Source organism: Geotrypetes seraphini, chromosome 6, assembly GCF_902459505.1.
Source record: "Geotrypetes seraphini chromosome 6, aGeoSer1.1, whole genome shotgun sequence".
Classification (NCBI taxonomy): domain Eukaryota; kingdom Metazoa; phylum Chordata; class Amphibia; order Gymnophiona; family Dermophiidae; genus Geotrypetes; species Geotrypetes seraphini.
The window spans coordinates 76,385,031-76,961,746 of NC_047089.1; the positions used below are offsets into that span (position 1 = coordinate 76,385,031).

The 576,716-nt window shown below is 41.8% G+C and overlaps 1 protein-coding gene and 1 long non-coding RNA gene across 7 annotated transcripts; one reads left to right on the top strand and one right to left on the bottom strand.

Moving 5' to 3' along the window:
* Positions 1-26,775: 26,775 nt before the first annotated feature.
* Positions 26,776-421,059, bottom strand: DIAPH3 (diaphanous related formin 3). 5 transcript variants are annotated; one of them, XM_033949907.1, is made up of 28 exons: positions 420,710-421,059; positions 414,660-414,692; positions 399,253-399,432; positions 394,084-394,188; positions 387,866-387,996; positions 379,877-379,951; positions 379,715-379,784; positions 370,432-370,568; positions 359,988-360,093; positions 351,762-351,872; positions 309,136-309,254; positions 308,754-308,870; positions 291,996-292,114; positions 291,802-291,866; positions 290,896-291,000; positions 287,238-287,525; positions 280,998-281,112; positions 246,450-246,542; positions 238,291-238,385; positions 231,744-231,845; positions 229,375-229,614; positions 217,852-217,981; positions 212,245-212,369; positions 198,423-198,587; positions 179,775-179,910; positions 161,593-161,688; positions 158,655-158,714; positions 26,776-27,772 (listed from the first exon to the last, which is right to left on the bottom strand). In XM_033949907.1, the coding sequence occupies exons 1-28, from the start codon at positions 420,863-420,865 to the stop codon at positions 27,516-27,518; spliced, it is 3,531 nt and encodes a 1,176-aa protein (XP_033805798.1). In that variant the 5' UTR covers positions 420,866-421,059; the 3' UTR covers positions 26,776-27,515. The 5 variants fall into 5 exon arrangements, with proteins under 5 accessions (XP_033805798.1, XP_033805800.1, XP_033805799.1 ...); XM_033949911.1 differs by having other exon boundaries at positions 27,756-27,772; positions 158,643-158,714; XM_033949910.1 differs by lacking the exon at positions 26,776-27,772 and adding an exon at positions 152,144-152,250.
* Positions 421,060-421,240: 181 nt separating this feature from the next.
* LOC117363151 lies at positions 421,241-425,691 on the top strand. Of its 2 annotated transcripts, XR_004539986.1 has the most exons (3): positions 421,241-421,424; positions 421,674-422,122; positions 424,297-425,691. It is a non-coding gene; the product is annotated as an uncharacterized LOC117363151 (long non-coding RNA). The 2 variants fall into 2 exon arrangements; XR_004539985.1 differs by having other exon boundaries at positions 421,674-425,691.
* The last annotated feature ends 151,025 nt before the right edge of the window (positions 425,692-576,716 follow it).

The following is a 576,716-nucleotide window of genomic DNA, read 5'->3' on the forward strand; positions in this document are numbered from 1 at the left end:
ACCAGTAGGCAGAGCTTTGGGACGGATGGGCCAATCCGGCCTCATTCCGTCGTTGGCTGCCTGCCGGACAGGCGGGTTTGGCTCCTGTCTGTCTGGCCAACTTCACAAAGGTACGGTGAAGGGGGGTGGGGGTGTCATGGGGGTCGACCAGGGGGGTCATGGGTCGGCTGGGGGGGCGGTCGGAGGTTCTTGGGGGGGCGGTCGTTGGGGGGAGGGGGGTTTGCTTCGAGGGCAGGAGGGCCTGGGATCCCTCCTGCCCGTAATGTAGTATGGGGTGGGGGTAGGGGGTCGCCGTGGCCAGGAGGGTTTGGGCTCCCTCCTGGCCCGAACAACTAGCGGGAGGGGGGTCTCCAGGGCCAGGAGGACTTGGGCTCCCTCCTGGCCCGAACAACTAGCGGGGGAGGGGGGTCGCCAGAGCCAGGAGGTCTTGGGCTCCCTCCTGGCCCGATATTGTCGGGGAGTTGGGGAGTCGGCGGGCAAGAGGGCTTGGGCTCCCTTTTGCCCCAATCTTGTCGGGGAGTCGGGGGGGCAAGAGGGCTTGAGCTCCCTCTTGCCCCATCAGTCCTTCGGGGTGGGGGTGCGGGTGCGTGCGTGCGTGTGTGCGGGTGCATGCGAGCGGTCCTTGGGGGTGGGGGTGCGAGCGGTCCTGCGGGGGGGGGGGGGTGAATCAGACATCGGGGGGGAAGTATGTAAAAAAAAATTTGTACAACGCGCTCACGCGTATAACGCGCAAGGTTATGCACGGTTTGTAAAATCGTGTATAACGCGCGTGTTATATGTGTGAAAATATGGTAAATGTCCAAATGTTGCATTGTATTGGAATAAAATATGGTCAACAGTGTCAAATTTATTAGCCATAACAGAACCACTAACTTATCAGATAATTATTCTAGGAGAATATGGCCTTAAATCTACATTAAACACGTATAAAAAAGTTACTTAAGAACTTAGTAGTTCTTTTACTAAGGTGCAGTAGATGATTTAGCGTGCGCTAGATGCTAACATGCGCTAACGCATCCATAGGATATAATGGACATGTTAGCGTTTTGCGCACACTAAAAAAGCTAACGCACCTTAGTAAAAGGACCCCTTAATAGTGATTGCAACCAAAACAATTTTAATTAATTGGAAACACTCCTCTAAACTGGAGTATAACCTATGGTGGAAACATGGTCTGTTTATATAGCAAATATGAGAAAATATATGCAATTAAGGACTCCTTTTACACTAGCGGTTTTAGCGCCCGCTTAGCGTGCACTAAAATGCCCCACGCACTAGCCGCTACCGCCTCCTTTTAAGCAGGTGGTAATTTTTGGGCTAGCGCACGCTAATCTTGTCCGTGCGCTAAAAAAAACGCTAGCGCACCTTAGTAAAAGGAGCCCTAAGTGTGGCAATATGAATATGAAGGAGTAAGATTTGTAATGTTTCTGTTTTCATTATGCTATGACAACTCTGATATTTAGCTTAGTTATATAATTTTATTTTATTTATCTAATAATTTTGTTTTGGGTTTTTTTTTGTATTGTTAATTAGTTAAATTGTATTAGTATTCAATTGTAATGATTTATTTAAATTCAATAAAATATTTTTGAGAAAAATAAGATGTTTCATTTGTATTGTGACATTTTGAGTCTCTTATCTATGCTACATTCTTCCTGTGCCACTTATTTATTTATTTAATTTTGTACATTTCTATTCCACACTATCCAAAGGTCTAGGCCAGGGGTGTCAAAGTCCCTCCTCGAGGGCTGAAATCCAGTCGGGTTTTCAGGATTTCCCCAATGAATATGCATGAGATCTATTTGCATGCACTGTTTTCATTGTATGCTAATAGATCTCATGCATATTCATTGGGGAAATCCTGAAAACCCGATTGGATTGCGGCCCTCGAGGATGGACTTTGACACCCCTGGTCTAGGCGGATTACATCAAACATACACAGCATTAAACCTCCTACCCCCCCACCCCCTTCCTTTTACAAAACCATAGCATGGTTTTTAGTGCCAGCCATGGCGATAACAGCTACGACGCTCACAGAATTCCTATGAATGTCAGAGCTGTTACCACCATGGCTGGTGCTAAAAACCATACTATGGTTTTGTAAAAATGGGGGGGGGGGGGGGGCGGTGAGGATAAATAAGACAGCAGACAATAAACAGTGACAATTAGCAAGTCAGAATCAATTGTGGTATCATACCCTGCTGGCATTTATCCTATTTCTATTAAAATTGTTTCACAGTGCTCTTACATGTTTATGGGCTCCTTTTACGAAGCCGCGTTAGCGGTTTAACGCATGTAATAGTGCGCGCTAATTTGCCAGACGCACTAGCCGCTACCGCCTAATCTTGAGCAGGCGGTAGTTTTTTGGCTAGCGCGGGGGTTAGCACGCGCTAAAAAGGTGCATGCGCTAAAGCCGCTCATGCGGCTTCGTAAAATGAGCCCTAAATTTCTGGTGATGTACCATGTTAAACCAAAGGAAGGGGAACACATAGAAGCAGGGGTGGGCAAAGAACTTTCCTGCGCCCAAATGTAAAATATACAGCACTCTTTATTGGCAAAGCACTGACAGATAAAAAAAGATCCATTATCGGGCCATGTTTCGGTGAATCACCACTAGCTTCAGGGTTCACAAACACTCTGTTGGAGGCATTGCTATGTCAAAAGATGTCAAAGATCAGAGACTGCATCCAATAGCACCCACAGTGCACTAAAGAGAAAGGCAAACCCCCTCCCCCCCCCCCCCCCCAAACTGTCAGGATCGCAACCAGTGGCATAGCGAGAGTAGGAAGTGGCCGGGTATTGGCACTCCTCCCCACCCCTACTTCTTCAAAGCTGGTTATCCACTAAAAAATGGCCTTATAATGGGTCTAATTATCTGTCAGTGCTTTGCCAATAAAAGAGTGCATGAAAGTCCTTGGTCCACCCTTACTTCTGTGCATTCTTTTACTGTATCATATTAGTCATATTACTAGAATAAAGATGCCATGTCCAAGTTTAACTCATTGATTATATTCAGACTTGGTGCACACTAACGGAATTAGTACATGCTAAATGCTGAATATCCTATTTTATACCTATGGTACTTACTGGCAAATTCTAGCTGGTTTGCCTAACTGATGTAAGTGCTGAACTTACCCCCCTTTTACTAAGCCACAGTAGAGGGTTTTTACCGCAACCTGGAACACTAAATGCTCTGCCGCTACTCAGATGCTCATAGATTTCTCATGAAGTCCATTAGCGTATGCTAAAGCTGGATGAATTTACCCCTTAACCACATAAGATAACCACATAAATCGAGCTGCATAAAAATGCTGACCACCACTGGCTGAATGTTAACCAGTATATATCCAAAGCAATATGTTTAAACAGGCAATTAAGTATATGACCCTATAATACCAGTTCACAATATGATGAAGAGAGATGAGGTTCAATACTAGGAAATTTCTACAGTATATAGAATTTTAGCACAGTGCTAAAATTGTCAAGGCACACCCCCACACATGGTCCAGCACCTTCCCTTCCCATTTCCACACCCACACATAATCCAGCATTTTACCCACCCTCATAATTAGTTCACCATTACCATCTTTCCCCACCCATCCTCCCAAATACTCCAACATTTACTTTCTCTTCCCCCCCTCACAATTAATCTAGCATCTCTCCCTCCTGTCACCTCTTCAGCCGGTGACCAGGCATCTCCCCATGTCTCTCTTGACCACTTCACCCTCCCCCTTCTGTGTTCCTTTAATTTTTATTGTCTCTAGCAGTCGGCAGCAGCAAGCAATGATTCATACAGCCTGCTCATGCTGAACTTAGAACCTTCTCTCTCACACTTCCTGCCTATGCAGAAGCAGGAAGTTACGCCAGAAAGAAGGCTCCAGGGTTCATGTGAGCAGGCCATATGAATGAGTGCTTGGTGCCTCCAACCGCTGGAGACAAGAAAATTTACTTCGTTGTGACACAAATTAAACTGCTCCAACTACTGCTGCCATAGGTCACCAATGCACAGCAGTTGAAAAACGCTGAGACAAATAGTATAGACATTGGAGGAAGTGGGGAACTCAAACTTAGGGTTAAATGCTGTGTGTCCTACTTGATACCTATGAGCCATGTGACACTTAGCACATGCTAAAACTTTAATGAAAGGGCCCTTTACAGTTCAAAAAAATGACTCAAATGACCTAGGTCAAAGAATAAATATTTGACTGCATTCAATTACACAACATATTGTCATGGAAAATTTAACCACAAAGATCTAGTTGCATAACACATGGTCGTAATTTCAGAAACTCCTCTTCCTTTACTAATGCGTAGCGTGGGTTTTAGCGCCGGCAGCGGAGGAATTCTATGAGTGTTGGATCAGTTCCCGCCTACTGGCACAAAAACCCATGCTACGCATTAGTAAAGAAGGTGGGGGGGGGGGGACGACTGTGACTTCTCTTCTGAACTGGTCTAGGTACAAGAGGAAAAACTCTAATCTTGCAATTATGTGAATAATATCTTGCCTACAAAAAAATTAATTTCAAGACCTAATCTTGGTCAGGGTCCAGAAAAAAATTAACCATCATAACTGCAGATTTAACTCTAACAGTCTCATCTTCCAAAGAATTAATTCATTTTTAAGCGAGCTTCTTCATTGACAAAAATAAAAGAAGAGACTGCTGAACCACCTGTCATTAATAAATAATTTGGAGCATTTTCCCAAGGACTTGGAGTCTATAAATCAACAAAAAAATTCCTATACCAGTAGGCAAACATTTCTTGAGGTTGACGGTAAGTTTAGTGTGAATTTGTCTACCATTCAATCCCCTATTGAAAAACTGTGCAGCACATCAGCCCCTGATTTCTCACAGCTGAAGTAAACCAAGATTAATACTTGCATGAGAAAAAAAAACAAACATAATAAGTTTAATTAATTCTTTGCAACAAGAATAAAATGATTAGGCTCTTTTTTGTTCAGCCACAGTTTGTACTATTCAATGCGTGTCACACATGAACATTTTCAGGTTTGTCATGATAGAATAAAGACTAAAAACCATTGTCTTTTCCAGAGAGTTCTTTGTGGAAAGAAAATTAAAACTGTACTCTGTGCCTTTTGTGTCCTTTGATTCAAAGCTTCAACTTTCAGTCTATAATTGTGTAGGACTGAAACTGCAGCTACTACTTTGGTTACCCCAAATACAATTTGCCATAGAGTCAACTGATTCAACAATAGCCCCTAAGAAATTTCTGCTACTGGTATTTTGTTTGCAACAATTTGCATTCTGGGAAAGAGGAGCACACCATGCAGCACGATACAGTAGTATTATCATCACTGACCATAGTTTTATATATTCTTTTGAAAAACACTATCATACAGTCAAATGTGAGCTTTTCAAGCCTGCTGATTCACAGTGTCAGTTCTTTTGTCATGTTCTTTTGCATGTGTTTGGGGTATTTTCCTTGCATGCATTTGAGGAAACTTTGATAGACTCCTATTGAGATTCCAAGTGTCTTATGAAATATCTTCCAGATAGGGTCACGAAGCAAGCCGCTGCTAGCTCCTTCCCACTTCTCAATACCACTCCCTAATACCTTCCCGATTCCCCAAAGCAACCTCATCTACTCCATATCCCCTATAGAAATTACCAGATATCTTCTTCGTGTAATACCTTTATTGTAATTCTTTTGTAATCCGCCTTGAACCGCAAGGCAATGGTGGAATAGAAATCTCTAATGTAATGTGCCTGGAGAGTAAGGCCAGGCCAGATGGAAAGCAGACAGTGACTTAGATACAGAGAACTTAATAATACTGGAGTGGAAGAGTAACATAATAGTTTGAACAGCAGGCTGAGAACCAGGGAAACCAGGGTTCAAATCTCTCCAACTCTTCTTGTGACCTAGGGCAAGTCCTTTAATGCTCCATTTATTTATTTAACAGACTTATAGCCCGCTTATATTTAAGTGGGTTCCAAAAGAAATACATGCATAAACAATTATCACTGACTTTATAAAACAAATTACAATATACAATAAAATCACTTAAACTCTGGAGTGGCCTAACGGTTAGGCTACAGCCACAGCACCCTGAGGTTGCAGGTTCAAGCCCAGCACTGCTCCTTGTGACCTTGGGCAAGTCACTTAGCACATCATTGTCCCAGGTATGTTAGACAGATTGTGAGCCCACCGTGACAGATAGTGAGAAATACTTGAGTACCTGAATGTAAACTGCTTAGGTTATAAGCAGTGTATGAATACTAAAAATAAATACATAAATAGGAACAGAAAAAGGAACACAGGCGGGATAGTACGCCTTAGAAGACCGGACAGAAGTTACGTGGAAGCAGATTCCGATAAAGCCGAACTACTGAATGAATACTTCTGCTCAGTCTTCACCTGTGAGGCACCGGGACACGGTCCGCAGTTGAAGGCAACACAAAACACAGAAGACCCGTTTCAGAATTTTGAGTTCACACCAGGTGAAGTTTACAGTGAACTGGCAAGACTCAAGGTGAACAAAGCCATGGGACCAGACAATTTGCACCCAAGAGTGCTCAGAGAATTGAGCGATGTCCTGGCAAAACCATTGGCTGAGCTATTCAATCTCTCCCTAAGTAATCTCTCCCAATCTCTCCCCTGGACTGGAAATTAGCTAATGTCATTCCTCTGCATAAAAAGGGTTGCAAGGCAGAGGCTGCGAATTATAGACCTCAATAGTGTGCAAACTCATGGAAACACTAATTAAAAACAAATTGGACATGATCTTGAATGAAGGGAATCTTCGGGATCCCAGTCAGCATGGATTCACCAAGGGTAGGTCCTGCCAATCCAATCTCATCAGCTTCTTTGACTGGATAACAAGAAAGTTGGACTTGGGAGAGTCTTTGGACGTCGTGTACCTGGACTTCAGTAAAGCTTTTGACAGTGTCCCACACCGCAGGCTGCTAAGCAAGATGGAATCGATGGGGTTAGGAGAGACACTAACTGCATGGGTCAATGATTGGCTGAGTAGCAGACTTCAGAGGGTGGTGGTTAATGGTACCCTCTCTAAAACATCGGAAGTGACCAGTGGAGTGCCGCAGGGCTCGGTCCTGGGTCCACTCCTTTTCAACATATTCATAGGGGATCTGATTCAAGGGCTTCAAAGTAAAATAACACTATTCGCCGATGACGCCAAACTATGTAATATAGTAAGTGAATGCAGTTTACAGAATTATATGGCGCAGGACCTGCTTACATTGGAAAGTTGGTCCTCAACCTGGCAGCTAGGCTTCAATGCTAAGAAATGTAAGGTCATGCACCTCGGAAGCGGAAATCCATGCAGGACGTACTTCTTGAATGGAGAAACTTTAACTAGAACTTCAGCAGAACGAGATTTAGGAGTAATCATCAGTGCAGACATGAAAACTGCCAATCAAGTGGAGAAGGCTTCATCTAAGGCAAGGCAGATATTGGGTTGTATCAACAGAAGTTTCGTCAGCCGATAGCCTGAAGTCATAATGCCGTTGTACAGGGCCATGGTGAGACCTCATCTGGAGTACTGTGTGCAATTCTGGAGGCCACATTACAGTAAAGATGTGCGCAGAATTGAATCGGTTCAGCGGACGGCCACCAGGATGATCTCAGGGCTCAAGGGTCTCTCGTACGAAGAGAGACTGAATAAATTGCAGCTCTACACTCTCGAGGAAGGTAGGGAGAGGGGAGACATGATCGAAACATTTAAGTACCTCACAGGACGTGTCGAAGTGGAAGATGATATTTTCTTTCTCAATGGACCCTCGGCCACAAGAGGGCACCCGCTTAAACTCAGGGGCGGAAAATTTCATGGCGACACCAGAAAGTATTTCTTCACAGAGAGAGTGGTTGATCATTGGAACAAGCTTCCAGTGCAGGTGATCGAGGCAGACAGCGTGCCAGACTTTAAGAATAAATGGGATACCCATGTGGGATCCCTACGAGGGTCAAGATAAGGAAATTTGGTCATTAGGGCATAGACAGGGGGTGGGTAAGCAGAGTGGGCAGACTTGATGGGCTGTAGCCCTTTTCTGCCGTCATCTTCTATCTATCTATCTATCTATCTAAATACATTGACTACATCTCTCCTCACTCACCCTTACAGAAAAACCAAACAAGCAGATAAGTTTTCAAAAGTTTCTTGAACTGTAAATTATCAACTAATCTCAAATGGCCAGGGAGACCATTCAAAATACTCACTCCCGCTACTGAAATTGCTGTTGCTCTAGTTACCGTATATTTTATACATTGTGGGTTCCTTTTACAAAGGTGGGTTAGGTCCTTAACGTGCGGAATAGCGTGCACTAAATTGCCCCGCGCGCTAGCCACTACCGCCTCCTCTTGAGGAGGCGGTAGTTTTTCAGGTAGTGTGTGCTCTGGTGCATGTGCTAAAAATGCTAGCGCACCTTTGTAAAAGGAGCCCTGTGTCTCGTCTTTGAAAGATGCATTGCTGATCTAGTAAATCTAGTAAAAAACCTCACCAACACCAAACCTTATCAAGCAGCACAAGGAAAGCACCCTCCAACAGCCACTCAACTCGCAGACCACTTCAAAAACAAGATTACAACAATCAGGACTATCTTCAATAACACACACCCCTTCCTCGACGAGATAATAATAAATCCCCCAATAGGAGAAGCCATTGCTGCAGACAGGACCTGGACCGAATTCCCTGCGGTAAACTGGACGGACATGAATCAACTCTACAAAAAATACAGTCATGCCTCATGCAACCTGAACTATTGTCCCGAGTATCTAATAACCAACGCCACCCCCAAATTTAGAGCCAGCCTCATGCAATGGATCCAAATTACACTCACAGAAGGTCAATTCCCGTAGCACCTAGGAGAAATCATAATCACTCCAATTGTGAAGGACCACAAAGGCCTTATAGATAACCCCGCTAACTATAGACCCATCGCCTCAATACCAATATATATCAAACTTATAGAAGGACTAGTTGCACAATTCCTCACAAATTACCTGGAAGACCACAATCTTCTCCACCCCTCTCAATCGGGATTCAGATCCAACCACAGCACGGAGACTTTACTAGTAACCCTAATAGGCACAGCCCGACAGCACCTCAGCAAAGGCAGAAGGATGCTGATAATTCAACTCGATCTATAAGCAGCATTCGATCTGGTCGACCACACCATCCTACCACAGACACTAGAAGCCATAGGGATCTCAGGCAGGGTATACAATTGGTTCAAATGATTCCTTAAATACAGATCTTACAGAGTAAAGTCAAACAATCTTAAATCAGAACCATGGTCCAACCCCTGTGGAGTTCCTCAAGGATCACCACTCTCACCTACTCTCTTCAACCTCTTCTTATCCTCCCTTGGGTCTACCCTAGACAATCTGAATGTAACTTCATTTAGCTACGCGGACGACATCACCATACTCCTACCCTTTGATGCTCCTGACCCAACTTCTACAGAAAAATTGGAAAAAACCCTTTAAGCACTGGAAAAATGATTGGCAGATCACAAATTGAAGCTGAACACTGACAAAACAAAATTTCTACTGCTTGAAAAGGATAAGAATCCCTCCATCACAGAACTAGAAATAAACGCCTCCAAATACCCTATACAACCTACCTTAAAACTCCTAGGAGTAACACTAGACAGATGATGCACAATGCAGTCCCAAATCAACAAGACCACCCAGAAAGCATTTCTAACCATGCGCAATTTAAGAAAAATCAGAAAATTCTTCGACAAAGAGCAATATAGGCTAGTAGTCCAATCCCTAGTACTAGGTCTATTGGACTACTGCAACATACTCTATCTGCCTTGCCCTGCAACAATGATAAAACAACTACAGACAATTCAAAACACTGCATTCAGATTAATCTACTCACTGAGAAAATTTGACCACGTCACTGCGGCCTACCTGGACTCACACTGGTTACCAATACAAGCACGAATTCAATTCAAACTATACTGTCTATTATTCAAAGCAATAAATGGCATAGCCCCCAATTACCTAAACAACCACCTGTACCAAAACGCCACCACTAGGCAAAGAAGAACTAAGACCCCTTTTATCTACCCCCCACTCAAAGGCACCCAGCGCAAGAAGATATTTGACAGTCTGCTGGCGACGCATGCAGCGAAACTGGACCACACTATCTCCAACCTGCTGATAACAACAAATGACTACAAATATTTTCGCAAAGAAATCAAAACCCACCTATTCAAAAAATTTATACAGATGGCTTAACCCCAAACAGACCCCCCTCAACGCAACTCCCCCCTCCTCCCCCTTCACCAGTTCCCTTCTCTTTAGCCTCAAGCATGTCAACTGCTTCCCTAACGGTATATATACTGGATCTGCACTATTTCCTATTTGTACAGCATCTTGTAGCTCTTGAAATATACAGCTCCATTATTCTTGTAACTTCTCCTGGAAATGACCAGAATTCTCTCTGTAATTATCCAGGAAATGTCCAGTTGTCTCTTTTGTAATCCGCCCAGAACTGCAAGGTTGAGGCGGAATAGAAATCAGTAATGTAATGTAATGATTCTGATCTCAAAGAACATTGAGGATGATAAACAGCACTTTTGACAGATACCAAGGCATTCCATAATTGATTGCCTGGAAGATCAGCTATAAAACTTTAATTATAACACGTGACATCCCAAGCAACCAATATAGCTGCCTCAATAATAGAGTTACACGCTCAAATCTACCAGAACCAAAAGTCAACTGAGCTGCAGCATTCTGGATAACTTGCAATGCTTTATACCATAAAGTACTTATTCCTAGTTATAATGCATTGCAGTAATCTAAGTTTTGCAATATCATACATTGTATAAAATCGTACGGTGCTAACATCGGTCTTAATCTATTTAATAGCTGCATTTGGAAAAATGATGACTTCACTACTGCTAACATTTGGGGCATCATTGATGTGTAGAATCTAACAACATACCTAATACTTCCATTTGTTTATGGACTGGGATTTTCCTTGAATCAATCTCCACCACCACAGGTCGAGAAGACTTCAACTCTCCTAATCAGTAATATTTCTGTCTTCTCACGATTCAAAGCTAATTCATACTGAATCATCCATTCATCTACACTTTCCAGACATACTACTAATCTCATTTTAAGATCACTTTTCCAGTCATCCATAGGAAAGAAAAATTGCACATCATCTGTGTATTAGTGGTAGCTGACACTTCAAACACTTTACTTAAGGATGCAAGATAGATATTGACAAGAAGTGCCAAGAGTGCACACCCTTGAGGCACCCCCTTACATATTGTTGCATTCTTAAAAGTTTTACTTCCACTCTTCAGCTGTATTGTCCATTCTTGAAAATAAGAATAAAGCCAATCATATACTTCACTGCCAACCCCTAAAGCAAACAATTTTTCCAACAAAATCCACATATCAACTGTGTCAAATGCCGCCGACACATCTAATAATACCACACAAAATATCTTGTTCTTATCCATTCCTATTCTCAATTCATCCATTGTAGAGACCAGCAATGGATGTACCCTGAACAAAAACCATATTGAAAAGGACTTAACAAGTGTTCTTGTTCTTCAGAATTTACCAATCGCTCCAATATTACTTTCTCTATGATCTTACCTAAAAAGGGCAACACAGCAATTGGTCTATAATTTCCAATTACAGTCTCCTCCAAGCCATCTCCTTTCAGAAGTAGCTTAAATGGAGTTCTTTTCAATAAGGCGGGCATTGTACTGGTTTCTAAAGACTTATTAACAATTATACTCAAAGATGCACTATTGTTCTGTTCAACTGTTTCACGATAGAGAATGAGCAGGGAATCGACCAAATATCTAATAGGAAGTAAGACTGCAGAGAATGTGACGCCTTTTCCTCTGTCACCTTTTCAAATTCAGCCCATTTCACCGGTAATACCACAGATCTTCCAAGTACAGATAACTAATCCAAGCGATTTAATCAAGTTATTTAACCAACCAGAAATAGTGCTCCGGTTTGGGGCTAACAACTAACTTTCAAAAGCACTTAACTGGTAAGTTCCACTGAAAATAACTGGTTAGCACCAAACTGATAACCAGCTATTTGGGGTGTAGGGGTGTTTCCGTATTTGCACATGAAGGTTAGGCCTCTCTGACATCATCAAGCCTGAACCATTGTCTGCAAAAAATCTTTCCAGCATGAACTTTGCAAGAAGAGAGAGAAGAACACATCTTTGCTGTTTCTGCCTGATGCATTTTGGGCATGTACCAGAATGGTATTCTACTCAAGGACATCCATCTGTGTCTTCATAATTGGACTGTGTTATTCTTGGGGGAGTTATACTCCTATCCTATTCTTATTTGTCTAACGGCGCCTGTGTCTACCAGCCTATATGACACTTTACACAGAAAGGCTATTCATCTAAGTTCTGTTCCTGGATTGGTCCGAGGAAGTCATCTGACGAGATCCAAGTGAAAGGGTGCTAATTATAATTTAGTCTGTGTTGGGATGCGAGGAAGCTCACATCTTCCCACAGAGGTTCTGCACGCATCTTTTTCTTTTAATAATTAGACCTGTAAAGTTACCTCGTGTGACTCTCTGCCTAAGAGAGAGTGATTCGGACTCTAACAGCTCTGAATTCCAGCACTAAGGAAACTGGTCTGCCAATGAATTATAGCCTTACCAGGGGCTGACGAACACGTGTGCCTGTAACAAAGGATTTCTTACGTCTCCTCAAGCTAACAAGAAAGTTTCCATTTCACCTAATCTTCGGCGGAGTCCTAATCAGATGGTGAGAATACGGAACTTATTATCTTATCAGCTGGGATTATATAAGAATATCCAATTGTGATATAGGACAAGGTTTGTAAAGCTACCTTGGTGATTACTGTAATCATTTCCTAATCAGGGATTATTATTATTATTATAAGGAATTGTTTAGTGTGTGTAACAATTAGTTTTACTTAGTTATCTAACAAGTGTATTGTGATAATTATGTACTGAGTTTCATTTATGTAATCAGATATTTTGTGAACAATATTTAGATATTGCAGCTGGCTTGTGAATTATATTTTTCTATTTTCATAATAAAAGTATTTCTCATTAGCCTGGGTCTTGTTTCGTGTAAACAGGCAATAAAGCTGAACCTGGATCAGCGTTTATGGTTTTCCCTAGACAAAACTAACAGACACGTAACTTGTTTATGTAACTGATTAGTGTACCATAAATCTTGCTACAGGGGGGCATTCTTGGGGTAGAGTCAGCACTTGGCCAGTTCAGTGCCAACATCCAGCATTTAACCGGCCAAGGTAATAATAGGTCCATAATAGGTCCATAATAATAGGACTGGATAAATGGTCAGTCTTATCTTTGTGTAGTACCCTTAGCTAATTAACCCTCCCTCCTTTTATACAAAACCACGATTGCGGTTTTTAGCACAGGCCGGCACTCTGAATCTTCTGTGCTGCTCCCAACACTCATAGAGTTTCTATGAGTGTCGGGAGAAGGGCAGAGCATTCAGTGGACCAGCCTGCACTAAAAACTGCTATCACGGTTGTAAAAGGGGGATGGGGTAAGTTTAGAATATCGTACTTAACCAGCTATGCATTAGCTGGCTCCACAGACCCAGAAATTCAATGCTGGTATCTGGATGACTTCTGGTATTGAATTTCTGGGTTTAATGCTAGCTGTGGTCAGCAAAATGCTGATCGCCACCTGCTGAATATCAAACTCAATGGACCCAATATTCAAAGGATTTAAGTCCTAACTTTGAGAGATATACCCACAAATGTGTCTCTTTGAAAATTTACTAAGGTTGTGTGCATAAATGTTTACTCAGAATTTCACTGAAGTCTTACATTTAGGAGTATAAAATGTGTGTGGTAGTAGGAGAGGATTTAGGGTGGGGGAAAAATTTAGAGATTAACATTATTTTCAGCTTTAGGTTTATAAATTAGGCTCATAAATGTAGGCAAAAACACGTCAGGCCTAAATTTATAAGCATGGAGAGGCATAATAAAAAAAGTGTCTAAGTCCCCTTTTGGCCTAAGTCCTTAAACGTTCAATGCAGAAGCAGGGAAAGTGTCCATAACCAAAACAAACGTCCTTGTTTTGATTATGGCCTTCCTCTGCCTAAACGCCCAATCTCCACTACGTCTACAAGTACACCTATACGATGTCTACACTTTTTAGCCATAATGAAACAAAAAAACGCCTAAGCCCCAAACGTCAAACAGAAGGGCTTTTAGGCAAAGGAGGAGCCAGTCCTTCGCCTAAAAGCTGGATTCTGTAACCGGTGTCTGTCAAAAACAACACCGGCTACAGAATCCCCCCCACAACCATCCAGGGAGGAGGGTGCCCAAGCCCTCCTGCCATGTCGAACCGCGACCCCACTCCCGACAACATCGGGGCAAGAGGGAGCTCAAGCCCTCTTGCCCCGCCGACTCCCCACCGATATTGGGGCAAGAGGGAGCTCAAGCCCTCTTGCCACGCCGATTAACATCGGGCCAAGAGAGAGCCCAAGCTCTCCTGGCCCCAGCGACTACCCCCTCCCCCCCCCGCGACTGGCTTGGGCCAGGAGGGAGCCCAAGCCCTCCTGGCCCCGGCGACAAACCCTCCTCCCCCAGCAACTCGTTCGGGCCAGGAGGGAGCCCAAGTCCTCCTGGTCCAGGCGACCACCCCCCCCGCTACTCATTCAGGCCAGGAGGGAGCCCAAGCCCTCCTGGCCCAGGCGACCACCCCCGCGTGACTCGTTTAGGCCAGGAGGGAGCCCAAGCCCTCCTGGCCCAGGCGACCACCCCCGTGTGACTCGTTCAGGCCAGGAGGGAGCCAAGCCCTCCTGGCCCAGGTGACCACCCCTGTGACTCGTTCGGGCCAGGAGGAAGCCCAAGCCCTCCTGGCCCAGGTGACCCCCTACCCCCACCCCACACTACATTACGGGCAGGAGGGATCCCAGGCCCTCCTGCCCTCGACGCAACCCCCCTTCCCCCAATGACTGCCCCCCCAGAACTCCCGATCGCCTCCCCAGCTGACCCGCCACCCCCCGGTCGACCCCACAACCCCCCACCCCAACCCCCCTTCCCCGTACCTTTTTTTCAAGTTGTCCGGACAGACAGGTGCAAAACCCGCCTGTCCGGCAGGCAGCCAATGGCAGAATGGGGCCGGATTGGCCCAGCCATCCCAAAGCCCCGCCCACAGGTGAGGCCTAAGGCACCTGGGCCAATCAGAATAGAGAGTAAGCCCTCCAAGGACAGGAAAATACCTGATGTACCTTAATGTAATTTGCAGTACATTACTTTTGGAACATGTGTGACCAAGGTCTGCTCCTAGCAAAGAAGAGGGGGCAAGAAACAATATTGAGAGCACTGTCTAGAGTAACACACTGCCAACCTGGGCCTTGCTTGGGATCTCTAATCAAACATAGAATTTCAGTAAATTCTTTGCTTGATTTGGCTACATAGGCAGTTAAAGGCTGATTCAATTGGGACACACATTTTTAAAAAAGACTCAGGTGAGGAAGGTTGCCTACATTGTAGGCATCTGTCGCAGGTCTACAGCGACGCAGAGGGACACTTAAGCTCACCCAAGGCTGGGCGTGGGCATGGTTTCACCCAGAAGTGACCTTGGACAAGTTTAAGCATCACTACACATCTCCCTAGAACAGTGGTCTCAAACTCAAACCTTTTGCAGGGTTGCATTTTGGATTTGTTGGTACTTGGAGGGCCTCAGAAAAAAGTTAATGTCTTATTAAAGAAATTACAATTTTGCATGAGGTAAAACTCTTAATAGTTTATAAATCTTTCCTTTTGGCTAAGTCTTAATAATAATATTGTAATTTATAGCTAAAGAGACATATGATCAAGAAACTGTTTTATTTTACTTTTGTGATTATGATAAACATACCGAGGGCCTCAAAATAGTACCTGGCGGGTGGTGAGTTTGAGACCACTGCCCTAGAACCACAACAGATGCCTGAAATGTGGGCATGCAAAATGCTGGTCTACATTTCAATCCTAAAAGTAGACACCACTGTTGTCATGGAAATCCCCAATCAGCTGAGCCAGAAGGACTCCCCAAAACTGCAGATTCGGAGAGTCCTGCCAGCTCAGCTGATCGGGGATTCCTTTGCCATGATCATCTGAGGCCTATCTTTGCAATCAGGCAGGTGCAATTCTCCAAACGGTGCCAGCGATATGGGTGCTGGTTAGAGAATTGGGGGGTGGGGGGGAGTAAGGCGCCTGCTCTTTAAGACAGACAAAATTCTGTATAGGATGCAGGTGTGTAATCCTTAGCCGCTTCATAGGCAGCCATCGAGACCGGCGTCCTATACAGAATCAGCCCCTTAAAGTTTTCAGTATCTCAGGTGGCAAACCGACAAGTCCTAATCCTGGTGTTTATATGCTGAAAAAGAGTATAATGCACAGGGTCTAAATGCCAGCCATTACCACAGGACTGTCCTGAGCCAGAAACATGCCCTGTATGGCATGCCTCTAGAGCTCCTGTCCTGCCCGCTACATTGCAATCAAGCAGTGGAGGCAATGGACGGGACACAATTTTGGAACCCCTATCTTCTTTGTGCCCTGTGCAGCCACACTACCCGCACATAGTTCATTATGGCTTTGCATTACATGACTTTTCCTCCCATGCAAGCATCTATGCATTGTCCTATGTCAGTATTCTGAATACCAATGTGTGTGTATCCACTGTGAATCAAACGTCTGCACACCCTGAAAGGCAAGACTGATGGATGGGCTCTGGCTCCTAGACGGGAAGGACTAACTCCCTTCACCAACCCACTCAGTGCTTCTCCAGGCTATATCCAAGGAATGGGGAAAGGGTTCATGTCTATGTTCTAATAACCCCTATCTGACGCCTACCTCTGTCTAAGTCCCAATTAATGCTTGTTAAGACACTTACATAGCTCATTATCCACTTAAATAGGACGTCTAAAGCACGCCTAAAGTTAGGCACAGTTTACAGAATCTAGGCCAAAATGTTTTCACTGGATGATTACTTTAATATAAATAAGTCAATGGCACAAGTTCCAGTTCAATAAATGTACACATGCACAGACAAGCTGTTTAGAGCTAAAGAATTTCTTAATTCTCATTGTTGTGGAGAAACCTTTCTTCCTTTCCTCTGTACTTTGGGTTAACTCTTAAATCTGAATGGGGTTTCTTGAACCCCATAGACCTGTTTTGGAATCTGATTTCTCCAGGTCTTGAACTCTCACTTTGGCATGCTCCTCTCCACTAGAATCCTTTAGGCTTTGGGATCAGCACTGCTCCAGGTATGTAGCCATGGGTGGACCTGGGCCTGGGCCTCTGCAACCTTGACAGCGCAAACATGGAAAAAACAAGCTGGGCTTGGTCTTACATCTCCCTCCCTTTTTTCCTTCATACATTTTTCTATTGAAGGATTGCCAGCTGCAACAGCAATTCCCACACACTGCTAACCCGGAAGTTTCCCCTCTGCCGTGCATCACTCCTATTGATGCAACTTCCTGTTTTTGTCTGGCTGGTTCATGGCAGAGACTTCTGAGCTAGCCACTGGCAGCATGTGGGAATCACTGTTGCTGCCAGCAACCTGATAGAAAAATGTGTGAAGGTAGGGGGGAAGACTAACAGAGAATGCACAGGAGGGAAGGAAAGAGGTACTGCACATGGGGGAGGTAAGAGGGAGTTAATTACTGGACATGGGGTGGGGAGAGAGGGAGAAATGCTATATGAGGTATAGGGGAAGAGGAATAATTACTGGACATGGGGTGAGGTGGGAGAGATGCTGCATGGGTTTGAGGAGGATTGTTAGAGCTGGGGTGGGAAGGAGATATGCTGCACAAGGGGGAAGAGGTGTTCCAATATTAATTGCACCTTAGTTTCCACTTGATTCCTTGCTAATCAGATAAAGGACTGAGTGCTGTGATTGAGACTCAAGATTATGATCCTTCAGCCTTCCAGGTTTACCTGGCCCTGGCTAATGCCCAAACTCAAGAAGTATCAACTGAAAGAACTGTTCCACTAAAGAAAACATCTTTTTGTGAGCCCTGGTTGCTGGTGCCCCATACTGATGATCTGGCTGGAGCCTGCAAACTGTGTGTGTGTAGTACCAGGGCTACACATTTATGCACCACCATTTACACCAGCCATAGACACGACATAAACCAGTGCAGGTGCATGCGTTTCTTCTGTTCTCTGGGCAATTCAGGTCCAAGGGCTGGAAAATGGCAAAGAGAGTTGCAGATTTCACTCAGAGCAGTGAGAAGCAGAAAAGGAAGCGTTTCTCTGTCAATAGCATGGACTGTTGAAATATTGAAGAAGCTTGATCATTGTGTGTCTGTACAACAGCTGACTGAAGATAGGGAGAAATTTAAGCATCATCACAATGTTAAATATCTCAAAATCCGTGGTGATAAAACGAGATTGCTGAAATGGTGTTAAAGAAAATCTTCAGGATAGTAACGATGATGAAGACCTTGTGAACACGGGGGGAAAAATCCCTATAGATGATACGGTGAAAATGTGTTACCAGTTAATTGCTGGCATGGAACAGTATGCATTTATCAGTGAGCAGTCTACTCGATCAAAGAGAGACTACTCCAAATACCTAAATATTTTATACCCTCTTCCTTCCAAAGAAAAGGGAATTATCAAATAATCCTTTTGACAATGTACATTTAGTAGAAGAACCTCTGATTTACTCCAATTTCAATGGCGTACCTAGCATATGTGACACCCGGGGCCCATCATTTTTGACCCCCCCCATCTATATGAAAAATATGATTTTTAGTAACAATCTACATATTGCACAACAAGAGTGTACCTAGGAAAAGGCAGCGTCTTAAACACTGCAGTGAGCACTAGAACACCAACACATACATTGTAAAACTAAACAAACCAGATCCTGCACAGTCAATTGATCCTGTACAGTCGATGCTATCAGAAAGCCATGTCCCTTTCATACACACAGACAGATACACCCTTGCCCAATATGGAATAACCATAAATAAAAATAAAAATATGTAGACAAAAGTTAAACTGAACTGCCAAGAAACCAGACTCTGCATACAATGCAACACCACAACACCACAAAAACAGTAATACTGTGCAAAATATAAAGACAGTAGATGTAAATTTGAAAAACTGATACATAACAATCACCACTTTACAAATTAACAAATAAAAATAAAACAAATAATAAGAAATATGAAAATACCATTTTATTGGACTAATCCCCGTAAGCTCGGTCCTCATCCCCACAAACCAACTGATTCCATCCACACAAGCCTTGAATTGTTTTATATTGAACTTATTATATTAAAGCATAAAAAGAAACAATATTCTGTACAATTGTCAATTTATAAATCAGCGTCTTCTCCCCATTCTCTCTCCACTTTCCTTCAGCGCACGCACATAAAAACAAGCAAGTAATTTTATATTATTTTCATTCTATTCATTCATAGAAATTAAAGTCTAAATAATGCCAGTCACATAACAAAACATGATTTTACAAAAATAATTCCCTGCAGTCAAGCCTGCAAGGATTACTAGATGTCTTTCAGCAGCTCCCCTCCCTCCCTTCCCATTACCTTCGTGGCCAAGTCAAAATGATCTACCAACAATAAAATTTTAAAAACACAAAGCACATTGTACACAGAGAAAATGTTAATTATCATTTATATTCCACGGGTTTTCAAAGAGGTCAAGGCAGATGACTTTATGCAATGTCACCTCAGTAACAACTATACAAAAATAGACAAATATACCTCCTCCCTTTTTATTAAACCGCGATAGCGTTTTTTAGCGCAGGGAGCTGCACTGAATGCCCCACGCTGCTCTCGACGCTCCCTGCGCTAAAAACTGCTATTGCAGTTTAGTAAAAGGGGCCCATAGTGCAAAATATAGACAGCATATATAAATTCTCAAAACGGACACATTTTTATCACTAAATTGAAAATAAAATCAGTTTTCCTACCTTTGTTTGGTAATTTCATCAGTCTCTGGTTGCACTTTATTCTTCTGACTGTGCATCCAATATTTCTTCCCTTCTTTCAGCCTCCTGTATGCTTCCTCTCCTCCAGACTTCTTTCCCTCCCCCAACTTTTTCTTTGTTTCATCCTGTCCCCTTCTTTCTTTCTCTCTCCATGCCCCCTTTCTTTCTTTCTCTGTCTTTCTCTCTCTTTCCCCATGCCCCATTTTTTTTCTTTCTTTCACCCTGCCCCCTTTCTTTCTTTCTGGCTCCCTGGCTCCCCCCCCTTCCTTTCTTTCTTTCTCCCTTCCCTCCCCCATGCCACCGCTGCTACCACCACCATGCTGCCACCACCGCCGGGGAAAGGCTGCCACTGGCCATCGGAAACAGGCCAGCGCTGAATTCGCCCTCCTTCTTTTCCCGCGGGCCGACCAACTCTGGCTGCCCGACATCAATTCTAATGTCGGAGAGGACGTTCCGGGCCAGCCAGGCAGCGATTGGCTGGCCCAAAACGTCCTCTCCGACGTCAGAACTGACGTCGGATGGCTAGAGTTGCTCGGCTCGGGGAAGAGAAGCAGCAGGGAGGGAGAATTCGGCGCCGGCTTCTTTCTGTTGACGGCAATGGCAGCCTTTCCCTGGCGGCAGCCTATTGCCCGGTAAGTGGGTAGCTGAACACCCCCTCGGGCCTTGCACCCGGGGCGGACTGCCCCCCCTGTCCCTCCCTGCCCCCCCCTTGGTACGCCACTGTCCAATTTATTTTATAACCAGAAAATTTGCCAAATTGGTCAATCAAATCTAGTAAATGTGGAATGGTAGTTTCAGGATTCCTCAAATGAAGCAAAATGTAATCTGCATACGCAGAAACTTTATATTCTCGACCTGCATATCTTGAATATCCTTTGCCTGTTGAATAGCCAATAGCAAGGGTTCCAATACAATCTCAAAAAGCAAAGGAGATAACGGACACCCTTGTCTAACTCCCCTCTCCAGACAAAAACCTTCTGAAAAAGTATTATTAATGTATAGTTTCACTTCTGCCAGATTATATAAGGTTTGAATCATTTGTATAAATCCGGAACCAATACCAAACCAATCCATTGCTTGATACATGAAGGTCCACTCCACACGATCAAAGGCCTTCTCTGCATTCAAAGAGAGACTACTGAAACAGAAACCTTTGTTAGACAGATGACACTGGAAAACATCTTTAAAAAGACTGCCATTCTTCCTGCACCATCGTCAGAACATAAGAATAGCCTTACTGGGTCAGACCAATGGTCCATCAAGCCAAGTAGCCCGTTCTCATGGTGGCCAATCCAGATCACTAGTATCTGGCCAAAACTCAGAGTAGCAACATTCCATGTTACTGATTCAGGGCAAGCAGAGGCTTGCCCCATGTCTTAATAACAGACTATGGACTTTTTCTCCAGGAATTTGTCCAAACCTTTCTTAAAACCAGCTATGCTATCTGCTTTTACCACAACTTCTGGCAACGCATTCCAGAGCTTAACTATTCTCAGAGTGAAAAAAATATTTCCTCCTATTGGTTTTAAAATATTTTCCTGCAATTTCATCAAGTAGCCCCTAGTCTTTGTAATTTTTGACGGAGTGATAAATTGATCCACTTGTACCCGAATACAGACAGAAGATGGTGCATGTTAGACATTTTGGCTAAGAACTGTGACTAAAGATGGTATACGTATGTTTGAAGGTATTGCTCCAGTACCATAGTTTGGAACAAGTTTGAGTTTGAAGTGCTTTAAGTTTTTTAACATTTTCCTTATTTTGAAATCAAAAAGTTTGGTGGCAATTTTATGATCTTATATTTTGTCTTTTTCTGTCTTAATATTACCATTCCAAAAACCAAAAAGTTCCAAAAACTGAAATATACCTGGTCCCAAGGATTTTGGATAAAGGATCTTGTACCTGTACCACTCAATTACACAGCTTGTCTATCTGGCTATGTGCAATGGTTTAAAATGATGGCTCTCTTTTAACTCCATAACCTCACTATGGCTTTAGAGTCTCATTTTAATTTTTCTAACAGATTTTGTGAGATTTAAATACAACTAAGGAAGTACATTTTAATTTGCATGCCAATGACATCTAACTTCATGTTGAACTGAGTTTAAAAAAAGGAAAGGGGATGATTAGGTTACATAACTTTTTGAATAAAATGTTCCTGTGGCTTTTCAAATTAAACCTGGAGAAATATGAATGTCTCTGGATTGAGAAGCCATTTACTGATGTAATTTGTCCTGTATTTTGAAAAAAGGATTTTGAGGTTTGTAAGGACAAAGTACAAGTGCTGGATGTGATAGATTCAAGATTTAGCAATAAAGTCACTTTACAAAAAGTATCCAACGTGTTTCTTCTACTTATTGAGGGTGATTAAGGGGCTCATTATCAAAGAACTCAGACTTATAAAGATCAATAGATTACTATGTAAATTTGTAAGTCTAAGGACTCCTTTTTTGAAGCCGCGTTAGCGGTTTAACGCGCGTAATATGCACGCTAATTTGCTAGCCGCTACCGCCTCCTCTTGAGTAGGCGGCAGTTTTTCGGCTAGCGCGGGGGTTAGCGCGCACTAAAAATGTGCATGTGATAAAGCCGCTAAAGCGGCTTCGTAAAAAGAAGCCCTAAGTGTATTGAAAATATGCCTCTAAACCTGTCTTGCAAGAGATCTAGCAACTCTGATGTGCTTACTTGTCACAGACAGACTTGATTATTTTAGTTTGGCTTTGATGGGCCTTCCAAAAGTTTCTTCGCTTACACTACAGCGTGCATCATATTTATATGTGCCACAATGTGATCATATAGCCTCATCATGTGATCTCTGCATGGGGCTTCCAGTGGAATTTTGTTGCAAATTTATTAAATTACAGTTAATCATCTTTAGATTTGTTTAGGGAATTTTGCCATATTATTTGAACATGTTGGCTATAATATTCTAAATAAGCTTTATACTTTAATCAACTTTTTTTTCGTACTGTGAGCAAAATGATTGAAATAAAAAAGAAAAAGTAGACAACCTTTTTAACCAAAACACAACTATGAACATGTCAAAACACATCAAGCAGGGACTGACATATAGGAATAGATTCTATATATGGTGCCTATAAAAAATTTGGTGCTTGAAAACACTTACTTAGCACTAGTGATCAAAGTTACACACCATTTATAGAATAGCACTTAGCATTAGGAACCATTATTAATTTTAGGTGCAAGCATTTACACCAACAGAAACATGGTGGAAATCTTCATGTCTAAATCAAGCACAGATCCCCTCTTATTCTATAACACTTAGAGGAATGCCCTGATTCACCCATGGATCCTTCCATTTCATTGCCCCTTTGTTGGACTTACATGTAAAATTTAGGCAGAGATCCCATACCTAAATTTACATGCATAACTTTTAATTAAAATCCTGTTATTCAATTAAATTGTGCATGCACCCAAATTTGTGCATGTAGTTTTTAGCATTTATAGAATTTGGGAGATAAAAGTAATTAATACAAAACAGCATTCACTGGGGGGACATATTCATTCTGCAAAGGAAATTTTTATTAAGACAGCCATTCTCCAAATTTTGGATAAAAGGAACTACATGCACTGTTCCTGTGTTATTACATTACATTAGAGCACAGGTGTCGAAGTCGGTCCTCGAGGGCCGCAATCCAGTCGGGTTTTCAGAATTTCCCCAATGAATATGCATTGAAAGCAGTGCATGCACATAGATCTCATGCATATTCATTGGGGAAATCTTGAAAACCCGACTGGATTGCGGCCCTCGAGGACCGACTTCGACACCCCTGCATTAGAGATTCCTATTCTGCCATTGCCTTGTGGTTCAAGGCGGATTACAAAAGAATTACAAAAAAGGAATTACATGAAGAAGAGATCTGGTAATTTCTAGAGGAGATACGGAGTAGATGAGGTTGCTTTGGAATCTCTTATCAAGTACAAAATGGAAAGTAAACAATTATGTAATTAAACTCTAGAATTCGTTGCCAGAGAATGTGGTGAAATCAGTTAGCTTAGCAGGGTTTAAAAAGGCTTGGATAATTTCCTAAAAAAGAAGTCTATAGGCCATTATTGAGAAGGCTTGGGGAAATCCACTGTTTATTCCTAGGTTAAGTAGCATAGAATCTGTTTTGCTACTTGGGATCTAGTTAGGTGCTTGGGACCTTGGCTGGCCACTGTTGGAAACAGGATACTGGGCTTGATGGACCTTCGGTCTGTCCTAGAATGACAATTCTTATGTTCTTAATTTTATAAAACTTCTTCCATATATAAAGCAACTGTTTTCACTGTCTCCCAGTACTTTATATTTTACAGGCCTACTACTGACTTTCCTTTCCCTGATCAACTTTTAATCATTTTTGCATTTCCTTCTCCATGATACCCTGTGTTAATTGCTCCGACTTGGTCAATATATGCGGATAAGTTTGAAATCTGTAAGTGCTTACACAGCATTACAAATGCATTTCCTACAATAATTAAGCAATTATATGCTTCTTTTAAAACCTTTTAAGAACTGCTACCACCTAGGACGTTTCTATTGCAGTCATCCCTTTTCTGTCTTGAGTATTTATCTGAAAGTATTTGGAATGGCAGTCATATCAAGGTTTGACACCACTTCTTAGTCTCTCCATTTTCTTATCTCTTCATTATGCATTCAGGTTGATAACACCATGTTTTTATTTCTTTTATTCCCATTTTAGTTTTCCATTGGTTACTTAGAGGCACTTTTACAAAAAAGTGTGATATCCTCCTTCAGCATGCTTCCCCTAACATATATGGAAAAGTAACTCGTAGCAGTAGTACTGCCAGACTACAATCAGGGGTCATCAGTGCCATTTTGGATTCTAGCACCTGCATGGACGGCAGCAGCGGTGATTGCTGCCGCCTTGAGAACCACTGCCCATCACAGGAGTGGGAAGAGGATAGAAGAGAACGCAGGGTTTTAAAAGATGGAGCAGAGTTTGTTGTGTTTGTTTGGGGGAGGGGGGGAGGGGGCAGGCTGCTGACGGTGCGATGCAGAAGATAGGGAAGGATACCAGTGGAAAGAATAGCACTGCCACAAATCCTGTGCCAGTGCTCTGCTACCAGACTGTCAGTAGTGCAGCTGCACTTACTACCTCCTCTTGGGGTGGTGTTATCAGTTCTGTCAGCTAGTGTGTGGTACTGACCTATGCACAATCACAGCTGGCCACACCTCTACCCGCCCAGATCCATTTTACTTCTGGTAAAGTAGAAATTTTACCACAGCAACTGCCTAAGGCAGTTAGACAGTAGGGTGAGTCTGAGCTACAGTCTGATGCCTGATAAACCTAGTGCTAGCTGCCTACTGCTGCTAAGTAAAAGGGCACTTTATTCTTTAACATTCATTTAAAAAGCACTTTAATTCACTCGTGTCTACCACTGTTCGACAGTTCTGTCAATATTGTTATCCACCATACTGTATAAAATAAATATAATAGCTGAAGGGAAATCTCGACAAATATCAATGGAAAGATAATTTTATTTGCATGATAGATCAACTCTTATAATTCAATTTTCAAAAGGAATTTTCCCATTCTAGGTTTACAACAAAACTCTTAAGAAAATTAAATCACCTAAAGTTCTTGTACTTAGAAGAAAAAGTTTCAATGTTCTAACTTTAATTCTAACTTTATTAATTTTAAAGGCAACTTATACAGTGAAATATAAAAAGCACTGGTATTCACAAGGTTATTTCAGAGAATAGCTTAATATATAATTTATATAATGGAAAACAAAATTAAGTATACATTCATATTGGTCTTTTCCAAGTGACCTAACACTCTGATAATGAAATCTTAAATACATTTTAAATAGTATGACCAATACAAAAAGTAACATGGTTGTTTCTTACTGAAAAATCGGTGTTAAAGGGCAATACAGTATAATTTTTTTCAAAATGTTGTAATAGGTACAGAGTCTAGGAAAATATACACTTGGAATATTTATCAGCAGATAGTACCTCAAAATCTAATGTATTCATCTTATTAAACAATGAAATTGATGGGAGTCTAAAGTGCAGTCAGTCTTTTGTTGCTGTTTTCCATTTAAATTTGCACTAGAGAATGACACGGAAACAATTTTTTTCCCCATCCCCACAGGAACTTATGTTCCCATCCCGTCCCTGAGAATTATTTTCCTATACCTGCCCCATTCCTGCAAGCTCCGTCCTCATCTGCACAAGCCTCAAACACTTTAAAACCTTAAGTGTTCAAGATTTGTGAGGTTAAAGCTGAGCTTACAGGAATGGGGCAAGGACAGGGAGAGCGAAAAAAACCTGCGGGGACAGGATAGGGAAATGGAGTTCTTGTGAGGACGGTGAAAAATTTGTCCCCGTGTCACTCTCTAATTTGCACTACCAGGTTCTACCTCATGCAGGCAGAAAATAAAGGCTGATGCTGAGGTAGGTGAGGATTTGTTCCCTTGCTATGCTTAACACATATACCAATACATGTAATTAGAAACCAAGTAGTTTGACACTTGTCAAACCAAATTTTAACATGAAAAGTATCTAAAGATATGTATATGAAGATTTTCATTTATCATGCATAGACATTTTTGTGCTGTTTTAAAAATATACATAGAATTAAATTTGCTATTATTAGAATGCAATGTGTAAACTTACAGTAGTTGTATATTTAGTAGCAGAAAGTGATACTTTGGTCTTATTTGCTTAGCAAGATTAAATGTTAAACTCCTGTTACATTGTTTGTAACTGGTCCCCTTTCCCATATTTGACTGGAGTTAGCAAGATTAAATGGCATGTATCATTTATATGTCTATAGGTGTGTGTTTATATAATTTTTTCTATTGTTTTGTCCTTTAATTCTATAGTGTTGTGTTTTAGTAGCTTTTTTTTTTTTAGCTCAGGAGGAATCTGGATATTCTACTGAAGCACCTTGGAATGTTATAAAAATGATACAGTCCATGAATTTTCAAAAAGATAATTTATTTCTGTAGTTAAAGAAAGGATCATAACAAAAGGCAACCATAGAGTCTCGAACATTTGTGTACTACACCACCTACGGATATGGCTCATGTTGGCTACGTAAAATGAATCAACCTGCAAAGTATCTTGGTGCCTTACAATCACACACTTGCTTTCAATAAGGTGACATGGCATGAACATGATTATTTAATGATGTAAATGAAGTTTACATAATAACAAAAAATATTTTTAGCGCTGTTATTACAAGTCTGCCATTAAATAATTTAGGATTCTCAGTCCTTCAGAATTCCCACAGACACTAGCGGCCTCTTTTACAAAGCTGTGCAGCAACTTTACCAAAGCCCTTTAAATCTCTATGGGCTTCGGGGGCGTTAGTGCAGCGCGGCCGTAGGTCTTTACAATCACAAGTAGGCCACGGTTACATATACGGGCAGAACAGCAGCTCAGTATATTATGAGGATATATATATATATATATATATACATACACATACACAAATAAATGTGTTTTGTCAGTTGAATAAAACTGATGCATAATTTTAAAATACCAAGAGATTCTTGTGTGCATTTAGCATCAGATTAATCTTTCGTAAAGGCTTGTTTTATAAAGCCCGCAGTCTCGCTAGTAGAGCTTCTACTTCTGGAACACACTCTGTTTTGGAAATAGAGCTAAGCGATTCTTCCCCTTTTTCAGCACTGCATTCTATACTACACACCTCTTTCTCAACAGCTTTGCTTCTTTCAGTAAATGAATGAGTCTCTGCATCATAGCTAAGCTCTTTGGCGATTGGAGCCCTTGTCAAATTGAAATCGATACTGTGGTGGGAACGTAACATTTCCAGTTGTGCCTTCTGATTTTCTGTAGTGGGAAAGAACGGAAAAAGAACCCTATTTTATCATGCAATTAAACAATTTGCTACCATCAAATCATGCAATAAACTAGTAAACTTAAAAGGTAGAAGGTCTTTCAAATTTATAAGGCAATGCTTCAGAAAAGTTAATCATGGAAAGTTGATAATCGTGACAAAGAAAGGATGACTTGAAATAAAATGCCACCAAAACCTTAAAGCGGCTTATTTAGAAAGATTAATAAACTTGCATATGTCGATCTGAATATAAGTCAAGACCCCCATTTTTCCCCCCAAAAGGAGGAAAAATGGTTGACTAGAATATAAGAAGGGGGCTTAATATTCAAGTGCCATGCCCTGCCAAGATCTACACACAGTGTCCCCTCCCTCATGCCCTCCCCTGCCAGGCTCTGCACCCAGCCCCCCTCCCTGCCAGGCTCTGCACCCAGCCATCTTCCCTTCCTTACCAGGCTCTTTACCCACACCCCCTGCCAGGCTCTATACCCAGCCCCCCTCACTCCATGCCAGGCTTTGCACCCTGGCTCACCTACCTACCTGTGGTGGTCTGGTGGTAGGCCGGGACAGGAGGGATGCCTCCTGTCTCCCGTCCCGGCTGACTAACTTTTTTTTTTTTAAACTCCTCCCCAGCGCGCGCTTACCAGCAATTTTTAATCCCTAGTGGTCCAGCAGTGTGCGCGGCAGGAGCGATCTTTCCACGCTCTGCTTCGTGCTGAATCTCTCCATCCCCATTCCCTTTTTGGCAGCCAGCGGCGCACCCAATAGGGCCGAGCTCTTCCTGCTCGGCCCCGCGCTGGACATCTCAATAGCTTGTTTGTGCGCATTTTTCATTTGGATGTCTTTATATTTGAAAATGGCCCAAAAAGATAGATGTACTAAGGGCCAAAACATCTGGATAGGTCATTTAAAAAAAAGAAAAAGATAGATGTCTTGCTATTTTGAAAATGGATATTTTCTCTACTGGATTTTTGGATGTCTTTCCCAAAACATCTGAACTCGGTTACTGTAAACATCCTATCGACATGCCCCTCTGATCTGTCAACCTTATCTGATTTGGTTTATATACAAGTGCATGCTTCTTTAATAAAGACGTGTGATACACCAGTATATTTTCCCTGAAGCCATACCTACTAGTACTGTATATACTTGAATATAGGATGAGATTTGGGGGCCCAAAAATGAGGGGGTCTTGTCCTATATTAGGGTCATCAACCTGACCCCTTCCCAGATGATATGGTAGGCCGGGACAGGAGAAATGCCACGTCCAGCGAGAACTGGCGGTGGCCATTCAGAGAGCAGCGCAGGGCCGAGCAGGAAGAGCTTGTCCCTGTCGGGTGTGCCGCTAGCCGCCGAACGGGGATGGAGAGGCTCAGCATGGGGAAAGGCATGGAAAGATCTCTCCTGCCCCATACACCACTGGACCACCAGGGATTAAAAATGGCAGGTAAACACGCGGGGGTGGGTGGAGTGTGTGTGTTAAAAAAAGTTAGTCGGCCGGGACAGAAGACAGGAGACATTCCTCCTGTCCTGGCCTACCGTATTGTCCGGGAAGTGGCCGGGTTGATGACCCGAATTTAGGACGAAATCCCCCCCATTTTTGAGCCCTAAAATCTCATCTTATATTCGATTATATACGGTACCAGTAGGTATGGCTTCAGGGAAAATATTCTGGTGTATCACACGTCTTTATTAAAGAAACATGCACTTGTATATAAACCAAATCAGATAAGGATGACAGATCAGAGGGGCATTGCGATAGGATGTTTACAGTAACTGAGTTCAGATGTTTTGGGAAAGACATCCAAAAATCCAGTAGAGAAAATATCAATTTTTGAAATAGCAAGACATCTATCTTTTTCTTAAATGACCTATCCAGATGTTTTGGCCCTTAGTACGTCTATCTTTTTGGGTCATTTTCAAATACAAAGACTTCCAAATGAAAAATGCACACAAACAAGCTATTGAGATGCCCAAGCATCCAGCATTCTTAGCAAACTGGCCAGAGAGAGCTGAGCATAGCAGAGGGGTACTGCAGTGAATGCCACATTAAAAGTCTCAGGTACACATCACTATAATCTGCTTATATTGTATAGTGAGCTCTCCAAAAGCTACCCAAAACTTATTGTACCCCCCTGTACAGTAGCCCTTATGCCTGCACGTGCCATCTTTATTTAGGCACACAGGAGGTTTTGGCAGGTTCACCCTACAATATAAGCAGGTTATAGTGATATGTGTACCTGGAACTTTATATCGTACTAGTCTTATAGCCCGTTACATTAACGGGTGCTAGAATATATGTGTGTGTATCTGTCTTTATTTCTTTCTCTCTCTCTCTCCTTAGCCACTTTCTGTACTTCTGTCTGTCTTTTTCCTCGGCTGTCCACCCATTCTCCCTTCCTTTTACCTTCCCTGTATCCACCACCACCCCTTCACTGCTCCCCTTATCCAGCAGCAGCCCTTCTCCCTTTTTTTTTTAAAATCTCCCCCCCTGTCCAGCAGCACCTCTTTCCTATCCCCCTGTCCAGCAGTAGGCCTCCCTTCCTTTTTCTTTCCCCCTGTCCATCAGCACCTCTTTCCTGTTCCCCCGTCCAGCAGTAGGCCTCCCTTCCTTTTTCTTCCCCCCTAGCACCTCTTTCTTGCTCCCCCGTCCAGCAGTAAGCCTCCCTTCCTTTTTCTCCCTGTCTCTTCCCCTGTCCAGCAGCACCCCTTACCTTGTGTCTGCCCTCCACTGACAGCCGCCTCAAGCTGCCGCGGCCTGCAGCCACCTCAAGCCGTGGCGGCCTGTAGGTGCTGACAGCCGCGGCAGCCTGCAGACGCCAAGAGCCGCGGCGGCTGACAGCCTCCGTGCTGCCTGAAGCCGACATCTGCCTTGGGAGAGAAAGAGAGAGATGCGTGGAAGCGCGCGCATGCGCACTCCTACCTGCGGGGACCTTAAGCGCATGGAAAATGGGAACACGCTGGTAAGAGTGCGCATGCGCACTTAGGCTTTTATTATATTAGATGTGACGTTCAATGTAGCACCTCGTGCTCCTCTGCACTGCTGTATTCAGCTGTCTGTGTGGCCATTTGCAGTTATAATACAGACTGGAATGTACTGAGTTTTTTTTTCACATCTTTAAATGGTGGGAGGGGATCAGTGACCACTGGGGGAGTAAGGGAAGGCCATGCCTTAATCCCTCCAGTGGTCAGTTTGGGCACCTTTTTGACCCTTATTCGTTTTAAAAACATGTCTATCCCCAAACATGTAAATGGTGCCCTGGACATTTTGTTAAAAGTTTGATTATCCCTGCAGAACGTCCAAGCCTTGAGCCTGCCCAAAACATGCCTCAACATACCTCTTTAAGATTTAAATGCACTGGAGACAAAATAATCAGAAAGATGTCTAGAAAGTCAGTTGAAAAAAATGGCCACTAGTAAGATGTCCAAGTGCCAGTTTCTGCTGTCTTTTGGACGTCTATGTTTTTTGAAAATGAGCCCCACAGCTTCTTTTTATTACAGTTAGAACCAGAGTATTACTATACACTATAATCATCAGTTTTTAATAGCACTGCTACAAATTAATCAGAATGATACTTAAAATGTTTATTCAATTAATCTCTTTCCTTTTTTATCTTTTTCTACCAGGTTACTACCAAATCACACTGATCTTGACTTAGCACACCGGCTGATGATGAAAAGGCTCTGTCTTATTGACTTTCCCAAAGCCTATTAGATATATTTTGTCTGTCTAAAAGGTAGGTTCTTAGACCTACCTCTTTTTATTGCTGATCCTGACTGTAGATCTCAAGCTTTTTTCTTTTTTCAGGCATATTCAATATTCATGTAACCTTGAACAGGAGCTTGAAAATGGCTTCAACAAACTTGACATGACATTTAAAGTTTTTCAGCTATTCCCTGAAAGATGTTCTATCATCCCAATAGTAATGACTTTGGAGTACAGGCAGTCGCTCATGACAGTGTGTTTTATGTGAGGGCTGAAAATCCCTACCGAAAACAGCTTGTACATTAAATGGCGGCTGCTGAAGATATTTACTGCACTGTCATTTCCTGACCAGGGGCTCCTAATGATAGATGAGTATTTTACAGTTTCTTGGACAATCTCAACGTATTTCAAAAGTATGATCACCTTGCGTCTGCAGGAAGAAAATAAATACCATCTTTCTATCACAATGAATACTTAAACCTAACAGTGTAGCTGGGATTTTCGCTTTATTTAAATGGCAAAACTTTAAATCTGAGTCCAAGTAACTAGTATTTTCCTATAATCTAATTACAAGAGAAGGGACTTCTGTGTGTGTGCTACTTACACAACTGGATTTAATACCACCAAAAAGGTAGGCTGGCCATGGTGTAAACATTATTTATTTATTGAAATTACTAAGGGGTCCTTTTATTAAGGTAGGCTAATGATTATCACATGTTTAATGGCCACACAACCCGATATATACCTTTGGACTACATGGCACTTAATGCATTAGCACACATGCTAAATCCATTAGCACCCTTAGCAAAAGGACCCTTACTTCAACTAACTTTAAAGGAAATATGGTTTGCTTTTTCATAAATTATATTCCCAGCTTCATAAGTTCTTTATTTCATTACCTGACTTTATTTTGTGTGTACACGTGGAGGGGCATAATCAAAACAAACATCTAAGTCCATTTTGGGCCTAGGGTACTAGTTGCCCAAAGTCGGCAGCATCCAAAGTCCATTCTCGAAAAATACATCCCAAATTTCCCCCCCCCCCCCAAAATCATCAACTTCTAGATCCAGCTGTCTGATCGTCCAGACTGCTAGTACATCTATCTTTATACTGCATTCTCATCTAAAAAATCATCCAAGTCCCAAACGCCTAGAACAAGAACTTTTGGACGTGGGAGGGGCCAGCAAAGTGATAGACTGGCTACCCAGACATGGCAACAGAATAGTGGGGCACCTTACAGGGCACTGCTGTGAACTTCACAAAAAGTGTGCCACATAAACATCTCACAATTCCCTTGCAGGTCATGGTGAGCCCCCCAAAACCTACTATATCTACCTGTCTACAACCCCAATAGCCCTTATGGGCAGGTGCCACCTATATGGCAGTACAGCAGGGTTTTGGTGGACTCACGTTTTTTTTTTTAATCATGAATGCAGTAGTTAAGAGTGGCTTATGGGCCTGAGTCCTCATTTCTATGGTTCACTAGCCCATCCCCCAGACTACTTAAGCCACCTCTGTGCAGTTGTATTAGGCTTTTCTATGTCAGGTGCTGTGTGTATGGGGGGGGGGGGAGAGGGTCAGTGATCACTGGGGAAGTATGTGGGGGTCTGTACTTCATGTCAGCAGTAGTTATCTGGTCACTTTGAATACCTTCTGGACACTTAGACTTGTTTTTCGATCGTCTAAATTACAACGTATAAGTTCCATCCAGGCAACCTAGTCAAACTTTCAATTATCCCTGCAGTACGACTAAGTCTAGGTCAGCTCACATCCAACCCTAACCACTCCTTCAAAAACCATCCCTTTCATCTCTGGGCACACAGCATGATTCAGAGGCCTAAAAGATCTCTGGATACGTCTAAAAACCCGTTTTGATTATCGGCACTTAGACAACCTGTTTTAAGTCATCTAAGTGCTGATTTGGGTGAGTTTTTAGATGGATTTTTGTTTCGATTATGAGTCCCATACAGTATAAGCAAAGGCAACCTACCTTAGACTTTTTTTTTTAAGAAATTAAAATATACAAATAAATGAAGTGAAATGGGAAAATGTATAAAACTTTCACAAATTATATTTTAGACTAAAGCATCTAAATGGAATTAGGAAATGTATAAGTTTCTCCTTTTTCCATTATTTATTTATTTACAAACTTAATATACCGCCTGGAGTCAAAGCGGTTTCCAAATGAACATAAATCAAGCAAAAACAAAAACCAATACAAATCACTCTTCAAAATAATATCAAAACATATGAAAATAAGACCTACAAATTCTTCAGTAACGTATTTGACAAAATGTTACAAAAGTGCCGAAACAACATTAGGAAAGATAGATAAAAAATGTGTGTCTACAAACAGCTTGATTTTCAACATCTTCTTAAAGCTGTAGTGATCTGCACAAAATCTTGGTTGCCCAGTAAGCTTCTTCCAATATGACATTCCAGTAATGGAAAACATTTGAAGTTGAGTTGCCACATATCTTACATTATCAGCTGTCAGTGCTACCAGTTTAATTTTCCCCTCAGAAAGCAATGTTCTTGAAGGTTTATAAATCTCCCAGAGAAATTGAAACCAAAATGGTACAGTTTGATATACTATTTGATGTACCAGTGACAACACTTTGAACTGAATTTTTTGCTCAATCGGCAGCCCGTGCAAACATTTCAATGTGGGGGTTATATGGCCTGCCCTCGTCACCCCATCAATCATCCTAGCTACAGAATTCATAAGCACCTGTAGAAACTTCAATTTCGTTTTAGGCAGGCCCAAAAACAAGGAATTACAGTAGTCCAATCTTGTCAAAAGCAAAGGAGCCACAGTTCGAAAATCATACTTATTCAAGTGGTTTTAGCCTAAACAACATACGAAGTTGGGCATAGCATTTCTGAATTAACACACCCAATTTGCTTCTCCCACAGACACCCAGCATAAGAACATAAGAAATGCCTTCACCGGATCAGACCCTAGGTCCATCTAGTCCGGCGACCCGCACACGCGGAGGCCAAGCTAGGTGTTCTCTTTTTTTTTTTTTTTTTTTTTTTCAATATCTTTATTAACAATTGCAAAGGAACATACATCCATGGGCAAACAGCCGGAACATAGCCATCGACAACAGTCGGGAACAACATAAAAGAGAAGGCCAATCAGAGAAATACACGGTACAAAAAAAAAACCCCAGTAGTGCACGCCCATCACAATTGACATTTTGTGTTAAAACCCCCCCAAGCAACCACACAGCTGCCATCCCACACCCACACCACAAACCTCACCAAGCACCCCCCTCACAGTCCATCCAACATCCCAACAGCACCCACCCAAACACACACATCCACACCACACCACCGCAGATGCAGCAACTCCAGGGACCAGGGCAAAAAGACAGAAGAAAAACAAAAGAGAAAGAAAAAGACAGAAGCACCACCAGCAACAGCAGCCTCCCCACCAAAGGGAGGGAGGGAAGGGGAGGAAGAAGAAATCAAGAAATCAAGAGGTCTTCCTCCGCATCCATGCTGGAACAGCCCTTCAACACCCGCTGCCACAAATCACGGTAACAGCGTTGATTCAAATTCCCAGACGGAGGCACTCGCTGAAGTTCATAACGCCCCACATCAACCAATCGAGCCCTCCACATCGGGAAGGAGACCACAGAATCGCCCACCCAGTTTGTTAACAGGAGCTTTTTCACCACCAAGACAGCCATGTACAGAACCCTGCGTTGGGGAAGGGTAAGCCCCCCCTCAATCAATGCACTTTGGTCACCCAAAAGCAAAAAGCCATAGGACCAGGGAACCGCTCGCTGGAGAACGCTCTCTAGAAAAGGGAGAGCGCGCAACCATACAGCAGCAGAAGGGCACTCCAAGAAATGATGAGTAAGGGAGCCCGCAGACCGGTGACACTTGATACAGACTGCATCCTCCCACAATCCCATTCGAGCACCCTGGGCTCGGGAAATATACGCCCGGTGAAGGATTTTAAACTGCATTTCCCTATAATCCGTGGACCCCCCCAAGGCATACACAGCGGCAAAGAGATCAAGGAAGGCCTTACGATCCAGAGGGGTGCCCAGCTCAGTCCGCCACTGGGAAGCCAAGCGGTCAATAGACCCCATGTCCGACGCATTCTTCAGAATCCGATACCAAGTAGCCAACGTATTTGAAGCAGGAGAGACCTGAAAAAATTGGACATCCAAGGGCCCACAAAGCCAGGCCTCCCCCCATCGCCTGCCTAGAGACAAGTAATAATGCCGGGCCTGCAGGTAAGCCCAAAAATGAGTCTGAGGGAGGTGCCATTGAGTCCGGAGCTGGGCAAAAGAGGGGAAAGAGCCCCCCCCCACCACTAAAATATCCCGGAGAGTCCTACCCCCCCTCCGCTCCCACTGCCGAAACCAAGCATGACCCACCCCCGGGGGAAAGTCAACATTGCCGTACAACTGCAGCAACAGGGAGGCCTCTGAAGCTTTCCCCTGCCGCCGCCTCCACCACCGCCACGCACGCCTCAAGGGCAAAAGATACGCAAACTTGGCCCCACCACCCGGTATAGCTGACATTGGAGCATGCAACAGCGACAGGATGGAGTGCGGGGCGCACCAGGACTCTACCCAGTCCCGAGAAGAAAATCTATAACTGCCCGACCACCCTTCATGAATAAAACGAAACAGGGCTGCGACATTATAATAACGAAGATTGGGGAGATTCAACCCACCCCTATATTTATCCAGGGCTAGAGTAGCGGAACTAATACGGGCTCGTTTATGTCGCCAAATAAACGTGGAAAGAAGTGACTGAAACAAACGCACCTCTTTATTTGTAACCCAAAGGGGCACAGCCTGCAGCGGATACAGAATCTTGGGAAGAAGCACCATCTTAGTCAAGGCCACCCGCCCCCATACCCCCAAAGGGAGATCCCTCCATTTATCACACAGTTGCCGTATTGCGTCTAGGTGACGTGTCACATTGAAACGGTACAGAAGTTTAAGGTCCGGACTCAAATAAACACCAAGGTAGCGCATCGGACCCCTCACCGGCGGTATCTCGAGACTCGCGTGCCAGGGTTCCTCCACAGTAGACCGCAAGGGAAGAAGTTCAGATTTCTCGCAATTAACCCGCAGACCAGAAAGATCCCCAAACGAACGGACCAAAGCAAGGGCCCTGCCCAAATCTCGGCGAGGTTGATCCAGGTACAGAAGGATATCATCTGCAAAAAGGTTAATGCGACTCTCCCGGTCTCCTATTCGAATGCCCCGGATATCCGAATCCCCGCGAATTTTAGCCGCCAAGGGTTCAATAGCCAGAACAAAAAGTAGTGGGGATAACGGGCATCCCTGTCGCGTCCCCCGTCCCAAAGCAAACGGGGCGGTAAACTGACCGTTAACCAAAAGCCTCGCCTGCGGAGCAAGATATAGACTACTGATCCAATGATGAATAGAGCCCTCAATACCAAACTGACGTAAAACCCAGAAGAGGTATTGCCACGAAATACTATCAAAGGCCTTCTCCATGTCCAGGCCTACGATAGCCGCATCACTCACCAGGCCCCGCCTGGAATGAAGGGCCATCAGAGCTCGAATCAGGTTCATGGACGCATATCTGCCCGGCACAAAGCCAGCCTGGTCCTCATGAACCAAAAGTGGTAAGAAAGCATTCAGTCTGCGCGCCAAAATTGCAGCAAAAAGCTTGGCGTCCTGGTTAAGAAGGGAGATAGGTCTATAAGAGCCCACCTGGGCCGGGTCCTTTCCCGGCTTAGGCAACAACACCACATGTGCCATATTAGGAGTCCCCAAGCCCCTAGACTCGGAAAGCGCATTAAACGCCCCAGCCAAAGCAGGAGAAATCTGATCCGACAAAATCTTGTAATACTCGGAGCCAAACCCATCCGGCCCTGGCGCCTTAGTCAATTTAAGCTTCTTAATCCCAAGCAACACCTCGTCAGGGCTAATAGGGGTATTCAATTGCTCCACCTGAGCGTCCGTCAGCCTAGGTAGCCGAAGCCCCCGAAAAAAATCGTCCCGAGCAGCATCCGAGAAAGGGCGGTTAGCATACAAAGATTCATAAAACTGAACAAATTGCTGCTGGATCTGCCGTTCCTGCGTGTAAGAGGTGCCCTTAGAATCCCGAATGGACAAGATAACCTGACGGGTACGCGGAGGCCTGACCAAATTGGCCAACAATCTCCCCGTCTTCCCTCCCCAAGCGTACAGTTTATAACGTTGAAAATAGACATCCCGAGTAGCCCGCTGCGTCAGAATTTCATCTATCCGCCGCCGAACAGACAGCAAGCGATCTTTATCTGCCGCTAACAGAGAGTTACAGTGGCGCATCCGCAGCTGCCGAAGCTCCCTCGAGAGAGTCAGGAGCTCCGCATCCATGGCCTTCCGCTTGCGAGAAAGATAAGCAATAATAAACCCCCGCAGAACTGCCTTGGATGCCTCCCAATAGGTCACCGGATGAACATCAGTGGTATTATTGTGAGAACTATACTCCAACCACTGTTCCCGAATGTATTTGTGAAAGGCGAGATCCCTATATAGGTAGCCCGGAAACTTCCAATGCCGCTCCCCCAAGTCCGACGCAAACTGGAGCTCCAGGACGACAGGCGAATGATCCGACAGGGGAACCTCCTCAATATCTATACGTGACACCCTAGGGAGCAGAGACGGGGAAACCAACAGATAATCCAATCTAGCATAGACATTATGGGGATGCGAGTAAAATGTGTAAGTGCGTTCCGTAGGATGCAAAATCCTCCAAGTGTCCAATAACTGCAACTGGCTAAGCAAAAAGTTTACCCCCTTATCTGCATGGTCCCTGGCCCCTGCCTTTGCCGGATTACAATCCATGGCAGGATCCGCAGTAATATTAAAGTCTCCACCCACCAGCGGTTGATAATCAGGGTACATGGCTATCCTGGCGAGCAAAGCCGAAAAAAATTTATGATTATACACATTAGGAGCATACACATTGCACAATAACCATTTGGACCCCCACAACTCCCCCAGGACCAGAACATAACGCCCGTCTGGGTCCTGAAGAACCTTGTGAGTGTGAAAGGGCAACTGTTTATGCAGAAGAATGGCAACTCCCCGTTTCCTGGTACCGAAGGCGGACGAGCAAACCTCCCCCACCCAGTCTCTCCTCAGCTTCAGGTGCTCCGCCTGGGAAAGGTGTGTTTCTTGCACAAAGGCAATATCGGTCCCCTTCCGTCGCAACCAGTTCAATATCTTCTTTCTCTTAATAGGGGAATGGATCCCATCCACATTGAGGGTTGTTATAGTCAACTTAGTCATTCAAAAGAGTATTAATGGAGGTCATTGCAGAAAACAGTAAAATAGCCGAGATGGGTAGCCCCCCAGCTAGGCCTCCCATCCCAAAGATCCAAAGTCGGGCCCTAGAGCGCTGCACCGCCACCCACACTGAACACTTCCAAACCCATACACACCACACCCACACAAACCCACATGCAACCACCACAAGGCTCCCCCTCCCTACCACCCCCCGCCCCTCCCACCCAACACCACACCCCCCACCCCTAAGATTCTCAACCCCCCAGCATTCTCCTAGTTCCCCCCACCCAGCAAGAAACGGAGAACAGCCCCCCTCCCACCCCTGAAGAAATCCATCTCCAGCGGCCCCCCAACAAACCCCCTCCCACCCAAAGAAAAAACAAGTAAGAAGAAAAAGAAAAAATACAGAAAACTGCTCTCCCAGCAAGTGGAGCAACTAAAGTCCATAGAATGAGCTCTCCCAAGCCCCAGCCGCCCATGTCAGGTCTACAGTCCAAGAGACCCCCGAGGAAGGCCCCCCCCCCTCCCCACCTAATGGAAGAGATCCCCCACACAGAAATGAAAGCAAAAGCAGTCAGTGCCTAGAAAAATTGAGGGATCTCCAGAAACCACTGTAAGCAGTCCAGCCAGCATCCACAGGTCCATCAGCCGGGACAGAACACGGCCCAAGCTCCCTGCCCCTCCAATGTCATATCTCACCAATCGGCCCCTCACCGACTGACAGAGAACAGGCAGTCCAATACCAAGAGGCAGGGAAAGCAGGCCAACCAGGGAACAACAGGTCAGGTAAACTGGAAAGTAGCAGAGACTCCACGGAGACTGCAGGCATGATCTTCATAGCAGAGCGCCGCAAACGAGACCAGCAGAGTCCCTCAAGCACCGCCATCTAGCATGTCAAACAGCCGCCGGAGCCCCTCCATCAGCCACCTCCGGCAACGAGTCCAAATAGTTCTGAGCAGCCGCCTTATCCGGGAAGGTATGGGGTTTCCCCTCTCTCCAGACTCGCAGGGACGCCGGATAGACAAGCGCAAAGCGCACACCCCTTCTATGGAAAGCAGAGCAGATAGGCGCCATTTCTTTTCGGAGAGAAGCCACGTGGGGAGAATAATCATTGAAGAGCAGCAGTTTCTTCCCTTCGTACTCCAACACCCCAACCTTCCGGTAAGCCTGAATTAGGGCCTCCTTCTCTCTCCAATTGATGTATCTGGCGATAGCTGCTCTAGTTCGGTTTTTGTCTTCTGTTCGGGGCCCCAGACGATGCGCTCTCTCGCACAAAAAACCCACCGCCGGCGGCTCCAGGCCCAGCTTCGTGGGGAGCCAAACCTGAAAGAAAGCATATAGCTCATGCTCCGCTCTCATCTCCGGCAGGCCCACCACGCGTATGTTATTCCGACGCTGGCGATTTTCCTGGTCGTCCAGCCTGCCTGTCAAGGTAGCCACCTGTGCCTGTAGAGCCACAATGCTGGCGTGGTCCTGTAAGGCCGCATCCTCTCCGTCCGAGACCCGCTGTTCCACCACCGCCAGACGGTTACCATGGGACTCAAACCGCTCATGGAAACCCTCCACAGCAGACTGCAGTTTGTGCAGGCGGTCCTCCAGGGCCGCGGTGACCATGCGCGAGATCTCCTGCGCCCATTCTCCCCATTGAACCGGAGCCGCAGGGGGAGTTGAGGGCGCCGCCATTTTTGCCCCAGACACAGCCGATTTAGTTTTAGTTGTCTTCGCCGATTTTACCGGCATCCCAGATGCCTGCGGGCTCGCAGCTCTCAGGGCAGTACTCACAGTCCTACTAAAGGATCCGGAGCCGACGGAGATCACCCGACCGCGTTATGAAGGGAGTTAAGCTGATTTCAGGGGGCTCAGGGTCGGAGAGCTCAGGGAGACACGTCCTAACCAGGCAAACGCATCACGTGACCCCCCCAAGCTAGGTGTTCTCTAATGGACACCTTGGTGATAATCATATGTTTCATTTTATATAAAATATCATCAATGAATATTTAAAGGATTATTTTTGCACAGAACAGAACACATGATTTTCTACTTAGGACTTTCTGGGGATGCTGACCTGTGATTCACTGTCCCGGGAGGCTTTCTCCAGATGGAAATAGTTCGCAAGCGCTCCTAAAGTCATTTTGTCCCCCGGCTATGGAACCAGCTGCCTACACAGACAGAGCGCTAACCTCACTGATGACATTCTGGAGGGCAGTGAAGACCTTCCTCTTCAACTGAATAGCCACTAGCATTCAGACTCACCTTTCTTTTATCCTTCTTGTATTTACCATGCTTTGTAACCTACCCTGCCATTAAACTACTGTGTATGTTCTCTGAGGTAATCCGTTCTGAGCTCCCGGGAGAATGGGATAGAAATTGAAACAAACAAATAAATAAATACTGACAATACTGAACTTTCCATGGATCTATTAGGGAGGAAGCATAAAGGCCTTTCTCTCACAAGTAAATATGAAATACTCTAGCAATGGGATACTTCCAGTATTGCTGCCATATTATTTTCATCACTGTTTCTCCAGGAATGGTGTAGCCAGGATTGATTTAATATAGCTGGGCATTAAACAGTGTACACACTGACAATACCTCCTGTTCTTCTCTCACTGGAGATGGACCCGATTCCCAGTGGTGTAGAATTACACTTACAGTATTTGATTCAGTAAATGGTGACCCCAGCATAACAGATCTTCTACACACACAAATATTATGGGGCTCAGCATTCCCAACATTACACTTCCTATTAGTAAGAAAAACTCGGAGGCCCCAACATAACACCAGCATACCTTCCCAAACCTCTTTCCCACTGCATACATGCTCTCTGCTCCCCAGCTCTCTGCCTCCCAACCCTTAATTTCACATTCCCCTTTCTCTGTTCCAGGTTCTACCTTTTCTCGCTTCACTTCTTGTCCCCAAACTTTCCTCTCCTGGCCCTAACTTCCTATGTCCATCCACTCCCTCTGTGGGTACAGAAACAAAGAAAAAGACCATATGGCCTATCCAGTCTACCCATCCAAATCATAGCCTACTCTAGTGGAACAAATTCAAATTAAGGTTTCCCAAGGAGTGGGAACAAGATGGCCAACAGAGCAGGACATGATGCTAGCTCTCTGGTTGATGGTTGTGCAGACTTGTGGGCCCAACATAGTTATGCATAAAAGAAAAGATTAAACTTACCCATCAGGTGATGTCCCTTCCACGACTCTGGTTTAATAGTCAATAATGGGCTTCATCCTTCACTGGGCCCTCTGTACTAGAGTGCTGCATGGGGGCAGAAATTTCACCTATCTTCACCCATACCCACTAAAATGCATTCCATCCATATAATTAATCTCCTCTATCTCCATTCATACAGGATTCAATGCTATTATTTACTTGCTTGTAGCCCTCTGTTCCTCCCAACCCCAACAGCCCCCCCATGGTTTTTTGGATAGTATTCACTGTTCAACAAACGAGTGTTCCAGCTGCCTCTCTGGGCATTCCAAGCCTTATTTTTCCATTCCAAATGACTCTCTCTGTACTCCAGGGTTCTTGAGTAGGCAGACTTGTTGGGCCGCCGGCCCTCTTCTGTCGTCATACTCTATGTTTCTATGTTCCAAGCTTCATTCTGGTGCTCTAATTGCCTTTCTTTTTGCATTCCAAACCTCATTCAGGAGTCACCAGAGATTTTGACTACACTCCTGCGAGAATCCCAAGGTAGCTTCTTCCATCTCCAATCTTGTGCAGCTCTTTATTCTGTACTGCAAAAAATACAACCCCACCCCCAAAACAAAAATCTTTCTAATGGTCTGAATCAAGCCCTATAATTGTCGGTATTTCACATTATTAATTGAATAAACAAACTCAAGGTATGCATATTATTATTATTAATTTGGCACTTTGCAGGATGAGGGATCTGAGGTGTCAAGCAAGTACGTGGCTCAGATCATTCCCAAACTTCCACTGACCTAAGCTCCCTTTTTACCTACTCACTGATCTTCAAATCAGCTAATAAATGACTTCTTCCCTCCCCCTAAGTTGGCAAGAGGAAAAAACTGATGCTTCATTTAGTGGCATAGCGAGGGATGTTGGCGCCTGGGACAATGGCGCCCTGCATACCCCACTCTTCCCCGCTGTTTGGGCACCCTCCACGTACCTTTTGAAATGTTTGCTGGCGCATGCAGCATCTTCTAACCGCTAGTTGGGCTGGCTCTCTTCTGATGTCATGTCCTGGCTCCGCGACATCAGAAAAGTGCTGACGTTGGCGCGAGTAGCAGGTGGAAGATGCTGTTTGCACCGGTGAACATTTAAAGATGTAAGCAGGAGGATGGAGAGGCGCTGGCGCCCCCTGATGAAGATGATGCCTGGGGCAGTCTGCACTTCCTGCCGCCCCCCCTTACTAAGCCAAAGGCTTCCTGCCATTTATCTTACATTGCCATACAGGCTAAGCTAGTGGTATGAGCCATGATGGATACCATAGATCAGGGGGCCGCATTTGGCCCCGTAAGTATTTTGTGCGGCCCTGGTCGAGGGCAATGCAGTGTTATCCTCTGCTGCCCCCGGGTGTTTACCGTCTTGCCGGCTCCCTCCTCTGTCATCCTGCATCATTTGTGCGGCCCCAGAAAATTTTTTTTGGGCCAATGCGGCCCAGGGAAGCTGGACACCCCTGCCGTAGATATTGCATTACTACTTCTAACAATTTTTAGTCCTTGCTATGCTTATCCAATAGAATCTACCCACAGGAAATAAAAACAAAACCAAATCTCTCTACTGTATATATAAATGCAATTAGTATTATGTTTTCAAGGCAATCAATTGTCTTCCTGCTTATCTGCTAATTCAGGTTAGTTCTTATAATGTTTCTTATAATCATCAAGTATTTTTTTTTTTTTCTTTAGAATTTTCAAATTAAATACAAAGCATATACTTTGAAAGAAATATACAGAATATGATACTCCCAATTTCCCCATTGGGGATTAAAGTTATACAATACAGATAAAAAGAAAAATATAATATAGTCCTCAAACTAAGTGGGTTGCAATATTAATCCTCCAGGGAGAGGAAATTAAGAAAGGAAAATAAGATTTACTAAGCCATAGAAATTGAGCAATTCCTTCAACTTTCTAACTGACTTTAATCTTACACTTTTCGCCTGGATTGCAAATGAAATACCCTTACCCTCTAGAAAGAAATGAAGCTGAACTGGATCATAAAATATATATCTAACCTCCTGATATAAAATAAAACATTTGCATGGAAATCTCAGTTGAAAAGAAGCACCTAAGGAGAGTGCTTTATCCCGATAGATTAGAAATTCCTTTCTCCTAGCTTGAGTCCAATAAGTATTTTTCTTACATTAAAACTTTCTGCCTCGCTAGTTGCTGTCACGCAGCAACAGCCCAGAAGCCCTTTAAATCTCTATGGGCTTCGGGGCCGTTAGCGCAGGGCAGCCGCTAGCGTGGTTTTGTAAAAGAGCCCGTATATACACTTGATATCTTAAATTTGGGATTTTATTTTGAGAAATAAATTTCCACCGAGTTCTGTCCTGGGATTTGCAGGTTCTATTTCTGCATGACCTCAGGCTGATTTTAAACACATTGCTAGAAGTAAAAGTGAATTATTCAGCTGTTGTTCCATCCTATTACAGGCTGAGCACAAAAACATTAATAGTATGTTCCCCCCATCTTTCCAGTTAGTAATGCATTTATCAGTCTGCACAGTTGAGATTTAAATTTTAAGAATGCATTAATAAGGCTATTCAGATTTATAAATATTGTGGCTATTTTGAAAATATGTCTAATTCTTCATAGTGAATATTTCAGCTAAATATGCAAAACAAATCAAGTTTGTTATTTATGTACCTGTATTGAAGTGAAAGTTGATCATACTTAGGACTTCTGATATTTAGTTATAATCAAAACTCATAAATAACCCCCCAAACAATGAAGAGATTGCATGTTGTTGGTTTTTATTTTTTTATTGTACAGCCAACTTCTCTCTAATGTGTGAAGGTAGCCTTGGAGGTCCTGTACAAAAAGGTCACTGACACTTTAAAAAGAAAGGAAATGGTGGCATTAACTCACTCTTAAAAAACAGTTAAAGGGTCCTGGTGGAATAGGAAGGCAAAACCTCAGTAACTAAGTGGAAATGAACCAAATTCATACTCAAAAATATACAACTTTATTGGTGATCTCCAGAAATCAAGTATTTACATTCCAAAATAGGGTAAAACCATATGGCGTCTTTTCATATGAGCAGTTGTTTTGCTCCACTCAATGTGTCTGTGTTAGGACCTTAAGTATATTTAATACTCTTAGGGCTCCTTTTACGAAGCCGTGTTAGCGGCTTTATCGCACGCACCTTTTTAGCGCGCGCTAACCCCTGCGCTAGCCGAAAAACTACCGCCTGCTCAAGAGGCGGCGGTAGCAGCTAGTGCGGCCGGCAAATTAACACGCGCTATTACGTGCGTTAAACTGCTAACGCGGCTTCATAAAAGGAGCCCTTAGAGTTGAGCAGCAGTCGACATTGGAATTACTATCACAACGCTTTCATTCCACAGACAAGGCCAAATCAGCGAAAGCATGATTGTCTTATCTTTTCTTCTACTGTAGATTTTTTTTGTTGCTAATTTCTTAAATGGTTTCACTGTAGCAGTGGTTGAACAATCAGATGCTAAGAATTGTGTGTGTAAGCATTTCATTTGGGGCACTTTCAGTTTGTGCAAGTCCTCAGCTAATAATGATCAGGTTTCTGATGTGCAGAGAAGGACTGGCATGATTATGGTATTAAAAACTTTCATCTTGATCATCAGTTTAACACTGTGCTGCTTTCACAGGTATCATTTTAAACTATTAAAGGCCACTTAGATGCTATGAATACTGGCTGTAGTAGTCTAGTTGAGATAGGACCAGCATTTGAACCAGGATTGCAAAGTGGTGGTTGCAGAAATAGAATCTGATTAATCTTAGTTTTTTCAGACTAAACGTGTTTTGTTTTTTTGTTTTTTTCAAAGGTTGGAGACTTGAGCTTCATAAGAGAGGGTGGAGTCTAGTATGAATGCTAGTGCTGCCCAATTCATGATTTGAATCGATTCACCGATTCACTTCGGATGAATCGATTTGAATCGATTTACCAGGAGGAAAAAAAAATCGGCCTCCCGATTTGTTGACTGACCCTCCCCCCTAAAGCAGGAGCGGCAGTGCTGCCTCTTGCTGGCCTGCCGCTCCTGCTTTAGAGGGCGAGTGGGGAGGGTCAGTCGGGAAGTGGCTTACCCCGCTGGCCTCCCACTGCTTTGCTGACCGTCTTCCCCACTGGCCTCCCGGAATCAATTCTCCTAATTTCAGCAGACTGCAATAAAATCACTGGCGCTAGCGATCTTTACAAGCTGCCATATGGCTTCGGAGTGTCTTCTCTCTGCTGCGGTCCCGCCCCTCCCCTGATGTCAGGGGTGCAAGCCTTCAGGGGGAGGTGCAAGCCTTCAGAGGGGACAGACTAGAGGAGGGGGGCCCTGGTATAGAAGTACACGGAGGGAGGGAGAGAGGGAAGGGGGTTCAAAGATACGTGCATATGCCGGACTTTGGGGGGGAAGAAATAATGGGTCTGAAAGAGGGATTATGGAGGGAAGGAAGAAATAGAAAGGGAGAGAAGTTGGACACAAGGGATGGTGTAGGAGGGGATAGAGATACTGGATAGGAGGGTAGTTGGGAAAAGAAAGGGAGAGATGGTGGACCCTGGGGTGGTGGGAGAGATGCTGGATGAAAGGATAGTTAAGAAAAGGTGGATCTGTGGATGGAGACAAAAAAAAAAAAAGAAAGATGCCAGACCTCTGGGGGAGGGAAGGGAAATGGAAGGGGCAGATGGATGGCTAGAACGGAGAAAGAAGAAAGAAGGAGACCCTGGCAAGCAAGTTATCAGAAGACAACCAGAGCCTGGGACCAACAAGATTTGACTAATGACCGAAAGGTAGAAAAACTAATTTTATTTTCCATTTTGTGATTACAATATATCAGATTTGAAATGTGTATCCTGCCAGAGCTGGTGTTAGACCGCAAACATGAGCTAGGATTTAACAGAGAGAGGAAAAGTCTTTTTTGTTTATAGCACAGTGCCAGTGTGGTTAGGATAAGGCAAAGGGGGTGAAGAGGCTATAAAATAAACCCACCAGGATGTTTGAAAAAAACAACACCCAATTGGGCAGGAAAATTGAATCAAAATCAATAGGCTGAATCGAATCGAAATTTTTTTCCTGAATAGGGCAGCACTAATGAATGCTAGGTCCTTGGTAGTTTTGTCTGTGCTTAGAATTGCTCCTGATTATGTTTGTATTATTGTGGGGGGTGTCTGCAATGTGTTGTGGAATCAGAGTAGTTTAGCTTTAGTTTATTTGTTAGTGCCCAAGAGCTTAGTGGGATCAAAATAAAAATGTTGTCTGCATAAGTCAGCAGACATTTTCCCTTGTTGAAGGACAGGTTACCTAGGGAACTCTTGAACATGTTGAAGAGTACAAGGGCATTTTAGACCCCTGGGGTACTCCGCAGAATGATTTCCAACATTGGAAGAATGAACCATCCTTCCATACACAGTAATCTCCGTTTATCAGTAACTCTTTGAACCAACCCTAGTTCATTCAGTTTGGTCAGTAGTAGGTTATGACTGACTGAGTCAAATGCAGCAAAGATGTCAAATTGTAGTAGAACTGACTGCTGTCAGTATGTGCTTGATTTTGGTAGTTAGGGTTAGAAGTAGTTCTGTGCTATGATGATCTCAGAACCCAAATTATGAGGAGTGGAGGCATGAAAATTTGCCAATATATGCAATGAGTTGTTTGCAGACTAGGGATTCAAGAACTTTGGTTATCAGTGGAATTCCTGTTATGGGCTTGAAGTTAGAGGAAATGCAGATAGGTTTTTGGAACTGGAATGAGCGCAATATAGTTCATTTGTTCTGGTAATTGACCAATTATTAGTAGATTGTTGAATAGGGAGACTATCCACAATATTAGTAAGTCCAGGATGTGAGTGAATAAGCGTGAGGGACAACTGTCCAGTACACTGCTCTGAGTTGATAATCTTATTTTAGATGTGGAGAAAGTTCAGATTAATTTTAAACTGTTCCAGATTTGATCTGTCATGCATGAGTCAGTGATTTTGGATTCAGATTATATTTCTGGGATTATGGTGTTAGATGAAGTATTCATCTCTTTCTGTACACCCTTTATTTTGTCTAGGAAGAAGTCTGCTAGTTCCTGAGTGTTTGGTTGCGAGTTTAAGTTGGCAAAGCTGGCTTAGGGGATGTGGTAATAGTATGCATTAGTTGGAAAAATTTCTTTATGTCAAAGACTTTGTTCTCAATTTCTGATGCAAAGTAAGGGTTTTTTTTTTTTTTTTAAAGCTTCATTTACATGTTGTTGTATATTTTTATAGATTTCCATGATAGTTTGTGGTCTAGGGTGCAGCTTTTTTCTCATTGTCTTTTGAGTTGGTGACAAGTTTATTTTTCTGCCTTTAGGTTCTCAGTGTACCATAGTGTGCATCTGAAAGTTCTTACACTGCAAAGTCATGTGGAGGCAATTGTTTCTAGGGTTTGTTGAATTGTGTTGCTCCAGTTTCTGAGTTTTTCTGTGGCTTCTACTGGGGACTGGTTCAGTTGGTTAGATGTTTTGCTTCAGAATTGAGAAGGATCAATTTTCTCTCTATTAAATATTTTTTGTTTGGCTAACTTATTAGTTGCGCTATTTTGAATGACAGTAGTGAATGGTCCAACCATGGGACTGCTGACCAATCAGTTTCTGTGACCAAGAGAGATAGGTTAGTTGTATGAAGTCAAGATTGTAATCTTTTTCATGTGTTGGTCCAGATGGAAGTAGTTCCAGGTGGCTGCTTTAGGAATTTTTTGAAGTCTAGGGCTGAGGGGCTGCCATAAGATTCCAGAGGAATGTTTATGTCTCCTAGGATAATGATTCTGGTTAATTGGCAGGTAATGCTTGAGATAATTTCTTGATGCTTAGTGTAAGTTTGAGACCATGGTCCTGGCAGACAGTAATAGACCAATGGTGCTGGGATAATTATCAGTTTCATTACTGTATGTAGTTGATATGCCTTGCACTCAAAGAAGGTAGCAAAGCAGTATCTATTGTGGTTATGTGAAAAAAAAAACCCCAAACAAAACAAACTTTTGGAACATAGTGCTAGTCCACCCCATGCTTGTCTAGTCTTGGTGAGTGAAGTATATTTTAACTCCATGGGACAGAGATGAAGAAGTTCTGAACTGTCTCTAAGTCATGTTTCTGTAAAGAAGGCAAAACCTACATCTCCAAAGGAGATCAGTTCATTTAGCAGTAGAAGTTTGTTGGCTACAGATCTGGTATTGATGTAGATGCAAGGGATTGGGGTGGTGGATCTTTCCTGAGTGTATTGATGTGAAGCTGGTAGTATATTTGGATATCTTGTAGTGTATGTGGGTTTAGTTTTCTTTTTGTAGGTGTGGCAGTTACATACATTTTAGGTATCTGGCTATAATTATTGATGTAGAGGCTGTCTATAAGATAGTGACCTGCCAGTAAAATATTTAACCATAGTTTGGGCTTTCTTTGAGTTGACTAGTGAACTGGGATAGGAAAACATGGTGCAACGTGGTCCTCCCCTGTGTTTGTGGAGCCCAATATTACTAGACAAAGTAAAAAGAGCCAGTTCATGGTTAAGAATTAAGAGTTAAACATTACTGATCTTAAGTAAAGAGAGAATTAAAAAGGAGTTCTTACTGAGATGGACTTGGGGAAATCCATTGCTTATTCCTAGGATAACAACATAAAATCTGTTTTACTCTGAGATCTTGCCAGGTAATTGTGACCTAGATTGGCTGTTGGACACAGGATACTGGGCTTGATAGACCTTTGGTCTATCCCAGTATGACAACTCTTATGTTCTTATGACATAAAATATGAGAAAAAAACCATGGGTATTTGTGAATTAAGGATCATGGTGCCATGATCCTAGCCCTGATCCTAATAGAGCTGGAGGCTCAAAGGAGCTAGAAATAACTGCCGAGTTAAAAGAACCCATCATTTTGAAAAATTAGTATTATGGTTGGTGTAAATTGCACAGTTTTGTAATCATTGCTAACCGCTCTGAACTTGGTAAAGTCTCATAACAATGGATAAAGCTCTACTTTCTCTGCTCAGGGCATCACTTGATGACTTGAAGACATTCATATATTTAATATATTATCCTTCACAAAAGTATTGCATCATATCTAGAAAACACTGCATGAATTTTATTCAACAAATAATTTGTTCAGTAAATGAAAGGGTAAACTGAACAACCATGACCGAACAATAATAAGATCACAGCCTGATGGTCTTGTAGAAGTGTAAGAGTGCATTAAATCAAAATTGTATGAAGATGCAGCATGTTTAAGGCTCAACATATAAGAACATCCCTGGAAACAAACGGCCTTTGAAAACACAATTTTGAGAGCAAAGGCAGCAATACAAAGGACAAATAAACACATATTCAGGCTCTCTGAGAAATAAAAAAAAAACCAACATGAACTATCAAGTGAAGAAGGTACAGAGGGTGATGAGGGTCACAAAAATCATCATTTGGAGTTCTTTATCTACTCTTATGTAGCTTGATTTGGAGTGTGTCTAGACCAAGAGGAAATATTAAAAACAAAAGGTTAAAGATCATCATGGGACATTAATTATGTAAAAGAAAGCAAACAGAATTTAATCAGAAGAAGCAGCCTGTTCAGTAATATAAATACTACCTTATTCCAGACCTCAATTTAAAAGAGACAAATAATTTAATATTTCATAAAAGAAGAGTCATCAACATTTCTGGCCTTGAAACAAACAAAAAATGTATTATTTGGAGAAGTGGATCGTGTCATTTAAAAAAAAATCTAATTGTATGACCCATTTGCCTTGTGATATTTATTTTTGAGAGGTTTATGTTTATAAGATCTTTCTCATGGGGTAGCTTTACAGAGGAAGTCTGGAACATCAGAAATGAATAGAGAACTCTATAGCAGAACAAATCTGAGCCCAATACATTTTACTGTAACACTTTAATCAATGCATCTCAGTGTTACACAGAGTGATTATTTGAATAATAAGTATAAAAGACATGTGACCTGGTTGTCAAGTAAGCAGGCAAACAAGGAAATTAAAAACAGAATCATAAATCAAAGGGATGATAGGGCAATTATCTTGTGAAGCACTTGTACAGCAATGACCTGCATGCTATCATATTCTGAAAAAAAATAAAGTGATTGGGGTAACATACCCAGATTTAATAGATATAGATTTTATTGTTAATCAAATATGGCTTGCAGAAAGATTATTTCTTGAATATTAAAATTTTTTCAAAGATTAAGAAAATGGTTCTAAACTTTGAGGGTTTAAAATGACAAAGTAACTTTCTTTATCTTACATAGCTATCAAAAAGCTCCGTTACTCACCTGTGGCAGGCCAAATATTCTCACATACCCTCTCCACTTTGCCTAGGAGTTGTATTCCTTTAGCTGTTTTTATTTTCTACTGAGGAACCTGTGTACTCACATGTTGAGTGGAAAGACACCTGTGCATGCATGGTGGAATGCTGCTAGAACTTTCTACTTGCTGTCTATGCTGGGCAGCGTCTGAACTGGGCTCCTTCAAATATTAGCAATCTTTATTCAAATAGATGGTCCCAACAAGGATTCTAGTTTTGGCATGTAAAGCCCATAAGTCTTTGGACTATGCTAAGAGTAAAGGCTTCTGCGACTACTTAATGACCACTTTTGGGGACCAGTGGCTGTTATCAACGACATGAGCAAACTGCCAGAGATCATTAGTGGTCGAATGAAATTTGTGTCCCCTGAGGAAGGCATTGTTCACACGCCGAAACTAGGATGCTTGTCTGGACCATCTATTTGAATAAAGACTGCTTTATTGGCTGATAGTTTTCAAGTTTTATTTAAAATTTGATTAATCGCTTAATCTTACTTCTAAGTGATGTGCAAAAAATAAAAGTTTAAAACATTCATGGAGGTAAAATATATAAGACATGGATTTAACATACAAGACTTACAGTGCCAATGGGGAAGGGAGGCAACAAATACAATATGACGCCTCTCTTGTCTTTCTGTTGTACTGTTTGCATTTTAAGGCAAAGAGTTTCTTCTTTTGTTCGTTCTCCTTCAAATATTACCCAGATGTAAGAATACTAATGGCCTGCTTGTGCATAGAGAATCTGTTTGTCTTACTTTTATTAGTATTTCATTTATTTCTATTTTATTTGTTGATATTTATTAATGATCATTATCCCAAATCCTAAAGTGATGTATTTATTTATTGCATTTTAAGCCCACTTATCACTTAAGCGAGTAAACAATTAAACATACATAATTAAAAATACAGAGACACAGTGTGTGCTTAATCCTTTAGCACACCTTAATAAAAGAAGCCCCAACCATTGTGTGCTAACTGCCAAGACGTCTACTCTTATGTACTTCTTAGCTTAAACCCTTTAATACACCTTAGTAAAAGGACCCCATAGAACATTAAATACTATATCTCAGTGCTTAATTCCAAAATCATTATCAAGCATATGCCTGCACAAATGCGTTTTCTCTCTTTCTAAATCAGTTGTTAACATGCAAACATTGCTGAGCAACTTATTCCATAGTTTATTTACAACACATAAAACATCCATAGTATAATAAATTGGAATAATAAAACATCAACTCTAGCCTCAATATCCTTCACAAACACACAAATATTGTATTACTTTAGTCTCTCACCCTCTACTTTCATCCACCCACGCAACAACAAATATATAGCATCACATCAAATAAAAGTAAAAGATATCCTCCAAATCCAGCATTCCCAAAACTCATCTGCCCATTCTATTCCTAAATTATAGAACTAGGGATATTTGTATTCCTATCGACCTCATCCAGCAGTTCAATTCAACAACTAGTATTGTAGGTCCTAATACAGAGATATAACAGAAAAATATCAAATCCAAAAAGCAGCAAAAAGTCCCAGTGTTCAATAATTAAATCATATAAATACAGCCTGTATACCAGTGTACTGCATCTATATGCCAGCATACACAAAACCAGAAAGAAACTTGCTAGGGTTTAAGATTTCTAGTTACTTCTATCATACGGTCTCCAATGCATGTATCGATGAAAATCATTAACGCTATTGTATATTTGGGCCTCATATTCATATGGCTTAGCTCAATACATACTATAATGGGGCTATTGACAAAAGATAAGTGTGCATTGTAAAGTTGTTTTGCATATATGTGGAATAGTATTGCCTGCATTAAAACCCTAGACTGCACACTAATGGGGAAATTCTATTTAGGGTACTGAACCATTAGATGCTACTTTGTTAGAAAAGCGTTCTAATGGATACGAAGAGCCGAAATGAGGCAGACACTATAGATCTGTGCAAACATACACACACCCATTTACAGAATAGCACCTAAATTTTATAAGCAGATTTGCAAAAGGGGTGTGACCATAGAAGTGGCATAAGGAGTCGGGGGGCATTCCCTTAAAACGCACACAGTTTCAGAATATCAGGGATCTGCATCCAACTTGTGTACCAGGATTTACACCTGGTTTTAGTTGGTATAACTCCTTGTGCCCAAAGCTGAGCATGGATTCTAGCACTATTCGCTATTTTTTAAAGGGCCCTGATCCCGAAATGCCCATTCAGTGATTTTTTTTGTGCTTTATTTTGAGCAATATTTACTAAATCCAGTCCTAAGCTGCACACCTTTACATCAGTAGCAACTTAGGGTTTAGCAGATGTGTAGGAAAGAATGTAAAGTATGCAATGTAGGCCTGAACTTTAACATTAGCACTGATCAGCTGTTAACTTTTCAGCATCTAGGACATGAAACAGCTTAACATCATGGCTGAAAGATTATGTAATAGAGATCAAACTGTAAAAGATTATAAACCTTTGACTTATAACACCACCTGAGAAAAGAAAAATGTCCAAGTATACTCTTTAGACCTCCCTACACAAATCTAAAGTTGTTGACAGTGAAAACACACCTTATAATATGGGTTAACACTTGACAAATGGCTGGCAAACACTCTTATGTCAAAATGATAAGGCAGAATTATTTATACGGTCTCAAAAACATAATTTCATTGGGCATTGCTATACTGGATGTGATCTGCAGGAATTCTGAGTTTTGGCTCAAATCTGGGCATTAAAGGCACCTTTAAGGCCAACAAATTCTGAATGTAGAGCTCAGAAATGCCAACCAAACCTAGCATGATAGTTTTTCCCCTATTTCTCTTGGTTACCAGTGTTCCCTTTCCAGATTGGTTTGCCTAAAGCTTTACCAGCCATGGCTCCAAATGCTGAAAGGTAGTGATAGAGGCCAGATGGTCAGATTCAAGTTCTTTCTAAGATGGCAGATTACTCCCCTGGCTAGCTGATCTGTGAGCATACTTGTCAGTCTTCCTGGGTCATGTGGCATAGTCTCCAATATGATGTCATTAACTCCTTGCTTCAGTTTTTCTGCGCTTCTCTCTTCCTCCTCTGCCTACCTAGTAGGTATAAGAGGCATATGCTTCTTGTCTAGTTTTACCTTCTTTGATTTCTTCTCACGGTGTCCAGCTGCACTCCTGCTTTTGGCATTAGCATCGATTACCTTGCTAATGTCAAAAATCAGGCTTATCATCAGACAAGTGTCAAGAAGGAGGCTGAGCCATGAACAAAAGAAGAATGCAAGTATGCAGTTTAGTGCATACAAGTTGATGTACCATCTACAATACCTTCACAAACTTGTACATTTATTACATTCTGCTGTCTCAAAAATATAGAAACGGAGAAAAATGAAGGTCAGCCTGACCATCTACTATTTATTTATTTAAAAATTTATATACTGCATAAAAACTATGCGGTTTACAAAATACATGCATACATATTTAAGAATTGCTATAACTTCGCCTTCTTAGAGATATTATATACTTGTCCCCATCTTTCTTGAATTCAGTCTTCACCACTTCCTGGGAGGCTGTCTCATATATTCACTACCCTTTCCATGAAGAAGTATAACCTTAGTTCAAAATACATTAAGGAGAAGTTTGTATCTATACACTTTCAACTTGAAAGAACAATTATAGAAATATTCAAGAAGAAATGAAGAATAAGAAAACAAAAACATATGAATCTATGGAGGAGGCCTCTTTGCAGCAATAACATTCAGGTTTGCAAATAGGATAATACGGTTTTTATCCATTCTTCCTGGTAGAATAAATTAGACTCTTAAACTGTGGTTTAGTATCTTCAAGTCTTGTCATAGATTTAATGTGTGTTTCAAATCTGAAATTTGACTAAGCCATTGAAGAATATTAACATATGGACCTGGAATGGCCGAGTTGTACCCCTACCCCAACCCTACTTCCTTTACCCCTAATTACCGATGCTTTTTCTATCTTTGAAAAACTCTCGACCTTAGACAGCCTAAGCAATAGCAACTACAATCAACAGACCTCAGACACTTTATAGATGGTAAAATCAGACCACAGCTTTATTTAATGGGAAACAATCAACAATTGTTTCATCTCCCAAACTACGACATTGTGCATTGATAAATATAGAACTGTAGACCCTGGCCCCGCCATGTCAGTTAGATCCTAGGGGGTCACCTACCTCAAAGCATATTTGATCTCTTGAGCTCACTTCCCACTAACTACTCATCCCCTGATGAGCCTGGGAGTAGACATGGACCTCCATGCCCCCTTTTGGGTCACCTGACCCAAAGCTTAACCGCTTACCTAAGTTCACTTCCAAATAACTGATCATCTTCTGCTGAGCCAAAAACCTTGTAGCTCGGGATTACCGCAGCTGTGACATCACCAAGCACCACACCTCCCTAAACGGGCCCATAAATCAAGTGGCGAGTGGGAGGGAAAGCTGCCTCTGAGGACAGGAAGAATGCTGTGCCTCGGAGGCTTGAGTCTATATCCCCCTCCCATGATGCCTTGCTCATCTTTCTTAACCGATCTTTCCTAAGCTCCTCAGAGGGAAGCAAAGTTCCCCTTGCCTTCACTATCCTACCTAGCAGCCAAGCAGAGCTGATTCTCCATGGGTGACCAACTTGGGCCATCCAGCCCATTGTTAAGGTCGCTCATCAAGACTAGCTCGTGGACTCTTAAATACCTTTTTCTCACTAAAGCAACTTTATTGCTTTTCTTTCGTGTTTAGGATCATTGCTGCTGAAAGGCGAATTTTTTTCCTTAGCCCTATGTATGACATCAGAATAAGTTTCCCTCCTATATTTGTCAGTATTTTGCACTGTTCATGTTTTCATCATTCTTTACAAGTTGCCCTTAGCACAGAGACCAAAAAGTTCAACTTTGGTGGCACAGGAATATAAAGAAATATAAATCAAGCTATAAAACAAAATCCCTCAGGATGAAACAATTCTGCCTACAACCAGAATGAAATATGATTAAATTTCTATCATTAACATGATAGAAAGGTTTTAAGATTACAATATTCACAGGTAAGGAAATACAGTAACAAGCTGGCTATCGATAAGATTATATCCATTATCTGGAGAATAAAACTCATCTGTCTGTATAATTTTCAAAATCTATTCCTCAAACTGGTCTTGCTAGTTAAACACATTTGATTTGAATACTGTGCTAAAGTGTATGTCTCTGAGCATAATAAAATGCAACACTGTTTTTAGTACCCTATCAGGTTCCCATTCCTAACAAATGACAGCTACATTCCATCTAATTGAAAAAAAAAATGGTTTATGAGTAATTAGTTTTACTGTATAGCATCAAATATATATATTTGCATTCCTGAATTCAGATAAACTGCTAATGATTATTAAGCCTATATACTAACCTGCAAAAATGTTTGTAGGTTGTTCTTAGTCCTGTGAAATGTAGCTACAAGATTTACATACCTAGCTATACTTTGCAGGGAATATTTCACAAACTGTCATCACCAGGATCTTCATTTATTCCAAATTGATCATCATTTGATATCCTGCAAATCAAACCACGTATTCCTGGCTGTGGCAATGCATGAGCAATGGTTTAAATAATACAATAATACATTCCTTAGTCAGTCTTATGAAAAAATTAGGACTGTACCAAATATTTGTATTCATTTTTGATCTGGCCCTAAATAGTGCACCAAATACATTGTTTGTATTTGGCCAAGTAGTGATTTAAATTTGAATATGAATAATCTGGGGCTCTACTATGCTAAATCCTACTGAAATAAACACTTAAGGGCTCATAATAATAATAAAAAAAATGTCTGAAAAAGTAGCCTAAATCGGTACTTGGACGATCAAAAAGCCAGATCGTCCAAGTACTGATATCAAAGCTGGTTTTAGACGTATCTAAAACCAGCTTAGGCCTTTCCCCTGCCTCTAAACGCATAGAGCAAAAATAGGTATTTTTAGAGGAGGGGAAAGGGTGGGAAGTAGGCCGATCTAGACTTAGGTGCGCTAACCATGTGCTAAACAAAAAATACTAACGCAAGCATTAGCGTTTAGTGCGTGCGGTATTGTAGCACGTGCTAAGCGCATGCTAAAACTGCTAGCGCACCTTAGTAAAAGGAGCTCTTAGTCGTACAGCAGGTATAATCAAAAGTTTAAACAGGTTGCCTACTTGGCAGTTATACGTTTTAACTTAGACCAAGTCAAAACAGGTATAAGTGCCGAAAAGGGGCTGCTGAGATGATCGCGGCTGCCGCGATCAGCTTAGCGACCCGAGCAACCTGTCCACCCCCCACCGCATCGATCGTGGCAGGAGAAATGCCTCATCTCCCCGGCTGCGATCCTCCCCCTGAAGTGCCGCAGCTTGGGGATGGGGGATCAACATCGCGGCAGGAGAGATAGCCAATCTCTCCTGCCGAGATGCAACCCCCCCGGTCTGATCTGGAGGGAGCCCAACACCTCCTGCCCCCGATGCACCCCCCACCCTGATCCAGGAAGAAGGGAGCCCAACCCCTCCTGCCCCCGACAACCCCTCACTCCTCTGAACTGATACGGGCAGGAGGAAGCCCAACCCCTCAAGCCCACGATGAATGCCTCCCAATGACCGCCCCCCCTAACGGCCCTCTGAACCCCGTGACACCCTCCCCAACCCCCCGACACCCCTCCTTACCTAAAACCAGCTGGATGGACGGATGGGTCCCAAACCCGTCCACCCCGCCATCCGCCGAATAGCGGGCCTAATTGGGCCAGGCGCATAAGGCCCCACCCCTCCTCTGACATCAGAGGCAGGATCGCGGCGGAGGAAACAGCTTAAAGCACTTTGCAAAGACGCTGTAACCGCGATCTTCACTGAAGGCTGAAGCCATAAGGTAAACGGTACACAGTCCTTCGGGGAGGCCAGGGGGGAAGCCGATAGCAGCACTTCCCGACTGACCCTCCCTCCTTGCCCTCTAAAGCAGATGCGACAGCGGCCGGTCAGCAAGAGCAGCACTGCCGCTCCTGCTTTAGGGGGCAAGTGTCTGAATCGGGAAGCCGATTTTTTAAAAAAATTTAAATCGATTTGAATCGATTCACCTGAAATGAATCGGTGAACCGATTCGAATCATGAATTGGGCAGCACTAGTTACAGAATCCAGCTTTTAGGTGAAGGACTGGTCCCTCCTTCGCCTAAAAGGTCTGGTTTTGGGCGTTTGGGACTTAGGCTGTTTTTGGGTTGGTAATGTGTTTTAAGTGTAGACGTAGTGGTGGTATATGCGTTTAAACAGCTGAACGTAGAGGTAGGCTATTCTAAAAAAAAAACAACCACAAAACCTCTCATTTTGGACTTTTTTTTTTTGAGAATGGACATTTTCCCTGCTTCTACTTTCAGCATTTACGGCCTAGGCCAAAAGGGGACTTAGACGGGTTTTTTTTTATTATGCTCCTCATGATCTCTAATTTCACCTTGCTGTTTTTATTATTTATGTTAAAGCTCAAAGCCCATTAGAATAGTAAAACATGCTATTCGGTACAGCTCAAAATGAAAAGGCCCTCTGGCAATTGGAATTCCTCTGGACTTCATCTCCTGGTGTGGGGATGGAGGCTGTATGGGGGATGGGGGTACCTCCAATTTCTGGTCGCTCAATGGGGCTCTAACATCTACCCTTCCCAACAAGGGGTTAAAATGCCAGGAAATGCAATGTTTATGTTTATTAGCACTTGCTAAAAATATTTTTTGGGTTTTTTTTACAAAATGCAAATCAAAACTTGTAAAAACAGAAATAAAGAGAAAATAATCTTAAAATTTTCTACACATTCTTACTATAAACAAAAGAGTAACAAGTTTAAAGAAAGCTAATTTGGAATAACTAGTTGTGCCAATCCCTTCCCCACATGCTCTTCTAATGAATAATATCTAAGCCGATAGCATAAAAAGCATTATTGAAGACGTGAGTAAAAAGATGAGGTTTTATGCTGGCTTTAAAATTTTTGAATAATATTTCTCAATGGATTTTTAAAGACAAGCTATTCTAAAGAAAAGGTGTCAGAAAATCAAGTGTTATATCTGGTGGATTCCCTGTGTGCTTCAGAAGGGCTCAGTAATTCATTGAGCATAGGAGCCATGCGGATTCACAGGGGATAATTAATTTGGCCAGGTAATCTGGTAGGTTAGTATGGAGAGCTTTGTGTGTGAAACAGAGAAGTTTAAATTTTATTCATTTTTCTATAGAAAACCAGTGAATTTTACAAAACAATGGGTGATGTCTCTATTTTTGGCATTACATAAAACTTGAGCTGTTACATTACATTACATTAGTGATTTCTATTCCGCCAATACCTTGTGGTTCAAGGCGGATTACATAAGAGTTGTCAGGAGGTTACAAGAATTGTAACATAACATAAGAGTTGTCGTAAGAGTTACATAAGAATTACATAAGAGTTGTCAAGACCTTAAGGTGATACATGTTGGATAATAAGAAGCATATTAGATTTGTTATGGGTATAGAGTGGGTAGGTGGGGTTTGGGTAGGAACTGGTCGTGTTAAATAGGTTTTATGTATTTTTTGAAGAGTAGGGTTTTAGTTTCTTTCTTGAAGGTTTTGTAGTCTGTGGTCAAGGCCAGCAGATTGGTGATTTGTCTGTCCAGTTTGGCTGCTTTGGTGGCTATTAGATTATCATATAGTTTTCTTCGTTTGACATTTTTGTATGGTGTGTGTGTGAAAAGTGAGTGGATTCTCCTGTGCCTGGTTGAAGTGGATTGAGTTAGTTGGTTATTCCAATAGGTTGGGCTTTTTCCATTAATAGCTATTGTATTTTGAAGAGACTGGACTGGAATTGTTTTAATTCAGATTTTGAGATACCAACATATACCACATTGCAGTGAAATGAGCTAGTAAGTGCATGAAATAGGGAGTGCAAAGCCTCCTTCACGCATACTTAGGAAGAAGCTACATTAATCAACATTCGCATACCAGGGACTCAAGATATGGAATGGCCTCCCTATCCACCTACAATAACCATGCCAATATTACATCTTCAGAGAGAACCTTAAGACCCATCTTTTTTCCTTGGACCTATAATGAAATCTCAAGAGCCTAATTCCAATCCTTCATTCAATCTTAATGTCCTGCTCTGTAAACTGCATTGAATCCTAGTTGAAATTTGCAGTATAGAAGAGAAATGATATAACTATAGAGAGACCTGATTTAAAGAAGAGCCTGGGAACATAGCCGTAGCAATGTGGAAATTTGAGAAGGTTAACTCTGTATCTAAAATGACACCTAGGTACAGTAAAACCTTGGTTTACAAGCATAATTTGTTCCAAAAACATGCTTCTAGTCCAAAACACTCGTATATCAAAGCAAATTTCCGCATAAGAAATAATGGAAACTCAATCGATTCATTCCACAACCCCAAAACTTTAATATAAAATACGATACATACTTGTATTGCAAGATTGTGCTCATTTAGAACGGTCACTACACTCTTGCAGCATCAGAGAGAAGAACCATCGTCTCATTTGTGATGTGTGTAAACTAAGTCAGGGGTGCTCCGTGATAGACTCGTGTTGCCGTCCCGATCTACTGGGCCGATCAGCCTTCCTCTCCCCGACGTCCCCCACCACCCTCCCTGCAGAAGCATCGGACCGACCAGCATTCTGGGCCAGGCAATCGCTGCCTGGCTGGCCAAAAACTCCTCTCCGACGTCAGAATTGACGTCGGGGAGTGGAATGCTGGTCAGCGCGACGCTTGTACAGGGAGAGCTTGGGGAAGCGGTGGCTTGGGGGCCTGTTCCCCGATGGCGGCGGCAAACCTAGTGGCTTGGGAGAGGACAGGGAGAAAGAAAGAAAGGGGGCAGGCAGGGAGATAGAAAGAAGGGGGGCAAGGAGAGAAAGAAAGAAGGGAAACAGAAAGAAAGGGGGAACAGGGAGTCAGAAAGAAAGGGGTCACGGAGAAAGAGAGAAAGGAAGCGAGGCAGGGAGACAGAAAGAAAGGGGCCAGGGAGAAAAAGAAAAAGTTGGGGGACAGAATGAGGTCTGGAGGAGAGGAAGCATACAGGAAGCTGAAAGAAGGGAAGAAATATTGGATGCACCGTCAGAAGAAGAAAGTGCAACCAGAAACTCATGAAATCACCAGACAACAAAGGAAAAATGCTTTTATTTTCAATTTAGTGATCAAAATGTGTCTATATTTTGCACTATGACCCCCTTTTACTAAACCGCAATAGCGGTTTTTAGCGCAGGGAGCCTGAGAGCGTTGAGAGCAGCACGGGGCATTCAGCGCAGCCCCTTGCGCTAAAAACTGCTATCGCGGTTTAGTAAAATGGGATGGGGTTTATTTACCTATTTTTGTATGGTTGTTACTGAGGTGACATTGCATAGAGTCAACTGCCTTGACTTCTTTGAAAAAACATTGGAATATAAATGATAATTAACATTTTCTCTGCGTACAATGTGCTTTGTGGTTTTTTGTTGTTTTTTTTTTTAATTTTATTGTTGGTACATCATTTTGACTTGGTCATTTTAAAAGTAGCTCGCAAGCCCTAAAAGTGTGGGTACCCCTGCTGTTTGTACTTGTATTGCAAGATCTTGCTTGTATATCAAGTTAAATTTAATGCAATGCTTTGCTCGTCTTGCAATAACACTTGCATACCAAGTTACTTGCAATTCAAGGTTTTACTGTATTTGAATTGTTCAGGGGGGTTGAATAGGTAGGCCGGATAGGATTGGTGTTATGATAAGAATACTAGAGTGGCCAATGATCCAGCAGATGGTGGCCTTATTGGGATTCAGGACCAGATGATGGTCCTTTAATCACCCTGCTTCTTTGTCCAAACATGACTGAAGAGAGAAATCAAGATTCTGTGCAGAAGTATAAAAAGAAGGATATCATTCTTACAGAAATAAGCACTAATACCACTTAAATGAATTAGCAAAAGGCTCAAAGAAAGACTGAAAAGGAGAGGAGACAGTATTGAACCTTAAGAGACTCCACAGAGCAAAGAATGTAAGTCTGATAGCTTATTAGAAAATGAAACCTTAAAAGAACAATGCTGCAGGAATAAGGCAAACCAATTCAAACACTTGCTAACTTGAAAGATGTAAGATGCTGAAGCAAAATTAGATGGTTTATGATATGGAAGGCTGCAGACATGTCAAGTTAAGCAGTAAGGGCTATAAAGCCTTTTTTTCAAGGTTGTTATGGATCTAAGGAGTGCAGTCAATATTGTCTCTGTACTATATTCAATCTTAAAACCAAAAGGTGCAACACTAGACTAGATTCTACTTTAAGTGAGAGAGAAGATGTGAGAAAACAACTTTCTTAATTACTTTAGACAGGAATGGAAGGTTAGAAATGAAATGATAATTAGCTGGTACTGAAGGGTTAGATTGAGCTTTCTTCAAAATTGGTCATACTACAGCTAATTTGAAGGAGGCGGATACAGATTTTTCGATTAGACTCTTGACAAATAAGTTGGTGTGTCAAAGATATCCGATGAAGAGAAAGAAATTTTATCCAGGAAGGAGGAATTGGGTCATGGTCACAAGAAGTGACCTTAATAGAGGAAGGCAGTTCAGTAAAGAATTCTAAAGAGGGCAGATTAAATGTAGACCAGGTAGAACTTGGAGAGAGAAAAAACACAAAGGAAATCCAAAGTACTGGTCAGTGGGGGAAAACAAGATTGTAAAGTATCAATTTTTTCCCAAAAAAAGTATAGAGCAAGAGAGTTAGCAGAAGGGACTTTAGAAGGAACTTATTTATGCTGTGGCTGAGTAAGAGTGGCATAGATAGAAAATAATTTTCTACTGGAGTTTGTAGAATTCTGTATCAATTTGGTATAGAAAAAGAGATTATGTACTTACACTGGTAAGCTCTGTTCCAATATAGTATATAGGTGAGACATCCTAGACAAATGGGTTGTGTCCCAATGACCGTGTGCCATATGCAGAAGGAATCCACTCTGGATGTTTTCTGTGACTGCTCTACTTCATTGTGCTCTCTAGCTCCACTTCTAGTTAGTACCTAGAAAATGACAAGGGGACAAATTTTTCCCCGTCCCCACAGGAATTCATTTTCCCGTCCCCACGAATTCCTGCAAGTGCTGTCATCTACACAAGCCTAAAACACTTTAAAATCATAAGTGTTTGAGGCTTGTGTGGTTAAGGCAGAGCTTACAGGAATGGGGGGCAGGGATAAAGACAGCAACAAAACCTGCAAGGACGGGACAGGGAAATTGAGTTCCTGCGGGGATGGAAAAAATCTGTTCCTATGTCATTCTCTATTAGTACTCAAGCACATACAGCCACCTGAAATTAATCTAACATACCTTTTTTTAAATATTGGCACAGATGCCGTGCATGTGTTAGACACGCACAGTATCTTCCTCATTAAAAAAAGTGAGCCGGGCTGCCCACCCCCCTGATGACAAGCCGCTGCACCACCAGATGACCACTGTGGGTCCCCGAACTCCCTGACAATGACAACCGCCCCTATAACAGCAATGAACCCAGAGAGACAGAAGGGATGCCTACTCCCTTCTGCCACCGCAAACCCCCCCATGCTAGCCCAAATTGGTGGGAGGGATGCCCACTGCCTCCAAGTTTTAAGTTTTTTCAAGTTTTATTTATAATTTGGTATACCAACCATCACAGGTTTACAATATTAAAAATTAATAAAAACATAAAAGATAGAAATAAAATAAGGAAGGTTGAAGCCAAGACAAGGACAATGTTTAGCCTAGTTGGATACAAGAGGAGCTGGGGGGTGGGGGGTGGAGGGAGATTATACGGTAATTACATAAAAAAATAAAAATAAGAGGAAGGTAGGAGAAAACAGGAGGAAAGGGGTGATCGCTTCCTTAAAAGTGGTTCTCTGTATTTTTTTTAAATTTATTTTTATTTTTCCTTGGAAAGTATTCTTAACTGCAGTTTTGGGATGCATCTTTGAACAGAAATGTTTTGAGGTTGCTTTTAAATTTGGTTAGAGAGTTTTCACAGCAGAGATGTGGTGGCATTGCATTCCAGAGGGGAGGTGCTGTTGCGGAAAAGATAGTGTTTCTGGTATAATTTAGGTCTTTGATTGAGGCAACCGTCAGTAAATTCTGATCGGATGATCTGAGGTCCCTGGAAGGGGAATGGAAGATAAGATATTTATCTAAGAAGGCAGGAGTGTGAGAACTTAATTTTGAAAACAAGTAGGAATATTTTGTAAGTTGTTCTATGTGAGACCGGCAACCAATGTGATTCTCGAAGAAGCGGGGTGACAGTTATATTTTTGGCTTTATAGATGAGTTTAATCGCAGTATTTTGAATCAGTTGCAGTCAACGAATTTCCTTTTGAGTTATTCCATGGTATAGTGAATTGCAGTAGTCTATGTGTGAGATGATCAGTGAATGAATAAGAGTTTGAATAGAAGCAAGTTCTAGAATGAATTAGACTGAGTTTATAGAAACAATTTTTGGTCAATGAGATGATTTGGTCATAGTAATTGAGATCTTTGTCAAAAATGATTCCTAGTAGTTTTAATTTGGATTCTATTTGGAGTAGACCCGAGTCAATACATATTTGTCCAGTTAAGGTATTGTTGTTTTTGACTGGGAATAGGATTTCTCGAGATTTGGCTATGTTCATTGAAAGTCTGTTGGTATGTAGCCATAAGCTGATTTTGTCCAGTTTAAGATTGATTTCTTGGATATCATTGATGTTTGCTGGGTTAATAGGGTGAAGAAGTTGAATGTCATTGGCATAGGCAAAAGGGGTAAATCCAATAGACTGAGCTAGAGTCAGGAGAGGGGCTAAGAAGATGTTGAACACCGTAGGTTTGAAAAGGATATTCCTTTAGAGCAGCAGTCTCCAACCTGCAGCCCAAGGGCCGCATGCGGCCCCGTGAAGTATTTTGTGTGGCCCCGGTCGAGGGCGATGCAGTGTTTTCCTCTGCTGCCCCCAGGTGTTTACTGTCTTGCCGGCTCCCTCCTCTGTCTTGCTGTAGCGTTTGCGCGGCCCCAGAAACATTTTTTTGGCCAATGCGGCCCAGGGAAGCCAAAAGGTTGGACACCCCTGCTTTAGAGTGAACTTTGAAATTCCGATCAGCAAAGTACGAGGAAAACTGGAGGAGAGTGGAGTCGGTTATACCACTGTTTTCAAGACGGTTGAGAAGCAGGTTGTGTTCAATCGGGTCAAAGGCAGCCTTGTGCCAGGGCCCTCCCCCCACCAGAGCCATCCCTTCCCTGCTCCCCTTCATTTAAAAAAAAAAAAAAAATCACCAGGAGGGATGCCCACTCCTGCCTGCCACCAGTGATCTAGTATAAGAAAAGTGTCTATTTTCTAAAGCCTATTTTTTTAAGGTGACAATGCAGACAATTAAAAATCCATTGTAATTTAACTTCACTCAGGTTAGGTTCTGATTTTTTTTTAGATGTAGCCTCCTCTTATTTTTATCTTTTATATTTAAATGTTGAGCAGAAAACACTACTAAAAGCAAAAGATCAGTAAAGATATATTACTGGATGCTAAATTATCACTTTATGCTTTGAGTTGATTCTTGTGATTAACAGTACACTAACGGGGAAGACATATCTTAAACCTATCAGTTGATAAAATTAGTGTTTCAAAACATGAGACGATATTGCCTGTAGATAAATCGATATAATTCTTTATGATAGATATAGTTATAATTTCTTTACCACAACTGCTACAATAAATGGGAGGAAAAACATCTGCCATTTATTACTATGCATCCCATTACAATAACTTCATTCATATTTATAATGCAATCTGTAATGTTTATGCAATCACTTTAGACTTCACTGTTATTTCAAACAAATACATAGCTGAGAAAAAAAGCAGGCTGTTGACAGGAGTTAATGCGGGTTTTACTATGTTTACAATTGCTTCCTAATCTACTAAATGGCTGTGAAAATTGATGCACTGTTAAAGCTGCTTCCATACAATATTGCCGATAAAAAGTGTTGTGTGGCAGCAATCACTATAATATTAATTCAGAGGTTTTTGTTTTAACAATCTCTGTGCAGCAAGGTAGGCTACAGAATTTATTGCAGATACAATTTCTTTCAATTTTAAATATGTTCTGTTTTTATTAACTGAGATGCTTATTGTGGCAAAATAAACCTTGAAGGACAACTTCTGTCTGCTCAGACAGTGAGAAAAGAAAAGGGACTTAACTATGCATCTAAATAAAAAGAAACAAGATAGAAGAAGTGATTGAAAAGAAAGTTTAGGACAGATAAGAGTTTAATAATCCTCATTTCTTAAAGGCCACAGGAAATCCGACGAGCGATTAAATAATAAAAAGGTATGAAAACCTATCAAGACAAAGTTAAAAAATGATAAAAAAAAAGCCCTAAAAGACATTGATTTAATACATGAGCAGGGAGAAAGATTTCAAAGTAAGAAAACCTTGGATAGTTTCTGCAACCCTGGTTCTAAAAAGATTCTTTCCAGTGTATATCAGTTTATGGAATTACAGTACTTGAGCTTTGGGTTGAAGGACCACATACATATTCATTTCCAAGTTTATTTGTCAGCACTACCCCCAGCTTATACCTCTAGCTGCTGGGCTGCAAACATAAAAACAACCTGGATTGTACAGTCCTTTCTATGCTGAACATGAAATATTATTATACCTGGCTGGCTGATATCAAATGGAAGGAAAATTCTCAGGCAAGATCTACACACTTACATATACAGTGGTACCTTGGATTACGAGCATAATCCATTCCAGGAGCATGCTCGTAATCCAAAATGCTCGTTTATGAAAGCGAGTTTCCCCATAGGAAATAATGGAAACTCGCTTTGATAGGTTCCCACCCTCTACCCCCCCCCCCGAGGCCAGCAGCGTTTCTCCCCCCCCCACGAGAACCGGCATTGCTCCCCCCCGTGAACTGGCACCCTTCCCCCCGCAATCCGGCACTCCCCCCGCCGCCATCGGACACCCCCACCCGCCGCCATCGGGCACACCCCCGCCGCGAACTGAGGTCCCCAACCCACCCGAACCCTCTTCTTACTTCAGTGTAGCCTCCACACCGGCACTGGCACCAGCATGTCCTGCCGGTGCCTGAAGATCTGCTTCCTGTGCTGGGCCTTGAGCATGTGCGCATGCTCAAGGCCTGAGAGTTCACGTTCTCTCGAGAAAACGTGAACTCTCAGGCCTTGAGCATGCGCACATGCTCAAGACCCAGCACAGGAAGCAGATCTTCGGGCAGCGGCAGGACATGCTGGTGCCAGTGCCGAGGCTACACTGAAGTAAGAAGAGGGTTCGGGTGGGTTGGGGGATCTCAGGTCGCGGCGGGGGGGGGTGCCCGATGGTGGTGGGGGGGTACTCGATGGTGGTGGGGGAGTGCCAGATTGCGGGGGGAAGGGTGCCAGTTCGTGGGGGGGGGGGGGGGCGCTCGCAAATCGAGGTGCGCTCGGTTTCTGAGGCGCCGATTTTGCGAATGTTTTGCTCGTCTTGCAAAACACTCGCAAACCGGTGCACTCGTAAACCGAGGTACCACTGTAGACTGAAAAAACAATGGGATTCTTCAATATTTGTTTACTGGTAAACAAGGCCTATATAAAATGAAACTCCCCTTATGCAGGGAAAAGGGACAGCATAGGGAGGTGGGATTAGTGAAATTCCCATGTGCACTTTACCTGCATATTCTGCATCTGTAAAATACGAAGAGTAAATAATCTCTGCGATACTCACTGAAGGAACATTTTCAAAAGGAAACTCCTGTCTCACAAGGTTGCCGCGGGAACTTGTGGCAGCCATTTTAGATAGTGGCTCTGTGTGGGGCAGCAGCATAGAAAAATCGCCACCAGGGCTTTCAAGGTAGGCTTCCTACAGGTCTGGGAGGTGGGAGAGAGGCAGGGTATTTCACAGTCACCCAGGAGAGGAAGAAGAAGGGATCACTCCCATCCCAGTTCACTGCTGGATCATAAGGGCTTACGGCAGGCCCAGAGAGAGATCTGTAAGATATTAGGGGAGGGAGAGAGCACAGGATGCAGAGCTTGGCAACGCAGGGAATAGAGAGGGGTTAGGTGTCAAACCTGGCAAGGCAGGGCACTTGAATATAAACCCTCAGTTTATATTCAAGTTAACCTTTTTTCTCACTTTTTAAGAGAGAAAAGGGTTACCTCAGTTTATATTTGGATGGGTATATAATTGAATAAATAAAAGCTTACCGGTGCATGCGCTGTTAAAACAACGTAATCCCTGCCGCTGTGGTGTGTGATCCGTGGCCATGTTCCATTTTAGATCCCGGCAGCAGGGAACATTCTGGCCACTTCCCTCCTCCCGCCCTCACTCACCAACTGCTGCTGCGAGGAAGCGCAGGCAAGCTCTCAAACACGGAGAGACACAGCACAGTTGGCGACTCCCCCCTCCCGCCCTCAGTCACCGCCAAAACCAGCTACTTTTAAGCCTCCTCCTTCTCGCCGGCTCACCCGCATTTAAATTCAGAGAAAAGCGCTGCACCGCTCTACCGCTGGCCTCGCCGTCTTCTGTATACTGCGGCCCGCCCTTTCTGACTACTTCCTGTTTCTGCTAGGGTTGGCCGCAGTGGATAGAAGAAGCTGAAGCCAGCGGTAGTGCGGCGCAGCGCTTTTCTCTGAATTTAAACGTGGCGGCTGGGAAGGGGGCGGCAGGAAATGCTGCTGCTGCACAGGGAAGTTTGTGTGTGTGTGTGTGGAGGGGGAATGCTGCTTCTGTACAGGGAAGGCAGGGAAATGCTGCTGCTGCACAGGGAAGGCAGGGAAATGCTGCTGCTGCACAGGGAAGTGTATGTGTGGGGTGGAAATGCTGCTTCTGCACAGGGAAGGCCGGGAAATGCTGCTGTTGCACAGGGAAGGGTGGGAAATACTGTTGCTGCACAGGGAAGTGTGTGTGTTGGGGGAAAATGCTGCTTCTGCACAGGGAAGGCCAGGAAATGTTGCTGCTGCACAGGGAAGAGTGGGAAATGTTGCTGCTGCACAGGGAAGAGTGGGAAATGTTGCTGCTGCACAGGGAAGTGTGTGTGTGGGGGGGGGAAATGCTGCTGCTGCACAGGGAAGGGTGGGAGGGAAATGCTGCTGCTGCTGCACAGGCAAGTGGAGGGGACGGAGAGGGAAAGGGGGCCTGGGAGCAATCTTGGTTTGCTTTGGGGGAGGGGAAACAGAAGGGGGCCATGGAGAGACAGAAAGACAGGCAGGCAGGCAGCACATTAGAACGAAAGACAGACACACAGAAAGACAGCGGGCAGGGAGAGAGACAGAAAGAAAGAAAGAAAAACAGACAGACAGGGTGCCAGAGAGAGAACCAGAAAGAAAGAAGGACAGACAGCGGAATGGAGAAAGACAGAAAGAAAGGAAGAGAGAGACAGGGGCAGGGAGAGACACAGAACGAAAGAAAGACAGACAGACATATATTCTAGCACCCGTTAATGTAACGGGCTTAAACACTAGCTGAATATAAAAAGCAAGAATTCAGGAAGAGAATCAGCTGGACTGCTAGATGACCTAGGGGTAAAAAGGGTGTTCAGAGATGACAAGGCCATAGATTAAACGAATTCTTTGCTTCGATCTTCGCCGAGTAAGATGTGGAGAAGATAATGGTGCAAGAAATAGTATTCATTGCTGATCAGAGAGATAAAAAAATCTCTAACATTGGAAGATACAATGAACAGTAGCAAATTGCCTGTACCAGATGGAATACATCCCAGAATGCTGATAGAATTGAAAAATGAACTTGCAGTTATTGTCATTAATTTATCTTTAAAATCCAGCATGGTACCAAAAGAATGGAGGGTAGTCATTGTAACGCCAGTTTTTTAAAAGGGTTCCATAGAGGATCTGGGAAATTATAGACTGGCGAGTCTGACATTAGTGCCAGGCAAAATGGTAGAAACTATTATAAAGAACAAAATAACAGAACATATACAAAAACATGGATTAATTAGACAAAGCCAACATGGATTTAGTCAAGGGAAATCTTGCCTCACTAATCTATTACAGAGTTTTTCAACTTCTTCAAGCCAAATACCCCCTAAGTCCAACAAATATCAACAGAGTACCCCTGCCCAAGCTCTACCCCTGACCCCTACCCCATAATAATAGTACTAATTGTAACGCAATTTCTTCCAGTCATTTTTCATATATACACAATATAATCTTTAACAATACATAATAGTAAACAAAATTTAAAAATCACACACACACAGAAAATGTTAATGATCATTTATATTCATTTTTTTTTTCAGTGGTCAAGGCAGATGACTTTAAAATATGCAATGTCACCTCGGTAACAACTATAGAAAAATAGACAACAGTATAGATGATTGACAGCATTCTGCAAGCAACATGTGGTATCAGATGCAAAACCCTAGCGTTCAGGACCACTAGACATATTGCACTAGAAATGGTCAATATTCTTAATGAAGAAGGATAAATAGTAGGGTTCAATGTCAAAAAACGTGGAAAAAAGGGATAAACTATAATATACCACTGCTAATAATCCCTTTCTGTTTCAATGAAAAGGAGAAAGAGCTTTTCCTCCTCTTCATTGAAATAGGCTGTGCTTTGAATTTTTTTTCAGTCCATTCACAAGGGATTATTTACAGTGGTAGATGGGAATAACTAGTGAGATAATTACATTTGCTGACGACACAATGTTGTTAAGCTGCAAGAGGATTGTGAAAAATTGCAAGAGGACCTTGTGAGATTGGGCATGAAAATGGCAGATGACATTTAATGTGAGCAAGTACAAAAAGTGATGCATGTAGGACCATAATAGCCTTACTGGATCAGACCAATGATCCATCAAGCCCAGTAGCTCATTCTCACAGTGGCCAATTTAGGTCTCAAGTACCTGGCCAAAACCCAAGGAGTAGCAACATTTTTGACGGAGTGAAAAATTGATCCACTTGTACTTATTCTACTCTTCATGATTTTGTAGACTTCAATCATATCTTCCCTCAGCTGTCTCTTTTCCAAGCTGAAGTGCCCTAACCTTTTTAATCTTTCCTTATATGAGAAGAGTTCCATCCCCTTTATCATCTTTGTCGCTCATCTTTGAAACTTTTCTAGAGACACTATATCTTTTTCGAGATAAGGAGATCAGAATTGAACGCAATATTCCAGGTGAGGTCGCATCATGGAGCGATACAGAGGCATTATTACATTCTTAGTCTTGTTAACAATCCCTTTTTTAATAATTCCTAGCATCTTGTTTGCTTTTTTGGCCGCCGCTGCATATTGGACGGAAGGTTTCATCGTATTATCTACAATGACACCCAGGATCCTTTTCTTGGGTGGGTGCTAACCCCCATGGTGGACCCCTAGCATCCGGTAACTGTGATTCAGGTTATTCTTCCCAATGTGCATCACTTTGCATTTGTCCACATTAAATTTCATCTGCCACTTGGATGCCCAGTCTTCCAATTTCCTAAGGTCTGCCTGCAATTTTTCACAATCCGCATGCATTTTAACAACTTTGAACAGTTTAATGTCATCTGCAAATTTAATCACCTCACTCGTTGTTCCAATTTCCAGATCATTTATAAATAAGTTCAATAGCACCAGTCCCAGTTCAGACCCCTGTGGCACTCCACTGTTTACTCTCCTCTATTGAAAAAAAAAATGATCATTTAACCCTACCGTCTGTTTCTATCTGATAACCAATTCCTAATCCAGAACTGAACTTTGCCACCTATCCCATGACTCTTTAATTTTCTCAGGAGCCTCTTATGAGGAACTTTATCAAAAGCTTTCTGAAAATCTAGATACTCTACATCAACCGGCTCTCCTTTATCCACATTTACACCTTCAAAGAAGTCAAACAAATTGGTGAGGCAAGATCTCCCTCGGCTGAACCCATGCTGACTGTCTCATCAAATCATGTTTGTCTACATGTTCCACAATTCTATTTTATTTTTAAAATTATTTATTTCCAATATTTCACACAAGAATTCACTTGTTCAAGAAAAACAGATTGAAAATACAAAATTTATCAATTTAGCCTTTTACAAAGCATCAAATATAAAGAAACATAATTCCTTTTCCTTAGACCACATAAATTCTTTCTTTAGGAGGAGATAAGATAGAGGGCTCCTTTTACGAAGGTGCGCTAGCGGTTTAATTGCATGCACCGGATTAGTGTGCGCTAGCCAAAAATCTACCGCCTGCTCAAAAGGAGGCGGTAGCGGCTAGCGCACGTGGTAATTTAGCATGCGCTAATCCGCGCATTAAGTCCCTAGCGCACCTTCGTAAAAGGAGCACAGAGTGAAAGAAGACTCAAAAAGAATATATATAATATAGAGGAAACAGGCTAGACAGCTAACTCTCTAATTTAAACAACTGTTTGCTACTGATCTTTCCCCAGTGCTAGGGTCTTCAAATCTAAAAATGACCTTAGCTGATCTGGAGTAAAAAAAAACATATTTAACATTCAGAAACTTAACCAAGCACTTGCAAGGGTAAGCAAGTAAAAAAGTTGCTTCCAACGCTAAGATTTCATTTCGCATTTCAAGAAATAATTTTCTACACTCCTGTGTAGTTCTGGAGATGTCCGGAAACAACAACACTTTTTTGCCGTGGAACAAGGACTGAGAATTATGAAAAAATAATTTCATAACAGCATTCAAGTCTTGTTCAAATACAAAAGATATTAATAAGGTAACTCTCTTCGTGTTTTCAGAAAGTGTAGATTCAAGTAGTTCAGTTACATTTAAAGGTGACTGATTCTAGTTTTCTTTTTAGAAGGTAAATAGTACATACGATTAATTGGAGGAACATGGTGAGAGGAAATTTTCAATATATCAATCAAATATTTTTTTGAAAATATCAATTGGAGCTACACCAAAAGATTTAGGAAAATTCAAAGCACGAATATTTAATTTTCGATTAAAGTTTTCTAGTTTCACTTTTCTTGTAAAAATGATTCTTTAACTAAATTATTAGTCTCAGCCTGAACCTCCATCACACTCTCTTTGGTCATCTCTTCTTGCTACTTTTAAATGACTTCCCAAGTTCATCAACAGTACTCCCAAGAGAAGTAATCTGCTGCGAAGATCCTTTTACTGAAGAATTCAGCCTCTCAAATTGCCTCGAGCGTTATTTCCGCTGGTCTTGATGTTCCCAGGCCAGTATTCAGGCCGGCACTCAATTCTCTCTGCTGTGATAATATCATGAGTCCAGTCCCTTGATCTGGGGTTTCTCCTGGCGCAGCCTCCACACAGGGCTCCTCCAGCAGGACTGTGGTTTCAGCAAGGCGTGGTGGTGATACAGTGCCTGGAGGGGATAACGAAGTCTCGAACCCGGAATCTCCAACCGCTTCTCTGGGTGAAGAAAGCCCAGGTATTCCTCCAGCTTGTTGTCGGAGTGATTTGGGAGCGGCAGTAAAATCCAATATCGAGCGTTGTATAGGGGTAGATGTCCTGGCCGCAATGGGGTCGACTCGAACATTCCCCTTACGCTTTGAATACGGCATTGTCAATAGTTGAAGAAAAGGAAAGTCAATAGCAGATTCAGTTGTTAAGACCGTCACCTCCACACTGCTGCCATCTTGAATCTCCTCCACAATTTTATTTTTTATAATTGTTTCCACTATTTTGCCCAGCCCTGAAGTGAGGCTTACTGGTCTGTAATTTCCAGGATCTCCCCTGGAACCCTTTTAAAAAATTGGCATAACATTGTCCACCCTCCAACCTTCAAGTACTACAGATGACTTTAGCGATAGGTTACAGATCACCAACAGTAGGTTTGCAATTTCATGTTTGAGTTCTTTTAGTACCCTGGGATGTATACCATCAGGTCCAGGCAATTTATCACTTTTTAACTTGTCGATTTAATAATAATAATAATAATAATAATAACTTTATTTGTATACCGCAATACCACAAGCAGTTCAGAGCAGTTTACAGAGGAAGAGACTACATATACAGTGATGTTACAGAGAATATTGCCAAATACATTGGTAACAAATTTCAATTACATTAGTGAGCCGAAGGAGGTTGGGTATAACCGGAAATATGTCGGACATACAGCAGGTAATGCAAAGATATAGCAGGATAGGAAGGAGTCAGAGAAATTTATCAAAGAGATAGGTTTTGACTGATTTCCTGAAGGATTGGTAGGAGGGTGCACATGAAATGAGGGTAGACAGACAATAATTCCATTTGCCAGCTTGGAATGACAGTGTTCTATCAAGAAATCTCTTGTATACACAACCCTTCAAGGAGGGGAAGGCAAATAGATGGGCATTACGTGTGCGAGTGATGCCAGGAAGTACAAAGTGATTTGGCTTAGTACATCTTCCAGATTTACCGAGTTGCCTTTGTGCCTGTTTATTACTTGTTCATGTTTTGGAGAGCATACCAGTTAAAGAATTGTTTATGTTGTGGAGATTTCCCCCCATGCCCCCCCTTGTCATCGATTTGTTCAGGTATGTTGCTTGGTTTTGGGACTCAACTGGATATGGCTCTAGAGCTCAGTCTAAAGGGGAGGAGCATGTGCTCAGAAAAGTGTTGGATTTCTACAACTCCCGGATTACGGGTTGGGATTGAACACCTAGCATGTGGAATTCTACATGGACTAACAGAAAGAAGATTATCGAAGGTAAAAACCTAATCTTCTAATAGCTCTCCGCCCACCGTAAGGGGAATCTCCCTGGCCAAGAATGATTCAGAGTATCATCCAAAACTAGTGCCTCTGATTTTTCCAAATTCAACTTAAAGCCAGAAAAATCTCCATACTCTTGAAAGATCAAGAAATCTTCCACTCAACTATATAACTTACAGCAATTAGGGTTGCAACATGTTCAACTATTATGAAAAACAAAGACCCAATCTCAGAACATGCGGTCATATGTAGAGAATGACATGGTGACAGAATTCATCACCATTCCCGTCCCCGCGGATAACTGCAGGAAACCGTCCCGTCATTTTTTAGTGTCTATCTCAACTTCAGTCCTTCTACACTAGCATTCTTTAATGCAAGGCTTTTGAGGATCAATGGTTGTGCTCATTCATACTCTGATTCTTCCTGCTCTCCTTAAAGAATGACATAGGGATGGAAACGGTGATGAATTCTGTCACCATGTAAGGCAGCCAATGACCATCTGCTGTAAGACCATGTACCCGTAATATAAGTGTTCGATACAACAAGAAAGTGTTGGCAAAACCTAAACATCTGAGCCTTTCAAAACTAACAGGTTAGCAAAAAGAGGTCCGGCGTGAAACAAACAATTCCAGTCCACTTTGACCTAAGCAGAATAATAGAGGACATGATTCCCCTTGTAATGTTTAAAGCAGCTTTGTCCTCTGATATTCCAATATTTTCCTGCTCTTAATGCCTGTAAGATCGTGATCTTATGGGTAAAGTTGAGAAGCTGAACAGTGACTACATGGGTCCCTCTGATTGCCATCTTATTTGACCCCCATTTGATGAGCTCTTTCTATGTGGAGGGGGTAAGCAAATGTAGGTAGGTCCAAACTGCGAGTTAGCAGAGCGTCCAAAAAAATATGCAGCTCAGACACTTGTACTGATTCTGAGATTCTCACCAGGTGTAGGTTGTTTCTGTAGGATCTGTTCTCAAGATCCTCCAGTCGCTCCTCAACAACTTGTAAGCATTTCATGGTCTTGATATACCCACGATTCATCTCTGGTACCATGTCTTCTACTTCAGAGATTCAGTCTTGAAAGGCCCCCATATCTGCTTGCAGGTTTTCCCTGTGATGGTGTACCGCCTCCAATTTGTCAAAATGTTTTTGAAATTTTGCATCTCAGGAGGCCTCTAATGGAGCTGCCACTTCCCTGGAAACTTTGGAGGCCCACGTCAATCCTACTAAAGTTTCTGCAGCCGGTGCCAGGCCAACTATCTTGTCATTCTACACATGTAACTTCTCCAGATCTCTTTCCAACAATTTAGAAGCCATTCTCTTGCAGATTTTGACAGTAGGGGAATTAGGGGTCAGGATCTGCTCATCCACCCTACGTCACTGGAAGTCTTTACATAAAGTATTATATGAGGAAATTTCAGTATATCTTTGTCATCCCCTGCACACCTGCCTATGATCACGCAATGATAGCAAGCAGGTATTGCATAATCTAGCAAGTGCTAGGTGGGAATCAACCAGAAATTATGCCTTTTGTTTCCTAGCACCAGCACTCTGAAATTCCTTGTCAAAGTATTTAAGGCTCAAAAGATTGCTTAATAACTTCCATTCAGCAATAAAGACATATCTTTCAAACAGCTTTTAATAATTTTTAAATACATTATTCTTCTTGTTGCAGGTTACGTACAGCTCTAGGAGCCATGGAAAGAATTATTGACCTTTATTTATACTTTGTCAGAAGGACTGCAGTTTTCAAGGTGTTCTTTTCTATCTTTTTTTTTTGTATGCTGCTTTGACTTGTTTCTATAATTTAAGCAGTATATCAAGATTTTAATAAATGCTATATGCTTCTCCTCTCTGCTTGTTCCTTACATGTAAGCAAGAGTTCTTCGTTCCCTCAATGATAATCATCTACACTATGGCGGTATAGAAAAATAAAGTTATTATTATTATTCCTCTTTTGTCTCATGTCCCTCTAGATTCCACTTTTCTGCTTTTACTGCACAGCTCCTCTCCTATGGAATTCACTGCCATTACAAATGGTTGGAATCTTCATATATAAGAACATAAGAATTGCTACTGCTGGGTCAGACCAGTGGTCCATTGTGCCCAGCAGTCCGCTCACGTGGCGGCCCTTAGGTCAAACACCAGTGCCCTAACTGAGGCTAGCCTTACCTGCGTACGTTCTGGTTCAGCAGGAACTTGTCTAACTTTGTCTTGAATCCCTGGAGGTTGTTTTCCCCTATAATAGCCTCCGAAAGAGCTTGCCAGTTTTCTACCATTCTCTGGGTGATGAAGAACTTCCTTACATTTGTACAGAATTGATCCCTTTTTAACTTTAGAGAGTGCCCTCTCATTTTCTCTACCTTAGAGAGGGTGAATAACCTGTCTTTATCTACTAAGTCTATTCCCTTCAGTATCTTGAATGTTTCGATCACGTCCCCTCTCAGTCTTCTCTTTTCAAAGGAGAAGAGGCTCAGTTTCTCTAATCTCTCACTATATGGCAAGTCCTCCAGCCCCTTAACCATTTTAGTTGCTCTTCTCTGGACACTTTTGAGTAGTACCGTATCCTTCTTCATGTACGGCGACCAGTGCTGGACGCAGTATTTCAGGTGAGGGAGTACTATGACCCGGTACAGCGGTATGGTAACCTTCTCTGATCTGTTCGTGATCCCCTTCTTAATCATTCCTAGCATTCTGTTCGCCCTTTTCGCTGCCACCGCACATTGCGTGGACGGCTTCATAGACTTGTTGACCAGTACTCCCAAGTCTCTTTCCTGGGGGGTCTTTCCAAGGACTGTACTGGAGATCCTATATTTGTGTTTAAGATTTTTGTTACCGACAGGCATCACCTTACACTTATCCACATTAAACCTCATTTGCCATGTCACGGCCCATTTCTCGAGTGTGTTTATGTCACGTTGCAGGTCTTTGCAATCCTCCTGCGTCTTCACTACTCTGAATAACTTCGTATCGTCTGCAAATTTAATCACCTCACTCGTCTTACCAATTTCCAGGTTGTTTATAAATAATGTTGAAGAGCACGGTTCCAAGCACCGAACCCTGCGGCACTGCACTCGTGATACTTTAAAAGTCCAAGTATTGTCCATTTACCCCCACTTTCTGCTTCCTATCCGCCAGCCAGGTTTTAATCCATGTGTGTATTTCACCCTCAATTCTTTGGCTCACAAGTTTTCAAAGTAGTCGTTCATGCAGAACCTTGTCGAACGCCTTATGAAACACAATGTCGACTGGGACACCCTTGTCTATCTGCCTGTTTAGTCCCTCGAAGAAGTGCAGCAAGTTCGTCAAGCAAGATCTTCCTTTGCTGAAGCCGTGCTGGCTGGTCTTCATCAGATTGTATCCGTCAAGATTGTATCCGTCAAGGTGATTAATGATGCGGTCCTTATCAGCGTCTCTACCATCTTTCCCGGTACCGAGGTCAGACTCACCAGTCTCTAATTTCCCGGATCTCCCTTCGAACCTTTCTTGAAGATCAGCGTAACATTCACCATTTTCTGGTCTTCCAGAATCCTTCCTGATTTGATCGACAGATTGGCTATCAGTTGAAGCAGTTCAGCTATAGCCCTTTTCAGTTCCTTGATTACCCTTGGATGGATGCCGTACAGTCTTGGGGATTTATCGGTTTTAAGCCTATCAATCTGCCTGCATACCTCTTCTTCACTGACCATCAATCCTGTCAATTTCCTGTCTTTGTTTCCTGCGTATAGCCTGTTGGCTTCCGGTATATTGTGTATATCTTCTTCGGTAAATACAGACACAAAAAATGTGTTCAGTTTGTCGGCGATGGCTTTGTCTTCCTTTAGCACTCCCTTTATTTCATGGTCATCCAATGGCCCCACCGCTTCCTTTGCAGGTCATTTCCCCTTAATATATCGAAAGAACGTCTTGAAGTTTTTTGCCTCCTTGGCTATTTTGGCCCCTCTTACCGCCTTATGGCACCTGCTTTGATGTTGTTTGTGCTTTTTCCAGTTTTCTTCCATTTTTGTCCTTTTCCATTCCTTAAACGAAGTCTTCTTGTCTCTGATTGCTTCCTTTACCGCTACAGTGAGCCACGCCAGTTCCTTGTTCTTTTTCCTCTTGGATCCTTTGTTGATACGTGGTATATATAGAATTTGCGCCTCGGTGACTGTTTCCTTAAAAAGGGACCATGCTTGCTCTAGCATTTTTACAGTGCTTATCCTCTTCTTAATCTTCTTCCCTAACATGAGTCTCATCCCTTCGTAATTCCCTTTTCAGAAGTTCAGTGCGGTGACCATCGTTCTGGATTGATGTTTTGCCCGTGTCCAGGTTAAAGCGGATCATATTGTGATCACTGCTTCCCAGTGTCCCTTCTACTTCTACACCTTGTGCTGGTCCTCATAGACCATTTATAATTAAGTCCAGAATTGCATTTCCTCTTGTATTTTCCTTGAAAAGTTGTTCCAGGAAGCAATCACCTACAGCATCCAGGAACTTGGTCTCCTTACTGCAGCCGAAGGTGCCTAGATTTCAGTCTATCCCCGGATAATTGAAGTCACCCATGATAACTATGTTGCCTCCCTTGCAATTGCATTTAATCTCGTCCATCATTTCTCCATCAATTTCTTCGGACTGCCCTGGGGGGCCGTAGTAGATGCCGATCTTCATTTCCGTTCCATTTGTTCCTGGAATTTTGACCCATATAGACTCTACCTTATTTTTCATTTCAGGCGTGTTCTCACTGGTAGACTCAATTCCGTCTTTGACGTATAGGGCAATACCCCCACCTTTTTAACCCATTCTGTCTCTGCGGTATAGCTTGTATCCCGGTAGCATATATAAGATTCAAGTAAACACTGAAATCATATTTGCTTGGTCAAACCTTTGATGCATAGGAACAATTAGACTTACTGGCTGTTCTAATTCATCTGGATATTAATCTGAATTGTCTGTGTCCTCTTTTTTGCATTGACCAGCAAATGACTTCTGTTGTGTTTTAATTCTTGTCTCTAACAAGTGGATGCTGCAGATGGGCAGACTGGATGGGCCATTTGGCCTTTATCTGCCATCATGTTTTTATGCTTCATGTTCTAAGCTATTATTATTATTACTAGTGTTTAAGCCCGTTACATTAACAGGTGCTAGAGTAGATGTCTATATCTTTTTTTTTCTCTCTCTCTCTCTCTCTCTCTCTCTCCGTGTACGCTGTCTGTCTTTCTTTCTGTCTCTGTCTCCCTGGCCCCCTGCCTGCCTGTATTTCTATGTTGTGACATGCCTGCCTGACTCTCTGTGACCCCTTTCCTATGTCCTTAGTGCCCCCAGTGCCACCTTCCTATGTCCTTAGTGTCCCATCCTATGTCTTTAGTGACCTCAGTGCCTCCTTCCTATGTCCTTAGTGCCCCCAGTGCCACCTTCCTATGTCCTTAGTGCCCCCAGTGCCTCCTTCTTGTCCTTAGTGTCCCATCCTATGTCTTCAGTGCCTCCTTCCTATGTCCTTAGTGCCCCTTCCTATGTCCTTAGTGCCCTCAGTGCCTCCTATGTCCTCAGTGCCCCCAGTGCCACCTTCCTATGTCCTTAGTGTCCCATCCTATGCCCCCAGTGCCTCCTTCCTGTCCTTAGTGTCCCATCCTATGTCCTTAGGGCCTTCAGTGCCTCCTTCCTATGTCCTTAGTGCCCCTTCTTATGTCCTTAGTGCCCTCAGTGCCTCCTTCCTATACCCTGTGCCCCCAGTGCCACCTTCCTATGTCCTTAGTGCCTATGTCTTTAGTGCCCTCAGTGCCCCCCCACCCCCAAAGCCAGCCAGCCTGCCTGCCTCCCTCCCCCCTGTACAGTAGAACCTATCATTTTTCTAACCCTCCCTCCCATTCCCCTATGCAGTAGAACCCTTGAAAGCAGCATGTTTCCATCTTCCCCCCACAACTACCGCCGAAGTGCAGCCGACCTCACTTACCCTCCCATCCGACCCTCCCACCGCGAGGCGACCAGAAACCTCCGGCTCGAGCAGCGGCCGCAGCACTCTAAACACGCTGCTTCGCGGCCTTCTACTGCCCGCGATTCCCTCTGACGCATCACCGGCAGAGCAAATCAGGGCAGTAGAAGGCCGTGAAGCAGCGTGTTTAGAGTGCTGCGGCCGCTGCTAGTCAAGAGATTTGTCAGGACCTTGGGAAGGGAAGGGAAAGGTGGCGGCCAGACCGTGGTCGGATGGAAGGCTCAACGGGGGATCGGATGCGCCGGGGAGGGGGGGTAGTGGGCGAAGACGACGACACTGGAAAGGCTCTGGACCTGAGCTGGGAGGAAGACCGGCATTTGCTGAGGCTGCGGCTGCCTGGAGACTGCGTTCAGCTGCCCAGGAACCCCGTTGGTCTGCACTGGACACTCCAAAGAGGGAGCAGAAGGAACGGTGGTGGCGACAGCGGTTTCTTTCACAGTGAGTGAGGGAGGGAAGCTCCAGAGTGTTCCCTGCCGCTGCATTCTAAAATAGAATCCGGCCACGAATCACACACCACAGCGGCAGGGAACACGAAACCCTAAGTGTGCATGCGGCGCTTAGAGTTTTATTATATAGGATTGTTATTACTTATTAAACTTGTTATACCGTCTACACCATTAAAAGATCTAGGTAGTTTATAATAACTAAAGCACACATATATAAAAGAAAATAACCACCATTAAAATTGATAGGAAAAAAATCATTCATAAAAAGATTTAGATTCAAAATAAGAAATGGAGAAGGAATTCCTGTATTTTACTGGGGTTGTTTCAAGTTTCAAGTTTAATTTTCATTTGATGAATCGCTTATAACAATATCTAAGCGATGTACAAATTAAAAAACCATCAGAATGTGGTAATACATTTAATTTAAATAGGGTAGACAATAGACAAAACAAATTGGACAGACGGGAGATAGTGGGAAGGAAGGGGAAAGTTACAATTTCGTTATTTGTTAAAATTTTACATCAAAAGGAAAATACATTAGGTAATAATGGGGCAAGAAGAGAAAATAAAAAAAAAAGAAAGAAATATTGAGAGAATCTAGGATGTTATGTTTCATGAATCAAATGCATCTTGAAATAAATATGTTTTTAAAATTTTCTTAAAAGAGACGAGGTCTTTTTCACTTTTAATAAAATTTGGAAGAGAGTTCCACAGTGTGGGGGCCTTCACGGAGAACATATCATTACGTCTTGTGCCTATAATTCTCAATGAGGGGACTGACAGCAGTTGTGATGAAGAAGATCTTAGAGAGCGAGAAGAATTATATGGGACAATCATTTTTGATATAAATTGGGGTTCATTAAAGATTAATGTTTTGTATACTAGAAATATAATTTTGAAAGTGATTCTGTGAGATATAGGGAGCCAGTGCGATTTAATAAGTAAAGGGGTAACGTGGTCAAATTTTTTTGCTTTGTGAATTAGTTTAACTGATGTGTTTTGGATAATTTGGAGTCGTCTCTTTTCTTTCTGGGTTAAATTGATTAAGAGGGAATTGCAGTAATCTAATTTTGAAATAATTAGGGAATGAACTGAGATATTGATTGATTTGGAATCTAAAAAGGTAGAAATTGAACGAATGAGCCGTAATCTGTAAAAGCATGATTTAACTATTTCGCTAATGTGACTGTGAAATGAAAGATCAACATCGATTATTACACCAAGGATTTTCAGTTGAGAAACCGATTCTATAGGAGTATTATCAAGTACGAATGGTATTTTTGGAGTTATGTCTCCTTTCCAAGTGAAAAGCATTGTTTTTGTTTTTTGAGTATTTATTGTTTTCTGCCTTTTGTAAATGTTTTATTGAATAGCTTTGCAACTGGTTATTTTGCTTTGAAAAGCAGTGTATTAAATCCAATAAACTATAACCACTTCTTAAAATCTTGTCTAGGTAACATATAAGGTCCATCACCCTCACTGATCTGGCCCACCAGCCACTCAGCAATCTACATTCCTAACAATTGCATTGTAAATTGATGCTTGACATGAGCTGAAATGCATATAAAAATACAAACATGGTAATCAAAATTTATTTGAAAGTGCTTTTTAGAAACCAATTTGTATTTCAGTAATTAGAGTACATCTTCAATAGTTATTTTTGAAAGGATTTCAAGAGTTTCCAGGAAAACTTTCTCCTTATATATTGCAAAATTTAGGAAACACTCCAATCCCATCCTTAGGCTTATAAACAGGGTCATCTCCTGTTTGCAGGATCTCGACTTGGTTCACATAAAGAAATTTATATAAGGAGAGGTTCAGAACAAAGTTAAAGAACTACTAGATTAATCGGTCTAACATAGTACAAAGTATTCTGATCTCAGTTTGAATAAGCAATCAATGACTGTTGGAAAAGTAATGCTTTCAAGGATTTTCTCAAAGCCCAAAGAGAGAAAAGTGTTCTGATCTGAGAAGGAAGTTCATTCCAAATTGTTGTGAAAGTGTATGAAAAAGATCGAGAGATATAGCCAATGACTAATTCCTTTAAAAGAAGGAAAAGAAAGTTTATACATTTGGGAACTTCTAGTTTTTGTAGACTGCAATGAATTAAAAGAAACAGGGACTAATGGCATAAAAGTACCATGTAAAATTTTAAATATAATGCTTGCACATTTAAACTGAATTCTAGGACAGATTGGAAGCCAGTGAAGTACCTTCAAAAGAGGGGAAACATGATCAAATTTCCTTTTGCCAAAAATCAGTTGGCCGCAGTGTTTTGAATTAATTGCAACTTTTTTAAGTTACCCTTACTCAAACAAATGTACAAAGAGTTACAATAATCTAACTGTGCCAAAATGATAGTTTGTACTAATATGGCAAAATGATGTTAGTAGAATAGATGGTGAACCTTTCTTAATATTCAAAGGCTAAAAAAGCATTTTGTTGAGAGGTTATTAACCTGGCATTGAAGGGAAAGAGAAGAGTCGAGCACAACGCTCAATATCTTAGAAGAGAATTCAATTTTCAGGGAATCACTGGACATCAAGGTCACCAAAGGTCTGTTTTTTGGACCAAACCATAGTAGTCTGGTCTTTGTTGTATTGAGCTTCATCCAAACGGATGTTGCCCAAGATTGAAGTCCGAGAATACATGAATTTATGTTCGGAGTCAAATTAGTCAGTGTTGGATCTACCTCCAGTAAAATGAAAATATCATCTGCATAAGTGAAAATTGTTTCTAATTTCATTAACTTAAATTTCTTCATAGTAGTCATTAAATAGAAGGGGAGATAAAAGGGAGCCCTGTAACACCCCGCAAACTGATCTCCATATGAAAGATGATTTGCCATCCGCATGTACCTGATAAGATTGTAAAGTCAAGAATCCTTTAAACCAATTCAATAGTCTTTGATCCAACCCAATGTCTGATAATCGAATTAGGATGTCATGATGATCTACATCAAAGGCTGCTGAAAGATCAGATTGCAGAACTATTGCGAAGCGATTCTGAGACAACAGATTCTGGATCTTAGAGACTAAAGATATTAATAAAGTTTCATTACTAAAATTGGGATGAAAACCATGCTGAAACAAGAGACAAATGAGAAATTTGAACAAATAATCTGAAAGTTGTTTGGCAATAGTAGATTCAATCAACTTAGTTAATATGGGTATATTTGCAATTGGGTGGTAATGAGATAGAATCGCTAGAGCCAAATCTGGCCCCTTCAGCAAAGGGGTTAATGCAATGTGACCCACAGTACTTGAAAAGGTGCTGTTTATGAGAAAATGATTTATCAATTCAGTTAGCCATGAAACTGCGTGAGAAGAAATACTACAAAAGATGTAAGACGGAAAGGATCTAGTAAGCAGTTATGTCCAAATCTATCACACAGCTTCCTCAACTGGTTGTCATCTACCAGATCAAAAGTGTGCCACATTGGTCAATGAAAGACTTTAAAGTCATAATTTTAACATTGAAAAAATTTGCCAATTCGTCCACTGTTGGTCTAAAATTCTTATGGGGCAGATCACTTTTACTTGTAAGGGATTTCCATAGTCTAAATAAGGCCTTGTTCTCATCTCTAGAGTTGCCTATTTTGTTTCCATAGTAGATTTTTTCAGGTTTTATTAGTTCATAGTTATACTCTTATTTTCTTTCTCCAAATTATTTTGCCCACCTCTAAGTTACTTTTTTACCATTTTCATTCTAGCTTTCTGCAGTCCCATTTCAAATTCTGGTGATTTGAAGCATACCAAGGAGCTTTATGTTTATACAAAACCATTTTTGTTAAGGAGGGTGCTAAAGAGTTCAATGTTTTCTCTGAATTTTCAATCCATATTTTCAGCATATCCTCAATTTTACGGTCTTGTGGGGAGATTGGCAACAACATAAATAGTTTTGGCCAGAAAACATCAGCATTTATCTTTTTCCTCACAATAATTTCATGAATAGTTGCTAAAGGAGAAAGGGACAGATCCAGAGAACTCATGAATGATTTAAAACTAAATCACATCAGAATTATCATCATCTAAATGTAAATTAAGGTTTCTTATTATCAGCAATCTGGAGTATTTTAGAGAAGCACTTAATATAATATCTGTAAGCATTTCTGCTGACTTTCGCCAAGGGACTGAAGGACGATAGAATAAATTCCCAATGGATGGTGGGCTAATTCATCATTGACGGAAACCATCATGTATTCAAGGTTGAGGTCGCAGGCTTTCTCACAAAGATGGATATAAAAGAAAGATATATAAATTATAGCTAGTCTACCACCTTTTTTCCCCATTCAAGATGAAAAGTGACCATCAAAACCTTGTGGAGATAGCTCTTTTGTGTGAATAAGTCTCCCGGGGTGATCCATGTTTCGGTAATGAAAACGAAGCCTGGATCATTATCAATAATTAGATCTTGAATAATCTGTTTGTTACAAACTGAACGGGCATTACAATAAAAAGAGGGAACTGGAGTCAAAGAATCAGCAAGAAAATTGGAGGCAACATTATCGGTCTCTAAAGGTTTTAAAACATTCAAATCTCTGTATAAAACATTTCTCTTTCAATAGAGTTTTCTATTGTTGATTACAACAGAAATCTTGTGATAGGCAAAATTAAAATCTTCTAGACCTGAGGATATAGGGGGTTAAAAGTAGCACAAAGAGGGTTAAGACATGTAAAGAGTAAGATACAGCTTAGCCAACAAAAAAAGATTCATTGTCAAGGCAATAAGTCTTGGTTTGTATCAATTAGTACACAACCTAAAGCTCTTAAAAGAACTGCCTAAGCAGAAGGTCAAGATAGAAACTTTAAAACGACCTAAAATAATCCTAATAAATCTATACCTCCTTCTCTGTTATGTCTAAAGTTACAAAAGTTAGATAGCTCTAAGTCTAATAAATGCTGGCATTGTAATCTGGAAGCGGGGACACTTGATCATTTAATTTACCATTGTCCCTGTATAAGATTATTTTGGAATTCAATTTGGACTCAAGTAAATTGTCTATTAGAAAACCATGTTGCATTATCCTATGATACTATTCTGTTTGGCATGTCTATGAGGAAAAAAAGTCAAATATCAGCACATAATAACAAACTATTATTAATCTTGACTGGGGTTGCTATTCAGTATATCACCAATAACTGGAAAAATTATACTAATCTTAATTAGACATTTTGGTGGAATTCGGTATGCCATATTTTTAAGATGGAAAGAGCAATTGCAATACAGAAAGGGAACTATAATAATTTTATAAAGATCTGGGGGCCATTGGAACGATATTGTAAGGAGTAAACATCATTTTCCTTGGATGAATATATGTATACATTGGGGGGTGGGAGGGAGTTTTTCTGGAAATTTCACTAAATTATGTGTTTATTTTATATTTATGATATAATTGATTACATTACATTAGTGATTTCTATTCCGCTTGTGCCTTGCGGTTCTAAGCGGATTACAAATTAGAAGCTATCTGGACATTACCAGGAGAATTATATAACAAAGATTCATGTACATTACATGATACAGTTGAGTTACAAATTAGAGGATATCTGAATTTATCCGATTGAATTACATAGTAAAGATTCAAGTACTTACAGGATACAGTGGAGAATAACGATATATTCGGATAACTGAAGAGGATTACCTAACATTGAAGGAAGAAGTTTATTGGATACATGTGGTAGATGCTTATTTAGGAGTCTGGATTATAATATTTGAAAGAAGGTGGGTGGGACGTGATATAATTTTTATGTTTGTAGAATTATATGAGAATTACAAGTGTTATTGTTGTTACTAATGATATATTCCTGTACGCTTGCTGTAAGTTTTCAAAATGAATAAAGAATATTAAAAAAAAACCTACCTAAAATAGTAAATGTTTTTATTTACAATAACAAATAATCTAACGAAGATTAATATGAAAATACTTAGCAGTGCCCTGCAAAGACGCCACGCAAAGGTGTGTGCCTTCGACTTGCGCCTTAGATGGCATGCCAAATTTAAAAAAGCTTGGCATCTGACGTAAAAGAAAGGGGTGGAGTAAGCTCCCATGCCTGGTCTAAAGCACTGAAGACAACTGTCAGAGTAGCAAAGATGGTGAACTGCTTCTGCCAAAGCCCATTAAAAAGCTTGGTGCCGGACGTAAAGAAAGGGGCAGAGCAAACTCCCACGCTGCAAGCAAAAGATTGGCCAATCTTAAAAACAGAATACTGACCTTGATGGACTTTTGGTCTATCCCAGTATAGTAATTCTTATGTAAGACAAACAACATAAGGCCATAGAATTTCTAGCACTAACGCCAAGAAATATATCATAAATCTCAAAAAAAACGTTTGGATTAAAATCCTTAGCTACGTCTATGTAACTTTTCACTGATAAAGGAAAGTCGTCATCGACTTAATGATTAAAGTTCAATATGTTTATTGTTGTTTTATAAAATGCATAGAAAACATAAAAGAATACATGACAAAGTCATAAATCGTAATAATAAGTCAGTACAGAAGAGAACTAAGAGAAGTCGTGTTTAGACGAATGACAGTCAGTCAACAATTGCAAGAGGATATTCACAGCAGTGATATATAAAAGATCAAAAAGAATTGTTAGCAGTAACACTTTAATCAGTGATAGATAGTGCCCTACAATACAATGTCAAGGGAAGCCAAACCGTATCATGAGAAATAATGGAACCACGTTTTTCAGCAAAGAATCTTTCATATCTCATGGTTAAACAAACTATATTCCACCACAGAGCATATGATAAATTATCCGCCTTTTTCCAATTAGAGACAATGAGCTTAAGAGCAATCAGGACTAAACATCTGAGCAGCTTGGCCAAAGATTCGTCTAACAGGGTTCTCAAGCCAAGTTTGCCATAAATCAAAATTGCAAGGGTGAGAGGTTCATTAATGCCCACTATCTTAGATATGGTTTCCCAAATCTGAGACCAAAAAGTTTTAATTGGTGGGCAAGTAAAAATCGTATGATCAAGAGTTCCCTCATTTGCGCTACATGACCAGCAACATGTAGTCTCCGAGTTAGGCAATTTTGCTAACTTATAGGGAGTCCAAAATGCTCTATGTAGTAAGAAATACATTGATTGAAGAATAGAGGAAGAATGTAGAACTGTATTAACAGCCTTCCACACCTTGGGCCTACAAGACTTATTATCGGTCCCTTCGCTAAAAATTGTTGGAACAAGGAGAAATGATATGTTCTCTGTACTAGCTCCCCAACTCTGGAACACCCTGCCTCTTTTTATCAGAAAGGAAAAAGATCTTATTTCTTTTAAAAAACTGTTGAAAACTTTTTTATTTAATGATGCTTTTAATGATTAATTTCCTTCCTTTTTATTTAATGATATTTTTAATGTTTAACTTCCTTCCTTTTCTCCCTCTTCTATATTGTCTTTCCCTTCCTTATGTTCTTTCCTTTATCAAGAGAAACATTGTAATCCTTTCCCTCCCGCCCCTTGTTATGTCTTGTTAAGTGTTAGGTAAAGAGAAATTCTCTTCATTTTATTTAATTTAATCAACAATTGTTAATGTTGATGTTTTGGATGTCTTATATTACTAATATGATAATATGTTTTTATAACTTGTATTTTATTGTACATCGCCTAGAAAGTTTTATATAGGCGATTAATCAAAATAAACCTGAACTTGAACTTGTAAAGTAACACCAGTGTCAATCGCTCATACATCCCAAAGATCCAGGGTCAAATCATATTTGAATGTGATGAGTAAAGAGTACCAAGCAGAAGCTTGACCTTTAGGTTTGATTGTCATCAAGTCGTATAATTTTAATATAGAAGGCTTAGAGGATGAGATAGTACATAAGTCATACCCAGCTTTGATGGCATGGCAAATCTGTAACCATCTATAATAATGAGAGGAAGGTATGTGATAATCCTTACATAAAGTTTCAAAAGGTACCCAAGAGGTGTCAGAGTATAGATGTGCCAGAAAAGCTATGCCTGCTCTTTTCCACGAAGGCCAGTTGACCACCTTCCCTTGTATCTTGATTTTAGGGTTATTCCAAATGTAAACAAATGAGGTATCAGTCCACTTAACTTTCAGAAGTTTGTCGAGATTTTTTATCGCTTGTTTAGTTGAACGAGCAGGTTCTCTAATTGAATCACAGGAAGTTTCCGTAAAGGTGGAGTAAAAGGATTCCTGAGGACCTTTAGATGAAGTTTCTAGTGTCATCCATGGGGGAACAGCTGGGGAGCATGCGTCCAAAAGCCAATGTGAGCTTTGGCGCAGGATCATAGCCGTGTGATAATCGTAGAAACTAGGAAATTTTACACCCCCTTCAGACATCTTTTTTGAGTTTCTTTAGGCTGATAAGAGGGTTAGAGTTATTCCACAGGAATTTGGTTAGCAACGATTCTATTCGTTTATACATGGAGATAGGAAAATAGATTGGAATCATACTTAGGGGTAAATTCTCTATTAGTACGTCTAACATAGGCGTGCTTTAGACGTCCGGCAAACGCAAGTGTCAATCAAACGGTACTTAGGCGTGCAGTAGACGTCCCTACAACCTCTTCGCGCAAGATAGACGCAGGTTTCTGAAACGTCATTAAGACGTCTCCAATGGACCCATGATAGACGTGGGTACGATTTTTTTTTTTTTTTTTAAGATTATACTTTTTTTATACTCTTTATTATCACTCATTCAGCATTGTAAGTATAGGATGATGAAAAAGATAACCAAAACACAGTATACCATTTTGTAAACTATATATTAGTTGATCTAGCAATATCAGTGAGGAAGGGAATGGCAGACAGAGAACACTGCTGTGTTGTATCTTTTTCTTCTAGGATATCAGAATTGTACAGTTTACCATTAATACAAGGAAAAAAAATATGTTATGCTTCAAAGGAGAACTAGAAGATGAAACGTACCGAGTGGGTGTTAAACTTACATTATCAGTATGGAAGGTGGGAACCGGTAGATGTATGCTATACAGAAAGCTGTACAGAAATGTCATACTCACCTCCTATTAGAAGTGGAAAGGATAGGACTTTGAACACCATATAGACTTCTTATAAACTTCGTTTAAGTTCCACAAAGACTGGCAGGAAAGGCACCCTAAGTCATCCAATAAGCTTTCTCTCGATTTCCCAGAGACATTATTTCAGAGAGGATAGTTTAGAAGTGATATCTTGCTCGAAAGAACACTCTCCTGGTCTTAAAGCATTGCAACAATCAGCTCATTCTTCAGAACAAAGGTAAATCCCATACCTTACACTGGCCCAACTTAGAAACAGAATCAAAATACAGATTAGACCTGAATGTGGCTTCTAGTTCACAGGAAGAGGAAGTAGCCAGCAGCACAATGCTGACCTCATTGTGACATCATCAAGGTGCACCTGGAAGGTAGATATGCCACAAGTAAAAGACAAGCCGGGAGTTGAACTCACAACCTACAGATGATCGATATAGTGCTTTTACTCACTGACCTACACCTGTGTCTCTGGTTCCCCTGTCATAGCATACCTTAGTGATGTGCTAAAGTATACTCTACTTAGCTATCATATCACAGTCAGTTGAGGCAAAAGACTGGTAGCTCAATGGTGTAAAGCACCGTTGTCACGGATGCAACACCCATATTCTTAAGTATGGTTCAATAAATGTAATACAGAGTCAAAATTATGCTGTTTATTTTATCAAACCCAAGCTCAACTTTGTAATGTATTGTGTATAGTCTCGCTAATGTGTTTGTGATGAAAATGAGATGCGATAGGTGTATATCCTATATAATAAAACCCTAGCCGCGCATGCGCACATACCTGCGTGCTTCTGTGATCTCTGCTCTGTGATCAGTAGGTCTGTGGCCAGCAGGAGTGCAGATGCAGCAGCCAGGCGACTCCCCCCTCCCGCCCTCACTCACCACCAAAACCACCACCGCCAAAGCCTCCTCCTTCTGCCCAGCCAGGAGGAGGGCTCCGAGTCGCTGAAGACTGTCCCAGATCAGCTTACACAGTCCCTAAAAAATTAATCTTTTCATCTGAGGCGCGAGGCTGCGGTGACCTTCCTCCCCCGGCTCACTAAGGTTTCATCTTAAGAAATTCAAATGCATTGTTGAAAATGCAAGTGACTATTCTCTGTCATCCTAGACACCCCTGCAACATCCCAACAACACACTCCTGCAGCATAAACCCCTCATGTAATAATCAAGTAAAAGACAAGCCGGGAGTTGAACTCACAACCTATGGATGATTGGTACAGCGCGTTTACTCACTGAGCTACCGAGCTACTTAACTGTAGCCCTAACCCTAACCATAAAGTAGCATCTGACATCATATAAGCCATTAGAATTTTGAAATCGTTTTGGACGTTCATTGGACGTTCTCAGATCAAATACACCTGTAGATACTTGCAATGATTACCCCTTGTCAAAGCTTGTACCTAAAGCCATTTCTGGAGACTCCCATTCCCAAGTCCCCAACATAGCTCAGTGCTTAAAAGCACTGCATGTATCTTCCAAAGGTCAGGGGTTCAAGTCCTGAATAAGGTTACGAAAGACATAATATTCTTTTTTTTTTCCACCCACCCAAACATGCATAGCTAAGCTAAAATATGTGAACCTCACTTCCCAATCTTCATTTATTTAATTTATAACTTGTCATTGTGTTTGGGGGAGGTGAAGTTTCATTAGGTTTACATGGTAAGCTTCTAAGCGTTCTGCTATACTTTTTTGTATAACAGCGATATCGGCGTGCTTTAGGATGTAATCAACAGTGTTGATGTAGCGCGGAGCGGCCGCTGCAAGCACGCCCAAGCGGCACAAAAACGTCATCGCGGTTTTTTGCGTTGTGATGTCATAGAATCACCCGTTCTTCATACGCAGTTATTTCTCCTAAAATGGCTGCCAGGAGACAGCCAAACTTTTCCACCCAGGACTCCAGGCTGCTGGCCAGGCTGTTTCTCTCTCGGGAGCACCACTATTTTGTAGTGCCTGGCCATCGCAGGTCATACCTGCAATTCAGGGACTCATGGACCCGCCTGACCCGGCGGTACAATCGTAGAGCCTCCTGTCCCAGGGAAGTAAGTATTCCAAGTCAGGCCCTCACAATTAATCATGTAAAAAGTAATTATGATGGAAACCTGTCTCGATCAAATTGGTCATGTTTTTTGTGATTCCTTTTTAAAACTACAATTGTGCATAATAAATCTTTTACATTGAATACTAAAATTAAAGCACATCCCAAAGGAGCAGTAGTAGGATTTCAAAGACAAATTCAGCTCCTACAAGGCATCTATTCCATTCAAAACATGCACACAACTAATTTTTGTGTCACGAGCATCACATTTGTAATAGAAACATCTTGAAATCAACTTTGCCAAAGGAAAACAAATATATTAAAGTGCTGCTATGTCATTTCAAGTACCTATAACTTTCCTGTATCAATCTGCTGGTCTAGGGAGATAGTGGCATGACGTTTGAAGTGACAGCGTCAGTACCCTGACGTCAGGGGTTTCAAGCCACGCTGCTCCTTCTGACCAAACTATTTTATTGCCCCTGCTGCATGATTGTAAACTCACCAGGACATGCTGTAATGTGGGGCAGTGCTGATAGGCTACAGCCTCAGCACCCTGGGGTTGTGAGTTCAATCCCACACTCCTCCTTGTGATGCTGGCCAAGTCACCTCAACCCCCCCCCCCCACTGTCCCAGGTACAGTAGAGAGATAGCGATGCCTCCAGCACAGAAAGGGGAAAATGCTGGAGTACGTGAATACATTCATGTAAAACATGTGGCAGAAGGGGGTGGAGGCAGGCAGCAAAGCGGATAGGGGCTCTTGGAGAGCAGCATACTCCATTTTTATGTGCTTATAGAGGTCAATACTTAAGTAAACATGTTATGCCACAGTGCTAGATGGCACTCATCATATCCCTCCCTCTCCATTCTTTCTCTCTCTCTCTCTATTATCCAGGTTGAGGATCTCAGGAAACGGGGTCGGCTGCTGAGGCGCCAGGAGCGGGCCTTCCTTGAGGGGGTGAGGGAGGAATTGCGCGCTGAAGCCGGTGAGTAATGAGTCCAGCCTGTGTTTCTTTGTGATCAGCCTACCAGAATAAATAGATGAAAATGCATGAGTAGCTGTAAACCATTCTTAATCATAAAATCTGCAGTAAAGCTGCTATTGTGATATCATGTCACAATGGCTTTATGGTGTTCTACTTGCCTCACTTACTTATGCTACATTTTGATGTTTACAGTGGAGTAGGTGCTTTGCATCCTGTTATTAGCATTTGAAGAAAATAACATAGTAAAGAATGTCATGTTCAAAAGTGTTGTGGACATATCTGACTGGATCCTGTTTCACTCTTGTCAAGCAGCAGCGCAGGCACCCCCTCAGGAGGCACTGCAGGTGATGGAGGGAGCCCCACCCTGGATCTCGGCGGAGGAGGAGGAAGAGGAGGAGAGGGAAGAAGGGGAGGAGGAGGAGGAGGGGGATTATTCTCCCTGGGAGCCCTCACGACCACCCACACCGCCTGCCCCACCACTGCCCCCTGGACCTCCACCGCCTGCCCCACCACTGCCCCCTGGACTGCCTGCCCCACCACTGCCCCCTGGACCCCCACCGCCTGCCCCACCACTGCCCCCTGGACCCCCACCACCATCCCCTGTTGGACATTCCCCTTCCCCCACCCATAGCCCTTCCCATCACTCTCCTGTCCTTCCTGTTCCTGATCCCATCCCACCCCCTTTCCTTTCTGTTCCCCCCCAGGAGCAGCCCAACCAGCCTCAGGAGGGGGCGGGCAGGGAGATGGAGGCCTACTCTGCCATCTTGGAGGAGGTGCAGGTATTGAGAGGGTGTGTGGAGAGGATGGAACATGCCCTCTTGCGGCTGGTAGCCGAAAGAGGGCATGGTGCCAGCAGCCATACACCCTCTCTCAATGACTGCACCTCTTCCGCCCCCCTCGCCTGAGGTAGTTCAAGCTGCTCTTGGGGGGCACCCACCCTCTTTCCCTGCGTTATATGTTATATATGTAAATAGTTTTTTAAAAAGAAGTTTAAGTTTTTAAAAGTTTTATATTTTAATAAAAAAATTGTTTATAGTTTAAACATGCCTGTGTGGTTTTAACCTTGTAGCATCATCAGTTTAGTGGACAGAGTCCAAGGTAGATAGGGGTTCAGGAGGGACTGCTGAATGGGCCCTTTTCAATATAACAACAAGGTGACATATAGAAAGTTTGACAATCTTTATTGGGGTCTGTCATTCATTCTATTACCTGCTAGCCACTCTGATGTCAAATCATTGCAGAATCTAGGAAAAAAGCAAGTGAATGCAAGGGTATATGCAACTGTAGGTAGATGACGACATCTCAGCTATGATGTGCAAAGTAAGCCAGTCCCTGTTCCAAAGTAAATGGCTACATAAGGAAGAGAATATAAGTCACTGTGGTAGATTTGTTGTTAAGGAATAGGGTTACTGCTACTAAGAGTTGGCTCCACACCAGGAGAATCCAAATGAGACATGTGGGTTTTTCTTCCTTTCACGGAAGGTGATGGAAGTAAAGGACAGATACCTCAATCTATCCTCCTGGTTCTTGAGCTGCACTATTTTGGTTAAGCAGGTGTGGAAACCACAAAGATGCTCACAGCTGCACTGCTCTCAGTAATACAAAACTCCATCTGACAATACTGCAGTTGCCTGTCTAAGACACCTGAAAACAGAAAAGAGGAGAAGCTGGTTTACACAAGGTTCACAAACAGGGGGTTCAACCCCCAAGGTCCATATCTGTCCTCCCTTCCCTGAAGCAATGTGTTAACCTCATTTATGTTGAGCTGCTTAGATGTCACCGTGGTATAGTTGTTAAAGCAATAGCCTTAACTCGCTGATGGTGTGGGTTAATATCACCTGTAATCCTCCACTGCTACTGTTTAGAACTCATGTGAGGGAATAGACTAACTGAAAACAAAAAGTTTGTGTGCATATAACAGCAGGAATGCGTGCCATGGTGTTCTATGAGGCCAACATTATCAATTTACTATTGTTCCTGAAAGTCATCAAGGATACCTGTGTGAAGAGAACAATAGAAGTGTGAAACATTTATTTCACTCATCAGAAGAGTGACTCAAGTGAAGAATAGTAGAGTAAGCAAATAAAGGTTACCATATATCATTCTCACCTACAACTGTTTGGCTAGGTGCAAGCTGGTGTGCTGAGCTGCTCGTCTGGTCTCTCTCTGGCAAACACATAGGTGATGAGCAGAGTTAACCTGAATTGAAGAATAGAGAGAAACTGTTAACAAAGACCTATATTTCCAAAATTAAACACTGAAGTTGTGGCAGAACACACACCTAGAAGTAACAGAGCTGCTAACATACCTTTAGACTCCTTATTAAAAATGGCAGCCATTAGGCACTCATTAGGAGTTTTCCACCTGAACCATGTACACTGATTGGATGTCCACTGAATGGCAGTGTTTCCCCCCCCAACACACCCGACCTATTTTTATCAATGAGTTAGTACACAGAACCATTCCTCAACTGATTTTAACTTGCCTGTAATTTGATTCTACAAAGAATTAACTTTAGCTCTATGAGTAAACCCTCTCAGATGTGTGAACACATCCATTTTACTTACATATCCATTTTTCTACCAGCAAAATTTCTACCAGCATGGTCTTTATCAGTCTTCTCAGTCATTTTTGTCAGCCCTGTGGAATGAAGAGTAGGAGATATCAGAAATAAAATAACTATTATAAACAATATCACACAATGAAAGCCCATAAAGAGAAGTCAGTTTTTCTGGTTGGTTTCTTTAGTTCTATCATAAGGACACCTAAGTAGCTTACAAAATATCATTCTCACCTGGACTTACTATCTGAGCTGCTTCTAGAAAAGATAAAACAACATATTAGAATGACATGTAGCTTGTTAATGGCTCTGTGGAATAGAGAGAAATGGGAGGCAGAGATAGGAAAAAAAATGTAAAAGACTAAGACAGAGTAAAGTCTCAAACATCTGCATAAGCAATAGGACAGAATAGAAAGGAAACACTACTCACCTGGACCTTCTTATACCCATGCACGCCTATGTAGCGTCTGACGTCAGTAGGGCGGGAAAACTTTCCCAATGCCTATTGGGCGCCGTTCGGGCGTGGTTGCTTGTCCTGCTTCCTAACCACGCCCATCACACCTCATTGGCTGTCCTATGGGGGTGTGTTTGAACGTGTTCTACAAGTAGCCTGAAAAGATGTCTTCACCTTACAACATGGCTCCAAAACGGAAATCGAATTTCTTGCATGGAGAGTTGCAGATATGGAAAATGGAGGTGGGGCAGACCATGACATTTTGAAAGCAGGGAGAGTGGTGGGTGTGGGCATCTGGGTGTGGGCATCTGTGTGTAACCTGGCCTGGCCCCTTCTTTTCCCTAACAATTGATTCCCCTCCACATTTAACACAAAACCTAAGTCCTCAACAATCCCTCACACCAACACCCAGAAAAATCCATAAACTAAAGAAATACAGATAATGGGGGTGGGGAGGAGTGTCAAAGGCAGAAGGGAGTATAAAGGAGAACAGCCAAGTCATAGCACAAAGTTTCATCATTGAGGAAACGGAACACCACAAACACCAACTCACATGAGGGGGTCCTACATAGGAAAAATGGCTGTGCCAAAGCTTTCTATATACTATGCACGCCTAATTATCGGCTGACGTCATAGGAACCGTTAGGATTCAAATCTAATTGGATGTGCATTGGATGTCGTTTTGCCATATACAGCTGTAGTGACGTTGTAGTCATTTCCTTCACATCTCTAAGCTTTGATACGAAGCTCTATGTTCTAAACAAAGTTACCTCTATAGCTCTATGCCTTAAGGCATTGCTTTTCATCTTCCATACATCAGGGGGTTCAAGTCTTGAGTAAGGTTAGCAAACAGTTTATATTCATTTCTCAGTCAGGACACCTGGTAACTCTTTAGCCTTGCCTTTACATATCAATATTTTGCTTCAGCTTTTATTATGTGCAGCCATTGTCTAATATTTAATGCAACCTGTTCTCTCTCATGCTGAACACCCTCCCCCAACAAAAACATCCCCCCCTAACTGGATCATTCTTCAACACCTGTCCAAGCCCTCTGAAGTTTGATTTAACTCATAGCTGTTGGCAATTGCCTATATTGCATCAAAAGAAACACATTCCTACTAGAATGGCTTGTAGTTAGGAGTAAATGAAAGTATCTCATGCACCTGTGGCTGCAGAATGCTGAGGAGAAACAGCAAATTCCACCACTTCTGAGAACTGTTAGGATGCAAGGAAACAAAAGTGAACAACAAACAGCACTGCAATCGGCTCTCTTTTGAAAGCAAAGAAAAATCAGCACACATTATCAGCACTTAAAAAGAGAATAAACAGATACACACCTTAACATTCAAGCTTCCCTCATTGCAAAATGGAGGTCTTCAGTTGCACAAAACTGACCTCATTGTGACCTCATCAATCTGCACCTTCAAAGTAGTATGCCACAATTAAAAGATGTGCTGGGTGTAGAACTCACAACCTCTGGATGTTAGGAGCACAGGCTGGCTCCTAACACATAGAGCTACAGCTGCTTCTACTTAGGTCCATCTCACCACCCTTTCATATCATACTTGACTGAGCTGTCTATGCTCATTAGCTATCATATCAGGATGAACTCAAATAAGTTTAAGCAAAGGAATGCCTAAAGATTTGGAAGGTTTTCAAGTAGAAAACAAATATCAAATATGTATTAAAGAATTGCAGTACAAATAACGCTGATCGGTAAGGGCAAAAAAACACCACTTTTCCGGGTATGACGCCTAAACGGAACAGATTACTTACAGTCATATATCCATTAGTACAGTGCTTAGAATGAAGATTAGTGAGTGAGAAAAATGGAGCTCCACCTCACATGCATTCAAGCACACTTGGGAATATGGGTTTGGGGCTCAGTGAAAGCAGCGCTTTTAACCATTGAGCTACCACTCTTTTGTCTCAGCCTACTATGACATTATAGCTAAACTCCTTTTCCCTTAGCACTTCACTAAGATATGATATGACAAGGGAGCCAGAGACATTGGAGCAAAAGGTGCTGTAGGTCAGTGAGGAAAGGCACTCTCTACCAATCTTCCGGGCTTTGAGGGTTCAAATCCCAGCCTGTATTTTACTTGTGGCATATCTACCTTCCAGGTGCACTTTGATGATGCTTTCCACTTCTTATAGGAGTTGAATATAACATTACTGTACAACCTTGCTGTGTAGCAGAAAAATAAACTTTTCCCCCTTCCATGCTAAGAATTTGAGTTCAACTCATCTTATATTTCTCCTTTTAAACATGGCATACTTTGTTAGTTTTTATCATGGTAAAGTATACATTTCTGAAATGGTGAAGAAACAATAATATACAACTGCAGTGTTTTGTCTCCTAGCAGAATTAACGGCCTATAAGAAGCGGTATAAGCAAATCCAAACTGCTATAAGCACAGAAAGCATTTCTAGGTCAACACGGTAATGCTCCTGTTCCGATCTCTGACCTCTGAAACTCCCCGGTTCGACTCCCACCTTTGCTCATTTTAATAAGGTCCTAGTTTTTTCCTATTAGCTCTTATAACAGGATCTACATGGTGGACTTTGCCATTTGTAAGGTGCACATTTCCCTTTCCAGGCAAACCTATTTTCAACTTACCATGGCTCGGACATCCTAAGCAGTGATGAGAGCACATTAACCAGGCGATCCACAAATGTCATCTTGCTGTCAGAGGAAAGGTTTCCTCTCATCACTGCTTAGGATGTCCGAGCCATGGTAAGTTGAAAATAGGTTTGCCTGGAAAGGGAAATGTGCACCTTACAAATGGCAAAGTCCACCATGTAGACCCTGTTATAAGAGCTAATAGGAAAAAACTAGGACCTTATTAAAATGAGCAAAGGTGGGAGTCGAACCGGGGAGTTTCAGAGGTCAGAGCTCAGAACAGGAGCATTACCGTGTTGACCTAGAAATGCTTTCTTGTGCTTATAGCAGTTTGGTGAGACAAAACACTGCAGTTGTATATTATTGTTTCTTCACCATTTCAGAAATGTATACTTTACCATGATAAAAACTAACAAAGTATGCCATGTTTAAAAGGAGAAATATAAGATGAGTTGAACTCAAATTCTTAGCATGGAAGGGGGAAAAGTTTATTTTTCTGCTACACAGCAAAGTTGTACAGTAATGTTATACTCAACTCCTATAAGAAGTGGAAAGCATCATCAAAGTGCACCTGGAAGGTAGATATGCCACAAGTAAAATACAGGCTGGGATTTGAACCCTCAAAGCCCGGAAGATTGGTAGAGAGTGCCTTTCCTCACTGACCTACAGCACCTTTTGCTCCAATGTCTCTGGCTCCCTTGTCATATCATATCTTAGTGAAGTGCTAAGGGAAAAGGAGTTTAGCTATAATGTCATAGTAGGCTGAGACAAAAGAGTGGTAGCTCAATGGTTAAAAGCGCTGCTTTCACTGAGCCCCAAACCCATATTCCCAAGTGTGCTTGAATGCATGTGAGGTGGAGCTCCATTTTTCTCACTCACTAATCTTCATTCTAAGCACTGTACTAATGGATATATGACTGTAAGTAATCTGTTCCGTTTAGGCGTCATACCCGGAAAAGTGGTGTTTTTTTGCCCTTACCGATCAGCGTCATTTGTGCTGCAATTCTTTAATACATATTTGATATTTGTTTTCTACTTGAAAACCTTCCAAATCTTTAGGCATTCCTTTGCTTAAACTTATTTGAGTTCATCCTGATATGATAGCTAATGAGCATAGACAGCTCAGTCAAGTATGATATGAAAGGGTGGTGAGATGGACCTAAGTAGAAGCAGCTGTAGCTCTATGTGTTAGGAGCCAGCCTGTGCTCCTAACATCCAGAGGTTGTGAGTTCTACACCCAGCACATCTTTTAATTGTGGCATACTACTTTGAAGGTGCAGATTGATGAGGTCACAATGAGGTCAGTTTTGTGCAACTGAAGACCTCCATTTTGCAATGAGGGAAGCTTGAATGTTAAGGTGTGTATCTGTTTATTCTCTTTTTAAGTGCTGATAATGTGTGCTGTTTTTTCTTTGCTTTCAAAAGAGAGCTGATTGCAGTGCTGTTTGTTGAGAAAAAAAGGGGGTTGTAAAAGCCATGTGTAAATTATATTATTGTTCGGGCAGAAATGTGGTTTGTTATCCATGCAATATAATGTGTTCCATTGACATTATATTTATTAGGACAGAGAAAAGATGAAAATTACCTATTCAAACTCACTATTGGAATTATTGATGAAAAAACACAGCGAACGTCTGCCTCGCGTCTAACAAAGAGCCGCAATTACAAAAGTTGAAACGGCATTGAAATCCAAGTTAGACCAGGGTTTCTTATGTCTACATAATACACGATATTTAGACGCAGGCGTTCGCTCAGGTAGCGCCTATCTAGCGTCCCCATTTGGCACGCCCACGGAACGCCCACGTCAGAGCTGGAGACGGGACTATGCTTTCTGTAGACGTCAGTCCGTCAACTACCTCTTAGGGACGTCTATGTGTCGTTTATCTCCCAATTAACATTAATTAAGACCCTTAACTCCGTAATTATTCACTTACATCGGACGTCCAAAGCACGCCTAAGTTAAACGCAGTAATAGAGAATTTACCCCTTAGTGTGTAGTTCACCACCGGTGTAATCATCATTTTTATCGTCTCCAGTCTTCCCCACCAGGATAGACGCAGTGGGGACCACCGGATGGTGAGTTTCGTTACCGCAGAAATCAGCTGATCCGAGTTCAAAGTTATTGTTTCATCGATAGTCGGTGCATACAAAACCCCAAGGTATTTAAGTTTCCTCCCCGACCATTGCAGACCAAGGTGTTGCACCACTGCACACGACTCTGGAGAATTAAGAGGCATGACTTCTGTTTTGGATACATTTAGCTTGTAACCTGAAATGGAGGAGTAAGACTCAATAGTCTTCAGTACGTTAGCTAAGGAGTCGGCAGACACATAAAGGAGCACATCGTCGGCATATGCTGATAATTTAATTTCTCTTTCTTCGTATTGAAACCCCTTGATAGTCGAATCATTCCGCAATGCAATGAGTAAAGGTTCCAGCGCCAAATTAAACAGAAGAGGCAACAGTGGACAACCTTGACGTGTCCCCCTGGATGGAGAGAAAGAGGTTGAGAAGAATCCGTTGATGTAGATCTTGGTTTTAGGTGAGGAGTATAGAACTTTAAGAATAGCCAAGAAATCTTCATGAAAGCCAAACCATTTTAGCACCTGGAAGATATATGACCATTCAATCCTATCAAAGGCTTTCTCTGCATCTAAACTCATAGCTACCAGAGGTTCCGACAAGCTGTCAGCGTGAGCAATCACGTTGAGGAAGGTGCGAGCATTGTTAGTAGACAGCCTATTAGCTAGGAAACCATTTTGATCCATTGAGATAAGTTTGTTTAATACCGGTTGAAGTCTGGTAGCTAACAATTTGGCAAACACCTTGGCATCAGTATTTATAATTGATAAGGGTCTGTAATTTGAAACCTTCAAGGGATCCTTATTGGGTTTAGGCAACACGATAATTGTAGCTTCAGTAAATGATCCAGCAACTTCACCAGTGTTAATAAGATAATTGAAGAAATTAAGCATGTGAGGCAATAGTATATCATGGAAGGCTGAGTAAAATTCTGTTGTAAGCCCGTCCGGTCCAGGTGTTTTAGCTTTAGCCATAGAGGAAATTGTCAATAACAATTCTGATACAGTAAAAGGCTGGCATAAAGAGTCATTGTCAGATTCGTCCACAGTGTCATGAGGTAGAGTAGAAAGGAAAGAGGAAGCATCACTCTCGGGGTCCACCTCAGCTGTGTACAGATGCTCATAGAAGGAGTGAAATATAGAAAGTATATCCTTCGGATCCTGGAGTATAGTGTCATCAGGGGCCTATATAGCAGTGATATTAGTCCTATCTGTTTTGCCCTTAAGAAAGTTGGCTAGGCTGTGTCCACATTTATTCGATTCTGTATAATAAGTAGCATATTGGGAGAAAACTTGTTTAGCCGCTACCTTACTCAAAGCTACATTATAGGTGTAGCGCAGAGCTTGTTGTTGACATAGAATCTACATATCAACTGGATTTAGTCTGTGTTTCTCCTCAAATTTCTTTATCTCAGCCTCCAGCCTGCGTGATTCAGTCAATTCAGCCTTTTTCTTCGAAGAAGAGTATGAAATTATAAGACCCCTCACAAAGGCTTTGAAGGCATCCCATACATAAGGCCATTTAGAGGCTGATGGAGTATTAATTTCAAAATATTCAGAGAGAGCAGCAGATATGTAAACGCGAAAATCATCATCCTGCAAGAGAGAGTTATTAAATCTCCATTGTCTAGTAGGAAAAGAGCGACCAGGATCAGTGAGATGCAGCTGTACCAGGGCATGATCAGACACACTAATTTCTTTAATAACAGTGGACTGTACAAATCGAACTAATGAAGGGCTCAACAGGAAATAATCGAGTCTCGAGTAAGAATTGTGAGGCGAGGAATAAAACGTAAAATCTGAGTCATCCAGATGCATAATTCTCCATGAATCAACCAGGTTGAATTGAGTTATAAGATCCTGAAGAGAGTGCCAGTTTTTAGATTTCTTGTAAGGTAGAGAGGATTTCCTGTCTTTAATCGGATCTTGAACAACATTAAAGTCTCCACATAATATACAATGACAATCTCTGAACATGTTAACTTGATCAGCTAACTCGATATAAAAATCCTCTTCATCCATATTGGGACCATATATGTTTAATATCGTAAGCTTAGTATTGTCAATATCTAGAGTCACCAATATCCATCTACCTTTAGAATCAGTAGTGTGTGAAATGATGGAAATATCTGGTCTTTTTCTTACAATCATCATTACTCCATTCTTTTTTCCTAACGCTGGAGAGTAAAGGACTGGATAGGCCCAAGAAAAAGACCATTTTTTAGCCTCAATTTCAGTGAGGTGAGTCTCTTGTAAACAAATTACATCAGCTTGAAAGGAGGAAATGTAGTTAGCAATTTTTTTCTTTTTGACTGGGTTATTGAGCCCTTTCACATTAAGTGTTATGCATTGTAAAGGCATAGTAACTTAAACAGAGATACATCAGGGAAGTAGCTAGTTGTGAAGAAAATGTAGAATATCCCATATGGAAAAACATAAGCATAATAGACCATCATTGAGTAAGCACAAACACAGAACAGAAACATGAACAGCTTATTATGAAAGCAGGAAGTTAACCACGGGATGGAAAGCACATGGAGTGTGCCACAGCGCCTCTCCCGCACGAGAAAATGCTAGAACAGGAAAAACATCAAAACAGTAATTATCAGCATAATCCACAACCAACAGAGAAAAATAAAAAAAATCTTTAGTGCCATGGATGAAGTCACAAGCACTAGTACCGAAGCAGCCTGTTACGGTAATCATCAGAACCCACATAAATGGTGTTAAGTGTTGTCAATGGTGCTAGGAGCCAGCTTTTCTAGGTATTCAGCGAGGTCATCAGGTTTTGTAAAGTCTTTTGTGCAGTTGTTGTAAGTCACTCTGAGCTTGGCAGGGTATAACATCCCAAATTTTGCGCCCAATTGTTTCAGACGAGGTCTGTACTCCAATAGCTGTTTACGAGCCTTAGCTGTCTGCTTGCACAGGTCTGGAACAAACAGGAGAGAGTGGCTCTCATATTTAATCGGCGCCTGCGTTTTAGCCTGCTGCATAATTTCAAGTACTTGGTTATATCTTAGCAGACGAACTATGACAGGTCTCGGGTATTTGCCAGGCACTTTGGGCTGCTGCGTGGGGACACGATGTGCCCTCTCAATCTCAAAGGGCTGCTGAAAGTTCAAGGTAAGGATTTTTGGCAAGGTTTCTTCCAAGAATTTTATCAAATTACGCCCTTCTCTCGCTTCAGGAAGACCAAGAATACGAAAATTAGATCTCCTAGATCTATTCCCCTGATCTTCCAGCTCATTTTCTAGGAGAGTTATGCGTCTGACCTGGCGCTGTAGAGTTTTGATATTTTCAGCGTGAAGCGCGGTTGTGGCCTCAACAGCAGACACCTGACCATTTAAATCAGTGAGCTCCGCTTTAAATGTTGATAGTTCCGACAGAATTTCGTCTGTGACGGTTTTATTATCTGCCATGAGGGAGCGGAGGGACCGGAGTTCTTCGAGGAGCGAGGCCGCGGTGACGTCATCGATTTTTAATGGCGGTTTAGATGGCGATACAGGCTCCAAACTTCGGCGCTTACCCGCTTTACCGGTCGCCATGGTGTTCCCCCACTGTTTAGCACTATCGATCCCTGCCGATCGAAGTAGAGAAAAGCCGATATTGATGCTTTCAGTGTTTCCCGCGCGGGAGCGAAACGCTTAGGCAGCCATCTCCGATGACGCTCACCAGCGCCCCCGTCATCGACTTAATGATAATTGCTCATGTAGAGAAAAAAAATAGTACAGTGCAAAGCTGAAGAAAATTGTGCTCTATTTTAGAGGATACCTGGTGACTGCCAGTTCTTTGCTTTGTTTGCCAACATACTTAGAACTCTGTTGAAAAGGGATATCGCGTCAGAAAAATGAAATTATAAATCTAGTTATACTGAACCTATGAATACTCTGTACTTGATGAAAGTAGATTCACTGCTAGTTTTCTTGTACCATTTCTGGTCTTTTGTTTTACAGCAGAGCAGATTCTAAAAATACACTGATCTATTTGGCATCTTAGAGATCACATTTGAGTTGTTATAAACTTTGAATATCAATGTTCTTACTCAGTGGCAGGCCTTCTAGAAAGAAAATACTGCTTATCAGATCTAATTACAGTACAGTTTTAATTTCCCCGGTGAGTAGGAAAATATGTGATAGAACTACACTAGAGACAAAACCAAAATCTCACAGATTTTTTAAAGCTTACTCTGGGCGACATTCTGTTTTGAATGAGATCAAACTGTTATCCAGCAAGTTCATTAGTACAAGAAATAATAGAACCATGAAATGCCAATTATTTTGCAATATGAATGTAAATAAGGTGGTACCAACCATTCTTTGCAATGGCTAATGAAAACTTGTACTTTAATCACAGTGATGCAGAGTAACAAAACTATTTATTAGTCAACATGTGGTTTGATAAACAGATCATGCACTTTGCTTTTGAACCATTTCAAAATGCTTCAAAAATGCACATTAATATTTAATTATTGATTCATGATTAATAAAGAAGTGCTTTCACTACCTACTAATTATAGCATGTAAAACATGCAAATGCATCTGACACTTGTTACCATTTCTGTGGAAAACAATTGTCATGCTAACCTGATTGCTGTATGTTAGAGCTTTCTGAATAGTTACTATGAAAAAAGTGATTTCATGCTCTATATCAAACAGTAAGTAAAATAACCAGTTACTAGCTAGTTGGAAAGGCTTAATCTACCTATTTCTATTCAAAGGCTTAATTTATCTATTCAAAGGCTTAATTTTCCTATTTCTATTCAAATTTATGTTGAAAAAAAATCTATTAAAATATATGCTGTAGCAGTATAAAAATATATATATATTTTGATAATTTTCTTGTGAGACTTGGGCATTTTTAATTAAAACATCTAAGACCTACTTTGGACATTTCCCACATGATGTCCAAATACTGGAAGGAAGAAATGACCATTTTCGAACCTACAATCATATAGATTGGCATGTTTTCTTTTAAAATTGAATTTATTTCAGTATAGATATCACCTATTTCAATTGTTCATTACAGCATTATTCACCATCTATACAGTATTATATATATACTGTTTATTTTACAATGTTAGATTTATTGGGTTATTTTTAACATTAGTAACAATACATAAAGGTCTCCCTGTATCATTTTATGACAGTCAGAAGCAAACGTATTCAAAAATCAAAATTCAAGTCAACTGTTTCAAAGCATGTCGAATAAAGATATCATCAGTTTCAAAAAAATCTTCAAAAAACCTTCAGCGTCAAATTTAAAAATGAGTGCCTTTTTGAATTACAAGCCTGTGTCTGTAAACACAGACAACAGTATTTTTGAATGGCAAGCATTTGTTAGATTTGTCTAGTGATATTCGAGTAAATGATATTAGATGCAAACAAATTTAAATATGGCGCTTGTTGTTTCTAAGCACGTCATTTACATTGACATCATCAAAGATATCATTGGTTGAAAAAATCGCAGCGTTCAATTTAAATAGCAGCGCCATTTTAGTTACGAGCTTTTGTCGGCAAAATGAGCAGCAGTCTTTTGAATGGCAAGTACTATTCAATTCTTGTGCGAAATATATTTATTTTAACTTAAATAAAGGTTAATAAGGGTTATATTGTTTATAGAGCACTAGTCAAAAAGAACATCAGTCATTCTTAGTTACGCTGTTTTCACTGACGTCATTACGATATCGGTAGGTGACTAGAATTTGTAACGTTCTGTTTAAACACAAGCGCCATTTTAGCTTTAGGTTTTGTGCAGACAGAATTAATAATAAGCAAGCCCGAGAGCTAGTCTCGACGGGCGCCCCTAACGCGGGGCTGGGTGGCCCGCCGAGGCGCCCGTCGGGCTAGTTAGAAAGAGAGCGGGGGGAGGGGCTGAAGGGGGGGCGGTCCGTGGTCGCAGGATCTCTTCCCCTTCCGCCCCTCGGGGCGTCGCAGCCGAGAGGGATTGTGGGGGGAGGGGTACAAAGGGAGCATGCTCGGAGGACTTAAACCTTTCGGTCCTCCGAGACTGTGTTGGAGACTGCTTGGTCACCTCGTGTCGGGCTGGTGCAGCGGGGAGCGGCCTTCGGCGTTGGATCGAGCGTTTTGAGCGGGTGGTCGTTCGCCGGTCGGGTCTCCTGTCTCCGCGATGGAGCACTCGCCGTCTACTTCGGCCGCGGACCTGGCGGAGCTGTCCATTTTAGCCGGGGACTCCTTGGACGAGGGAGACATGGCTCCGGTAGGTGCGGCTGGGGGGGTGGTTAGGGCGCTGCCTCCCAGGCGGTCCCGTTCGGTTGCACGAACGGCGATCGCGCTGGGGGTGGGAGGAGCAGGGCTAGAGGTGCAGAACAGTGCGGGTTCGGCCCGCAGGGGCAGGGGACGCCTTCCAGGGCTGCGCGCACGTGGCAGGGCCTCGGCGGGGAGGGGGTCGGGGTTGGCCTTTCCCGGTGATGCTTCGGGGTCCAGGGTTGGGTCTCGGGGGGATGGGGGAGTGCCTGCTGCGGTACTGGAAGACAGGCCAGGCTCAGGGGCTCCGCCTTCCATACAGGGCATGAGAGGTGCAAGCGAGTTTCAGGGGACTTCGGTTATCCCTTCTACTTCAGGAGCTGCTAGTGGCACGCGCGGGTGGTTGGTCTCCATGGGGCTTCTGGGGTTCTCCCTGGGCGATGGGCCCGTGGGCGTCGGCCCCCCCTTCGTTTCCGGCGGCTGGCCCTCCGTCGCCTTGGGGTCCGGGTTTTGGGGGAGGTTTTGGCGGGAGTGAGATCCCAGGTGGGGCTGCTAGTTCTTCAGGGCTAACATACCCTCCTGCTGTTCAGGTTGCTGGCCCCTGTCCGGATTTCTCCCCACAGGCGGTCGCCGCTGGACCTGTTGCCATGGCCGGAGCATCTTCGGTGGAACCAGTTCGAGGAGAACCTGCGGGAGCGGTGAGGACGGACATCGTGGATACGGCTCGGACTACTCAGCGTCCTGCTATGGCGGTAGCTGCGGACGGCGCCGCTTCGGAAGCTGTCGAAGGCGGACGCAGACCAGGTGCAGACCGGACTACGGGTAACATGGCCCTAGGGGCTGGGGTTGATTGCCGGGGTAAGCGGGGGAGGAAGAGGGGTAAGGGTAAGAAGCGCCGTAGGGACAGGGATTCTTCTTCGTCCTCTTCCTCTACTTTAACATCTTCTTCCTCTTCTTCGTCGTCTTCCTCTTCTGGGTCTCAGCGACGAGTAGTGAGCAGTGGTTCGGTGCATGTGGGTGACGACCGGGGAGCTCCTGCCCTGGTGGCGTTGTCAGAATTGTGGGAAAAGGTCCCGCGGTCCTTGCGCCGTAAAATTAGGAAGCGGGCCTGTGTTGACGTTTTCGCGCTTATGGAAGGTCGGGTTCGCGGTAGGAAGAAGAAGAGTAAGAAGGAGGGCGGGAAGCCCAAAGTAGGCGTGGTTTCACGTAATATCGTTAACTGGACACGTGCGTTTTTGCGGTTGGCCAGTGTCTGGGGGAGGGAGAGACCTCAGGATTATGGCCTGCTGCTGGCTTACGCGGATTCGGTGTTGGATGCGTACCAGCGCTTCGGGGGTTGGGCATGGCTGAATTACGACGAGGCGTTCCGTGATAAAATGGAGGAGAATCGGCACATGTCCTGGGGTACGCAGGACATTAATCTCTGGCTCACCCATATGGCGAGGCCGGGAGGCTCGGGTCCGGGTCCTTTAGGTAAGCAGGTTCTGCAAACATCGGGTGGGGGGCGTTCCTTTCGCCCGCCCGGAAATGCTGGTGCAGGGGGAGGTCCAGGCCTCTGCTGGCAGTTTAACAAATCCACTTGCACCTTTACCGATTGCCGTTTTCGGCACGCCTGTTCCGTGTGCGGTCAGGGACACCCGGCTTCCAAGTGCCCCAAGAAGGGAGGCGGCTTGCCTCCTCCCCCGGTTAAGTGAGTCGGTGACCCGTGGGTTACCCACTCCGGTGGTAGTGGGTGCCATGCGTCCATGGCTGGCTCAGTATCGGGACTCGAGGGCGGCGGGCGTTCTATTGGGGGGGTTCAGTGAGGGATTTGTGATCCCGTGTGTGCTGCCTTTAGCTAATGTTCAGGCTGCCAACGCTTCCTCTGTGTCTCATCTTCGGGAGGAGGTTCGCCGGAAGTTGAGGGAGGAACTTGAGCTGGGGCGGGTTGCCGGTCCTTTTCGCGCTCGTCCGTTTCCGGTGATGGTGTTGTCTCCGCTAGCGATCATTCCGAAAAAGGAGCCGGGAAAATATCGTCTGATTCACAACTTGTCCCGGCCTGCGGGACTTTCGGTGAATGACGGCATTCCGCGTGATCTCTGTTCGGTACGTTACGCGTCCTTTGACAGTGCCTTAGGTCTCATTCGTAAGGTTGGCCCGTTGGCTTTGTTGGCTAAAGTGGACATTGAGTCGGCTTTCCGGTTACTGCCGGTTCACCCGTCTTCGTATCCTTTGTTGGGTTTTAAGTTTGAGGGAGCCTTTTATTTTGATCGTTGCCTGCCGATGGGGTGCTCTGTTTCCTGTGCCTTTTTCGAATTGTTCAGTTCCTTTTTGCACTGGGTCACGGTGCGGCGTGCGGGCAGGGACTCGGTAGTGCACTACTTGGATGATTTTCTGTTTGTAGGGGGGGCAGCTTCCGATGATTGCTTGCAGTTAAAGTCTACTTTCGAGACTATTGCTGCAGAATTTGGTGTACCGTTGTCAGCTGCCAAATCGGAGGGTCCTTCCACATGTCTCACGTTTCTGGGAATAGAGATTGACACCGTGGCAATGGTTACTCGACTTCCGCAGGGCAAGGTACGGCAGTTGTTGGATTTACTCTCGCTGGTAGGGGGTGCTCGCAAGCCTACGTTGCGATTGGTACAGTCTCTGTTAGGGTCCCTCAATTTCGCCTGTCGGGTGTTGCCTATGGGTCGCCCCTTTTCACGTCGTTTGGCGGCGTCGACTGCGGGTGTTCGTGATCGTCGACACTTTGTGCGGATCTCGGCTGGGATTCGGGCCGATTTGCGGATGTGGTCTTTGTTTCTTGAGCGTTTCAATGGTTCGCTTCCCATTCAACAGCCAGAGGTTACTAACTTGAATCTCGAACTACAATCTGATGCAGCTGGGGGCGTGGGTTTCGGTCTTTACTTCCAGGGCGCCTGGTGCGCAGCGGCTTGGCCGGATGCTTGGCGGCGGGCGGGACTTACCCGTAACGTCACACTACTGGAACTGTTTCCGCTGCTGGTGGCTTGTGAGTTGTGGCCAGACAGGTTGCGGAACAGGCGAGTTGTGTTTTGGTGTGACAACATGGGGGTGGTAGACGTGGTCAACAGGCAGACTGCGAAATGCTTGCGGGTGACAGCGTTGATGCGCGAGCTCGTCGTGCGCTGTTTGCGTCTTAACCTTTTCATTCGTGCGCGGCACGTTCCTGGGGTACAAAACAGACTTGCTGACGCTCTTTCTCGCTTTCGCTTTTTGCAGTTTCGACAGCTGGCGCCGGAAGCGCAGCCAGAGGGATTGCCCATGCCGGAGCATTTGTGGAGCCTGGTGGAGATCTGATTTGGTACTTCTTACAACGCTCAGTAGCGCCGTCTACGTGGGACCGGTACAACCGGGGATTTGTAACAGTATCGGGTTTTCTTCAATCTCGGGGATGGACCCCCGGACCAGTGTCGGAGAGGCTGCTGGCTGAATTTTTGGCCTCGTCACAGCTTCGGGGCTGCTCTCGGAGCGCGGCGGCTGGTCATCTGGCGGGCTTCGCGTTTTTCTGCAGGGCCCTGGGTTGGTCATGCCCTTCGGCTGCGTTTCTGCCCCGTCGGGTGTTGGCGGCTTGGGGTAGGATGGCCCCGCGAGTGCCTGACTCTCGTTTGCCTATTACACATGCCTTGCTGGTTAATCTTGTCGAGGTGCTGCCTCGGGTGACGAGCTCGGGTTTTGAGACGTGCTTGTTTCGGGCGGCTTTCTCCTTGTCGTTTTTTGGTGCGCTGCGGGTGGGCGAGCTGCTTGTCCACCCGTCGGATGTCCGGGGATTACGGGGCCTGCTGCGCAATCAGGTGTGTATCTCCGGTTCCACGTTGCGAGTATTCATTGCTCGCTCCAAGGCGGATCAGCTGGGCAGGGGGCGTACGTTGATCTTGCATCAGGTAGAAGGTAGTACGTCATGCCCCGTCCGTTCGCTGGCTGCCTACATGGCGATCCGTCCTTCCTCTGCCTTAGCGTTATTGGTGCATGAGGATGGTGCTCTTCTTACGCGATATCAGTTCCTGGCGGTGTTGCGTCTGGCGTTAGGTGTGTGTGGTGAGAACCCGGCTAGTTACGGCACTCACTCTTTTCGCATTGGGGCGGCTACCAGTGCGTTCGCGGCCGGCGTTCCGGAATCAGCCATTCGTCGGCTGGGTAGGTGGTCGTCGGATGCGTATCGCGGCTACATCCGCCCGTAGGGTAGTGACCCGTATTGATGCGCGGTTAGGGGATTCGAAAGTGGGTCGCAAGTGGGGGGCTTGTGTTCGGAGGGTGGTTGTTGCGGGTTATTGGGCGAGGGGGGGGTACCTGCATGGCTCCCTAATTACTAACTTTCGGTTGGTGGAGGTTTGTGTTTTATTTGTGGGTTTGCCTTGCAGGTGCGGTGCAGCGGGCCCTGTCTGTTTGGATTCTCGGGCATTCCTTCGTACACTGGGCTGGGGAGCGTGCGGTGGTCCGGCCTGGCGGTCAGCATCTGGGCCTCGGGCATCGCGGCGTGTTTGTCTCCTGGTGGGGACAGAGGGGCATGCGATGGCACCAGTTGCTCCCTTTGCTGAATGATCTTCGTCGACGTCCTCGTCGTCCGGATCTATTGATTCTTCACCTGGGTGGCAATGATGTGGATGCACTTAGTGGCAAGCACCTTATTGACCTGGTGATTCGGGATTTGGGTGTGGTTCAGGGTTAGTTCCCCGAGGCGCGGTTGGTCTGGTCAGATATCATTCCTCGACCCAGCCGATTGGCGTCTCGGCGGTGGACCAGGGGGCTCGTAAAGGTTAATAGGCAGATAGGTCGATGGGTGGAGTCCCGGGGAGGTATCCAGGTTAGGCACGACTGGGTGGACGTGTCTTGTGGGGGATTGTTTTATAGGGATCGGATCCATCTGTCCGATGTAGGCTGGGATTTGTTATTGGATGACCTCGCCACCTGTTGTGAGCGAGTGTTGGTATCCTAGCCGCAGCTCTGTTCCTGGTGGGGTGGGGCCTGTAACTGGTTACAGGCCTGTGGCGGTATCCCGAGCTACTCGCTACTGGGGCTCATCAAGGGATGAGTGGTGGGCCGGCTGGGAGCCGTGCCCGGTGGGTCGGTTGACCCTGGATAATGGGGCATGTGTGGGACATGCCACCCCTCAGACCCTAGCTTGGATGGCGGGGTCGGGGGCCAATTACTTCGGAGGGTAGCTCGGGATCAGGTAACAATGGTGATACCATTGTTATGGGGTTTGTCAATGTTTTGATTTGGTTAACTTATGTATATTTAATTATATTGAATTCTTGAATATGTTATTATTCAATAAACAGGGCTGCGGCCAGGTATTTACCAACTAAGGTGTGTTTTGTCTTCTTGGGGTTAGTTAGAGGTATACAAGGACGGGGGAAGGGGTGTTAAGTAACGGGAGGCGGGCCACTCCAGGTACCGCTGTTATAAGCAAGCCCGAGAGCTAGTCTCGACGGGCGCCCCTAACGCGGGGCTGGGTGGCCCGCCGAGGCGCCCGTCGGGCTAGTTAGAAAGAGAGCGGGGGGAGGGGCTGAAGGGGGGGCGGTCCGTGGTCGCAGGATCTCTTCCCCTTCCGCCCCTCGGGGCGTCGCAGCCGAGAGGGATTGTGGGGGGAGGGGTACAAAGGGAGCATGCTCGGAGGACTTAAACCTTTCGGTCCTCCGAGACTGTGTTCCCACCCGCCCGCCCATTAGGTTGGGGTGCGTGGGATGGATGGGGTGCGGTATCCCGAGCTACTCGCTACTGGGGCTCATCAAGGGATGAGCGGTGGGCCGGCTGGGAGCCGTGCCCGGTGGGTCGGTTGACCCTGGATAATGGGGCATGTGTGGGACATGCCACCCCTCAGACCCTAGCTTGGATGGCGGGGTCGGGGGCCAATTACTTCGGAGGGTAGCTCGGGATCAGGTAACAATGGTGATACCATTGTTATGGGGTTTGTCAATGTTTTGATTTGGTTAACTTATGTATATTTAATTATATTGAATTCTTGAATATGTTATTATTCAATAAACAGGGCTGCGGCCAGGTATTTACCAACTAAGGTGTGTTTTGTCTTCTTGGGGTTAGTTAGAGGTATACAAGGACGGGGGAAGGGGTGTTAAGTAACGGGAGGCGGGCCACTCCAGGTACCGCTGTTATAAATTTACAAATGGCAGTCAGTAGCCTTTGGTACTTATGTTTCAAAACACGTTTTAAGAGTTTTCAAATGCAGTCATTAAAATGATACTTTCAATTTAATATCTGTAGTCAAAATGTTAGTCGGCATGTTTTTTCAGATTAATGCTATCTTTAGCTACGACATAAACGTGCTTGACTAGTAACACTATTGTTACCACGAAAGTTATATAGCCCATTCTAACATTTTTTTGAGAATTATACAATATCTACGGGTGCTTTCTGTAGTCACACTTTAAACATTTGAATATTTAATATTACCTTTAAAAATTCCAAGGACTTATCTAACACAATATTAATATAATGTGTTTTCTTTTCTTCTTTTGTTTAAGAATTTTGAGCAAAATTGAATGCTACACTGGCACTATTATAAACCTTATCATCACCCTTGAAGAAGCCCATCAGTGCGAAACGGGCTGGGCCACCGTCGGGTTCTTGAGATAAGTGCTTTTTCAGTATTGCACATTAGAGTAAAATAAAGATCATGTGAATACTTGCCATACAAGCTGCTAGTTATACATCTGCTCATTCATAAGAAGAAAATTTCAATATAGTCATAATTAGACTTAAAGAGAAAGTAAATTATAAAAGCATACAAAAAAAATTGTAATTTAAAAATTTAAAATCAAGGGTTTTTGACCAGTGATGATACCAACCCCAAAAAAGTTGTGACTTATTGATCACTTATAAGGGGTATTTTGAGGTCTTCTTTCCCTTGTTTATATATAAAAAAACACACATTATATATTACAAGTGTTCCTACATCCTTTGTTAGAAAAAAAATCTATTAAAATATATGCTGTAGCAGTATAAAAATATATATATATTTTGATTATTTTCTTGTGAGACTTGGGCATTTTTAATTAAAACATCTAAGACCTACTTTGGACATTTCCCGCATGATGTCCAAATACTGGAAGGAAGAAATGACCATTTTCGAACCTACAAGACGTTTAACTTTTTTTTTTTCCAAAATGACCTGCTAGATGTCTTAGCCTAGCAAGATGTCTCTCTTATGGCTATTTTCAAAAAATAGAACATCCAGATGAAACATATTCAAAACAAGCCATTTGCATGTAGGAGGGGTCAACTTTATAATGTATGGTGAGCCCTCCAACCCCCCTCTCAAAACTTATTATACCTACCTGTCTATCACCTCAATATCCCTTTATGGCTGCAGGTGCCTTTGCTCTGTAGCTCCATAGTATCTCGCTTCTCTCCCCACACTTTCCCTCAGGCACTCTGCTCATCAAATAAGTCTCTCTTATCTGTAACTTCTCAGTCATCCCTTCTTCTTTGTTGCACGGTATGCCTGGAACAAACCGCCTGACTCTGTACATCAAGCTCCATCTCTGGCAGTGTTCAAGCCCACTTCTATGAAGAGGCTTTCAATTCCAAACTCCAACCCACCTTCTAAGCACCAATGATTGTCTTGTTGTTTCCTCTGTAATTTTCCTACCTGCTAAGCATCAGTGTCTGTCTCATCTTGACTACACTGTAAGTTCTTTTGAGCAGAGACCGTCCCTTCTCTGTTGTGAAGTACAGTGCTGCATATGTCTAGTAGCACTATAGAAATGATTAGTAGTAATAGTAATAATAATCATAGCGAGAGTTCATGTAAGCTACAAATTGCCCTTAGTTTCCGCAGTGCAAAGAAACCTGATTTTAGGACATTAAAGATTTGGTTGGAGAAGGTGAGTGCTGAATTAAGGATACCTCCCCTAGATTTCTTAATGATGAAGTAGCAATTGGTCTATCAAACAGGTTGGGAATAAGCATAGATAGTAATGAAATCCAGTGTGCGATGATCTTACCTAGATTCAAAACTAGTCAAGTTTAATATAATTTTGATAAAATCGCAATTTCGAGATTCAAAGCGAAGTACAATGAAATATGGGGATAACAGGTAAAATAATTACAAATATAGACAAGGACTAACATGATTGATTAGATATAAAAGGATAAGGGGAGAACTACAATTTTGATAGAAAAGAGACAGTTAAAGGTTAACACAGAAGAACAGGGAAAAGAAGATATTAGAGCCTCTTAGAAATTTTAACCATCAAAGGCATCTTTAAATAGTCAATGATTCTGAAGTCAGCAATGAAGCGAAAGTCAATTTAGAGATACTGCAGTTGTTTAATGATTAAGAATGTCATCTGTGTATGAATAATATTCTTACTCCCACAAAACTACTCCCCATCACCATCTACTCTCAAGACCACCTCTCAAAATTACTCCTCCTGCCACTTTAAAACTAATCCCACTCTCCCTACTTGACACTCTCCCAATCTCTCTCCAACTACTATTACCATCCTTCCTTCCTCACAAAAGAACACCCAACTCCCAGCTAGCCCTCTCCCCACACCGTCTATAAACAGTAGAAAGGGCTAGAGGTGGCTTAGTCAAAGATATACAGAGACAATACAGTTACATATACATTACACCTGCGATGCATTCACCACATGCTTAAGGTTAGCGACTCTCCCCATTAACCTAATGATTACACACACACAGACAGTACCATTGAACCATATTTTAACAGAAATGTAAACAATTCTTTACTGTGAATCTTACAACTCTAAATTCCAACACTGTACATTCCTCAATTAATTTGGAAATATTAGGTAATTATTAATAAAAAAAATAATTCTATTTAAGTTGTTAACTACTGGATATAATTTAGCAATCTGACAGATGAAAACTTAATACTAGTCCATGTAGGAAATCAAAGTAATTTGACCTTAAAAAGAAAAATGTCAGCAGCTTTTCCTGGACTACAGAGAGGCATGAGTTTTTCCTTTAAGTTATCTTTTGGCAGCCAATATTTGTTTTAATGCTAAACTGTCAAAAATCTGAACATAATAATTTTTGCAACTTAAGGTACTTGCTGAAGAACAGATAAATCAGGAACACTGTTTCTGCCATTTTCTATTATGAATAAGAGAGAACACAAGGGTCATTGAGACCATCTTCCAGTGCTCATGATTCATTTTCATTTTAGGGGAAGTGATGAAGATTCATGATATCTACTAGGCACTGAGCAAGCCATCTAAATAATAAAGACTAGAATCTTTAACACTTTCTTTCTAAAGATCTGCACTTGTACAATATATTCCTGTGGAGCAAGTAACACATTAATACAGATATTTATACTTGGAGTGACTGAATAGGCATATATGCAATCTGGCTTCAGATCCAACTTCAGCACAGAGACATTACTAGGCTCCCTCACTGACACAGCCAGAAACACCTCAGCACAAGAAAAAAAATGCTTCTCATACAACTAGACCTTACTGCAGCATTTGACCTGGTAGACCATAACATCCTACTGCAAATTTTGGATGCAACAGCTATCTCAGATAAAGTTTGAAGGCTTCCTAAAATCCAGAATATAAAGAGTAAAATCAGATAAAGAAAAATCTGAACCTTGGTCTAACCCTTGCGGCGTACCACAAGTACCCACTATCCCCTACTCTCTTCAACCTATACACTGCATCTCTTGGAACATACCTAGATAATCTAGGCATCACCACCTACAGTTATGCAGATGACATTACCATTCTCATACCTTTTGATCAACCAAAGACTGCCATGACAAACACACTATACCGAACACTAGAAACAGTAGCAACCTGGATGAAAGATCACAAACTGAAACTCAACACAGACAAAATTAAATTCATCCTTCTCGAAAACGACAAAGTCCCAACCATAACCAATATAGAAATTAACACAATCAACTATCCCATTCAAACTACCATAAAACTACTAGGAATGACTATAGACTGATGCTGCACCATGCAACCGCAAATAAACAATACATAAATCCTTCGCAGTGATGAGAAACCTAAGACAAGTCAGGAAATTATTTGAAAAAACACAATTCCAGCTTCTAGTACAATCCCTAATCCTAAATCTACTAGATTACTGCAACATCCTCTACCTCCCCTGCCCTGCTACAATGACTAAACAACTAAAAACAATCCAAAATACAGCTCTGAGACTCATCTACTCCTTGAGAAAACACGACCATATTACAGAAGCATACATCAACTCACATTGGCTACCAATCCAAGAAAGAATACTATTTAAATTCTACTGTATGTTATTTAAAGCCTTAAACGGAGACAGCCCAACCTACATGAACAACCGCCTCATCCAAACCACCTCAATCGGACATAGAAAAACACACCCCCCATTCACACACCCCTCGATCAAAGAAGTAAAATGGAAAAAACTATACGATGGCCTCCTCCTGGCCACTCAAGCAGCTAAACTAGACAACCAAATCTCCAATCTATTGATAACGACACCAGACTACAAGACGTTCAGAAAAGAAATAAAAACTATACTTGTCAAGAAATTCCTGAAACAGCCCTAACTTCAAACTTACCGTCCTTTCCCCCTCCCTCTTCCCGCCACACAGAAACTACATAACCTACTCTTTACCTCTCTAGAAAGGACAAATGTTCTTCCATTGTAACCCTCCGTTTTTTATCTCTTTTGTAATCCGCCTTGAACGGCAAGGTAATGGCGGAATATAAATCTCTAATGTAATGTAATTTAATATATGAGATAAGATCCAATCAGTTTGCTCAAGTTAATACTGAAGACAATCTCATCCCGTGTAAAGAAATGATCTCTGCAAAATTTTCAGCAATATATGAAACAAGGGAAAAAAAGAAATAAGATTCTAAATAAGTTGTCTATCCAGTAAAATCCTGAATTCATTAATTTTACTAATATCCAGAAAATGAACTACTGAAGATGAAGACCCATAGAAAATGACAGCAGATAAAGATAAAATGGCTTATTGAGTTATTTAGCCTGTTCAAATATACCAGCTATTAAACTCTACAATCCCTTCCTCTCCCTTAGGGATTCACTATATTTATCCCATGATTGCTTGAAATCAGATAGTCTTCTATCTCCACCACCTCCACAAGAGGCTGTCCCTTGCATCTACCACCATAGATTACTCCTGAGTCTCTCTCCTTTCATATTTATCCTATGCCCCCTTTATCTAGAGCAGGGGTTTTCAACCAAGTCCTCGGGAAACACTTAGCCAGTCAGGTTTTCATGATATCCACAATGAATATGCATGAGAAATATTTGCATACAATAGAGGAGTTGCATGCAAATTTCTCTCTTGTATATTCATAGTGGATATCATGAAAACCAGACTGGTCTGATGTGTCCCAAGGATTGAATTGAAAACACCGCCCCTCCTCTCTCTCAGCTTTCTTCAAAAGTATACATATTGAGGTCTATGACTGTCTCTGTATGCTTTATGATGAAGACCACTTACCATTTTAGTAGCTATCATCTAGACTGACTCCATCTTAGATATATCTTTTTGAAGGTGTAGTCTCTATAACTGCACAAAGTACTCTAAATGGGGCCTCATCACGGATTTATAGAGATCCTTCTGCCTGCAGGTTATTCCTCTTTCAATGTATGAATGAAGGTTGCAGGGATATAGACTTAAAACATCAGGAAATACTTTTTTACAGAGAAGGTAGTAGATGCCTGCAGCTCCCTTCCAAGAGAGGTTGTAGAGTCAAAAATGGTGAGTAAATTAAAAAATGCATGGGATAGTCATAAGAATGTAAGAGGTGCCATACTGGAGATAGACCGAAGGGCCATCTGGCCCAGTACCCTATTTCCAACTGTGGCCAACCCAGGTCATAAATACCTCACAAGATCCTAAAAGAGTAAAACAGATTTTATACTGCTTATCCTAAAATTAAGCAGTGTGTTTTCCTAAGTCTGTCTTAATAGCAGCTTACAGACTTTTCTTTTAAGAACATAAGAATTGCTGCTGCTGGGTCAGACCAGTGGTCCATCGTGCCCAGCAGTCCGTTCCCACGGTGGCCCCCAGGTCAAAGATCAGCGCCCTAACCGAGACCAGCCCTACCTGTGTACGTTCTAGTTCCGCAGGAACTTGTCTAACTTTGTCTTGAATCCCTGGAGGGTGTTTTCCCCTACGACAGCCTCCAGAAGAGCATTCTACCTTTTTAAAACCCTGCTAAGCTAACTGCATTCACCGTATTCTCTGGCAACGAATTCCAGAGTTTAATTACACATTGAGTGAAGAAACATTTTCTCTGGTTTATTTTAAATTTACTACTAAGTAGCTTCATTTCATGCCCTCTAGTCCTAGTATTTTTGGACAGTGTAAACAAGTTATTCATGGCTACCCGGTACATACCACTCATTATTTTATAGACCTCTTATCATATCTCCTAGTTGCTTTAGCTTTTCCTCAGAGAAGTTGTTCCATTGTCTTTCTCTGTACCTCTTCTAATTCCACTATATCTTTTTTGAGATGCGGTGACTAAAACTGCACAGAGTATTTGATGTGCAGTCGCACCATGGAGCGATACAAAGGCATTATAAAAATTCTCATTTTGTTTTACATTCCTGATAATTCCTAACATTCTTAAATAGCGAGGCTAGCAACACAACATGGCTTCTGAGGTGTTATCCTGGGCAAGAGCACTGGAAACCGAGGCTGATACCAGACAGACTTCTACAGTCTGTGCCCTGCAAGCAGCAAAAAAAAATTGAAGCATCGGCAACTTCAGTGTTAAAGATCACTTTCTTTGTCACATGCTGGAGTGAAGAGTGCTGTGGGTGCAAGTGGTGATGGGAAAACATCTTGACTGGTAAGTTGAATATTGTCAGCAATATACTATATGGTTGCCTATATGGTTGGCATGGTGAAGACCTGAAAACCAGCATTTAAGCCCGGGGCTAGGGACCCACACAAAGTGGTGGGCATGGCTCTGGCCACCTTGTTGGGCATACAATGAACTGTGTGGGTTTTTATCTAATGTCAATTATTGTGTAATTCTTTGATGATGTATTTTCACACATTCAAGTGCACCAATATAAAAATTACACTACTTTACCATTTAACATTACATTTTTCACATATATTTAGGGGCATAATAAATAAAATGTACAAAAACACCCATCTAAGTCGGCACTTGGATATCCTAATCACCAAGTGCTGATAATTGAAACCGGTTTTCTAGATGTCTAGCAAAATGTTTGGCCCACTGTGCATCCAAAGTTCAAAGAGGCAAGTACAAAAGCAAGCTAAGACTTGGACGTCTTGCACCTATAATCAAACTTTTTGCAGGATATCCTAGATGGAACTTAAGATGTTTTAACCTAGACCTGTTTTAGAAGTGTCTATGTGGCCCAAATGTACCCAAACTGACCAGATGACCACTGGAGGGGTAAAGTAATGGCCACACCACCACCACACTAATCCAGTGATACAGACCCTCTCCCATCACACAAAGCTCTGAATGAAAAAGTGCATACCTATCTCTAGAACAGCAGCAACTCATATTGCAAAGCCTACTAGAGTAGCACACAGGTGTCTTTAAGTAGCCTGTTGAGTGAGCTACTGAACCATAGAGAGGAGGACCAAGGCCCACCATAACCCATTAAAACCCTACTATACTGCCATATAGGTGGCACCTGCAGCCATAAGGCCTATTAAGGTGGTAGACAGGTAGGTATAGTAGATATTGAGGGAGGTTTTTTTTTTGGGGGGGGCTCACCCTACATTATATGGTGAGATGTACATATGGCACCCTTTATGTGAAGTTTACAGCAGGGCCCTTATAAGGTGTCCCAGTGCTCTTTCGGCATATCTGTGGGGCCAGTCCATTATAAGGTTGGCCCCTCCTTTGTCCAAATGCAGACCATTTGAAAGTTTCCAGTTTGGATGTTTTCTGGGGTCAAAAATGGGGTATAATTTTGGCGGCTAAAATGTCAAAAGTATTTTATTTATTTAAAAAATTTCTATACCGTTTTATATCAAAACGGTTTACAAAATGGTTACATACATAAAATGTTAAAACAAATCAGGACAAGTAGAAACAGACAGAATTAATTCTTACAACAACAATAAAAAAAAAATAATAATCAATATTCAAAGAAATGCATCAATAAATATTTGTGTTTTTAACAATTTTCTGAACAAACTATCACTGCATTTCTGAATTTGGCCAACAAAGGTATTCCACAATTTTACTCCTGCATATGAAAAGATCATTGCATTGGTCTCCGCATATTTTAGATTGACATTTGTTTTCGACAATGCAGAGTTTTCCCGAATGCAATGATCTTGTTGGCTGATAACCAGATATCTTGCTCTTAAAGAATTCTGGGATTGTGCCATATAAAAACTGGTGACAAATCATACTTGCTTTGTACTGGATTCTAAATACAACTGGCAACCAATGTAGTTGTCGAAGATATGGAGTAATGTGCTCATATCTTGGCGTTCCTGTTATCAATCTAGCCGTGGCATTCTGTACCACCTGCAATGCCCTGCACCTGGTTTTATTTTTTTTAAAACCCAACTGTACCTTATATATATTTTTGGGAAATTTTAGTGATTTGTCTTTCAAAAATCGTGGTTTCTGTGCATCCGACTTTGGACATTTTGAGTGAAACGTCCAAAGTCGGACTTAGACATCCTTTCGAAAATGGCCCTCATTTAATACACAATTATGCATCCTGAAATGTACTGTATAATGTTAGCCCCTTCTATATCATTAATATAACAATTATTGAAAAGCATTTCAGAATCATAGCACAGTTGGTTTTAGCATAATGAATACTTTTGCCCAAGGCAGCACTAATATACTGTCAAATTGAAAATAAAATCAATACACATGATGCATTTACTTATGCCTCTGGGCACATAAATGTTGCTCATAGGCCTAGATAAACAGTTAAAATTTGTCTAGGCCAGGGTCAGTCTCTAAGGAACTGTTGTCAACCTAATTTCAATGCCATCAGTCCATTCTTAACAAGTTTTACAGTTTTCTTTTTTTTTTTTTTCTTTCCAGGACACTGATCTACAGTTAGCAGTGATAAAATCAAGCTGTGGTTCTGCCAGTACAGTGACATTATCAGCACTCTCAGCAGCTCACATGATATATTTATATATATATATATATATACACACAGGTTTAATAGAACTGCTGGTTACCTTTTATTAGTAGTGATTTTGGGGACAATCCATGCTCTTTACCCAGTGATACCGGCAACTTTACAGCTGTGCTAGTTAAGGGAACAATAGAAGGATCAACAAATGGCTACAATTAGCATTCACCTTGCTCCTTGCAACAGAATTTCATTGCTATGGCAACTAGAGCTGCCAGATGACATAGGCCTTTGGCTGAGGCTACTGTACCACCTTAAAATACGTTACTAAGCACAACAGAGAACAAGCTAATGCTACTAATAGCACTTTAGATATTTGCTTTCATTTTCTAGCATGTTTCTTAATTTTATCTTAATATAGTTCAGCAATTGCAGTTTTCTTCAGAAACTCAAGCAACACAAAAAGAAATCCAACAGTCTGCAGTACACCAAGCTACAAGCAAAAAACAAAAAATAAACTGCAGACAGATTTGTACAAGATGCAGGTAATGTTTATTATACCAAATATTTAATGCAGTCAAAAATACCACCTTATAACAAACCAAGGGACCTGACACGGTCCGTGTTTCAGAGAACACGCCTTCTTCAGGGGTCTATGGTAGATAAGGCATGAAATAAACCGCAATAAAAAGGTATAAAGCATCATACGGCCCTTCCTGCCCGGAGGGATGGCAGCGTAAACCTTCGAGGGGTAAGACTTCTTCAAGGAAGACTCAACCACCAAGGATTGGTGGGAAAGCTGAGTACTTTCAAACCCTTTAACCGGGATAGTCTGGTAACGGGACTCCAACTTGGAGGGAATAGCCATGACAGCATATGGTGTCTCCAGGTTCCGGAGAAACGTCTGCTGGAGAACCTGATGCAATGGAAGTTGAAGCGCCTCGTGAGGCGTATTGTCAACTCCCATTTCCGCCAGATATTCCTGGGTAAAGCGGGAGTCGGCCTGAAGATCCAAGTTCAAAGCTCTGCCCATGTCAGAGATGAACTGAGAAAAGGAGGAGGTCCGAGAAGAAGATTCATCCTCCGGGGAGACTCCAATCAAGACCAGGGTGCAGCTGAGAAAGAGGGAGAAACTTCCCTAGAATAGTAAGCCAGAGTCTCAGAGTCCCGTGAACGGGAGACCGAAGAGGTTCGACTAAGGCGTGTAGGGGGCGTCGAGGAATGGCCCCGCGCCATATGGACTGGGGAAGACCCCGGGGTCCAAGGAAATCACTGAGAAAGCCTCGGAGAAGACGGGGTATAGGAAAAATCCCCAACTGGCTTCAAAGCAGTCCCTTTAGAAGCCGGCAAGCGCCTTGATGGGGAACAAACACTAGAGTCCAACTCGAGGACAAGCATGTGTCTAGACGGTTTCGAGGTCGGAGACCTGCCCCGACAGGGAGGGGAAGACCGGGGCCGTTTAGAAGAGGCGAGCCTCGCCGCAGTAGAGGGGGAAAAAGTGGCCCCCAGCTTGGACCCCCGAAAAGTCACCAGTGACTCAGGGGGTCACCAGTGAGTCACCAGGGAGCAACTAGTGACTCAGGAGAGGAAGACCCGCTCGAGGGAATCCGACGAGTCTTACAGTTGAGGCCTCGAGAGACAAGGGGATGCTCAGGCTGGTCAGACCGTGACTGGGTCGAGACCAAGGTCAAAGGCGTCAAAGTCGGAACTAGTTGGCATACCACCGATGAAAACTGTGTGGGTAGGCGACCTCGAGGAAGAGTATTCCCTATGTGAGGAGGTACGCTTAGATAGATGTCTCGAAGACAACAACGAAGCGGCGCTAACATGAGACTCCGAGGAAGGCTTCTTCGCTGGCATACCTGAGGAGGAAAGAGGAGACTTACCTGAAGCCGGAGTAGTAGGAGGGGCCGAGGCTGGAGCCTTCGAGGCCGACGAGGACTTCGAGGCCGAGCTCGAGGCCAGTCCCGCAGGATCCATGGAGCCAAAGAGTTGGAGAATCTTGGCCACCCTTCTATGAAGAGCCCGCGGTTGTAAGTCACACAACGGGGACACGACTCAGCGCGGTGCTCTGCACCCAGGCACTCCACACACCAACGATGAGGATCGGTGATGGAGATAACCCGGTTGCACTTAGTGCAGTGTTTAAATCCGGAATGAGGCCGGGACATAAGAAAAAGGAGAGCCGCGGCCCCACGAGGCCAGGCGGCCAAAGGAAGACCGGGAACCCGGTCAAAATATACGAACGGAAAACAATAAAAATAAAGAAAACGAAAGACGCGAGCACAGCGACTCAAAATAAACAAACCAAATAAGCCGCGGTGCAAGAGGGACAATGAGATCGCGCGAAGCAAGGGAGCAGTGCTTCTGGCTCCGCGGAAAACAGAGACCTGAGGACACGCTGAGGAGTCGCATGCCCTAGGCAGGGCGGGAGGGACACGAGCGCATGCACGGGCCAATCACAAGCCTGAAGGTCTTCGAGCAAGTCTGCTTGCGAAAACATCCGCTAGGGGGCTCCGTTGGTGAGTCACCCACATGTAGAGAATATGCTGCCTGCTTGTCCTGGAATAATGTAATTTCCTGCTGCCGCAGGACCAGACTTGGGATAAGAACTGTGAGACTTGTCTGGCAACATTTTATTATGGTGTCTTCTGCTGCCATTAGAATGGGACTTAATTACTTGTGCTGCAGGCTACAATTGGAGTGTGCTGGGGTGGGGCTGGGGAGAGCTATGGAGAACTATGGGTTAGGCAGAACTATAGGTAGGGTTGAGCAAGACTGGACAGAGCTTGGGGTTGGCTGAAAAAAAAAGCTAGCCCCCTTGGAAGCTCTGGTTAAGTGATTTTATTCAAGATCACAAGAAGCAGCAGTGGGATTTGAACTGAGCTTCTCTAGTTTTCAGTCCGGTGCTCTAACCACTAGAACACTCCTCCTCTCCAATTTGGCTACTGTTAAATGAAGCTCTTCTTTTAAATCATAATTTCAGATGCATTAATAATAGATTCTATGGACTGGAAACAGGGATATTCTATGAAACTGTAAAATCAAACAGCCACAGAACACCATTTCTGCTCTTTGCTTCCGAGAACTTTACTCTGCTGTTTCATCTGTGATCATCCCATACACCCCCTCACATGCACTCTGTTCTATTGATGCCTACAGATTCACTTTCACCATTTAAAAAGGCCTACTATGATAGTACCAGAACTCAGCCTTCTACTATCTCACTCCAAAATTGACCTCCCTGTACCCTTATGCCTGAAACTGTCCTTTAGAAATTCCTGAATAGCGGATTCTTGCGAATGGCATAGTCTATTTAGAGTATGAATATATGATATAATCTTTCACTTTTGTTAATATTGTATGAAAGGGTCTATTCTTAACAGTTGGTGTTTTCTTTTTAAGTTTTAAAATATTTGAATTCTGTGAACTACTTTGATTTCTTTGAAATAATGGCAGTATATCAAGATTTTAATAAACAAATGCATACCAGGCAAAGGTTGAATAAAACCATAGATATTGCTACACTAAGTCTGCAAGGAATCTATTGTTGTTGACTTGCCTATAATAGAAGACATTTAAACTTTATGAATATATTCTATTAAGCTACAGTTGAGAAGACAATATTTGTATCTCATAAAATGGCACAAAGTTATAGAAGAGGTACAACAGAGCAATTATTTTTGTATGGTGCCCAGCATTTGAAACACTGGTGCGATACACAGCTCTACGTACATTTCACAAGAACTTAGTCTCAAGTTCTAATATACCTAAATCCTTTTTCTGTACACCAGGTCTTATCACATATTGAAGTCCGCTATGCACCATGGCCTTTTCTCTCCCGTGCCTTGAACCGATAAGGCCCCAAACACTAAGGGAGAGGAAATGATTCATTTAATTCAGTAGATGGCATATATATATATATATATATACATACATATATACACACACACACACACATATACACTGTGAACCGTAAAAAAAACCAAAACTTTACCAAAATGGTTTTTTTGGTCATATCTTCCACAAACTCAGCCAATTCTTATGAAATTTAGTGTGTCGTGTTCTGAATGAAGTTGATGTAAACTGTAAATATTTTCCACTGCACCACAACACTACTTTGTGAAAATGAATTGTTGCTATGGGATATGTGCAGAAGCAGACTATAGTTTGTAAACAGTGCCTGTATCAAAATGGTTTTCACTGCAGAAGACCAAATTCTGATATAGAACTTGGTACTACTAAAAGGTTACTGTAATCAACAATTGTTGAACGAGCTCCCTCAGAAGGGTTAGAACAAAAATGGCCTTGATGTGCTGCTATGCAAGATCTGAGCAATGGGCATTGTAGAGTAAGCCAGGCAGCGGATGACCACACTCAATTCGCACACAAGAGCACATTGATGTTGTATATGATCTTGTACTGAACCAGGAAGACGTGCTGCAAACATACCGAACAACTCGCCAAATAGCATGAGAAGCAGGAATAAGCCAGACAACTGTGGTTAGGATAATTCATGACGATCTGAAATTAAAGTGTCTTAAAAAGTGTCATGCCCAAGAGTTAACTTTACACAACAAAGACACATGCCTGTTATGGTGCAAATAGCTTTTGATCAAGTATCCAGAGCACAGTGTCAGCTTCATCTGGTTTACAGATGAAGATATTTACAGTAGCTCCACTGAATAATATACAGAATGATCGCCTCTATGTGCCTTCAACAACATTGAAGCACAAGATTAATGCCAAATGCCTACTATGAACCCGTCTGACCTTCAGACAATCAGTCATGGTCTCGTTTACAGTCTTGAAACTCAGATTCACAGATCTGTTCTTCATCGATCCTGGGGTTAAGATCAATGGCGCATACTACAAGGACATTCTCTTGATGCAGAAGCTGTTGCCAGTGATCTGTCGCATGTCAAGAGACTACTTTATCTTCCAACAAGACAATGCCCCAGCACATCGGACAAAGGACACTGTAGAACTGCTATATCAGGAGACCCCAGACTTCATTGGCCCAGACCTGCAAATTCACCAGATCTAAACCCAGTTGACTACCAGATCTGAAGGCTGATATAGGAACACATCTATCAGACAGCGATATCTGACATCAATGACCTTAAAAAGTGCCTCATCTTTGTTTGGCCTGAGCTGAAGCAGAGAGTTGCTGACAAGTCCATAGATAAGTGGTGGCCAAGGCTGAGGGCATGCCTTCATGCAGAGTGTGCACTTCAAACATCTACTTAACAAACATTACTTTTTGACTTTACTTTTTTTTTTTTTTTTTGCAAGAAACACCATAAAACTTTTTGATGTGTTTTTATTCAGTTCACAATTAATTTTTACAAGGTAGTGTGGTTCAGTGAGAAATATTTGCAACATTTTACATCAACTTCATTCAGGACACGATACACTAAATTTCATAAGAATCATCCTAATTCTGTGAAAGATACAAAAAAACATTTTGGTGTTATTTATATAATTTATTTATATAATTTATTTATTAAGAGATTATTTTCTTAGGTACCTGGTTATATGTAAACTGCTTTAACTGAACCCAGATAAAGGTGGTATATCAAATCCATGATCCTTTACCCCTTTATTTAAAAATACCATATATTAGGGGTTAGAGTCACAAATGAAAGAATAAAAGACCATACCGTAAAGATGACATTCATCTCTCTGGAAAAGTAATTCTACATGACAAATTCAGAACATGTATTCAAAGGTGTTTAAACCAAAGGTGTAGCTAGGATTGAATGGGCCCCAGGTGGAAAAATTAAGATGAGATCCTATAACACCATGTCTCCTAAGATAGCAGGGACTGGTGGTGGGGGGAGAAGTGCTCCGGTAACCAAAACTTCAAAGCATCTATTCAAGACCTACACAGAAATCCTGTCATAATAAAGTAGCACTAACATCCAGGACTCAAATAGCAATAGCCCTACCTTACAAAGGCAGTGCCATAGAACAGTGTTTCCCAGCTTCAAGCCAAGTACCCCCTAAGTAGTGTTCCCTCTAAGCTGCGCAGCTGCACACCTCTTAGCAGGCCACGCAGCTGGTGAGATTGGGACCAACACCTTCCTCAATTGCCACTCTTCCACTTTCTGCTGCTGCTTTCCTGAAGTGGGACATTCACATACCTAACTCATGGCTGCCAGCCCTCCCTCTCCGGCGTCACTTTTTCTTCTGAGGCAGAGTCGGAAGGTGTGGATATGTATGGGAAGGTCCCACAGCTGGTTTGTTTAAGTTTGCTGCTGCTGCTGCTGCTTTGGGAAAGCAGCAGCAGAGGTGGGGATGCTAGGAAACAACGCTGGTGGATGTGGGGGTGGGGGTGGGGGGAAGAGAGGTGGGGGCAGATTCTGGTAGAAGCGGAGAGGGGACAGATGCTGATGGATGTGGGGTGGGTGGAGAAAGGGGGGCAAAAGCTATTGGAAATGGTTTGGGGTGGGAAAGGGGGCAGCTTTTGTATTGAAGTGGGAAGACAGATTCTAGATAGCATGGGGAGAGAGGGCAGATGTTGGAGGATGGGATACAGAGAGGAGAGAGAGGATGGAACGGGGGAAGTGAAAGGGGAGATGCTGGATGGAAGATGAGGGGATGAAAGAGGCAGATATCGTATGTAAAGGGAGATAAACAAATAGGAGTGAAATACTGATGGAAGGGGGAGGGGGAATGCCAATGGAAGCGGAGGGGGGAAGTGCTGGATAGAAAGGGGAGGGAGGAATAATCTGTATAGAAGGAGGGAGACAGAAGTCTGGATGGAAGAAGAAAGAGACTGAAGGGATATGAAGGAAGGGGGAAGGGAGAGAGGGGGCAGACTGTATGGAGGGAAAAGAGACAGAAGCGATACTGATGGAAGGGGAGAGATAGTGTGGATATGCTGGATGGAAAGGAGAGAGGAGGCAGACATTCTATAGAAAGGGACAGATGCTGGATGGAAGAGGAGAGAAAAATGAGCTAATATTTGGGGGGAGACAAAAGGAGGGAGATAATGATGAAGAGGAAAGAAAGGCCAGGGGGCAAACTGTATAGAAGGGGGAGAGAAAGAAAATATTAGGTTCTTACCTTTGCTAACCTTCTTTCTTATAAATCCACACTCTATTCAGGGACAAGTAGGTAGTCAATACCATCTCGCAAGATCTCTTGTAGGAGGCTTCATTTACATATTATTGATCCTCCCCTCTTACTTCAGGACTGCCCTCTGACTTCCAGTTAGTACAAAAGCAGGCAGTCAAACCTGTATAGAACAAAGAAAGGGGAGGGGGTACGGGGATACTCCCCAATTAACAAGTCTAATTTGCTCATAACATAAAACTGCATAACAATCATGATCAAACAGGTTTTGTAAACATTATAAACCATAAAATCAGAACAAGGAAACGCAGCCTGCACTAACAGTGTGGGGCACAATAGCGAAAGATCTCCAGGATAAAGTGCACGATAATGACGGATATTAATCATGGAAAGGCAATTCTACTCTATTCCTGGATGTCACATGTATTCTGTAAAACTTCTTAAAGGTATGCAGGGAGGATCAGTTGGCAACTCTCCAAATCTCTTCTGGGGAAACCGCTGAAAATTCTGCCCATGATGAAGCAACGCCTCATATGAAGTGAGCATTTACCAAAAGAGGAAGCCACTGTCTGGCTCCAATATAGGCAGAGGAAATATCCATGCAGATCCATCTGGAAATGGCGGATTTCAAAGTTGGTCTACCCTTACGGGCTGCACCTACCAGCACGAACAGATGACTGGATAAACGAAACTTGTTCGTGACCTCTAAGAACCTCAGCAAAAGCCTGCACACATCTAGCCATTCCAACACCCTGTCATGTTTGCTCAAACCCAAGGGTATAAAGGCTGGCAACCACACTTCGTGATTGATGTTGAAACCAAAGATCACCTTCGGAAGAAAGGAGGGGACAGGCACCGGTTCACATTTGATTCCACAATTCTAAGGAAGGGATCTCTGCAGGACAAAGCCTGAAGTTTGGAAACTCTGAGGGCCAACGTAAAGGCCATCAAGAATACTGTCTTGATGGTGAGATCCATCAAACCCCAATCCAATAGTTCATAGGGAGAACTTGCAAACAACCTCAGAACTAGATTGTGATTCCAAGTCAGAAATGGCTGATGCAATGGAGGGTGGAGCTGCAATTTGCCCTGTAAAAACCTGACCACATAGAATGATTGGCTAGAGTCTTCCAGGGGCTTAGGATCGAAGCAGGAAAGCCCGCCTATCTGAACTCTCAGGGAGTCGACTGAAAGGCTCTTTTTCAGGCCTATTTGATGAAAGGAGAGTACAATCGGGTTCAACTTTGAGCTCGGGTCTTCATTCATCTGAGCACACCAAGTTTGAAAATAATGCCAAGCCTTAGCATAAGCTGCAACAGTCGACTTCTTATTACTGCGCCAAGATGGTAGCCATCACTCTTGCTGAGTAGGCTCTGTGCACAAAATCTGCGTACTCAAGGGCCATGCTGGAATACCAAAGCAGTCTGGATCCCGCAGGGCTACGAAAACCTGCATAACAAGGCATGAATGACAAGGAGGTTTGATACCTTGATCAAGCTGCAGATGAATCAAGTCGGTATACAACAGGTGTCTCGGCTAATCGGAAGCCACAAGAATCAACACCCGTATGTACTGATGACTTATCATGCGCCATGGAGGAAAGACAGAGAAAGCCCTCCTGTTACCACGGCTTCACCATGGCATCCAATTCTTCCTGGTTTGCAATGGCTGCCGATGCCATCAGGTCAAACATTGGGCATCTCCAGCTCTCTATTATATATTGGAAGACTCTCTGGGAGAGAGACCATTCCCCTAGATCCAGAGTTTGATGGATAAGAGAAGCTGCTTGCATGCTTTCTACTTCTGCTATGTGTGCCGATGAAAACACCAGAAAATATTTTTCCGCCCAGTGAAACAGCTTCCGGTGCCCCTTGACAATTGACTTAGGGTACCGCTGTGGCATCGACTCAGAAGACTCAAACCGCATTGTTCTGGAACGTGCTCTTGAAATATAGGAGAGCCAGCCGGATTGCTCGAAGCTTCATTTGTACGAGTGATTACTTTTATTCAGAAGGGAACTAACGTATGACATCCTCATACTGGAATGTCTGTGTAAAGCGCCTCCCTCAGCCGTAAGAATTGACGTCTGTCATCAGAACTGACGTCTGTCATCAAGATCACCAAGGTGTAGAGATTCAGAGGTGAACTCCTCTGAATAAAGAAAAAAATTCAAACACCAGGCTAGACTAAGACTCGTCCGCCATCCAAAGGAGTCACATATGCAGCAAATCCCTCTGCAGACTTCAAAGGGAGATAAGAGCGTCATGTAGCAGGCACAAGGGAGCCCCTCTCCCAGGGAACTACATCTAAAGTCACAATGATTGACTCCATAGCCTGCAGGTATTGCCAGGCTGTCAGGATCTGAGTGTTCAGAAAAGCACTTATCAACTGTCAAAGCTTCTTTTGGTGCAACTGGGGAACACACATCTTTGTCATTCCTGTGACTCCCAGGTATTTTAGGCCTCATGTTGGAACAAGCTGAGTCTTCTGAAAGCTGACCACCCAGCCTAGCCTCTGCAGCTTCTGGAAACCCTGTTGCACTGTTTGGTGTCCTTCGGACTCCAATGGAGCTCTGAGGAGCCAATCATTCAGATATGGATGGACTCGGATCCTGAGTTTCTGTAGGTGGGCTACCACAATCACCATCACCTTTGGAAAGGTCTGAGGCGCTCTTGCCAGCCAGAAGGGCAAGGCTGCAAACTGGAAGTGCTGTTGCAAGATGAGGAACCTCAAATATCTTCCGTACTCTGGAAAAAAAATGGGAATATTAAAGGAGACAAATACAGAGAGGCCAGGCATTTCCTTGGTGCTACTGAGGTGATCACCGACCGCCCTGCTACCAGACTGAATCGAGGAATCTTGAGGGGCCGCATTGGCCACTTTGAGATCCAGAATTGTTGTCTCTCTTTAGCACGGACTCTGGAACAGGCTCTAGGGCTGCTATATCCAGCAATCTCTAAACAGTAGCTCTGACTTTAGCCACTTTGTCTGGTCTCCCCACTGCAGAATCCAGAAAAAAATTCTGGAAGAGGCTGATAAAACTCAAGCTTGTACCCTTCTCACTCTGTGGTGATGTCCGCCCACTACTCCAGAAATGCTGAGAGCTTCCTTCCAATCTGCGAAGGGCTGGGCATCATAATTGCTTCTTTGGTACGGAAGTTGAGCAGGCTCCTGAAGTCTGTGGTCGCCTAGCTCCACCAAACCATCGTTTGGTGCTTTGATAAGAGCTCTAACCTGAGGGACTGCTGGAGAACTGATGATATTGCCTGGAGGGATAAAAACTAGAACGTCCCTGTCCCCTATAAGACCTAGGCCTGTTGTCTGGCAAGGACGGAGGCTTACGGTTCTGCACACTAACCATTAGATCGTCCATACTCCTACCGAACAATAATTGTTCCTTAAAGAGCAATTTATTGAGGGTCGTCTCAGACGAAGAATCAGGGGACCACTATCTGATCTGTAACAGCATTCTCCCCAGAAATTTTTTCCAGCCGTGTGGCATGAAAAAGTAGCCGGGTGGGGTGGGACGGGGAAATTTGGTGATGGGGAAATTAAGGGCTCCTTTTACTAAGTTGCAATAGCGTTTTTAGCGCGTGCAGAATTGCCGCGCTACACGGCTAGAACTAACGTCAGCTCAATGTTGGCGTTAGCGTCTAGCATGTGCGGCAATTCTGCGCGAGCTAAGCGCACGGTAAAACCGCTGTCGCAGCTTAGTAAAAGAAGCCCTAAATGTGTACTATTTGTATTAGTTAATTATTAGTTATTTTCCAATGCTCAATATTACTGCCTTTCTTAAGGTTTGACACTTGTTCCATAATATTTATATTAAATTTAAGAAGTATCCAATTCTAGAAGTGAATAATTAGATATTTGCCCTCTTTCAAATGGTATAGAGCAGCGTTTCTCAAACTTTTTAAACTCCGGCACACTAAACAGAGCAAATGTTTTTTGTGGCACACTAAATGCAGCAAATGTTTTTCATGGCTGGAAAAAATTTCTGAGGAGAACACTGTTGCCGTTAGTTTTCAAAGTCCAATCACGTCAAAGAATGATGCTTATCTGGGCAGTTGTATATTAAAAAGAATGGATAAGATAACATGAGAAGTGAAATTGTCATGAATCAGAGGGATACATACCCTGTAGGTCCTAAAAGCAGGCTTGTGGATTAGATATAAACTATGAAGGCAGTGGCGTACCTAGCATATGTGACACCCGAGGCCCATCGTATTTTGACACCCCCCCATCTGTATGAAAAACATGATTTTTAGTAACAATCCACACATCACACAAGAGTGTACCTAGGAAAAGACAGCATCTTACATATTGCAGTGAGCAGTACATCAATACACCCATTGTAAAACTAAACAAGCCAGACTAGTACAGATCAATCCTACACAGTCAATCATAACTGAAAACCATGTCTTTCGAACACACAGAACACAGAAAACACCTTCGCCTAGTATGGAATATGTAACCACAAACTAACCCCTCTCCCTTTTACAAAACTGTAATGTGGTTTTTAGCCATGGTGGTAACAGTTCAGACTCTCATAGAATTCTGAGCAATTGCCACCATGGCCGGTGCTAAAAAACGCTCTACAGTTTTGTAAAAGGGGGGATAAAATAGAAAAACGTAGACAAAGGTTAAATTGAACCACCAAGAAGCTGGACTCTGCATACAATGCAACATCACAGAAACAGTGATGCATCTCCCCTAAAGCAAAAAAATAAATAAATATAATTTTTTTCCACATTGTCTTCTCTGGTTTCGTCTTTCCTCATAGTCTTGTCACTCTCTTCCTTTCATCCACTGTCTACCCTCTCTCTGCCCCTTCTATATATGGCATCTTCTCTCCTTGTATTCCCCTAACATCTCTCCCTTCACCCCTATTATTCTGGAATCCATCTTCTTCCTTTCCCTCCTTCAATGGTCTGGCATCTCTCTCCTCTTCTTCCCTTCCTTCTCCCACATCCCCATGGTCTGGCATTTCACTCTCTCCTCCCCCTTCCCCCCACTTCCATCAGCATCTGCCCCCTTTCTTTCCCTCCAACCCAATTCCATCCAGTATCCTTCCCCCTTGTCTCTCTCGCCTTTCCCTGCACACCAATTCCATCAGCATCTGCCCCCTTTCTCTCTCTTCACCACCCTTCCATACCACCTTGACCTCCTTTTCTCCCTCCACCACCCTTCTATACTCCTCTCTCCCTCCAAACCAGCAAGGTCCCCTGATGACTAATTCTGTTGCCTTTGGAAGATTTAAGTGATGTTGGAGGGGGTGGGCCGGCAGACACAGGGAGTTGTGGCAAGGTTCCGCAATGACTGCAGCTGCCGGTCCAACCTTTCCGACGTCACTTACGTCTCCCGGAGGCAGAGGCAGCAAATGCAGTCATCGCGGGACCTTCCTGCACTTCAGTGCAGCTGCTGACTCTGCTTCAGAATAAGTACGGCAGCCGTGCTGAGGTACAGGTGCAATTTAGAGCATCTTGGAACGTTCTGGATCCAGCTGGCTGTGTACCCCCCTAGGGCTGGCACCCGGGGCGGTCTGCCACTGTATGAGGGGACAAAAAATAATAAAAAGAATGGATAACTTGACCGATTTAGACATGTCATACAATTATAACCACAAATATATGTCATAAAATGTAATTCTAAATTCAAAAGACTCCAGACGAAAAGCAGACTATAGAAAGGAAACCAGAAAAGACCAAACCAATAGTACTAAGATCCAAATGCTAAAATCGGATGTGTCCATTACAAAGACACGTGTGGATCACCGCTAATTATAACGAGTGAGTCTTTAAAATATGAGACGGTAATGGATAGCCAGACCTGGTGAATGGAAGTGACAAATATTGGAGCCAAAACCAGAGCACCGTGATGAAACTTGAATATGGATACCTATTTATACTTTTGAGTAAAATTGCGATGCGAACATGTCATAGAAAAGAATAAATAATGTGTAAACTAAAAACCAAGAATAAATAATGTGTAAACTAAAAACCAAGAACAACATATATTATAACACCGAACTCAGAATTAATGAAACAACATGCTAAAAGAAGTTAGCCCCTAAAATAGGGCATATACATACTTAAAATGATGGCTGGTTATAAACAGTATGCCTAGACTATATAGACCTTAACAGGGCAAAAGTAAACGTATGGGAAATGAACAGCTGATAATACAGAGTGTATCTTGAAAACATAAGCCGATAGTAGCTCAAAGACAAGCCGACCGGGTAGATGAAAAGTGAACCTGGGAAAGATCTAAATTATTGTACAAATGAGCTTCTATTAAAACCAAAGAATAAAACCACAGCACTTGGGAAAGTAAAAAAGGGAGAGTAAAATGGACCTACCAAAAAGGTCTCTGCACTGATGAGATAAACTCGTACGCAGAATAAATGTGAACACGCGACAGACTGTGGGGCTATGATATTTGATCCGTTGAAAGAGGCGCCAAAAAAGTGTCGGCAGTGGATTGAATGCACACTGATAGGGGAGGGGCATTAGGCTGTTAAAAAATGCTGCTTTAATAAATAAATGAAAATACTGGTGAAAAACTAAATAAAAACCCAAAACCATGATAAAATGCCGAACCTGACTGCAAGTGGTAGTGAAAGTAGCATAAGGCACCCGTAGTACTGTTAGTGTCAGAGCTGCTTAGAATAAAGAACCGTTCTGTACATGAGGAGAAAAAAGAAAGAATGAGGTGATAAGATGTAAAGTGCTGGCCCCTCATTGCACCACTTGATAAAACTAAGGAGCGATGTTGTAGAGCAGGGGTGCCCACACTTTTTGGGCTTGCGAGCTACTTTTAAAATGACCAAGTCAAAATGATCTACCAACAATAAAATTTTTAAAAAACCACAAAGCACACGGTACACAGAGAAAATGTTAATAATCAGTCCTATTCCGGGTTTTTTTCAAAGAGGTCAAAGCAGATGACTCTATGCACTGTCACCTCAGTAACAACCATACAAAAATAGACAAATACCCCCCTCCCTTTTTACTAAACCATGATAGCAGTTTTTAGCGCAGGGAGCTGCGCTGAATGCCCAACACTGCTCTCGACGCTCATAGGCTCCCTGCGCTAAAAACCACTATTGCAGTTTAGTAAAAGGGGACCATAGTGTAAAATATAGACAGCAGATATAAATTCAGATACATTTTGATCAGTAAATTTAAAATAAAATCATTTTTCCTACCTTGTTGTCTGGTGATTTCATGAGAGTCTGGTTGCACTTTCTTCTTCTGACTGTGCATCCAATCTTTCTTCCCTTCTTTCAGCCTGTATGCTTCCTCTCCTCCTGACCTCATTCCCCTCCCCCCAACTTTTTCTTCCTCTCTTCCTGCCCTTTCTTTCTTTCTCTCTTCATGCCCCCTTTCTTTTTTTCTGTTTCTCTTCTTTCCTTCTGTCTCCCTACCTGCCCTCTTTCTTTATTTCTCCTTGCCCTCCCCCAAGCCACTGCCAATGCCACTGCCATCGGGGAACAGGCCCCAAAGCCACCACCGCCGCCCCAAGCTCTACCTACTTCGGGCCGACCAGCATTCCTCTCCCCGACATCAATTCTGCCGTCGGAGAGGAAGGCTGATCGGCCCAAGATCACAATCGATTGGGAGAAATGCTGCCGGGTCCTGCCTTCGCGGAAACTGAAAGTAGGCAGGACCCGGCAGCAAGAAAAGCAAATGGAAAGCTTCACTGACTTGTCTCCCGCCTTAGCCCGTAGCGAACACATGTTTCTGGGTTCTAACATGTGCATGCCGGCTTCCCTTCTCTTTCCCCCCCAAACATAACTTCCTGTTTCGGAGGGAAGAGAAGGGAAGCCGACAAGCACACGTTAGAGCCCGGAGCATAAGTTCGCTACAGGCTAAGGTGAAATCTCCAAGCTGGCTTTTTTTTTTTTTTTTTTAAATGTTGAGCAGCAGCAGCAGCAGCAGAATTTAGCTGGGTGGTCATCTAAATTACCTGGGCGGACCGCCCGGCTGAAAGGTCCTAGGGAGAACACTGTGTAACATCTGGTGAGCAGACAACTTGCTCACCACTATTATAAAGAACATGAAAGATATTGAACATATAGACAAATGTGGTTTAATGGGACAGAGTCAACATGGATTCAACTAAGGGAAATCTCATCTCACTAATCTGCTACATTTTTTTTGGATGGCTTGAAGAAAGATATGGATAAAGGTGAGCCAGCTAATGTGTATCTATATTTTCAGAAAGCTTTTGACAAAAGTACCTCATGACAGACTCCTGAAAAAGTTAAAAAGCCATTGGATAGGAGATCATTTTATGTTAAGGCCTGGGGACTTGTTAAAAGGTATAAAAACAGAAAAGTTAAATGGCCAGTTCTTTTGACTGAGAAAGGTAAATACTAGATTTCCACAAGGCTCTGTACTGGGATCAGTGTTTTTCAACATTTGATCTGGAAATGGGAATGAGTGTGATGATTAAATTTGCAGATGATACAAAACTATGCAAGGTTGTTTAATTACATTCGGACTATGAGAAATTGCAGGAGGACCTTACAAGACTAGAAAGCTGGCCATCCAAATAACAGATAAGATTTCATTTGGACCAAAGCTAAGTGATGCCCATTGGGAAGAATAACCCAATTTATAGCTACTCAATGCTGTGTTCCACACTAGGACTTACCAACTGTGAAAATGATCTAGTTGTCATCATGGACAATACATTGAAAGTAAACAATGTTAGAAATTATTAGTAAAGAAACAGAAAATAAAACAAAGAATATTGCAGTGTCTCTTATCACACCATGATGCAATCTCACCTTGAGTACTATGTGTAATTCTGGCCGCTGCATCTCAAAAAAAAAAAAAAAAAAAAGATATAGCAAAATTAGAACAGGTATAAAGAAGAGCAGCTGAACTGATTAAGGGGATGAAATACATTTTGTACTGTATAAGAAAAGCTGAAGTGATAATGACTCTTAGCTGTGAGAAAAGATGGCCGAGACAGAATATGCTAAAGGTCTACAAAATCCGGAGTGAAGTGGAACAAATAAGCACAGTAGTTAAGAAATGTTTCTACCGTCTTCGAATGATTAGATCGCTTGCCACCCTATTAGATCAATCATCATTAAATATTCTTATTCATTCGCTTGTTTTTTCATGCTTGGATTACAGTAATGCACTATACAAAGAAATCACTAAGAAAGAAACAAAACGTCTTCAAATTATTCAAAACACTGCCATTAAAATTATTTCAAGAGCACGTAAATACAATCATGCCACACCTCTTTTGATCAACGCTCACTGGCTTCCTATAGAACATCAAATTTCCTATAAAATAATGTTACTAATTTAGAAGACCAAAACTTCAGGCCAACCTGATTTCATTAACAGGCTATTAATCCCCCATACCCCCCATCGTACTTTGCGTTCATCTAATCAAAACTTGCTATCCATCCATTCTTTAAGATATATTAACACTATGCGCACTAGCATTTTTTCTGTCACGGTCCCTACCATCTGGAATTCAGCACCAAATTATATAAGAAAAATTACATCCCTTGATAAATTTAAAAGTAATTTGAAGGCTTTTCTTTTTAAAGACGCATATGGTATATAATAGTCCTTTTAAGGAGGGTAATGGAATTCTATTCCTTGCCATCTTTTAACCTTCTAGCTTATTTTTGCATAATTCTAGACCTTTTATACTTTGTTCCTCTCCCTATTGTTTTGATCCCTCTTCCCCCTCTCTTTCTCTTTATACAAACTGTATTTCTCCCCCTCTCCATCTTGTATCGGTAAGTTTATGTTCGTCAGTGAGTTTGATTGTTTGTAACACTGTTTGTAATTTGTTTTTAATATATGTTTTTAGTACACTCTGTTTTTATATTATGTAAAACCGCTTTGAATTTTGAATACTGAGGTATATCTAATTTTTAATAAACCTGAAACCTGAATGGATAAATGCACAAAGCTTACCCTATTTCTTTTTAAATGCTGATCTTCCCATCAAAAATGATCAGAGCAAAATAGAAATTGCACTGAGAAATAAACAATCACTCTGCTATATCTTTAAGAAACCAGCAGTAGCTTCAAACTTCCCCAAAAAATCAAATCAGAAGAAATATTTACAATATGGTTGTGGTGGCAAATAGAATGCATACACTACCATCTAATCTCACTGCTATTTCTTGTCTAAATTATATCGAATGCAATAAAATGCTTCATTTTTTCACTTAATGTTAAGGCAAACAAGGAGTAAATATTCTAATCTAGATTAAACATGCTTCTGCCTAGGAAAAAATGTAAACAAAGGTTCATTAAACAGTATCTTGGAGCAGATCACAATGAAGATCAATAGTTATATTCTAAAAAACAACAACAACACTGTACAAGCTCTGTCATTTTAAAGGGGTACCCTTCCTGCACTGTCAGAACGATCAGGACAAATATTTCTCATAAATACCATTAAATACAAATCATTACAATGTAAATAAAAACACAATAACTCTACTGTCTTTAAATATGTTTTTAATAAACCAATAGATATTCCACAATGCCAAAACTGACAAGAACTGGAGCAATTCTTTCACACTTTTAGCAGAAATGTAAACCAATAAAAGAGACACAAAATAACCATATATCATGCTAATCAAACTTCCTCTGCTCCTTTTAATAACATTACTGTTTAAAATCCAGAACTCTATAATGTTAAAATGATCTACAAATGATGTTAAAGGTATTCTCACAATGTCAGCAAATGGGTGAGCCACTTATAAAATATTAAAAACCACTAAGCTGATGGCATGCTGAGAGAAGAGGGGATGGAAGTCCAAATTTGAGGGGGTAAGGAGGAGGGAGAAGAAGGGTAAGAGAGAAGAGAATGAGGAATAATAAAGGGAAAAGGTTGGAAGGAGGGAAAAAAGGAATGGGTGAGGTTAAGTGAGAACAGGAAAAGAAATGATAGAATCCTCTATATTACAATGCCAGCATCTATTAGATTTAGAACTGCCTAACTTTTGCAAATGAACTGGGATCCAAAATAGGGATATTGGATCATCTGTTATTCTATTGTCCTTTGATACTTAATTTTTGGAAGTCGATATGGGGTCAAATTAATGTTGTACACTTGAGTAATCAATCCCATTGACTTATGAAGTCATAATATGTGGAACACTACTACATGTTAAACCCCCTATAGACCGTTATAAATGCCGGCTTTTCTTAATTATGACGGGAATAGTCATGCAGATGATAACATGTAATTGGAAGAACTATGATCGACTTAACTTTCCTTTCTGGTGGGCGAACTTATGCTCCAGCTACAAATATGAAAAAATGAATGCTGAAATTTTGGGGCATATTAAGGCATTTAACTTGGTGTGGGGCCCATTGGCATCTTTTATTGCTTCTATATAGTTGTCAATTCTCTTTTATTTTTGTCTGATTTCCTTGCACATCGTGGGTGGGAATAGGGTATTATTTTAAATAAGAATGGTTTATTGGAAGAAGAATTGCATTTTTATTATTGATTAAATAAAGGGGCGGGGAAATATTACTTTCAATTATATGTAAGTTCAAAGTACTTTTCTTGATTTGTTATATGTTCAGCTTCATATGTAATGCACTGTTACTATTTGAAAATTAATAAAGATTTATATATAAAAAAGAATCCTCTATATTACAAAAGAAAAAGCGTACATCCATAAATCTTTATTAAGACTTGCAAGTGTGACAATGTTGAGTTTAAAAATCAAAAGCTATTCCTCATATTAAAGACTTCTCCTTTTACAGTATGTCATATTAGTAAAGCCAATTAAATCAAAAATTTGTCGAAGTGGAAAAATTTCAATAAATATATATACACACATCAATAAGATTTACGTTTAGCCTTTAGGAGAGGGGTAAATTTAAAAGAAACCCTTAGCCATGCTACATTGAGAGAAAAAAACTTTACAAAGGAATCTCCAATTCATACAGCATATGGGTGGTGTAAGAATTGTGACATTATGGTAACTACAACAGAATTCATAAGTCCAGAGAACCAAAAAGTGCCCATTGAAGCATGTGACAACTTGTGAGACATGCTATGTTGTATGTTGCATTATATATCCCTTTTCGAAACTGTACATCGGTCAGACTTCTAGATCATTGCGACTGAATGAGCACAGGAGTGCGATTAACAGGAAGATGTTACAGGCACTGATGGTACAGCATTGTGTAGACCTAAAACATGATTTATTTCAACTAAGATGCTGCATGCTGGACTATATAGAACAAGACATACGTGGAGGCAATAGACAACTGTGTCTCCAACAAAGGGCGCAATGCTGGCTTTATGAATTAGAGTCTGTTACCCTGAAAGATTAAATTCAAGTACTGATTGGTATTTTTTTTATTGACCTCTCTTGAATCTTTGTATATCGATAGTTCATTTTTACCGCTAGTTCAGAAAACACGCCCCGGGCAGCGATGATTGAGCGTGTCATCCAATAATAGAGAGCTAATAAATGGTATGGAGAACTTGGAATATGAGGAACGACTCAAGAAACTGGGACCGTTCTCCCTTGAGAAGAGGAGACTGTGAGGTGACATGATTGAGACTTTCAAAATACTGAAAGGTATCGACAAAATAGGGCAGGAAAATAAATTATTTACATTGTCCAACGTGACACAGACAAGAGGACATGGACTGAAGCTAAGGGGGAACAAGTCCAGGACAAATGTCAGGAAGTTCTGCTTCACGCAGCGAGTGGTGGACACCTGGAATGCTCTCCCAGAGGAGGTTATTACGGAATCCACTGTTCTAGGATTCAAAAGCAAATTAGATGCACATCTCCTTACGAGAGGCATAGAGGGATATGGGTGACTAAAACTATATCAGGTGTACACCTGACTGGGCCTCTGCGTGTGCGGATCGCCGGACTCGATGGACCATGGGTCTGATCCGGAGATGGCAGTTCTTATGTTCTTTCCTTGAAGCTTACGTATTAGGCTGGGATTGGTCATGCTCTCTTTGAAAGCTGAGACACCGAAGTTACAACGATAGGATGCTAGTGAGACCGTGAACATAACTCTGTGAGTAAAAGTTTCTTGCCTTTTCTGTGGTTAGGGAACTGCATTGATAAAGAAAGAATTTATAGTGATGTACATCTACAATTACTTTTGCAGAGCTGTGTGTGAGGAAGTCTGTAAGCCCTGAAGAAATGGCTTATGTCTGTGAAATGTTGGTAAATAGAAGACTCCTTGAGTTTTAAACACAGTCATGAGAGATTTGTTTTTGAATCTCAGTCCTCTAAAAAGAATAGCTTTAGTGGCACACAGTCACTCATCACGGAAGTTTTTGGCCAATGAGGAGGTGGTTTGAGCAGTAAGCTCTGCCAAGTAAGACCTGAGACTTTTCTTCCGTATGGGTTGACTCGCAGCTTCATATAAGTGGAGTTCATGTGTATATATATATATATATATATATATTAGTAAAGCCCTCATAGAAAGGAGGCAGTAATGATGTGTTTTTTTTGTTTGGAGGTTTTGCAGTAACGCAGCAGAGCTGGGGAGTGAGAAGTGTGCGACGGACGTCATAATGCCACTTTACAGAGCAGTGGTCAGACCACACTTGTAATACTGTATGGTCTCCCTACCTAAAGAAGGATATAACACTGCTGGAGAGGGTGCAGAGGCGAGCCACGAAGCTAGTAAAAGGTATGGGGAATTTGAGCTACAAAGAACGCCTCGGAAAACTGGGATTGTTCACCCTTGAGAAGAGAAGACTGCGAGGGGATATGATAGAGACTTTAAAAATACTTAAAGAATTCGACAAAATAGAGCAAGAAACAAGGCCCAGGACAAATGTCAGGAAGTTCTGTTTCACACAGCGAGTGGTGGATGCTTGGAATGCTCTCCCGGAAGAGGTTGTGAGGATTCTAGGATTCAAGGACAAGTTGGATGCACACCTTCTTGCAAATCACATTGAGGGATACGGGTAAACAAGGTCTTCATCAGGGAACACCTAGCTTAGCCTCTGCGTGTGCGGGTCACCGGACTAGATGGACCTATGGTCTGATCCGGTGAAGGCATTTCTTATGTTCTTATGTAGTTGTTGGTGTTGGGGCATGGCCTGTACCATCAGTACCTTGATGAAGGACTTGGCTGATGAACCTGCCCTTGTTGATGTGATTGAGGACAAGCTGAAGGGAGAGATAATGGACTTCCAGCATGGAAGCCTCTTCCTTCAAAGTCCAAGGATTGTCTCTGGCATAGATTGGAGGTATAAGTGACATGCCCAGGGTCTTAGGGAGCTGCAGTATGAATTGAACCTAATTCCTTAGGATCTTAGTCCATTAGGCTACTTTACCACTACATACAGTATACAGTCAGCTATAAAGAATTAAAATAGCACCATTTGGTAGACCATTCTTTATCTTTAGGCTATACGATTAAAGACTTGTCCATTTATGTCATTAAATCAGTAAATACCTCATAGAGAGGAAAGAATAATGATGTGGGTTTTTTGCTTGTTTGGGGTTATTTGTATGAATTTGAAGATGCTGACATTGTGCTGGGCCAGGTTGAGGTAGCTCTCCCCTTCCTGTTGGCGAGCACCAGCAGTGATAACCAGCTTGGAGTGTGCAGTTATACTGTATTGCCCTAGGTACAAAACAGACTGAGCACATTAGCGACAGAGAAAGCTCCTTCATATAATATGTAAGTAGTGCATATGACTAGAAATAAGTAGTAGTAATGAAATTATCTAATTTTTAAATTTTAACATGAAGTAACAATGCTCTAATCTGATCTAATCTAATTCTTAGATTTAAATACCAAATCATCTACTAAAAATAGGAGCTCAATTCAGTTTACATAATTAGATCTCAAAGAAAGATCCATTAACATTAATGTTGATCTCTGACTTTCCTTTAACTTTTTGTAACTATTCTCTGTTTATTCCATGTTTGCTTACATTTTGTGAGCAGTTTTACCTCAACTCCATCTGAACTCATCACCTTTCTATGAAGAAATACGAGTGTTTTCTTAAAATTACTCACTTTGGATCTTCTATCATAACTTCTTGTTCTAGAATCTCTTTTGATCATCCTACTGTATGCTGACCCTTATTTGGTATATGAAAGAATTCCTTAAAAGTCACAAAAAAATAGCAGCTATGCCAAGTAACCACTTCAGAGATAACAGCACTCAGAACTAAACAGCCCCACATTGAACCATGTTACGGGGTCTACTGTTATATTGAGTAACTTCAACTATTACTAAGCAGAACTGCCAATATCAGCTAAGTGCTTTTTTCTAAATTCTCATTTTGACTTGAAGGAGGCTGTTCCATTTCAGAGTTCCTCACTATAATAATGAAACTGCGAATATGGTTTTCCTATATAGCTCCTAAAAGAGTTCAACAAGTTAATGTTATATTTTTGTGCACTTTGACTCACATTTAATTTTTGTACATACAACGTATTTTATGATGGTGTGTAGCTTTAAGTGAGTTTGTCTCATTTTTTCAGCTTAAGTGAAGCGCTGGAACGGTGCAAGCCGATTCCTTATGCTTATTTCTCCACACTGAGGATATGTTTCATTAAAAATTTAAATTTATAATTCACGGTTGTTGACTCTGGGGGCTATTTAGTAGTTCTGAGTGCTGTTATCTCTGGAGCCTTATTTGGTGACAGAATTAGCAGGTTTTTTCCTGTGTAAGAAATCATTCTGAAATATTTTAGTTTACCTATAAATGTGAAGTTGTAATGTGCCAACTTCATAACAGAATTTGCTGCATAGACTAAGTTCACAATATCCACTGTTAGGTGAATAAAACAAAAACTAGGTTAACTCAGTAGAGAGTAATTGGCTGTGTCCTGTTTCAGCCAGTGACTGGCAGAGAAAGAGCAAGCATGAAGCAGTGGTGTAAGCCCCAGGACTGATTAGTCAGGAAGCTATTGCTAAAGGCAGCAAGTGCAGAAGGTATCCCAAGAGCTCTTCCTCAGAGCAGTTTTCTCTGCCCTGTGAGACCCGACTAGAAATCCCTTCATGCACTATGCCCTTCATTTATTTTTGCTACTGGACATTTGAGAGCATTTTAAAAATGGTCCTATTTTTGAGTAGCTGCCTGATGATGGATCACACCGAATTAATACTTACATTTTTTTTCAATGAAAAGAGGAAGACTACCATCTACAGTACAAGAATGAAAGCAAGTATTTTGCCTTTCACTGAGGTAGCGTTTAGTATTTTTAAAATAGAAAAGAATGTAGCTTCTCATAGGCAGCTCAAACAACATACTGATAGTGGAATTCTACTATTAAACTTTTTTACTTTTATCAATATACTGTAAGAAAACAGTTTTCCAAGTTATGCGTTATTTACTTAGTAACTTGGCTATATTACCAATACTCTTAAAAGAAGTCCACAGTGGCATTCCCTCCCTGATACGCTCCCCCTCACAACTCCAAGCATCCCCAAATACCAGTGGCATTCCCTCCCCTGATGCCCCCACCCCACAAAACTCAAAGCAACCCCAAATATCACCCAGCTGAGACCCCCCCCAATGGCTTCCCAATGGAAACTCCCTAATACTCCCCCCCCTTCCCCCAGTCCTCCCATGTAAGTCCCCCTTTACTTACCTGCAAAATTCTAGTGTGTGTCGTTGCATCTGACACATGGTACAAAATGCTTCCTGGTAATATTAAGGGTGAAGCTGCCAAATGAGCCTTTTTATTACGCTCATTACACTCTCTCTGGAATTCATTGCCAGACAATATGGTCAAAGCAGTTAGCCTAGTTGAATTAAAAAATGGTTTGTACAAGTTCTAGGAGGAAAAGTCTATAAACCATTATTAGCCAGGCAAACTTAGGGAAAAGCCACTGCTTATTCCTGGGCATAGCCAGCATGAAATCTTGCCAGGTACTTGTAATGTGGATTCACTAATTTTGCATGATTTGTTGATTTATTTTCAGAGGATTATTTTCTCTGTTTTGTGTCTTCTTCACCAATATTGAAATGGGATACTGTGCTTGACAGCCCCTTGGACTGACCCGGTTTGGCATCTCTCATGTTTGTGTGCCCTAAAAGGCCTTTTAGGGTCACTCCTACCACTCTTCTCTTGATTTTGACAGGCACGGTAAGATTTTTCTTGATCATACGTCTCTTTAGCTATAAATTACAATATTATTAAGACTTAGACAAAATGAAAGATTTATAAACTATAAAGAGTTTTACCTCATGCAAAATTGTCATTTCTTTAATAAGACATTAACTATCTTCCTTCCACTTTTCCTGGAATATATTTCCTATGTAGGAAGAAACAATGAGAAAAGATAGGGCAATTATGGGGAGAAGGAATTGAGCATGATCTTTCTTCTCTGCTATCAGACTGCAGGGGGGGGAGGCAATAACATAATAATAACTTTATTTTACTATACCGCCATAGTCAAGCGACTTCTAGGCTGTTCACATTGAAAGAAGGCTAAACAGTGAGCGAATAACAGGAAGCATAAAATAGAAAAGTTATTAATTGGAGTTCCATGGGTAAAGAATACATGAAAATTGGAGTTACCTGAGAGATTGAATTAGCGTTTACAGTGGGGAATATCATAGTGAGAGAGGGCCATCTATTTAGTCAATGAATTTGTCGAATAGGGCGGCTTTAATTGATAGGAAGTGGAGGAAGTGAAGAATGGAACCCAATGCAGTAGTACCAGTTACTGCTCCTCTTAAAAAAAATAAAATAAAATAAATAGCAGTACTATTCACATGCATAGCAGCATGAGAGAACTTCCTTTTTTCCATGAAGGAAGACAGAAGTGAAGCTAGAAATTCCTCCATGCTTATACTAGTGCTATCTTGAATCTTCCTCCAATCATCTAATCCCCTAGCTTGTGAACAATGCTACATGAGAATCATAGTATGAAGTAATTATGATTAACATAGGTCAAATTATAATTACCCTTTATTCTAGTCAAAAATATTTTGTGTGTAGAAACTGTCAGATTTTGTGGGATTCTATTATTAATTCTACTAAATGCATTCTCATTTTTATTTATCTTGGAATAAAAACATCACTAATTGCTTTTATAAATTACCTGTATTTTTATACTGTTCTTTCTGAAAGGCTGTAAGCTAAATACTGCTATTTATGAAAATTAAGCCACTTTAATCAGTTTTGTCTTGGCATATTTATGAAACTATTACCTTCTGATTTGTATGCTAATTGGCTTTCAAGTAAACTAAGAAATTTTTTGTGATTTACTCTCATCCAATGTGAAATGTGTGTGGTGTTTTCTCTCTCTCTCTCTCTGTTTTTGCAGTTCACTGTAATAACTAAGGGATCAGTGGGGAACTTATCCAAACCCTTGGTTTTAAACAGAATGCCCTAAGCAAAGATTACCATAGGAGGTCATTTTATAAAGTGGTGCTCAATTTTAGATGCTAACATAAGAACATAAGCATCGCCTCTGCCGCATCAGACCATGGGTCCATCATGCCCAGCAGTCCGCTCCCGTGGCGGCCCCCCCCTCCAGGTCCATGACCTGTAAGTAATCCTTTACCTAAAACTTTTTATTCCCTAATCATTTAATATCCTGTATAGTAACCCTCTATCTATACCCTTCAATCCCCTTATCCTTTAGGAAATCATCCAATCCCATTTTGAAACCCAGAATCGTACTCTGTCCTACCACCTCCTCTGGAAGCGCATTCCAAGTGTCCACCACCCTCTGAGTGAAGAAGAACTTCCTAGCATTTGTTCTGATTCTGTCTCCTTTCAATTTTTCTGAATGCCCTCTTGTTTTTGTTGCCCCCGCTAGTCTGAAGAATCTGTCCCTCTCTACCTTCTCTATGCCTTTCATGATCTTATAAGTTTCTATCATGTCCCCTCTAAGTCTCCGCTAACAATGCATGACAATTAATGTATTTAAATCAACTCTTATAAAGTACCAAATAGTGGTTTATATGGTGCATTTTTTCACTGTCCAAGTTAGATTGTAAGCTCTTCCAAGCAGGGACCATCTACAAATGTCAAAATATACAGCGCTGCATACACCTTTCAGCGCTATATAAGTGATAAGCAGTAGTAGTAATGTATGTGCATCCGTTTATACCAGCTATATGGCTCCTTTTACGAAGCCGCGTTAAAGGCTTTATCGCACGCACATTTTTAGCACGCGCTAACCCCTGCGCTAGCTGAATAACTACCACCTTCTCAAGAGGAGGCGGTAGCGGCTAGCGTGGCCGGCAAATTTGCACGCGCTATTACGCGTGTTAAACCGCTAACGCGGCTTCGTAAAAGGAGTCCTAAGTGATCATATCTTAAAATGAAGGTATTTATTTGGCAAAATATGCTAGTAATTTTTTTAATTAAATAAAAATGCTACCATTTTGTTATAAAGCAAGCATATTTGCTCTGTCAGTGGCAGTGTTCAAAACCAAGCTAAAGGCCCACTTTTTTGAAACTGCTTTCAACTCTTAACTCCCCCTCACTGCTGTCAGATACCTATACCCACTATAACTTCCCAAACCCTGAAATGTCCTGTCTAAATTAGATTGTAAGCTCTTCTGATCAGGGACTGCCTATTGTATGTTAAAATATACAGTGCTGCGTACACCTTTCAGCATTATAGAAATAATAAATAGTGGTAATACCTATCTTAAACATGGTGACTGGTTATAAAATTGCACTCCACATGACCATTTTCAAGGTACCAGTGTACTATACTCCCTTTCTTGTAACTAGTTTGTTAAAATTACCTTCTAAAAGAATGGATAAAGAACAAAAGGGTGCCTAGGTTAAAGGGAAGGAGGGCACCTATTTTTTTTGCCATAGAAACCTAAGGTACTTTATGTGTAAGTGCTTTGAAAATAAGCTCCTTTATGTCTTTATAAAATACTAGCAGAAATTCTGCTGAAATAGCACCTACTGTAGATTGTGTGGGTTGATGTTCATGCCTATTCATGACTAGTCCCAGAGGGACTTAAGAGATTGACTGGATGTCAATAGTATAAAAAGAAGGCTATAGATCCTCCTTAATGATTATTTGCTTTGAGTTTTTTGTTTGTCCTTTAGGGGGAAATGTTTATTTCACTCTTACGTTTTTGGCATCATCGGTCTCTAAGTTGAATCTGGACACAGTAACTAAGAGCTCTAGTGGAAGGAAAATTGAACAATTTAAAGTGTTTTCAATTGGGCACCTGATAAACAAACCAGAACATATGCCAGACACCAGTAGTTAATGTGTCACTGTGGAGCTAACAGATATACTTAAGAATTCCACGAGATAGTAAGTTATATTTCTATAATCTATATATAATACGATGTCTTGTATTAGCATTATTTTTCAGTCGAAAGATTTAAATGCATTTTCTATATTAAAGAAATGTCTTTTAAATGACGTTACAAGATTTCTCTTACAATCGGATCTCTTGGCAATTTTGGTTCTTGTTTTAGTTGGATATGTTGGAAGCTTCAACCCTGAGGAAGAATGAAACATGGCATGTTGGTAGAGGTGGTCCCCAAATGCAAAATTAAATAAGTATTATTAATAAAGTAGTAAATTAATATCAAGAATTCACTGAATACACTTTACATATCAAAATGGATCCAATAAAGAGAGCGGCTCATGCGATGTTTGCATGAATGATAAATAGTTAACTAAGAGTCTGCTGAGGATCTATATGAAAAATTGTATTTCTGGGTTGTAACGTTTTTGCGTTATTTATATGTAAATATAATTAGTTGAAAATTTAGCCACTGTTATTGATTTACTAAGTAAAGCAGGGGTGCCCAAAAGGTCGATCGTGATTGACCAGTAGATTGCAAAGGTAATGCGAGTCTATCGCAGAGCCCATCCTGGGCTCTGCGATAGACTTGCGTTGTCTTTGCATTCTCCCCGCTTCCCCAACGTTGTAACAAGCCAACAGTGACTGCAGAAGTGCTGGACACACCACCTTCTCCCCTCACTACCCTCCCCCCCCACATCAATTCTGACTTCAGAGAGGAAGTTCCAGAACTTGGTTGGTCCAGAACTTCCTCTCCAACATCAGAATTGACATCGGGGGGGGGGGGGGGGGGTGTGTGTGAAGGCTGGTGGGCCTGGCACTTCTGAAGTCGCTGCTGGCCTGTTGCGGCATCGGGGAACAGGGAGAACTCAATGGCAACGGCGGCTTGGGGGCCTGTTCTCAGATGACAGCAGTGGCTCAAGGGCCTATTCCCAGATGACAGCCCCAGTGGTGGTGGTTTGGGGAGAAAGACAAGACAGACAGAAAAAAGGGGGGGGGCAGGGAGAGAGAAAGAAAGTAAGAAAGAAAGGGGAGGAGGCAAGGCGAGAGGCAGAAAAAAAAGTTAGGGGAGGGAATGGAGTGTGTTGGGTGGCAGGGGTCAGGCAGGGAGAGAGGAAGAAAAAGTTGAACTCATAGAAGGTCAGAGATGTTGGTTGGGGAATGGAATGAGGTCTGAAAGAGAGGAAGCATGCAGGAGGCTGAAAGAAGGGAAGAAATATTGGATGCACAGTCAGAAGAAGAAAGTGCAACCAGAGACTCATGAAATCACCAGACAACAAAGATAGGAAAAATGATTTTATTTTCAATTTAGTGATCAAAATGTGTCCATTTTGAGAATTTATATCTGCTGTCTATATTTTGCTCTATAGCTCTCTTTCACTAAACCACAATAGTGGATTTTAGCGCAGGAAGCCTATGAGCGTCGAGAGTGGCGCGGAGCATTCAGCACACTCCCTGCGCTAAAAACCGCTATCACGGTTTAGTAAAAAGGGAGGGGGTATATTTGTCTATTTCTGTATAGTTGTTACTGAGGTGACATTGCATATTTTAAAGTCATCTGCCTTGACCTCTTTGAAAAAACCCCATAAATATAAATGATAATTAACATTTTCTCTGTGTACAGTGTGCTTTGTGTATTTTTTAAATTTTATTGTTGGTAGATCATTTTGACTTGGTAATTTTAAAAGTAGCTTGCAAGCCAAAAAAGTGTAGGCACCCCTGGAGTAAGGATTAAGAATAGCCCCAAATGTTAGCATCCAAAATACATGCTTAACTAGGAACTGAATGAGCAACAATGAAATAATTTTCAATAAAGATGACAGGTACTCCCAAATGACCCAGATTGATCACAATTGGGAGACATGATGCTAGGCTCCATAGATCATCTATATTACTCGGCATGATACTTATGTTCTATTCATGCCATTAAAGTAAAACAAACAATATAGAATGGATTCCATGTACATTAACAGAAGCTAGACAGTTATGGCAAGATATATTATATAGTTATTCAAGCCCTATAAGTAGGAGAAGAATTATACATGCTTGAAGGTTTCAAGAGTAAATGAAAGATATGTACTGTATACACATGGATGGACAACCTCTGTGGGCCAGTTCTTATGTGTGCAGCTGATAGAAGAATCATCAAGCTAAATTTCCTTATGACCAGAATCGCACATGGAAACAGGAATTGAGCAAAGAATGTACTATTCACACACAGAATAATCTTAATATATGTGCAAACTTCAAATGTGTGCTACATGAATTAATGTGTTTAATCTGTGCCTATTTGCAATTTATACAGTATATCCAGGGCAGCTGCTATTTACCTGGATATAGGTTCAGGAGAAGTTCCACAGGATGAAAATTCCCCTCTTATGCAGAAGAGAAGACTTTCCATCCTGGTGGCTGTTAAAATAAATTGGACACAAAACGCAGAGTGCTTCAATGAATAAAATATTTGAGTTTATTTAAGAGACGTAAAGTAAAATTAATAACAGCATTCTTTTATATCCAAGGGGAGAAAAGAAGACTCATCAAGATTCTCCTGATAAAATTCTCCCAAAGACAAGTTCTGAAATATTATACATTTATACTTCCCTGACATCATTCTATAGCGTTATCATACAATGGCCTCACGTTGCCAGGCTTTCCAAAAACATCTTCTTTGAATGTACATCCTGTGCCTAGTACATTTACAAAAACATATATTTTCAATGCAATTATACAGTTAACTTTCTATGTCCTGGAACAAAAGTAAAATACAATGTAAAGATAGGCAAATCCACTTGTACATTAAGCTCAATAGGTGACAGTGTTTTTCCTCCTTATGACTTCTGCACAACCCTTATTATATCTTTTGACTTTTTGAAACATAAATTATTTCTGTACAGGCCTGTATCCTTATCTATAGAAAGCAGAAAAAACTTATACATCTTCTTGTATATTTTCTTATGATTTCACCCTTCCTATATCAGACACAAAAACAACCTCTGAATTCTTTTAACACAAGCTTGAGTGCAGATTTTAAAGCAAATTAAACATATCAATTTTTAATTATATCTCATGCGTTTTCACTAAATCTCTAATTTTAATTCCCAAATGTTAATATATTCACTTTGTTTTGATTTATTCACAAAGCCTAGTATTGGTTTAATCGAACAACTCGGCTTTCATATTACCTGCCATACCTGTCACACCTGGAAATTCCAGAATCTCTCAACAAGAAACTGAAAATGATCAGCATTATCATTCTTAAACTGAGTCAAAAATCTGGTTTATTCATGTTACATTTGATTTAAGAGAGAAAATTTTTTTATAAGGATAAACTTTATTTTTTAGGAACTAGGATATGACAAATTAAAAGTGATAGTTTAACAGTTCTGGGTTCTTGTTATATTATTTTTCAATAAGAACCCTATTCAAAGAGGACATTTACTACTGTTACAAGATCAGAAAAATCTTAGGCTCACTATTGAGAAAACTATTATGTTGGACTGCTTGCAGATCCCAAACACAAACAGAAATGTATAGATCAAGTTTACATATCCATACAAGTTTCTCTCTCATCTAGTCTTACTTTGCAGATTAGGTTTCCAATAAACTGGATATGGTACTTGAAAGATTTTGCAAATTCATGCAAACACACTTATGCTATACTTATGAAGAGAAATGTTCAAACAATCATATCAGAAGCAATAATCCACATTGTCCATGTTGGTGCCGATGCCAAGAATACATTTACCTGCAAGATACTACCTAATACACCAAACAGAATCTCACTAAAACTTGCATGCCACCACAAATATAACCATAATTAGCACCACATTCTCCAACAATCAAAGATGCATCCACCTGCTAAGAAAAGCTATTTTTACCTCCATGTTATATCTACACTGAAAACGCTGCAACTTAATCCACTCCTATGTCCACTCAGTCAGTATGTTATGTCTATGCAGTAAATGCTGTAAAGTCTGTATTTCTCACTAAAGTTTGTACTACCCATACTATGAACATACCCTTGTAACCCGTTCTGGGCTCCTTTTGGGAGGACGGGCTAAATAAATGACTAAATAAATAAATTATCAAATTAAATATCCACTAAAGCTTTGCTTTAATTTTTGACCCTGGAATATATCCATCAAATGTGTGTAATTTTGATTACACAAAATTGTATATACTGTATAGTTCATTGCCTCACCCTCTCCTCACTTCCTCTTATCCATGGATAAAATGCTATTGTATTAAGGAAAGGGCTTTGATTATTGCCTTCATAATGATCAGTTCTCTCTTTCAAAACAAACATTGAATTATCTTTGTCCACTGAGATATTTAGCTAGCCTCTAATAATTATTCATAGCATTCATAGCTATGTTAATTTTAACATTATTTCATCAAAGGACACATTTGTACATATTAGTCAAGGTTTATTTAATTTGTACCATTACCAGAGTATTTTTAACAGTCCTTAACATACCTTAAGCTTAATTTAACAAAAATATTTGTCTATAGTTGCTACATAAAGAATGACTCCGAACAATTTAAAAGACCTCTTACCTTGAATTTTATTGCTCTAAACTTTACTTATTTTAATAAAAGTAGTAACATCTGATTTGTTAAGGCTTTCCCCCCCCCCCACACACAGACCAAGAATGGGACACAAGCTTACTAGACCAGGCTCTAAACCAGTGGCTCCCAAACCTGTCCTGGGGGACCCCCAGCCAGTCAGGTTTTCAAGATATCCCTAATGAATATGCATGAGGGAGATTTGCATACCTGTCACTTCCATTATATGCAAATCTCTCTCATGCATATTCATTAGGGATATCTTGAAAACCTGACTGGCTGGGGGTCCCCCAGGACAGGTTTGGGAACCACTGCTCTAAACCAACAAATATTTTAAACAATTTTGTTAGTTCTGTGGCAACCTATATTTTATGTGGGCTTTCAAAAGAAAAGTAGATCATGAAAAGTATATACAATATAACTAACTTTACAGGCCATCTTTTAAAATGTACTTTAAAAAAACCCCAAAAACAATATAAGGGAAAATGCAATTAGTTAACCATACTTAGTCAAAATCAATTACTGGGGAAAAAAAATAAAAAACAAATTTGAAAGAGGGAAACTTGAAGAATATATCAAAGATCAAAAAATACTTCCCTCAATCCTAAAAGATTCTTTACAAAATATAGTCAAGCATAAATATAAAGCTTTAAATATGGAAAATTTATGCTCAGAGATCTGAAGGTGTGAAATGGAGGTCAAGCCCCCAAGCACCTCACCACCCAATCATTGCACGGTCTTCCACATTTGACAGCTTATGTGTTGAAATTAAGTTCAATAATATGTTGTTCATGGCAGAAAAGCAATATACATTCATTAGAAAGAATTTCAAGCTATCCCTTACAGAGTCTATTACTCTTTACTTAAACCCCCCCTTTTTACAAAACCAGAGCATGGTTTTTAGTACTGGCCACGGCGGTAATAGCTCTGATGCTCAGAATTCTTAAAGGCATCAAAGCTGTTACTGCCACGGCCTGTGCTATAAAATGCACTGAGGTTTTGTAAAGGGGAGGGAGTTACCGTATTTATCACTCCATAAGACGCACTTTTTCCATCCCCAAAAAGGGGATGGAAATAAGGGTGCGTTTTATGGAGCAAATACCCCCTATAGGTAGCCCAGGCACCACCCCCCTGGGTACCTTTTTTAAAGTCCCCTTTCCGTGCTCCTGCCTGTCTCCCTCGCCGGATGGCTTTTCTATGGTTCAGGCAGAGCGGCGTAGAAGGAAGGCATGTGCTGTTTGCTTTCCTGCCTGGTCCTGTGCCGCTCCCCGATTGGCTACAGTCAGTTCTCTGACTGCAGCCAATCGGGGAGCAGTGCCGGACCAGGCAGGAAGGCAAACAGCATACACCTGCCTTCTGCGCCGCTCTGCCCGAACCAAAGAGCCGTCCGACGAAGGAGACAGGCAGGAGCGCAGAAAGGGGACTTTAAAAAAGGTACTGGGGTGTGTGCGTGCCTGGGCTGCCTACGGGGGAAGAGGGGGTTGTGACTGTGCTGCCTATGGGGGATGCCTCTGCTGCCTATGGGGGGTCGGGTTTGTGCCTGTGCTACCTACACAGGGGGGGGGGAGGTGCCTACAGATTTTTCACTCTATAAGACCCTGTCCTGACCTACCACTAGACCACCAGAGGGGGGTACAGGGCGGTGGTATTTTTTTTTTCTGGGTTTTCCTCCTCTACAGGTGGGTGCGTCTTATGGTCTGGTGCGTCTTATAGAGCAAAAAATACGGTAATATTTTAATTCAGGGTCATAATGGAAACTATTTTATAAGAGAGTGCTAAGTTAAAATGCCTTTAAAGGGGCCTATGTGAAACCTATTCTATAATGGCAAGAAAGCACCTAGCTATCTTAATAAACTACTAGTCTAAGTAGTGGGTGCAGATATTTACATCAACCCAAGTCCTGGTATAAATGTTCATGACAATATTTATCAAGTAGATGCAAAAATCATTGCAATTTACCATCTACACATTTGCCTCCATGTTCCGCCCAAACTCAACCTCTGTGAATGCCCAGTGGCAAATTATGTGCTATCCGTTCAAAGCATATACTTTTCGTTTGGTATTTTATATAAGAGGTCATTATATCACATTCTGCTAATATCTATTTCTAAGCAGATGAATTTAAAAAAGCTATGTAATTACAAGGAAATTAGAGTCAGTTACCTAGGAAAACTTTGACATTTACATGCTTATGTAGCTAAAATATCACCAAAATCAGTGAACACTTTATTGCTTAAAATACATGCTCCCTTATAAAATTACCGTATTTTCGCGGATATAACGCGCGCGTTATACGTGATTTTACGTACCGCGCATACCCCTCGCGCGTTATATGCCTGAGCGCGGTATACAAAAGTTTTTAAACATAGTTCCCACTCCGCCCGACGCCCGATTCACCCCCCCAGCAGGACCGCTCGCACCCCCACCCCGAACGACCGCTCGCACGCGCTCCCACCCGCACCCGCATCCACGATCGGAGCAAGAGGGAGCCCAAGCCCTCTTGCCCGGCCGACTCCCCGACGTCCGATACATCCCCCCCCCGGCAGGACCACTCGCACCCTCACCCCGAAGGACCGCCGACTCCCCAACAATATCGGGCCAGGAGGGAGCCCAAACCCTCCTGGCCACGGCGACCCCCTAACCCCACCCCGCACTACATTACGGGCAGGAGGGATCCCAGGCCCTCCTGCCCTCGACGCAAACCCCCTCCCCCCAACGACCGCCCCCCCCCAAGAACCTCCGCCCGTCCCCCAGCCGACCCGCAACCCCCCTGGCCGACCCCCACGACACCCCCACCCGCCTTCCCCGTACTTTGTGTAGTTGGGCCAGAAGGGAGCCCAAACCCTCCTGGCCACGGCGACCCCCTAACCCCACCCCGCACTACATTACGGGCAGGAGGGATCCCAGGCCCTCCTGCCCTCGACGCAAACCCCCCTCCCTCCAACGACCGCCCCCCCCAAGAACCTCCGACCGACCCGCGACCCCCCTGGCCGACCCCCCACCCCCCTTCCCCGTACCTTTGGAAGTTGGCCGGACAGACGGGAGCCAAACCCGCCTGTCCGGCAGGCAGCCAACGAAGGAATGAGGCCGGATTGGCCCATCCGTCCTAAAGCTCCGCCTACTGGTGGGGCCTAAGGCGCGTGGGCCAATCAGAATAGGCCCTGGAGCCTTAGGTCCCACCTGGGGGCGCGGCCTGAGGCACATGGGCCAAACCCGACCATGTGTCTCAGGCCGCGCCCCCAGGTGGGACCTAAGGCTCCAGGGCCTATTCTGATTGGCCCACGCGCCTTAGGCCCCACCAGTAGGCGGAGCTTTAGGACGGATGGGCCAATCCGGCCTCATTCCTTCGTTGGCTGCCTGCCGGACAGGCGGGTTTGGCTCCCGTCTGTCCGGCCAACTTCCAAAGGTACGGGGAAGGGGGGTGGGGGGGCCGGCCAGGGGGGTCGCGGGTCGGTCGGAGGTTCTTGGGGGGGGGCGGTCGTTGGAGGGAGGGGGGTTTGCGTCGAGGGCAGGAGGGCCTGGGATCCCTCCTGCCCGTAATGTAGTGCGGGGTGGGGTTAGGGGGTCGCCGTGGCCAGGAGGGTTTGGGCTCCCCTCTGGCCCAACTACACAAAGTACGGGGAAGGCGGGTGGGGGTGTCGTGGGGGTCGGCCAGGGGGGTCGCGGGTCGGCTGGGGGACGGGCGGAGGTTCTTGGGGGGGGGCGGTCGTTGGGGGGAGGGGGTTTGCGTCGAGGGCAGGAGGGCCTGGGATCCCTCCTGCCCGTAATGTAGTGCGGGGTGGGGTTAGGGGGTCGCCGTGGCCAGGAGGATTTGGGCTCCCTCCTGGCCCGATATTGTCGGGGAGTCGGCGGTCCTTCGGGGTGGGGGTGCGAGTGGTCCTGCCGAGGGGGGAGAAGAACCGGACGTCGAGGGGGGGCATCAGGCTTTCAGGATGGGGACAGGACTTCAAGGGGGGACAGGCAGATCTTCAAGGGGGACAGGCAGACCTTCAAGGGGGACAGGACTTCAAGGGGGGACAGGCAGACCTTCAAGGGGGGACAGGCAGACCTTCAAGGGGGGACAGGACTTCAAGGGGGACAGGCACGGAGAGGCGGGGCAGTGCACCGAAAGTCAGGGCGGGTGAACGGTGAGTCGGGGCAACCAGAGGAGAGTCGGGGCAGTGCACCGAAAGTCAGGGTGAGTCGGGGCAACCAGATGAGAGTCGGGGAGGGCGAAAGGAGAGTCGGGGTGGCCAGAGGAGAGTCGGGGAGAGCGAAAGGAGAGTCGGGGTGGCCAGAGGAGAGTCGGGCAGCATGCGCGGTATATGCCTGAGCGCGGTATAGAAAAGTTTTTGTACATATCATCGTGATTTCTGCGCGCTATACCCCTGTGCGCGTTTTACAATGGTGCGCGTTATATCCGCGAAAATACGGTACTCATTGTGTCCAATAAAAAACAAGCAAACACCACAGCCACTTTCTGAAAGCAAAGATCAACAATATATGTTATGATAAGAACATGCAAGTTACGAACATGCTTCATTACCATGGTTACAAGGCTTCAGAACAGGCCTCTGTGAGTGCGGACTAAGGCTTTGCTCTGTATCTGCAAAAACCATAAAACAAAAGCTTAATATAATCATTCTTAAAATTTTGAGCTAGGCAATTTATTTTTCAGGTTCAGGGAAATATTTAACTTAGGCTCCTGTTTCCAAGTTTCAATCTCCTAGGGACCTATTTCATTCTTTTTTGAATACTGTTTTGAAATTTCCTGAAATTTGCCACCATTACAAAAGATATATTACTTAAATTTACCAAAGGAGGATAAAGATAAAGGGAACGTCATACCGGGAGAAATGGATCTCACTGGTATGCTGGAGACATCGCAAGAAGATTTAATGACTAGAGCTACTTTATTGGTAACTTTTGTTTTTCTTCAAGATAAAGAAGCAATTCTTCGTCTATTCTATAGGACTGAAAAGGTGGAATTTCATGGATTCAAAATTTCTATATTTCCTGATGTATCTAAGTGGACACAAGCCAGACGCAAGAAGTTCTTGGCTTGTCGTCAGTCTGTTTTGAGTTTAGGGGCAACTTTTCAATTACGTTTCCCCTGTAAATGTTGCATTACTTATCAGAGTAACAGATATATTTTCTATGAACCCGATCAATTGCAGTTTTTTCTTGAAGGTAAAGTAACCACAAGAATTTCAGATACCTCCATGGAATCTACCCAGCAGGCCATTAGTTAAATAACTCCAACTGTACTCTGTTATTTGTAATGTATTAATTTAGTTTATTTCTTGAAACCAACTACCCTTGGAAGTGAATGATTCCTTCTCCTCTCAGATTGTGGATTTTACTCATAGTTACTATGTGGCATTATTTCATAATTAATAATTGTTTTTCTTATTGGATTGTTATATTTCCTTCAAGTACTGATTGACATGTTAATTTGTAAAAGTATAAATTAAAAAAAAACAAAAAAAACACCTTAGGCTCCCTTTTATCAAACTGCGGTAGCGCTGCTGCTGTGGGAAATGCTCCAATGCTCATTCAATTCCTATGAGCGTTGGAGCATTTACTGTGCTGGCCCATGCTAAAACGCTTGATTTTAAGGGGCGTTAGTGAGGAATGCTCAGATGTTTACTTCTTATGTGAGTGAGGAATGTTCAAATGTTTACTTCCTATGTGAGTGTATGTGTATATCTATCTATGTATAAGCATATGTGTGTATATATATGTATATGTATATATATATGTGTATATATATCTAATATAATAAAATGCTAGGTTGCGCATGCGCACTCAAAAGTCGTGTTCCCTGATCCGTCATGGAAACACGACTGTGCATGCGCGGCCCCGCCTCTCACTGTGCATAGTTCTGCGGCGGCTTTCAAATTAAAAAAAAAAAAAAATTACACAGCTGCGGCGGCCTTCCTCACCCCCAGCTCTCCGGCACCTCTCTCGAACTGCACCAGGATTGAGAGAGGAGCTGCGGCGGCGGCTTTCAAATAAAAATAAAAATACACAGCTGGGGGTCGCCGCTCTCACCCGGCTCTCACGGTGCGGCTGAGCGCTGGCGGTTGGCGAACCCTAAATGCGGCGGCAGCGGCTTTCAACTACAAAAACAAAAAAAACAAACAGCTGAGGGTAGCAGCTCTCACACGGCTCTCACGGTGCCGTGTTCCCTGATCCGATCTCTGTTCTTCCTGTACCATGGCACGCCGGCGGCGGCCGGGAGCTCCTGGGGGCTGGCGGTGCGAGCCGCCCGGCCGGTGCTGAGGTCCCGCCTCCCGCTTCCGCCCTACATGGCGCCGCCAGACACGGCCCTATAAAACGGCCCTACACTCAGATCCGCGAACAGGGGATCAGGAGCTAAACAGAGATTTAAAAAAACAAACAAACAACAGTGGACAAGGACAGAGACACACAAACACTCACAGAAGGACAGGGGGCTAAAGAGACAGATTGAAAAAATCACAAAACACAGAGGACAATGAGAGAGAGACACACAGACACTCACAGAAGGACAGGGGGGCTAAAGAGACAGATTGAAAAAAATAACAAAACACTAAGGAGAGAGAGAGACACAGGAAACAAATGTTACAGCCGGTAGGTTGTTTTAAAGAAGAGGAGCCGCATGCTGGACAGGGGGAGCAGGTAAGGAGTGCTGCTGGACAGGGGGAACAGGGAAGAGGGTCAGGGGGAGCAGGGAAGAGGGTCAGGTGGAGAAAATAAGGAGTGCTGCTGGACAGGGAGAGCAGGGAAGAGGAACAGGGGATCAGGGAAGAGGAACAGGGGAGCAGGTAAGAAGTGCTGCTGGACAGGGGGAGCAGGAAAGAGTGACTGGGGAGCAGGGAAGAAGTGCTGCTGCACAGGGGGAGCAGGGAAGAGGGACAGGGGGAGCAGGTAAGGAGTGCTGCTGGACAGGGGGAGGTAAAAGGAAGGGAGAAGGCCAACTGCTGGACAGGTGGAACAGGCAAGGGGTGATGGTTGACAGCCGAGGAAAGAGAGAGACAGAAAGCGGCCAAGGGGAGAGAGAAAGAAAGAAAGAAAGACACACACACATCTATTCTAGCACCCGTTAATGTAACGGGCTTAAAGACTAGTATATATATATATATATATATATATATATATATATATATATATATATATAGTGAGAGAGAGGCTTTATATAGATACAGATATATATTGTGTGTCTGTTTATTTATATCTATATATAGAATATCTCTATGTAAACCCCACAGATTATATAGTTCCACAGATGGGTTTTGTTATAAATATCAGGTTATGTTATGTTCACCGACCTGATATGCAAAATAGTACTGGCATTAGTCAAATTGAATAAGTGCCTTCCAAAAATTTGTCATTGTAAAGAAAAGATTAAGGATGTTGTTGACTCAGAGTAGTTCAGTCTTTCAGTATTGCATTAGTGGAGCAAAACTAAGGAAATAACTTACAATGAGTTTAATATTTACCTTTAGGCCTCGGTGTCCGTTTTCTGCGGTCTCGGAAAGCAGCACCCGATTGCAAAGCCTCCAGTAGGCTATCCATCACTCCCGTTTCATCACCCTCTGTGAAAAGAGATTGAGGGAATTTCATCAGCTCTCTAGGTTACCATTGCAATGTCAAAAAATATACAGAGATGAAAAAGACCACTATGTCATGACTAAAACTAGTAATTTTAAATCTGGACAAGCCTTTAACACACTTATAAATCACACTTTGCTTAATGAAATAAGTCTTATCTAAGTTTGTATTGCTGTCCATTAAAAAGGACCACAGTTCAAAACCGATCCACTATAGCTTAATTTTTAATAATGATTCAGAACTATAATTTTGAATTGAACACAGCCATTCAGATAGGGCGCAGGCCCAAGCAGGAGAGCGGAAAGCTTGCTCCTGGCTTCCGTGCTCCTGACCTAAGCGCTGCTAGCGAGGGAGGGAAACACACTGGATCACCAGGTACTACAGTGGCGGTGGGCGGTAGGGTATTTTAAAAAGGGTAGCGGCGGTGTGTTTTAAAAGGGGGCGGTGGGAAGGGGTGTTTTAAAAGTATTGGGGGTATGAAGGGATGATTTAAAAAGTACTGGGGGGCAGATTCTTACAGGGCTGGGTGGGTGCTCATATTTTAGGCCTATAAGAGTCGAAGGCCCTGGGACACTGGGTTGGATCTTCTTTGAGGGCAATGCCTGAGTTGCTGCAAGGGGGGTGGGGGGAGGGAGGTTTCTCTGCACTAATGATGATATTTTTATTTATTGGTTGTTGTTTCAGTTTTTGGCAGTTGTATGCTTTATTGTTTATCATACTGTGTGGTTTTCTTTTTCTTTATCATCAATAAAAAATTGTTTACCATTAAAGTGCTGGGGAGGATGGGGGGATGATTTAAAAGTACTGGAGGAAGGTTTGAGGGGGTGATTTAAAAAGGTACTGGGGGTTACGGGGGGATGATTTAAAAAGATACTGGGAGTGTGTGAATAATTGTTAGTCAGCAGGAACGGATCCCTCCTCTACCGGCTTACCACTAGACCACCAGAGGGGGGGGGGGACAGGTACAGAGCCTGGCAGGAAGGGGTGACAGGGTACAGAGCTTGGCAAGATTGGGTGCAGAGCCTGGCAGGGAGAATTTGGTTCAGAATGGTTTTTTGCTTGTTTTCATCCTCTAAATCTAGGGCGCATCTTATGGAGCGAAAAATATGGTATCCTCCTATTTTCTCGGTCTTTTTATAGGAGTGTAGAAAAGTTAATTAGCTAATTTCCTGTGAGGTAATAAACCTACCAGAATTGCTGTATCTAAATTGAAAGCTCCTAAATCTCATGGTGGAGTTAATTTATCTGATTTATACTTCTATCACAAAGCTTTTATCCTTTGTCAGGGTTTGGTTTTCCTCAGATCTATCATTGCCTAATTGGTTATTGTTTGAAGATGCAATTTCTCCTTCTCCGTAAAACAGGTTTCCAGGATTCGAAAGGTACACTGCCAAATTAAGTAATCCAGTTGTTAGAAATATATATCTAATGTTAAAAGCTTAAAAGAAATTTCAAGATCTGACTTTTTATATTATTCCTTGTGGCATAACCCTCAATTACTCATTGGTAAAAAAAAAGTAATTTCTTGGTCTAGATGGCAGAAAAAGAATATCTGGAATATTAAGTCTCTTATTAATTTATTTTAATCATGGAAAACTTTTGCTGGTTCTTTTGATGGTTGCAGCCTAAATCTGCAATACAGAACTGTAATTTATCTATTTCAGAGTTAAAAAAAACAGCCTAATTTACTTAAATATTGCTCCCTATTTAGTACGTTAGGTCATGTGGCATCAAATTTTTATTATCTACTGAAGCAGATGAATCTTCCGAAGAACTTAGGAAGAAGACATGAGTCACAATTTTGCTGAAAAAGAGCGAAAGAGTTTTTAGCTTCAAATAGTTAATTCAAATAATTCTTTTTCAGTAACACAATCTATGTACTTCTTAACGCATTGATCTCTATGGACTCCATTAAAATCACATTTTATCAGTCCATCTATTTCTACGAATTGCCGGTCTTGCCATGTGCAAGTTGGAACTCTTAGGCATACTTTATTTGAATGTGTGTAAACAAATAATTTCTGGCATCAAGTCTGGACAACAATTTGTACCATTTTCATTTCAATATGCCTATTTGTTTTAAATTTCTGATTTAAAAATCTTTCTGTGTTCAGTCTCAATTGGCAAATAATGATTGTCACTTACTTGATGCACTTCTAACTGCAGGAATTCAGACTGTTTTAGCTTCTTAGAAGACTTTGTATTTGGTGTCTTATGCAAAATGTGTGTGCTTTACATATAGAATAGAATTGTATTTAGTGAAGAGGAAAAACTATCATCTTATGCTGCAAAATGGTCTTTGCTTTCTCAGTATCTTAATATTTAGGGGTTTTTTTTGTTTATTCTTTTATTTATATTATTGAATAGTTACAATTGTTACAAGTTTGCTGATGGTTGTGTAATGTCATGTATTATATTAAATTGTGAAGTTTTATGAAATAACCCCCTCCCCCCAAAAAAACAAAAAACCTTGACTTAAAATTAAGTGCATTTCTAATATTTAAGACAGACAGGTGACTATGCATTAGAAATATGGTGGTTATACTTCAATTGGACTGTACTTTATATACTTAGAACATTAATTTCAGAAATTCTGCTCCGCATAGTAGGAAAGGAGTTATGACCAATTATGACTATAGCCTATTGGTCACTAAGTTACTAAGGTCAAAGATCAAAAGGTGTTTTCTCCTCATTTCTATGGTTTCTTTTTGTATTTTTCAGGCTTCTTCCCACCACTTTGATATAGTTTAGTATGGATTTGTCTCACTTTCAAGGTTTTTGTCTATTCGGGAAAAAACATGTAGACTAATCATCACAATTTAGAATGGGTTCTTATTATGATTATTGATATTTTTATAGGTAATTTCTCAGAAGAGAGAGTTGATTTTGAGGGTTATAAAAACCAGCAATAGCCAGTAAGAAACCTCAAGCAAAAATAAAACCGTGCTTGATAAAGAAATGTAGAATAAAGGGGGTTAATAATATCCTCACCTTAACTATGCAAAGAAATGATCAAGCAAAGAGGAAACACAGTGAACAGGTAATTTATTTAGTCAGATATATGTAGTATGATACATCATTGCTAGTCAAGGCAACTCCAAATCACACTGTAGGAAATCTCAGCAAGCCAGCAAAATTGCTACTCCCATAGAGGACAAGAAAGGATACAATGAGAGAAATAAAACATGAATGACGAAAATTCCAGTAAGCACTAGAGCTGGAAATGATTGCCTCCCCTTCTCTGTAATCACTGAAGGGATATAAAATATAATACTTGCTTTTTGTTATTAGTATTTGATGAGTAGCAGACAAAAAGAAAATGTAAAAGAAGCAAGTAATTTTAATCAGCAGGAAAAAACAAAAAAACTGTATAAAAAGTACAAATTGGTATCTTCTCTCATCATCCCTAGTAGTCATACACTCGCTCTGTTCTGCTCATTAGCGTCAGAAAAAACCCTCAAGTAGCCACATATTCATTTTTCACAGTAGTCTTATCTCTGCTTCCACTCCCAATATTCCCTAAAAGCTAACATTCTTTCTGTTCTCTTCATCGTCCCCAGCAGTCAATTGCCCAATGCAGCAATCCTCTATCCTTTCAGTTGCAACCTTTCTCATATCTTCCTTTGTCAACAGCACTCCCTCAACTACACCTATCACTCTCTTCCACCACTGAGCAAGTTTCCTCTATTTCAATGTCCCCTTTCCTAAAGCACTAACCTGACAGGTATCACCCTTCCAATGTGCACTACCAATTCCACTCCCTCCACGGACACCCTCATTCACTATTTTCGCACAAAAATACAAGCCTTAAGAAACTCTCAGTGTAAAAAAAAATAAAAATCCACCAGTCATATAAACCTTCTGAACTTAAGGGGACAAGCACACCAAACCTACATGAACTGATACTCATTCACTTTATCACCTGGACTCAATTTCAATATCTATTTTAAAAATATGCTCACACATACTTTCCCATTGACTTCTGCTCCCCTACTCTAATGCCCAAAGCCTCAGATAAGTTCCTAGCCACTCTATACACTTGGTTAGTAGACAAGCTAAACAGAGGGGAATTCCGCACAGGAAGAGGCCACATCATCATCAGACCATCATAAAAGACAAGGAAAAAAACTACCTCTCAGCCCGACAACCACAAACCCATTGCGTTAATCCCCTCTCCATAAACATATGGAGGAGATAGTTCAAATTCAGCTAATGAACTCCCTAGAACAATTTCAGCTACTCCACGATTCCCGATTAGACTTCAGACCATCATTCAGCACTGAGATGATAATTGCCTCCCTCCTCAGTGACCTATACAACCTACTGAGCAAGGGACTAAACACACTCGCACTCTAATTAGACCTTATCAGTACTTTCGACCTAGTGGGCCATGGCTTGCTATTATTTTGCCTGAACTCTTTCAGACTATCAGGAAAAGTCCTCAGCTGGTTCCAAGGATTCCAGAAATCTTGCAGCTACCGTGTACATTTTAGAGATACACTATCCGACAAATAGGTCAACATTTGTAGCATTCCACAAGGTTCCCCATTGTCAATCCTTCTCTTCAATGTCTACCAAGCCTCATTAGGAAACCATCTAAGCAGTCTAAACATCTAGCACAATAGCTACACTGATGGCATTACAATTGTCCTCCTGCCAGAACCTCTCTGAGCTCCTTCAATATCCTGGGATGGAACCTGTTCAGTCCCATTGCTTTGACTACCTTCAGTTTTTCAACTTGTTCATAAACATTTTCTTCCATGAATGGCACGATATCTACTCCATTCTTGTGTGTAACTTTGTCAGACAATTTTGGTCCTTCTCCAGGATCTTCTTCCTTTCCTGCCTCAAACATATTCATACATTTTATAATTCAGTTCTGCTCGAAGGTTGATTTACTTATTGTTAATGTTTTCTTGGTTTTTCTGTTACATTTCACATCCTTACACGTCTATTTTCGCTCTATTTGTCTAATTTTATATTTATCTACAGTTTTAAATCTCATGTCTGATAATGCACATCTCTCTGGATTCTGAGATCCATAATGTTCTCACTCTCATTGGTTTATGCATTATTTTTTGTATTCTTAAATGCATCTTCATATGTTCACATATGCTTTAACATGTTAAGAATGTATTCAGTTCAAAAAGAAAGAGCAACTTAATCAGCTAAACATATTACTTTTCTTTAACAAACAAAAGCTAAACAGCCACTCTAGACAGAATATGTCACCCATAAAGATGCATTACAACTAGAAGAATAGGCTGATGGTTTATGCACATTAATGAATTCCAATCTTAACAGACTGCACCGCTGATTGAGCAATTGGAGAAAATGAAGTCATCTATATATAAAAAGGTCAATATATTCTACTTATGACTTATTCTGCATTTGCTCTCTGCACATTATGGCCTTCACACATATGAGGCCAGTTTAAATGCCATCAATCATAGTTTTAAACATCCCATAACCTAATTTTTCTACCAGTTGGCATTTTATAGACTAATAGGTTCTCCAGATAACTGTTGTGTTGATAGAAATCACAGGTAACTATCGAGGAATACAGACTTATTACTTCTTCCATTTAAATAAAATCAGGATGTCATAAGATCAATTTTTTTTTTCTAAATTAACTAAATATAGCTTGATAGTACTGTATGAAGCATCAATTTCAAACTAACCCCCTCTTCTATTAAACTGCACTAGCAGCTTGTTGCACTACTTCTGAAACTCATAGGAACTCTATGAGCGTCGGGAGCAGTGCGGGCCATTAAGCGCGGCTCACTGCGCTAAAAACTGCTAGCACAGATTAATAGAAGAGGCCCCAAGTTCTTTTTAAATTTAATTTGATCAAGAAAATATGATATGTATAATTCAGAATATAAAAGATTTATAAACTCAAATAAGTCCTGCAATGCCTTAGGACAGAACTGATAACTTTATCAAATGAAGCTCAAAATTTTCTATGGATTACAGTTTTTTTAAGTGTGAAAATGAAAACTCTAAAGATCACCTTAAGACAAGGTTATGAAATTCAAAACTTGATTTTTTCAGCTTCTCTGTTTCCTGCCTAAAATGACACTATGTTAGAACGATTACAACAGTGATAGGAGTAATTGTTTTCAGAATGTTCGTATAGCACAGTATGAATCTTGAAAAAAGTGCTCTTGTATACTAACTCCAAAATAGGAGAAAACGCCTACCAATATAATATCCTTTTTTTGGTATAAAGGGAGCGAATGGCTCCCCGTCTGAAAACGCATGGGAAGAAAGAGCATTTTCAGATATGGGGAGCCATGCGCTGCGTTATAAGAGAGTGTTTTATGCCATTCTTTGGAAGAAACTAGGTACTAATCACTATTAATAGACTCCTGAGGCAGGCACGGTTGTGTCAAGTCACGATATACTAATAAAAGAAACTGAGCACCAGATTCTTCCTTTGCTGTTTTGTTTTCTACTTTCCAAGTCTTGGGAAGTTACCATATCCTGTTTGTTTGTGAGCACCCCCCTGAACCCATGACCCCCTCTAAACCCCTGACTCCACACACCCTAAAGTCCACCTGGACTCCCCCCCCCCAGACCTTTAAAAGCAAGGCTGGACAGAGGGATGTTTACTTCCTCTGGCTGGCAGGCCAGCCTCATCAGAATGTCAGGCCTACCCCTTCCCGGAGCATTCTGGGATACAGCGGGAGTAACCTAAATCCATAACTAAAGCCACTCTCATGGGTGTGGCTTTAAGGATATGACCAGAGTCTTATATCACTCCCAGTGCATCCCAGAATACACTGGATAGGAGGCCTGGTTGGTCTAGGTGCCTAAAGTCTCTCTTATGGGAGGGGCCTTAGGTGCCTTGGTAAATCAGAACATTAGGCCCCTCCCCGGTGCATCCTATGATGGATTGGGAATGGGAAGCTCGCCATTCTGAAGAGGGGGCCTGCTGGCCACAGGGAGTAGGCAAACCTCTGGCTGGCTTTGCTTTTAAAGATACGGGTGAACTCCAGGTGGGCTTGAGGGGGTGGGGGTTTCGAGGGGGCATGGGCTTGTGGGGGTGCCGACCAGTGCTGGACGCAGTAATCCAGGTGAGGGCATACCATGGCCCGGCACAGCAGCATGATAACCTTCTCTGATCTGTTTGTGATCCCTTTCTTAATTACTCCTAGCATTCTGTTCGTCCTATTCGTGTGTCTGGGGGAGTTGCAGGCAGGAGGGTGGGGGCATCCCTCCTGCTATGGACAGTGGGGGGGGGGTTCATGAGTGGTGGCAAGTGGAGTGGGCATCCCTCCTACTGGCCGACTTTCAGTGGGGTTCGGGATTCCCTGCTACAACCACTCAGCTGATCGCGGCAGGGAGATTTCCTTGCCACAATCAGTTTAGTGGCCGCGTCCATTTGAAATGTGGCCAACATTTTGTTGGCCTACATTTCAGGCACCTATTGCAGCCCTAGGAAGATGCCTAGGGCCGCTTAAACAAGATGAGAAAGTGTCCAGCTCCTGGGGTATAGAGTCACCTTTTCATAACTTAACTTTGCATTTCTTAGGCAGAGGGTCCGCAGCCTGGAGCAGCTGTGAAAGTAAAGAAAGCTTCCCCGCTGGGCTAGCTGAGCATTTAGTCACCTGCTTCAGCAGGGGGAGAGGCTAAGCTTGACGTTGTCACCTCTCCTGGCTGCGCTACACGGTATATAGTGCAAGGATGCTCTAAAGCGCTATATGTATGCAATCCTGGCAAGAATCCACATGAGGAGAGCCCAAGGACCCCATTCTAACAAATTCTGAGGCAAAAATTGCAGTTTTGGAGAAGCAGGGAGCTTTAGAAAAAAAAAATAAAAAAAGATTACTACAAATCCAAGATGGCCAGCATCAAGACATTCACAGCAAAATCACAATATTTTTCACACTAAGCAAAGTAAAAAAATGGCAATTTTAGGATTTTTCAGGTGGGGAACACAGGGGAACATGCAGAAACGTTCAAACCTCCCCGATTTCCCCCCCAGGCTGTAACAGCATGTACTCACTGTGACCTGCTTGTGGATCTGTGCTGTAGCCTGCCTCAACTCTCTAATATTAGCCAGATGAGAGAATCACTGCCTTATGCTGGGAATGCCTCTGCAAAACTCATCTTTGTGCTACCAGTCAGACTCTAAGCTTGACTGCACCTCCACCCATGCGGACTGACGGACATGCACCGGGACGAGCAGAGGTGAGAAGACACAGTCAGCACCCTGCGAGACAGAGTCTCCTAAGGTGCACGAACTAGCAGCCATGCCAAGCCCCGAAAGAAAAGAAGGCTGCACCACAGGGCTAGCCGAGCATGTAGTCACCTGCTTCAGCAGGAGAGAGGCTAAACTTAATACTGCTGCCTCTCCCAGGCTGCACCACGTGGTATAAGGATGCACTGAAAGTGCTAAATTTGTGCTATCTTGGCAAGAATCCACATGAGGAGAGCCCAAGGACTCCATCCCAAGTTTTGAGGCAAAAATTGCAGTTTTGGAGAAGCAGGGAGCTTTGGGAAAAAAGACTGTTAAAAATCCAAGATGGCCAACGCCAAGAAATTTCACACCAAAATCTCGATATATTTTACAATTACCAAAGTCAAAAAAATGGCGATTTTAGGATTTTTTTTCAGGTGGGGAACATACAGAAACCTTGAAAAACCTACTTTTCAAACCTTCCCCAATTCACCTCACAGGCAGTAAAAGCCTGTACTCATTGTGACCTGTTTGTGGATCTGTGCTACAGCCTGCCTCAGCTCTCTAACAGCAACTGGATAAGAGAATCACTGCCTCATGCTGGGAATGCCTGTAAAGCTGATCTTCGGACTGTCAGTCAGACCCTAAGCCTGACTACACCTCCACCTCTATGGACCGACAAACGCGCAAAGGAATGGGCGGAGGGGAGAAGATGCAGCCAGCTCCCTGCAAGACACTGTTGAGTCTCCTAAGGGCACCCAATAGCCTATGCTCGACCCTGCTTAACAGTAGGTGAGACCACTTCAAGGATGACCCTGAGCTAAAAAAACCAAAAAAAACCCCCCCACAAAACCTGTGTGTTTTCATAGCAAGCAGAGCTGAATAAACGCTCTGAGCACCAGAAACCCTAAGAAATGGGTGAAAAATACACCAAATAAAATAATAAAGTGTGGAGAACATAACAAACACTCCTGCAGGCATGCATACAGAAGGAAAGAACTGCAGGTGGAGCTAAGGAACCCAGTGAAGTACAGCAGAAGCAGAAGGAAAAATCCAGAGTGGATTCCTTCTGTAGATGGCACACAGCCATGGGGACACTACCCATCTGTCTAGAATGTCTCACCTACTGCACTGGAAGAGCAGATATGAAGCTATGTAGAATGTGAATATTGCATCATAAAAATAACTTCCTCTCACAAGACTCCAATATCTGAGTTTCTATCACTGGAGTCACCGAGGAATGAGACCTGGTTCCTTTGAGAGTAGATTTGGCCATCATAGAATGGTGAAGAAGCTGCTACATCTTGATATCTCAAGCCTGCAATCTTGTTAATAGGTGCATATTCTCACGTCTGTGTCTTTCAAGATTCTATGAACAAACACTATCACAGCCTCTTTAGAGGGAAGGGGGTGTCAAGTAATTGGAAGATATCCAATGTTTCTGCTCTTAAGAACATAAGAACTGGGCTCTTAAGAATAGTCATATGTCAGACTAATGGTCCAATCTAACCCAATATCCTGTTTCCACAGTGGCCAATCCAGATCACAAGTACCTGGAAGAATCCCAAACAGTAGCAAAATTCTATGCTACCATTCTTAGGACAAACAGTGGCTTTCCCATGTCAATGGACTTTTTCCTCTAGTAACTTGTCCAATCCTATTTAAAACCAAGATTGCTAGCTTCTGTAACCACATCATCTGGCAATGAGAACCAGAGCTTTACTATTCATTGAGTGAAAAAAATATTTCCTCCTATTTGTTTTTTAAAAAACCATTTAACTCAATTGAGTGTCTCCCAGTCTTTGTGCTTTCTGAAAGAGTAAAAAATTGATTCACTTTTACCCATTTTAAACCACTCAGGATTTTGTAGGCCTCTATCATATCCCTCCTCAGCTGTTTCTTTTCCAAGCTTTCCTTACATGAGGAGTTCCATTCTCTATATCATTTTGGTCATCCTTCTTTGAATCTTTTCTAATTTTGTAATTTTTTTTTAGTTATGGTGACCTGAATTGCATGCAATACTCAAGGTGAGGTTGTACCATGTCTTTAATGAAATAGCTTGAGCTATTTCTTGTTTAAAATCATCAAATGAGAACTCCTCAGCTGGGAATTTCCTTCCAATATAGGAAAGGATCCAAAGGCAGCTCAGAAAAGCATTCCATAGAAGTCTGGGTCTGCATGTTTCTTAACCTACTGCCCTTGGGCCTCAAGACACCAGGGGTCTCTGATATGCCAGCAAAGATTCTTCCTCTGAACTGGAGATCGATACTGGTGATGCAGACATTGATTATGAGACTCTTCGAGGTCTTGGTGGTAGAGTCTCAACTGTAGATGCACATATGTCTTGAGGATTAGCAGATGTCCTTCTGCCTCATCAACAACATTGAATCCACAGTATTGTGTCAAGCAAAGAGGCTCCTTTTTGACCTTCTCCTCAAAGACTGCCATTGACCAAGACACGGGGAATGAAGTTGCTGTAGCTGTATCATTCTTTGTCACATGTTGAGTACTGGAATTAGGGCTTTGGGTCACAGAAGGCTTCCTTTCAATGTTATGGAGTATGAATAATCTTTGCATAAAGGGTGCTTTGAGAATACCAATAACCTTGTCTATGTTCTAGTGAGGCATGATGTCTGTGCACTGCAGCTTCACCTGGCATTTGATTCTTGGTCTCTCAGTGCTGAAGATGAGGACGAGTCCTTTCTTTTGTTTGAGCAGGACTTGGATGATGATTTCTTATGGCCTCTGGATGCATAACGTTGAAGGTGATTGAGGCCCTCTCAATGCCAATATATCAAAAACATCTGTTCCAGCTCTGGGACCAAAGGAAAACAATGTTTTGGATTCTGAAGTAAAAAAAATCCTGCACTGGATCTCAAGGCCACAAATCCTTTCTTGAACATCTATGAACTGATTTTAAAATGAGAGGGATCATAATTGGGCCCCATACATTGCTGGCATCAGTTATGAGTATCCATTACGGATATAGTTCTTTTGTACCTGATGTACTTCTTAAACCACTGAGGGGGATCTCTTTTGGACGCTAACAAAAAAACAAAGTGGGAGCAGTGGTATAGCTGAAAGCACACCAATATATTAAAAAAAAACCCCACTGCTAACAAGTATTAGAGGAAACAGCCATAATCATTCAAACAAAAAATTTATATAAAATGTTTTTGTTTTTTTCTGGTTATGTTTTTATTTTTATTTATTTTTTCTTTTTTGGGGGGAGGGGGGTTGTGCAGGTGCTTATCTGTTTATCACCAGTGAAATCAAGAAAAAAATCCTTTTTGGGGGGTATTTTTTAACACGCATGTTTTAGAATTTTGATCTATTATCATGTAATAAAGAGAGTCTCATTCAGGGTATCATTGCTGCTGATGTAAGCTATTTTATTTTTCCATCCATCTAACACACTTTTAATGTTGTCATTGTGATAGAAGGATGAAACACATAAATGGTGATGTCATCACGCTCAGCCTAAAAAGGCTACGCGTGGGTCTCCGTTCCACGGCCATTTTGAAAAATTATGCTGTGCTTCTGCGGGCATGTTCCTGAAGCTACTGAGTTTTGAAAAATCCCCTGACATAGCACATACAAGCAACGAAACAGGTGGACCCCTGTCAGGAAAAGACAGAGCTGAAGTTAACAGCTGTGCTTTTGAAAATCTGTTCCAGTATTTGAGATAAGTTTTGTTGAATATATTTAACTCTGGACAGTGCTCAAAATATACTTATATTTGTATGGGTTTCATGCCAGCCGCAAATTATACATTTTTCTGTGAACTGCTATGTTGTTTTCACTATTGTAGCCTTCATACATAGTTTATTGGTGTGAAGCCTGAAATTCAACAAATTTATAATATTGACAAATTTTCTCTATTTTTGAACGATTAAATTATATTTATGTTGTGTTTTTTTTCATTCCGGTGATGATACAGGTTCCTTTGGGTACCTTGTGACCCAGGAACCACTGTATTGAGATTTGTTTTTCGCCACAATTTATTTATCATTTTTTATTATTTAATTTTTTGTTTGAATGATTGTGGCAGTTTCCTCCAATACTTGTTAGCAGTGTTTTTTTTTTTTTTTAATATATTGGGATCTCTCTTGGGACATGTCTTGAAAAATAGTTGATGCAAAATCAAAAAAATTTTGTTTGTATTTATTGAGTTTGATATACTGCTAGCACATAAGTATTAAGCGGTTTACAAAGCTAATATAATAGGCAAATTAAAGCTACCCTCTCTGTCCCAAACGGGTTCACAATCTAAACTTACCCCCTCTTCTATGAAACCACACTAGCAGTTTCTAGCGCGGGAAGCCGCGCTGAATGGCCCACGCTGCTCCCGACGCTCATAGAACTTAATGAGCGTTGGGAGCAGTGCAGGCCATTCAGCTTGGCTCTCTGCGCTAAAAAACGCTACCGCAGTTTCGTAGAAGAGGGGGTAAGTGCCTGGGAAAAAACAATGCTTGTATAAAAGACTAATTAGAAGAGGAAGGACATTTACAAAATCCTGAGTGGAGTAGATTGGGTACAAGTGGATCGATTTTTCATTTTGTCAAAAAATTACAAAGACTAGGGGACACTCGAAGTTACAGGGGGATACTTTTAAAATCAATAGGAGGAAATATTTTTTCACTCAGAGAATAGTTAAGCTCTGGAACACATTGCCAGAGGTTGTGGTAAGAGCAGATAGCGTAGCTGGTTTTAAGAAAGGTTTGGACAATTTCCTGCAGGAAAAGTCCATAGTCTGTTATTGAGAAAAATATAGGGGAAGCCACTGCTTGTCCTGGATTGGTAACATAGAATGTTGCTACTCTTTGGGTTTTGGCCAGGTACTAGGGACCTGGATTGGCCACCGTGAGAATGGGCTACTGGGCTTGATGGACCATTGGTCTGACCCAGTAAGGCTATTCTTATGTTTTTAACCTTCAGAGAAAATATAGAATGTAATTACAAGAAACTCCAGTGTCCAGGAAGGGTGAAAGCAAAGGTACATTTCAAAAAAATAAAATGAAAGACAACAAAATGAATGTATAATACAAACAAAATAGAAAAGAAGATAAAAGAAATAAAACAAAAATTAAAACAAAAACAAACCCAACAGAAAACAGTCCTGCAGAACAGTAAGCTGGACTCTGAAGAGGCCTGTCATCAACAAGGTCCAGGACTTCCTGAGGAAGAAGGAGCCGATGGCTATGCCTTGAAGAAGCCAAAGCAGGTCCTTGTCTGGCAAGCTGAAGTAGGAGGAAGCAGACCAGTCTGGTGTGGCTCCTTTGCACCGTTGACAGGACAGCACTGCGCCCGATGGCTGCACCAATGGCTTTGATGATGAAAAGTGTTCTGACAGGGAGCCTAAGGCCCATGTCTTGTATTAAGGCTAATGTGAAAAATAAAGTAATCTAAAAACAACTGAAAAAGCTAACCAAAGCCACTATTGGGAAAAATTGCTACATGACAGTGACAGAACTCAAAAAGAAACCTTACAAACATATTATCATCCAGAAAAATGTGTGTGATGCGAGTTTCATGGTGCATGTTTAACCAGTTCTTTGAAAGGAGGCAATCCTGATATATAGTTGCATACATACACAGTGATCCTATTCAAAAGCTTCTAGCAATTCTAAGCTGGTGTAGCATTTCCTGTCAAGCTCCATCAGTAACATCCCTATGTTATGACAACTTGCTACCCCCTTCCTGCCCTGGAAGAAAACATTTTAGTCATAATGTCAGTAATACCGGGTATATGGGTTCCAAAATGTGAAGACACACAACCTAAATTAAACAACCTTCTGTCATCACCATCTGCCATACTATGTTCACAAAAGAAATCATAAATCTACTTCATAAGTTCAAAACCTACAACTCACAATTTTTCTATATACTACAAAAAGACTACAGTGATAAAAGTGATGTTGAGAGTGTATCATGAAGAAACTGAATATTTTAGATCCCAGTAATGTAGAGAGAATTTAGGATTAACAAGCAAATTAAAAAACCCACTACATTCCGGATTGCAAGTTTAACATTTGAGAGATCATCAGCCATCACTTCACTATATCTGAATTAAAAAGAAGCATACTATACAAATTAGCATTGATTAGAGTGGCTTATTATCTACTTTAAGTACCATTAAAGAGATGCAGAAAAAAAAGTGTCCGTGATTGAGCTCTCAATTAAATTACAACAAATTTAGTTCATATCATCACATTTAAACTATGAGAAGATCAAAATAGTTCACTGGTAAAATCTTCTGCTGTGAAGATGAAGTGAGTTCCTGCATTCTACAGAACATAAGAATATAAGAATTGCCATACTGAGACAGATTGAAGGTCCATCAAGTCCAGTATCTTGTTTCCAACAGTGGCCATCCCAAGTACCTAGCAAGATCCCAAGTAGTAAAACAGATGTTATGCTGCTTATCCTAGGAAAAGCAGTGAGCTTCTCCAAGTCATCTCAATAATGGCTTATCTCTTTTAGGAAATTATCCAAACACAGAAGTAAATTTAAATAAACACACATTTTCCCCAATAGCCATAATACTCTATGAACCTTTATGACAATAGCAAGTAAAACACTTTTTGGAATTTACCATCATGAATTCAAGTTTAACACACATATTGAATATGATTGGACAATTCCTATAGTAAACATTAACTTTTTAAGAAATGCATCCAGTAACACGGCACATACAAAATTAATTTTTTCAGGGAAAACACAAACCCTTAATATTGCTTTTTTTTTTTTTTTTAAACAAAACAAATTCCTCAGTTGTAGATTTAGCATTATTAATTATCTGTTCTGCATCTTACCTTATGGTTCCTTGATCTGATCAATCACAAAAGCAAATAGCCACACTGACAGCCTTGAGCTCAGACTGTACATATGGAAGGAACCTTTCTTCCTGCCCCATTTCAGTAAATATACAAGTAGCATTACCTCATAGTGGAATGGATTGGGGAAGTTGGTCACTAGTGGTTGCCACATAGTAACTTAATACATCTATCTTCACAAGTAGTGCTGCTCCCTTTTTTTCCTTTCTAGGGTTTGAAAGTTTTAAGTGAAAGGCTCAAGATGATATACAGTTAAACAACTGAAATGTTAGTTTTAATAAAGAAATATGTACAAATTTACCACTGAATTATTAGGAAAGAGATGGTAAATAAGAATGAGAATATTATAATGCCTCTATATCATTCCATGGTGTGTCCGGACCTTTATTTTGCTCAGTTCTGGTCAATGTATCTCAAAATGATAAAGGAGATGGAATGCCTTTCATGAGGAAAGAATAAAAGAAGTTAGGGCTCTTCAGCTTAGAAAAGAGATTGCTGAGGGAGGATATGATTGAGGTCTACAAAATCCTGAATGGTGTAGTACGAGCAAGAGTGAATCGATTTTCCACCTTTTCAAAAAGCACAAAAATCAGGGGACACGATGAAATTATATGGATCTACTTTTAAAACCTAGGAGGAATTTATTCTTTAATTTTTACTTAAAGAATAGTTAAAGTCTGGAATGCATTGCCATAGGATGTAGTTACAGCGGTTAGCATAGCTGGATTTAAGAAAGGTTTTGATAAATTCCTGAAGGAAAAGTCCGTATTCTGCTATTGAGACAGACTTAGGGGAAGCTACAATTGGGGTTTCTGCTGGATGCTGTGAACTGGATTAACCACTGTTGGAAGCAGGAAACTTGGCTAGATGGATCATTTGTCTGACCCAGTATGGTTGTTTTTATGTTCTTATCCTGAACTAAATCAAACAGGGGTACTTTGGTTTTAAAAGACTAAGAGTAAAATAAAGGGAATCTCAACATCATCTCCATAGATTCTACAGAGCAATTAGTTGATGCAGGAATGGAATACAAACATCTAGAATTGTTATTAAACTTAGGAACATAAATCCCTATAACTACCTCTCCCCATAATTACCTGTATAGAAGAATAAGCCATAGTTTTAAGCAAAGAGGGCCCCTATCAACAATACTTCCATCCTTTTGAATTTTGACCACATTCCACATGGAGGATCACTCCTTTTTCACTCTCCATCAATGTGCTCCTCCAGCGTTGACCATTAGGTTAATTAGCTATCGCACAGCTGACTGATGTCATAAGGAGGCAAAGCCAGTGAGGTTCCCAGTCTAAGTGGTGACACAGTAAGTTTGAGAAAAAGTAACTTGATGGAAATAAGTACATGGATGGTAATGCGCAGATAAGGCTCTGCAATATTTTGGAAGCTTCAATTTAAGCAAAGCCATCCTATGTGGCTTATCACACTATATAAATTTATGCAGCTTTTATCTCATGATGATTATAGAATCGATGTGGAAACAGCATAGGGATGGTCACAAATTTTAATTTTGATTATTAAGACCATGTTGAGAACTTCAAGGCATCCCACAGTGTAAGAAATAGTAGAGATCATAATTGTGCTGTTGCCTTACTAAAGGAAGAACAAAACCAGACTCCAAGATACTTAATTGAAGTGTGATTCACATTTACCCTTTCCATTCCACTATTTATAGATCTCTATCATATCACCCCTGAGCCATCTCTTCTCCAAGCTGAAGAGCCCTAGTCACTTTAGCCTTTCCTCATAGAGAAGTTGTCTCATTCCTCTTATTTCTGCTGAAGCTGCAACAGGGCAACACATACACACACACACATATATATATATATATATATATATATATATATATACATACACATATACATATATATACACACACACATACACACACACACACATATATATATATATATATATATAAGTCAGAAGAAGAAACACAAACACACACACACTTATATTTCTTCAATTTATTGTAACCCTTTCTTAGGTTTAAACAAGTGAGAAGTACAGTGATGCCTTGGAATCCAAACTTAATCCGTTCCAGAACCCCATTCGAGTTCCAAAACGTTCGAGTTCCAGGACCATTTTACCCATTGAAAATAATGGAAACTGGATTAATCCGATCCTGGGGCCCACAAACTCAAATTGTAACAGTAAATACACTGGATTTTAGGGGCAGAAACATACACATACAAGCCCGGATCCTGTATAGGACACCTGTCCCGGGTGTCCTATACAGAATCGGGCCTAAACCCACTCAAAGTTAACCCGATAGTGTAACCGACGTCCATGATGCAGACACTGGTTACAGAATCGGGTTTTAAATGTACCAACCCCCTCCCCGGACCCCCCAAAGGCCCCCCTGAAGATCGCCGGCAGGAAGGTGCTCAACCCTTCTTGCCAACAGAACCCGCCCCCCGAAGATTGCCGGCAGGAGGGTGCTTAACTCCTCCTGCCGGACCCCCCAACAGCCCCCCTAAGATCGCCGGAGGAAGGTACCCAACCCCTCCCGCCAGACCCCCCCCCAATGAAAGCCCACACCCCGGAACCCCTCCTTGGGATTACCTCCAATTTGGCCTGACGGCAACTTGCACCATCCAGCTAGCAGGCCCGCCTCCGTCCAAATGAGGCGGGCCCGTCCCTCCACTGCCCAACCCACAGGATCCTAGGGCCTGATTGGTCCAGGCGCCTAAGGCCCCTCCTGCTACAGTTCAAGGCGATGTTGACCAAAATGGTTTCCAAAACAGGAATTCTTTTGAGTAAACTACGTTCATTCATGCTCTTAGCTTTCCATCAATATTTCGATAGCTTGTATTCTATAAAGTTTTTGGTTTGGTCATCTACTTTCCGTTGTTAAGATTATTATATCTGTTATTTTCACCACTGTAATGTTTATACATCCTGAAATTATTTTATTTCACCTGCTACCTCCTTTCTCCATTTTAAGTGTTTGTATATATATTAATTGAATTTTTATTGCTAAATAAAATATATTTAATTTATTGCAAAAAGTTGACTTTCCATATGCTCTTACCTCTCTTCTTTTCCAGCAGGCGTTTCTTTTTTTGCTGCCTCTCTAGTTTTTCTCGTTCTGTCTTCTCTTTAGCCAGTCTGACCCGCCTCTGCTTTTCTTCAGCTTCTTTTCTTCTCGTATTTTCCTTGGCTGCTTGCTGAAAAAGCAGCATAACATGTAAGTGACAAATCATTGCTCCATTATAAATATGGAAATTGTACTAGTTGTGAGAGAAGTCCACATTCACAGAGAAAAGAATAAGCCTTGGTAAAGACAGAGGCTGACTAAATTTCAGTTACAGTGCTAAAAAGCGCCCGAAATCCTCTCTCTGCCTAGTTTCAGCCGAAAGACTACAAGATCATGGTTTCGATTTGGATGAAGCCAACTGTGTATTTTTAGTGTAACCTAAAAATTTGTGCTTTGTCCTGTTTATCTCCCTTCCTCCCCTTTGGAATAGGATTTGCCTACTTCCTCCTCCACCTACCTCTAGATGTCTCCCCTTGGGTCTGTCTTACAATTGCTGATGGTCTAGGAGTATGGTTGTTAGCATAACATTGTGCTGCTCTGAGCCTAAGCTGAAAGTTAGCCTGAGAATTCAGGGCCTACTCAGAGAGTTAGCCAAAGGTCTCTGCAGGCAGCTCTTACCCCCTCCCCCCAGGTCTGACCAATGGTGATGTCAGTATAGGTAGACAGGATGTCTCCCTATCTGATGGAACTAGTTTGCCTAATGGGATTAGAAATAAGACAGGTTCTCTCTGAAAACTGGGCCTTCAAAGGAATTCATACTTCCTTAGTAATCAAGAGACATCAGATCAAACAAACCAAATGATGACCCAGAAAGGTGCTGAAAGAGATAATTCAGAAATATGAATACAAAGAGGGACACACAAACATACAGGACATTCAGACACACACACCCTTCACAGCCACCTAAAGAAGTTAAGACACACATTCACTTATACACACGCTAAATTGAAGGAACAGACAGACACTGTTGGACCGAGGTTGTGACAGATTTTTGTTGTCTCTGCTGTCTAGGATGACTCTGGATAGCAGGACAAGAGAATGTGGAAGGTTGATTATAACAACGCCTGAACTGTAGTAAGAAGAGTGTCTAGAAATATTTGAATATCTTTGATATGACTGCCCTGTTTGCAAGACTGAACTTTAGATTAAAAAACATGATTGAATGATAACTATCTTTTCTGTAGCCTCCTCAATGTGATCTCCAAAGCCTACATGGGATGTTGGAGGCTATCCTTGACTGACATATCCAAAGCAGAGATTTGAAGCCAGGTCTGCCTTTGCATTGTAATGGACAGTGCCGAAGTGCAAAAGGTAACATTGAAGGCATCAAAAGTGGATCTAGAAGTTGGAGGGCAGTCTAGAGGTAAGAGAAGAGGAGCAAAAAGTTATGCTAATAAGGCTTACAAGAGATCTCATGAGATGGGATCAACTACCCACTTGGTTCAAGAATTGAGTGGGATTGTACAAGAATGATTCTTTTAGGGCATTGAAATACTGAAGATTTGGGATGTCATGCTACCTATTTGTGATGTGGTAGATGAAGCAACATACATGAATAAACATAAGCAAAGTGTAACTGTTAGTGAATTCATACGCTGCAAACTCATAGCAATGGAGGAATATGCACCAGAAACTAATCAAAATAATCTGTGTGGAACCCAGTGATAAAGGATCAATGAAAAAGCAGAACATCAATAAAAAACCTCAAACAGAAAAAGTACAAATAAAAAAGTATACAAGAAAAGGAAACAAAAAAGAAATAAAAATAATCCAAAACAAATTTCTAAGAAAAGATTATTAACAATAATCAATGTATCAAAAAATATAAACAAAGAACAAGGACTACAAAAAAATGTCTTAATCTAATTCTACATTTAATTCAATTTATATTAAATTTATAAATTAATTCAATTTATATTAAATTTATAAATTAAATATTAAATTTATAAATTCATCCTTGCTCAAATTGAAGAAACTATAAATCCCAAGTGCCACCATGCCACTTGGGAACGTGTTTAACAGCAAAAAAAACCTTTATATCATCTGATGTACATCCAGCAGATATCCAATGTTGTACTAAAGAGGCTACCAATAAAAAACAACTCCTTCAAAAAATATTGTGATAAGAAAATAAACACTGACACGGGGCTTTAGAACTTCATAACAAGCTCAATAATAACAATGAAGAATAAGAGATAACTATTCAGTAACATTAGCAGCCACAGCTGTTCAAATATTGCTGCGTCACAAAGAATAAACTATGAACTATACAAGCGCTTGTTAGATCATAAATGCTGTAATCCTGAGATATGGCTCTCTGCATGATAGAGCCTGTAATTCAAAGACCCTTCTTTCTAAGACTATTGCTACAAGAAATACTGTCTTCACCAAAAGGTCCAGGAGGGATGCCTCTTGCAGCGGCTCATATGTAGGCTGACTAAGACCCTTCAACACAATATCAAGATTCCTTGACAGGAAAGGCTGGCATATCGGGGGCTGCAACATAAGAACATAAGCATAGCTTTACTGGGTCAGACCAATGGTCCATCTAGCCCAGTAGCCCATCTTCACAGTAGCCAATCCAGGTCATGAGTACCTGGCAAAAACCCATGTTTCTGATCCAGAGCAAGCAGTGGCTTCCCAAATGTCTGTCTCAACAACAGACAATGGACTTTTCCTCTAGCAAATTGTCCAAACCTCTCTTAAACCAGCTACGCTAACTGCTCAAACCACAACTTCTGGCAACTTATTCCAGAGCTGAACTATTCTCTGAGTGAAAAGAAAAATTACCATTGGTTTTAAAAGTATTTCCCTCTAAATTCATCATGTCCCATAGTTTTTGCAATTTTTGATGGAGTAAAAAAATTGATCCACTTGTATTCATTCTCCACCACTCAGGATTTTGTAGACTTTAATCATATCTCCCCTCGGTCATCTCTTTTCCCAGATGAAGAGCCCTAACCATTTTAGGCTTTCCATCCCTTTTATCATCTTGGTCTCTTTTCTTTGAACCTTTTCTAATTCTGCTATATCTTTCTTGAGATAAGGCAACCAGAATTGAACACAATACTCAAGGCAAGGTCGCACCATAGAGCGATATAAAGGCATTATAACATTCTTAGTCTTGTTAACCATCCCTTTTAAAAGAATTCCTAGCATCTTGTTTGCTTTTTTGGATGCCGCCACACATTGGATGGAAGGTTTCATCGTATTGTCTACAATGACACCCAGATCTTTTTCTTGGGCACTAACCCCCAAGATGGACCCTAGCATCTGGTCACTATGATTTGGGTTATTCTTCCCAATGTGCATCACTTTGCATTTGTCCACACAAAATTTCATCTGCCATTTGGACACCCAGTCTTCCAATTACCTAAGGTTTGCCTGAAATTTTTCACAATCTGCATTTATTTTAACCATTTAGGCACCTGTGTGCCTCATTGTCCTTACTACACACATTTTCTTAAACAAATGTATATCTACTCCAAAGCTATAAATGTATTTATGTACTCTTGTGAGTACCTGTATAATTTAAGACAGGTGTTTAAGTCAATTCACAGGACATGCCCAGCCAATCAGGTTTTCAAGATATACACAGTGACTTTGTATGAGATAAGGACATAAGAATTGGCATACTGAGCCATACTGAAGGTCCATCAAGTCTAGTATCCTGTTTCCAAAAGTAGCCAACTCAGATCCCAAGAAATAAAACAGATTTTATGCTACTTATCCTAGGAATAAGCAGCAGATTTCCCAAAGCAATCTCAATAATGGCCTATGGACTTTTCTTTTAGGAAATTATCCAAACCTTTTTAAAGCCTGCTAAGCTAACTGATTTCATCCCAGCTTCTGGCAATAAATTCCAGAGTTTAATTACATGTGTAAAGAAATATTTTATCTGGTTTGTTTTAAATCTACTACTTAGTAGCTTCATTGCATGTTCCCTAGTACTAGTAATATTGGAAAGAGTAAAGAAACAATTCACATCTACCTTTCCACTCCACTCGGTCCTTTACAGACCTCTATCATATCAACCTTGAGCCGCCTCTTCCCCAAGTTGAAAGGCCCTAGCCACTTTAGTCTTTCCTCATAGAGAAGTCAACCCATCCCTTCTATCATTTTTGTCACCCTTCACTGTACATTTTCTAATTCTACTATACCTTTTTTAAGATATGGCGACCAGAATTGCACACAGTATTCAAGGTACGGCAATACCATAGAGCGATACAAGGGCATTATAACATATCTTTGTTTTCCATGCCTTTCCTGATAATTCTTAACATTCTATTTGCTTTCTTAGCCACTGCCGCACATTGAGCCGAAGGTTTCAACATATCCTCAATGATGACACCTGAACAGTGACTCCTAACGTGGAACCCTGCATCACATAGCTATAGTTTCCTCTTTCCCACATAAATCACTGTTCTTCAACCGCCGGTCCGCAGGGCCAGCACGTGCATCGGGCCCGAGACAGTGTTATTCAGCCGCCGGTCCAACTGATGTGGCGTTATCTTCGGGCCAGCTCCCTCTTCCTCACTGACGCAGTGCACAAAGACGTGGGCAGCGGCTCCTATGCGCATCCTGCGCATGAACCGGAAGCCTTCTTTCTTGACGTCGCAACGTCAGAGGGAAGGCTTCCGGTTAAGGCATGGGACCCGTGCGGAGCCACTTCCCACATCTTTGTGCACTGTGTCAGTGAGGAAGAGGGAGCCGGCCCAAAGATAATACCGAGGGCGGCATAAAACAGTCAGAAGTTAAGGCACAGTATGGAGGGAGGGAGAAAACAGAGTGCCTGGAAGACAATGAGTGACGTGGAGCAGATGGAGATCATTGTTTGGAGGAACAATGCTTCGAAGCATGGGTAGTCAGACTGAAGTGGTGTCAAGAATCCTTAGGACGAACCGATGGATCATCGACGGTACTGGAAGTCCTAGCAGTGTTATACTCAGATTGGGCCAGTACCATAAGAACATAAGAAATGCCTTCACCGGATCAGACCTTAGATCCATCTAGACCGGCGATCCGCACACGCAGAGGCTAAGCTAGGTGTTCCCTGATGAAGACCTTGTTAACCCGTATCCCTCAATGTGATTTGCAAGAAGGTGTGCATCCAATTTACCTTTGAATCCCAGAATAGTGGTCTCCATCACAACCTCCTCCGGGAGAGCATTCCAAGCATCCACCACTCGCTGTGTGAAACAGAACTTCCTGACATTTGTCCTGGCCTGGGCAGTCTTCTCTTTTCGAGGGTGAACAAACCCAGTTTTCCAGAGAGGAGAATGTTGGGAAAAATAATTGGAAATGGTCCCCAAGCTCCTCTAGAAGCAAAGCATCGAGCTTCTGCTTCAAAGTAAGCACCGGTACCTGTGGCTTTGACACCTATACCATTGGTGCTGAGACACGTTCCGGAGAGGATGACTCCAATGATGAAGCACCCCTCGATATTGGAAGCAGTTGCTGTGGCGATTTACGCTTGATTGGCATGAATTGACTCGCCTTTGAGATCTGCGACCCTGACTGGGAAGACGGTAGCTTCTTAGCCGGCTTACCCGATGGAGAAACGTGCGACACTGGAGTCGATGATGGTGCCTCTTGTGGTGTCGTTGTCTTCGACACCGGAGACTTCGATGTAGACAGTGTCGTCGGTTCATCCGCATCCATGCTGACACTGAAGAGTTTTTCTTGTTGAAGAATAAGATTTTTAATGATATGCTTTTGAAGAGAAAAGCAACGTGTACACGACTGATTCCGGACTCAAACACTGGAGGCATCAACGATGGGGGGTCCATTACAGATATAATGCATGAACATCAACCACACTTTTTAAATCCCGTCAGTGGGCAGGACATCGATGGGAATACCACCTCAGTCAAATTAAACTCGATGGCTGAGATGTGACTAAAGGCCCCGCCGGGAAAAGACCCGCGGATAGTGAAAAAAGTGAACTTTCGTTCATTTTTTTTTTTAAAGAAAATAATTAAATAGAAAAAGAACGCGAAAGCAGAAAGGCAAGCAATAAAAATGAAGACCGATATGAAAACGTGACTTCAATGCTCCGCAGAAAAAATGGAACTGAGGAGCCACACACTTACATAGGCCGGGAAGGCGCTCATACATGCGTGGTGCGGGATATCGCAAACTTTCTAAATTCTTAAAGTGGCGATGCACTTTTAAAGTGTCCATACTGGAGCTCCGTGGATAATGTCACCCACATGTGAATATGCTGCCTGCTTATCCTGGGATAACCTCCTAATTCCATGACTTTCTAATTTCCCCATAAGTCTTTCATGAGGTACTTTGTCAAACGCCTTTTGAAAATCCAAACACACAATATCAACCTGCTCACATTTATCCACATGTTCATTCACACCTTCAAAGAAATGCAGTAGATTGGTGAGGTAAGATATCCCTTAACGAAATCCTTGTTAGCTTTCTCTTATTAATCCATATTTACTGTATGTATACGTTCTGTCATTTTGTTCTTTATAATAGTCTCCACCATTTTGTCCAGAAATGATATCAGACTCAGTCTATAATTTCCCGATCACCTCTGGAACCCTTTTTAAAAAAAGAAATATCAGGGTCACGTTGGCTACCCTCCTCTCTGGATTTTAAAGAAAAATGACAGATTATTATTAACAATAGCTCTGAGAGTTAATTTTTCAATTCTATCAGCACTCGGGGATGTATATTCTCCAGTCCAGGTGATTTGCTATTGCTCAATTTGTCAAATCGACCCATTACATCTTCGTGTTACAGAGATTTGTTTTGAGTTTCTCACCAGTAACTCCCCCACATCTTCCTTGATAAAGATCGAAGTAAAGAATTCATTTAATCTCTCCACTATGGCCTTGTCTTTCCTGTGAGATACATTTGTACTACCTCTATTATATGTAAATGTATATCATGCCTATTCATTGTGGATATTCTGAAAACCTGACTATTTGGGTATGTCCTGTGGACAGCTTGAGAATACCCTGATCTAAGATACGTTTACATTGCAACTCTGCCACAACTTCACTTACTGTACAGTGAAAGTGTTTACTGTAGTGGAGATCATAACATAGTATCATAGTAGATGACGGCAGATAAAGACCCGAATGGTCCATCCAGTCTGCCCAACCTGATTCAATTTAAATTTTTAAATTTTTTCTTCTTAGCTGTTTCTGGGCAAGAATCCAAAGCTCTTCCCGGTACTGTGCTTGGGTTCCTACTGCCGAAATCTCCGTTAAAACCTACTCTAGCCCATCTACACCCTCCCAGCCATTGAAGCCCTCCCCAGCCCATCCTCCACCAAATGGCCATATACAGACAGACCGTACAAGTCTGCTCAGTACTGGCCTTAGTTCAATTTTTAATATTATTTTCTGATTCTAGATCCTCTGTGTTCATCCCACGCTTCTTTGAACTCAGTCACAGTTTTACTCTCCACCACCTCTCTCGGGAGCGCATTCCAGGCATCCACCACCCTCTCCGTAAAGTAGAATTTCCTAACATTGCCTTTGAATCTACCACCCCTCAACCTCAAATTATGTCCTCTGGTTTTACCATTTTCCTTTCTCTGTAAAAGATTATGTTCTACATTAATACCCTTATATGCTCTGGACACACATTATTGTACATCCCCGCACAGTTTTATTTTCTACATGTAAAACATTCTGTATAAATGGAAATAACTATTAAAAAATTACCATAATGTGCAAAGTTGTATATATTTTACATAAACTGATGATTTGTCTGTAAATGATCTTATTCGTATTTAAACTAAGAAAGGTAAACTAACTATAGCTAAACCCCAAGAAAATTAGAGCCATTTAAGGCTTTCATCATATTCTGTCTATGAAGTAACAGCATGGTAGATCAGGTACATAATTAGTTAAATGCTTCCTTCTTGAATGTTGTACCTAATAACCCAGACCCCATGGATATGCCAAAGCAGTACTCAATGAGCCACAGGGGATGCTTATGAATGATTAACCACTGCCAATAGCTCCTGCCTCCCAAATGCTGTATCAGCATGTAATTTAAAATGTTTACAAAATAGATGTGAGAAAGCCCATGTCACCACTTTACAAATTTCTAATGGAGAGGCAGATGCCAGAGATCTACTAAGCTTTAAAGTACTGTAGAGGTTAAAACAAAAGTTTGACATTTTATGTTGGGTTTTTTTTTTAAAGATGGCTTTGAAACTTTATGACCTTTCCTCTTGACTAGAAAAAAGAATGTATTGATTGATACTGTAAAATTCCTCATTCTTTCACATCATTTTTTTCATTATTCATGGCCAAGATTCAGAAAATGGATTTGAACAAAGCAAAGGCTACACTACCTCTTGATTAATATGAAATACTAGTGCTTAAAATTATTTTTCATTTTGTTCTCAGACTTGTTTGTACGAAAAAGTAAATAAAATTGTCAGGTTGCCATATTTAAAGTACTTAGGACAGGAGTGGGCAAACTGGCCTCCCTGCAACTCTTTCCCTCCATCTCTTTTCCCTTTCTTCTCCTGGAACATAGACTTTCTCTTACTGCAGGGCTGTCAGGTAAGATTTGTCTCTTTGTGGATGATACCAAAATCTGCAATAGAGTAGACACACAGAATGGTGTAATTAACATGAAGAAAGATCCGGTGAAGCTTGAAGAATAGTCTGAAATTTGGCAGCTAAATGTTAAGAAATGCAAGGTCATATATTTGGGCTGCAAAAACCCGAGGGAACGGTACAGTTTAGGGGGTGAAGAACTTATGTGCATGACTGAAGAGCGGGACTTGGATGTGATGATCTTAAGGTGGTCAAATAGGTTGAAAAATTAACGGCAAAAGCTAGAAGGATGCTATGGTGCAAAGGGAGAGGTATGGCCAGTAGGAAAAAAGAGGTATTGATGCCCCTGTATAAGACTCTGGTGAGACCTCATTTAGAATATTGTGTACAATTCTGGAGACCACACTTTTAAAAAGATATAAAAAGGATGGAGTCAGGCAGAGGAAGACTACTAAAATGGAGCTTGGTCTTTGTCATAAGGCATATGGGGACAGACAAAGATCTCAATCTGTACACTTTAGAGGAAAGGTGGGAGAGGGGAGATATGATAAGAGATATTTAAATACCTACATGATGTAAATGCACATGAGTCGAGCCTCATTTGAAAGGAAGCTCTGGAATGAGAGAGCATAGGATGAAGTTAAGAGGTGATAGGCTCAGGAGTAATCTAAGGAAATACTTTTTTAAAGAAAGGGTGGTAGATGCATGAAAAAGTCTCCCAGTAGAAGAGGCGGAGACAGAGATTGTGTCTGATTTCAAGAAAGCCTGGTTTGTGGGATCTATTGGAGAGAGGAAGAGATCGTGGTTCTTGTGGATGGGCAGACTAGATGTGCCATTTGACCTTTATCTGCCATCATGTTTCTATGTTTCTAAGGTCCGCAGTACAAAAAGCTGTAGAGAAAGAGTTTTATTCGAAACAATAAAAGTCTAAAACATATGGTCATAGTCATGTAAACAATGATACACAATGTAGATAAAAGAACAATACACAGTTTATATTTCGACAAATGCTTCTTCAGAAGTTCATATACATTGAAAATGTGACCATTGTTTATACTTTGTTATACATTCTACCTGTTATTCAATCTGTATATATTTTTTGGACATTTTCAATGTATATGAACTCCTGAATAAGGCATATGCTGAAACATGAACCATGCAGGGTCCTTTTATCTACATTGTGTATCATCATTGTTTACATATATTTGGATTTTAGCAACCCTTTGACAGTGTTCCACACAAACATCTAATAAAAAAAAACTGAGTGCGCTTGGGATGGGGGCCCAACATGACGGACTAGGTCAGGAACTGGTTGAGTGGAAGGTGACGGAGGTCAGTGGTCAATGGAGATCCCTTTGAGGAAAGGAATGCTACCAGTGGTATGTCTCAAGGTTCAGTTCTTAAACCTATTTTTAACATTTTTGTAAGCAATATTCCTGAAGAGCTGTCTGGTGAGATTTGCCTCTTTGCAGATACCAAAATCTACAAAAGAGTAGACATCTTTGATGGTGTGAGCAACAAGAGGAACTTCATAGTGAAGCTTGAAGAATGATCTGAAATCTGGCAACTAAGATTTAATGCTAAGAAATCAAGGTCATGCATTTAGGCTACAAAAATCAAAGGGAAAATTACAGTTTAGGACAGTATATTGCAAACTTTTTCAAGCCATAGCACACTAAACTCGGGGCTGCAGCTGAAGGGTCTCATGCAAATGTATGTCATCACATCAATGTCCACATGCGCAGAGGTCTTCCAGACAGGGCTCTGAGCTTGTTAACCTTAAAATGACTAGTGGGGAGGTGCGCCTCTGATGATGCAACTTCCTTCTTCCTCAGGACGGCCTAGCAGAGACTCTGAGGCTGCAGAAGGGAATTGGCTCGCTAAAGCTATGGAAGGAGAGAGCGGTGCAGCTGCTAATATACGCTAGTATTAAGGGGAAGGTTTGAAAAATCGCCTGTTTTTTGTTATTTTGTACTTTCTTTAGCCAGAGTCAAACACAACTTCAGGCTGTGCCGAGTCAGGCCAGGGAATCCACAAGCCGGTGAGAGGATTTAAAAAAAATATATATTTTGAGTGTCAGGATTCGTGAGCGCGATAGCCGGGCACGGGGAGGTTGGGCCCCGAATCGGAGAGGCCGATTTTTTAAAAATACACATTGATTCGAATCGATTCACCCAAAGTGAATCGGTGAATCGATTCAAATCGGAAATTGGGCAGCACAAGTGTAGAGTACCACCTTGTCATGATGGAATACTGTAAATGGTGGGTCTGCTACCAAAGCTTGAAATTCACTAACTCTGCGAGCAGACGTAGGAGCAATGAGTTAGACTACTTTCCAAGTGAGATATTTAAGATGAGCCGAAGACATTGGTTCAAATGGAGGTTTCATCAATTTAGCAAGCACCACATTGAGATCCCAAACTACTGAAGGTGGTTTGACATTGAAAAGTCCTTTCATAAATCTGGAAACCACAGGATGAGCAGATAGAGATTTTCATCCAATCGTTGATGAAAAGCAGCAATTGCACTGAGATGGATTCTAACAGAGGTGGATTTGAGGCCAGTTTGAGATAAATAAACCAGAACCAATGACAAGGAGGTAGACTGAGGTTCCTGGTGATGAAGGTCACACCAAATAATAATAATAATAATAACTTTATTTTTTTATACCACCATAACCAAAAGTTCTATGCAGTTTACACTAAAAAGAGCTGGACACTCAGCAAAATACAATAATATAGTAAAAAACTCAAATATTTGTAAAATAAAATTTCAACAATAAAACTCTCATTAAGTAATAAACTTATCGAACAAAGTGGTCTTAATTAATTTCTGAAAAAAGCAATAGGATAACATAGCTTGCTGAACACATTTACCTAACCAAGATTGTTGCCTACCAGCTTGAAATGCTAGGGTCCTATTGAGAAAACCTAGTCCATTCCTGAGTGTAACATTGTCTTGTGGCTGGTTTTCTGGAAGCATCTAAAATGTCTCTGACAGACTGAGAAAACTGTAGGTGTGAAGTTATGCCGAGAGGTAGCAAGCTGTCAGATGTAGAGACTGCAGGTTGGTATGAAGAAGAGAACCGTGACTCTGTGTAAGTGGAGACAGAAATATTGGTAGAAGTGGTTTCAAGCTGCTGAGTTGAAGTAGAAGGGAAAACCAAGGTTGTCTGGGCCACAGAGGAGCTATCAGAATCATGGTGGCAGATTCCCTCTTGAGTTTGACAAGTGTCTTGAGAATAAGTAGAAATGGAGGGAACTCGTAGAGGAATTTGTTTGTCCATTTCAGGAGAAAAGCATCTGCCTTCAGGTGATTTGGAGAGTATAGCCTGGAGCAAAAAACTGGGGCAGCTTGTTGTTGTGAGGAGATGCAAAGAGATCTATTTGAGGAGTTCCCCACTAAGAAAAAATTTGACCTACAGAAAGCTACTGCTTATCACTGGGGGTGGCCGGTATCATATCCTGATACTTTTTGAGATACGACGACATATTTGTAACCTGAATTGGCCACTGTTGGAAAAGAGGATGCTTTAGTTTGACCTAGTTTGGCAGTTCTTATAGGGCACTAATATACCTCTAGTTGGGATAAAGAGAACAAGTCGGAGTGCTAGGGATTCCTACATACTGTAGAACTTACAAGTTAACAAAACCCTTAATTTTGCAACACACACAACACACAGACTATCACCCAGTAAAACTGTGGTTTTAGTCCAGCCTTCAGGGACCCCCTGACCAGTCAGATTTCCAGGATATCCACAGTGAATATGCATGAGAGAGATTTGCATAAAGACAGTGTATGCAAATCTCTGTCATGCATATTTACTGTGGATATCCTGGAAACAAGACTAGTCAGGTGGTCCCTGAGGAGTGGGTTGAAAATCACTATAAAAAAGAATTATAAATATAAAGACAAAAAATGAAATGGACAACACAAGTAACTAGATTTAGTGAGCCACAGAATAGTGAAGAAAGAGAAAAGGAAATGTGTTTCCTCCTATATCAATTAAAATACAAATAATATACATTTTCACAGCTTGACATTTATCATTCTCTAAAAAATTTAAATAAATATTTTGTATTTTTGTCTGGTCATTTTAATTCTCCAATTGGGATGGTTCTGGACTCTTGCTACTACTTCTTGTTTTCTCTTAAATCCCTTCCAAGATCTCATTTCTAGTGTTTCACTATTCCCCCTTTCTTCATCCCTTCCTCCCCTAAATCTATTATTTTCAGGGGAATTCTGTGGAAAAAAAAAAAAAAAAAATCAGTGCACCAATATTTGAAAATTATATTTATCATTTGTAATCTTCTTGTGCAGAATCCCCCCATTATAAAGGTTAGCTTCTTCTCTAAGGAATGAAATACCCCCACCACAGCAGTTTCCCTCATCAGGTTCCACCTTCTCCATTTCTCTTTAAACTTCTATCCCTTCCTCTAGTAGGTTCAGCCCCTAGCTTTCTCTGCCCCCTTCTCCAGGATGAATATTTCCAATTTTTCTCCTCCTGTATCCTCTTCTGTTCACCTGTTCTCTACCCTCAAGCAGCACTCTGCCTTCTAGAGTTCTTTTTCCATCTTTCAGCCTTCAATGCTCTCTCCCCAACTCCAAGACCCCTGTTTTGTCTACTCTAATGTCTCTTCCCCCTCTCCCAAGCAAATTCCAACTTCTTTTCCCTGTCCCAATCCCCCAAGGCACATACACAATCCACTTTTCTTTGCCACATCTTCTTCATGGTACATAACACCCCAGTCACCTTTCTCCAGGAACCCCCCATGACACATGTACACCATTTATTTTTCTCCAGCTTTTCATGTAATGCTCCCTGCACATCTACTTTTCTATAGCCCACCTTCCTCCCATGGCACACATGCACTTTATCCAACCTTCTCCAGCCCCTTCCCCATGGCAGACTCCACCTCATACACTTCACCGTCCCTTTGTCTGAATAAAAGGATTCATATTGCTCTATAACACCTGCACTTTGACCCACATTCAGTATGGGTATTCTCAAAAGTGGAGCTGCTATACAACATATACTTTTGTATTTTCAAAATTATGAGTCAAAATGTTGTGTGATCGTGGCACCGAGGTACCCCCCCCCCTCTTCAAACCCAGCATGCACCCAAAAAGAGGGAGGAAAAAGCCTCAGACTAATGTAACAGTATAGAACCAAAAGGTACAAATCAAAACTGCTTTAAATACTTTCATTGGCAAAAAACTCCCTCACATTACAGCTCAAGTTTAGAAAAGGGCAAAGTCACCCGGAGGCACGTTCAAGGACTTAGTTGACAAAAGACGACTTGAGCGCCAACACTGTCATGTCTTCTCCAATCTTCCCAACCAGCGACCGTTTCACCAATGTTTGGCTCATCAGGGGAACAAATAATACAGCCTTGAAAAGTACAGCCATGCTGAGACCAGCCCCAGAACAAAGGAAACAGATAAGAGCACTTAAAGCCCTCCTCCAACACAGACCTCACTTCTGGTCCGAATCAACCAATCAGCACTCAGCTCAGCTCTTTTCAAACACAGCTGATTGAAGAAAATGAAAACATCACCAAACTGAACAACTTTTGATATTTTCTTTACAAACAGTCTTGCCATTGGGTCTTAATCAGAGGGTGGAGTGGCAAGCATTTTTTTTTAAGGTGGAAACCTTTTATATTGCTGCTTTTTCTTTTTTGATGTTTTGATTTTCTTCAATCAGCTGTGTTTGAGAAGAGCTGAGCTGAGTGCTGAACAGTTCAAAAAGTCACTAGTTTTATACAGAGTACTTATGTTTGTACAATGGGCACTAGTACCATATAAACACCAACACAAATTTACACCTGCTCCAAATATACAAATGTGTGCATAAACTCTAAATATGTACACATGAATTATACAAAATAAATGCTTACATCAGAACTCTGCCAATAGAACACCCACAAAAAAGCCTATGCATAGATCAGGTAAAAGATGGATTTGAGTTCAAACTATTAGATTCCAAAATGAGCGACCAACTAGAAATTCTAGCCTGTAAAATTAGCAACCGTCATCTAGAAGAATCTCTATCATGCATATTATTCATGTCCCACCAAAAAGCTGGCCAAAAGCCAAAGAAGACTTCTGTGCATTTGTCCTAAACAATTCATTCGGTTCTTCTTACAATATCATCGCAGGAGACATAAACTTACACCTAGATGAAGAGGACAATACAAACGTGAAAGAGTTTAAAAACTTTCTATCCCTACTCAATTACAACCTTCCTCTACCCACACAAACACATGAAAAAGGTCATCAGTTAGATATGGTAGCCATGTCCACAAAGGACATCCCAAACCCTGCCATCTCTATACGTAAAGGCACCTGGTGTCATGATATCTGGTCTGATCATTTTACTTATTATTTCAAGCTAATCTGGTCTTATTCTAAATCTAAAACACGCCCAATAATAAAAAGAGAACATCACACCAGAGGCTATATTAATCCAATAGATTTCTGGTCACAATATGAATTGCAATCAAAGAAAAGAAAGAATCGATTTCTGGGATCACTGGATGACAACCAGCACATCCATTTTAGATAAAATCGCCCCTATACGCAATAGCAAAAGCAATGCAAATAAATATAACAAATGGATTGACACCGAACTTCTAAAACAGAAACAACTAGCTAGACGACTAGAAAGAACTTGGAAAAAAACAGGAGAACAGACCGTAACAAATGGAGAGCTAACATAAAAATCTACAAACAAATGATAAAAGACAAACGTAAAGCATTCTACTCAATTAAAATCAACTCATCTTGTAATGGTTCACAAGGAATCAATACAAAAGAGCTATTCAACCTGATCACAAATTTATTTGACACCGCTCGCTACACCACACCCACAAACAACTCTAAGTTACCTTCTGCAAATGACTTAGCACTACACTTCGATTCGAAAATTAAAAACCTTAAAATTCATTGTTCAACAAACGACCCTAGTGATCATCCAATACCTATCACCCAAGGAAATGATACATCGGCAGACATGATCTGGAGCTCCTTTCAAGATTTAGAGTGGAACAATTACAACAGACTATATAACAAATACTCTAAATCCTATTGCATTCTGGACTCATGCCCCCCAGAAATCATGAAAGCGGCACCTTTAGTATTTAAACTATCGTTGATGCAATATTTGGCTCATAACCTAAAAACTGGGAAGTTCCTCTCTAATAATGGTCACATAATAATAACCCCAATTCTAAAAAATCGAAAAGAATCTTCAGCTATAATATCCAACTACAGACCAGTAGCATCCATTCCGTTTATTGTAAAAATTATGGAGGGATTGGTACACACCCAACTGATGGATTATCTGGATCAGTTCTCTCTCCTACATGAAACTCAATCCGGTTTTAGACCGTTATTCAGTACTGAGACAGTAATTGCGGCTATTTTAGACAATCTGCGCCTACTGTTTAGTTAGGGCCTTAATGCCCTGGTTATGCAATTCGATATGAGTTCTGCCTTTGATCTAGTAGACCACGGGAAACTGCTGCAATGCCTAGATGCCACTGGTATCAGGGACGAGGTGCTGAATTGGTTCCGTGGCTTCCTTACGTCCCACACTTATCAAGTACGTTTTAATTATGAACTTTCAGATACCTGGAGCAATCCATCCGGGTCTCCGCTATCTCCATTGCTCTTCAATGTCTACATGTCCTCACTAGTCACGCAGCTAAACCAGTTAGGGATAAAACTATTTAGTTATGCAGATGATTTTACGATCATCATCCCATTCGTTAATTCTATCTCTGAAACTATTCCTAAAGCTTCAGAAGCCATAAACGTGATGGAGCACTGGATGACAACCTTTAGGCTCAAACTTAATTCAGAAAAGACAACTTTCTTTGTTGCTTCGCCACATCCGCTTGACACCAAATCACCACTATGTATCAATAATCTTAATTACCCTATCCAACCTACCATAAAGATACTAGGTGTAACTTTGGATCAGTGCCTAACCATGAGAGACGAGGTGGACTCCTTGATCAGAAAGGGATTTTTCACTCTCTGGAAACTCAGATCCATTAAAGCTTATTTCGATATAGCGGCATTCAGAACCCTAGTCCAATCCCTCGTACTGAGTCTGCTTGACTACTGTAACATCGCCTATTTAGCAATTTCCCAAAAGAACATGCAGCGTTTACAATTGATGCAAAATGCAGCGGTCAAACTGATCTTTGGGCTGAGGAAGTTTGACCACGTGACACCCTACTACCGGAAGCTGCATTGGCTGCCTATGGAGGTGCGCGTAAAGTTTAAATTCTTCAAAGCACTACACGGACTTGCCCCTAAATATATAACTGACCTTTTCGTCTTTTCAGCCAACAGACACAAGAGAAACTCACATTCCAACTTCGTTTCCCCCCCCAGTGAGAGGTTGTAAACTGAAAAAATACCATGAACATCTTCTCTCGCACCAAGCAGCATCATGGGGTAAAGACCTAGAACAATTGCTTTCGCCCACTACTTATGAGGAATTTAGGAAACGTCTGAAAACACACCTGTTCCTAAAGTATCTAGACAACTGATCCTCTCTTCTCTCTCCCCTCTATAGCGATTAACTTGTTATATTGATCACTCTCTCCTCAAAAATGGATTTCCTGTCCTATTAACCCTCTTTCTTCCTCCCCTCTTAAAGTCAATCGATTTGTACCTTTGCTTAATCTTTGTAAACCGCATAGAACTTCACGGTATTGCGGTATATAAGCTGTTATTATTATTATTATTAAAAGCAGTAACTCTTGTTTGCCTGCTTTATGCACAATTTTATAATATCTTGATTCTACAAGTAAATATTTTTACTCACAGAAAAAGCTTTACGAAATGACCCCGAATACAATTTTGTTACTAGTACACCTTGCTTTGTATTAGAAGCTTATGAACAGATTACAAAGAAATAATTATACAAATAAAATTTGGCAAATCTAACCCCCTCTTTCACTAAAGCCAGCAGTGCAAGCTGGCTTGGTAAATGCTCCAACACCCATAGGAATTGAATGGGCTTCCAAGCATTTTCCGTACGGCACTCGGCTGCACAGCTTTGTAAAAGGGGGCCTAAGTTTTGTAGAAACTACAAATAAAGATTTCATAATAATTACATTTTTACAAAAATCAGCAGATACCAATTAGATAACATGAGTCCTATGTGAGTGAAAATAAAACAATTCAAGTTATCTACTGTACTTCTGATGCATGACTCCCTATCAAGGACATGGAGGGGCATAATCAAAAGATACATCTAAGTCAGTTTTGGGCCTAAGTCACTAGTCACCCAAAGTCGGACATGGGAAAAGGTCCATTTTCGAAAAATACGTCCAACATTTTTTTTTTCCGCAAATCGTCTAACTGGATGTCCAGCTGTCTGATCGTCCAGACCACTAAGTCGTCCATCTTTATACCCCATTTTCGTCCAAAAATTTATCTAAGTCAAAAACGCCTCGAAAAAGACCCTTTGGATGTGGGTGGGGTCAGAAAAGTGATGGACTGGACACCAAAACATTTTGGATACCTTTTTGTGACTTAGACCTGGTTTTAGGTGGTCTAAGTCACAACGTCCAAGTTCAGTCTAGGCAGTGTTGTAACACTTTCGGTTATACATGCAGTACGACTAAGTCTAGGATGGCCCATGTCCCGCCCTCATCACTCCTTCTAAAACACCCCTTTTAGCTCTGGGCGTACTACAGCACTGTGAAGGCCTAAGTCATTTTTAGATATGTCTAAAACCCGGTTCGATTATTGGCACTTGGACAACTTGTCTCACTGATCGTCTACCGATTTAGGGCAGATTTTAGACATATATCCATTTCGATTATAAGCCCCTTAGAGTTTTATTTATAGGTACTCGATATAGTAGCCTTTTTTAAATTAAATTAAATGGAACAGATGTAATTAAGGCATGTTTTCCAAGATTTCAGTTCTGAGAAATGGAAAACAAATCACAACATGAGAATGGTCTTGAAAGTTCTATGGAAACAAAATATTACTGAGAAGGAAGGAAACAAACAACAACAACAACAAAATGTACATGTTAATAAAGAAAAAAAACAACACTACAATAAATACTTACCATAAACATGGCCTTGAAGTTATTTAGGTCAGTAAAAAGCTCTTCAACCGATACTTTCTTTGGATCTATGACATAATATTCCATCAGATTCTGACACAATTTTTCCATATTTTCGTGTATCCTATTCATTTTTTTATACTGTTCTTTTGCAGAGACAACAAAGCTGTAAGATTTTATTAAGGTTCACAATTTCTTCTGAGCAAAACAATATGTTTTCAAAATGTAGAATCATTTATAATATGCAACAGTAGATCATCTAAATAAACTTGTTTCTTCCACTGTTCCAAGTAAAACCATTTGCTTGAATTACTGCACAAAACAGTTTTTCAGTTTGTTGAAATGAAATTAGAAACAATTTTTAAAAAACAGCAAATTTGCTCAGCTGTATTCAGGATTTCCATAAATGGCAGGATAAATCAGACAGGTAAGTGGGTGATCCGATTTCATCATACCAAGGCAAAGATGCTTCAGCTGACAATGATGTAAGATATAGTAGATTGTTGAAGATCAAAAGCTGTCTTTTAGAAAGGTTTTTTTTCTAGTATGTGATCCATGGTGGTTACCAAGTTAGGCATCCAGACTTCCACATCCACCTTTTTCTTTTTTGTTTACAAGAGTTCAAGCAATTTGCACACAGGCTTCTTGACTGACAAAAAGCACTTATTGGCATAATACAGTAATATAGAGGAACATTTTAGAAAGGATGTCCAAAGTGGAATTTTGATGTCTAAATTGGAATATCCACAGATTCACTAGTATCTAAATTTGTGATTTTTTTTTGTTGTTGTTGTTGTACACATGTATAATTTACATGTCCTTTTGCTGTTCAGAGTATGGTGTGTCTTTTCACCTGATAAAAGTACAATGCTTGGAAAATAATACTGGTAATACAATGGACCAATTGTTATAAAAGGCTGAAACAAAGAAACTTAGGATATGGCCTAAGGATAGTAAAAGAACTGAGTTATAGAGAGGTTATAATACTAGTGCTTGCAGTTCACCACACTTTTAGTAGAAGCTACTGCAAACAAGTAAACATCATAGGTTATTTAAGTATTAAAGATGTCATTAGTTCTTATGTCTGTTTCATCAAATGTGCTAGGACTAATAGCACTAGTAGTTTTGTGTTAGTGGAATTATTTGGATGAGTCATTTCATATATCTGGAAATAAGAAGCTAGAAAGGAATAAGATAATCATATCCTGACATGATATGGCACCAAGATGTATTTTTAATGATGTTTTTAACCTGCTTGAGACAGGTTGAAAAGGTACTTCAGCAGTATCGCTGTCAGACACAAGACGGAATTTTTTTTCTGATAAGTGAACTTTTTTTCACTTAAACACATAAGATCCTCTTCCCAAACTAATACTTACTACATTTAAAGATCTAAAAATGACACTATTAAGTGCTTAAAATCCATGCTGTCAAAACTTGGTCCTGCAGGATGGTATGTTCACTGAGCCTAAATGGTCAGGTTTAGAGAAAATGTTATCCTTATGAGTTTGTGAAGTAGAAAGGACCAAATTGAGATTGAAATATAAAAACTATGAGGATCATGGTGCTTTTTTTTTTTAGTTTGACTAAAGCTCCAGCTACTAGAACTGGTCTGTATGCATACAGTATATAAGATCCCAGTTCTAGGTTATTGCAAGAGCATTGTGGGCTCCTAAAAACAGAACATTCTCTTTTTAAGGCATGGTCTAAATTTTCTCAAAAGGCATCTTCAGGAGGAAACTAAAAAACTCTTTGCTTTGAGTTTAAACAGTGAAGTTGTATGTTTGGGACATTTTTTAAAAGAAAGATTAGGTTCTTACCTCAATAATCTACCTTCTTGTAGATGTGTATAGTAGCCCTGAACCGCAGGGTTATGCATCTGAACCGCAAGTTGCCTGCAGAATGCTGTTATCTTTGAACTCCGCCTCCTTCCCAGGCAGCTGCTCCTGCCCCCTCAGTTTGTGCAAAAGCAATCAAGGAGCACTGTAATGACAGTCATACTGGAAAGAGGGAAACGGGGAAAAATCCCTGACATTACAATTCTGTTCTGCTCTGTATCAAGCATATCCATTAACATCATAGCATTTAAGTAACTGATCAAAACAGATACAAAAACTGTGTGCAACCAGCAGTAATCTTATATAAACCTCATAGCTACTCACATGTTCTTCTATTAAGCAGAGACTTAGACCAGAATTTACTTTCTTTTTTTTCTTTCATCTTAGAGAATTGTCCAAATTCACACTGATCTTAAAGCAGAAGAAGTCTACTTACAGGGCAGGACTTCAGGACTACTAGACATCTACAAGAAAGAAGATTAAGGTAAGAACCTAATCCTTCTTTCTAGTGCAAAGTGCCTATTAGTCTTGAACTATTAGTCTACTGAGCCTGCCTTCAAAACGGAGGACCTGCAAATGGTGTCTCTCCTGGCTGCTATGTCTACTCTATAGAACCTAGTAAAGGAATGAAGGGTAGACCATGTAGCTGCTCTACAGATTTTCTTGGGCAAAATCTCCGCCCATGAGGCAGCAACTCCTCTGGTGGAGAGCACTTTCAATGTGATCGAAGGCTGTTTACTATAGCCTACATACTAGAGAATGACACAGGGACAAATTTGTCCCCGTCCCCACAGAAACTAAATTTTTTTGTCCTGTCCCCGTGAGTTTTGTCGCTGTCCCTGTCCCCGCAGAAACTAAATTTTTTTGTCCTGTCCCCATGAGTTTTGTCACTATCCCTGTCCCATTCCTGTAAGCTCTGCCTTACAACAAAAGAGAAAAGACGACCCAATAATCCACAGTAGAATCAATCCACCGATAAAAACAAAAAACTTTGGATGCTGATGTTGTGAGAATGATTTATTAAACGTCCTTTCACAATAAAACCATAAAAACATAAAAATACTTATGTAATAGTCCAATAGTCCAACCGGACCCTACACGGTCTGTGTTTCGAACACGCCTTCCTCATGGGTTCTAAAAAGGGGGTTAGAGGAAGAATAAAATAATAAATAATAATCATAAATAGGAAATAACAGAGAAGTGACTGTGGTGCCAACCTTGAAGCATGCATATTGGGGTCTATATTTGACCACAAGACGAAAAAAGTGTGCCAAGTATGACCATGCTGTATAGGAAGGCTTAAAACATAGGCAAGAAACATGAGAGGAAAGGGATCTGTAGGGTGCCAAAAGTAACCCATGATGATGGATGAATAAAAGATTAAAATACCATAGTTCTCTGGCTAATTCTATTTTTGTTGTATAATATTATGGAAATTTTCTATTTCCCCTGCTTTATGTATTTTCCTTGATTGTTCTGCTTTCTTTTAAATATTTTGTAGTTCACTTCTCTTCCCTTCCTTGTGTTTATGGGTTTGTTCACGGAGGAGGGTGTTTATGAGCAACTTGAAAAACTGAAGGTGGACAAAGCGATGGGACCAGACGGGATCCATCCCAGGATACTAAGGGAACTCAGAGAGGTTCTGGCGAGTCCTATTAAAGACTTGTTCAACAAATCTCTGGAGACGGGAGTGATTCCTGGGGATTGGAGGAGAGCGGGTGTGGTCCCTATTCATTCATAAAAGTGGTCACAGGGATGAAGCAGGAAACTACAGGCCGGTGAGCCTCACTTCAGTTGTTGGAAAAATAATGGAAGTGTTGCTGAAAGAAAGGATAGTGTATTTCCTTGAATCTAATGGGTTAAAGGATCCGAGGCAACATGGCTTTACAAAAGGTAAATCGTGCCAAACGAACCTGATTGAATTTTTTGATTGGGTGACCAGAGAGCTGGATCGAGGACATATGCTAGATGTAATTTATTTGGATTTCAGCAAAGCCTTTGATACAGTTCCTCATAGGAGGCTGTTGAACAAACTTGAAGGGCTAAAGTTAGGACCCAAAGTGGTGAACTGGGTCAGAAACTGGCTGTCGGACAGACGCCAGAGGGTGGTGGTTAATGGAAGTCGCTCGAAGGAAGGAAAGGTGACTAGTGGAGTCCCTCAGGGTTCGGTGCTGGGGCCAATCCTGTTCAATATGTATGTAAGTGACATTGCTGAAGGGTTAGAAGGAAAAGTGTGCCTTTTTGCAGATGATACCAAGATTTGTAACAGAGTAGACACCGAAGAGGGAGTGGAAAATATGAAAAAGGATCTGCAAAAGTTAGAGGAATGGTCTAATGCCTGGCAACTAAAATTCAATGCAAAGAAATGCAGAGTAATGCATTTGGGGATTAATAATAGGAAGGAACCGTATATGCTGGGAGGAGAGAAGCTGATATGCACGGATGGGGAGAGGGACCTCGGGGTGATAGTGTCCGAAGATCTAAAGGCGAAAAAACAGTGTGACAAGGCAGTGGCTGCTGCCAGAAGGATTCTGGGCTGTATAAAGAGAGGCGTAGTCAGTAGAAGAAAGAAGGTGTTGATGCCCCTGTACAGGTCATTGGTGAGGCCCCACTTGGAGTATTGTGTTCAGTTTTGGAGACCGTATCTGGCGAAAGACGTAAGAAGACTTGAGGCGGTCCAGAGGAGGGCGACGAAAATGATAGGAGGCTTGCACCAGAAGACATATGAGGAGAGACTGGAAGCCCTGAATATGTATACCCTAGAGGAAAGGAGAGACAGGGGAGATATGATTCAGACGTTCAAATACTTAAAGGGTATTAACGTAGAACAAAATCTTTTCCAGAGAAAGGAAAATGGTAAAACCAGAGGACATAATTTGAGGTTGAGGGGTGGTAGATTCAGGGGCAATGTTAGGAAATTCTACTTTACGGAGAGGGTGGTGGATGCCTGGAATGCGCTCCCGGTAGAGGTGGTGGAGAGTAAAACTGTGACTGAGTTCAAAGAAGCGTGGGATGAACACAGAAGATTTAGAATCAGAAAATAATATTAAAGATTGAACTAGGCCAGTTACTGGGCAGACTTGTACGGTCTGTGTCTGTGTATGGCCGTTTGGAGGAGGATGGGCAGGGGAGGGCTTCAATGGCTGGGAGGGTGTAGATGGGCTGGAGTAAGTCTTAACAGAGATTTCGGCAGTTGGAACCCAAGCACAGTACCGGGTAAAGCTTTGGATTCTCGCCCAGAAATAGCTAAGAAGAAAAAAAAAAAAAAAAAAAAAATTTTTAAATTGAATCAGGTTGGGCAGACTGGATGGACCATTCGGGTCTTTATCTGCCGTCATCTACTATGTTACTATGTTAAGTCTGTTAATAGTCCTGTAGGACTTAATTATTGTTAAGTATTGTATTGTTCCCTAACTATTGTAATTTTATTATTATGTTCATCGCTTAGAAATATGATTAAGCGATCAATCAAAAACCTTATTAAACTTGAAAACTTGATCTATAGGGTGCCCAGCTTAACCACACAAGCCTCAAACACTTATGATTTTAAAGTGTTTGAAGCTTGTACAAATGAGGACAGAGCTTGCAGGAACGGGGCATGGACAAGAAAAGAACTTATGGGGAATGGACGGGAAAATGAGTTTTCATGGGGATGGGGAAAAATTTGTCCTTGTGTCATTGTCTACTACTACATACACAGAGGTAATGGCCATTTTAATCCATCTGGAAAATTGAGGCCTTAGACGCCAATCTCCCTTTCTTAGCATGAAAGGTCAGAACAAAATGGTGATCCGATATGCGAAACTCATTGATAATTTTGACATCCAATAGATGTAACACTTTATCCTTTTTCTTAGACCCCCTTAGTGTGAAAAGTGTGCAAACAGACTTCCCGATTGACGTGGAAGGCCAAGACTACTTTCGGTAAGGAGGGAACCGTGCCTAAGGAAAGCCCTGCTTCCGTAATATTAAAGAACGGCTCCCTATAAGACAGGGCTTGTAACTCGGCGACTACATCCGAGTAACCTTTACTCATCAGGCAGCCCACTCAAGAGTCAAGTCTTAACCTTTTCCTAACGTGTGTCCCGGATGACGGGACATTCCAAAAAATGTTGTTGCCATCGTATGTCACAAATTACTCGGATCTGTGAAAAATCAATAATGTAATAAGACACACTTTCACAAGACAAAAAACCCAAATAATGTCATGTAAAGAATGTAGGCAGTGCTGCTTTAGTTCCAGGGAGAAAATTCAGACTGAATTGGAGGAAAAGCCTCAGACAAAAGCCCTCCCACCACCACAATGGTGGATAGAGGTGGTAAGGTGGTAACCTCACTGGCAAAAACCTCCGTGAAACTCCCAATATAAAGAACTATAAGCAGGGCTGTCTATGCTGGATAGAAGAAAAAACTTTCCACTTATCTCAATTGATCGGTACACCACCGATCAATTGAGATAAGTGGAAAGTTTTTTCTTCTATCCAGCATAGACAGCCCTGCTTATAGTTCTTTATATTGGGAGTTTCACGGAGGTTTTTGCCAGTGAGGTTACCACCCTACCACCTCTATCCACCATTGTGGTGATGGGAGGGCTTTTGTCTGAGGCTTTTCCTCCAATTCAGTCTGAATTTTCTCCCTGGAACTAAAGCAGCACTGCCTACATTCTTTAAATGACATTATTTGGTTTTTTTGTCTTGTGAAAGTGTGTCTTGTTGCCATCGTATGTCCCATGTTCTTTTTCACTGAAAGGGTGGTTGATCGCTGGAATAGTCTTCCACTAGAGGTTATTGAGGCCAGCAGCGTGCCTGATTTTAAGGTCAAATGGGATAGACACGTGGGATATATTCACAGAGAAAGGTAGAGGGTGGGTCATTGAGATAGGCAGACTAGATGGGCCATGGCCCTTATCTGCCGTCTGTTTCTATGTTACAGTACACCTTCTACCTATCATTTGTCTCATCTATTGGGCCATTGTGTTTACAATAGCCGTAAATGATAACGGTGAATAATACAAAACTTTGTTAAAATAATTATGATTGTTAAAATAATTATGATTGGACATCTGAGAGGATGTTCTGGGCCAGCCAATCTCTGCCTGGCTGGCCCAAAACTTCCTCTCCAACGTCAGAATTGATGTTAGGGAAAAGGCTGCTGGTCTGTTGCAGTGTCGGAAAATGAAGAACTTGGCAATGGCGGCGTCTGCGGTGGCTTGGGGGCCTGTTCCCAGATAGCCCCGGCAGTGGCTTGGGGAGACAGAAAGACAGAAAGTAAGAACAGGGAGACAGAAAAGAGAGGTAGGGAGGCAGAAAGAAAGGGGGATAGGGAGACAGAAAGACAGCAGAGAGAAAGGAAGTAAGAAAGGGGGGCAGGGAGGCAGAAAGAAAGACAGAGAGAAAGAAAGAAAGTAAGAAAGGGGCAGGGACACAGACAGGTCCACATACCAGAGTCTGCGGGGCCAATCAGGTGCCACTAGGACTATTAACACCAGATGGCTTGCAATCCTGTGAATGACTCGTCCTAGCATGGGTCACGGGGGCTACATGTAAAAGAACCCTTTCTCTGACTATGGTAAGACCAACACATCCAATCTTGCATTTCCAGGCTCGTATCTTTGTCTGTAAAAATGAGCCGCCTTTGTGTTTTCTGATGAGGCCATCAGAACCATCTTTGGACGCCCCCACCATGAACAATGGATTGAATGCCTGGAGGGAAAGTGACCATTCTCCTGGGTCAAGAGTCTGCTGACTGAGAAAGTTGACCTACTCCCACTATGCAAGCCTGCAAATGAGCTTCTGACCTCAAAAGTTGAGCTTCTAGGCATAATGGGGTGCTTCTGCTAACTCCTTGCCTGTTGACATAGGCCACTACTGTCACACTGTCTAAGAAGACACTGATTGCCTTGCCTTCCAGAGAATTCTCCAGTACCTGCAGCACTAGCCAAATGGCTCTGAGTTCTAGCCGATTTAAGAACCACTTGTCCTGAGTCAGTGATCAATGACACTGAACTGAGTGTCCGATGCAATGACCTTCCCAACCTTAAAGATCGACCTTGGTCATTAGTATCTCCCAGAAGGAAATGAGGAGAGGCATGCCCCTCAAGAGTGATGCTGTCTGCAGCCACTACTACAGGTTGTTCCTCGCTTCCGGTAATCATGGAAGTGGCTGTTGAAGCGAGTCCATCTGAGGAAATCAGCAAGATAGGCTAGTTTTGGAGAGGTTTCATGTGCGCTCTCACCCAAAGGACCACCTCTATAGCTGCCACCATCGACCACAGGACCTATAGATAATGCCACGCCTTGGGAGTCGGACTCTATAGCAGGTCCGAAATCTGTTTCTGGCGCTTCAGTCTGCATGGCTCTGGAAGAAAAACCTGGCAAAAGGCTAACTCCCAGGAACTCCAGGCACTTGGTCAGCTCCAGCTGAATTTTCTTGAAGTTGATGATCTATCTCAGAATCTGGAGGAGTTGGACCACTCTCAAAATTGCCTGTTCTCCTTCTTCCCTGAATGGGGCTCTCATTAGCCAATTGTCCAAATATGAATTCGTTTGAAATCCTGCCTTGCGGAGGTGCACTGCTACCACCACCATCACCTTGGTAAAGGTGTGAGGTGCCATTGCTAGGCTGAAGGGGAGCACAGAGATATGGAAATGCTGCTCCAGCACATGAAACCGCAAGTACCTCCTATGGGCCACAAAAATAGGAATGTGGAGATGGGCTTCCTTCAAATCAAGGGAGGCAAGAAGTTCCCCCTGGTGCTTCTGCTGCTATGAATGATCATATGGTCTCTATGTGGAAATGTGGCAATTTTAGTGCAGCATTGACCGACTTAAGGTCCAGAATTGGCCTCCAGTCATCAGAGCCTTTCTTTGACACTATAAACTATATGGAGTATCTGCTCAAGCATGATTCATCGTCTGGGACTGGCTGTATGGCACAAAGATCCAGTAGCCTTTACACAGTTGAATGGACTCGAAAGGCTCTCTCCAGCTGGCCAACAAGAGAATCTACAAAATGGTCCTGAAGGGAGGCACAGAATAATTTCTAGTACCCAACGGTCTGCGCCAGTCTGAGAACAGACCGACCAATAGGCCGACAGCCTTGTCCTGGCATCATTGTGGTTTATTGGAGGCTGGAGAGAGGCGAGATCCAGAGGCTTGCTGTCTCCTGCCCCTACTAAACCTCTGTCATGACCCCTGAAAGGACCTCTACATTGTTTGGCCTTCTGTATATGGACAGAATCTTCAACAGCCTTGAAAATTCCCACATCCTGAGGCGTCTGGGGTCTGCTGTCCGGAAAGGCCTTAAGCCGATGGTCCTTGACACTGGCTATCAGGTCATCTAGACCCTTGCTAAATAGCATCTGCCCCTGAAAGGGAAGTCTTAGTGTAACTTTAGAGGCTAAATCTCCTGTCCACTGTCTGATCCAGATCATCCTCTGGGCGGAGACAGAATAGGCTGACACCTTACTCATAACTCTGATGATATCATACAGAGTGTATGCTATATAATTCACCTCAGATAGCATTTGGGGTCTTAGGCTTCCTCTGAGGCTGGAACTCAAGACAGCTGGATATGGCAAGCACATGTTACAAAATAAGCCACGGCTGCTGCCTTAATCCCTAAAACTTCAAATTGTCCCTTAAGGGCCATGTCCACTTTATGATCCTGAGTATCTTATAACATCACACCTCCTTCACTAGGCAAGGAGGTTCGCTAGGTGACCTGCACAACCAGCGAATCCACCTTCGGCTGAACAGCTGCTGAAAATCCAGAGCCATAGGGTAAGGCTTGGATATAGTCTTAGCCACTCGCAGAAACCCCACTGGCGATTCCCAGTGGTCCATAACCAGCTTTGTGATGTCCAGATGCGAGGGAAAGCATGCGGTCAAAGTAATTGAGCCACTCATAATTGAGCACTGCGAAGAGGGGGCTGGAGGAACTTCCAGCTTCAATTTGTGCAGTGAGGTAGAAATAATGTCTGAGAACGCAGAGGCTTTAAACAGCTAGCACACCATGGGGTCTTCTCCCTAAGTCCAGGGCCACTACCACTTCTGGACTGCTGTTCTCGTGCAGAGAACCATACTCTGCCATAGAAACTGCATCCTAGGACAATAATGGCATGGAATCGGAATGTGCATCCTCCCAGCCTATGTCAGACTGAACATCCTGGTCCAGCTATGTGTCCTTATCTGGTTGGGGCAAACACTGAGGGGAGATCCCCTGCACTACTGCCTCTGTCGCACTTAACACAGACACAGAGGATCTTCAGCAGTTCAAACAGGTATTCCACAAAAGGCTCACAAAATTTGGGGTGAAGTCTTGTACTGGGGTCTTGAGGACCCCACCAGGGACCTCCTGCAGGCTCTCCTGGGCTCTGCAGCAACTACATGTCTGTACTTAGCCAATGCATCTTCAGAGAGTTCTAGAAATGGTCTATTGCAATTGGAGTTCACCTCCTGGGGGACTCAGGGGAGGCTGAGTTCAAGGCTCCCACACCTTCCTGTGCGTTCTGCCACATATGAGACATGGATACTCCTTGGCTGTCCATCCAACACAAAGCTGGTATTATAGAGGTAGAAGGCCTGAGGGGTTCATCCCAATTGATTTTATGTAAAATTGAAGGGTTTTTAAGCAGATGGAAGCTTAAAGAAAAAAGATAATTTAAAATCCAAGATGGCCACCACCAGCAAAATTGTGTCAAAAACAGCCCGTGAGGACTCATCTGAAGTAGAAAAATACAGGGAAAGGGGTTTTAGAGGTTTGGGTTGGGGGAGCCTTTGCTCTGGTTGCAGAAATCTTAAAATTTCATTTTTGGAGATCCCCCCTCCAATTTCCCCATAGGCTATAATAGCCTTACTCACTGTGCCATGTGACTTGTTGCTTCAGCTTAGGAGTGTAGTTGGAACAAATGGAGAAGAACTCTGGTTCACAGAATAAATTTGGTCTTCGAACTGAGCCTCAACCCCCATAAAACCTCACACCGTGAAGGGGGAAGATGACCACGCAGCCAGCCCACTATTAATCTCAACCAAGGCAAGGAGCTAAACAGCCTGCATTCAAGCTCCTGATAAATCATAGATGCAAGCAGCTATACAGGGGATGGCCCCTGAGCTCCAAAAAAATAGAAAAGCAGGCTGGCTAGTTAGGTGTCCACATTTATTCAAATCTTACATTCTTACATCAAGGGGGAAAGTCTTCTGGGCGGCTTACAATCTAAAATCAAAGTCATACTAAAAATGGTAACATAAAATCACAAATGACGTAAAAGTTAGGTTTAAATGGAGAACTACAATTATTAAAGAATAGAGGGGGAAGGAAGTAAATACATTAGGTTAAAAAAAATTGTATCTAGCAGAAAGTCCTCCAGTGCAGATATCTATATTTACTTTAATAAGCATCAAAAAAAGAAATGTTTTTGAATCAGCTTTGAACTTATTGATAGATCTCAATAAATGAAGAGCTAAAGGTATAGAATTCCAAAGTTGTGAACTATTTACAGAAAAAATAACAGCTCTAATACATTCATGAACGATTTCTTGATGTGATAGAATTATAAGACAATTTTGATTTTCTGACCCGAGAGCTCTCAAAGGTGTATATGGATTCAAGAAACGTACAAGATAGGGAGGCTGGCCTATCATTAATACTTTAAAAGTCAGTAAGAGTATTTTATAGGTAATATGATGGTTAATAGGTAGCTAATGGTTTGCTTTCAAAAATGGGGTAATATGATCAAATTTACGGATATTATATATTAACCAAATAGCTATATTTTGTAGAGTCTGAAGTCTTCTAATATCTTTTTGACATGCAACGGCATAGAAAGCATTACAATAATCAAGTTGCTGGATCACTAATGAATGCACTAATATATTCAGAGCCTCTGTGAAGAGCAAAGAACAAACCGATCTATAAAGACATAATTTAAAAAAGGATTGTTTAACCACCTGTGATTGATAAGATAACTTAGTATTAATATTACCCAAAGAATCTTAGTAGTGGTAACCAAAGGGATTGGTATATTGTTTAATTGAATCTGTATCTGCAGAGTTACATGATCATAGGAAGTAAAAATTATAGGAATATGGGGGGTGGGGGGTGGACAAAGATGACAGCCTGAGTTCTGTTCTCCAGAATGCCATTGCTTATTTCCAAATACTGTACAGTGGTACCTTGGATTACGAGCATAATCCATTCCAGGAGCATGCTCGTAATCCAAAATGCTCGTTTATCAAAACAAATTTCCCCATTGGGGATAATGGAAACTCAGATGATTTGTTCTAGAATCCGGGGTCTATACCTGTTGGGTGCCGGGTGCTGCAGCGGCATCTCCTCCGTCGGTCATCTGAAGAAGAACCCCACAGTGCTGCTTCGGGGGGGGGGGAGGATGCCAGCCGCCGGAGAACCCCACAATGCCGCTTCAGGGGGGGATGCCAGCCGCCGGAGAATCCCACAGTGTCGCTTCGGGGGAGGGGGGATGCCAGCCACTGGAGAACCTCGCAGTGCCTTCAGAGGAATGCCTCCTCCATCCGCCGGCCAGCCCTCCACATCAGATGCCCCTCGCATGCTGGAGAGCCCCCACCCGAGACCACGCAGCCAAGCGCCGCCCCACCCGCACGCCACGCATGACACGCACAACGCCGATTGACGCTGTGCGCGTCACACGCAATGCGCAGGCGGGACAGCACGCGGCCGTGTAGGCCCAGACAGAGGTCCTCCAACCTGCGGAAGGCACCCGATGTAGAAAGCTGGCTGGAAGACGGAAGAGGAATCCCCCGAAGCGGTGCTTCCTGGACTGTAAGTGCTCATTGATCGGGGCAGTGCTCGGTTTGCGAGTCAAAAGTTTGCTGAGTGTTTTGCTCGTCTTGCAAAACACTCGCAAACCAGGTTACTCACAAACCGAGGTACCACTGTATTCTGAATGGTTAAAAAGAAATCTAAGACCTGGGTTTTTCCATCTGAACCTGGGTTTGTATCACAATTTCCTGGCCCGAAGAATTAGTTTGTGGAGTGTGGACTGAAGAAGAATCTGGAGAAACAGATCTCAGCTGGAGATAGGAACTGAGTGAAGGTTTCTTTGGCCTTCCTTGAGGCGGTTAGTATCTGAATTCAAGAAATCTTGGGACAAGTACATAGAATCTCTAAGGGAGTGAAAGGGAGAGTAAATGTCATGGTTGTGCAAACTCGATAGGCCATATGGCCTATCTACCTTTATTTTTCTAGGTTTCTCTCTCTCTCTCCCCCCATACCCTTCAAAAGCTCTAGATTTTTCTCTCTCTACACCCAAGATTAGACCTACCCTTTTCTCCCTCCTTCCAAGTTTAATGGCCCAGTCTCTACCCCCCACAGGGTCTAATCTCTAACTCCATTTTTATTCCTCAATCCCCAGCAAAATCCCCAGTTTATTATTTCTCTCATCCTGCACCAGCTTGCCTTCTAAGGTACCAGCTTGTTGAATGAATCTCTTGCTTCCTCATTCTGACCATGTGGGCTGATATTACAGCTTCCTTGCTTTACTTCCTAGGTGGCTGAGTCTGCTACAGTTTATTGCTTCCAGCCTATGTAAATCCCATCAACATTATCTATATTTCTTTCCTAGTGACACTTCTAGTTCCAGATCTGTACAACTGCACAGCCTTGCATATGAAAGGAATTCTGTGTATTCTGTATTAAATAACCCACCCCCCAAATCTAATACTTATCATTACTTTACAATAATGTGACTATTTTTAAGTTTTAAAAAATACCAGTAATAAGGATCTTGCATTCAATGAGATATTTCACATTTTAAAAGTAAACCCTTCTTATGAAACAATATTAAAAATTCACTTTTTCCATGCTACAAACAAATCACCACTTCAGATTATGAAAGCTTATAAAAGTTAAGTGTTGTGTTCATGTTTTGCAATTCTACCTAAACTATTAAATAAATTTTAACTTCATCTGGCTTATCCTGTATAAAAACCATGTAACTGTCAAAAGGATATTGACATCTTTGTTACAAAATAGTCACGCAGATCCTCTGGAGGAGAAAAGGTTGCAAGATCTTTTTCAAGTTGCTGGAGCTGCTTTTCTATTTGCTTCAAATTTTTTTCTAAGTTTTCTGTGGAGACTAAAATAGAGAAGATTTTGAAAATAATGAGCCTCTATTAATTTGTTATAATACTACTGTTTTTATCACATGCTCTCTTTCTGTTATATTTACCACTGGTTTGTGGTACATTTGCTATATTCAAAAATTTTCAATAAAATATGTTGAAGTAAAAAAAAAAAAAGAAATATGAAACACTTGTAAGCTTACAACAAATGCCACAAAGCAAAATTACACCATAACAATTGCCTAAGGACAGCAGGATGACCATTTTCACAATGGACAATGTAACTTAAAGGAGCATTGTACAGTAAACAATCCCCAAAGTCCTTAATGGAAGCATTTGGAAGTGACTTGCCACACATGCACATACCTTCCAAGCTACCACTATCACATGGAACCAACTCAATCTGATTCAATAGTTGATAGAATTCAATTCCAAGGGGTGTTGAGTAGAGCAATGAGAATATTCATCCTGTGTCATGAAAACATTTGTTGAGAAAATTTAATTTCTCCAATGACAAGAAGGATGCAACATTTTCACTAATAGGAATCCTTAGTTATATCAGGTTGTTCTAAATGGAGACATTCATGGAAATGAGGATTGCAGGAATCCCACTAGATCAGTCAAATCCAATCAATCCAGAACCAATTGCTGCTATCACACAACCAGTCCTAAAGTAGAGAAAAAGCCTCAGATGTAAAAGAGCCAAAACCCTGGTGAACCCCAGTGGAGTACGCAAAACAGAATGGCTCACTTTCATTCATAGCCTGAAAAAAAAGACCACATAATCTAATCTAATCTAATCCTTAGGTTTGTATACCGCATCATCTCCATGTTTGTAGAGCTCGACGCAGTTTACAGTAGGAGAAATAGGAAGGAACTACAACAGAGGGTTAGTGGTAGAAGTGTGAAGAAAATTTAGAGGACTTGGGATGCCAAGATATAAGAGCTTCCTTGATTCCTAAGTTGGAGGGAGACTTGCATTTTTTGAGAAAAGCCAGGTTTTCAGATGTTTGCGGAAAACTTGGAGAGAGGTCAAGTTCCGAAGAGGGGAGGTAAGGTTGTTCCAGAGCTCAGTGATTTTGAAGTGGAGGGAGGTCCCTAGCTTTCCTGTGTGGGAAATGCCTTTTAGGGAGGGGAAGGATAGTTTTAATTTGTGGTAGGATCTGGTGGTATTAGGGTTTGAGGAATTCCAAGAAAGAGGGATAAAGGGAGGGAGGATACCATATAGGATTTTGAAAATTAAACAGGCGCATTTATAGTCGACCCTGGCGATTATCGGAAGCCAGTGGAGCTTGGCCAGGAGCGGGGAGACATGGTAAAATTTACTCCCTCTGCAATGGTCGGAGTGAATGGTGTAAAGAGGGAGTGGGAACCTTGAGAAAGCCCTTAGAACTACACGGGCGAAACATGTTGGTGATTCTACCCCCGTTGAGTAGCGTCTTTTGCACAGCTAAGAACTTTTAGTACATATTTATTTAAATGAGTTAAATTATAACTATCAAAAACAATCAAAATATTTATTGCACTGGATCCGATGACGAGTGGGAGCATAAAGCCCAGCATAATGAGAGTAGTTTGAGTGCGTGGTGGCCCGCTGAGAACCAGTAAGATTAGTCAAAATCTAGAGAATGAAGCACGGCATGATTGTGAGATAAAGTCTTACATTTGATTATTTTGGATATTGGAGTGTTCTTCATTCAAACTTATCTAATTAGTGCCTTTAGTTGCATAATCTTATCTGGTGGCACAACAAAGAACTTTGTCTTATCAGGGTTAAGCTTGAGTTTGAAATCCTGCATCCAAGAGTTCATCAATTTCAACACAGACTCAATTTTATGAGAGATATGAGATAATACTGTGGCACAAGGTATGACAAATTGTGATATCATCAGCATAGCTGAACAGTTCTATACCTAGGTTACTCAAACTGTAACCCAGGGAGGAAAGATGCACTGTATAAGGGTATTTGTCAAAAAGACATCGACCGCTTACAATTGATACAAAACACTGCCATAAAAATCATTACAAATAGAAAAAAAATGTTACTTATTATGTTATACTATGATATATAATATGTGTATATTTTTATTGAAAATATGATGAAGGGTGGGTGGTAGAGGGGGTTACTGATTTTACTAGAAGTCTATGTGGCAGATATCAAAGTGCTATTCTGGAATAATTTGTTTGTAATAAACTCTTAGAAACATAGAAACATAGAAAGATGACGGCAGAAAATGGCTACAGCCCATCAAGTCTGCCCACTCTACTGACCCACCCCATTAAGTCTGAGTGCTGATGACTTAGTTCCTTAGCTCGACCCTCGTAGGGATCCCACGTGGATGTCCCATTTATTCTTAAAATCGAGCACGCTGGTGGCCTTGATCACCTGCACCGGAAGTTTGTTCCAGTGATCCACCACCCTTTCTGTGAAGAAGTACTTCCTGGTGTCACCACTAAATTTCCCTCCTCTGAGTTTAAGCGGGTGCCCCCTTGTGACCGAGGGTCCCTTGGGAACAAATATGTCGTTTTCCACCTCGACACGACCTGTGACGTATTTAAATGTCTCAATCATGTCACCCCTTTCCCTGCGCTCCTCTAGAGTATAGAGCTGCAATTTGCCCAGTCTTTCTTCGTATGAGAGACCCTTGAGTCCGGAGACCATTCTAGTGGCCATCCGCTGGACCGACTCGGCTCGAAGCACATCTTTACGGTAATGTGGCCTCCAGAATTGCACACAGTATTCCAGATGAGGTCTCACCATGGTTCTGTAAAGTGGCATTATGACTTCAGGTTTGCGGCTGACGAAGCTTCTCTTGATACATCCCATCATTTGCCTTGCCTTGGATGAGGCCTTCTCTACTTGTTTGGCAGCCTTCATGTCTGCACTGATGATTACTCCCAAGTCCCGTTCTTCTGAAGTCCTAGCTAGTGCTTCTCCATTCAAGGTGTATGTTCTGCATGGATTTCTGCTGCCGAGATGCATGACCTTACACTTCTTAGCGTTGAAGCCCAGCTGCCATGTTGAGGACCAGTTTTCCAACATGATCAGATCCTGCGTCATACTATCCTTGAGACTGCTTTCACTTACTATATTACACAGTTTGGTGGCGTCGGCGAACAGTGCTACTTTACCCTGAAGCCCCCGGGTCAAGTCCCTTATGAATATGTTGAAAAGGGATGGTCCCAGGACTGATCCTTGCGGCACTCCGCTAGTCACCTCCGATGTCTCAGAGAGGGTGCCGTTGACCACCACCCTCTGGAGTCTTCCACTCAGCCAATCATTGACCCATGCAGTTAGTTTCTCACCTAACCCCATCGATTTCATCTTGTTTAATAGTCTACGGTGCGGGACACTGTCAAAAGCTTTACTGAAATCCAAGTACACTATGTCCAGAGACTCTTCCGAGTCTAACTTTCCTGTCACCCAGTCAAAGAAGCTGATAAGATTGGATTGGCATGACCTGCCCCTAGTGAATCCATGTTGACAGGGATCCCTCAGATTTCCCTCATCCAATATCGTGTCCAATTTACCTTTAAGTAAAGTTTCCATGAGTTTACACACTATTGATGTGAGACTCACTGGCCTGTAATTCGCAGCCTCTGTTCTGCAACCCTTTTTGTGCAGAGGAGCACTTGTTGTTTAATTTGAAAATGAATAAAGAATTATTTAAAAAAAAAAATAAAAATTGATCATGCCACCCCTCTACTAAAATCTGCTCATTGGCTGCCAATTCCTTATTGGATTATTTATAAAAATAGCTATTCTCTCTTAATTCTCAAAATACTAAAGAACCGGCCTTTATCCATAAACTTCTTATTCCTCTCGAACCTACTCGAATCTTAAGATCCGCCTTTAAGTATCTACTCCAAATACCATTATTGAAAATCATTAGCACACGTCGAGCTACTTCATTCGCTATTATAGCCCCCCACGATATGGAATTCTCTACCTTGTCATATCAGGGCGGAAAAAAATCTAGACAAATTTAAGGGAAATTTAAAGACTTACCTTTTCCACGATGCATTTGACTCTTAATAAGATCTTGAATATTGTCAGAGTTGCTCAACAATCTTGATTGTTTCCCCTCCCTTTTGTGGTTTACCTTCTATGTACTCTTTACTTTTAATTTTGTAGTTCCCCCCTTATTTCCTATTGCTTTCTTTGTATTGGTCAAGTTTTGTTAACTGAATATTCATCTGTTTTGTCTTCCCCTTTTTAATACAATTTGTAAAACGCTTAGAAGTTCTGATTTGTGTTTAATCAAAAATTTTAATAAACTTGAAACTCAAATAATGTGGGTGAAAGTGGGGAACCCTGGGGTACACCACTTGGATTTTTCCAGTTAGAGGAAAACTGATTATTAAACTTAACCCGATATTGTCTGGATTCCAAAAACCCTTTAAACCACAGAACATTACCCTGTAGCCAAAAGCATCTAAACAAGCCAATAATTTGGCATGATCTACCAAATCAAAGGCACTACTTAGGTCGAATTGAAGCACCAGCACACTGTTACCCCTGCTCAGTAGGCTATTTAAATGGTCTAATAATGTAGTCAACACTGCCTCAGTACTAAAGTAGAATGGTCTGAAATTTGGCAGCTAAAATTTAATGCTAAGAAATACAAGCTCGTGCATTTGGGGAACAGTACAGTTTAGGGGGTGAAGAACTTATGTGCACGACAGAAGAGCAGGACTTGGATGTGCTTGTATGTGATGATCTTAAGGTGGCCAAAAGATGACGGCAAAAGCTAGAAGGATGCTAGGGTGCATAGGGAGAAGTATAGCCAGTAGGAAAAAGGAGGTATTGATGCCCCTGTATAAGACTTTGGTGAGACCTCATTTATAATATTGTGTACAATTCTGGAAGCCGCACCTTCAAAAAGATATAAAAAGGATGGAGTTGGTGCAGAGGAAGGCTACTAAAATAGTCAGTGGTCTTTGTCATGAGGTGTATGGGGACATACTTAAAGATCTCAATATGTATACTTTGGAGGAACAGCGGGAGAGGGAAGATATGATAGACGTGTTTAAATACCTATGTGGCATAAATGCATATAAAGCAAGTCTCTTTCATTTGAAAGGAGGCTCTGGAATGAGAGAGCATAAAATGAAGTTAAGAGATGATAGGCTGAGGAGTAATCTAAGGAAATAGTTTCTTACAGAAAGGTTGATAGATGCATGGAATAGTCTCCCAGTACATGTGGTAGAGACAAATACTGTCTGAATTCAAGAAAATGTGGGACAGACACGTGGGATCTCTTAGGAAGAGGAGGAAATGGTGGATGCTGAGGATGGGCAGACTGGATGGGCCATTTGGCCTTTAACTAATATATTTCTATGTAAACAAAAGATGTAAAATTATCACTTCATTCACAATTCCAAAAAACTGAAGAAAATTCTTTTCTTGCAAGTATTTCTACAACAATGGCAACAGCAAACCATTAGCGAAGCCTTAAATATAACTAGACAAAATTTTGTACAGTAAATTCAAACCTTTACTAGCTTTGTCTATATACTGCAACTCTTCAATGAAGTTCATAAGGTCTGGGAATCGTTTTTCACACAGTTCAGCCAGAAAATGAAGCAATGTAGTTTTCTGATCAGCAGACTTTGTATCCTTGAGCTAGAAAGAATACATAAATATAAAATAATACAAAAGTTAATAACTTTAAAAAAATTCAGATATGCTCATTATCAATACACTGTATATGCTACATTGCTACATTTTAAAATTATTTGTATAGCCAAAGCTATTTTAGAATTAATTAGTTACCACAAAAATATTTTAAGAAATGTTTTTTGGTAACATTTGAAATGTCTTAACATATTCCAGTGTTTCATTTCAAAAAGGAAATTGGTGATTTACACTGTTTTCTAGTTATTTGCTTTATTTATTTATTAATTTTCAAATTAAATCACCAAGATTAACTTGTACAGAAAGCATTATTAGTTATTAGATATATACAACAAAGAATACATAAAAAACCAAAAGAATAATAAGTCTTCGCTAATTATGCTCAAGTCCTTAATTATAGGATCCAGGATAATACAATTTAGCGAGAAAATAAGAAAAATGAACTAAACATACACTTTGAAGGATAATAATGGCTATAACGCTGAGTACAGGAGTTAAATTCCTTGGGCTTAAGGGCTTAAGATTTTTCTACTTCCAAATGGGACAATTCTAAAAAAAAATGAAGTGAACTGATTTGGCTCAAAGAAAACATATTTAACAGTGTGGTAACACACTGTACACTTACAAGGTTGTCGTAAGTAAAAAGTAGCACCCAAAGATAAAACCCCAGGTTTCATCAAAATAAATTCTGCTGCTCCTGTGAAAAATCAGGGAGCATCTGTATTTTAAATCCCATGAATTCTGTCTATTTTTAAAGAAAAGTTTTAACAACCAGACTTCATCAATAGAAAGAGCTACAGATATAATCAAAGTTGTTGGCACTGCTGCTTCTTTATCTGATTTCTCCAATAATTCCGATACATTTAATAATTCTTGATCAAGAGACTTTTTTTAGATTGATTTTTGTCAGGCAAACAATACACTCATGATAGTGGGGGTAACGATTCTTCCGATACTCCCAATACTTCAAGCAGATACCTCTTGAACGTTAGCCTAGGGAAATTAATCAGCCTTAAGCTATTATATCTAGAATTATTTTCCATCTTCTTCCTAAGGCTAATATTATCTTTCATTAGACTTTCTTGTAATTGTTTGGAAGTTTTTATTTCCTGTTCAAGTTTCTGAACAGAGGAATTAGAAGCAGTCGCTTCACTTTTCAAATCTTTCAATTCTTTAGTAGGTTCACTTATTTTCCCTTCAATTTGGTGAAAATTTGGGTTTATGGTCTTCACCCCTCCCTCTCCCCCTCACTTTCCCAAAGTACCAGAGGCAGTGCTGTAAACAGGCTTTTGCAGCCAGCCCCAGCAATACCTTTCCTTTTCCATGTCACTTCTGACACAGCAGAGGAAAGGCCCTGCCAGGGCTGGCTGCAAGCAGCCTGTTTACAGCGTTGCTTCTGCTGACTGACTGCCACTGCTGCTTTGGGTAAGTGAAGATGAGAAAGAGGGGTTGAACTGCATTGGGTGAGGGGGGATCCAGTAGGCAAGACCTGCACGGAGGTGAGGGGGCAGAGCAGGGGAGAGGGAGGTGCACAAGAAGAGTGTGTGTGGGGGGAGGGGTGGGAGGCAAGGATCCAGCAGGATGAAAAGCAGGGGAGGGGAGATGGATGGATGCTGGACCCATAAGTGGGGGCGAGGGAGAAAAAAAGACCCAGACCAGAAAGGCGGGTGGGAAGGGAGGAACAGATAATGGACCAACAAGTGGGGGTAAGGGAGTGATAGAGAAAGGAAGAGAGTGCGTTGGGAAGGGACTATTATAAAGGGACTATTATAAAGTAACTCTCAAGCAACTATTATAAAGTAACTCTCAAGCAACAAAAAACTACAGTTATCCGGCACCTACCAGTCTCCATTGGTGCTGGATAACAGAGTTTACTCTGTAACCATATTGATTCAAACATCATCAAATGAAAGAGAGCAAGGGAATAAGAGGGGAGGTGTTTAAACAAACTGGCTACACTACTTTGACTGTTCTGATGCTCAGTGATTATTTTATTGTTTTTATTTTCTTATTTTTTATTTTAATTTGTTATTTTATCTGGAAAGGTTGATTACTCCAAACTGATCTAACTTTAACTACTTTTCTGTTTTATTCTGATCTAATGTTTTGTTATTTTGCTTTTCCTTTTTGGTACGCTTAGTATGTAAGAAATTGTTCATACAGGTGCTTTAGTCTGATTGTGAGCCTTTGGGACAGTTAGGAATATTTTTCTAAGCTCCTAATATTTGATTGCTTTATTGTTTGTGAACTGCTGTGAACTTTGAAGAGGTATTGGCAGTATACAAATAAAAATTGTATTGTATATGAAACCAAAGACCAGTTAGTTAATGCTGAGTAAAGTCATCACAGCCAATGCTAAGAAAATCAAACACATATATACTTCTTTCTTAAACATTCTGATGAGTGTCTTCAGATGTGGAGTAGGGCTTGATTCAAAAAGCATCTGTAGCACAGCTCTCAATAGTCAATCATAGGACCCCCAAACATCACATGTTAAATTTCATCAGTAAACTCAATGTTATGATCTCCTTGTGTCAATAAATTCCCTTAAGTGGTTCTTCATAAAATTTACATTGGCATTTGGAGACAGTGCCCCAAAGATATCTAAGGTAATTTCCTTACAAATTTGATTCAAGTATTTGCTATGTTTTTGTTTAAGAAGTGATACAAGTAAAGGTTCATAACAAATGTATGAAGAAAACATCCTTTAAAAAATTATGGTGTTAGTATCTCCTAATTGACTAATTTTACACAAAACATGATGGTAATGAATCTTACCCTTAAGAGAGGTTATGTCAAACACAATCCGTCTCCCTTAAATTTATTACTAGAGTTCAACTTTATCCTTGTATTATACATTATTCTAGATTTCATAGGATGTAATACTTAGTATACTGATGATGTACTTAAGAATTATTTTAAATAGATCAGTGCCAGCTAACATTGGGACTTCATCTATTTTTCTACCACACTTCCTGGCCTTCCTTCTTTTTTATTATGTTCATTCTTTCAACATTTACTGCCTCTTTTACAAAGCTGCACTAGCGGCTGCCGTGCGGCAACAGCCCCGAAGCCCTTTAAATCTCTATGGGCTTCGGGGCCGTTAGCGCAGGGCAGCCGCTAGCACGGCTTTGTAAAAGAGGCCCACAGTACAGAATGTTTGTTTGGCTCTTATATCTCTATTAACTACAGTGGAACCTTGGTTTACGAGCATAATTCGTTCCAGAAGCATGCTCGTAAACCAAAATACTCGTATATCAAAGCAAGTTTCCCCATAGGAATTAATGGAAACTCGCTTGATACGTTCCCACCCCCCACCCCGAGGCCAGCGGCGCTGCTCCCCCCGCTCGCAAAGCCCCCCCCCGCGTGAACCGCCCCGCCCGAACAACTTTAAACTTACCCCCTCCCCCCGGTCTGGCACCGGCACACAGCCCACAAGACGTGCCGGTGCCGCTTGAAGAACTTCCTGCCTCTGCCGGGCCTTGAGCATGCATCTGCGCATGCTCAAGGCCTTCTAATTCTCCCTCTCGCCGAGATTCTTGGAGGCAGGCAGGAAGTTCTTCAAGCGGCACCGGCACGTCCTGTGGGCTGCGTGCCAGTGCCAGACGCGGGGGGGGAGGGGTAAGTTTAAAGTTGTTCGGGCGGAGGTGCTGGTTTGAGCGGGGGGGAGCGATGCCAGTTCTCGAGGGGGAGGGGTGTTCGCAAATCGAGTCAACACTCGGTTTGCGAGACAAGTTTTGCGAGAATGTTTTGCTCATCTTGCAAAACACTCACAAACCAGGTTACTCGCAAACCGTGGTTTGACTGTACTATTATTTTTTTTATCATTTTACAGTGCTCCAATTCTTGTTTGATAGAGTTTATGGTTTATTCAAGACAAAAAGGACAAAGAAAAGACCAAGGAGTTCCATTTATTATGGGAATCATTTAAAAAAAAAAAAAAAAAAACATGCGTGTTAAACAGGTGAGGAAGGAAAAGACTTCAAGTGCTCATGGAGCTCAGACTGTTGAATGCATCATGCAAACTACTTATTACTGAGCCAACATTAGTCAGAAAATTTTTTTTAATTAGATTCACAACACTGAAAAATTTACTAATTGGAATATGTTAACTAGACATTTGAAGAAACTTAAGAGAGATACAAAAAGTTCAGTAGCAACTTAATTTGAAGTCTTTTCTTTCCTTACTATTAGGAGGTGAAATGAATGCATTAACCCCCCATTTCATAAAACCATAGCTTGTTTTTTTAGCGACAGCCGTGGCAGTAACAGCTCTAACGCTGATAGGAATTCTATGAGCATCAGAGCTGTTACCATCATGGCTGTGGCTAAAAAACGCGCTATGGTTTTGTAAAGAGGTGGGGTGAGTTGTTTATATTGGTAGTATCTACACATTAGCAAATCAGATTTCAAATATTTTTATTGAAATTTTTAGTAAAATAGAACATAACATATAAAACAGATATGGTAGCTGCCAGTGTACGATAACATAAATAGACATCAAAGTTGTAACATGGCAGTGTATAATATGTGTATCATTAACAAAACTGTTCTTTTACTTGTTTTTTTTAAATGTTTTTTATCAGCTGAAATTGAAATGACCCATGTGAGCTCTAGGCTCTAAAGAGTTTTGATCCCAATGAGTTTCTGATACTAAGTTAGCATTTATATACAGTACTTTCCAATAGAAAACTACATACCTTACTGTTTAGAGACTTTCTAACAAAAAACATATCAGAACAAGCAACAAGAGGTGTTAACTGTTTGCAGTGTATGTTTTATTAACATTAGTTATAACGCTTAAGCATATTACAGGTCTAAGCAGGAGTTCCAGGCAAATACTGACTATAATTAAGGAAGAAACTAAGGATTTTAACACTGATGTTGTTATCCATCTGGGAACAAATGACCTGGCCAACAACTCCACACTTGCAGCACAGAAAGCTTTTCGAGAGCTTGGTGAGGGCGTGAAACCTTTTGTAAAGACTTTAGCTTTTTCTGAAATACTGCCTGCATATGGAAAGGGAGAGCAAAGAGTGAAAAACACAGAGGACTTTAATAGATGGCTCAGAGCCTGGTGTCATCAAGAAGGCTTCAGGTACATAGGAGGATGGGGAAATACATGGAAGGACAAGAAGCTATATTGCACTGATGGGCTACATATTACTACAGCAGGAAAAAGAAACCTTGCAGAGAAATTTAGACAATATTTTTCTAGGCATTTAAACTAGAAGGTGGGGGTGGTGTATGTACGAAGGACAATTATAGAGACCACCCCCGGCAAAAGAAAAGATGTGATAGTAGTAAAGGCTGCAACATAAGCAATATCAGCAACTCATTTCTTAGTATTGCAACGGAAAGTGAAATGACACAAAAATCCATACGAAAAAGGAGATTATCGCTGAAAAATAGCTGGAAAGCGATGACCACAAATGCTCTCAGTCTAAGCAACAAAGTTCATGATCTGCAAGCCCTGATATTAGAGGCAGATCTAGATATTGTTGCTATCACAGAGACATGGTTCAGTGAATCACATGGATGGGATGCAAATATACCGGGATATAATCTTTTTAGGAAGGACAGAGATGGTCATAAAGGTGGAGGAGTAGCTCTCTATGTAAAGATCAATATCCAAGCGACCGAAATGCAAGGGACCTGGGGAGAGGAAGAAGCGATATGGATTGCTCTGAAAAGAGAAAATGGAACTTCTATCTACGTGGGTGTAGTCTACAGACCTCCGACTCAATCGCAGCAAATTGATAAGGATCTGATTGTGGATATCCAAAAGTTTGGAAGGAAAGAGGAAGTTCTGCTGTTGGGAGATTTCAACCTGCCGGATGCGGACTGGAATGTTCCGTCTGCGGAATCGGAAAGAAGTAGGGAGATTGTGGATGCCTTTCAAGAGGCTCTGCTCAGACAAATGGTGACGGAACCCACAAGGGAAAAAGAGATATTGGATCTGGTCCTCACAAATAGAGAGAGTATCTCTAATGTTCGAGTGGGTGCTCACCTGGGTAGTAGCGATCATCAAACGGTTTGGTTTGATATAACGGCTAAAGTGGAGAGCGGCCGCACGATACTTAAAGTCCTAGATTTCAAACGTACGGACTTTAATGCAATGGGAAAGTACCTGAAGAAAGAGCTGATAGGATGGGAGGACATAAGAGAAGTGGAAAGACAGTGGTCTAAGCTGAAAGGAGCGATAAAAATGGCTACGGACCTTTATGTGAAGAAAATCAATAAAAACAAGAGAAAAAGGAAGCCGATATGGTTCTCCAACCTAGTGGCTGAGAAAATAAAGGCGAAAGAGTTGGCGTTCATGAAATATAAAAAAACCCAAGAAGAGGAGAGCAGAAAGGACTACAGGGTGAAACTGAAAGAAGCCAAGAGAGAGATACATTTGGCGAAGGCACAGGCAGAAGAACAAATGGCTAAAAATGTAAAAAAGGGAGATAAAAATTTTTTCAAATATATTAGTGAAAGGAGGAAGATAAAAAATGGAATTGCTAGGCTAAAAGATGCTGGGAACAAATATGTGGAGAGTGATGAGGAGAAAGCAAATGTGCTAAACAAATACTTCTGTTCTGTGTTCACAGAAGAAAATCCTGGAGAAGGACCGAGATTGTCTGGGAAAGTTACACAAGAAAATGGAGTAGATTCTGCGCCGTTCACGGAGGAGGGTGTTTATGAGCAACTTGAAAAACTGAAGGTGGACAAAGCGATGGGACCAGACGGGATCCATCCCAGGATACTAAGGGAGCTCAGAGAGGTTCTGGCGAGTCCTATTAAAGACTTGTTCAACAAATCTCTGGAGACGGGAGTGATTCCTGGGGATTGGAGGAGAGCGGATGTGGTCCCTATTCATAAAAGTGGTCACAGGGATGAAGCAGGAAACTACAGGCCAGTGAGCCTCACTTCAGTTGTTGGAAAAATAATGGAAGTGTTGCTGAAAGAAAGGATAGTGTACTTCCTTGAATCTAATGGGTTACAGGATCAGAGGCAACATGGCTTTACAAAAGGTAAATCGTGCCAAACGAACCTGATTGAATTTTTTGATTGGGTGACCAGAGAGCTGGATCGAGGACATATGCTAGATGTAATTTACTTGGATTTCAGCAAAGCCTTTGATACAGTTCCTCATAGGAGGCTGTTGAACAAACTTGAAGGGCTGAAGTTAGGACCCAAAGTGGTGAACTGGGTCAGAAACTGGCTGTCGGACAGACGCCAGAGGGTGGTGGTTAATGGAAGTCGCTCGAAGGAAGGAAAGGTGACTAGTGGAGTCCCTCAGGGTTCGGTGCTGGGGCCAATCCTGTTCAATATGTATGTGAGTGATATTGCTGAAGGGTTAGAAGGAAAAGTGTGCCTTTTTGCAGATGATACCAAGATTTGTAACAGAGTAGACACCGAAGAGGGAGTGGAAAATATGAAAAAGGATCTGCAAAAGTTAGAGGAATGGTCTAATGCCTGGCAACTAAAATTCAATGCAAAGAAATGCAGAGTAATGCATTTGGGGATTAATAATAGGAAGGAACCGTATATGCTGGGAGGAGAGAAGCTGATATGCACGGACGGGTAGAGGGACCTTGGGGTGATAGTGTCCAAAGATCTAAAGGCGAAAAAACAGTGTGACAAGGCAGTGGCTGCTGCTAGAAGGATGCTGGGCTGTATAAAGAGAGGCGTAGTCAGTAGAAGGAAGAAGGTGTTGATGCCCCTGTACAGGTCATTGGTGAGGCCCCACTTGGAGTATTGTGTTCAGTTTTGGAGACCGTATCTGGCGAAAGACGTAAGAAGACTTGAGGCGGTCCAGAGGAGGGCGACGAAAATGATAGGAGGCTTGCGCCAGAAGACGTATGAGGAGAGACTGGAAGCCCTGAATATGTATACCCTAGAGGAAAGGAGAGACAGGGGAGATATGATTCAGACGTTCAAATACTTGAAGGGTATTAACGTAGAACAAAATCTATTCCAGAGAAAGGAAAATGGTAAAACCAGAGGACATAATTTGAGGTTGAGGGGTGGTAGATTCAGGGGCAATGTTAGGAAATTCTACTTTACGGAGAGGGTAGTGGATGCCTGGAATGCGCTCCCGAGAGAGGTGGTGGAGAGTAAAACTGTGACTGAGTTCAAAGAAGCGTGGGATGAACACAGAAGATTTAGAATCAGAAAATAATATTAAATATTGAACTAGGCCAGTTACTGGGCAGACTTGCACGGTCTATGTCTGTGTATGGCCGTTTGGTGGAGGATGGGCAGGAGAGGGCTTCAATGGCTGGGAGGGTGTAGATGGGCTGGAGTAAGTCTTAACAGAGATTTTGGCAGTTGGAACCCAAGCACAGTACCGGGTAAAGCTTTGGATTCATGCCCAGAAATAGCTAAGAAGAAAAATTAAAAAAAAAAAAAATTAAATTGAATTGAATCAGGTTGGGCAGACTGGATGGACCATTCGGGTCTTTATCTGCCGTCATCTACTATGTTACACAAATTTGGAAAGGAACTCCATTAGTGATAGGAAATCTAGAGATAAGATAAAGAGATATGATATACGTATATATCATAAGTGGCTCAGGCCAGACCCATTAGTTGGAACTATGTACTAGCTGCAATTACATATAAATTAGATGGAGAGGAGAATGTAGAATAAAATAAAGTCTTTGAAGATGATTTAAATTCATTCTGCAAAGCAGAAGTTGGCTCTACCATAGCCAAATTAGATCCTGGCAGGTAGGACAGTCAACCTCTGCCTGATGGAGAGACATTGTTTCTATGTTTCTAAGATTGGAGGCCATCAAAGACAGATAAGCAGGTCCACCGAAGCAGACAGTCCAAACAGTTGAAGACAGCAGGCCGAGGAAGGAAGCCAGGCCACCGGTGATCCCTTGAAGCGAAGGAGCAATGGCATTATCGAGGTCCCACTGATGCCGAAGGAAGATGCAGCAAACCACCCTAGCCAGAGACCAAGAGCTGGATCTCTGCACCACAGGCGAACAATGTCAAGGGGTTTCCCCGATTGCCACAGGGACCTCCAGTCGAGTGGGCCAGATCCTGAGCAGAATGGCCAAGCCCCCTTAAGCACATAGGACGCGTCCCTCACATCCTCCACACTGAGTTGCTCCAGCAAGAATTGCACCACTGCATACCTCCAAACACCGGCTGACCAATCAAGAAAACTTGACCCGGCAAGGTAGGTAGAAGCCCGATACCATTAAAAACTGTTAGGCCCTAGAATCAGACGTTTGGATAGAACTGAATAAGATAAAAAAATTAAATTATAGATAGTAAAAAAAAAAATCAAAACAATTGAGTTAGGTATAAATGGAAAAGTTTAAAATAGAGTTAAAATTAAATGAAAGATATTGAAACAACATGAAAAGAAATTCAAAATAAAAGAAATGAGAGAGGAAGGCACTAGCACTTGTGACCTAACCCGGCACCATCTTCTTATTATTATTATGGTTGTTATGCCGTTTTAGCATTGCTTTCTGTGTTTGTTGTGAACAATGTTGTCCCACAGTCCATTGTGCTGGGCTGCAACTATCAAATTCTTATCAGTTTTAATTTCATCTTTCCTTAAGCATTCCTGCATCAAATTTTGATCAGCATGTGTCTTCTAAAGTAACTCTTTTTATATCCCACTATATTTATGAATTTGCTGCTTGCTGATCTGATTCTAAAAAAAAATTTCTCTTGCTTCACAAATTCTGATGTTTCTTTCTCCAGATGCATTGGAAGATTCTCATTTCTTCCATATTCTTGCCAATACATATAGGGAATTTAGGAGTCAACTGAAAACATATCTGTTCCTAAAGTACATAGGAAACTGATTCGTACAATCTCTCTCTCAATACCAGATCTCTAGAACTGCTAAACAATAGATATTAACTATGTCAATTCTATTCAATTTGTAACATTTTTTATAATCATTTTAAACTGCATAGAACTTCACAGTCCTGCGGTATATAAACCGTTATTATTATTATTATATTTTCATCAAAGTGTTTGTCCAAACTAAATGATAAGAACTGATCTGAATGTTTATATTTCAATACTTTCTTCATATTTGGATAAAAGTATGCCTGAATGCTTATGAGAATAGTTCTATGTTTAATTTCTAAACACAGTTCTCCTCTAGCTCTTGGTGTTGTATAACTTTTGGTGCCCCCACCCCCATCCACTGAAATATTTTACCAGTTCATTTGAAAGGAGAGAGGCTTATTTAGCATATATGGATCCTCAAATATTACTATAAAAATAATCTTAAGAAATGCATAATGTTAGTCAGAGATTCTACTTGTCCACAAAGAAACCTAGGAGACTATTCAGCAAAACTAATACAGTGGTACCTTGGATTACGAGCATAATCCGTTCCAGGAGCATGCTCGTAATCCAAAATGCTCGTTTATCAAAGCGAGTTTCCCAATAGGAAATAATGGAAACTCGCTTTGATAGGTTCCCCTCCCCCCCCCGAGGCCAGCAGCGCTGCTCCCCCCCGAGAACCGGCATTGCTCCCCCCGAAGGCCCCCCCCGCGAACCGGCACCCTTCCCCCCGCGATCCGCAACCCCCCCCGCCGCCATCGGGCACCCCCCTGCCGCCATCAGGCACCCCCCCCCGCCGCCATCGGGTACCCCCCCCCCGCTGCGACCTGAGGTCCCCCCAACCCACCCAAACCTTCTTCTTACTTTTCTGTAGCCTCCGCAGTGGCACCGGCATCAGCATGTCCTGTGCGTGGTGCCGGTGCCTGAAGATCTGTTTCCTGTGCTGGGCCTGAGAGTTCACGTCGAACGTGAACTCTCACGTCGAATGTGAACTCTCAGGCCCAGCACAGGAAGCAGATCTTCAGGCACCGGCATGCACAGGACATGCTGATGCCGGTGCCGCTGCGGAGGCTACAGAAAAGTAAGAAGAGGGTTCAGGTGGGTTGGGGGGACCTCAGGTCGCGGGGGGGGGGGTGCCCGATGGCAGCAGGGGGATGCCCGATGGCGGTGGCGGGGGGGTGCCGGATCGCGGGGGGGAGGGTGCCGGTTCGCAGGGGGGGGTGCTCGCAAATCGAAGCGTGCTCGGTTTCCGAGGTGCCGATTTTGCGAATGTTTTGCTCATCTTGCAAAACATTCGCAAACCGGTGCACTCGTAAACCGAGGTACCACTGTATATATATAATGCTACTGTTGAGTTGCAACAGTCAAATTTTGTTAAACTTACAAAAATGATGCCTACTACAGACAATAAAAGAAATACCTCCCCTTTTTTATTTTTTTACGTTTTATCAGATAAAAAAACCAACATTCTCTATATAAGAATATCAAAGTAAAGCTAAGATTTCAAAAGCCTCTACAATGACAAAAGGAAAGATGAATATATTGTCAGCACAAACATTTCAACTCACTTTACACAGAGAGCTCAGGTTAAATCCATATGTCTTTGCGTTGCGAGATCCTGCATTCATGTAGTTTCCAATTAGCAACACTAGTTCAAGCAATTTGCAGAAGCTTTTGCTCTTTCGTATCTCTTCACATGCAGTACTTATAGCCATCATGTCAGGTTTGATGTTATTCACATGCTCTTCAAACTGAAGCTTGAATAGAATAGCACTGAGCCGTCGATGAACACTCTTCACACTGCTCATCTGAATGAAAAGAAAATAAATTTCCTTAAAATTTATGCCATCATTCACTGCTATACAAAATCAATAAAATCTCAGATGATTTATAAGTGGTCAAAGGCCTAAAGAAGCAATTTCATAATTTTTTTTTTTTTTTTAAACAAGGAATGCTTGGACAAGAAACAAACCTGGCTAGTGCTCATTAGAGACTGCTTTTCTTCATCTCTCAATAACTTGTATAAATGAGGAAGGCACTATATTTACATCTATCAACTGATATGTATCGAGCAATAATCTGTCAATGATTTAGTTGATTCAAAGAAGATATGCCAAATTTAAAATGATCATGCCCACACTTTTCACAGACTAACTTGATATCTTGTTTATATATTCTTCATTAAACACTCCCAGGACCTCAGTGGTACCACTTTGGGCTCAAATACTTTCACAGCCCTAAAGCTTTATGTACCAAATCATCACTGGTCCACTTATATATATAATATTTCTTTTTTGGTTATTTATAAATGTTAAAGATCCTTTCATTAAGGTTAAATATTAGATACATAGTTATCGCTTGGTCTGGGGTCCTTTAATCCAACATGTTTTGCTGAACCTTAATGAAAAGAATGGCATGGTGGCTGTTACCCGCAGCTAAGCCCGCCGAAACGGAGGGGAAAAAAATGGTTGCCGCGTGGACAAGGCCATTCACTGCCCCGTGGAGTAGTGAATGGCCTCGTCTTCGCGGGAACGCACGTGGTCACCGTGTGGTCCAGCAGCCCTCTCCCTCCTTCCTGCCAATCGCCGCCGTCCTTCCTGGCATCTCCCTCCCTCCCTCCCTCCCCTTTACCTTAGTTGCCAGTTTTAATTTTCTTTCTACAAAGCAGGCGGAGTCTTGAAGTCGCAGCCAAAGTTCTCCTCTGACACAACCAGAAACAGGAAGTTGCATCAGAGGAGAAGCTTCCGGCAGACACACGCAACTTCAAGGCTCTGGCTGCTTTGTAAAAAGAAAATTAAAACTTACAACGAAGGTAAGGGAAAGGGAGGGAGGGAGATGCCAGGATGAACGGCGGTGATCTGTAGGGAGGAGGCTGCTGGACCATGCAAAAGGTGCTGAAGGGGGGGGGGTGGAAGGGAAAAGGCGCTGGAAGGGATATGGAGAAGAGAGAATGGGGAGAAGGCGCTGGAAGGGAAATGGGGAAGAGAGTGGGGGAGAAGGCACTGGAAGGGAAGAAGACAGAAATGCCAGACTATGGGGAGAGCAGCAGGAAGAAGATGGGTGCCATGGTGGAGGGGATGGTGGAGGGAGAGATGGAAGGGAGAGGCAGAGTAACAGAGCAAATGGAAGAGGGAGAGAGAAAGCAGACAGTGGATGGAAGGAACTGAATGAGGAGAAGACGAGGAAAGCAGAAACCAGACAACAAAGGTAGAAAAAACAAATTCCTTCTCTTTTCTTTTCTTTTCTTTGCTTTAGGATAAAGTAGTGTATTAGTTGTGTTGATAAAAATTTATAAACAAAGCCCTGCCAACTGAACATCTCTTTCTCTAGTTCCTCAGCCAGAACTTTGATTTATAAAATGACAAATGTACAGAATATTGTTTCATTTTAAACTTTAATAAGTTCAGTATAAAATTATTCGAGGCTTGTGTGGATGGGGACCGAGCTCGCGGGAACAGGATGGGGACCATGCTGATGGGGACAAATTTTTTAGCCGTGTCATTCTCTAGAAAGAATTTTTAGCAGACATGTCAAAACGTGGATGCTTCAGGACATCACATTTAGACACATCTAGTCTTATCTATATCTGGATTTGAATAAACTCATTTTTGTTTAAACTTATGGCATGTTTGTCCCTTGTTTGACTGTCACCACTCTTGTTGAAGAAAACTGAAACCTGATGCATTCTGTCTAGCGATTCTTTACATATGTTCTCCCTCTTAATCCAAATTATAATATTGAAAAATTAAAGCAAAACAGTTCATTAATTCCATTCTTAAGAAAAAGACGACCTTCAAAGATACTTCTCTGTAATTTGCTAAGAAAGCAATTGGTATCTAATCATGCATGCTATGATTAGACACCAAATTATGATTATAAGAGCAATATTTAGTATAAAGAAAATACAAAAGAAAAAAGAAGAAATAATAGTACTCACCACAATTCCAAACTGCTCTGGTTCAGATAAGCAGCTATATTCATTTTTAAATCTGGCTAATGCATTCAAATGCTCTTGTTCAGGCATACACTTTATTAAACTCTAAATGGAAGAAAAAAAAAATCACATCAGACATTTCATTTAACCAAATTCAAGGGAATGGCTTTAAAAATGAGAAAAATGAAGAATTATGAAGAAAACTACAATAAAAATAAACTGGGAAGGGACAAAAAAGATATCTAAGTTTGACACGCTGAGAAGAAATCGAAGACACTGTTTCTCAGCTCTGTGGAAAATTAAGAAATGATGGTCCTGCAAGCCGATGTTGGGAGGGAAGGCACCAGCACATGTGCGGTATGGGTACTACCTAAGGATTTAAAGTGACGGTTCACATGGGAGTATCCATACTAGGTTCCATGGATGACATCACCCAAGTGAAATTATGCTTGCTTGTCCTCAGAGAATGAACAAACAATATACAGTTTACATTAACATAATTATGAGAAGTTACATGACCTTGCAAGATTGCCAGATCGGGCATCTAAATGGCAGACCAAATTTCATGTGGCCAAGTGGAATGCGATGCAAGGAAAATAATTCTAACTATAATCACAAAGGATTTCAATGTCAGTATAGACAATAAATTGAAATTCTTCAGTTTCTAGCAGCAGTCAAAAAAGAAAACAGAATATTACAAGTTATTAGAAAAGCAATTTATAAAAGCGGAGAATATCATAATGACTCTAATCAATTCATGATGTGACTGCACCTTAAAAATTATGCGTGGTTCTGGTTGCCCCCTCTCAAACTAGAAAATGTACAGAGAATGGAAAATAAAATAGATAAAAAGAAATTCAACAGCTCCGATATTACACCCCTCCTCAGTTTGGGGGAAACAACTAAAACAGTATATGAGTGAATCAGAATAGGTAAATAAGGAATGGCTGTTGGTCCTTTCAAATATGACAATAGTACAACTAAAAAAAAAAAAGAGAAAAACATGATAGTATCTTTTCACTCAGCAAAATGAAGCTTTTAACTTCCCTGTCAGAGGGTACAATCCAGAAAACATTTTTAGAATTGACCCAGTGGCGTACCAAGGGGGGGGGGGGGGGCGGTCCGCCCCAAGTGCACGCCTTGGGGAGGTGCACAGCCGGCTGTTCTCACTGCCTCTAACACCAGCCCTGCAGCTCCGGACTTCCCCACACCTGCTCCCCCCCACGATCACTATTATTTTAAACATTATGGCAGCCACGGCGCTGTATCCATTGAAGGAGACTTCTAACCTCGGCCTGCCCTGGAACTCTTCCTGCAGCCACCGCCCGCCTAGGCAGGAACAGGAAGCTGCTGTTGCAGGAAGAATTCCGGGGCAGGCCAAGGTTAGAAGACTCCTTCGATGGCTACAGCGCCGTGGCTGCCATAACGTTTAAAATAATAGCGATCGGGGGGGGGGAAGCAGGTGTGGGGAAGTCCGGAGCTGCAGGGCCGGCGTTAGAGGGACTAAGAGCTGATGGTGCCACAGGGTCCTGCATTGGGGAAGGGAGGAGGAAAGAAGAGTAACCAAAGCATTGGCAATTTGGGGGGAGTAGGTGTGGGGAAGTCCAGAGCTGCAGGAGAGAGTGTTGCTGTACTCAGCTGGAGGGAGAAGGAAGATGAGGGAGGGAATGAAAGGAGATGCCAGGGCTTGGAGGGAAGGAGGAAGGTATGCCAGACTAAGGGAAAAAGAAGGGAGAGATCTCAGAGCAAGGTGGGGGGATGGAAAGATGGAAGGAAAGGAGAGAAATGCCAGAGAATCAGGGAAGGGCAGGTACCAGACTGTGGGGTGCGAAGCAAAGAAAGGAGAAGAGAGAGATGCCAGAGCATAGGGGATGGGTTGGTGACAGAGAGAAAAAAATGGAGAGGTGGCAGAGCTGAAATCAATCATGTACAAAGGAGAGAAGGGGCACAGGATAGATAGTTATGAAAGGAGCATAGAAAGAAGGAAGATGTTGTATGGAAGAGAGAGAAGGCAGACACTGGATGGAAAGGGCAGAGAGGGCAGTGACTGGAAGGGGAGAGACAGAAGGTTAACAGTAGATGGAAGGGGTAGAGAGAGGGACAGCCACTGAATGGAAGTGTGGGGGAGAGGAGGGACAGCCACTGAATGAAAGTGTGAGGGAGAGGGGGAGCAGACGCTGGAAGGAAGTGGGTATGAGAAAGAAAAAAGGGCACATGCTGGATTGAGGGACGAGGATAGAGTTAGATACTGGAAGGGGTGAGGGAAAGAGGTGGCAAGCTTTAGGTAGACAGTAAAAAAGGACATTGATGAGAGGGTAGTAAGAACATAATCTAGACAGATGCAGAAAATAAATTGAAAAGGAAAATGAGGGAAAAAGGGAAAGGGAGAGGGAAGGAGAGGAGAGAGATGCCAGACCAATGGGGGGTGAAAGGAGAGATGGAAGGGGGAGGCATACAGTTTCTGGTAGGGGCATAGAAGGAGAGAAGATGCCATATAGGGGAAGAGAGACGGCAGACATTGGATGGAAGGAAGAGAGTTACAAGAAGATGAGGAAAGCAGAAACCACAGAATACAAAGGTAGAAAAAAAAATTATATTTATTTATTGCTTTAGGAGATATGTGTCAATGTTTCTGTGGTGTTGCATTGTATGCAGAGTCCAGCTTCTTACTGGTTCAATTTAACCTTTGTCTATGTATTTCTATTTTATCCCCCCTTTTACAAAACTGTGGAGCGTTTTTTAGCGCCAGCCGTGGTGGTAGCAACTCTGATGCTCAGAATTCTATGAGCGTCAGAGCTGTTACCACTGTGGCTAAAATCCACACTACAGTTTTGTAAAAGAGGGAGGGGTTAGTTTGTGATTACATATTCCATATTAGGCGAAGGTTTTTTCTGTGTTCTGTGTATTTGAAAGACATGGTTTTTTGTTAGGCTTGACTGCAGGATTGATCTGTACTAGTCTGGCTTGTTTAGTTTTACAATGGGTGTATTGATGTTGTACTGTTCACTGCAGTATGTAAGATGCTGCCTTTTCCTAGGTACTCATGTGTGACGTGTGGCTCGTTACTAAAAATCATGTTTTCTGTACAAAAAATGGGTGTCACATATGCTAGGTACGCCACTGGAATGACCTATCAGAAGCTATCAGGAAAGAGACAAACTACATTAGATTCAGAAAAAACCTGAAGACTCACCTTTTTGACAACTATCTATCTCAGTTTCTGTATAGCATCCCCTACATCTAAGTCCCTCCTCTTATCTCTTCTCTTATCTCTTCTCCTCCTTTTCCCCTTCCTCTTTAATCTGTCACCTTGAGCCTATAAGATATGTGCGACTCACAAATGGAAGATTAGATTAGATTTTTATCACTTTGTTTCATATACAAGGAATGCATCTACTCTTTGGGATTCTACTGGGAATTTGCTCCTGGATTGATCACCATTGGAGAAACAGGATGGAATTTTGGTCTGATAAAGCATGATGTATGTTATGTCCTTTTACTTTTTGAGATCAGCTGAGGTAGCAATGTTTAGTTTGTAGCAAAATAACTGACAGAAGATAGGGACTTCATATAGACTGCCATAACTTCAGTTAACAAATTTCAAGGACATTCAACAAAATCTTTGTAACAAAATATAACCAAGTTCTGCAGCATATTCTTTGTTAGAGCCAAACCTAAGAACATCATAGCTGGGGTTTTTTTGGGTCCTCTTTCCTGGTATATTGAGTTCCTTTCTGGGGGAAGAAAGAGGACAAAGGCTGGAAGGCATTGAGGAGGACATAGGAAGGAGGGAGGGAGGAACAATTGTTGCGCCTGCGTAAGGAAAGAAAGATATCACCAGACCACAAAGGTAGGAAAAATGATTTTATTTTTATTTTAGTGTCAAAATGTGTCAGTTTTGAGAATTTATATCTGCTGTCTATATTTTGCACTATATTTGTCTATTTTTCTATAGTTATTACTGAGGTGACATTGCATATTTTAAAAAGTCATCTGCCTTGACATCTGTACCCTGTCCCGCTCACTCTGTCACGGTCTACTACTAGACCACCAGAGGGGGAAAGGGTACAGAGCCTGGCAGGGAGTGTGGGGTTGGGTGCAGAGCCTAGCAGGGAGAATTTGGTTCAGAATGGGTATTGGGTTTTTTTTGTTTTCCTCCTCTAATCTAGGGTGTGTCTTATGGTTAGGTGCATTTTATGGAGCGAAAATGTAGCTGGTTTTAAGAAAGGTTTGGACAATTTCCTGGAGGAAAAGTCCATTGTCTATTATTGAGACAGACAGAGAAAGCCACTGCTTGCCCTGGATCAGTAGGTTGGAATGTTGCTACTTTTGGGGGTTTTGCCAGGACTAGTGACCTAGATTGGCACTGTGAAGACAGGCTACTAGGCTAGATGGACCACTGGTCTGACCTAGTAAGACTATTCTTAAGTTCATGTTTATGATATAGCAAGTTTTCATAAAACTACTACTACGACATTAAAACTTTGTGAGTTGTTGGGGTTTTTTTTGGTCCATCATGTCTCCCCTGCTCCTTCAGGCGTCTTGCTCAATCAGAACCAGTTTTCACTAGACTAGTTATTGCCATTATCAAATGGTCACAAACCTCTCATCATCTCTATGGGCTAGGGCTGTGAAAAATTTAACAGCATCCAAATCTCCAAAATACTCAAGGAGCAACAGTTCTGCTTGAAATAGAATCCAGATTTCCTTGCACTGCTACTAGCTCCACCTTTCATACCCATAAATGCTTAACTTATTTTAATTGACATGCTTTTTCAAAGACACAGGATGAGAAAAAAAAATAATTTATGTACATAAAATAAGAAGGGAACATGAAAGTGAGCCTCACCTCCAGCCATGACTATATGATGCAAAAAAACAAAACAAAACACCCCACCTCCACTGTTTTTGAAAAAGCTTTTCTTGACCTTGCTTATCTCAGTCATGTAAATGTCGTCACCACCCATAGTTTCATAGTTTATTAAAATCTGATTAAACACTAAACATAAGATTCAAAGTGTTGTACATGAAAATAATACATGAAAATTAAAAGAAAGGGGGAATATCAAAAAACAAACAAGACCTATCATGGACCAAACTAACACAACATAGGAGGAGGAGGGAGAGCTACATTTTTGAAGATAAAGAAAACAGAAAAGGAAAAAACATCAGGGAAAGGAGGGGGGTAAGATAAAAGATGGCAAGATATCAAGAATGGTAGATTACTCATAGGCATCTCTGAAAAGGAAACATTTTAGACTGCCCTTAAATTTATCTAAATTTTGTTCCGCACTGATATGTGATGGGAGGGAATTCCAGATCTAGGAGCTGTGACAGAAAAAATAGAGGCACGGTGGGTACCAATAATTTTTAACGCAGGGACATAGAATGTGTGTTGATACACAGATCTTAGAGTTCTAGGAGGCTCATATGGGATCAGGAGTCTATTAATGAATGCAGGCTCATTGGTCTTTTGGGATTTGAAAGTTAAGAGAGCAATTTTATACGTAATCTGGTGGGGGATGGAAAGCCAGTGAGCCTTCTTTAGCAGGGGAGTGACATGATCGTATTTTTTAAATTCATAATGATTTTGATGGCTGTGTTTTGGATCAGTTGAAGGCGTCTAATATCCTTTTGACATAACCCTTTGTATAGCGAATTATAGGGAATCAGAATATTGAGACAATGAATATCTAAGAGAGGGACTAAGGACCTTATCATTTTGAGTTTGTAAAAACAGTTCTTAACAAGGGCACTGATTTGGGGACATTTTACATACATATAGGATCAGCACTCTCTTTCAGTAGTTTGACCCTGCAAACACACATTTTTGTAGGGATCTCTGTAAGGTTCTACATCAGTGGTCTCAAACTCAAACCCTTTGCAGGGCCACATTTTGGATTTGTAGGTACTTGGAGGGCCGCAGAAAAAAAGTTAATGTCTTATTAAAGAAATGACAATTTTGCATGAGGTAAAACTCTTTATTGTTTATAAATCTTCCCTCCTCCCATGAAGACCTGCATGTTCCCCCCTTCTTTGCAGCATCCTCCAGCTTCTCCCCTGGCCTCCCAGTCTTAGTTTCAGCTATTTACCGCAGCCTGCAGAGAGGATCACTGGTGCTGTAGCGTTCCTTGCAGGCTGCCATCGGTCTCCGCAGCATATTCCCTCTGTCACGGTCCCGCCCCTCCTCTGATGTCAGGGGCAGGATCGCGGCAGGGGGAACGTGCTGCTTGGGACGACAGCAGCCTACAAAGATCGCTACAGCACCGGCGATCCTCTCTGCAGGCTGTGGTAATTATCTGAAGGTAAGAGCGGGAGGCCAGGGGGGAAGCTGGAGGACGCTGCAAAGAGCGGGCAGCACTAGTACAGACAACACTAGTATAGACTGCGGGCCGCAAAATAATACCTGGCGGGCCGCATGTAGCCCCCGGGCCGCAAGTTTGAGACCACTGTTCTACATAATATCCAACATTTTACCAAATAAACTGCAAGTAATAAATTCAAAAGAAAATATTTAAGAAAGATTTAAAATAAACGCCAATTTGTTTACCTGAATCATGGATTCTAGCAACTGTGTTTCATCTACTTCCAATATCATTCTTTTTATTTCCTCATAAGGAACTCGGAATGAACCCAAGAAAATGGCTGAAACAAATTTTGAAAAGAAAATTGCTGATACAGAAATACACAAAATCTACTGTCACCCCAATTTTTTCAATTTGATTTTTTTCTTTACCTACAATAAAACACATCATTGATGCATTACTATTAGATAACACAAAGTTGCTTACCTGTAGCAGTTGTTCTTCAGGGAAAGCAGGCTAGGTATCCTTACATCTGGGTGAAATCATCCTGAAGAAGTCCAGTGCAGATGCTACCCAGCACTTTACAGCTTTAAGAAATTTTTGGTAGCAGCCCTGCCATGCATATTTATTTATTTCAATTTCTATCCCTTTCTCCCAGAAGCTCAGAACAGGTTACAAGTCGACATTCACAATTTTTGAAAACAGACTAGTCATGACAACAAATAGGTTACCGTAGACAATAACAGAGCTTATTCTAGAGGCCAGACTGGTCATAGCGAAGAGTACTAGGAGAAGTAACATTACATTAGTGACTTTTATTCTGCCTTAACCTCACAGTTCTAGGCAGATTACAAAAGTATATTCAGAAGGTAGTTTTTAATGGCTCGATGGCGGAAGAGGAAGGTCTTTACTGCTCTGCGAAAGGTCATTAGTGAATCTAGCGACCTGATCTGTGTGGGTAGTCTGTTCCATAGCTGAGGTAGGAAATGGCTGTAGGATCTTTTGTACGCCGTACTCATTCGGAGGGATCTCTCTGTGGGAATGCTGAGTTCTGTTCTGCTTTGGAGCAGAGGGGGCAGTTAGGGGTGTATAGGCGTAGCTTGGATGCTATGTAGGCTAGGGGTTTTTTGTAGAATATCTTGTGTGTCATTGCCAGGGCTTTGAAGATGCATCGCTTTTTGAATGGTAACCAGTGAGCTGCATAGAGCGCTGTAGTAATGGGGTCATGGTAGCTGAAGTTATATAGGAGTCAAATTGCTGAGTTCTGGACTTTTTGGAGGCGTTTTAGATCTCTTGCAGCGATGCCATTGGATAGGGAGTTGCAGTAGTCTAGTCTAGAGAGTACGTAGGCATATAGCAGTTGTGCTAAGTCTGTTTCTGGGAGGTAGGGTTTGATCCTTCGCAGTTGGTGTAGGTAATAAAAAGATGTGGAAACTACCTGCGAGACATGGGCGGAGAGGGACAGGTAGCCATCCAATATAATTCCAAGACTTTGTACCTGGTCTTTTGCTGTTAAGGGGGTGGAATCCCAGGATAGTTTAGTCTTTGAGGCATTCAGCTGGAGTTTATTGGCTGTCATCCAGTTTTTCATATCAGAGAGGCAGTATAGGAGGTTAGTGAGTTGGGTTGGCTGATCGTCACCTGGGGGAGCAATAGTTGAAGGTCATCAGCATAGGTGTGAATCTTAATGTTGTGCAATGTCGATGACTAGCCTGATATATAGATTGAAGAGGAGAGGGGATAGCAAGGCACCTTGGGGAACTCCGTATTTAATTGATTTGGGGGTTTGATTTAGCTGTCCCTAGTAGCACAGATTGTGTTCTTTGATCCAGAAAGGTGAACCCAGTGGAGTACCTAGGGTATGTGGCACCCGGGGCCCATCATTTTTGACACCCCCAATGTAAAAAAATATTTTTTGTAATAACCATGAAACGGAATAAATGGTCAGAATAGAAACAGGCAGTGAAAATTTTATTTTATTGAACCTCATATATGTAACCATTATTCCACACATAACAAATTATGTCTGAATTGTCATGACATTAGAAGTACATATGGAGTAATTGCAGGTGATGCTTGGGACATTTCTGATTGAGTTAGTTCGGTTTTATGTGTTTTTTTGAATAGAAGGGTTTTTATTTCTTTTTTGAAGGTTTTGTAGTCTGTGGTCGAGGTCAATAGGTTGTAGAGTTGGGGGTCGAATGTTGCAGCTCGAGTGGCTAGAAGGTTGTCGTATAGTTTTTTTCTTTTGACGCTTTTGGTTGGAGGGTGTGTGAATGGTGTGTGGGTTCTCCTATGTCTCCTATGTCAGTACACTGCCAAGTATTTTAAAATGAGGCTGTCGCCATTTTGTTTAGACTTTGTGACCACTTTCAACTACACAGTGAGCAGTAAGTAAGTGAATTTATTGTGTAGAAATTGTATAAAATATATTGCTGTTTATTCAAACAAAAAAACTTTTTTGTTTTTTTAACGGCTTGTTTTCTACCATAATCGACCCTGATGCAGTGGGTTGGAATCTTTGCCCATGAAACGATGGCCACGTTGGCTTTTCTATAATGCAAGCGCTGACTTAAGATAAGTAGGCCTTCTGAATAAGAAAAGTTGCCTAAATATAATAAGAATTAACTGTTGAATGTAGTTTCATGAAGTTTACAAGAGTGTAATGAAAGGGATGGAAATAAACTAAACATAGGATTTTATAAAAAGTAAAAAATGATTTAAAATACACACTACTAATTTATATTAGTTTTAGTTTTTTGGTAAATAAAGGTAATGAATAGGAAGGAAGGAGTGAAGCCAATGATTGGAGAATAAGGAGCAAGAAACAACTACGCTGAATATCCCAGTCATTGATTTTGACTACGCGTAGGCTCCATTACTGAGGCTTACTCCTGCTAGTAAAATAGAACTTTCAGACACATTCTAATTTAAGTGGGGATGATTGTTTGATAGGATTATTTGAAGTTTGCCCACTTGGGAATTTCTTTTTTAGTGTGTTATATTGTAATCACAAAACAGAAAATAAAATTATTTTTTCTATCTTTTGTTGTCTGGTCAATATTAAAATCTTGTTGGTCCCAGGCTCTGGTTGTCTTGCTTGCCAGGGTCTCCTTCTTTCTTCTTTCTCCGTGCTAACCATCCATCTGCCATCTCTGTCCTCCACTTCCGTTTCCCTTCCCTACCCCGGAGGTCTGGCATCTTTCCTTTTTTTTCGTCTCCATCCACAGATTCACCTTTTCTCAACTATCCTTTCATTCAGCATCTCTCCCTCCTTCCCCACCACTCCAGGGTCCACCATCTCTCTCTTTCTCTTCTCAACTATCCTCCTATCCAGTATCTCTATCCCCCTCCACACCATCCCTTGTGTCCAACTTCTCCCCCCTTTCTGTTCCTTCCCTCACTAAATCCCATTATCTACCATCTTTCTCCCACTCCTCTGTTTTTAGACCCATAATTTCTTCCCCCCAAAGTCCGGCATATGCACGTATCTCTGAACCCCCCCTTCCCTCCCTCCGTGTACTTTTACACCAGGACCCCCCTCCTCTGCAGGTCTGTCCTCCCTGAAGGCCTGTCCTCCCCAAAGGACTGTACCTTCCCCCTCCAAAGGCCTGTCCCACCTGAAGGCCTGAACTCCTCCCCTGAAGGCCTGCACCTCCTGAAGGACTGTACCTCCTCCCCAAAGGTCTGTACCCCTTGAAGGCCTGCACCCCATCACTAAAGGATTGTACCCCCACCTGAAGGCCTGTCCCCCCGAAGGCTTATACCCCATCCCTGAAGGCCTGCTCCCCCCCCTGAAGGTCTGCACCCAAAGGACTGTACCTCCTCCCCCCCGGGAAGGCCTGTGTGTTCCCCTCTGGCTTCCCACGCCTCCCTTCACCCAATTGCAGGAGAAAGCAACCTGCAAAAAGGATCGTGGGTACTTTATCGATCCTTGCAGGTTGCCATAGGCCTCCGGAATTGTCATCCCTCTGCCTTGTCCTGCCCCTCCTCTGACGTCAGAGGCAGGATCGCGGCAGAGGGCCGACAACTCCGGAGGCCTATGGAAACCTGCAAGGATCGCTAAAGTACTAGCGATCCTTTCTGCAGGTTGCTTTTTGCTGCAATCGGATAAAGGGAGGTGCGAAAGCCTTGGAGTCGAGCCATGAGAAGGGAAGTTCTTGGGCCATGACTCCAAGGCCAGGAGCACCCCCCTCATGGCTTGCACCCGGGGCTGATCTCCCCCTGCTTGGTACGCCACTGGGTGAACCATTGCAGTGCTGAGTTGTTTATTCCTATGTCAGCGAGTCGGTCTAGTAGAAGTTGATGATCTATAGTGTTGAAGGCGGCATTAAGGTCAAGCAGGACCAGTAAGGCATCATTTCCTTTATCCAGCATTGACCAGCTGTGAGTGCTTTCCCACCCAATGTGTGAGCGTGGGACTCTTAGTAACATAAAATAGCTAGAAAAGAATACAACTCCTAGAACAAGAGTGCCTCGCAATGGTGAAACTTAAACTAATCAATCTCAAGCAAATAGAAATTGGTTGTGGAGGTGCAACCTGGAACTGATAAAATGGAGTTGGATTCAAGACAACAAAACAAATTCTGAAGGACTATTTGACCAAAATGACTACCGTGTCGGGTATTTTGTTTGTGGCACTAATTATATATGCTGCAACTTTGCAGATCTCTTCAATGGAAGCTGACCTTAAGTAGGCTACCAACGCAGCCATGCCTTGGACATGAACCGTGATATAACCCTCTAGAATCAGTCAAGCCTGAACATAAGTAAAGGAGATGCAATCTACTAGTCAATTTGGATAAAGTGCACTTACTGATGGCTTACCCTATCCTGTTGGTGTTGTAAGAAATAAAAAGCTGGGTGGATTGTCTATGAGCTTTAGTCCACTCCATATAGACGGCCATGGGTCATATGAAGTCTAAGATATGCATTGCACTTTGGACAGGATGGACATGAGGTTTGGGGAAAAATGTTGGCAGAACAAGCAACTGATTACGATGGAAATCTGACATCACCTTAGGAAGGAACATAAGAATTGCTGTTGCTGGGTCAGACCAGTGATCCATCGTGCCCAGCAGTCCGCTCACGCGGCGGCCTCTAGATCAAAGACCAGTGCTCTAAATGAGCCCAGCCTCACCTGTGTACTTTCCAGTTGAGCAGGAACTTGGGTTGTGGGGGAGGGGGGAATCCCCTCTCAGTTCAGCAATAGCTCTCTTAGCAACTAACATACCAAGGACTTTTTCCTACTCTGTGTCTGTGACCAAAGAAACCTTTATAAATTAGTTCTCTAAGGTGCCTCTGCGAATCTCCCTTCCCTTCCCAAAGCATGGTTTCACCTTGATAGGTGAAGCAAAAGGGCAATGCCTTTTTGTTTCACGTTATCACCATAGCCTGGATAGAGAACTACCTTGTTATGATGAAATCTAGTATAAAGGTGGATTAGCTACTACTGCCTGAACCTCACTAACTTTGACCACCACCAAAAATAAGACCTTTCAGATTAGGCACTCCAAATGACAGGAGCTTTTATCAGCTGGGTGAGGATGACATCGAGATCCCAAGATACCATAGGAAGTTTAAGAAGGGGCTTTATCAACATCAAGCCTCGCATGAAGCAAACGACTAGAGGCTTTACAGAGACTGGCTTGTCCTCTACCTAAGAATAAGCAGCACTAATTGCAGAGAGTGATTTCTTAGAGAGAGGCAGAGACAATGGTTACTGCAGGTGGGCAGACTGGGTGGGCCATTTGGCATTTATCTGCTATCATGTTTCTGTTTCTTTACAGAGTTGGTTTTTAAACCAGACTCAGAGAGGTGTAGGATATACTCAAGCAGTTTTTGTGTAGGACAAGTAAGTGGATCTAGGGGCCCACCCTCATACCAGATGGCAAACCTTCTCCATTTAAATGCATAACACCTCTTGATAGAATCATTTTTGGAAGCCAACAAAATCCTGCAGACATCTCCAGGAAGGTACAAGAAGGCAAATTCTATGCTCTCAAAATTCAGGCAATGAGAGCCAGGGTCTGGAAACTAGTACGCAGAAGGGATCCCGCGTTCTGTGTGAAGATCGAAGAACAGTCCAGTCTCCACAAAACTTTTAAGGACAACTTCAGAAGCAGAGAAAACCAAACCTGCCTTGGCCATTAAGATGTGATTAAGATCAGTTTCCTAATCTAGCTTTAGTTTCAACAAAGTATTCCCTATTCGAGAAACAGGAGGATACACATATAGCAGACTCCCCCCCCCTCCCCGCCCCCCCAAATGAAGGAAGAAGGCATCTGATGCTAGTCTGCCATGTGACTTGAGTCTGGAGCAGTACTGAGGAATTTTGATGTAGAGATGAGTAGCATAGATATCCCATATTGAGAGACCATTCATGATCGCTCATTACAACATCCAAATTGCTTCCTGACACAAGTGGAAGGAACCAGTATCACCCTACTTTTGTATAAAACAAAATCTTTGAAAAAAAAAAAGTTAAAAAGAATAGGCCCAACAACAGAACCTTGAGGCACACCGCTGGTAACATCCCTTTCCTCAGAGCGATCTCCATTGATCACTACCCTCTGTCGCCTTCCACTCAACCAGTTCTTGACCCAGCCCGTCACTTTGGGACCCATCCCGAGGAAATTAAGTTTATTTATTAGACGTCTGTGTGAAACACTGTCAAAGGCTTTGCTAAAATCTAAATACACCACATCTAGCGCACTCCCTCTTATCCAATTCTCTGGTCACCCAGTCAAAGAAATTGATCAGATTTGTCTGACAAGACCTACCCTCTAATCAATCCATGTTGCCTCCGGTCCTGTAATCTACAGGATTCCAGAAATTTCACCACTCTGTTTTAAAAGCGTTTCCTTTGATTTGCTTACCACATAAGTCAGACTTACCAGTCTGTAATTCCCTACTTCTTCCTTACTTCCAGTTTTGTGGAGAGGGACCACATCCACCCTTCTCCAGTCCTCTGGTACCACTCCCGACTCTAGAGACTCATTGAAAAGATCAGTCAGCGGAGCCACCAGAACTTTCCTAAGTTCCTTCAGCACAGTCAAATATACACCATCTGGCCCCATCGCTTTGTCTACTTTTATTTTAGCTAGCTCCTCACAAACACAACCCTCTGAAAATCGATCAGGGTCTACCACTCCTCCATCCCTATTCACCTTTGCCTTCTACTGTCCCGCTCCTGACATTTCAACTGTGAACACAGAACAGAAATATTTGTTAAGCAATTCAGCCTTTTCTTTATCAGCTTCTACATATTTCTCCTCTTTACCTTTGAGTCTCAATGTCACTTTTACACTTATTCCTATCATTAATATATCTAAAAAATATCTTCAAAAAGTTTACGAACTTTTATTTTTTAAACGCTATTTATTAAATATCTCAAAAGCAAATTACATCACTACCTGCAATTTGAGCCAGCTTGCCTGACTGACTAGTCACATAACATTCTACGACATGCCCTCTTACTTCTCCTGCCCCATTTCCCATGAAAATATGCAAGTGTAGAAACTTTTTGAAGAACTCATATTAAATAGATCGCGAACAAATAATGAACAGCTCTAAAAATGACAATGAAGCAGCTATTTTTTTATTATTTCAAATATTTATTACTCAGCTATTAATTAGGTGGTTCACAATTAAAAAAAAAATGCACAATCACATTAAAAAACAATACAAATACAATCTTCAACAGACTATATAGTTCAATGAAAGCGGTCAGTAATGTTAAAAACTTTATCTGGACCACAGAGTTTAACCCCTTTAGCAGAATGCTTGCACAAAAAAATAGATTTTTTTTAACATTTCCTTAATCATGACAATAGTACATACTCGCATATGTTTTGATATAGTATTTCACATGATCAAACCCGTCACTGAAAGGTAGATTGTCTGGACCTTTAACAGAATGCTTGCATATATCCTGTTGAGATATTCCATATGACTGGACCAGTCACTGAAAAGGTAGATTGAGCTATATACTAGCATAATGTACCATATTTTGCTTTTTCATATCCAACATTACATTTTCAGATCATAGTGAATGTCAACAGTATTATAGTACCAAGGATTGTTTTCCATATATCCAATGGTGCACCAACATAATTACTTTGTATTTTATATGGAATTGCATTGGTAGCTAATGAAGCCTTAAAGTCGGTGAAATGTGGTCAAAGGTAGATATCCCCATCAACACTCATGCAGCAAAATTATATACTGCATACATTCAAGTACTTGCAAAACTAAGAATTTACCTCATTTCTTAAAGATGATTAAATATCATCAGAATATGTATCAGCTGAATTTATAGACTAGATTATGTCTACACACCCTTAAATCTGTCCTTCTAAAGCCAGTACCAATAGAGCAAATTATTAAAATGGAATATACTTACACAGATTCTGTGCAGCCTTAGGATCTAGGACTTTAAGTTCCTTAATTCGCTTCTTAATGCATATTTTCTCTTCAAGATCTTCATCTTTTTTTGCTAATGAAGAGAATATTACAAATGACAAATACTTTTATCAAAACTCATAGAAAATGAATAAAACTTATTATGAAATAAATATAAAGAGTAAATTGCTGCTAATTGCCATAAAAAGAAGAAATATGACTTTCAATAACCTTATTAAATGTATTTCTATCTTCTGGGCAATTGTTAAACAGCTCACATATTTGCAAAGTAGGGAATATTTTTATGGCATGTATTTGAATTTCAAAGAAAATATTACTTAACCAAGAAAGCACCCTAGAAGCCCCTTTACACTTGCTATTTATGAAAGCATTAGTTTAGTTAAATAACAGATACTTCAGGAAATCCAGTACACACATACCAGGAACCTATCTTTTCAAACTAGATAAACATCATGCCTTAACATTCTTCTAGCTGGGAACAGGACGGCAATCTCAGACAAGCTATTTTACCCGTGAACTGCTATTTATCCAGCTAAATGACTATGAAAGCAGTCTTTACAACAAATGACGCTTTAGATGCAGATAAAAAACAGTGATGCTCATCTTTAACATGTATATTCTCTAGACATCATTTATCAGGCAAACAAGTGAGAGAGATCATGTGAACTGTTCTCTTAGTGCTCAGAACATAATGTAACATTCCGAGCATGCAAAGCTGTTTCTATACACAAGTCTCCCTCAGCTCTTCAGTTAGTTCCATAGGTCAAACCATCAGGTAACTCTTGGAAACTGGGAGGGCTTGTGTGCCTGTTATTTAAGGGAAATATCTATGATGGGTTGCAACCACTTTATGTTAACAAGCAGGATTCACTCAGACATACAAGTAAGTAACTTCTAAGCATAGGGTTCATCAGTTTTGTATAATGATGGTCTTTGGAGCAGCCTGCATAGTCAAAATGCAAGAGTTGCTAACTTATAAAAAAAAAGACCAGTACAACTTAGCCAAAGATACTGTCTATGCTAAACCTTGGTCCCAAACACTGTGCAATTAACATGTGAAGAGAGTACTAGCTAGCAAGGCAGACTAAGAGGGCACAGTCTTTGCAGTAGCTCAAGTTGGATGAGACTTGACTTTGCAGCTTAGAGGAGCATCAGCTTGTTCATACCAAAATGATATATATAAAACCAGCTACTATGCAAAGTCCTTTTTGCAACTGGCTTGCCAGATCTATTAAGATAAAAAATGAAAAGTAATGTTATGTCCAAAACAGTTCAGTTCTATTTAAGTAGCACATGAGTACCTGTTTACAGTTCAAAGTATGGAAGGCTTTCTTGAGAAAATGTGAGTTAGTGCTTCTTACCTTCTGTACAAAGCCTATTTTCCCATTTTTTACAAGAATTTGGAATACATCTGCAGACCAACCTTGTGATGATTGAATTTGATTACTGATACATGAAACATTCACTCTCCTAGCTGAAGTGACTGCTACTAAAAAAAAAGGTACATTCCAAGTCATGAATTTCAGAGCAACAGCAAAAAGAGTTTAAAAAAAAAAAAGAGGAGACTTCATAGGTAAAGAATACAAAATTTAGCTCTCCATAAGACACAGGGAATTTCTAAAATAGAGGTTTTACATGAAGGAAGTATTCCAAAAACCTAGCTATAACATGGATCTGTGACACTAGAAGGTTATCTACTAGAGCACAGTAAGATGACAACACATTTAGCTGAAATCTAATAAAAGAGGTTTGAAGACCAAGATGATGTACGATGATTATGAAGTTCAATAATTTATCTACCTGAATATGAAAGAAAGTAGCAAGTGTGTTGAGCAAGAGCATGTTGTGACATGTCTCAAGGTTACTCTTTACAGCTGCAGCTCAGTGCGAGTCTAACGTTCCAAGAGACAGAGTAATAAGAGAGTCCTTGTGCAAATTAAGTAGGAAACACCTAGATTTGGAGCACTGTTCAGTGATAAAATTTCTCACAAAAGGGAAAAAAAAACAAAGGAGAACCATGAATGCATGACTGCAGTTTAGGATGAGTCTGCCTCATCATCCTACAAAGCAAAATTTTAGAGCAAGCACTTTAAGTGGGGTAGAAAGTCCATTGAAGATGACCCTCACACAGGACTGTGGAATAGTGCTGCCCAATTTGAATCAATTCATCAATTCACTTCGGGTGAATCGATTCCTTTAAAAAAAAAAAAATCAGCCTCCCGATTTGTTGACTGACCCTCCTCCCCATGCCTTCCTATATCAGGAGCAGCAGCGCTGCCTCTTGCTGGCCATCCACTGCCGCTGCTGCTCCTGCTTTAGGAGGCGAGGGGGGAGGGTCAGTCGGGAAGTGCTGCATGTTCCCCCAGCTTCACCCCTGGCCTCCTGCTCTTACCTTAAGATAATATGGCAGCCTGCAGAGAGGATCGCCAGTGCTGTAGCGATACTTTCAGGCTGCTGTCGTCCTCAGCGACACGTTCCCTCTGCCATGGTCCCACCCCTCCTCTGACATCAATGGCAGGACCACAGCAGAGGGAACATGCCGCTGAGGACAACGGCAGCCTGCAAGGATCACTACAGCACAAGCGATCCTCTCTGCAGGCTGCCATATTATATTAAGGTAAGAGTGGGAGGACAGGGGGGAAGCTGAGGAAACATGCAGGCCTTCGGGGGGAGGGCAGGCCTTCAGGAGGAGGGGGGCCCTGGTGTAGAAGTCCATGGAGGGAGGGAAAGGGACGTGCATATACTGGGAGGAGGAGGGGAAGAAATAATGGGTCTAAAAACAGAGGAGAGGGAGAGAGAGATGGTGGACAATGGGATTTAGGGAGGGAAGGAACAGAAAGGGAGAGAAGTTGTACACAAAGGATGTTGTGGAGGGGGAGTGGGGAATAGAGATACTGGATAGGAGGGTATTTGGGAAGAGAAAGGGAGAGCTGGTGGACCCTGGGGAGGTGGGGAAGGAGGGAGAGATGCTGGATGAAGGGTAGCTGAGAAAAGGAGAGATGGTGGATCTGTGGATGGTGGGGGGGGGTCCATCGCTGAAGCTGCGGGGATGAAGATGAAAAAAAGGAAAGATGCCCGAGCTCCGGGAGAGGGAAAGGAAATGGAAGGGGAGGACAGAGACGGAAGATGGATGGTTAGCACAGAGAAAGAAGAAAGAAGGAGACCCTGGCAAGCGAGTTATCAGAAGATAACCAGAGCCTGAGGTCAACATTATTTGAATAATAACCAGACAACAAAAGGTAGAAAAAATAATTTTATTTTCTGTTTTGTGATTACAATATGTCAGATTTGAAATGTGTATCCTGCCAGAGCTGGTGTTAGACTGCAAATGTGAGCTAGGATTTAACAGAGAGAGGAAAAGTATTTTTTGTTTATTTTGTTTACACCACAGCATCAGTGTGGGTAGGAGAGGGCAAAGGGGGTGAAGAGGCTATAAAATAAACCCAGCAGGATGTCTGAAAAAAACACCCAATTGGGCAGGAAAATCAATTCTGTAGCCTGAATCGAATCAAAAGTTTTTTTCCTGAATCGGCAGCACTACTGTGGAAGCAACTGCCACAGAAATGTGTAAGAAAGTTGAGGATTTATTTTGTCTGACAGATAAATTATGGTTTCCCTAATAGCCGAAGAAATGGGCATCTTGGCAGCAACAGTTTGGAAAATAATTAATGAAAAGTTGGTCATGGCCAAGGTTAGTACAAGATGGGTTCTATGCCAGAAGGCCATGAGGCTCCAGTGCTGACAGGAGAACTTGGAGATGCTCGGTGAAGACCAAGTTAATTTTTTTTTATCATTTGGTGACTGGAGATGAGACTTGGTTCTATCACAGAGATCCCGTGTCAGTGCAGTGGAAACACAAGTCATGCCCCACCTCAAATAAGTTCAAGACAGAAAAATCTGCAGGCAAAGTCATGGCAACTTCTTCTAGGATGATGGACTTTTGCTTCTAGAGTTCATGAAACACAAGACAACTATAACCAGGGAGAGTTATGCCAACTCAATGTTCGTTTTGCAGCAGTCAATCAAGGAGAAAAGATGAGGAAAGCTCACAGCAGGCATGTTGCTTCTTCGCAACAATGCGTCAGTGCACATGTCATGACAATCACAGGCTGCCTCCAAGAATGTGGGTTTCAGCAATTGAATCATACACATTACATTCCTGACCTGGCTCTCAGATTATTTTCTATTCCGAGTTTTGAAGAAATCTCTCAGTGGACAGTGATTTTCAAGTGATGAAGGCTTCAAGGAAGCTGTGATGTCCTGGTTTGAAGGTCAAGCTGAAGAATTCTTGTCTAAGGGGTTAAAGTAATTGCAGGAAAAGTGAATGGAGCTATCAGGGGACTATATTGAAAAAAAAAAAAAAAAATTAAAACTGTTTTCTTTCCTAATGAGGTATATAAATTATTGAATGCCTCTTGTAGTATAGTGGTAGGAAGACAAGTGATAGAATTTTGGCTGTTAGTAAAACAGTTAATTGAGAATCTCTTCTACTTGCATGCAAGTGCTCACCTAATGGAAAGTTTCTGAACAGCTATAAGGATATCCTGTATAGGCTGTGGATACTTTCAGACTGTGAAGGCTAGTGATTTCAGATCCGGATGAAGACTGCCCTCCTGTTGGATTATTAAAGATAGGAATTGAAGCAATTTGTGAGGAGGTAGAATTGCCAGCTCCTTTAGAAGAGAACACAAATTCTTTAACTGCCAGAAAGTGCTATGAGAATCATGGTGATTTGGCTTTCTTGGAACCTGTATAGAACTCTCAAATTATGAGGAAAGGAGAAGTAACAATAAAAGGAATGAGAAAGTCTAAGCAATCACCACAGCATCTGGAGCTAAACATGTTTTTTCCAATGGCAGACTCTGCATTAGAGACTGACACAGGGACAAAGTTTGTCGCCGTCCCATCCCCACTTGCTCCTGTCCCATCCCCGTGAGCTCTGTCCCTGTCCTGATCCCACCCCATCCTTGTGAGAAGGTAACTGTATTGTCTTTCAAATATGGGTGTAGAAGAGAACCTAAACTGTATTGTGGATGAACAGTAAAATAAGTGTTCATTAAGGGCTCCTTTTACGAAGCTGTGTTAGCGGCTTTAGTGCGCGAGACTTTTAATCACGCGCTAACCCTTGCTGAAAAACTACCGCCTGCTGAAGAGGAGGCGGTAGTGGCTAGCGCAGCAGGCAGTTTAGCGCGCGCTATTACACACGTTAAACTGCTAACACGGCTTCGTAAAAGGAGCCCTAAATTTTGGAAATGTTCCTTGATGCCAGCAACAATGGATGGATACAGTAACAGTAAGATGCTTGAGTACCTGGACATGATGGAAAAATGTTACAAATGGTAGGAGTCTGATCAGCAGACAAGACACAAATGTTATTTAACAGTAGTTCATTTAAATCCAAAAGAAGCTTCTGTAGTTTTTTTTAATCATTGAAATCAGCTGCCAATTGTCCAAGATGAGACTAGAATATGTATAAACCTAACACAAGTTTTAGAGATTGAAACAGGGAAAAGTTTGTCCCTATCCCCAACTCTGCCCCATCGGCTCTGTCCCTGTCCAGCAGTTAACCATGGATACCTATCTCCATGCCATTCTCTACTCTGCACCACTAGATGGAACAGAGTAGATTTGCTTCAACTTTTTTCAATAGAAGAAAATTTCTTTAAGGCATTAACCTGAGGTTCAAGGCTAAAAGCACTATTTAATATTCCCAAAACTCATGCAATTTTCAAATATAAGTTGTGAATCAACTGATTTCAGGATATTATTATTCCAGATAGAGAGAACTGTGTTTCACACCCAATTGGCTGAGTGATTAAAAAAAAAAAGATAGGAACAAAATAGATATCTGTATGCAAGAAAATTTAAATTTCTGAACATGTGGCCCAAGTTCTGAGCTCTAAGAAAACAGTTCATCTCAGCACCTCACCCACTTGTGTACCCGATTCAAACTTTCTTGTCAACATTAGAGCTTTTACTGAAGAAAAAAAAAAAGTGTAACACAAGGGAGTCCAGTTTCTAAGAAAATTATATTTCTCATAAATTAACTCTTCAAATGATTCAACATGTCTCATCTTTAAAAAGTTCCCTTACCGAAAGAGAGTGCAGATCCTGTATCGGTGGATATTCTGGAGGAACTTCGGGTGATTAAATCAATGTTAAAAGATAACGCAGAAAATATGGCAGCTATGAGAGAGGAGATTTCTACTGTTACTAAGCAGCTGGAGATATCTAATCGAAGGGTGGATCAGTTAGAGTCCCGCATTGAGAAAATGGAAGTGGACCAGAGGCAGTGCAAAAAAGATCACGCTGAGCTTAAGGACCTGCAAAAACGTATGGAAGCTTATGAGAATTACTCTCGTAGATGTAATGTTAGGATCCTTGGGATGGCTGAAGGATCGGAAGGAAAAGACTGTCACCTTTTTAGAAAATTTGCTGCCAAATTTATTTTCAATTTCAACGAAGTTTCCGTTTGAAATAGAACGTGCACACAGAATTCCTGTGAGGCAGTTAAATGGGCAGCCTAGACCAAGACCTATAATATTAAAACTTCTCAGATTTCAGCATGCAATTGAAATTTTGCGGCTTGCCAAAGAAAAAAAGAAAATAGAATATAAAAATTCAGCTCTTATGTTTCTTCCTGATTTTGCCCCAAAAACAGCTGAAAAAAGAAAACAGCTTTTATTATTGAGACCGCAATTAGGGGCAAGATATGGTCTCTTTTATCCTGCTTACATGAGGGTAACTCATGATAATCATACTATAAAATATGATGATCCTGTTAAACTTCAACAATATATTGAAGGCTGTGAAAATCGTATGGAATAGGATACTATCCAAGATTTAAACAAAAACTGCTATGATTTGTTACTAACTTCTTCAATTTGTTTGAATCCAAACTAGTTCAATCCAAACTAGTTTGTAGCAGAAATGTTTTAACTGCTATTACAACTTCATCATATAATACGAGACTTTTAATTTGCCTGAATTGTAATTTCATTGAAGCATTTTAACATTCAAAGGAAGAGTCCTGAAGAAAGACTTTTTACAAAGTTCTATTAATTTTTTGAGCATTTTTTCTATTGTCTTTCCTGTGGTTTTAACAAGACTGACTTTCCTGGGGATATAACAAGGCATTTTAACATTCAAAGGAAGAGTCCTGAAGAAAGACTTTTTTTACAAAGTTCTATTAATTTTTTGAGCATTTTTTCTGTTGTCTTTCCTGTGGTTTTAACAAGACTGACTTTCCTGGGGATATAACAAGGCATTTTAACATTCAAAGGAAGAGTCCTGAAGAAAGACTTTTTACAAAGTTCTATTAATTTTTTGAGCATTTTTTCTGTTGTCTTTCCTGTGGTTTTAACAAGACTGACTTTCCTGGGGATATAACAAGTCTTTGAGGTCGACTGGTTTTGTGGTTTTGCAACTTCTTATGAAACCTAATATTGATTTGACAAGCTTGTCCTGGAAATTTTGTTCTGGTCATCAATTTTTTGAAATCTAATTCTATTTTTTCTGATGTTATGGATTAACAGATGATAGATATTTATTTGATTTATTAATTATAATTTATATATCTTTTTTAATATTATGGCAGATACTTCCATAATAACATAAATAATATAGAGATATGAGTTTTATTTTTATTTTATTTTTTTATCCTCTAGCTGTAACATTAGTGTTTAGTAAAGATGATTTGAATCTTTTATAAGTTGAGAAATGGATTACTTTTATCTTTAGATATGATTTTCTTCTAGTGTGACAAGTATTTAGTATTTATATATATTTATTCTTATATGTTCTTTGTTTGCTGATTTTAGGTTTTTATTTTATTATAAAATTTATAATGAGGGAATGAATGGATATGAATTTTAAAGGTTGGGAAGATTTGGAATTTTTATTATTTTAATGTTCATTTATATTCTGGATATCTAGTAATAATCATTTTATTTAATCATTTAGTCTTCATTTTTAATATTTATTAATTTTTCTAAATTTGTTACATGTTTTGGTTGAATAGGATGATAATTTTATATAATAATTTCTACTGTCTCTAATTTTAGATAATATAAATTATATAATTTAATATATTAATTTTAACATTTCATATTTCAATATTTATTATTTTAATATTTTATTGGGTATCTATTAATCATAAACATTAATTTATTTATTCATTTAGTTTTTTATATTTGGTATTTATTAATTTTTGTGATTTTTGTTTTGTTTGGATAAGTTGGAAATTTTATATAATAAGTTTTAATGTCTATAATGAAAAATGATATTAGTTATATAATATAATTTATTATTTTCAAGATTTCATTTTATGGTAATTTTAAGTAATGATTTTAATTTAATTCATTATTTTAAGATTTTATTATAGTATGAATTGATAGTTTGCTGGTTGGGGATTTCTTTCGATTTCCTGGTCTTTATGTGTGCTGTCATTCACTTATATTTGTTATGGGGGATGGGTGTGGGAGGGTATATAGGGGTTTTAAGGGAGGGTAATTGGATGTGTAATTGGGATAATTTATATATAAGAATTAAAATCTTTTCAGGTCATTTTCTTTGGTTCCTTAAAATAAATATAAATATAAATGTATTTTAAAATGTATTCATTGAATGTTAATGGACTCAATCACCCTATAAAAAAAAAGAAAGCCTTATCTTTTCTTAAAAGACAGGGGGCAGATATTTATTTCCTGCAAGAAACTCATTTATCTGCATTAGAATCAAGTAAGCTGGGAGGGGGTTGGGTTAAACAGTGTTTTTTTGCCCCTGCTGTAGGCAAAAAAGCTGGTGTGGCTATCTTGATACATAAAAAATGTATGGCTACTTTTACTATGTTATCTATGGATCCTTTCGGAAGATGGGTCCAAGTAAAAATGAGCTCAGGGAAAGATACCTTGATACTGTTCAATATCTATGCACCTAATTTGAATCAATGTGAGTTTTTTAAAAACCTTCAACAAATAATTTTACCATCATCTTCCTCCAATTTAATTTTGGCAGGGGAGTTTAATGCAGTAATGGACCCTATTTTAGATAAAAAGCCTAGTAAAATTTTAAAATCTTTAGGATTAGATAATTTGATAAATTCTTGTGGTTTAAAAGATATTTGGAGGATTTTTCATTTCAATGATCAGGAATTTTCATTTTATTCCCATGTTCACAAATCATTTTCTAGAATTGATTATTTTTTCGTTTCAGATAATTTAGTACAGAAGGTTAAGAAGGCGAATATAGATTCAATTATACTTTCAGATCATGGGGGTATTTGGATTGATTTTGAGATAGATGAACAAGAAAATAATAGACCTGTTTGGAGGTTTAATAATACATTGCTAGCAGATTCCAATTTTATAGAAAAATTTAAGTTAAAAATAAGTGAATTTTTTCAGTTTAATGAATCAGAAGAAATGTCTCAGGAAATTTTATGGGATGCCTTTAAAGCTACCTTGAGAGGACACATAATTTCATACTCAGCATATGTTAGAAAACAACTAAATAAAGATTTTTTAATTTTAGAACAAAATATTAGAGAATTGGAAATTAAATTAAAGGAAAAATGGGAACAAAGTATTTATCAGAATTTGCTAAAAGTAAAATTTAGATACAATGAGATATCATCACAATTGGCTAGAAAAGAGTTTGAGTCCTATAAGGCATTGTATTATGGAACCTCAAATAAGGCGGGAAGATTACTAGCTAACTATTTAAAAGCAAAAAAAGGAAAGCTAATATAATGGCTATTTCAGATGATAATGGAATAATTCATTCTCAAATTAAAAATATTTTACAACAATTTTTGAAATTTTATGAAAGCTTGTATTCTTCTGTGCATTATTTTAATAAAGAGAAAGATGGTTTTGAATTTTTAAAGTTGATTAATGGGTCTAAAGTTCCTGATTATATGAAAGAAAATCTCGAAGCACCTATAACACAAAAAGAAATTCAGAGGGCTTTAAAGTCCCTTAGAGTTGGATCCGCTCCAGGAAGTGATGGATATACGGTAGAATTTTTTAACTCTTTTCAAACTATTTTGTTACCCCATCTTTTCAAATTATATCAGTTTCAACTAAATAAAGGTATTTCAGGTACTATGGCAGAAGCTTTAACAATAGTTTTGCCTAAGCCAAACAGAGATCCCATGTTGGTTTCAAACTATAGGCCTATTTCTTTGATTAATGTTGATGGGAAATTGTTAGCTAAAATATTGGCTTTGCGTTTGAATAAGGCTCTCCCTTATATTATTGGTATGCATCAAACAGGTTTTGTTGCTCAAAGACATTCTTCAAATAACACCAGATTAGCTTTTCATATTTTACATTTAACAAAGGATATGAAAGATCCGGCTTTCTCTGTTTCTTTAGATGCAGAGAAAGCATTTGATCGGGTAGAATGGACTTTTATGTATCAAGCAATGGATTGGTTTGGTATTGGTTCTCGATTTATACAATCCCTGTATAGCTCCCCATCTGCTAGATTATATATAAATAATACTTTTTCAGAAAGGTTCTTTTTAGAAAGGGGAGTTAGACAGGGTTGTCCATTATCTCCTTTGTTATTTGATATTGTTTTGGAACCTCTACTTTTAGCTATTCAACAATCAAGGGAGATAGAAGGTATTCCTTATGCAGGTCGGGAATATAAAATTTCTGATTATGCAGATGATATTTTGATTCATTTGAGAAATCCGGAGTCAACCATTCCACATTTATTGGATTTGATTGATAAATTTGGAAAATTTTCAGGTTATAAAATAAATTGGAATAAATCAGAAATTCTTCCACTAAATGTACATTGTATAAAAGGCTTATTTGATTCATTTCAGTTTAGTTGGAAGAAAGATGGAATAAAATATTTAGGAATTTGGATAAAAAGTACATTGGAAGAAATAATGAAGGTAAATGAAAAATCCTTATTACTAAAAGTTACAGAATTGTGTGAGCAATGGAATCCTTTACATATTTCTTGGTGGGGGAGAGTGCAAACAGTAAAGATGATGATTTTGCCTATAGTTTGTTACCAAATGAGTATGTTACCAGTTTATTTTCAAGAGTCCTTTTACAAAAAATTAAATAATATTTTGACAAAATTTGTTTGGCTTGGGAAAAAACCAAGAATTGCTTTAGTATTGTTGCAAAAATCAATTGTGGAGGGTGGGGTAAATTTTCCAAACTTTTATAGGAACCGTCAAGCCTATATATTGCATCAAGGTATGTATTGGATCCTCCCTGAGCTTATTGATCATCAACCAGATTGGTTATATTTGGAACGGAATTTGGTGTCCCCTATGAGACTTCCACATGTATTAAGTATCAGATTTCATAAATATGCTAAGGACAATATAATTTTATTGGATACTTGGAAAACTATTAAATTTATTGATAAATTAACAGAAGTACCAATAATGAAATCTACTTTACAGTCCTTATGGTTAAACTCCAAGATTCAAATAGGCGGTGCTGGAATCGCTTGGAAGAATTGGATGCAGGCAAATATTAGGACATTAGATGATCTTATTTCTAATGGTAATCTGCTTGAGTTTTCACAACTGCAGCATTCATTTGGTATTTCAAACACTCAACAATATAGGTGCTTGCAGTTGAAGCAGACTATTCAGATGGGGTTCCCTGAATGGAAAAATTTGAAAACTTATTTTAGCTTGCAAATCCTTTGCTACCAAACAGATTTAATAGGACATCAGGCTGCCCAGTGGTATATATTGATTTCTGGATTTTTAAATAAAAAACCAAAAAATAGTCTTAGAGATATTTGGAGTATCGAGTTAAAACAGCATATTTCTGTTTCTCGTTGGCCACGAATCTGGACTTGGAGATTAAGATGTACAATGTCAGCATCTATGAGACAAACATGGTTGTTTTTATTACATAGAATTTTTTGGACTCCAGTTCGGTTGAATAAAGTAGATAGTTCTAAATCTAATAGATGTTGGCATTGTCATATTGATATTGGGACTTTGGATCATCTTTTATTTTTTTGTCCATTGATACTTGGCTTTTGGAAGTCGATTTGGGGGCAAATTAATAATATTCTTCAATCCTCTATTCCTTTGACATATGAAGCAATAATTTTTGGAACGATTCTGCATGATAAACCCACTTTGGATAGAAATAATAGTCGCCTTTTCATGATCTTATCAGGAATAGGGGTTCAAATGATCACATCTAATTGGAAAAATCATGATAGGATTAATTTTAGTTTTTGGTGGGCAACTGTATGTGCAACATATAAATATGAAAAGATTATGGCAGAGCGTTTAGGGTTTGTTAAATCCTTTAAGGGGATTTGGGGTCCATTAACTAATTTTGTCACATTATAATTAAAGTGATTCATTTTTCTTTATGTTAGATTCCTTTGCACATCCAGGGTGGGTGGGGGATGTGTATTATTTATTTAGAGGTATAAATTAGAGAATGACACGGTGAAAAAATTGGTCCCCGTCACCGCCCCGTCCCCGTCTCACCATCCTCTGCACCGCCCCGTCACCGCCATTCCCTTCACCGCCCCGTCACCGCCACCGCTGCATACATAAAAGCCTCAAACGGGTACGATTTTATATACTTTTCTTTATTTACGTATAAAGGAAACATTCTTTAAAACTTTAAAACTTTTAAACTTAGTTAAATATTAGTTAATAACTATACAAAAACAAACACGACATGTACTTTTAATGCTTACAATGTTAGCCTACATGGTAAGTAGACGCGGCCGCTGTACCTAATCGTGGCAAAGATCTCCCTGCCGTGATTAGCATAGTGACCGCGGCTACGGCTGCAAGTCTCCCCTCCCCCCAGCGATCACGACAGGAGGGAACCCAACCCCTCCTGTATGCTTCTCCTCTAATCCTCCTTCCCTCAACCAAGCATCTCTCTCTCTCCCTCCATGAGTCCAACTTTTCACTCTCTGCGCTCTCCCCCTTCCCCAGTGTAACATTTCTCCTTCCCTCCTTTCTGTCCTCCCCATCCATCTTGCCCTCTCCATGAGTCCAACACTTTCTGCCTCCTGCACACTTTCTCTCTCTGTCCTTGCCTCTTCCCTCAGTGGTATCCCTCCTTCGCACCCCACAACCCAACATGCTCTCTCCCCATGCACCATCTCACCTTCCCCTCCAGTGTGTAGCACCTTTCCTTTCCCTCCTTTTCTGCCAGGTTCAGCAGTACCGCTTCTCCCTTCCTTTTACTTCCCCCTTGTCCAGCAGTACCCCTTCTCCCTTCCCTGTTCCCATTGTCCAGCAGTACCCCTTCCCTCCTGTCCAACAGTATCCTTTCTCCCGTCCTTCTTCCCCTCCTCCCCTTGTCCAGCAGTACCTGGTGTACACTGGGCAGGAAGAGAAGCTCCGGCATCAGCGTCAGCTGACTAGCAACTTCCTGCAGCTGCATCTTTTGCTGGGACTCCTGTCTTCGTGTATCCGGCAGATACACGAAGGCAGGAGTCCCAGCATACGCGACGGCAGCAGGCAGTTGCTCAGATTTCGGGATCAGGTTGCCCAGTTGCAGTTGCCCAGATTGCGAGTTCGGGTACTAGACTGTGTATTCCTGTAGACCCCCCCCCAACGGCCCTCCCGACAATCGCAGCAGAAGGGTACCCAACCCCTCCTGCCGGTCCTCCCAATGGCCTCCCCTAAGATCGCCGGCAGGAGGGTACCCAACCCCTCCTGCTGGACCCCTCCCCCAATGAACCCTCCCACCCCGGAACCCCCTTAGTCTTACTTTCCAAGTTGGACCGGACGGCTCCTCACACGTATGGCCAGCAGGCTTGCCTCCGTCCAAATGAGGCGGGCCCGCCCCTACCCTGCCCAACCCACAGGATCCTAGGGCCTGATTGGTCTAGGCACCTAAAGCCACTCCCGCTATAGGAGGGGCCTTAGGTGCTTGGGCCAATCAGGCCCTAGGATCCTGTGGGTTAGGCAGGGCAGGGGAGGAGCGGGCCCGCCTCATTTGGACGGAGGCAGGCCTGCTGGCCAGACGAGCGAGCTGTCCGGTCCAACTTGGAAAGTAAGACTAAGGGTGGTGTTTCGGGATGGCGGGGTTTGTTGGGGGAGGGTCCAGCAGGAGGGGTTGGGCACCCTCCTATTGGCGATATAGGGGGCCGTTGGGGGGGCCGGCAGGAGGGGTTGGGCACCCTCCTATCAGTGATCATAGGGGGGCTGTTGGGGAGCTGGCAGGAGGGGTTGGATATCCTACTGCCGCGATCGTTGGGGAGGGCTGGTTCTGTCGGCATGAAGGGCTGAGCACCTTCCTTCCGGCGATCGTCGGGGGGGGGGTGCGGGTTCTATTGGCAGGAAGGGTTGATCTGACAAATGCAAGTTGGATCGAGAGTAAATGCGGCAACGTGCGAGTTGGATCGAAAGTTGGAGGAGACAGACAACATGGCGGAGACATCTAACACCCGGTCACGAACACGGTGAAACACAGGTAAATAGCGGTTCCTAGAAGGGGGGACATTGGCCTGCGGGGACAAATCTATTCACCGTTTTTGCGGGCGGTGAAAGGATTTGTCCCCGCGTCTGCGGCGATTTGCTAATGAGGTCACCATAACCCGCAGCCAAACCGCAGCCACGCAGCGGTTCGCTGCGGGGATCGCTCCCCGTGTCATTCTCTAGTATAAATTTCATAATATTCTATAATATTGATGAGTATAATATAATATCATTACTGTTATAGGTTAAGAAGGGATTTAAAATTTTTATTGTAATATTTCTGATGTTAATAGTGTATTTTCATATAGTTTTTTTTTTCCGATTTTTCAAATGTATACATTGTCAAGTTCAAAATATCAATAAAGAAATTAAAAAAAACCCAAAAAAAACCCTGCATTTTCTGTTAATGAAATTAAAAATAAAATTATTTTTGTCTAAAAAAAAAAAATATTCTAAGACAAGAATCTTTAAAATGCTGCAAGCAAATCAAGTAATAAAATCCCCTTAAAGGATGTCGCTTGGATGCTACATCAGCTATTTGTTCTACTGAATATACACATTTTTATACATACATGATATTCAACTTCCTTACCATGAAGTTATTCCTTCAAGTGAAGTACCTCCTTCACACCTGTTCACTTAATGTATTAAAAAACTGTTTATAATACTATCTTTGCAGAATAATAACAAAGGCCAACACTCATTTTGGTGTCTAAAATGTTAGACCTGTTTCTGGGTATATTTTATCTGCTGATTCCAAAAATGGCACCAGTGTTCTTCTATCAGCTCTAGTTTTTGAGATACAGAACATGTGCCATATACGACTTTTCACTCCGCTTGCCCATTAAAAATCAGGATATTTTAATGTAGTGTTTAAATTCATATCTTTTAAGCATGAAGAAAACATATTAAAAATTAAAACAAAAAAGTATACAACATGAAAATCTACTTATTTCATACCAAAAGCACGTTTATGATACAAACTTTCCTTTCATTCGACACACAAGAAGTTCCTTTTGTAAGACTTCTACATAAGATTCCAACAATAGTCTGCCATTATGGGTGCAGCCCATCTTCCTTGGTATCTGGCTTCCATTGTTATGTCTTGGTGAAATCTTTCACCTTGCTCTTCTCTTACGTCACCAAGGTTCTCTGGAAAGCGATTCTAAGTGACTGTGCAAATAATGGACTTTAACACTCAAGCCTATTGAAATGAAAGCACATATCCTCTACTAACTGTATGTAGTTGTCTGTCTTCTTGTTGCTAAGAAAGTTTTCACAACAAGAACAAATGAAAATCAGACACATGATTAAATTTAATTCACTGATGCTATGAAATGTGGGTCATTTATAGGTTGTCTGATCTGTGGATCATTGAAAATTCCTGCCTTCAGTTTTTCCATGGTAAATCCAGGTAACATATGCATTATGCATTCAATACACAAGGGCCCGGATTCTGTATAGGACGGCCCAGGAGAGGCGTCCTATACAGAATCGGGCCTACACTAAACCCTGATTCTGTTACAGACGCCGGTTACAGAATCGGGTTAGAGTAGACGAGGCCGCAAGGGATCTCCCTGCCACGATAAGTATAGTGGCCGCCTGTCCGATTGCCAACAGGAGTGTGCCCAAACCCTCCTGGCGGAAGATGCCCCCACTCCCCCCGACACTACCGATTGCCGGTAGGAGGGTGGCCAAACCCTCCTGCCGGAAGATGCCCCCACTCCCCCCAACACTACTGATTGCCAGCAGGAGGGTGCCTAAACCCTCCTGCCGGAAGATGCCCCCCCACACACACTCTAGGCGCCTGGGCCAATCAGGCCTTAAGCTTAGTGGGGATGGGCGGATCCGCTATGCCTAAGGCCTGATTGGTCCAGGCTTCTAGAGCCTGGGCCAATCAGGTCTTAGGCTTTGCAGGGTGTGGCGGGAAGGGGCAGGCACGCCTCATTTCGACGAGGCAGGCCTGCCTGCTGGACGGGCAAGACCCATCCGGATAGCAATTAAAGGTTAGTTTGGTGGGGGGGAGGTTTGGGGGCTGTTAGCGCGGAGGGGGGGCGTCTTCCAGCAGGAAGGATTGGGCACCCTCCTTCCGGCAATGGTAGTGTCGGAGGGAGTGGGGGCATCTTCCGGCAGGAGGGGTTGGGCACCCTCCTGCCGGCAATCGGACAGGCGGCCGCAGCCGCTATACTTACAGCGGCAGAGAGATCCCTTGCCACCATAAGTATAGTGGCCACGTCTACTTACAATGTAGACCAGCATTTTGCTGGCCTACATTGTAAGTGTCTCTTCCTCTACTAGGGAGACACGTAGGGCCGCCTAGGTTCACCTAAGGCCCTTAGGCGAGCTTAGGCGTCTTGCGGGCCTCCCTAGGCTCCCGGAGGCGCCTTCAATATAGGCGGCCTGCCTGGGGAGCATTTTTTTAAAACATGTGCATCCCGATTGGCTGATTAGACAGCTGTAGGACGCCTACAGCTGCCTAAAATCGGGACGCACTTTGTAGAATCAGGGCCAAACTGTCTTTATTCATAGCCTTTACAAATTGTTTCATCAGGTCTATATTTATCTGTAGTGGTGGCAGCATGATTATATCTCATGCTACCAAAAGGTTCATTGATTACATTTTGTCCTCCAACCACCATATATTTCGTCGGAAGCCAATCTTTTTTTGCCCAATGTCTATGTTTGTCTCTACTATTCAAAAGGCATAAATTCAACCATAACTATGAAACTAGAGCTGATGTGGTCTATCCAATGCAATTTTCTGAATCAGTGACCCATTTAACCTCAGGAATAGGTCAAAAAACCCAAGGCACCAAGAATTTTTTTTTTCTTTTTTGTTGGCCTGTGTAATCTATTGGAATGTGTATAATCTTTCTATATTTCTGTATATTCATGTAAGTCAGGACATATCTTGCTCAAAAGGATCAATTTGGATTTATTGAGTTAAATAAGCTGATTTCCATTTCCGCATTAATGACTTCGTTTTCTCAAATGCAAAGGGATTAAACATATTATTAAAATGGAGAAATAATTCTCGTTTATCTTTGGAAATTGAATCCTGTAATAGCTTTTAGCTTTTATACAAAACACCCATCTGCACAGAATCTCAAAAACTGCAAAATGATGGGGTAAATGAATGTTTTTCAACAGTGTCCCATAAAAAAATGGGAGTATCCCGTTTAAGAAGATGGGTATTAAAAACAGAACCAGAAAACATTGAAATTGTATGCCAAAACTTAAATTCCACTATAATTATACAGTTAGTCTGATAGTAGTAAAGTCTAACTTCTTAAATAATGCAAACTATCATATCAAAGCCAGTAAAAAAAATTGTAGAAAAGCTCATTATTTGAAGGTTATGTGAGGAGAATAGGATTCATGTCATTCCCAAAGGAGTTTTCTTAACAAAATAGATGGGAGCTGTTGGATGATGGCTATTGTCAATTTGGGTGCAAGTTTTCCAAAGCATTGCTTTGGACACCTGTGCAAAGGCCTTCTTGATGTCACCTATGGGGCCTTTGGGAAGACCATAAGAGCACTGCAAGCCCTGCAGCACATGGCCACAAGGGCATGACAAAAGGGGTACACTACTCTGGATCCTGAAGGAGGCCGAGGCCAGAATTTGGAATTCACGCCCTCTGTCTGTAAGTGCATTATGTTTGTAACAATATGAGCAAAAATCGAAAGATTAATGGTATTACTCCTTAATGGGTTGCTTTAGTTGGCCCTGTGTACAGACATATACAAAAAGTCATCTCACTAGATAGGAGTTCGGGGGGGCCTCCTCTACTCTTCAATCATTTTCTAGAGTATCTCTCGGTATTGGAGATCCCCTAACCCCTTCCCCTCCTATAACTTCTTTAACTTTCCCTGCAAAAGGGTCTTCAATATTGGTTCCCGGACCTCAAGGTGTTGCAGAACTGGAGACTAGGCAAGATAGTTCTCCTAGTCTGAGCTCTTCATTTCTGATTCCTGCCCTGGATCTCTGCCTAGAGTTCTCTCTGGGTTCACTAAAGCAGACATCATAAGAACATAAGAATAGATTTACTGGGTGAAACCAAAGTTCCATCAAGCCCAGTAGCCCATTCTCATAGTGGCCGATCCAGGTCACTGGTACCTGGCCAAAATTCAAAGAGTAGCAGGATTCCATTCTACCAATCCAGGGCAAGCAGTAGCTTCGCCCATGTCTTTCTCAATACAGACTATGGACTTCTCCTCCAGGAAATTGTCCAAACCTTTCTTAAAACCTGCTAAGCTATCCGCTCTTACCACAACCTCTGGCAATGCATTCCAGAGCTTAACTATTCTCTAAGTGAAAAAATATTTCTTCCTATTTGTTTTAGAAGTATTTCCCTATAACTTCATCGCGTGTCCCCTAGTCATTAATTTTTGACAGAGTAAAAAAAAATAAAAAATAGATCCACTACTCCTCTCAGGATTTTGTAGACTTCAACCATATCTCCCCTTAGTCATCTCTTTTCTAGGCTGAAGAACCCCTAACCTTTTTAGTCTTTCCTCATACGAGAGGAGTTCCATCCCCTTTATTATCTTGGTCGCTTTTCTTTGAACCTTTTCTAGCGCTGCTATATCTTTCTTGAAATAAGACCAGAACTGAATGCACAATGCTGATGATTAGTAAAGAATGACACGAGGACAAATTAGTCTCCATTCCTGTGGGATCTATTTCCATACATATCCCATTCCTATGATTTCTGTCCCTGTCCCATCCCTGCAAACTCTATCCTCATCTGTACTTATGATTTTAAAATTGTTCAAGGCTTGTGAAGATGAGGACAGAATTTGCAGGGTCGGGATAAGGATAGAGATAGATCCTGCAGGGACAAATTTGTCCCCATGGCAATCTCTAATAGTTAGTTGATACCTGGATGCTCATGAAGGGGACAGAATCAATGTTTAAAGGCTCTGTTGTGCAATTATGTGATTAGACTAAGCCAGTGGTTCCCAACCCTGTCCTGGAGGAACACCAGGCCAATTGGGTTTTCAGGCTAGCCCTAATGAATATGCATGAAGCAAATTTGCATGCCTATCACTTCCATCATATGCAAATCTCTCTCATGCATATTCATTAGGGCTAGCCTGAAAACCCGATTGGCCTGGTATTCCTCCAGGACAGGGTTGGGAATCACTGGACTAAGCAAGCTTCTCAAGCATTGGTCTCTACTGAAAAAAAATAACCTGTCAGTTTGTGATAAATGTTTGAATGAATTGGAGCCTAAAGTATTAATACTAAAGGCAACAAGTACAGTACATTGGAAATAAAGGTTACCTTATTTTATTTTTTAAATGAACAGTTGGAAAACCTTAATAGAGCTAAGAATTTGTGAATATTGAATTTTCCCGTTATTCCTTTACTTTCCCTAGAGATCTTGTTCAGGAACTATTTAAAAGTTTTGTGTCTCAGGACTGCTCTTTATTAATTTTAAATATATTTACCTCAAAAGACAAAATGCTACTAATTCTGATGTGTGAATATGAATGTATTAGAAGTTATTTCAGAGATAGATTTGACTACGTTTTTGGAAACTTCGCAGGAAGCCAAACAACATGTCCCACTTTTGGCAACTGCTTTGTGAATATAAGATATTTAGGGCATATTTCAAGAAGAAATATCAAGAAGAAAAATGAAAAGTTTTGTGGTCAGAAATTACAGATTTTCCCTTATGTGGTAAGAACAACCCATGTGAAACAGAATAAATTTTTGGAATTAAGATCTCCTGTATTGGCCATGGGGCTTCTTTCTTCTTGAAATTTCCATTCAAATGTTTAATTACACTGCAGAATGTTCAATACATATATTTAGGGATATATAGATAGCAGCATATTTTTCCTTGGTGGATATTTATCTAATGCAGATCTCATTATGTGAACTTGGAGTATGTATTTTATTATGATTTGGGGCTATTAAACTTTCCCTGTAAGATTTTGTAAAAAAAAGCTTTGTTTCTAATTTGAACAAAACCTCAAATTAAAGCACACAAAAGGTACTAGAACAATATTAAGTTTATTGTTTATTGATTATATAACTGCTTTCAATGTATGAGCACACACAGCCATGGTTACCTTTGATGGTATGTGGCTTGAAACGTGGAGTTTCTGGACAATGTTTCTTAAGCATTTCATTGAGCCTTGTACTCGATCTATAGAGCTTATCACCTCACACTAAGGACCCCATTTGCACCATTAATATTTGATCAATATTGTTATATTTAGGAGTATAGAAAGTTTCCCACCTCCACCCTGTTTCTTTTCTGTTTCTAATTTGAAACAGATAAAGAATTAAACACACCACAATAGATATAATTAATCAAATTCAATTATTCTTCTGACCTTTATAAATATGAGGGTGCTATCAACTAACTATAGTTGGTTTTCTTGAAGATTAAACTTAAAAAAATAATTAACTACTACTTATTTCTATAGCACTACTAGAAGTAGCAGCACTGTATATTAAATACATATGACATTATCAACTCTGTTTAGCAGGGACTATCTATTTTAAACAAGACAAATAAGGAGTTAGGGAATTTCTTATTGTGGAAATGATTAAAGCATGGGTGTCCAACCTATGTGGCCCCGTGAATTTTTTTGTGCAGCCCCGGTCGAGGGTGATGCAGTGTTTTCATCAGCTGTCCCCAGTTCCCTCCTCTGTTTTTCTGCAGTGTTCGCGCATTTGTGCGGCCCCAGAAACATTTTTTAGGCCAATGCGGCCCAGGGAAGCCAAAAGGTTGGACACCCCTGGATTAAAACATGGGTAACAGAACAGGTGAACAGGAGATTGGAATTAAAAGCAGCTTCAAGTTAACTTTTAGCCTAGATTTGAATACAGCCAGAGACTGACCTTCATGATCTGATTCAGTCTATTCCAGGTATATGATGCAGCTAGAAAAAAGGAATAGAGTCTGGAGTTGGCAGTGGAGAAGGGTACAGATAAGCAAGATTTACCCAATGAACACAGTATCCAGGGAAAGGTATAGGGAACTATTATACCAGCACCACTAATCAAGAAATGGCCTCTGTGATTCAAACGCTTAGGGGTCCTTTTATCAAGCCGCGCTAGTGGGGTTAGCGCGTTGGACATTTCATCACGTGCTAACCCCCGCGGCCGGCTAAAAAACTAACGCCTGCTCAATGCAGGCGTTAGCAGCTAGCAAGGCAGGCAGTTTAATGCACGGTATTACGCGCATTAAACCCCTACCGCAGCTTGATAAAAGGATCCCTTAATATACAGAAAACTCATATGGTCGAAGCTCTATCTTCTTTTGTTGTAATATTTGTATATGCAAAGGTGGTTTTCAAAAAGATTTAACAACTCAAACAGATGGTATTGGAGTCCAGGCAATACTGGACCTGGTACTCACCAACGGAGAAAGTGTCACAGAGGTTTTGGTATGCAATACGTTGGCCTCCAGTGACCACAACATGATGTGGTTCAACCTCAGGAAAGGTTTCACTAGATCAAACACATCAACAAAGGTCCTCAACTTTAAGGGCACTAAATTCAAAAGCATGGGAGATTTCGTCCATCAGGCGCTGCAAAATCAAGCCGAAACAGATAATGTAGAGGTAATGTGGTCAACTCTGAAATCTACCCTACATGAAGCAACCGACTGCTATATAAAAACAGTGAGTAAACGGCGGAGAAACAATAAACCCCAGTGGTTCTCTGCGGAGATCTCGGACCTTGTAAAAAAGAAGAAAAGAGCATTTGTCTCCTGCAAACAATCAGGAAATTGAGAAATTAAGGAAGACTACTGGCCAAGTCTAAAGCTGTCAAAACAGCGGTCAGAGAGGCCAAACTCCGAATGGAAGACAATCTAGCAAAGAACATTAAGAAGATGGATAAATTCTTCTTCAGGTATATTAGCGACAGAAAAAGAAACACAGATGGGATAGTACGCCTTAGGAAACCAGATGGGAATTATGTAGAATCGGATTCCAATAAAGCCGAACTACTAAATGAATACTTCTGCTCAGTCTTTACCTGCGAGGCGCCGGGATCCGATCCACAGTTGCAGACAAGGGAAAGCTCGGAAGACCCATTTCGAAATTTCGAGTTTACGCCCAGCAGCATCTACTGTGAACTATCAAGACTCAAAGTGAACAAAGCCATGGGACCAGACAATCTACACCCCAGGGTGATTAGGGAGTTGAGTGATGTCCTGGCGGAACCGTTATCTGTGCTCTTCAATCTTTCCCTAAATATAGGAAGAGTCCCGTTGGACTGGAAAACAGCTAACGTCATTCCACTCCACAAAAAGGGATGCAGGACGGAGGTTGCGAATTACAGACCAGTGAGTCTCACATCGATAGTGAGCAAACTTATGGAAACACTAATCAAACACAAATTAGACACTATCCTGAATGAGGAGAATCTGCAAGATCCCCATCAACATGGATTTACAAAGGGAAGGTCCTGCCAATCCAATCTGATCAGCTTCTTTGACTGGGTAACAAGAAAGCTGGATATGGAGGAGTCCCTGTATGTCATATACTTGGACTTCAGTAAAGCTTTTGATAGCGTCCCACACCGCAGGTTATTGAGCAAGATGAGTTTGATGGGATTAGGTGAAACATTAACTGCATGCGTTAAAGATTGGCTTAGAGGTAGGCTCCAAAGAGTGGTGGTGAACGGTACCCTCTCCGAAATGTCAGAGGTGATCAGTGGAGTGCCGCAGGACTCGGTCTTGGGCCCGATCCTATTTAACATCTTCGTAAGGGACCTGGCTAAGGGGCTTCGAGGTAAAATTACATTATTCGCCGATGACGCCAAACTATGCAACATAGTGGGCAAAAGCACAGTGCCCGACAGTATGAAGCAGGACCTACTCGTACTGGAACACTGGTCCAAGATTGGGCAACTAAGCTTCAATGCCAAAAAGTGTAAGGTCATGCACCTTGGCAGCAGAAATCCATGCAGATCTCACACCCTAAATGGTGAGACCTTAGCAAGGACTACAGCAGAACAAGACAGGGGTGATGATTAGTGAAGACATGAAGACTGCCAATCAAGTGGAGAAAGCTTCATCCAAGGCTAGACAAATGATGAGTTGCATCCGCAGAAGTTTCGTTAGCCGGAAGCCCGAAGTCATAATACCGTTGTACAGATCCATGGTGAGACCTCATCTTGAATATTGTGTACAATTCTGGAGGCCACACTACCAAAAAGATGTGCCGAGAGTTGAGTTGGTTCAGCGAATGGCCACCAGGATGGTCTCGGGACTCAAGGATCTCCCGTATGAGGAACGCCTGGGTAAGTTGCAGCTATACTCACTCGAGGAGCGCAGACAATCCAGGAACATAAAGCCTTTGAGATCAAAATGAAATATTTTGAAACCCACCAGACAAGACTTCAGAAAGATCTAGGTTTTCTATCACATTATAAAACTATAAAATTATACAGCTTGCTTTTATATTTCATTTATAAATGCCAAGATTTGTCAACATTTGCTCATTTCTGATCTGAAGTGTTATCTTTGAAAGCTAATCAAAAATGTATTGTTAGTCCAATAAAAAGTAATTGTATTTTCTTTTTATGTTTTGCTTTATTTCTATATATCACTTTTAATGTTTCAAATACATCAGAAAAAAAGTGTGTCATGTTGGGGCAGACTCAAGATCCAGCAAGCCCAGCATCCTGTTTTTGACAGTGACTAGCGCTGGCTACTACGAAAAACATGCCAGATTCCAAAAAGCAGCTGCATTTCTTTACCAAGTCAACCTGCTAATTAGGGAGAAATGGTCTAGTGGTTAAAGCCACTGCTTTGGCACCCTGAGGCTGTGGGTTCGATCCCAGTGCCACTCCTTATGAACCTGGGCAGGTATCCTAGGTACCATAGTTAGATTGTAATCCTACTGAGACAGATAGCAATCAGGTACTCTTGCTCCCTCTTCTATTAAACTGCGCTAGCAGTTTCTAGCACAGAGAGCTGCGCTGCTCCCGACGCTCATAGGAACTCTATGAGACTCAGGAGCAGCGCGGGCCATTCAGTGCGGCTCCCCGCGCTAGAAAACTGCTAGCGCAGTTTCATAGAAGAGGCCCTAAGTATTTTCCCTATTCAATGTAAAGCACTTAGGATTATACTATAAGTGGTATATAAATCAATAAATAATGCCCCAATTATTCATGTTTGGCTAAATAACGATTTAAATTCAAATACAAATAATCTGGGTCTCTACTATACTAAATCCTCCTGAAACACGATCTCTGATTTAATTTTTTTTTTTTTTTTTTTAATTATCATCATCTTTATGTTAAAGCTCAATAATCATAATTCATGTTTATTGGGAACTTTATATACCACCTTTCAAACAAAATAAAAGCTGAATATTTTTTATTATTCGTATTCAGACAAATAGTAAAATATGCTATATACTGCTACAACTTATTTCTATTGCACTGCTAACTGTATGCAGCACTGAACATTAAAACATTCAAGAAAGAGTCCCTACTCAGTAGAGCTCTATAAATGGTTTATGAAACTTTCCCTCCTGAATTCCTTTTAAACCTAGCTATGCTACACTGACTTGGCCAGAACATTTCAGAAAGGGCATACAATATCAGAAAACAGATTATATTATTATATGTACAAGTTTAGGCAGGAAGAGAGGGGACATGATCGAAACATTCAAATACCTCACATGCCGTATCGAGGTAGGGAAGGATATCTTCTTCTTCAAGGAACCCACGTCAACAAGAGGGCATCCGTGGAAAATCAGGGGAGGGACATTGCATGGCGACACCAGGAAGTACTTCTTCACCGAGAGGGTGGTAGATCGATGGAATAGTCTTCCGATACAGGTAATTGAGGCCAGCAGTGTGCCTGATTTTAAAGCTAAATGGGATCGAAAGGTGGGATCTCTTCACAAAGGGAGGTAGGGGAGGGTCATTGGTGTGGGCAGACTTGATGGGCCTTGGCCCTTATCTGCCGTCACTTTCTATGTTTCTATGTTTCTAAGTGTTAATCTCCCTGAGAGTGAAGCTGTTACATTTTGCAATTTCATAGGTTTCTAAGAAACCAGGAGAAATAAGGTCAAGGACACATCTTTAAAATACTGAAACACTGTGTTCTGCATTTAGCAACTGGTGTTATCAAAATCATGTAAATAAGCTAGCCATTTTAAATGAGATTGGAAACATCTGTCAGTTAATTTTAGAGGCTGCTGGAAAACAGCTTATAACAACAGAAGTTTACTGATGTCAGTTTGTCAACAAATTATTATTAATCACTGCTGTCATTGGCAATCTTAAGCAAATGGTGATAAAAAGGACATTATACTTTTACGTTCCAGCTCAATACATCACTAGTTGTGTAAACCCTTCTACTAGATTTATGATAAAAACCCATAAAAAGATCACTAAAGAATTTCTATTTTTATTTTGAAAATTTAAAATCCATGTAATCTTTAAAATGAAGTTCCTAAATACACTTCCCCCTCCCGATTCACGGTTTTAGGATGCACGATTTCGATTATTTGCGATTTCCTAAAACCGGAACCACCCCAACCTTACCTGGTGGTCTAGCATTTTTTCAGGGCAGAAGCAATCTTCCTACGCTCCTGCCCCATGCAGAACACTCATCCAAAATGGCTGCCGTGAATTCCCGCAGTTTTGGATGAGAGATCTGCACGGGGCAGGAGTGTAGGAAGATCGTTCCTGCCACGAAAAAATCGCTAGACCACTGGCTGCAGCTTTGGGTATTAATCAACTTAAGGAGGGAGGCGGGGGTGGTCGGAGCCAGCCCAAAAGTTATTAGCAAATTTTCAATATTCGTGGGCCAGCTCTGCCCCCTAACCCCCGCGAATATTGAGGGTCTGCTGTATTGCGTTTTCAGTGTTACAAGAAAGAAATTAATTTCTGAAGTGCCCCACTGGAATACATAGAACAGACTGTTTTGTAGATCAAACCAGCTTGCTGCATGTCAAAAATTAATTCCATATTCTGGCAGATTAAAGATACCTCAATAATATTCTCTCTTGTAGATGTGTCTAATGGTCCTGAACGCTAGGGTTATGCATCTGAACCTGCAAGTTGCTTGCATAATGCTGTCAGTCATCTTTTGAACTAAGACTCCTTCCCAGGGAGCTGCTTCTGCCCCTCATTTTTTTTTCTGCAAATAAATTGCTCAGAAGTGTTTCTGTTCTGCTTTTTGGGTTTATTATTTTGGGGTGTTTTTTTCTATTTTCTTGATAGGAGGCTCATTGCCCAGAGGTTCCCACTTGTTAGGACCTCTGCCTGGGAACAGACACAGATTTGCACTGTGGAAGTCTGCTGCTAGAAGGATCAGCTCTCAGGGACACTTACCTAGCCAACTTACTTTTGTATTTTTTGAGCTCAGGGACTGTCTCCTGTGTAGTTGCTCGCATTCCTGATTTATCAGGAGCTTGAGTGCAGGCTATTTGGCTCCGTCCTGACTTAGCCAGGCTTAAGGGGGCTGGCTGTGTGGTCCTCTCCCCCTTCATAACATGAGGTTTTTCAAGGGTTGAAGCTCAGTCTGACCTTGGTCCGACTGGCAGCTTGAAGACCAAAGTCCGTATCACAAACCTGTGAGGCAAAGTTCTTTTCTATTTGTCCCAGCTATACTCCTAAGCTGAAGCAGGCATGCAAATTGCACAGTGAGTAAAGCTATTATAGCCTAAGGGGATTGGTGTCTCCAAAAGTGAAATTTAAAGGTTTCTTCAGCCAGAGGCAAGGTCCCCACCTCTAAAACCTCTTTCCCTGCAATTTTTGTATTTCAGCAAAGTACCCATGGTCTGTTTTTGGTGCAGTTTTACACTAGAAATATTAGTTTGTTGTAGTGTTAAAAATTGCTCTGCTACCCTCTTCACCTTAAACTCATCTCACCCTTTAATTTCAGATATTTGGATACATAGGGCCCTCGAAACACAGTTAATAGCACAGACAGAAAAAGTTCAACCAGAGATTGGAAAAGATGATTAGAAAATAAAATCACCAGACACCAAAGGTAGGAAAAATGATTTTATATTCAATTCTCTTCTTCTTAGGTGCCATCAACTTGTGCTCCAAGTCCTAGCAACTTGATGAATTACAGATCTAAAAAGAAATTGGTTTTGTGCTAGTCCAGTAAGTTCCTCCATCATCATCCCCATGGTTGTTTTCAACATGTCCAGCCATATGATTGCAGGTCACCCTCCTAGCCTGGTTCGTTTGATCTTTCCAAACATGTCATCCTTCTGACAATATGACCAAAATAAGACAGCCATAGCATCATCATTTGGGCTTCTAGTGACATAGCCAGTTTTGATCTCTTCCAGAATAGATTTGTTAGTTCTTCTGGTGATCCACAGCACGCATAAAATCCTTCTCTAACACCAAAGCTCAAATGAGTCAAATCTTCTTTATGTCTTGTTTCTGTAGTGCCCAGCTTTTGCATCTGTAATTGACTACTACTATTAGCGCTACCAGACGCACACAATGCTGCAGAGTCACAAAGAAGAAGAAAACAGTCCCTGCTTGAAAGAGCTTACAATCTAAACAGCCAAGACAGACAAACAGGATGACATGGATACAGTTAAGGAGAATAGTTAATCAGCTGACTGGGTTGGTGAGCAGAGGAGTAGGGTTAAGTATTGAAGGCTATATCAAAAAGGTGGGTTTTCAGTCTGCTTTTAAACAAGGGAAGGGGCTTGACGGACAAACTCGGGTAATTTATTCCAGTCTAGAATTGGCAGTGGAGGAGAAGGGTAAAGCTATGTTATCTGAGGAACAGAGTTCTCTGGGAGATGTACAAGGAGAGAGAAGCGAGAAGACATATTGAGGGGGCAACAGAATAAACACACTTGTAGGTCAGCAATAAGACCTTGAACTGTATGCGATGGCAGATAGGGAGCCAGTGAAGTGATTTAAGGAGGGGTGACCTGAGCGTAGCAAGGTTGGTAGAAGTTAAGTCGTGCAGCAGAGTTTTGCACAGATTGCAAGGGGAAGAGGCAATGCTGCAGGATACCAGTTAGAAGTAGATTGCGAAGTAGATTGTAGAGGCAAGATTTGAGGAATCTAGTTCTCTTGCTATAAGTGAAGGAGCTGTTGAATTTGCAACCGCTCCCATGACGGTTACATTGGAAGGGATTTGGCAAGCATTCCATAAATTGGAAGTAATGGTGGAAAAATCAGTCCAGGAGATATCACAGCTATCTGGGAAAATTGAAAATTTGTCTAGTAAATTGGAGCTAGAGAAATCTGAATCCTTAACTCAAGTTATACCGGTCCAGTCTGAAATGAAAAATCTTAAAGATAGTGTTTGAAATTGTTAAGGATAATAATGGGATACATCAGAAAATGGAACAGTTTGAGAATTATAACAGAAGGTTAAACTTGAAATTATTGAATTTCCCCAAATCTGTTCTTCTTTCTCCATTGGAGTTCTTCAAGAAATATCTAATTGAAATTTTGTCTTTGCCGACTCAAGTTATCCCACCTATTAACAAGATTTGTCACCACAACTGAATAAAGTTGGTCAGGCTTTGAGCAGTGATCTAATTCAACGTCAAGAAAAACTTCAAGAGGAAGTAAATCCATTAGACGATGTTTCTCATATTTTGGAAACTTCACTTACAGAAGTGGCAGAAAGAGCAACTCTAGTAGTTTCCTTTGTATTTCAGCAAGATTTAGATGCAGTAATGAAATTATTCTTCCAAAACTCTCAGGTGTTTTGTAGTCAAAAAATCTGGATATATCCTGATGTTGCTAAGGTGACACAAGATAGGAGAAAGGAATTTCTTATAATGAGAGATGAAGTAAAAAAGTTGGATGGTACCTTTCTATTAGTGTACCCATGTAAATGTACGATTCATTACTTAGGAAACAAATATATGGTTTTCTTACCACAGCAACTGAGATCTTTCTTAGACTTAAAAATCTCTTCTTCTTAAAGTTTATATTTTCTTTTCTGTCCCTAGCTAAATACACTAGTGCTACCCGATTCACGATTCGAATTGGTTCACCGATTCAATCAGGTGAATCGATTCGAATCGGTTTGTTTTTGTTAAAAACCGGACTTACCGATTCAGCTGCAAGACGAGTTCGGGATATTTCACGCCGCCGGCCGCCAGACTCTACCCATCTAATGTAACTTGCGGTTTTGCGAAACCGGAAGTTACATCGGAAGAAATGAAAGGAGTGGGAGAGTCAATCGGCGAGCAAGCGGACCTCGTACAGCAGACCTCGGCAGCAGCACATACAATTTTGGCTGGCTCTTTCCCCGCATTTCTTCTCTCTTCCCCGCGATTTAATATCCAGTCCAGTAAGTAAATGAATCGGAATGGGGGCTGGTGAGTCTTGGGGCCTGGGGATGGAAGCTGAAATCGGCAGGGGGGCTGGGGATGGAAGCTGAAATCGGCAGGGGGGCTGGGGATGGAAGCTGAAATCGGCAGGGGGGGCTGGTGATGGAAGCTGAAATCGGCAGGGAGGGCTGGTGAGTCTTGGGGCTTGGTGATAGAAGCTGAAATCGGCAGGGGGGCTGGTGAATCTTGGGGCCTGGGGATAGAACCTGAAATAGGCAGGGGGGCTGGGGATGGAAGCTGAGAATCAGCAGGGGGGCTGATGATTCTTAGGGCTGGGGATGGAAGCTGAGAATCAGCAGGGGGGCTGGTGAGTCTTAGGGCTGGGGATGGAAGCTGAGAATCAGCAGGGGGGCTGGTGAGTCTTGGGGGCTGGGGATGGAAGCTGAGAATCAGTAGGGGGGTTGGTGAGTCTTGGGGGCTGGGGAATCGGAAGGGGGGCTGGTGAGTCTGAGGGGCTAGGGATGGAAGCTGGGAATCGGCAGGAGGGCTGGTGAGTCTGGGGGGCTGAGGATGAAAGCTGGGAATCGGCAGGGAGGCTGGTGAGTCTGGGGGGCTGGGGATGGAAGCTGGGAATTTTTGATATGATATTACCTTGGTTAAATAAAATGTTTAAACTTAAAAAGCTGTGTCATTAACAGTGAATCGAATTGAATAATCGATTCAGCGGGGTGAATCGAATCGAAATATTTTTCTCTGAATTGGGCAGCACTAAAATACATCTTTCTATTTAGTGGTCTAAGGAAGGCTAATTTAATTTTTATTATTGTTTAATTTCCTGGTGATATATGATGGACTGTATTTCTCAATCAAGTGTTATTACTTGTATTATTTTACTGTTAAATAATAAAAATAAAAAAAAGAAAATTTTGCAGCAATCTAAGCGTGAGGTTATGAGAGCGTGGACAAGGGTCCGGGGAGTGTGCTCAGAGAGAAAGGGGCAAATTTTGGTGATATTGAAGAGATAGAAGCAACATGTCAGACCACACTTGGAGTACCGTATTTTCACATAGATAACGCGCACCTGTGTAAAACGCGCACACGGGTATAGCGCGCAAAAAACACAAATTTATGTACAGAAATTTTTATATACCGCGCACACCCGTATACCGCGCATGCTGCCCGACTCTCCTTTTGTCCGCCCCGACTCTCCTTTCGCCCGCCCCGACTCTCCTCTCCCCCTTGAAGTCCTGTCCCCACCCTGAAAGCCTGATGCCCCCCCGACGTCCGATTCACCCCCCCCGCATGACCGCTCGCACCCCCACCCCGAAGGACCGCTCGCACGCACTCCCACCCGCACCCGCACCCCCACCCTGAAGGACCGCTCGCACCCCCACAGGCTCCCGACCCCCCCCCCCATCATGTAGAAGCTCCTACCAGTGTCCTGCTGCTTCCTCTTGGCGGTCCCGACTCCCCGACACGATCGGGGCAAGAGGGAGCTCAAGCCCTCTTGCCCCAGCCAACCGCGGCACCCCCGACACGATCGGGGCAAGAGGGAGCTCAAGCCCTCTTGCCCCAGCCAACCGCGGCACCCCCGACACGATCGGGGCAAGAGGGAGCCCAAACCCTCTTGCCCCGCCGACTCCCCAACTCCCTGACAATATCGGGCCAGGAGGGAGCCCAAGTCCTCCTGGCCCTGGCGACCCCCCTCCCCGCTAGTTGTTCGGGCCAGGAGGGAGCCCAAACCCTCCTGACCACGCGACCCCCTACCCCCACCCCGCACTACATTACGGGCAGGAGGGATCCCAGGCCCTCCTGCCCTCGACGCAAACCCCCCTCCCAACGACCGCCCCCCCAAGAACCTCCAACCGCCCCCCCAGCTGACCCGCGACCCCCCTGGCCGACCCCCACGACACCCCCACCCCCCTTCCCGTACCTTTGTGTAGTTGGCCGGACAGACGGGAGCCAAACCCGCCTGTCCGGCAGGCAGCCGACGACGGAATGAGGCCAGATTGGCCCATCCGTCCCAAAGCTCCGCCTACTGGTGGGGCCTAAGGCGCCTGGGCCAATCAGAATAGGCCCGGGAGCCTTAGGTCCCTCCTGGGGGCGGGGCCTTGGGCACATGGTTTAGATTAATTTAAGGTTTAGATTAGATTAGATTATTCCAAATTTGCTTTTCTGAAGATGGTTTCACCATAAAGATTGAACAGGTAAGGTGACAAGATGCATCCTTGCCAGATGTCACGTTTTATTGGAAACCAATCAGTGCTGCTATATTCTATTCTCACTGCAGCTTCTTGATTTTTGCAGAGGCTAGGTGACAAAATTCATTACCATTCCCTTCCTCACAGATAACCGCAGGAAACCATCTCCATGTTATTCTTTAAGAAGAAAGGGATGAATCGGAGAATGAGTAGGCACAACCACTGACCCTCAAGATTTGCATTGAAGAATGCTGGTGTAGAAGTACTGAGGTTGAGATAGACACTAAAGAATGACACAGGATTGTTTCCTGTGGTTATCCGCAGGGAAGGGAATGATGATCAATTTTGTCTCAGCTAAGTTGTGTGTTTAGTTATTCCCATTGTGCTAAAGTTCTCCATAGTTTATCATGATCCACACCAGGGATCTTCAAAGTCCCTCCTTGAGGGCCGCAATCCAGTCGGGTTTTCAGGATTTCCCTAATGAATATGCACTGAAAGCAGTGCATGCACACAGATCTCATGCATATTCATTGGGGATTGCGGCCCTCAGGAGGGACTTTGAAGACCCCTGATCCATACAGTCAAAAGCATTGTAGTAGATAAAGCAAAAGCATAAGAGCTTGTGGCATTTGCTCTTCTTCAATATCCATCGAATGTTCTTAATAATGTCTCTTGATCCTGGATCTTTTCTGAAACCAGACTGAACTTCTGGTAGTTCTTGCTCAACGTATGATTGTAGCATTCATTGCATTATTTTCAGCAATATTTTGCTGGTGTGTAGAATTAATGCAATCGTTCTGTAGTTGTTAAAGTCCTTAGCGTCACCTTTCTTCAGTATAGGTATGAACAATGATCTTCTCCAATTTGTTGGTCATATTTTCTCCTTCCCAATCAGTTGACACAGTCGATTGAGGCCATGATAGCACCTTCTGAGCCTTTAATTCAATCGGAATACCATCGATACCAGGTGACTTATTTTTCAATAAAGCTTTAATTGCTGTTATGACTTATTTTATAATATCTGGTTCATTGGTGTCAGTTTCCAGTTCAATGTTATCCTCATTGCCTTTTTTGTATACATTTTCTGTATATTCTTGCCAACTCTTTTTAAGGCCTTCTGGATCATTAAATATCATTCCATTGGCATCTTTAAACATCCCCAGTCAAGGCTGGAATTTCTGCCACAATCTTTTAAACTTCTGATATGCTAATCTGGTTTTTCCATTTACATGTTCTGATTCAATTTTCTGACATATAACCTTTAGATATTATTCTCTGTCTTGCCAAACTTGACGTTAAAACACTTGGTTCAATTGTGATACTTTATATCTATCACTGGAGAGTTTTGCTTGTCTTCTTTGTTCTACTACTTTTCTGGTTTCTTCTCAGATCTAAGGTGATTTCTTGGCTTTCCATCTCTTCATCACTCTTTGGGCTCTCTATCTCCTGGATCAAGACAGGCAAATCTGTTGTCTAGATTTATTCAATAGTCTGATGGAATATTTTCAATATCATATTTTGGGAGGTTTCTAATGATCATCTTCTTGCAAAGCTTTACTTTGATCTTGCATGTCTAAAGTTCATGGTCACTTCCATAATCAGCTCCTGGTTTAGTCCTTGAAGTCAAAACTGCAGATTTCTACCTCTGATCCTTTGCAGATGTAGTCAATTTGATTTTGAAACATGCCATTTGGAGAGGTTCATATGTACTGGCAACGTTTGTGGTGTTGGAAATGTGTATTCATGGTTGACAGTTGGTTCATTTTGCAAAACTGTACTAAGTTATCACCAGCTTCATTTCTTTCTCCTAGGAAAGATATTTGTCAACTCTCCACTCACATTTGGACCCAAAATTGCCCTCGCTTAAAAATTAGCAAAGACCACTGTCCCAGTTGATTATTAAGATCATTAAAAGATAATAGAGTAGCTTTACCTATATTTCTAAGGCTCATCTTGAGACAACTAGAAATTTGTATTTGTTTTTATTTGGGCCCTGTATTATGGAACAGTATACCATTGGAGATGAGAAAAGAGGAATCCTTAATAAATTTTAAAAGACATTTAAAGGCTCATTACTTTCAATTAACTTTTTCATGATACGACTAAAATTCTCTGTGACAATTTAATTGCAAAGTATATGTATACTGTAAAGTTTATGTGAATTTGTGAGTGCTTGGATTTTTATTTATTTTTCTTTCCTATTTTTAATAGAGTTGTTTTCATTACTTTGATTGGATTATTTTATAAACTGCTTTGATCTTAACTGGTAGTTTAAGCAATATATAAAGATTTTTTTTACAAACACATGCTCTTTAATATCACATAAAATGTTTAAGTTTACTACCACAATTCTACAATTAGAAATCTCTCATTCACTCCAAAGCTCTCTATTCTACTACCTTTACCAAAACTAGAAGCCTTGGGAATATTATAAGCCAACTCTGTTTGCAAGGTAATTCAATACCTATTTCATATTCTTTATGTATGGAAAAAGGAATTAAGTTTTAAATTCATGGGAAAAGCTATCCTCAATTATATTTATATAAGGTGCCAATGATGGTATATACTGTATAAAACAATGAAAATCAATATTCAGCATAATTTTAAAAAACACACTTACTTTTCTTCTGACAGGAAAAGGTATGCTCAAGTTGATAAAGCAAGTCAATGTCTTCATATTTGTTCTCATTTGCTATTATCCAGAAACAATTTTCAGACATTTCATGTGGTCTAATCTTCAAATTGAAAAGCCCATAAAGATTTACTTTAAAAATATGATCAGTACTTCATATGACAAAACAAACTGAACAAGCATCAATATGGAACTTTGCTGTGCAAAAGATTACCTCTAACAGCATTCTCTAGTTTTAGATTTGATTTAGATCTAACTTCAAGAAAGCACAGTTACTTACCGTAACAGGTGTTATCCAGGGACAGCAGGCAGATATTCTTGACTGATGGGTGACGGCACCGACGGAGCCCCGGTACGGACAATTTTAGAGTGATTGCACTCTAAGAACTTTAGAAAGTTCTAGCTCGGCCGCACCGCGCACGCGCGAGTGCCTTCCCGCCCGACAGAGGCGCGCGGTCCCTCAGTTAGTATAAGCCAGCTAAGAAGCCAACCCGGGGAGGTGGGTGGGACGCAAGAATATCTGCCTGCTGTCCCTGGATAACACCTGTTACGGTAAGTAACTGTGCTTTATCCCAGGACAAGCAGGCAGCATATTCTTGACTGATGGGTGACCTCCAAGCTAACAAAAAGAGGGATGGAGGGAAGGTTGGCCATTAGGAAAACAAATTTTGCAAAACAGATTGGCCGAAGTGTCCATCCCGTCTGGAGAAAGCATCCAGACAATAATGAGATGTAAAAGTGTGAACTGAGGACCAAGTAGCAGCCTTGCAGATTTCCTCAATAGGAGTGGAACGGAGGAAAGCTACAGAAGCTGCCATTGCTCTGACTCTATGGGCCGTGACAGAACCTTCCAGTGTCAGTCCGGTCTGAGCATAACAGAATGAAATGCACGCTGCCAGCCAATTAGACAACGTACGTTTAGAAACGGGACGTCCTAATTTATTTGGATCAAAGGACAGAAAAAGTTGGGGAACTGATCTGTGGGGTTTCGTACGCTCTAGATAGTAAGCCAGAGCCCTTTTACAATCCAAAGTATGTAAAGCTTGTTCTCCAGAATGAGAATGAGGTTTTGGAAAGAAAACAGGTAGAACAATGGATTGGTTGAGATGGAATTCAGAGACAACCTTAGGGAGAAACTTTGGATGTGTACGCAAAACCACCTTGTCATGGTGAAAAACCGTAAAAGGTGGATCTGCGACCAGTGCATGAAGCTCACTGACCCTCCTGGCAGAGGTAAGAGCAATAAGGAAAAGCACTTTCCAAGTGAGAAACTTGAAAGGAGAGGTAGCCAAAGGTTCAAATGGAGGCTTCATTAAGGCGGAAAGAACTACATTGAGATCCCAGATAACAGGAGGGGCTTTAAGAGGTGGTTTCACATTGAAAAGCCCTCACATGAACCTGGATACCAGGGGATGAGCTGAGAGAAGTTTTCCATGGACTGGCTCATGAAAAGCTGCAATGGCACTGAGGTGGACTCTGATGGAAGAGGACTTAAGGCCAGAGTCAGACAAAGAAAGCAAATAATCCAACAATGTCTCCACTGCCAGAGAAGTTGGATCAAGATGATGAAGAAGACACCAGGAGGAAAATCTCGTCCACTTCTGATGGTAACATTGCAGAGTGGTTGGTTTCCTGGAGGCATTCAGAATGGAACGAACAGGCTGAGATAAAAGAGTATCATGAGATGTCAGCCCGAGAGATACCAAGCTGTCAGGTGCAGAGACTGGAGGTTGGGATGTAGAAGGGTTTCCTGCTGTTGCGTAAGCAGAGAAGGAAACAGAGGAAGAAGAAAAGGTTCCCTGGAACTGAGTTGAAGTAGAAGGGAGAACCAATGTTGCCTGGGCCACCTCGGAGCAATCAGAATCATTGTGGCTCGTTCCCTCTTGAGCTTGAATAAGGTTCTCAACATTAGAGGCAGAGGAGGGAAGGCGTACAGGAACAGATTCGACCAGTCTAGGAGAAAAGCATCCGCTGCCAGACGGTGAGGAGAGTAAAGTCTGGAGCAGAATAGGGGCAGCTGGTGATTGTGAGGAGCTGCAAAGAGGTCTATCTGAGGAGTGCCCCATTGAGTGAAGATAGACTGCAGAGTTACAGGATCGAGTGTCCACTCGGGAGGCTGGAGAATTCTGCTGAGTTTGTCCGCTAAAGAATTCTGTGCTCCCTGAATGTAGATAGCTTTCAGGAAGAGATGGTGATCTATGGCCCAATTCCAGATCTTTTGGGCTTCTTGGCATAAAAGGCGAGAGCCTGTCCCACCCTGTTTGTTGATGTAGTACATCGCAACCTGATTGTCTGTGCACAACAGAAGGACCTGAGGAAAGAGAAGATGTTGGAAGGCCTTGAGGGCATAAAACATCGCTCTGAGTTCCAGGAAATTGATTTGATGCTTCTTTTCCTGGGCTGTCCAAAGACCTTGAGTCTGGAACTCGTTCAAGTGAGCTCCCCATGCATAAAGAGAGGCGTCGGTGGTGATGACCAGTTGATGAGGGGGCTGATGGAATAGAAGACCTCTGGATAGATTTGAGGATACCAACCACCATTGAAGAGACTGACGAAGAGATGATGTCACAGATATGTGTCGTGAACAAGGATCCGTCGCTTGGGACCACTGAGTAGCAAGGGTCCATTGAGGAGTGCGCAGGTGAAGACGTGCGAGGGGCTTGACATGAACTGTAGATGCCATGTGCCCCAGGAGTACCATCATTTGCCTGGCTGAGATGGAAGGTAGCGAAAGCACCTGCTGACATAGAGACTGAAGGGTCTGAAGACGATTGGATGGTAGGAAAGCTCTCATGAGGAGTGTGTCCAGGATCGCTCCAATGAATTGAAGTCTCTGAGTGGGGGTGAGATGAGATTTGGGTAGATTGATCTCGAACCCCAGAATTCGTAGAAACAAGATGGTTTGGTTGGTGGCCAGTAGAACTGCTTGAGCGGATGTGGCCTTGATTAACCAGTCGTCCAGGTAAGGGAAGACCTGGAGGTGGTGAGAGCGTAGAAATGCCGCTACCACAATGAGACACTTGGTGAAGACCCTTGGAGAGGAGGCAAGGCCGAAGGGCAGCACCTTGTATTGGTAATGACAATGATTGATCATGAAACGGAGATACTGTCTTGAGGTTACATGGATCGGTATGTGAGTGTATGCCTCTTTGAGATCGAGGGAGCATAGCCAGTCGTTTTGATTGAGAAGAGGATAAAGGATGGCTAAAGAAAGCATCTTGAATTTTTCTTTTACCAGGTGTTTGTTGAGATCGCGGAGATCCAAAATTGGTCTGAGATCTCCTGTTTTTTTGGGGACTAGAAAATAACGGGAGTAGAATCCCTGCCCTTTTTGATCTTGAGGAACTTCTTCTATAGCGTTTAGAAGAAGGAGGGATTGAACTTCCTGAATGAGGAGGGCAGATTGAGGACTGTTCAAAGCAGACTCTTTTGGCAGGTTTTGGGATGGAAGAGTCTGAAAGTTGAGAGAGTAGCCGTGGCGGATGATGTTGAGGACCCATTGGTCCGAAGTGATAACTTCCCATCGGCTGAGGAACAGAGAAAGTCGACCTCCTATAGGTTGAGGCAGGAGAGCAGGAATAGGAATACTGGCTATACTGTGGAGAATGAAGTCAAAAGGGCTGTGACTTCTGCTGAGGAGGTGGTTTCACAGGTTGCTGCTGTGGCTGCTGTCTGGGAGGCTGACGTTGTTGCTGCCTTTGACACCTGGGTTGCTGAGCAGTGGTAGGTAATGGCCGAGCTGTGAAGCGGCGTTGATAGGCCGACTGCTGCCTATATGGTTTTGGCGGAGGAGGCTTCTTTTTATTTTTAAGCAGGGTATCCCAGCGTGTCTCATGAGCAGAGAGCTTTTGTGTGGTTGAGTCCATGGATTCCCCAAAGAGCTCATCCCCTAGGCAAGGGGCGTTGGCTAACCGATCCTGATGATTAAAATCAAGGTCGGATACCCGAAGCCAGGCCAGGCGACGCATAGCTACCGACATTGCTGTCGCTCTGGATGTAAGTTCAAAGGTGTCATATATGGATCTAACCATGAACTTACGTAATTGAAAAAGAGACGACAAGCAGGTATGAAAGGAGTGATGTTTTCGTGAAGGAAGGTACTTTTCGAAGGAAGCCATGGTGGTAAGGAGATGCTTCAAATAAAAAGAAAAATGAAAAGCATAATTGCTAGCTCTATTTGCTAACATAGCATTTTGGTAGAGCCTCTTACCAAATTTATCCATGGCTCTACCTTCTCTGCCAGGAGGTACCGATGCATATACACTGGCTCCTGAAGATTTTTTAAGGGTGGATTCGACAGTTAAGGATTCGTGTGGAAGTTGAGGTTTGTCGAACCCAGGAATGGGAATTACCTTATATAGAGAATCCAGTTTACGTGGGGCCCCTGGGACAGTTAAAGGAGTCTCTAAATTCTTATAGAAAGTCTCCCTCAAGATGTCATGAAGAGGGAGTTTCAAAAATTCCTTTGGAGGCTGGTCAAAATCAAGGGCATCCAAAAAAGCTTTGGACTTTTTGGATTCAGCCTCCAAAGGAATGGATAAGGAGTCACACATCTCTTTCAAAAAGCAGGAGAAAGAGGAAGTGACTTGTTTGGAGGATGGGTCAGGGACAGTTGAATCCTCCTCCTCTGAGGAACATTCGCCTTCAGAAAGAAAGGGTTCCTCTGAGTCTCCCCACAGATCAGGATCCCTGACATGGGGAGTATGGTCCCGAGACTCAGGTGTCGATGATTGTAAGTGTCGGGTTTTGTGTAATGACTTACCCGACCTCATCGATATCGAGTCAGGAGATGTTATCGGTCGCACCGGTGCCGAAGTCTGCACCGATTGATGGTGAGCTCTCGGCTCCGGTGCAAGAACTGGCATCGATACCGATGAGGTTAGTTGAAGCGGTACCGAAATAGTGGAAGCAGGTAAAACAGGCTGTTCCACAATCGGTACCGGTAGGTCGGTGCGGACCGGCACCGGAAGGTTCGGAGCCAGGATAGCAGGAAGGAGCTGTTTCAATTGGTCCTTAAGCTGCACCTGAAGGATGGCCGTGATGCGGTCATCAAGGGATGGCACCGGTACCGCTTTTTTCTTCTGCGGTACCTGCGGTGCCGTTCGACGCCCCGGAGATGAGGAGCCCGATGTCGAGGGACTCACCTCTATAGGGGCGGAACGCTTCCGCTGGCGTCTCACAGTCGGCAGGATTGGACTCACTGCACTCGAGACCGGAGGACGCTCCAGCGGGGAAGGCTTCTTAGCCGGCTTACCTGACTGGTGAGACGCCGGTGCGGAATCACGCGGCGTCGAAGAAGAGGGTGCCGACTGAATCGGTGCCGAAGCTGGAGTCGATGGAACGGGGTCGGACATCTCGGCACCGAACAATAATCGCTGCTGGATTTGGCGATTTTTTAATGTCCGTTTTTTTAGAGTGGCACAGCGGGTGCAAGTAGAGGCCTGATGCTCAGGACCCAAACACTGTAAACACCAGTTGTGTGGGTCCGTGAGAGATATAGGCCGAGCACACCGCTGGCACTTTTTAAAACCCGGTTGAGGGGGCATGAAAGGAAAAACGGCTTCAGCCAAATCGAAGGCCGAGGCTTCGATGGTGGCAGAAGGCCCCGCCGGGGAAAGATTAAATTAAAGAAAAAATAAAGGAGTTTTTTTTTTTTTTTTTTTTTACAAAATAGAAAAAAGAAAAGAAATAAGATTAAATAATCAAAAGTTTACGCGAGCGGGAAGGCAAAGAGAAAAAAAGTTTCAACAGCCGTTGAAAACGCGTCTTCTTAGCTCCGCGGAAACTAAGAAACTGAGGGACCGCGCGCCTCTGTCGGGCGGGAAGGCATTCGCGCGTGTGCGGTGCGGCCGAGCTAGAACTTTCTAAAGTTCTTAGAGTGCAATCACTCTAAAATTGTCCGTACCGGGGCTCCGTCGGTGCCGTCACCCATCAGTCAAGAATATGCTGCCTGCTTGTCCTGGGATAACATAAGTAATCTCTATCTAGTCTGAGCCAGAATGTATTTGGCATAGTTCTTTCATTTTTGATGTGTTCTAATATTCTCTACCATATTTATATTTAATATCTAATTTCTTTCAATACTGCCCATATTTCTTGCAGTAACTAGTTTCTTCTAATAACTTATTTTTAACTCTGGGATAACACAAAATCAAATATCAATATTCTAAGCCACACAATCATATGTCTATCTATCTACCAATTAATATAGCAAACAAAAAATTTCACCTTTAACCAGTTGAATCTCTTCATAGTAACTTCAGGTTTGAACTCCTTTTTAGGCTTCAAGCCAAATGGAAGTGGGTGTGAAGGGGGAGACATATGACCTCCAAGAAAACCCAGTGGAGGAGCCAATGGTGTACCCATCATATGAGGTGGAGGTGGAGGTGGTGGTGGTGGCGGCGGCGGTGGAGGTGGGGGCAACAAGGTAGCACATCCAGGTTCTGATGGTGGTACACTAGAAGGTGCTGGAGGCACCTGTAATATAGCATCTGATCTCACTGCTGCAGACCCATACTGAAAAAAAAAAAAAAAGCACAAAAATTTTAAACTCAACTAGAAGCTTTTTCCAGCTTATCTGTGTTTAAAAAAAATTGCTAATAATTAAAACAGATTGAATCACTAAATTTGATGTTATTAGACAATGTATAAAAATCCAAAATAGCAAATAAAACATTCATATTTGTAAACATAAAATGCCATATGTACAAAAATATCATTGAATGTTCTAAATGTGTTACATCATGGGAAAGGGCAAAACAAAAACTTAATGCAAAGGTTTCCAAACATCTCCTGGGGGACCACCAACCAGTTGGATTTTCAGGATATCCACAATCTATATGAATGACAGAAATTTACAGTGCATATAAACCTCTCTTATGAATATTGGCTGTGAATAGCCTGAAAAGCTAGCTGGCTGGCTGGGGGGGCCATGGAAAGATTGGGTTCTTACCTTGGTAATCTTCTTTCTTGTAAACCCTCACTCTATTCCTGAACACTCGAGTTATGCATCCCATCTCATGAGATCCTTTGTAGGAAGCCTCTTTAGCATAGCTTTTTGCTCCTCCTCTCTTACCTCTAGACTGCCCTCCACCTTCCATATCTCAAATTTACAGCGACCATCAATCAGAATGTAATAGATTCTTTGGACATTCATATCAATATTTTTCAAAAGTCTCTATATCTTAAAAAAACAGATCGTGAAAGGTTTTTTTATACTATCACAGTTTCCACCCCCAGGAATTAAGATCAAATCTCCCTATAAACCAGTTTTTAAGAATTTGTGTCTTTGTTCTTCAATAGAGGATTTTAGAGTTCAAGCTAAGATACTCTGGCACAGATTCTCCCAAAGAGGTTATCCTATAATAGTAATATAAAGGGCATACTTAAGAGCTAAGTATGCCAATCGTGACCTCCTATTACAAACAGGAAGACAAACGTCTGAATTTGAACCAGAACTTATTTATGTACAGAAGTTTACAATGCTAATCTAATCTAATCTAAACCTTAAGTTTATATACCGCATCATCTCCATGAGAATGGAGCTTGACACGGTTTACAAGAACTTAAAATAGTGGGTAGAGAAGAAGAAAAAGGATTACATGAACTTATGTGTAGAAGGGGGGAGAGAAAGGGGGGGAAGGATAGAGCTACAATTTGCTGAAAAGCCAGGTTTTCAGTTTTTTGCGGAATAACTGAAGGGAGCTCAGGTTCCGCAGCGGGGTGGTGAGGTCGTTCCAAAGACCTGTGATTTTGAAGAGAAGGGATTTTCCCAGTTTGCCTGAATAGTGGATGCCGCGTGGAGAGGGGAAGGCTAGTTTAAGCCTTTGGGCAGTTCTGGAGGAGTCGGGACTGGAGGAGTTGAAAGACAGTGGGATAAGAGGAGGCAGGATTCCGTGAATGATCTTGAAAGCCAGGCAGGAACATTTGAAATGGATTCTGGAGATTATTGGGAGCCAATGAAGTTTGGCAAGGAGTGGGGAGGCATGGTCAGACTTGCGTTTTGAGAAGATCAGTTTGGCTGCAGTATTCTGGATTAGCTGGAGTCTTAGAATACTTTTTTTTGATAGATTTAAGTAGATGGCGTTGCAGTAATCTAGTTTGGAGAGGATGATGGATTGGACAAGGATGGCAAAGTACTCTCTATGAAAATAAGACAGTTAATTCAAAATCACTGGCATATAATACAATTAATACAGGACATGCCTGAATGCCCATTATTCATGTTCCAGAGACATCGTAACATAGGAGAAATTTTCCATAGTCCATATTTATCATATCAATATGGATATCATGAGGCATGTGGTCATTGCCAGTGGTGTTCTTTAACTATGACAGGAGAAAAATGGGTCCATCCACAAACGGGAGAATAAATTTATTCAAGACAAATTACAAACTGTGAAACAATGAATGTAGTGTATATCATTCAATGCCCATGTGCATAAGTATATGTAGGTAGAACCTTTAGATCGGTAAAAATACATTTAAATGAACATAAATCAAGAGTCAACACTGAAACAGATACAGCCCCGATAGTTAACCATTGGAAACAAATGAACCATACTTGGCAAGATATCAAATGGTGAGTGATTGACATTATACAAATAGGGAGGGAGGGTGGTAATTATAAAAAAGCTTTAAATACTAAAGAACAAAAATGATCTATTTATTAAATACTTTGGTTCCAAATGGTTTAAATGAGGAAATAGATTGGATGTCTGTAATATAAAACTGGGTTCTGTTTGGTAATAGAATGTTTTTTGTTAGTTATTTCCTGTTTGTCCTTCAGAGGAAATCGTCCCTATCTGCCGTCTAGTTTCAGTTTGAATTTTTGTATAAACCGGAACTGACGACAGACGCCGCCAAAACTATGATACTTTATGGAGAGGAGCGGTTCTTGAAAAAGCACAATAGTAAGTTTTAAACTATAACAGGTCCTTGTTAGTATGGTATTTTGTTAGAGTTGAATGTTTGATATTCTCATTTGGCTTAGGATAATATATATATTTTTTTTATATTTTTGTTTGTTCTAGATTAACTACGGGAGCCTCAACCCTGATGAAAAGTTTAACTTGAAACTTGTGCATGTTAAAAGGCAGAGGTGCTCTCTAATACTGGCTACTAATATCAAACTAAGTATAATACTAAAGAAAAAGTTTTAAATAGTTTTGAAAATATGACTAATTTATAAAATAAAAAAGTACATAAAAATATACATAAACTATTGATCCTATGACGATTGGGTTCTGTGATAGAATTCACATGAACCAAAGGGATTCTACAGCCCTCTGAGGATCGTGAAAAGTTTATGGAAAGGGTTTAAGTAATATACTAAATGGCATATGTGAAATTAAACAGTTATATATGTTATCCAATTCCAAATCTAGAATTGTTCTGTCATGCTTTAAACCACTTTTTGAAATTAAAAAATTACCCAAAAATATTATAATTGAAACTGGAATTTTCCCAAGAAGAGTTTTAAGAACCACTGAGAAAGAAGTTATCTTTCACTGCAGGATAGCCAGAGTTGATGGCTCAACAAAACAAAATGCATAAGCAATAATTTCCTATATCAAGATAAAGATCAGTAATGTATAAAACAAGACTTCTCACCCTTTGTGGTTAATTAGTTCTGAACTATATGCCACTAGGTGTGAAACTCAAGTGAAATATACAGTTGAAATTTAATTAACAAAAGCCTAACGACAAAACATGATCAATTAGGGTCTCACAATTCTACATTAAACAAGACATAGCAACCAGGAATAAGGAAACTGATAGTAAACACTTTTGAAAGTGTTTAAAAATAACAAATTTCAGTCTGGTAAAAAGATGTTTACCAAAGATGCTCCGATATTCAATAAACTCATTTACCAATGTCCATTACCTGACATTTAAAAGCTTGTAATTCTGCTTCAAGTTCATTTATTTTTTCATCTTTTCTCTGCAACTGGACTTGGGCTTCTTGGCGGAGTGTAAATTCTTCTTCAAACTGTAAAAGGAAAACTTTGTAAACATGTTGTAATTGTAGCAAAGTTGTTTTTTTAATCTAAGTGAAGGGGCACATCTGGATGCTACAGGATTATTGACTTAGCTTGCTGCAGCTCCTGGGGTTAATTAGTGTGAACAGCATTAGGGCACTCAGGAAAGACACCAAACATGAAAAAAAATAAATCAAATCCTACAATAGAATCTTGATGCTCCAAATTTTAACAGTTTACGCTCTCCTTTACAAAGCCAGGCTAGTGTGTTTAGCGTCGGCCACAGCGGTAAGAACTCTAATTAGGAACTAATTATTAGGTTCTACTGTATACTTAAGTGGCACAAAGTATGGTAAGATGAGCACAATGTTTATGTGGCTGGAACTAAGAGACAAAGATGGAGAAAAATGTTATGGTATAAATCTATATCCTGACAATTCAAGGACTTCTTTTTCATCTCAGAAACACAATGGAATATTATGTTTATAGATTTCAGGGGTTTACCCAGCAGGAAACATATTTTAATACCAAAATAAGGGCTCCTTTTATTAAATGATACTAGAGGTTTTTAGCGCGGGATGGCGAGGTAAATGCTCCAATGCTCATAAAATTCCTATAAGTGGAGCATTTACCTTGCCAGGCCACACTAAAATCCTCTAGCGCTGTTTATTAAAACCCAGCATAAATAATCCATTTTGAATAGCGCAATGGTTAAACAAAGATAAACATACACACATGCAAACAAACATGATTCAGTACTGCAAACCAAAGTTTCCTTGATGCCTTCAGACTAGAAAACAAATGCAACTTACTTTCCTGGCCAATTCTAAAGTTGTTTGTTCATATTCTTCTGCTCTTGCCTTGATGATGCAAACATCTACAAAAGAGTCAGAATATATTACTTTATCTTATACACTAATTAGTTAGACTACATATGCTTAGTTTTTTTTAAATCAAAAGCAACAATTTTTTTTTTTTTTTTAAGTAGTACAATCAATGAACTCACCCAAAAGGTGACTGAAATCCACATCTAATCGTTTACGATATGTGAAATCTGGGTCTGTTCCACTTCGGTGTAATACTATTTGGGAGACACACTCTTCAATTATTTTGAAATACTGTGGTCTAGAGAAGACAAAAAAAATAGTCAAATATACACCATCAAATTTTTCCATATAATCTTTTATATATAACATATATATAGCATGGGCACTCAGAGCCAAGATGCATCCGAGTTGCATACTTGCCTTTGCGGCCTAGGTAGTATATTTTTCTGGCTTTTGTGCAATCAGTCCTGTTTAATTGGCATTAAAAGAATATACTTGCACAGAGACACACACTGATCCATAAGGGCCGTACCCAAAGAAACCCCCCTGAGAGCCAAAGATAAGACCACGAAACGTCCCAGGTATGAATATCACGTGCGTAAACTTACATGTTATTCAAGAGGGGATTGAGCAGTAGTGGCTCGTGGCCAGTAGGGAGTGATGTCTATGGGACAGTAATGGAATGGACGTCAGGACATGATAGTGCAGTAAAAGCGCCTGCTTTTCGAATGATTCTGGGTAACTCTAGTTAGATACAAGCATATGTTAGTTAAGGCCACACCCAATAGAAGCGAAAAAAAAATTGGTGAATAAAATCTGATTATGGATGTAGCCAAGGCCAGAAAAAAAAACCCAACACACTATAGATTAATATTAAGAAAAAGCATAATAATATTCTTTTTATGTACTTTGCTATTAAGCTAGATCATAGAGCAAATGAACTCCATCTTGAGGCAGTTTACTCCATTTTGTGTTCAGCCTATATCCCAAGTCTTTTTTCAGGTTTTCCCGCTTCTAGCCTCGTGGTTCTAATTGATACCAGATGTGCCTTAGGCTGGTTAGGAAGAGCATATTAGATTACGTATCCCAACCTGAGATATAACATGCATTAAATATGAATGAAATACATGGTATGAATAGATGAATGATGGGGCCCCAAGTATGAATGGATTGTGAAAGAATTTGTACTTAAAGTAAAATGTTTTATAAAAAGAATACTAAGGAAAAATCCTGAACACAGCATCTGGAAATAATTAGTCAGAGACTGCTGTTCCAGTCTCTAGCATAGGAATGGAGCATTGGTAGCCCACGCTTAGGACTGTGCCAGTGTAACATGAAGCTGTCAGATTTCAGGGAGAGGGGGAAACAGCCCCTCCTTCTCCTGACTGCCTTCTCCTTTATTATAATGACAGGGAGGCTAAGAATATGTCAGCACTTAACAAATGCAGGTTCTCTTAATATACTTTTTTGGAAAGGACAAAAAGAATATTGGATATGTAATAAAATGTTAATGTATATTCAGAAATGAATGTAAACAAAACAAAATATGATTTCTGAAACTTTTAAACATGGAAAGGAATTTTTCTTTGTCTGAATTTAAACACCACCTGTTATTTGATTGGCCCACGGCCAATGATGTCACACTGGACTAAACGTATATGTTGGGGAGCTTTGATTTGAAGTATCAAGCTGAGTTCGTTATCAGAAGGCCAGCATTTTGGCAACTATAATGACCTCCCACTAACGCAACTGGTCTTTTGAGTTCCATGATGGAAAAATAAAAACAATAAAATTATTTTGGTGAATCTTGCGTAATGCGTTATTTTCCATGTTTTTGTTATTTTTCACACCTTGAGTGAAAGCTAGCAGTGTAATTGGCAACTGCAGCTTTATGAGTGCGCTGGCGTCCAATACCCATGCTCAGATGGCAGATAAAAGCCAAATGGCCCATCTAGTCTACCCATCCGCAGTAACCATTATCTCTTTCTGTCTCCAAGAGCTTCTACATGCCTTTCTCAGGCCATAGAAACATGATGGCAGATAAAGACCAAATGGCACTCTTGACATCTAGCAAATGCAATATTTTTTCCTTTTTCTTTGACCCCATAGGCTGAAATGTGGGCATATGGATTCCCGATTGACATGGAAGGTAGAAACTACTTTTAGTAAGTAAGATGGAACCATATGCAAGGAAAACCCTGCTTCCATAATATTTAGAAATGGCTCCCTGAAGGAAAGTGCTTGCAATTCTGAGACCTGTCTAGTCGAAGAAATTGCTACTAGGAACACCGTCTTAACCATAAGATCTGGAAGAGAAACCTCCTGTAAGGACTCGTACAGAGCCCTACTGAGACTTTGCAAGATGGTATTAAGATTCCAGGATGAGAATGGTAGATGCACTGGAGGGTGCAACTCGAGAACCCCTTTAATGAATCTTGTGACATCTGGATGAGAGGTCAGAGACATTCCCCCCCCCCCCCCCCAGCTCAGAAACATGAAAGGTCTGCTACCTGCACTTTTAGCAATCCAACCAACATATCCTTCTCAAGTCCCTCCTGCAAAATTTCCAAGACTACCAAAATCGGGGCTTCTAAGAGCTCTGCATTGACCTTAACACACAGGTGCTGGAAAGTCTTTCAGGGCTTTTTTGTTTCAAGAAGAGTGGAAACTACTACCTCTGAGTATCCCATCCTTAATAGGGCAACTGCTCAAGAGCCATGCCATAAGCCAAAGTGTTCCAGATTCTCAATTGGAGACTTGCTGAACCATCAGTCCGAGGCCTTCATGTCTCTGTTGATGAACTAGGTTTGCATACCATGGTCTGTGGGGCCAATCGAGTGCCATGAGGACTACCAACCCCAGCTGACTCATGATCCTCTGAATGACTCAACCTAACATAGGCCCACAGGGGAACACATAAAGAGTCTCTTTTCCAGCCATGGCTGGACTAACGTGTCCAACTCTGTACTTCCGGGCTCATGTCTTTCGCTGTAAAAGAAATCCACCTTTGTGTTTACTGTTGAGACCATCAGATCCATCAGTGGACACCCCCACCTCCAGACAGTAGCTTTGAATGCTTGTGGGAGCAGCAACCATTCTCCCGGGTCAACAATCTGATGACTGAGATAGTTGGTCTGAACATTCATCACTCCCGCAATATGTGTGGCTGAGAGAGACTGAAGATGAGCGTCTGCCCCCCCCAAAAAAAAAAAAACAGCTAGGCTTCTAGACATAATAGGGCACTTCTGGTGCCTCCTAGTCAATTGATGTAGGACACATTTTTCACATTGTCCGAGAAGACCCTGACTGCATTGCCTTCCAGGACTTCTCTAGGGTCTGCAGCACCATCCAAATGCAGCTACCATAAGCTGTTCCTCACTTCCACTGTATAGGGAAGCGGCTGCTGAAGTAAGCTTATCTGAGGAGACCAGTAATATAGAAGAGTCTTGATGAGGTCTCATGTGTGCCCTCGCCCAAGGGACCACCTCTATGGCTGCTGCCATCGACCCCAGGACCTGCAGATAATGCCATGCTGTAGGAGCCAGTCTCAGTAGCAGGTATGATATATGCTTCTGGAGCTTCTGTCTGTGTGGCTATGGAAGAAAACCCCAATTTACGGCTGTCGAACAGAACTCCCAGGTACTCCAGTTGCTGGGTTGGTTCCAACTGACTCTTCTTGAAGTTGATGATCCATCCCAAGTCCTTCAGGAGTAGGACCAATCTCGAGACTGCCAGCTTGCCCTCTTCCTTGGACAGGGCTCTGATTAGACAACTGTCCAAACACGGGTGCATTTGGATCCCTGCCTTGCGAAGGTGTGTCGGTCATGTATGTCCACAATAGATGTTTATGCTTAAGGCTGCATTCTCCGAGATTGGTGGCTTAATTGAGTATCCAGTCAATGCTCGGACCAAGCTAAGGATGACTTTGTGTGAGCAGTATTTTGCATGTTTTGCAACTGAACCAACATAACTAGCTCTTTCTGCAACAACATGGAAAGCTGTTCCTGCAGAGATAGCACTTTTAACTGGTATATGCACTGGTATCATATGTGCCTTATTTGAGTGTCAAATCACTGATGACTCCAGTATCGAGACACGCTTCAAAGGTAACACCAACTGTACAGATGGTGATGCGTCATTGGTGTATCAGTGCTTAGATCATCGAGCCTTTTTCGGTTTATAATCTGCTCGAAATCCCCGAACCATTCAGTCTTTTGACCTTGCATTGGCAGTTTTTCCTCTTATGTCCAAGGCTTCTAGCAGATTTAAGCGGTGTTCTTGGTGTCAAATGGGTTTTTCTCCTACTGATCTGCATAACTGTTGCATTCAGTGCCTAGGTCCTTATCACTGTGATTTTTCATGCCTGCTCTGTTCAAAATTACAGAAAATATCACTAAAAGCCAGAAAATTACAGTTTTCATAAACTTTTCAGGTCATCTGTTTCTATATCAGAAATAGTGGGAGTCTCTAATCCTCAGCATCTGATACCTCCGGTACTGATGGCATTAACATCTTTTATGTCATCAATGCTGCCTGCATTGGGGGGAACCTCATGAAAAAGCTAAGAGGCATAAACACACTTCTCTCTCCAAGAATGCTTTATCATCATCTTGGGCAACTTGTATTTTGACCTAAAAACAATCAATTAAAATATTTAGAACAGCTGACCAGTATAATATTGCAGTAGGAACACCTAGATAAAATAAGGCTTGAACAAGCATCCTATAAAACAATGGTATAAAATATTTTCTAAGTAGAAAGAAATCTTCTTACTACATTATGTACAATATTTTGCATAGGCAGCAGATTACCTACCTCTACTCCCAAAATGTTAACTTGTTCTCAGTTGATTTAAATGCTATCACTCATGAGAAACTTGGTGTTATATCTGGAATCAGTTGTTGGGCCTATCTATAAAAGAGCCCAAGAGCTTGTCTCGATGGGCGACTATAACAATGGGCTGGATGGCCCAAGTAGTCGCCCATGTGGAGACAGTTGCAAGGGCATGAGGGGAGGTAACAGGATAGGAGGTAGGAGGGAGGGACTTGGTTTCCCACCTCGAAGGGAGGGGTGGAGCAACGGGAAGTAGGGCATGATGGGAGGAGTGTTAGGGGATTGCATGCCTCCGGGGAACAGCGTGCATCCCTGTCCGTTGGAGGCAACTTACTTTGTAAGTCTTACCTTTTCTTCTGCAGGGCTTCTTGTTTGGCTAGGCCTGCTTGGGGACCATGTCTGCACATTGTTGGGGCGGTGTGGCGACATTCTTGGGCTCCCAGATGATGGTGGACGTGGTCGGCCTCTTTTCCATGTGCCTGAGCAGGCTGGCTCGTGTGCGGGGCCTGTGCGGTGCGTCTGGCGCCGTGGGTTGTGCTCGGGGTTTTCCTCTTCGCTGGCGGGGGGGTCCTCGCTTCGGGGGTAGTGCGGCGTTCGGACTACGGGCGCGGTGGGGGAAATTTTCATTTTACGGGGTCGGCACCGGTGTTTGCCGGACGTTGGGGCCACGTGCTCGGCTTCCTCTGGTGGTGTAGGCCAGGACAGGGGGTCCATGGCGCGATCCCACTGTTGTGCCGTGTTGGCATGCTTGGGGGGGGTGGCTGGTGCGGTGTGCGTGTGCTGGGGGGGGAGGGGCTAGCGCAAGGGTGTTGCTTCGGGCGGTCGTGGGGTGTGCCAGCAGCCCTGCTCTCTGCCGATATCGTGCCGGATGTTGTTTTGGGTTTGTTTGTTTTTCTTTTTGAGCGTTTGAGGCGGGTGTTGGAGAGTGCTTTGGGTGCTGCTGCATTTCTATGCCTTGGTACTGGCGCTATTGCAGGACTTTCGGCTCCTCATTCAGGGTTGTTATGGGGGTGCAGTGGATGGGGGGGCGGTGTTCCATGCTATGGGGGTGCCTTGCGTCTTAGGGATTCTACCCCGAGGAACATGCGTTGCGGATACTGCTCATCCTTCTCCTGGGACAGGTTGGGGGGAGACGGGTGTGGGGGACATTGGGGCACTTGCTCCTGCTCTTCTGCGTTGTCGCTGGCGGACATTGGGGTGCTGTTGGAGGTTGGTAGGCTGGTCCTTCTCGCCTCACAGCCATTCCGCTGCCTTTGCCTGTGAGAGCCCCTCTGAGTCGGGTCTCTCCCCCGTCTGTTTCTGCTCCCTAAGCCGGTGCTGGACTGCGGCTGATTGGGGCCCCGGGGACACAGATGCTGTCTGGGTCCCCTGCAGTTGTGAGTTTTCTGCCAGGTGGCTCCTGCCAGCTGATCTGTACTGCTCTTGCTCGTGGGCGCTGGTCTTGCTCGCGGGCTTAGGGTCCGTTAGGTAGGGGGTCAGGGTCCTTCCCTGGGGCTGGGGGAGTTAGTACCCTTGTCGCGGTGCCTTAGGGCATGGTTCCCCTTTTCTCTGGGCATGCATTTGGACACCTGCTAGGTCTGCCCTCTCTAGTTGGAGTGGGGGATGGCTTGAAGGGGGGTTGGCAGTGGGGGGCTACGGCCATGAAGGGTGGTACATCGGGTGCGGGTGCTTTGGGGTGTGGGTATGGGGTGCTATTGGCCAGTTGCTGCTGTTCTTTTGGTTTTGTTTCAGGTCCGGCAGTGGCTGTCACAGAGGATCATCTCTTCTTCGTTGTTGGTCATTGGACAGGGTATCAGATCCATTGGTGACCGTGCCCTGGCTGGCACAGTGGGCGACATGGATCGGTGGCATTGGTGGTTGCTGCAATTGGCGACTCTGTCTCGCTTGATCCTCTCTGCTTCTCTGGCGGGGCGCTGGCCAGGAATGTCAGTGCTGTGAATGTTGGTGACCCTGGTTGACACAGCTGCGGGGGCCAGCAGACATGGTGGTTGCTGCGAATGGCGCCATTCTTGCTTCCAGTCCGAGAATGGCCGTCTCCGGGGCAACTCTCTACTTCGCTGTCAGGAACGCCAGATCTGGCGGTGGTCTGCTGCCGCGGTGGTAGCTGCGGCTGGTGCCATTATTCCGGTTCTGGGATTGCTGTGAGACTGGGGGTTGCTACAAGGGCGCCCTTGCTTCGGTGGCATGCCCCTTTTGCCAGCTGACCGCAGGACATGGCGTTGTTCTGTGGCAGCGAAATGTGGCTTGGCTGGTGGCCTGGCTTCCCCTCAGGGGGATTGGGCTGGTCTGGTATTGTGGACCCCCCGGGGGGGCAGGTCCAGGTGGTTCTGTGGACTCCCCGGGGGGGGCAGTGCCAAGGGGGTTCTGTGGACTCCCCGGGGGGGCAGGACTGGGGTGGTTCTGTGGACTCCCCGGGGGGGCAGGACCGGGTGGGTTCTGTGGTCTCCCCGGGGGGGCAGGACTGGGACGGTTCTGTGGTCTCCCCGGGGGGGCAGGACCGGGGCGGTTCTGTGGACTCCCCCGGGGGGGCAGGACCAGGGCGGTTCTGTGGACTCCCCGGGGGGGGCAGGACCGGGGCGGTTCTGTGGACTCCCCTGGGGGGGCAGGACCGGGGCAGTTCTGTGGACTCCCCGGGGGGGGCAGGACCGGGGCGGTTCTGTGGACTCCCCGGGGGGGCAGGACCGGGACGGTTCTGTGGTCTCCCCGGGGGGGCAGGACCGGGATAGTTCTGTGGACTCCCCGGGGGGGCAGGACCGGGACGGTTCTGTGGACTCCCCGGGGGGGGCAGGACTGGGGTGGTTCTGTGGACTCCCCCGGGGGGGCAGGACCGGGGCGGTTCTGTGGACTCCCCGGGGGGGGCAGGACCGGGGCGGTTCTGTGGACTCCCCGGGGGGCAGGACCGGGATGGTTCTGTGGTCTCCCCGGGGGGGCAGGACCGGGATAGTTCTGTGGACTCCCCGGGGGGGGCAGGACCGGGACGGTTCTGTGGACTCCCCGGGGGGGCAGGACTGGGGTGGTTCTGTGGACTCCCCCGGGGGGGCAGGACCGGGGCGGTGCTGTGGACTCCCCGGGGGGGGCAGGATCGGGGCGGTTCTGTGTCTCCCCCGAGGGGGCAGGACCGGGGCGGTTCTGTGGACTCCCCGGGGGGCAGGACCGGGGCGGTTCTGTGGACTCCCCGGGGGGGCAGGACTGGGGCGGTTCTGTGGACTCCCTGGGGGGCAGGACCGGGGTGATTCTGTGGTCTCCAGTTTCATGTTTCTCTGGTTTCCAGTTATTCCTGTTTTGTTTTGATTGAATGCTTATCCTAAGCTACTAAGTGTTGTACCAAGATTAAACCATAACAGGAATACTAACAAGTGAGGAGATTAGGCATACATGATTCATGATGGGGCATACTTGGGTACCTGCTTTATTATGCCACAGGAAATGGTAAGAACAAGGGGGAGTCCTGCAATTTGAAGAAGCAGTACATGATGGTGCGTACCTAAGGGGGTGGGAAGAGAAGGATTGATGGCAAAGCTATTTGGTTGGATTGGGGTGGTTTTGTGGACTCCCCGGAGGGGGGGGGCAGGTTTGGTTCTGCTGACTCCTCGGGGGTGTTGGCCTTCTGGGGTTCGGTGGACCCCCCGGGGGCTGGACCAGGGGGGAGTTCTGTGACTCCCCGGGGAGGGCAGGACCGGGTGGTACTGTGGACTCTCCAGGGGGGCTGGACCTTTGTGGTTTTGGGGTCTCCTTGAGGGGGGCAAGACTGGGGTGGTTTGGGGCTGGACTGGGGGGTAGTTCAGGGGTCTCCCAGATGGGCAGGCCCGGGGATTGTTGGGGCACTTCAGGGGGGGAGCCAGGACCGTCCGGATTTGGCTGACATCCGGGGGGCTGGTTCGGGGCTGTGCTGTTGTATTCATGGCTGGGGTAGGATTGGGGGGTTCTGGGGATCTCTGTGGGGGCAGTTTGGGAACGGATGTGGTTCGGGGGCAGGCTGAGCAGGGACAGGTGGCGCTGGTAGCTTGCCGGTAGTAGGAGTTACAGGGGTCGGGGGCCGCTTCTTCCGGGTACTGGTCGCTGGATGTTGGTTCGTGGGGGCGTTTGGGTTGCGGTTATGTCCCGGCTTGCGGTTCTCCAACGCTCTGTTTGATGTGTCGCATTAGGTGATGATTGGGATGGTTGGCAGGGAGCTGCGCCCAGGTTCTGTCGTGGTTTGTTGGCAAGTTTGGGATGCAGTTATCCCGAACATGTGACTCGGCAGGTACTGAGCGGGGGAGCGGCAGGGAGTCACGCTCGGGCTCTGGTGACTCTGGTTATAGGGGCGTGTTTGGATGCGCCACTCCCCATGACTCTTGCGGCATGTCAGGGTCTAGGGCCGCATGTTTTGACACTGGTATGTTGGTGTGTTTGGGTTTGCCGTCCTCCCAAGCTCTAGTTAGTCGATTTCAGCTCGCTTGTTACTGGGGCGTTGTTAGACATGACATCCCGGACTATTGCTGCCAAGACAGTGTCGAGGGGGGGGGGTTGAATTTTCCGGGTACTGGTTTCCGGGGTTCTGCGGGACCTGGTTCTTTCCTGTGTGTTCCCTTCCTGGGTTGTTCTTTAACAGGGTTGCTGGGATTAGTTGTACTGTTGGGATTCCCAGAGGTCGCAGCTTTGCTTTTGGGTGGGGGGGCCTGTAAGTTACAGGCCTGTGGCGGTAACCCGAGCTACAAGGTCTTCGCTCATCAGAAGATGAGCGGGTATTTGGCAGTCAGCTCAGATGAGTGGTGAGGCCGCGGGTCAGGTGACCCTGTAAGGGGAGGGGCATGGCGGTCCATGCCTACACCCCTAGGCTCATCTGGGGATGAGTGGTTAAGGGGAAGGGAGCTCAAGTGAGCGAATATGTCTTGAGGCCCGTGGCACGGAAGAGGGGCATGGAGATTCATGCCACCCCCTAGGCTCTTGCTGATACGGCAGGGTCAGGGGAATACAATTGTGATTTCTGTAAAATTGCAATGTCTTGTAGCTCGGGGTGAAGCAATTGTTCATTGCTTATTGGTTGACCCAATAAACAAAGCTGCGGCCTGAATTTTACCATCAATAAAGTGTCTGTGTTTTATTTATCAATAACATTATTGCTGAGGATATAATAGCGTGAGTACAGTGAAGGGAGGTTCTAGTAATCATGGGGTGGGTAATGGGTTAGAAAGAGGTGAGGGGACGACGACTTGGCCATTCCAGATCCATAAGTTAAAAAGAGCCCAAGAGCTTGTCTCGATGGGCGACTATAACAATGGGCTGGATGGCCCAAGTAGTCGCCCATGTGGAGACAGTTGCAAGGGCATGAGGGGAGGTAACAGGATAGGAGGTAGGAGGGAGGGACTTGGTTTCCCACCTCGAAGGGAGGGGTGGAGCAACGGGAAGTAGGGCATGATGGGAGGAGTGTTAGGGGATTGCATGCCTCCGGGGAACAGCGTGCATCCCTGTCCGTTGGAGGCAACTTTCCCGCCCACCCTCCCCTTAGGATATAGGATTCGCTCGGGTTATTTGGGGGGCTTAGGGTTGTCGCAGTGGCGGTAACCCGAGCTACAAGGTCTTCGCTCATCAGAAGATGAGCGGGTATTTGGCAGTCAGCTCAGATGAGTGGTGAGGCCGCGGGTCAGGTGACCCTGTAAGGGGAGGGGCATGGCGGTCCATGCCTACACCCCTAGGCTCATCTGGGGATGAGTGGTTAAGGGGAAGGGAGCTCAAGTGAGCGAATATGTCTTGAGGCCCGTGGCACGGAAGAGGGGCATGGAGATTCATGCCACCCCCTAGGCTCTTGCTGATACGGCAGGGTCAGGGGAATACAATTGTGATTTCTGTAAAATTGCAATGTCTTGTAGCTCGGGGTGAAGCAATTGTTCATTGCTTATTGGTTGACCCAATAAACAAAGCTGCGGCCTGAATTTTACCATCAATAAAGTGTCTGTGTTTTATTTATCAATAACATTATTGCTGAGGATATAATAGCGTGAGTACAGTGAAGGGAGGTTCTAGTAATCATGGGGTGGGTGATGGGTTAGAAAGAGGTGAGGGGACGACGACTTGGCCATTCCAGATCCATAAGTTAAAGAACTTGGTCTTACCTTTGCTCAGATTAAAGCTGCTGAATCAGAACTTACGCAGGTAAGGCTAGTCTCAGTTAGAGCACTGTTTTTTGACCTAAGGGCCGCCGCAGGAGCAGACTGCTGGGCACGATGGACCACTGGTCTGACCCAGCAGTGGCAATCATTATGTTCATCGAGTACAGCCCAATATTCAATCAGCTTGATAAATCTTTTGATGTAATTAAGTGTGTCCAACTAAACCCCAGATACCAGCAAAAGATGCCATCCACATAGATCAGTATGTCTCAAACTTTTTTTTTAGTTCCAGCACACTAAACGGAACAAATGGTTTTTTTTGCAGCACATTATAATAGAAATTATAAAATTGCAAAACAAACAAAAATTAAATTTAAGAGTTATTTATTTAAAGTTATTTAAGCTATGTATAGGTAATTATAACAACGGTGAAACTAAAGTAGATAGAATTGCTATTTAATATGATGGATGTGCTTGCTTTTGAGTGCAAATTAACTCAGAACACAGCTTGATAGTCGACAAGCAAATACGCATTTCATCATCCACGATCTGCAGTCACTCTTTTTTTTATTTAATTTGTCAGAGATGAAAATCCAAGTTCACAAAGATAAGAAGATCCAATTGGCAACAAAGCCATGTTTACTTTGTTGCTCAAGTTAGAATAACTGCTACATAAAAAATAAAAATAAAAGTTTCTTGCCATTAGTTTTCAAAGACCGAGCACTCCAAAGAATGATTCTTGTCTGGGTGGTTGTATCCTAACGCACTCAGATGCTCATAATTTTGACAGACTCTTGCACATGCAGTGTACATGACATCTATTCTAGTGTATACTTATGAAGGGAATTTTTATAAAGTAAAATTATGGAATCTCTCATGGCACTTCCCGAATTTCTTTGGGGCACACCATTGTGCCGTGGCACACAGTTTGAGAAATGCTGACATAGATGAGATGTTGAACTTTAAATTGATCAAGCATCATACCCAATGATTATATTAAAAAACATTAAAAAGTATGAATGTTCTGACAGATAGAAAATCTAAAAAAAAAATTTAACGGTGTCATAGCTATTAGAGAGAAAATCTCTAAAAATAATCTAGAACCTCTTCCTGTATATCAAATTGGTCTACTGTCTTCAACAAAATATATTCTTCAACTACAGTCTGATGACAGAGCAGGCTCAAAATATCTCATTTCTTCTCAGTATTTGAACTATCTCCTGTAGTGTTTTGATGCCTTCACTCTTAGATTGATATTCGATTGTCTGAAGATCTTTTCTTCTGTTAAATATGGCTCATCACTAGCCATGGTAGCTCAATCATTAAATAATGTGGGTGTATATGGCTTCCCCACTGTGAATGGCTGTGGAATATGAAAATTTAAGGCAAGAGTATAAAATGTCTATTTTAGTAAGGAAAATTAGATTTTTCCTCTTCTGACACCCAGCAGTCCAGTGGGGGCTGCCACAGCAAGGGGGTACTGACAGCCTACACATTAGCAGCATAACTAGAGAGGCTAATGTCCAGGGAACAGTAGTGCGGAAATAGGAGCAATTGAGGAACCAAGAACAGCAGACTAAAACCAGGCATAAATCAGGAAGAAACAACAAAAGCCAGATGAATAGAACAACACATCAAGCAGACTTTCACTTTCTTTCTTTTTACTCCTTAATCAGGGGATAAGATTTGGTATACCGCTTTTCTGTAGTTAGAAGAAAATGGTTTACATATTATATAGAGGTACTTATTTTGTACCTTGGGGCAATGAAGGGTTAAGAGACTTGGCCAGTCACAAGAAGCTGCAGTGGGAAACATGCCTGGCTCCCCTGGTTCTCGGTCCACTGCACTAGCCATTAGGCTATACCAAATATTCTACCTATTCCTAGGCGGTTTACAAAATGCAATCATAAAATGGATGCAAACAGTCACATACAATGTCATATAAACAAGCAACACAAACACTAGTTTCTTTAAAAAGACAAAACTTAACATCGCCATCTAAATATATCAGTGGCAGTATCCTCATAAATCTTGAATAAACAATCATTTAAATGCTTCCATAAATAGAATAGTTTTTAATACTTTCTTAAATCTTTGAAGATACAAAAGTGCTCTCAATGGTTCTGTTAGATTGTTCCATAAGGTCAATCTAGCTAAAGAAATTGCAGATGTTCTTATACTTTCATAATGTGCATTTGAAAAATCTGTCAGTGACAGTTGTATCGCTCCCTCAGATTCCAACACCAAAAAAAAAATGTGCCTGTACATTTTAATTGATGCCAATAAACGTTATTTATAGAATTAGGCCAATGGTGTCAAGCAAACACAAGGACTTGAATTGAATTATCCTTCACATCCCATCAAAAGATGTCAGAGAAGAATATTTCTGGAAATTTCATAACTGTTGAATAGATTATTTTATCTTACTTGTGACTCAAATATATACAGAAAAAGGATGCATTTCTGCAATTTAACTTGCCATACAAAATAATAATTTCTGATTAGCAAGAGATGTTGCAAGATGGAAAGAAAATATCCCTCTTCATCACTATCCTTAACTATGTTCCACATCATGTTAAAAAACATCATTTGCAAAAGTGGGTATGTTAAGGAGTACAAGAATGACCTAAGAAGGAAAGTTATAGATAGTAGATTTTTTTTGCTAAGCTAACACTTTGGTAAGATTTTATTTTTATTTATGGTGCTTTAAGAACCAACTTTTGGTAAGTTTTCACATACATCTGGAATTTCAAAAATTCATATTTGATTTGAATAGAATGCAAAAAAAATTAGGATTACAAGTATACTCTAATATGACTGCTTTTCTTCATATTTAACTTCTGATCTGCCTTTTTTCTATCCAGAGTGGGATAACTCTCTCCTGGCTTCTACCTTGGCTTTTTAACACTTGGGGGCAAATTCTATAAGAAGCGCCCAAAAGATAGGCACCGAATTAGGCACTGTTCAGCGCAATTACAGTCCAGTTGGGTGCTGTTTAGTGAATCACGCTGAGCGGCACCTATTTTGGAGGCACCCAATAAATAAGCCAGCTCTAGGCCCAAGTTAGGCGCCCATGCGAGTACTTAAGTACGCTTAAGAGCAGCGATTCTGTAACAAGGCGCCTAACACGAAGCCACGCACACATCCAACATGCATAGTGCCTATTTTTCTGAAGGCCGCCTAAATTTTTAGAGGTGCCAAGTTACAGAATCGCTCTTTCTTTATAGGCGCCTATGTTTCAATTAGTGCTGATTAAAAGCTTAATTGAGCTTGTTATTTAATTTAGATAGGCGCCTATCTAGTTGGGTACCTGCATAATAGGTGCTTAACATTAGGCGCCGGATACAGAATTTGGGCCTCACTGCTGCTGGCCTCAGTTCTGACAGTCATAGTTTAGACATCTATTTTGACACGTTATTTGCCAGTTGGGCCCCGAATATAAAACTAGTCGGATTCAAGAAAAAAAGCAGATCCATTAGTATTCTTTATCTGCTGTAATGAAACCCAAAAGGAAAAAAAGTCAAAACAATTGGGAGGAGAATACCAAATTATGAAATCCTAATTTTGTAGGACCAACACTAAAAGGTACATTTTAGGGTCCTGGTAATTGTCTCTACTACAGGATTACAAATGCTACATAGTAACATAGAAGATTACGGCAGTTAAAGACCCGAATGGTCCATCCAGTCTGCCCAACCTGATTCAATTAAAAAAAAAAATTCTTCTTAGCTATTTCTGGCCAAGAATCCAAAGCTCTAACCGGTACTGTGCTTGGGTTCCAGCTGCTGAAGTCTCCGTCAAAGCTCACTCCAACCCATCTACACCCTCCCAGCCATTGAAGCCCTTCCCAGCCCATCCTCAACCAAAAGGCTCTATACAGATACATACCATGCAAGTCTGCCCAGTACTAGCCTTAGTTCTTCAATATTTGCTATTATTTTTTGATTCTAGATCCTCTGTGTTCATCCCACGCTTCTTTGAACATTGTCACCGTTTTCCTCTCCACTACCTCTCTCGGGAGCGCATTCCAGGCATCCACCACCCTCTCCGTAAAGTAGAATTTCCTAACATTGCTCTTGAATCTATCACCCCTCAACCTCAATTATGAGGTTTTACCTCTGGTTTTACCATTTTCTTTTCTCTGGAAAAGATTTTGTTCTATGTTAATACCTTTCAAGTATTTGAACGTCTGAATCATATCTCCCCTGTTCCTCCTTTCTTCTAGGGTATACATATTCAGGGCTTCCAGTCTTTCCTCATACATCTTTTGGTGCAAACCTCCTATCATTTTTGTCACCCTCCTCTGGACCGTTTCAAGTCTTCTTACGTCCTTCACCAGATATGGTCTCCAAAACTGAACACAATACTCCAAGTGGGGCCTCACCAACGACCTGTATAGGGGCATCTTCCTTCTACTCTCTTTAAATAGCCCAGCATCCTTCTGGCAGAAGCCCCCACCTTGTCATACTGTTTTATCACCTTTAGATCTTCAGACACTATCACCCCAAGGTCCCTCTCCCCGTCCGTGCTAGCAATATCTATCAGGATAGTAATGAATTTACCCCAAAACCTCAAGGACACTGGAAAGAAATGACTGGGCAAATGTTGACAGGTTGTCTCTTTGGAATGAGGAGGGAGAAAATGAGTTGGGAGGTTAGATTTCTGTGAGATATCTTACAGGTGAAAGCAGCAAAATCCTAATAATGGACAAAAAAATACTTGCAGAGTCATCAAGGAAGATGACCAAAATCAAGCATTTACAACAAGCAAAAAACCTCAATCCTGCACTGAGTAAAGGGAACAACAAAAACAAAATACTGGCAAAAGTGGAGTTGATGAACTGGAAACTCACAGGTTTATTCATATCATAAATTAGAATATATAAAAAAACAATTGTAGTTAAAAATGTTGACATATAATTCCATATTACCAATCTATATGATAAACATCTATATGTAGATGATTCTACTTTGGCATATACAAATAAGAATATGTCAAAAGTCCAATATTGCAAATCGGCTAGCAAGTAATGTAACCAGTTTATATGCCAAGTTGGAATCCATATACAGATATTTATCATATAGATTGGTAGCTTGGTATTATTTATCAACATTTTTAACTACAATTGTTTTTATTGTTTTATATATTCTAATTTATGCTATTAATAAACCTGTGAGTTTCTAGTTCATCAACTCCACTTTTGCCGGTGTTTGGCTTACTGGTGTTTTGATTTTGGTTTTCCCAAAATCAAGCATTACACATATAGTTTTCTTGCAGGTTTACCTCATTCCCTCCCCCTCCTCCTTTACAAAGCCATGTGGCAAAAGCCCGAAGCCCTTTAAATCTCTATGGGCTTCAGGGTAGTTACTCAGTAGCAGCCATTAGCGCAGCTTTGTAGGAGGAGGATTTGTTTGGGGGGGGGGTTTAAGTTGTTTTTGTTTTTTTAATTATATACCAAAAACCTGGATTAGACCTACATTCATTTAAGCTATTGAAAAAGAATGCAACTGCTTCCACATATAGGACTCAATTCTATAAATGGTGCTGAAAAATTGACAAACATACACTAAGCACTTTTCTATAAACAGTGCTCAAAGTTAAGCTCCATTTATAAAATAATGTTTAGTGCCAGGATCCATACCTAACTTTAGGTGCAAGGATTTGCACTAATTAAACCATGATGTAAATCCTCACACTCTAGTGCCCTTGATTTGCCCATAACTCTCTCATAACCATGCCCTCTTTTTGGAACCACATATTAAATTTGTGTGCGAATCCCACCACCAAAAAAATGTGCCTATACATTTAATTGGTGCCAATTAGCACCATTTATAGAATTAGGCCAATAGTGTCAAGCAAACACAAGGACTTGAATTGAATTATCCTTCACATCTCAACATAAGATACTAGATATGAAATTTCCAGAAATATTCTCAACTGTTGAATAGTTTATTTTATCTTACTTGTGACTCATTTATATACAGAAAAAGGATGCATTTCTATAATTTAACTTACCGTACAAAATAATCATTTCGGATGAGTAAGAGATGCTGCAAGATGGAAAGAAAATATCCCTCTGCACCAGTATCTTTAACTATGTTCCACACCATGTTAAACACATCACTTGCATCAGTGGGTATGTTAAGGAGTGTAAAAACCAAGAAGGAAAATTATCATAACAAAAAAATCTAGAAACTATAACATTTTGATAAGATTTTGTTTTTATGTATGGGTTGTTTTTTTTTTTTAGCAGTGTGCTTTAAGGACCAACTTTTGGTAAATTTTCACATACATCCGGAATTTCAAAAATTCATACTTGATTCGAATAGAATGCAAAAAAAAAATTTAGGATTACAAGTATATTCTAATATGATTGCTTTTCTTCATAAAAGGATATTCAACTTCTGATCTGATATCTTCTAAGCGATGTGAAAATTCAATCATGTCTCCTTCCTTGTGTTCATCAAACACTCTGAGCTGTATATCCAACGCATCATTTTTTAAACTTTTCAGTTTCTGTAATAGAAAGTTGCATGTACTGTAAACGTATATTATACTTTATCCAATTCAGGTCATATCCATATCCATTGCTGTGAGGATCTTTTCACATGCAAGTAAATTTGTCTGTATAGCCCCTCTTGTCATTTGGTACCATTGGCTTCTCATTCGGACTCTAATCAGTTATAAAGTTATTTACACTTTGACTCCTTACAACTCTCTATATGGCCTCAAGCTGTTTTTCATTTTCTCAATGGGAATAGACTATGGGCTCCTTTTACAAAGCGTTTTTTAGCGCACGCACCGGATTAGCGAGCACTACCCGAAAAACTACCGCCTGATCAAGAGGAGGCAGTAGCGGCTAGCACATGCTATTCCGCACGTTAAGGCCCTAACGCACCTTTGTAAAAGGAGCCCTATGTTTCTTCTACTTCAGTTGCTAAATTTGCCAGTATAAGTGGGTGCTTTTTGTTTTTTTTCTGTACCACCCCAACTCTTTGGAATGCATTATCCAGATCACTGTCTTGAAGCCTCTTTCCCCAAATTTAAATCAGCTCTGAAGACATATCTATTTCAAGAAGCCTATGGACTGGGGTGGGATTTCTGCAAGAACAATGACTCCCAACTTTCTTATTTAAAATTTGAGCTATCGCTTATAATAGTTTCTAAGCGGTATATATTAAAAAAAAAAAAAAATCAGGGATATAGAAAAATATATATATAACAGACAAGAACAACCAAGGACTAACTTCCTTAATGTCAGTGTTTTTAGCCTCTTTACCTACTTTTAGTAGTACTCCACTATCTTCTATTTTATTTATTAGTGTTCCTTGTCTTTCTTTACTGTTAATTTGATTGTAAACTGCTTTGTTGTGTTCTCATGAAGAACAGTATATAAAATATTAATAAACCATGTATTTTGCATGTCATTCCTTGTAACAATCTATCAAAAGATATTGCCATAGGGGCTCATAATCGAAACAGAAAAACATCTAAAAACCAGCCTAAATTGGCATTTGGACGATCAGTAACAAAAAACGTCCAAGTGCCCATAATTGAACAGGGTTTAAGACGTATTTTAAAACGATTTAAGCCTTCACAGTGCTACTGAATGACCAGAGCTAAAAGGGGCATTTTAGGAGGAATGATGAAGGTGGGATTTGGGTGGGACGTGGGCCGTCCTAGACTTAGTCGTACTGCATATATAACCGAAGGTTTTACAACATTGCCTAGACGGAACTTGGACATTGAGACTTAGGCCATCTAAAACCAGGTCTAAGTCCACAAAAGGTATCCAAAGTAACCAGATAAGCACTGCAGACACAAAGTACAGAACCCCGCACACAGCCCCAGTGATCACTGATCCCCACCCCCACCCCCATAAACAACATAATAACAACTTTACATATCTGCCTCCAGAACATCAGCACCTGGCATAGGAAAGCCTAGTACAGCTGCACAGAGATGGCTTAAATGGTCTTGGGGGTGGGTTAGTGAACCATGGAGAGGAAGACCCAGGGCCATAAGCCACTCTAATCACTGCATGGAGAAACATGTGCACCCCCCAAAAAAAAAAAAAAAAACCCTAAACCCTTTTGTACTGCCATATAAGTGGCTCCTGCAGCCATAAGGGCTATTGGGGTGGTAGATAGGTGGGTCTAGTAGATTCTGGGGGTGTTTTGGGGGGCTCACCATGACCTATAAGGGAGTTGTTGTGAGATGTTTATGTGGCACCCTTTTTGTGAAGTTCACAGCAGTGCTCTGTAAGGTGCCTCACTACTCTGTTGCCATGTCTGGGTGTCCAGTCCCTTACTTTTCTGGCCCCTCTCACATCTAAAAGGTCTTTTTCTAGGCATTTTTGACTTGGGACAAATTTTTGGATGAAAATGGGGTATAAAGATGGACAACTTAGCGGTCTGAACAATCAGATGGCTGAATGTACAGTTGGACGATTTTTGGAGAAAAAAAAAAAGGCTGGACATATTTTTTGAAAATGGACCTGTTCAATTTTGGACGACTTGTGAGTTAGGCCAAAATGGACTTAGATGTTTCTTTTGATTATACTCCTCATAGTCTATACACAGAAAAGTCAGATAGCTCTAATCATTTTTATTTGATGAGTATTTTGATGCCATAATTAAAGCTACAAGTCTACAAGTCAAATAGTTTACTCCTTATATAATTCATCCCATTCCCATGAATCTTAGATAATTTTGACAACTCTAAATTTTCTAAGTGGATAAAATCAATATAAAAACTGATTATACAACCATACTGTAATATAAACTTTTTAAAATTTATCAAAGCTAACTGAAAAGCAACATAAAATAATTGCAATCTTAGAGTGCAAACATTTTCCTCTACATTTCATGATATATTAACTGGGAAAAAACAAGCATATCCTCACATCACAGAAAAAAAAAACCAAGTCAGAATATCTTAAACTTTATGAAAAGAAAACAAGGCAATCAAGTGTGATACCTCATAAAAATTGCGATCACAAACATTTATTTTAAACAAACAAAAATAAACAGTTGTTTACATGTTAGTAGATGATCACCAAGGATAGCAGAATATATAAAAAATGTATTAGCTACAAAAGGCATGCTATTGAAAGATTAGGTTCTTACCTGGATAATCTTGTTTCTGCTCATATACAAAAGAGTCCGTACTGTTGTTGGTGTATCCCATTAGCTGCAAATCTACAGAAGGGTGTCTCTAAGACTTTGAACTCCTCCCTTTCTGGAGTGGAGAACAGCTCCCTCTTTAGTTGATACCAAAGCAATTGAACTCCACTAAAACAGAAGAAAAGAGGGGCATGGGGAGCTTCCCTGGCAACCAACATATTCTGTTCTGCTCTAAAACTTATGATAAATGAACAATTGTTAATAAACAGTTAAGTAGCATTGAACAAAAAAGCACATATGAGTAACTAGGAACCAACATGCTAAGTGCAACTACTAGGGCTTGAAAAACCCTCCACAGGGAAAAAGGGGCCCCCATGTTACTGCAATAATGACTTAATTTACTCTTAAATACAGTAGAAGAGGTCGCAAGACAGACACTGGCAATATCCAAGGCAGAAAACAGGTGCATTAAAAGTCTGCTCAGAATGGGTCATTATGGATTCCAGTTTATATTAACAGAAACAAGATTATCCAGGTACACAGGAGTTCATACTTTAGCTGACATACCAAACCAGTGCCAGCAATACAGAGGACTCAAAAGCGGCATCATTGCGAGCCACCACGTTCACCCTAGAAAACCTCATAAAGATGTGAAGAGTAAACCAAGTAGATGTCTACAAATTTCATCAAGTGAAACAGCTCGGGAATCCACCCAGGAAGTCACTACCACTCTTGTCAAATGGGCTTTGACAGAGAAAGGGGTATACCAAGTATACTGAAAAGCATGCTCAACCAGTTCTGCAGAAAATGACTGACTGATGTGATCCTGTACAACAGAGGCAAAAGTATTCTCAGCTGAATGGTCTCAAAAGCTCTGTTCTTCACTGCTGGGCTAAAGTTCTCACAACAAATACACTCAATTTTTGCCAAAAATCCTACAGTAGAAATAGCGTAACGAGGCAAATCAAGTCACATCAGGGTTTGTTTGAAGGGCGCTCAGGAAGCTAAACCTGTGTTCACAACTCACAACCAGAATCGTGTGATTATAATATATATGAAGGGTGCTCTCAGTGTGAACCATCAGCGATAGGAGTCCAGCTCCGACACATCACTTCTGGGTCAAGGCGGTAAGCCTCCACCCCCACACCATCATCGAGCACCCTAAGTGTGCTGCAAATTAAGTAATTTAACAAATCAATCAAATAATAAACCAGTGAATAAATTAAATATAATTCAAACAAAGATACCTGAGCGACCCCCAAACAAAACCCTGCCAAACAGACCCCCCAAAAACATTCAGCAAAATCAAAATCAAAAATCACCATACAAAAATTGAAAAAGGAATACTTATCTAAAAAACTTCTCACACATTAACAAGCAAAAACCGCGCCAGGAGAAAAGGTTCAACCACGCTGGTTTTGGGGAGGAGCCCTTCTTCAGGAACCTGACCCCCGACGAAAGCAAAAACGAAGAGGTCGGCTGGAGGGTGGGGTGCCTTAGGCATGAGTGTTGCTCCGCCCATGCACCCCACCCTCCAGCCGACCTCTTCGTTTTTGCTTTCGTCGGGGGTCAGGTTCCTGAAGAAGGGCTCCTCCCCGAAACCAGCGTGGTTGAACCTTTTCTCCTGGCGCGGTTTTTGCTTGTTAATGTGTGAGAAGTTTTTTAGATAAGTATTCCTTTTTCAATTTTTGTATGGTGATTTTTGATTTTGATTTTGCTGAATGTTTTTGGGGGGGTCTGGTTGGCAGGGTTTTGTTTGGGGGTCGCTCAGGTATCTTTGTTTGAATTATATTTAATTTATTCACTGGTTTATTATTTGATTGATTTGTTAAATTACTTAATTTGCAGCACACTTAGGGTGCTCGATGATGGTGTGGGGGTGGAGGCTTACCGCCTTGACCCAGAAGTGACGTGTCGGAGCTGGACTCCTATCGCTGATGGTTCACACTGAGAGCACCCTTCATATATATTATAATCACACGATTCTGGTTGTGAGTTGTGAACATAGGTTTAGCTTCCTGAGCGCCCTTCAAACAAACCCTGATGTGACTTGATTTGGGCTAAAGTTCTCATGCAGGGCTCCATCCGATCATCCATGTGTCAGAATTTCTAAATCCTGTTAGTCTTTGTAGAATGCAAATTTCATTTATGTTTATTCATAAGATGGGAAAGCTTGCAGAAAAAGTCCCAGTGAAGTTAGCTTATTTTGTAACTTGATATACAATGCAAAATACTTATGTAAATTGGTAAATGTTTGTTTTGGTAGTGAGAACAATAACTTGGGTTCAGTTAGTACAACTTATTACAGCAAAACTGTCAAAATAATCATAATAAAAACTATCAATTAGCCTTAGCAGTTCTGATCATTGAATTTCCAGAGAAGGAATACTTAATGTGAAATAAAGAGCAAATGAGTGCTTTTGCTGCTGACTGAAGCAGAAAAACATAATTAAGCTGTAAAAATTTTGCACATTTATTCTAGTAAAACACTGTAGAAGCTATTTACTAAGGTTGAAAAGTTTAGGGTTCTTCACCTTGGAGAAGAGATGAGGGGAATAATACTATAGAGGTCTATAAAATCCTGAATGGAGTGAAATGAATAAATGTGAATCCATTGTTTGCTCTTTCAAAAAGTACAAAGACTTGAAGTTACCCAGCAGCCCATTTAAAACAAATAGGAAAAACAATTTTTCACTCAATGCTCTGGAACTTATTGCTGGAGCAAGTGATAATGTCAGTTAGTATAGTAGAGTTTAAGAAATGTTTAGTCTAAATTCCAGCAGTCAAGGTCCATAAATTTATTAAGACCTGGAGAAAGCTATTACTTATCCCAGAAGTTAAATAGCATGGAATCCTGCTACATTTTAGAACTCTGACAGATACTTGTGACCTAGACTGGCCACTGCTCGAGAAGGGCTAAGTGGACCTTTAGTCTGACCCATTAGGGCAATTAATATTCTTTTCATGGAGAGGTAGCCTAATGCAGTGTTTTTCAACCGCTGTTCCGCGGCACACTAGTGTGCCGCGAGATGTTGCCTGGTGTGCCGCAGGGCCGCCATCAGGGCAGTACTACCAGTCCTGCATTCAGGGGCCCGGAGCTGACAGGGGGCCCGAGGCAGGGGTGCCAGTAGCTCGGCAAGGCAAAGTGAGTCGATCACCCAGGACTCACTTTGTCTTAGCGATCTAATCTATCGAGCCGATAAGTCTTCTTCTCCCCGACGTCAATTCTGCAGTCGGAGAGGAAGTTCGGGCCAGCCAATCGCTGCCTGGCTGGGCGGAACTTCCTCTCCAATTGCAGAATTGACGTCAGGGAGAGCATGCGTCAGCGTCGGCTTTGGGGCCTGTTATCCATTGGTGGGTCCTGTTCCCCGATGGCAGTGGCTTGGGGAACGGCAGGGAGAAAGAAAGAAAGAAAGGGGGCAGGCAGGGAAACAGAAGGAAAGAAGAGAAACAGAAAAAAAGAAAGAAAGGTCAGGGAGAGAGGAAGAAAAAGTTGGGGGAGGGAATGAGGTGTGGAGGAGAGAAAGCATACAGGCTGATAGAAGGGAAGAAAGATTGGATGCACAGTCAGAAGAAGAAAGTGCAACCAGAAATCACCAGACAAGGTAGGAAAAATGAATTTATTTTAAATTTAGCAAAGTGGAGGCAGTATTACCACAGTTTTCAAAGGAATTTGCCCAAATAACTTAATAGTTAACTGGGTAAATTCCCAGAGATGAAAACGTCCCTTCACTTACTATGCACAGTTCTGAATTTATATCTGCTGTCTATATTTTACAATATGGTCACCTTTTACTAAACCGCAATAGTGGTTTTTAGCGCAGGGAGCCTATGAGCGTCAAGAGCAGCGCTGGGCATTCAGCGCAGCTCCCTGCGCTAAAAACTGCTATTGTGGTTTAATAAAAAGGATGGAGGGTATATTTGTCTATTTTTGTATGCTATAAAAACCAAAAACAGAGAGAGACTGAGAGCTGTTGACGAAGAGCTACGTGTGTGTCTTTCTTCGATTCCAGCCAGAATATCAGCTTTGTGTTCAGCCAAACAGGCCCAGGTTTCGCACTGAATAAAGTATTTTATAATTTTTCACTATTCTGTTTACTTAATATTTCATAATAAAGTAATTATAAAATACTTTCTTTGTGTTTATTTGATTCCTATTCAAGAGAATTACTTTATATATAGTCAATATAGGCACAGAGTTAAATTTTTTAACATTTTCTAATGGTGGTGTGCCTCGTGATTTTTTTCATGAAACAAGTGTGCCTTTGCCCAAAAAAGGTTGAAAAACACTGGCCTAATGGCTAGCGCAGTAGCCTGTGAATTAAATCCCACAGCAGCTCCTGGTGACTTTGGGATAAATCACTTAACCCTCCATTGCTCCAGATACAAAATAATTACCGGAATATAAAGCACAGTTACTTACTGTAACAGCTTCTATCCGGGGACAGCAGGCAGATATTCTTACATCCCTCCACCTCCCCTGGTTGGCTTCTTAGCTTGCTTACAGAACTGAGGAACTGCAAGCCTACATTGGGTGGGAAGACTTATGCATGCGCAGTGTGGGCAGTCGCAAAGTTTATTCAAACTTAAAGTGACAGTTCACTTTTAACGCTGTCCGTACAGGGCTCTGTGGATGATGTCACCCACATGTAAGAATATCTGCCTGCTGTCCCTGGATAATACCTACTACGGTAAGTAACTGTGCTTTATCCTAGGATAAGCAGGCAGCATATTCTCACATGTGGAGCTCCCTAGCTAAATATAATGTGATGGAGGAAGAGCTGGCCATTAAGAAGAAAATAAATTCTTCAATACTGTTTGGCTGAAACAACCATCTCGTCTGGAATAGGATTCTAGACAGAAGTGAGATGTGAATTGAAGACCAAGAAGCTGCTTTGCAAATTTCTTTTTTTATATATATTGCAATTTATCATAATTCACAAGAATACTCTTGCTTAAGAAATACAGAAAGAAAATTCTATAAAGAAAGCACAAAATAAACTCAAGAAAATATACTGTCTTCCTTAGACCACAATAATGGAGGGGAGGCCCTGGAAAAGGTTAGAGAACCTCAATTTACATTGAAATAATAATAGTAGGTCTAACGGTTAAATTTTCTCACAATCTCAACAGCTGTTCAAAAAATAGCTAATCAGTTGAAGTCACCAATTTCTTTAGATCCAGAAAAGTTCTATTTACCAGAGCAGCTGAGAAAACATATTTCACTCCTAGATATTTAATCAGACATTTACATGGATAAGCCAAAAGAAATGAAGCACCTAAAGTCAATGCTTCAGTTCTCATTGCTAAGAATAATTTTCTTTGTTCTTGTGTTTGCCGAGTTACATCTGGAAACATCCAAATCTTTTTACCATAAAATACTACTTGTGTGAATTGCGAAAATACAATCTAAATATGGCATTAACCTCTTGCTCAAATACAAAGTGGCTCTTTCAGATGCTTCCGATAAACAAGTTTCAAGAAAGTCCATAATATTAAGGGCTCCTTTTACAAAGGTGTGCTAGCGCCAATATTAGAGCCTCCTTCAACAACTCACCGACCCTCCTAGACGAGATCATAATAAACCCTACAACAGATGAAGCCACTGCAGCTGACAGGCACTGGTCCAACTTTACAAAGGTGCAATGGTTGGACATGAACCGACTCTACAGAAAATACAGTCGAGCGTCATGCGACCTGAACAATTGCCCCTCATATTTACTGACAAATGCATCCCCCAAATTTAGAGCCTGCCTCTTGCAATGGATCCAAACAACTCTCACGGAAGGCCAATTCCCACAAGACCTAGGGGAAATCATAATCACCCCAATACTGAAAGATCCCAAAGGACCAATAGACACCCCCTCCAACTACCGACCCATCACCTCAATTCCATTATATGTTAAACTAATAGAAGGTCTGGTTGCCAAATACCTCACCAACTACCTTGAAGACCACAACCTACTCCACCCAACTCAATCGGGGTTCAGATCTAACCACAGCACCGAGACACTGCTAGTTTCCCTACTAGATATAGCCAGACAGCACCTTAGCAAAGGAAGAAGGATGCTGATAATTCAACTCGACCTCTCTGCCGCATTTGACCTGGTCGACCACACTATACTTCTTCAGATATTAGAAGTAATAGGGATCTCAGGCGAAGTATACAACTGGTTTCAAGGATTCCTTAAAACAAGAACATACAGAGTAAAAACAAAGGATCTTATATCGGAGCCTTGGACCAATCCCTGCAGAGTACCCCAAGGTTCCCCACTGTCACCCATGCTCTTCAATCTTTACATTTCCTCCCTCGGTACCCTGTTAGACAAACTCAAAGTAACTTCATTCAGCTATGCAGACGATATCACCATACTCCTCCCCTTTGACACACAAGACCCCACCAAATCAGGCATCCTGGAAAAAACCCTAGAAGCAGTGGAAAAATGGATGACAGAACACAAACTGAAGCTCAACCCAGATAAAACTAAATTTCTACTGCTTGAAAAGGACAAAACCCCTTCTATAACTGAACTAGAAATAAAAACCACCAAATATCCCTTACAACCCACTCTCAAACTCCTTGGAGTAACAGTAGACAGAGGTTGCACTCTTCAGGTGCAAATCAACAAAATCACACAAAAAGCATTCTTCACCATGCACAACCTTCGCAAAATCAGAAAATTCTTTGAAAAAGAACAATTCAGACTCATAGTCCAATACCTAGTCCTAAGTCTATTGGATTATTGCAATATCCTCTACCTTTCTTACCTAATAAAACAACTACAGACCGTGCAGAACACTGCCCTTAGAATGATCTATTCCCTTGGAAAATTTGACCACATCACCAACGCCTTCCTAGACTCACACTGGCTTCCAATACAAGCCCGCATCCAATTCAAACTATACTGCATGTTATTCAAAACATTAAACGGAACGGCACCCACCCACCTAAACAACCGTCTAAACAGGAACCTCTCAACCAGACAGAGGAGAACCCAATCCCCTTTCTCCTACCCCCCTTTTAAAGGAACTAAACGCAAAAAGATGTATGACAACTTACTAGCAACACATGCAGCTAAATTGGATCCCACCATCACCAACCTACTGACAGCTTCAACTGATCTCAAGGCTTTCCGCAAATAAATCAAGACCCTACTATTCAAGAAATTCACCCAAACGTCCTAATCCCATCCTTTTCCCCTCTCACCCCCTCTTAGAATCCTCTCATCAAAATTGCTTTAGACCTTACACCTTTAATTGTATTCCTTTTACTGGAAAAGTCCAGCTATCTTTTTTGTTGTACTAGGTCCAACTTCTTTAATTGTATTTCTCTTCCTGGAAATGTCCAGTTATCTTTCTGATGTAATCCGCTTAGAATTGCAAGGTACAGGTGGAATATAAGCCTGTAATGTAATGTAATGTAAGTGTTTTTAGCACATGCACAGGATTAACACGCGCTAGCTGAAAAATTACCTGCTTATAAGGTGGTGGTAGTGGCTAGCGCACCTTTGTAAAAGGAGCCCTAAGATTTTCCTTTCCATTTATATTTATTTGTTCCATCTCTGGATTTGCTCCTGTTTCTTTCTTTACTGGCAAGTTTCAAGTCTATTCCCTTCAGTTCAAAATACTGAAGGGAATAGACTTAGTAGATAAAGACAGACTGTTCACCCTCTCCAAGGTAGGGAGAACGAGAAGGCACTCTCTAAAGTTGAAAGGGGATAAATTACATACAAACGTAAGGAAATTCTTCTTCACCCAGAGAGTGGTGAAGACCTAGAACGTTCTTCCAGAGTATGTTATGGGGGAAAACACCCTCCAGGGTTTCAAGACAAAATTGGACAAGTTCCTGCTAAACTGGAACGTACGCAGATGAGACTGGACTCATTTAGAGCACTAGTCTTTGACCTGAGGGCCGCCGCGTGAGCAGACTGCTGAGCAGGATGGACCACTGGTCTGACCCAGCAGCGGCAATTCTTATGTTCTTATGTTAAGTATCTTGTGAAGACTTGGCAACTATGTTGTTTAGCTTCTGAAGAGCTTCCCATATGCTCTCCAGCGTTATCACCGGAGGTTTCAATAGCTAGGAGCAAACTCAAGCTCCCAGCTCTCTCGAACTTCTCGAGGCATCTGCCCCTCAAATCAGGGTTTCCCCCACAAGAACATCTTCATGGGTTCCCCCAGCTTTGCTGCATTGGGAGCAGGGCCAGGTGGCGGAACAGCATCCGGAGGTGAAAGAGATATTTCAAAGTCTAACTCTTTGGCTTCTCCTCTTGCCGAAAGGGCAGCAGACAGCTCACTGGCTACTTCATGGTACCCAAAGGCAGCGGTGAACTCCCAAATGGAGCACTGAACAGGGGATGATGTTCTAGCTGCCGAGGGATCGGCGCAAACATTTCCTTTTTGTTTAGAATGCGGCATATCGAGATAACAGGTAAAACTTTACAATTCTCTGCTATGCTCAATTGAAGACACTGTCACCTTACCACCGCCATCTTGGACTTCTGCTTTGCAAATTTCTTCAATGGGAGTGGAACATAAGAAAGCTACTGATGCTGCCATAGTTCAGACCTTGTGTGCTATTACACGACCCTCGAGCTGCAGCCCAGCCTGAGCATAGCAAAAGGAAAATCAAGCCGCTAGCCATGGGGAAATAGTTATTTTGGTTACAAGCTTGCCCAATCTGTTAGGATCAAAGGAGATAAACAGTTAAGGTGATGTCCTGTGTGACTTAATTCACTGTATGTAGCAAGCCAAGGCACGTTTACAGTCCAAAGTGTGAAGAGTTGTTTCTCCAGGATAAGCATGTAGCTTTGGAAAAAAAACTGGTAGCACAATGGATTGACTGAAATGAAATTCCGTGACCACTTTGGGGAGGATTTAGGATGGGTGCAGAGAACCACCTTATCATGATGGAATACTGTGAATGATGGGTCCAACACCAATGCTTGAAGTTCACTCACTCAACGAGCAGAGGTGAAAGAAATCAAGAATACCACTTTCCAAGTGAGAAACTTGAGATGAGTAGAAGCCATTGGCTCAAATGGTGGTTTCATCAGAGTGGCTAAGACTACATTAAGATCCCAGACAACTGGAGGCGGCTTGAGTGGAGGTTTGGAATTGAATAGCTCCTTCATAAATCTGGAAACAAGAGGATGAGAGGCCAGAAATTTATTGTTGACAGGAATGTGAGAAGCACTAATAGCACCGAGATGAACTCTGACCGACGTAGTTTTCAGTCCAGAATTGGAAAGACGGAGAAGATAATCCAATACTGACAATAGAAAAGATGGAGCATCTAGGTGTTGGAGAGTGGACACATTTCAATATTGAAACGTGTCCATTTCTGTTGATAACATTGCTGAGTAGAAGGTTTTGTGGAAGCAGCAATAATGGTTTGTATAGCATCAGAGAGATTAGGCTCTCCTGAAGTTAGGCCGAGAGATACCAAGCTGTGAGATGTACCGATTTAGATTGCGATGTAAAAGAGATCCTTGACTCTGAGTGAGTAGAGATGGAAAGATTTGCAAGGGAATTAGATCCTTGGCAATCAGCTGAAGGGAGTATCAAGGTTGTCTGGGCCACTGAGAAGCTATCAGGATCATGGTGGCCGACTCTTGTCTTAAGTTTGACTAATGCCTTCAGAATGAGAGGGATTGTAGGAAACGAGTATAGGAACTTGTCTGTCCAATCCAGAAGAAAAGCATCTGCTTCCAGAAGTTGAGGAGAATACTGTCTGGAAAAATATTAAGGCAATTTGTGATTGTGGTGAGAGGCAAACAGATCTATCTGAGGAGTGTCCTTTAGTGAAAACATGTGGTGTAAAACTTTGGAGTTGAGAGTCCACTCATGTGGTCAAAGAAATCTGCTGAGTTTGTCTGCTGGAGTGTTCTGAGGCCCTTGTACATACACCACTTTGAGAAATATGTTGAGATCTATCGCCCAGTTCTAAATGTACTCAGCTTCTTTACACAGATGGAGAGATCCCGTTCCTCCTTGTTTGTTAATGTAATACATCGCTACTTGATTGGAAAGGTTGCTCTGAAAGGTATCTAGATTTTCAGAAAGCTCCTGAGAAAATTAAAGAATCATGGGATAGGTGGCAAAGTTCAGTTGTGGATTAGGAATTGCTTATTGGATAGAAAACATAGGGTAGGGTTAAATGGTCAATTTTCTCAATGGAGGAGAGTAAACAGTGGAGTGTCGCAGGGGGTCTGTACTGGAACCGGTGCTATTTAACATGTTTATAAATGATCTGGAAATTGGAACGACGAGTGAGGTAATTAAATTTGCAGATGACACTAAACTGTTCAAAGTTGTTAAAACGCATGCGGACTGTGAAAAATTGCAGGCCGACGATAGGGAATTGGAAGACTGGGCATCCGAGTGGCAGATGAAATTAAATTTGGACAAATGCAAAGTGATTCACATTGGGAAGAATAACCTGAATCACAGTTACTAGAAGCTAGGGTTCACCTTGTGGGTTAGCGCCCAATAAAAGGATCTGGGTATCATTGTAGACAATACAATGAAACCTTCCGCTCAACGTGCAGCGGTGGCCAAAAAAGCAAACAGGATGCTGGGAATTATTAAAAAAGGGATGGTTAACAAGACTAAGAATGTTATAATGCCCCTGTATCGCTCCATGGTGCAACCTCATTTGGACTATTGCGTTCAATTTTGGTCTCCTTATCTCAAGAAAGATATAATGGCGCTAGAAAAGGTTCAAAGAAGAGCGACCAAGATGGTAAAGGGGATGGAACTCCTTTCGTATGAGGAAAGACTAAAATGGTTAGGGCTCTTCAGCTTGGAAAAGATATGGCCGACGGGAGATATGACTGAAGTCTACAAAATCCTGAGTGGAGTAGAACAGGTACAAGTGGATTGATTTTTCGCTCCGTCAAAAATTATAAGGACTAGGGGACACTCGATGAACTTACAGGGAAGTGCTCTTAAAACCAATAGGAGGAAATTTTTTTTCACTCAGAGAATAGTTAAGCTCTGGAACGTATTGCTAGAAGATGTGGTAAGAGCGGATAGCGTAGCTGGTTTTAAAGAAAGGTTTGGACAAGTTCCTGGAGGAAAAGTCCATAATCTGTTATTGAGAAATACATGGGGGAAGCCACTGCTTGCCCTGTATCGGTAGCATGGAATATTGCTACACCTTGGGTTTTGGCCAGGTATTAGTGACCTGGATTGGCCACTGTGAGAACGGGCTACTGGGCTTGATGGACCATTGGTCTGACCCAGTAAGGATATTCTTATGTTCTTATGAAGAATATAGCAAATTGAGTTGTAACAGGTTGATGTGAAATGTTTTTTCTTGAACAAACCAACGGCCCTGTGTTTGAAGATCATCCAGGTGAGCTCCCCAAGCATACATGGATGCAACTGTGGCAAGTACTTTTTGATATGGAGGGATGTGGAACAGTAGACCTCTAGAAAGTTTGGTCGGATCCATCCACCACTGAAAGTTTGGTCGGATCCATCCACCACTGAAGAGATGAAGTGACTAATCTTTTGAGAAGAAATCAAGAGCTTGACACCACTGAGAGGCTAGGGTCCACTGAGCTGGTCTGAGGTAGAGTCTTGCCAAAGAGTAATGTGGACTGTGGATTCCATGTGCTCCAAGAGTTGCATCATTTGTCTGGCTGAAATGGTTTGTAGAAGAGAAACCTGCTCTCTAAGGTGGATCAATGTGTCTTGTCTTTCCTGAGGAAGAAAAGCCCTTAGATGAATGGTATCGAGAAGGGCTCCTATGAAGTGCAGTTTTTGTGAGGGTTGAAGTTGAGACTTTGGAAAGCTGACTTCAAAATCTAGCTGTTGAAGAAATGTTATCATTAACTGTGTTGCGGAAAGTACTTTCTGAGATGAGGCGGCTATTAGCCAATCATCCAGATACGGAAATATTTGTAATCTGTGTGTATGCAGAGCTGCTGCTACGACCACTAGGCACTTGGTGAATATTCTTGGAGAAGATGTCAGGCCAAAGAGCAGAACATTGTACTGAAAATGTTGAACTACGCGAAAGTGTAGGAACTTTCTGCGAGCAGGATGAATGGATATATGTATGTAAGCCTCTTTATCTAGACAGCATAGCCATTCGTTTCATTCTAGAAGGGGTATAGAGACTTTTATTTGATTAGATATTTGTTCAAGTTGCGGAGGTTGGGATAAGGACAAAGATCTCCCATCTTGTTTGGGATTAGAAAATACCCGGAGTAGAACCCCTGATTTTTTCTGATAAGGAGGCACTATCTCTATGGCATTTAGGTGAAGCAAACTTTGACTTCCTAAAGACGAAGGGACGTCTGTTGAGATGCGAGAGAGGACTCTCTTGGACGCTGATTTGGAGGTATTATTTCGAAATGGAGTTACCCTCTGGGATGACTTTGAGAATCCAAGCGTCGATGATAGAACTATAGTCAACCTCCAATAGATTGGGGAAGAGGCTGGGTAGGTGGTAAATTGGCCATGCTCCCTAAAAGCACAACAAAAACACTGTGCTGGTATCTGAGGAGTAGACGACTTGAGATTTTTGAGGTCATTGTTGTTTCTGCCTCTTCTGTGCGGGTGGTTTGGATGACGATGATGTGGAAGTATCTCCTCTTGTAAGATTAAGCAGCTGGTCTTGGAGCTGACTTAGATGGCTGAGATTTATTCTTTGATCTTTTCAGAAAGCTCTAGTTCTTCTCATGTTAAGTGAGCTTCTGGGTAGCCACATCTACTCTATCCCCAAAAAACTCTTCCCCCAATCGTGGGATGTTGCCTAGATGATCTTAGAGATTAATGTCCATGTCTGAAACTCGTAACCAAGCTAGATGCCTCATAGCCACGGACATAGCGGATACTCTGTATGACATCTCAAATGCATCAAACACTATCCGAGTCATATACTTTCTAGTCTGGATAAGGCTGCGAGTTGTTTGTTGGAAGTCCTAAATATGTTCCAAGGGAATATATTGCTCAAAGTCCGCTAGCTTCTTTACAAGATGTTTAAAGTAGAAGAACATATAAAAGTTGTAATTCAACACTCTACTGGCCAACATTGAGTTTCAGTAGAGGTAGTGCCCAAATTTGTCCATTGTGCGACCCTCAGGCCCTGGTAGTGCAGAGGCATAAATTCTGGTACTGGATGACTTCTTGAGGGTTGACTCTACCAGCAGGGATTGGTGTCAAAACTGCAACTTGTCAAATCCCAGGCAGGAAATCTATAAAGAGAATCAATTTTCCTTGGGTCTGCAGTGGCCAAAAGAGGATTCTCTCAGTTTCGAAAAAGGGCCTCCTTAAGTAGATTATGCAAAGGCAAATTGAGAAGTTCCTTAGGTGGTTCATCATAATCTAAGGCGTCCAAAAGTTCTGCTCTTGGCTCAGTGTCAGCCTCTAGCTTGACAGGTAGGGCCTTTCTCAACTGTCTAATGTATTTAGTGAAAGACAGCCCTTCAGGAGATCTCTTTCTAGGGGGAGGGTGATGGATCCGATGGTATACCATACGATTCCAGTATTCATAGAGTGGGCTCACACTTGGAGTCAGTATGGTATCTAGAAAGGTCAGAGTCAACCACAGGCACCCCAAGTAATTCTCTATTGGAAGAACAGTGTCCAGGAGAGCAGCGAGACTTACTAGACAATGCTCCTCGATGTTCCCGGTACCAATCCAATGAAGACAAAGAAGAGGATCGACAGGGAGCTCTCTTGCCCCTCAGAAACATGGGAATGATGCGAAGTTGATAGACCGTGTCTAGATCCAGAGCGTCAATGTATAGAAAAACATTGATGCTTCGATGCAGAACGAGGATGCTTCAATGTGATGTTGGGGATTGGTGCTTTGATGGTGAACACTGATTTCTACTAGCAGATCGGTGCGATGTAGACCAATGCTTCGACAGAGATCTTGATTTGGTACCCTACGGCCTTGAGGTGCTATGCTTAGGCTAGGCCAGTACAGAGGGAGTCGATATTAACAACAATGTTGCAATCAACAACATGTCACTGATCTCCCTCCAAAAGAACTCATTAAGTTACTCTTTAAAGAACTGCACCGGTACCATCAGTGCGGAATAGAGAGCTGCACGGGAACGGGGACGACGGGAATCCCGCAGGACCCGCGGGCATCCCGCGGGTTCCCCCTTTGGGTCACGGGGATCCCGTGGGGACGCCCCTAGGGTCGCGGGGATCCCGTGGGGACGCCTCCGAGGGTCGCGGGGTTCCTGCGGGGCTGGATGTACTCAGTCGCGCGGCTCTTCTCCCTACCTTCTCTGCTTGCAGCACAGAGCCGAACGGAAGTCTTCCCGACGTCAGCGCTGACGTCGGAGGGAGGGAGGGAGGGCTTTGTTTAAGCCCTCCCTCCCCTCCGACGTCAGCGCTGACGTCGGGAAGACTTCCGTTTGGCTCTGTGCTGCAGGCAGTGCAGGTAAGGAGGAGAGTAGCCTCGCGGTTCGAGTGGCTACCAAGGGAGGGGGCGGTCCGCCCCGCCACACCCCGCCCCGGTTGCAGCACAGCCAGCCAGGTCCCCTTACTTTTGTGGCACTTCCCCGACCGACCGACAACAGCCCCGGTCCGACAATCCTCCCTGCCCTGTAGCCGCGAATCTAAATTATCTTCTTACAGCAGCTGTAATAAGGTAATTTAGATTCGCAGTTAAGGGCAGGGAGGTTTGTCGGACCGGGGCTGTTGTCAGTCGGTCGGGGAAGTGCCACAAAAGTAAGGGGACCTGGCCGGCTGTGCTGCACCCAGGGCGGTAGAGAAGGAGTGGGGAGAAGGACGCTGAAAGGCCATGGGGAAGACGGGAGGAGGGGGGGAAGGACTCTGAAAGAACTTGAAGACAGAGGAGGGAGAAGGACGCTGAAAGCACATGGGGAATACAAAGGGGTGGAGAAGGACGCTGAAAGGCCATGGGAAGGGCGGGGGGGGAAGGACTCTGAAAGCACTTGTGGAAGACAGAGGGGGGAGAAGGATGCTGAAAGCACACGGGGAAGACAAAGGGGTGGAGAAGGACGCTGAAAGGACATGGGGAAAATGGGGGGGGGGGTGGAGAAGGACGCTGAAAGGCCATGGGGAAGACAGAGAGGGAGAAGGACGCTGAAAGGACATGGGGAAGCAGAGGGGGGAGAAGGACTCTGAAAGCACTTGTGGAAGACAGAGGGGGGAGAAGGATACTGAAAGCACATGGGGAAGACAAAGGGGTGGAGAAGGACGCTGAAAGGACATGGGGAAGACAAAGGGGTGGAGAAGGACGCTGAAGGGCCATGGGAAGGGCGGGGGGGGAAGGACTCTGAAAGCACTTGTGGAAGACAGAGGGGGGAGAAGGATGCTGAAAGCACATGGGGAAGACAAAGGGGTGGAGAAGGACGCTGAAAGGACATGGGGAAGATGGGGGGGTGGTGGAGAAGGACGCTGAAAGGCCATGGGGAAGACAGAGAGGGAGAAGGACGCTGAAAGGACATGGGGAAGCAGAGGGGGGAGAAGGACACTGAAAGCACATGTGGAAGACAGAGGGGGAGAAGGACACTGACAGGACATGGGGAAGATGGGGGGAGAAGGACGCTGAAAGGAAATGGGGAAGAGAGAGTAGGGAGAAGACGCTGGCAGGGAAGAAGACAGATGCCAGACTATGGGGGGAGCGGAGAGAAAAAGATGGGTGCCAGACCAATTTGGAAGGGGGAAGAAAGGGAGAGGCACAGTAACAGAGCAAATGGAAGATGCAGAAGGAAGAGAGACAGTGGATGGAAGGAATTGAATGAGAACATGAGGAAAGCAGAAACCAGGCAACAAAGGTAGGAAAAGAATTATATTTCTTTTTTTTTATTTTGCTTCAGGATAAAGTATATTAGTTGTGTTGATAAAAATTTATAAACATTAGAGGCTCTGGTAGAAACCCATTTGCAAAGTATGTATTCTTCCCAATGAATATTTTCAAATTAATAAAGTCTTTTTGCTTATTTATAAATGGGTTTCTACCAGAGCCTTTAATTCAGTAGCATAATTAAATGAAATAACTATTTCTGAAGTTTATATGGACGGGCGGGGACGGAGGGGATTCCTCGCGGGGACGGGTGGGGACGGAGGGGATTCCTCGCGGGGACGGGTGGGGACGGAGGGATTCCTCACGGGGACGGGTGGGGACGGGTGGGATTCCTCACGGGGACGGGTGGGGACGGGTGGGACTTTGGCGGGGACGGGTGGGGACGGGTGGGATTTCTGTCCCCGCGCAACTCTCTAGTGCGGAAGGGTGTTTAGGGGTGGTTGACCTTGGAAAGGATGAATGCCCTGAAGGATACACAGCCTGCAGAGATGGAGAGCGGTGGCATCGCTTTTCAGCCTGCATTGAGAAACTCATCTTTGAGGCCTGCAACAGTGATTGAGACAAGGATGGCTTCTTAGCTGACTTCCCCAATGCCAGAATGTCATCTGATACCAATATCTATGCTGGTACCATTGGTACCGCCGGTTCAGAATATTTCCCAATGTCCATAGCTGAACCGAAGAGCTTTTCCTGTTGAATTTGACAAGCTTTTAAAGATCACTTCTATAAGATAGAACGCCTCACTCAATATTTAGGCCCTTATCTGCCGTCTATTTCTATGTTTCTATGTTTCTAAACACTATAAACACCAGCTATGCAGATCAGATATGGAGATAGGCCGCTGGCACCAACAGCACTTTTTAAGCCCGACAACAGTTTTGACATGGATAGAAAATATGGCATTGGCAAAGTTAAATTCAATGATTAAACCTGTAAAGCCCCACTGAACATAAGAAAATAAGAATTGCCGCTGCTGGGTCAGACCAGTGGTCCATCATGCCCAGCAGTCCGCTCCCGCGGCAGACGCTAGGTCAAAGACCAGTGCCCTGAGACCAGCCCTAACTGCGTACGTTTCAGTTCAGCAGGAATTGTCTAACTTTGTCTTGAATCCCTGGAGGGTGTTTTTCCCCTATAAAAGCTTCCGGAAGAGCGTTCCAGTTTTCCATCACTCTCTGGGTGAAGCACTTCCTTACATTTGTATGGAATCTATCCCCTTTTAACTTTAGAGTCCCCTCTCGTTCTCCCTACCTTGGAGAGGGTGAACAACCCGTCTTTTATCTACTAAGTCTATTCCCTTCAGTATATTGAATGTTTCGATCATATCCCCTCTCAGTCTCCTCTTTTCAAGGGAGAAGAGACCCAGTTTCTCTAATGCAGGGGTGTCCAATGTTGGTCCTCGAGGGCCACAATCCAGTCGGGTTTTCAGGATTTCCCCAATGAATATGCATGAGATCTATTTGCATGCACTGCTTTCAATGCATATTCATTGGGGAAATCCTGAAAACCCGACTGGATTGCGGCCCTCAAGGACCGCAATCCAGTCGGGTTTTCAGGATTTCCCCAATGAATATGCACGAGATCTATTTGCATGCACTGCTTTCAATGCATATTCATTGGGGAAATCCTGAAAACCCGACTGGATTGCGGCCCTCAAGGACCGACATTGGACACCCCTGCTCTAATGTCTCGCTGTACAGCAACTCCTCCAGCCCCTTAACCATTTTAGCTGCTCTTCTCTGGATCTTTTCGAGTAGTACCATGTCCTTCTTCATGTACAATGACCAGTGCTGGACACAGTATTCCAGGTGAGGGCGTACCATGGCCTGGTACAGCGGCATGATAACCTTCTCCGATCTGTTCATGATCCCCTTCTTAATCATTCCTAGCATCCTATTCACCCTTTTCGCCGCTGCCGCACATTGCGCGGAGTGCTTCATCGACTTGTCGACCAGCACTCCCAAGTCTCTCTCCAAGTAACGCTCCAGACATCCTGTATTTGTGTATAATATTTTTGTTACCGACATGCATCACCTTACACTTATCCACGTTGAACCTCATTTTCCATGTCGCAGCCCATTTCTCAAGCGTGTTTATGTCACGTTGCAGATCTTCCCAATCCTCCTGTGTCTTCACTACTCTGAATAACTTAGTTATCATCTGCAAATTTAATCACCTCACTCATCGTACCAATTTCCAGATCGTTTATAAATATGTTGAAGAGCACGGGTCCAAGCACCGAACCCTGAGGCATTCCACTGGTGACACTTTTTCAGTCTAAGTACTGTCCATTTACCCCCATTCTCTGTTTCCTATCCACCAGCCAGTTTTTAATCCACGTATTTCACCCTCGATTCCATGGCTCGCAATTTTTCGAAGTAATCGTTCATGCGGAACCTTGTTGAATGCCTTCTGAAAATCCAGATATACAAGCTTATATGGAAGCAAATATTTTTGACCTGTCAGATGTTAGTGAAGGGATGTCATCATGTAAGGTATATATGAATGCACCATCAGTATAGAGTCGGGGGTTCATTGCCAGAAAAGCACAGTTACTTACCGTAACAGGTGTTATCCAGGGACAGCAGGCAGATATTCTTAACTGATGGGCGACGGCACCGATGGAGCCCCGGTACGGACAATTTTAGAGTGATTGCACTCTAAGAACTTAGAAAGTTCTAGTTAGGCCACACCGCGCATACGCGAGTGCCTTCCCGCCCGACGGAGGCGCGCGGTCCCCAGTTAAGATAAGCCAGCTAAGAAGCCAACCCGGGGAGGAGGGTGGGACGTAGGAATATCTGCCTGCTGTCCAAGAATAACACCTGTTACGGTAAGTAACTTTGCTTTATCCCAGGACAAGCAGGCAGCATATTCTTAACTGATGGGCGACCTCCAAGCTAACAAAAAGAGGGATGGAGGGAAGGTTGGCCATTAGGAGAATAAATTTTGTAAAACAGATTGGCCGAAGTGACCATCCCGTCTGGAGAATGAATCCAGACAATAATAAGACGTAAAAGTATGAACTGAGGACCAAGTAGCAGCCTTGCAGATTTCCTCAATAGGGGTTGATCTGAGGTAAGCTACAGAGGTCATTTTCCACCTCGACACGACCTATGACATACTTAAATGTCTCAATCATGTCACCCCTTTCCCTGTGCTCCTCTAGAATATAGAGCTGCAATTTGCCCAGTCTTTCTTCGTATGAGAGACCCTTGAGTCCGGAGACCATCCTAGTGGCCATCCGCTGGACCGACTCAGCTCGAAGCACATCTTTACGGTAATGTGGCCTCCAGAATTGCACACAGTATTCCAGATGAGGTCTCACCATGGTTCTGTAAAGTGGCATTATGACTTCAGGTTTGCGGCTGACGAAGCTTCTATTGATACATCCCATCATTTGCCTTTCCTTGGATGAGGCCTTCTCTACTTGTTTGGCAGCCTTCATGTCTGCACTGATGATTACTCCCAAGTCCCGGACTTCAGAAGAACGGGACTTGGGAGTAATCATCAGTGCAGACATGAAGGCTGCCAAACAAGTAGAGAAGGCCTCATCCAAGGCAAGGCAAATGATGGGATGTATCAATAGAAGCTTCGTCAGCCGCAAACCTGAAGTCATAATGCCACTTTACAGAACCATGGTGAGACCTCATCTGGAATACTGTGTGCAATTCTGGAGGCCACATTACCGTAAAGATGTGCTTCGAGCTGAGTCGGTCCAGCGGATGGCCACTAGGATGGTCTCCGGACTCAAGGGTCTCTCATACGAAGAAAGACTGGGCAAATTGCAGCTCTATATTCTAGAGGAGCACAGGGAAAGGGGTGACATGATTGAGACATTTAAGTATGTCATAGGTCGTGTCGAGGTGGAAAATGACCTCTGTAGCTTACCTCAGATCAACCCCTATTGAGGAAATCTGCAAGGCTGCTACTTGGTCCTCAGTTCATACTCTATATTCTAGAGGAGCACAGCGAAAGGGGTGACATGATTGAGACATTTAAGTACGTCATAGGTCGTGTCGAGGTGGAAAATGACATTTTCTTTCCCAAGGGACCCTCGGTCACAAGGGGGCACCCGCTCAAACTCAGAGGAAGGAAATTTAGTGGTGATACCAGGAAGTATTTCTTCACAGAAAGGGTGGTGGATCACTGGAACAAACTTCCGGAGCAGGTGATCGAGGCCACCAGCGTGCTTGACTTTAAGAATAAATGGGACATTCACGTGGGATCCCTACGAGGGTCGAGTTAAGGAACTAGGTCATTAGCACTCAGACTTAATGAGGTTGGTCAGTGGAGTGGGCAGACTTGGTGGGCTGTGGCCCTTTTCTGCCGTCATCTTTCTATGTTTCTATGTTTCTATAGCTCGTACCCTGTGGGCCGTGACAGAACCTTCCAGTGTCAGTCCGGTCTGAGCATAACAGAACGAGATGCAAGCAGCTAGCCAATTGGATAGCGTACGTTTAGAAACAGGACGACCCAATTTATTGGGATCAAAAGATAGAAAAAGTTGAGAAGAGGAGCGGTGAGGTTTAGTGCGCTCCAAATAATAAGCCAAGGCACGCTTACAGTCCAAAGAATGCAAAGCCTGTTTCCCAGGATGAGAATGAGGTTTCAGGAAGAATACAAGTACTACCATGGACTGGTTAAGGTGAAAGGCAGAGACAACCTTAGGGAGAAACTTTGGATGTGTACGTAGAAAGTGAAAGACATGGTGAAAGACAGTGAAAGGTGGATCTGCAACTAGTGCATGCAACTCACTGACCCTCCTGGCAGAGGTGAGAGCAATAAGAAAGATGACTTTCCAAGTGAGAAATTTGAGATGAGCTTTGGCCAATGGTTTGAACGGAGGCTTCATTAAGGCGGAAAGAACCACATTAAGATCCCAGACAACAGGCGGGGGCTTGAGAGGTGGTTTCACATTGAAAAGCCCCTGCATGAATCTAGAAACTAAAGGATGAGCTGTGAGAGGTTTTCCGTGAACAGGCTCATGAAAAGCAGTAATGGCACTGAGGTGGACTCTGATAGAAGTAGACTTGAGACCAGAGTTAGACAAAGAAAGAAGATAATCCAACACAAGTTCTACTGCTAGTGAAGTTGGATCATGATGATGCCGAGAGCACCAGGAAGAAAACCTGGTCCACTCCTGTTGGTAACATTGAAGAGTGGCCGGCTTCCTGGAAGCATCAAGAATAGAACGGACAGGCTGAGAGAGAAGAGGGTGAGACGAACTCAGCCCGAGAGATACCAAGCTGTCAGGTGCAGAGACTGTAAGTTGGGATGTAGAAGGGACTGCTGATGCTGAGGAAGCAGAGAAGGAAACACTGGAAGATGTATGGGCTCCCTGGAACTGAGTTGAAGAAGAAGGGAGAACCAATGTTGCCTGGGCCACCGTGGAGCGATGAGAATCATGGTGGCTTTTTCCCTCTTGAGCTTGAATAAGGTTCATAACATGAGAGGTAGAGGGGGAAAGGCATAAAGGAATAGATTGGTCCAATCCAGGAGAAATGCATCTGGTACCAGACGATGAGGGGAGTAGAGTATGGAGCAAAATTGGGGCAGTTGATGATTGTGAGGAGCAGCAAAAAGGTCCACCTGCGGAGTGCCCCATTGAGCGAAAATGGTCTGAAGAGTCAAGGGATCGAGAGTCCATTCGTGAGGTTAGAGAATTCTGCTGAGCTTGTCTGCTAAGGAATTCTGCTCTTCCAGAAATAACTGGCGAGCTGTCGCCCAAGACCAAATCTTTTGAGCCTCCTGACATAACAGGCGAGAGCCCGTGCCACCCTGTTTGTTGATGTAGTACATTGCAACTTGATTGTCTGTGCAAAGCAGTAGTACTAGAGGAAAGAGGAGATGCTGAAAAGCCTTGAGGGCATAAAACATCACTCTGAGTTCCAGGAAATTGATATGGTGTTTCTTTTCCTGGGCAGTCCAAAGACCCTGAGTTTGAAGATCGTTCAAGTGAGCTCCCCAGGCATATGGGGACGCGTCTGTGGTGATGACTAGATGATGAGGAGGCAGATGGAACAGAAGACCTCTGGAGAGATTTGAAGATTTCAACCACCATTGCAGAGACTGTCGAAGAGACAATGTCACAGATATATGTCGCGAACAAGGATCCGTCGCCTGGGACCATTGGGTAGCTAGGGTCCATTGAGGGGTACGCAGGTGAAGATGAGCGAAGGGGGTGACATGAACTGTCGAGGCCATGTGACCCAAGAGAATCATCATTTGCTTCGCAGAGATAGAAAGCTGTGGGAGCACCTGCTGACAGAGATGAAGAAGGGTCTGAAGGTGGTTGGATGGAAGAAAAACCCTCATGAGAACAGTGTCCAGAATTGCTCCAATGAATTGGAGTCGTTGAGTGGGGATGAGATGAGACTTGGGCAGGTTGATTTCGAACCCCAGAATTTGGAGAAATAGGATGGTCTGGTTGGTAGCCAAAGCCACTTCCTGAGCCGAAGGAGCCTTGATTAACCAGTCGTCCAGGTAAGGAAAGACCTGGAGATGGTGAGACCGTAGAAAAGCGGCCACCACAATGAGACATTTTGTGAATACCCTGGGAGAGGAGGCGAGACCGAAGGGTAACACCAGGTACTGGTAATGGCAGTGATTGATCATGAACCGGAGGTACTGCCTAGAGGTCAGATTGATCGGTATGTGAGTGTAGGCTTCTTTTAGATCGAGGGAGCATAGCCAGTCATCCTGAGAGAGAAGAGGATACAGTGTGGCTAGAGAGAGCATTTTGAACTTCTCTTTGACCAAACATTTGTTGAGATCCCTGAGATCTAATATGGGTCTGAGGTCTCCGGTTTTTTGGGGGACTAGAAAATAACAGGAGTAAAATCCCTGCCCCTTCTGATCTAGAGGAATTTCTTCTATGGCGTTCAGAAGAAGGGATTGAACCTCCCGAAGATGTAGAGATGACTGAGAGGTGTTCAAAGTAGACTCTTTTGGAGGACTGTGGGAGGGAAGAGTTTGGAAATTGAGAGAATAGCCATGGCGAATGATGTTTAGAACCCACTGATCTGAAGTGATGAGTTCCCAACGGCTGAGGAAAATGGAGAGACGTCCTCTGATAGGCTGGGGCAGAAGAGAGGACGGAGGAAGACTGGCTAAGTCCTGGAGAAGAAAGTCAAACGGGTTGACTCCAGATAATTCAAAATACCGCAATAAAATTAATCCATAAAGCTAAAAAATATGATCACGTCACTCCACTGTTGGTTAAATCACACTGGTTGCCCATTTCCCATCGTATTACTTTCAAAATTATACTTTTAATACATAAAACACTGACCTTCAATGAACCACAATTTATTTCTAAAATGCTCATTCCATATAATTCAGTACGTTCGTTACGTTCATCTACTTCAAATTTATTATCTATCCCCTCCTTAAAAATCATTGGCATAAGAAGAAATGAAATATTCTCCGTTATGGCTCCCACATTATGGAACTCATTACCTAACTACATAAAAATAGAAAAAGATTTACATACATTTAAAAGATTTTTAAAAACTTTCTTATTTCAAGATGCATTTGAACACATATTATAACACGCATAATTTTTTATACTTCTTAATACAAATATTGTACTTTCTAATTCCCCTTGTTCCCATTGTGTTTTCCCTTTATGTAAATATCAATATATAAAAATGATGTAACTTTCCCCTTCTTCCCTGCCTACTTATATCATTCCTTAACCCCAAATGTATTGTAATGGTCGTTCTCTAAAATTGTTTTAAATTGTCTGTATTATGTCAAAAATATATGTGAAACCACTATCTGTGGCTTTTAGAGTGTACATCGCCTAGATATTTTGATAGGCGATTCAAAAAATGCTAATAAACTTGAAACTTGAGTGGGCTTAGGTGGTGCAGACGGTTTTACTGATTGCTGTTGTTGAGCCCGAGGTTGTTGGCGTTGACGCCGAGGTTGCTGCTGAGCAGGAGGAAGAGGACGAGCAGAGTAGCGACGTTGGTAGGAGGACTGCTGGCGAAAAGACGAGAAGGTGGAGGCTTCTTCTTGTTCTTCAGCAGAGTATCCCACCGAGTCTCATGCGCAGACAGCTTTTGAGTGGTAGAATCCATAGAGTCACCAAACAACTCGTCGCCTAAGCACAGAGCATTGGCAAGGCGGTCCTGGTGGTTGACATCAAGTTCAGAGACTCTAAGCCAAGCCAGACGTCTCATAGCAACAGCCATCGCCGTAGCCCTAGAAGTGAGTTCGAAGGTGTCGTAAATTGAACGTACCATGAACTTGCGAAGCTGTAACAAACTAGAAGTGTATTGGTGAAATAAGGTAAGCTTTCGATCGGGGAGATATTTCTCAAAGGAAGAAAGTTGTTGGATAAGATGCTTCAGGTACAAAGAGAAATGAAAGGAATAATTACCTGAGTGATTGGCTAGCATAGCATTTTGATAGAGATGCTTGCCAAACTTACCCATGGCCTTACCCTCTCTGTCAGGAGGGACCGAGGCATAGACACTAGAGCCCGCAGTCTTTTTTAGAGTGGATTCCACAAGCAAGGACTCATGCGGGAGTTGAGGCTTGTCAAAGCCTGGAATAGGAATCACCTTGTATAAAGTGTCTAATTTGCGAGGAGCACCAGGGATGGTCAAAGGTGTCTCCAAGTTTTTATAGAAAGTCTCTCTTAAAATATCATGTAGGGGCAATTTGAGAAAGTCCTTGGAAGGGTGATCAAAGTCCAAGGCTTCAAGAAATGCTTTAGACCTTTTAGATTCAGCCTCCAAAGGAATAGAAAGAGACTCACACACCTCTTTTAAAAAAGATGTAAAGGAGGAATGTTCAGGTTTAGAAGAAGGTTCCCGCAGAGAGGGATCTTCTTCAGCTGAAGAAACCTCATCCTCAGATAGCAAAGGCTCTTCAGAATCATCCCACAGATCAGGGTCCCGTACCTGAGAACTGCGACCCCGGGAGTCCGGTGTCGAAGGTTCAGTATGCCGGGTTTTGCGCACCGACTTCCTGGATCGCACAGAGGTGGTACCCGGGGAAGTAATAGGTTGCCGGTGCCGGGAGTGATCAGATAACAGTGCGGGTTCGGTCATTTGAACAGCATGATGGAGGCCTCTCAGTTCCGCAGACAAGACTGGCATGGAGACCGAAGAGGCAGAATGGACCGGTACCGATTGAGTGGAAGCCGACAATAGTGGCTGCTCCACGGCCGGTACCGGTGGCTCAGACCACACCGGAACTGGAAGGTTCGGTGCCAACAGAGCAGGAAGAAGCTGCTGTAATTGCTCTTTAAGTTGGACTTGCAGGACAGCCGCAATACGGTCGTCTAAGGAAGGCACCGGTATCGCTTTCTTTTTCTGCGGTACCTGCGGTGCCACTCGACACCCAGAGGATGAGGAGGCCGAGGAGGATGCACTCACCTCTATAGGGGCGGAGCGTTTGCGGGGGCGCCACAAGGTCGGCAGGACTGGACTCTCTGCCACAGCGACCGGAGGGCGCTCCAGGGAGGAAGGCTTCTTAGCCAGCTTACCTGAAGGGTGCGACGCCGGAGCGATGTCATGCGGCGTCGACGAAGTGGGTGCCGGTTTAGAAGCCACCTACGTCAGTGTGGATGCCGAGGTATCAGCCATCGCGGCACCGAACAGATGCTGGATCTGTCGCTTTTCAAGAGTAGCACAACGGGTGCAGGTGGAAGCCCTATGATCCGGACCCAGGCACTGGAGACACCAATTGTGTGGGTCGGTCAACGAGATGGTGCGCGCACACCGTTGGCACTTTTTAAATCCTGGCTGAGGGGGCATGAAGGTATAGGCGGCCTCCGCTAAATCGAAGGCGGAGGCTTTGAATGTGGCAACAGGCCCTGCCGGGGCGAACCCGAAAAAGAAGAAAAATTTAGGTTTTTTTTTAATTTTTTTTTAAAGGAAAAAACGAAACAAAGAAAGAAAAAAAGGAAGAAAAGCTTCCAAGAACAAAACGCGCGAGCGGGAAGGCAAGAAAAAAATCTTTCAATGGCTGTTGAAAAAAACGTTTCTTCTTAGCTCCGCGGAAACTAAGAAACTGGGGACCGCGCGCCTCCGTTGGGCGGGAAGGCACTCGCGCATGCGCGATGCGGCCTAACTAGAACTTTCTAAGTTCTTAGAGTGCAATCACTCTAAAATTGTCCGTACCGGGGCTCCGTCGGTGTCGTCGCCCATCAGTTAAGAATATGCTGCCTGCTTGTCCTGGGATAAAGCCATATTTTGTGCGTCTGGAATGACCCCCTGATGCAAATGCTTTCTGAAAGTTGTAATGAAAATTAATAAAAACAATATCTGGTTGGAAATATTTGCATCATTGTCATTATTCCTGCACACCTAAGAGCAGGGCTAGCTGCTCAAGTGGCACCCCAGATGGAACTGTCACTTTAGGACGCGCTTAGGTCAGATTACCCTGCTTAAATGTCAAACGGGTCACCCTTGTCTATCTGCCTATTTACTCCCTCGAAGGCAATAAGGGCAGGAGCCTAAGTGAGGGAAAAATAAATTAAATTTTATTATTATTTTATATAGCTAGCTAGATATAGATATAGATAAAATAAATTGAAAACAAAGGCCAAAGGCCTGGATTAGAAACAAATGCGGGTCAAAGGCACGCCAACCAGATGAAGTCCAGAAACACACTTCTTTGCTCCGCGGAGAATAAAAAACTGAGGAACTGTGAGCCAACATTGGGTTAGAAGACAACTCGTGTATGCATGGTGCGGGCAGGTGCAAAATTTCTTAAAACTTAAATTGACGGGGGGCGTCGCGTGCCCGCATTCAAGATGGCTGCTTAGCGATTCTGCTCCGCTTCAGCCCTGCCTATTAAGTGCCTCCACAGCTCCTCCGAGCGCGTATTCAGGTCCCACGTCGCAGCCTGCACTTACCGGAATGTCTTCTAAGCCCAGTAAGTCAGACTCTACCCTGCCTGCGAGCCCCGCTCCGCCGCACTCCGCCTCTAAACGCTCCAAGCATGAGCCGCCGTCTCCAGCTAAGGCCTCAGCCGCCCACGCGGTCGCGGATCACAGCGCCTCCATTTCACAAGACCTGCAAGTTCTCCGTGAATTGATGCAGGAGAATCTTGCTGCTACTGCCGACATCAAGACTGAAATGGCCAATATAATGACTCAATTAAAGCAGCAAAACGCCCGCATTGAATTAGCAGAGGAACGTTTAACAGCACATGACGCCCAATACCTAGCTGTACAAAGAGACTTGCTCAAAATTTCATCTTTACAAACGGATCTTGAAGACATTTCTAACCGTATGCGTAGGAGCAATGTGCGCCTTCTTGGCTTACCGGAGTCCTCAGAGGGGAAAGATATGCTGGAATTCTTACATTCTTTCATCCCAAAAATGTTAAAGATTCAGTTCTCTCCCCCTCTGGAGATCGAGCGAGCACACAGGGTCCCCTCGGGGCCCCCCCTCAGCATCCAGGCCTCCGAGACCCATTGTTATGAAGCTTTTACGTTTCCCACATGCTCTCCAAATTTTGCAATCCGCAAAGTCTACCTCTAATTTATCTGTGGATGGAAAACGGATCACGTTTGTTCCTGATGTTTCAAAAACTACTGCTCAAAAGCGAAAGGCTTTCCTGTCCATGCGGCCTCAACTAAAAAGTATTGGAGCGCAATATGGACTCTTCTACCCGGCCCGGATGCGGGTGACTTACCATAACTCCACTAAGAACTTTGACTCGCCAGCGGACCTTCAAAAATACCTCGATGAATATGTGGGAGCAATGACCTGACTGATCAATCCTATTTGTCCTCTTTACCGCTCTAGAGGGCTGTGTTCCAGTTTCTTCTGCTTCAATGTTCACCATGAGGCAGGCTGAGGAGCGGCCTGCTGAGCTCCTCTTGATAACATGCGACCCCATCTATGGAGCTTCGTTTATTACTCTGTTCTGGTTTGCTGTAAGCATGATCCTGCTACTTTCTTTTCCTTCCCCCTCCTCGTTCTGCCTGCACGGAGTGGTCATCTTCTTTCCATCTTACCATGGTTTCACCTAAATGTCTTCAGTTGCTCCTGGATTTCATCCTTCACTGCTAAAATAAATGGTTAAAATTCACCTAGTCTCTCTTAACGTCAATGGGATTAACAGCCCCATAAAACGGAAAAAGATCCTACACTACTTTAAACACTTAGAAGCGGATATCTGTCTACTACAAGAGACTCATCTTTCCTTAGAGGAAGCACAGAAAATGTCAGGGGGCTGGGTCCAACACTGTTTTGCTGCACCGGCTCAGGGTAAAAAACATGGTGTTATCACCCTGATGAAGAAATCCCTTAATTTTCAACTTTCCTCTCATAAATACGATCCCAGCGGCCGATGGTCCCTCGTTGAAGGTTCAATAGAGGGTCAACCTTTAAACATCTTCAACATTTATGCCCCCAATGCTGATGACCCTTCTTTCTTTCATTCTTTCCAGACTGCGAGCTCCGTCTCTTTAACATCTCACATCATTTTCACTGGGGACTTCAACTTTCCCATCGACCCATTCATAGATAGATCTTCTACTTGCCGCCCTGCTAAGCTGGGAGTCCGCACTGCAGTTCACAAGTTAATGGACTTATATGGATGGTCTGACATATGGAGAATTTTTCACCCAACCACCAAAGATTATACTTTCTACTCTGCTCCCCATCAATCTCACTCCAGGATTGACTACATTCTAGGATCCAAAGACATTCTGAATCTTGTCTCTTCTTCACGAATCCACGACATCACCGTTTCAGATCACGCAGCTGTTTCTTGTACAATCCAATGGTCTGTTCCCTCTTCCTTTCGACAATGGAGAATGAATAACTTTCTCCTTCATGATGAGGACTTTCTCTCCCACATTAAGAAGGAATCTCAATCATTTTTTGACATAAATCTTTCTTCAGTTACAGACTTCTCCCTTGTCTGGGAATCTTACAAAGCTTGGCTCAGGGGAGAAGTGATCAGTTACTCTGCCTTTCAACTCAAAAAACGCAAATCCACCATTCTTCAACTGGAATCAGAGATCCACTCTTATGAGTCTCAGCTCTATCACCGCCATGACCCTTCCACTTATAAAAAATTGCAACTTCTTAAATTTCAATATAATGAAATCTTCAGCTCGCTTGCCTCAGCTTCCATCTTTCGTCGATCTGCTACATATTACTCCTCTGCCAACAAATCTGGTCGTCTACTGGCTACATTCCTTAAAGGCAAGCACTCCAAACACAGGGTCACTCATATTAAATCCTCTACTGGCCTCCTTCACACCTCTACCAAAGACATTCTAAAAGAATTCCAAACCTTCTATGAAGATCTTTACTCATCTGAAACCTCCTCATCTGCCAACTCTATTCCAGACTTTCTTCGCTCACTGAATCTGCCCACTCTGTTCGAATCCCAACAGCAGTCTCTTCAACAACCACTTTCCTCTGAGGAAGTCCTTCGTGCCATCTCCTCTTTGCCCTCAGCCAAAGCTCCGGGTCCAGACGGCTTAACCTCAGAATTTTTCAAGACATTCTCAGATCTCCTATCTCCACACCTGCTTTCTTACTTCCAGAACTTACTGTCTAACCCTTATGGACTCCGTCGGTTCCTAGAAGCAAACATCATTGTTATACCGAAACCAAACAGAGACCCTCAACTTGTGAAGAACTATCGACCAATTTCACTCCTAAACCTGGACTACAAAATTTTTGCTAAACTCTTGGTATTTCGATTAGAAAAAGTTATGCCTCATCTGATCCACAGGGATCAGGTGGGCTTTATGAAGGGTCGCTATGGAGCGGATAATACTAGATTATTATGCCATGTACTCCACTCCACTCTATCGGACACTAGCCCTAAAGCCATTGTCTCTCTTGATGCTGAAAAAGCGTTCGATAGAGTGGAGTGGAACTATCTGTTTACTGTTTTATCTAAATTTGGTATTCCTCCTCCTTTCGTTCATATGTTATCTCTTCTTTACAATAGTCCCACTGCTAAACTGATTGTGAACGACGAAGCTTCCTCCTCCTTTACTCTACACAGAGGGACCCGTCAAGGCTGTCCTATATCCCCCCTCTTATTTAATTTAGCCTTGGAACCCCTCCTTGTAGCCATCAGAACCTCATCCACCATAAAGGGTATCTCAATAGCAGGTATTGAATTCAAGATCTCTGCCTATGCAGACGATATCTTGCTATATCTTTCAGATCCTGAACCCTCCTTGTCTTCCTTGATACAGTTAATTTCTTCTTTTTCCTTGATCTCCGGATACAAAATTAACTGGGACAAAACTGAAATTATGCCTTTAAACGATTCCTGTCTCCCTTTTACTATCTCCTCTCAGCCTTTTTCCTGGGTTTCAGACGGGATTAAATACTTAGGACTCACATTTGGTAGAGACATCTGCTCGACTATACAACTAATCTCTTCCAAACTCTTCACTCAGCTCTCCTCCATTCTCTCTTCCTGGTCTCCCTTACAGCTCTCATGGTGGGGCCGATTAGACACTTTAAAAATGATGGTGGTACCAAAGCTCACATACATCTTCAATATGTTTCCCCTCCTTTTTCCACCTTCTCTATACAAACAGCTGGAATCCAAAATGGCGAGATTCCTCTGGCATGACAAACCTCATAGAATTGCGCTTTGTAAGCTGAAAGCCCCCACACACCAGGGCGGTGTCAACTTTCCAGATCTCTACTGTTATCATAAAGCCTTTCTATTAAGACAGGGAGCAGAGTGGTTCTCCTCTCCTTCCTTGTCGGACATACCCAACTGGTTACGTTTAGAAACGTCCCTTGTGAAACCTCTTCCCCTTCTCCGCCTGATGGGCACTGCGAGCTTCCTTGATCACCTCAAAAATCCTATTCTCTCGATAACTCATAAAGTCCTCACTGAACTCGACTCCCGCCTTGATATCCCCTGGCATCTCTCCTCCTATTGTCCCCTGTGGTATAATAAGCACATCACCATTGATAAAAAACCTGTCTCCTGGCCCCATTGGTTTAATCATGACATTTGGGACTTGGGTTCGATAAGTCACCCTAACAGAACCTTTTTCACATTTAATGATTTAATGGAATCTTTTTCTATCCACGCTTCCCACTTCTATCAATGGCTTCAGCTAAGATCATCACTTAAAAAATCTGGCCTCTTCCCTGTATCTTTTCGCTCGGCTCCCTCCTTATATACCTTCTCTCGACAATTTCTAGCCCTGGGCCACACCGCTTCACACTTTTACAAACTTATCAAGTCTCTACTTCCTATATCGCTATCCGCTTTACAGACTCCCTGGGAGATGGACCTTGGGATCTCCATCTCAGAGGAAGCCTGGTCCCATGTTTATCACTCCACTTTCCACACTTCCCGCTCAGCTTCAAATCTCCAGCACATGGTCTTCCTACTACATAGAGCAATATGGACCCCAGTCAAATCACATAAAATTAATGCCTCTTATTCAGACCTCTGCTGGACTTGTCAATCTGACATAGGTTCCCTCAAACACCTTCTATTTTCCTGTCCAGCAATTATTTCATACTGGACCTCTACCTGGGACACCATTTGTTCCATCTTTCATATCAATATACCCTTAACCTACCAGATGCTCCTACTGAAATCCTTTGAGGTATCCACTCTGATTTCTGACCCAAATTTTTGTCTGTTTGATCTTTTACTCTCCTTGGCTTTAAAAATCTTACTTACCTGCTGGAAGGACCTATCCAAGGCCTCCTACTCTCAATGGTGGAATCTTGTATGCCTCACTTACAGAACTGAAGCTTATTTAGCTAAATCTTTTGATAGATTTTCTTCCTTTCAGGTGAAATGGTCATTGTTGAAATCTTACTTGCACTCCATCTCTTCCTCCTGAACTGACCACTCTTATCTATTTCTTTTTCTTTCCTTCTATTTCTCTTCCCTTTCTTCTCCTCTCTTTTGTATCATTGCCTTTTTCATGCTTATATTTGCTGTTAGGAGGTTTTTCTAGCCTAAATCTGGGCTATGCATTTGTTGTCCCATGGAATTTATTGTTATGCAATCTTATTTACTGTGTACCTTTTAGTGTTACTTGTACTCTGATCAGCATGTTTCCAGCTGTTCATTATGTATGTTCATTCTTTACCATGCATTGTAAACTTAAAATCTTAATAAACAAACCGTGACTAAAAAAAAAAACCAAAACTTAAATTGACAGTGCACTTTTAACGCTGTCCATACCAGGCTCCATGGATGACGTCACCCACATGTGAGAATATGCTGCCTGCTTGTCCTAGGATAAAATCTAAACCACTTTGAATCTAACCACAGAAAGGTGGTATAACAAATCATATCTCCTTTTCCTTTTTTTTTTAAATTTTTATTTATAAAATTTTCATTCTTACAATAAATGAATAGCATAATATTTAATTTATAATAATTATAGTTGTATGTACAATATCATATCATATATATTGAATCCCTTTCCCCTGTTATTTGTTTTTTCATTTTTTCTCATAGTAATTTCTATATTTCTCTCCCTAACCCTATATTATTATTATCAATGTGTTAAGATATCTGATCTTTAGAATATTTTGTCAATGGATCCCATATTTTCTTAAAATTTTTTATATTTCCTTGTTGTAATGCCAATATTTTCTCCATTTTATAAATGTGACACACCGAGTTCCACCAGAATGTATAATTTAGCTTGGTATAATCCTTCCAATTTTGTGTGATTTGCTGCATGGCAACTCCTGTCAATATTAAAAGCAATTTGTTATTGTTTGCTGATATTGGACTTTGTGTTCTCATTGCAGTACCAAATAATATGGTATCATATGAGAGACCAATATGATTTTCTAGTAATATGTTAATTTGGGGCCAAATTAAATTCCAAAAGGCTTTTATGCAAGGACAAAAAAAAATTAAATGATCTAATGTCCCTACTTCTATTTTACAATGCCAGCATCTATTAGATCTAGTATTATCTATTTTTTGCAAGCGCGTCGGGGTCCATAACACTCTATGTAATAAAAATATCCATGTTTGACTCATAGATGCTGACTTTGTTAATCTTAATCTCCAGGACCAGAATCTTGGCCATTGAGATGCAGAAATTGTCTGTCCAATCTCAATGCTCCAAATATCCCTAAGTCCAGTTTTCTTTTTTTTATTTAGAAATCCATATATTAATTTATACCATTTTGCGGCTTGGTGTCCCAAGAAATCCGCCTGGAAACATAAAACTTGCAAATTATATTGGGTATTAAGATCTTTCCATTCAGGGAACCCTACCTGAATGGCTTGCTTCAATTGCATCCATTTAAAATATTGTGTTTTATTTAGTCCAAATTTATTTTGCAATTGTGAAAAACTAAGCAAGGAACCTTCTGATATGACATCATTCAATGTTCTTATTCCTGCATTTATCCATTGTTTCCAGACGATTTTAAATCCGCCAATTCTGATCCTGGAGTTTACCCATATTGATTGATTTAGAGATTTAGCTATTGGTTCTGGTGATAGGTTACTTATGTATCTCATGTTATCTTTATATCTCCTAGGCATTGTTATGGTAATTAGATGTTCTGGATATAAAGGGAACAGGAGTTGCCATTCTAAATACAGCCAATCTGGTACATTTTCCATGAGATCTGGGAGGATCCAATACATACCCTGTCTTAAAATATAGGCTTGATGATACCTATAAAAATTTGGAAAATTTACCCCCCCTTCCACAATTGGTCTTTGTAATGATACTAAAGCGATTCTTGGTCTTTTCCCAAACCAAACAAATTTTGTAAGAATATTGTTTAAGTTTTTTATAAAATGACCCCTGAAAAAATATTGGTATCATACTCATTTGATAACAAACTACAGGCAATACCATCATTTTAATTGTTTGAATTCTTCCCCACCAAGAAAGATGTAATGGATTCCATTGCTCACACATTTCTGTTATTTTTTTCAATAAAAGTTTTTCATTCTCTTTGACTGTGTCTTCAATTGTATTTTTGATCATAATTCCTAAGTATTTTATTCCATCTTCTTTCCAAATAAATGAATATGGGTCAAATAGTCCTTTCGTACAATGAACATTAATTGGGAGGACTTCAGATTTGCTCCAATTAATTTTATATCCAGAAAAAGTGCCGAATTTCTCTAATAAATTAAGTATACATGGAATAGTAGTATCCGGTTCTCTTAAATATAATAAAATATCATCTGCATATGCAGAAAGTTTAAATTCCTAGTTGGAAAACGTGATACCCTTTATCTCCTTAGTCTTATTTATTGCGATTAATAAAGGTTCTAGGACAATATCAAAAAGTAATGGAGACAAAGGGCATCCTTGTCTAACTCCCCTATGCAAATTAAATCTAGTTGATAAATTATTATTAATATATAATCTTGCACCAGGAGAGCTATACAATGTCTGGATCATTTTAATAAAACCGGAGCCTATACCAAACCATTGTAAAGCTTGATACATAAAATTCCATTCCACTCTATCAAAAGCTTTTTCTGCATCTAAAGATAATAGAAAAGCTGGATCATTTATATTTTTTGCTAAATTTAATGAGTGGAATGCTAGTCTAGTATTATTTGATGAATGTCTTTTAGCAATAAATCCTGTTTGATGTACATCTATAATGAAAGGAAGAGCTTTTGCCAATCTAAGTGCTAATACTTTAGCCATTAACTTATTATCCACATTTAATAACGAAATAGGCCTGTAATTTGAAACCAGAGTAGGATCTTTGTTTGGTTTTGGTAAGACTATAATTATCGATTCTGCCATAGTACCTGAAATATTTTCATTCTTTATTTGATATTGATATAAATTTAACAGATGTGGTAAAATGATATTTTGAAATGATTTATAAAATTCAACAGTATACCCATCTCCACCTGGAGCGGATCCAACTCTAAGAAACTTCAATGCTGTTTCTATTTCTTTTAAAGATATAGGATCTTCTAAACTTCCTTTTATATGATCCGGAATATTAGGTCCAAGAAAGGAATTTAAGAATGTTAATCCTTCTTGTTCTTTATTTTTATAAGAATTAGAAGTGTATAATTCTTTATAAAAATCAAGAAATTGTGTTATAATATCTTTTGTGCTGGTATGTGTGTTACCTTGTATATCTTTTATTGCAATAATCTTGGATTTTCTTTTCTTTGCTTTAAGAAAATTTGCTAATAACTTTCCCGCTTTATTTGAATTGCCATAATATTGTACTTGTTTATTGAAAATGTCTTTTCTCACGTATTGAGAGGAAATCTCATTATATTTAACTTTTACTTTTAACAACTCTTGTAATGTATTGTTTTCCCATTTTTTAATTAATTTATTTTCTAATAATTTAATTTGTTTTTCCATATCTTCATATTGTTTTTTAAGTTGTTTTTTAATAAAAGCTGAATAAGAAATAATATTTCCTCTCATTGTTGCTTTAAAAGCATCCCATAAAATTTCTATATTAATGTCATCTGAAGAATTAAGTTGAAAGAATTCTTGCATTTTTACTTTAAGATCTTCTAAGAATTTCGAATCTGCTAATAAATCATTATTAAATCTCCATATTGAATTAAATTGATCAATATTATAATTCTTAAGGTTAATCCACACACCAGCATGATCTGAAATTATAATTGGATCTATAACTGCTTTTGATACACGCTGCGCTATGTTATTAGTTACAAATATATAATCAATTCTTGAAAAAGATTTATGGACCTGAGAACAAAAAGAATATTCTCGATCATTAAAATGAAGGATACGCCATATATCTATTAAATTACAAGATTGTATTAAATTATCTAGTCCTAAAGATTTTATGATTTTACTTGGTTTCTTGTCCACAATTGGATCCATTACAGCATTGAAATCTCCAGCTACTACTAAGTTAGAAGTAGCCAGTGGTAGTAATATCTGTTGAATTTGATTAAAAAACTCCATTTGGTTCGAATTAGGAGCATAAAGATTAAATAAATCCAGGGTTGTATTTCCCAGATCCATTTTAATATGTATCCATCTTCCTGAAGAGTCAGAATTTATTAATTTAAAATCAGCTTTGCATTTCTTATTTATTATTATCGCTACCCCTGCTTTCTTCCCTATTGCCGGTGAATAAAAACATTTTGATATCCATCCTTCTGTTAGCTTCCTAGATTCAGTGTCCGAAAGGTGTGTCTCTTGTAGGAAATAAATATCTGCGTTTTGCTTATGGAGAAAACCTAATAATTTTTTTCTTTTTATAGGATGATTTAAGCCATTGATATTAATTGAAAAAATTTTAATATCCATTTACTTTTGTAATTAAAATTTGACATGAAATCATATGATTATTATTTTCAGATATCCACACATTGTAATAATATATTTTCCCCATTCTCTTTCTTCCCCTCTTCCCTCCCTCCCCTCCCTTCCCCCCCAATATTAACTGTGTATGCTTGGCAACACGCATCTTAGGTCAGGTATCAAATCACTCCATAAAAGTCCATTTCCTGTTAAGATTCAGATATAAGTCACAAATATATCAAATATTACTAAATAACATTAACAATCCATATAATATTTAAACATTTTTGCCCTTTTTTTTTTTTCTCAATGTTAAATTTAATCTTTTCAAATATTATTTTCTGTATCATTTTCATATTTTATAACTATTAGTATATCTTATTAATTCAAATTATATGAAAAATATTGTAAATTTTTTTTTTAATTCATATATATCACCTTTATATTTTCTAATTCTATTTCTTTATAATATTTTAAAGTAATATATAAATTTATGAATATATTCTAGATCCTTATATTTCTTTTAAACTTATATATTATATAATGAGATATTTCATTTCTTTGGAAAATAAACAATGTTTCACATATGTGTGCTACTTGTACTATGTGATTTTTTTTCCCGTTCCAGAGCTTCCTTCCTTCATTATATTGAGTCATACCTCATTCATATAACATATTTCCTAGTTTCATTTTTAAGATATATCAAAGTTAAAGATGTGTCATTCCATTATCTTTATTCATCCAAGTAAATATTATTTTTTCTTCCTTTCTTCTTCTTCGTATTTTTTATATCCAGAGTATTATTCATTTCTTTTCAATAGTTTGTTAGTTCCGAATAAGTTCCGGTTCCAGCGACGATCTAATTTTAGTTTATTTTGTGATCTTTCATCCGATGTAATCCTTTATCCTTTATTATCAAGTCTAGTAGTTTATTTATTCATATTTATTCATAGTTCATCCGGTTTTAAGAGTTATTCTTTACATGTATTTCCTTTGCAAGGACTTCTGGGATTTGTAGTTCCATTGAATCAGAGAAAGGATTTTTAATAGGTTTATTCTTCCTGTATTTTCTTCTGAGAAGTGGGTTATATATACATACATCTTCATTCATTCTTACATACATTCCATAGGAAGAAAGCTCTGGACCATGATTCAATCACATAATAGTATTTAGGATCTGCTCATAACATCATTTGTTAGTATTAATATCAATATTTAATTTATTTATTAACTTTCTAAAACCAATTAAGGGCTTATATCTCGTTTTTATATTTAAGTTCTTATTTATTATCTAATAAATATTATATTCTTCCTTGTTTAAAAACTATATTACTTTTATCTAAGATCTTGTATACTTATATGTTAATTTATCATTTGAAGAATCATTCCATTCTAGAATGTATAGTCTATCCATATTTCTAGTAAAAAGATCGTTGAAGGAATTTTTTGAACAGAGTCAATAACATTCTATACTGTTTTTCATCTGCTAAATACTTATTATATTCAATCAATAATTTCAAAAAATACCAGGTGATATTAGCTCTTCTTAATACAATGAAAAACATATCATTTCCCCTACCTGTTTATATTATAAGACATTCAAACTTGACATTCAAAATATTTGAATTATAATAAAATAAAGAAAATTAAGATGACATTGGCATTTCCTGGTTTAGTATATATTTTTGTAGCTCTTCAGCATTATCAAAGGTTAAAGTTTTGTTTGCTATGGTTACTTTCATATTTGCTGGGTATACAAGACCAAATTTTGCTCCCAGTTCACGTAGTTGTGGTCTCAAATCCAGCAGTTTCTTTCTTTTAATTGCTGTGCTTTTTGCAAAATCCGGGACAAAGTGAATACGGGCATCTTGATATTGTAAACCTTTATTCTGTTTTGCAAGATGAAAAATTTCCATAACCTGTTGGTGGCGTAGTAGTTTAAATATCAGTGGCCTCGGTCCTTGATGCTTTTCTGACCTCTTTGTTGGCACTCTATGTGCTCTTTCAATCTCTATGGAATATTTAGTTTGTAGAGGAAGTAGTTTTGGTAATAAGTTTTCTATAAAGGTCACCGGATTCCCCTTTTCTGCTCCTTCCGGTAAACCTATCAGACAAACATTGCTTCTTCTCTCACGATTCGAGTAATCCTCCAGTTCTTTAGTAAGTGTTTCAATTTTCTTTTTTTCAGTTTTTGTGTTGAGAATTTCTTCTTCCACAGTTATCATTCTTTCTTCTAAATCGTTAGATTTTAATTCGATTAGATCCATCTTTTTATTTAATGTTGAAACATCATCTGTTAATTCTGTAACTTTTTTTGTGAGAATTGAAAGCATTTGTTTTATTTCTTTAAGTTCTTTCATTACTTCTGGATCTGCTGTTTTGGATCCTGTCTCTTGTTCGGGCTTTGCTCTCTTGCTGCTTCCAGAGACTGCGAAGTCGTTTTTATTTTGCTTTCCTGATGCCATCGAGTTTATTTTTATCATAAATTTAATCTTAATTCTTCAAATTTTTGCGACTTTTTTATTCTTTCAAGGACTTTTTATACGGAGCTCTTCTGTTAACCGACCTCCTTCATGCGTGTCCAAGCCACGCCCCCTTTTTCCTTTATTTCCTAATGACAATGCAAGGGGTTCTAAGACAGATATAACATATCATCAACAGCAAATGCTAACAAAGTAAATGATGCTCTGTGTGAGCTAGGCCAGATGGGAACTATACAGGTAGTCGTCGACTTGCGACCTATGCGACATGCAACCGTTTGAGTTTACGACGCGTTTCCCCAGCCCATACCAATTATAGTACTGTACAGTATTTTTTACCCCTCCCCGCATACCTTTTCCCTGATGGTCCAGTGGTGAATGCTGCCTGAGCCCCTCCTGCCGATGTCAGAAGCCAGCGAGCTTTTAGAACTCCTGCTCCGCCCTTTGCCACTGACTGAAACACTGCCATAAGTTCTCATGGGACTTGTGGTTCTTATAAAAGTGAGAACTTACGGCAGTGTTTAAGTCAGCGGCGCAGGGCGGAAGTTCTAAAAGCTCGCTCCTGCGCATGCCAGCCTGGGTGCGCTGCTGGCTTCTGATATCGGCAGGAGGGGCTCAGGCAGGATACACCGCTAGACCACCAGGGAAAAGGTATGGGGGAGGGGTAAAAAATAGTTAGTACAGTACTGTATTAACATAGGTCGATTTACAAATGAATCAACTTACGACCTATCAGTCGGAACCGATTGCAGTCGTAAGTTGACTACTACCTGTAGTAACAAAATGAATAATAATGGATAGATGCTGGTCGTAATGTAAACATTTGCAAGAAAATCTGGAAAATAAAGCTGAAACATTTAATCTCTGATTATTTACATACCAATAAAATTCCTGAATTAATTCCACACACTGGTAAGAACGTTTAAAGGCTTATTGAAACATATGAATGCCTTAATAGCCTAGAAATGAGCACTTTAAGCAAAGGCAAAGTAGTTACACTGTGTTTGACATTTCTGATTTCACACTTTGCTGTCAATAATGGGGGGGGGGGAGGAACTGCCTTTAAATTTACAAATTGTTTTTCACATAATGGATGGCTTATTGATTTTTTTTTATAAGATTTCTACAACAGCAATAAAACCAAATTTTTTATCAAAACAATTTTATTCGTAAAAAATGATATCATTTTTCTTATGAAAAAGTTACTATCTCAGGAACTTTAAAACTGCTGTTATGCATTTCTTTTTCATTTATCAAAATATGCAATCCCCCTCAGGTACACCAGTAATAAATTAGATTAGTAGGCTTTATATAAAAACTTGCATTCTTTTCTAGGTAGTTTAATTTAAATATTAATTTACAGAGTGACTACAGGGCACTTACTGGCAATATCTCTTTCAGTCCACAGCGCATAAATTCATTTCTTATGTGAAGTCTGAAATCCAAATCATCAGGAAATGTAACAAGAGCATTGATGAGCTGCATACAAGACACCTATAATAGAAAACACTCAAAATTAAACTACAGTATTTTTTCTTTTTCAATATATTTCACTGTTAAAAGGGCATAACTAAAAGGTTCCATATCTATTGTTTGCAATGTAGTTCAAAACTGCAACAAAGGAATAAAGTATGTTTTAAACTATGCAGACAAGCTGAACTCTACCCCAAGATGCACAAGTAGCAACTGCACAAGGGAATGAAAAATGTGTGTGGAGTATGTTGAATTTTCCTGGACTCTGCATAAAATTAGGTGCTGAAAAAAGCACATACTTTTATGTTATACACACGTATGGGGGAGAATGGGCAGAATGGAAGTAGGATCTACACTTAAAAAATGTTCATTTGTTCCAATTTCTACCAGCATGTAGAAACCAAAGTCATTCCAGTGATAGGCTCCAGAGTAATCTAAGGAAAAACATTTTTACAGAAAGGAACATGGAACAGTCTCCCAGAAGAAGTGGTTGAGACAGAGAGTCTGACTTTAAAAGAGCCTGGGATAGGCACGAAGGATCTCTCGGAGAGAGAAAAAGATAATGGTTACCGAGGACGGGTAGACTAGATGGGCTATTTGGCCTTTATCTGCCATTATATTTCTATGTTTCAGTCTTGGTGCAGCTATATTTTTGCACAGACGTTTTTGGGTAACTATTGCATAGGAGCAGATATGTGGATGTGTTGCCTTTATAAAACAGTAAGAGCATATGCACTAGAGAGTTGCGCGGGGACAGAAATCCAACCCACCCATCCCCGCCAGGATCCTCTCCGTCCCCACCTGTCCCCGTCACGATGCTCTCCGTCCCTACCCATCCCTGTCACGATCCTCTCCGCCCCACCCATTCCCGCAAGGAATTACCTCCATCCCAGCCCATCCCCATAAAAAGCAGCAATTACTTCTGACAGGATCATCAATTCCACAGTTTCTTTTGTGTTTGCGCTGCTGTTTTCCTTGTGGAATCTCTTTGGTGGAACCCTTTTTTTGTTTCTTGTTCAGGTAATTAACTTATAAACCCCCTCTTTTACTAAGGCTGACGTGTCCATTATATTATATGGATGAACCCTACTTCCAAAGTCTTCCATCCCCGTGGGAGTCCCGTTGGCTAGACGGGGGTCCCCGTGGGAGTCCCATGAGTTAGGGAGGATTCCCGCAGGACCCATGGGATTCCCGCGATCCCCGTACCCGTGCAGACCGCTAATATGCACCTATACAGCTTCCCTGTCTAGGAATCATAAAATAAAAAAAAAAAAGAAAAAGTTTCTCTCAAAGAGCTCACTGTATCCTAAAAAAAGAGATTACGTACTTACTATAAATTATGGAATTATGTACTTACCCTGGTAAGCTTTTTTCCAGTAGATAGGCGAGACATTCTAGACCAGGGGTCTCAAAGTCCCTCCATGAGGGCCGCAATCCAGTCGGGTTTTCAGGATTTCCCCAATGAATATGCATGAGATCTATGTGCATGCACTGCTTTCAATGCATATTCATTGGGGAAATCCTGAAAACCTGACTGGATTGCAGCCCTCAAGGAGGGACTTTGAGATCCCTGTTCTAGACCATAGGGTTATTTCCCCATACCAGCGTGCTTCAAAAGGGATCCACTCTGAATTTTTCACTCTGCCTCCAGTGTACTTAACAGACAAGCTTAGCGCCCTCTAGCAGTTAGTATCCAAGTATAGAGAGACACACCCATCTGTAAAGTAGAGACACCTATAACAGGCTAAACTATTGTTCTGCTCAAATCAAATCAACCAAACAGTACCATTAACCGCCAACATAGGCTTCAAAGGAGCTCAGAACTACTCCCACAACAGGTTGAACATATGTACAGATTCTTCCTAATCCGAAAGGGCTGACCCCTCCAAGAAAGAGACTGGAGAAACATAAGGAGACTGAAATCTGTATCTGAAAGCAGGCACGGCAAGAACAGTGTGGGGGGGTCTAGAACAGTGGTTCCTAACCCTGTCCTGGAGGACCCCCAGACCAATTGGGTTTTCAGGATAACCCTAATGAATATGCATGGAGCAAATTTGCATGCCTGTCACTTCCATTATATGCAAATCTCTCTCATGCATATTCATTAGAGCTAGCCTGAAAACCCAATTGACCTGGGGGTACTCCAGGACAGGGTTGGGAACCACTGGTCTAGAATGTCTCACCTATCTACTGGAAAAGAGCTTATGAAGTTAATTACATAATCTCCTTTTCCAGTGCAATAGGTGAAACATTCTAGACCATAGGGACGTACAAAAGCAGTCCCCCAAAAACAACTAGGGTGGGCTTGCTGCGCTGGCTCTCAAGACCGAGGACCTGAGGCCAAGTCCCGCCTGGCAGCAACATCCACTCTGAGAGACTTGGCAAACATGTGAAGAGAAAACCATGTCGCAAATCTCCTCAGGAGGAACAGATCTAGATTCAGCCCATGAAGAAGCTACACTCCTGGTAGAATGTGTCTTAACTGAGATAGGGGACTGTTTCACTGCAAAAATGTAGGTGGACAAAATGGTTCTACGGATCCACCTGGAGATTGTGGCCTAAGAAGCAGGGGCACCGCACCAAAGAGAATAAGTTAGCACAAACAGATGGTCAGAAAGGCAAAACTTGTTAGTGGCCTCCAAATAATACAGCAGCACCCTGCACATGTCCAACTTCAACAGTGGATCCTGATGTTTGGAACCCGTCAGCTGAAAAACAGGCAAACACTTCCTGACTGACATGGAAAGCCAAAACCACCTTTGGCAAAAAAGAAGGAACTGTCTATAGAGAAACTCTAGTCTCTGAAATTCGGAGAAAAGGGTCTTGACAAGACAACGCCTGCAATTCAGAAACCTTATGGGCAGAAGGGATGGCGACTAGAAAAAAAAACAGTTTTGATGGTTAAATCCAGGAGAGAAGCATCTTGAAGAGGCTCAAAGGGAGCTCTGGCAAGGCCAGACTGTACCACGTTAAGGTCCCAGGCCGGGAACAGATTTTTAACGGGCGGCCGGACCCAAAGAGCCCCCTTCAAAAAATGCATATCTGGATGCAACGCCAAAGAAAACTGACTGTCCTGGTGACGAAAACAGGACAGATCAGCCACCTCGACTCACAGAAACACCACTGTGAGGCCCTTATCCAGACCAGCTTGGAGAAAAGCAAGGACCCTTGACATCGGAGCCAAATAAGGGTCCCCTTGCTACTAGGCACACCAATGTTAGAAGGACTTCTAAGCCTTAGCGTAGGCTGACACCGTGGACAATTTCTTAGTCCTAAGAAACGTAGCTATCACAAGTTCCAAATAGTCTTTATGCTTTAAGGCCATGCGCTCAGTAGTAGTAATAATAATAATAACAGTTTATATACCACAAGGCCGTAAAGTTCTATGCGGTTTACAATAGTTAAAAATACAATAAATTGAATAAAACTAAAAAGGTAAAAGCCAATAACTAAAAAAAAAACCCTAAAAAGATCTGATTATTGCATGATAAAATTCTACAAATCAACTACCTAAGTACTTCAAAAACAGATATGTTTTTAGATGTCTCCTAAATTCCCCATAAGTATCAGTAAGAAGAAACAATTGTTCTAGATCTTTGCCTCATAATGCTGCCCGATATGAAAAAAGATATTTATGATTTTTTTTAAGTTTACATCCTCTAACCGGCGGAAAAACAAAATTCAGGTGTGAGCTTCTCTTATGTTTGTTGGTTGCAAAAGAGAAAAGCTCAGTTATGTATTTAGGAGCTAAACCAAATAAAACCTTAAAACAAAAACAACCAAACTTCACAAGCACCTCCATCGGCAACCAGTGCAGCACTCGATAGGAAGGAATTATATGATCATATTTCTTCAACCTGAAAATTAACCTGACCGCCGCATTTTGAACCATTTGCAATCATTGCATATTCTTCTAATAAATTGCTAAGTAGGCAATATTGCAGTAATCAAGTTGACTTAATATAAGAGATTGTACCAAAATTCTAAATGATGAAACATCAAAATACGCTCCAATGGATCGAAGCTTCCAAAGAGTAAAGAAACCCTTTCTAACCAGAGTCCACCTGGTCCTTCATAGTCAAACCCTGGTCAAGTATTATACCCAGAACCTTCATAGTAGATTCAATAGGATAGCTAAGTTTATTGATACACACTGATGTTTTAGTATCAAATGGGTAGGTGAAGCTACAAAAAAATTTTGTTTTTTTTGAATTAAGCTTTAGGGCTCATTTTACTAAGGTGCGCTAGCGTTTTTAGCGCATGCAGGATTTTAGCGCGCACTAAACCCACGCTACGCGGCTAGAAATAACGCCAGCTCAATGCTGGCGTTAAGGTCTAGCGCGCACTATTCTGCGTGTTAAACCCCTAACGCAGCTTTGTAAAAGGAGCCCTTAGTCTAAATTCAGTCATCCATTGCTCCATCAAATTTAACTCTTCTGTTGCCTTAAGAATGACTTCAGAGAGAGAGGTAACAAATGGAATAATGATCGTAAAATCATCTGCGTTAACTAAATAACTTTATCCCCAGCTGTGACAATTGCACACCTAAAGATGACATATAAACATTAAAAAGCAATGGGGATAATGGAGACCCCCTGCTGAACGCCAGATGAATTAATAATAATAATTTATTTTCTTATATACCACCCAACTGGAAATTCCGTGCAGTTCACAGCAAGAGAACTGAGACATATCAGCGAAGACACAAAAAAACAGTAGAATTAATCCAAGTACCAGAAAGATGATAATTAAAACGTACTTGATAGGTGAGAGACACAAGAAAACCCCGAAACCAGTCCAACACCTCTCCTCTGATGCCAATAGCATCCAAGCATTGTAACAATTTCCCATGGTTCACTAAATCAAATACAGAACTCATATCAAATTGCATGATCAAGGCATTAAGGCCCCTGCTAAATAAAGAATGCAAATTGTCCAAAATGGCCGCAATTACTGTCTCAGTGCTAAACAAAGTTCTAAAACCAGATTGAGATTCATGCAAAAGAGAAAACTGATCAAGATATTCCATTAGTTGAAAATGTACCAATCCTTCCATAATTTTTTTTTTTTTTTTTTTTTTTACAAAAAATGGAATGGATGCTACTGGTATATAATTAGTTATTAATGCTAGTGATTCTTTACAATTTTTTGGAATCAGAGTTATTATAATGCGACCATTATTAATAAGGAATTTTCCATTCTTTAAATTATCAGTCAAATAATTCAGCAAATTTAGTTTAAAATCTAATGGAGCTGCTTTCATAATTTCCGGAGGACAAGAGCCAAGACGTAAGTGCAAAGCGACCCGGATCTTCCATGGCTACCGGGCCCTGAGTGACAAGGTCCGGAAAGACACTCAGGCACAGGCCGCATCCCACGCGCAACCGCATCAGATCCACCTACCACTGTCTTTGAGGCCAGTCGGGAGCTACCAAGATAAGACGCGATCCTCCAAACCCAGGGTGGAAAGACATATAGAAGTCGTTCATGAAGCCATGGTTGCACGAGCGCATCAAGCTGCTTGCTTGCTGACTCGGATCTGTGACTTAAGAAGCGTGTCGCCTTCTTGTTTCACGCTATGGTCGAGGCAGAGCTGCCCCCACAATTGCCTGAAATGCTTTTTGCAACAGGGCCCACTTGCCCGGATCCAGAGTCTGACGGCTGAGGAAGTCTGTTTGAAAGTTGTCCACTCTGGCCACATGTGCCACCGTCAGCACCAGAAGATGAAGTTCCGCCCAAAGGAAAAGAAGACAGTCCTCCTGAGCTAATGGAGAGCGCTTGGTTCCTCCTTGACGATTGACTTAGGCTACTGCCATCGCATTGTCAGAAAAGCTCCGGACTGACGATTGACTTAGGCTACTACCGTCGCATTGTCAGAAAAGCTCCGGACTGCCTGTCCCTCAAGGGTCCTCTGCAAGTCTTTCAAGGCCAGACGAATACCCCTGAGCTCCAGATGGTTGATCGACCACTTCCTCTGCGACAAATTCCAACAGCCTGAAGGGGATGACGATTGCAGTGAGCTCCCCAGCCATGAAGGCTGGCATCCGTCGTGACCACAATCCAGGAGGCAATGAACTCCCGTCAGAGAGATTGAGGATGAACCCAGAACCTGCAGGTAGTCCCATGCCGAAGGGACTGACTTCTGGAATATCTTGAGATCTTTTAGTCTGTCCCCTTATCACGAAGACCACACACCATTTTAGTAGCCTTCCTCTGGACCGACTACATCCTTTTTATTTTTTTTGAAAGTGCGGCCTCAAGAATTGTACACAATATTCTAATGAGGTCTCACTAGTCTTATACAGATGCATTAATACTTCCATTTTCCTACTGGCCATACCTCTCACTATTCAACTTAACATTCTTCTAGCTTTCGCTATCACCTTTTCAACCTATTTGGCCACCTTAAGATCATCACATACAATCACACTGAAAGTTTTTTATATTCTACCATAGCCCATATGAGTTTCAGGCAGTTTACAATAAAGCAGATGACCGGAAACAAATCCAGTTACAGGCAATATTGAAAAAAATCAAAAACAAATCAGTTCAAAAATTTCTTTAATAAAACTTTTTTTTAAAAGCTTTCTAAAAACTAAATACAGTAAAATCTTAGTTTGAGAGCATAATCCTTTCATATTTGTGAACTGAGAATATAATTCTAACTGCAGTTTATAATCTCTACAGGAGTCTTGAATTAGGAGTAAAGGAGCCCGAGGACTCCATCCATGCCAGATTGGAGACAAAAAGAGGTGATTTGAAGCTTACGTAAAACTTAAATAAATAAATAAGTGTGTGTGTGTGTATGGGAGGGAATTCAAGATGGCCGCTATGGCAGTGTTTTGGTGCCAAAAAACTGTTCCAAACACTTCAAAATAAAAACCCTGCAATTTTATGACTTTGGAGGTGAGGAAACCTAAGGGAAGGGGAAGAAACCTAGAAAAAAAAAAAGGTTTTAAAGACCCTTCCTTAGACAGTAACAGCCTTATTCATTCTGGCCTGTGTTGTTAATATACTGCAGCCTGCCTCAGCTCCAAAGGTAGCTGGATCTAGGAGAAGTCACCGCCTCAATGGAACTGCTACTCCAATGCTAACTTTGGGCTGCCAGTCAGACCAATGTCTGACTGAACCTCAAATCCCCGCAGACACGAAAGGGTGGAGGCAAAACACAGCCAGCACCCTGCAAAACCCCACTGTGCCTCCTACAGATGCCTGACAGTCTGCACTCAAACCTCTATAATGCAGTTGGCGAGCAAAGGTACAAGGGGAACAGACCCTGAACTCTAACAAGGTTTCTGCAGGTTGGTCAACAGATACCACAGAGGGATTTGCCTGTCAGCTGCAGACTTCAGTCTGCTTCTCCTCCACGCAGGCAGAGATGCACCCTCAAAATAGGGGAACTCTGAGTACCAAATCCATTAAAAAAAAAGAAACAAAGCAGATCAGAAAGGCTCCTTCCAGCTCGTGTGCAGAAGGAATAGCAGAGCTCTCTAGTGAAGGAGGAGGGATTCAAAAGCTGGAGAGGATTCCTTCTGCATGGCTCCCAAGCACTGGGATACTGCCTGTCTGACCAGAATGGCACACCTAGTGCACCAGAAATTATTATAATAAAATTCATATCACAGTTTGGGCATTACTTATTTTCTCCTTTGTTTCAGAATTAGATTTACTTTTTGTTGACAAAAGTTAAAGATTTTTCCAAATAAAGCTAGTGTCAATCAACTAAGACACTTAAAATGTAGAAGAGCTGTTTGACAAATTTTTCCTTTTTATTTGCTGGCTATTGTATTCAATAGCCTTATCTGTTTTTGTGTAGATACCATATGAATTTATAATGAACTAAGGGAACCTTTTACTAAAGCTTAGCACATGCTAACATACCATAACTTACTCTAAATACTGGGTCCCCTATTTTATACCAATGGGCCATAAGCAGTGCACACTAATATTTGATAGTGCACACTAACCTTTAGTAAAAAGGCCCCTAATTTTAAGTCTAAACTAAAATCCAGCAAGACTCATACTTTACCCTCTCCCATTTCCAAACACTACACCTCTCACTATATAATTTCAACAAAACTGAAAACACCAACTTAAAATACATAACAAATTTTCTTTGATAAGTAACCAACATACCTGCAACTGCACAGAATTATCATAGAGACCTTCAACAATTGGAAAGAATCTTTCAAGATTTCTTTCTTCTGCTGATGTGGTTATAGCTTCCAAAATATTTTCAAGACTACAAGAAATCAGAAAAGTTAATAGGCAGAAAATGTTTGGGTTTTTTTTTTTTCAATCAAGTAAAGACCAAGTAACTACTACTACTATCCATTCAGTCGTGTCCAACCCTTGGATACTACCATGTTTCCCCGAAAATAAGCCCTAGCATGATTTTCGGGGTAGGTCTTAATATAAGCCCTACCCCCAAAAATAAGCATAGTCACCGGCAGCAGCAGCACTTCCCCCCACCTCATCTCTCCCTCCCAACCGAACTGCGAGACTGAAATAAATACCTTATACCAAACCAGCAGCAATCTAGACAGGCTGCTTCGCGGCCTTCTATCGCTGATGACATTGCTGATGACATCAGTAATACAGCAGAGGAACGCCTGGGCGATAGAAGGTCGCAAAGCAGCCTGTCTAGATTGCTGCTGATGCTGCCAGTTTGTTATAAGGTTTTTATTTCAGTCTCGCGATTCGGATGGGAGGGAGAAATGGGGTGGCTGGGAGAGGGAATGCATGGCGGGGAGATAGAAAGATGCTACACGGGGGGATGGGAGGAAGGGAGGGATTAAAACTGCAAGAGTTCTGCTGCACAAGGGATAGGATGGGAGGGAGGGATAGAAGGTGCAAGGGTTCTGCTGCATAAGGGATAGGAGGGAGGGATAGAAAGATACTGCACAAGGGGATGAGTGAGAAGGGAGGAAAGATGCACATGTGGGAGAGAGAAAGGAAATAGGAAGAATTGGGGTGGAGGAGGAAGGGAGAGATGATCATTGTACTTGAAAAAATAAGACATCCCTGAAAATAAGACCTAGTGCCTTTTTTGGGCCCAAAATTAATATAAGACAGTTTCTTATTTTCGGGGAAATATGGTATGTAGGCCAGCCCTCGCCATGCTCCCCTGTTTTCCATGGCTTCTTTCAATTGCTTGATGTTCATTCCCATCCAGCCAATGGGCCTTTGGTCTCCCCTGCTTCCATTTACCATAGACCATTCCAAGTAGCACCTCCTTTTCTAGTGAATTCACCCTCATCACATGTCCAAAATAGGTCAGTTTCTATCTGGTAATTTTTCTTTCCAGGGACAACTCTGGGTTTATATGATCAACATCATCTTTGTTGGTGATCCTAGCTGTTCATGGGATTTGTAGAAGTTTTCTCCAGCACCACAGCTCAAAGGCATCAATTTTTCTTCTATCTGCTTTCATGAATGTCCATGTCTTGCAGTCATATGTTGTGATTGAGAACACAATGGCAGTAATTAGTCTTTGTTTAATGGTGACTGAAACATCCTTGCACATCCATATTTGGTTCATGTTCACCATGGCTGCACACCCCAGTGCTAATCAACGCTTGATCTCTGCTATCAAACTGCCATTGTGATTAATGAGGGACCCAAGGAAAAAAAATCTATCAACCACTTCTATTTCTTCATCATTGATCTTTATGTGGTAGTTATGATTTTGGTCTTCAGGTAAAGTCCCATCTTCTCGCTTTCTACCTTCAGCTTTAGGATCAACGTCTTGAGGTCCTTCTCATTCTGCCAGGAGGGTAGTATAATTTGCGTATCTCCAGCTACTTTCTGACTCTCAATTGCTACATTGTCCCTGTTTATTGGAAACGTATCTCCAAAGCTTGTCATGTTCAACACAGTCAAAAGCCTTGGTATAATCAATGAAGCTGTGACATTTCCGCTCCCCGAGACGGTCATGTCCGAGGGAAACCCCAGCTTAAAACCTGTGCCCGAGACCAGGGAGTGATCGAGGATGAACAGGCAGGGGATACCGAAAGCAGAGCTGCCTATCCTGAGCCATCTGAACCTGATCAGGAGCCAGAATACAAGTTAGCTCCACGGCCCAGTAAAAACCCCAGCTACACTAAGAGGTTTAATCAGGCTCCCAATGGTATTCTGCCCAGCAACCTGGGGGGGAGCCCAAGAGCACGAAAGCCAGGCACACACACACCTAGTACAGGGTGTGGCCCAAAGACTCTTAAGCAGCTCTCCAAGGCAGTAAGACAGGCTGCACACGAGGACCTGGCAGAGAAGGTTCTCTGGGCCAGGCAAAGGCCAGACCTCGCTCAGGAACACATGGAGTGTGAGGATTCCATTGCTCAGGAGCCAGCAGAGCAACTGGGTATTCCAGAAAATATGGACACGGATGATTGGACAATGCCTGAAGCTGACATCGAGGAAGCCATGGATGTGAGCTTGGCAGCTTCTCACTAAGTACTGAAGGTACGGAGCTGTATAAGAATATAGTGGTGAAGATTGATAGAAAACTATTTTTTGGTTGTTTGGTGTGTAAAGCCAGGCTCAGAGCAGTGCTGCACCAGCTTGATTACGTTGCTGCACTCCAGCTGTGCAAAAGCCCAGAGAAACTGAAGAAAGTTTTCTGGCTTGTGAAGCAGTTTTCCCTGTTAGCTATCTCAGTTCCAAGGACTTACAGAATTGGGGTAGGAGCCCTGAAGATCTGAGGGTTGGGATTCAGAGGGAGCTTGTTAAAGCTGAGTAATAAAAAAGGGGAACCAGCAATTCTGTGGCCCAACAGTGGGAAGGACTGAAACTGATTATTGCTGGAATAACAAGAGCCTGTAGTAAGGCTTTATTTCTTTTTCCTTTTCATGATTGAAGTTTGCCTTACCATGTGAAATGTGAGTGCCTGGTGAAGAAACCGGATTTTTGGATTGAAAGTCCAGGACTCAAGAGTATTCTTGAGGACTTCTTTTCGGGACTAGTGTTGTGCTCTTACTGAGACTGTGGTTCAGGGCAGGGTGAAGCCCTAGAACCTTGACTGTGAACTTACCTATCCTAAACACTGCTGTGCTTTCATTGAACTGTTTGAAAGATAAAAATCTGTTTTTTTTTTCTTTGGAGAAAAAGGAAGCTTATGCACTAGTGCTTCTTTATATGATTTTTGGTTTTCTACTCATTGGGTTTTGGAGATAAATTAAACTTTGGACATTGTTTTTGATTTGACGTGGCTCGCTGTGCTTTATTGTTGCGAAGCCCAAAGTATTGGGACACCAGTGAGGTCTTCCACATTGGGAGCCACGCCAGGGTCGTGCTGCCACCTGTCGGTGGTCTTTCGCAAGCTTCTTGAGACCCCGGCAGGTGACAAAGCACAGGTAGAGCTTCTGATACTCCCTCACCATCTCGCCAAGTACAACAATTTGAAAATCAATCTGAACAATTTCAATCTAATCCAAAATTGTCACCTTAAATCAATGGCCCCTATATTATTTATCCTTTCAGTTCTCATGGTGACATTTCAGAATTCATACACAAATTAAAATGTGTTTGTCGCTACATCAAAAGTAAATAACGTATTATATTTCTCTCCTAGAAACAACGGTGCTCACTCTTCAATGATTAAATCTTAAAGAAAGATTATGTACTTACCCTGGTAAGCTCTTTTCCAGTAGATAGGTAAGACATTCTAGACAGATGGGTAGTGCCATGTACCATCTGCAGAAGGAATCCAATTCGGATTTTTCCTTTTACCTCTGCTGTACTTCTCTGGGCTCCTTAGCTCCACCTGCAGTTAGTACTCAAGCACTGAGAGCCACCAAATAAACGTGAAATAGAGATACCTGTAACAAACAGGCTCAAAATCAAACTGTTCTGCTCAAGAAATAAAATCAAATAGTAATGTTAACCACCATTTTGCCCATCACTGAAGTCAGGCTTACTGGTCTGTAATATCCCAGATCTTTCTTAGAATCCTTTAAAAAAATTGGCATAACATTGGCGACCCTCCAGTCTTCAGGTATCTGTTGGGTAACATTTGCTTCTTTGTGGATGATACCAAAATCTACAAAAGAATAGACGCCCCAGATGGTGTGAATAACATGAAGAAAGACCTAGTGAAGCTTGAAGAATGATCTAAAATTTGGCAGCTAAAATTTAATGCTAAAAGAATGCAAGGTCATGCATTTGGGCTGTAAAAACCCAAGGAATGGTACAGTTTAGGGGGGTAAAGAACTTATATGCATGACAGAAGAGCAGTATTTGGGTGTGATAGTATGTGATGGTCTTAAGGTGGCCAAACAGATTGAAAAGGTGACGGCAAAAGCTAGAAGAAAGCTAGGGTGCATAGGGAGAGGTATGACAAGTAGGGAAAAGAAGGTATTTATGACCCTGTATAAGACTTTGGTGAGACCTCATTTAGAATATTGTGTATAATTCTGGAGGCCACACCTTCAAAAAACATAAAAAGGATCGAGTTGGTCCAGAGGAAGGCTATTAAAATTGTGCATGGCCTTCATCATAAGGCTTATGGGAACAGACTTAAAGAGCTCAGTATGTATACTTTGGAGGAAAAGTGGGAGAGGGGAGATATGATAGAGATGTTTACCTACATGGCGTAAATGTTTCATTTGAAAGGAAGCTTTAGAATGAGAGGGCATAGGATGAAGTTAAGAAGTGATTAGGCTCAGGAGTAATCTAAGGAAATACTTTTTAATAGAAAGAGTTGTAGATGCGCAGAACAGTCTTCTGAAAGAGGTGGTGGAGACAGACTGTGTCCTGAATTCCAGAAAGCTTGGGATAGGCACATAGGAACACTTAGATGAAGAGATATTGGTTACTGCGGATGGGCAGACTGGCTCAGCTATTTGGCCTTTATCTACCATCATGTTTCTAATTTTCGTGGCTCCCAGTGATCTCGCCTGTTTGCAAGTACCATGTCACAGAGATTTTTCTCAGGGCGTCTGATGACAGTATGCTGGCTACAAGCTATCCCATCCTTCCACCTCTCGTTCTGCACCCTCTGCCAAAGAGACATAATGACGCCAGGCTGAGGGATGGTCCTCTACAGACTAGTATGACTAGTGGGTCTTAGATATTATTTGGTTGACCTACAAGCTGGAATTTGCCTGGCCTCTGGTGGATTGGTTTGTGGACTCTCCTACAGGTTTCCCGGACAAAGCCCTCAAGGTTCAAGCCATCGTTCAGCGCTAACTGGATATTCAAGCTATAGAGCTGGAGCCAGTGCCACCTGTACTCGGGTTCAGGCAGATACTCTATATACTTTATTGTGCCGAAGAAAGGCTCTGAAGATTGGAGGCCTATTCTGGATCTTCAGCACGTGAATGCGGCTCTCGAGGTTCCATGCTTTTGCAAGGAGACCACATACTCTGTTATTGCAACAGTGATCTCGGTAGAGTTTCTTGCTTCTCTGGATCTCACGGAGGTGTATTTGCATATTAACATTTTTCCAGCCCACCGTAAATTCTTGTGACTTCATGTTCTGGAACAACATTACCAATTCTCACCTCTGCCTAATGGGCTGGCGGCAGCTCCTCGGACCTTCACCAAGGAAAATGGATCTTCAGATTCGCCCTTACTCAGACGACTGATCAGAGCTCCTTTGTTGTCCGAGGGATAGCGCAAGGTGGAGCAGGTGTTCCAGGTGCTGGAGGACCTGGCCTGGATTGTGCACTACCTAAAGAGCAATCTGACACCCACACAATTGCTGGAATATCTTGGAATCCTCTTCGACACGGCTGTGGGCCTCATCTATCTACCAGAAGCCTGAAAATGTTCTGGTCCTGATACTGCCTCACACGCTCTGTCGTTTGTAAGTTAGATGCATCTGGGGGACAGTCTCTTTAGGAAGAAAGGATGCTCAAGCTCAGGTTTGTCCCAAAGAAATTGTCCATTTATTATGAGTTTTTCATCCATTTTTATACATGGGTCAGTTTTTTCAGCATATGACTATAGGAAAGACCATATTTGGTAACAGGATACATTAAGAAGAGATAGCAAATGTAAGGGGGGTTTTAGTGGGAAGTTTCCATCTAAGGTCTAGCAATGCTTCTTATCTCTCTAAAGCACAAGATGTAAGACACAGAGCTCAGAACACAAAGAGAAAATGGTCTTGTGATTTCTTGGCACATACAACCTGTTTTCAGCAGTTGAAATAGAAAACTTACAAGGAATATATGTGCCCCTTCAAAGCCCACAGGCAGAAACTGTGTGCCCAGATTTCTTCTCTTCTGGAGTAGCTGGCTCCTTTGGCATGGGACTATCTTCAAGTTCTGGGGTCCATAGTTACCACATTGAATGTTATGCCAATTTTTTTTAAAGGATTCTAAGAAAGATCCGGGATATTACAGACCAGTAAGCCTGACTTCAGTGATGGGCAAAATGGTGGAAACAATTATAAAAAATAAAATTGTGGAACACGTAGACAAACATAATTTAATGAGACAGTCAGCATGGGTTCAGCCGAGGGAGATCTTGCCTCACCAATTTGCTTGACTTCTTTGAAGGTGTGAATAAACATGTGGATAAAAGTCAGTTGATGTAGTTTCAGAAAGCTTTTGACAAAGTTCCTCATGAGAGGCTCCTGAGAAAATTAAAGGGTCATGGGATAGGTGGCAAAGTTCAGTTCTGGATTAGGAATTTATCAGATAGAAAACAGAGAGTAGGGATAAATGGTCATTTTTCTCAATGCAGGAGAGAAACAGTGGAGTACCACAGGGATCTGTACTGGGAACGGTGCTATTTAACTTATTTATACATGATCTGGAAATTGGGACGACAAGTGATATGATTAAATTTGAAAATAACAATAAACTGTTCAAAGATGTTAAAACGCATATAGATTGTGAAAAATTGCAGGCAGACCTTAGGAAACTGGAAGACTAGGTGTCCAAGTGGCAGATGAAATTTAATATGGACAAATGCAAAGTGATGCACAATGAGAAGAATAACTCAAATCACAGTTACCAGATGCTAGGGTCCACCTTGGGGGTTAACGTCTAAGAAAAGGATCTGGGTGTCATTGTAGACAATACAATGAAACCTTCCGCCCACTGTGCATCAGCAGCCAAAAAAGCAAAGATGCTAGGAATTATTTTGAAAGGGATGGTTAACAAGACTAAGAATGTTATAATGCTTCTGTATCGCTCCATGGTGCGACCTCACCTGGAGTATTGAGTTCAATTCTGGTCTCCTTATCTCAAGAAAGATATAGCAGCACTAGAAAAGGTTCAAAGAAGAGCAACCAAGATAACAAAGGAGAGATATGATTGAAGTCTACAAAATTCTGAGTGGAGCAGAACGGGTATTAGTAGGTCGATTTTTTATTCCTCAAAAATTACAAAGACTAGGGGACACTCGAACTTATAGGAAAATACTTTTAAAAGCAATAGGACAATATATTTTTTCACTCGGAGAATAGTTAAGCTCCGGAACTCATTGCCAGAAGTTGTGGTAAGAGTGAATAGCGTAGCTGGTTTTAAGAAAGGTTTGGACAATTTAATGGAGGAAAAGTCCATAGTCTGTTATTCAGAAAGACACTGCTTGCCCTAAATCAGTAGCATGGAATGTTGCTACTCTTTGGGTTTTGGCTAGGTACTAGTGACCTGAATTGGCCACCATGAGAATGGGCTACTGGGCTTGATGAACCACTGGGCTGACCCAGTAAGGCTATTCTTATGTTCTTTTGACAGCCCATCAGCATATCGTTTATAAAAATGTTTAAAAGAACAGCCCCAAGAACAGAACTTTGAGGCACACCACTGGTAATATCCCTTTCCTCAGAGCGATCTCCATTGACCACTACTCTTTGTCGCCTTCCACTCAACCAGTTCCTGACCCAGCCCGTTACTTTGGTACCCATCTCGAGAGCACTCAGTTTATTTAGTAGATATCTGTGTGGAACACTGTCAAAAGCTTTGCAAAACTCTAATTATGCATCTAGTGCACTCCCTCTATCCAACTCTCTGGTCATCCAGTAAAGAAACTGATCAGCTTCGTCTGACAAGACCTACCTCTAGTGAATCCATGTTGCCTCCGGTCCTGTAATCCACTGGATTCCAGAAACTTCACTATTCTCTGTTTTAAAAGCATTTCCATTAATTTGCTTACCATAGAAGTCAGATTTACCGGTCTATAGTTCCCTACTTCTTCCTTATTTCCACTTTTATGGAGAGGGACTACATTCACCCTTCTCCAGTCCTCCAGTACTACTCCCAACTCTAGAGAAGCATTGAAAAGGTCAGTCAGCGAAGCCACCAGAACTTCCCTAAGTTCCTTCAACACCCACAAATGTACACCATCTGGCCCCATCGTTTTGTCTACCTTTAATTTACCTCACAAACACAACCCTTTGAAAATATCAGGATCTATCACTCCTCCATCTCTATTTGCGTTTGTCTTCTGCGGTCCCGCTCCCGGCGCTTCAGCCATGAACACAGCACAGAAATATTTCTTAAGCAATTTAGACTTTTCTTTATTAGCTTCTTCATATTTCTTCCCATCTTTAAGTCTCAAAATGCCACTTTTGCTCTTCTTCCTATCACCAACAGCTTTGATGCCTAAATCAGCTGTGCCAAAGTGTCTCTGATGCACCACATCTACACAGCAGTCCAGCATATCCTTTTGCACTACACCACTTTCACTGGGTAGAGATGTGCATTTAGTCACTTGCGCAACCAAAGAATCCACCCTGGGCTGACTCAAAAGCTGCTAATACGCCTGTGGCCAGAGAATACAAGTGTGATATGGCTCTGGCTTTCTTAAGAGCACCTTCTGTAGAGTCATACTGATCCAAGACCAGATCCATCACAGAGTCCCTGATCTCCTGTCCCGGAAATCGCTACACTAAGGGGTTAGCAAGCTGATCATCCTCATCAGGATCCCCCAGATCAGGCTCACACAGCGTGAGAACAGTGGCTGGTTGAGCTAAAGACATATCCAAAGGAGAAACACCACCAAGATATCTCAGAGGCAGATTGGGACTGCACAGGGGAAGAACGCCAGCTTTGAATTCGTTCCACAAATGGTTCATATATTCTGAAAGTGTCTGGCACCTGGGGGGTAGAGTCACCCTTTGATTACTTAACTTTGTGTTTGTTAGGCTGCAAACTGTCCACAGCCAGGTGCATGAGCTAGCAGCCATGCCAAGCCCCAAAAGTAAAGAAAGCCACCCTCCGGGCTAGCCAAGAATTTAGTCACCTGCTTCAGCAGGGGAGAGGCTAAGCTTGGCACAAGGATGGCACAAGGACATTCTGAAAGCACTAAATTTGTGCAATCCTGGCAAGAATCCACATGAGGAGAGCTCAAGGACTCAATCCCAACAAGTTTTGAGGCAAAAATTGCAGTTTTGGAGAAGCAAGGAGCTTTAGAAAAAAAAGATTGCTACAAATCTAAGATGGCCACCATGAAAAAATTCACACCAAAATCGCAATATTTTTTACACTTACCAATATCAAAAAATGGCGATTTTTGCATTTACCAGGTGGGGGAAGACAGGGCAACTTGCAGAAACCTTGAAACCCCTACTTTTCAAACCTTCTCCAATTTGCCTCACAGGCTCTAACAGCCTGTACTCACTGTGACCTGTTTATAGATCTATGCTGCAGTCTGTCTCGGCTCTCTAACAGCAGCCGGATAAGAGAATCACTGCCTCATGCTGGGAATGCCTCTGCAAAACTGATCTTTGGGCTGCCAGTCAGACCCTAAGCCTGACTGCCCCTCCACCCCTGCGGACCGATGGACGTGCACTGGGAGAGGCTGAGGCAAGAAGATGCTGCGAAATCTCCTAAGGGTTCCCAACAATCTGCGTTCAAAGCCCTGCTTAACAGTAGGTGAGACCCTTTCAGGGATGGCCCTGAGCTCCAAAAAAAATTATGCAGGCTGGCTAACAGGTACCCATTGGAATTGGCCTGTCAGCTACAGACTCAAGTCTGTGTTCTCAAAGCAGGCAGAGCTGAATAAACTCTCTGAGCACCAGAAACCCTGAGAAAGTGACAAAAAAATACACCAGATAAAATAATAAAGTGTGTAGAGCACAACAAACACTCCTGCAGGCATGTGTACAGAAGAGAAGACCTGCAGGTGGAGCTAAGGAGCCTAGTAAAATCCAGAGTGGATTCCTTCTACAGATGGCATGTGTCCATGGGGGCACTACCAATCTGTCTAGACTGTCTCACCTATTGCACTGGAATAGATAATTGCTACATACTTCCAAGGAAATTCAATTTTATTTTAGTTACTTAAAAAAAATGAACCAGTAAACTACAAAAATATAATGGAAAGAGAATGTAAATTTATGTAAATATTAAAATACATGATGTCTGTTATTCACACTAAGGGCTCATTTTACAAAAGCGGGCTAGCGGTTTTAGCGCGTGCTAGCCGCTACTGCCTCCTTTTAAGCAGGCAGTAATTTTTCGGCTAGCATGCACTAATCTTGTGCGCAAGCTGAAAACGCTAACGCACCTTAGTAAAAGGAGCCCTAAGAGTTTTGACTTAAAAATTCTCTCTGCATAACAAAAAATAAAAGCAACTGAATAGAAATAGGCTATTTAAAAATAATATTTTAAGAAATTATATAAATACTTACATGCTCTCATCTCCTACAATGCATATGGCAGAAAGAAGTTTCACAATGTCAGTCATCATATTGGGTTGTCTGGGGTCAATAGCTTTGGCTAGTAATGAAAGACTCCTTGCTTCTCCCATGATTCTTTCCAAGCCATACTACATTCATAAAGAGTAAAGTTAAGAAACAAATATTGCAAAAACAAAAATTAAATTTAATATGTTTTCATTTTATGAGTATGAATTGTCATTAATTGATTTAACTGCTAAATCTAATTTAATCTTTGATTTTTTATACCGATTCATCCTAACAGGAGGGCTCAACTCGGTTAACAAAATATTAATAAAATTATACAGTTGATTAGAACAGAAACTAGATCTTTTAGGCCAGAATTTTATCTTTTATGATTATTTGAAAAAATAGGGATCATTAGTAAATTTCTGAAATAAATATGTCTTTTTCAGCACTTTACGAAAAGTGGGTAGATGAGAGAGAACTCTAATTATAGAAGGAAGGTTAGTCCAAACTTATACGAATAAAAAAAAGAAAATGATCGACAAAAATTGGTCATAGTTTTTATTTCTTTAACAGTGGAAAAGCCAAGTTTACATTTCCGAGAGCTACTGTAATAGCAATATATCAAGATTAGTACATTTTGGATTGTATTTTGAATGTTATTTGTCTCTTACTCAGGCTCATTGAACACCATTAATCTTGTATCTTTCTACTCCCTTCTCTCTCCTAATAGTTACTATGTTTCATTTTTTATATTGATTTTATTTTACGATTGTAACCTAGGCCACCTTGTTTGTTCTTCCATGTTGATCTTTGCCCCTTTATTGTTAATTTTATATTATAAACAGCTTAGACTTTTTTCAGAATTTCTGTAGTAAATGAAAGTTTATCTTTACCATCAACAAGAATTCTAAAACGTCCAAGCATATCTACAAATAGGGTCCTCCAACCAGTACTTAAGATACACCAAGCAATTTGGTTTTTCAGGATATTCACAATGAATTTGAATTAGATAGATTTGCATGATGCCTTCTTTGTATGCAGATCTTTCTCATGCATATTCATTGTGGATATCCTAGATGTAGGAACTGCTTCTCTAAACCATCACGCTTTTGGATGCCATTATTTATTTTAAAAAATTTATTTTCTGCCTACAACCTAGGTGGATTACAATAAAATAAACACAGAATATTTCACATAATCTTCACAACAAAACAAATAGCAACAAGTAGGCCTTATACATCATTCCCTCTTCTAAAACTTCAATTATGAAATCTCACAAAGACATTTCAAATAAAAATGAATATTCCACAACATTTTGCTCTAGAAAAAAAGCTTGTACAAATTAGTAAGTTTTCAATTTCTTTTTCAAAGATTTTAACTCCCAAGGCAGCGCATAAATTTGCTTCTTATATACTTGTTAGGGTGAAAATTATCCTAGCCAAATGGTGGAAACAACAAACATTGACACCAGAGAATATGGTGTTTGTTAAATTGGATTACCATATTTCCCCACATATACACCACACCCATGTATAGGCCGCAGAAAAGGGTGGCCTATGTTTAAAAACCAAAAGATAAGCCTCCCCATGGTATTAGCCGCGGCTTAACTTCCGGTATCTCCCCTGCCTTTTAACATTATCCCCCACCCCCACCACCTTTATCAGAGCCTCCTGGACGGCAAATCTCCAGAGGTGTAGGGCAACCGCGATCTCTTCAGCATCTGGCCTGACACCCACACCACTCGCTGAATGGCCGACATCAACTCTCGCAGGACTCACGAGAACTGATGTCAGTCACTCAGCAAGCAATTGGTACATAGTCTTCTTCTGGTAATGATTCTGCAGTATATACAATTTGTTTTAGGTTCTTACAATCTCTGATCTTGTACTGGTGGGATATTATGGGTTTCATCTTCCTATTTTCTTCAATCACACCTGGGACCTCTAGTATATCCATTCTTGATGGTATCTTGTCTGGCTGGAGTTCTTGAGTCGAGCGGGAGTTGTGTTTGATTTTTAGTCAGCAAGCTCTACTGAATGTTATTTTAGTTCATGTTGGGATGGCATAAGTCGAATTGCAGCTATTTTGGGAGGCTCCATCCATTACAGTGTTCTCCCTAAGGCCTTTTAGCCAGGCACTCCGCCCGGCTAATTTAGATGACCACCCGGCTATCATCCGATCGTGAATTCTGCTGCTGCAGCCGTTGCTCAACATTAAAAAAAAAAAAAAACAACTTCTTGGAGATTTCACGCCTTAGCCCGTAGCGAGCTTATGCTCCGGAGCTCTAACATGTGCGTGCCGGCTTCCCTTCTATTCTCTCCAAAACCGGAAGTTATGTCCGGGGGGGGGGGGATAGAAGAGAAGGGAAGCTGGCACGCACATGTTAGAGCCCCGGAGCATGCGTTCGCTACGGGCTAAGGCGGGAGACAGGTCAGTGAAGCTTACAATTTGCTTTTCTTGCTGCTGGGTCCTGCCTACTTTCTGTTTCCGCGAAGGCAGGACCTGGCAGCATTTCTCTAGAACAGGGGTGCCCAAAAGGTCGATCACAATCTTGGGCCAATCAGTCTTCCTCTCCCCGACGTCAATTCTGCCGTCAGAGAAGAAGTTCTGGCCAGCCAATCACTGCCTAGCTGGGCCGGAACTTCCTCTCTGACGGCAGAATTGACATCGGGGAGATGAATGCTGGTCGGCCTGATGCAGGGAAGCAGAGACAGCTTGGGGCGGCGGCGGCTTTGGGGACTGTTATCCGATGGCGGTAGCGGCTTGGGGGCTTGTTCCCCGATGGCAGCAGCAGTGGTTTGGGGGAGGGCAGGGAGAAAGAAAGAGAGCGGGCAGGCAGGGAGACAAAAGGAATGAAGAGAAACAGAAAAAAAGAAAGGGGGCATGAAGAGAGAAAAAAAGAAAGGGAGGCAGGGAGAAAGAAAGGGCAGTGAGAGAGGAAGAAAAAAAGTTTGGGGAGGGAATGAGGTCTGGAGGAGAGGAAGCATATAGGCTGAAAGAAGGGAAGAAAGATTGGATGCACAGTCAGAAGAAGAAAGTGCAACCAGAGACTCATGAAATCACCAGACAACAAGGTAAGAAAAATGATTCTATTTTAAATTTAGTGATCAAAATGTGTCTGAATTTATATCTGCTGTCTATATTTTACACTATGGTCCCCTTTTACTAAACCGCAATAGTGTTTTTTAGCGCAGGGAGCCTATGAGCGTCGAGAGTAGCACTGGGCATTCAGCGCAGCTCCCTGCACTAAAAACTGCTATTGTGGTTTAGTAAAAAGGGAGGGGGCGCATTTGTCTATTTTTGTATGGTTGTTACTGAGGTGACAGTGCGTAGAGTCATCTGTTTTGACCTCTTTTAAAAAAAACCAGAATAGGAATGATAACTAACATTTTCTATGTGTACAGTGTGCTTTGTGTTTTTTTTTAAATTTTATTGTTGGTAGATCATTTTGACTTGGTCATTTTAAAAGTAGCTCGCAAGCCCAAAAAGTGTGGGCACCCCTGCTCTAGAACATTGCTCCTTAGTTTTATCAAGTGGTGCAGTGAGAGGCCAGCACTTTACATCTTATCACCTCATTCTTTCTTTTTTCTCCTCATGTACAGCACGGTTCTTTATTCTAAGCAGCTCTAGCACTAACAATACTACGGGTGCCTCATGCTACTTTCATTACCACTTGCAGTCAGGTTCTGCATTTTATCATGGTTTTGGTTTTTTATTTAGTTTTTCACCAGTATTTTCATTTATTTATTAAAGCAGCCTTTTTTAACAGCCCGATGCACCTCCCCTATCAGTGTGCATCCAATCCACTGCCGACACTTTTTTGGCGCCTCTTTCAACAGATCAAATATCATAGCCCCACTGTCTGTCACGTGTTCACATTTATTCTGCGTACGAGTTTATCTCATCAGTACAGAGACCTTTTAGGTAAGTACATTTTACTCTCCCTTTTTTACTTTCCCGAGTGCTGTGGTTTTATTCTTTGGTTTTAATAGAAGCTCATTTGAACAATAATTTAGATCTTTCCCAGGTTTCACTTTTCATCTACCCAGTCGGCTTGTCTTTGAGCTACTATCGGCTTATGTTTTCAAGATACACTCTGTATTATCAGCTGTTCATTTCCCATACATTTACTTTTGCCCTGTTTAGGTCTATATAGTCTAGGCATACTGTTTGTAACCAGCCATCATTTTAAGTATGTATATGCCCTATTTTAGGAGGGGGGAGGTTTAAGTTCTTTTAGCATGTTATTTCATTAATTCTGAGTTCGGTTTACAACATGTTGTTCTTGGTTTTTAGTTTACACATTATTTATTCTTTTCTATGACATGCTTGCATCGCAATTTTACTCAAAAGTATAAATAGGTATCCATATTTCCATTCAAGTTTCATCACAGTGCTCTGGTTTTGGCTCCAGTATTTATCACTTCTGTCCACCAGGTCTGGCTATCCGTTACTGTCTCATATTTTAAAGACTCACTCGTTATAATTAGCAGTGATCCACACGTCTCTTCATAATGGACATGTCGAATTTTAGCATTTGAATCTTAGTACTATGGGTTTGGACTTTTCTGGTTTCCTTTCTATAGTCTGCTTTTCGTCTGGAGTCTTGAGTTTAGAATTACATTTTATGACATTTTTGTGGTTATAATTGTATGACATGTCTAAATCATTCAAGTTATCCATTCTTTTTATTATTTTTTGTCCCCTCATACAGTGGCAGACCGAAGCAGAGTTGGCAGTCGCACTGAAGTGCAGGAAGGTCTCACGCTGACTGCATTTGCCGCCTCTGCCTTCGGAAGACATAAGTGACAACAGAAGGGGTGGACCGGCAGCTGTAATCATTGCAGAACCTTGCCGCAACTCCCTGTGTCTGCTGGCCCACCCCCACCAATGTCACTTACATCTTCCAGAGGCAACAGAAGCAGTCATCATGGGAGGGAGAAAGGAGCATAGAAGGGTGGTGGAGGGAGAAAAAGGGGGTCAGGATGGTATGGAAGGGTGGTGGAGGGAGAGAAAGGGGGCAGATGCTGATGGAAGTGTGGAAAGGGAAAGGAGAGAGTGAAATGCCAGACCATGGGGGTGTGGGAGAGGGAAGGGAAGAAGAGGAGAGAGATGCCAGACCATTGGAGGAGGGAAGGGAAGAAGATGGATGCCAGACTAATAGGGGTGAAGGGAGAGATGGAAGAGGAATACAAGGAGAGAAGATGCCATATAGAAGGAGCAGAGAGAGGGTAGACAGTAGATGAAAGGGAGAGTGACAAGACTATGAGGAAAGCAGAAACCAGAGAAGACAATGTAGAAAAAAATTATATTTATTTATTTTTTTGCTTTAGGGGAGATGCATTGCTGTTTCTGTGGTGTTGCATTGTATGCAGAGTCCAGCTTCTTGGTGGTTCAATTAAACCTTTGTCTATGTTTTTCTATTTTATCCTCCCTTTTACAAAACTGTAGAACATTTTTTTAGCACCGGCCATGGTGGTAATTGCTCAGAATTCTATGAAAGTCTGAGCTGTTTCCACCATGGCTAAAAACTACATTACAGTTTTGTAAAAGGGAGAGGGGTTAGTTTGTGGTTACATATTCCATACTAGGCGAAGGTGTTTTCTGTGTTCTATGTGCTCAAAAGACATGGTTTTCAGTTAGGATTGACTGTGTAGGATTGATCTGTACTAGTCTGGCTTGTTTAGTTCTACAATGGGTGTATTGATGTACTGCTTACTGCAGTATGTAAGATGCTGCCTTTTCCTAGGTACACTCTTGTGTGATGTGTGGATTGTTACTAAAAATCATGTTTTTCATACAGATGGGGGGGTGTCAAAAAATGATGGGCCTCGGGTGTCACATATGCTAGGTACACCACTGCCTTCATAGTTTATATCTAATCCACAAGCCTGCTTTTAGGACCTACAGGGTATGTATCCCTCTGATTCATGACAATTTCACTTCTCATGTTATCTTATCCATTCTTTTTATTATACAACTGCCCAGATAAGCATCATTCTTTGATGTGATTGGATCTTGAAAACTAACGGCAACAGTGTTCTCCCCAGAAATTTTTTCCAGCCATGAAAAACATTTGCTGCATTTAGTGTGCCACAAAAAACATTTGCTTCGTTTAGTGTGCCAGAGTTAAAAAAGTTTGAGAGACGCTGCTCTATACCATTTGAAAGCGGGCAAATATCTAATTATTCACTTTTAGAATTGGATACTTCTTAAATTTAATAAAAATATTATGGAACAAGTGTCAAACCTTAAGAAAGGCAGTCATATTGAGCACTGGAAAATAAGTAATAATAATTAACTAATACAAATAGTATACATTTAGGGCTCCTTTTACTAAGCTGCCATAGTGGTTTTACCATGCTTTAGTTCTAGCCATGTAGCGCGGCAATTCTGCACGCGCTAAAAACGCTATTGCAGCTTAGTAAAAGGAGCCTTTAATTTTCCCCACCATTAAATTTCCCCATCCCGCCCGACTACTTTTTCATGCCACCCGGCTGGAAAAAATTTCTGGGGAGAACACTGCATTAGTCTTACTTAATTAGAATTATGCTTATTAGTGTCAGGCTTGATATTGAGATAGATGACAGGAGCCTATGGGAGACTTTTACAGGTTGTGAGACCTATTCCTGCATTTTGCTGGAGTTGCTGAAGTCACGGGCTTGTACAAACTGGTTTCAGTTCAGATGCTGAGATGCTAATGTGTGGCATGTGAGTGTGTAAATTTCTTGCTGCGAAGTTTCTTAAGGACACCAACCAGTGCTGGAAAGACAATGAGCTATTTGACAGTGCTGAAAGCAAATGCAAGTCAGCAGGACATTCCATCCGGGAACCTAAGAACTGATAAAGTGATGCCAGGCTAATGCACTGATACTGATGTACCCGTGTGAAGAATGGAAACTTCAAGAAGAAGAAAGTTCCAGAAGCTATGTCTGTCCAGGGCCCCCCAGGGAAGAATGGAGGCGTGGACTAGGAGAGGGTTAGATAGGCAAGTTGGTCTGCTCCAATAGGGTGATACATATTCACAGCCAGGAGAATGGTCTAAGACAAAGACACTTTCTGTATAAAACCCCCATGCCTTGGCAGAGTTTCTTTAGAGAATCTGCGCCATACTTACAGAAATATGCTGGCACTGTTTGTATGAGGTCTTTTTTCTCTCCATTGTATATGTCCAAACTGATTTATTTCTGATTTGACAAATATAATACTTATTACTAGAATAAAAAGTTATTTGCTTTGGAATATACAATGTAATCTTGTGGGTTTTATTCCTTCACGACGGATCCCCAGTGACGTAAAGTAAGCAGCCTTTTACTTCAATATCAAACATAGAAATACAGACGGCAGAAAAGGGCCATCGGTCCAACAAGTCTGCCCACTCAAATAACTCTCTCCCCTAAACACTCCCTCGAAGTGACCCCCACATATTTGTCCCATTTTTTTTTTCTTAAAATTGAGCACGTTGTTGGCCTCAACTACCTGAAGTGGAAGATAATTCCAACGATCAACCACCCTTCCGGTGAATAAATACTTCCTGATGTCACCATGAAATCTCCCACCCTTGATTTTTAACGGATACCTTCTTGTAGTCGTAAGTCCTGTGAGGAAAAAGATGTCTTCTTCCACCTCAATATGGCCAATAACATATTTGAACGTCTCTATCATGTCTCCCCTCTCTCTGCGTTCTTTGAGAGTGTATAGCTGCAACTTACCTAGGCGTTCTTCATATGGGAGATCCTTGAGTCCTGAGACCATCCTAGTGGCCATTCGCTGAACCGATTCCATTCTCAGCACATCCTTTTGATAGTGTGGCCTCCAAAATTGAACACAATATTCCAGATGGGGTCTCACCATGGACCTGTACAACGGCATTATAACTTCAGGCTTTCGGCTGACAAAACTTCTTTGGATGTAACCCAGCATTTGTCTAGCCTTGGATGAAGCTTTCTCCACTTGATTGGCAGTCTTCATACCTTCACTAATGATTACTCCCAGGTCCCGTTCTGCAACAGTTCTTGTTAAAGTCTCACCATTTATGGTGTAAGTTCTGCATGGATTTCCACTACCAAGGTGCATAACCTTGCACTTTTTGGCATTAAAACTCAGTTGCCAAATATTAGACCATTTTTCCAGTAAAAGTAGGTCCTGCGTCATAGTGTCGGGCACGGTTACTCTGCCCACTACGTTGCACAGTTTAGCGTCATCGGCAAATAACGAAATTTTACCTCAAAGTCCCTGAGGCAGGTCCTGTACAAAGATATTAAATAGGATTGGACCCAAGACCGAGCCCTGCGGCACTCCACTAATCACTTCTGACGTTTCGGAGGGAGCACCATTCATCACCACCCTTTGAAGACTGCCTCTGAGCCAGTCTTTAACCCATGCAGTCAATGTTTCTCCTAATCCCAACAAACTCATCTTGTTCAATAACCTACAGTGTGGGACACTATCAAAAGCCTTACTGAAGTCCAAATACACAACATCCAGTTTATTTTGAATCATATTCTGTGGACTATAATTGTAGGATTAAAGGCTTTAAGTGAACATAATTCTGGTAAACCTCTCTAGAAAACAATGCATTTTTAGGGTAAGGCCTTAAATCAAAATATTTCTGGTAGAATTTCTACTAAATATTATAATACATCTAGCAAACATTGAATCTTTAAGGTTAAGGCTTATAAGTCAGCACACTTCTAGTAACTGTTCTGGTATACTCTATCACTACAAGATTAGTCTTTAGACAGAATACTTTAAGCACTCATTTCTAGCACTCCCTACTAGTAATTCTTCTAGTAAACTCTATAGTTTCAAGATTATACACTTTAAAACAGAATATTTCAAGCAATCCTGTCTAGCACACACAACTGTGGTAAAATTAAGGTTTTTGAAAAGACATTTCTTATCTGCAGTTGTTTCTTTTACTCACAGTCCTCTTGGTCTATACAAAGGCCTTTTGGCATGGCCCTTCAGTGGTACAGGCCCGCCTGTCATGCGGCTCTTTAAAGGGCCAATTGAGACCTGGAAGGTGGTAGGCAGGGCCTCAAACAATTCAGCACTTAACTAGAAGTGAGCCATTGCACCAAATTTAATGTAGTTAATTACACCAGGCCTTTAGTTTACTAATAGGTTGATTCTGAGCTCATCTATTTGCTTCGAGTCACTTCTCTGACTTTTTCATGAAATAATCTACAATCTATTGAAATTTGAAGTCCAATAAGCATAATTCAAATTTATAGTGAATAATAAACAAGGACAACAAAACTAGCAAACAGGAAGTATAACATACCTTGTTGTTCATAAAAGCCTTCAAACATTGCACAACTTTATGCTGAATCTTCTTTTCTATTTTTCCTTGACTGTATTAAAAGATTATAAATGAATAATTTTAATAGTTGACAAATGCATCAGCTATATGTTATTTTATATATTACTTATAAAATACACTTACTCTTTGTCATCAAGTAGTCTCTCCAGGATATCCAGCAACAATCCCAGTCCTTCATGTCCAAAGCTTTCAACCCAACTGGAAGAAATGAATATGATTAGCTATTGATTCAGGTATTATTCAAATTTTTAACAGGTATAGTACCTAAATACCAGTTTAAGATTTTTAAAAAAAAAGTGTTTGAAAGATATTCCTCAATAAGCCCCTTCTACAAAGATGCAGCAGCGAGTCCCACTGAAGCTACATCACATTTGCCATCTATGAATCGCTACCATGGCTTTGTACATGGGGCCCAACATGAGGTACACAAGCATTACAAAAACTGAATTTAGAAAACAGTGAAGGAAGATTTCATAGCAAAAGGGAGGTTCTTGCTTATTTCACCAGTAACACCTAGTGGCAACACCAATTGAACATATTAGGATCCTGATGAATAGGTTCAGCTTTGTTTCTCAACCCTCTCCCAAGATACACCTATCCAGTTGGGTTTTCAGTAAGTTTCCTCAAATCGGGTAACCTCAATGAGAATGTACAATGTAATGCACCAGTACCAATGGCTCAATTTCCGGTACCATCGGTGCAGCAGGTTGTCTCAAAGCAGGTAACCATGAAAAGGATGCACACCGTGAAAGTGAGACAACTTGCAAAGCTATAGAACGGTGGTGTCGGTGCTTGATCTGCATCAAGGGACTCTATGCTGTAGAGACCTGAGACACTTGCTGAAAACGCACCAGCACTGATGGCTCAACAGCCAGTACCCTACTTTGTAGGGTCCCAAACAATTTCTCAATTTGGAATGAATAAGCCCAAAGTAAGAAAATATTCTTTCTATGCCAGCAGACGCAGCTACTGCCATTAAAAGTGAACATCAACAGTCTCCAAATCCAAGTGCTTAATAAGTGGCCTCCACCAGTTCACTGATGAGACATCTTTATTAATATATATGTTTGACCAGATATGTATTAATAAAGATTCACTGGAAAACTCATCACTGAATCTTTATAAACACATCCTCCATTGGTTCATTCAGTTTTCTCTCCACTTTTTGAACTTTTGCTTTGATCCCTAGGGGATCTGGTTCCTTTTACTTTTCATTCCTTTAAATCATCATCTGCAAACATATTTATTGAATGGATCCCCCTTAGCTCTTAAGTTTATTACAGTTGGCATTATAGATGGATGATTTCTAGTTACCCATGTCATAGCTAACACTTCTTCAGTGCTTAAGGATTGACCACAGTACCGGATATTGACAATATTTGCAAGAAAATGAGCGCTTGTCCCATTTGGAGTTTTTTATGCTTGTAATTTAATTTTGTTATTTTCTGTTTTTAAGTACTCACTCAATTTCTTCCAAATTTCAATATCAATAAAACAGCTATTTTTCTGTATTTTAAGCTTCAGAAATGGGTTTCAGGATTTCAGCATATCTTCAACAACTAAAGCCCTATGTTGAGGATTTTGGTCATAACAGTGTCATTTATTTTCTCACAATTTTGTTCACAAACTGTCTTCAGAATAAGCCATTCTTCACATACTACTTAAAAAGTCCATACAGAATTCCATCTAACATCTTGTGGTAGCATTAGCCTGGTTCCAATCATTCTTTTCAGAGCTGCTGCAGCAAAATGATTGTTACAAAAATATTTAGCAATTTCAACATTCATCTTTATTTCTGAGATACTGAAGTCTTTGGTTAGGAGGTGCAGCAAATACGCACTGCAAACATATTTTATTAGCTTGGTATTCTTTTCATGCACTCCTAAATTTCATTTTATCTTGGATACATTTGCATCACTGTCTATGACTAAACTGTGTATTAGACATTTGAATTTTTATTGACATTGTATTATAGATTTTGCTACTACTTCCTTAAAGTATTCTGCTGTTATGTGCATTCCCTCTAAGGCAGTGGTATTCAACCCAGTCCTCAGGGACCACCTGGCCAGTCGGGTTTTCAGGATATCCACAATGAAAATGGATGACAGAGACTTTGAAAACCTGACTGGCCAGGTGGTCCCTGAAGACTAGGTTGAATACCACTGCTCTAAGGTACAGCATGTACAATTACATTATGTTCTTAATGTGGCCATGCATCATTCCTGAATCTGCTACATTAAATATGTAGCAGTCTAAGCCACTGGAAATACTACTCAGCGAAATCAAATGAAGCCACATCCGCTTTCTTAAGTACGAATCGTACTTAAGTGAGCAAAAAAAAGGGAGGAAAGGTCCAACCTTGTCTGCAGAAAAAAACCAACCAGGAACAAACAAAAAAAGAACTGCAGATGTGTACAAGATGCAGGCAAAATTTATTGTGACAAATATAAATATATAAAAACCTTTTTACCGAACAATGGACCCGACACGGTCCGTGTTTCGGACAAACCTTCGTCGGGGGTCCTATTGAATACAAATACAATACAAAAAATAATTATTTAAATTATAAAAACAATATAAAATGTCATATAAATGGACAAAAAAGATGTTGTTATGTCATGCTCTTTAAGATTTGTGATGACATAAAAGGAAAAAAGGTGTGTGAAGACAGGTATATGAAAAGCATGCAATTTCAAAACTGCATGCATAGGGATAAAGTGGAAGGCAAATGTTGGTAATAGAAAACACAGATATCTGGACAAGAACAGACAAACCACATAAGTGACATAAGGATAACATGGAACCAATGGTTACAAAAGGAACAAAAACGTGATCCAAAAGACTAAACAAAAGGGGGAATAGGATACATACCAAGATGAAAAAAGGTTTTGAAAAATGCCACAAAAAATTGTAGAATAAAAATGTCATAAACCTAAAATACAAGCACAATGTTATATAAAACAATAAGAACAAATACATGAAATAATGCTTATCAAAATTAATAAAAGCAAAATATACATGAACATCACATAGATACTGCATTAAATAACTCACCATGACCATTGATGTCAATCATAAGATTAGATATGAAATGTGTGCATAAAATATACTTAAAATAAATACTTGAAAAATGTAATCAGGACTACAGTGCAAAATAAAAACCAAATTAAAAAGCAAATTAATAAAAAGTGGATTCATAAAGAGATCATAAAACAGCCATAGTGTAAAAAATGTTAAATCTTACATAGCATGAAAGTCAAGCTGACATAACTTCACAGAATTGATTTAAAAGACTATGCAATAGTATGGTTTCATAACCTTAATTAGCTGCACTGTAGATAGGCACTGCCATAAAAACTAGATATAAAAAAAAGGTAGATATAAAAAACGTTTGTTAAAACTCATTTTGTAAAGCAGATATGGGTCATGTAAAACATATCAAACTCAACTCTAAAGACCACATAATTGTGTAGTTGGTAACTCAGCCGATTATAACTCAGAAGCACTTAAACGCCAAAAATGGTTAAAAAGTGTGAAGTAATAAACGAGGGCTTAAAATAAAGAAGTGCAGAAGATAAAACAACGGCGCCGGGGCAACAGATGAAGCAGTAAAAAAGACAACGCTGCGGCAAAAAAGGCATGAGAGAACATCTAAACAAATGCAAATAGGCACCGTGCCTATATAAAAAAAAAGGGCTCAAAAGAAAATATATAAAATATGTACTTAAAAAACAGGGTATGGAGTACATATTTTATATATTTTCTTGGAGCCCTTTTTTTTATATAGGCACGGTGCCTATTTGCATTTGTTTGGATATTCTCTCATGCCTTTTTTGCCGCAGCGTTGTCTTTTTTACTGCTTCATCTGTTGCCCCAGCGCCGTTGTTTTATCTTCTGCACTCCTTTATTTTAAGCCCTCGTTTATTACTTCACACTTTTTAACCATTTTTGGCGTTTAAGTGCTTCTGAGTTATAATCGGCTGAGTTACCAACTACACAATTATGTGGTCTTTAGAGTTGAGTTTGATATGTTTTACATGACCCATATCTGCTTTACAAAATGAGTTTTAACAAACGTTTTTTATATCTACCTTTTTTTTATATCTAGTTTTTATGGCAGTGCCTATCTACAGTGCAGCTAATTAAGGTTATGAAACCATACTATTGCATAGTCTTTTAAATCAATTCTGTGAAGTTATGTCAGCTTGACTTTCATGCTATGTAAGATTTAACATTTTTTACACTATGGCTGTTTTATGATCTCTTTATGAATCCACTTTTTATTAATTTACTTTTTTAATTTGGTTTTTATTTTGCACTGTAGTCCTGATTACATTTTTCAAGTATTTATTTTAAGTATATTTTATGCACACATTTCATATCTAATCTTATGATTGACATCAATGGTCATGGTGAGTTATTTAATGCAGTATCTATGTGATGTTCATGTATATTTTGCTTTTATTAATTTTGATAAGCATTATTTCATGTATTTGTTCTTATTGTTTTATATAACATTGTGCTTGTATTTTAGGTTTATGACATTTTTATTCTACAATTTTTTGTGGCATTTTTCAAAACCTTTTTTCATCTTGGTATGTATCCTATTCCTCCTTTTGTTTAGTCTTTTGGATCACGTTTTTGTTCCTTTTGTAACCATTGGTTCCATGTTATCCTTATGTCACTTATGTGGTTTGTCTGTTCTTGTCCAGATATCTGTGTTTTCTATTACCAACATTTGCCTTCCACTTTATCCCTATGCATGCAGTTTTGAAATTGCATGCTTTTCATACACCTGTCTTCACACACCTTTTTTCCTTTTATGTCATCACAAATCTTAAAGAGCATGACATAACATCTTTTTTGTCCATTCATATGACATTTTATATTGTTTTTATAATTTAAATAATTATTTTTTGTATTGTATTTGTATTCAATAGGACCCCCGACGAAGGTTTGTCCGAAACACGGACCGTGTCGGGTCCATTGTTCGGTAAAAAGGTTTTTATATATTTATATTTGTCACAATAAATTTCGCCTGCATCTTGTACACATCTGCAGTTCTTTTTTTGTTTGTTCGTACTTAAGTGAGGCTTCTGTAATTCAGGGACAGCCTATACCATCATTTAGATTTATCAAGATTAACATCTACCTAGAATCTTTTTAGAATTGCTGGACCAACTTTAGGGAATTTTCAGTTTGCAATATATCTAACTGTCTTTCCAAAAATTATTCAAAAACACTTTTTTGCACAAGCTTTTTTTTAGACAAGACTATTGATTATATGTAGAGTCAAATATGATTAGATTTATTTATTTATTTTAGAATTTGTGTGTTTATAATAATGTGTTGTAACCTGCCCAGATTTGGAGGTGGTGCTGGATATAAAAATTTTTAAATAAATAAAATTGCTTTTAAGGGGGACCAATACTCCTGAGTCACTCAGCCGAAGCAGTGCGTTGTCTAACCACATTGGTAGTTAACTACCCAGTCAGATAGATCTAGCGGAGCTCTCAGCAGGAGATGTCTGAAACTGCCCCACCAGTTCAGACCGTAACATGCTTTGGGGGGAAGTGGTAGATGGTGATCAAAATCCTGACATTGAAGCCAATGGAGATAAGAGAGAAGACTGAAGGGGGCAAATATAAACTCTGGGCATCAATTCTAGTGTGGCTACCATGAAGCCCAAAAGCTGAAGCTAGTCCCACCTCCAGGAGGCCTTCAAGCTATATAGGCAGCACTTCTGGGCCTGTAGCTTGACCATGTGCTCTTTTGAAAGAAAAATTGCTCCTAGCGCCTTATTGAAGCAAACATCTAGGTAATTCAAGGTCAGGGAGGGAGATTGGTGATCCAGGAAAAGTCACTTCTCAGCCTAGATTTTCCAAGAGCAGAGTGACCATTAAGTAGCCTGCAAGTGCTACAGAAGCAAAATTGCTAACTTGCTGCTATTGACACAGTTCATAGCAGCCTCTGCCTATTACAGAATTAACACAGAACTAGAATTAAAAACAAATACAAGCAGGAACAAATTTTAAATAAGGATACCACCACCTTATATGTTTTATTAACATTTGATTACCGCTTAAGCATATTACAAATCTAAGCGGTTTACAATAAAATACAGGTACAGTGGTACCTCGGTTTACGAGTGCACAGGTTTGCAAGTTTTTTGCAAGACGAGCAAAACATTCGCAAAATCGGCGCCTCGGAAACCAAGCGCGCCTCGATTTGCGAGCGCCCCCCGCAATCCGGCACCGAGAATCTCGGAGAGAACGTGAACTCGCAGGCCTTGAGCATGCACACATGCTCAAGGCCAGCACAGAAGAGGAGGCCGACATGCCGGTGCTACATTAAAGTAAGAAGAGGGCTCTGGGAGATTTCAGGTTGCGGCGGGGGGGGGGGGGGGGTGCACGATCGCAGGGCCTTCGGGGGGAGCAATGCTGGTTCTCGTGAGGGGGGAGCAGCGCTGCTGGCCTCGGTGGGGGGTGGGAACGTATCAAAGCGAGTTTCCATTATTTCCTATGGGGAAACTTGCTTTGATAAACGAGCATTTTGGATTACGAGCATGCTCCTGCAACGGATTATGCTCGTAATCCAAGGTACCACTGTACTTAGAACTTCCCTATCTGTCCCGAAGGCTCACAATCTAGCTAAAGTACCTGATTAAACAATTATTAAAACAGAAAAGATATAACATAAAAAGAATTGTGAGGGAAAGGTACAATTCAAATAATAAAAAAAATAAAAAGATAAAAGAAATAAAAAGAATAAAATTAAAATACACAAATAAGTTTAAGAGATTGGAGAATGAGCAAAATAAATTCCAATCTGGTGCTAAGTCCAATCATCAATCAGGTTCAATAGAGCTCCACATCTGCAAGGAAGGATCAACACAGAGAAGTGATGGTGGGCTGTTGGGCCATCCCTGCCAGAGGTGAAAGAATCAACAGCTGCAATCTGGGCCCAAGAGCAGAAGGCAAAGAAACCAGGAAGAAGCATGCCACGAAAGGTCATCCAACGCTGCACACCATCCAGGCAGGCTCCACCGATGCAAGCCAACAACACAGCTTCCGTTAACTGTTCTTGGTCCCGGCCCGCCAGAAAAGTGGTACACAACAATCTCCAGTGCCAGAAGGAAGGATCCAATAGTGCAGCCATCAATCACACAATGCAGTCCCTCCAGTATGAAAAGGTTACTGCGGGTCCCCAAGAACCACTCCAATTCAGTGCCCGATGCAAGCAGCAGCATCCACAGATCAGAAATAGCAATACAATAATCAGAATTTTTTTTTAAATGCCCAAAAGCAAAAATAACTGACACACAAAAAGCACAGTTCACATGCATTCTTTATATCTACATAATTTGTAACTGTTTGATCATTTATCTCTCTTCAGGTTCACATTTGGTTTCAAAATAAGACAGATTCTACTTTGCTATACATTACCTGCCTATCTCTGGGAGTAAAATATCAGACTCAATTCTTGAAATATGATTCAATAGTAAACAGATGAAGCCTTATGCAACGTTACACCTCTTATCTTTTTCAAACTGATCTCAATTACACTTCCCCCTCCCCATTTGCGGTTTCCCCACTTGCGATTTCACATAATCGCAAAAAAAAAAACAACATATTTTTGCCTTCCCCCCAGCATCCCGGCCTTATCTGGTGGTCTAGTGGGCTTTCGGGGCAGGAGCGATCTTCCTAAGCTCCTGCCCCGTGCAGATTGCCAATAGGAAATGGCTGCCGTGAGTTCCCGTAGTCTCTCAAGACTACGACGGGAACTCCCTACAGCCATTTCCTATTGGTGATCTATAAGGGGCAGGAGCGTAGGAAGATCGCTCCTGCCCCGAAAGCCCACTAGACCACCAGGTAAGGCCGGGATGCCGGGGGGAGACGGGGGTGGGTCAGAGCCGGATATTCGCGGTATTTCCCTATTCGCGGTCCGGCTCTGCCCCTATCCCCCGCGAATAATGAGGGAGATGTGTAACCCACTTATGTGAGCTGTTATATATTCATTGTATATGTCTACATACCATTATATGTTATTAGAAAAACAAAACAAATCCTATACCATAAAAAGTTTCATTACAATTTCTGTTCTAACAAATACCTGACTGGGTTGCTGGTCAACGAAACACGAAGGGACTGCAAGTATGTGATAAGTCTGTCATCTGCAGCTCCTGACTTCAATTCAAGGATAAACTCCTGAGGTGAGATTTGTCTGCTACTCTTCAGACTACCCTGCGTCAGAAAGAAAATCTTATGTCTATACAGTATCCCAGCTGGTTAAAATATCATCAAGCATAGCAGAAGTAAAACTAACAGCACCCAAAGCAAGACTCTGGACAAGGTGGTGGAAATGCTGGAAAATAGAAGAAAGTTAGGGAGCCATATCTAGAGGTAAAGGGAGCTGACACTGGCACCCACGCTTTTGTGTGATTACAGAATTTTCATTACTTGTATGCTATCTGTTCTTGAAGTAGTTAGGTAACTGATCTATACAATCTTAGTCCACAACTACTGAACCCCAGAACTGTTAATCACTAACCCTTAACTTTGTTAAATCTACTCAAATCTGTAACATCTTTTAATCATTGTAAACCTCATAGAACTTCGCGGTCCTGCGGTATATAAACTGTTGTTATTATTATTATTATCTGACTACCCTATTTGTCTACTTATGTTATCATACAGCTACCATATTTGTTTTACATGTTATATTCTATTTTACTAAAAATCTCAATAAAAATATTTGAAATTGAAGAAAAATGATTTTACAGTAGTTAATTCTCACATGTGTGACTTGTATAGATTTAACATTATCTAGCATATGAGTTCAATCAATTACATACATTTCTCCTAAATACCAACCTAAACATAAAGCACAGTTATTTACCGTAACAGGTGTTATCTGGATATAACAGACAGATATTCTCACATATAAGTGACATCATCCATGGAGTCCGGTACAGACAGTATGAAAAGTGAACTGTCATTAAGTTTTAAGAAACTTCGTGACTGCCTGCACCACGCATGCGCATCTGTCTTCCCGCTCACCGAGGTTCACAGCACCTCAGGTCCATAAGCAAGATAAGAAGCCAATCAGGGGAGGTGGGAGGGATATGAGAATATCTGTCAGCTGACTTCTGATAACACCTGTTACGGTAAGTAACTGTGCTTTATCCTAGGACAAGTGGGGAGCATATTCTCACATATGGGACTCCCTAGCTTACTACAGAGGGTTGGAGGGAGAGTTGGTCTTTAAGAAAATAAATTTTGTAAGAATGCTTGGCTGAAGTGCCCGTCTCATCTGGAATAAGATGCCAAACAGTAGGGTGACGTGAACGTGAGAACTGATGACCAAGTAGCTGGTTTGCAGATTTCATCAATGAGAGTGGAACGCAAAAATGCAACTGAAGATGCCACAGCTTGGACTTTATGTGCTGTTACATGACCCTCGAGCTACAGCCAAGCCTGAGTACAGCAGAAGGAAATACAGACCGCAAGCCATATAGAAATAGTTCTCTTGGTTACTGGGCGGCCCAATCTGTTGGGATCAAAGGATATGAACACTTGAGGAGATGTTATGTAAGACTGAGCCAATGCTCGTTTGCAGTCCAAGGTAAGAAGACCTGTTTCACCAGGGTGAGTATGAGGTTTTGGAAAGAAAACTGGAAGAACGATTGATTTAAATGGAATTCCATAACCACTTTTGGCAAGAATTTCAGATGGGTGCGGAGAACTACTTTATAATAGTGAAAAACTGTAAAAGGTGGGTCCACCACTAATGCCTGAAGCTCACTCACTCGACATGCAGAAGTGATGGAGATTAAAAAATACTACTTTCCATGTGAAATAGTTAAGATGAGCAGAAAACATTGGATGAAAGGGAGGTTTCATTAATCTGGTGAGAACAACATTAAGATCCCAAACCACTGGAAGCAGTTTAAGAGGTGTTTGATATTAAAAAGACCATTCATAAATCTGAAAACAAGAGGATGAACCACAAGAGATTTATTATTGACTTGAACATGAAAAGCACCGATAGCACTAAGGTTAACTCTGACTGAAGTGGTTTTGAGACCCGAGTTGGATAAGTATAGAAGATATTCCAACACTGAAGGTATAGAGGAGGATGAAGCATCTTGAAGATGAAGATCACACCATGCTGAAAACAGTGTCCATTTATGTTGCTGCTGTGTAGAAGGTTTTTGGGATGCTTCTAAAATGACTCTGATCAAATCAGATAGATCAGTTTCTGCTGAAGTCAAGCTGTCAGGTGCAACGACTGCAGATTGGGATGTAAAAGAGACCCTTGACTCCGAGTTAGAAGAGATAAAAAGATCTGGAGGATTATTGGATCTTTGATCTTGAGCCGAAGTAGAAGGGAATACCATGTCTGTCCAGTGTTTTGAGAATGAGAAGAATCAGAGGGAACGCATAAAGGAACTTGCCCGTCCAATCTAGACAATGAGGAGCATATTGCCTGAAACAAAATTGAGGTAGTTTGTGATTGCTGGGAGATGCAAATAGGTCTGGGGAGTCCCTGAATGAGAAAATATCTGATGCAAGACAGAGTAGAGCATCCATTCATGTGGTCACAGATATCTGCTGAGTTTGTCGGCAAATGTATTTTGTGCTCCTTGAACAAAGACAGCTTTGAGGTATATGTTTCGAGCAATTGCCCAAGTACAAATTTTCTCAGCTTCTTGGCAGAGTCGAGAACCTGTTCCCCCTTGCTTGTTCATGTAATACATTGTGACTTGATTGTCCATGCGGACAAGGAGGATGTGGTTGGATATATTGTGCTAGAAAGTCTTCAGAGCATTGCAAATCACTCTTGAGTTCCAAGAGGGTTATGTGGAGGTTCTGTTCTTGGGCAGAACCATGACCTTGCATCTGGAGACCATCCAGGTGAGCTCCTCAAGCATACATGGACAAGTCTGTGGTCAGGACCTTCTGATGCAGAGGTGTTTGAAACAGCAGCCCTTTGGAAAGATTTGAATTCCACTGAAGAAGTGATGATGTGATTGTAATGCTCTGTGAGAAAGGATCGAAAGCTTGAGATGACAAGAACCACTGAGCTGTTCTGAGATGAAGTCTTGCGAAGGAGGTAACGTGGACTGTAGACACCATATGGCCTAATAGTCTCATCATTTGTCTGGCTGAGATGGATGGAAGATGATATACTTGACTGCAAAGTTGAATTAGGTTGTCCTGTCTTTGTTGAGGTAGGAACGTCCCGAGTTGAATGGTAACGAGCAGGGCTCCGATGAACTGTAGAGTTTAAGAGGGTTGAAGTTGAGATTTTGGAAAGTTGACTTCAAAAGCCCAAACTGTTGAAGAAGCAGGATTGTTAACTATGTTGCTGAGAGCACCCCCTAAAGAGAGGCGTCTTATGAGCCAGTCATCGAGATAGGGAAACACTTGAAATCTGTGATCCCTTAAAGCTGCTGCCACTACAAGGCATTTTGTGAATACTCTTGGAGAAAAGGCCAAGCCACAGGGCAGAGCTTTGTATTGATAGTGTTGATGGGCAATTTGAAATCTCAGAAACTTGAATTGAGCAGGATGAATTGATACATGGGTATAAGTTTCTTTTAGATCTAGAGAACATAGCCAATCGTTTTGAACCAATAATGGGTATAGAGTTTCCAGGGATAACATTCAAAACTGTTCTCTGACTAGGAATTTGTTGAGGTCTCGAAGGTTGAGAATTGGATGTAGGCCTCCTGTCTTCTTTGGGATGAGAAAATACCTGGAGTAGAACCCCCAATTTCTCAGAGAGTGGGGCACTACCTCTATGGCATTTAGAAGGAGAGCCTCTATTTCCCGAAGAAGGCATGTCTGCTGCGGGTTGAAAGAGGACTGTCTTGGAGGATGATCTGGAGGAATGGTGAGAAAATGAAGAGAGTAACCCTCCTTGAAGACTTTGAGAATCCACAAGTCAGTTGTTATTAGAGTCCAGGATTGATGGTAGATTTGTAGACGACCTCTGAAGGGATGAGGAAGAGGCTGAGATAGGGGAACAGCAGCTATACTCTCAAGAAGTGCATCAAAAAGACTGAGAAGGTTTTTGAGGAGCTGCCATCTGAGCCTTCTGAAACCGCTGTTGCTTCTGCTTCTTTTGTTAGGCAGTCTAGAAACAGAAGGTTTAGTAGTATATCGTCTTTGATAGAAATAAAAAGGCTTGGTTGCGTTTTTTGAAATCAAAGGCTTAATCTTTGTTCTGACCAAAGAATTCCAACTGGTTTCATGAAGAGTTAATTTTTGTGTAGCTGGAATCACCAAAAAGTTCATCTCCTAAGCATGGAATATTAGTTAATCTGTCCTGAAGATTGATGATTGATGTCCATATCAGAACTCTTAGCCAAACTAGACGTCTCATAGCCACTGACATAAACGATGCTCTAGATGGACATCTCAAAAGCATCATAGGCTGACCTTGCTATATACTGTCTGGACTGTGAGAGAGTTTGCACAATCTGTTGATATTGTGGAAGGTTCTGTGAAGAAATATACTGGTCAAAGCTAGGCAATTGTTTTACCAGTTGTTTTAAATAACAGGAAATGTAGAAATTGCAATTAAGGATCCTGCTCGTCAGCATGGAATTCTGATAAAGGTGACGTACAACTTTGTCCATAGTACAGCCCTCAAGCCCTGGAGGCGCTGAGGCATAAACTTTTCCATTGAAAGACTTTTTAAGGGTTGATTCCAGCACCAGGGTTGATGTTGAAGCTGTAGCTTATCAAACCCTGGACAAAAAATTATTCTTTATAAGGAATCGAGTTTTCTTGGAGCCACCATAATTGTTAAAGGAGTTTCCCCAATTTATGAGAAGTGTCTCTAAGAATGCCATGTAACGGTAACTTGAGGAGTTATTTGGGAGGCTCATCATAGTCCAAGGCCTCCAAGTACTCCGCACTGTGACCATTGTCAGCTTCCAATTTGACAGTTAGGGCTTTGCCTAGCTGTCTAATGTATCTAGTAAAGAAAAGCCTCTCTAAAGGAGATTTTCCCCTAAGAGGCATTTTCTGTGACAACTGTGCCAAAGGAATGCCATAAGACTCAGGTGCAGATAAAGTAGGTGAACAGTCCGAGTCAGAACATACATCTGAATCATATAGAAGGCTTGGAGACACTGTGTCTATTAGAAGATTTTCAATGTCTTCGGTACCGATCTGATGAAGACAAGGACCGATGTGTGTCCCTCTTACGCTTCAAAGTATAAGGAGGAGCAATGATATCTTGAAGTCAATCACCCTGAAGAAGAGTGTCGATGCTTCGAAGAGGAGCATTGGTGAGACGAGTGAGAATATCAGTGTGAAGATCAATGCCTTGAACGTCATCTAGAAGGGGAACGACGGTGTCTCACAGGAGATCCCTGAGGAATTTGATGCTCCAATAGACAGCTGACAGGAGTACCTTGAGGCCTTGTAATGTTGTAACGCTATGCTCAAGCTGGGCCGGTTCCGAGGGAGTCAATGCTAGTACCGGCATGCAATGCAGTTTAAATATATTACCGAGCTCCCTAAAAGAAGGCACTGGTACTGAAGGCTCAACAGCCGGAACCATCGATGCAGCAGGTTGTCCCGGTGTGGGTGATGCACACCATGTGGAAGAGACAACATGTGAAGCTGGAGAGCAGCGGCTTCTTTGTTTGGTCTGTATCAAGGGACTCAATGCTATAGAGACCTGCAATGCTTGTTTGGAAGTAGGTGGCTTCTTAGCTGGCGGCAGGAGTGGGTGGACATCTATCTCCTACTGCGAAGGGGGGGGTGTAGCAGTGTTGGGTGATTGTGCGACACGGTAAGAGAGTGGGCATCTCTCCTGTCGATCTTCAATTTGTGGTGTTGGGGGGTTTTTTTTTGGGGGGGGAGTTATTTGCATGGGGGGGTCTGAGCTGTCAAACCTTACTTTCCTGTCAGTACTTGAGCCGATCAGCGCTCAGTAACTGATCAGAAAGTAAGGCAATGACAACTCAGAGCTGTTGGCAAATTTTGGCCACAAATGTGGCACAAGATTAGAGAATCACTTGGCGATTATAGAGAAATCACTCAGAGTGATAATTTTAATATTAATTACCTCGTTGTACTACATTTGCATAGCAGAATTGGAGACTGCTAGAAAACTCTGAAAAGACCTTCATAAGCCATTTTGATAATCTGCCTAAAATACATGCAGGCTAAACCAGCTGGAACCTGACTGGTTTACTGACCATGTTAAAAGACAGATTTTTGTTTTGAGATTGAGGATGAATGTAACACCTTGAGTTACTACTGAAAAAGGTGTGAGCTAAAACCAAATAATCTAGAAGATTTACTTACAGTCTTGGAAGCAGTACTAATATACTGCATGACCATTTCTTTTTTGGTGATGAAGTCTTTTCCTCGTAAAGGTGCTTTCCTGTCCTCATTTAGATTCATGTCTTCCTACAGAGAATTTAAAAAGAAAAGAAAACCTGATTAATGGATTAACAGCCACCTTACTACAGAGCACCTACCAATTAACCAGAATTATAAGATGATCCTTTAAAAAAATGCTTACAATGGAAGTTTGTCGTTTCTCACCTCTAATAAATAATCTCTATAAAGAACATGCCTGAACAAGCACATAAAAGATCATCCGATGGCATCAGGACATAATAGCTTTCACAGAGCTCAGAACTAGTAATTCTGAAAATATATGGCTCTTCCTGCATGCAGCAGTCTACTCTGTGTCAGAGTATTATAGGTAAAGAAGGGATCAGTTCCTACTCTTGCAGGTGTACACATTGCAATAACATTGGGATCATTTCCACAAGAATTGTGTAAATGAAGGTGTTATGATCACTTGGGACATCCCCATCCTGACAAATAAAATGATGTGGACACAATTATAAGAGAAAAACCACCAGAGCAGCATTAATCAGATGTGTCGGTACCAAGCAATTATTTGGTAAATCAGAGAGAGAAGATCCTCATGTACTAAGAAATGAAGTCCAAGACTAAGGAAATATGGCAGAAAGATACAGAAACATTTCTCATCATTTTGGGTACCACAGGCTTGACCCAAAAATTTCCACACACCTGGATAGGTTGCCTATACATGTTACATTTTACAGACTCCACAGGGAATCTCTTTAACACAATGCAAGTTGTGTAGTGAACATTTTCTATGAAGACTGAGATCACATGCCCTGGAGTAACAGAGAATTTCACTCCAGTCATGGTATGTGCAAAGCTATTTCACCAGAGAAACTGCCTCCATGAGAAAAAAAAATACTTTTTCCATCAACAACCAAATAAAGTCAGTGGCAGGAGACAGAAAAATCATAATATCTGCATGGCAACTACTGTAATCGAGGTCTGAAATAGTCAGACGAGAGGGCTTATGAACAGGAAGCTTTGCCACAGGCACAACAGACCAAAAACACCCCAAAGAACCTGCCAGCTGCATCAAACGTGTGGGATCTGAGGAATACGCTTTTCAGAGAAGCCAAATAAAATCCGGTAAAAAGGCCCACTCTGCAACCATAGCAGGTCGCTGATGAGGTACATGCACCAGGACAAGAGTCCCCAGACTCGGAACGAAGGTGTTTAGCGCCAGACTCTAGGATGACCTCTGAGTGGGATTTTCTTCGTAAGGCACAGACCCAGCCCAAGATTACTCAAAGAATGCGAAGTCCAAAGCTCCCGTCCCCTTCCCCAGCGCACTACAGCACACAGTACAAAATCGCTGATCTAGTGCCAATCCGGTGCAATCAATGTCCACATTCAACAGATTGGGATGGACTCCCCTGCCCCTAAACAATTTTGTGTCAAATCAAGGGGTTTTTGAGGCAGAAATAAAATAAAAAGATCAATTTTAAAATCCAAGATTTCTACCATCATGAATTTGAACCAAAAATGACAAAAATAAACAAAAACTGAAAATAAAAAAATAGCGATTTAGCATCTTGGGAGGTGAAGGACTTGAACCCTACCCTCAAACAGCATTAGAGTATTAGAGTGGAAGAAAAGGATTTTCTGCCTCAGAAACAACTCCAAATGGACCCAGACTTGAAATCTTCGAACTGCCAGCTGGTCAGAAACTGACCACAACTTCCACATCTGCATTTATCCTAATATCCCTAATTGATCTTTTTCATGCATTTCACAATTTGAGAGTCAGCAATGTGCATCTCTACTGGGAAATGCCGCCTCTGGAAACTTCCTCAAATAAGATATTAACTTATCTCACTAGATAGTTATTTAGAAAACACCAGACTACAAGCAGACTGTTCCATACTTGTGAAACGTATACACTTATCCCTCCATATTCGTGGGGGGGTAGTTAGGGGCAGAGCCAGCCCACGATTATTGAAAAATTGTGAAAAACTTTTAAGGCCGACTGACCCACAGTGGTGGTCTAGTGATGAAGCGGGGCAGGAGCGATCTTATGGTTTATGGTTTATTTATAATCCGTCTTTTTCAAGGCGAAATACAACAGCACACACATAATAGTACTTCACATTTCAGACATCTTACAAAAAAACAACAATATATATCATATTCAGCATAAAATCAAAATAAAATACCAGCCTGACAATAATAGCAATACAAACACTTTTTCTATACCAAGAATCATCTCAAGCAACCTAATATAACTCAGATTTTCGCCTAGCGGTGAAGCGAGGCAGGAGCGATCTTCCTACATTCCTACCCCGTGCAGAGTCGAAAAAATAAACGGCTGCCGTGAGTTCCCGCTGTAGTCTCGTGAGACCACGGGAACTCATGGCAGCCATTTTTGTTGACGGCTCTGCATGGGGCAGAAGTGTAGGAAGATCGCTCCTGCCCCGCTTCACCGCTAGGCTACCAGGTACAGTGTGGAGAGGTCCGGGAGGCGGAGGGTCGGTCAGGGTTTAGAAACTCACGAATAACCGAAGTCATGAGTCCTAAATCTGTGAATGTGGAGGGAGAAGTGTATATAAAAGTGAGTCTCTGGTGCTTTATGCCAGTGTTTCTAAACTTCTTCAAGCCAAGTACCCCCCTAAGTCTAACAAATATCAACCGAACACCCCTCCGAAGCTCCGCCCCAGGCCCACCCCCATAATAATAGTACTAATTGTAATGCAATTTCTTCCATTCATTTTTCACATACACAATATAATCTTAATACATAATGGTAACCACAAAATTAAAAAAACAAACAACCCCCCCACAAAGCACACTGTATACAGAGAAAATGTTAATTATTTATATTCGGGGGGGGGGGGAGGTTCAAAGAGGCCAAGGTAGATGACTTTAAAATATGCAATGTCACCTCAATAACAACTATAGAAAAATAGACAAATATAGTGCAAAATATAGGCAGCACATATAAATTCTCAAAACTGACACATTTCGATCACTAAATTGAAAATAAAATCATTTTTCCTACCTTTGGTGATTTCATGAGTCTCCAGTTGTACTTCCTTCTGACTGTGCATCCAATATTTCTTTCTTTCTTTCTGCCTCCTGCACGCTTCCTTTCCTCTGGACCTCATTCCCTTCCCCAACCAACATCTCTCTCTGTTCCTCCATGAGTTCAACTTTTCTTCCTCTCTCCTCCACCCCCACTGGCAACATGTCTCCCTCTCTATCACTGTCTATCTGTCTTTCTCTCATTCCCTCCCTTGCTGCAAAGGGAGTGGAGAGACAGAGAGAGAGAAAGAGACAGACAGAGATCCATGGTGCATTTCTCCTATCCACTCTACTACCACATCCAACATTTCTCCCTCTTTCATCCCCCGGATCATGTGCAGCATTTTTCACCTGCCCACCAGCCCATTTCTCCTTCTATCACCATGCCACATCTCTCCCTCCATCACTATGCCCAACATTCCTCCCTCTTGCATTTCCTTCAATCTGTCCCTGTGTTCCCTTTCCACCACCATTTCCAACATTCCTCCCTTTCATCCTTCTCTTCCCCGTGTATCTCTACCTCACTCCCTCTCTCTCTCTCTGCCCAATTTTCCTCTTTCTTCCTTTCCCCATATGCACCATCTCTTTCCTTCTCACTCACACACTCATGCCCAACAATTCTCCCAAGTTAGTGCTTCCTTCCTCCCTCCTTTCTGTGTCCCATGTTCATGCCCCCTCCCTTCCTTCTGTGTCACGAGTTTGTGCCCCCTTCCTGCCTTTGTCCCAAATTACCTCCCTCCTTTCTCCCTTTGTCCCAAAATCATGTCCCCTCTCTCCCTTACTTGCTCCCTCACACTCGCTCCCTTCAGAGCCATCCAGTTGGGCTGCTCCTTCCTGCCTTCAGCAGCACAGAGACGCATTGCGGGCAGTGGCTCTTACATGCTGCATGTGGCTGACCCACAAGCCTTCCTTCTGACGGGTCAGCCATGTGCAGTGTGCAAAAGCAGCTGCCAGCAACGCGTCCCTGTGTGGCTGAAGGAGATAACAGGTAATACAGGAAGGAGGGTATAGGGCCACCAGCACTTCAGCAGGGAGGGACAGGCAGGAAGTAGGGCATGATATCTCCAGCAGCAATTAAAAAGGAAGTGGGGCAGGAAACCTACACAGTGCAGTGTACCCCCCAACAAACGGCTCGCATACCCCTAAGGGTACGCAATAACACGTGTTGAGAAACACTTCTCTAAGTAAATCTCCTATAAAAAAGGTTTACTATAACTTCCATGTGAGGACACTAATGTTTGTCTGGGACAGTATAAAGTCAAACAAGTCATAAGATAGCCCATTCCAATAATATTCAAAGCTTTAAAAGCCAGAAGAGTCTAAAGCAAGCCCTAAAGTTATTTAAGCAGTCAATGGAAGTGCTCTAAAATAAATAACATACTTCTCATACAACCTGCTATCATGAGAACAACCACATTTTTTACAAACTGTTAATAAGCTCTTAGGTGAATTAGCAAACATCCATTGCAATAATCCAACATACAAATAATTCATGCCGGAAATGCTTTGTCCTATATATTGGCAACAGTGGCCAGGTCTAAATTCCTCAAAGAAACAGAAATATCGCTGAGAACCTTATACTGTATAAATGCTACACCGGCATTATCAGCCATGCAAGAGTTTGTCCTGGGATGACTTATGAATACTACACTATAATTTGTGAAATGAAGGCTTCCATACACAGATCAGATACATTTCACTTTTGACATCTACGGGGTTGCCTTGTGTGTTTGCATACCTTCACATTTACTACATGTGTTCAATATTATTGTTGTGTCATTATGTACTCATACTTTGGCAGACTCCGTTTCTGTTCTATTTGTTCTGTTTTATTTGACTATAAAGGCTCCTTTTACGAAGGCACATTAGGGCTTTAACGCGCGGAATAGCGTGCGCTAACCGCTACCGCCTCCTCTTTAGCAGGCGGTAGTTTTTCGGCTAGCGCACATTATAGCGCACCTTCGTACAAAGAGCCCTAAAAGTTTCAATAAACATATTTGAAATCAAAATTGTTGGCTAAAATACCCACATGCCTGCAAACAGTAAATATCAATAGCATCAAAGGATACCCACCATCATCTTTTCAAAAAGTGTTAAAATTTCCTTCTCTGACAACTGTTTGTTGGGATATTCTTCAACATCCAGAGACACCGAGAGTGGAACAGCAGCAGAAGAGGAATGTAAGTTTCTCTGCAGCAGATGGGGCCTCTCTTTTCGGTTACCTGGCATCCTTATACTGGCAAATCTATCCAACTGAATATTAGAAAAAAAATATACGTATTAAGCTAGGTGAGCAAGAAATATCTCTATACTGAACAGCTGTTACCCACAATATTTTTATCACAGACATTTAGAGCTCCTTTTAATAGGTGCACTAGCGGTTTTAGCGTACGCTAGACGCTAACGCCTCCATAGAGCTTGCATTAGTATTTTTCGTTTAGCGCATGGTTTCTGCGCGCTAAAAACGCTAGCGGATCTTAGTAAAAGGAGCCCCTAGTTTGGATATGACACACATCACAGCTAAACTATTCTACAAAGGTATACAGTATAAATTTGCTTATAGAAAACTTCAGTGTGAATTAAAATATAAAAAACCTATTCAGTGTTCTCCCCAGAAATTTTTTCCAGCCGGGTGGCATGAAAAAGTAGCCGGGTGGGGTGGGATGGGGAAATTTGGTGGTGGGGAAAATTAACCCCCTCTTTTACTAAGGTGCGCTAGCATTTTTAGCGCGCGCAAACCCCTGCGCTACATGGGAAAACTAGCGCCAACTCAATGCTGGAGTTAGCATCTAGCGCGCATGGCAATTCATCCGCGCGCTAAGCGCACACTAAAACCACTATCGTAACTTAGTAAAAGGAGCCCTAAAAGTGTACTATTTTTATTAGTTAATTATTATTATTATTTTCCAATGCTCAATATGACTTCCTTTTTTAAGGTTTGACACTTGTGCCAGAATATTTTTACTAAATTTAAGAAGTATTTGCCCTCTTTCAAATGGTATAGAGGTTAAAAAAAGGTCATTAGGTTCAATCTAGCCATTTATTTCTGCATGAATTTAAACCACTAAAAAAAAAAAAAAAGATAAATATAGCTGATCCAGTCATACAAGAAATGGCTCTACAGCAAGGGTGCCCACACTTTTTGGGCTTGTGAGCCACTTTTAAAATAACCAAGTCAAAATGATCTACCAACAATAAAATAAATTAAAAAAAAAAAACCCCACAAAGCACACTGTACGCAGAGAAAATGTTAATTATCATTTATATTCCGCAGGTTTTCAAAGAGGTCAAGGCAGATGATTCTATGCAATGTCACCTCAGGAACAACTATACAAAAATAGACAAATATACCCCCTCCCTTTTTACTAAATCGCAATAGCGGTTTTTAGCACAGGGAGATGCGCTGAATGCCCTGCACTGCTCTCGATGCTCATAGGCTCCCTGTGCTAAAAACCGCTATTGTGATTTAGTAAAAGGGGGCCATAGTGCAAAATATAGACAACAGATATAAATTCTCAAAACAGACACATTTTGATCACTAAACTGAAAATAAAATCATTTCTCCCACAATTGGACATGCTTAGTTACGTCAGCTCTATGGCTGCTTTAACTGTAAGGCGCCTGAATCTAAGGCTATATGCTACCATTCTGTAATGGAACCTGGGAGCCCATTCACTGCTATAGAAAAGGCGTTCCCTGTACAGTCTCAGGGTGCCTACGAGGAAGAACCCACTTGGAGAATTGACCCTTATTTTTTAAGGATTATAAAAACAGAAGCAATAATGTGAAAAACAAAACCCAGCCTTAAAACAGGCTGAATTAATTTGTGAACCATTATTTAAAGGATACTCAGAAAAAATATTGTTTTCCCTTAGCTTAAATGAAATAAACATATTCCTATCCATTATTTGACTATAGCTAAGTGCAAAAGAACATTAGCTCGAAAAACCTTAGAGCTGCAGTGAAATAGAAAAGTGATTTTGTTTTACTGTAATTTCTGCATTAAGTGGATTTGCACACCCCAAGCTCCTTAAATCCTGATGCACTTCTAGCTTTTCCTGTATCAGACTTTGCAAGATTAATAAATGGAGCATCCTTCTGCCTGCCAGTTAAAGGATGAAAAACAAATGCCTATAAAGTTCAAATCACAGCTTGACTAAACTTGAACTTTTTTGATTTTTTTTCTTCCTGGCTGACCACTTTATCTTCCACAATAGGCACCAAGGTTGCTTGGATCGGAGCTTTAAAAGAGCAAGCAGAATCGGGTCCGATGTCCGTGCATTTGTTTTTCTCAAATGGTATACCACTACACTTGCTGCTTTTACTTGCTTCGGGCCTTCCTCGTTGCCGGGACCTGCCTACTTTCTGTTTCCGCGAAGGCAGGACCCGGCAGCGAAGAAGCCCGAAGCAAGTAAAAGCAGCAAGTTGTAAGCTTCCCTTCTCTTCCCTCCGAAACCAGAAGTAGCGTCCCGGGGGGGAGTGGGGAAGAGAAGGGAAGCCGGCACGCACACGATAGAGCCCCAGAGGGAAGCTTACAACTTGCTGCTTTTACTTGCTTCGGGCCTTCCTCACTGCCGGGTCCTGCCTTCGCGGAAACAGAAAGTAGGCAGGTCCCGGCAATGAGGAAGGCCTGAAGCAAGTAAAAGCATGCTGGCAAAAAAAAAAAAAGGCAGGTGTCAAACAAAATTTTTGGCGGCGAGTCAGCCCGGGAAGGAGCATCGGCAGCACCAGCAGGATTCGCTGAGCGGTCATCTAAATTAGCCGGGCACAGCGACCAGCTATAAGGCCCTAGGGAGAACACTGCTATTAATATGCATAATTACTTAATAGAGGTATTGATGAAGACCATAGAAAACAAGTGTAAGTGATCTTTTCTATATCAGTCACACAAGCAAGATGACATCATCCAATACATCAATATGAAAATCTTCCATTCAGAAAAGCCTATTGGAATATCCTCATGTTGAAAAAAACCTAACACAAATTTTACTACAGACTCCTCAGTCTTATATACAAGTTTAAAAAATTGACTTTATTTTATTTTTATTTATTTTAAAAAAATTTTTATAAATCTTTATTGATTTTTAAATCATCAAAAGTGCAACAATCAATTAGATGTACATATAATAAATCCAGATAAAACACTTTCAACTTTCAAAAACCATGAAGTCACTTTTACCCCCTCCCACCCACCCAAATGACTAAATAAGAAAACAAATATATAGATAGATAGATAGATTCCATAGAAACATAGAAACATAGAAATAGACGGCAGATAAGGGCCACGGCCCATCCAGTCTGCCCACCCTAATGACCCTCCCATACCTTTACCTTGTGAATAGATCCCACGTGTCGATCCCATTTGGCCTTAAAATCAGGCACGCAGCTGGCCTCAATCACCTGAAGTGGAAGACTATTCCAGCGATCAACTACCCTTTCAGTAAAAAAGAACTTCCTGGTGTCACCTCGCAGTTTCCCGCCTCTGATTTTCCATGGATGACCTCTTGTTGCCGTGGGACCCCTGAAAAAGAAGATATCTTCCTCTGTCTTGACTCGTCCCGTGAGATATTTGAACGTCTCGATCATGTCTCCCCTCTCTCTGCGCTCCTCGAGTGAGTATAGCTGCAATTTTTCCAGCCGTTCCTCGTACGGGAGATCCTTGAGTCCCGAGACCATCCGAGTGGCCATTCTCTGGACCGACTCCATCCTCAGCACGTCCTTGCGATAATGCGGCCTCCAAAATTGCACACAGTACTCCAGGTGGGGCCTCACCATGGATCTATACAATGGCATAATGACCTCCGGCTTACGGCTGACGAAACCCCTGCGTATGCAACCCATGATTTGTCTTGCCTTGGATGAAGCTTTCTCCACTTGATTGGCAGCCTTCATGTCCTCACTGACGATCACCCCTAAGTCTCGCTCTGCTACTGTTCTTGTTAGGATCTCACCATTAAGGGTATAAGTCCTGCATGGATTTTGGCTACCCAAGTGCATAACCATGCAGGACTTATACCCTTAATGGTGAGATCCTAACAAGAACAGTAGCAGAGCGAGACTTAGGGGTGATCGTCAGTGAGGATTCCATCAATAATCTTCCCCAAGTTAATGTCTGTAAAAGTCAAAGATATCCCCAGCCCTTCCACCCATCCCTTGGATGTGTAAGTTATAATCAGTCAATTATTATTGATAAAGTTAGTCAACGGAAATAACTTATTACCCCTTTGATCAGTAATCATTTTTTCCAACCTATAACAAAGACATAATGAGTGCCACCAAAATTTAAAATTCAAACAATCAAAGTTTTTCCAATTTGTTGTGATCATTTGGATGGCTATCCCAGTCATAATTCCTAACAATCTGTTTTTATGTCTATCTATTGGTGGTTTAGGGGATAATAGTATCCCACAGATTACTGTTTCATAAGATAACGGAATCACAGTCTCACAAATCAAATTAATGTATCCCCCATATGGACTTCCAAAAGTTGAGTATCAAAGGACAATAGAACAGCAGATGATTCAGCGTCCCTATATCAAGATGACAATGCCAGCATCTACTAGATTTTGAACTATCTAGCTTTTGCAATCTAACCTGGGTCCAAAAACTTCTATGTAACAAAAAAAAAAAAACAAAAAAAAAACCCCAAGTTTGTTTCATAGATGCTGATACCATACATCTCACCCTCCAAGTCCAAATCCGTGGCCATTGAGACGCAGAAATCCGCTGCTTTATCTCAATTCTCCAAATGTCTTTAAGACTAGTTTTCGGTTTCTTATTCATATATCCAGATATTAATTTATACCACTGGTCGGCCTGATGCCCTAGGAAATCCGTCTGGAAGCAAACTATACTGATTTTTTTGATTTCGCCAATCAGGGAACCCTTTCTGAATGGCCTGCTTCAACTGCAACCACTTTTATACTTGAGACTTTGATACCCAATGTTTGTTGCAATCGTGAAAAATTAAGTATTTTCCCATTTAATACAACATCATCTAGTGTGCGTATACCTGCCTGAATCCAGTGTTTCCAGAAGATCCTAAACTCACCAATTTGAATCTTGGAGTTTGGCCATAAGGATTGATAAGTGGATTTCTCTACTGGAATATCTGTTAAGTTATTAATAAATTTCAAGGTTTTCCAGGTGTCCAATAAAATACTATTGTCCTTAACATAACTGGGTAATTTGAAAATTATTTCCTTCTTAGTTGCGTAGCTCTTGATAAATCAGGAAAAATTCTAACCAAATCTCCACAAAATTTTGTCAACCTATTTTTAAAGTAAGTTTTCATTATTAACATTTTATCTATCTCACTCATGCATGTTATTACCAGAGTGGACCTACTCTGGATCACATCCTGACTATCTTCCAAAAACTCTGTCAAATTAATTTCATTAGTAACCAGATGGTCCACCTCCTGGGCAGATTGTACTTTCCTTTGAGGAACATAATAATAATTATTTAAAGGGAAATTTTCCGCATTGGGTAATCCCAGTATTTCTTTAAAATATTTCCTTAACAAAATTTCAGGAAACAATAAATGAGTTACTGGGAAATTAACCAAGCAGAGATTTCTCGCTCTGTAAACATTTTCCATCATTTCCATTTTTGAATGTATCACCGTAGAATTCTTAACAGCAGATACTGAGATAGCTTGAAGTGTATTACTTTGAGTTTCAACCACACTTAATCTTTTATCCAAACAACTCAAATTGGAATCTATATTTTCAAATTTTTGAGACACAGACTGTGAAAAATTCAATGTTTGTTTAACTGTTTCTCTGAGAATCCCTTCAACTCTAGATATACCTAACCACAAATCCTTAAGGGTAATATCCTGTGTTTCCACTGTAGGTGGTTGGTCCTCTGCTAAACAAGAGTGTTAGCTCTTGAGGCATCATTCTATTTAAAATTTCCATGCAAATGTTGTTAAATTACAAGACATTGAATATGTATTTTGGGATCCCATTCAATTGCAACAATTCTTATTAGCTAGAGAACAGAAATGAGTTTTATTCTTTAATGTGTTTCATAACTGAAAAATTGGAGGTTGTAAGAGTCCCAAACGGTAGGAAAGGGTTTAAGATTCATAAGGATGAATCAAGAACCAATTCTTAGTTTTCTTCTTATTTTTTGTATAAAAATTTGGCAGCATGTCTCCCCATTATTGTGGGCTTGGAAAGGAATTTTGTTTGTATGTATAAATATTGTTTAAATTTTGTGTAAGAATCCTTTTTTTCCTGGTATCATCTGATATTGTAATCTTTAAATTTATATAAATAAAATAAAATAAACCTGGGTAATTTGATACTCAACACATGAAACAACCGTAATGGGGACATAAGTTGCCATTCTAGGTATAGCCAATCAGGGAGATGTTCCATGAGCTCAGGAAGGATCCAATATATACCCTGACGCATTATATAGGACTGATGATACCTATAAAAATTTGGAAAATTTACCCCTACCTGCCGCAATTGGTTTCTGTAAAGATGCTAAAGCAATTCGAGCAGTTTTACCCAGCCAAATAAATTTAGCAAGAATACTATTTAATCTTTAAAATTTTCTATACCGTCCGATTCTTAGGCAGTTTGCATAATATGCACATAGCTAAAACAAAGGGTATGTGTGGTTTATTATCCCACTGTCCAGATAAGCAATTCACTTTTTCTTCCATCAACACACAGGACCATTTTCCAATTTTAAAAAAAGGAAGAATTACTACATAATAGGGAGGTATGCGCTTGGGCATTCTGGTCCCCATCCCCACCCAATTCTTTTCCATCCCTGTCATTGGTATTGTCCCCGTACCATCCCCACACCCAATCTAAATTTAACCAGTCTTGTAAATGCAAAGAAAACATAACTTTAACAAATTATAGGATGCATTTCAACACAAAACAGCATTACTTTGTAAATATGCAAGAAAAATATGTCAACATGGATTGCAAAAACAATCATTCCAAACCATAAAAAAAACCCTAAAAAGCCATCTACAGATCCTGAGCTCAGTTCCATTCTATGTTCCTCAATTGTCGATCCTGCAACTGGGGAAAAAATCATCTGTGTCTCAGTCTTCATAAGAGATAACCAGATTTCTTGCAAGAATAAAATACTAAGAAATTTCATTTTACTTATCTAAAGATGCATCAACAAACCAGGGCTTCCCAAACCATGGTGTCGTTGCCTAGGTGGATTCTTATTCTGCACCACCAAGGGGTGGCCGCTGTCATGGGAAAGCATAATATAACCACACCATGGGCAATAGGGGTAACACGTGCAAAGCAGTTACCCCTAGTTTTCACTCTGTTAATGCTCCCTCTCCCCCACCCACCTGAGATTCTGGTAGCACATCAATAGCAAAACAAAATGCCTTCACTGCCAGATATTTCTGAATTAACACTAAGGGGCAGATTCACTAAACTCCCCTACCGATCCAATCCGGATCCTATCTGTTGGTAATTCACGACACATCCTCAAGCAAATGGGAACAATCAGAATCATGCCCCCAACCAACTGCACGGATCGCTGAATAGCGATCCCGACGCTTGTGCAGACCATCTGTAGATGGTCTGCGCATGCTTACAGAGCAGCGACCTTTTTTTTTTTTTTTCCTTACTTATTCTTCACGAGCCAGTGGTTTTAATATGCTTTAAACCCTTGGGTTAAAACCACAGGCTCACATTGCGGGGAAGGCAAGGTGCGTCTGGGCAGAAGCAGGGCAGCGAGTCGGGGCAGAGAGCAGGAAAGTCGGGGCAGAAAGTAGGAGAGTGGGGCGGCGAGCAGGAGAGTCAGGGTAGAGAGCAGGAGATGCAGTCGGAAAGGACGTGAGCGACTGGTCCCCAGCAGTCGCTTGTTTCTTGATCGGCCAGCCCAGTCAGTGTTCCAGTTTTTTTGTTAGTGAATCACTGCCATTTCTCCTGATTTGCATGCGCGGATAAGAGGATGATTGGCCACGAGGTTAGTGAATCAGGTCGCAAAATGGTCGGGACACGATCGGTGTCCTTAGTGAATCTAGCCCTAAATCCTACAAATAAACTTTTCAGAGCTTACAGCTTAGCAGCTTCAATTCTGCACACATAAAATATCAATATGTGGGAAGCCACTGCTTATCTCTGGGATTGGTAGCTTGGAATCTTGCTACTCTTTGGGATTTTATTAGGTATTTGTGACCTGGATTGTTCACTGCTGGAAACAGGATACTGGGCTAGATGGACCACTGATCTGACCAAGTATAGCTATTCTTATGTTATGACAGCAGTGAATATACACTGGAAAAGCCAGACAAGTCAGGCTGCTATGGATCCTCACACAAACTACACGCCAACTAAATCTCTCACAGAATACAAACCAACCCTCACCAATTATAGAATAAAGGCCCAAAAATTAGAACAGGAACCACTGAGAATCACATTCTCTATAAGCCGTACAGCATAGGAGAAGTAAAATAAAAAGGCATTATCTACTATAGGGAGCAAAATGCAAGATCACTGTTCACCCCTAAATAAAACCTCTATTTGTTTATGCATGAAATGCTATAAAACAACCTTTGGGTAAGTGTTTAAATATACAGTATTCTGCAAAGGTGAGCCATGAAAGTTAAGCAGGTATCTACCAAATAGCAGTTAGATCAGCATATATATAACAAAAATAAAGCACCTCTTGCCCAGCCATGTTCACATTCTGAATCTGAGTAAATCGGGGAAGGATGGGTGAACACAACAATGCTGATCAACATTAACCACCACCACCTCCCCCGTTAGCATCAACACCAATAAAATATGAATGCACTTAAAATTTCTCTCTGAACAATAATTCTTAATATCTATTCTACATTGCTTTTCCAAAAACTTATAACTTTCTCTCTCTACTTTTTCATTTATGACTTGAATGGGCTATCAACTCCCAACACAAAATTGCTATTACAGCTTCACACTATAAGACCAGGGCTTGTATATGGGGCTCATTACAAACTGTATAGAATTCCAGTTATTCAGGAGAAGCTTCCCAAACTTCAGATCAGAGTAAAGATGCGGGGGGAATCTCCACTTTCAGGAATTAGATTGGGTCCCAATTCTAGTAAAGCTTATCCACACCACTGTGTGATCCAAGATCCATCCAGGATCCATTTCCGCCCTGGGCCAGTCTCTACTAATCTAAACTAGAAAACAATTCCCAAAACAGCAACATGTAATCTTGCCTCGACGTTGTCAGTTGTGCCGTTCAGACGTACATAGTCTCAGTCTTGGAAAATTCTACATTACCATCTACTAATTCTAGAATTTCACCTAATAATAATAATAATAACTTTATTCTTATATACCGCCAACAATCTTGCGACTAATATGGGAACACCTTTTGTACTGTATAATTAATGCTGTCCTTGGGATGAACAAGGGATTTATCCAACTGCGGACCATAAACCCCAGTGAGAGCTCTCAAGTGGAAAAGTCCCACATTTTTGTAGCTTGCCCAAAAGATTTTATAACATAAGGTACTTTCATATTGATTGGTTGCGTAGACATTACTTAAGAAAAACTGCTACCAGTCCATCATCAGCCAAGCTTTTATGACCCACCTTTTGGTGTCTAAGACTTAGGTACCTCTGCATCCACTCCCTTACAGATAAGAATCGCTACCACTCTCCTTGAGCCCTGGGCCAGGGATTCCAGTAAAAAGCCCACCTACCGTATTTTCACCTAACTATGCTCTAACAAAGAGAGGTGACTTTCCTGTAGCAGCACTATTTATTAAAGCCTGTCAAATTCTCTGCCATTATAGGGAAGGAAACACCAGCCACATTCCAAGTTATTTTCAAATTTACCATTTAAAAAAAAACAAATAAAAAAGAAGTGCATTCTGAGTTTATAAGCAATTTGGTGCAAACTGACAGGGGCCCCAGCATCCCCCCTCTTCCTGCAAAACCCAAATTCCCAGAGACCCTTCCACAACCAAATCTTGCCACTTGTGAGACGATCAGTACTGTCCTTGCCCTTTTTGAATCCTTACAATTTACACCCCTCCCAATCCCCTTTGTCCTCCCCAAAATTATTATGTCTCTTACCACACCTACAAAGCATGGAATGTTGCTACTATTTGGGTTTTTGTCAGGTACGTGTGACCTGGATTGGCCACTGTGGAAATAGGATACTGGGCTAGATGGACCATTGGTTTGACCCAGTATCACTATTCTTATGTTCTTATCCCCCCAATCTTCTCCTTTATCCTGATATTAACATAGGATCCCTCTCTTCAGTGTATTACTGGCACAGTAAGCATCCAAGTCCCCTGCCACCCTTTACAACTGTCCTCTCACTGTCTCACAGGAGCCAATATGGTTTTGCAAGTTCATCATGCTTGCAATCAATCCATTCTGCAAAGCTCAGGCCTATATAAACTGGTCCTTTTAGACTTTTAGTTCCAGTTCACTTGTGTCATCCAAACAGAGGAACCAGAAACTAAAATGCAAATTAAAAGAAAAAATCCCAATCTGGGTTTCACTAAGATGCATAGAAGCCTCCTCCAAACTGAAGTTGTTTTTTTGGTTTGGGGTGTTTTGTTGTTGGGGTTTTTTTTTTGGGGGGGAGGGGCAGGGAGGTTTAACATGACAAACTCCCAGATGCAACCAACTGCCCAGAATATGCATCTCCTTAGTGGTCAAGTTGTTGCCTCACTGCTTTATGATACATATACTGTATGCTGTAGTATTTTTAATTGAAAGTGATGGATTTTTACCACTCCAATGTGGTCTATCTTGAGGCAAACAGGATACAGCAAGGTAAAGCAAATTTGTTTCTCCACTAAACACAAGCATAAAGGGCTGAACGCTTTCTTCTTGGCTGACACTTAGTAGGAAAATATTATTTTAAGATTATTTCATAGCAAACAAAAACCCCAATGGAGAAATAATTCACAAAATACCAACTTCTCTCAAATTATACAGTATAGCAAAATTAACCCCCAATTGGAACGTATTCTATATTTTTTTGTTGTTTGAGCTGAGGAGGGTTTGGACTAAATATTGGTCCCTATTTGAACTACAATGACCCCACCCTTATCAACAATGACGACCAAGCGGGAATCCAACTGGAGAGTTTTTAAAGCAGAAAACTCAGTGCTGGTCAAATTAACATAACTTCTGCCACTGTTGACAGAGAAAATAGGTTCAGTTTTGAGTACCACCATATACCGGAAGAAAATTGACAGGAATACTTATTTATATTTGAAGAGTCATCTCCCTATTCAGCTCACGCAAGCATTGCCCATTAGTCAATTTCTGTGCATGCGCAGGATTTGCTCCACCAATGAGGAATTCAAGAAGCAATCCTCAGCGCTTTAGATTAAGAAATTATCCCAAATAGACCATCAAACAAGCCTATCTGCGAGCATGGTAAGCCAATCCATAATTATTATTACAATCTCGAGAAAAACAGTCCTTGGAGAAACAAATTTGCATACTCGCATATTCAGACAAGGCTACCACAGTAGCCCAGATTATTCGAAGACATTGGCATGTTTTGGTCATGCATGAAATTTTTGCTAATGGTCCTTGTATGTCTTTTTCCAGACCCAAAAACTTGGCAAATTTTTTTATTTGTGCCAGAAGGGACTTTAGTTATAGCAACAGTATCCAACAAGAGAGACATGACCCATGTGGCTCTTGTACCATATGTGTGAATATCATTAGAGGTTCCACGTGGACCAATCCTAGTATTAACAAACTTATCACTTACATCACATTACAACATGCAAATCATCTTGCCCTTGTAGTTTGATTTACGTAGGCTGCAGGAACACTGTAGTAGGTTGCATACTGCAACCTTTACTGCTCCTATGGAATCACATTGTTATGAATACAGTTATAGTTTTGAAGAGCTTAAATGGCTGGTCATTGAACAAGTTCCAGAAACTTACAGTGGAAATAAGTTGTTTCATATACAGCTTCGTGAACAGTTTTGGCTTTGGATTTTTCAAATTAGATTCAGTGAAATCCAGGGTGTTGGATGATCTTATCAAATGGAACACTATTATTATATAAGTTTAATCCAATCTGAGGGGCTATTTAACACCGAAAGAGTGTAGCAATTAATTTCCTCTTATGGCCACTCCTCCGTAAATCCCATTGGTTGCGACATCACAGTTCAGTTTTCTAAATAAAAATTATTATTATAATTAAGGCAGAGTTTGAAGTCCGTTTCTGCTTGGGGCATCTATTACTAACAGTAGTTTGTGGCTTTTTTTTTTTTTTGCCTTTTTGCTCAGCAGCGGCCTTTTTTTCCAAATGGGGATTGCTTGAGCTATTGCAACACGGTTCCTGAAGAAACTACAGTACTTGATTGACCAGCTAAGAAGCAGTTGGCAAGATAAGTACTGGTGATTAGTTATTTGACTCCCACTGCTGTTTCCCTTTGGTATAGCGCCTTCCTTTTGGGACATGTAATCTTTCTTTTAAAAAAAAAAAAACCAAGCGTTTATCAAATTGAGTTTCACATTGTGTTTATTTGACTTATTTTAATTGCACACACAGTGTGCCCCATCATCATACAAACAGTTTCTTGGGTTCATATTTGTTCAAGCGAAAGTGCCAATTAGTCTTTGACTTGTGGCTCTTCTAGCTTACTTATTCACACTGAGGACATCGCTAAAAAATAGAAACCTTGTTATATTTATATATCATATTGCACTCAAATTGAGGGTTAATTTTACTATACTGTATAATTTGAGTCGAAGTCAAGATTATTTCAGCAATTATAGTCCAACAGCTTTCCATTATGCAAAGCTTATAAAATCTCCCTCTTATGGGCATAATTCAACAGGTTTAGTATGACCAGTCTAAGCGTTCTCTCCATATGGACTGGTACCACTGTACTCTGCAACAGAAGAGAAGACATAAGCCATCACTCCAAAAAGCCTCATAGCTCCAATTCCTCTGTTAGCTGGTAGTCCCATTAATCAAAAGTTATTCTACTGGAAGCAGTTCTCTAGTTCATCTTGTTTCTCTTCCAGCTGCATCACCTTAGTCAGAGGTTTGCAGAATGCAGATGTTGGAGCAGGAGTAATGTGTCCATCATACTACTCGCCTCTGCACCAACACTGCATTCAAACCCATCACACCCAGTTTATCCAAAATCAGCTATAACTGCTTTCTGATAGGGGGTTCCACAGCCACTCCTACAGCCCACTCCACTAGAAATGGAGGGCAGTGTGGTCCATCATCTTGGGTTCCCCCATACAGATGTCTTTCTTTCTACTTTCTAGGCAGGCCAACAGGCTGGCATTAATTTTCACCACAAATTAGTCTGATGGGTCCAACCCCATCTTCTTAAGGAGATTTTGAGAGGAAACTCCATCCTGCCAGCTTTCACCTTGTGAAGTCTTCCTATGTAGGCCATGATTTAATAATTTCATGCTCCTGAGTGGCCATTGAGATGCAAGTGAGCACACACATAAAGAGACCACATCCAACGTCGCTGTCATTTTGCATATTCAAGCTCATGGTACCAAGCAGAAAGCTCAAAAACAACACTCCAAGTTTAAAAAAAAAAAACCACTTACTACTATTAATTATTTCTATAGCGCTAGAAATACGCAGCGCTGTACAGAGTCACAAAGAAGAAGAAAACTGCTCGAAAGAGCTTATAATCTAAACAGCCAAGACAGACAAACAGGATGTCATGGATACAGTTAAGGAGAACAGTTAATCAGCTGGCTGGGTTGAAGGGCAGAGGAGTAGGGTTAAGAATTGAAGGCTATATCAAAAAGGTGGGTTTTTAGTCTGCTTTTAAATAAGGGAAGGGGCTTGACGGACAAACTCGGGTAATTTATTCCAGGCTTAGTGAGAAGCTAGATGAAAGGAATGAAGTCTAGAATTGGCAGTGGAGAAGGGTAAAGCTAAGAGCGGCTTATCTGAGGAACAGAATTCTCTGGGAGGTGTATAGGAGAGAAGACAGGAAAGATATTGAGGGGCAGCAGAATGAGGTACGTCAGGAGGAGAGCATCCTGAGGTTGTGGGTTCAAACCCCATGCTGTTCCCTGTGACCCTGGGCAAGTCACTTAATCCTCCACTGCCTCAGGTACATTAGAAGACTATGAGCCCACCAGGACAGATAGGAAAAATGCCTGAAGTACCTGTATATAAAGCACCAAATGTGGTTGTGTAACTACAAAAAAAAGGCTATATACAAGTCCCAATCACTTATGCCTTCTGGTTAAGATTCTATTACATTAGAAGACTATGAGCCCACCAGGACAGATAGGAAAAATGCCTGAAATATCTGTATATAAAACACCAAATGTGGTTGTGTAACTACAAAAAAAAGGCTATATACAAGTCCCAATCACTTATGCCTTCTGGTTAAGATTCTATGTTAATTCTTGATGATCAGAAATATACCATCAGCAATGAACAACAGGAGGCACTGTGCCAGCAAAAAGGGTTTCATGTAACATTTTACAGTAGAATGTAAAAATGACCAATGTTTACAAGGTGGACTTATAAATGCCAGGCAGTTCACATTTTGCCTTTGACTTAGTTAAAATTTGTTTGCAGGCAGTGAGTATCTCTCCTTACAGTCTTCAAAAAAAGATACCGGGGACAGGGAACAGCCCACTAGACCAGTGGTCTCAAACTCAAACCCTTTGCAGGGCCATATTTTGGATTTGTAGGTACTTGGAGGGCCTCAGAAAAACTAGTTAATGTCTTTTGGCTAAGCCTTAATAATAATATTGTAATTTATAGCTAAAGAGACATATGATCAAGAAACTGTTTTATTTTACTTTTATGATTATGATAAACATACTGAGAGCCCCTGGACCGCAAGTTTGAGACCACTGCACTAGAGCACCAAGTTTGGCATGATGGGGGGGGGGAAGAGTTTGCTGGCAGGAGGAACAAATCACCCCCCCTCAACAGACAACCCTCCTGCTGATATATATATATATTTTTTTTTTTTTTTTTTTTTTTTAAATAAGTACCCCGATGGTACTTTTTTTTTTTTTTTAAAGGTGCAGCTCATGTGTGTGTTGTGCATACACAACAGCTGTGCCCATTAAAAAATAAAAAAAGCAGTCCCTGCTCTTCCTGCTTGTTTTGTTTTTGGTTTTCTTGCAGGCAGGCAAGTAGGAAGGAGCTGTGCTAGCGACTGCTCTTCTGAGCAAGCACCAGGCTCAATTCCCCCCTCCCCCCACCCCTTTTAACAGCAATTTTCCACACACACAGCATGGATATAATTTGTATGCTATTGTGCTGACAATCACTCGTAAAACAAAAATTATTCCCACCACAGTGTTTTTTTTACCATAGTGTCAGAACTTAGGATAATCTGTCTCCAAGTATTACTCTGCATGTTTTCAATTCAGTTAGAAGCCTGGATGTAATATTAGATTCTTCTTTATCCTTTATGTCACAAATTTTTTTTAATTAGGTTTAATATTTTTACAAGTCATAATACATTTTAGAAAAAGGTATATAACCTTACCACATCATCTGTCAGTGTTCTAAAGTTTAAGTGCTGTGGAATAAGAAAAGAAAAATACCTATCATGCAAAAATTTGCAAATACAAAATTTAACTTTTATACTGTTTAAATCTGTTTTAGAAAATGAATATGCAGAAATAAAATCAAAGCTGCTTAACTGTAACGTATTCCTCAAAGACAAGATTATAATAGTATTCATATGTGGGTGATGTCATTTGAAAGAAAAATAAAAAATACTCTTAGGACTTACTAGAGCAGCATACCTAATGTGACCATATGTCCCGTTTTGAACGGGACCGTGCCGTTTTTAGATCCCCTGTCCCGCTGTCCCCACGCACAGCTTCGGAACGCCGAAATGTCCCACTTTCAGAGACAACATCCCAAAGTTATGCGTAGGGATAACGGGACAGGCAATCACTTCTCCTCCCTCCCTGCCATGTCAAAGATAGCCTGCCTGTATGCCTCCCTCCCTCCAGCGCCGAAGCCTGACCTACCGCTGGGACTTCACTGCGTAGAAATTGGGTGGGGTTTAATCAGACGTCATTGGCGGACTCCGAATGCGCCTACCGCAAAGCATTGTTGTCGTAAAAAATGCAATATAAGAACTGTAGTTTTTACCAACCTGTCTTTTTTTCTTAAATGCTGTTGCAAGCTGTATAAGCTGTGACCGTAGCTTTTTGAAAAATTTGTTGGACAGGTTTAAGGAGAAATAGCATCGGAGGTTTGTGAGCAAGCTGTGGAATTCTTCGAGTTTATTGCGCGCTTCCAAACAGCTTAACAATTCAGAAAAAGAATTGTTAAGTTGCTAGAAGGCAGAACAATTAACAACAGTTGAATGCGCTGGGATCACGTGCTGTTATATACAGCCTACGAATCCCAGGAGGCTGTGCAGCTCTTTCTGCCGTGAAGCACGAAGCAACCAAAGGCGACCCCATGATGTCAGATGCACGGGACAATCTATCTTGAAGGAAGGAGGGAGAGATAGCTGGCCCTTAAAAGTTATTTTTGATTTTTAAAAAAATTTGGCATCGATATATGAAATGTACAATGCTCAGGGAGAGCACAGGATTAATCCGCGATTTGCTCGCCATGCACATTACAAATCCGAGATTCATTCCCACGCTCGCTATGCGCATTCCCCAAAAAAAAAAAAACCACACAAAAAAAGATTTCTAACACTTACGTACATGAAAGTTTACATATATTTAAAGTTTAGATATATTTTGGATTTTTTGCAGGGTAGATATATATATTTTTTATGGGGTTCTTAACATGCACACGGGAGTTCCTAGGCAGGAATAGTCGGCGAGGATGTAAAGCGACTGGTCCTCAGCAGTCAAAACTTTTTGGATCGGAAAGGCCAGTCAGTTTAGACAAAATGGTTTCATGAATCAATGCCTTAAGAAATTTACATGCCTTTTTACTCATTTGCATGCGCAGATTGGATCAGGGTGCGGATAGGGTCTGGAGGAAGGTTAGTGAATCGAACAGTACATGATCGGTTTGCTTAGTGAATCTAGCCCATTGTATTTGCTTACTTAGCGGTTGTATACTGAACAAAGGATTTCAATGTGTCACCCTTTTTCTGGGCTGTAACTATTAACATGAAGTCTTATCACATAGATCAATAACTTGGGTACCTCTTCCCTACACACATCACTTTGCATTTGCTCACACTGAATATCATCTGTCAGTCTCTTCAAGGTCCTCTTGCAATTTTTCACAATTCTCTTTGTGATTTAACAACTTTGAATAACTTATCAGCAAATTTGATCACCTCACTTATAAATTCCCATTTCAAGATCATTTATAAAAATATGTTAAAAAGCAGCAGTGGGGAATACCATTATTTATCCTGCTCCATTTAACCTTACTTTTTTTCTCTCAGTTTGAACCAGTTCCTAATCATAGAAACATGATGGCAGATAAAGGCCAAATGGTCCATCCAGACTGTCCATCCACAGCATTCACCACCCCTTCCTCTCCATTATCCCATATGCCTCTCCCACGCTTTCAATTCAGATAGTCTTTGTCTCTACCACCTCTATTAGGAGACACTTCCACACATCTACCACCCTTTCTGTAAAAAGGTATTTCCTTAGAACAGCGGTTCTCAACACACAGTATGTGGCACTATCATCTCCTGCCCTCTTGCCACTGCCAGTACCATCGCTGCCACATCCTCACGCTCTTCTGCAAATGCAGCCATCGATTTGGCTCCTGTACTCCTCCCAGGCTAGCAGCCCCAGCAGTGTCTCCTTCTTCCTGCTCTCCAACCACACAAACCCCTTTCACAAAGCTGCGTATAGGCTCCCAGTACGCCGCCGAAGTTGACCCAGAAGTCTTTAATCCAACGTCAGAGCTGACATCAGAGGGAAGGCTTCTGGGTCAGCCACCCAGCTGCTGCTCATGGCCCTGTGAAGAAGCAAGTGTGGCTGAAGGCATGAAGAAGGCCCACCTGAACAGCCTTGAAAACAGCAAGCAAGCGCTTTAGGATAAATAAGGGAGAGAGGGGACATAAACGTGCATGACAGAGATTTGCATACAATGGAGGTGACCATTCTTCAAGATTCAGTAGGTCCTTCCTCAGTTATTCACACTATCAGGGGTTGTCTACTCTATTGCAGATTTTTGACGACTTATTAATGCCTCAGGAGTCTTTCATAAGAATCTTTGCCAAATGCCTTCTGAAAATCTAGATACACTATCAACCAGGTCACCTTTAGCCACATGTTTAGTCACCCCTTCAAGAAACCCAGCAGACTGGTGAGGCAAGATTTCTCTTGGGTAAATCCATGATGGCTTTGTCCCATTAATCCATACCTATGTACTAGTATATGCTCAGTAATTTTGTTCTTTTTAATTGTCTTTACATTTTGCCTGGCACAGTCAGGCTCACAGATCTATAAAATTTCCCAATCATCTCTGAAATCCTTTCTAAAAACTGGCATGACATTCACCAACCTCCAATCTTTCAGTATCATGCCTGATTTGGCGTTTGATTAGAGTTTCCATTAGCTTGCTCACTATTGATGTGAGACTCACCGGTCTGTAGGATGCAGGACGGAGGCTGCTAACTACAGACCGGTGAGTCTCACATCAATAGTGAGCAAGCTAATGGAAACTAATCAAACGCCAATTGGATACGATCATGAACGAGGAGAATCTACGAGATACGCGTCAACATGGATTTACTAAGGGGAGGTCCTGCCAATCTAACCTAATCAGCTTCTTTGACTGGGTGACAGGGAAGCTGGATGTTGGGGAGTCCCTAGACATCGTATACTTGAACTTCAGCAAAGCATTCGATAGCGTACCACACCGCAGGTTGTTGAACAAGATGAGCTCTATAGGATTAGGAGACACGTTGGCAGCATGGGTTAGGGACTGGCTTGGAGGTAGGCTTCAGAAGGTGGTGGTAAACGGCACCCCCTCCAAAATGACGGAGGTGATCAGTGGAGTGCCACAGGGCCCCATCTTCATAAGGGACTTGGCTGAGAGACTTCAAGGTAAAATAGCGCTATTCGCCGATGATGCCAAACTATGCAATGTAGTAGGTAGAAACACGTCAGACCAAAGCACAGGGCCGGACGGTAACTCAATGCCCGACAGTATGGTGCACGACCTACTCCTACTGGAGCACTGGTCCAGGACCTGGCAACTCAGTTTCAATACCGAAAAATGTAAAGTCATGCACCTTGGCAGCCAAAATCCATGCAAGACTTACACCTTTAATGGTAAAATCCTACAAAGGACTGTAGCAGAACGTGACTTAGGGGTGATCATCAGTGAGGACATGAAGACTGCCAACCAAGTGAAGAAAGCTTCATCTAAGGCTAGACAAATCATAGGTTGTATACGTAGGGATTTCGTCAGCCGGAAGCCCGAAGTCATTATGCCATTGTATAGATCCATGGTGAGACCCCCATCTGGAGTACTGTGTACAATTTTGGAGGCCGCATTACCACAAAGATGTGCTGAGACTTGAGTTGGTCCAGCGAATGGCCACCCGGATGGTCTCGGGACTCAAGGATCTCTCGTATGAGGAAAGGCTGAAAAAATTGCAGCTATACTCACTCGAGGAACGCAGAGAGAGGGGAGACATGATCGAGACGTTCAAATATCTCACGGGCCTTATCGAGGTGGAAGAGGACATCTTCTTTTTCAAAGGCCCCACGGCAACAAGAGGGCATCCGTGGAAAATCAGGGGCGGGAAACTACACGGTGACACCAGGAAATACTTCTTCACCGAGAGGGTGGTTGATCGCTGGAATGATCTTCCACTGCAGGTGGTCGAGGCCAGCAGCATGCCTGTTTTAAGTCAAAATGGGATCATCACGTGGGATCTCTTCACAGAGAAAGGTAGGGGAGGGTTATTGTGGTGGGCAGACTTGGTGGGCCGTGGCCCTTATCTGCCATCTATTTCTATGTTTCTATGATTTTAAAGATAAATTACATTACTAATAAAAATCTCATTTGCTGGTTCTATCAGTACACTTCTCCCTTCAAATTTGCCGGTTTAGAACTCATGACTTCGGTTATTCACATGTTTCTAAACCCTGATCCATCCCCACCTCCCAGACCTCTCCATACTATACCTGGTGGCCTAGCGGTGACGTGGAAACAGGAGTGATCTTCCTACGCTCCTGCCCCATGCAATAAAAATGGATGTTGCAAGTTCCTGTGATCTTACAAGACTACAGCAGGAATTTAAAGCATCCTTTTTTTTTTTACAGCTCTGCACGGGGCAGGAGTGTGGGAAGATCGCTCCTGCCCTGCTTCACTGCTAGACCACAAGGTAAGATGTGGAGAGATCCGGGAGGCAGGTGGGTCAGTTGGCCCTAAAATTTACGATTTTTCCATATTGGCAGGCTAACTCCCACAAATATGGAGGGAGAAGTGTACTATAGGATGCACACTTCCGGATCACCCTGATCTTGTGGCTCCAAGCACTGCCATATAATATTTTAACTCCTGAGGAAGGCCAGATTGGCCGAAACATGTACATGTCGAGTCATTAAGTTATTGGATGAATAAAAAGACATTTTCATAACAGCTTGTGTTCACCAGTCTCATTAGGACAATTCCACTCCTTATTTTATGTATTTGTGGTTTTGTTTCCCCTGTTTTATTTCCATATATACTAGCTGGTCCAGGTGATTTGCTGCTCTTTAGCCTGTCAAATTGCCTCATTACATCTTCCAGGTTTTCAGATATTTATGACTCGTCCCTTAATGCAACATGGGAGATTCTTTTTTCCAACTCTACATTCCATTCCTTACACTTTCTTTGCACATCCACCTCAAATACCCTCTCCTTTCCCAAAGCACTCTCCTAAACACCCTCCTTGGACAAACCCATCCACCTAAATACCTGTACACACTAGCACCCTTTTTTGTCCCTAACACATACCTAGCCCATCTAAAAAAACTCCACTATACTGCTGCCCCAGAAACCCCAAGTATAAATAAGAACAGCCATATTAGGTCAAACCAATGGCCCATCTAGCATCCTAGCTCCCCCCATTTCACAAACTAACCCACATACATTATCCTAAATACCCTCTACACATACTTCTGCTCCAGATTCCCATATCCAAGTTCCATACATACTCACACCCTTTCCCTCTCTAAAGCATTGAAAACAGAACAGTCTTCACTTTATAACAAACAATATAAGGGCCCCATCTTAATTTTATCCCTAGATGCCCATTTAATTATAGCTATATCACCAGCAGTAAAAACTCATATCCAAGTAACTAGAAAACTCAGCACATGCAAAGAATCAACATTGACAGGACTTCACAAACAAAACTTTAAAAACTAAACAAAAGAAACACCGGCTTCAGTATGGTACAAAGTTAAATCATTCCCGCATATTTCTTTTGTGAGAGTACAAGTTGCCAGTCCAAACCTAAAAACTGGGTTTCTGACAGTTTGTTCCACCCGTGCTAAGGGAAGAGGCGATGCCAGCGCCTTGAAAAGCGGCATGACGGGGAACCGAGAAGACTTTGCCTCAATCCGGTAAAGAGAGGAGGATCGGGATACTCACAAACTTAGAGACCTTCTTCTCAGTTTCCTCACTCCCAGGGCCGCCGAAGAATGCGCCTGCCGACGGTCCACCGACTTGGAAGGCGCGCTTGCGGTTTAACTTATTTTCTCTGCCAGGAGCCGGGGACAAATCTCGGGAAGGACGACGCGACTCCATCTTCCCCTTTTGAAGTTGCCTTGCTGGGAGCGCCCACTTAATCCGGCACCGAACGCGCGAGTCACTAACCAACACCCAAACGCCTGTACTCTTCAAGGCCCCTGATAGCTTCAAAAACCAACAATATCCAAATGTTCCCGCCACACGGGCCACGCCCAACGTCCGAACCAATGGGGAGAAACCAGCCTTCTCCAGAAACCATACGTGGAACGCAGATTCCAATAAAACCCCTCAACTCTGCGTTCCAAGACTCTCTCTCAAAATTTTCCAGCCCGACGCTCTGACTCATTGGATCAGCTGCAGCACAACGGACCAATCACAAACGACCTCAGAGCTCTAAGGTCGTTTGTGATTGGCCCGTTGTGCTGTGGAGCCTCAATCAGCTGGTAGGAAATGATCTGTGCTGTGAATCAGAGAACTGGCGGCTGAGTTGCTGCTTCTGGGGTGCTGGGGTGCTTCACTTTTCGTTTTCTTTGCCTTTTCGTGCAGCCGCCCGAGCGAGAAGCGGGACGGCTCTCTGGCTCCATGCCCCCATCTGAGCTGACCAAAGTTGAGCTGGGTAAGTGTGGGCACTGGCTCTGGAGAAGTAAAGGACTTCGGGGGGGTGGGGGGATAAGATGTGCTTGTACGGGCGAGGGGAGCTGCCAGAACCCTGCTCTTTCCCCCTCCCCGCTGCCCTGGTGCAACATTTGGACAAACAGGTTAGTATTAGATGGTAAGTTTTTTTGTTACTACTGTACTGATGTCCTGTTTCCCTTTAGAAATAATAGTTTAGGGCTAGTTAGTAACTTTGGGCTTTCTTTCGCAGTGACTTATACTGTATTCGTCTCATCTCTGAAGAAAGTTATTGAAACGGGTCTCACATCGAAGGAGGTGCCGTTGCAAAGATAAGTTAACTAATACAGTCGTTATGATCATGTTAGAAAAAAATAAATATATAAACTTTAGTTATGTGGACACTGCGGGTATTTATGAAGATGAAAAATTTATAAAAAATGGCAGTTAATATCTGGCCATGAACTATGGATCATCAGTGAATATTTGCAAGTGAAATGTAAACGGTTAATGGTCATTTTGTGACCAGGAGAACTACTATTGAGCACATCTGTTGTGTCGATGTTTTCAGCTCGGAGAATTAGAAACTGCTAGCTGGGACTTTTGACAAAGCATTACATTTTCAAGCCTTTATTTTTGCACTTGGCACTTTTCCTGTTGAGAAAAATTCTGTCGGGGGTTTCTACGGAGTGACTTGTTGATGTACGTATGTATTTAAGGTGATATGAGAAAGATATATGCATTAAATAATACATTGATATTTATGAATATTTATAAAATGTAGTTTCATTTATATTGAATGGTCTTTAACAATAATTTTTGAAACGATTTTTGACTATTGAATTTCCTATTAGATTATAATTTGATAAAGTCAATTAAAGATACCATCATGTTTCTCAAAATTCCTAGGTGATACAATCAGTGGGAAATTATATTTGTGTTTATTTTGAAGGGGTCTATCATAATCACCAGTTTGTTTTAAGAAAGCAAAACCTTTGGAAAAATGTGTTCTCCAATATAATAAGTATGATTTTTATTGACCATAAAAGTTAATTACATGTCTTGGTAATAAAATTGTTACTCCTGCCCTTGAAGATAAACAGCAACATCATCCATTTACTATGCCTTAGAAATCCTGCCATAAGGAAATTCTGAAGTTTGAACAACCTACTTTACTATATACATTTTCCTTCCTGTTAATTTCTTTTTCTCTGTTTGGTACTTCCTCCCCTTATTTAGTGGACTTTTAATTTAGGGCTTAGAAAGATTTTTGCTTTGTTCTCATTTTAAAACTTGCCTTTTTTCTGTTAATTTAATCTCCCTAATATTTCTTGTTTGAGTGTTATTCTACTTGTCAATGATTATAAAATTGCATATAAAAAGAAAAGAAAACAGACACATAATAGGAATGGAAGTGAATAATAGCCCTTGCTGTGGATTAGGCCCTATCCCTCTTTGGTGTGTTCCCTTCCTTGTTCCTAATACTGCTGATGTCCCATTGTAGCTCCCTACCTGCCTGTACCATGTTTCTCATTGTCCCTATGTACAATGCCTTTGTGTTCATGCAGCACCTGTCAGTGTGTGACTGTCCAGGTGCTGATTGGTTGTTTAGAGTGTACTACAATTTAATGAGTGTGTGTTGTGTACTGAGCTTGTGCTGGCTGAGAGTGTGTGTTGTGTACTGAGCTTGTGCTGGCTGAGAGTATGCTACGTATTGTACTGGTGCTCGGTGAGTGTCTCATTAAGTAGTGGTTGGTCCAGCAATAGGTGGTGGAGCACATAGTGGTGTTCTTGGTTCTGGGGTGTGAGTCAGCTGTCCAATAGGCATGAGTGCGCTGAATGACTTTTGTCATACATGAATTGCTAGATGTGGCAGAAAGTTGGGAGGTGAGGCACCCTTGTGAAAGAATTTTCAGCCCATGGACCCAATTCAGGGACCTTACTGAGTACATAGCAAAGTTCTATTTTGATAGGCCTGATATGGATCAGCTCTGTCAGTAGCTAGAAATTCCCCTTCAGGCCAGGATATGCAGGATCAATCCTGTGCCAGTCCACTTCAAGGTCACAGACGTCCTTGCTTTCTTGACATAGGAATCTTTCAGTCTGTGCTGGCAGGCCAACCTACTGTATCATAATGTTTAGCCCAGTTCCTAGATGCCTTCTTCACACACAGCTTTGACTACATAGTCCTTCCCACTACAGCAGGTATCAAGGGGTCAGTGAGAGTCAGATAAAAATTAATATTTATATTCACTATGCAGCCTGGTACTATTGATTTTTCTCACAGATAATGAGAGGGTAGATGTTGTAGTTGTAGTAGTAGTAGTAGTAGTAGTAGTAATGGTAGTAGAAAACATAGGGCTCCTTTTACTAAGGTGCGATAAGCATTTTTAGCGCACACAGGATATTACCGCGCACTAAGCGGCTAGAACTAACGCCAGCTCATTGCTGGTGTTAAGTCTAGCACGCACAGCAATTCAGCACACACTATTCTGCGCGTTAAAGTAAAAGGAGCCCATAGTAGTAGTAGATCTGTTTTAATTTACACAAGAGGATTGTATTTTATAATGAGCGGCCATTACTCTTTTGCATTAAAAATTTGTGTGTTTTTTAGATTGTTTACTCTAAAGTTTAATAATATTTTGTGTATGTCATATGTATGAGACAATCAAATATCAATAAATATAGTACAATTATATTCATTGCATGTAAAGTTGTGTTTATGTGAATATTTGGGGGGAAGTAGGTCCATAGCTTTCATCAGATTCTTAAAGGGGTTTGTGACTCAAAAAAGGTTAATAACTGTACTACAATATAGGAGATTCAAGACACCATGATTCAATTTTACAGCATTGACCATTTTTCCTTGGTCCTAGGGGTAACAAACTATCCATGTGACCTTCAGAACCCCAAGAGGAATGGAGGCCAACTATAGAAACGGAAATCATTTCATCCCATGAACGTGCAGGTTGTGTGTAATGCACATTATCCAGTGTCCTGTCATGACTCCTACATCACTCAGGAATCTACCAGCACTTTGAGAGCGGTAAAATCACAGGCAGCCAGCTCCTAGATAAGAATGACAGTGAACACCCCCTTCTCCCCCCAGGTTTCCACAGATTCCACCACCTTAAAGGCCTCAGTCCCAAACCATCTTCCTTCCCCACCCAAAAGTGCTTTTAGCTGAGGATGCACACTCGTGTGTATCCTTTGCTTCCTTTCTCACAGTTAACAGAGGTGGACCAAGTGTGTTGGGGTAACAATACCCATTGTACACCCCCAAAATGAGGCTGAGGAGTACTACAGTGCAGTACATTGCAACATATGTTTCTTAATCAAATGCATCTTTGGAAATCTGAAGAACTATTCTACACTCCTGACAAGTTTGCAAGATATTCATGGCCTGTTGCATGTTGCATAACTTTGCCCAACAACGAAGGCAGCTCCTGTCGGGGCCAAAACAACAGCCACCTATAGACACAGATGAGGCTACCTGTCCCCCAGGAGAGCTAACACTGGGCCACAGTTTGGCCTCTGCACCTGTTTTAACATATTATTGCTTTCAGTCGTGGGTTTTTTTTTTAATGCTTTCACTTTGTTTGGAGTAGTTTCTACCATTTTACTAGGTGTTTGCCTAATTATTATTCAGGCTTCTGGCATATAAGTTAGGCCAGTAGTTCTTAAACCTGTCCTGGGGGAACCCTACCTAGTTGGGTTTTCAAGATATCCCTAATGAATATGCATGAGAGAAATTTGCATGTTTGCTACCTACTTTATAGGCAAATCTCACTCATGCATATTCATTTTGGATATCTTGAAAACCCGAATGGCTGGAGGTCCCCCAGAACAGGTTTCAGACCCACTGAGTTAGGCTAAGTGCACAGTGTTGGTTGATTGCCAATTGTTACAGCCCCAGGACTATGTGGGTATCTTTTTAAGCTTTTATTTGCAGGGTTTGATGTAACTTTCACTTAATACAAGCTGTTAATGTTCTCACTCATTCACTTTTTTTTTTTTTTAACATGCTATTTACACTGGGCATTTGTTTTAAACTGATTTTCACATTATGCATTCTTTTTTTTTTTCCAGCTCAATAAGTTTTGAGTTTTGAAATACAATAAAAATCAAGAAGGAAACATGGCAATGACCTAATAAAAAATATTAACATAAGTAGTGAACATACACAGAAATGTACTAAGTTATGTTATATAAGTAGTGACCAATTGTAGTTGTACCAAAGAACATATAATAAATACAGAGGCATAAAATTATCTACATATAGTGATCCTTTGATGGGCATCAGTGATCAAGAGCATGGAGTACAAACATTTTCTAAAGGTGACCAAATTTGGTAATAAGAAAATAATGCAATATGTTTTCCTGCAATGACTCTTTCATATTTGGCTATTAAACACGGTGTTCCACCATGTATTGAAGTCAGCTTTTGACAAATCTTTCCAACAATAAAATAGGTTTTTGATTGCTAAAGTGAGTAGGTTATTAAAAAGTTTGGCTTTGTATTCACTCAAAGGAGAGTTGATTCCCTGATACATCGTTATGATTGTAAGAGTAAGTTATTCATATATGTCCAATATTGTTCAAAATTTTTTCCCAATAGTCAGCAAAGTGGGGACAATTGAACAACATGTGTTCTAAGGATCCTTGATAAGTGTTACAGGACCAACAAAAGATAAAGATGGATTAATTTTGTTTGATAACTGTGCATAAGAAAATACAGTGGTACCTTGGTTTACAAGTGCACCAGTTTGCGAGTGTTTTGCAAGACGAGCAAAACATTTGCAAAATCGGCGCCTCGGAAACCAAGCATGGCTCGATTTATGAGCTCCCCCCCCCCCCATCCCCCTGACGCTGCTTACTGTCATCTGGGCACCGGCACTGGCATGTCTTGTGCGTTGGTGCCGGTGCCCGAAGATCGGCCTCCTCTTCTTGCTGGGCCTTGAGCATGCGCAGATGCTCAAGGCCCAGCAAGAAGAGGAGGACGATCTTCGGGCACCGGCACCAATGCACAGGACATGCCGGTGCCCAGATGACAGTAAGCAGCGGCGGGGGGGGGTGCCCAATCGCAGCGTGGGGTGCCGGATCACGGGAGGCGGAGGGTGCCGGATCGTAGGGGGGGGCCTTCAGGGAGAGCAATGCCAGTTCTCGTGGGGTGGGGATGGGGGGTGGGAACGTATCAAAGCGAGTTTCCATTATTTCCTATGGGGAAACTCACCTTGATAAACGAGCATTTTGGATTACGAGCATGCTCCTGGAACGGATTATGCTCATAATCCAAAGTATCACTGTACATTGTTTGTATTATCAAGGAAGATCTGGTTGTTTTGAATAGATTCAACCAAATACAAGCCAGTCAACAGAGTTAGGTGGTAAGTTTAATACACTGTTCCATTTAGATTCTGTAGATACTGGTAAGTGAATTTTGTTAATTTGTATGAATTTATACCATTTAGCATCAATTCCTTTTTTTTTTTTTTTTTTAAGTAAGCTTTTCACTTAATTTCAATAAATCCAGTGAATCAGAAAGTGATGTATATCAGGAAAGGTCTTTTGTAGGCAGTGATGCAGCTGACGCAATCTGAAGTGATAGTTATTAGGTATATTGTAGATTTTGGTAAGGTCAGAAAAGGACATCCAACTTTTATTGATATCCAAGATATGGTGTGATTTGTATTTTGATCATGGAATTGTTCCAAAGAGGGGTCATGGTTTTATTTAACCATATATTTTCTGCTAATATATCAATTTCTAAGAAAGCTGTTTTGGCAGAGGCTATAATGGGATCTGATGTATCAGCAAATAGCAAGTCCATGTCAGTGATCAATTTTAAATAGTAGTTCTTAAATGTGGATAGATTTTTCCATCGTTAGCCATAACACTGGTCAAACAAGCATTTTGATACTGGAGTTCTATCACCTAAGAACATAAGCAATGCCTCCGCTGGGTCAGACCTGAGGTCCATCGTGCCCAGCAGACCGCTCATGCGGCGGCCCAACAGGTCCAGGACCTGTGCAGTAATCCTCTATCTATACTCCTCTATCCCCTTTTCCAGCAGGAAATTGTCCAGTCCTTTCTTGAACCCCAGTACCGTACTCTGCCCTATTACACCCTTAACAAGGGCCACATGCTAACTCTAAATCTGAAAACAGTTTTTATCTATCATATCCTGTTTTTAAGTTATGCATCAGCTTGTGTTTATCATTTCGTCAATAACGCTACCGTGAAGCGTCAGTATTTTACTGTTTCTGTAACACAACATTGCGTTTTAGGACAGCTCGGTGATCACCAGTAATTTGAAAGTTTATGCTAAAAAGTGATTGTGCTGCTTTTTCTACTGGTGAATTTTTATATTTTGTTTTTGACTACGATATAATTATTATGAACCGACGAGGTTGTGTTAACCATCCTGATAATTTTTGTTATGTCTGCAGACAATTTACTGCACAAGATCAGTGAAAGAATCTGTCCAGTAGATTTCAAAGTGCATACAAGCATTTTTTGGAAAGATAAGATGTGAAGCAGCTGCCGTTAGTACATTATGAGAAAATTTATCTTCCATAAAACTGGATTTGCTGAAAAATTTGTCAAAGTGACGGACAGAAATGGTGATGCCAAAATCAAAGAAGGTATTTTTGTTGGACCTGAAATCCATGAACTGATCATTGATGATACATTCATACAGAAGCTGAACCCAGCTGAATCAGCAGCATGGGAAACATTCATGCTGGTTGTTTAGAATTTTCTTGGTAATCACAGATCAGAGAATTATGCTGAACTTGTGGAGAACATTCTGACAGCATATCAGCTAATGGGTGTCACTTAAAATGCACATCTTACATTCTTACCTCAACTTTTTCCCACCCAATCTAGAGAGTTGCGCGGGGACAGAAATCCCACCCAATCCCGCGAGGAATCCCTTCATCCCCACCCGTCCCCACGAGGAATCTCCTCCGTCCCCACACTTCCCTATAAACTTCAGAAATAGTTATTTCATTTAATTATGCTACTGAATTAAAGGCTCTGGTAGAGACCCATTTACAAATAAGCAAAGAGACTTTATTAATTTGGAAATATTAATTGCGAAGAATACATACTTTGTAAATGGGTTTCTACCAGAGCCTCTAATGTAAATATAAATACTCAGCTGATGAGAACCCCCAAGCTGTCAGTTGAGGACTTCCTTTGCCGTTGGCTGGGGGTCCCTTTTGCCAAGCTTGGCAGGCAGCAGTGGTGTCCCTGAGTCACAGATGCTGGCACCTCAGTGGCTCATGGATGTTGCCAGCGACTTCTGTGCTTGGTGGAGGGGAGTTCTGGCCGTCTCTAGAGGAGGTCCTCTGCTGGTGGTGTTTGGGGATCCCCACCAGTCACAGCAAGGGTCAGCAAGTACTTCAACACTGTAGAAATAAAACCAGAAATGTATTTTCTTTTCTTTTGAACACAATACAAAGACATCTGCTATATACATTTCCCAAAGCTAACATATTTTAGTCAATAAATTCCGTTTTTTTACCTTTGTTGTCTGGAGACTTATTTTTCCATAAAGTTAGTCCCAGTTTCTTTTTTCCGCTTTCCCATCTTCTGTAAATTCTTCTGTTGCAGTCCATTGGTTCCTCCTACCATGGTCCAGCATTTATCCCTTTCTCATCTTTTGTGCCTGCCCACCAGCCCTATGCCCAACATTTCTCCTTCTATCACCCCTCTCCAGCACCTTGCCACATCTCTCCCTCCATTCCCTTCACCACTATGTCCAACATTCCTCCATTTCAATCTGTCCCACTGTTCCCTTTCCACCACAATATTTCTCCCTCTCATCTTTACTTCACTCTCTCCCTATGACCAAAAATTTTCCTTTCTTTCGTTCCCTTGTACACAACTATCTCTTTCCCTACCTTCCTCTCTCCCAAGTTCATGCCTTCTGTGTCCAAAAAAGCATTCCCTCCCCCACCTCAGCATCTCTTTCCCTCCGGTTCTCTTTCCCAAGTTCATGCCTTGTGTCCAAAAACGCACTCCCTCCCCCACTTCAACATCTTTCCCTCCCGTCCTCTTTCCCAAGTTCATGCCGTGTCCAAAAACGCACTCCCTCCCCCACCTCAACATCTCTTTCCCTGCCTTCTTCCGTCCTCTTTCCCAAGTTCATGCCTTGTGTCCAAAAATGCATTCCCTCCCCCACCTCAGCATCCCTTTCCCTCCCTTCCTCTCTCCCAAGTTCATGCCTTCTGTGTCCAAAAACGCATTCCCTCCCCACCTCGGCATCTCTTTTCCTCCCTTCTTCCATCCTCTTTCTCAAGTTGATACCTTGTGCCAAAAATGCACTCCCTCCCCCCTTTTATGTTCCGCCTCCTAGCCCTCATCTGCAAGCAAAATGGAGCTGGAGCCGCGAGGCTCGTCTTCTTTTTCTTACCTGCCCAGCCGCATTACACAGCCGACCGGAAGTCTTCCCAATGTCAGCGCTGACGTCGGAGGGAGGGAGGGCTTTTGATTAAGCCCTCCTTCCGACGTCAACGCTGACATTGGGAAGACTTCCGGTCGGCTGTGTAATGCGGCTGGGCAGGTAAGAAAAAGAAGACGAGCCTCGCGGCTCGAGTACATCGAACCCCACAGGATCCCCGCGATCCTCAGGGGCGTCCCCACGGGATCTCCATGACCTGAAGGGCGAACCTGCGGGATCCCCATCGTCCCCGTTCCCATGCAGCTCTCTAACCCAATCTTGATGATGTCAGCGATAAGCATGGAGAAAGATTTCATCAAGATATTAAGGTGATGGAAAGCAGATATCAGGGAAAGTTCATTGAAGTCCTTAGTCTGATTGTAAGTTACCTGCATATGGGCTGGATACAGCAGGCCAAAGCGTGCATTAATCGTCTTCAACTGAGGTCTGTAAGACAGGAGCTGTTTACGACGTTGAGTAGTGGTTTTGCTGAGATCCGGTACAAAAAGAAAGGTATTACCCTCATGTTGTATGGGAGCCTGAATTTTGGCTATCTGCATTATTTCTATGACTTTTTGATACCTTAGAAGTTTGATAACAATTGATCTGGGGTTTTTGTCGTTCAAGCCACGATTGGAAGGAGCACGATCTGCCCTCTCAATGTCAAAGTCTTTATTGAAAGAGAAATCTAGCACTGTTGGTATAAATTTTTCCAAGAATTTTATTAAATCATGCTCATTATGACCTTTGGGCAAGTTTAGGATCCTGAAATTGCAGCATTGTGATCTATTATTCGCTTCCTCCATTTCTCTTTCAAGCTGAGTTATATGTTTCATTTGGCATTGAAAGTCAGTAATATTGTTTATCTCCATTTTGGATTCCAGCGTGATTACACATGTATTAATTTATGGAAACTCAGCTGTTAGAATAGCCAGCTCTTTTTTTATTTCAGCGGTGTCACCTTTTGTGTCGGCCATAAGATCTTTTAAGACCTTTAGTTCTACCAGAATTTCCCGATTACCTCCTTCATCCAAACTCGGTAGAGGAACCTTGATGGTGAAGTCGACTCCGGTTTGTATCGCTTTCCAGCCTTGTTCATTGACATAATTAAGATGTAAGGCCAGGTAATTATGGCAAATGCATAGAAAATATCTTAATCATGTAAAATGAGCCCAGGTGGATCGGATTTGAAGTGAGTAGATTATTAATTTAGTAATGAAAAGCTGGAGCACAAGAATCAACCTACCATTCTGTGTGGGCTCTGCAGTGCCCCATCGCACTCATCTTATTTAGTTTATTTTAACTATGCCTGGTTTTAGTGGTACTTTTTTATGCTAATCAGTTTTAGCAGTTCTTCAGCATTGGTGGAAACTGTTTGACACCAGCTGGGTGTAAGCTATTCTTTCAACAATCTTCTTAGTGTGTTGTTATACATATTCTTATTATTTTAGATTGTATGTTCCCGACGCAGCCTTGTACAAGAAACTCAACCACATCGGGCATTACACATATTCTTTATTATTTTAGATTGTATGTTCCCGACGCAGCCTTGTATAAGAAACTCAACCACATTGGGCATTATTCCTGGGAGCACTTTTATTAAATATAGATGTTTTCTTCATATGATCTGCTTCTTGTTTTCTCCAAAGAAGGCCAGAACTCCCTTTTACCAAGCTTGGCAAAGCAGCAGCAACATCCCTAAATCACATGTTAAGTTGTTGGTGGCTCAAGGATGCTGTCGCCAACTGCAGAGCTTGACAGAAGGAAGTTATGGCCACCTTCAGAGAAAGTCTTTAGCTGATAGAGCTTGGGGATCCTCATTAGCTAAAGTATTTATATTTTGAGGTGGAGGGTAGGGTGTGATAGAGAAAATTTTATACCCGCCCCCCTTGGGCTCAGGCTCACTCAAAATTGTCTGTCTGGCTATGCCACTGGTTTCAGAACCACTGCTATAGATCATGGTTAATTCACAAGGGTAAGCTTAGTCTGTGGGTCTTCTCTCTCTTTTATTGCTCTTTCCTATAGAATTCCACAACTCCCCCGTGTTCTTTGTCTATCCTAAATCTGTGTTTCAAATAAATGTTCCAGCCTTGTGAATAAACACACATCCCTCCATAGTTCCACTGTATTATTTGAATCAGTTCAACTGGCTGCAAACTTCAGTAAACACAAACTCAATTTCTCTCAGACTCTGTGTGTTGTCATGAATTGTTCTATTGATTGTTAAACCTTACAGACAATGGCACAGTTTCTGTCGGGCATTCTGTGCTAACATGAATGGTGCAGGTGGCTGTTCAACCCCACAGATACAGACAGTTTTCTATCAGTACTCTGTATTTCAAACAATAAACACTGATGGTTTTCTCCTAAAAGCAGTCTGTAACTCCTTCCTGCCCAGATCGGTATTACGCATGGCATTTACATATAATATTTTTGTTGGTAGGTCCAGGTCAGGACCAGCATTCCCTGAGGGGCCACTGGCAAAAATAATTCACACGCTTCACACTTCACTGGCACATAATAACTGAATCCAGGCCAGACCTGTAGTTCTGAACCAAAAGAGTTTACTTAGAGCAGGGGTTCTTAACCTGGGGTCCATGGATGGATTTCAGGGGGTCCATGAGTATCAGACAAAAATTAACATTTATATTCATTATACAGTCCCGGTACTGTTGATTTTTCTTGAAGATAACAAGAGAGTAGAAGTAGTAGTGGTAAAGGGAATAGAAATGTAGTAGTAGTAGATTTGTTTTAATTTGCACAAGAGGATTGTATTTCATAATTATGAGTGGCCATTACTTTTTGCATAAAAAAGAGTGTGTTTTAGATTGTTTACTTTAAAGTTTTAATAATTTTGTGTATGTCATATGTATGAGACAATCAAATCTCAATAAATAAAGTGCATTATATTCTTTACAATACAATTTTTATTTGTATACCTCTTCAAAGTTCACAGTGGTTCACAAACAAATATTAGGAGCTTGGAAATTTCCCTACCTGTCCAACTAGCTCACAATCTAGCTAAAGCACCTATATAAACAATAACAATAAGGATAAAAAGAAAAAAAAAAATCAAAACAAGCTAAAATGATGAAAAAGACCCTGTTGGATAAAAACTGCCCGCATTTCAAATTGTTCAGTTCTAAGTTTCAAGAAGACCTTCCTTTCCTCTTCTGAGATATGCAAAGTTACAGTAAATTTTCATGCCAGATCGAAATAGCACAGCCAGAGCACCCATTTCCTCCTTCAGATTCCCCCATGGACTCATCACTGGAGCAGATCGACAGCCAATAACAGAGTTGAGCACATCCACCGCTGAGACCTTAAGATCTTCAGTCATACTGCTGGAATTAACAACAGTGGAATTAATAAGCACCCTTCAAAATCAGCACAACAAGAGAGCTGGAGTGGCTTAAACCAGGGTCTGTTCCAAGTGCTCAAACTGCTGACGTCAAGATGGGATTGATGATGATGGTCTCCACACCGCAGCCAACAGGAAGACAGAATCGGGAAGTCAGCTCCAACATTACCATATTTTTCACTTCATAAGACGTCTTATGAAGCAAAGATAACTTTTTTTTTTTTTTAAACACCCCCACCCACCCTGTCATACCTTTTTAAAATGTCCCACTCGGGGGGTACACGGGTTGACTGCTACCCGCCACTACTCCTGCTTGCTGCCAATGCGCTGCAACTCCTGGGGAGGGCCAGCGTAAAGCATTTGTACGTTGCCAGTTCTGACGGGGGAAGGCTTGTGGGCCGACAAAGTGCAATCGCTGCACACTGGCCCTTCCCTTCCTCGAGTTGTGGCACAGCAGTGGACCAGGAGCAGAGGAGGAGGAATCAGCGGCAGGGAGGCAGACTTCAACGTGGGAGGAAGGCAGGCTCCAGCGCGGCAGGGAGGATGAAGGACAAAGGCTGGAAGGCAGTAAGGGGGAGGGGACACAAACTCGAGACATGGTAGGGAAGACGAAGAACAAAGGCTTGGAAGGCAGTGAGGTAGAGGGGCACGAACTTGGGATATGGGAGGCAAGGAATAGAAAGGGACAATTGTTGGGCCTGAGTGACAATAAAGGTAGGAAAAATGATTTTATTTTCAATTTAGTAATCAAAATGTATCAGTTTTGAGAATTTATACCTGCTGTATGTATTGTGTATGTATATGAAAAATGAAAGGAACAACCTGGCAGGGAGGGGGACAGGGTGCAGAGCCTGGGAAGAAGTGTAAGGTTGGGTGCAGAGCCTGGCAGGGAGTGAGGGGGGCTGGGTGCAGAGCCTGGTATATATTAGTACACAATTTAGTTCAGAACGTTTTTTTTTTCCCTTGTTTTCCTATTCTAAATCTAGGGTGCGTTTTATGGAGCAAAAAATACGGTAATCCTTAGTTAGTAGGAGAGAAAAAATCTGCTGAGACTCCATCGATTTCTCATCCTTACAAGCAGAAGGGCCTCAGATGAGAAAATGCCAATCAATTATCCTCAGTCAAAGTTTGAATGATCTAGAAAACAAAAATATTTTCTCAAAGAAGGTAAAAAATGATATTGTTAAAGCAAAAACACTTCATAATAAACAAACTAGCAAAAAATTAAGTAAAAAAAAAAAAAACAATTACAAAATTGAAAAAAGTAAAATAAATTATGGAAATAATATCCTAATAGGACACCATTTTGAAAAAGAAAAAAAAAGTTGTGTTTATGTGACTATTTCTGGGGAAAGAGGGTCCTTAGCTTTCATCAGATTCTTAAAGAGGTCCATGACTCAAAAAAATGTAAAGAATCACTGACTTGGGGCCTCTTCTATCAAACTGCGTGGTGAGCCATGCAAAATGGCCCGCGCTGCTCCCAACGCTCATAGAGTTCCTATGAGCATTGGGAGCAGCGCGGGCCATTCAGCGCGGCTCTGCGCCAAAAACTGCTAGCGCAGTTTGATAGAAGAAGCCCTTAGAGTCTTTAAGAAAAAGGGACAATAGCAAAACTACAGATAATAATAATAATAACTTTATTTTTCTATACCGCCGTAGTCAGGTGATTTCTAGGCGGTTTACATTGTAAGAAGGCTGGACATTCAGCGAATAACAAAAGGACTCAATACAATACAGTAGGTCAACATACAATACAATACAATGAGTCTGTATATAATACAGTACCGTACAATACTACTAGTTTAAATACAGTACAATATAATAAGTCTGAATACTATAAGTCTAAGTACAATACAGTACCTGAGATTAAATACAGTACCATACAATAATTCTCAATATGATGCAATATGATAGAGGCAGAAAGCCAAAACAGCACCAAACACTGTCCGCATCATCCCCATCTTCATATTCCATCCAAATAAGGGGGTCTTTCTCCATGATCTGCCTTTGATCCTCATACATAACAAGATGTGGGCCAGTTGTTCCATCGGTAAATTCATGAAGTAGCCTCTAGAACAGATAAATGACAGGTCACATTATTTGCAGCCAGAGTTGTGCCTGCCCTTTGCATGAATGCAATCTATCCTATTCTATTAGTGGAGCTCTGATTTCATTCTTTAAATATATTTTTATTGTACATTGCCTTCACCTGTATTTTCAGAAAATGCAATATAACAGGTTTTAAATTAAACAGAAACTTAATGCAGGTTAATGTGGGAGCACTTAGCATCTCCTAAATATGAGGTAGGAGTAGCTCCTATGTTGTTGTTTTGTTGTTTTTTTTTTTGCAGGTCCTGTACATTAATGCAAAAATTAGTACGGGATCTGAAGAAAAAAAATATATAATATTGCCGCATTAGAAATAAACTTAGGCCCAAATTCTGTTTCTAGTGCAATAGGAACATCAGTCTTGACTAACAGGTTTTGGTCCTCCGTAACTGTGAAGTGTGTAGAGAGCCTCATTTAGATATTCTTCTGCTCCGCCTCCCCTCACTCTGGGCTTTGCTGGACCTCCTCAGTCTTTCTCTCTACATGCAAAGTTGTAGGAGCTTGTCTGTTCTGCTCAAATTTATTTCTTCAGCTTATATCAGGAGCAGAAAACAATCTCCTGTAGCCTTAAAAGCATACTTCACAAGGGGCATTGCATCATCCTGGGTGGATAAATTTGTAGTGTGGCTTTGTGGTCCAGCCTTCATACTCTCACCATATTATATAGGGTGGATGTTGCAGCCAGAAGGGATTCCGAGTTTGATTCCACTGGTTTATCTGTTCTACCGTAAGATCCAGGGACTGCTTTGTTATGTCCCATTGGTCAAGACTGATGTTCCTGTTACTCCAAAAGGGAAGATTAGATAGTGACCTTGGTAATCTTCTTTCTAGTAGATAGGAACATCAATCTTTATGCCCACCCTGTCAGTTGGTTAGCCTGCTTTCTGTCTCAAACATGCCTATATGATCAAATGTCTTGCTCATCTCCACTGTCTACCACATTCGGGGGAGGAGAAGAGATTTAATTCCTCTAGAATAACAATTATAAGTGTTACATTCTAGAACTGTTAATGCAGGTTGCACACAGGTAGGTGGCATGTTAGTTTCCATCTCATTTTGCATTATAGTGAGTTATGTGTGTTTATATTTTGTAGTTTCCTTGTTGAGCAGAACAGATTTGTGTCGGGGAGAATCCCCCGTGTCCCCTCTCTGTCTTGTACACACTCTAGGGCTGACTATTGGCTTTGATACAGACTGAGGAGGTTCAGCACAGCCCACAAGTGAGGAGAGGCAGAGCAGAAGACTATGTAAATGAGGCTCTCTGCACACTTTGCAGTTAAGGAGGGCTAAAAACCATTAGTCAAGACTCATTTTCCTATCTGCTAGAAAGATTACCAATGTAAGTATCTAATCTTCCCCTAGGTCAGCCTAAACTGTGCACAAATGGGTATGCATAGCCAATTTGCTTGTGCAACTAATCATTTAACAAGCCAGTTGGTGCTAATTGGCAATTAACACTTACTAATTGGCATTCATTAGAAGTTAGGTGCACAACTTTTTAAGTGCATTCTATAAAGTGGTGCACATCACTTCTAGTGAGCGAATCTCAAAAGGCATGGCTAGGAGAGGAGCACGGGTGGCTCGCTGGCATTCCTAAAATTTAGGTGTACTGTTATAGAATATACTTAATTAGTACTTCTTTGTTAATCGGGGTCAGGTACCACAAACTAATATAAATCTTAACGCATGACCTGCAGTGGAAAATACAGGAAACATCCCTAATAGGTGCCACACAAAATTTGACGATGCTGTGCAGTAAGGTTCCAGCCATGGTAATGGCAAATTTTACTGCAGTTTAGTAAAAGGGCCCTTTTATATGTAGCCTAAATGGACCCATGTACATTTTTATAATTTATCTAGCAACCCTTTACACTTTGCATGCTTGTCATTTAAGAACTACAATTTAAGCAAAAATTCCTTTCTGCTTCTGTGCTCAAGGATGTGTCACCATCTAGTGATAACAAACAATTACTACAAAAATACACAAATCACTAGTTTTTAAGAAACAATTTCTTTATAATCTTATATTTTCCAAATCTGTCATTCTGGTAATAAAATGCTCTAGTCATAATCCTACAGATAATCTCAAAAGTTTTAATGTGCTTTCAAAGAAATCATAGTTTTGATAGATACCATACATTTTTTAGTAGCCTATAGTCTGCAGTTATTTGTATTAATTTATAATCCGCCTAAAACCCTAAGTGGCTCACAATTAAACATACATAATAATGAAAACATAGTCAACTATCAAATTGAACAAAATCAGTAAAGTTATCCTATTCAATTTAAGCTTTCTATTTTGCAAAGGTCTTAATTCACCATCATCTAACTATTGAGGATTTTGTGTCAACCAAATGCTTTAACAAAGAAATGTGTTTTAAGCAATTTCTGGAATTGTAATACATTTTTGCACAATCTTATTATTCCTGATATCTTATTCCACAAGATTGGACCAGCGATAGAGAAAGATTTTATAGTAACAGCATGCAATTTTCTAAACTTAACAATCTAATTGGTCTGTATAAGGCTAAGCATTAACTAAAATAGTCTGGTAAAATACTGTAAATTCCTTGTTGAACTATTCAGAATTTTGAATTGTACACGAAGATGTACTGGTATATTAATGTTAATTTCCACAGCTGTGAAATAGAAGTAAATAGTGAATAAATGAGTATTATGCAGATTATCCCCAATTTACTAGGGTTTTCGTGTAGCGTTCAGATTAAAATGAATTTCACTCAAATTTACACTATACTTTTACCAGACATGGTCAAATTATCTAATTCAAGATTGAGAATTTAGGATAATCCTGGATTTTTGACACCTTTATCTTGCTGCATTCTGGGACAAGCAGCACTGATTTCAACGGGTACAAAGATTGCAAATACCATACCACTTTGGAATGTACAGGTAAATTTAAAGGTAGGAATGGCCAAAAAGTCTCACTTCTGCAACTGGGTAACTGGCAACTCTGCCATCCTTCTTGCTTAATTTTCATATCTGAAGAATATGTTTGTTCTTTCCTGCAACAGTCCGTACAATGTCATTAAGTTGGGCCCAGCATTCAAGAACAGATGCTACTGGAAAAGAAATCTGGCATCCACATGATCTTCTATGCTGAATCATGTTGACCCCTAGAGTAAGTTTTTAGTACAGTAATATATGCTGTTGACTGAAGTTACACAGCTACCACTAGGCAGGCTAAGGCTGTGAATCTTGTAGAATGATTTACATTCTCGGTAAGGAGAGTATATTTGGTATTGTATGTAAACTATCTATTGAGGTCACATATGTATATGTGGTTCACATTTTTCATATGATTTAAATAAATGCCTGGAAAAGATGGCTATAATATATATTTTTATTTCAGTATTTCTTGCTCTTTGTAAATAAAACCCTGACTCAAAGTGCCTCTTGGGGACAATTAATTGCTCCAAATGTGTCAGTTTTGGATATACAATGGCAGATGGTTTTCAATCATCAAGCATTGTATCGATTTCCCAGGTGATCATAACCTCTGATTTCCACAGTTCTCTTTGGGTAATGATCCCAGTGCTTCAGTGATATTGTAACGTTTACAGAGTTTTCAATGAATGAGATGTGTCATCTTGTGCCTTTCTGTATAAAAACCTTTTGCCATCACCACTTTGCAGCCAGCCATGAGATAAGTAACTGTTTCTAGGTTTTACAGAATCTATAGTTGTCTCCTGCTATTTGACTAAATAGATGTCTCACAAATTTATGCATTTAAGCACTATCCCCCAAATTCTATATATGGCATCTTAGGTTGTGTGCACAAATTGGTGTGTATAACCGATTTGCATATACAACTTAAGAACCAGTCTAGTCGGTGCCAATAATTGGCAATTAACACATAGAAACAGAGAAAATTAAAGCAGATGAAGACGATAAGGCTTATCCAGTCTGCCTAACCATGTCATATACTTGTACTATCCTCTTCTCTCCTTTAGAGATCCAACATACTTATCACAAGCTTTCTTGAATTCCGTGAAAATATTTTCTGAGTTTACTTCTAAATCTATCCCCTTTCTTCTTTCTATGTCCTCTCATTCTAGAGTTTCCTTTCAATTGAAAGAGACTCACCTTATGCACATTTATGCTATGTAGGTATTTAAACGTCTCTATCCTATCTTCCTTCTCCTGCCTTTCCTCCAAAGTATACATATTGAGATCATTAAGTCTGTCTCCATATGCCTTATGATGAAGGCAACCAACCATTATAGTAGCTTTCCTCTGGACTGACTCCATCCTCTGCAGGTGCAGTCTCCAAAACTGTATACAATATTCTAAATGAGGTTTCATCAGAGTCTTGTATAGGGACATCAATGCTTCCTTTTTCCTACTGTCCATTCCTCTCCCTATGCACCAAACATCCTTCTAGCTTTCTCCATTGCTTTTTCAACCTGGTTGGCCACCTTAAGATAATCACATACTATCACACCCATGTTCCACCCCTCTTTCGTGCACAAAAGTTATTCACCCCCTAAACTATATCGTTCCCTCAGGTTTTTGCAGCGCAAATGCATGACCTTGCATTTCTTAGCATTAAATCTTAGCTACCAAATTCCAGACCATTCCTCAAACTTCTCTAGGTCCTTCTTCGTGTTAGCCACACCATCAGGTGTGTCTACTCTATTGCAGATTTGATATCATCTACAAAGAGGCAAATCTTATTAGACAGCTCTCCAGCAATTTCTGGCCAGGCACACCAGTGGTAACATCCCTTTCCTTAGAGCTAACTCCATTAATCACTACCCTCTGTTGCCTTCCTCTCAACCAGTTCCTGGTCCAGCCTGTCACATTGGGGCCCATAACGAGGACATTCAGGTTATTTATTAGACACTTGAGTGGAACAATATCAAAGGCTTTGACAAAATATAAATACACCACATCTGGTATTTTACCTCTATCCAAAAGTGAAATTTGAAGGTTTCTGCAGCAAGAGCCAAGGTTTCCCACCTCTAAAACTTCTTTCCCTGCACTTTTTGTACTTCAGGGGAGTTCCCATGGACTGTTTTTGGTGCAATTGTGCTGGCAATGGCCATCTTGGATTTTAAATAATCTTATTTTCTAAGGCCTCCATCTGCCTCACAACCCCTCAATTTTACTTAAAATCAATAGGTATGGACCCCTCGGGTCTTCCTGCCCCAATACCATACCAGGTTTGTGCTAGATGGCCAGCCAAGGTGCATCCATGTCCTGCTTATGCATGAGTGAATGGGGGAGAGGTAGAAGCCTTGGGCTCAGCCTCCCCTGAGTCCTTCATGGCTGGGATTCACAGCAGTCAGAATTCTAAAGGAAGAGGCCCTTTCCAGAGCCCTGAAGGTACATTGGCAAAATGCAGATACTTGGTTGCCACGGAGCCCAGGAGGACCTTCAGGGATTCCTTGCTGGGGTCAAGACCCCCCATTATAAGGCTTCACCATGGATTTTGTGAGCCTAATGTGAAATACCTAGTTGAATTGCTGAGGGTCCTCAGCGTCTGTGTTAAGCGAGAGCGCAGGGGATCTTCTCTTAGCATGCACCTTGACCAGACAAGAACACAGAGCTGGACTACGATCTTCAGTCTGAGAGATTGTAAGGATAGAAAGTCTGACTCCATGCCATTATAGTTCCAGGATGCAGTTTTGCTCGCAGAGTCTGGTTCTCTGCATGAGAAAAGTAGTCCAGAATAGAGGTCTGCATGGGAATGGGATCAGGGGGTCCCGCGGGGATCCTGCAGGGATCCCCCCCCTGGCCCAGGGGACTCCCACGGGAATGCCCCCCTGGCCTACGGGACTCCCATGGGGATGAAAACAGGCCTACCTAAATTCAGGCGATGCAGGCTTGCAGCTGAGAGACAAGTCCGGCATCGCGGCAGAAACAGCCACGTACACAGCTGAAAGCCTTGCTTGCTGATTGGTCCGGCAGCATGGCAGGGTGGGATCAGCAAGCAAGGCTCTCAGCTGTGTACGTGCTGCTTGTTTGCTGTATGGCTGCAGGTCTCCTTTCTCTGGGGCACCAGACCTCCCTCATACAAAGGCCGGGAATGTAGTAGGGGATACCTCGGTAGGCTGGACTGCATCATGGCACCGGCTCACTGCACAGCCACTGGGAACCCAGATTCGGTCCTGTTCTGGGTGGAGGACACTTGAGGGGAGGGGAGGGGACTTGTTTGCGCCATCGTGCTGGCTCACCACACTGCCAGCAAAAGCACAGAGTCTGTCCCATTATAGGGGGAGAAAACCTAGCAGGGACCTGGCTGCACCACAATACTGGCTTCTAGAAAGCACAATGGACTGGGGGTGGGGGTCTAGCAGTGTGTGGCACCATTTGGACCCATGTAGACTTGCACGGCCATTCTGATGCTGACCTGAGATCCCTTACTTTCCAGCATCTTCCCTCTCCTCCATTTCCATCCAGCATATGTCCTCTCTCTCTTTCTCCTTTCCATCCAGCATATGCCCCTCCCCCTCTTTCCATCCATCATCTGCCCCTGTCTCCTGCCCAGCATCTGATCTGTCTCCTCTCTTCCTCCTTTCTTCCCCCTGTCATCCCATCCTTCATCCACCCTTCTTTCTCCCCTTCCATCCAGCATCTGCCAATCTTTCCCCCCTTTCAGCCCAGCATCTGCTTCATTTCTCTTTCTCCCCCTTCTATTCAGTGTCTGCCCCATCTTTCTCTTTCCTCCCTTCCATCTGTATCCTCCCCCTCTCCTCCTTTCCATTCAATGTCTTCCTCCCCTCTCCTTTTCTTTACATCCATCGTCTTTTTCTCTCTCCCCAGGCATTCCAGCTTGTCTTATCTTTCCCCTTTCATCCAGTGTGTCTGATCCCTCCCCCTTTCTATCTACAATCTGTCTCCTCTCACCTCCTACATCCAGTATCTACCCCCTCTCACCTGACACCTCAGCCGCCGCCAGACTGATGCAAAGCCTTCCCTCCGATGTCAGCTCTGACTTCGGGGGAAGACTTCTGGGTCGGCTACATATGGCGTGCTGCAGGCTGCCTCCAACCCCTGCTGTTATCTAGACTCAAATGAAGTGGTGGGAGGGAGTGCATTTTTGGACACAGAAGTCATGAACTGGGGAGAGAGGAAGGGAGGGAAAGAGATGCTGAGATGGGGGAGGGAATAGAAAGGGAGAATTGGGTGTGGGTGTGTCAGTGAGTGGGAAAGAGAGATGGTTGTGTATACAAGGCGAATGGAAGAAAGGAGAATTTTTGGTCATACGGAGGGAGGTACAGAATATGATAGGGAAGAAAAAGAAATGTGAGAAATGTGGTGGCAAGGGAACAATGGGACAGATTGAAAGGGATGCAAGAGGGAGAAATGTTGGACAGTGGTGAAGGGAATGGAGGGAGAGATGTGGCATGGTGCTGGAGAGGGGTGATAGAAGGAGAAATGTTGGGCATGGGGCTGGTGGGCAGGTATGAAAGATGAGAAAGGGATAAATGCTGGACCACGGTAGGAGGAACCGATGGACAGCAACAGAAGAATTTACAGAAGATGGGAAAGCGGAAAAAAGAAACCAGGACCAACTTGATGGAAAAATAAGTTTCCAGACAACAAAGGTAAAAAACAGAATTTATTGACTAAAATATGTTAGCTTTGGGAAATGTATATAGCAGATGTCTTTGTATTGTGTTCAAAAGAAAAGGAAATGCATTTCTGGTTTTATTTCTACAGTGTTGAAGTACTTGCTGACCCTTGCTGTGACTGGTGGGGATCCCCAAGCACCGCTAGCAGAGGACCTCCTCTAAAGAGGGCCAGAACTCCCCTCACCAAGCACAGCAGTCGCTGGCAACATCCATGAGCCACTGAGGTGCCAGCATCTGTGACTCAGGGACGCTATTGCTGCTGCCAAGCTTGGCAAAAGGGACCCCCGGCCAACTGCAAAGGAAGTCCTCAGCTGACAGCTTGGGGGTTCTCATCAGCTGAGTATTTATATTTTATATTTACATTAGAGGTTCTGGAATGTATTCTTCCCAATTAATATGTCCAAATTAATAAAATCTCTTTGCTTATTTGTAAATGGGTCTCTACCAGAGCCTTTAATTCAATAGCATAATTAAATAAAATAGCTATTTCTGAAGTTTATAGGGACAGATGGGGACGGAGGGGATTCCTCGCGGGGACGGGTGGGGACGGAGGGGATTCCTCGCGGGGACGGGTGGGGATGGGCGGGATTCCTCACGGGGACGGGTGGGATTTTGGCGGGGACAGGTGGGATTTCTGTCCCCGCGCAACTCTCTAGTCCAGAAGCGGTAGTGGTCCTGGACCATAGGGAAGACTCCATGGTGTGCCGGCTGTTCAAAGCCTCTGTGCTCTCAGGCATTGTAGCTATCTCACTGCATGAATTGAAGCTGGAAGTTCATCCAGCCTCCTTGTTGCAGTGTTCAGTTATAAGCAGCTCAGTTACTCTGACCACATTCTTTCCCTCACCTCTGGATATCACAAAGCTGGTCACAGACCACTGGGAGTTTGCACAGGGGTCTCTATGAGTGACTAACACTATGTCTAAGCTTTACCCTATGTCTCCAGATTTCTAGCAGCCAAAGGTGGATTCACTGGGGGTGCAGGTCACCAAATAAACCTTCTTGCCTAGTGAAGGATGTGTGATGTTAAAGGATACTCAGGACCGTAAAGTGGATGTGGTGTAGTCCTTAAGAGACAATTTTAAGCTTTGGCCACACCCGACTGTGTCAATTCCCGGCCTTGGAAGATGATGACCCCCAAATGCTCCTATCTGGGGTGAATTATTTAGCGGATGCTCTATATTAAATCATCAGAATCACGAGCAAAGTATCAGCCTATGCTATCGCTGCCCAGTGGGTGCTCTGGATCAGACAGTGGGCAGGAGGTTTAGCCTCTAAAGCCACACTGAGCAGGCTTCCCTTTCATGGTTGGATACTATTTGTCAAGGGTCTGGATGACCTGATGGCTTATGTTACAGACTGATGCCCTAAGGTCCTGCCATACAGCAGACCCAGGACATGTCAGGGTCCAGAATGTGGCCAATTTCAAGGCTCTCAAAGATTCCATCCTTATGTGGGAGGCCAAGCGACCCAGGGCTCCTTTCAGGGGTCATGGCAGAGGTTCAGCAGGGGCAGGAGACAGCAAGCCTCTGGTCATCACTATGCTGCTGGACCTGGTCATCACTATGCTGCTTAGAGCTAAGTAGTTGAAGATGGTGGCAGCCTATGCTAAAGCCTGGACGTCCTTTCAGCACTGGTGTGCTGTGGATAATGTAGAGCTTTTATGAGCTCTGATTTCGGTAGTCCTGGACTTTTTGCAAGAGGATCTCCAGAAGGGTCTATTGGGCGATGGATCGCTGAAAGTGCAGATTGTGGGCCTTTCCTGTTTCCAAGCTTGGGAGGAAAGAGGGTCTTTTGTCCTCTCACCCAGATGTCCCTCAGTTCATTAAAGGGGCTTTTTGGTTGTGCTCTCCAGTGTGTCTCCCAATCCCATCCTGGAATGTTAATACCATATTGCAAAGTCTCAGTAGAGCTCCGGATGAACTCTTACTAGAAGCTTCCTTTCTGGATCTTATGGTCAAGATGATGTTTCTGGTGGCGATTACTTCAGCAAGACAAGTCTCCTAGTTACAAGCTCTGTTCCTTAAGATTAAGGAAGCAGGGCTTTCCTTATACATGGTTCCTCCCTTTCTTACCAATGACTACTCTGTCTTCCAAGTCAGTCAGGAAGTTTGTTTGCCCACTTTTCACCATATGGTGTTTAAAAAAAAGGATAAAGCTTTACATATGCTGGATGTCAAGTGAGTGCTTCTTTGGTACCTCAACGTAATGAGTTTTGAGTATCGGATCATCTTTTTCTTCTGCCCAGTCACACTAAGAAAGGGAGGCCGGCGTCTAAAGCCTTGATTTTGAGATAGATTAAAATAGCCATTACCTCTGCTTATGTGGGCTTCAGTAAGCAGCCGCTGATCACATTGAAAGCGCACTCCACCAGAGGAGTTGCTACCTTATGTGTGAAGACTTGGGCATTTTTGCCTAAGGAAATCTGTAGGGCAGCTACATGATCTACCCTTCATACCTTTACTAGATTCTATAGAGAAGACATAGCACCCAGGAAAGATACCGCTTTCAGGTCCTCTGTTTTGAAGGCAGGCTCAGTGGGCCCATCCTAGACACAGGGGAATGTTTTAGTATATCCCCAGCTTTCAGGACTTCTAGACACATTGCACTAGAAAGAAAAATTAGGTTCTTACCTTGATAATCTTCTTGCTTGAAGATGTTTCTTAGTCCTGAAACCCTGCCCTGTAAGTGGGCTTCATCTGTCTTATGCCTTGGGATTAGTCTGGATTTGGAGACTTTTTTGTTTAAGAACATAAGAATAGTCTTACTGAATCAGACCAATGGTCCATCTAGCCCAGTATCCTGTCTTCACAGAGGCCAATCCTAGTCACAAGTACCTGGCCAAAACCCAAATAGTAGAAGCATTCCATGCCAATGATCCAGGGCAAGTAGTGGCTTCTCCCATGTCTGTCTCAACAGTAGTTTATGAACTTTTTCCTCCAGGAACTTGTCCAAACTTTTTTAAAACCAGCTACATTAACTGCTCTTACCACATCCTCTAGGAACACATTCCAGAGCTTAACTATTCTCTGAGTGAAAAAATATTTCCTCCTATTGGTTTTAAAAGTATTACTTTGTAACTTCATAGAGTGCCCCCTAGTGTTTGTAATTTTTGACAGAGTGAAAAATGGATCCACTTGTACCCGTTCTACTCCCCTCAGGATTTTGTAGAATTAAATTGTATCTCCCCTCAGCCGTCTTTTCCAAGCTGAAGAGCCCTAACCTTTTTAGTCTTTCCTCATACGAGAGGAGCTCCATCCCCTTTATCATCTTGGTTGCTCTTCTGTGAACCTTTTCTAGTGCCGCTATATCTTTTTTTGAGATAAGGAGACCAGAACTGAATGCAATACTCGCCATTGAGCAATACAGAAGCATTATAACTTTCTCAGTCTTGTTTACCATCCCTTTTCTAATAATTCCTATCATCTTGTTTGCTTTCTTGGCCGCTGCCACACATTGGGTGGAAGGTTTCAGCATATTGTCCACGATGACACCCAGATCTTTTTCTTGAGTGCTGACCTCCCAAGGTGGACCTTAGCATCCGGTAACTAAAATTTGGATTATTCTTCCTAGTGTGCGTCACTTTGCATTTGTCCACATTAGATTTCATCTGCTATTTGGACACCCAGTCTTCCAATTTCCTAAGGTCATCCTGCAGTTTTTCAGTCTGCATATGATTTAACAACTTTGAACAGTTTAGTGTCATCTGAAAATTTAATCACCTCACTTGTAGTTCCAATTTCCAGATCACTTATAAATAAGTTAAATAGCATCAGTACCAGTACAGATCCCTATGGCACACCATTGTTTACCCTCCTCCATTGAGAAAAATGGCCATTTACCCCTACCTTTTCTGTCCAATAACCAATTCTTAATCCACAATTGAACATTGCCTCCCATCGCATAGCTCTTATCTTTAATTTTCTCAGGAACCTCTCATGAGGAACTTTGTGAAAAGCTTTCTGGAAATCTAGATACACTACATCAACCGACTTGCCTTTATCCAATCTCTTCTTTGCCTTTCTTAGAGAAGATTGTCAAAAAATTTGTTCCTGATCAACTTTGAATTAATTGATCCACATAATGGGATAAATGTTATATATGATGCCTAAAAAATTTGGTGCAAAAAAATCACTCAATGATGTTCTATAAATGGTGCTTAGATTTGGGTGCGGTTTATAGAATAGCACATATGCCTGGGAATTTTCACCAACTGAAAAATGATGTGAATGCTCACATCTATATTAGGCAAGGAACCCCCTTATTATATAGTTGCATGAATAAATTCTAGGAACCACCACCTCCCATTTCCATACCCCCGTTTGCACTTGTGTGTAAAATGTAGGCATGGACCCCGTGCCTAAGTTTACATGCATAACTTTTAATTAAATGAAATTAACACTAATAATTGCTTGATAGTTGGCTCATTCAATTAAGCTGTGTGTACAAATTGGGCGTGCACCCAAATTTGCATACACAACTCAAAAGCGCCATATTTAGAATTTACCTCAGTATCTTGGATATTTTGAGTCGATGGCATATATGTTTGATTTTGACGCAATAGAGCATAATATTGGCACATAGCTGTTTTTCTACTTTTGAAAGCAATGTGGCTATATTGACCTTGATTGGACTCGTGATGAATGCGTTAGCTAAAACACAGCATATGCTGAGTCCTGTTTACATATTTCTAAAATAAAGAGCTTGTTGGATCATATTCCATTTGGATGTCTACAGTATTTATTTAACAAATTTCTCAACCGCCCATTACTAGGCGGCTTACAAATAGCAACATTCATAAAATAAATAGCACATACAAAAAACTGAGTTTATCCAGTCAATATACATTTCAAATCCCTCAAAAAGAACAATTTAACCACAGTATTCTGCTATATAGCAATCCAGACCCAGAGAAAACAAGAATCATCATTCATTACAATGCTTCTATAAAGAGTGTAGTCTTAAACTTCTGAATATCAGTGAGAGCTCTTTGTGGTCCAGTTAACTTGTTCTACAGAGTTACTCCTATGATGGAGAAAGCAGAAGCTCTCGTATTCTCATAGTGTATCTTTGAGAAATCCATTATCGACGGGTGCATTGCACTCTCAGACCTCAACATTCTAAGTGGCCGGTAATTGCCATAACTTGCGACAGATATCAGTAGTTTGTTCCCACTATATTGTCGCACAGTGGGTCCTGGTCTATAGACGGGCAACCTCACTTGAAGCTATTAACAGTTCTGGCGTGCTTTCTACAAGGGAAAGCCCTGTCCTAGTGATTACCTTAACACAATGTTAAAAAACAAACAAAAAAACCCCAACTTGGCCACAGGTAAGATGAGTCAGTCTTTTATTCTGTCCTCAGTAACCTTGCAAACATTAAAATATCAAAAACTCAGATCAAGTCCACCTTCTTAGCTCTCCCCAGTTTCCTGTATGCAATGGTGTCATAGTTCACAGGTCTTTTCTCTACATAGGTTGAAGCAGCAAAAATAAAACAAAAGATAAGCAAACAGTTCACCTGCTTCTGAGGCCTCAATGCAGTTTCTCTGGCTGCCAGGTCAGCACATCTCCTGCTATACCTTTTATTCAGAAACTGGCTAGAGCATAGGAAACAGAGAGTGGGGGTAATTGGACAATTCTCAGACTGGAAGAGCATCACCAGTGGGGTGCCGCAGGGCTCGGTGCTTGGACCTATGCTCTTCAACATCTTTATAAACGATCTGGACATTGGTATGACGAATGAGATGATTAAATTTGCGGACGAAACAAAGTTATACAGAGTAGTGAAGACAGGGGGATTGCAAAGATCTGCAACGTGACATAATCAAGCTCAAGAAATGGGCACCGACATGACAGATGAGGTTCAATGTGGATAAGTGCAAAGTGATGCATGTCGGAACAAAAATCTCATGCATGAATACAAGATGTCTGGGGCGATAATTGGAGAGATCTCCCAGGAAAGGGGCTTGGGAGTTCTGATCGACAAGTCGATGAAGTCATCTACACAATTCACTGTGGCGGTGAAAAGGGCGAACAGAATGATAGGAATGATCAAGAAGGGGATCACAAACAGATCAGAGAAGGTTATCATGCCGCTGTACCGGGCCATTGTGCGCCCTCACCTGGAGTACTGCATCCAGCACTGGTCGCCATACATGAAGGATACGGTACTACTAGTAGAGAAAGACAGACTGTTCACCCTCTCCAAGGTAGGGAGAATAAGAGGGCACTCTCTAAAGTTGAAAGGGGATAGATTCTGTACAAACGTAAGGAAATTCTTCTTCACCCAGAAAGTGGTAGAAAACTGGAACACTCTTCCAGAGTCTGTTAGAGGGGAAAACACCCTCCAAGGTTTCAAGACAAAGTTGGACAAGTTCATGTTAAACTGGTGAGACTGGACTCATTTGGAGCACTGATCTTGGCCTTGGGGCTGGCGCGTGAGCGGACTGCTGGGCAGGATGGACCATTGGTCTGACCCAGCAGTGGCAATTATGTTCTTATGCCATTCTTCAAAACAAAAGAAAGAATAAAATCATGCCTTCATATAGCATTACACACAGTCCAAATAACTCTCTTGTAGTCCATACATAGCCTGTTTGGTCACAGTCAGGCTCACCACCAACTCCACTAAATCCACCAAATCCACTAAATGAATTGGCTTTTCAAGCACCCACAATCCCCAAACCCTTGGGTGAATAGTGGATTCTCCCCAAGACAATCTCCACACAAGCAATAAATGACCTGTAGAAAAACCCCAGAAGAAAAAAATACCAAAGTTTCACAAACAGCACAGGCAGTTTCTTTCTGTTTAGCATTGTTACAATAAAGCAGTCCTTGCAGAACCCTGTACTTAAAAAAAATAAACCACCTCAAAAATAGTCCATTTTGTGCTGGGAACCTCCCTCTCCAGGTGTCTTCAAAATCTAATATTCCTTCTTGCTTTCAGTTTCCAGGCCATCCAGCAAAATACACAGTTCTTTCCACCAAAACACATGGCTGTTGCCAGCTACCAAAGAAAGGAAAAAACAAAATCAACTTACATCCATGTCCTCACAAACAGGTTGTACTGTAATGTCCTTGGGCTCCTCTTGTCCCTCTGGCTGGTTTGGCTGCATAGTCTCCTCCCAACCCAGCATTTCTTTTGCATTACCTTGTTTAGGATCTGGAGAACTCAGCAATGGGACTGTTTCCTCTGCTTCACCAACTCCCTCAGACTGCAGTTTGCACTCCTCTACCTGACTTTGTCTCAAAGTGCCATGCCTAAACCTACGTGGGAGAGGCACAGATTCAGCTCTCTGGTTCTTTCTTGATCATTAATTAACCTGAGCAAGTGTGAATTTAAAGAGGACAGTCCCTGTTCTCTGGACTGTGTCCTAACAATGTTTAGCTTTTGTTTGAAAGTACTTTTACCCCTATTGGGCATTGAATCCTCCCAGGTCTCCTTCTCTTGGGAAACTTGTTCAGGATAGGAGTCTAGATCAGTTAAAGAAGCTGCTATACTGGTCAGCTCTTCTCAGATTAAGGGCTGTGTTCTTTTGCCTTTTAAGTAGAATAAGGCTTATACTGCTTGCTTTGGTTATTTTTCACAGAACCCCTTTTTGTACCTTCTTTAAGAATTGACTTGCCACATTAAGAACAAATAATAATAATATCACATCAATTCTAAGCTGTCCAGGGTAGGAGTGGGGTGTCTCAGACGTGATGATGGGAATCTTGAGCAGCACTGATTAATAAGAACATAAGAATTGCCGCTGCTGGGTCAGACCAGTGGTCCATCTTGACCAGCAGTCCGCTCACGCGGCGGCCCTTAGGTCAAAGGCCAGTGATGATACCTTTCTTATAGCACAGAATGGGTACCCCCTTAATACCATACTATTTCCTCAAAGACTGCAAGTGATGATCTTATACAATTGAAGTTTTTTGCAGGTGGTTATCCAATCAGAAATGGTTAGGCTGCTTCCAGTTGGAGCTATTGCCATCTTTGTGGCTAAAATAAGTGTTGAGACTAGAGTATGTACCTGCTTGCTTTTGACCTCTGCAAGCAGAAAGCCAAACAAATACCTATCTGGATTATAAGCCCACTATTCTCTTGTCCATTGAAAAATTTTAGCCCAGACACCCTCACATAACGAAATGATAATTCTACAATCACACCAAGGGTGTTTCAAGGTGCCTTTTGCCTTCAAATGTTATAAAATCCACAGAGGGGCATTTTTGATAGGATGTCTTGAGTCCTACTTGAAAGTTTGGAGAAAAACGTCTAAAAATCAGAGGGAGTAAATGTTCATTTTCGAACCGCAAAATTTCTCTTTTTTTCCCCCCCAAATGGTTCAGCTAGATGTTTTGTGCAGCTAGATGCAAATTCATAGGTCTTTGTACAAAGCAGTCACATATCTGTGGGCACGGTTGTCCCCATAGTATGGCTAGCCTCCACATTTTCAAATGCAGTCTCTATGGAGAGTTTCTCTTTAAAAACACACTTCCACTTCAAAATCTCTCCTTTTAATTCACCAAGACAATTTATTGTATACTCTGAAGAAAAAATAATTTTACATTATAGAAGGGGGAAACTTTTATTTTGTCCTCCCACCCCAAATACTAGTTAATATAAATATTCTGTACAATAAATAGCTAATTTTGCAGTGATTCTAAAAATAGTAGTCTCTTTTTTTGTGTGGTAAGAGGTTTAAGCACCATATACTGGTGGAAGGATTTTCAGCAGCTTTTTACAGTATGTTTTGAAAGTAAATCTTTGGGGGAATGTAATTAGCCTAACATGGTTAATGTCATGCTTAATGATCACCCAGAATGTTTTGATTAGAAAGTTAATCTGCCTTTGTATGCAGATGATCGTACTATTTAAACGAAGAAAGTAACTCTGTAAATGAGTATGAACCATGTAATTGCACTGTTGAGAAAAGTAGAGGATTGGGTCAGTAGACAAGAGTTCCCAAACACTGTATCACACGGAAACAAGACATGATGTAATTTACCGGGTCAGATACTAAATACAAGGTTAAATTCGTCCATCTTCTGAAATAATTAATGTAATCCACAGCATACTTTGTATTATGTGGGAGAAAATTTGGGTGAATTAATTAACTTCTTCAGCACTAGCAAACAATGAATTTGTGCAATAGCTAGAATTCAAGATACATGTCAGGGAGTTAGTGGAGCAGTCAGACATCAGATTCTTTTCTTCTGTATATTTTAATTAGGTCTGTTTTTTTTAAATCAACCACATTTTTTCAGATAATAGCAACTGGTAGACAGACTGTGTGATCTACAACTCAGTGCACTGATAAATGAAAGGCCTCTTACTGAGTGCCTAACCCAACTTTATTATGTATTTAGCCCATGTCTATTCAGTGTAACTCAAGGCCAGTTACATTCAGCTATGGTATTTTCCTGTCTTCAGAGGGCTTACAGTCTAAGGTTTGCTACCATAATAGCACATGATAACACAAAACACCAGTTGTGTAGGTAATGGGCCAAGGATGGAAAAATTATGGTGTGCTCTTATAACACCAGCTAGTGGGGAGAATGTTAAGGTCCCCTTCATGCTCCGTCCAGAGAGGGGAGAATTTTTTAATGCTGCTTTAAATTTACAACATGAGGCACTGGTTTGAAAATAAAGTGGTAAGCTACACTATAGCACAGGTGCAATGACTTGGAAACAGGAGTGGCAGATGAAATCCAAATAAATCTGCAGTCTCAGCTTCAAGTGCGATGGCAGCTGTATTTCAAACTCAATTCTCTGTTGGCGCACGGAGAATCCTTTCCCTATCCTCTTGTCCTTATTTCCTTCTTTTGCTTTTACATTTGGTGTTTAATTATTTTTACTGAATGTGTACTAATTATTTTATTGAATATGTACATCACTTTATATTTTTAAGGAAAGGCAATTAATGAAGTTTTTTAATAAATCAAATTGAACCCCAGAAAATTAAATAAAGATTACTGGTTTAACGCCAGGAGCTGGGAGGGTAAGTTTTAACTTGTCTTTTCTATTTGACCATATCAAACAGAACTCAAAGCCAGTGTTAGAATCCAGCGTATGGCCATCTTAGTTAGGATCCAGACTCCTGTTCAGATGGTATTTTGTTTACTTAAAAAAAGAAGCAAAAACAGCAGTTCTCCCAGTGTCTGGATGAGGGTTGAGGAGCTGCTCCGTGTGGCCTACAGCAAAGTGCAAATTAACAATGGAACTACCACAGAGGTCATTTTGGATCCCAAACAAAATTGGATAGTTTACCTTTCGTTTATGAGCAAATTATTTTGCATGGCTGTGACTTTTCATGCTCATTGGTGATTTATAGGAAATGAAAGTTTGAAGAGGCTAGCTACTGTACTTTCCAAGATATAAATTCATTCTTTGACATTCCAGTGATCTTACTGTGACTTTCTTAAGGATGAATTATTGGAGTCCATGGGTGGGACTTTTTTTTTTTTTTTTTTGTAATATTCTTCAATATGGATTGTTTGATGTGGGGAAAATAATTGCTCTCTACCTTTATAAATTTAGCATTTCCAGAGGAAAAGGAGGGGTATGAGTATTTGTCTATTCAGTTTGAAGAAAAGATGGTGAAATTGTTGGTCTCTGAATAATTTGAGCACTGATTTTTTTTTTTTTTTTTTTAAGCTTAGATTTTTATTGTGTTTGAATGGTTGCTAGGCTTTGTTTATTGTGCTTTTGACATTTTCACCCGGATTCTCTAACCGATTGCTATGTCAGCTGCCTTAATACGTGACCGCTGATTGCGTGTCAGTCACACACTACAGTGCCAGTTAGAGAATCGCGCCCGATTCATGCAAAGATAGGCAGCTGAAATATAGGCCAGAAAATCCCAGCCTACATTTTAGCCACCTATCTTCGCCGAGGGATCCTGAAACTAGAACCCAGCCTGCCATTGTGAAGAGGTGGGCCTTCAGGCCAGAGGGTGGTCACCCCTCCAACTGGCCTTACAGCAAAAGGTATGGGGGGCTTGGGGGAGTTTGAGAGTATCGGCAGTTGGGGCAGGTCATGAGCTCAGGGGACCTACAGGCAGGAGAGGAGGGAGTGCCATGATCCGTTTATGGCTGCTGCAGCCTGATTTTAGGATCCCATGGCAGAATACATAGGCAGCTGAAATGTAGGCCAAGGTTTTCCAGGCCTATATTTCAGCTGCCTATCTTGCCATAATCATGGCTAGGTAGCTGCTTTAGCCCATCTAATGCCTTTTCCGGCATTGGCTATGCCTACTTTGGGTTCCACGGCCTAAAGAGACTACATAGCCATGATGCCAGCCACCTTTTATTTAGATGTTGGTAGGTGCTTCAATACTGCTGTTTGTTTGTTTTTTCCATTTCTGACAGTATTTTTTCAATTAACTTAGTCATTGGCAGGGTACCTACCAACGCCTAAGTTTAGGTGCTGGTTATAGAATATCCCTGTAAATGCCTTCATTGTGATTTTATAAGCCCGTACTAACCACAGTGCATACATCATAACCATGGAAAGTCTTGGAAACCATGGAGACCCAAATTTATTTTGCTGATGCTATGGGCTCATTTTCATAGCAAATGGACATCTCAAAATGGACACAAAAAAGGCCTTCTGCCAAAAACATGCAAATTATGATTTTTCAACATTAAAATTTGGATGTCCTAAATAGTTTGTCTAAATAACTAGGGTGTGTGTGTTGTGGTTCTGTTTTCAATGGGGCTAGGGAGGGTCCAAAATTAGGATATTCAATAGCAGTAATCAAATGGGAAGAAATGTTTAAGTCTAAAAAGAACACTTTTATTAGACCTGTTTCAATCACATCCGGGTTACAAGGTGCTCTAATTGAGCAGATGACTACTGGAGAGATTAAAGCATGATCCCTCATGAAGTTCACAGTGGTTGCTGTATCCCTCCCTCTCCCCTGAAAGTGAAACCAGAAAGTAATACCTGACTCTGACAGCATCAGATATTATAGGTATTCTTAACAAAACAGAAAATAGATCTGATGAGTGGCCTACTAGTCAACACAGTGGACTGTAAACCAGGGGATCCAGGTTCATGACCCAATTTAGCTCTACTCCCCCCCCCCCTTTAAATAGGCAGGGTTTTACTGGGATTGAGGTGCAGCTAGACAGGATGTCTTCAACACTGAAAGCTGAGCGACCATGGAGAAGTCAGCTTGGATGCTGTTTCTGGGGTTTACTCAGAGCCCACTGAGTCTCTTCCCTTTCTTCTCCTGTACCTCTCTCTTCCCTCCTCCAGCTGTGGTAAGGTGTACTTTATCACTCCTTTATTCAGCTTTGTGGCATTTGAAAAAAAAACAAAACCCTGTGATATGATGGAGTTTTAGAATTCCATGTTGACAGTTTGCAGTTAGACACCTAGATCAGCAACTCAATATTCTTAACCAGTGCTGTTAATTGAAAGTGTCATTAAAAAAAAAAAACAATTAAAAAAGTTGAGCACTTCCGGTGACATCACCGAGCAGCATGGTCAGGTAAGCCTCAAGCTCCATTTTGACCCGTTCTAATTTGAAGTTATTGCAAACCCATAGCCTTTTGTTCTTGCTTACCTTAATGGTAATTTTGCTCCTTGCTGAAGCCTAGCGCATGGTGGGCAAGAAATGACAACCAGATTTTCAAATTTCTATGTTTCACTCCGACGGACCCCTCGACTCCGAAGCGAACAAGATGGCAGCGGGGTCAGAATGCAATGTACAGCAAAATTTCTCAGCAGCTGAGAGTGCATCCTGTGTGTCCCCAGATTTAGAATTAAATTTGGCCAGCAAGGAGGATTTGAACCACTGGATGCAGGATTTAAAATCTTCCTTGTCCTTACTGAAAAACGACCTTTAAAGTTGATATTGCTGGCTTACATAGGACGATGGATGATATGTGGCAGTGCTTAAATGAATTTGAAGACAAGGTCATTAATCATGAGCGCCTTTGGCCTGTTTTGAAAATAAATACTCAGAAAGCTTCCAATTGGGTCGCAGGATGAGAGAGAGTTCTGCCCTCTCCCCGGTGCTTTTTGCTCTGGTGATGGAATCCCTGGCCCAATCGGTGTGTCAGAATCCAACAATCCAGGATCTGAGAGGTGGAAAAGTGGAGCAAAAAAACCTATTGTTTGCGATGATATCCTATTTACTCTGTCAACCCCCTGCAAATTCTTACCGGAAGTAACTAAGGGGCTCATAATCGAAATATAAATACATAAAAAATCCTGCCCAAATCAGCACTTGGACGACCTTAAAGACAGGTCGTACAAGTGGCGATAATCAAAACGGGTTTTTAGATGTATCTTAAAAACAGCTTAGGCCTTTTCAGTGCCGCTGTATGCCCAGAGCTGAAAGGGGCATTTTAGGTGGAGTAGTGAGGACTGGATTTGGGCGGGATGTGGGCTGACTAGATGTAGTCGTACTGCAAGTATAATCGTAAGTTTAAGGAGGCTGCCTAGACGGAACTTATACATAGTGACTTAGGTGATCTAAAAACAGGTCTAAATGCACAGAAGGTATCCAAAGTGATCAGATAACCACTGCAGACACAGTACAGACCCCCACACACTCCCTCAGTGATCACTGACCCCCCACTGCCACCATAAAAATCGGAATAAAAATGTACATACCTGCCTCCAGAACATCAGCACCTGGCATAGGAAAGCCTAGTAGAGCTGCACAGAGGTGTCTTAAGTAGTTTGGGGTGTGGGCTAGTGAGCCACAGAGAGGAGGACCCAGGCCCATAAGCCACCTAAGGACTGCATTCATGGTGAAACGTGCATCCACCATAACCCTATTGTACTGCCATATAGGTGGCACCAGCAGCCATAAAGGCTATAGGGGTGGTAGACAGGTGGATATAGTAGGTTTTGGGGGTGTTTTCTGGGGGCTCACCATGACCTATAAGGGAGTTGTGGTGCAATGTTTATGTGGTACTTTTTTTGTGAAGTTTGCAGCAGTGCCCTGTAAGGTGCCCCACTCCTCTGTTGCCATGTCTGGGTGGCCAGTCCATCACTTTGCTGGCCCCTCCCACGTTCAAAAGGTCTTGTTCTAGGTGTTTTTGACTTGGATGAATTTTTGGACGAGAATGGGATATAAAGATATATGACTTAGCAATCTGGACGATCAAACAGCTGGACGTACAAGTAGACGATTCTCAAAAAAAATAAATAAAAATGAGTATTTTGGACGTATTTCTCAAAAATGGACTTTGGACATGTCCAACTTAGGCTCAAAACTGACTTAGACATATTTTTTTTATTATGCTCCTCCATGCTTATGGACCTATATGGGAGTATATCAGGATTTAAAGTCAATGCAACCAAATCGGAGATTTTGGAGCTTTCTCTCATAGACTCTGAAAGGGAGAATCTAAAGACCTCTTTTTCCTATCTCTGCTCACTGCGTTATTTGGGAGTCAATCTTACCAAGACTCTCAGGCCTATAGAAAGTGAATTTTTCCATTATAATAAGGCAAATTGTTGAGAAGTTGGAATGATGGAAACATCTTACTATTTCTTGGTTGGGTAGGGTCCATGCCATCAAAATGGTAGTACTCCCTAAATTGCTTTATTTGTTCTCTTTCTGCTACCAGTGGTATTATATCCTAGTGTGCTTGAAAGCTATATTTGGCATGAGTTCAGATCAATTTTGAAGAGCATGTGGGGTGCAAGGTTCCTTCCTCCATATTTGGTGATCCTGCCCCAAGGCTAAAATGTTTTGGGAGCAGGTAATGGGCTTCATTTCTGAAGTATTGGGCATCCAAGTGGATAAATCAATCGAATGCTGTTTGTTAAATGTTGCCCCTCCTGGATTGCTGAAACACCATCATAAATGGATCACTCAAGTGGTGACGGCTAGCTGCTTGCTGGTGGTGGCCGCTGTATTACTATTTAAAAAGGCTTACCAAATACCTTCAGTCACTATCCGCACTGGACAGAATGCCAGGAAATCAAAATAGTATACATATTAAGTTTTATTACATATATACAATATTTCTAGCCATAATATTACATATATACAATATTTCTAGCCATAATCATTGATTAAGTACAGAGTTTGAATTAATACGTTACCGGTTATTATATCATTATTCTGTCGAAGGACCACGTTCAGGAGGCTTACTCACAAAATGTCATCACACAGCTTAAATGTCCCTCTCTGTCAGTAGTGGAAATGTTCCTCTCTCTTTACAGGTAACTTTCTTTCTAGGGGAAGCAGTATTTATCCCCCTATCCTTGTGGATTGAGCTAGCTGAATGCCGGGGTGATGTTTACCAATCAATATACTCCTAGCCTGCCTCGTGAACTAATTTCCCATCCCAATGTCGGGAGGATGTTTACCAATTAGTATGTGTTAATACCAATCTGACTACACATCCCCCCTCTTATGGATTAAGTTAACTGAATGCTTGTGGATTGAGTTAACAAAACTCCTAGCCTGCCTCGTGAGCTAATTTCCCATCCCTTAGCCTGCCTGAGCTGACAATGACTTGCTCAATAGGTGCTGAAAAGTCCTTGCTCGTTCTCATAGTACTTGTGTTTCCCTGTAATAGCTATCATGGATCCTAGGCAGTGTCACTCAATATTAATAATTCTTTCATACCATACGTTTCACATACGTGTCACATTCGGTCCTTATTGAGTGATACTGCCATAGGATACCATCGTGGTCCGAGTTGGTTTACAGCATAGTCCATAAACCACATAACAATTCCACAAGGACAGAACAAGTACTATTATGGTTAGTATAATTACTAATCTAGTGATGCTTTTGTTCAAATTCCTTATGGACTGATTTATCCTATATCAGGTGTTCAAACATAAGTTTGATTCTGCCAAAGAAGTGTTGACATATTGTGTAAGCATCCTGCAAAGGGTACTATCATTTTTTGGAATTATTGGCTCATTAGTCACCACACATATTACGCGTGGTGCTATTTCAATAATATAGTCCATTCACACACATCATATATTATTGATTGTAATTTACAAATTCGCCCTTGCAATGTGGAGTCACAAAATGTTAAAATTAAATTTAAGTGCCCAGAAAAATTGCTTCTGAGGTTCCCCTAGTATGAGGGGTAACACTACATATTTACACATGAGTATCATTACATTGTATTAAACACGGTCCTCCATATCTGCTCATTTCTAGTGTGTTCATTGCTTTTAATCTGTCTCTTGTTGTCACATTTGCAATGATACATCTGGAGTTAGCGCTGTAAGTGAAGTTATCTTGCTTCCGATTCATTGAAGAATGCTTCCATCTCCATGACGTAACGACCCCTTCTTTAATTGTAATACGTCGCCCGGGGGCAGCGCCTCTTACCCCATACCATATTCCAAGGATTCCAAGGCACACGTATATCTGCAAGTTTCAAAAAACATTATTACTCTCTCAAATAACATTTCTCCTGAGGGACATATTCTCATTTTTCCACTCCCGGTTTCATTACAAGGAGAGCCTTATCTTTCCCGATTGCAATCACCTCCGCTGGTTCCGGAGGTCCTTTAGGATTGCTAATCCAGATTTTGGCTATGGACAGTTTCCCAATCGTCAAATTGGGGGTTACATTATCCCTCCACTGCCCATATTTGTCATCTGTAGTTAGTTTTTTAAGGGCCTCTTTCAAAAGTCCATTCATCTTCAATTAATCCCGCTGCCTGGGGATAATAGGGCATGTGATATACCCATTCAATATTATTTTCCTTAGCATATTCTTTTATCTGCCCTCCCATAAAATGTGATCCATTATCAGTTTGTATTTGTAAGGGCATACCATAATACTGAATAATCATGTTTAAAGTCCTTAGAGTGCTCCATTGTGACGCAGAAGCACAAGGGAATGCTAATAATAATCTACAGCAGTACACATATATTTACATTTATGACTTTCGGGTAACGGTCCTATGAAACCCATTTGCCAAATCTGGGCTGGCAAATCGCCCCGTGCCCCATTACCTTATGTGGTACTTCCCGTTCTTGATATGTTGACACACCGGACATTTTCTGATCACATGTTAGATCAAAGGAATCCCTCGTTCCTGAGCCCACCTGTAAGTAGCTTTTTCTCCAAGATGTCCACTTTTCTGATGTGTCTAAATGGCTGTACCTTCCAACCATTCTTCCACCTTAGGAATTTAGTAGTTGTTACAGAAATGGTAGCTGTGGCATCTGCTTGGGAATTAAACAATCGTTCCATTGAATCAACAGGCATATGTGCATCTACATGAAATACTGACACTATTGTCTCCTGTACAATTTTTTCTATGTCTTGCCACAATTCTTTACCCCACAGTTAAGCATATTTTAAATATCGATCCCTGTTTTTGCAACATGCGTAGAATTGCAGACAGACCCCATGCTGTCTCTCTCCTTTTTCTCCCCTTCCCCCTCCCCTCTGCCTAGTGAACAAAGGAGAAACTTAGTATCGAAGGAGGAAAAAGGTGGGGGTGAAAATCCCTCCCTTTGCAGTTCGCTCTTTCAAACAAAGGAACTTTTACTTCAACATCCTATTTACTCGACCGCGCCCCCTCTTATATTTTGTGGCAGCAATATGAACTGCTAATACTCAGCTCCTTCGAGCCAACTACATCACCCGATAAATCGGGGCATCTTTCTAAACCACATCACCTGATTCATCGGGGCATTTTCATAAAGCTTGTACAAGAACAATTGATTCTGCACTTCCCAGAACCCAGAGCAACCACATCACCTGATTTATCGGGGCAACTATTATTTCTCTAAACTACATCACCCGATCCATCGGGGCAACTTTTTTTTTCTAAATTTGTACAAGAACAATTGGTTCTGCACTTCCCAGAACCCAGAGCAACCACATCACCTGATTTATCGGGGCAACTATTATTTCTCTAAACTACATCACCCGATCCATCGGGGCAACTTTTTTTTTCTAAACTTGTACAAGAACAATTGGTTCTGCACTTCCCAGAACCCAGAGCAACCACATCACCTGATTTATCGGGGCAACTATTATTTCTCTAAACTACATCACCCGATCCATCGGGGCAACTTTTTTTTTTTCTAAACTTGTACAAGAACAATTGGTTCTGCACTTCCCAGAACCCAGAGCAACCACATCACCTGATTTATCGGGGCAACTATTATTTCTCTAAACTACATCACCCGATCCATCGGGGCAACTTTTTTTTTTTTCTAAACTTGTACAAGAACAATTGGTTCTGCACTTCCCAGAACCCAGAGCAACCACATCACCTGATTTATCGGGGCAACTATTATTTCTCTAAACTACATCACCCGATCCATCGGGGCAACTTTTTTTTTTTTTCTAAACTTGTACAAGAACAATTGGTTCTGCACTTCCCAGAACCCAGAGCAACCACATCACCTGATTTATCGGGGCAACTATTATTTCTCTAAACTACATCACCCGATCCATCGGGGCAACTTTTTTTTTTCTAAACTTGTACAAGAACAATTGGTTCTGCACTTCCCAGAACCCAGAGCAACCACATCACCTGATTTATCGGGGCAACTATTATTTCTCTAAACTACATCACCCGATCCATCGGGGCAACTTTTTTTTTCTAAACTTGTACAAGAACAATTGGTTCTGCACTTCCCAGAACCCAGAGCAACCACATCACCTGATTTATCGGGGCAACTATTATTTCTCTAAACTACATCACCCGATCCATCGGGGCAACTTTTTTTTTCTAAACTTGTACAAGAACAATTGGTTCTGCACTTCCCAGAACCCAGAGCAACCACATCACCCGATCCATCGGGGCATTTCTATTTCTCTGCATCACCCGATTTATCGGGGCAATTTTTTAAACTTGTACAAGATCAAGTGGTTCTGCCCTTTCCAGAACCTTTTCCCATGACTCTGCTAATCCATGATTATTGGCTAGTTCTTGTGCTATTAAATTATACGGTGCCTCGGTCCAGCTGGGCACCTCTATAGGTTCCCCTGAGGATTTCTCTCTCTTCCTGAACATTCCTGTATCACAAGAGCGCTCAGGTTTTCTTTAGAGAAATCCTGCCGACTACGCCAATTAATGTATTACTATTTAAAAAGGCTTACCAAATACCTTCAGTCACTATCCGCACTGGACAGAATGCCAGGAAATCAAAATAGTATACATATTAAGTTTTATTACATATATACAATATTTCTAGCCATAATATTACATATATACAATATTTCTAGCCATAATCATTGATTAAGTACAGAGTTTGAATTAATACGTTACCGGTTATTATATCATTATTCTGTCGAAGGACCACGTTCAGGAGGCTTACTCACAAAATGTCATCACACAGCTTAAATGTCCCTCTCTGTCAGTAGTGGAAATGTTCCTCTCTCTTTACAGGTAACTTTCTTTCTAGGGGAAGCAGTATTTATCCCCCTATCCTTGTGGATTGAGCTAGCTGAATGCCGGGGTGATGTTTACCAATCAATATACTCCTAGCCTGCCTCGTGAACTAATTTCCCATCCCAATGTCGGGAGGATGTTTACCAATTAGTATGTGTTAATACCAATCTGACTACACATCCCCCCTCTTATGGATTAAGTTAACTGAATGCTTGTGGATTGAGTTAACAAAACTCCTAGCCTGCCTCGTGAGCTAATTTCCCATCCCTTAGCCTGCCTGAGCTGACAATGACTTGCTCAATAGGTGCTGAAAAGTCCTTGCTCGTTCTCATAGTACTTGTGTTTCCCTGTAATAGCTATCATGGATCCTAGGCAGTGTCACTCAATATTAATAATTCTTTCATACCATACGTTTCACATACGTGTCACAGCCGCATGAAAAATGAGAGCTTCCACTCTTAGATGCTGTCCTTCATAAAGTAAACCTTATTTATTTGATGTCCAAATTGACTGCCCTATGCAGAAATAGGCTCACCAGCTTTCAGAAGGTTTGGACCCTCTTTATTGCTTGAAGCGATAAATTTCAGCCATTTATACCCTAAAGGTCTTGTTTCCCACTTGGGCTTTCTTTCTCCACACTAAATACCTGGAGAATGATATGGATTGAGGGAGGGATAGAGGGAGGTAGGGATTAGAGGGGTGAGGGTAGTTGACTGGGGGTCCTTATTGAATCCTTGCTTGTTTGATTTCTACTGTTTGACAGTATATCAGTGGCAGAACCAACTGCGATATGTTCTTTGTAATTTTATCTCTAATTGAAAACACTGATGCAGGGACTAACCAATACCATTTGTAATTAGTGGAGAAAAAGGCCTCAGTGTCACCCAGGATACAATTAAAGCATATCCAAAGTGATTACCCTACCTTTAAATTAACTTTATTTGAAGTGGGAGGCACATCCTCAGTCAAAAAACTCCACTGTATCTCTCCTTTCTTTCTTCAAAAATCTCATTTTACCTTCAAAATCTAAAAAAAATAAAAAATGTGTATGAAACTTATATCAAACGCGTATATAGCACCAAGAGAGACTTATCTTTCAGATGTTTAGACTTCTTGCCAATTGGTATGCACCTAGGAGAGCAGATGGTACAATTGCAAACATATGCATTAGAATGGCAGGCTGATACACACTTGCATGTACCTCTTATGCACTCATTTTTACCGCTGTTATTATGTGTTTGTTTCCTACGCTACTATGTAAATTTCATCTATGGAGTTATCAGATTCTCAAAAGGGCCCAAGGACCCCTGTTTCGTGATTGCTTCATCAGGGCAACCGTTAAAGACAAAAAGTATTAAATATTCAAAAACCATACTCAAGCAAGGAAAAAAAAAAAGACTTGTATAATAGTAGAGGACATAACTTAAGATTGAGCTTCATGCCTTTATTTCTGCAATTCACTTGGAAAATCTTGGCATTTATATGCTATTAAAATGGGGGCAATTTGTAAACATTGTATATGGAAGCAAAAACATATATTTTATCTGTGCCCTTCGGCACCTCTTCTCAAAACAAAAGTACATGTACCTATGTATGTTTGCTAGAAAGATAGACACAAAGATTTGAAATTGCTGCCTATGTATGTAGGCTTCGGCAATAAACTGAATGGTATATCCCATGAACTGATTAAAAGAACATGCTATGATAATTATTGATAATATATTTTTCTTTTCTTTCTAATTTGTCAAAGTGCACTTTTCTTTCTCAAGTACTGTACTTATTTAAAAATATATATATATAACAAGTACGTGCAAACTTGTAATTTCATTAAGGGGGAATTAAGAACATAAGAATTGCCATACTGTGACACTGACAATCCATCAAACCCAGTATCCTGTTTCCAACAGTGGCCAACCCAGGTCCCAAGCATCTAGCTAGATCCCAAGTAGAAAAACATATTCTATGCAGCTTTTCCTAGGAAAAAGCAGGGGGATTTCCCCAAGCCATCTCGATAATGGCCTATGGACTTCTCTATTAGGAAATTATCCAACCCTTTTTTAAACCCCACTAAGCTAACTGATTTCATCAAATTCTCCAGCAACGAATACCAGAGCTTAATTACATGTTGTGTGAAAAAATATTTTCTCTGGTTTGTTTTAAATCTACTACATAGTAGCTTCATCGCATGTCTCCTGGTCCTACAAACGATTCACATCTACCCTTTCCACTTCACTCATTATTTTATAGGCTTCTATCATATCACCCCTGAGCTGTTTCTTCTCCGAAGAGCCCTAGCCGCTTTAGCCTTTCCTCATAGGGAAGTTATCCCATCCTTTTTATCATTTCTGTCACCCTTCTCTGTACCTTTTCTAATTCCGCTATATCTTTTCTGAGATATGGCAACCAGAACTGCACAGAGTATTCGAGGTGCAGCCGTACCATAGATTGATACAAGGGCATTCTAACATTTTTTTATCTTTTTTTTTTTTTTTTGCATTCCTTTCCTAATAATTCCTAACATTTTATCTGCTTTCTTAGCAGCCGCCGCACATTGAGCTGAGGGTTTCAACATATTCTCAACAATGACACCTAGATCCTTTTACTGGGCAGTGACTCCTAACACAGAACCCAGTATCACATAGCTGTAGTTTGGGTTCCTCTTTCCCACATGCATCATGTTTTTACACAGCTGATTTACACGGGTAAAACATTTTCTACCTGTGTAAATTGCTCTGAAAATGTTTTTCTCCATTAGCAGTTGTTGATTTACTCATAGCAGTGCTTATATTACACTCTGTCACTACACCTAAGTCCCAGGTATTGGATTTTTTCTAGCTGTCACTACAAGAGTACCACTCCTACATTAGTGCCTGGGAAAAGGAGATAGTGTATATTTAATAAAAACATGTCTTAGGAGTCCACCGAAAAATATTGGTTGCATGCTTTCACTGAAGCACAAATAGTATGGAGGCACAGTTCGGAAGTGAAAATGGAATAAGGAGAAATCTGTAAATTTGAGATGAGTTAAGAGTGAAATTTCCAATTTCAATATGCCACATACAGGGCTGCTAATTTGAAACTGGATCATTTTGCAAATATGGATTTAGACTGACAGCAGAGCTTTGCCATAAGATGTTTCTGCAGGCATAGGTAATGATGGCTAACTTGGATGCACTTAAAAACAGCACTGAGCTGTTATTTTTCTCTGTTGTAAGTAGAGGAGTTTGAATCACCTTTATTCTAAGTTTTGATATCACTGCAGTCAGGAAGTTATTCAACTTTTATTCATACAGATTGAACATTCAGGATAAAAAACAACTTGATGGGAATGAGAAGAGTTGGTATTGCTTTAGCTGCCATCTTGTGTCATGGAGGCTACCTTTTCTCTCACATACCCCTCACCCAGTTGGTTGTGGAGGTGGTGTTGGGCTTTTACTCTCACCATCTTGTAGATATCAACCCCTTTCTTCCACCTCAATCTCACTACTCTCCCTTCTATGAAGTCCACTCCATCCATCTATTCGCTCCTCTACCTCTCCGAGTACAGTCATTTACTGCTCCCCCCCAAAAAAAAAAAAAAAAAAAAGTCCTTCTCTTCCTTCCTTACTGATTTTGACTCATGGCTCTCCATTCTCGAGCACTCATCTCCTTCCCTCATCCTTAGTGACTTCAACATCCATGCTGGTTCTTCACTGTAACATCTTTAATCTTCAGCTGTGCTCCACCACCCCTAAGCACCAGAATGGCCACTGCCTGGACCTTGTCTTCTCCAACTGCTCCACTACCAATTTCTGCATGTCAACCTTTCCCCTCTCTGACCATCATCTGTTAATGTTCACAATTCCCCACCCCAATACCTGGCCAACTACTACATTTAGGAATATTCAGGCTATTTACCCTGGCATCCTCTCTACCACTGTCTCCTCCCACTTCTCAGCTATTATGTTATACAAATCTGTCAGTGAAACTTTCTTCTATAACACTGTTCTCTCCTCTGCTCTAGATACCATCACTCCTCCCATTTTATGTCTTGTAAGGCACGTCAATCCCCAACCCTGGCTGACCTCTAATATCCACTACCTGTGTTCCAATGCCCGATCTGCTGAACATCTTTAGCCTAAATCTCACACACATGCTGACTTCATACACTTCAAATTCCTGCTGCCATCCTTCCAATCTGCAATCTCACTTGCCAAACAAGTTTCAAGTTTATTAGTGCTTGATAAATCGCTTATTGAGTATCTAAGCGATGTACAATTCAAATAAAATAGAAAGACAAATACAATGACTTTAAATAAAAACATACTGGGTTAACATACATGAGTCGTGAGGATTGGGGGGGGGAAGTTACAATATGTTTGTAGAAGAAAAAATACATTAAAGGGAAAATAACTCAAGGAAGGGGGAAAAAAATGTAGGATGTCAAGCCTAGGGACAAAAAATTCTAAGTCTGGGGGTCATATATTAAAAGCATCCTTGAAAAGATAAGTTTTTAAAGTTCTTTTAAAAGAAATGAGGTCCTTTATATCTCTTATGTACTGGGGCATAGAGTTCCACAAAAGAGGGGCAATAATTGAAAATATGTCTTGTCTTCTGGTTCCAATTATTTTCAGGGATGGAACTGTTAATAGATTGTTTGAAGCTGATCGGAGGGTCCGTGAAACGTTGTATGGAATGAGCATTCTAGTAATGAACTGGGGTTCATTATAGGTCATAGATTTGAAAACTAGCAGTAATATTTTGAACGAAATTCGATGGATAATAGGAAGCCAATGAGAGTCTATCAGCAGAGGGGTGATGTGGTCAAATTTTTTTGCATTATAAATTAGTTTGATTGCGGTATTTTGGATAATTTGTAACCTCCTTTTTTCTTTTTGTGGTATGTTAAAAAAAAGGGAATTGCAGTAATTGATTTTGGAAATGATCGAGTGAATCAATATGTTGATGGACTTAGGCGTAAGGAACTTGGATATAGAACGTATCATACGTAATTTACAAAAACATGATTTAACTGTATTCCCTATGTTTTCATGAAATGAAAGCTTGTCATCCACGATAATACCTAAGATTTTTAATGATGAAATGGAATCTAAGGGAATGTTGTCTAGGACAAAGGTAGTGTCCAATGAAATGTCCTTTTTACAAGAGAATAGCATAGATTTTGTTTTTTTGATGTTTAAGGCTAGTTTGTTGCCCCTTTAACTAATTCTCTTAGCTCTAACCCTCACTGTCTCTGTACCACACTAAACTCTCTGCTCAAAGTGCCCTCACCTCCTATCCCCCTTCACTTTTTCCCCAGACTATGGTTGAGTTCTTGTACAACAAGGTTCAGAAGATTCACCTTGAGTTCTCAACCAGGGCAAACCCCCATCCTTCTTTTCATCTGTCCCTTCTGCCAACCTCACCTCAATCCCTTCCACCTTTTCTTGAAATCACTAAAAAGGAAACTGCATATCTTCTCTCCTCCTCCAAACCCACTACCTGCTCCTCTGATCCGATTATCACCCACATACTCAGCGTATCTGTCATATCCTCAATCTATCACTCTCCACAGCAACTGTTACCAATGTCTTCAAACATGTCGTAGTTACACCTCTCCTCAAAAAACCCTCACTAGACCCATGTCTCTCCAACTATCACCCCCATCTCCCTCCTCCCTTTCATATCCAAGCTATTTGAACGTGCTGTTCATCGTTGTTGCCTGGACTTTCTTTCATCTCAAGCTATTTTTGATCCACTTCAGTCAGATCTACCTCTCCACACCAGATATCTCTCCTGGAACCCAGGCCCACATTTCAGCCTGCCTGTCCGACATTGCCACCTGAATGTCTCATCGCCATCTAAATTTGACTATAGCTAAGATGGAGCTTGTGGCACCGCCGTTGCCGCTTTACACAATGGCCCCGGTCAGCGCCCAGAACAGCCGCTTTACACAATGGCCCCGGTCAGCGCCCAGAACAGCCGACGTCCTACGTGCTTCCAGTAGAGGCTGGAAGTCCTGCTGGTTACTCAATCATTCAGGAAACATCAAAGAGTCAGGAACCAAGATGTTCAAACAAAAATAAAGTCTTAATTTATTGACTTCACAAAACCTTGAACAGGTTTTAGTCCATTCATTCCATGAACCAAAAAAAAACCAAATAGGAACAAAAACTGGGTTGCAAAAACAAACACCCCACACTTCCCGTTCAGGATCACAGGTAAGTAGTTCCTTAATTTGCCATGAATCAATGTCTGCCTTAATAAGCAGGCAGAAATAAGGTAATGACACTTTCTTTGAAAAATGAAAGCCTTGCACCCAGGCCTTGATTGAAGCAGGCCTGGCCCCAACCAACTCAGCAGTAGTTGGTGGGGGAGGGGAGTAGCCGAATCCACTAATTTAAACTCTGTATTAAACAGAATGCCAAAAAGGCCCCACAATCCCTCCCAAGGATCTTATGTGGATTCTCCCCACAATCTAACACCCCTTTGCACAAAGTCCAAATTACTGGTTTCCCTTAAAGTTCAAAGGCAAACACAAAAACAAAATTATTCAGTAAAATAAACTGAGTTAAAGGTTTTCAACTTCAGGCACCTTGCAGTGAGCCCAGCACTGCTTACTGGCTTCACACAGGTGCTAACAGGTTCCAAAAACCAAACTAAAAGTTCAACAACTTAAGCACAACAAACACAGGCATTGCATTTAGCTTTCTTCCATGGCACAAGGTTCTGTATCCATGCAAGAGTCCCCAAATTCCATGGACTCCGGTTCAGCTAACTGGTTGGCCTCAGAGACAGGGACTGCTTCCAGCATTTCAACATCCAGGCAATGCTGAGGTTCAGGAGAGCTATCCTGACAACCTCCTTCCTGGGCTGACCCAGGGCAGACTGCCTGCTTCCTCCTCAGTGCTGCCTCAAGAGCACTGAGGCGACCACTCCCTGTTCTCTGAGGGGGCAGGGCAACCTGAAGCTTCTGCCTAGGTTTCCTAGTGTTTCTCATAAAGCCCTGCAGCTGTGTGTTAGCTGAGCTAGTATAATCAGGCTGAGGCTGTCCCAGGCTGTTCCCCTCAGAATCCTCACCTCCCCAGGGTTCTGTAAACTGAGTTTCAAAGGGAAATGCAGAACTTTCCTTCTTCCTGGAGTCTAGCCTGTCACACTGGTTGGCTCTCTTTAAGGCTAGCCTAGGTTTAGGGAAAGCTTTCCCTGGCACAAGCCGAGCTTTAGGACTAGGGTTGTGACATACCCCCACCCTAAAAGGTTGACTGTCCCCAGTCTGTAGAGGACTCACCTCATCCTCCTGAATTCTTGACAGGGTGTCTACATTAGTGTTTAGTGTGCCTGGGTGATATTCAGTAACGTTTCCGGGGTTTATTAAACTTTTTCGCTTGTTAGGGCTGGTGGATCTGGGTCCTCAAAATCCTCGGGCCACCTTGGAATAGGGGTCTCATAAAGCCTTTCTGAGGCCCCGTTGTCATGCCCGCCTGGACTTTCCAACCCCTCCACTCGTTGAGCTAAGGCGGCTATAACCTGCGTCATACCCCCTAACTCCTCTTTTTTCATCTGCATAATTTGCTCTTTCAATTCCCCCATGTCCTGTTCCATCTCCTTAAAGGTGTCCAGGACCCGTTCGAAATGTTGGGCATGATGTTCAAGTTGTTGCCCTTGGGCTTGCTGTTGTTCAGCCCAGCTTTCTGCTTTCCCTGTTTTATTAGTTAATTCCCCACATATTGTCTTTATTTCTTTGACGCTATGTTGTACAGATTGCTGTTGGGCCTGACTTTCCTTCATCTGTCCTTGAATTAACTTCAACTGGGCATTCATCTGTTCTATCAAACTATTTAATTTATCCGATTCCCGTTGACATTGAGCGGTAAGCTCCCCTCGGGATCGTTCATTATCACGGACCAGCGGGTCTTTCCAGGATTGGAAACTAGCCTCGGCTTGTGTCTTAAAGCTAGTTTCCCAATCCTGCCGTGTCGCTGCTAACTCTCCCTTCAGCTTTAATATCTCCGCACCGAGTGCGGCCAGGGTAGCAGCCCCCGTATCTCTCGGCTGGATGGGTGACAATTCGGGGTGTGGGCTAACCTCTGGTGTTCCCACCCCAGTAGAGCCAAACCCCTGTTGCCCTCTTCTTATTTCCGGGAGACGGGACCACTGTACTATGTCAGGGTGCCAAATCCTCTCACAGATCAACTGAGCCACCCGATCCCCAACTTGTACCCTATACTCAGTATCCCCTTGATTAACAAGGAGTACTGACACGTTTCCCCTAAAATCCGGGTCAATAACCCCAGCAGCTACATCAACTGACTGTTTTAGCGCTAACCCAGACCGTGGAGCTATCCGGAGATAGGTACCTGGTGGAGGGGACACTTGAATATCAGTCATCACCAGGGCCCTTCCCTTAGTGGGGATAGTTTGCTCTTGGGCGGCGTAAAGGTCGTAACCTGCTGCCTTAGGGTAAGCCCGAGTGGACGCTATGGCCTTGTCAGAAAGCGGGGCCCACCAAATCGTAGGCTTCCAGCTCTGAGGCTTCGGCGCCCTCGATCGACGCCCCCCTTCTCGGTGAGGCCGTTGTTCTCCCTTCCACTCGGCTTCCTAGCATGCATTTCCCAGGGCTTCCCCTCACCTCCGGAACCCCTATCCTAGCTTGGTCTAGCCAGTCTCTACCCAAGATTAACGGGTAGGGTGCTGATTCTAGGACCGCTACAGATATGTGGGTTTTTTCCCTTCCATACTCTATGGTCAAGGGTGTAAGCGGATATTCCCTGAATTCCCCATGAATGCAGGTAATGGGGACCCTCTTGGTCCCTAAGCTCTGGTCCTCTCCTAGGTCATCCCAAAGCTGGCCTAATGCAACAGATTGTTCGGCTCCAGTATCAACAAGAGCCGAGACCTCCCTACCTGCCACTGAGACCACCACCTGGTATTCCTCAGGGATCTTGGCCTCTCTTCCCTGGGAAATCATAAGGTCCTTACGAACCCTACAAAACCTTTGGGTATGCCCGGTCTTCCCACACCGATAGCATCTAAGGGCCTTTTCCGATACAGGCTCCTTAGGCTTGGCATACCCCGAGGTTTTGCAAGCTTGGCCTTGGCCTATAGCTGTCTTGCCCCTCTCTAGATTCTGCGGAGAGGCTGCCCGCTCCTAATCGTAAGTGCCCTGGGCGTCCAAATACGCCTCTGCAACCTCCAGAGTCTGAGCAAGAGTTTTACAGCCTTGTCTCTGTACCCAGCCCCGCAAATTCCTCGGGACTGATTGCAGAAACTGCTCCCTTATAATTTCCAGCACTAGGGCTCTAGGGTCTCCTAGCCATGAGTGTAACCACCTCTCTGCTAGTTTAGACAGTTTCTGTACTAAGGCTTTGGGCCTCTCCTTCTCCTGCATTATGGTAGATCTAAATTTCTGCCTATAATGCTCAGGCGTAAATCCTAGGTATTCTAAGATGTGACTTTTAACTGCCTGATAGTCATTGGCTAAATCGGGGATTAAAGTCTGAAACGCTGCTAATGTTTCCCCAGCTAAACAAGGCAGAAGCCCAACAGCCCACTGTCCCTGGGGCCAACCAGCAGCAGTAGCTACTCTCTCAAAAGCTGACAGAAACTCATCCGGAGCATCTGTTGGTGTTATTTTACACAGGTTCAGCATTGAGAGTGGATTAGCTGCTCCTCCTGGTTGCTGAGTGTGGCTTAGTCCTGGCTCGCTGCCTGTGGCTGGCGAGGGTCTTTGCAAAAGCTGAGACAGTACCTTTGTTTGCTCCCCCATTGCCAATACCATCTCATCATGTTGACGCCTTGCTAATTCCTGCGACTGATACCATAAGTCCTGGTTGGTCTTCAGTATTGCCTGCAAGTCTTCACTTTGTTTCTGCCTTTCTCCCGCCAGGAACGCCATCAGCTGCTGCTGATCCATCTTCTTCCAGGCCTGGAACAGAAACAAACAGAAAGACCAACCCCAGTGCGATACTTCAAAATAGGTTAGCCAATCTCCCTCACCAACCCCTTAGCTCAGGTACCTTACCAGAGGTATTGGTGAGTCAGCGCCTTGTATTATAGGCCTCCAGTCGCTTGTCTGCGTTTCTGTCCTCTTAGGAACTGGGTCTGGCCCTCCTCGGTCCTCCTCCGATGCAGGTTCACCGCAGGTAAGGCCGGATCCCTCTGGTCTCATGTTCACTCTGCTTCCGCCCAGCCGACAGGATATCCTCCTCAGCTAAAACACACCTCCCTCAGCCATCACTGACGGAAGAGTCTGGAAACCAGCTGCTCCAAGACAGGAACCAACAAAACAAACTAAAACAACAACCAAAAAAAAAAAATTCAAAAAAAAGTCCAACACTTTTTTTTTTTTTTTTCCAAAAAACCAAAGTTCCCAAAATGTCCAGCAGGAGGCGCACTATCCCACTCCTGATACCACTTGTGGCACCACCGTTGCCGCTTTACACAATGGCCCCGGTCAGCGCCCTGAACAGCCGACGTCCTACGTGCTTCCAGTAGAGGCTGGAAGTCCTGCTGGTTACTCAATCATTCAGGAAACATCAAAGAGTCAGGAACCAAGATGTTCAAACAAAAATAAAATCTTAATTTATTGACTTCACAAAACCTTGAACAGGTTTTAGTCCATTCATTCCATGAACCCCAAAAAAACAAATAGGAACAAAAACTGGGTTGCAAAAACAAACACCCCACACTTCCCATTCAGGATCACAGGTAAGTAGTTCCTTAATTTGCCATGAATCAATCCTAATATGTCTGCCTTAATAAGCATTTCCAATAAGCAGGGACAATATTACAAATAGGAGTCAGAAAAATAGCTGAGCTGTAATATAAGAGACTGACTCAAATCAATTAAGCCATCAAGTAAGAAGGGCTCGTATAAACTGTAACATAGCTCAGAGGCATGTAACTCTGAAGAGGGGGAGGTAACCCCCTCTTGGAATAAGAGTTGTATATCCAATCATAGCATAGTATTTAGTGAAAACGAGTCCAACTCTTGAAGGTGTAAATTGATTAATAACTGTATTCAACACTTAAAATACGATGGTTTGCAAAATTTTCAAAAGTGCAAAAACAAAATAGTGATTGCATTCAGGATATGCTGAAGATTGTACTTAGCTTATATGCAAAAAATGCAACTGCTCAGGGTCCCGACGCGGCCCCGTTTCGGCGTCTGCTTCAGGAGACCCCGCCAACCGAAAGTTAGATTTCTTGTCAAAAATCACACCGGGTATAAGTGCTTTAACTGTGATCAGTCAAAAAACTGAAAAGTTCCATGAGCAGTTGCATTTTTTGCATATAAGCTAAGTACAATCTTCAGCGTATCCTGAATGCAATCACTATTTTGTTTTTGCACTTTTGAAAATTTTGCAAACCATCGTATTTTAAGTGTTGAATACAGTTATTAATCAATTTACACCTTCAAGAGTTGGACTCGTTTTCACTAAATACTATGCTATGATTGGATATACAACTCTTATTCCAAGAGGGGGTTACCTCCCCCTCTTCAGAGTTACATGCCTCTGAGCTATGTTACAGTTTATACGAGCCCTTCTTACTTGATGGCTTAATTGATTTGAGTCTGCCTTAATAAGCAGGCAGAAATAAGGTAATGACACTTTCTTTGAAAAATGAAAGCCTTGCACCCAGGCCTTGATTGAAGCAGGCTTCCCCTTTACCTAGCTGTGCCCTGAGCTTTTATACTTTTTAGTTCCTACTCTCGTGGTTTCACATCTCCCATGTCACTTCCCCCTTGGGCGGGACTATGGATCATAAGGTGGTTCTGAGTGAACTGGAAGAGGCAGCATCCTATAGACTTCCTCATAAGCTGTACCTAACTGAAAAAATCACTTGCTGAGATATACCATCTAAAATAGTAAAGTCTTAAAAGAGTTTTCTTTTGCATAAAATATTAAATCTATATGTCATTTGTATAAAAGGTAGAAATTACCATATGATGAAAATGGAACATTTGCAGAGCTTATCTAGATGTAGTCCCCTGATAACAGTAATTACTTCTGAAACCCTTGAATGTTGTATAGTTTATAATTAAGTTGTTTATTATGCAGCAGTGTTTGATCACTCTAAATGTGATTATGTGTATCTTGTTCAAGTGCATCATTTTCCCTTCATTCCATTCTGCTTTTATCATTAATAATACTGCAATCACTTCTCTCAATTTTTCAGATCAAAGTCTGAATTCAAAAGTGCATTGGGATGGCTTGTCTCGTGCATTTTTGTAAATCAAAAAGGAAATGCCTAATATTTTCAAGTATTAGAGATGTTTTTGAAGTGCTTCGTCTGCTGCATGTAAATTTTTTTCTGTTCCATTTTTGTCCTATTATGTTGACGCCTTTTGTTTATCAGAATATTACTTTGTATGCCTTCTCTGTATCGGCAGTAGGACAAGCATGCAAAAGTATTTTTCTAAGAAAAAAATAAATACTACTAAAAGCTAGATAACCAAGAAGCATCTATCTGTAGGTACCTCATCAAAAAGATAACCCTTGTTTACCAAATGCTACTAAATAGAAGAGTCAAACTTCAAACAGAACAGCACCAAATTACTGATGAAAATAAATCATAACAGGTAATGCATTTTTTTCTCAAAACAATAGGCACCACTGCTTACAAATCTGATCATTATGTAAAATAGATTATCAGGTAATCATATAAAATTCAAATGCATTGGTCTAAGTCTCATTCCCACTTTCATTTTGTCATTCTTCTCCTAGTTCCTTTTCTAGGGTGTTGTGCTCATTTTCTGTTTTTCTCATTGTTCCACAGAAATTTTTCTACAGAGAGACTTTCTCGGCGGTTTTTGGTATTACACAGGTTCATGTTTATTTTTTTATTTTTCTTTTGCGGTTTGTTTCAAGATCTTTACAAATTAGGGACCCCTGCTGAAGGCGTGTTAACCAAAACACAGACCATGTCGGGTCCCCTGATTTGTATAAAGGTGGTAACATTAGCCACAATATATATTTGTTCAAATAAACACAACCTGCATCTTGTATTCTTGTCTGCAGTTTCTTCTTTGTTATGATTGAGCTTTACTGCAGATATATTTGGATTGTGCTTTTGTTTTTTGCATTTCTGTTTTTCTTCAGCTTCATCCACCAACATTTGTTCCACCTCACAGAACTTCCTTTTTTTCCCAGTGCTACAAAGAGACAGGCATCGGGCCTAGTGAGAAACAGCCTGCTTTCAGTGCAGCTATTAAGGCAAGTTCCTAGGGCCATGAGAGGCAGGAATGTACAATTTGATAATATTGTATAAATCACTTAGGTTTAAACAGGTTAGAAATTTTTAAATAAATAACATTTGATAAATTTATATAGTATACTGTATATAATTCTTTATAGCATGTATAATTCCTTGTAACATGTTTATACAGAATTCTGTGTAGAAATATGCTGCTTGGAACTCACCTAGAATTTTAATTAATGAGGATTCGGCGGGATATAAGATTGCAAATAATATAACATTTTTAACATGAGAGAGAGACTAGAGAGAAGAGAAGAGAGCGTGGACCAAGGCGGGGAGGGAGAGAGAGCTGCTGGACCATAGGGGTGGGGGGAGGGTCAGGATGGGAGGAAGGGAAAAGAGAGAAACTAGCCATGGGGAGGGGACCCCAAAGAGATGCTGGTCATGGAGAAAGGAAAGGGACAGAGGAGCAATGCTGGACAGAATTAAATAAGATCACAGAGGGTAGATACTGAACATGAGGGGAGGATACATTGAATATGACGGATAGGGATGTGGAGGAAAGGTGGATACTGGACAGAGAGAGAAAAGAATGTCAAAAGGACAGGAGACCCTGGGATCAAGAACCCTGGGATTAAGAAGAAAGCAAAGAAAAGTAATTGAAAGAGACTCTTCTTGCACAACCTTGACAGAAAAAAAAAATATATTTTTGTTTTGAAATTATTAATTGTAATATGTCAGTTTTGGGAAATGTGCATCTCTAATATCTTGCACTTCAATTTCTATTACTGTGACAGGCTTTCTATGTAGGTCTGAAATGTATTTGTTTTTTGCAGGGTTTATATACTGGAGCTTTGAAAGCGTGTCTCATCTTGCCTCTCCCTCCCCCTTTCCAGTTCCCACCATCTTGGGAGAAATTATACTACCGTATATAGGGCATGTAATGAACTCTGTAGTGAGTACTTTCAACAGTTTAAAGCTAGTATTCTACTACTAGAAAAGTACTCCACACTGTTAAGCCTTTAATACAGTATTTAATAAGTCTTTAATACAGTTGATCACAAATCAAAGAAAGATATACACTTGCAATGAGATATGTTGGAATAAGGTTTCTGTCATTACAGTTTTGAGTCCGTTCTGTGACTAGTTCTTCTGATAGAGACAGAAAAAAAGCTGGGTGGGGGTCAACTTCACTACAGAGATATAGCTATGGGTGGGCTTGGGTGGGCCCAAGTCCACCAAATTTCAACTCAGGCCTGCCCAATCTGTCTGACCATCAATCCTACCTGCACTGGGTTTTTTTTTCCTCTGGGGCCACTCAGTCACTCATCACTCCTTTTGAGGCCAGCGGCAGCAGCTTCACAGTTGGTGTGCTACAGCTGCTGACAATGGCTTCCATATGCTGCAGTGACTAATCTGGAAGCCTCACTCTGCCATGTGCTGCATACTTCTACTAGATGCAGCTTTCTGGGTTTTTTTGTGGGTTTTTTTTCCTGAACAGAACCTGGCAGAGGTAGGCAGGTTAGCTGCAGCCAGTGTGTGGAAACCACTGATAGCAGCAACTCTTTCCCACATTTGTTTGTGAAGATAGACAGAGGGAGTGAAGATTCATACTGGCAGAGTAATGCATGGGGGGGAGGGAAAGGAAATGTGCTGCAGAGAAATGCATGGGAGTGGGGGTGGAGGGAAGGGAAGTAAAGAAGTGCTTCACATGGGAAAGGGAAGAAAGGGATATGGATGGAGGAAGGAGAGAAAGAAGCTGTATAGGGTGTGGGGAAAGAGAGAGGGAGGATTGCTGGGCATGGGGTGGGATTGGAAGGAGAGATGCATGGATTGGGGGAGAGGGAGGATTGGAGGTGGAGGAAGGGGAGATTCATACCGGCAGAGACATGGAAGTGGAAGGGAGGGATGGAAGGAAAAGAGGTGCCATAGGAAAGAGAGAGAATTGTTGGATATGGGAGGCAGTGATGATGGTTAGGTTGGGGGAGAGGGAGGATTGTTGGAGAGGAAGGAAAATGCTGCATAGAGAGATGGGGTGAGAAAGGGAGAAATGTTGGATGGGGAGGGGAGATGCATGGGGACACAAAGGCAGAGAGAGAGATGCTGCGTGGGAAGGAACAAATATATTGAACCCAGGGCACAAGGAAGAGAAAGATGTGGACAGTGGGAGGATGGAAGAGAGGTTGGACATGAGGGTGGAGGAGAGGGATGGAGAATTATGCAAAGGAGGACAAGGGAGAAAGAGAACAATGTTGAATCCAGGAAGTGATGCTGGACAATTAGAGGAATGGAAGAGAGATGTAGAAATGCTAGACTATGGGGAAGGGGAAAGGAAGTCAGGAGGGAGTGGAAAGGACAGGAAGTAGTCAGGCTACAAGGCTGGGGAGGGAGAAAGAGGGAGAAGATGCTGAGCTAGAAGGGTGTAGGGAGGAAGACACTAAAAATGGTAGAACTATGTGGGAGAGACCAAACCCGGGGGGGAGGGGGAAGGAAATGAATGAGAGGATAGTGATTATAGAGGGTAGAAATATGGTAATGGGAGTTTGATTAAAGATGAAAAGAAATGGTTGGGGAAAAGAGTGAGAGCTAGTGGGTAAAAGGAGATGGTATTTGATAGGTACCTGAAAAGTAAAAAGAAGGATGAGAAAGAGGGTGAAATTGAATTGAGCAGAGAGGCAGTAAAGAAAAAAAGAGAGAAAGGAGATAAAAAGGAAAGATCATTATGTAAAAAAGATAGTGAGGGATTGGAACAAAACAGAAAAGAGGAGAAAAGGCAAATGAATAGCAACTGCTTAAGCACATAAGCACATAAGCAATGCCTCTGCCGGGTCAGACCTGAGGTCCATCGTGCCCAGCAGTCCGCTCACGCGGCGGCCCAACAGGTCCAGAACCTGCGTAATAATCCTCTATCTATACCCCTCTATCCCCTTTTCCAACAGGAAATTGTCCAATCCTTTCTTAAACCCCAGTACCGTACTCTGCCCTATTACATCCTCTGGAAGCGCATTCCAGGTGTCCACCACCCGCTGAGTAAAGAAAAACTTCCTAGCATTTGTTTTGAATCTATCCCCTTCCAATTTTTCCGAATGCCCTCTTGTTTTTTTATGTTTTGAAAGTTTGAAGAATCTGTCTCTCTCCACTTTCTCTATGCCCTTCATGATCTTGTAGGTCTCTATCATGTCTCCTCTGAGTCTCCGCTTTTCCAGGGAGAAGAGCTCCAGCTTCTCCAATCTTTCAGTGTATGAAAGGTTTTCCATCCCCTTAATCATTCGTGTCGCTCTCCTCTGGACCCTCTCAAGTATTGCCATATCCTTCTTGAGGTGCGGTGACCAATACTGAACACAGTACTCCAGGTGCGGGCGCACCATTGCCCGATACAACGGCAGGATGACTTCTTTTGTTCTAGTCGTAATACCATTTTTAATAATACCCAACATTCTGTTCGCCTTCTTCGCGGCTGCTGCGCATTGCGCCGTTGACTTCATTGTTGTATCCACCAGTACACCCAAATCTCTTTCAAGGTTACTTCCCTCTAATACTAATCCCCCCATTTGGTAGCTGAACATCGGGTTCTTTCTCCCTATATGCATGACCTTGCATTTCCCTACATTGAATTTCATCTGCCATTTATTCGCCCACTCCTCCAGTTTGCTTAGGTCCCTTTGTAGGTCCTCACACTCTTCCGTAGTTCTGACCCTTCTACAGAGTTTAGTGTCATCCGCAAATTTTATAACTTCACATTTCGTCCCCGTTTCCAGGTCATTAATAAATACATTGAACAGCAGCGGTCCAAGTACAGACCCCTGCGGAACTCCACTCGTGACTTTCCTCCAGCCCGAGTAGTGACCCTTCACTCCAACCCTCTGTCTCCTGCCTGCCAACCAGTGTTTGACCCTTCTGTGTACGTCCCCTTCCACCCCGTGGTTCCACAGCTTCCTAAGTAACCGCTCATGGGGTACCTTGTCAAAGGCCTTTTGGAAGTCAAGGTAGATGATGTCTACAGGTTCCCCTTTGTCCAAATGGCTGTTTACCCCCTCGAAGAAGTGCAGTAAGTTTGTTTGGCACGATCTTCCCTTGCAGAAGCCATGTTGGCTCGCTTTCATCAGCCCATTTTTTTCGATGTGCTCACAGATGCTGTCCTTTATCAGTGCTTCTACCATCTTGCCTGGAACCGATGTCAAACTTACCGGCCTATAGTTTCCCGGGTCTCCTCTTGACCCCTTTTTAAAGATAGGTGTAACATTTGCTATCTTCCAGTCCTCCGGTATCTCTCCAGTTTTCAAGGATAGGTTGCAAACTCGTTGGAGTATTTCCGCTATCTCATTTCTTAGTTCTTTTAGTACCCTAGGGTGGATTCCGTCCGGGCCTGGTGATTTGTCGCTTTTCAATCTATCTATCTGTTGGAGGACATCCTCATGGCTCACCTCTATTGCCGACAGTTTTTCTTCTTGATCACCATGGAAGATCACGTCGGGTTCCGGTACATTGGATGTGTCCTCGCTTGTGAAGACTGACGAGAAGAATTTGTTTAACCTGTCAGCTACCTCTTTTTGCTCCTTTATCACTCCCTTTTTATCTCCATCATCCAACGGTCCTACTTCCTCCCTCGCCGGTTTCTTCCCCTTAACATATCTGAAGAATGATTTGAAGTTTTTTGCCTCCCTGGCCAGTCTCTCTTCGTATTCTCTTTTCGCTCTCCTAACCACTTGGTGACATTCTCTTTGGCCTTTCCTGTGTTCATCCCAGTTTTCCCCAGTCTGGTCCTTTTTCCATTTCCGGAATGATTTTTTTTTGTCTCCTATCGCTTTCTTCACCTCATTGTTTATCCATGCGGGGTCTTTTGTTCGGTTTTTTTTTGCACCCTTTTCTAAATATGGGGATGTACATATGTTGTGCTTCGTGCACTGTGCCCTTGAATAGAGACCAGGCTTGCTCTACAGTTTCTGTTTTCCTTGAAGGATAATTAGCACAAGACAGACAGAAAAGCAGAAAAAAGTAACTGGAACCAATGCAATGGGAAAATAAAATGTCTAGACATCAAAGGTAGGAAAAACTATTTTATTTTGAATGTATTAAATGGCAATTTTAAGCTTTAGGAAATATACATATTAAATGCCTGTGTATTGTGTCCAGTAGTAAAAGAAACGCATTTCTGTTTTTTGGCAATTTTGCTAGCCATCACTCCTCCAACTGGGTGAAAATATTTGTCCATAAAGTATGAACTAGATGCCAAAGGTCGATAGGAATTGTCAGGGAGCAACATAACTCCGAAAAGCTGTCGGTGTGGTGCAGGGCCTCGTGAGCTGCAGCAAAACACGTCTGCTTTCCTCACTGCATCATGCGGTCTCTCCTGCAATTCTGTTTTTATTTTTCTAGAGTTGCAGTACATGCTAAGTTTAACTTCTTGAGGTTCCCAGTTCCAGTTTGTTTCTTGATATCCCGCAACTCACAGGGTAGCTAAGCAGCTTACAAATAAATTAAAAATGACGTACAAAGATAAATATAAAATATAAAAATGACTTACAAACCAAAGAGGAACGGGTGAGAACTCCAATATGTGATAGAAAAGAAGGAGGGAAGGGAAAGGTACGGGGAGCAGTCAAGTTGCTTTTCAAGGGGGGTCTCATATTACATTGTTTTCAATTGCCTATGAGAATGCATCGGTGAGCAGAAAGGTCTCAACAACCTTCCAGGCCTGAGTAACTATCTCAAACTGTTTTGAAGTGCTCTCCCCTCCCTTTTGTTACCTCTACCCCTTTATTATCTCCCTTTTATTTTATCTTAATGTATTTCTACTTATCCTTACCCATTGGCCCCTTGTTACCATTTGTCTTTGTCATCATTGATATTTTAACTTTCAATGCCCTCTTAAGTATTAAGCGAGGTCTGGAGACTCAGAGTGCTAGGAAGCAGCACATGGTCCATTCAGTTCTAGCCACACCACTAGATGGCTGGGCCTTTATCCATGTGCCCCCCCCCCCATCAGCCCTCCCCTGCAAAATCAGGTCCCTTAGTGTTCCGCCAAAAATCTATCTACTGTGTCCCAGCATCATTCCTTCCCCCATGACATTAACCTGCTCTCCCTCCACTAACAGGTCCCTCTACCACATGATAGGCAATGATCCACCACGTTAGCTCCCACCTTAAGGGCCAACCCCCTAAAGGTATAAACACACAGGATTTCCCCCCTGCAGGCTTCCTCAATACACTCCCTGGACTTACTGAAGGGTCTAGTAGTAGATGTACCATTAAAACTGTGATATTACGGCTAGAGGGAATTGTCAAGGACTGAGTGACCCACTAGGCTCCAGGGACTCTTCCCTCCCTCCCCCGAAGTTCAGGAAATGGATCAAGGGGTAGGGAGTTGGTCTTTTTGGGGGGCTAACATGTGGTAGGTCATTGCCTAACGTGGTAAAAGGGTTCCCTGGAGGAGAATCAATAGGGAGGGGAGGGTATGTCAGAAGGAAATCAGATTGGGGGGGGGGGAGGTTATCAAACTAGTGGGAGATATGTGTAGGTTTTTAGAACTGGCTGCCATATACATGTATACGCTGCCACCTATGCCTGCGGGTTGCTATTTTGCCAACCTATACATGTAAATAGTGGCACAAACAAGTATACCTTGTGTTTTCTTAAAATTACTCCTTCTCCCACACTTAGCTGGCACTTGATCCTACATATGTATCATTTACCCTTGCTGCCACCTACACATGTATTCCTGGGGACGGAGATATCTCTATATATAAAATCGGAGGTATGTATGTGTGTATGTGCCGCGATCACGCAAAAACGGCTTGACCGATTTGAACGAAACTTGGTATGCAGATCCCTCACTACCTGGGATGATATGTTCTGGGGGGTCTCGCGGCCCACCTGCAAACGTGGGCGGAGCTACAAACATAAAATCATATTTCACCCATTCATGTCAATGGAAAAAATGTAAAAAGCTGCCATTCTCACTGTAATTCAAAAATGGCTTGACCGATTTAAACGAAACTTGGTATGCAGATCCCTCACTATCTGGGGTGATATGTTCTGGGGGTCTCGCGGCCCACCTGCATACGTGGGCAGAGCTACAAACAAAATCAGATTTCACCCATTCATGTCAATGGAAAAAATGTAAAAAGCTGCCATTCTCACTGTAATTCAAAAACGGCTTAACCGATTTGAACGATACTTGGTATGCGGATCCCTCACTACCTGGGGTGATATGTTCTGGGGGTCTCGCGGCCCACCTGCACACATGGGCAGAGCTACAAACAGAAAATCAGATTTCACCCATTCATGTCAATGGAAAAAATGTAAAATGCTGCCATTCTCACAGTAATTCTACAACGGCTTGACCGATTTGACCGAAACTTGGTATGCAGATCCCTCACTACCTGGGGTGATATGTTCTGGGGGTCTTGCAGCCCACCTGCACACGTGGGCCAAGCTACAAACAGAAAATCAGATTTCACCCATTCATGTCAATGGAAAAAATGTAAAAAGCTGCCATTCTCACTGTAATTCAAAAACGGCTTAACCGATTTGAACGATACTTGGTATGCGGATCCCTCACTACCTGGGGTGATATGTTCTGGGGGTCTCGCGGCCCACCTGCACACGTGGGCCAAGCTACAAACAGAAAATCAGATTTCACCCATTCATGTCAATGGAAAAAATGTAAAAAGCTGCCATTCTCACTATAATTCAAAATCGTCTTGACCGATTTGAACGAAACTTGGTATGCAGATCCCTCACTACCTGGGGTGATATGTTCCTGGGGTCTCGCGGCCAACCTGCACACGTGAGCGGAGCTACACACAGAAAATCAGATCCCTCACTACCTGGGGTGATATGTTCTGGGGGTCTCGCGGCCCACCTGCATACGTGGGCGGAGCTACACACAGAAAATCAGATTTCACCCATTCATGTCAATAGAAAAAATGTTAAAAGCTGCCATTCTCACTGTCATTCAAAAACGGCTTGACCGATTTGAACGAAACTTGGTATGCAGATCCCTCACTACCTGGGGTGATATGTTCTGGGGGTCTCGCGGCCCACCTGCACACGTGGGCGGAGCTACAAACAGAAAATCACATTTCACCCATTCATGTCAATGGAAAAAATGTAAAAAGCTGCCATTCTCACAGTAATTTAAAACCGGCTTGACCGATTTTCACGAAACTTGGTATGCAGATCCCTCACTACCTGGGGTGATATGTTCTGGGGGTCTCGCGGCCCACCTGCATACGTGGGCGGAGCTACAAACAAAATCAGATTTCACCCATTCATGTCAATGGAAAAAATGTAAAAAGCTGCCATTCTCACTGTAATTCAAAAACGGCTTAACCGATTTGAACGATACTTGGTATGCGGATCCCTCACTACCTGGGGTGATATGTTCTGGGGGTCTCGCGGCCCACCTGCACACATGGGCAGAGCTACAAACAGAAAATCAGATTTCACCCATTCATGTCAATGGAAAAAATGTAAAATGCTGCCATTCTCACAGTAATTCTACAACGGCTTGACCGATTTGACCGAAACTTGGTATGCAGATCCCTCACTACCTGGGGTGATATGTTCTGGGGGTCTCGCGGCCCACCTGCAAACGTGGGCGGAGCTACAAACATAAAATCATATTTCACCCATTCATGTCAATGGAAAAAATGTAAAAAGCTGCCATTCTCACTGTAATTCAAAAATGGCTTGACCGATTTAAACGAAACTTGGTATGCAGATCCCTCACTACCTGGGGTGATATGTTCTGGGGGTCTCGCGGCCCACCTGCATACGTGGGCGGAGCTACAAACAAAATCAGATTTCACCCATTCATGTCAATGGAAAAAATGTAAAAAGCTGCCATTCTCACTGTAATTCAAAAACGGCTTAACCGATTTGAACGATACTTGGTATGCGGATCCCTCACTACCTGGGGTGATATGTTCTGGGGGTCTCGCGGCCCACCTGCACACATGGGCAGAGCTACAAACAGAAAATCAGATTTCACCCATTCATGTCAATGGAAAAAATGTAAAATGCTGCCATTCTCACAGTAATTCTACAACGGCTTGACCGATTTGACCGAAACTTGGTATGCAGATCCCTCACTACCTGGGGTGATATGTTCTGGGGGTCTTGCAGCCCACCTGCACACGTGGGCCGAGCTACAAACAGAAAATCAGATTTCACCCATTCATGTCAATGGAAAAAATGTAAAAAGCTGCCATTCTCACTATAATTCAAAATCGTCTTGACCGATTTGAACGAAACTTGGTATGCAGATCCCTCACTACCTGGGGTGATATGTTCTGGGGGTCTCGCGGCCCACCTGCACACGTGAGCGGAGCTACACACAGAAAATCAGATCCCTCACTACCTGGGGTGATATGTTCTGGGGGTCTCGCGGCCCACCTGCATACGTGGGCGGAGCTACACACAGAAAATCAGATTTCACCCATTCATGTCAATAGAAAAAATGTTAAAAGCTGCCATTCTCACTGTCATTCAAAAACGGCTTGACCGATTTGAACGAAACTTGGTATGCAGATCCCTCACTACCTGGGGTGATATGTTCTGGGGGTCTCGCGGCCCACCTGCACACATGGGCGGAGCTACAAACAGAAAATCACATTTCACCCATTCATGTCAATGGAAAAAATGTAAAAAGCTGCCATTCTCACAGTAATTCAAAACCGGCTTGACCGATTTTCACGAAACTTGGTATGCAGATCCCTCACTACCTGGGGTGATATGTTCTGGGGGTCTCTCGGCCCACAACTCTATGTTGCTTGCTCAAGGGTGGGTTCACCCAACACTTTATATGTTCTTGCTCCTGGAGGTGAAACTAAAAATGTTGTTTATAATCACGTTTTGCGTTAGTTGTATTGTATTCATTTTGTCAAATATTTCACATTATAATTTGAATATTGTACTTTTTATTAAGCTGTAAACCAATAATTTCATTCCCCACTATAAAGTATCTTTATTTGAATCCATTTACAGTGTTATTGCTATAATTAAATACACGGGCAACGCCGGGTCATCAGCTAGTATCGATTATAAATAGTTCCTACACATGCGATCACTTCCTTGTGTATTTTTGGGAATGTCTATATTATTTATTTATTTAGTCGATTGAGGAGCCCAGACCGGGTTACACTTTTACATACACAGTGGAAGGATAGCAACAAAGTTACAAATTCACACATAGCAGATGGATGAAAAGGAGCACCTAAATGTGTGCCATTTTAGCAACATAAATATAGATCTTTCTTGATGCTGTCACAAAGACTTGTATCCTTGCCAGTCTGGCTTTCAGGGGAAACATCAAACACCAGGGGTTAAGACGGTGACCTCCCTTAATTCCTCCAATTTAGCACTGCTCAGTAGGAGCACTTTTCTGAAACCTAGACAACCAGGTGTACATCCTAGTGTGGACCTGTTAGGACATAGGTCATTTCCCTGCTCTAGTTCTGTCCAGAACAAGCTCCCACCATGCCCACTCCATCCCATTAATGCTTGCACATTCTTCAGTTTTATTATTTATAGTTATGGTTTATTCAGCTTTATATACTGCTGATCGCGGGAGCACAGCAAAGCAGTTTACAAAATCAATTCAAATATAAAGCATAAGAAAGGAACTCAAAATCAAATAAGAAAGAGTCAGAAGAGAAATATTAACAACAGTCAAACATCAGAATGCCCAAGATCTGGCATTTGACACTCTCCCCTAACTGTTGTAGGCTTTGTAAATTCAGAACTTAAATATTTATGCAAGATAAATGTTTGTGTTGATTTATGCATGTCTAAAACATAAATGGCTCTCTTAAAATAGGCATCAAATCATGATTTTTCTATGAAAATCTGCTCAGCCCATAAATATGTATCTAATAAATATCATGCCTAGCAATGTCATCATATTTCTCACAGAAACTGGATTCTATGTTTAATAGATATGGCATGTATGTTATGCTGTATGACACATTAAATCAAACATCTCTGCCTTAACATTACTGAAATTCAATTGACTCTTACAATAGCACTGAAATATGGGAATATTTTTGTAAGACATAGGCCTGGACCTATACTCTGTTGAAGCCTTTGACATAATAAAATACACTGGATAGGGAGAAAAGATTTGCAAATTAATTGGCTCTTTGGTGATAGTGCAGTCAAAGGATAGTGATAAATGGCTGAACTTTAGATTGATGTAATATGGAAGGTATGGTACCTCAGGGAGTTGCATTGGAACCTCTGTATTTTACAAACATGCAGTCATGGTCTGCAAATGGAAATACATTTTTTACTGATAATGCTAAAAGCGGTGGAGCTGAAAACACTCCAACATTAGATTACATAATCACAGAAGAATTTAGATAAACTATTGACTCTGCTGATAGAAGGATAATAAGCTTCAGCTACAGAAGATTTGTAAAGCAATTCTCACTCAGGGCACAATAAAAGCAATGAGATTTAATAACCAGGAGACAGCTAAATTGGAACTTGTGACTCAGCAAAGAATTTAGAAGTAATTATTGACAACAAATTTATAAAGACACTCCAAAGTCAGTAGGAAGCTGGAAAAGCATCAAGAGATCTGACATGAATAATAAGAGCTAGGAGTATCAAGGAGGAAATAATATTACCAAAGCACAAAGCTTTGTTACAGCCATACTTAAAATACAGTGCTTAGTGTATAGGCTACCATATTAGCTCAAAGGTTTAGAGATAATCTAAGGGGATTATAGGAGGGCTACTAAGCTTATTAGAGGATTAAAATATACACACTAACTTGAGTAATTGGAAAGACAGGAACTGTTTACCATGCATATTAATATGATGCCCAAGGGGGATATGATGAGTATACTAGTATTTGAAAGAGCTCTAGAAGGATTTGGCTTACACACTGTTGTTCAAAGTATGCTAAGTAGGATAAACTGGGAGCATGAACTGAAACTCATTAAGGAGGAATTGAATTTATAATCAGTAGCCATTTTCTACAGTTAGGATTATAAAATGCTGCAATGGTGTGTCCTCGTATGTAATTAATACACATTGAATGGACAGAGGTTTCCCAAAAGAGAAAAAGGGACATTTTGTGGGTTGTTTAAAATATTATGCATGCATGAGGAAGAGAACCCACTGAGTGACAAATGCATTGAGAAGGAGGCAGAATATAAATGGACAAATGTATTTATGTGAGACTTGCCTTAACTTGCTCTCTAATTTACTGAACACTGTTGCAGCATCTAAGATCCTGTGAATAGTGTTTTATGTGTACTGATTTCTCATTTCTCATCTGGTCACAGAACACTTTGAGAACAGTGCACAAATGCCTAATGTAAGAAGCTCAGAGAACACTTGTTAGGCACATACCCCCAAATTCTGTATGCAAACTGGTGCACACAGAGATTTGCACGCACAACATAATTGTTTCAGAAGCTTAAATCGGCACCAAATTGACAACACCTTAGGTTAAGTTATTTTTAATCTTTTGTTCACTGCATTGAACTTAGGGTTATGCAGTTTATAAGTACAATTCTGTGTTATGTTATGATGCTAATTTGGTACCAATTAGAAGTTACAGTATGTGCATTCTATAAAATGCTGCATGCCAGTTCTAGTGTGTATATCTGAAAAGGTGGCATGGCCAGGGGAAGAGGAGCATGAGCGGATCATGGGCATTCCTAAAATTTATGCACACTGTTTTAGAGTATGCCTGACGCATGCACAAATTAGGAGCAGGTATTTAGGCCTGGTCTTCCTTGGCCTAAATGGGTGCATCTAAAAGTTATGCCATGCCCTAGCACTTAGCGTGATTATATAACGTGCAAATACCTTTTATAGAATCGTGCTAAGTGACTTCCTAGTCGGTACCAGTTTTCTTGCGGCCATATATAGAGATTTCTACCTTGGCCCAAAGCGCTAAATGCTCTGACGCTGCTCTGACACTGATTGGAATTCTATAAGCATCAGAGCATTTAGCATTCTAGGTCATGGTAGAAACCTCTACTGTGGCTTAGTTAAAAAAAAAAAAAGGGGGGGGGTAAAATATGCTGATGAAACAAAGTTGTTAAATCGCAAGAGGATTGTGAAAAATTGCAAAAGGACCTTGGGAGACTGGGCATCAAAAATGGCAGATGATGTTTAATGTAAGCAAGTGCAAAGTGATGGATATGGGAAAGAGAAACCTGAGCTATAGCTACATGATGCAAAGTTCTATGTTGGGAATCACTGCCCAGGAAAAGGATCTAGGTGTTATCGTTGAGAATACTTTGAAATCACTGCAATGGCTAAGAAAGCAAATAGAAAGTTAGGAATTATCAGGAAATGAATAGAAAACAAAGAAGAAAATGTTATAATGCCTTTGTATTACTCTATGATATGGCGGCAGCTTGAATACTGTGTGTAATTCTGGTTGCCGTATCTCAAAAAAGATATAGCGGAATTAAAAAATGGCCACAAATTTGGTCTTGGAGGATGAGGTGTACAGTGTCTGCATCTATGAGACAGACTTGGTTTTTTCTATTACATAGAGCATTCTGGACCCCGGTGCGTTTGCAAATATTAGATAGCTCTAAGTCTATTAGATGTTGGCACTGTCATCTTGAAGCTGGAACATTGGATCATTTATTGGTTTTTTTTTGCCCTTTAATATATAATTTTTGGAAATCTATTTGGAGTCAAATTAATAATTTACTTGAAAATCCGGTGGCACTTTCATATGATATGATATTATTTAGAACTTCAATGAGAAAAAAAAGTCAAATATCTAATAAAAACAATAAGTTTTTACTCATAATGACAGGAGTTGCTATTCAGCAAATTACGAGGAATTGGAAAAATTATGATAGATTAAGTTATAGTTTTTAGTGGAATTCATTGTGCCATATTTTTAAAATGGAGAAAATAATAGCTGTCCAATGAGGAAGTTATAAAAAGTTTATGGAGGTCTGGGAGCCATTAACAAATTATTGTAAGGATTAATTATAATTGAGTAATTAATAATTTATGCTCTCCTTTTGATTATTGAAGTATAAGGGGGGAGGGAGAGAATTTTATATGTATAAAATTATATGGTTATATTGGAAGAAGGATGGGAGGGTGAAGTTATAGTTTGATTTCAGTGAATGTATGATTAATAAGTATTATTATAGTGTATATGATTGTATAATGAATTACTTGTTGAAAGTTTTATAAAATGAATAAAGAAATTAAAAAAAAAAAAAAAAAAAGATACAGAGAAGGGCGACAAAAATGATAAAAGTGATGGGACAACTTTCCTATGAGGAAAAGTTAAAACAGCTAGGGCTCTTCAGCTTGGAGAAGAGATGGCTCAGGGGAGATATGACAGATGTCTATAAAATACTGAGTAGAGTGGAAAGGGTATATGTGAATTGCGTGCTTACTGTTTCCAAAAATACTAGGACTAGGGGGCATAACATGAAGCTACTACATAGTAGATTTAAAACAAACCAGAGAAAATATTTCTTTACTCAATGTCTAAACTCTGGAATTCATTATCAAGATAGCTAGGGGAAACCTATTGCTTATTCCTAGGATAAGCAGTAGTGGTGTACCTAGCATAGGTGATACCTGGGGCCCATCATTTTTTGACAACCCCCCCCCCCATCTGTATGAAAAACATGATTTTTAGTAATAATCCACACGTCACACAAGAGTGTACCTAGGAAAAGGCAGCATCTTACATACTTCAGTGAGCAGTACATCAATAAAACCATTGTAAAACTAAACAAGCCAGACTAGTACAGATCAATCCTACACAGTCAATCCTAACAGAAAACCATGTCTTTTCGAACACACAGAAAACACCTTCGCTTAGTATGTAATCACAAACTAACCCCTCCCCCTTTTGTGTGGTTTTTAGCTATGGTGGTAACAGCCAACGTTAAAAAAACGCTCTACAGTTTTGTAAATGGGGAGATAGAATAAAAATATGTAGACAAAGGTTAAACTGAAGCACCAAGAAGCTGGACTCTGCATACAATGCAACACCACAGAAAGAGCGATGCATCTCCCTTACAGAAAAAAAATAAATAAATATAATTTTTTTCTACCTTGTCTTCTCTGGTTTCTGCTTTCCTCATCTTCTTGTCAGTCTCTTTTACTATCTACTCTCTCTCTGCCCCTTCTATATGGCATCTTCTTTCCTTCTATTCCCCTTCCATCTCTCCCTTCACCCCCATTGGTCTGGCATCCATCTTCTTCCCTTCCCTCCTCCAGTGGTCTGGTATCTCTCTCCTTTCCTTCTCTCTCCCACACCCCCATGGTCTGGTATTTTACTCTCTACTCTCCCTTCCCCCCACTTCCATCAGCATCTGCCTCCTTTCTCATCCTCCACACCCTTCCTTACCATCCTGACCCCATTTCTCTCCTTTTACCACCCTTCCATACCCCCTGACCCCCTTTTTCTCCTTCTACCACCCTGCTATGCTCCTTTCTCTCTCCATCGAAATCAGCAAGGTCCCATGATGACTACTTCTGCTGCCTCTGCTCCGGAAGAGGTAAGTGACGTCGGAGGAGGGCTGGGCCGGCAGACACAGGGATTTGCGGCAGGGATTTGCGGCAAGGTCCCACGATGACTGCGGCTGCCGGTTCACTCCCCCCCCCCCCCCAACGCCACTTGCCTCTTCCAGAGCATAGGCAGCAGAAGTAGTCATCATGGGACCTTGCTGCACTTCAGCGCGGCTGCCGACTCATATTTCAGAGCAGAGTCGGCAGTTGTGTTGAGGTACTGTTTTGAGCAGCGTGGGAGCTTCCGGACCCGGCCGGCTGTGCACCCCCTTGAAGCATGCACCCAGGGTGGACCGCCCCCCCCCCCTTGGTACGCCACTGATAAGCAGCATAAAATCTGTTTTACTACTTGGGATCTGGGTTGGCCACTGTTGGAAACATGATACTGGACTCGATGGACCTTCGGTCTGTCCCATTATGGCAGTTCTTATGGTCTTATAGACCCCCAGATCTACCCTCAGAAAAATTTTAGTCTTTGGGCCAGCAAGTCTCATTCTTTGGTATGGTTTGCTCTGGAAATCTTTGTATCACGAGCCTGGGCTGTTCACTCACAGAGGAGACTGGTGGTGGTTTAATAAAATGGAAACTTTTATTTTTAACATCAGTATTCACAGCAATAACCTGGCTCTGCCAGTTACAGTGTGAGCTGCAAAAGAGCAGTTGGTAGTTATGAGGAGAGCACATGCTGTGTAACACAAAGAAATCCTTCCTCTGTGGTGCTGTCTTGCTGAGTTTCAGAGGATCTGAAGAGGAGCCTGAGTTGTAGCATCACAGTAGGAAAGTGATAGTCTTCAAGCCTGGGCTCTGCATTAAGATTGATCAATAGGAACCCTGCCTGCAGCAGGAAAAGAAAATAAATGTCCAAAGCACAGGATAGGACAGTAATTTATTCAGACAGAATACACTGCCACCCTTAGGCTGAGAGAGGAAGTCAGTATAATCTGTCTTGGACCTGAGACTTTATTTTAACCTTCCTGCACACAAAATCTCACATATAGGAGGAGAGTGTGGCATATTGGTTAGAGCTATAGCCTCGGCACCCTGAGGTAGTGGGTTCAAATGCTGCGTTGCTCCTTGCGACTTTGGGCAAGTCACTTAATCCTCCATTGCCACAGGTACATTAGATAGATTGTGAGCCCACCTGGTCAGATAGGGAAAAATGCTTGAAGTACCTGAATGTAAACCACATTGAGTGTGGTGGTAAAACTGCACTCAAAGATGGTATACAAGTCCCAATCTCTTTCCCCCTAGAGTATTTTGGGACATACTTGTCCTGCAGATACATTTAAAACGAGTCAGCAATAATCTATAAAGCATCATGGTACAATAGGTAGGTCACTTGCACACTGCATCCACAACTTGACTTCAAATGCCATACTGGAACTTCTGTGAGGCAAGCAGCCATCCATCCACTTTTGGTCAGCAAATGAGTACCCAGCATTAGCCAGGAAGACGGGGTAGAAATGACCGGGGAAGGCAATGACAACACATCAAAATACAACTTTTCACTATTATTTGCAGCAAATAAAATAAATAGAACATTTTTTATAATGTAAAAATATATAATTTTTCTGAAAGAAAACCCCTTCAGAAATAAATTACTGGGACATCCATTAAGTTCATATCAAATCAATCATTGGTTTTAAAAAAAAAATAACCCCTTCCTTTGATTAGATGAACAGTGTCCCAACAAATAAGCTTTGTAATTATACTAAAAATTGCCCAGATCTTAGAAGGCCTTTGTAAAAATGTAAGCCTTCAATCTTTTATGAAAAGTCAGAAAAACAGGTACCGGGCGAATTGAGTCAGGAAGGGAATGCCACAATTGGGGCCCTGCCACCCCAAAAAGACGAGAGTGACTTGAAGCTTTAGTTATAGATCTAATAGAGGGAACAGTCAGAAAGTCTCTAGATTGTGAATGCCAGTTACATACTTCTCCAATAACGAAACAATCACTTCAGGTAGTAGTCTGAGCACTGATTTATATACCAAAATCAACATCTTAAATTGGACTCTCCATATTCATAGTAACCAGTTGAGTTCAGTAAGTAGAGGGGAGACATGTGCAGAGCAAGGCATTCCACCAATCATCCTCGCTGCAGCATTTTGAGACAATTGAAGGGCTCTTGATGATTTGTTTGGGTGACCACATAAAAGAGAGTTACAATAATCCAAATGTGGCAATACAAAGCATTTCATAACCTGACGGAAATTAGCAGGAGATTACAGATCTTGCAGTTTCAGCACATCCGAATCTTAAAGAACACAGTTTTTACAACTGATGAGATGTAACTATGGAATTGTAAAAATGAATCTAGAAGGACACCCAAGCTCTTAACCTTCTCGTACACAAAACTGGTTAGAGCTCCATCACCACTGGCTGAAGAAAGCCACACAATCTTCATTTTAGAAACATTTAAACTAAGGCAGTTCAAAGTCATCCATATCTTAATTTCATGCAAATAGGAGGATAACAACCAAAAACTATGTGTCCAGTCAGCTGGAAACTTAAAGAAGAATTGACGGTCATCCGCATAAATTTGATATTGTACTCCAAGATCAGAAAAAATTAGACCAGTTGGGGCCATAAACAGGTTAAATAGCATCGCTGAAAGCAAGGAACCTTATCTCTACACAGGCCATCGCTTCCCTCACCAAACTTATAAACACTGCTCTAACATCGGGCCTTTTCTCCTCCGAAATGGGACATATTGCACTAACCCCTCTACTGAAAAGGACCGACCTTGATCCCTCTATTCCCTCCAATTACCGTCCAATAGCAAACATCCCTCTCCTAACCAAGATGTTAGAATCCATCATATCCACTCAACTCTCATCCTACCTAGAAAGATTTTCTATTCTCCTACCCTACCAATTCGGCTTCAGACCTAACTTCAGCACCGAATCCCTATTAGCCTCACTAATCTCTAAGGTACAACAACTTCATTCTCGTAACAAATTCGCTGTACTTCTACAATTCAACCTCTCCGCAGCTTTCAACGTCGTCCATTATGATATCTTAATCTTCCAACTCTCTGAAATAGGCATAAGTTCCACAGTCCTAGACTGGTTCTCAAAATTCCTATGCTTACGCTCCTACACCGTTAACATAAACGGTACCTCATCCCCTCCCTGGAAGCCGATATGTGGAGTCCCGCAAGGCTCACCCCTCTCTCCTATCCTTTTCAATATTTACATGTCCTCTCTGAAACTTCTTCACCTATCCCCCCTGGAAACTCTCTACACCTATGCCGACGATATCCTCATCCTCCTCGAGACAGACTCGAACCTCACTAATCTCGCTGAGAACATATCTGTATGTATAATGAACTTCCATTCCTGTGCACATTCTGTACAAATGAAATTGAATGAGTCTAAAACAAAATTACTTTGGCTCGGCCCAATATTAGATCATTTACCCACCTCCATCCCATTATATTCTGGCTCCACTTTTCAGCTTGAGTTTTCAAGCAAAGTCCTTGGCATCATCATAGATTCCTCTCTCTCCTTCAATGACCACCTCAACTTCTTGGTAAAAAAAATGTTTCTTTAGTCTTCATATGTTGAGGAAAGTGAGATCGTACTTTCATCATTCTCACTTCATCGTCCTTGTTCAATCCACCATCCTCTCTAGACTGGATTATTGCAACTCCATCTATTTAAGCCTAACTAAAAAAAAACTCCATAGACTTCAGCTAATCCAGAACGCCGCGGCCAAGCTTATTTTCGCAAAAGGCAAGTTCGACCACGTCTCCCCACTCCTGTCCAAACTTCATTGGCTCCCAGTTCATTCCAGAGTCCTCTTTAAATGTGCCTGTTTAGCCTTCAAGATCCTACATGGCATCCTCCCTCCCGTTATCCCACTCTTCTGGAATTCCTCTAACCCTAATTCCACTAGATCCTCCCAAAAACTGAAACTATCATTCCCCTCTACAAAAGGTATATCCCGCGTAGGAAAACTAGGAACATCCCTCCCCTTTAGAACCACAGAACTCTGGAATAACCTCACATCCCCGCTCAGAGTTTCAAGTTCCCTCCAATCCTTCCGCAAACACCTGAAAACTTGGCTCTTTTCAAAAATCTAACACTTCCCGCTTTTTGGTTCCCTGTCCCTCTTTATCTTCCTAGCTCCTTTCCTATAACCCTTCATTGTAGCTCCTTTTCAACCTAACCCTGTAAACCGTGCCGAGCTCTACGCTTGTGGAGATGGCACGGTATACAAACCTAAGGTTTAGTTTAGTTTTAGTTTAGTTAAAAAATATCAGATTGGTCACAACCATTAATCACACAGAAGCCCCTATTGCTCATGAAGGATTGAAACCACTTCAATACATTTACTGAGATCCAAAATGCACGTAATCTATTCAGTAATACCTGATAATTCACCGTATCAAAGGCGGCCACAACATCAAGGGACACTAACAAGCAGCGTTTTCCATTATCAAATCCTTTACAGATCTCATCACACAGAGTTAACAAAAGTAATTCTGTGCTATAATCGTTCCGAAAACCAAATTGAAAGTCATCCAGACATCCCTGAGCAAAGACAAAATCCTCCAACTTTGGTGACATCCAATGATACACCTTTTAAGAGTGGGGAAATCATTTGTTTCAATATAACTGGAACCTCACCTGTGTTCAGTAACTGAGTGATTATATATTCCATTGAAGGGGCAACATCAGCTTTTATTTTGTGGTTTGGGGTTTCTCATTGCTTTGAGAACAAAAATGGACCTGGAGTGTTTCTATTCTGCTTTCTGTTTGTCTTATATTTATATTGGTTACCTTATTTTGAGCCGGTGGTTCCCAATCCTGTCCTTAGGACACACCAAACCAGTCAGGTTTTCAGGATACTCTCAGTGAATGTGCATGAGAGAAATTTGCATGCATTATCTCATGAATATTGATTGTGGATATCCTGTAAACCTGACTCGTTTGATGTATCCTGAGGACTGGTTTGAAAACCCATATTCTGAGCTTATCCCCTGTAAATATTTTCCTTTTTGTGTGTTTATCAGTAAAGTTAGCTGTTTGATGCTATGGTTTGTTCTGTGCTTTTGTGCTGAGATGCTGAGTAGAAGAGGCTGTTAGTGGCATGGGGTGAACAAAGGTTTTGTAACATTCTGCATCTCCTTATCGTGGTAAGAGTTTGTTTTTCTCTTCATCCAAATTTGTCCCCTTATACTGGATTCCATACACCTAAGAGGGATCGGTATGAGGGTTATATTTAATCCTTCAGATAATGTGGATTCTTGACTGAGTAGTTCTTTCCTTTATTACTAAAATTCTGTATCTAATTCACTTTCTGCTTCTTATACTAAGCAGCAGTAGAGCTTTTTTAATGCAAACTGGCAAGCTAAATGTTCGAATGCTCATAGGAATTGAATGAATGTTGAAGCATTTAGCTCACTGGCTCGTGCTAAGAACATAAGAATAGCCTTACTGGGTCAGACCAATGGTCCATCAAGTCTAGTAGCTCATTCTCATGGTGGCCAATCCAGGTCACTAGTACCTGGCCAAAACTCAAGGTGTAGCAACATTCCAGGCTACCGATCCAGGGCAAGCGGTGGCTTCCCCCATGTCTTTCTCAATAACAGACTATGGACTTTTCCTCCAGGAAATTGCCCAAACCTTTCTTAAAACCAGCTATGCTATCCGCTCTTACCATAACTTCTGGCAATGCATGCCACAGCTTAACTATTTTCTGAGTGAAAAAATATTTCCTCCTATTGGTTTTTAAAGTATTTCCCTGTAACTTCATTGAGTGTCCCCTAGTCTTTGTAATTTATGATGGAGTGAAAAATTGATCCATTTGTACCCATTCCATTCCACTCAGGATTTTGTAGACTTCAATCATATCTCCCCTCAGCCATCTCTTTTCCAAGCTGAAGAACCCTAATCTTTTTAGTCTTTCCTCATACAAGAGGAGTTCCATCCCCTTTATCATCTTGGTCGCTCTTCTTTGAACCTTTTCTAGTGCCGCTATATTTTTTTTGAAATAAGGAGACCAGAATTGAATGCAATACTCCAGGTGAAGTCGCACCATGGAGCAATACAAAGGCATTATAACATTCTTAGTCTCATTAACCATCGCTTAGTAAAAGAGGGGGTTTATGTTTTCCTATTGTATACCACTTTGATTTGGTGTACAACAGGAAAAAGTGGTATATTAAATAATAAACAATATTTATGTACTGCTTTCTTGGTAAGGAGATTGTTCAGGGAGGTAAATAAAAGTGGATTAGCTGTAAGAATAAAACAAAAACCATGAAATGTACAAATCAACCTTCAAATAAAACCATGTTACAAGGGACATGGTTAATGATTAGGGCTATATTATATACCAAGACCAGAAACCAGACCACGCATACCTGTCACCTAAATGTTCCCAATACAAAGATATAACCTTTACAACCACTATTCAAAGGCCTTACATTACTATATTCTGATATTTAATTCTTAAGAAGTACATATAGTATGTTATATAGATTATCACAAGATACATGGTGAAGGGTAAAGGAAACCATATATTGTAACCTTTAGCTATAACTAAAAATGCTGTGGAATCATATACTAATAATATATTAACCAGACTGATAAATATAATGGAAAATTGTCACAAAAGTTGATTAACATACTATAATTCACCTTCATAATTTTTCACTACAACCTGGCAAAGATTGGCAAATATTTGTTGTATTGGGCTGATGAATGACACGGGGACAAATTTGTCACCATCCCGGTGGGACCTCTTTCCATCCTGGTCCTGTCCCCATGAGTTCTGTCCCTGTCCCTGCCTCATCCCTGCAAGCTTTGTCCTCATCGAACACTTATAGTGTTTTAGGCTTGTGCAAATGAGGACAGAGCTTGCAGGGATGGGGCAGGGCAGGGACGGAACAGGGATGAAGATAGGTCTCATGGGGCTGGAGACAAATTTCTCCCCGTGCCATTCTCTACTTCAGACATACTGGACCACTTCAAAATTGAGGTGCAACACATACACATAAGAAATTGCAAAAAATCTGAAAATGAAACTCTACGATAAAAGAAGTTATTAAAAAAAAAAAAAGAATGCTTGAGAACAATTCACGTAGTAACAATTTAAGGTTAATTAATTTTCCAAGACTTGATCTGGTAACACCCAGAGATATGCTTAAGAGATATTTAGTGGAAACTTTGGAAATACCTGAAGATTCATTACCACCATTTTCACGGGTTTATTATTTGCCTGATAAAGAACAAAACCAACAACAAAAAGTAAAATCTTCAGACCGAGAACCCTTAAATATTTCACAAATCTTAGAGACATCTGAGAAGGACTTAACATCATCAGCCACTATGATTATTACTTTGGCTTTGCCAATTGATAAAACATGGTTGTTAAAACTTTACTTTAAAAATAGACAGAAAAGTTTCCTTGGTCACAAAATACAAATGTTTCCAGACTTGGCACGGGAGACGCAAAGGCGCCGCCGTGAATTTCTTCTTTTGAAACCTGGAGTTTTATCCTTGGGGGCGACTTTTTATTTGAGACATCCGTGTAAATGTATTGTGTGTTACCGTACTCTCAAATATGTGTTTTTTGAACCATCCCAATTGACAAACTTTGTGGCAATGTCTCGTCTGAATGCAACAACCTTTGAACCCTAAATTTGATTATTGATGACCTCATTTCAGTGCTATAGCTTTCAGTTTTTTATGTATTATTATTAATTTCTTCTATTTTTCGCCAATTTTCTCTGACTCTTGGATCCTAAGTTGAGGACTTGAGCATAAATAGTAAAATTTGTTAATTTGTGAATTATATTTACTGTATAATTGATATCTATTCTATTATTGCTTTCTGTACAAGTGTAATACTTGAAATTTAAATTGAAAATTCAATAAAAGATTTAAGCATAAAAAAAAAAAGAATACTAGCAAGCGCCGGAAACAGATTTTGAGAGATGAAAGGGAATTTTTTAAAAAGTCCACACTGATTCACTTTGCAGTTGAAAACTTTGATCTTGGTTATCTGAGCCACATAGAAAGTAGCATCACACTCAGCTCTCAATAAGACCAGTCGGTGTGCTTACCAATTGCTTCACATCATTAGTGCGTACAATGAAACTCTACAGTTACCTAATGTCTTCAGTTTTGGGGAATTGTTTCTAAATCCCCAAGAAATCTGCAATAACTTTGTTTCTGTAAAGGATGCTACTAATTTCATGAAAAGGTGTAAGTGTGTTAGCACGCATTAACACATTTGTGCGCACAATTGCGTTAGCACGTGCTAACCACTAAAGATGCCCATTATATTCCTATGGGCATCTTTAGCGGTTTGCATACACTAACGCATTAGCACGAGCTAATGCACTTAACGCCCTTTCATGAATTCCCCCCCTATTGTCACTATCACCCCATCCTGAATTGATTTACAAAGATATCATAAAAAATAAAATAAAATATTACACCTGTATATCCATAACATATCAAAAGAATCATTCTCCTTTTCCTCCCACCCTTATCTTCCTAGCCACAACCTTCCAAAGGCCATACAAGAGATGTGCTTTTATGGCCCTCAAATATTTCCTCTGATTACTGTCTTTTGGAAACAGTTATGTCCTTATCTCTCATCAAGAGATTTAGCCACAATGACTCAAAAACTGGTGTTATTGAAGTTTGATTACTATAATGTAGCCTACTTTGGTCTGCCAAAAAGGAGCTGACAGTCTATCCAGTTGATACAGAATATGGCAGCTCATATTGCTGGGGTCATTAGAAAGTTTGATCATGCATCCTTAATGCTGAAGTCTTTACACTGATTTCTTGCATATAGTAGGGTGAAATTTAAGTTATTAGTCTTGATCTGGAAAGTGCCAAATGGGACGGCTCCAAAGTATTTGTAGAAGAAGATAGGATATTATGTTCTAGGGTGACTATTTCACTCAGCCAGTCAAGAATTGCTACCTTGAAGCCTGAAAGCCACAGTGGGGGAGGCAGCCCAGGGAAGTAGACACACAAGATGAAGCTCCTGTTCCACTACAGACTGAGGATGTGAAGAAGAATGATCCTGAGGAGGATTTACAAATAGCTCAGCATAATAATTTAGAGACCATGGAAGTTTTGGACTCACTTGAACCAGTGCAGGAAGACTTAATGGAAGTAAGCTGATTATTTGCTGTTACCAGAACTGTTTGAGAACTGCTGAAACCCTCATTTTTGTTTTTGTGGCTGTTTGAAGCTGTGTTTTTTGGTTTGTTTGTTTTTAAATGGACTATGAACAATTGCAAAGTCATGGAACTGTCTGGCAGAGAGTGGCACTAGGGCACTGCAGTTTAGGTGAAGAAAGTCTTTTGTTCTATTGAAAAAAAAAAAAAATTCTCTTTCCACCTGCCTGCTAGGCAGTACACAAGATGGCTGCCATAAGGGAGAAAATGAACTGAACTGAGTCAGCACAAGTAGGAAGCTGATGGTTATTCTGTGTCTGTTTGAAACTTTGTGATTTTTTTTCTCCCGTGTCTTTCTGTTATTGAGAAAGACATGGAGGAAGCCACTGCTTGCCCTGTATTGGTAGCATGGAATATTGCGACACCTTGGGTTTTGGCCAGGTACTGGTGACCTGAATTAGCCACTGTAGGAATGGCTACTGGGCTTGGTCTGACCCAGTGAGGCTATTCTTATGTTCTTATGAGCTGTTAACAACATGCTGGAGATAAAGGGAATTAGGGGAGGATTTGCCCCATCATCTATTGGAGTGGGTTTGTGGGCTGCATTTTTGAATAAAGTGCTTATTTTTGGCAAATCTGATTCTCCCTCCTACAACTCTGGAGAACTGAGGTTCAACTGCGTGATAGCTTTGGGGCATAGTTGGAGAAAAAAAAAACTATATAAAGAACTTTTTGAAATGTGTTGTTTTTGTGCCTTATGAATTGTCTGTGGCATTGCAATGTGCTAGGATGCTCATGTGAGGAAAATCACTAGCATTGAAAATAAACACAAAGGAGGGCAAGTGAAGCCCAGAGGCCCTGCTAGGCCAGGCTACTGAACACTTAGGGATCATTCTGAACTTTTTGGGTTTTTTCCAGTTTGTTTTTGTCTTATGGAAATATCAAATAATTAACATATCAAATAATTAACACAACATAGCTTTATTTTAGAACCTAACGGATGTAGCGGTATATAAGAAATAAATTACATTACATTACATTACATTTATTCTTCTATACTGCCACAATCAAATGATTTCTAGGCGGTTTACACAGAAGAGAGCTGGACAATCAGCGAAATACAAAATACTAATAATAAAAGTACATGTTTCCTAAAGTACAGACAGTGTAATGTTATGATTAAAATAAATCTAACTTTGTGGAATACATACCTGTTTGATACAGACTGGTTTGAGTTTGGTATGCCCACCAGGACAGAGACTTTCTCCCTCTTGGTAAAGCACACCGGGGGCCAGCACGTGCCGGTTCCTACCACTGGTTGAGGGACAGCTGTGCTACAATGTACAAAATAACTTATGTACTCTGAAATAAAAGCTGTCCTATATCTAGCTGTGTGAGAGACTAATCTGGTTTGGCTGGCTAGCCTAGCTTGCCTAGAGAGGTCAACACATATAAAGCTAAGACTCAATTGCATATAAAGAGAATTTGCATTTGCTATTGTTTTGCCTCACACAAAAATAGAATGAATTTGGATTACCTCAGCCAAACATTCAAGGTACTGAAGGGGATAGACTTAGTAGATAAGGACAGGTTGTTCACCCTCTCCAAGGTGGGTGTGACACGATTGTGAAACGTATGATATGAAAGGATTATTAATATTGAGTGATACTGCCTAGGATCCATGATAGCTATTACAGGGAAACACAAGTACTATGAGAACGAGCAAGGACTTTTCAGCACCTATTGAGCAAGTCATTGTCAGCTCAGGCAGGCTAAGGGATGGGAAATTAGCTCACGAGGCAGGCTAGGAGTTTTGTTAACTCAATCCACAAGCATTCAGTTAACTTAATCCATAAGAGGGGGGATGTGTAGTCAGATTGGTATTAACACATACTAATTGGTAAACATCCTCCCGACATTGGGATGGGAAATTAGTTCACGAGGCAGGCTAGGAGTATATTGATTGGTAAACATCACCCCGGCATTCAGCTAGCTCAATCCACAAGGATAGGGGGATAAATACTGCTTCCCCTAGAAAGAAAGTTACCTGTAAAGAGAGAGGACATTTCCACTACTGACGAGCTGTGTGATGATATTTTGTGAGTAAGCCTCCTGAACGTGGTCCTTCGACAGAATAATGATATAATAACCGGTAACGTATTAATTCAAACTCTGTACTTAAAATATTGTATATATGTAATAAAATGGCTAGAAATATTGTATATAGGTAATAAAACTTAATATGTATACTATTTTGATTTCCTGGCATTCTGTCCAGTGCGGATAGTGACTGAAGGTATTTGGTAAGCCTTTTTAAATAGTAATACATTAATTGGCGTAGTCGGCAGGATTTCTCTAAAGAAAACCTGAGCGCTCTTGTGATACAGGAATGTTCAGGAAGAGAGAGAAATCCTCAGGGGAACCTATAGAGGTGCCCAGCTGGACCGAGGCACCGTATAATTTAATAGCACAAGAACTAGCCAATAATCATGGATTAGCAGAGTCATGGGAAAAGGTTCTGGAAAGGGCAGAACCACTTGATCTTGTACAAGTTTAAAAAATTGCCCCGATAAATCGGGTGATGCAGAGAAATAGAAATGCCCCGATGGATCGGGTGATGTGGTTGCTCTGGGTTCTGGGAAGTGCAGAACCAATTGTTCTTGTACAAGTTTAGAAAAAAAAAGTTGCCCCGATGGATCGGGTGATGTAGTTTAGAGAAATAATAGTTGCCCCGATAAATCAGGTGATGTGGTTGCTCTGGGTTCTGGGAAGTGCAGAACCAATTGTTCTTGTACAAGTTTAGAAAAAAAAAGTTGCCCCGATGGATCGGGTGATGTAGTTTAGAGAAATAATAGTTGCCCCGATAAATCAGGTGATGTGGTTGCTCTGGGTTCTGGGAAGTGCAGAACCAATTGTTCTTGTACAAGTTTAGAAAAAAAAAAGTTGCCCCGATGGATCGGGTGATGTAGTTTAGAGAAATAATAGTTGCCCCGATAAATCAGGTGATGTGGTTGCTCTGGGTTCTGGGAAGTGCAGAACCAATTGTTCTTGTACAAGTTTAGAAAAAAAAAAAAGTTGCCCCGATGGATCGGGTGATGTAGTTTAGAGAAATAATAGTTGCCCCGATAAATCAGGTGATGTGGTTGCTCTGGGTTCTGGGAAGTGCAGAATCAATTGTTCTTGTACAAGCTTTATGAAAATGCCCCGATGAATCAGGTGATGTGGTTTAGAAAGATGCCCCGATTTATCGGGTGATGTAGTTGGCTCGAAGGAGCTGGGTATTAGCAGTTCATATTGCTGCCACAAAATATAAGAGGGGGCGCGGTCGAGTAAATAGGATGTTGAAGTAAAAGTTCCTTTGTTTGAAAGAGCGAACTGCAAAGGGAGGGATTTTCACCCCCACCTTTTTCCTCCTTCGATACTAAGTTTCTCCTTTGTTCACTAGGCAGAGGGGAGGGGGAAGGGGAGAAAAAGGAGAGAGACAGCATGGGGTCTGTCTGCAATTCTACGCATGTTGCAAAAACAGGGATCGATATTTAAAATATGCTTAAATATTATCAAATTATGGATTTAAATGTAGGAATTTGTAATGAAATTAATAATGTAAGCAAGGAACCAAAGGGTTTATGGATAAAACTTTACCAGCCTTATGTTATTTAGAGTTCCGATCAGCCAATATAAGGTACTTGAAGTTAATTGAAAGTTGTTTTGCTGTTCAGGAAACAAAGAAAGTTTAAGTATGTTGATTTAAGTTTGAAAGAGTTTCTGCAGGGTAGATCTATGCTGTTAAGAACAATGGAGGTAATTAAGGAACTATTTGCTTTGCCTGATGTAGCCTGAATTTTTTTTCTTCAGCACTGTTAGCAGGCTAGCCGCGAACTTTTCAGCAGTTCGATTGATACACAGACAAATTGTCTGAAATAAGGTTTCCGGTTTGTTTGGGGAACGTACCGAAACAAAATAAAAACCTGTGGACTCAATTTTGGAGATGCAGGATAAGGGAAAGAAGTCAGACTCTAAATTCAGCTTGAGGTACAGATAGAGCAAGATAGTAAATTACATGAGTTTGACATATTGACATACAAACTAAGAAAGGGCAGTTGGATTTATTAATTGACCATATGAAAAAGAAGGGATAGGAAATAAATCCAACAAAAATACAAGGACCGGCAACGTCGGTAAAATTTTTAGGAACTCAGTGGAATAGAGGATATGGGGAAATCACAGAGAAAGCAAAACGAAAAATATTAGATTTTCCCACTCCAAAGAATAAAAAATATGAGTTTATGTGGGGAGAAGAACAGCAGGTTGCTTTTGAAAATGCTAAACAAGCCATACAGACCACTGTAGATTTGTGGCCCATGAGAGAGCTGGAAATCATAAAGCCAGTATATGCTCATGAATCCCCAGTGAAATGGGGAGTGAGATATTTTTTTTTTCTGACTCCTGGTCGGTCGCTAATGGTCTTGCTACATGGTTAATGGGGTGGAAGTCCCATAATTGGTTAACTGTGGGGTAAAGAATTGTGGCAAGACATAGAAAAAATTGTACAGGAGACAATAGTGTCAGTATTTCATGTAGATGCACATATGTCTGTTGATTCAATGGAACGATTGTTTAATTCCCAAGCAGATGCCACAGCTACCATTTCTGTAACAACTACTAATGAAATTCCTAAGGTGGAAGAATGGTTGGAAGGTACAGCCATTTGGACACATCAGAAAAGTGGACATCTTGGAGAAAAAGCTACTTACAGGTGGGCTCAGGAATGAGAGATTCCTTTGACGATAGATGTGATCAAACATGTGATCGGAAAATGTCCGGTGTGTCAACATATCAAGAACGGGAAGTACCACATAAGGTAATGGGGCACGGGGCGATTTGCCAGCCCAGATTTGGCAAATGGGTTTCATAGGACCGTTACCCGAAAGTCATAAATGTAAATATGTGTACTGCTGTAGATTATTATTAGCATTCCCTTGTGCTTCTGCGTCACAATGGAGCACTCTAAGGACTTTAAACATGATTATTCAGTATTATGGTATGCCCTTACAAATACAAACTGATAATGGATCACATTTTATGGGAGGGCAGATAAAAGAATATGCTAAGGAAAATAATATTGAATGGGTATATCACATGCCCTATTATCCCCAGGCAGCGGGATTAATTGAAGATGAATGGACTCTTGAAAGAGGCCCTTAAAAAACTAACTACAGATGACAAATATGGGCAGTGGAGGGATAATGTAACCCTCAATTTGACGATTGGGAAACTGTCCATAGCCAAAATCTGGATTAGCAATCCTAAAGGACCTCCGGAACCAGCGGAGGTGATTGCAATCGGGAAAGATAAGGCTCTCCTTGTAATGAAACCGGGAGTGGAAAAATGAGAATATGTCCCTCAGGAGAAATGTTATTTGAGAGAGTAATAATGTTTTTTGAAACTTGCAGATATACGTGTGCCTTGGAATCCTTGGAATATGGTATGGGGTAAGAGGCGCTGCCCCCGGGCGACGTATTACAATTAAAGAAGGGGTCGTTACGTCATGGAGATGGAAGCATTCTTCAATGAATCGGAAGCAAGATAACTTCACTTACAGCGCTAACTCCAGATGTATCATTGCAAATGTGACAACAAGAGACAGATTAAAAGCAATGAACACACTAGAAATGAGCAGATATGGAGGACCGTGTTTAATACAATGTAATGATACTCATGTGTAAATATGTAGTGTTACCCCTCATACTAGGGGAACCTCAGAAGCAATTTTTCTGGGCACTTAAATTTAATTTTAACATTTTGTGACTCCACATTGCAAGGGCGAATTTGTAAATTACAATCAATAATATATGATGTGTGTGAATGGACTATATTATTGAAATAGCACCACGCGTAATATGTGTGGTGACTAATGAGCCAATAATTCCAAAAAATGATAGTACCCTTTGCAGGATGCTTACACAATATGTCAACACTTCTTTGGCAGAATCAAACTTATGTTTGAACACCTGATATAGGATAAATCAGTCCATAAGGAATTTGAACAAAAGCATCACTAGATTAGTAATTATACTAACCATAATAGTACTTGTTCTGTCCTTGTGGAATTGTTATGTGGTTTATGGACTATGCTGTAAATCAACACGACCCACGATGGTATCCTGTGGCAGTATCACTCAATAAGGACCGAATGTGACACGATTGTGAAACGTATGATATGAAAGGATTATTAATATTGAGTGATACTGCCTAGGATCCATGATAGCTATTACAGGGAAACACAAGTACTATGAGAACGAGCAAGGACTTTTCAGCACCTATTGAGCAAGTCATTGTCAGCTCAGGCAGGCTAAGGGATGGGAAATTAGCTCACGAGGCAGGCTAGGAGTTTTGTTAACTCAATCCACAAGCATTCAGTTAACTTAATCCATAAGAGGGGGGATGTGTAGTCAGATTGGTATTAACACATACTAATTGGTAAACATCCTCCCGACATTGGGATGGGAAATTAGTTCACGAGGCAGGCTAGGAGTATATTGATTGGTAAACATCACCCCGGCATTCAGCTAGCTCAATCCACAAGGATAGGGGGATAAATACTGCTTCCCCTAGAAAGAAAGTTACCTGTAAAGAGAGAGGACATTTCCACTACTGACGAGCTGTGTGATGATATTTTGTGAGTAAGCCTCCTGAACGTGGTCCTTCGACAGAATAATGATATAATAACCGGTAACGTATTAATTCAAACTCTGTACTTAAAATATTGTATATATGTAATAAAATGGCTAGAAATATTGTATATAGGTAATAAAACTTAATATGTATACTATTTTGATTTCCTGGCATTCTGTCCAGTGCGGATAGTGACTGAAGGTATTTGGTAAGCCTTTTTAAATAGTAATACAGTGGGCAGAACGAGAGGGCGCTTTCTAAAATTGAAAGGGGATAGATTCCATACGAATGTAAGGAAGTTCTTCTTCACCCAGAGAGTGGTAGAAAACGAACGCTCTTCCAGAGTCTGTCATAGGGGAAAACACCCTCCAGGGATTCAAGACAAAATTAGACAAATTCATGCTGAACTGGAATGTACGCAGGTAGGGCTAGTCTCAGTTAGGGCGCTGGTCTTTGACCCGAGGGCCGCCGCGTGAGCGGACTGTTGGGCACGATGGACCACTGGTCTGACCCAGCAGTGGCAATTCTTATGTTCTTATGTACAGGAATCAGTCTGTTTTACCAAAGCCTGCCTCCTGCCTAGGTCTAGGGAAAATTTGAGAGTTCCTCTTTCTTCCTTGGGGACCTCTCTAGAATGAACCTAAACTAGGTAGAAATACCTCTCTCCTGTGAGGGAGTGAGGGATTGTTCTTCATGAATGATGCTTACACCTTTGGATAGAAGGGAGCTAGTCCAAGAGCAATTGGACTCCAGATCCCAGAAGGCACTGAGGCCTAAATTCTCTATTACTGCGTTTAACTTAGGCGTGCTTTGGACGTCCGGTAAACGTAAATACCAATTAACTATATTTAGGCGTGAGATAGACGTCCCGCACAATAGACGTCCCTCGTCGCCCAAAATAGACGTGCTCAAAATAGACGTCCCTCGTCGCCCAAAATAGACGTGCTCAAAATAGACGTCCCTCGTCGCCCAAAATAGACGTGCTCAAAATAGACGCAGGTTTCTGAAACTTATTTGTTTTTTTTTTATTATACTTTATATATACTCTTTATTATCACACATTCAAGCATTGATAAGTATAGGATGATGAAAAACATAACTAAAACACAGTATCAGAATTGTACAGTTAATACAAGGAAAAAAAATATGTTATGTTTCAAAGGAAAACTAGAAAATGAAACGTACCGAGTGGGTGTTGAACTTACATTATCAGTATGGAAGGTGGGAACCGGTAGATGTGTGCTACACAGAAAGCTGTACAGGAATGTCATACTCACCTCCTATTAGAAGTGGAAAGGATAGGACTTTGAACACCATATAGACTTTTTTTATAAACTTCGTTTAACTTCCACAAAGACTGGCAGGAAAGGCACCCTAAGTCATCCAATAAGCTTTCTCTCGATTTCACAGAGACATTATTTCAGAGAGGATAGTTTAGAAGTGATATCTTGCTCCAAAGAACACTCTCCTGGTCTTAAAACATTGCAACAATCAGCTCATTCTTCACAACAAGAAACAGAATCAAAACACAGATTAAACCTAAATGTGGCTTCCAGTTCACAGGAAGAGGAAATAGCAAGCAGCACAATGCTGATCTCATTGTGACATCATCAAGGTGCACCTGGAAGGTAGATATGCCACAAGTAAAAGACAAGCTGGGACTTGAACTCACAACCTACAGATGATCAATATAGTGCTTTTACTCACTAACCTACACTTGTGTCTCTGGTTCCCCTGTCAAAGCATACCTTAGTGATGCAATGATTACCCCTTGTCAAATCTTGTACCTAAAGCCATTTCTGGAGACTCCCATTCCCAAGTCCCCACCATAGCTCAGTGCTTAAAAGCACTGCCTGTATCTTCCAAAGGTCAGGAGTTCAAGTCCTGACTAAGGTTACCAAAGACATAATATTTTTTTTTTCCACCCACCCAAACATACATAGCTAAGCATGTGAACCTCACTTATTTAATTTGTCATTGTGTTTGGTGGAGGTGGTTCATTCTGCTGTACTTTTTTGTATAACAGCGATATCGGCGTAGTTTAGGATGTAATTAACAGTGTTGATGTAGTGCGGAACTGCCACCGCAAGCACGCCCAAGCGGCACAAATACGTCATCGCGTTTTTTTGCGTTGTGACATCATAGAATCGGCTGTTCTTCATACGCAGTTATTTCTCATAAAATGGCTGCCAGAAGACAGCCAAATTTTACCACACAGGACACCAGGCTGCTAGCCAGGCTGTTTCTCTCCCGGGAGCACCACTATTTTGTAGTGCCTGGCCATCGCAGGTCATACCTGCAATTCAGGGAGTCATGGAGCCGCCTGACCCGGCGGTACAATCGCAGAGCCTCCTGTCCCAGGGAAGTAAGTATTCCAAGTCAGGCCCTCACAAATAATCATGTAAAATGTAATGATGGAAACCTGTCTCAATCAAATTGTTCATGTTTTTGTGGGTAAATTTTGATTCCTTTTAAAAACTACAATTGTGCATAATAAATCTTTTACATTGAATACTGAAATTAAAGCACATCCCAAAGGAGCAGTAGTAGGATTTCAAATGTCAAATTCAGCTCCTAGAAGGCATCTATTCCATTCACAACATGCACACAACTAATTTTTGGGTCACAAGCTTCGCATTTGTAATAGAAACATCTTGAAATCAACTTTGCCAAATTGCTGCTATGTCATTTCAAATACCTTCACCTTTCCTGGATCAATCTGCTGGTCTAGGGAGATAGTGGCATGACGTTTAAAGTGACAGCGTCAGTACCCTGACGTCAGGGGTTTCAAGCCACGCTGCTCCTTCTGACCAAACTATGTTATTGCCCCTGCTGTATGATTGTAAGCTCACCAGGACATGCTGTAATGTGGGGCAGTGCTGATAGGCTACAGCCTCAGCACCCTGGGGTTGTGAGTTCAATCCCACACTCCTCCTTGTGATGCTGGCCATGTCACCTCAAACCCCCCCCCCCCCCCCCCCCCCCACTGTCCCAGGTACAGTAGAGAGATAGCGATGCCTCCAGCACAGAAAGGGGAAAGAGCTGGAGTACGTGAATACATTCATGTAAAACATGTGGCAGAAGGGGGTAGAGGCAGGCAGCAAAGCGGATAGCGGCTCTTGGAGGGCAGCGTACTCCATTTTTATGTGCTTATAGAGGTCAATACTTAAGTAAACATGTTATGCCACAGTGCTAGATGGCACTCATCATATCCCTCCCTCTCTGTTCTTTCTCTCTCTCTCTATTATCTAGGTTGAGGATCTCAGGAAAAGGGGGCGGCTGCTGAGGCGCCAGGAGCGGGCCTTCCTTGAGGGGGTGAGGGAGGAATTGCGCGCTGAAGCCGGTGAGTAATGAGTCCAGCGTGTGTTTCTTTGTGATCAGCCTACCAGAATAAATAGATGAAAATGCTTGAGTAGCTGTCAACCATTCTTAATCATAAAATCTGCAGTAAAGCTGCTATTGTGATATCATGTCACAATGGCTTTATGGTGTTCTACTTGCCTCACTTACTTACGCTACATTTTGATGTTTACAGTGGAGTAGGTGCTTTGCATCCTGTTATTAGCATTTGAAGAAAATAACGTAGTAAATAATGTCATGTTCAAAAGTGTTGTGGACATATCTGACTGTATCCTATTTCTCTCTTGTCAAGCAGCACCGCAGGCACCCCCTCAGGAGGCCCCGCAGGTGATGGAGGGAGCCCCACCCTGGTCCTCAGCAGAGGAAGAGGAGATGGAGGAGGAGGAAGAGGAGGAGGAGGCCTGGCAGCCCTCAGGACCGCCCACACCACCACTGCCCCCTGGACCTCCACCACTGCCCCCTGGACCTCCACCACTGCCCCCACCACTGCCCCCTGGACTGCCTGCCCCACCACTGCCCCCTGGACCCCCACCGCCTGCCCCACCACTACCTCCTGGACCACCACCACCATCCCCTGTTGGACCTTCCCCTTCCCCCACCCACAGCCCTTCCCCTCACTCTCCTGCCCTTCCTGTTCCCATCCCACCCCCTTTCCTTGCTGTTCCCCCCCAGGAGCAGCCCGACCAGCCTCAGGAGGGGGCAGCCAGGGAGATGGCGGCCTACTCTGCCATCTTGGAGGAGGTGCAGGTAATGAGAGGGTGTGTGGAGAGGATGGAACATGCCCTCTTGCGGCTGGTAGCCGAAAGAGGGCATGGTGCCAGCAGCCATACACCCTCTCATTGACTGCACCTCTTCCGCCCCCCTCGCCTGAGGTAGCTCAAGCTGCTCTTGGGGGGCACCTACCCTCTTTCCCTGTGTTATGTGTATGTAAATAGTTATTTAAAAAAAAGTTTTAAGTTTTTAAAAGTTTTAAAAAGTTTATATTTTAATAAAAAAGTTGGTTATAGTTTAAACTTTCCTGTGTGGTTTTAACCATGTAGCATCAGCAGTTTAGTGGACAGAGTCCAAGGTAGATAGGGGTTCAGGAGGGACTGCTGAATGGGCCCTTTTCAATATACAAGAAGGTGACATATAGAAAGTTTGACAATCTTTATTGGGGTCTGTCATTCATTCTATTACCTGCTAGCCACTCTGATGTCAAATCATTGCAGAATCTAGGAAAAAAGTAAGTGAATGCAAGGGTATATGCAACTATAGGTAGATAACGACATCTCAGCTATGATGTGCAAAATAAGGCAGTCCCTGTTCCAAAGTAAATGGCTACATAAGGAAGAAAATATAAGTCACTGTGGTAGATTTGTTGTTAAGGAATAGGGTTACTGCTACTAAGAGTTGGCTCCACACCAGGAGAATCCAAATGAGACATGTGGGTTTTTCTTCCTTTCACGGAAGGTGATGGAAGTAAAGGCCAGATCCCTCAATCTATCCTCCTGGTTCTTGAGCTGCACTATTTTGGTTAAGCAGGTGTGGAAACCACAAAGATGCTCACAGCTGCAATGCTCTCAGTAATACAAAACTCCATCTGACAATACTGCAGTTGCCTGTTTAAGACACCTGAAAACAGAAAAGAGGAGAAGCTGGTTTACACAAGGTTCACAAACAGGGGGTTCAACCCCCAAGGTCCATATCTATCCTCCCTTCCCTGAAGCAATGTGTTAACCTCATTTATGTTGAGCTGCTGTTTGTGTGCATATAACAGCAGGAATGCGTGCCATGGTGTTCTATGAGGCCAACATTATCAATTTACTATTGTTCCTGAAAGTCATCAAGGATACCTGTGTGAAGAGAACAATAGAAGTGTGAAACATTTATTTCACTCATCAGAAGAGTGACTCAAGTGAAGAATAGTAGAGTATCATTCTCACCTACAACTGTTTGGCTAGGTGCAAGCTGGTGTGCTGAGCTGATGAGCAGAGTTAACCTGAAATGAAGAATAGAGAAACTGTTAACAAAGATCTATGTCTCCAAAATGAAACACTGAAGTTGTGGCAGAACACACACCTAGAAGTAACAGAAGTGCTAACATACCTTTAGACTCCTTATTAAAAATGGCAGCCATTAGCCACTCATTAGGAGTTTTCCACCTGAACCATGTACACTGATTGGATGTCCACTGAATGGCAGTGTTTCCCCCCCCCCCAACACACCCAACCTGTTCTTATCAATGAGTTAGTACACAGAACCATTCCTCACCTGATTTTAACTTGCCTGTAATTTGATTCTACAAAGAATTAACTTTAGCTCTATGAGTAAACCCTCTCAGATGTATGAACACATCCATTTTACTTATATATCCATATTTCTACCAGCAAAATTTCTACCAGCATGGTCTTTATCAGTCTTCTCAGTCATTTTTGTCAGCCCTGTGGAATGAAGAGTAAGAGATATCAGAAATAAAATAACTATTATAAACAATAGCACACAATGAAAGCCCATAAAGAGAAGTCAGTTTTTGCTGGTTGGTTTCTTTAGTTCTATCATAAGGACACCTAAGTAGCTTACAAAATATCATTCTCACCTGGACTTACTATCTGAGCTACTTCTAGAAAAGATAAAACAACATATTAGAATGACATGTAGCTTGTTAATGGCTCTGTGGAATAGAGAGAAATGGGAGGCAGAGATAGGAAAAAAAAAAAGTAAAAGACTAAGACAGAGTAAAGTCTCAAACATCTGCATAAGGAATAGAACAGAATAGAAAAGAAACACTGCTCACCTGGACCTTCTTATACCCATGCACGCCTAATTAACGTCTGACATCAGTAGGACGGGAAAGGTTTCTCAATGCCTATTGGGCACCGTTCGGGTGCGGTTCCTTGGCCCGCTTCCTAACCACGCCTATCACACCTCATTGGCTATTCTATGGAGGTGTGTTTGAACGTGTTCTACAAGTAGCCTGAAAAGATATCTTCACCTTACAACATGGCTCCAAAACGGAAATCGAATTTCTTGCATGGAGAGTTGCAGATATGGAAAATGGAAGTGGGGCAGACCATGACATTTTGAAAGCAGGGAGCGTGGTGGGTGTAGGCATCTGTGTGTAACCTAGCCTGGCCCCTTCTTTTCCCTAACAATTGATTCCCCTCCACACTTAACACAAAATTTAAGTCCTCAACAATCCCTCACACCAACACCCAGAAAAATCCATAAACGAAAGAAAGACAGATAATGGGGGTGGGGAGGAGTGTCAAAGGCAGAAGGGAGTATAAAGGAGAACAGGCAAGTTTCATAGCACAAAGTTTCATCATTGAGGAAACGGAACACCACAAACACCAACTCACATGAGGGGGTCTTACATAGGGAAAATGACTGTGCCAAAGCTTTCTATATACTAAGCACGCCTAATTAGCGGCGGACGTCATAGGAACCGTTAGGATTCAAATCTAATTGGATGTGCATTGGATGTGGTTTAGCAATATACAGCTGTAGTGACGTTGTAGTCAATTCCTTCACATCTCTAAGCTCTATGTTCTAAACAAAGTTACCTCTATAGCTCTATGCCTTAAGGCATTGCTTTTTTTTCATCTTCCATACATCAGGGGGTTCAAGTCTTGAGTAAGGTTAGCAAATAGGTTATATTCATTTCTCAGCCAGGACACCTGGTAACTCTTTAGGCTTGCCTTTACATATCAATATTTTGCTTCAGCTTTTATTATGTGCAGCCCATTGTCTAATAGTTAATGCAACCTGTTCTCTCTCATGCTGAACACCCTCCCCCCACCAAAAACATCCCCCCCTATCTGGATCATTCTTCAACACCTGTCCAAGCCCTCTGAAGTTTGATTTAACTGATAGAAAACAAATATGAAATATGTATTAAAGAATTGCAGCACAAATAACGCCTAAACGGAACCGATTATTTACAGTCCTATATGCATTAGTACAGTGCTTAGAATGAAGATTAGCGTGTGAGAAAAACGGAGCTCCACCTCACATGCATTCAAGCACACTTGGGAATATGGGTTTGGGGCTCAGTGAAAGCAGCCTACTATGACATTATAGCTAAACTCCTTTTCCCTTAGCACTTCACTAAGATATGATATGACAAGGGAACCAGAGGAATTGGAGCTGTGGGTCAGTGAGGAAAGGCACTCTCTACCAATTGTCCGGCCTTTGAGGGTTCAAATCCCAGCCTGTATTTTACTTGTGGCGTATCTGCCTTCCAGGTGCACTTTGATGATGCTTTCCACTTCTTATAGGAGTTGAATATAACATTTCTCCATTTAAACATGGCATACGTTGTTAGTTTTGATCGTGGTAAAGTATACATTTCTGAAATGGTGAAGAAATGGCAGAAAGCGGTATAAGCAAATCCAAACTGCTATAAGCGCAAGAAAGCATTTGTAGCTCAACACGCTAATGCTCCTTTTCTGAGCTTTGCCATCTAAAACTCCCTGGTTTGACTCCCACCTTTGCTCATTTTAATAAGGTCCTAGTTTTTTCCTATTAGATCTTATAACATTTCCCTTTGCAGGCAAACCTATTTTCAACTTACCATGGCTCGGACATCCTAAGCAGTGATGAGAGAAACCTTTCCTCTGACAGCAAGATGACATTTGTGGATCGCCTGGTTAATGTGCTCTCATCACTGCTTAGGATGTCCGAGCCATGGTAAGTTGAAAATAGGTTTGCCTGCAAAGGGAAATGTTATAAGAGCTAATAGCAAAAAACTAGGACCTTATTAAAATTAGCAAAGGTGGGAGTCGAACTGGGGAGTTTTAGATGGCAAAGCTCAGAAAAGGAGCATTAGCGTGTTGAGCTACAAATGCTTTCTTGCGCTTATAGCAGTTTGGATTTGCTTATACCGCTTTCTGCCATTTCTTCACCATTTCAGAAATGTATACTTTACCACGATCAAAACTAACAACGTATGCCATGTTTAAATGGAGAAATGTTATATTCAACTCCTATAAGAAGTGGAAAGCATCATCAAAGTGCACCTGGAAGGCAGATACGCCACAAGTAAAATACAGGCTGGGATTTGAACCCTCAAAGGCCGGACAATTGGTAGAGAGTGCCTTTCCTCACTGACCCACAGCTCCAATTCCTCTGGTTCCCTTGTCATATCATATCTTAGTGAAGTGCTAAGGGAAAAGGAGTTTAGCTATAATGTCATAGTAGGCTGCTTTCACTGAGCCCCAAACCCATATTCCCAAGTGTGCTTGAATGCATGTGAGGTGGAGCTCCGTTTTTCTCACACGCTAATCTTCATTCTAAGCACTGTACTAATGCATATAGGACTGTAAATAATCGGTTCCGTTTAGGCGTTATTTGTGCTGCAATTCTTTAATACATATTTCATATTTGTTTTCTACTTGAAAACGTTCCAAATCTTTAGGCATTCCTTTGCTTAAACTTATTTGAGTTCATCCTGATATGATACCTAATGAAGCACGGACAGTTCAGTCAAGCAGCTGTAGCTCTATCGGTTAGGAGCCCAGCCTGTGCTGCTAACATCCAGAAGTTGTGGGTTCAACACCCACCACGTCTTTTAATTGTGGCATATTACTGGAAGATGCAGATTGATGAGGTCACAATGAGGTCAGTTTTGTGCAACTGAACACCTCCATTTTGCAATGAGGGAAGCTGGATTGTTAAGGTGTGTATCTGTTTATTCTCTTTTTAAGTGCTGATAATGTGTGCTGGTTTTTCTTTGCTTTCAAAAGAGAGCCGATTGCAGTGCTGTTTGTTGAGACAAAAAAGGGGGTTGTAAAAGCCATGTGAAAATTATATTATGGTTTGGGATGAAATGTGGTTTGTTATCCATGCAATATAATGTGTTCCATTGTTATGGTGTCATTATATTTATTCGGACAGAGAAAAGATGAAATATACCTATTGAAATTCACTATTGGAATTATTGATGAAAAACACAGCGGACGTCTGCCTCGCGTCTAACAAAGAGCCGCAATTACGATAGTTGAAACGGCATTGAAATCCAAGCTAGACCAGGGTTTCTTACGTCTACATAATTTACGAGATTTAGACGCACGCGTTCGCCCAAGTAGCGCCTATCTAGCGTCCCCACTTGGCACGCCCAACGGAACGCCCACGGAACGCCCACGTCCAGAGCTGCAGACGGGACTATGCGTTCAATAGACGTTAGTTCGTTATGTACTACCTAGGGACGTCTATGTGTCGTTAATTACCCAATTAACATCAATTAAGACCCTTAACTCCGTAATTATTCACTTGCAGCGGACGTCCAAAGCACGCCTAAGTTAAACGCAGTAATAGAGAATTTAGGCCTGAGCCTCTACAGGTTAGTGCTGAGATACATTGAGAGAATGATGCAGCCCAGCTGAAGCAGAGGGGCAGGACTCAGCTGGAAAGAAGGATATCCATTCAGTGTGGGATTCATTCATCCAGAGGTCCTGTGAGGAGAGGTTCCCTTGGGGATGGGCCCCAGAGAGAGAGGTCTCTAGAGAGAGAGAGTCTGGCTGGGTGAGAAGCCTGCTGTATGTATGGGAGGTTTTGACAGTAAAGGTGTTGGCTAAGGTAATCCAATTATTGTTTGGTGGAAGCTGGGTATGGAAGAGACATAACGTTGAGAATGAGACAGTTGTCTGGTTTGGCTGTGGTAAGCCATTCATGTTTTTGAAAAGGCTTGAAGCTGATTAATTGACTAAAAGCTGAAGATTGCTGAACTGAAGGTGAAATGATACTGCCTAGAAAACAGATTGTTGCACTGGATTGAGAGATAAAAGTTTAAAGTACCTAGTTTTGCTTTCCCTAAGCTTGTGAGGGAACATATGAACAAATAAAATTATTTCATTATACCTTCCAAGAGTGTCCAGAATGTGTATATGTGTGTGAGTACATAAGTGTTATCAGACAACCCAGCCAGGAGCATTCCATGTGCTGATAATGTGACAGGAGATGATGGCTTGGTCCGTTCACAGCACTATAGCTCAGTGCAATCAGGTTTCAGGATAGCCCTAATAAATATGCATGAGAGATATTTGCATATAGTGGAAGTGACAGGCATGCAAATCTGCTCCATGCATATTCATTAGGGCTATCCAGAAAACCCGATTGGCCTCCAGGACAGCGTTGGGAACCACTGGCTCAGTGCATGGTGGGATTTGTAGTTCCACATTTCATTAGCGTCTCCTGCTGCCCAGTGGCATGTTTGTTGTATTATTTAGATATATGCTAATAAATTGCAAGGACATATAACTAATAAAAATAAAATAATTTATTTACAAGGACAGAATATAAACTAAAATGGAAACAGAAATAACTAGGATTTAAAAGTTATGTCTAAGGTGCTCATAATCAAAGAAAAAAAACTGTCTAAAAAGTGACCTAAATGGGTACTTGGACGATCAAAAAACCTGATCGTCCAAGTACCCATAACCAAAGCTAGTTTTAGACGTATCTAAAACCAGCTTAGGCCTTTCCCCTGCCTCTAAATGCATAGAGTGAAAAGAGGCATTTTTAGAGGAGGGGAAAGGGCGGGAGATGGGCTGACCTATACATAGGCGTACAACAGGTATAACCAAAAGTTTAGGCAGGTTGCCTAGTCAGCACTTATACGTTTTGACTTAGACCAAGTCAAAACATGTATAAGTGCTGAAAAAGGGGCTGCTGAGCTGATGGCGGCTGCCATGATCAGCTCAGCGGCCCGGCAACCTACCCATGCCCCACCGCAACCATCGTGGCAAGAGAAATGGCTCATCTCCCCTGCCGCGATGGTGATCACCCCTCTTCCCGAACTGCCGCGACCCATGGCAGGAGAGATGCCCAATCTCTCCTGCTGTGGTTTGTGGCAGTTCAGGTAGAGGGGTGATCGCCTTCGTAGCAGGGGAGATGAGCCATCTCTCCTACCACAATCCATCCCCCGCCCCCCGACTCGATCAGGGCAGGAGGGAGCCCAAGCCCTCCTGCCCCAGCAATTCCCCCAACTCAATCAGGGCAGGAGGGAGCCCAAGCCCTCCTGCCCCAGCAATTCCCCCAACTCAATCGGGGCAGGAGGGAGCCCAAGCCCTCCTTCCCCAGAGACCCCCCTATCCCCCCACTAAGATATGGGCAGGAGGGATCCTAGGCCCTCCTGCCCTGATGCAGCCCCTCCCCACGACCGCCCCCCGAACCCCCGATCAGCCCACCTAACACCCCCCACCCGCTGATCTGTGAGAACACCCCCCCGCCGACCCTGTGACACCACCCCTTACCTTACAACAAGTTGGACGGACAGACAGGTCCCAAGCCCACCATCCTCAGAATGCTGATTTGTGCATAAAACTTAATTGGTTGATAAGCAAATCTATGCCAATAATTGCCAATTTAGCAATTATTGGCACTAATTAGAATTTATATGCGCAACTTTTTATAACATATTCTATAAAGTGGTGCACTTAAATTCTAGTGCACCAATCTCAAAAGGGGCCATGGCAAGGGGAGGAGCAGTGGCACAGCGAGGCTGAGATGTACCTGGGGCTGTGGCGCCCCTCCCCTACCACGTTTGTGTCCCTCTTCCCCCATACTCTCCCTCTAGTTGTTCACCACACAAGCAACAAAGTGCTCCTTGCGACTGCATTGGCTCTCCCTCTGACGCCGCTTCCTATGTGCGGCACCCAGAAGTGATGTTTGTGGGAGCTGACATGGTCGCGAAGAGCACGTTGCAGTTGTTGCTTGTGGCGGTGAACAACTAGAGGTACGGGGAAAGCGAAGGGGGTCCATGCACGGCGGGGGGAGGAGTGGGAAGAGACAGGGTGTAGAGAGGAGGAGGGGTGCCAGTGCCCACACCATGTTGGCACCTGGGGCAGACTTCCCCCTGCCCCCCCATACTACACCACTGGAGGGGAGCATGGGCGTTTCTAAAAGTTAGGATCCACATCGAACTTAGATGCAGTATTTACACTTGGTTTTCAGTGGCATAACTGCCTGTGCATAAATATTAATCACATGAATGGATGCAATACATCATTCTATATATTGCACCTAACCCAGACATAGACAACTCCGGTCCTCTAGGGCCGGAATCCAATCGGGTTTTCAGGATTTCCCTAATGAATATGCATGAGATCTATTTGCATGCACTGCTTTCAATGCATATTCACTGGGGAAATCCTGAAAACCCGATTGTATTCCGGCCCTCGAGGACCGGAGTTGCCTATGTCTGACCTAACCCTTTTCGGTGCCAAATATTTTAGGCAGCATATATAGAATTTACTCCTAGGAGCGTAGCCATAACTCATTTTTGAAGGGGACGCAGATTCATATCTAACTGCTTAACTATAGGTGGCTCCTTAAAGGTTTACTTCCTAAAGGGACCAGGACTCTTAATTCTGATTTATTTTTTTCATTAGAGTATCTTTCTTTCTTTTACGTGCACCTTTCTTAAATTGTAATTTTTTACCAGTTTCTTTTAGCAGCCCTTGTTTACATGGTTTCATCCAGCTTTGATTTTCTTCACAGAAAAAAAAAGAATATAAAAAATGAGCTGAAAATAAACCTTCCCTTGTCTGCTTTGGTTTGAAAAATGTCACATCCCTGGAAATGCACAGAAAATTACTCAGAAGTGCAAGCTGATTGTAGCTAAATTCATTAACCTCATCAAGGATGAACGTTTTGACATCGGTGACATTTCAAAGTTTGCAGTACTTGTCAGAATGACTTCTTGTGAACTATAAGTGACAGGGGATCTTTTGGGCATGGAACAAGAAGGGAAAGGACATAGAAAAAAATATCCTGATGGATGTTTAGAAGCCTCTTGATGTAACTCCTCAGAAAATAACACCTATCAGAACTGATGGAGCACCAGCTATGATTGGGAAGACAAAAAGGGCTGAGGAAAAATTTAAAAGCAGTAACGTCTGTGCAGGACATTTTGCCTTATCATCTTTCTTATTACCATAGGGAACTGAAAATTCTCATGGCCTTAAAACTGTGAACTTTAAGCATGAGCTAGAGACCACAGTCATGTTCTAGCTAAGGCTTCTGTAAATGGCATTTCCTTTGGGCAACATTGGGTTGTACTATATTTTTAAAATTCCATTCCAAATCAACGTATAATATTAGCAGGAAAGGGATGACACAGTAAAATATAAATACACAAAAAAGTCATTTTTTCTAAAGTGTATTATTTAATGTATGTAATTTAATGTAAATGTGCAGTAAGTGCAGAGTCTGAGGTAAATGTAGGGGGGTATGTTCTTGTCACTGGGTTACTTAGTGTGACAGCACAAGAGTACCCGTGTTACCTGCCAGACAGTGCAGGCTCACTCAAAAATGCGGTGCACAAAACTCCATATACCTCCCTGCACATCCAGTCACTCTGACTCTGACCCTGACCCTCCACACCACAAACCCAACCTCTGATCAGACACCCATACCTCCCCAACAAATACCAAACCTCCTGATCAGACACACTTAACCCCACCTTCCACTCTCCATCACAACTCTGACACTCCCAAAGACAGGCCTGATACTTTGGTCACAATGGGGAGCCTGAAAATATACAAATTCCATCCCCTTCTCAAGACCCCCCTGAACAAAAAAAAAAAGTCTGCCCATCTTAAGTCAAACTCACCCCACTCATTCCTCCCCAGGACTTACACAGAGGTCAGCATAAGTAGGCAGTGGGATCCAGGTGGCAGTAATCATCCTTTGCTGCTGCTTAGATCAGCCTCTGATTTCAAAATGGGGTTTATGGCCTCTAATGGTATTCTGATTAGGGTTACCAGACATCTGGATTTACTAAGACATGTCTTCTTTTTTTAGCAAATCCTGATTATCTTGGCAGTTCTTTTCATTCTCTCAAGGGTTTCTCCTTGAACCCTTGACATTTCTGAGAGGATGTGGCTTTCATATGTATTGGACATTGTCACTGTGGTTTATCTACTTTATCTACAGTAGGAGGATGGATAACATGTCTGTCTTGTGCATAAGCTATGGACTTCCTGGTAGTGGTGTTGTACTTTTTAAATGGCCTCTCATGCTGGAAGTGGCCTTCTTCCCTTCTTTGGGTACATTATCCTGGAAACTAGGATAATTTCTTCTTTAAAAAAAACTAACTTTGTGCAGATGGGGGGATTACGTCAATAAATTGTCTGGATGGGACCGTCTAGAAGGAGTAGAAATACAGTGGGCAAAACTGAAAGGAGTTATTGTAAGGGCAACAAATCTTTTTGTGAGGTAAGTAAGTAAAAGTAAGAGGAAAAGAAGGCCGCTTTGGTTCTCAAAAGTAATAGCTGAGAAGGTAAGGAATAAAAGGTTAGCTATCAAAAACTACAAGAGATCACAGAAAGAGGAAGACAGGCAAAAATATCTGGAAAAGTTAAGAAAGGCTGGTCGAGAAGTCAGGAAAGCAAAGATACAAATGGAAGAAAAAAATAGCTCACATGGTAAAACGGGGAAAGAAAACATAATAACGAAACGCATTAATTTTTACGCCCAAAAAATAGGCTCACCAAACGCTAACAGTAGAAACCTCTTCGAATTAGTTAACAATCTTTATGATACCCAGGCCTTCTGTACTACCTTAGACTCCCCACCATCTGCAGATGCTCTGGCTGAATTTTTTCACAACAAAATAAATAATTTAAGATCCAAACTAACGGTCTCCACAACCAACCACTGGACCTACCCAGTTGCTCAATACAAAGATGGACCTAGGGTTGACATGCCCTGGAATAATTTTACTATTCCTTCCTGGCAACAATTCTGCAAAACTTACATGAAATACGCTGATTCCTATTGCAGATTAGACTGCTTCCCACCAAACATTATGAAAGTTGCTCCAGTCACCTTCAAAGCCAAGCTACACAATTGGCTTTCCTCTCTATTACTGACCAGTACATTTCCCGAAAATCTAGGTCAGATTCTGATCACACCAATTGTAAAAAATCCTAAGGAATCTACTAAGCTGACATCAAATTACAGACCTATTGCGAGCATTCCTTTATTCGTAAATCTGATGGAAGGTGTGGTCAACCAGGACTTAGACAAATTCAGCATACTACACGACAACCAATCAGGTTTTCGATCCAGGTTGAGTACCGAAACAGTCATTGCATCACTGCTAGATTTCTTTCATAACTTATTCAGTCAAGGTACAAGTGCTCTAATTCTTCAATTAGACTTAAGCAGTGGCTTCTATTTGGTTGATCATGCCATACTGATTGAGTGTTTGGAGTCAAATGGTCTTTCAGGTAATGTGTTGAAATGGTTTCAGGGTTTTTTGACTAAACGATCATATCAAGTCTATAGTGATTACAAACAATCCAGCAGCTGGGTAAATTCTTGCGGAGTGCCGCAGGGCTCTCCACTATCCCCAACATTGTTTAACATTTACCTTGCCTCATTGGGCAACTTATTACAAAGCTTAAAAGTCAAATTCTATATCTATGCAGACGATATCACTATAGTCATCCCCCTTACAACCCTGTCGCCTGAAACAAAGAATCATCTGTCATTCATTTTAAAACAGATCAAATTATGGATGAACGAATTCAAATTAAAACTCAACTCAGACAAAACCAAATTTTTCTTAGCAAGCCCAAATGATAAAATTATAGACTCAATGATTTTTGTGAATGGTCAGGCCTTCCCTATTGAAGATTCCATTAAAATTCTGGGAGTGACTCTGGACCGACATCTTACCCTAAATGTACACACATGTACATTGGTTAGGAAATGCTTTTCGACATTATGGAAACTCAGAACCATCAGAAAATATTGTGACGCAGTATCTTTCCGCTTATTAGTTCAATCTTCCATCCTAAGCATACTGGACTACTGTAACATCATTCATTTGGGAACCTTCAAAAAAACCCTCCATAGGCTCCGAGTCATTCAAAATTCGGCAGTTCAACTGATTTTTGGGTTGAGAAAATGGGAACACATTAATCCCTATTATCAAAAACTCCACTGGCTGCCCCTGGAAGCACGAGTTTTGTTTACATTTTTTTGCCTTTGTTATAAATCAATATTTGGCCTGGCCCCTATGTACCTGGTTTCTCAATTTAATCTGGACTGTGCCATTAGGCCCACATGCAGAATTCACATGTTCACCTATCCATCATTAAAGGACTGTCGCTACAGAACTCTTGCCTCCCAGGCAGGTAAATGGAATGACTGGCTGGGTAACATTATCATGCATTCCTCATCCTACTTCAATTTTAGAAAATCAATTAAAACAAATTTATTTAATCAATTGTAACCCAAGAATCTTACAGTGTTTAACTACTCCCATCCTGTACCTTATATTTGATGACTTTGTAATATAACCAATTCGCTGATTGTCCAGCACCTCTTGTACCTTAAATTCGATGACCTTGTAATGTAACCAATTCGATGATTGTCCAGCATCTCTTATTTTAAACCGCCTCGAACTATTATGGTTTGGCGGTATATAAAAAATAAATTATTATTATTATTAGATATATCAGTGATTGGAAGAAGTACAAAAGTGGCATTGTGAGACTCAAAAGTGAAGGGGAGGAATATGTAGAAGCTGTTAAAGAAAAGGCTGAATTGCTTAACAAATATTTATGTTCTGTGTTCATGGCTGAAGATCCGGGAGTGGGACCGCAGAAGTCAAATGTAAATAGGAATGGTGGAGTGGTAGACCCTAATCAATTTTCAGAGGGTTGTGTTCATGAGGAGCTTGCTAAATTAAAGGTAGACAAAGCAATGGAGCCGTATGGTGTACATCCATTTGAACACCAGGAATCCTCCCTCTTATTTTTACCATTTTCACTCCCTCTTATTTTTACCATTTTCACGTTTACTTTTCCAAATGTATTGTAGTTCAACCTTTCCCCCTCTTGTCTCACATACATCTCTTTATTGTTCATGTTGGTTGTAGCTAAGTCAGTCTTAAAGATTAAATGTACTCCCTGTTTTTAATGTACATCGCCTAGAAACTGTGATAGGAGATCAATCAAAATTTTAATAAACTTGAAATTACATCCGAGGGTGCTGAAGGAACTTAGGGAAGTTCTGGTGGCTCTGCTGACTGACCTTTTCAATGCTTCTCTGGAGTTGGGAGTAGTACTGGAGGTTTGGAGAAGAAATGCATTTGTTTCTGTTTCTCTGGGGTTGTACTGCATGCAGAGTCATATATATTAGGGTTTCATTTGTGTATATTAGTACTTTTCGTTTATGGTCCCATTTTGCATAGGGGTTATCTGTGTTTTGCATGTGTGACCAAGGCCAGGTGTTCTGGTAGGAATGAATGTTGAAAAGCATACAGTGTGCTTTGTGTAGTTTAATTTTGTGGTTAACCATTATGTGTTGTTAATAAGATTATATTGTGTGTGTATATATGAAAAATGAATGGAAAAAATGGTATTGCAATTAGTACTGTTATTATGGGGATGGGTGTATGGGGTGGAGTTCATGGGGCCCCCCTCCAAACAAAAAGGTGTTCCGCTGCTTATGGCTAGATGTATCTTGCTTTTAACAAGCACTAGAAAAGTGCAAGCTAAAAATTTTTTTTTTTAAATCAGATTTAATACTTTTTAAAGGGGCAGTGAGTTTCATTGTTCCCCTACATAATGACATTATGATATGTCAACTTTAATATATTTCATGATCCCTCAGAACTACAGTGTAATTTCCCAAGTCTGTTGGTTCCCCTATGAAGAAAAATAGAAGGGAAAAAGCAGAGGCTGCCTGCTTTAGCGTCTTCAGAACAATTGCTTGCTATGCTATTTTTTGTGCCTGCTGGATGTTCTAACCAGGCATTTTCCTTCAGTCAGCTCAGCTAGTTTAATAACAACTGTGTGTTTAATTTTCAAGTAATTTATGAGATGCAAAAGACCCTATAAAAACCAGCAATGTCAGTCTGTTCCTGAACTATAACAAGCTTGATTGCTAACCTGAGCCCAACATTTATGATTTCAATTAACAAGAGTTTTGACGGTTTAATTAAAACTGCCTGATAACCTTAATATTAAGCAACTATTAAATTATGGTGACCTCTCTTGGCACTTAAGGGGAAAGGCCTCTGTTACTGGCATCTTGCTTTACAAAAGTCTGTTAATTCTAACCATATTGACATTATCACATTAGAAAAAAATATTTTGCACAGGGCAATCTTGTTGTCTTGTTTAACTACTAGAATCTTCATTAGGTAGGGTGCTTGACCCAGGAGACTAGCATAAGGTTACAGAGTATGCATCTCAAAAATTGGTAACTCAGATCTGCTCAGGCTGGTCATAATAAACTCATTATCATCTGAAAGCCATGGCTTATGCATAATGCAAAAAGAGTCCTTGTCCATTCCCAAGTGTCTAGTTGTTGAAATCATTACAATTACAAGTGGAGACCATTGGCAAAGGCTCACAGGCCAAGGCGTTACTTCAGTTTCACTATGCCCCAAATTGGCAGCTCTCAGAATCATACACATGGCTACAGTCATGCAGTCAAAAACCTGAAACTGGCAACAAAAGGACATGTACGAGCCCTGTGAGAAAGGTGGTGGGAGAACAAACTCAATGCAAAAGCAAGTATTTATTTATTGGGATTTATTAACTGCCTGTATGAAGAGATTCATCCAAGGTGGTATACAACAAGTACGATTCAACATTTTTAAAAAAAACTTACAATTTTGTTAACAGCATAACAGTAGTAAATAGACCAAATATAAACATAAATACAATGAATGAGGTAAACTCCAAATTAGCAAATTGAAACTTAATAATAGGACTACCATTGAACAGTTTCAAAAATATACTTATCAGCACTGAAAATCAAATAAGAGAGATATAATACAATGTCAGCATAATACTTATGAAACACCTAATAAGGACATATCAGAACATTCAAGCAACAGATATGATGCTAATGCTTGTCTACAATACAGCTTCTCATATAGCCAAGGGTTCAAGGGCCGATATTAGACGGGGACAAGATGGGTGGTACAGAGTCCGTTGGGATAAACAGATGGGAGGCTAAACTCAAGGCAAGGTTTTTATACATTTAAACAAGATATAATTAACTGATTTAGCTACAGTGTGTGTAGCATGCTAGTGCAGACCCCCCCAGGAAAGAGACTTGGGAGTACTGGTCGACAAGTCGATGAAGCCGTCTGCACAATGTGTGGCGGCGGCGAAATGGGTGTACAGAATGCTAGGAATGATTAAGAAGGGAATCACGAACAGATCGGAGAAGGTTATCATGCTGCTGTACAGGGCCATGGTATGCCCTCACCTGGAATACTGCGTCCAGCACTGGTCACCGTACATGAAGAAGGACAAGGTACTACTTGAAAGGGTCTAGAGAAGAGCAGCTAAGATGTTTAAGGAGCTGGAGGAGTTGCCATACAGTCAAAGATTAGAGAAACTGGGCCTTTTCTCCCTCGAACAGAGGAGATTGAGAGGGGACATGATCGAAACATTCAAGGTACTGAAGGGAATAGACTTAGTAGATAAGGACAGTTTGTTCACCCTCTCCAAGGTAGGGAGAACAAAAGGGCACTCTCTAAAGTTAAAAGGGGATAGATTCCGTACAAATGTAAGGAAGTTCTTCTTCACCCAGAGAATCTGTTATAAGAGAAAACACCCTCCAGGGATTCAAGACAAGGTTGGACAAGTTCCTGCTGAACCAGAACAAATGCAGGTAGGGCTGGTCTCAGTTAGGGCACAGGTCTTTGACCTGGGGGCCGCTGCATGAGTGGACTGCTGGGCACGATGGACCACTGGTCTGACCCAGCAGCTGCAATTCTTATGTTCTTATAGTCAATCACTTTATGTAGGTCACCAAAATACAGTTGTCAGGATGATGTATATTACATTAGAGGGCTTATTACCCGCAAATACCAACATTAGTTCAATGCGAGCAGGGGTGTCAAAGTCCCTCCTCGAGGGCCGCAATCCAGTCCGGTTTTCAGGATTTCCCCAATGAATATGCATGAGATCTATTTGCATGCACTGCTTTCATTGTATGCTAATAGATCTCATGCATACTTTTGACTTTGACACCCCTGGGTTAGAGCTACAGCCTCAGCACTTTGAGGTTGTGGGTTCAAATTCCTCGCTGCTCCTTGTGACCCTGAGCAAACACTTACTCTTCTCATTGCCCCAGGTACACTAGATAAAGTTTGAGCCCATCGGAACAGATAATTAATCTTTTTTGGCTCTCATTCTTTTTACAGTTGATTTTCTGAGGATTATTTGTTCATGTTTGTCTGATCTTATGTGTTTTATAGAATTATGTAAGTAAAATTATGTAAACGCACAGGATTCCAGAGACCCCCTGAACAGGGAAAGCCCAAAACAGGACCAGACAAACCAGTCCTAAGAGAAAAGGAAAAAGAATAAACATGCTCCCCCCAGGGTCTGGACTCTGATGACCCTAGGGCTCACACCAGATCTGGGCCTCCTGGCCAAAAGACAATCCCGGTATCCCCCTCCCCCCCCAGAGCAGAGAGATACGAAGATCCAGCACATGCCAAGGTACACTCAACAATTAAACCAGGGTGTTGAGTATAAGGCTGTGCCCCCCTAGGAGACAAGGAGCACAAATAAGGGTTCCAGAGAAGCAAAAAGTATCGACGGCATTTAAGAGAGCCCCCCACCTCCCGCGCCTCCCAAAGAACCAATGTATGGAGATGGGCTCACCACTGCCAAAAAGAAGGGGTCTTGGAGAGATCCAGTGCTGCATAATGCAGCGGCGAGCCAGGAGACACACCTTATGACACAGCCAGCGATCCCCCCTGGGCAAAGTCCCAAAAGCGCCCAGAACATCTAGCACTACTTGGTCAACGGTGCCCACGACAGATCTGCCCAAAAGGGAACTCAAATATTGTACCACCTCAGTCCAAAAGGCCCAAAGGCACCAGCACTCCCATAGGGCATGTGAAAAGGAATTCGGGGCTCTCCCACACTTGAGACACAGGGGTGAGGCAATGCCTCCAATTTTATGAAGCTGAACCTGGGTAAAGTACCCTCTATACAAAATCCAAGCATAGCATTCCTGCCACACAGCATCTCGGATTAAGTGCGGCAGATCCACAAAATTCTAGTGAGCCAAATCCAGGTGAAGTTCTGCTTTCCAACCCTCCCTAACCCGCTGACAGTCCCGAGGATTCTCGAATGGAAGCAAGGCCTTATACAAGGCAGACACCGAGGTCTGAGAAAGCTCAACCCTGGCAAAGAAGTCCCAAATACGAAGACCCAACGGAAGCTGGAGGGCCTCCTGAGGAAGAGAGACAATATAATGCTTAGCCTGGCAATAGGCAAAAGTGTCCCCCCAGCAATGCCCCAAACAGTCCTGGAGAGCAGCCATAGGCTTCATTCCCCCCCCCCCCACACACACACACACACACTTGTAACATAAGATGTTCCACCAAGGAGATACCCAAAGCTTTCCAGCGGCAAAAACTAGGATTGTCAATCCCAGGCACAAAAAGAGGATTGCTAGTAAGGGGTAATAAATTAGTCACCCTCAGATTCCCCCCCAGCCGCTGCACTAATCCCTCCCATGCCACTCGCATAGAAGCCAAAACCACAGTGTCACAGACCTCCCTAGGCAAATCCCCAGACAGGAGACGAAGTAAAGCAAAAAGGATGTTTGGGGCATACAGAGCAGTTTTAAGAGAAGTAGGGGTTTATTGAAGTTCCCCAAACAACCAGTCATTCAAGTGGTGCAAAAGACAAGCAAAACTGTACAACCCAAAATTCGGAATGCCAAGACCCCCCTGCTGCCACCCACCCACAAATAAATCATAATGCAACCTGGGTTTCTTCCCCTTCCAACAAAACCTGGATAAGACCCGATTCAAAGCTTGCAAGTCTTTCTTGAGAAGACGCAGCGGGAGGATCCGGAACACATACAACTATTGGGGAAAGATAACCAAGCAGATCAACGCTATTCGACCTAGCAATGTGAGTGGCAGATCTCTCCAGTGTTCCAGTGTTCCAGGGATGCACCATCAAGGAGCTCCTGAACATTAAGGGAATATAGGTGACTGGGAGATGCTGGGAGTTGGATTCTGAGATATCAAAAGGAACCAGTCACCCAGCGAAGTGGAAACGAAGCCCCCCACTGACCCCGCAACTCCGGTAAAGAGAATAGGGCCTCAGATTTTCCCAAATTCAAAATCCCCATATTCGCGTATCGCTTCCAACAAAGCCGCCAAAGAACGCTGAGGATCCATAATATGAACAAGCAGATCATCAGCGAAAGACACCACCTTAAAACAAAACGCACCAATGGACACACCCTGCACCTCAGGGTTCTGGTGGATGGCCCGAAGCAGGGGGTGCAATGACAAGATAAACAGCAGAGGGGACAAGGGGCACCCCTGCCTTGTACCACGGAAAATCTCAAACAACGAACACCTACAACCGTTCACCAGGAGAAGCGCTGTCGGGGATGCATATTAGGCCCGCAATGTTGAAACAAAATGCCCCATAAACCCATATTTGCTCAAGGTAGCATATAAAAAGTCCCAACACACCCGGTCAAACACTTTTTCTGCGTCAAAGTTGATAAGAAGTGAAGGCGTTTGATAGCACGTACAAGATTACAAGGAGGCAAGAATCCACCAGAGATTTTTCTCAACTGACCGGCCCTTAACAAACCCGACTTGGGCCTCATGAAGGAGCTCAGGAAGAACTCAAGCCAAATGGTTGAGTAATGAAATTGTAAAATAAGATTCCAACCTAGTATGGTCACGCTTCGGCTTGGGAAGAACAATAATTTGGGCAACATTAAGATATGTCGGCACATTACACATGGCCGTAAGTGGTGAGATGATTTCCACTCTAATCAACTTATAAAATTCTGCCCGGAATCCATCATTACCAGGTGTCTTCAAGGTAGGGCTCTGGTGAATTGCTAGGTCCACCTCCTCTTCTGACTGCGGGGCATTCAGTAGAGTCAAGTGAGTAGGAGTCAGGCAAGGCAAGTCCAAAGTATTCAGATACAGCTCCCCAGGTAGGCCCACTGTCAAGGGCTCAGTGCACAACGCTGCATAATAGTCCCGAAACGCTCGACAGATGGCCTCATAATCAATGATAGGCCTGGAATCTTGCAATGTGAGAGATACAATTTTATGTCTGCTCTTCCAATGAGAAATCAAACAGGCTAAAAGACAGCCACATTTATTACCATATGCATAAAGTTTATATTTATAGTAAATTTGATGATAGGCTTAACTGGTGATTAATACAAGGAAAATGCAAATTATCACTATGGGGGGTATTCTGAACCACCCTTAGATACCCTGTATCAGATAGATGATTATCGTGTTTCTTCACGGCCCTCAGAGATGCCACCAAGGGTTCACATGATCATAACCCCTGGCTTTATGCACTCAATCATCACCGGGTCGATATTAGTGCAAAAACTAGTATAAAGTTTTAAGATGAACTACTTTAGTTAACTTTTGAAATTGACTTAAAATAATAAATATTGATAAAGAATATTAAATCAATACTTAGCTTAACCGGGGTGGTGGTTGACAAGGGATATAACAGCCAACATGTTTCACCCGTAGAGGGGGTTTCCTCAGGGCTACTATCCCTACAACAAAAGACTGGCTTTAGTGAGGGGAACGGTAAGCATGATATTGAAAAACATCCACACTAGTTATACAACTATAAACTCGTACCTTTCTGTTGTTAGTTATTCACGACGTGACCACCCGATCTAAGTTCTCAAGATGGCCGCGGCGTGGTATGGAAGGTCCAGGACCCGGGGTCGGGGGTCCAACAAGACAGGAGGGACGTCCAGACCCAAATGACATCTCTGATAGTCAATATCTCCTCCTTTCCCCTTACACCTATTCAACAACAAGTGTTACAACTAGGATTGAGGTTTGTGGTCAAAGATAAACCGGATTTTTTCAAATTAAAGATTACATTCTATAGATTCACTCGTAAAATTCAGTTAAAACTATTTTTTCGACGGGATCCAGAGGATATGGAAACTCACATTTCTAATGATGAATCTATATGTAGAGTTAAAACTACGTGGTGTCCTCCCCCTCCGGTTGACCCAGTAATTGCCATGTTTCGGGACCTGGTGTTAGATGATATCACCAGGTATGAGAAAAGTTATAATTTCAAATCTCTCAGATACATTCTGACGTACCCCCAATATTCAGCTATTCAGGATCTGGCTATGAGAGATGAAATCATCATTCATCAAGCTGATAAGGGAGGGGCCATTGTCATTCAAAACCGTTGCAGCTATAATGCTGAGGCAATGAGGCAACTGGGAGACACAACATCCTATATTTCCATGACGAGTGATCCAGGGGATAGGTTAGCTAAGGAAATATTTGATTACATCACTACAGCTTATGAGGGGTAAATCATCACTAAGAATGAATATAAGTTTTTGTTAGAAAAATTTCCAAGGACACCTAGGATACAATTTGTAACGAAAATTCACAAAAATTTTGAAAATCCACCGGGTAGGCCCATTGTGAATACCAGGGATTGTATTTTAGAACCTCTTTCAAAGTTTTTGGACATTTTCCTAAGAAAAGCTGCTGTGCAGGTACGTTCATACTTAAAGGACTCTTCCCATTTTCTCAGAAAGCTTGGGGAAGTTACCAATCTCCCCACTCAATGCTGGATGGTTATCTTGGACATAGTGTCCTTATACACCAGGATTCCCCAAAGTGGGGCTATGAACATTATTAGAGAGACTTTGGATGCCAGACAAGGGCCACAGAGAATCACCACGGGGTTTTTAATGTCCCTGGCGAGATGGGTGATTGAGGAGAGTTACTTTCTATATGAAGAGACTCATTATAAACAAATTCAGGGAGTCGCTATGGGGGCTACTTTTGCCCCTTCAGTGGCTACCCTATATGTGGGTCGTTTTGAAGAACAGATAATTTATCCATCTACATTTTACAGCACCCATATCAAATTGTGGCTTAGGTTCCTGGATGATATATTTTTCCTTTGGACTGGATCCCAGATTGAATTACAAAATTTCATCCAGTGGATTAATACTAAGGATCACTACTTACAATTTACAGCCACTTACAGTGCTTCTCATATTGAATTTTTGGACATCACAGTTTATAGGACAGGTGACTCATTTGGAACAACCTTATATAGGAAACCATTGCCGAGGAATACTCTATTGCACTTTTCAAGTTTCCACCCCTACAGACTTAAAAGTAGTCTCCCCATCAGCCAATTTTTGAGGGCTAGAAGGGCGTGCTTAGAATTAAGTGAATTTCAGAGGGTGGCTAAAGACATCAGCCAAAGATTTTGTGTCCGTGGATATCTGGACAAATGTGTACATCAAGCTTATCGTGATCTGCTTCTACAGGATTCTGACAGGAATGCCCATTCCACCAGGGAAGAAGTGAGCTTGGTGTGTGTGTTGCCCTATTTGGATGTGGTGACGGCCATGGTTGGGTACATTAGGCAACATTGGCCCATTTTGAAGACTCTGAGGGGTTTAGATGAATACCCTCTTATTACTTATACCAAGGGTACTACCATCGGCCAGTTGTTAAAACGCCGCACATTCTCTCATACTTTCACAGGGTCACACTTACCTTGCTCCCAATGCCAATGGTGTGATAAAACTATAGTGGGCAGCGTTTGGTGTGACCCATGTACAGGGCGAACAATTCAAGCTAAGCAGCATACTACATGCAAATCAGGATGGGTGATTTATGCCATCATTTGCCCTTGTCCCCGGGTGTATGTGGTCCGCACCAAGCGTGCAGTGCAGTTGAGACTTAATGAACATAAGTCCAGAATAGCCACGGGTAACCTGTCAGCTCCCTTAGTTCAATACTGGCTATCTAAAAATCATTCGGTGGATCAAATTAGGTGGAGAATCATTGATACTTTGTCTACACAAGGGGTAGAAGGGGATTTGGAAGCTAAGTTGAATTATCTAGAGCAAAGATGGATTTACCGCTTAAATACGGTTATTCCTCATGGTTTAAATCTAGAATTGGAATGGTCATCCCTTTTATGACATTTCCCTGGGAGCTTTTCCCCTTCTATAAATATGACGGGAGGATAGAAATTTGATTCAAAGCGTTGTCCTTAGGTCCCCCCTGGGGGTTGCGGTGACGTAGTGGGTTGTGACTTTAGGCCCCTTCCCCTGAACACCCCGCTTCTGGTTTGGGGATATTTAAAGATTTCCATACCACGCCGCGGCCATCTTGAGAACTTAGATCGGGTGGTCACGTCGTGAATAACTAACAACAGAAAGATACGAGTTTATAGTTGTATAACTAGTGTGGATGTTTTTCAATATCATGCTTACCGTTCCCCTCACTAAAGCCAGTCTTTTGTTGTAGGGATAGTAGCCCTGAGGAAACCCCCTCTAAGGGTGAAACATGTTGGCTGTTATATCCCTTGTCAACCACCACCCCGGTTAAGCTAAGTATTGATTTAATATTCTTTATCAATATTTATTATTTTAAGTCAATTTCAAAAGTTAACTAAAGTAGTTCATCTTAAAACTTTATACTAGTTTTTGCACTAATATCGACCCGGTGACGATTGGGTGCATAAAGCCAGGGTTTATGATCATGTGAACCCTTGGTGGCATCTCTGAGGGCCGTGAAGAAACCCGATAATCATCTATCTGATACAAGGTATCTAAGGGTGGTTCAGAATAACCCCCATAGTGAAAATTTATATTTATAGTAAGCCATACATTTAGTCGCATGCTGGTGAAGCCGCTCATTCAAAGTGACTTGCACATCCAGCAAGGCCTGGTGGTTAGCTGCAGTGGGATGACGTCCATACTCCCAACGAAGAGTTACCAAATGCTGGGATAAATGTAAAATTTCCCGATCCCGACTTTTCCGAGCCTGCATAACATAGCCAATAATGTGGCTCCGGAGTACCGTCTTGGCAGCCTCCCAAAAAAGGACCGGGTCATCCCTATGTTGTCTATTATGAGTCTGATAGTCCCTCCAACAAGCTAACAAAGAGTCATAAAATTTAGGATTCAAACCGAGCCAAAGAGGATACGTCTGTTGACAATTACGCAATGTCAGACCAGGGGAAACCCACTCCAACCACACCCAAGCGTGATTGGAGATCGTTTAGGATCCAATCTACACCTTTACAACCTGAGAAAAGATGGCCTGCGAAATTAACAAATAGTCAATCCGGGACTGCGTGGAATGGGCCCGCGACATATGAGTAAAGTCCTTCGCTGAAGGGTGTATAATCCGCCAAACATCTTCAAGTTCCAAGACTTGACAAAACGATGGAAGCCCTCTACCATCCTGAGCCTGGCGATTTGGGATAGCTGTCGAATGATCCAGAGAAGTATTCCAGGCAGTATTAAAGTCCCCTCCCACCAACATCAGAAGGCGATTATAGGGCGAAAGAATCGCATGCAAGCACTGATAAAATTTATGGTTATAGGAATTTGGAGCATAAACACTTTCCAAAAGAACTGTGCGTCCTGCCATCTGGTCTTACAAAAAACATAGCGGCCCTCATAGTCAGCCACCATAGTAATAATATGGTCAGCCACCACTTTCTGGATCAAGATGGCAACACCACATCATCTCCCCGAGCCTGCTGCCGGCACTCAGGTACTCACCCAGCCCCTCTGAAATTTGGAATGCTCTGCCGCGGTAAGGTGTGTCTCCTGTAGCAGTACAATGTCTACTTTAAGTCTTTGTAAATTACTGAGAATTTTTGGACGCTTCACCGGTGAAGTAACAACTCCAATATTCCAGGTCACCACTCTAACCATGGAAAGAAAAAAAAGAAAAAGATCAGAAAATGGCAAAAAAATTCCATTAGAATTCCAGAGAACCGTCCCAGCATGCGGTCTCCAGAATACAATTGCACCCAAGTAGAGGTGGCCAGGCCACCCGTCTGGCTCCATCTTAGCCGTTCTGGATCAAAAAAAGGATACGTATCTCCCTGCTCTGAAGCCAAAGGCCCCCAACTGAAACCCCGCCCCTCTCACCCCCCTCACACCCAACTCCAGAATCCCCTGGTTGATCCTCATATAAGAATCCATCATGTTTAGATGTCTACCCACCCGAAATACTCAAACAAAGGCATGTGAAGGACTAACTAGTACCCAGGGCAACACCAAACAAAATCTCCCCCAAAAGCCCTAGCAGCCAGCCCCTTGACCCCCAACCTAGAACCAACACCCAACAGCCCACAAGCCTAGAGGTGGCCTCCCACTCCCCCCCCCCCCTATGGCTTAGTGTGAATTGTGCAACCAAACCAACGGGCCGCACAGAATAACAAAATATAGCCTCCCCCTTTCACCAACCCCCCAGCCAGAAATACAAAAAAACAGGCAGCCAAAGTCAAAACTCTAGCCCTCAAACAAGGCCAGAGAAGCAAGAACAACAGACACACACAGGCCCAGCCAAATCAAAGAGCTACTAAGGGTGTAGCCGGTCCAAGGCCGGCGAGGAACCGCACGAACCCCCCAAATCACATATCCCTTAAACACTTCCCAAGCACGTACCCCAACACCCCCCCCAAACCACTCATACTCAAGACTGTCTAACAAAAGCCACCACAACAGCCGAATAGGGAGGAAAAACAAGACAAATGCAAGAAGCTCCAAGGAGCAAAGCGAGAAACAGAAAGGAGCAAAAGAGAAGAGAGAGAGCATACACAGAATACCCCAAACATACCAAGACCCCCAGCCAACACATCTGAAACCAACAAACGTACCCCTCCCCCCACCCCCAACAAACAGCCCCAAGTTGACAACAAAATTAGAAAGGTCTGTTAAAGGCCGGCAGGCCACTTCCCAAGTCAACCAAGAAAGGCAAGAAGTGGGATCAAGCTGGTCTGCAGGGAACCCACAAATATCCAGACAAGATAACTGGCAAGGCCTGAGCTGGTCCATCAGGTCTATAGTGAAGGGTAGGTCCACTCCAAAGGCTCCTCGAGCAGGACTCTGCAGGACAGTCAGTATGCCGGCTCCAAGACAACTCCAGGGCAACAAGGGACCCCCCAACTCAAAAGGCAAAGGCAACCACAGAGGGAGCCCCCTCAAAAAGTCCAAATCAGCAGCAAGGTAGTCTACTCGGATCACGGGGCTGTGGAAGATAAAAGGCCACTACCACCGTCCAGCTGGTTGATGAAATCTTGAGCCGCCAACAGAGAATCAAAGATGCAAGTGGAGCCTTCATGGGAGATGTGCAGGCGAGCAGGGTAGAGCAGCGCAAATCATACCTGACAAGCAAACAAGGTGGAACAGATGGGGCTAAACCGCCGTTGCTGTTGAGCCACTCGAAGGGAGTAATCCTGGAAGCAGAGGACTCTACAATTCTTGTAAAGCAGCTGATGTCCACCCCCCCCCCCTCCCCGGAGCGCTTGCAGAATGGCTACTTTGTGTGCAAAGTTAAGCACCCAGAAGATGACCACCCAGGGCCAGGTTTCAGCCTCCCATTGAGCCCCCAAGCCGATGGGCCCGTTCCACCTGAAAGTGGCCAATTGCCCATGGGAGCCCCAGAGTGTCCGGGATCCAGTGCTCAAAAAAATTCCAAAGCTCCGATTCCACCAATGCTTCAGGCAGCCCGACAAAGCGAAGGTTATTCCTCCTGGCCCTATTCTCCACTTGTCAAGCTTTTCCTCCAGGGCTTCCATGCACTTCAGCTGCTGCTGGTGGGTGCGCTACACTCCTCCTACGCAGTCCTCCACATCAGTGACCTGCTGCTGGAAATGTTGTAAATCCCAGCCAACACCATCCAGCTCGCCCTGCAGCTGCTCCAACTTATCATCAATGGGTTTGAGCCGTTTCTCCAGTACGGACTCCAGGGCTGTGGTAACCTCTGAAGTGATCTCCACGACCCACACAGGCAAAGCAGAGGGCCCCGCTGGGCTTGAAGCAGTCGCTATTTTGTCATCCTGAAGTCTGCTCCACTCTCGCTGTTGGCGCACCGATTTTGCCGCCATAGAGCACTGCACCATTGCTACACCTAGTCAGCGGTGCAGGAGCTGCAGGGAGGCAAAAAGTGGGCGAAAAAAGAGGCAAGGAGCCAATAAAGGTGGATAAATTCGGGCGGGTGGCAGGAGAGACGAAATTCACCGTCTACCCCGAGCATAGTGTCACTTGACCTCAAAGTACCTGAAAGTAAACCACTTAGGATATAAGTGGTTTGTAAATAAATAAATAAACAAACTGGTACAAGTTAAGGCCAATTAGAGCCTATTATTGCTCGGTAACAATTATAATCAGCTCACTATTAAATTGTTATATAATTGACTGATCTCGTTCTATAACTTGTGCATGCAAGTTTACACACTAGACACAAATTTTGGCATGCAACTTTTTAGAATTAGGGGAATGGTGCTTCAATGGCCTCATGGTGCATGCTATTGGCTGTGTCTTGCTTGGGAGAAGGGAGAGAGCAATGTCGAAGGATGATTAAGTTCTGAGCCACAGTATATTTAAACTTCATTTTTTGTCATGTTTTTAAGCAGGATTAATTTTAAATAGACTAAACGGAAACAGGTATGCAATTTTTCTTCGCCATAGGGTTTCAGAATTCAAATGCAAGCTCCCACAGTGCATGGACTAGGAATAGCTCAGTTTCTTAGTAATGAATGCAAATACTTCAAAGACACAAAAAATAAGGGGCTGAAACAACCAAGGGAATGAATAGTGAAGCACCAAAGGAAGGAAAGAGTGAGACCAATTTAATGTAAAGCACTGAAGAGAATATGTGAGGCTGGCTGGGGATGAAGCTGAAGAAGAGAAACTGAGGGGCTGATACTGCATGCTTCATGGTAGAGCTATGGCTTTATGACAAAATTACCACTAGTAAAATAATGTGGCATGCTGTAAGCAATGAGCATGCAAATGACTGTCATTATAACTGAGTGACCTAGAGAGCAGTGAAAGAGAGTCTTATGTTGCTGAATGGTATTTGTTAAATACTGTAAGTCAGTTTTGCTCTTTATACTATACTAGAGAGTTGCATGTGGACAGAAATTTCAACCATCCCCACTACCCACCCGCCTCTGCTAGGATCCATTCCATCCCCACAATTAATCTCCATTGACACCTATACCTGCTATTATTTATTTGCTCACAGCCCTTTGTTTCCTCCCAATCCCAACAATTGCCCATGTTTTATGGGGATGGTATTCTCTATTCAATCAATGAGCGTTCAGAGTCTCAGTTTGTTGTTCCAGCTGTTTCTCTGGGCATTTCAAGCCTCATTATGGTGCTCCAATTGCCTCTCTTAAGTGCATTCCAAGCTTCATACTGGAGGCACCAGAGATTTCAACTATACTCCCACAGGAATCCCATGGCAACTTATTCCATATCCATGGGAATCCCATGTGTTCTTTGGGATTCCCACAATCCTGTTCAATATATTTGTGAGTGATATTGTTGAGGGGTTGATACCAAGATTTGTAAGAGTAGACACTGAGGAGGGAATGGAAAACATGAAAAAGGATCTGCAAAAGTCAGAGGAATGATCTAATATCTGGCAACTAAAATTCAATGCAAAGAAATGTAGAGTAATACATTTGGGGATTATTAATTGGAAGGAACGGTATATGCTGGAAGGTGAGAGGCTGATATGCACGGAGGGGGAGAGGGACATTGGGGTGATAGTGTCTGAAGATCTAAAGGCGAAAAAACAGTGTGACAAGGCGGTGGCTGCTGCCAGAAGGATGTTGGGCTATATAAAGAGAGGCATAGCCAGTAGAAGAAAGAAGGTGTTGATGCCCCTGTACAGGTCATTGGTAAGGCCCCACTTGGAGTATTGTGTTCAGTTTTGGAGACCGTATCTGGGCGAAGGACATAAGAAGGCTTGAAGCGGTCCAGAGGGCGACAAAAATGATAGGAGGTTCGCGTCAAAAGACGTATGAGGAGAGACTGGAAGCCCTGAATATGTATACCCTAGAGGAAAGGAGGGACAGGGGAGATACGATTCAGACGTTCAAGTATTTGAAAGGTATTAACGTAGAACAAAATCTTTCCAAGTGAAAGGAAAATGGTAAAACCAGAAAGCATAATTTGAGGCTCAGGGGTGGGAGACTCAAGAGCAATGTAAGGAAATTCTTCTTTACAGAGAAGAAGTGGATGCCTGGAATGTGCTCCCAAGAGAGGTGGTGGAGAGGAAAATGGTGACGGAGTTAAAAAAAAACTTGGGATGAACACAGAGGATCTAGAATCAGAAAATAATAGTAAATATTGAAGAACTAAGTCTAGTACTGGGCAGACTTGCACGGTCTGTGTCTGTATATGGCCTTTTGGTTGAGGATGGGCTGGGGAGGGCTTCAACGGCTGGGAGGGTATAGATGGGCTGAGTGATCTATGATGGAGACTTCAGTAGTTGGAACCCAAGCACAGTACTGGGTAGAGGTTTGGATTCTTGCCCAGAAATAACTAAGAAGAAGAAATTTTTTTTTTAAATTGAATCAGGTTGGGTAGACTAGATGGATCTGTCGGGTTTTTATCTGCCGTCATCTACTAATCCCCATTCCCATGCAGCTGTGTATTGTGACAGAGCCGGTACCTGTGTTTTCCGGAACCCGGTCTCTGCTCACCCGAGCGCAACTCCGGCGTGCTTCCGATGAAGGAAGGAAGTCCTGTTGGTATATCTCCACTTGTCAGGAATCAAATATAAAGGTAAAACAAGTCAGCTTTACTTGTTCATAGTCACTTTATTCAGTGGAACGATGATGGGAGCAACGTCTCCCTTAGTTTAATCCACAAGCATTCAAGAAAAAAAAACAAATTCTTCAAAGTCCAAGTAGAATGCTTTAACTAAATACCAAAAATAAAATATGAAGTGGACCCACAGGAATGGGTTTATCACTTCTACCTTTAATCAGGCAATCTAGGTAAGTAACAGTTAAACACTGCAATCATAAACAGAACTCTAGAGGGGTTGCCTTTACTTTTAGGAAGGTAAAGAAACCTTTTTACACTCTCACAAGTTCTGGGTCCCCAAGCTCAGCAAGAATTAAAGCTTGGCTGTAACCAACATAGAAGCTGTTGGCGGGGGAGGGGAGTAAAGGAATTCACTTATCAAGTTTCTGATACTTCAGAATGCCAATAATGGCCCCACTAACCCAACCTGGATCTTAAGTGAATTCTCCCCAAACACAACATTTACTTCCCTCACTCTCATATACATGAGTCCCAAATTCAGGCCAGTTGAATTTAGCTACACACAAAAAAAAACGTTTGTTTTTTTCTTAGCACAAGTCTATGCAGTTCCTAATACACAGCACTTCTGCATAACAACACTCTATCAAACAGAGTAAGCTCCTGCCTTCACAAACCTCCAGACCTGCCACTTATCTTCACTCAAGGAGCATGTCTTCAGGCAGTCCAAGATTTTCCCCACAGTCCATGGGTTCAGACAGGGCTGGCTGGTTGGCGAAAGGGTCAGTGTCTACTTCCTGCATTACAACATCCTCACATTCAGGAGCACAATCAGGAGAGACCCTTTCCTGAGCTGGCCCAGGACCAACTGCCTTTCCTCTCCTCAGAGCAGCCTCTAAATTGTTCAACCGAACACACCCTGCTCTCTGAGGGGGAGGAGTAACCTGCACTGTTTGCCTAGCTTGTCTTGGTTTTTTCATTATGGGTTTCAGCTGGGAGTGAACAGAGGGAGGGAGGTTCCTCTGGGGCTCTTCTGAGCTGTTCTGCTCCCCTTCCTCTACTCCCTGCAGTTCAGACTGATTCAAGTTAAAGGGAAATACACATTTTTCCCTGGGACTGGTCACAATCCTATCCCCGTGGTTAGCTCGCTGTATGACTGGATAGGGTTTAGCCACCGGCAGCTCTGGAATGAGCGGAGCCACAGGGGACGGATTGTGACAGTATACTATACCACAGATTATGTTCACTGACTTTAATGTAGTTTTATTAATTTGTCTTTATGTTTATTAATATTTTTGTATTTAATTATGAACAAATGTATTTGTTCGTGATGATGTTTAGCTCACGTGTTTAAGTATTTTTATAGGTTTGCATTATTTCATAATATTGGGTCAATTCTATAATCTAGTGCCTCTATAATAGCATGAAACTGCCATGTGTTGAGTGTCAATTTTATAATGGCATCTATGTGCCAAGATGCTATTATAGAATACTTTTTTAAACATTCAGTATCATATATTAATCTTGCATTCCTTTTTTCATTTTTTCTAAGGGCTTCAGAACTGCCGATTGTTAGCCAAGTGTTTTCTATGGCTAAAAGTATACATATGGCAATTGCCTCCTCACTAGCCCCATTTTTTATTTTATACTTAAATGTCTTTAAAGTGCTCTGTGCTCTACTTATAAAAGTTAATGAACTCGCACGCTCAGGGCAATGTGTCCCGGACTGCGGGGACAATAATTTTCCCTTGTGAGCCGCGGAAGGCTCCACAAGGAAGGGAAAAAGCAAACCAGTTTAGAATAAGGATTTTGCCCACAAGTCAGGTAAGTTGTTCATGAAAACCAGGACTGGATTTATTAAAGTTGCCAAACAGTGAAACCAAAAACACAACTAATTTGTCAGGACTTTTCGCCAAGCAATCCAGTCTTTTCAAACACAAAAGAAAAACTCATAAGAACATAAGAACATAAGCAATGCCTCTGCTGGGTCAGACCAGAGGTCCATCGTGCCCAGCAGTCCGCACACGCGGTGGCCCAACAGGTCCAGGACCTGTGCAGTAATCCTCTATCTATACCCTTCTATCCCCTTTTCCAGCAGGAAAATGTCCAATCCTTTCTTAAACCCCTGTACTGTACTCTGCCCTATTACGCCCTCTGGAAGTGCATTCCAGGTGTCCACCACTCGTTGGGTAAAGAAGAACTTCCTAGCATTCGTTTTAAATCTGTCCCCTTTCAACTTTTCCAAGTGTCCTCTTGTTCTTTTATTTTTCGAAAGTTTGAAGAATCTGTCCTTCTCTACTCTCTCTATGCCCTTCATGATCTTATAAGTCTCTATCATATCCCCTCTAAGTCTCCTCTTCTCCAGGGAAAAGAGACCCAGTTTCTCCAATCTCTCAGCGTATGAGAGGTTTTCCATCCCTTTTATCAAGCGTGTCGCTCTCCTCTGAACCCTCTCGAGTAACGCCATATCCTTCCTAAGGTACGGAGACCAATATTGGACGCAGTATTCCAGATGCGGGCGCACCATCGCCCGATACAATGGCAGGATAACTTCTTTTGTCCTTGTTGTAATACCCTTCTTGATTATGCCTAGCATTCTATTTGCTTTCTTAGCGGCTGTTGCGCACTGTGCCGTCGGCTTCATTGTCATGTCCACCATTACCCCCAAGTCCCTTTCTTGGTTGCTCTCATTCAATAATATCCCTCCCATCGTATAGTTGTACCTCGGGTTTCTGTTTCCAACATGCAATACTTTACATTTCTCAACGTTGAACTTCATCTGCCATCTCGCCGCCCATTCCCCCAATTTGTTCAAGTCCCTTTGCAATTCTTCACATTCCTCTTTAGTCCCAGCTCCACTAAATAGTTTTGTATCGTCCGCAAATTTTATTATCTCACACTTCGTGCCTGTTTCTAGATCATTTATGAATATATTAAATAACAGCGGCCCGAGCACTGAGCCCTGCGGAACACCACTCGTGACCCTCATCCAGTCCGAGTAGTGGCCTTTCACCCCTACCCTCTGTTTCCTACCCGCCAACCAGTTTCTGATCCATCTATGTACGTCTCCGTCCACTCCATGGTTCTTCAGTTTCCGGAGTAGACGTTCGTGAGGCACCTTGTCAAAGGCTTTTTGGAAATCAAGGTATATAATGTCTATGGGGTCTCCTCTGTCCATCCGTTTGTTAATACCTTCGAAGAAGTGCAATAAGTTCGTTAGGCACGATCTCCCCCTGCAGAAACCATGTTGGGTTGTTTTCAAAAGTTCGTTTCTTTCCAGATGTTCATCGATGTGTTCTTTAATCAGTGTTTCCGCCAGTTTCCCCGGAACCGAGGTCAAACTCAATTTCAATATTATATCCATACAGTCTTGCAATCCACATGTAAAAGTGTCCTGTATTCATTAATGATCTTTAGTTTGAAGTTTTTCCCAATAAAAAAAAACTGACAAGAAGAAAAGTCTCTTCCTTTTTGAAAGTGTCTTTAGATCACCGTCAGTGACACAGCACTGCTCTTCCTCAGCAATATAAATTATGCTGACCAGGTGGTGTGCTCCACGTGTTGTAATACTGCTACAAAATAGAGCCCTCTATCCCACATCAAAAATGTGGGGCTAAATCCCCCACCACACTGGCTGGATAAAGTGTAATACAAAAGATTATCAAATGTCAGTTTTACAGTCTCACACTTCTGTGCTTCTCTGCTTCAGCTTCAGCAGGGCAAAACACAGTTTCAAAAGAAAAATAAACCAAAACAGTTCACTGTCCAAAGCATAAGTAATTGAAATACTCTTTAGGCAGATTTTTTATTTGCCTTGGAGAGACACACTTCCATGGGTTGATAATCCGATTGAACCTCTGGGCCTGGTTCTGATTCCAACTCCATAGCTTGTGAAACTTCAGAAAGGTCAGGAGTCATCTCAGTCCCAGCTTCAAAAATCTCCATGCATTCTGGGGTTTGTTGGTCCTGCAGAGCTCTTAGTCCTGAGCTAGGCTGCCAGTACTTTTCTTGTGACTGTTCTCCACCTCTCCAATTCTCCCTCTCCCTTTCCAACTGCTCAGACCTGAGATTAAGGAACTTGCAACCCCGCCCAACCTTCCCAGGTGCAAAGCATTTCCGGTCAGTTGAGGGGGAGGGGAAGTCTGAAGTCTGAAGTCTGAAGCTCAACTCCCAAGCTCCCTCTGCTGGCCTTAGTGAAAATAGCAGGCGAAAAGGGAAACTGTTCTTTAGCTTGAGCAGAATGGGCATTAACTGCTCCAGGCATAGGCCTTATACTAGGGCCAGTCCTAGCAGGCCTACCTCGCATACCACAATATATATATATATATATATATATATATATATTAAACAAATCTAAGAAAAAAACATTTTTAGTAGGAGCAAACAAGTTTTAAAGTTAATAATCAGAAAAGTTACCCCTTCTATAGTTTCTCTGCACCATCACGATCTACTCATTATTTGTGAGCCAAGATGGCCGCGGCATTTTTTCTTTTTCAATAAATCCTCCCCTTCATTGACATCAGATCTATTCGGCAGCGAATCAGGATTCACACCAGCGACATCCATTCTATTTCTTGATTTAAACCCCACGGTTCCACTATATTTATAGTTTCTAGAATACTAGCATAATCCTGAACTGATGCATCTAAATTTAGATGCGACTATATATGCCAAATCAATGGCAGGCATATATGGACATGCCTATGTGTACCATGCAAAGTGAGAAACCTATAGTATTTCCATGCCCATAGCCTGCACAAGCTCCAAGCACATGTATACTCTCTTGCAGTTCACATTATAACACTTAGGTGTGACTTTATATAATAGCACCCAGGGGTCCTTTTACTAAGACGCAATAGCTGTTTTAGCGCACACAAAATGCTAACGCATCCATTAGAGTCTATGGATGTGTTAGCATTTAGCGTGCGCTAAAACAGCTAGCGCGTCTTTGGGTTCCTTTTACTAAGCCGCGTTAGGGCATCAATGCGTGGAATAGTGCGTGCTAAATTGCTGTGTGCGCTAGATGCTAATGCCAGCATTGAGCTGGCGTTATTTCTAGCAGTGTAGCGTGGATTTAGCGTGCGCTAAAATGCTGTGTGTGCTAAAAACACTAACACAGCTTAGTAAAAGGAGCCCCTAGTGTGGTTACACATGCAACTACTGATTTTGGCACCTCTGTCACATGTATGCGGCACATAAGTGACAAGTTATAGAATTATCTTTATACCTGCTACCAGATTTTGGATTCATCTCACACTTTCTCAATAATAGCTCAAGGCAAACTATATTCAAATGCAGTAGGTATTTTCCTGTCCCAGGAGAGTTTACATCTAAGAGGACAATCCTATAACTTGATGCCTCCATTTAGGTGCATTGATGCCAATTGCTGAATACCAAACTGAATTTGCACACCAAAATCTAGAGAACACCAATTATGCCAGGTCACTGGCATGCATATAGTTCTATAATCACACATTAACAGTCCTATAAAGCTAAAGCTAAGAAGCTATTAGTTGATAAATATATTATTTATAGCTTCATACTAAAATGTAATAATTGCACTCATCGCCCAAATAACAGTTAAAGGACCTTCAGATAATTCCTCTTCTATGATCCCAGCACAGATCAATGTAACTTCTTCATACATATTAATCGGCCCATATTTTTCTTTCTTTTTTCATAAACACCATTCTTAAATAACATCCCAGTGACTCATTTCTTCTTAATAAAATATGTAAATAATGTACTTATCTTATTCCAAAATTTCTTCAGTGACATGATCAACGTTCTATTCTACCCCAAAGTATCTTCAAAGCTTTTCCAAATTGTATGGAGCTTCTGACTTAACGCTGTTTCACCTCACTGACTGCTTCAGAGTAATGAATTGAAAGAAGCCTTCCTGAAGCATCTGGTGGAGTTTATTTATAGACTAATCTTTTAGCCCGTTACATAACGGGTGCTAGAATATATGTCTGTCTGTCTTTCTTTCTTTCTGTCTCCCTCCCTCCCACTGTCTGTCTTTCTTTCAGTCTCTCTCTCTCTCCCTGTCCCCCTTTGTCTGTCTGTCTTTCTGTCTCTCTCCCTGCCCCTGTGGCTCTCCCACTGTCTGTCTGGCTTTCTTTCTGTCTCTCTCCCTGCCCCCTATGCAGCATCAGCATTTCTCTCCCCCCACTTCCCTGTGCAGCAGCCACAGCAGAATTCCCTCCCCCTCCATTTCCCTGTGCAGCAGCATTTCCCCCCAACCCTCTTCCCTGTGCAGCAGCATTTCCCTTACCCCACCCCACTTCTCTGTGCATCAGCAGCATTTCCCCCCACTTCCCTGTGCAGCAGCTGTTGCAACAGCATTCCCTCCCCCTCCATTTCCCTGTGCAGCAGCATTTCCCTCCCCGAACCCAGTTCCCTGTGCAGCAGCAACAGCATTTCCTTCTCCCCACTTTCCTGTTCAGCAGCCGCAGCATTTCCCTCCCCCCACTCCACTTCCCTGTGCAACAGCAGTATTTCCCTCCCCCTCCACTTCTCTGTGCAGCCGCATTTCCCTCCCCTCACTACCCTGTGCAGAAGCTGAAACAGCATTCCCTCTCCCTCCATTTCCCTGGGCATCAGCATTTCCCTCACCCCACCACACTTCCCTGTGCAGCAGCAGCAGTACTTCCCTCCCCCTCCACTTCTCTGTGCAGCAGCAGCAGCAGCTGTATTTCCCTCCCACTCCACGTCCCTGTGCATCAGCAGCAGCATTTTCCCCTACCCCTTCCCTTCCCACGGTCTGGCCTGCTCCCTTAATCCCTTGACACCCCTCTTCCCTTCCCGCTTTCTGGCTGGCTCCCTTAGTTCCTTGCCGGAGTTTATTTTTAAGTTTAAAGGTGCCTCGGCGGCTCCTCTCACGATCGCCGCTCGCATCAGAAGCCCTCTCCGATGCAGGTGCGGCTCATGAGAGGAGCAGCTGCGGCGGCTTTTAAACTTAAAAATAAACTTCAGTTGGGCGTGAAGTGTAAGGGAGTCGGCAAGACCGCGCATCACCTTGGGGTCTGCGAGAGAGGAACTGTTGTATGCACATACGCATTCCTGCCGGCCACAGACCTACGAATCAGGTATCATGGATCATGCAGGTAAGAGTGTGCATGCATGCTTAGCATTTTATTATAGTAGATACCCCATATAAGAAGATTGAGGAGGCTATGACTCCCCAGTCCCAGCTGCAACCTTCCCTCCTCCCAAACAGAATTGCTATTTACCCTGCTTGCCAATCAGATTCAGAGTCCAAACTAAAAAATTTTATTCCCCCTCCCCATCCCCCTGCCCCAGGGCCTGCAGTTGAAAAATAAGACCAGCAAAAAGGTGTAAAACTGCTCTCTGGTCAATACTGCTGCTAGCCCTGTCATTACTGCCTCCTCCAATGTAGACTTTCTGTTTCTAAGGGGCAAATCCAGTAGGAGATGGTGGACACAGAGAGGGAAATTTATGGAAGATGGAGGTCTATGGAAGAGTAGAGAGAGAAGTACAATGAGGATGGGAAAGGGAGGAGAAGAGATGCTGATGCTGGGAAGAAGAGGAAGAGAAACGAAGAGGTACTGGATGAAAGAGGGAAGTGAGGGGTGAGTTAGTAGAAGACTGAAGAAAAAAAGAGGAATGATAAAAACGGTACAGAAAAGAAGTAGAAACTGTAGGTAGATACAATAAAAAGAGGAAGATTGAAGACTAGATAGGCAGATGGAATAACACAGTGGATATAGGCAGGGAAATGGGAGACAGCTGTTGTGACCAGGCAGATCAGGGCTCGGCCAAGGTCCCAGTCAAACCAAGCAAAAAAGTAAAAGTAAAACCCAGGAAAGAAGATTTCAGGATTTTCAAGGATGTTAGTTTGAGAAATAATGCCACTGACCACCAGGAGGAGCCAGGTATATCTGAAGCAGTAGATAGTGAGTTTTGTCCAAACCACCACCAGGGGAGCTCTAGAGGCCCCTGGAGATCTGCTGACACACCCAGAACAGGGCACGCCCCTAGACTAGATAAACCTGCACTGGCATTCAGACCGGGAAGCCAGTTAGGGAGGAAGTTTAAGCCTTGCCTCCCTAGGGATCCTCCTGAGCCAAACAGGGACAACAGGCCACAACCCATGGAGCTGATCGAGGCTGAACAAGACTTGTCCCTCCTGAGGGATGAACCTATGGATTTTCAAGAAGCCTGTTCTGGCAGTGAATCTAATTACCCTGAGCTGATGCAGGTGGACTTGGCTTCCAGCCACAAACAGTGAGTGTGTTTGTTTTTTGGGCTGTTTGTGTGTTGTTGTTTTTTTTCCTTTTTAATGGATGTGAACTTTGAGAAAGCTAGGAGTGTAAAGTGGGGAGAGGTTTTGTTTCCACCTTGGGAGGGAATTTGAAAGTCTATCTTAAGGCCTTTATTTTTGCAAAACCTATTACACTCTCCTGTTCCTGGCAGACCTAGATTGTTGCCAGAGGCTTTCTTTTATTTTGGTTTTTGATTGTGAATTGATGAATTCTGAATGCTGAACTTTATTGCTGATTTACTGAAATATCTGCTTTGGAGCAGGCAGAGCAATCTCTGTATGGAACTGTGAGCTAAAGGACAATTGAGAATTAAGAAGCATAAGAAGAAAGTTTGATTTTGGTTTGTGAACTGTTTTGTTTTCATGCCTGCTTGTTTTTGGCAGTTTTCTTTTTCTTTCTTCTTTAATGAGGCATGGAATCTTGACTACGGTGACAAAGAGTGAGAAATTACTTACCTGCTTTATTGAATGAGTAAAATTGACTTATTTTTCCAAAACTGCTTCCTTGTGTGAAGACTTTATTCTTGTGGGAAAATATTTGTGAATGCTTTTGAAGGTTCAGTCCTGCAGGGTGACTCCCTGTTGGGTCACACGCTGGTGCATTGTTGGTGGCTACTTTCAGGATTGTTCCGGAGCCCTGATTTAGGCTATAGTAGTGGCCACACTGTATGGAAAAGATCAATGTTACCGATGAGCGTGTAGAAGGAAGTGAAGAAGGAGAAAAAAAAAAGAGAAATGGACAGGAAACCCTGAAAAGACAGTTGAGAAGACAGAGGAAAGCAGAAACAAGATTCTAGGTTCAACACAAATAGAAAATAATGAATGGAAGGCAGTAGGTGCATCTATACCGTCAATATACTTACTGTGCAGTAAAAAGTTTTTCTGTGTGGTTATTGTATGAGACGATGTTAGGAATGCCTGCAGTTACTGCACAGGCTTTGGACTTTTCACCTGTAAGTGCATAACTTTACCACACTTTGGTTTTATTAATCTTTATTTCAGTACTCTGTTAATTGATTTTATTTAATACTAGCATAATTGGACTGATTTTAATTCTTCTTTTGCAGATCATAAGATACTTTGTTATTTCTACAGACTTATGAAATATCGTAATGCTCCACATTCCTTTGAATAATGTGCTGACACATGGGTAAATCTGGGTCCTGGATGTTATAGTATTACTACTTAACAATTCATAAGCAACAACAAGTATGTTAGTGTATTACTGCAACTACAGATAAGGATAGGAAATCCTTTCTAACTAGTTGGATCAACTGTCTGAAGGGATATAATCTTGAATGGTTTAAAAGGTGTGCTGTAGAGTTCATGGACCCCCATTATTAAAAAGCTGAATTGAAAGTCAAATCTGTCACCAGAGTAGATTGATATTAATCTGCATTTGATGTATTCTGTTGGATGAAAGAAGGGAGAATAAAACAGGGCATCTGCCTGAATTCATTTTTAGATGACCTTGTGCCATGGAACGTTTAAATTGCCTACTTCCTATAACTCTATAAACCTTTGCGTTCTGGATGAGATTGAAGTGTCTACTACTTTTGATGAATTGCACTTGTAATATATGTTCATGTTCTTCTGTGGTCTTTGTAAAACAATACAATTACATTTTAACAGTTTATGTTCCTTTTAATGTTTTTGAGGCTGCACTTCCTAAATCAGTCAGTTTATATTTTCTCTGAGTTTGGATGCAAATGACAAAATGTACTAAGTTTGATTTTGTATAAGATAACTGTGAGGAGAAAGCATATATTAAGGGGGATAATCTTCTAGAACTTTCTTCATTGTTATTTTGCTGCAGGTTTTGCACTGTGATTGCAGCCAAAGCTAGTAAGGCCTCCTTTTATCAACCAGAGGTAGAGCCTTTTACCACAGGCCGGCAAGTTATATGCTCTGACGCTCATTCAGTTCCTATGAGCATTGGAGAATTTACCTTGCTGGCTCGCGCAGTGGTGTAGCAAGGGTGGGAGGCACCCAGGGCAGTGGCGCTCTCCTGTGCCCTCCTCTCCATCTCCTATTCCTTCCATGCCCCCTTCGCTCCTTCCCCACCCCACACTCATGCCATCCTTTTCCCCATACCTCTTTAAATCTTCACCAGTGTGAACAGCTTCTCTGGCCTTCTGCTCGCGCCAGTGTTGGCTTTCCCGCTGATGTCACTTCCTGGCCTCCAACCAGGAAGTGATTTCAGAGGAGAGCCAGGTCGGTGCGAGAAGCAGGCCAAAGTTGCTAATGTTGGCGAAGAAGAGATACGGGGAGAAGGGAGGGCATGATCATGGGATGGTGGCTGAAGAGGTGCCAGTGCCCCCACCAAGACAGCGCCTGGGGTGGTCTGCCTTCCCCCCTTACTATGTAAATGGCTCTACTGGAGTCCTAAGTTTTATGAAGAAAAGATGACTATATAAATTAGATACAGATAGAATTTTATTCAGAAAGATATATGACCTGATAAAAATAGCTCATCCTCTGTTAAAAGTCTAGGTCTCCTAGGACCTGTGTATCTCAAAAAACTTGAATTAGTGTCTATTTAAGTGCCTTTTCAGATTATCCCTATTTAGAAAACAGTAGCATATACAAAAGTTAATGAAGCTGATAATAATCCTCATTGTTACCCTTTTCTAATATGCAGAATCACTCACATTGAATCACCAACATTGAAATTAGGCATACGATATCAAAAATTCTCAGGAAAAAAAATGGAAATACAAATTATTAATTAGAAACCCTTTTACTGTGAATTGCATTGGTTGCCTATGGAGGCTCGGGTGTTGTTTAAATTAGGCTGTATCTGCTACAAGGCTATTTATGGTATAGCTCCTTTTTTATTTAGTTAAGAGATTTTCTTTGGCTTCTTATAGACATAGTAGAAGAACTCATCCTTTGTTTAACTTTCCATCTGTTCAGAGTTGTACGAGTAAGAAATTTCTTAACCACACTTTGATATCTCAGGCAGCTCTTCATGACAATGACTTTCGAATATTGTTTGCTCACAGCTCGTTCCTAAAGACATTTTAGAAAACAATTAAAGACCTATCTTTTCTCTAAATATTTGACTGACTAACTAACCATCCTATTTTATGTAACATGCTTATTTTCATAATCTTTTGTAAACCGTGTTGTACTTCTGGTTACGTTGTCAATAAGCACAATATTATGTTATGTTATGTTTCTCACATGCTAAGGCCATGTGCCTTGGCCAGAAAATGGTGCATTTTCTCATTTTCCAAATTAATGGCCATTAGCTTGTGGCCATTATAAAAACTTTGATCTATAATCCAATTATAGAACTCCACTGGTGTGAGCAGTGCCAATCCTTATTAATTTCACAATATTACAGTATACTATTATCATAAATTTAGTTTGAATTCAGTTGTTTTAAACTTTGGGCTCCTTTTACAAAGCCACGGTAGCGGTTTAACGTGTGTAATAGTGCGCACTAAACCGCCGGATGTGCTAGCTGCTACTGCCTCCTCTTGCGCATTATTGAACCAGGCAAGAGCCTATGGATATTACCTCTCAATGTTTTGTGTTTTAAGATAATTCCAAAACTATAGCACCCAAAATAACTTGAGTTCTGATTCTGAAACACTGCAGAGTCTGATATGCTTTACGGATGTTAGTCTCAGATCTAGGTTTGCAAATTTGTGCCTCCTTTTGGATGACATATATATGGGAGGTGGAGTGGTAACCACTAGAACCATAGCAACTCAGAGCTTGAGTGAAAATCAGGTCCTACATCTATCCAGAAGAGAGGCTGCAAAATCTAAGGTCTCATAGTTCAGGGGATTAAACCAAGAAGTGGTTTTACAGAGGCACTGGAGGCAAGTTTTTGCAAAGGAACTCCTTGACAAGATCCACTACCAGTAACAACTACATGAGCCAAGCACATAAAGATCTAGGAGGTACAATGTGCAGCTAGGTCAGGAGGATCTTCATAGTAACATAACATAGTAAATGATAGCAGATAAAGACCTGAATGATCCATCCAGTCTGTCCAACCATATACGCTCTATAAATTAATCATTTAATTTAAGTGGTCCTTTTTCTTAGATATTTCTGGGCCAGAAACCCATAGCTCTGTCCAGTAGTGTGCTTAGGTTCTATCTACTGGAGTCTCCATCAAAACTCACACCAGCCCATCTAAACCATCCCAGCCCATCCTCAGCTGAATGTCCATATAGAGGACACAGACTGTGCAAGTCTGCCCAGTACTGGCCTAAGTATACCCATTATTTTCTGATTAGAGATCCTCTGTGTTTATCCCACGCTTGTATGAATTCTGCCACCATTTTCCTCTCCACCACATCCCTCGGGAAAGTATTCCATGCATCAACCACCCTCTTCATAAAGAAGAATTTCCTATTCTTACTCTTGAGTCTACCACCCCTCAACCTCAAATTATGCCCTCTGGTTTTACCATTTTCCTTTCTCTGGAAAAGATTTTGCTCTACATTAATACATTTCAAGTATCTGAACGTCTGAATCATCTCTCTCCCCCCCCCCCCCCTTCCCGGTCCCTTTTTTCCTTTAGGGTATACATAACTACTGTATTCCTTTGATCAGTCTGTAAAGACTTTTACTAGATTACTTTAGCTGTTAAAGGCACAACCAGAACAGATATTTCAGTGGGACCAAAGTTTACTTAAATAACACAAGGCAGTGCTGATTCTGACATCACTTCCAGTTCTCCTTTCATTGCCCTGTACTATCACCACTGACTGGGCGGGCCTTGGTTCACCCAGGCTCACCCATGGCTACGTTCCTGTTACCTCTGCTCTGTACTATGTAGGATTTCATGGACAAGCCTTGGGCACATTACTAAGCACACCTCACTGATTAATTCCCCAAGCAGCTATTTAAGGATTTTGTGAAAACCAATTTGCATATTTGTCTTCATAGGCCGAATTTCACAAAAATGGTAACTACACTTCAAGAAGATGTAACTGTTTTTGACCAGCACCCCAAAGCAAATTTTCAATTGAAAGTTTGCTAAAGAGCTCATTTTGATTTGATTGAGTGATTTACATGTTAAATTATCTCACACAACTTATCATTAAAGCGGTTTACAGTAATCAAGACCAATTTGCATCTGTAGCAACCTATTACATGAAAATAGTCAAAATCTGTTGGAAAATCATGGGGTTAGTATACTGTCCTCAGTCTCTCTGTCTGTTTATATGCATTTTAGATCCCTCTCACTTGTACACAGCTCACATTCAAAAAAGTAACAGAACTTTGTAAAGTACAAGCTAGTAATTATTTTAATCATTGTTTCAGCATTTTCTTGAAGCAATTAAAATGGAGCCTGGAGTATTACTAGATCAGTCTTTGCAAGAGAACATATCACATAACTCATTCTTACAAATAACAGAGAAATAACTCACTGCTTCCTAGCATGTTTCTAAATCAAAGGTTTTGGCATCATTCGCATTCTGTATTTTTCTTCAGAACTGTATCCAGGCATACTGAATATTAAATTTGACCTATCAGGTGTTGTAGATACAAAAAAAGCACTCAGGAACCGTTCAAAGGCATGATTTTTTGTTACCGTTGCAGAGCTATTCTGCATGTACCTCATCAATATTAAAATCTGTGATTCATAAATATTCTGCAATCCTCTATTTTTCAGCTATATAAAATTGTTTCTCAGGATATATAGATTTTGGGAAATTTGTGAAGGATGTCTGATTGAGCTGAGATTGCACAGTTCTCTGTATTGGCAGTACATGTGTTTGTATCTTGGACAAACTCCTGAAATACCACAGAGAGGGTGGGTGACTCTTCTATTAAATACTTGATGCAACAGGAGTGTCTCAACTCCAGAAATTATAAAAGATCATCTTGGACAAGGTAGCAAGAACATGCTACTCATTCTTATCCCATAGGAAATAGCAAGAAGTATTAGAATTTCTGACAGTTCAGTTCCAATGGAGTAGTGACTCAGTGCTTGTCACTTTCTTTGTTATATGCTCATAACCACTGCATAGCTAGAATTTGATTTTTAAAGGAGGCCCAGGGGTGGACTGGAGTAGGCCAAGCATTTCCTCTCAATTCTCCCCCTATCCCAGCTGAATCTACTTTTGCTGTTGGGAATATTCAAGCCCTGACAGCTGAAGAGATGCTCTGTTATAGCCCCTTTTGTACTGCTGAAGCAGGAAGGAAGCCAGAAGGTTGCTCTAGTTTCCAACACTGGTACTTCTGTGCATTCTCAGTATATGAACTGAGCATGCACAGAAGTGCCAGCACTAGCGGCTCGAGTACCCCACCAACTTCCTGCTGCTCAGGCAATACAGGTGGCAGCTTCAGCAGAGAATCTTTGTGGCTGATGGGGCTTCAGCATCCTTGTTAGCCATGCATCCAGTGCATTCTTACTTGCTGCTGCCAGTGCCTCTATCTCCTACATTATTCATACAATCAACTGTTGAACTGTGCATGCTCAGAATACCTACTAAGCACTGCATGGGAGGAAGAGATGCCAGTGGCAACTATAAGAAGAACAAGCAAGAAGATCTGGCTGCTAGCTGCATTTCCTGTTCATCCTCTGAAGAGTGAGAAGCTCTAGGTTCTCTCTAAGCACAATGTCCATTCCTCCAGGATGGTCCATGGCATGAGCAGGGCCAGCCCCAAATAGAAGGGCAGAAGAAGGTGCATGGAAATTCTGACCTGGGTCCTCTCTGGAACAGTTCTTCTTGTAGAGAATCCAGGATCTCCCTATTTCTTGAAGACCCCGCAATAGGGATACCCAATCAACATCTGGCATGTTAAAATCACCTATTAGTAATACTTCCCCTTTTACAACTATATTGTGAATTTCTACTATTAAATCTCTGTCCACTTCTGTCTCTGAAGGAGGCCTGTATATCACACCAATATAAACACATTTTTCATGCCCTTTTTCCAGATTGATCCACAGTGCCTCTTCCTTACCCTGCAAATCCTGCAATTTTGTGGCTTTAAAATTATCATTAATATACTTTATAGCACCACTCTCCCTCTTTTTCTTCCTACCCTACCCTGTCTTTCCTGAACAGATTATAGCCCAGTATAACTATATCCCAGTCATGGTTGTCTGTGAACCATGTCTCTGTGATCACCACTAAATCCAACTTGGCCTTTTCCATCACAGCCTCTAGATCCAGAACCTTGTTTCCCATACTTTGACCATTACCATATTTCCTCATGTATAGGCCGCAGGAAATGCTGATGTTTTAAAACTAAGGTTTTAAAACTCTTAGATAAGCCGCCCCATGTTACGAGTCGTAGCTTATCTAAGAGTTTTAAAACCTACATCGGCCTATACAATGGGGCTTCCTATACATCATTCCTCCCCCCTTAAATACCTCCCTCGCCAGTAATCCTCCTGGATGGCTGCGCCTGCCTCCTCCAAACACGCTGTACAGGGCAGGGCAGGAATGATGTTTGCAATCTCAAGCCTTGCCCCGCACCCTTCCTGATTGGCTGCCGTTGCAATAACTTATGGCAGCCAATCAGGAAAGGCGTGGGGCGAGGCTTGAGATCGCAAACATCGCTCCTGCCTTGCACAGCGTGTTTGGAGGAGGCAGGCGTGGCCGTCCAGGAGTATTACTGGTGAGGGAGGTATTTAAGGTGGGGGGGGGATGATGTATTGCTGCATGTATAGGCCACCCCATTTAAGCAAGCTGCGCCAACTAGGCCAGTTTACAAAATCGATATATAGGCCTATACATGGGGAAATATGGTAGTATATATTGCTTTCCAGACATTGTCCTCTTTTCCCATTTCTGTAGACGTATTTAGTGATTTACTTATCTGAGGGCTTATATATACCTGGGGGCTTTGATCACCTCTGCCCCAACAATTCTAATTTAAAGCCCTCTTCAGTAGGTTAGCCGGTCTGCTGCTGAAGACATTTCGTCCCTTTCTTTGATAGATGCATGCTATCCTTGCTCAGCAGCCCTTGGAAAATTATCCCTGGAAGCTGAAATGCTCTTGACAACACTATCCATGCAGGAAGAGCCATGAGAAAGGAGGTAGGGGAAACAGTGGTGTACCTAGTATATGTGACACCCGGGGACCATCATTTTTTTTATACCCCCTCATCTATATGGAAAACATGATTTGTAGTAACAATCCACACATCACATGAGAAGAGTGTACCTAGAAAAAGCCAGCATCTTACATTCTGCAGCAAGCAGTAGATCATCAATACACCCATTGTAAAACTAAACAAGCCAAGCTAGTACAAATTGATCCTGCACAGTCAATGCTAACAGAGAACCATGTTTTTCATACACACAGAACACAGAAAACACCTCCGCCCAGTATGGAATATGTAATCGCAAACTACCCCCCTCTCCATTTTACAAAATTGTAGCATGGTTTTTAGCACTGGCCACGGCGTACCAGCTTTGAAGCTCATAGAATTCCTATGAGCATTGGAGCTAATATCGCTGTGGCTAGTGATAAAAAAGCCTGCCTCTGCCTACTCTCTCCTCCCCACTTCCAAAAAGTGAGGGCTGTTTTGAGTCCAAAAAGGGTGAAGGAGAGCCGACAAATATGTTCATATTTTGGACCATGACATCAGTAACGTTTCTCGTCATTCATTCCTGCCAGAACATCTGGCCTTGATCACACGTGCAGAACACAGACCAACCCTATGCAAAAACAGGAACACAAATTAAAAGTCCTAATATACACAAACAAAACCTTAATGCCAGACTCTGCATGCATATAGTACAATATTAGAGAAATAGAAACAAATGCATAAACAGCAGATGCAAATTCTCAAATTTATTAGCTCATTATATGCTTGTTATGTAAATTCTCCCATTTTTTTTTTTTAATTGTATTTATTGTATAAATTGTTAGTTTTATAATATCTTATATGTCATTTCCTACTTTAATATTATGTTTAATTATATGTTACTTTTATATATTGTAATTCGCTTAGAAACAATTTTAATTAAGCGATTAATCAAATATAAATAAAACTTGAAACTTGAAAAACCAACATATTTCAATCATTAAGTTGAAAATAAAATCATTTTTCCTACCTTTGTTATCCATCTTCCTTATCTCCCTTTTGTGGTTTGGTATCTCCTCTTCTCTTTCCTCCTCCTCCTCCTATTGTCTATTATGGTCTGGCATTTCTGTTCTCCCCTTCCCTGCCCCAGAGGTCTGGCATCTTTCTTTTTTCCCTCTCCATCCCCTCGGTCCAGCATTTCTCTAATGCCCCCCCCCCCCCAAAAGCTCTCCCCATCCCCCATGCCCAATCTGGAACTTCTTAATTAATACCCACCCACTCCTACCCCCACTTTGTACTTTAAAAAAAACCCAGTTAGTCTAGGCTGAGCATGTTCTCACTCTTCTCTCCTGACCAGTGCAATGTCACCTTTACCTTCCGTCAAGCTGAAAAAAACTGCTGGCCTCGGCAGTGATTCAGAGACATTGCCCACGGCTCCCCTTCCTGCTTTCCATCTGCCGCGGTCCACCCAGGCGGAAACAGGAAGTTGCGTCATTGGAAAAAGACCAGGCAGATGTGGAAAGCAGGAGCGGGTGCTGTGGGCAACGTCGCTGAATCACTGCCAAGATTGGCAGTTTTTTCAGCTTGACGGATGGTAAAGGCGACATCGCACCGGACAGGAGAGAAGGGTAGTAGATGCATGGAACAGTCTCCCGGAAGAGGTGGTGGAGACAGAGACTGTGTCTGAATTCAAGAGGGCCTGGGATAGGGATCTCTCAGAGAGAGAAAGAGATAATGGTTACTGCAAATGTGTAGACTATATTGCCCATTTGGCCTTTATCTGCCATCATGTTTCTATATTTCTAAGGGTGAGAACATGCTTTGCTACGGGGACCACCCAGAGCTTTGGGGCCGGGCCGTGAGAAGGGGAAGTTCCCGGACCATGACTCCAAGGTCGGGAACACTCTCCTCATGGCTTGCACCTGGGGCGGTCCATAGAAACCACAGAAGACAGATGCAGTAGGAATAGATGGAAGGCAGAAATTCCATCCTTGGCAGTATTCAAATCTAGGCTAAAAGCCCGCTTTTTCGAGGCTGCTTTTAATTCCTCACTCTCACTGAGTGGTCAAGTTCCCATGTCTGTTTTATCGCTCCCTCTGTGAGAAATTCCCTATCCCCTCTTTGTCTATTTTAATTAGATTGTAAGCTCTATTGACCATAGATTGTCTCTTACATGTTTAATGTACAGCACTGCGTATGTCTAGCAGCGCTATAGAAATGATAAGTAGAAGTAAAAGCAGGAGGGTGAGGTAGTGGCAGAGACAGAACAGAGGCTGAGGAGCAGTATCGTTCATAATACTAGGTCAAAGTATTTAAGTAAAAGTAAAACGTATAGTAAAGAGCACACAAAAAAAAAATTACTTTCATGAAAGTAAAGTTATTGTCTAATATAGGCCCCCCTTTTATCAAGACACGTAAGGGTTTTTTTGGTTGTTGTTTTTTTTTTTTAATTGCAGGCCACTGCAGTAAAAGCTCCAGCACTCATAGAATTCCTCTGAGCGTTTGAGCTTTTACTGCAGTGGCCTTCAATTTTATTTTTTTTTTAAACCCTTTTGTTGTGAGGAGAGGCACAAGTGCTGGCTGACTGACTTCAAGACATGCTTCTCGCACCGAGAGGAACGTCCTGTAAGCAGTCAGCAAGCACTGGCTCCTTTCCTCCTCGCCGTCATCTCAGGGCACACCTGGAATCTGCCAGGGCACACCATTTGCAGTACACTGCTATAAAGCATATCAATCCAGTGGAAAGTCACCTCAATGTCAAATTTTTCATGGGCTGACTAGCAGTCTGTTGTGGTAAAGACATACAAGTATACCATAGGAACTCAATGAGCGTCGGGAGCAGCGCGAGCCATTCAGCGCGGCTCCCCGCACTAGAAACTGCTACAGCAGTTATGTAAAAGGAGGCCTTAGTTACATCAGATGCTTGCAGTTTAAAGTAAAAGGTAAAAGCAGAAGCATGATGATTCCATGGTAAACCACATTGCTATCAGCTTCATCTCTTTAAAGTGACCCAACTCATCACTATTCCATTTGACTGTACTCCAGTAACCAATTCAACAAACACAGGCAAGTCCACTGTTCTCACAGGTTATATTCACTGAACAGCAAGACTTAAATGAGGTGATGCACTGTTTGTGTGATGAAGTTTGAAATAGCTAAATCCGGTTTCAGGTTTTGCCTTTTCATTTGGTTTACCATGGAATCATCATGTATGTTTTGCTTCTGCTTCTACCTTTTACTTTAAACTACAAGCATCTGATGTAACTAAGGCCTCCTTTTACGAAACTGTGATAGCAGTTTCTAGTGCGGGGAGCCGCGCTGAATGGCCTGCGCTGCTCCCGACGCTCACTGAGTTCCTATGAGTGTCGGGAGCAGCGCGGGCCATTCAGCGCGGCTCCCCGCACTAGAAACTGCTATCACAGTTTTGTAAAAGAGGGGGTAAGTAAAAGTAGAAAAAAAATTGGTGAAATTATTACATAAGTAAATGTAGCACATGCAGTGGCGTAGTGAGGGTGAGAGACGCCTGGGGTGGTGGCGTCCCTCCCCGCCCTCTTCTCCGCCGCCCCCTAACCTGCTCCTTCCATGCCTCCCTCCTGCCATGCGCGTATGCCACTTCCCTTCTTCCATGCCTCTGCAATGTTCCTGGCACGCGCAGCAAACTCCAACCTGCTGTCGTGCCAGCGTCGGCTCTTTCTCTGATGTCACATCCTGGGTGCGGGGTTGGGGGTTGCTGCTCATGCCAGGAACATTACAGAGGTGCGGGGGAAGGGAAGAAGGATGGGTGCCCCACCTCCTTTACTAAGACACTGAGCATGTTTCCTGAATTTCTTTACAAGTCACTAAAAAACTTAAATATATTAACTAATTACACTTGTGGCCATAATAGTAGGAACACCTAGCATTTTAGGCATTACGCTTAAAAAAAAATATGGCTATAACATCATAATTGTATTTAATACATAAAGTTTTGACTAATAATAGAAATTCTATAGTCACTTAACAATACCACCATAATATTTGGCACATTTCACAAAAATAATGCTGTTCATAAGATACTCAAGCTAATAATGATAATGTTAACTCATGCAGACATGAGCATTTATCAGAAACATGCATATATACATATAAAAATAGGATAACTAACATCTAGTACAGCAATTAATTATAATAACAAATAAATGATCTACCATGCATTGCACCGATTATTCCAAATCTCTATACTCTTTCCAAAGAACAGACTTCACAATTTATGATATTAATTTCAGCAAACATAGCACAGTGCTCTGAGCTAGACACCATTAGGGCTGGTACAAGCCAATTAGGTGCCCTATATGAACCTTCGGTCTTGCGCATTTCCATTCACTTTTAAGCCCAGAGCGCCTCGCTCCTTTGCCAGGACAACAAGTATGATTCCATATCACCACTCCTAAAATGATCCTGAAAATAATATAAAATTAGGCATTGATAGTTCTTTGTGTGACTGTCAGGAACTATCGTTTTACCTTGACTAACTGCTATTTGCTACCCTAGGCAACCATCTAGTCAGCCTAAAGATTAAGCTGGCCCTGGAAGCCATATGTAAAGGCAAAATGTCTTTTAAGAAGCAATTGCAAACATTTGTTTTGTGAAAGCTTTTTATTAGGTAGTGATGTTTCAGATTTTGACAATCTGTTTTAATGAAGTCTTATTAGCCATGTGCTAGTTTTAGTAAGACAACTTTGGAGGAGCGAGTAGAACATAAGAATAGCCTTACTGGGTCAGACCAATGGTCCATCAAGTCCAGTAGCCCGTTCTCATGGTGGCCAATCCAGGTCACTAGTACCTGGCCAAAATCCAAGGAGCAGCAATATTCCATGCTACCGATCCAGGACAAGCAGTGGCTTCCCCCATGTCTTTCTCAATAACAGACTATGGACTTTTCCTCTAGGAACTTGTCCAAACCTTTCTTAAAACCAGCTACGCTAGATAATGTTGTACTGATTATGTGTGTATGTTTACCTTATAAACTGTTTAGGTCTTAGACAGTGTAGAAATTTTTGAAATAAATAAAATAAATAAGTAGCCTCTTAATGGGAACCCTTTTATTTTTCTCCTTAAAATTTGCAGAGTTCCGAGTAAAATGAAAAAGGATAAAAATGATCAGATTAGGAAACTGACTGAGTTCTACACATAGGGCTCCTTTTACAAAGGTGTGTTAGGGCCTTAACACGTGGAATAGCATGCACTACCACCTTCTTTTAAGCAGGTGGTAGTTTTTCGGCTAGCGCATGCTATAGCACGCGCTAAAAATGCTAGGGCACCTTCGTAAAAGGAGCCCACAGACAAGTTATTTAAGCTTGGCTCACAAAAACCAATAGGTCCAGTATATTCTCCTTAATATATGTAAGATTATAAGGTATCTGGACTACATTCACACCATCCAACGAGTCCAAGAAATAATGGCCAACAATTGACAGTGAAGGCTGAGGAAAAATAAGACCAGCCGATATAATTATTATGGGGTACTTCAGTAACTGATTTGTAATAAATCTGACAAATCTCACATAATTCATCAACTAGTAAGAAGAATAATGGAAAATGACTCCTGAAGCTGATTAATAAACAATGAGGCCCACATCTGCAATTTCAAGAATATAAATACTGTAAGAGTAGACTCAAAGACTATAGCCTTTCCCCTAACCCTTTGACTCTTATGAGACTTAAACATCATAGATAACCTGTCTGGATATGCTTGTGAAAGGGAAATCAAACCCCCTTCCTCCACCTGCATTTTGGTCAATATAGTAGTATAACGAGGGCAGGACCTAAACCCTTGATAAACACAGCCACACAGAGATTTAAATGCAGGTCAGGAAGAAATTATGAATACAAATATTGATTTTTTTTTTTTAAAGTTCTCTCCTGTGGTCCACACTAGTCTGTCTCTAAAAAGGCAGTACAAACAGCTTGTTCTGACCTGAAGTACTAGATTTAAAGTTCTGTATTTCAAATTTCAGCACAGTTGGGCCAGGCTTTGCCTCAAGTTACAGTTTCAGGAGAGTTCCAAGATAAACTTGGCCTACCTAAGTAGAGCATCTGCAGTTCTCTCCTGTGGTCCACACTAGTCTGTCTCTCAAAAGGCAGTACAAACAGCTTGTTCTGACCTGAAGTACTAGATTTAAAGTTCTGTATTTCAAATTTCAGCATAATTGGGCCAGGCTTGGCCTCAAGTTACAATTTCAGGAGAGTTCCAAGATAAACTTGGCTTACCCAAGTAGAGCATCTGCAATACTTACATGGGGGTAGGGGTGGGGGCATATGCTGAAGGGCTTCTTTTTTTCTCCTCTGGGCCTCCCTGGTTAAGCTATGCTGAGGGGTTTTATCCTGCTTTGATCGGGTAGGCAGTCGTATGTGTGCAGACGATGTCAGGAACCAGAGAACTTGAAGAGTGAAGTCAGTCATCTGAAACACAGGATCCAGGAGCTAGAGGGACTCTACATCTTAGAAGACCCCTTCCAGACAGCCAAAGACCCTATGCAAGAGAGGCACATAGTAACATCGAGGAACAAGTCAGGGAGCTTGAGAAGTTCATCGAGGATGCCTACAGAAGAGTGGAAGAACAAGAACACGAGCAGCGCAGGAACAACGAAGACACACAGAACAGAGGACAAGAACCATCTGACACCAAGGTAGAAGGTACCCATGGAGGAATCTCGCAGAAAGAAGAGGCAAGATTCTATCAGTGCCTAGAGGGAGAAGAAACAAAGTGCACCAAGGACACGGACCTGCGACCGCAGCGGAGGCTGAAAAAGGGGAAATCCGCAATCCTGGTGAGAGACTCAATCCTAAGGCAAGTAGACAGTCACATAGCAGGAGGGAGAGAGGCTCGACTCCCAGGAGCAAGAACAAAGGACATCGTCGACAAAATTGAAAGAATCCTGGAGAGAGAAGAGACGGAAGAGACAGCAGTGATAGTCAACGTCGGGATGAACGATGTCACCAGGAGAGACTACAGCAAGAATGCACTGACTGAACAGTTCAAGATCTTAGGAAGGAAACTGAAGATGAGGACTCAGAGGATAGCCTTCTCAGAGATCCTGCCAGTACCGAGGGCAGAACCGAAGAGGCAGACGGAACTACAATCAATAAATGCGTGGATAAGGAGATGGTGTGAGGAAGAGGGATTTCTCTTCGTGAAGAACTGGACAACATTCTGGGGCAAGAACAAGCTCTTCAAGAAAGATGGACTACACCTGAGCATGGCTGGACCTAGACAACTAGTAAATAACGTCAGAAGAGCAATAGAGCAAGCTTTAAACTAAGTAGAAGGTGAAAGCTGACAGTTGACCTGGTGTCGACGGTTCGGAAGACAGTATCCCGAGAAGATACTGAGTGGGAAAAATGCTGGGAAGACACAAATGGCAAACAACAGGAGTTGAAAAAACAAGGGAGACGGACGAAGCGAGAGGAGGTCAGGAGGAACATACTACAAGGGGAAGTCAAAATGGAAGACATAGTGAGCCGCATCGACAGGATCATCAACAGTGTGGAAGAAGAAGATACGGCAGTGGTAATCCATATGGGGATGAACAACGCGAGCAATAGGAACTACAACAGGGAAGTACTGAAGGACCAGTTCTGGATGCTAGGAAGGAAGCTGAAGACCAGAACGCAGAGGATAGCATTCTCGGAGATCCTGCCGGTACCCAGGGCAGATGGGAAGAGGCAGATGGAGCTGCAAGCAGTCAACGCGTGGATGCGGCGCTGGTGTGAGGAAGAAGGATTGCACTTCGTGCGCAATTGGACAACGTTCTGGGGGAAGAGCAAGCTCTATACAGGAAGGATGGACTCCACCTCAGCAGAGACGGAACGAGGCTACTTGCAAGCAACATCAAGAGAGAAGTGGACAAGTTTTTAACTAGGAAGAAGGGGAAAGCCGACAGTCAACAGAGAGAGAGAGTCGATGGTTCGGGAACCGATATACCCAGAGGATACCGTGCAAGAAGATAGAGGGAAAGACTCACCGGATTACAGGCAACAGATATCGAAAAGGACACAAGAGGGAAGGAAATGCAAGAAAGGAAAAAGCTGCAAACTCAAGTGTATGTACACAAACGCAAGGAGCCTTACAAATAAGATGGGTGAATTAGAAGCCATAGCACAAAAAGATAACATTGACATCATAGGCATCACGGAAACATGGTGGACTGAGGAAAACGTCTGGGACACTGTGCTACTGGGATACAAACTATACCACAGAGACAGAGTGGCTCAAAAAGGTGGGGGCGTTGCCATATACGTCAAAGAGGAAATTGAATCTGCTGGAGAGAACACGCCACAACTGACGGATAAGTTAGAGTCTCTATGGGTCAAAATTCCAGGAACAAATGGCCTGGAAACGAAGATCGGCATCTACTACCGACCCCTAGGGCAGTCCTAAGAAATTGATGGAGAAATAACAGACGAGATTAAACGCAACTGCAAGGGAGGCAACACAGTTATCATGGGTGACTTCAACTATCTGGGAATAGACTGGAACCTAGGCATCTCCGGCTGCATTAGAGAGTCCAAGTTCTTGGATGCTGTAGGAGACTGCTTCCTGGAACAACTTGTCAAGGAAAATACTAGAGGAAATGCAATTCTGGACTTAATTCTAAATGGCCTGCGAGGACCAGCACAAGATGTAGAAGTAGAAGGGACGCTGGGAAGCAGTGATCACAATATGATCCGCTTTGATCTGGACGCAGGGAGAAACATCGGTCCAAAACGACAGCCACGGCACTGAACTTCCGAAAAGGGAATTACGAAGGGATGAGACTCATAGTAGGGATGAAGATTAAGAAGAGGATAAGCACTGTAAAAACGCTAGAGCAAGCTTGGTCCCTTTTTAAGGACACAGTCACCGAGGCGCAAAATATATATATATACTGCGTATCAACAAGGGATCCAAGAGGAAAAAGAACAAAGAACCGGCGTGGCTCACTGTAGAGGTGAAGGAAGCGATCAGAGACAAGAAAACTTCATTTAAGGAATGGAAAAGGTCAAAAACAGATGAAAACTGGAACAAGCACAAACAACATCAACGCAGGTGCCATAAGACAGTAAAAGGTGCCAAAAGAGGCTACGAGGAAAAATTAGCCAAGGAGGCGAAGAACTTCAAGCCGTTCTTTCGCTATATTAAGGGGAAACGACCCGCAAAGGAAGTGGTGGGACCGTTGGATGGCCATGGAATAAAGGGAGCACTAAAGGAGAACAAAGCAATCGCTGACAAACTGAACACATTTTTTTGCATCTGTATTTACCGAAGAAGATGTACACAGCATACCGGAACCCATCAGGCTATATGCTGGAAATGAAGACGGAAAGCTGACAGGATTGACGGTCAGTCTAGAGGAGGTATGTAGGCAGATTGATAGGCTTAAGAGCGATAAATCCCCGGGACCGGATGGCATCCATCCGAGGGTCATCAAGGAACTGAAAGGGACCATAGCTGAACTGCTTCAACTAATAGCCAATCTGTCGATCAAATCGGGAAAGATTCCGGAAGACTGGAAGGTAGCGAATGTTACACCTATCTTCAAGAAAAGTTTGAGGGGAGATCCGGGGAACTACAGACCGGTGAGTCTGACCTCTGTACCGGGAAAGATGGTAGAGTCACTGATAAAGGACAGCATCATTGATCACCTTGATGGAAACGGGCTGATGAGGACCAGTCAGCACGGTTTTAGCAAAGGCGTTCGACAAGGTTCCGCATGAACGACTACTTCGGAAAATTGCAAGCCATGGAATTAAGGGTGAAATACTCACGTGGATTAAAAACTGGCTGGAGCATAGGAAACAGAGAGTGGGGGTAAATGGACAATACTCAGACTGGAAGAGCGTCACCAGTGGGGTGCCGCAGGGCTTGGTGCTTGGACCCGTGCTCTTTAACATCTTTATAAATGATCTGGACATAGGTACGACGAGCGAGATGATTAAATTTGCGGATGATACGAAGTTAAATAGAGTAGTAAAGATGCAGGGGGATTGCGAAGATCTGCAATGTGACATAATCAAGCTCGAGGAATGGGCTTCGACATGGCAGATGAGGTTCAATATGGATAAGTGTAAAGTGATGCATGTCGGTAACAAAAATCTCATGCACGAATACAGGATGTCCGGGGCGGTACTTGGAGAGACCTCCCAGGAAAGAGACTTGGGAGTTCTGATCGACAAGTCATTGAAGTCGTCCACACAATGTGCGGCGGCAGCAAAAAGGGCAAACAGAATGCTAGGAATGATAAAGAAGGGGATCATGAACAGATCAGAGAAGGTTATCATGCCGCTGTACCGGGCCATGGTACGCCCTCACCTGGAGCACTGGTTGCCGTACCTGAAGAAGGACACGGTACTACTCGAAAGGGTTCAGAGAACAGCAACTAAAATGGTTAAGGGGCTGGAGGAGTTACCGTACAGTGAGAGATTAGAGAAACTGGGCCTCTTCTCCCTTGAAAAGAGAAGACTGAGATGGGACATGATCGAAACATTCAAGATAATGAAGGAAATAGACTTAGTAGATAAGGACAGGTTGTTCACCCTCTCCAAGGTAGAGAGAACAAGAGGGCACTCTCTAAAGTTGAAAGGGGATAGATTCTGTACAAACGTAAGGAAGTTCTTCTTCACCCAGAGAGTGGTAGAAAGCTGGAACGCCCTTCCAGAGGCTGTTATAGGGGAAAACACCCTCCAAGGATTCAAGACAAAGTTAGACAAGTTTCTGTTGAACAAGAACGTGCGTTGGTAGGGCTAGTCTCTATTAGGGTGCTGGTCTTAGACCAGAGGGCCGCCGCGTGAGCGGACTGCTGGGCATGATGGACCACTGGTCTGATTCAGCAGTGGCAATTCTTATGTTCTTATGGAACTGGACGACGGGAAGGAACAAGAGGAGGACAATAGGAACATACCACAAGAGGAAGACAAAAGAGAGGAGGACAGGAGGAACATACTACAAGGGGAAGTCAAAATGGAACTGGACGAAGGGAAGGAACAAGAGGAGGACAATAGGAACATACCACAAGGGGAAGACAAAAGAGACAAAAATCAGGAGTCGGCAGGTCAGGAAGGGGACAGAAAGAAGAATGAAACGCAAGGAAAAATAGCAAGGAAGAGAAAATACTAGGACTTGAACTGCATGTACACTAATGCAAGGAGCCTAAAGAAAAAAATGGGGGAATTAGAAGTCATGGCCAAAAATGAGATACTAGACATAATAGGGATCATGGAAACATGGTGGAACGAGGAAAACAAATGGGACATAGTAGTGCCAGGGTACAAGCTGTACCGAAGAGACAGGACATATCAGAAAGGAGGAGGAATAGCACTATACATAAAGGACACCATTTACTCGACCAGAGTGGATGCAGCAGCGACAAATGACCAACTGGAATCACTATGGGTTAAAATACCAGGTAGAAATGGATTCAAGATAAAGATGGGGCTGTACTACCGTCCACCTGGGCAAACTGAAGCAAATGATACAGAAATGGAAGCCGAGTTGAGGCGGGAATGCAAGAACGCTAACACCATAGTTATGGGAGATTTCAACTATCCCGGGATAGACTGGAGTCTTGGAAATTCAAAATGTACAAAAGAAACGGAGTTCCTGGAGGCTGTACAGGACTGTTTCATGGAACAACTTGTCAAGGAATCAATGAGAGGGTCAGCGATTCTGGATCTAATCCTCAACGGGCTGAAAGGACCCGCAAAGGGAGTGGAAGTAGTGGGACTATTAGGAACCAGTGACCACAACATGATCCGGTTCAAAGTGGAAATAGAATTACCAAAGGGGAAGAGAACCAATGCAACAACATTTAACTTCAAGAAAGGGAACTATGATGCCATGAGACAAATGGTGAGGAAGAAACTCAGAAACGGTAAATGAGGCGCAAAACCTGTATATACCCAGATTTAGGAAAGGATGCAAAAAGAATTATACAAAAAACCCGGCATGGATAACCAATGAAGTAAAGAAAGTGATAGGAGACAAGAAAAAATCATTTCAGAAGTGGAAAAAGGACAAAACTGATGAAAATTGGAAAGAGCACAGGAAGCAACAAAAAGAATGTCACCGAGTGGTCAGAAAAGCAAAGAAAGAATACAAAGAGAGACTAGCCAAGGAAGCACGAAATTTTAAACCATTCTTCCGATATGTGAAAGGAAAGCAGCCGGCGAGGGAGGAGGAGGAAGAGAGTGGTGAAGGAGGAAAAAGAGGTGGCTGACAGACTAAACATGTTCTTCTCATCAGTCTTTAAAAGAGAAGACACATCCAACGTGCTGGAACCGGAAAAAATCTTCAAGGGGGATCAAGAGGGAAAATTATCATGCAAAGAGGGTAAGCCTCGAAGACGTACTCAAGCAGATAGATAGATTAAAAACTGACAAATCTCCGGGCCCAGACGGAATCCACCCGAGAATACTGAAAGAGCTCAGAGATGAAACAGCGGAGTTACTGCGGCAGATTTGTAATCTATCCTTGAGAACAGGGGTAATCCCGGAGGACTGGAGGATAGTAAATGTTACAGCTATCTTCAAAAAAGGATCGAGAGGCTACCCAGGAACTACAGACCGGTGAGCTTAACCTCAGTTCCGGGGAAGATGGCTGAATCATTGATCAAGGAAAGTATCAATGAGCATATAGAAAAAAAATTATCTGATGAGAACAAGCCAGCATGGTTTCTGTAAAGGAAGATCATGCCAAACGAATCTACTGCATTTCTTTGAGGCGATAAGTGAACAACTGGACAAAGGTGACCCCATAGACATCGTATATATATATAGTGCTGTAACTGTGAGGGAGAGCTGTTAAGGGGGGGGAGGGGGCAGAACTTTCTATAAACTCCCTCACAAAAACAAGGCTAAATTGCATTACTTTATTAGATCTTATATTAGTCAAGGTTATTATATTCCCATAGACAATAAAATCAATATATAGTTGATGCAAAGAAGAGATTGGGAAGAAAAAAGAACAGATTTTTTTTTCCCAATATGTAGAAATATAGATGGGATTTTAAAAAAAGTAATTTGATAATAGAATGTCTAAGCTATGAAGGCATATAGGTGGACTGGAGATGGGAAGATGTGATCCCTCATCACAAAAGTGGTAGTAAGGAGGAGGCTGGGTATTACAGCCAATTAGTCTCATCTCATTGAGAAGTAAATACCTTCAGCTGGGTAAGTATGTCCAAAATATAGTTTGGAGATAAACTACAGCTTTCTAAATCTCTTCTAGGTTGATTGCCTTGGATGTAGAAAGGCCTAACCTGGATTCCTGCAGTAGATGTTAGCTGACTAGGCTCCATAATGGCTACTCTGAATGAAATTCAATGGAGTGTGACAGGCGAACCTGTTGCTAATCTCATGCTGGGAGCCTCGACCCTGATGAAAACTTTGAAACATGGCATGTCGGTGGAGACGCTTCCGTAATGTACTTTAAGATAAGTTATTTTATATATATATAATATTTTCAGAGGAACAAATAGTGACTATTGCTGACCTTGTACAATGGCTTCTATTTATTATTGCTAAGTTTGCACAAATATCGCTAAATTTGTACCCTATATATAAGAAGAAAAAATTAAGAAAAATACAGAAAAAAGGATCCATTGAAGAAAATGGCTCATATTATCCTTATATGAACTCTATTTAAAGGAATGTGAGCCCTCTGAGGATTTTACACACAACAGAAAAATGTTTATTTGATTGAAAAGATTGCATTAATTATATTTATATTTTAACATGTTGGGTATGTCTATGGACATTTATATATCCCCAGATGAAGTTTAGTCTAATAGTGGACTAAGCACGTTCCAGAAAAAGGAGGACAGATTGAGACATCCGGGTTTTACTTCCATTACTTTCAATGAAAGTAAAACTCGGATGTCTCAATCCGTTCTCTTTTTTTCTGGAGCCATATAGTAACCCTATGTCTGACAGATATATAATCCTTGAATTTTGCAGTGGTCTAACTGAATAGCAGCCCCTCTTATTGATTCACTTACCCCCCTCTTTTACGAAACTGCAATAGCAGTTTCTAGCGCAGGAAGCCAATGAGTGTCGGGAGTGGCACGGACCATCTAGCGCTGTTCCCCACACTAGAAACTGCTATCGCAGTTTCGTAAAAGGAGGCCTTAGTTTTTGACTGCTTACAATGGCTCCATCTGGACTTTCAGTCCCGTCCTGTTCCCCAGTGGTACCACAGCAAACCCCCAAAGATATAACCGAGATCTAAATTGAAAGCTGTGCTACTGATAAAACAAACTAATCCATAGGGCTTGTGGCATGGGACACCCTCAGAGATAAGTCTGGATCCTGACCTTCCTTATTACAAAAAAAACAGAGAATAAAGATATCAAATTGGAGGATGGTGAAAAAGAGATGAATTTTCTTTTTATTACTTAGTGTGAGGCTACTAATCAGACTTTTAAAATCTTTTCAGAATATATAAGAAGATCAGGTTTTGTTTTTAAAGTAAAAAGTTTCATGTTGCATTGCCTGTTGTGAGCATACGCTCCAGTACTGCATTCTTCTGAGGAATTTAAATCATGTTTTTAATATTAAAAGCTTGTGGCGTGAGCATATTTTGAACACTCTCATAAGGTAATAAAAGTTGCAGATATTTGAAGGATATGCCTCTTTCTGTCCTTGGTGATGAACAATGTTAGACTCTGAAAATTAGGTCTCTGTCAAAATATAGAGCTCTTTGAATATTGAATATGCAAAGAATGTTTAAAATGAAACAAGTTATACCTTGGACTCTAATAGTTGTGCTAGTGATAAATTGGGGCTGATGTTTGACTTGGGAAATTGCTCCATAAAAAAACCAAGAAAAATGTAACATTTAGATATAAATCCATTTATCTTTCAAGAACAGATTTTTAGTTGGGCTTAAACTGCTAATGTATAAAGAATACTATTTCTTTACTGCCAGTTTTTTCCTCTTCCTTTATGGGGAGACCATAATTCTTTCTGTTTTCATACAACAGTTTATTTATATTTTGCTCAATTTTCTATTTTTTTTTTTTTGTTCATACGCTCTTCCTTTTACTTCCCCCATGACAATAAACAAAGAATAATCGCTGGCTTTTACAAAGCTGCTGTAGAGGTTTCTACCTTGGGTCGGCGAGGTAAATGGTCCAACGCTCATAGAATTCCTATGAGCATCGGAGCATTTAAAAACATAAGATCTGCCGCTGCTGGGTCAGACTAGTGGTCCATCATGCCCAGCAGTCCGCTCATGCAGCGGCCCTTGGGTCAAAGACCAGTGTCCTGAATCTAACCTTACCTGCGTACGTTATGGTTCAGCAGGAACTTGTCTAACTTTGTCTTGAATCCATGGAGGGTGTTTTCCCTTATAACAGCCTCCGGAAGAGTGTTCCAGTTTTCTACCACTCTCTGGGTGAAGAAGAACTTCCTTACGTTTGTACAGAATCTATCCCCTTTTAACTTTAGAGAGTGCCCTTTCGTTCTCTCTACCTTGGAGAGGGTGAACAACCTGTCTTTATCTAAGTCTATTCCGTTCATTATCTTGAATGTTTCAATCATGTCCTCTCTCTGTCTCCTCTTTTCAAGGGAGAAGAGGCCTAGTTTCTCTAATCTCTCACTGTACGGCAACTCCTCGCTGACCCACAGTAGAAACCTCTACCACAGCTTTGTTAAAGGAGCCCAATGTTGATGGATGTGCAGTCATGGGTGCAGTGACTTAGGATATTGTTCCAAGAGAATCCTATTAGTAATCATGAACTGTAGATCTATCAGAATGGGACCGGTGTTTTATCATTTTGGAGCAACCCTACTAGAGTTAGCTTTGCATCTCAAACCTGCTATATTACAAGATTATGGGTAGAATATGCCCATTCTATAATAAGACCAGAAAGAGGACAATGTCTCCTTTAGAGTGACCTTTAGACTGGAACCTGGTAAGTTTAATAAAAGTGAAACTTAGGAGAATGATTTTCAGATTTTGAAACTTTGAGGTTCTATTATTCTTTCCTGAGAGTATGAGGAATGATCTCACAAGTCTATAGCCTATGATGGAAAGTCTATAGTCTCTGGTAGGATGATTGAATTCTAATAGATGGCCTTTGGGATCCAAATATAGACCTCCAAGACTTAGGGGCCGTTTTATTAAAGCTTAGCATATGTTAACTGAATTAGCATATGCTAAATGTTCAGGGGCCTATTTTATACCTACTGTATATGCTATTAAGGTAGGCAAAACTTTAGTAAAAGGTCTCCTTAATGAATGGGACCTACCATGACCTCAAGTTTTTAGGACCTTTTACTATAATGAGTTAAGAAATTAATATATGAATTAACTGTGGGCGCATGAACGCAGTAGCAGTTACCATAGTAACATAATGATAAGCAATAATTTGTGCATTTACTGATTATCATGTTAAGAGATGGAAACTGGGTAGGTTGTGGGTGGAGAACTGCCGTTAATTGCATATTGAAGTTAGTGTTCGGCACTTACTGAGTGCTGTCAGTTGTGCATTTGCCAATTCAAAACTGCCAACTCAAAACTGGTGTCAATTTTCTACAGATAATGCAGCCTGCAAAGTTCGATGCAAGCTATGTTATTAATTTATAGTGGAAGTTATTAGCCTGTGATACTGAGTTATTACGGGTTAGTGATTTCTGCAGTAAACTGAGCAGAAGTATAATGCCATATGTTAATGCTGTTTAGTGACTTTTCCCTGAATAGATAATTTCTCTTTTAGGAACTAGAGTGAATTAAGCCTTAGTGTCACAGTAAAATTTTAGACACAAAAATTGTGCACATTGAATTTATTACTGAATTGTTACTTTGTGAAACTTAACAAGGCTGATGTTATTCATTAAAGGCATTTTTGATCCAGCAAAGATTAATCTGTTTTATGTACATATGACTGGAGTCTGATTATCTATGATTACCAAATGTATTGCATGCGTAAAATAAATTCCAGCATAAGAGATATATGCAACAAATGTTCCTGTATTATTCTGCAACATTTGCAATAAGATTAATCTAGTGGCCCTAAGTTTCTGCTCCCTTAAGGTCTTGCAGAGACCTCTAGTGGCTCTACCAGGGTAATGTAGTCTGACTTTTTTCTTACCTTCACCATTCTGGAATAAGGAGAAGTCCTTCTGCCTGGATTGACAGTGGTAGGAAGAGTCACCTCTTGGAGAGAAACTGGGGTAATTTAAGTAGAGAACCCAGGGAAGTTTAGTTGTCTTTACAGTAACACAGTAAATAATGGCAAAAAAGACCCTCATGGTTTATCTAGTCTGCCCAACAAGGTGGCCACTCTGTGCAGTCCCTCATCATCCATATTCAAGTGCCAGTTGTGAAGTCAGCACCATGCCAATCATATAGGCAGCCAAACATGATGGGGATGATGTATGATTATAACCAAGACTCTAAGTATTGCTGACAATATTCAACTTACCAGTCAAGTGCCTTCCCTTCCCCCCTAAGCTGCACAGCACTTGAATTTTCAGTGTATGAAGAGTAATCAAAACTTCACCTGTTCCTTGCAATTTGTGAGCTACATACTATAGATGTCTGTCCAATATCAGCTTCAGTTCCCACTATTTGTGCCCAGTTAACACCTCAACAGCCATGTTGCTTTTCCATCATCTTTCTTTCTATGTAAGCATCCCCTGTGTCTATCCCATGCATTTCTGAATTCACGCCCCATTCTTGACTCTACCACCTCGCTCAGAAGGGCATTCCAGGCATCTAGGGATTCAGTGGCGCAGCGGTTGGATCTACAGCCTCAGCACCCTGGGGTTGTGGGTTCAAACCCCGCGCTGCTCCTTGTGACCCTGGGCAAGTCACTCAGTCCTCCATAGCTCCAGGTACGTTAGCTAGATTGTGAGCCCACCGGGACAGAGAGGGAAAATGCTTGAGTACCTGATTGTAAAACCGCTTAGATAACCTTGATAGGCGGTATATAAAATCCTAATAAACTTGAAACTTGAACTTGAAGCAAGAGCAAATAGAAGAGGGTATTTTGCTAGCACAACCATTGCATCTGAAGAAAGAATGGAGTGAAGAACAGCAATAAAGCCTACAAAGCTGCTGTACTTGTCACAGATGGCAGCTGGAATGAGGAACCAGCCCACCTTCACAAGCTTCCAAGAAGAAGAGGAGTGAGGTCCTGAAGGAACAAGCCTGAAGAATCAAGAAAGGACCAGAGGAGAGTCCTAAAGATCAACAAGGATAAAGAACCCCAGTAGCTTAGTTTCCACTGAGGAATACATTGTTAAGAACTTTGTACTGAAAATCTCAGAGAGCCCTACCAAAATAAGAGACTATGGCCTATATTCTATAAATGGCGCCTTAATTTAGGCTCCGGTAGGCGATCTACCAGTACCTAAGTGCAAAATGCATTTAGAAGACCTCTTAAAATAACTTTCAAAGTGCCTAAAAGCACCAGAATCACGCCAATGGAGGCATTTTTACAGCACCTAATGCCACTGTAGGCATGGCTAATACTGAGAGAGGCATTAAGCGCAATTCTCATCAATGGTAGGCACTGGAAATGTAGACCTTGAAAACCCTGGCCTACATTTCTGGTGCCTACATTTGCCAACAGTGAAATTCTATAAATGGTGCTGTTCTGTGATTGACAAATGATCAGCGGCCACTTTTAAGGTGGCCACCAAGAATGGCACTGTTTATAAAATCCAGGCCTAAGAAAGCAGTTGGTGGTTGAATATTGACTGGGATGAGTTTATGTAGCATTATCAGCATTGTAACAGATACAAACAAAGAGCACCAATATTTAGTGGCTACAATAAGTGACTTAAGTGCCAACACCTGTACTTAAAATAATATACATTGGTGCCAACATAGGGCAATTTTGACTGTGTTTGGCATTCCCATTCTGGATACAATGAAGAAGCTTGCTCAGTATTTCCACTGCTGAGTACCCATAGATCTGACTTCTGTGATTATACATATTCCAGTGCTTTTATGGTGGTACTTATTTTAAGGCACTAAGAATGCATGTAAATGACCATAATGCTGCTATACACATAAATGCCAATATTTAAGCTACCAGCTATTTTATAAACTGGCATACATATGGGCGAAGTCTGAGCAGGGGTCCACAGTTATGTGCCTAAAATTTAGATTATCATGGTTGCAATTCTATAAATTGGCACTTCATTATAGGTGGACTATTTTTTTTATGTCCATATGTCCCTAAAATTGAATCATATGTCAGAGGTTCGACACAGTTGATCAATATTTTAGAAGAATTTGATGGTGATTTGACCAATATTATATTGGTACTTTAGACATTGGCAATTATTGAGAAGACTCTTGCAGGGAGGAAATCGGATAGGAAGATACCTAATTTTTTAATATTAGTCTTGGCCACTATTGCCTTAACCAATAATAATTTTTTGTTTGAAGGCATTTTTTTTAATCAGCAGATCAAGGGGACTGCATTGGTGCAGCCATGGCACCTGACATAGCCAATCTATATGTGGCTAATTTTGAAGATGTTTATCTCACAGACCATCCCTTTAGGCACCATATATGCCTCTATAAGAGGTGCATAGATGACATTCACATTCTATGGAGGGGCAATGAAGATACTTTAAAAGTATTTTATGATTGGCTCAATACAAGATATACAAATTTAACTTTCAAATTAACGTATCACAACTAACAGATTAATTTTCTTGACCTACTTATTAGAAAAGATACTTACCATTATTCTACCATATATCGTAAACTGGTAAATAAAAATGCCTTTTTACATTACATTATTTAGCACAACAGTGATATCATGAGAAGAAGGCAGGGCTACAATCAACTGAACAATAAAATAGTATTATTACATTGGCAAAAAAGACTTAAAAACATGGCACATTTATGGAAGTAAAAAAATGTATGTTAAAAATACCTAATTGTAGTAGGCTGCAAGGAGGCACACCTAATAGCCAGGGCAAACAAAAATATACTAGAAGCAAAAAAACAAATATTGGGTTTGCAGAAACAGAAATCAAATCATTGTTCACTGTGAGCAATTCTAACTAAAACAACATGTAGGCTACTATGTCCCAAATCAAAAAACACTGTGGAGTGTTGATGTTCCTGAATTGGACTTTATTATAAATTCTTCTTGATAATCCACAAAAAACCTAAAGTTATATAGAACCCAATCCACTAGAAATGTGGGACCCAACACGGTCCGTGTTTCGACAAAGATGTCTTCCTCTAGAAATGATAGTGTGATGTAAGATGGTATAATAATGCAAAAAAAAACCCCAAAACCCCCAAAACAAAACATACAGTGAATTGGTGAATGGAAAAATGTTTGTATTGTATGAAAAAGGTGACTAAAAAATGACTGGTGAAATACTGACACAAATTGTGAGAGAAACTGAACTAAAGAGCTGAAAACATGTGAAATATCTATGACAAGACATACAGTAGATAATGTGATAATAAGGGAAGAGATAAAGATGAAGTACTGAGGCGGGAAATGTGTTCTATTAAAGCCAAATTCATGGGGAACTAAGGGAACTAAGCGAAGCACTGTGGAAATACTGAGTGACTATGCAACATTGTGCCCAAATCAAGCCATGAAAACATGATAAACTTACTGTGTTTGTTGTCCAGCGCGATAAACTGGAGTTCCTACACACAGTAAGAAAAAAAACTGTGCATG

What these genes read in the sequence shown, in the direction of transcription:
- DIAPH3 (XM_033949907.1), bottom strand. Translation starts at nt 420,865, where the DNA reads ATGGAGTCGCGTCGTCCTTCCCGAGATTTGTCCCCGGCTCCTGGCAGA. An exon ending in AGAGATTCAACTGGTTAAAG is followed by an intron (nt 281,113 to 287,237) that starts GTGAAATTTTTT and finishes TTCAATTTGAAG; the next exon opens with ATTAGACCACATGAAATGTC. An exon ending in CTTTTCCTGTCAGAAGAAAA is followed by an intron (nt 246,543 to 280,997) that starts GTAAGTGTGTTT and finishes TCTCTTCATTAG; the next exon opens with CAAAAAAAGATGAAGATCTT.